Raw genomic sequence first — 514,766 nt, forward strand, 5'->3', positions numbered from 1 at the left:
ACCCATCAGAAGTCAGTGGAAGTTATATCTAAATTGCAAATATATATGGGATCATATGGTAAATATACAACTATTTTAAATGAAGTATGATATTCACAGGGAAATATTTCAAAGCTGTAGCTCCTTGGTACTTACAATTTAACAAAATGAGTAGCAAGAGGCTAAACAGGTGTTGGAGGGGCTTTGACAAGATGTGGGGGAGAGACGAATGAAGAGAGGAAGGGTGGACAAATGCATTCATAATATTCAAGGTATATGTGTGAGACTAGAACCAGGTAAACTGAGGGGCAAGGCGGGATTGGGGGACAATAAAGAGAACAATAGAAGGATGACATGGATCAAGATACCTCGTACTTATAAACTGACATGTTGTAGTAAAATTGCTTTGTACAACCACTTAAAGATAATTGCAAAATAATTTTTAATGCAATCATGCCATGTGCTGATGGTTCACACCTGTAATCCTAACTATTCAGAAAGCTGAGATCTGAAGATCAGAGTTCAAAGCCACGTGAAGGCAGGAAGGTCCCTGAGATTCTTATTTTCAGTTAACTGCTAAAAAGCTGCAAGTGAAGTTCTGGCTCAAGGGGTAGAGCATTAGCCTTGAGCAAAACTTAGTTCAAGGACAGTGCCCATGTCTTGGCACCAGGACTGGTACCTAATAATAATAATGCAATCAGGAAAAAGTTATCATGACTTTTTACTTTTAATTAATAATAAAATTTGAGGGAAAGAAAATAGCGCAGAAAATGTTTGATGGAAAATGAGTTCAATTTATCTGTACCACTGTGCATTTCAAAATATGAACGTACTTTCACAACCCACAAGACTTCTAAAGGCTTTTTTAAAATTTTTAAACTTTTTTTCATATATTTTTATTGTAATTAATAGAAGGGTTACATGATATTTGCCAGATAGATAGTGCATTAATTCACATACATTGATACCCTTTCACATGTCTTGGTCCCCATTTCCCTCCCCCCCATCCCCACCCCTCATCTTGTTTTCCCCCCTTCCCTATCCAATTTCAAATAACCAAATACAAATATATCTGATATATCAGGTAACAAAGTGAGATACTGTAACAATATGAGATAACCAAGGGACAGCAAAAGAGATGAGAGATAACATAGTACATTAAGGACAACAATCATTCATTATATGGCTTATGTTTCTATATCCTAGAGATCCTTTCATTTAGCGTCCTACTATATAGCCTTTTGTATCAAGGTTTTGCTCTATTGCAAATCTCTGCTAGGAGAGCCCAAGGTTTCTGCTGATTATGACAAATGGGGGGGGGGCCTTTTCTTTTTTGGTACTGAGGATTGAACCTAAGATGTTGCAATTTCTAGGCAAGCACTTTGCTACTGAGCTACATCCCAGCCATTTTTTTAAATTTTGTATCTTCAATTCTATAATTTGGCATATTAGTCCAAGTGATAGCCAAGTACCCTCATGTAGTCTCAGTGCCAGCCTTTCCATCGGTGTTTACAATTGTCTGGATGCCAAATGAAAGCCAGATCGAGACAAGAAGCTCTCTAGAAATAGAAGTGGTGGGAACACTGACTCATCCCATGGAATGGAGCAGTTTGATGTATTCAGCCATCCAGCCAATGCTGTCATAGTGCTGTCAGCAGATGTGTGCTGGAATCTGACTTTTTACATACCAGCAAGTACTAGTTTATGAGCAGAGTGCCAAGGCATAAACATACAAAGCAGATGGGTCTGTCTCCAATTCTATGAGGACTTGCATTAGATACCAATCCAGTGCCAACTGCAATGTCACCACAATGCAAAGCTTATCTTCAAGTAAATTATCAAATGATACCTCATTAAAACTGGCATTTGATGATTACCTACTCCAGAGTTTTGGTTGGAATCTGATTTTCCTGCCTCATGAACCTTGAGGCTATTTAAACTCAATTTGTTTGACATACTTACATTTACATAGATTCTCTAGGAATAGATTAACATGCTTTCAAAACAGACCCAGACTGAACATAGACCAGGCCTCAAAGATACATGATTCTACTCTTTGACCTCTGTACACTAGTGATTAATTTTAACAAAACTATATTGTGTCATACTAAAATATATTCTAATTTAAACCTCATTAATTTTAATTGTTTGATTTTATTTATAAAGTCACTTTCACTTCCTACTTACACCAGAAATAGAAGCATCAGAACTGTAAGCAGTATGTACTTTATGCTTACCCGTATGTGGGAGGGTATGCCCATGTATACGTACATGCATGTGTACCAGTACTAGGGCTCTAAGTGAGAGCTTTATACTCTTGTTCAGTCTTCTTGCTCATCACTGGTACTCTACCACTTGAGTCATACCGCCAATGAAGTTAAACTTAATATACTCTCTTAATATGTCCTTAAAAAGAGGTATTTAGTTAAAGGAAAGGAGAAAGGAGACTGCTCAGAAATATAGAAAGGACACCATAACAATGCAAGACATAGCTGTGACAGTGAATACGAGTGTGGAGCTAGACAGTGAGGTGCATCATTGAACTGAAGGCTGTGGAAGTTGTATGGTGCCCTTTGCAAATGGGATAATGATTAAGGCAAACAGATTTTTTTAAAAAAGTAGTTGCACCAAGTCGCACGGAAAAACTAAACTCAGAATCTCCTCACATTAACTCTCAACCCATAAGACGATTTTAGGAGAGAATATCTACATATTGCTATTGTAACACAACTTGGATAAGTGTTTTTCTGTGATTACTATCATTTCAATTATACAACACAAGATATTATCCAAATAAATGTCTACTGGAATCCCCAGGCATCTGCTATACACTTACTAAAGTCATCCTCTCAATAATTTTACGTTTCTACCTCAAGTCATTTATTAAATCAATTTTGGAATTCAAATTTAGGACACAATGGTAATAATTCTCAGAAGAATAAAATCAGCACTATGAAATAAAAAACAAATGATGGTTACCATACCATAATATCTGCCTTCAAATACGAAAGATGTAAACAGAACTAATCAGAGTATCAGGATTTAGCAGCTAAAGGGAGATTTTTCTAAATTCAACTTGAAAGTACTAGCGTTTTAGGTTCACAGAGAAGCTAAGCAAAAAGCTTATTCCATGGGCTACCCATTTGCACACAGTACCAACTCCCCTGCTGTAAACACCACTGTGTCAGTGAAATGATAATGGCACATCACATTCACTAAGATACAGTTTGCAGCAGAGTTCATTCGTCCTTGCTGACAAACATCTCCTCTATGTATCATTCAGAACAGCTCACAACCATAAAAATCCTGTGCTCCGCCCCTTTGTCCCTCCCTCCCTCAGCCCCTAGCAACTATCAATGCTTCCACTGCCTTTTCTATAGTGTACTAAAACTGGAATCATGGTCTTTAAAGACTAGCTTTCTTCACTTAATATTATGCATTGGGTTTTTTTTTCAAATCTTTTCATGGCTTAATAGCTCATTTGAGTGCTTAATATTAATCCATTATATTAATATAGTGCATTTTTGTTAGGAGTATGTTGTTTGTTGTCAATAGTGACAATCTTTTTGGATAAATATCCAGAAGAGGAATTGCAGGATCAAAGAGTAGTTCTATGTTTCATTGCGGGGGAACCTCACATCGATTTCCAGAGTAGTTGAACAAGTTAATATTCCCACCTATAGTGGGAATATTAGGATTTCCCCTTTGGACACAGCATCACCAGTATCTGTTATCATTTGTCTTCTTGTTAATGACCTTTCTAACTGGGATAAAGTGAAATCTCAATGTTGTTCTGAATTGCATTTCTTTTATGGCTAGAGGAATTGAACATTTCTTCTTATGTCTTTGGCCATTTTTCATTCTTTTGAGAAGATTCTCTTTAGCTCATTAGCCTTTTAATTGGGTTATTGCTTTTTTAAGGATTTAATTTTTAAGTTCTCTGTATATTGTAGATGTTAGACTATTGTCTGATGTGTGGCTGGCAAAAATCTTCTCCCATTCTGTATACTGTCTTTGCTGAAAAGCTTACATTAAAACCTTCAACACCAACCATGTTCACTGCAGTACTATACACCATGACCAAGTCTGGAATCAGCCCAGATTCTCCTCAGTGGATGAAGAGATCAAGAAAATGTGTATGTACACAATGGAATTTTACTCATCCATTAGAACAAATGATATTATATCATTTGTAAAGAAATAGAAAGACCTGCAGGGGGGTGTTGTGTTAAGTAATTCAGGCCCAGAGAAACAAGAATGCATGTTTTCTCTTATATGTATAAAGCTAATTTTAGCTTATACATTTACAAGTAAATACATTGGATGGTATGCAAAGGCATACAAATGTGTTAACTGAAATATGGTAGGTTCTAGGGAGAAATCTAATCGTGTAATTCCTTACAAAGATAAACTCAGAGTTCAGCAAAATAAAACACCAGGAAGCAGGCACTCAAAAGGGATGGAATGGGGTCAAAGGGAAAGCAGTAAACAAATTTAAAAAAAAAAAAAGAGGAGAAAAATGCAGTCAAGAATCAAATATGTACCTACAAAATTAAGGAAATGAGGAAAGGAGTGGGTAGGAGAGGAATGGGCGAGAATGCTGAAAGGGATGGCATTAATCAAAATATATTGTATTCATAAATTGCTTTGTTAAATGGCAACTCCTTTGTACAACTACTTAAGGATAGCATTTTTAAGAAAAAAAAAGACTGAAGAAAGTGTGAATGATAAATTACTATTTGGATTATTGAATTTAAGTCTTTAATAAGATTGCATGAGGAGGATATACATTAGTTTGCAACCATGCTTCAACTGAAGACTATCACGGCTGCTTTTCAAGAAAGGAGAGTTGGGGCTGGGAGTTTGGCCTAGTGGTAGAGTGCTTGCCTAGCATGCACGAAGACCCGGGTTTGATTCCTTGGTACTACATACGTAGAAAAAAGCCAGTTGTTACTGCAGCTCAAGTGGTAGAGCTGTAGCCTGGAGAAAGCCTAAGGACAGTGCTCAGGCCCTGAGTTCAAGGCCTAGGAATGGCACAAAAAAAAAAAAAAACAGAAGAAGAAAGGAGAGTTATGAATAAAATGATCCATCTGAATATTTTTAATGTGGGCGTACTATTTTAATTTATTTGTACAATTATTAAGGAATTACTAGTTTGTATGTTATGTGCTTAGCTTTGTCAGGAACTAAACTCTCTTCTAAACTGCTTGTACCATTTTACATTCCCATTGCAATGACAAGAATTTCTACCTTACTCTTCCTCCCTTGTATCTTATAAGTGTTACAAGTTCTAATGGGAGTGCAGTGGTATTGCATTGTTGTTTTAACTGGCAACCCCTCAGTGATATCTGATGCTGATCATTTTTTCATGTTATTACTTGATCTTTGTCTACCTTGTTTGGTGAAGTGTATGTTCAAGTGTTTCATCTATTTTTTATTGTATAAAGGGGTTACAGTTACATTCGCCAAACAGTGGGTACATTACTTCTCACACATTGATACCCCTTCTCATGTTTTTGTTCCCATTTCCCTCCCCCCACCCCCTCATCTATTTTTAAACCAGTTGTCTGTTTCTTATTGTTGAGCTTTAAGAGTTCTTTATGTATTTTAGGTAAAAGCCTTTTTTTTCAGGTATGACTTTTGCAAATGTTTTCTCCTAATGGGTGGCCTGTATTCTTATTTTCCTGACATTGTCTTTTGCAGAGAAGAGGTTTACAATTTAAATGAAACCCACCTTACCAATTCTTTCACATATATATATGCATACATATATACATATATGTATATATTATTTCTGAGATAGGATCTTCCTTCTTGCATGCACCCGGACAATCCACTCACTGAAGGCTTCCAGATCAGGTGAGGTTACAGACACATTAACACCACACCCAGCAATAGTTTGAGAAGGGATCATAGGGACTTTCTATGTGGCTGGCCTCCAGTGATAGTTTTCCCATTTTCAGCCTCCCAGGCATCTAAGATTCCATCAGGGACTGGCCTATGTTGAACTTTGAGTTCACTTTTGTAGTCATCTCTATGCCTAGATTTGTTACATTTTCACGAGGTTCTGAGCATCATTCGTTGATATTCATTGGTATTGTTTCTACTCCTTTGTCAGTTTACTGTATTTATGTGGTCCATTCTGTTTCATTGATTCATTTGTCTACTATTTTGCCAATACTACGCTGCTGTGATTACTATAACTTTATAGTAAGTCTTTTTTTTGCCAGTCCTGGGCTTGAACTCAGGGCCTGAGCACTGTCCTTGGACTTTCTCAAGGCTAGAGCTCTACCACTTGAGCCTCAGCATTATTTCTGGCTTTTTTCTATGTATGTGGTACCGAGGAATCAAACTCGGGTCTTCGTGCATGCTAGGCAAGCACTCTACCAGTAGGCCAAACTCCCGGCCCATATAGTAAGTCTTGATACCAATTGGTGTCATTCTTCCAATTGGTGTCTTTCTTCTTTCAACATTGAAATGAATATTCTGTACCTTTTCTCTGTATATATAAACTTTTCCATTTGATTTTATCAAAACACTTTCTTAATATATACTCCAGGCTGGCAGTAAATCAACCATTCTGCTTCCACCTCCTAAGTGCTGGGATTAAATATATGGGTTAGAACGACAATGTTCTTTGCAGCGTTATTTACCATAGCAAAGATATGGAACCAACCCAGATGTCCCTCAGTAGATGATTGGATCAACAAGATGTGGTATTTATACACAATGGAATTCTACACTGCCATCAGAAAGAATGACATCACCCCATTTGTTGGGAAATGGAAAGACTTGGAAAAAAATCATATTAAGTGAAGTAAGCCAGATCCAAAGGAACATAGCTATGCTCAATGGTTTCCCTCATTTGTAATAATTAGTACAAATCTAGGACTCTCCTAGCAGAGAATGACAATAGCACAAAACCTAGATTCATAAGGTCATATAGGATGAGACTAAATGAAAGGATCTCTAGGATATGGAAACAAGAGCTTTATCATGAGTGATTGTTGTTCTTGTTATTTTTCTTCTCTTTTGTTGTCCTTTGGTTAATCTCATATTGTTACAGTATCTGACTTTGTTACCTGGTATATTGTGTATACATTTATTTGTTTACTTGAAATAGGAAATGGAAGGTGAGAAAACAAGATGATTGGGAGGGGTAGTGGTAGGGAAATGGGGACAAAAACATGAGAAGGGGTATCAATGCGTGAGAAGTAATGCATCTTCTATTTGGCAAATATAATTGTAACCCCTTGTACATTACAATAAAAAATTAAAATAAAAAATATATATGTGGGGTACTATACCTGGAACTCCATCTAAACTTTTGAATCAATCTGTCAATATCCACAACTGGCTAGGATTTTGATTGTGATTCAGAAGTATTTTAAATTAATACTATGTATCATATTATTATGACATCTCAATTTTAAAACTCTATAATGAGTTAAGTCCCAGTGGCTTACACCTATAATCCTAGATACTTAAATGTCTGAGATCTGAGGATCACAGTTAGAAGTTATCCTAGAAATCCCCCCCAAAAAATCTGCAAGTCAATTAATATAATTTATTACATCAACAAAAGCAAAGACAAGAATCCCATGATTATCTCAATAGATGCAGAAAAGGCAGGCATTGACAAAATCAAACACCCCTTTATGCTAAAAGCTCTGGAGAAACTAGGGATCCATGGAACATTCCTCAGTAAAATAAAGGCTATGTGTGCCATACCAACAGCTAACATAATACTTAATGACAAAAAGGTAAAGCCATTTCCTCTCAAATCAGGAACGAGACAAGCATGCCTATTCTCTCCACTCCTCTTTAACATAGTATTAGAAATCCTAACCAGAGCAATAAGGCAAGGAGCAAACAACATAAAGGGGATCCAAACAGGGAAAGAGGAAGAGATACATTCCCTCTTTGCAGATGACATGATTCTATATTTAAAGAACCCTATAGACTCCACTCCCAAGTTGCTTGAGCTGATTCAAAACTTTGGCAAAGTAGCGGGGTATAAAATTAACCCTGAAACTTTAAAGAAATAGAAGAGGCAATCCAAAATTTCATATGGAATAATAAAAGACCCCGTATCGCAAAAACACTTCTTAGCAGAAAGAACAGCACAGGAGGAATTTCAATACCAAACTTTAGACTCTATTACAGAGCTATAATAATCAAAACAGCTTGGTACTGGCACAAGAACAAGCCTGAAGACCAATGGAACAGAACTGAGGACGCATATATTAAACCAAAGACCTATGGCCACCTAATCGTTGACAGGGGAGCCAAAAAAATAGAATGGAAGAAAGACAGCCTCTTCAATAAGTTGTGCTGGCAGAACTGGTTAAGCACCTACAGAAAACTAAAGGTAGAACCTTCTTTGTCACACTGCACTAGAATTAACTCCAAATGGATCAAAGACCTCGAGGTAAAAGCTGACACACTGAAAGCTTTTCAAGAAGGAATAGGAGACACACTAGGCCTCCTTGGCACAGGTCAAAACTTTCTCAATAAGGACCAAGAAACACAACAAATCAGAGAAAGGCTGGATAAGTAGGACTGCATTAAACTGCAGAGCTCCTGAATGGCAAAGGACATAGCTAGTAAATTAATTAGGAAACCTACAGAATGGGAGAAGATCTTCACTAACCATACAACAGCCAAAAGCCTCATATCTAAAATATATCAACAGCTCAAAAAATTGAATCACTCCAAAACTAATCTCCAAAGCAACAACTATCCCATTAAAAAATGGGCCAAAGATTTAAAGAGAGTCTTCTCTGAAGAAGAAATAAGAATGGCCTATAGACACATGAAGAAATGCTCAACATCTCTGGTCATAAAAGAAATGCAAATCAAAACAACTCTAAGATTCCACCTCACTCCAGTTACAATGGCCAGGATCAAAAAAAAACAAATAACAACAGATGCTGGAGGGGATGCAGCCAGGAGGGATCACAACTACACTGTTGGTGGGAATTCAAACTCGTTCAACCACTATGGAAAGCAGTGTGGCAGTTCTTCAAAAGACTAAATATAGAACTCCCCTATGACCCAGCAATTCCACTACTTGGCATTTACCCAACCGTCCAGAAACAAGGGCATACTAAATCCACTAGCACAATGATGTTTGTTGCAGCACTATTTATCATAGCAAAGATATGGAACCAACCCAGATGTCCCTCAGTTGATGAGTGGATCAACAAAATGTGGTATTTATACACGATGGAATTCTATGGTGCTGTCAGAAAGAACGACATAGCCCATTTGTAAGTAAATGGAAAGACGTAGAAAAAATCATATTAAGTGAAGTAAGCCAGACTCAAAGGAACATAGGCTCAATGGTTTCCCTCATATTTCATAATTAGTAGAAACCTTGGGCACTCCTAGCAGAGATTTACAATAGATTAAAACCTAGATGCATAAGGCCATATAGTATGACACTAAATGAAAGGACCTCTAGGATATAGAAACAAAAGCCATATAATGAGTGATTGTTGTTCTTAATGTACTATGTTATCTCTCATCTCTTTTGCTGTCCCTTGGTTATTTCATATTGTTACAGTATTTCACTTTGTTATCTGCTATATTGGATATATTTGTATTTGGTTATTTGAAATTGGATAGGGAAGGGGGGAAACAAGAGGGGTGGGAGTGGGGGGGAGGGAAATGGGGACCAAGACCTGAGACAGAGTATCAATGTATGTGAAGTAATACACCTTCTATCTGGCAAATATAATGTAACCCTTCTATTAATTACAATAAAAAAAGGAATTAAAAAGAAGAAGATGGAATTGTTGGTAATGGCTGTGTCACTTATTTGCCTATACTGATGATGTTACCTTCAGGAATGATTGAATACTATTTTATGTACTTTTGAAATTTTCTCCTATCACCTGCTATTTCAAGTTTCTAAGGACAAAGATTGTTATGTACTTCTAGATCCTTCATTTTCACTTTTTCCTATACTCAGCAGGTATTCAATAAGGGCTCATTATGTTCAGATACTGTTGTGCCCTCGCACTGAGCTAAGCATAGATTAAGTATATAGTAACTTCTTTTAATAAATGAGAGACTTTATATATGTGCAATAAGAAATAACTTGACAGAAATAAATATTACTTATGCTGATCTACCTCCAAAATAAATAACATGGAATATAAAAGAGATATTGAAGAAATACATATTGAAGCTGAGCATAGTGGCTCATGCCTATAATCCTAACTACTCAGGAGGCTAAAATCTGAGGATTGTGGTTCAAAGCCAGCCTGGGAACAAAAGGACCTGAGACTCTTATCTCCAATTAACATCTAGAAAGCAGGAAATGGGGCTTGGCTCAAGGGTAGGGCAGAATCCTTGAGCTGCAGAGCTCAGGGACAGCACCCAGGCCCAGGTCACACCCCATAACCCATGAAAGAAAAGAAAAGAAAGAAAGAGAAAGATATTAAGTGATGGATAAAAAATAAAATACAATACTAATGCAAGATGTTATTAATACAGGATCTGTGTGTAAAAGATATGGTAATATATGAGAACTCTGTGTTCTATTCTCATTTTTTTCTATAAAGCTAGAGATGCTCTAAAATATATTCATTTTAAAAAGGAAATTAGGAATAACAAAAAAGTTGAGTCTACTTTAACAACATCTGGCTCTACTGATAATCACTATTGGAGAATTATTTTTAATTATTTATTATTTTTAATTATTTTTAATTATTTTTTATTAATTCAGCAAAAGTTTAAAAGCAAAGCCTTATTAGCACAATCCCAAGTAACAACTTTTCACATCAAGTTTTTTCCAAATTCATATTATATTTCCCAAAACCTGATCATAAATGTCTATGACTTACAGATCTTGTTGATCACCAAGCCACAGACTAATGCACACCAGCATGTCCACTCACTTATTTTCTGAAAAAAAATATTCAAAGGGTTCCTTAAAGATTTATTTGGAGTCTCTATAGTCATAGAATATAGGCCACAAGACAACTGAATGTAGGAGTTCATTACAGAAAATGTCCAGCCTCCAGAAGCCAGGTTGAACCGAGCAGCTTTCCCATGAAAATAAGCTTTCCTGACTTCTGCACTGCTCTACCAGGCCTCAGTGACATTAGTGCTAGCTTAAAGCTGACCTTACCTTGGTGTTTAGAGAGCAAAATTAGATAGTAGCTAATAAATATCTCATTCACTCAACGGTACGATTCTGAATTATAGATCCTTGATAATATTAAACAATTAGATGTTAAAGAAGAAACAGAAAATTAGAAAGGAAATAAAGATAATTATGTTCAGCCAAATCCACTATGAATAACACTCATATATAAGATAGAAAAAGCTTAGAGAATTCATCAAGGTAGTCGTTGGATGGTTTGCATGAAAATCCAAGATGGCAGACTAGAGACAATGTAAAATCAGAACTTTGTCCAATCAGGAATACAAAATTCTAAAATTAGATGGTTGTTGCTACAGTGACTATTACTAGAAAGGTATCTGGACATCTTAGTTTCTTTATTAAATTATATTATTCAAAAACTACTGCTCCACCAGGCACCAGTGGCTTACACCTGCAATCCTTGCTACTCAGGAGGCTGAGATCTCAGGATCACAGTTCAAAGCCAGACTCAGCACTAAAGTCCGTGAGTCTCTTACCTCCAATTACCTAGCAGAAAATGGGAAGTGGTGCTGTGGCTCAGGTGGTAGAATGCTAGCCTTGAGCTGAAAAGCTCAAGCCAGGGACAACACCCAGGTCCAGAATTCAAGCCCCACACCAAAAAAAAAAAAACTGCTCACATTGTCTTATACACAATAAGTACATACTGAATAGAATAGAATCAAACAAAATATAATTAAATGCCTAAAGCAACATACTTTAAGATTTATCAGTAGAGTTATTTATCCCTAGTTCACATTATTATTGCCTGGGGCACTTTTAAGCACCAACTTTCATTCTCTACTCTGTGATATTATAATGGCTACAGAAATCCTTAAAGTCTATTTGGGGTTCCAAAATTTCCTGGTGAAAGAAGCCCTGGAATGCCAGGGGATACTGGATACATTTCTGGACTGAGTAGTTATTGTGGGGAAAGAGTTGGTTGATTCACATGTTGCAGTTTCAAACAGGGAAAGGTATAAAGAATCCAGTGTGTGTGCACTGCAGACAGGTCACCATTTACTGGAGTTGGAACAAGACATTAGCATGTCAGTGGAGGTAGTTTTTAGATGGCTGTTTGCATTCTGGATGCCTGTGGGACCTGTATTTGGTTCTGAGGTTTAGCTAATGTAAAGTGTATCCAGTAAGAGAACACGAGGGAAGCTGTCTGAATATTAATGCTCATTTAAAATGCTGTGGCATTTGTATATGGGGAAGCTACTCTGATTTTATTAGTGTCTATTAAAATGCAATCATATGGAAAAGTTGATCTAAATGTGTTGCATGTGACAGATTCACATGATTTCTAGTCTTGGAAGAAGAGAGTTCACAGGGAGGCTGGGGAGAAAGAGTGGTGATGGAATTCCTCTGAACGATGCTTCCCCTTTGCTCTTGGAAATGATGAGTATTGAAATTTCCAAGCAAAAGATTCTGGCAACATCTTCTCCACATCCTTACTTTTAAGGTTTACAAAGGAAACGGATCTTAACCAGAAATAGAGGTGGGACCTCTTCTGAATCCTGGCCTTCCACACATATCCAGAAGCAGCTATAACCCTCTGACCACAGGCTCAAAGGAAAAGTGAAGCAGGGGAAGAAGAAGATGTGCCTGACAGGATGGTCCTGGATCAAGAAGCTGAGTCCTTAACTGTAGATGATGATCCACGAATGTCAATCTCCTTTGAGGAGAAAGTAGGGGGCAGGGGGCCTGTTCCTGACTAAACTTCTCCTGTTTGGAGACAGTTCAGATCCAGGCAACACTGAAAGAAACCTTGTGTCTTACATCTTCCTCTGCTTTAGGTGAGGAAACAAGATAAATCAAGCCAATCGATGACAATTTTCAGAGAGAAAACCCGGGAATATTCCCTATTAGGAGAACTACTTCCACTCAAAGGAGATGGGCATGAAGATGATGAACACCCATTTCAGAATTTCACACACAGCCAAATCTACCTGCCCTCCCATGGGTCAGGACCAACTACCAGATCCAGCCTCTACCAGGATGTCTTCCTTCTACTGGGTTGTGGTATTCAGTAAGAGCTGACATGGTTATCTTACATAGCCTTCAGGATACATTTCTATCTAGTGTTCTCCCTGCTTCCCCAGCCCACATCTCTGTCTCTCAGTGCTGAGAATCAAACTCAGGGCCTGCGCATGCTACTCAAGTACTCTACCATTGAAGTACAATTTCAACGCCAACTATTCTTATTCTTATTCATGTAATGAACACAGAAGCAAAACTCAGAAAGTAGTAAAGATGGAATCATAATTTAACCTACATCTTTAGACTCTAAATCACAGACTCTTTGCATAACGCAAGTAAATAGATATTGAATATGTAGAAATTAACTCACATCCCATCCAAGATCCTACTAAAAGCTCAGCCAAGGGCCAAGGTGGCCTCAGAAAGGAGAGCCACACTGTTTCTTTAACCTGGGATCTTCACTCCTGAGTGAGACATAGAGTTTGACACCAAAAGTAAGCAGTACATGTGCAGAGGGAGTGAGGAGGCTAGCATTGAAGGAACACACAATTCAGTAATTCAGTTGAGAGCCAGACAGAACAAGTATCACATCCTTAAGCAACTCAGTTCTCTCTAAACCTTAATCTCCATTCCCATTAGTTAGGGATAATGCCTTGTAGAACTGCAAGGATTCAGTTAAGTAGTGCATGCAAATCTTGAGGGAACCTAAGGCCTGGAAAGAACTCAAATGTTGTCTTCCCTCCACCCCCAACATATATACACAATCCCATACAACCAATCCACAGATACTACTGGCTGGTGAACCACCATTAGCATTCTCCCTGTTGGTGATAATTAATATCCTAGTGGTAATTTGTGAGCACAACTGCCTCTATTGTCTTGGTTTAGGATAAAAAGGGAAAATGAAAGAAGATGGATGGAACGAAAAGAACCCTAATTCCCTGCAGCAAGAACCTTGATATTTTATGATCTCCATTTTCAATGTGTTCTGAGCCCTTGAACAGTTCAGTCCCCCAGTCCCCTTTCCTATCAGTTTTGGCAGCTATTAAAAGAGGGAGGATCAAATGAGTTCCTTTTCAGGACTCTCGCTGCTCCAAGGAAAAGATGTCTAAGGAAAACAGTCGGCAAAATGGTTCTGAGGCCTGGGACTGACTTGAGAAGCATGAACTCTCTCCTCAAATGGCTGGCCGGAGAGTTTTGGGCCACAGGAAAACTCTCTTTCCTCTTGGATGAGACTAGATTTCAAACCTCAGCCTAGACTCAAAGGTCTCAACAGAAAGCAGTCAGTCACAAGCCATTGAGTAACAAAGGGAAAGTCACCCCACAGCAGCAAAGGAGTCTCGGAGACTGCACTTCATGTTCACTAAGTGAAAATCTTCCACACAGCCAGTCTCCCTTCCCAGCCACCTCTTAGTTAAAACTGTCCCTGTCACAATTATAGCAGTAACTGCCCCCAAACACAAAATGTGCTGGGTACCTTATCTCCAAAACCCAGCAAACTCCAACACCACCACTAAACGCTCAAAAACTTAGCGCCAAGCTCCGCTGTTCTCCACCCTAATCTTAACTCGGCAACCGGGCAACCGGCATGTCTCCTCTGCCAACATTCCCAACTGCTCCAACACGGCTGAGGCTGCTGTGCCTTGCAGATGCTTCTGTCTCCGGCTCCTTTACTTCAACCTCCTTGGGTTATTCGTGTAGTTTATTTGTTGTCTCTCCCTCTCCCCCACCAACACACACCACCATCCCATCAACCCATATGACACAAAAAACAGACCACCAGAAATGTGAGACCTGATTTCCGAGGCCTGTGCCACCCCTCCCTTCCTTCCCCTTCCTTGCTTGAAATCTCCCTGCTTCTGACTCCTAAAAAAAAAAAGAAAGAAAGAAAGAAAAAAAACTTTTCCTGAGACAACTCTTCCTGAGAGAAGTCTATTCAGAACTTTCATTTTCGAAAAAGGAAAAGAAAGAAAAGGGAAACAAAAAAAACCCACATCACTTACTTCCATCCAGGGGTGCACAGTTTTGGAAAGAAGAAAACAAGAGTTATAATCCACTGCGTTCTCCCCACCCCACCCCCAACCCCAAAAGAAGAATCAGCTGTGAGAAGTTTCTTGCTCCTCTCTGCCGGTGGGGTAGGCATACATCCACAGGCTGATGCAAGATGCCTTTGAGAGGAACCTCACATTCTGAGGATTCCTGGGAAAGCGCCAGAGATCCCAGCATCCAATATATTTCACATTTGGTTTCAATTAGGAAGGGGGTTGGGGAGGGAAGAAGGAAAGTCACCAATCAGAGCTGTTTTCTGTTTAGAGACTATTTCTTTTAACCCAAGGGACCATAGGCAAAGCTATAATTTACAGCAAAACCCATTCATAGAAGAAAAAAATATGTAAAACCATAGAACAGACTTAAACACGTAGCTCCCTTCTGCCTTATCCCCACCCCGCACACATCCGCGCGCCTGCCCCATGCCAGCTAAGACTGGATCCCCATCCTGGGGCACCCCTCCTCCCCACCACCTCATTTTCCTTACTTGAGCTGGATCCCTAAGCACAACTTCAAGTTTGGAGTTTCTTCCAGCTGAAGTTCTCCGGAATAGCTGAGAGCAATGCCTAGAGAGAGTCGTTAGTGTTTGGGCCATGAGAGCTGAATGCTGAGCCCTCCTCAGAAAGACTGGATTTAATCCCTCCCGCCTCTCCTCCACCAAAACATCTACATGCTTCCAGAGTCCAGGATTTCATTTTGTAAGCTTTTTTTTTTTTTCCTCTCCCCCACTCAATTCTCGGTTGGCTGCTGCCACGCAGGGTCTGTTTTTGTCCTGGATTCATATCTGTTAAATGAAAACACAAGCATTTACAAGGACTTCATAAATTATTCTGTATACTCTCCTTCTTTCTCTTCCTCCTCCTCCTTTCTCCTCTTGTTCTTCCTCCTCCTCCTCTTCATCTTCTCCTCCTCCTCCTCCTTCTCCTCTTCCACCATCTTCTCTTCCTCCTCTTCCTCCATCTCTTCCTCCTCCTCTTCTCTTCCTCCTCTTCCTTCTCCTTCTCTTCCTCCTCCTTCTTTTCTTTTTCTTCTTTGTGTTTTTCATTCCTGAAGCCAGGGTAAAGATCATGTGTAAGCAATGTGCAGGGGAAAAATACCCTTGCTCTTCTCTAAGTGATAACTAATAATCCTCTCCATCCTTCCACCCTCCAGCCTTAACCCTTCTGAGCCTGAATTACTCCTGACAGAGCACGGATTCTCTGTGAGTGTATAGAGTGCAAGAAACCACTCAAGGGCATCAGATATTCATGGAGGAAGGCACAAAAAAGTGGCCTCTTTGTTCTGAGCTATTTCCAACTCTTCTGTGTCCAATCCTAAACTCTAAGTAATGGACACTACCAACACAAAAACAAGGAAAAGCTGGGGCCAGGAGTTTAGACTAGTGGTAGAGTGTTTTCCTTGCATGCATGAAGGTCAGGATTCGATTAGTCTATACCACACGCATAGAAAAGCTGGAAGTGGTGCTGTGGCTCAAGTGGGAGAGCACTAGCCTTGGAGAAAGCCCAAGGACAGTGTTCAGGCCCTGAGTTCAGTCCCCAGGACTGGCAAAAAAAAAAAAAAAAAAAGCAAGGAAAAGCTGCAAAAGGTACTAAGATGTTTGAGAGGCACTCAAGCATGCAGTGTCATCAGACTTCAGGCTGTTTTCAAAGATAGGATTTACCAGGTTAGGGAAGGCCTTGACCAGCCTTAAGATGGCAGGCTGGTAAAGAAAGAACATAGCCAATACTACTTCAAAGACAAAAGGACTGATTTACAGAAAACAGAGAACATTTCCTGAGAACTCTTAGAACTATTTCATAGGATCTTGAGTAAGGCTGGAATTCCTTAAAATTGTGGGAACAGATGTGGAGAAATACTATTTTATTACTCTTTTATGTACAGATTTCACCCCCTAGTTGGTTTGGCTTGGGAACTATGAGTCATTGCCATCAGAATTATTTATGTTCCGTGGAAGGTAATATATCTTAGTTATGAGGACTTTTTTTATACTGAAAATGAGTAACTGAGAAGTAGTACAGAATTCTATTGCTAAGAATACACTAAAAATAGAATGGATCTAGTTAGACTGGTCAAGAGGCAGTGTGAATTAGAAGTATGGAAGGGTGTGAAATGGTTTGTCAAGATCTTTTCTTCCTCAGCAATGCAGTGCAAGGTTCAAGTCAATTCAAGTATTGAGAACTGAAATAACTCTATCACTTCCGACTCTGGATGGATAATAGCTAAGCCAGTTATGATTCTTTGGGAAAGAAAATGAATGAAAGTTGGGGGGGGAGGGAAATGGGTACCAAGACATGTGAAAGGGTATCAATGTACGTGAATTAATGCACCTTCTATCTGGCAAATATGTAACCCTTTTATTAATTACAATAAAAAATGCAAAAAAACTCGAAAAAAGAAAAGAAAAGAAAATGATTGAAAACAAAAGAAATGTAGATAACATAGTTTCAGAAACACATATATACTACTGTGGTGTTGCATGTCTGTAATCTCAGCTACTCAGAAAGCAAACGTAGGAGGATAGTGCATTTAAAGCCTGCGTGGAAAAAGGTAGTAAGACCTTATCTCAAAAATACCTCATTCTCGGGCCAAGAGCATGGCCTAGTGGTAGAGTGCTTACCTAGCATAAAAGAAGCTCTGGTTTCGATTCCTTGGTACCACATAGACAGTAAAAGCCAGAAGAGGTACTGTGGCTCAAGTAGCAGAGTGCTAGCCTTGAGAAAGGCCAGGGACAGTTCCCAGGCCTTGAGTTTAAGCCCCAGGACTGGCCAAAATGTATATATAAGATATATACATATATATCCATACATATCCATATATGTTGATGATAGATACATGATGATGATATATATGGATATATATATGTGCGTGTATATATATATATATGTCTAGTCAAATCAGTGATCATCAAAACACAATGACACGCTGGGAGCAGGTGGTTCATAGTTGTAATCCTAACTACTCAGGAGACTGAAATTTGGAGGATTATGATTTGTGGTCCAAGAAATCCTATTTCCAATTAATCAGTCAAAAGATGTATTGGAAACATGGCTCCAGTGATGAAGCACCAGCTAAGCAAGCAAGCTGACTGAATGCAAGTTCAAACCCGGAGAGAAAAGAGACAGGAGAGAAGATGACAAAAAATAACAATAATGCTGGTGAGAATATAGGGGAAAAGAACCCTATATATGGTTAGTGGAGATGTAAATTGCTCCAGCCTCTATGGAAATCAGTACAGAGGTTCTTCTAAAACACTAAAAATAGAGTATATATCCAAAGGAATGTCAGCATAAACTACAGATTCCTGTTAATTTATGTCTAGAGCCACATTATTCACAATAACCAAGCTATGGAATCAGCCTAGATTCCATCAACAGATAAATAGATTAAACAACATAGAGTATGTACATAAAGGGGTATTATTTAACCATAAAGGAGAATAAAATGATTGTATTAATAGGAAAATAGATGGGACTAGAGATCATTATGTTTAGCAAAATAAGCCATGTTCAAAAAAGCAGGTATCACATGTAAATTTATAAGTGTGAAACTGTTGGTGAGGAGTCAGCAGAAGGGGAAGAGGGAAATGAGAGAGGAAGGATGATTATCATGGAAGTAACTTGTATCTATATGTGTGTGTGTGTGTATATATATATATATATATACAGCATAAAACCTATTAAAACCATAAAAAAGGGAAAGGATAAGAAAGGTAATAGAGGTGGTAAATTTGATTAATATATAATACATGTATGTATAGAAATAATTCAATTCACCATTAATATACAATCATAATAGCCATGAACAAAGGGGCTAGGATATGGCTCAAGTGGTCAGGTGGTCTCAACCTTGCTTATTGTGCTCAAGATCCTGCAGTTAATCCCAAAAGATAGACATACAGACACACACACACACACACACACACACACACACACACACACACGTGAAGGAGAAGAGGAGGAGAAAGAGGAAGAGAAGGAAAAAGAGGTGGAAGGAAGGAAGGGAGAGGGGAGAAGGGAAGGAGGGAAAACCTTAAAAGAAATATGTATGCATTCACAGAAACCAAAGCCATATGATACATCTGAGCTCCACAAAAAATTAAAACCAGATTTGGACACTGGCTCATGCCTGTAATCCTTGCTACTTGGAAGGTTGACAATGAGGATATTGCAGTTTGAGGCCAACCTGGGTAGAAGAGCCTGAAAACTATCTCAACAGAACCAACTGGGCTTGCTAATGTATCCCTGCCACCCTTGCAATGACTGAAGCCTAAACTAAGTGGTTGATGGGCCAGGTCCTTGCCCAGGCAAAAACTGAGTCTTATTTCAAAAATAATCATAACCATTAGGGCACCTGTTATTTATGTCTGTAATCCTACCTACTCAAGAGGCTGACCTCTGAGAATCACTGTTCAAAGCCAAGTCATATAGGAAAGTTCCTAAGACTTTTATTTTTAATTAACTGACCCTCCCCCAAAATAAGCTGGTAGTAGAGCTGTGGTTCAGTGGTAGAGTGTTAGCCTTGAGCAAAAAAAAAAAAAAAAAAAAAAATCAGGTACAGGCCCCAGGCCCTGAGTTCAAGCCCCAGAACTGGAAAAAAAAAAAACAAGCAAATAAATCAGTCCAAAAAAATCCCAAGGATTTACACTCCTGGATGTACACTCAATTCATACATTAGAAGATACCTCAAAATTATCTGCTCTACCAATAATAAACAAAGCCTGAAAAATTCCTGGATTTTTAAGAAATTAGACTTTACCAAGAAAGAATTATTCAGCAAGAGCTGATTCACCCAGACACCTAGTGTGCCAGACATTCTTCTAAGAACTCCAAGTTATTTTTACTTCATGTAAGGCTCACAAGAAAGCTGCAGGGAGGCCCTATCTATTATTTCTCCCATGTCCAGATGAGGAAATCAATGTACAGAGGAATTAGCTCACCCTAGCCCAGGCTGTCCCTTGTGGAGTTAGCATGCATATGCTATGTTGACCAAGAAGCAATGTACATTTACATGGCAAGAAAATATTTCAGAGAAGTTGGGCAAACATGAAGGCTTACATTTGCAGGGATGGAAGTCTTGTTATAGATACGGAGTATCATGAAAGTTGTCTTCCTTTTCCCATGCTGTTTGCCCCGAAGCTTGTCAGTGACGCTGTTACTCTTTTTGAACACTTCTCCCAGACAAAGAAATGAGAATTAGAAAAGAATTTCCAGTCGGCCTGGCTAGTGACTCCCATGAGCTAAGTTGAGGAAAGATGAAGGAGAGGTCCGTATCGGAAATCACATGCTTATTTCTGTTTGACTTGAACAATGCCACATGGAGTATTCCATGGCTGAGGGAGTGCTTTGAGAGACATGACGTCAGCCCACTCTCAGACAGCCCAGTGTGTACTTAGGGCAGATATTAATATCCCTGTGCTACAGATAAGGAAAGGGAAGCTCAGGAGATAATCACTTACTGCTGCTCTTTCCCTGTCCAGTGGCAGAAGCTGAGCTTGAGTCCAGTTCTTAGAATTCTCCCAGCCACTTCTGCCCATGTGGTATGGACAGCAAATTTTCCCAGAGCCAGATGCAATGGTTGTCACCTAGTTCCTCTTCTAGATTATCTGGTCTCCCTGCCTGCTGGTCTCTTCTACCTTCTCTTTGGCTCATGGAGAAAGAATAACTGTTTCTCTCCTTGGCAGAAGTTTTAAGAAGAAAGGTAGAAAAGTAAGCCCAGAAAAACTCCCAAATTGTAACTGGGACTAAGTTCCCTGAAGAGTGAGAGGGCTACATAAAAATGTAACCTTTCAGCCAAACCCAGGGGTTCATGCCTGTACTCCTAGCTACTCAGGAGGCTGAGCTCTGAGGATGGCAGTTCAAAGCCACCTCGGGCACTAAAGAACATGAGACTCTTATCTCCAATAAATCACTAGAAAGCAGAGAGTGGCGTTGTGGCTCAAGGGATAGGGCGGTAGCCTTGAGCTGAGCTGAAGAGCTCAGGGATAACACCCAGGCCCAGAGTTCAAGTCCCATGACCCATAAAAAAAAAGTAACCTTTTTTCAGCCTGCAGCCTGGATTCTCACACTGTCTTTAGATAAGAAAGAGACCTCCTTTTAAATGTTTCCGGACAAGAGATACTGAGCAGCGCCTTTCAACAGCCTCTTTACAAGCACTCAGCACCAAAAGTCCACCAAGAGACGGCAGTTCCTCGAAAGGCAAAAGAAAGGTAGGATCTGGGTTGGAGGCCAGCATGGGCAAAATATTAGTGAGACTTCATCTCAACAATAGCAAAAAGAAATGGGCCTGGTCTACACATCTAGCATTACAGCTATGTAGAAAACATATGCCAACTTAGCCATAAACACAAGACAGTATCTGAACAACAACTAAAGCCAAAAAGGCTAGAGGCATGGCTCGAGTGGTAGAGTGTCTAGTAAGCACAAAGGCCCAAGTTTAAACCCCAGTACCACCAAAAAAAAAAAAAAAAGATCCTATTTCGTACTCAGCCAGAAAAGCCATCAGCTAGTTAACCTATCTCCCAATCCCCCTTCATCCATATGTTGGGACAGAACAGAGTCTGAACCACAGCATTATTTTCCATGCTCAGGCTCAGTTTGGAGCAACCATCTTATACATAATGATAACCCTCCTTAGGAAACTTGAACACACCCCGGCAGCCTTGCTTCTGGCCTGAGGTTTTTCCAGCATCTGTTGGAGAAACAACATAATCCCCATTGACTATCCAATTTGGGACCCAAGAGGTTGGACTGATCAAATAACTGTTAGATATTTGAGGCTTTACTTGTAGGTCTTCAGCCCACTTTTCTCATCTGTGTCTGGAGGGCACTGGGAAATCTGTGAGCATCTATTGGGAGGAAACTTCTAAGTAAGTTCTCAAAATTGCTCCATCCTCTCCTCTCTGTAGAAGATTTGCACCACGACCTATCTCTCAGCTCTTAATGCCATCCCATTGCCCTGAGTTACGCCATAAACACCACCTCCCTGTTTCTAATACACAGCATATTTCAGAGCAGAAGGGAATTTATAGCGCCAATGCTATTTTTTCCATGTGCAGTTCCAGTGTGGACTGTCCAGCAGCATGCAAATCGCCTTGCAAAACAGAAAGCAGATTCTGATCTTGGACTTCTGGGAAGGCTCCAGTATTGGCCATTCGGATGGAATCTGTGTTCTTCGAGGCCCTTCACGTCCTAACAGGAACCACGGATGCTTTCATTTGGAACATGGAAGACATTGAAAGCTAATAAAAGAAATAGGAAGCAATAAGCAAAGCATCTGTAAGTCCCGTGAGGGTGGGGGAAGTGGCTTGAGGGAAATGGAGACTGGAGCTCCTCCTACAGGGCGTCAGCCTTCCCTTCAAGAGCAGATCAAGGTGTGCAAGCTGCTGGTCTTTGCTGATGCCAAAGAGAGCCCCGTCTCTTCAATGGAAGGAAAAGTAGTTTCTCATTTTTCATATGAGAAACTCAGAACTTACTTGAGATATGGGGTAGAGGTGGATAGGGAAAGGGGTTCTGTGTCTGCACCCCCTTTCACCCCCTCCAATTGAGACCCTCACCTGCAGACTCAGACTCCCCCTGCACAACCTTCTTTTTTTTTTTTCTTTTTTTTTTTTTTTTGCCAGTCCTGGGCTTGGGCTCAGGGCTTGAGCACTGTCCTTGGACTTTTCTCAAGGCTAGAGCTCTACCTCTTGAGCCTCAGCACCACTTCCAGCTTTTTTTTTGCTATGTATGTGGAGTACCAAGGAATTGAACCCGGGTCTTCATGCATGCTAGGCAAGCACTTTAACCACTAGGCCAAACTCCCGGCCCCTACCCCTGCACAACCTTCTTAGGCTCACCTGAGCCCCAAGTAAAAGGATCCATGCAATTTCTGCTAGTGTTCCTAGAATTAAACCTATGTTCGTCTTGACTCTGACTCTACTAAATTTCACTAGCATGACATAGGCCAAGCATGGTAGATGCTTTATCGGTGTAATTAGTGTTAAGTGAGCTTGGTGTTGACCCCCTTGTCTACCAGAATCTATGCTTAAATTTGCCTGCTTCCACTTCCTGAACCGTAACTAACAGGATCAGCATAGCCACATCCTCTAAACTGTTCTTCAAATTCTGTTTCTTAAGATTAGAAAATGAGGGCCAGGAGTGTAGCTTAGTGGTAGAATGCTTGCCTAGCATGCACAAAGCCCTGGGTTTGAAACCCAGAAGTGGAGCTGTGACTCAAGTGGTAGAGTGCTAGATTTGAGAAAGCTCAAAAATAGTGCCCTGGCCCTGAGTTCAAGCCCCAAGACTGGCACCAAAAAAAGTGTGGCTCTTATTTAGCCTAGCACCAGTAACTCATGCCTGTAATTCCAACTACTCAGGAGGCTGAGTTCTGAGGAGCGTCGTTCTAAGTACTCAGGTCCATGAGACATTTATTGCCAATTAGCCACCAAAAAACAGAAGTAGTGCTGTGGCTCAAGTGATAGAGCGCTAGCCTTGAGCTGAAAAACTCAGAAACAATGCCCAGGCCCAGAGTTAAGCCCCAGGACTAACCAAAAAAAAAAAAAAAAAAAGATTAGAAAATGGTACAGAGATGTAAAGATGTAAGTCCCATCTGTCTAACAGCTTGGAAAGGAAAAAATATCAACCTTGAGACCACAGCGGCAGTATTTTCTGTATCACCTGGAAGGTTGGAAATAAAGGGAAAGGAATAAAGTCAATATGTAGAAAAAGGCAAATGCGAACAAGGATCCAGTTTTCTAGCTTCCATTCCCAAACTCTCACTCAACCCTGTAATACTTCTCATCTGTTGTTTTGTTTTTCTTTCCTTCTTTGATTGCCTTTTTAGCATTATTGTAAAGGTGACGTTGTACAGAGGGATCACCAGTATAGGCATCAGATACCCAGTCTATTTCTTTTGAAACAATGTCATCCCTCCCTCACTCTCTCCCAGTTTTTCCCTCCCATCTTCACCCACAAGTTATATAGTTCATGTTCAACATACCATGGCTGCATTTTTTCACCCTTGGTCCCTCCATTTCTGTGCCCTCCCTTACCCTTCCAAAGATAGACAAACCAACAAATGAGAAGGAAACAAAAACCTCTTGCTGCTATTTTCTGGAGTTGATTCTGATCCACATTGTTTTATATGATCAGATGAACATAGTTGTTGTGCCATTGTGCTCACCCCCCCAACCCCAAGAAGATTCTTCTTTTGTGTCCCTCTGTGTGAATGCCTAGGGACCTGTATAATTAAACTGTGTGTCTGTTTCCTCACTTGTAAATTGAGGGCATTCTTAGCAACTACCCTCTGGAAATGTTACAAGGTGACAGTTCTGTATTACTGGAAGAGTTTAGCACAGTGCTGGTACAGTGTATCTTCCAGTGGTGTTAATGTTAGTATTGGTGTAATTGCTGGCATGTAAGTGTGACTTGCTCTCCAACCTCTCATCGATCATTTCCTTCAATCCGATGCAGATTTAGCTTCATCAGAAAAGCTAATAACCCTCTGCGTTAACTGCTCTTCATCCAGAAAATAGGAACACACACTTCCTTGAGTGATTACAAATCTCAGGTCCCCCTGCCCCAGCTGTTCCCAAAGAAAGCAAAGAATGGTTTTCTGTAGAGTTCAGAAAGTGATAACTCCGGATGACCCATGAGTCTCTCCTTCCACCTCCCAAGGGCACATCCGCAGTGAACTTCCTGTTTCAAGACCACTAACTGGCAAGTCTCATCTCTCCTTTCACCAATAGAGAGTATTCAAACAGCCATCTAGCTGCCTCTAGCAGCCTCTAAACTTTGTTAGGCTTTAGTTTGTTTTTGGTTAACATAATAGTTGCACACGCCTACAGAGGAGAGTGTCATGTTCAACCACATATGCACTGGATTCTGATCAAAGCTCTTTATCTGGCATTCCTTTGTGATGAGAATCTCGCTTCAGCATCCTATCTTCTGCTTATTTGAAATACAATACAGTACTGTCTCTACAGCCAGCCTACTCCTCAGCCTTACTCTTCCAGATAATTCTCATTGTGTACACAGCCGGGCCTCTGTGTTCCACTCCTTGCAGCTTTTCCCAGACTCTAGTAACCACTATCTACTTTGTACTTGCACAAGACATAAGCTCTTTTATCTTTAAGATTTCACAAATACTCGAGATCATGTGGTGTATGCCTGTCTCTGTCTGGATTATTTCACTTTTCTTAACGTCCTCCAGGTTCCTTCCTCTATGCTGATAGAAACGAGAGGATATTCTTGTTTTACAGCTGAATAGGACTCGGCCGTATAAACATACTCAACGTTTCTTGAAAGTTGGAATGACATCTTATTTACCCTTGTATCCCCATTATTTGCAGCTTGTAGTAGAAATACAATGCGTACTTTAATACCTGGTAGAAAACAGATGCCATCGGTAAGATCAAGATTAAATGTGACAGAATTTTAGAGGAAGAGCAGATGATTTCTTGCAGGGTGAGTCACACAGGCCTAAGGGAGGAAGCTGCATATTGACTGATGACTTAAGGAATGACTCAAGTGGCAGAGTGCTGGCTACCCTCTAATCTCAACCCCCCCATTCCCCCCCAACTGTACTACCAAGAAAGAAAAAGGTCACATTATTTGTCAAGTGTTAAAGAACAAATACAATTTGGAATTTAAGGCAGACAGACCCAGATCAGTTTAAGCTCCCAAGGCCAAAAAATGCAAAACGTATTTTAGAGGAATAATTAATGCTAGCAAGGTCTCCAACACTGGTACACATATGTAGACGAGAAGGGAGGAAAATATTGAAGTTGCTAGGGGAAACACCAGGTATCTACTTGTGGGCAGAGAAGATCATAGGATAGAAAAGAGAGAGATCATGAACAAAAGAGCAAAGGATTGAGGGTCAGCTCGTATGGAGGGGAGGTAAGGAAGAATACTATTTTCAAGTTTACACCAAAAGGCAAAGAACAAACAGAAGGAGCAGCTTGAAGCTATATTCAAGTAAAACAAGATTTTTACCTACAACGTGGTAGAACTATGCCATAGTCATGATTCCGGTATCCCGCTGTTTGAGTTTAAGTTTAGCTACTTACTGTCAAAGTGATTATAAGCAGGTTAGCCTCTCTGTGCCTCTCTCTCCTGATATATGCCCCAGGTGGTTAGGGTGAAGACTTGAGCTTGTTAATTCAAAGACTTACAGTAGCTACCTCACACAAAACACTCAATAAAAGTTACCTAGCTAGAGTGTAAAAGATAGAATATAATATATACACACATGTGTGTACTATTATATCTGATGAATATTAAACATAGAAACATACTATATATTATGTATGATATATATATTATTTCAGATTAAATAGGAAATATAGAAATTAGGAAAAGTCAAAAGCCCTAGGTAATGAATGCTTATAGTGCATAATCAAAGGTTTGCTTTTGTTGTAGAAAAATATAAATTAAGTGCCTGAAGAAGTCTTCAGGCTCCTTGAATCCAACCCCTTTCCCTCCCCTACCCAATCTCTACCACACCCCTACACCTACCACCATACCTGAGTTCTGATCCATATTATAGAGAAAGAAAGAGTGACTAGCTTTAAGTTTCTCTTGCTACTATCTGAGTAGGATGAGAACAAATTTATATATTTTTTCCCAGGTCTGAGGACCTTGAACCTTGAATCTTGAACCTATAAGGCAAGTGTTCAGTCTCTTAAAAACCTCCCCAGTTTGCAGAGCCCCTACACCTTCAAGCCCAAGCTGGTGTAGAGTACCAGTCTCTGAACACTGCTAGGAAAAGGACCCAATCAGTTGCTTTGAGTTTGGGGTAGTTTATCACTGACTTAGAAAAGTGAGCAGGAAACCCAGAGAAGCAAACTGTGCTTAGGCTGCTGAGAGCATCTGTGCGATGAGGGGTGGGGGTGGGAGATGGGGGGAGGAGAGCCCGCATCTCAATCCCAGCTCTCTAGCATTTTTTTCTATTTTGGAATTAGTTTAAAAGACTGTCACTAGAAGCAACCCGCAAAGTATTCAGTTTTGAAACACAATATTATATAATCATCCCCCAAAAATGTATATTTGAGAATAATGAAGAAATCTGTGCTTCTAAGCCAACCACACCAAAAACTTTCTGTGGAATGATAAAAATAAAACTAAAATATTGGTTAAACTCTTAATTTTCTACTTTCAACTTTTATCAAATGATATAATTTTGGTATGCGCTATTTTGGACTCAACAGTCCCTATTGTGTTTGAGAAGCCAACTGAGGATATTTCAGTCAGAGCTGGATATATATTACTCTCAGATACATTAAATAAACTCTAGTTACCCAATAGGTCAGATTGTGTTTCTGATTAAACAACTTTCTGGTTAAATATAGGACCTAAACTAGCAACAGATTACTAGTGGTTTGCTATTGTTTGGTTCTTCACAAAGGAGCAATTATTGGCAAACCCAGGATGGAAGGAGGAAAGGAAGACTACTTTTGGAATAATATAAAAGGACTTAATTTGCAGTTTTCAGAGAAAAATACGATTCAAATTGAAATAAAAGTGGTGTTCTGGGTTCAGAGACCTAAAAGGCCTAAATACTGAAAAAAGGCAAAAATTGAAATACAAAGCTATCATCTTAATTCTAGTTGTATATTTGAAATAAAGGGGAGGAAGTATCTAAAAAAAAGATTTTTTTTTTTGCCAGTCCTGGGCTTAAGCTCAGGGCCTGAGCACTGTCCTTGGATTTTCTCAAGGCTAGAGCTCTACCACTTGAGCCTCAGCACTATTTCCGGCTTTTTTCTATGTATGTGGTATGGAGGAATCAAACCCAGGTCTGCGTGCATGCTAGGCAAGCACTTTAACCACTAGGCCAAACTCCCATCCCCCTAAAAAAAGAATTTTTATTTTGATCTACCAACTGAAACTTAATTTTTTCACTACATTTTTAGTCTAGGTTTGATTTGTAAATGTAAAGTAAGCTTTTGCTCCATAAATTGCACAGTTGTTTTCCTGTACCATAGATGAGACATGACCAGATAACCAGGATATAAAGAGAGAAGGAGGGAAAGAGAGAAAAAGAAAGAGTGAGAACCAGTACCAGTACCAGGGCCTGATGTTCTTGCTCTTTTTTTTTTTTCAACTATACTTGATGCTCCACCTCTAATCAGACATTTTGCTTGTTAGTTGGGGATAAGTGTCTTTCAGACTTTTCTGCCCTGAATGGCTTCAAACCCCAATCCTTAAGTTTCCCCCTACCTAAGTGGTTTGGATGACAGGCACGAGACACTGACATCCTGCTCATATCTAAGATCCTAATAAAAATATAGTAAAGTGTTAGGTACTGCTTCACTGCTGTCAACCCCCTGAACTAAGTAGTAGGCACCGAAGCTCACAGAGCCACAGTCTTTGGATAACAATTGGTTATACTATTTTGAACTGAACCATGAAGTTTGATGCCTTGGTTTGTCCATTAACAAAAACAAAAGCCCTGTGATGACAAGATCTTTTTTTCTCTCTCTCTCCAAGAGAATTGTCTTTGTATTTTCCTGCCTAAGAAATATGAAGAAAAAATATAAACAAAGGAATTAAAACTAAAGGCAATAACCATGTAAATCATATAGAATGGGAGTCCAAGAACAGGAGAAATGGCAGAATGAAATATGAACAAATTGTTCCTCAAGAACATCCAGTGTTTGGTTTAAATTATTACTCTGCACACCCAAGAAGTTTAATAAACACAAAATTGAATAAAAGTACAAATTCTCAATGCAGAGTCACTATGATCAAAGTGTTAAAGATAATCTCAAAAAAAATCATCATAGGAAAAAAATGAACCACATAAAAGAGAATCTGGGCAGGACTGATGCTGATTCCTCACCAGAGACCACAGGGGTCAGAAGGCAACAGGAAATGTACCCAAATGCTGAAAGAAAGAAGTCCAAGAACTCAATGCCCAGAAAAACTTGCCTCAAAAATGGAGACGAAATTAAGATTTCACCAGGTTGTTGTCACTGAAGACATTCTTTGATAACAGACACTTTAACAAGAACTGCTAGAAAGAGTTGCTTTCAAATAAGAGGATTTAGTCGTAGTGACGTAGATGCATATGAAAAATTAAAAGCACTAGTAAGAGCAACTATTACAAGTATTAAAATGGTGTAGGTACCTCCCTCCCAGGGAGGGAGGTGGGTCATGGGGCTTGAACTTGCCCTGCTGTCCCTGAGCTCTTCAACTCAAGGCTACCACCCTACCCTTGAGCCAAGTCCCATTTCCCATTTTCTAGAGGTTAATTGGAGATAAGAGTCTCAGGTCCTTTTGTGCCCGGGCTGGCTTTGAACCTTGATCCTCACATCTCAGCCTCCTGAGTAGCTAGGATAACAGGCGTGAGCCACCGTGTCCAGCTTGTAGTTACCTTTTTTAACCTTTTTCTTCTACTACTAACTTATTTAGAAGATAACTGTCTAAAGCAATGACTGCAAAGTGAGTTATTAGGTTCAAGTATAAAATATAATTTTATATATGATTATAATAAAAAAGAACAGGATAATAAACATTATTCCTTTTTTCTGGTTATCATTTTTTAAATAATTTTTATTGTGATTAATAGAATGATTACATTATATTCACCAGATAGAAGGTGCATAACTTCACAAACATTGATACCCTTTCTCATGACATGGTCCCCATTTCCCTCCCACCCTCCCCCCACTTATCTTGATTTCCCCCCTTTCTGGTTATCATTTTTTATTGTTACTGTAAAGGTGGTATACAGAGGGATTACAGTTACATAAGTCAGATAATGAGTACATTTCTTCTTGAACAGTTTCATCCCTTCTCTCATTTTCTCCCAGTTGTTCCCTCCCTCCCTCATTACCCCATAAATTGTATAGCTGATTCTCAACATAGTGAAACATTATTCTTATACATTAAAATTAAGTGGGCATTAATTTTCAAGAAGTAGTTGTAAGTCAATATCAAGGGCAATTTTTAAAGAAACTCAAAATCTATAGTAAAAGAAAAGAGAATTAAACTTATACTAGAAAATATCTTCTTAGCATACAAGTGAAAAAAGGACAAAATGACAATTTTAAGTCCTACATTGTTAGTTGTTAAATAAACAGCTAATTGAAAGGCTGTGATTAGCATGGGTTTAAAAAATGATCCAGCTGGCCGGGAGTTTGGCCTAGTGGTTAAAGTGCTTGCCTAGCATGCATGAAGACCCAGGTTCGATTCCTCGGTACCACATACATAGAAAAAAAGCCAGAAGTGGTGCTGAGGCTCAAGTGGTAGAGCTCTAGCCTTGAGAAAGTCCAAGGACAGTGCTCAGGCCCTGAGCTCAAGCCCAGGATTGGGGAAAAAAAAAAAAGTTAAAAAAAAAAATGATCCAGCTCCATGCTCTCTGCAAGAAACACTTCAAATTCAAACATACAATAGTTTGAGAATATGAGATACATTCTCAAAGATACACCAGGTATCAATACTTAAAAAGACTGCTAGAGCAGCTATATTATTATCAAACAAAAATAGAAATTGAGATTAAAATGTTGCTAGAAGTACATTTTATAATGACAAATTTAGTGGTCTATCAGAACGATTATATATATATTATATATTATATATATATGATTTTATATATATATGGATCTATTAACAGAACTCCAGAGTTCATAAGGCCAAGACACAGAGTTAAAAGGAAAACTAGGTATGAGTAACTTAGACTTCAACATTTCACTTAATAGTGGGCTTAACAACCACATTGTATCTTTGAGAATGTATCTACAGCCAGATGTTGGTGACTCATGCCTATAATATTTGGAACAGGTAATGATTTGGGCTGTGACCCTAGTAATGATGAGAAGTCCAAACTTAGGAGAATCACAGCTCAGATGTATGTCTGGGCTAGAAAATAACTAATGAAAATAAGCATCATGGCTCAGCCTAGGTAGTAGGATGCTCTAAGTTTAAACTACCAGTACCTGAAAAAGTGTGGGGGATGGTTAGGGGTGGCTATAAAGGATAATGCAAACAATTATATGTCTACAACTTATACAATCTAAATAAGATATACTATTTCTAGAAAAACACAAAGTAAAACAATTGAAAGAGAAATTTAAAAATCTGAATAACCCGCTAATAAAGTAAACATAAAACTGGATTTTTGATGTAAAAACTAGCCATCAATAAAACTCAGACTCCTATGGTTTTACTGGTGCATTCTACCAAACAACAAATGAAGAATTTATGCTTGTTCTTTCTAAGCACTTCTAAAATGTGGAAGAGAAGAGACTACTTCCTAAGTCATTCTATGAGGCCAGGACTACTCTGATAAATCCATGCATCATGCCCCTTTTGAATATAGATAACAAAAATCCTCAACAAAATGCTAGTCACTGAATTCAGCAGCATGTGAACAGCATTATAGTCTGTGTCCAAGTGGCATTTTTATTAAGAAGACATGGGTGACTCAACACATAAAAATTATTCAATAAAACATATCACATTACTAAAAAGAAAGGGGAAAAACATATGGCCATCTCAGTTGATGCAAGAAGAAAAAAAGCATTTAAAAAAACACAACACCTCAATGATAAAAAAAATAGTTAACTATCCAAAAAGAGAGGATAGCCTCCTCAAAGTGACAGAGAGTGTTTATGAAAATGTACTGCTGCGATTTAACTCAACAGTGAAATACTGAAGGTTTTCCCCTTAAGACAGGAACAGGACTGAGAGGCCTATTTGCCACCAGCAGGCATTGTTTACTGCAGGTACTACATGCAACAGATAGGCAAGCCAAAGAAAGAGAAGAAAACTAGGTCAGTAAGAAAGATTTCTCTTTTCAGATGCCATGATTTCACTTTCAGAAGGTCCTAAGAAATGCACACCAGAATACTATCACAATTACAACCGAGCAACAGGTGTAGAGCACCAAAAGTGAGCAAGCCAGCCAAGTAAGCTGGAGGCTCTGAGTTCAAGCCTTGATACTAGCAAAAAGTAATAATAAAATAAAATACTTAGGTATACTTATATATAGCCACTTTTTGTTAAAAAGGAGTCTAAAATTGGGCTAAGTATAGTAATATACCTGTAAATACAAAAGTCTGGAAGCTAAAGCAGGAGGATTATGAATTTGAAACCAGCTTGAGGTAAAAAGTAAATAAATAAATTGCATACTTGCAAAGACTCATGCACAGAAAATTGCAAAACATTGTTTAAAAAATATCCAAAGGGGCTGGGAGTTTGGCCTATTGATAGAATTCTTGCCTAGCATGCACTAGAGTTCTTGCCTAGCATGCACAAAGACCTGGGTTTGATTCTTCAGCACCACATACATAGAAAAAAAGCTCGAAGTGGTGCTGAGGCTCAAGTGGTAGAGCTCTAGCCTTGAGAGAAGTCCAAGGACAGTGGCCAGGCCCTGAGTTCAAGCCCCACAACTAGCAAATAAAAAAAAATATCCAAAGGACCTAAGTAGATGGATCAAAGTAATTAACAAGTACTGAAGTAACAAAATCATGCAGTTTCTAGACAATCCCATCGAATTCTTGTCTTTTTTCTCTTCAGAAGCTGGCAAACAGATTCTGAAATTCAACTGAAATGAAATAGATTCAGAATAGCCAAAACAATCAACTATCTGTAGACCCCCTCATGCTATTTGCTCCACTTCAGATTGCTTTAAATTTTCCATCATCAAGTTTAAAAGTTGGGCCGGGAGTTTGGCCTAGTGGTTAAAGTGCTTGCCTAGCATGCATGAAGACCCGGGTTCAATTCCTCGGTACCACATACATAGAAAAAAAAGCTGGAAGTGGTGCTGAGGCTCAAGTGGTAGAGCTCTAGCCTTGAGAAAGTCCAAGGACAGTGCTCAGGCCCTGAGCCCAAACCCAAGACTGGCAAAAAAAAAAAAAGTTTAAAAGTTGTGAGTTCATTATAAAATGACCCATCAGAAAGTGGTAGAAAGTAGGATTCATACTCTCTGTAAGGCATGATGCTGTGAAATTTCTTTCAGAGAAGGAACTCATTTACCTATATCTACAAATAAGAATCAGACAGGCACCAGGTTTTTCTTTAACAATACCATTTTCCCCATTAGCTTGCATAATCTTTTATTAAATTACATAATCAATATGACAAATGCAATTGCCGTAAACACAGTACCAGATGTTTGAACATAATGAAAGAAGACCACTCAAGTGCTGAAGAAAAATTCCTTCAGTTTTGTAATCTACCCTGCTCAAATATCTATTCAATATGAAAGCAATGTTTACAAGAATTCAAGAAGTTTAATTTCCTTCCCCCCACTTTCTGAGAATTTTGCTTGAAGGTGTTTGGAGAAAAAAATGCATCTAAAGAAAAGAAAAAAAAAAAACATGGCTATGGCTTAAGTGGTAGAATTTTTGGCTAGTAAGGACCAGGAGTGTGGCCTAGTGGTAGAGTGTTTGCCTAGCATGCATGAAGACCCTGGTTCTATTCCTCAGTACCATGTACACAGAAAAAGCCAGAAGTGGTGCTGTGGCTCAAGTGGTAGAACTCTAGCCTTGAGAAAGCCCAAGGACGGTACTCAGGCCCTGAGTTCCAGCCCTAGGACTGGCAAAAACAATAAATAAATAAATAAATAAATAAGAATTTTTGCCTAGCAAATGTAAGGCCCTGAGTTCAAACAAGATTATATCAAAACAGGTGTGTATACACATATTTTAATATTCAGCACTAAGTGAAAGATTAAACCAACAAACCTATCACCAAATAAAAAAATAGGTTTATGAATACTAAGTAATAATATGGAAATGATTTTAATTCTTTAAACATTTTTAAAGTACATAGGAAAAAAATGCCTAAGAAGAAAATACCTAAAACTTGAGTAGCAGCTACATTCAAGAAAAGGTAACTTTGAATATGTTTTCTATTTCTAAATGTTTCTGAGAATGTCTTCCTGCTCGGATGCCTTGAAGCTGCTGGGTGGGGTCCATGTCTGTGGGTATGGGTGATGCTTGCATCACTCAACCCTGTGTGACTTGGAACTGGAAAAGGAATCAAGTGGCTCGCAGCACGGTGTGACTTGTAGGAGAACCAAGAAAACCTCTGGGCTGCTCCCAAAACTAAGCAAGGAATTCTTGGCTTGCTAAGTTCTAAGGAAATACACTAACTTTTTCAATGCATGATGAAAGTTCAATGGAAGAGACCTTATTTTATTTTGTTATTTACTTTGTTATTATTTCCAGCATTTTATTGCCATCAACCAACACAGCATCAACTGGCGCAAACTGGTGTTCCAGAAGCTTTAGCTGGGTGACAGATGACTATAAGTTTTGCAGATACCAATGAGTACATGTAATGAGTGCAATGAGTGTAATGAATGAATGAATGAATGAGCCCATGAATTTAGTTTTTCTTGACATCAGTATCTAAGAGTCATGGACAAGTTCCATGCTTTTGAAGTGATAGAAAAATTATTTACTTTATGTATTCAAAAGCAGTTGGAAGAGCAGAGCACATAAGATATACAAACTGCCCCAGTATAAATTAAAGAAATAACATTGTTTCTATTATACTTTTAAATTGCTTACCTCTTAAATTTTCCATTTGGGAATGATGGAAAGCTTATAAAAGCAGCAACGAATCCAGTGTCACCGCTACTCATGACTGAAGCTGAGATCTGAGGATCAAGGTTTGAAGCTAATTGGGCCAGGAAAACTTACAAGACTTTCATCTCCAGTTAACCACCAAAAAGGCAGACGTGGAGCTGTGGTGCACGTGGTTGATTGCTAACAGTAAGCAAAAACAGCTCAGAACCAACGCCCAGTCTTTGCATTTAAGCCTCAAGACTGGCAAATAAAGAAAAAAAGAATAGTAACAAAGATCATGCAGACTTCCCACTGATCCCTTTCCTGACTCTCCCCATTGTAAGCATCTCATGTTTGTCAAAACTAAAAAACTGATATTTGGGGGGCTTTCTGTTAACTTGCTAGGATTTTGTCAGATTTTCCATGAATATCCTCTGTCTATTGCAGCATCCAATTGGGGTCCACCTTACCTTCCCTGTACCCTGTAGCCATCTGCAGCCTTTTCTGGTACCTTAAGTCTCTCAGTCTTGGTTTTCACGACTTCCAGATTTCTGCCAAGAGTCCTGGAAGATGGCTGGATTTGTTGGATGTCTTCCCCACAATAACAATGACATTGTATGTTTCTGGAGTGAACAACGTAGAAATGGTCTTCTTGGGGTGGGGTTGGGAGTGACACTCCAGGGATGGCAACAGTGAAGTTACCCTTTCACTCCTGGGTTAAGGCAGACTTTGCAAAACTCCTCCTCTGTAAAGTTGCTAATGCGTCTAAGGCTTTGGAAATGAGTTATAAACATAGCTCACTGTCCATGGAAGGTGAAAAGTAATGAAGCAATAACTCTCGGGAAAGGGTGTGTTGTCATATGTATATCACTCCAAATCTACTCGTAGAATTCGCCTCTGTATTACTGCCATGCCAATTCACTTTTTTTATTTTTATTTTTATTTTTGCAGTGCTTGAGATCAAACCACAGGCCTCAAGCATGCTAGATAGCATTTCACAACTGAGCTACAATTGTGAAAATGGGTGATTGACATTGTGAGAAAAGAATAGTGAACAATCATGTCAACAATTTTAGGAATACAGGGTAAATTTCAAATTATTGATTTACTGAGAACATATGCTCTGTAAAATCTGCCAGTCCAAGAGGAAAGAATAGAGAATCTGGAAAATAAACTCTCACATTTGTGGTAAAAAACAAAAATTGACAAAGCTGCCAAGAGCAAACAATGGGGAGATGGAGGAAAGAAGATGAACAAGAAAACATCCGAGTGTGAACCCTCATCTAACCATCACAGAAAGTTAATCATTTCTAAATGGAAAAATGGTCTCTTCCCCACTCTTGTTCCTGGGTGCACTGAAGGCCCTTCCCTAGAAGTCCCAGCCCAGAACTGGTAACCCAGGTAACTGGCGTGCCTTGGGTCGAGTGTGTGTGTGTGTGTGTGTGTGTGTGTGTGTGTGTGCGCGCACTGCTGGCTATCAAACAAAAGCCTTGTGTATGCTAGGTACAGGAGCTACCCCTAGTACACATCTTTTTGGTGACTCTAGTTGAAGTAAAATATAGGAAAGATATTTAAAAAAATAAATGCTACTAATTCCTATAATTGGCACTACTCCTCAGTCCTGGGCTCTTCACTTTTTCATCTTCCTCTATCGCTCTTATCATTTTATCCACACAAGGACTCCAGTACAACCTTGAAGAGTCCCTTCTCTGTGGTCTTGACTACAGTCTGCACTGGGACTCAGTACTCAGGTCTCCTGCAAATGGAGACAGTGACAACAGCTTCCCCACCAGTCTAAAATGAGGATACGGAATAGGAAAGCGTGCATCCATGCTGACACCACTTTACAGACCCTTGCCCCTCAGGTTATGTTAAAGCTGAGAAGCTAATTCCCAAGCACGTGTTTACACTGCCCTCTACTGTTCAGAAATAACCATTACTACCAAAGCCACAAAGAACAATTATGGCCAGGCAAGATGAAAAGTCACACAGGCAGCCTATAATATATTCAAATAATATATTCAATAATCTAACCAAATACAGTGTGCTCCAGGGTTTCAAATATTACCTGATATTAGAAACTCCAAAGTTTGCTTATATCAGTCTTCTTTACTAGGCAAATTGGGGTATGATAAAGGAAAGGCATCAAGGGTTGCAGTTATATTGTAAAATGATTCTAGAAAGTTCTAGGGTGAAAAAAAAAACTCTGATGGATCACTGAGGTCTAATGCTATTTGGACTTGAGCCTTAAAGGGTGCAACAAAAGTAAGACTTTGCCTAATAAAAGTTAAATATACTATGGACTTTTAGTTAGATCTCCATGTAAATATTATTTCTCTGATTCAGACCTAGCTATTATAAAACAAGATAGCCTTCTGTCTGTTCTCTCCAGAAACTGAGTTTTGCTTTACATTTGTAGACTATGCAGGCTATAGTTTTCATCTTCTCAGTCCTGAGAGGCAAATTATCAAGGTTTCTTTTCCCTTTCCTAACAGATCAGTGTGACAGTCTGACCAGGGACAAACAGCCTGCCAGGTGCACTGCCCTTCCGTATGTCTTCTATGTACAGTAGATGGGACATGTGTGAAAAATATAAAAAGGGAAAAGAGAAGATGAGAGAAACTTTTCCACAGAAACAATCACCATTGAGTATAGCCCAATCCTCTCATGTGGAACTGTTCCCAGAACTGCTCTGTTTCCTACAATCGACTCTCCATGACTGCTCTGTTTCCTACAAGCAACTCTCCATGACTTTCCTGTAAATAATGAGGAAACATGGCCTAAGCCCAGAACAATAACTGGCTTTAGGCTGCTATTGCATAACCTCGTCATGATTCCCTTTAACTCCAACTTGAGCATGGCCTTAGGCACAACCACCTGGCCCTGGCCTCATCATCTCAGTGTTAAGCACTCTCTTGCCAACTGGCCTTTCCCTCATGGTGCTGATTGCAAACTTTAACCTCTTCTATTTGAAGAGGTTAAAATTGTAAAGCCCAACTATGCCATGCCTTTGCTCTTTCAAAAGTTCCAGGTAGGGATTTCCAGGTACCACCAACTTAGATATATACTAGCTATGAAATTTTAGGGAAGTTATTTTAACTCCACCTTTAACAAACTGCTTCTAATGTAGTTTAAAACTTCATAATGCATGTGAGATTTAAAAAAAAAATTCTTGGGGCCAAGAGTGTGGCCCAGCAATAGAATGCACAAAGACCGGGGTTAATTCCTTGGTACCACGTACATAGAAAAAGCTAGAAGTGGTGCTGTGGCTCAAGAGGTAGAACTTTAGCCTTGAGAAAGCCTAAGGACAGTCCCAAGGCCCTGAGTTCAAGCCCCATGACTGGCAAAAAGTTTAAAGCAGTATTTCTTCTTAATTAGGTTATCACTTTGAAGAGTAAGAAAAATAAATCCTAACTGCTCAGTTCGATGACACTTTTGTAAATCTCTCTGCACTATCTGGATAAATAAACAATGTATTTACAGCACCAGGTGGGCACCTTTTTGCACTTTTCATTCAACTGATATCCCTTCAACATGCCTCTACCATGTGTTTTGCTAGTGTTTGTCATGTGCTAAATTTAATTTTTTAAAGAACTTGCAAGCCATCTTCTAATTTCTACTGACACTGGCAATGTATGACCATTCCACACACTTGATTATTGGCACAACTCATTTTCTAATTCTAGGTCTTCTAACAGATGTGTCATCCTTCGTCACCATCATGGCAGAAGTAGGAGGCAATACAGTAGGAATGCATCTAAACCAAGCACTTTTGATACTTGATGTCTTGGGGCTGGTGGCTCCCCTGCTGTCAAAGGTTATCATTGACAGATGTTTAGCAACACTGTAAAATGCAATCCACCTTCCCAGCTATAACACCTCAAAAATGCCTCCAGAGAGCCGGGCGTAGTGGCTAATGTCTGTAATCCTAGCTACTCATGGAGGCTGAGATCTGAGGATCAAGGTTCAAAGTCAGCCTGGGCACAAAAGGACCTGAGAGTTCAAGCCCTATGATCCACCAAAAAAAAAAAAAAGCCTCCAGACATTGCCAACTGATCACTGATAGGGGGACTGAGAATCATCTTTGATTGAGAGCTATAATGGGTGGCAGAAGACAAAGGCCAAACTTAAGAGATTTGCTGCAAACACAGTTTGATGTGTTACACAAGCAGCAATTTCCTTTTAGGCATTATCTTAAAAGTTCTTCCCAAACTTTACATCTTCCTCATGGAATCATTTCTTCAACATACAAATAATACTCCAGACACAAGAAGGTAAGTTTATTTGGGTGTCCAATTCTTTTCTTAAAAAAAAAAAGTTTAATACTTAATAAAATAAAACAAAATTTAGTACCATAGAAACTTTCTGACATGTACAATGGCGTATTATTATTATGTACAACTCCAAACAAATGCTTCCAGCTCCAAGTAAGGGGAAGTTAACAGCTGAACTAGAGGTAAGCTGCAAGAAATTTCATGGATGGCCATTCCTTGGCTTGAAAAAAAATCAGATAATTAAAAAATATAAATAAGACTTTCATTGAATTGAGGATCATAAAAATGCTATCTGCAGTTCAGATGTCTAAACCTTATGAAACCCCATGAATGTTCAAACTTCTATCTTCCAGAAGTCCTGGAAGTTCACAGTTGGTCTATCAAAAATAAAAGCTATCCTTCAAATGGTAGAACTCAGTATACACTTCATATGCCATTCTTCACCAGCTCATGGACTCCATTCTCATCAATGATTAAAGGGGCATGGAATTCTTTATCTGCCACATAGCTTTCAATTCCCTAAAAAAAAAAAGAAAAAGTTTGAAATGAAGTACATTTAGAAAATTAGTAGGTGCCTGTTATAAAATGATAATCCTAGAGTGGTAACAGATGAAAAGCATAGACACCAAAGATGGGGATGAGATAATAACTTTAAAAGACAAAAATATTAACACATAGCCAGGTACAGTAGCTCACACCTATAATCCTAGCTACTCAGGAGGCTGAGATCTGAGCCAGCCTGGGCACTAAGGACTGGGAGACTCTTATCTCCAATTAACTACTAGAAAACTGGAAGTGGTGCTGTGACTCAAGGGTAGGGTAAAAGCCTTGAGCTCAAGAGCTCAGGGACAGCTCCAAGGCCCAGAGTTCAAGCCCCACAACCACCAAATGTGTGTGTGTGTGTGTGTGTGTGTGTGTGTGTGTGTGTGTGTGTGTGCGCGCACGCGCATGCGTGATTAGACTTTATGAGTGATTTAGGTTGGAAACTAAAAAAAAAAAAGAAGTTATTTTGGTTGATGTTAATTTCTTTTTTTGTTTTATTTTGTTGTTTTAGTGTTGAGAATCAAAGCCAGGGCCTTCACCTACTAGTGAAGAGATTATGATGCCGTTCCTAAACTTAACTATATTTATCCTTCCCATAAGAATTACTCAATGAAGTTCTCAGCAACATGGTGATCTCTGATGCTACTACTAAGCAATAATGATAGTCCAGAAAAAAAAAGGAAAAGGGAAAAAAAATTACAAGTTGACATTCCTAAATCCTCAGATTTGTCTGTAAACAAAGTAGGTTCTTTAAAAGTAAATTTACACAGCATTTTTTAAAAAAAAGATAATTTATCAAAAACAGGTAAGGGTGACACACATACAAACACACATATATGCTGTTTTTCGGTTGTTGGGGGTTTTGGTAGGGGCTGCATTCTTCTTTGAGGTGGGGAGTTGGTGTTTGTGTGTGTGCTGGTAACTGGTGTTTTGAACTCAGGCCTTCACACTCTTGCTTGGTTTTTTAACTTAAGGCTGATGCTCTACACCACAGTTTTGGTCTTTTTGCTGGTTAACTGAAGAAAGAATCTCAGACTTGTTTACCTGGGCTGGCTTTGAACCACAGTCTTCAGATCTGAGCTTTATAACTAGCTGGAATTGTAGGCGTTTGCTACCAGCACTCAGTTGACTATGTATTTTTAAAGCCTATTGCAATTGCATGGATAGATAAAAGGGGCAAAGCACTATACATTTCTGTTAATGACAACTAACTCACAGGACAGATGCAAAGAAAGACCTAGCAGAAGTTGTTGAAGAGAAGCATTCAGATGCTTGGCTCAGGCACTCTACCACTTGAGCCAACCCCCCAGTTATTTTCAGTGTCATTATTTTTTCAGACTCATTTTTCTCGCTGGGATCAGTCTGGACAACAATCTTCCTATTTCATGCTTCCCTTGCAGCCAGAATGACAGATGTAGACCACCAAGCCCAGGCTTTTCCTTAAGACTGGGAGTCCGTAGGATGAAAGGCATGAGCCACTGCGTCCAGCTAGGTTATTTTCATTGATAAATAACTGCGTATATGGATGTTGTTTCAGAAAATGTACGACTGTGATAGAATTCAGCTAATGAACACTTCCATCTCTTCAAACACTTACCATAGAACACCGGAAATCAACTTTTAGCTGTTTACAAACATACAAATTTGTAAAAAAAGAACTGGGGGAAAGATGAAGCCAACTTACCTCTCCAGCATAGGAGATAAGAGGAGAGATTTCACACTGGATTGGCACATCATTGGCATCCTTCAAACTAAGGTGGGGAAATATGTTAAAGATTTTGTTTCTCCTACAATATTTATCACAGTAAAGAAACCATAACTTTCTTCTGAGAAGCCTGCAGGTAACAAGATTCTGCTAATTAAACAAATGGAATGGATCCCACCCTATTACATTCCCTAACAATGACGTTAACATAAAATTTTTCATAGTCAGAAAACACTATTTGGGACAAGTGCCAATAATTACTGTTAGTTCTTTATAGCATTTCAACAATATTTACCTATAATCCCTTACCAGAAAAAAAAATAATAATCATTTCCAAGTTTCATATAGTTGAAAATATTATTGAGTATATACTTTGTGCTGGGGCTTATTAGTAGGTACCTTAATCCTTTGCATTTCAATACAATGTGACAAGTCAGCCACATAAGTTGAAAAATTCTATTGTATTGATTACCCTGAGCAGCGTGGGTTTCTACTGGCCACCGTCTTGGGCCAGTGGATACCCCTTCTACTCAATGTATTTAATTATTAATAATTAATTTAAAATTCAGAGTTCAGCTCCTCAATCGTAATAATCATATTTCAAGTGATCAGTAGCCATCAGGGAGCAGTGATCACCAAACCATTCATCACAAACATAGAACATTTATAAAGAGAGACACAGAGAGACAGAGATGATAGCAAGATTCATTACAGAAAGTTCTACTAACAGTCAGCTACATCATTTGCCAGTACTTGTTCATTTTGTATAATCCAAATCTTCTTGATTAGCTCAGTTTATTTATTCATGAGATGCTTATAAGTATTAATGTTATCAAAATTCCCTTTTCAAAGTGCTAAGGCAAGAATGCACCCAAAGTAAAGTCAAGGTCAAGTCATCACCTGCTGAGTTCTAGTTTATAATTTAATATTTGTAGCCTTTTGAAATTCTTAATTTCCAGATTATCTACCATAATAGTCAACAAACAGTGCTTCCAATCTGTTTGTGGTTCTTGGACAGTTGTGTTATTTGCCATTTCAAGAACTGTAGCACTAGGACACAAGATTGTACACACAAAAAAAACCTAGCCTTTTGCAGCTTCAAGTCACCGCTCTTCTTTATTTTCTCAAGTACAAAGTCTCAAATGTTGGTGGAATCAATAAAAGCAAAGAGCCTGAGATTAGTCACAGGCCACTTTCTTAAACTGGAACAGCTCACAGCATTTAAGGCATTCAATATCCTGCCCCAGAACCTGTAGTCCTGCTGCATCCAACTCAAGTCCAGACACACTGGGTTATCCAAACTCATTTTCAACTATAATCCTGTTGCCCATAAAAAATATACATATAGAGATTCCCTTCTTGAATACTTGTTTGTTAAACACGTCACTTGAAATATGATGTAAAAATCAATGTTAATAAATTCTTTAAACAAAAAAACTGTACATACATAAGCCAGGTGCCCTTGGCTCACACCTATAATCCTACTTACTCAAGAAACTGAGATCTAAGGATAATGGTCCAAAGCCACCCTGGGCAGAAAATCATTTTGATCTCCAATTTACCATCAACACAAGTCATAAATGGAGCTGTGGCTCAAGTGGTATTGCACCAGCCTTGAGCACAGAAAGCTAAAGAGCAGTGCCCAGGCCATGTTCAAGCCCCAGTACTGACACATTAAAAAAAAAAGTGTATATACTGTGTCAGAAGCAGCTGCCCTTTATTCTGAGAGCACATATTCAAGTCAGTAAGTTGTTTTTACAATACTATTTTCATTGAGCCTCTTGTTTACATTAAAAGGTGCAAGCTGGGATCCAAGTTTAATTTCCCTGGCCTGTAACCTGCTCTGGATTTTTAGATGACCCTTACAAATTTGTCACTGTGGGTCCAAACACCCATGGTCAGATTCTTTAGTAACGCATGCTCCCCACTTCCAGCATGCATTGAGATTCCAAGTTAGTGTCACCAGACAGATACCTGCCACCAGGTAAGCAGTGCACCCCCACCAAAGCTTCGATCATCCTCCCTGCAGATCCCAAAAGGCAGAGCACTAAACTACAATGCCAGTTAGTATGGAGAAAGCACAGCCCCGTCACCATGCACTGCCAGCAGGCTGGTATATTTACTTGTGATTGACATCAGCTCTGATGGTCTCTGACCTTCCATTTGAAGCACTGCTATGTAGGAATAAATAAACATTAATGGGAATGGAAACAAACCAAATGATAACAGTGGAATTGTAAAATACACCTGAACAATGACATGTCAAACTTAATTGTAAGTTTGACACAAGAGACCTGCCACGGTAATAAAACCAACTCGATGTTGTCGAAACTGAAGCAGAACAATGGGACATGCCATGGAACAAGCTAGCTGACGATGCCAGAAGAGCAGGCTACGTGCCTGAGAGCCATGCCAACACAGGTTCCTCCCTGCAAAACGGTGTGGCACACTCAGCTCTAAGGCTCGATGGCCCCACATCTGGTGAGGCAATCGTGCTTTTGTGCATGCAGCCTTCACTTTTCTCCCATAAAAATGAAAAGTACGTGGCAGAACGCTTTTCCTCTATGTACACAAACACTTACAACGTAAGGGTTAGCTTTAAAATCCTTTATCTCAAATAGGCGCAGTTCTGTTTTTAGTTCGTGAAATCCAAACCATTTCTAAGGATCACAGGGAGATGACTGTATTCGTGTCCCTTTGGGCATGTCAGGGTTGATACGGAGGTGGGCTTCTCCTCACCAGGCCAGGCATTGGGTGCCTCCCGTGAGCAGCCCTTGTGCTGAACTTTCCCTGTGCTACAGAGTGCTGCTGGAGAGCGTTAGCCCCACAACACAGCCAAGTCTTTGTGACCATGATTCAGGAGGATTTCACTGACATGTAGAAACATTTCAAAAACAAAAACAAAAATCTAAAGATTTAAAAGAGAATCCTCTTCAAAGGACAGTAAACTTATTGTTCTCTTTGTAATGGGAAAAACTGGTTATTCATATCAGGCATGGCCCATACTCTTTAATTTGTTTTTAAATTGTTTAGGAACATCTAAGAGAAGAGGAAGAGTCTGAGTAAGCATTCAGACAAAAGAAAAAAGGTGCTGGCTTACCGGGGAATTGCAGGAAGACGAGAGCCGTTTTCATCAATGAAGTGACCCCCGGCGTTGAGCACCCAGCAGTGGTGAAGGGACATGAGGGCGTGCCTGGCCGTGGTAGGGTTGTCCTTCCCGTTCTGGCTGTCTGCGTTCTTGAGTGGGGAAAACTCATCTTCCCTTAACACTTCATACACCACGAACTTCCTGCAGTGAGACCGTATGAAGACTTCATTCTCCAATAAAATTGCAGAAGCTGGGTGCCAGTGGCTCAGATCTGTAACCCTAACTACTCAGGAGGGTGAGTGAGGTCTGAGGATCATAGTTTGAAGCTAGCTTGGGCAGGAAGATCTGTGAGACTCTTATCTCTAAACAGCCAACAAAAGGCTGGAAGTGGAGTTCTGACTCAAGTGGTAGAGTACCAGCCTTGAGCAAAAAAGCTGAAGGATAGCTCCCACGTCCTGAGTCCAAGCCCCCGTACTAGCAATGAATAAATAATAATAAATCTATATACAGCACCTTTCAAGTTAACTAAACTGTGCTATTCACTGCTAGGTTTTCTTCATCTTGTACCAAGCAAATGACAAAAATAATGCTCATCCCTTGTTCAAAGAAACTAGAAATTTTTTTCTTCAGTGTAAAATGAAAACCATCACTTCTGCTCCCCAACTAAAAATACTTCATTTTAGATAAGAAAGATTATAGAGATTTTATTGCACAAAGATCACACTAATATCCATTCTATACAAAAAGAAGGATCCTGCACAACTAATCTATTTTCTATCTATTTCATATTGATCATGTTCTGAAACATGAGCTATATAATATGTTCACTGATACAGGCATATACAGGAGATATAGCAGACACAAGTGGGTTAACTGTTTATCCTCATCTTTTTAGTTTCTCAACCAGAAATAAATAATGAGCTCGACAAGTCTGCGGGGGACCCACCTAATAAATTAATAAAAAGATGGGCCAGGAGTTTGGCCTAGTAACAGAATGCTTGCCTAGAATGCACAGCGACCCAGGTTCGATTACTCAGTACCACATACATAGAAAAAAGCTAAAAGTGGTGTTGTGGCTCAAGGGGTAGAGCTCTAGCCTTGAGAAAGCCCAAGGACAATGTTCAGGCTGAGTTCAAGCCCCAGGACTGGCAGAGAGAGAGAGGGGGGGGGGGGAGAGATGGAGGGAGGGGGAGAGATGATGGGAAGGAGGAGAGGGAGAGAAAGGCAGGCAGGCAGGCAGGCAGGCAGGCAGGGAGCTGGTCGCTCATGCTTGTAATCCTAGCTACTCAGGAGGCTGAGATCTAAGGATCATAATTCAAAGCCTGCCCAGCATGAAAGTCTGTGAGACTCTTATCTCCAATTAATCACCAAAAAACTGGAAGTGGCACTGTGGCTCAAGTGGTAGAGCACTAGCCTTAAGCTGAAGAGCTCAGGGAGAGCACTCAGGCCCCGAGTTGAAGCCCCATGACAGACAGGAAAGAAAAAAGCAAGCTATATTCCCAGGAACCTCAGACCATGCACTCATGAGGCAATGGTTCTTTACTAGAGAATGATAATGTATGTAGGCTACTTGCTCACAACCAGAATGATTAGGAATTACATTCTCTCAACCTTCTCCTGCTGGAGAGATGACTGAAGTCGTGGAGCATCTACCAGGTACAAAGCCTTGAGTTCAGATCACAACACCACCAAAAATAAAGACTATCAAAGAAAGAGTATGAAATTATTTTTTTTTATAATTCTGAGAACAGTTCCATTCCTTAGAGGAAAATGTATTTCAAGATGTATATTTAATCATACTGGTACTATTCAAAGCATACTTTGCAAACTGGAAGATGTCAAAGACAAATTTTTCCATCTTTATTCCATTTGGTTTGTCTGGCTTAATTAACTGCCCCTGGGAATCCACATATGGAATCTTCTTTTGTGCCACATGGTGCTGCAATTGAGGTTCATACACACTACAAAGTAAAGGAGAAAAGATAGAATCACTTTGCAGATTTAAAATCCCATTAAAAATTTGACAACAGGGTACAAATATATCAACAACAATCAAGATTTTTTGAGTGAAGAATATGTGTTGTTTCAATTCATGTTTCCCTACATTTAAAGAAAAATCAGATGATTTCATATTCACTCATAAACACAAAGTCAGACATAGTAGTATGCACCTCTAATCTTGGGAGGTGGATGCTCATGTTAGTCTGGCATACTTAGTAAGATTGTATCAAAAAGTAAATAAATCAGAACACACACGAACACACACACACACACACACACACACACGCACCCCTGATACCAATGCCTCTTCCATTATTTCTGACTTTGCCCTAACTCTAAATGAGATCCTTCTGAGTACATTATGCAAGCTACTAAGATGAATACAAACATGAACCCGATTTCATCAGTTCACAACATGCATATACATTCACACATCACACTGTGCTTATAAACATATACAACTACTATATGCCAATTAAAAATAAAAACATACCTGTAATCTTAGCTACTCAGGAGGCTGAGATCTGAGGATCAAGGTTCAAAGCCAGCTTGGGCACAAAAGGACCTGAGACTCTTATCGCCAATTAACCTCTAGAAAATGGGAAGTAGAGCTTGGCTCAAGGGCACGACAGTAGACTTGAGCTGAAGAGCTCAGGGACAAGACCCAGGCCCAGGGGTAGGGCCGTAGCCTTGAGCTGAAGAGCTCAGGGACAGTGCCCAAGCCGAGTTCAAGCCTCATGACCCACACACACAAAAATAAATAAATAAATGAATAATAAAAAGAAAAAGAAAAAATCAGGTAGAGTGCCTCATGTTTATAATCCTAGCTACTTGGGAGATGAAGAGCAGGCTAAAAACTTAGCAAGACCTGTCTTTACCAATAGCTGGGCATGGTGACACAGACCATTCATCTCACCTAGGCAGTGAATCAACATAGGAAACCTGAAGTCCACATGGCAGGTGGACAAAACCATGAGGCCATATCCAAAAACAATAAAGCAAGGATTGAGAGCGTGCCTCAAATGGCAGAGTGTCTGTCTAGCAAGCCTATGGCCCTAAACTAATTAACCAGTGGAACAAATCTTAATAACTTTAAAAAAAAGTAGTCATTTTGAATTGTCTGAAAGCTATCAAATGAATCTGATAGTGAAAATGTCTTTTAAAATCCAGTGAGATAAAACAGCTCTTATTTTATACTTTGTGTGACTACCATGCTGGTTTGTATCTAAGTCTCAAGTGCTCCTTTCTTGGCACTTTCCAAGGCTAGAGCTCTACCATGTGAGCCATAGTGCCACTTCCAGCTTTTTCTGTGTATGTGGTATGGAGGAATCAACCCCAGAGCTTCATGCATGCCAAGCAAGCACTCTATCACTAGGCCACACTCCCGGCCCCTCTAGTATTCCTTTACTCTTTCATCACTCAGTCCTAAATGTCAGTGTAAGAACCAACTCAACTAGAATTATACAGGCAGCTTTTCAAAAACTGAGATGTAATCCAGAAATATTGATTCATTCCTGGAGGGTGGCCATGGCTCTCCATTGTAGTAGAGTTTCAGTTCCACTTCTCTGATGCAGCCAAGGGGCTGGGAGGATAGGAGGAAAGAAGGCAATGCCTGGCTCCAGTTAATATACGGGAGAGATTCCTACTAAGGTCACAGCCTATGTTATATCTGACTAAAAATAATCACAATGTGAAGTAAATTTCCTGCTTAAAAAAAGTGATGGGAGAAAAGGGACTCAATTTGCAACAATAACAATGTCTAAACAGCCCAGTCTTGTCATACTTGACCACATCTCTCAGAAACGGCACAGTGAAGAAGTGATTGGCAATGTTCCCTGCATTGAACAGCAGTCGTCCATCTGAGCTTCGTTTCTGAGCTGTTGCCAGAGAAATTTCGCTGTATTCTACCACCTGGTATACTCCGTCCACTCGGCAAACCACTCCAACTGGCTCTGTAGGGTTCGTTTTCTCTACCACCTGCCCAGCAGAAAAAGGTATCGGAAGAGGAAGAAACGTTATATAGAATGACTCTTTGGAAATCTGAAGATTTGCCATTGTCAAAGACCACGTTTTCATTTTGTTTATCCTGTCTTTAAGGAATTAAGAAAAATTTTAACTTTAGATAAATCAACCATCTATCTTTATATTTATTGACAAACTACTTTCCAATTGGAAATGAAGAACATTATCTCCTTCCTATTTATCATTTCATCAAACCGGAGCAGAAATACCTTAATATACATACAGCCCAGAGAAAATCATGTAAAGCTATAAATTACATGAAGAGTTTGAATCACCCAAATACTTTATAACTTTATAATATTTAATTTAGTTCAAACTACATTTGACTGATTTGAGAACAAATTAAATGTCTCTAGGAATCATCAGACAAAAGACAAAAACAGTACATTTTGTGTTTCGCTTTATATAATCTCCATCTCATTACAACACTGGAGACTGATGTCCAATTTCCCAACCATAAATATAGTATTTTTTTTGGTTAAAAGAATCCTGAACAGGAGTTAGGAGGGTTAAAAGCAGGCAAGTCATTAGGTTCCCAATACAACTGTCATCACACACAAAAAAAAAAACTATTTTCAATAGTAGATTTTCTTTGAAGTGAAACAGCACCACTTCTAGCTTTTTCTGTTTTTTGTGCTACTGGGGATTCGAACCTAGGGCTTCATACATGTTAAGCAAGAACTCTACCACTAGGCTATCCTCCCAGCCTGGTTGCAATCTTTTTATTTAATTTTCTAATCCATTTTCTAGTGATTTTGGTATGAGCTTTGGTAGAAAGATTTCTTTCTGGATCATTATCACATGATCCAGCTATGCCACTTCTGGGTATAAAGCCAAAGGAACTGCAGTTAACATACAGCGATATCTGTTATGTTTACTGCTGCCCTACTCACAATGGCTACAATATAGAATCAACTTAGATGTCCACAGTGGGTGAGTTGACGTGAAGTTTATGCTGTAATGTGTGTGTGTGTGTGTGTATATATATATATACATATATATATACATATATATATATATACACATGAAAATAAGGACCTTTTATCATTTACAGCAAAATGGATGGACCTGAAAGAGATTATATGCAGTGAAGTAAGTGAGACACAGAAAGACAAAAATATCATGTTTTCTCATTAGACTGGGATGGGGCTGAGGGGAGATGGGAAGAGGCTAACTAATGTGTACTATGGCTTAGATTGGAGGGGGAAGTTCTAATATTTTAATGTATAATGGAGTTATTATTGTAAGGTATTATGTTAATACCTTATTATTTATTTGATGCACAAGTAGAAGAAAGGTGTCTGAGATGCCCTACTGCCATACTTTTTTGATCATTATATATATACTTCTATTACTGACCAATTTATTTCTCTGAAGCTGTCATTCTATTCTGACGCTAATAGCATACTCTCAGTTATTTTCTATTTGTAATCATTTGAATGACAGTGTCTCCAATTTTCTTCCTTTCTTTATCATGATCCTTTTTTAACACCTTGCTGGTCATCTTTCCAAATTTTCTAAGCTTTGTAATCTTTTTGTCAAATGATCCCAAAATAGTCACATTGGCTTTGATTGTGATTGTACCACACTTTATTTGATAATAGGGGATACATTTAAAGACTTCCAGAGAAGTAATGTTTATATCAATATTTATAACCTCTGAAATGTTTTTAAGATACTGAATACTCTGTGTTTTATTCCTAGCTAACTTATATTGTCTGCTTCCACAAAGGCATGCCTCTTACACTATCAACTACACAAAGATGTTGAAAAGAATAATGTGAAGACCATTATAACTTCATTGCATCAGGGGTGCTTGTGGCTATTCCAACAGTATTTAATTTTTTAACTATCTTATCCTTCACCTGCATATTGCTCTTACTCACAAGAATATCATATCTTATTTTTACCATAATTCCAGTCACGCCCCAGGAACTTTGTGATAAGTAATAGGTTCATCTACTTGAAGACAAACTGCTATGAACCCATCCCAGATATAATGGCACTCACCCACTGTCTCAGCATCTACACACACCCACACGTACTTTATACTTTGTGACTGGCAAGAACACATTGCTTCTACAAGCAACAGTTATTTTGATAATGCTAATTTGACTCCTGGAATGTTTACAAGGACACAGATCACTCAAAGTCTCACTGGAGTTGAAAGGCATTACCTTTGCCCCACAGTCAGCTCCTTTCTGAATGCAAAATCCAATGAATCGTGGATCTGCCACCTTTACCAATATGTTGTCCACACAATAGACATGAATGCTCCAAATGCCTCTTTTTTCCATATCCTCCACAATGTTCTGGGCTGCAAGAGCCCGATAGAGACCACCATTCCCATCTAGAAAACAAAATAATCCGTAAAGAGGACAGCAAAATCCATCCATGATAACCTGATGTTTCCAAATTGAGATGATGCTCTCTGAGAAAGTTTCATATTGAACCAAGAAAATAAGAAAATAAGGAAATTCAGGTGCCAAAAAAATGTGTGATTTTCAGTTAGCTAACTTAAGCTGAACAGAATAACATTGCTAACATTACTAATATAGAACCAAGGAACTCCAAAGACTAAACATTTATTTTTAGCTCAGCCTCTTTTATTATTTAACCCATAATATGCAGTGTGAAATTATCAAGATATTATTTCGTAACATTTCAAGTTTTATTAATACTAATACAACTCAAATTAGCTCTACATTTATAGACCCTAAACTAACAATTTCACCTATTTTTAAAATAAAAAGATATGAGTATTTTATACTAAGAATAGTTAACTAAAAGGCATCAAAAATAGGGCCGGCAGTTTGGCCTAGTGGTAGAGTGCTTGCCTAGCATGCACGAAGACCTGGATTTGATTCCTCGGTACCACATACATAGAAAAGCCGGAAGTGGTGCTGTGGCTCAAGTGGTAGAGTTCTAGCCATAAGAAAAGCCCAAGGACAGTGCTCAGGCCCTGAGATCAAGCCCCAGGAATGGTAAAAATTAAAAAAGGGCATTAAATTTTTTTAATTTAAAAAATAAATAAAAGGAAGAGGAAATGGTGCTGTGTCTAAAAATGGTAGAGCCGGGCACAGTGGTAGTACTCAGGAGGCTGAGATCTGAAAATCAAAGTTCAAAGCCAGCCCGGGCACAAAAGGACCTGAGAGTCTTATCCTCAATTAACCTCTATAAAAACGGAAGCGGGGGGACCTGGAGTTTGGCTTAGTGATAGAGTGCTTGCCTAGCATGCACGAAGACCTGGGTTTGATTCCTTGGTACCACATACGTAGAAAGAAGCCAGAGATGGTGCTGAGGCTCAAGTGGTAGAGCTCTAGCCTTGAGAAAGTCCAAGGACAGTGCTCAGATCTTGAGTTCAAGCCCAGGACTGGCAAAAAAAAAAAGAAAAAAATGGACGTGGAGCTTAGCTCAAGAGTAGGATGGTAGCCTTGAGTTGAAGAGCTCAGGGACAATGCCCAGGCCCAGGGTGGTAAGGAGCTAGCCTTGAGCTGAAGACACAAGGACAGTGCCCAGGCCTAGTTCAAGCCCCATGACCCACCCCCCCAAAAAAAGTGTGTGTGTGTGTATATATATATATATATATATATATAAAATCAAGCCCCAGTTCAAAGTCAGCCCCAGTACAAAAGACCCCGAGACTCTTCAATTAATTATCAGAAAACCAGAAGTGGCACTGTGGCTCAAGTGGTAGAGCACTAGCCTTGAGCTGAAGAGCTCAGGGACAGCACCTAGGCCCAGAGTTCAAGACCTACAACCGGCAAAAAATTAAAAAAAAGAAAATAAATTTAAAAAAATAAAAAGATACTTCTCTAGAACTAAAATGAAATAACAGCCTGCATTTGAAATAGCAGCACCACTGTTAATTCTATTGTTGCTTCCCTCTTAGTCCTTCTTCCAGGTGCAAATTCACACAGCTCTGCCTATGTCAACAGGTTTATTTCTGTAGCAGAGATCCTATCAGGGTCACTGTATGTGGTTATACAAACAGCCTGCTGCCCAGTTCCAGTGGGGGCTGTTAGAAATCTACAATGTGCATGTTCTACCTGGAATCATGCAAAGCGGTCCCCCAGTCACAGTGTACAAAGTTCTATGGTTGTGCTCTCTCTACCTCCTCAAATTATTTCCCTGTACCATTTAAAGTCACTAGACAATTATTTTAATTCTTAAAAAAAAAATGTTAAAAATTTGGGGCCGGGAGTTTGGCCTAGTGGTAGAGTGCTTGCCTAGCATGAACGAAGACCCAGGTTTGATTCCTTGGCACCACATACACAGAAAAAGCCAGAAATGGTGCGGTGCCTCAAGGTAGAATTCTAGCCTTGAGGAAAGCCCAAGGACAGCACTCAGGCCCTGAGCTTAAGCCCAGTACTGGCAAAAAAAAAAAAAAAAAAAAAGTAAAAAATTTGTAAGAATTTTTCATTTTTAAACTGTAATTTAGCCTCTTTTTTTTTCTTTTTGTTATGCTAGGCATGGGAACCCAGTGCCTTGCACACACTGGCCAAGCCTCTCACTAACAGATATTTTCTAATTTTGGACTATATATAATAAACAAGGTGGTCAAACACACTGTTGCAAATATAAAATGCTGGGTGAGGAGTGTGAGAATCTTGAATACTGTTCAAACTGCTAATGCAGACATCCCCTAAAAAATGACAAAATTGTTTCCATTCCACCAATAGATAGTTTCAGCTTGTAAGATCATTGATAAGTTGCAAAAAATTAAAAAGCATTCATGTTTTGAACATCCAAATTGCCATGTTAAAAGGAAACTCAAAATGTAATAGTAATAACCATTACTATTTTCAGCCACCATTAAATAAGAATGATTGCAAACCTGGAGCCATAGAGATTTTATTTTTCTCTTCCAAAATAATTTTCCCATCAAAACTCATAGCAGGCAGCATTCCCTGCTGAAAAAAGATCACATTTTCTTTTTTCAAACCAAAGTACTTGTGCTTTGTGAAGAACTCCTTCGTAGATTCCATTGTTCTGCCACTGGTCATTATGTACCTTGCAAAAGAAAAGTAGATTTCCTAAGCAAAGGTGTTGTGTGAATTAGAGCAAAGTAAAGTGTCATTTATTTCCTAAGCTAAAGAAAAGCTATGAGAACATTTGCTTATTATTATGTCTTCTTCCATATTTTTCCTGGAGAAGACACATTCATTAGCTGCTACTCAAGGGGAATTTCTTTTAGCAAAATTGATAAAATTACTAACTCTGATATATAAAATAAACATAGCAGAACAAGCCATTTCCTGCAACACAGAACCTATGACTGGCTTAAGTAAACAGGTAGAATACTGTCAAAGTGTATTCTCCATTTACAACTTCCACTCTAAATAGACAAAAATGAGAACTGTGATACAGTCTAATGATCTCAGTGATTCTCTTGGTAAAAATTTGAAATAGAATCTAAGTTCTATTCACCTTTCACTAACAATCTCAAAAGTATAATTCCGCCTAGCATGCACAAAGAGCCAGGTTCAATTCCTCAGTACCACATACATAGAAAAAAGCCAGAGTGGTGCTGTGGCTCAAGTGATAGAGCTCTAGCCTTGAGAAAGCCCGAGGACAGTGCTCAGGCCCTGGGCCCAAGCCCAGGACTAGCAAAATAAAAAATATAATTGCACAGGCTATGTCTCAAAAACTTAATTCACACTTTAGAAACTTAACCACACTTTAGAAAGCACGTGCTGGTGGCTCATGCCTATAATCCTAGCTTCTCAGGAGGCTGAGATATGAGGATCTTGGTTTGAAGCCAATATGGGCAAAAAAGTTCCTGAGACTTTTATATCCAATAAACAACCAAAATGCCCCACAACTGATGAAAAAAAAAGTTCACGGTAGGCTAGTATTGTTTTGAAAAGAGCTAGAAAAGATGGGGAAAAAAATATTATCTTATTTCCACCTCACTCAAGTTAGAATGGCCAGGATCAAGAAAACTAGTAACAACAGATGCTGGAGGGGATGTGGCCAGGAGGGATCACAACTACACTGTTGGTGGGAGTGCAAATTCGTTCAACCACTATGGAAAGCAGTATGGCAGTTCCTCAAAAGACTAAACATAGAACTCCCGTATGACCCAGCAATTCCACTACTTGGCATTTACCCAATCATCCAGAAACAAGGGCATACTAAATCCACTAGCACAATGATGTTCATTGCAGCACTATTTACCAAGCAAAGATAGGGAACCAACCCAGATGTCCCTCAGTTGATTAGTGGATCAACAAGATGTGGTGTTTATACACAATGGAATTCTAGGCTGCTGTCAGAAAGAACGACATTGCCCCGTTTGTGAGGAAATGGAAAGGCTTAGAAAAAATAATATTAAGTGAACTAAACCAGTCTCAAAGGAACTTAGGCTCAATGGTTTCCTTCATTTGTCATAATCAGTAGAAACCTTGGGCACTCCTAGCAGAGATTTACAATAGAACAAAATCTAGAGACATTAGGCCAAATAGTATGACACTAAATGTAAGGACCTCCAGGATAAGGAAACAAAAGCCATATAATGAATGACTGTTGTTCTTAATGTACTATGTTATCTCTCATCTCTTTTGCCATCCCTTGGTTATCTCATATTGTTACAATATGACACCTTGTTATCTGATATATTTTATATGTGCTTAATTGGTTATTTGAAATTGGATAGGGAAGGGGGGAATCAATATAAGGGGGGGGAGGGGGGGAGGAAAATGGGGACCATGTCATGAGAAAGAGTATCAATGTTTGTGAAGTAATGTACCTTTTATCTGGTGAATATAATGTAACCCTTCTATTAATCACAATAAAAATTATGTAAAAAAATATTATCTTTTAAAAAATGGGGGGCCGGGAGTTTGGCCTACTGGTAAAGTGCTTGCCTAGCATGCACAAAGACCTGGGTTCGATTCCTCAGTACCACATACATAGCAAAAAGCTGGAAGTGGTGCTATGGCTCAAGTGGTAGAGCTCTAACATCAAGAGAAAAAGTCCAAGGACAGTGTTCAGGCCCTGAGATCAAGCCCTACAACTGGCAAAAGAAAAAAGGCCGGGGGCAGGTTCTCTTCAAAAGAATCAGAGTACCAGAAGCAATATGGATTAGAACTAAAGTCTAAAGGAGGGAAAATCTTTCAAAGAGGAATGAAGGATCTCCAGCTGTCTTGCCCAGGAAGAATTTTCTGATCTGGGGACAGGCTATGAGGGAAGAATCTGCACTTGGAACACCACTGCAGAGAAGATACAGAGCTCTCATTGGCCCTGTGGGAATGAAATGACAAGATCAGGGACTTTGAGCCTGCCAAACACACAGCTGGTTTCCCCCTCAAAAACATGTAACTTCCAAAACTGCTCTGGGAAAGTGATTAAAGAACTACACCAAATACTCTTTCAAAGCACAGTATAATTTCCTGTGATTGCTTGGTGCTTAAGAGACAAAAACTGTCCTAAGTAGAAGTCCTGAGAAGAGAGCACACAAATAGAGGCTGAGAACACATTTTGACCCACAGTGGAAAAAAATCAGCATAGTTTCCATCTGCCATGTGTGTGATGATAATGGGGTGAGAACTAGATAATCTGGCTCTTGGGCCACAAGTTATTTGACTGAGAAAGCCCATGGGGCACACAGAACGTGGCCATACCACATCATCCTGAAATTTCTGATACTAAAGTTAAGCTGGGAGTTTGGCCTAGTGGCAAAGTGCTTGCCTAGCAAGCACAAAGACCCAGTTCAATTCCTCAGTACCACATACATAGAAAAAAACCCAGAAGTGGTGCTGTGGCTCAAGTGGTAGAGCTCTAGCCTTGAGAAAGCCCAAGGACAGTGCTCAGGCCTGAGTGCAAGCCTCAGGACTGGCAAAAGAAAAAAAAAGGAGGTGGGAATGGGGGGGATAAGAAAGAACCCAAATGCTTTCATAGAAGAGGAGGAAAAAAATAATGAAAGGATTTATGAATCAGAATGGCATTAAACATGTCAACAACAACACTAGCTTTCACAGACCAAGGCCTGTGAATTATAGAAAGCAGGTTTTTAATCAGGAATTTAACTCATAGTAAACTCAGGAGAACTGATTCTACAGAGTACCTACAGGAACTGCTAAAGATTCGGAGGTAAACATTAAAGGCAAGTGTATATGGCTCATTAAGGCCATTCAAGTCATTTTTGTAGCTATTATATATATATTAAAATTATATCTAAGCCAGGTGTGGTGGCTCACGCCTGTAATCCTAGCTACTCAGGAGGTTGAAATCTGAGGATCATGGTTCAAAGCCAGTCCAGGCACTAAAGACTCTTAGAGTCTTATCTCCAATTAACCACTAGATGAGACTCACCTCCAATTAACCACTACAAAACCAGAAGTTGTGCTGTGGCTTAAGGGTGGTGTAGGGCAGTAGCCTTGAACTGAAGAGCTCAGGGACAGCCACCCAGGCCCAGAGTTCAAGCCTCATGACCAATAAAAATAAGAAATATATCTACTACATATATGGTACATATATAATAAAACCATAACTTACATGTATAATAAATTCTAACTCCTAAGAAAATCAGTAAAAATAAGAAATCTATCAGAGTTGGAGGCATGGCTCAGATGGTATGGTACCTGGAATGAGCATAAAGCATCAGATAGTGAAAGAAATAAAAAGAGAGGAAATATGTCACCTTATCAACGCACCCTGAATATTACATTACAACCAATGTTCAAATACTTCCATGAGACACATCTTACCATGGAATGATGCATTTGGTCCCATAATGCTTTTCAGCTAACTGCTGTAGTTTCAAGATACGTTCTGCTTGAATTTGAAAAAGTGTCTTATGGGATGGCAAACCAACATCATACATCCCCTTGGGATATGCAACTCCAAGTCTTGTTCCTTGACCACCAGCTAGAAGAAGAACTGCCACTTTGTTCTGAGAAATCTGGAAAAGTCCTAGAAAAAAAAATTGTGTCACAAAACATTTACAAACATGCAGAGATATATCACCCACCTGCATAAGGTAAGAGAATAAGGAACCTTATTCTATGGATAACTACCACTTTAATAAAACATTTCTATCATCAAAGCAATAAAACCCAACCAAAACCCAAAGTGTTAATGATATGCTTTAATGGACTAATAAAACTGTTTTTAAATGAAAGCATCAGGTATCAGGGACCAAAGACTTACAAAGGTTTTGCAAGAACTTGGCTACTTTCTAATTATGCTAAGAACAAAGGATAAAAGAAGATGCCAGGGTTTCAGGGTAAATGACGATGTTACTAAAATTACCCCCAACCTATAATCAATAATCATACAAATATACTAGGTAAACTACATACCATAAACATAAAAAAGATAAACATTCACCAGGATAGAAGTAAATATAGCATAATAGCTAAGAAACTGGCTCAGAAATTAGGATACCTGGCCTGAAATGAGTAAGTTTTGAGAGTCACCCATCAGGCTATGAGATTGTGTAGGGTGTCAGAAATGTTCTAACTCTTGACTAGGTAAGTAATTACATTTGTATATACATTTGTATTTTGTTTTATTTAATGATAATCTTAGAAAATGTGTAAAATTTCAATCTTTTTCTTTCTATTATTATCTTTAAGTAGCTGAACAAGGGAGATGCACTTTTCTTTTTTTTTTTTTGGAGGGTGGTCATGGGGCTTGAACTCAGCCTGGGAGCTGTCCCTGAACTCTTCAGCTCAAAGCTACTACCCTACCCTTGAGCCAAGCCCAACTTCCTGTTTTGTAGAGGTTAATTGAAGATAAGAGTCTCAGGTCCTTTTGTGTCCCAGCTGGCTTTCAACCTTGATCCTCAGATCTCAGCCTCCTGAGTAGTTAGGATTACAGGTGTGAGCCACCATGCCCAGATCAAGGGTGTTGCATTCTTAATCAACAGGCCACTCTACAGAAGCTCAGAAGAAAGTAAAACATAGAGTCTTTTTATTATTGATTTACTTCTGTCTAACCTGTCAGTTTTCACCAACTGAATACTTAGCAGCAAGTAGTCATCAAACACAATGCTTGAATAAAAATGTTACTCTGTACATTATACACATGTATAGAAATGGCTCAGTGAAACTTCCTCCCCTTGCATATTTAATGTATGTTGATTTTAAAAATAAAATGACCGTTATTCTCTGAACAAAAATAAAGATGGATTTAAGATCTGAATGCAAATATATATACATATGGAGAGAGAGACAGAGATCAACAGACAGAGAGGTATTTGTATTTGGAGATAAATATTCCAAAAGTTATTAAAAGACCGAGGTTCTCCATTTAGATTATTCAAAATATGCCAAAATCTTGCTCCATTTCCTATGTGAAGCCCATTTGATCACTCAAAGACAGACAGTCTCAGCATCAGAAGGTAGAGAAGCCTGTGAGAAAAAGGCCACAAGCAAGGAAAACTTGTATCTCTACAAGCAAAGAAAACTTAAAAATAAGATGATGAGATTAAAGCAACATTGTTTTTTGGTTTTGTTTTTTTTTTGTTGTTTTTTTTTTGCCAGTCCTGGGCTTGAGCTCAGGGCCTGAGCACTGTCCTTGGACTTTCTCAAGGCTAGAGCTCTATCACTTGAGCCTCAGCACCATTTCAGGCTTTTTTCTATGTATGTGGTACCTAGGAATCGAACCTGGGTCGGAATCAAACCTGGGTCGGAATCAAACCTGGGTCGGAATCAAACCTGGGTCGGAATCAAACCTGGGTCATCGTGCATGCTAGGAAAGCACTCTACCACTAGGCCAAACTCCCGGCCCCAGCAACATTGTTTTTTAGAGCAAAGTTCAGTGTTCTAGAGCTTCATAGTATTATGAAGATTTTTTAAGAATTATGTAAATAAAGCTGGCCACTGTCCATAATTACAGGTCAAGCCTAAAATCACCTCAGGGGGATAAGTGTGGTTCATAATTAGCCTCACTCAGGTCACATTTTGTTGTGAACCAATTTTGTATCATTGCAGAACTGCAACTAGAAAGCTGCTGCCTGTGTAGACACTTGGGGGATATCAGAACCCTGAATTAGATTTCTGAACATCTTTTCTTCAAGTTCCACATGGCTATTTTGGACATGTGCCTTTGATCTTTTTGTTCTTACAATCTCCTTATGGGTCAGATTGTTTTACAGTTATTCTGACTCTTGCCATACTTCCTAATCTTTTCCTTTTACTCTCAGTTCAGAGGTAAAAGCCACCCACCTCCAGGCAGCTTTAGTTCTTGCTCACCTGGATTCCAGTCACACCAATTGATTACTTTCTATCACTTTCACAAAACATCTCTGAAGAAACTTCTTTCCCTTGGATCACTTCCCCAAACTATTGCTCCATTCCAACTTTCTAATTTTTTCAGCTGTAAAATTTTGCAAATCAGAAGCTTCTAGTGCCTCGTCCTTCATCCGTGTAGATAGCATGTGTTTGCTTTTCCCCAAAGCTGGATTACCATGCTTTTTCCCATTCTTTTATATATGTGTGGGTCACATAACCAATCCAGTCACTTCTTAACTGTGGTATTGACATGCCTTTCAGGTTTCCACAACAACATCCTTTCACTTCCCTGTCCCCAGTAACAACTATTATACGGAATTCTAACACAACCCATGTGCATTTTGGAGTAAAGTGGGATTTCTGGCTTAACTTCTTCCTACTTAAGCATCTCACTTACAAGCAGAGAAACAAGAGGAAATTAAAGTAGTCCCTGGAGTACTGGAAAGAGGCTATTCAAACACAGCTGCAGCTGTGCTGTTTACATATCAAGTGTGAATACCCTGGCTGAAGTAGTCATCTACAACAACAAGTGAAGAACTCTAAACTTAGTATGACAGATTAAACACTGCTCAAAACTAAGTGGAAAACTACAATTAGGCTAGCTTTGGGGAACCTATAGTGGTGATACAAAATTTCAAACTACATGTGACAGTGTTTCAAACATGCCCAGGGGACAGCATTGACTCAGAAAATGTTAACAAACTGCAACAGTTAACTCCAAACAGTTTCAGACATGTGAAATCGGAAATTAAAAACTTCTGTCTGGGGCTAGGAGTATGGCCTCCTGGCAGTGAGCTCCACCCAACATGCACTAACTTTGATTCCTCAGAACTACATACACAGAAAAAGCCCGAAGTGGCCCTGTGGTTCAAGTGGCAAAGCACTAGCCTTGAGCAAGAAAGTATCTAAGGACAGTGCCCAGGCCCTGAGTTCAAGCCCCAAGACTGGCAAAAAAGAAAAAAGAAAAAAAACTTCTGTCCTAAACTTGTGCAGAAATAATCAGAAACCTAAGAGGTATGTCACTGTATCCTTGTCCACATTCCATTATAGAACACAGAAGTTAGTACTTTTCTAATACCAAACAGACTACAAAATAAAACAGAGCCTAAAAATAAACATTTTTTTTTCATTAAAGGCAAAGTGAACCAGGGCTGGAATACAGTCTCTCTTTGGGGAATCATGCATTATGAGACCAAGAGATTGTGAGCACCTTTCCTATTAGCATTTACAAGAAACAGAAAAGAGTTTACAGTCAAACGTGGACAGGAAGGATAACACCTGCTTGAACTAGTTCTTCCTATAAACTTTAACTTGGGCATGCACCTCCAACAAGGAAAGCAGCCAAGGTATATATGAAGCAAAGTACACTAGAACTTTCATTTGAGTTGTCGCTACTCCAAGGACAAGCAGACTGACATCCTGTAGCTGTTCAACTAGTAAAACTAAAGGACACTATCCAAGAAAGCTAGTCAGAGGAAATAGTTTTCTTAATTTTTTAATCAAGAAGAAGAAGAAGAAGAGGAAGAGGAGGAGGAGGAGGAGGAGGAGGAGCAGGAGGAGGAGGAGGGGGAGGAGGAGGAGGAGGAGGAGGAGGAGGGAGGGAGGGAGGGAGGGAGACAGGGAGACAGAGAGAGAGGGAGAGAGAGGGGAAGAGAAGGGGAGAGGGGGTGTGGGGGAGAGAGGGAGAGGGGGAAAGAGGGGGATCTACCACTTACACAGCACCACTTCCGGCTATTTTCTGTATATGTAGTACCAAGGAATCGAACCCAGGGCTTCACGCATGCTAGGCAAGGACTCTACCATAAGTATCTAAACTCATTTTAGAAACTAGAGGATTACTGAAAATTTCACTAGCTAATATAATGGCATTGTCATTTAAAAAAAAAAAAGGAAGTAGAGCTGTTGCTCAAATGGTAGAGCTCCAGCCTTTAGGAAAAAAGCTCAAAGACAGCACCCAAGCTCTGAATTCAAGCCCAAGATGGGCACAAAAAAAGAATAAATTTTTAAAGAAAAAATTTAAAGACTATATATCCAAGTGCTGGTGGCTAACGCCTAAAACCCTAGTTACACAGGAGGCTGAGATCTGAGGGTCACATTTCAAAGCCAGCCTAGGCAGGAAGTTCATGAGATTCTTATCTCCAATTAACCAGCAAAAAGCCAGAAGTGTTACCCTTGAGGAAAAAAGCTCAGGGACAGTACCCAGGCCCTGAAATCAAACACACACACACACACACACACACACACACACACACAAGCCAGCTTCATGTAAAGATCAAATTCACAAAGCAGGGAAAAGCAGAACTTCTCTAACAGTGGAGAGATGAAGGAGATAGAGGTCTACTAGCTCTGCTTCCCCATTTCCTTTATGAGCTAGCCCACCCAGAAGTGAAACTCTAGTACTCTCTGGCACATAATCTAGAAAGCAGTCAATTGTGATCCCAGAAAAAGATAGAGAGGAATACAAAAGGTATTAATGTCAATTATCTTTTTATAGCTGTAGTGAGAGATGGTAGATCAAATAAATAAAAGTAGAAAATAAAAGTAGCAGTGAAGGCGGGCGCAGGGGCTCACACCTGTAATCCTAGCTACTCAGGAGGCTGAGATCTGAGGATCACAATTCAAAGCCAGCCTGGGCACTAAAGTCCTCTCGTATCTCCAATTACCCACCAGAAAACTGGAAGTGGTGCTATGGCTCAAGGGTAGGGCGGTAGCCTTGAGCTAAAGAGCTCAGAGACAGCACCCAAGCCCAGAATTCAAGTCCCACAATCAATAATAAAAAAAAGGGGGTAGGGAGCACAATGATATGGTAAATATAAATATAGGAATATTACTGCATGTGTATAAACATAAACAGGCACACATCTAAGTACTGATGTGAGTACATAAAAACGAACTTGATGAAGTAATAAGCAACTGCTGTTATTTTTATACTAATTTTGGCATAAATGTCTTTTTTAAAAAAATTATCAATATAATCTGTTCATTTAAACTTGGGAAAATGAGATCTGTGTTTGACAAGGTACATGTACACACACTAAAGGGCCTTGATAATAATATTTGCAAGACTTCTACTTAGAATACAGCTCTCAACTGTACCAAAAAGCTATAGATAAGCTATTTTGCACATTCAAGAGTTCAGATTAGGGCTATATATAAGAACAGATTCAATTATGTGTTAGAATAGAAATCTTTGAGGTAATTCAACAAGCATTACTAACCAGCTTATAACTGCAGGTTTTCTTCTATATGCTATCTCACATAGAACCAAGCAAGACATGGACATCTCTCTTCAAGTGTTTACAATGTAATGAGGAAGAAAAACATAAAGAAATCCTACTTATAAAGCAGAAGGAAATACAAGAATGACAACTAATTCTACCATGAGACACTGAAGAAGGGGTCAGAAAGCAACAGCAGGTATGGTGAACCATAAGGAGTGCTGAGTTCTATAAGCAACAGAGACACAGCATGAAACATCTCTAAGATATGACCTAACAAGGCAACCCTAATAGAGAAAAGGTGAAGGCCAGACCAAACTGAGGATAAACCTCAGAAAAGACAGAAAAGGCGTAATCTAATATTCAGGGGGAGGTAAACGATTTGGCTCAGTTAAAATATGTGAGGCAACAGAAATAGAGAAAATATAGAAGGAAACAAGATTGAAAATACACAAGCAAAAGGAAAGGGCAAGTCAGGTTTTAAGATTAAGCCAGCTTAAATCAAAGCATTTAATTTGTGCTAGGCAATTTCAGGAAAAGGAATCTAGCAGACACATGGAAATTCAGGGTAGAAAGAGATTGGAGACACTGCAGCTACTATTTTAGGAAGATAGCTCAAGGCAGCATAAGAGTCAAAATAATCACATGATCTAGCTACTAAAACAGTTTTAGTGTGTCTCACCAAAACCTCTATGGCCAATAGGACACCCAGTACCTTCATTTTCCCAGGCCTGCAGTTGATCTTGATCCCTGGTGGCACTGCCCAGCACCTCCCGAGGGACAGGTTCCATCCGAGCATCCACCTTTTCTTGGTGAGATGACTGGTTAAATCCTTCAATGGCCTTTTGGAAAAAGAAGTTCAGCTCCTCAAAGTTCATCGCCTGGAGCTCCTCATAAAGTTCTGCCTGTTGAGCTTCTTCCAACTCATTCCAGAACTGCAGCAGGTGTTCCTGCCCAGCCTTGGACAACCTGAGTTTGAGGTCATTAGCATTCATAGTGCTTTCGAGAGCTAAGTTTTGTGAGAACAGGTGTCGGACTTCTGCAGCTGTAAACCTAAAAGAGAAAATGAATTAATAGCAGACCAAAGTCCAAACTCCAAACCTGAGATTACTCTCTACTAAATTAAGTACAATTATGTAGCACCTAATTAACTTTAGCAAGTGACAGACCATATATACTACAGCAGTGGTCACAGGAGATTTTGATGTGTAGTGGCATTAGCAGCATCTTGGTTTACATTTTAGAATATACCCCCTTTGTTATGATATGTATAGACTATCCAATTTGAAAACTTGATGTGTAAGAATAGACTTCTGTATTTCTGACAATGACTGGAAGAAACCATATGTGTTAGATAACAATTCACATCATATCCCAAGCCCTGCATGAATCATTTTACTTCATGGGGTAATTTAATTTTTAACAAGTGCATGGCACCTGTGGTATTGCAGTCATTAGTGTACCACAGATGAGATGAAGCACAGAGCAGCTAAGCAGCCTGGCCAACTGGTGGAGTGGAACAGGACTCAAGCAACGTGTGAGTCTAGGACTCACACTTTTCATTCTACTAGTCTTCCGACCACTAAGCTACTGGTAAATATTTCAATGAGCTTCCTTTTATCTCTAATGATAAAAATCACCATCTCAGCTGGTCTCAAAGGAAACAGATTATGCAGATAAGATTGGGGAAAAAAGTAGTACAGGGTGTCTATGAGGAGTGTGACCATGTGTGAGAGGGGCAGAGTGAGAAAGTGAATGTCTACTATGCAAACACGGTGTTTGGTAGGACTACAGGCTAGGAAGCTATGCAGTGGAATGCAGATCTAACAGAATAAGTAGCAGACAACCCACCAACAGTAGATTACTAAATGGGGAACAGCATCATGCTCAATAGAGATGAAAAAAGGTAGAAATTGCAATGAAAAGGGACAAGTAGGAAAAACAAGTTAAAAGAAACATTGAAAGGGATGTGAGGCTCACTGTAAATCATCAGTACTGCATTTATAACTACTCAAATAAGAGGTAAGAGGACAAGGAGGTAACCCACCCCCAAAAAAGCCCATTCTTCTCTCACACAATATATATGTAATTGTTCAGAGCACATTCTACAGTTTACAGTTTGTCTGAGTCATTTAACCTCCCAATGACGCAGGTCCCTTACTCAGAGCAAAGAGAACCTGCAGGTTGAGGAATAGGAAGCTGAAATTTTATCACTGCTACTTCAGTCATTTAGAGCTTCACAATAGAGACCATGTCCTGAGAATCAGATCACTGTAACTTTCATGCTTCCTTAGAGCCCAATCGTCAACTGCCTTTTGATGCAATTGAGAGACATAGCAAACACAAACCATATAAGGTTTTTGCCAGTATAGCATGTATAACATAATATACTGTTTTATAGTAAAATTTGTGATACACAGAATTACACTCAAAAACAACAGTAAAAAGTATAGTACAATAAATATGAAAAGTAGTAACGTAGTCATTTATCACTGTTAACAAGTCATACAGACTGTATGCGATTGTGTTGTTCTTTTACTCAACTATCAAGGAAGGAAGTCTATAAATCAGCATCTGCCAACTTATGAGGAAAATGTGTCCTCACTATGACATTACAAGGGCAGTGATGTCATTAGGCAATAGGAACTTTTCAATCCCATCATAATCTATGGAACCACCATGTTATATTTGGCCATGTTGAGTGAGACACTGCCATGAACACTGTGCCACCCTCACTAACTACATGACCTGAATAGGTTACCCTAGAAGCTTCCCTTTTTTTTTTTTACTTGGTTGTGGGACTTGGACTCTGGGCCTGAACGTTGTCCCTGAACTCTTCAGCTCAAGCTACCACCCTATCTCTTGAGCTACAGCACCACTTCCCAGTTTCTAGTAGTTAATTAGAGGTAAGAGTCTCACAGACTTTAGTGCCCGGACTGGCTTCGAACCACGAACTGGCTTTGAACCATGATCCTCAGATCTCAGTCTCCTGAGTAGCTAGGATTACGAGCAGTGTGAGCCACCCTTCCCAGCTAGAAGCTTCCTAGTATTTAGGCTCTTTCCCTGGAGCTTTTTGCTCCACCACTTTTACCACAGCTTTACTTCCAGATTTTATAGCCCTTAACTGGAGATAAGAATCTTGACTCTCCTGCCTGAGCTAAGACAGATGAGAGATGGTGGTGGCTTAGTGGTGGCCAAATGAACCTATTGAATGCTGAATGAAGACTAGGAATCAAACAAGGCTGATTCCACATAGTACGCCACTTACTGAGTAGAAACATTAGGATGAGAACAGGCTGAAGGATATGAGTGAAGATAGAATCAGCACTTTAATTTGGTTCATACTATTTACAACGTCAATTAGACATCCAAATAGAAATGCTGATTAGATGTTAAAACAGTTTTGGGTACAGATCCCCATGGAAGTATAAATAGATACAGAACCAAAGTCAGGACTAGCATTAAAAAAAAAAAGTATTTCAATTGATTTGCGTAAGTTTTAAGAATTATGATACATTGGGGGGGGGGGGGTTATGGGGCTTGAACTCTGGACCTGGGCACTGTCCCTGAGCTCTTCAGCTCAAGGCTACCACCCTACCCCTAGAGCCAGCCAGGGTCCCACTTCCCATTTATTTTTAGTGATTAATTGGAGGTAAGAGTCTCCGGTTCTTTAGTGCCTGGGCTGGCTTTGAACCATGATCCTCAGATCTCAGCCTTCTGAGTAGCTAGGATTACAGGCTTGAGGCACCACACCCAGCTTGATACATTTTTATTTTTGTAATCATACAAAAAAGGATAATTGAAAGGTGCAGATTTGTATTATCTTCCAAGGAATAGTTCCCACGGTCTCATTTATAATGCTGCTTTTGCCCTTGTTTAAGGGAGTATATTGTAATGGAAAGAGAAATAGGCAACCAAAGAACAGGAGATCCTAGTTCTTGGTCCCTCCCCCATCATCTGACCAGGGCAAATAATTTTACTTCCTTGTGCAAGCCAACCTTTCCTTATGACAACCAACCTTTTCATATAGCCTCAAGAGTAAACAGTGAAGAGGGCTCTGTCTACTAAAAAACATATAAAGCATATAATATTTTAAGCTATAAGGCAAACTTTTTCTGAAGTCATTGGATTCTCGTATACCTTCAGAGGCTTTAGGAAAAAATGGATCTAGACAAGTCAATTTATAAACTTTGCTTTTGACTAGAACATTATAAAATCACATATGCTGATTCCTGTTATAGAATAGTCGTAACAGCCATAACTTGAGCTTTGGACAAGTATAATTCTGCTACAATGTTTACTAGAAGCAACAATAACTAGCTCTATACTTTCAATACAATATCCTAAGTTCCACTAATGCTGGTAAGGGTGTGTGTGTGTGTGTGTGTGTGTGTGTGTGTGTGTGTGTGTGTGTGTGTGTGTGTGTGTGTGTGTGTGTGTGTGTGTGTGTGTGTGTGTGTGTGTGTGTGTGTGTGTGTGTGTGTGTGTGTGTGTGTGTGTGTGTGTGTGTGTGTGTGTGTGTGTGTGTGTGTGTGTGTGTGTGTGGCATAGCATATATAATTGTAAGCAACAAGAAAAAAAGGTTAAAAATATGGTTTTGGGGGTTTTTGTTTTTTGTTTCTTTTGGTGGGTCATAGGGCTTGAACTCTGGACTTGGGCTCTGTCCCTAAGCTCTTCAGCTCAAGGCTACCACCCCACCACTGGCCTGGGCATTTTCTCTGGCTCACAGCCCTACCCTTGAGCCAAGCCCCACTTTGTTTTCTGGAGGTTCACTGGAGATAAGAGTCTCAGGTCCTTTTGTGCCCGGACTGGCTTTGAACCTTGATCCTCAGCCTCCTAAGTAGCTAGGATTACAGGCGTGAGCCACCATGCCCAGCTAAGACATGTATTTTTATTCTGACAATCAATATCTGAAAACTGAAATTCACTCTCGAAATTATAATCAAACTAAGTAGGTACCTAAGGAATAATCTGGTGATAATCCATTATAATCAAATATTTTTTATTAGAATTTAAGTAGCAACATTAAAAGAAATCCAGCATTTCTTTCTATTCTGGTCTTCCCTGGGTCACTATCTCAGTGGCTACATATATATCCTTCATGCAGAAGCATTTTAAGCAAAGCTCTGGAAAAAAGAGAACTACGGCTGGGCCATAGCACTGACCATAGCCTTGTTTAAGACATTTTCAGTGCCAGTTATGTGACTCAACCAACAGTGACGGACTAGACAAGCATCTTCAGTTTCTTTGCAAACCCTTGGGTTCACACCCAGTGAATCTCTCACCTCAAGTCCCCAAGTCTGCACCACAGATCTCACAAACACAACATCGCACCAAACTTGATTTTTTTTTTTAATTTTTTTTTCAGGGAACCCTCTGCTCTAGCACATGCGTGCTCTCAGCCCTCCAACCCCATCCTTCTGCTAGGCCAAGTAAAAGCAAACCCCCCTCCCAAAAAAAAAAAAAAACCACGACCCTTCTCCCACCACCGGTCCTAAGAAGGGGCAGAGCTTTGGTCCAGCTGTCACCTCCCCTACCTCCTGGCCTGGTCAGCCCCCAGGTCCTTTCCCTCACCAGCTCAGGACACGTCAATTCGCACCCACCTGGCAGTTCCAACGACCACCCTGCCCACTGGATCACCCTCAGAATGGGCCCAGGTCCTGGCCTGAGACCTCAAGGTTCCGATCCCCCACCCAGGTGAGGACCCGCACCCAACCGCCCCGCCAGACACCACGGACTCAAACGTGGGCCCCCACCCATCCGGAGCGCCTCCATTCAAAGCAGCCCGGCTCTCCAGCCGGCGGCCGGGCCCCTCACCACCCTCGGGCGGGTGCGGTCGCGGGGGCGCGGGGCGGAGCGCGGGGCAGGCTCCGGCGAGACCCGGCACCTTCCCAGGGCGCGCATGTCCCCCTCTGCGCGCGCGGCGCGGGAGCGTGCGTGCGTGCGTGACTGCGTGCGCGTGTGCGTGTGTGTGTGTGCGCGCGCGCGTGGAGGGGCCCCAGTCCCCGCGACCCCTCACCTACGGAGGGCCCCTACCTCCTCTCTCCCAGCGACGGCGGCTCGGCCCGGCTCCGACTCCGGCTCCCACAGCTCGGCCACGCATCGGCGTCCCGCGCCCGCTCGGAATATATACGCTCATGAGGTGGGGGGGGGTACCGGGGGGGGCGGCGCCCGCCGGGCTGGAGAACGAGAGCTGCGCGGGCTCGGCCACCCCGCCCCTCGGGCCGCGTTGAGTCGCTGCGGGGAGGAGCGGAAGCCGGACGCCCCGACACGTCAGCTCAGGAGTGTAGGCCACGGGGAGGGTGCCAGAGGGGGCGGGCGGCGTGGGGGCGGGACTCTGCGCGTCACTCACTGTCTTGCCCAATCAGACATCCGGAGGCCCTGTCAGTCTGCGGCACCGCCTCCTCACGCAAGGCGGAAGGCGGAGCCAGCTGCGTCTGCTGGCAGGAGCGAGGCCCGGTCTTCTCCGAGCATCCGCCTTTCGGCTCCGGGAACCTCGGACGCACCCGGGGCCGGACCTTAAAAAAAAAAAAAAAAAAAATCTCCAGACTCAGAGTCCAAGGCTCGGCGTCGCCTCGCCGGCCGCTGCACGAAGGGCGGGCCCTTGGGCAGAAGCGGAACAGCCGAGCGGGCCAGCGGGGTCCTCGGGTGGCGGATTCCCGAGCACCCACGGCGGTGCTTGGAGAGAGAAGCCCCCCGAGCCTGCGCTGGCGGGAAAGAGGACCCCACCGGATCCCCGGCCGGCTCTTGGGTCTCTAACTTCCTCCGGGCTGGCGAAGCCAGGCCGGTTTCCTAATGCACAAAATGTACGTGAAAGAAAAGCAAAGGTATCGATTGGGCAACAGGAGCTCAAGTTCAGTGAGAGCCGTCCGAGGGCCCCGTGGGGCCGGGGTCAGCTCAGGGGCTCTGCGGGCTTCCCCTCGCCGGCCTCCCAAGATGGTGGGTGGACTGGTGACCGCCAGGGCTGGAGTGGAGCGGACCTGTCACGCCCTCCCGCGGCACGCACGCGCGGGATCTGTGTAACCCGCGGGCTCCGCATTCAGCAGCCCGCACCTAAACGCCGGCTTCAGTGTGTTGCACTTTTAAGAAGTGCCAACCCTGCCGAGAGTTAACGTGGTCCCTAGTGGAGAGAAATCCAGGCATTTGGATGCCTTTCTTCTCTCTTCATGTCTGGTTTTCTTGTTTTTCTTCAATGTTTCTCTAACCTTGTCTATTTTTTTCATAAGAGGTCTAGTGTCTAATTTATAAACCATGGGTGCAATTTGTAAGTGTATAAGTTATTTTCTGATTTGATATGTACCTTTGGGGGCTTTCAAATATTTGTATGATTACCCAAACACAACAGAACCTCTTAGAGCACACACAGATCTGCAGAGAAAAAAATTAAGGATGTGATGATCATCGAAAGGGTAGTTTGCTCGTGGGGTGTCACATGCCCTCTGGTTTCACAGTGCCACATCACCTAATCTGTAAACGCCACCAACACTCTGTTTAGGGTGGCAGCTGTACCTTTCTAAGACCTTAATGGCACTGTTTGTTTTTTTTTTGTTTTTTGTTTTTTTTTTCCTGATGCTGAAACTTCAGGTTTTGAAAACAGGTTTAAAATGTACAGGACTTACACACAGTGGAAATTACTTGGAATCCTTTGACCTTTATGAATGTCCCTTGGGTTATACTAGTAAGAGCAAACTGGCATGCTTTCAACATTAAAGGAAAAACAACTACCTGTTGGTTCAAACTATATTGATTGGGTTGTTCTGGGCTGGACCTAGTGAGACACACCATGGGACATGGAGATTCTTTGTCTCCAAGGAATCAAGGAACCTGATAGACCCAGGAGAGAGAGATTTTTGTTGAACAAAATGGAGGCATACATGTGTTGCAGCAAATGCATAAAAAAGTTTTCGGGTCTTAGAAATAAAATGGAAAGGAACTTCCCATAAAGATAGATTAACAAAGTTTGAGGTGAGAGGTGAGAGACAGCATCCAGGGAGGCTTCCTTTTAACACTTAACCTTCCTTACTGTCAGCTCCATCACTTGTTCTAAAGCCTGGAAAAACACTAAAGAACGTGTACATAGGTTAAAAAAAAATAGGAGAGCAAGATATTCTATCTAAGGGTTGCTCTAAAATATTCTATGAAGTTTAAAGCATTAAAACAGAATTTTCTAGCCAGGTTCCAGTAGCTCACACCTGTAATCCTAGCTACTCAGATCTGAGGGCTGTGGTTCAAAGCCAGCCCCGACACAAAAGTCCCATAAGACTCTTACCTCTAACCACCAGAAAACAAAAAGTGGTGCTGTGGCTCAAGGGATAGAGTGCTAGCTTTGAGCTGAAGAGCTCAGGGACAGCACACAGGCCCAAAGTTCAAGCCCTATGACTGACCCCCCCAAAAAAAACCCCACAGAATATTCTTTTTATCTCCCTCCCCCCAAAAGAGATAATAATTAACAAACTGTACATACTTTTAGTAATATGATCTCAACTTGATTAAAAAAATAGTTAAGGCCAGGAGTTTGGCCTAGTGGTAGAGTGCTTGCCTAGCATGCACAAAGACCCAGTTTCAATTCCTTGGTACCACATATGTAGCAAAAAGCCAGAAGTGGTGCTGTGGCTTAAGTGGTAGAGCCCTATCTTTGAGAAAATCCAGGGACAGTGCTCAGGCCCTGAGCCCAAGCCCAGGACTGGCAAAAAAAAAAAAAAAAAAAAATAGTTAAGCCATGCGGTGGCTCGCACCTGTAATCCTAACTACTCAGGAGGCTGAGATCTAAGGATCGAAGTTCAAAGCCAGCCCAGCACTAAAAATGAGACTCTTATCTCCAATTAATCACTAAAAAAAAATATGAGAAGTAAGGCTGTGGCTCCAGAGTAGAGTGGTAACCTAGAGCTGAAGAGCCCAGGGACAATACCTGGGCCCAGGGTAGGGTGGTAGCCTGGAGCTGAAGCGCTCAGGGTCAGCGTTGAGGCCCAGAGTCCAAGCCCTATGACCCCCCCACACACACACCAAAAAAAAAAAAAATAGTTAAGACTTTCATGTACTGGATAAAGGATGGGTGGAAGAGTAGAATAGGTAGACACATATTGCTGAGATGGGGGGTCGGGAGGGGGAATCACCTAAAACTTCAGTTCACACAAAACTGAGCTAAAATAATACACCTTACAGAATTTGAGTTAATAAGAAAAGTTCTAACCTGCAGTAGCTATATAATAAGTATAAGGTGAACAAAAGGAAAAGAAAAATAAAGAATATAAATGAAAGTCTTCTGTTAAAGATACATAATTGTGTTTGGATATAAGAAGACATATATTTAGGGCCAGGAGTTTGGCCTAGTGGTAGAGTGCTTGCCTAGCATGCAGGAAGACCCAGGTTCAATTCCTCAGTACCACATACATAGCAAAAAGCCAGAAGTGGTGCTGAGGCTCAAGTGGTAGAGCTCTAGGCTTGAGAAAGTTGAAAGACAGGGCTGAGGCCCTGAGCTCAAGCCCAGGACTGGCAAAAAAAAAAAATATATATATATATATATATATATATGTATATATATAATTTATTTTCTAAATTACTAATACATGTATTTCCATTCATACATATATCATGCTTTGGTTATATCCACATTTCCAAATGCTCTCTAAGATGTTTAAATGGGATATTGTTATAAGAAAGAATTTAGGGTCCAGAGTTTGGCCTAGTGGTAGAGTGTTTGCCTACCATGCATGAAGACTGGGGTTCACTTTCCTCAGTACCACATACATAGAAAAGGCTGAAAGTGATGCTGTCGCTCAAGTGGTAGAGCTCTAGCCTTAAGAAACCCCAAGGACGGTGCTCAGGCCCTGAGATCAAGTGTGAGTCTTGGGGCTTGAACGTGGCCTGGGCACTGTCCCTGAGCTCCTCAGCTTAAGGCTACCGCCCTACCCTTAAGCTAAGTCCCACTTCCCTTTTCTAGAGATTAATTGAAGATAAGAGTCTCAGATCCTTTTGTGTGGCGTTGGCTGTGAACCTTGATCCTCAGCCTTCTGAGCAGCTAGGATTACAGGTGTGAGCCACCACACCCAGCTTGACCAAAAAAAAAAAAAAAAGCCAAAAACTCAGAATACAATTTTTTTTTTTTTTTAAATTCTGGGCCTGGGTGTTTTTCCTGAGCTCTTTAGCTCATGACTACCACTTTACCCCTTGAGCCAGAACAGCACTTCCAGTTTAATGGTGGTTAATTAAGAGTCTCTCAGACTTTAGTGCCTGGGATGGCTTTGAACTGCCTCAGATCTCAGCCTCCTGAGTAGCTAGGATTACAGGCTTGAGCCACCTTGCCCAGCTAGCTATGTTTTATTGTTTAGGTTTAATTGGACCACAGTGATTTTTATATTATTTTGTATGCTTTGGAGGATTTTCTGTGAATTTGATGATAAAAAATTATTTTCAGGTTACAAACATATGTTATTTTTCTTTCATTTTGTTTTCTTTTTTCTTTTCTTTCTTTTTTTTTTTTTTTTTTTTTGAACGATGGGCTTGGGCACTGTCTCTGAGCTCTTCAGCTCAAGGCTACTGCCCTACCCTGGAGCCACAACTCCATTTTCCATTTTCTAGTGATTAATTGGAAATAAGAGTCTCACATTCTTCAGTGCTGGGGCTGGATTTGAACCATGGTCCTCAGATCTCAGCCTCCTGAGTAGCTAGGATTACGGGCATGAGCCACTGTGCCCAGCAGTGTTTGTTTTTAATGGAACAGATACATGCTTATTTATTTTTCCTGTAGTTGTGTCAAATATGTGCCCAGTCTGCCTATGCCTTCTTTTTTAGTGCCACCAGTGAGGACCTACTCTGGTTATTGAACCTGGGCTGCCACTGGTGAGGCCACACCAGAGTCTTCTCTTGATTATGAATGATTTGTTTTCAGCTAGTCCTGTAAACTGAAAATGTGCATCTTGTTTCCCAGCAGAATATACAAGGCATTAGAAGAGTATGGGTCATCTCAAGGCTTGGTTCTGAGGAAGGAAGCATTCGTGAAGTCACTGTTTCCGAGAGACTAAAAAAATGGGTGGTGGAGGAATGAGTGTTTTGACTTGCCTGTTGACAATTTCCCGAGACATGAGTATTTCTCTCAGGAGATCTCACTGACTTCTTAGCTCACCACTCCTCCACACTTCAATGTTCTGTAGCCCAGGGTGTGTTCTTAAAATACTGTGAAATGAAGAAATCATCCAATAAAAATGTCAGAATCTTTACTCAGTGCATTCCACACCCTCCTGAAATTTGTGCAATCCCTCAGGGGATTTTGAGCTACAAAGTTCAGACACATCTGTGGGTGGGTGGCTACAAAGTGTGGGATGCTTGGGGTGATATGCAAAAGTGGGTAAATAGACAGCCTTTCAGAACTGCCCAGGACCTAACAACCATCTAAGTAACGGAATCAAGTGAACTTCAGTGAAAGTAGATAAGAAAGTATTGGTATTCAGTGATTACAGGAAGAACACGGCTATGCTTTTATGCTGTTTTTATCTTCAAGTGCTTGGGATAAACTATCTGTAGTGGACTCTCTACCTTGAGACATGACTTCGGTATTTAAAGTCTTTTTTTTTTTTTTTTTGCCATTCCTGGGCTTGGGCTCAGGGCTTGAGCACTGTCCTTGGGCTTTCTCAAGGCTAGAGCTCTACCACTTGAGCCTCAGCACCATTTCCAGCTTTTTGCTATGTATGTGGGGTACCGAGGAATTGAACCCGGGTCTTTGTGCATGCTAGGCAAGCACTCTACCACTAGGCCAAACTCCCGGTCCCCGGTATTTAAAGTCTTAAAAGGTATCCTATGCTTAACAAGTCTTTAACGGAACTCTTGATTTATTGGTAGACCTCTACAAAAACCCTGCTCACAGTTTCCTCTAGCTCTTGGTTTCTCAGGCCAAAAATATTATATAGTTCCTCTTGTTTTGCCATAAGCTCTATCTTCAGACTGCAACTGGAATTGCACTTGTTTCCATCATTATTTTCATTAAGCCTAGTTTAATGCATCATGATCTGTTACTTGGATTAATGGCCTCTCAGCCAGTCGTCTTGCTTCTACCCATATTGTATTTTTCATTATGGCAGCAAGAATGATTTCTGGAATCCTGTCATGCGGCTACTCAAAGTCTTCATGCCTGCCTTCTTATGTCACTCAGAGCAAAATGCAAAATCATCAGATGACCTGTCAGGTCCTACAGATCCATTCTCTCACTCTGTCCTACCTACCCCTTCCTTCTCTCCATTCGCAATTTCCTTATCTTGCCATGGTTCACCAAATGCCAAGCATACTAGAGCTTCAGATTTGTCCTGAAGGAGTCCCCTGATGAATTTTACACTGTACACACACACACACACACACACTATCCTTCCATCCTATGGAACAAAAGATACACAGTTACTATCATTGACCTACATATTCGATGGTTGTCAACCCCTAATGTTATACAATTGTGATTTATTTTGTTGATATAGCAAGGGCACAAAGAAATTGTTTGCATTCTTAAGGTGCCTTTTTTATTTGTATGTGGGGGGGGGGTGTGATGAAACAAAGTTGAATGTAGCAATATATGTCTGAAATCCCGTCCATTTAGGAGGTACAAGTAGAAGGATCAAAGTCAGAGTCCAAGCTGACTAAAGTATGAGACCCTTTCCGGAAAACAAACTAAAAGCAATAGGACTAGTACATGGCTCAAGTGTCTGAACATATATGTATACCTGAGCAACCAATTCAAAGACCCAAAATTTTTGTGTTTCTAAAAGAAAAAATAGGTTCTTAGTCTTTGTTATACAAGTATTACAGATGTTAAAATCTGAAATGTACAGATAAAAAGAGGGTAGGAGGAAAGAAAGAGGGAAAAAGAGAAAGGAAGGGAATCGTTAAGAATCTCTCTAACATTTCTGTATTTTTCCTTATAGTCTGTATATTCTACATCTTTCCAATGAGTATTTAAAATATTTTGCAGCATTTCTCTCCTTCCTCCCCCCTTCCCAGGAGATAGAGAGGAGCAGTAACTTCTTTGAAATCCTGACTTCATGCCACACCCTGCCTGGCTGAGCTCATTTCTCCCAAAGAAGCTTTAGAAAAAGACTCTCTTAAGCGCCTATGACTTTTCCAGCAATTTCTCTGAAGTAACTTCTGACTAGGTTTGTCTAGTCAAACATTAGTTTAGAAATTTGTCTTTAGTGTGGCTCTTTGGAGTCTCTTGAAAGAAAAAAAACTTACTTCTACTACATTTCCAACAGCTTATGATTGTTGGGTGATAAAGACATAAACAGGCCATCTACAGTACAATAAGCTCTGTTTCCTCTTCATTTGGCAGTACCAAGGTTTGAACTCAGAGCTTCACACTTGCTAGGCAGGTCCTCCCACTTAAGGCATTTCTTCAACCCTTTGTACTCTGGCTATTTCTGATATAGGATTTTTACTTTCTGCCTACCTGGCCTGGACCACAATCCTCCTATTTACACCTAATTTCATAACTAAGATGCCAGGCATATACCATCCTACCCAACTTTTTCTGTCTAAAAGGTACCTCATGAACAATTTTTAACTGGGCTAGCTTGGAGCTGCAATTTTTCTGATCTCAGCCTCCTGCATACCTGAGACGATAAGTATTAGCAATAACTAGAAACCACCTATTGGTTCAGTTGGGCGGTGTCACCAAAACATTTTGCCCAGTCTGCCTTCAAACCATTCTTCTCCCTACCTCCCAAGTAGCTAAAATTAAGAGTACAAGCTATCAGCACCCAAATTACAATAAATCTTGTTACAATGACTAAACATAATGGATATGGTATCACAGGCCTATCATTACAGCAAACAGGAGACTGAGGTAAGATAATCTCAGATTCAAGAGCAGCCTGGACAAATGAGGCCATATCATTTTATCTGATGGAAGCACAGAACTCCATTGTGTATATATGCCACATTTTCTTGTTACATTCACCCACTGAGGGGCATCTTGGTTGGCTCCATATCTTGGCAATGATAAATAATGCTGCAGTGAACATGGTTGTCCTGATAGTTTTAGTGCAGCCTTGTTTATAGTCATTTGCTGGGCTATAGAGGAGCTCAAATTTTAGTCTTTTGAGGAACCTCAATACTGCTCTCAGAGTGGTTGAACTAGTTCATATTCCCACCAACTGTGTAGTAGCAGTAGTGTTCCCTTTTGGCCATGTCCCTATAAGCATTTGTTGTTATTAAATTTCTTGACAATGGTCACTCTTACTGGGGTGAGGTGGAATCTCAGTATTTTTTTGATTTGCATTTCTTTTATGGCCAAAGACATTGAGCATTTCTTCATTGGCCATTCTTGTTTTCTCTTCAGATAAATCTCTCTTTAAGTCTTTAGTCCCCCCCCACCTTTTTTTTTGTTGGTTATGGGGTTTGGATTCAGGGCCTGAGGGCTGTCCCTGAGCTCTTCAGCTCAAGGGTACTGCCCTACCCCTCTGAGCCTCAGCACCACTTCCAGTTTTCTAGTGGTTAATTGGAGATAAAAGTTTCCCAGACTTTAGTGCCTGAGATGGCTTTAAACCTTGATCCTCAGATCTCAGCCTCCTGAGTAGCTAGGATTACAGGCGTGAGCCACTGCATCTGGCTAGACCACTTTTTAATGGGGGTGGTAATTTCTTTAAGGATTTTGGGGGGGATTTAATTTTTTGAATTCTAAGTATATTTTAGATATGAAATCTTTGTCAGTTGTATGGCTAGTGGAAAAAAAAATCATATTAAGTGAAGTAAGCCAAACCCAAAGAAGTATAGGCTCCATTGTTTCTCTCATTTGTATAAATTAGTATACATTTAGGATAGTGCTAGAAGAGGATCACAATAGTTCAACAGCTATGTGTATATAATAAGATGATGCTAAGTGAAATAAATTCCAAGATATGGAAATAAGAGGTTTTTCTTAGTTGTTGTTGTGGCTGTTATTGTTTGTAATGTACTGGGTGAAGTTATTTCTTTTCTCTTTTATTTGTTTTTCCATTTGGTTTATCCTCTGCTGTCACTGTATTTGATTTTGCTACCCTGTATTTGCATATACGTTTATCTGAATTGTAGAAGGGAAGGAGAACAACAAAATGGTGAGACCAAGGGCAAAGAATGAACCAATGCAAGCACATCGATATTCACAAGACAAGATGTCAGAAACTTTAAAAGTTATGGGGAAGGGTTGAGGGAGAGGGAAAGTAGGAGAAAAATGAGGGAGGGGTAACAATGTTCGACAATAAATGTACTCATTTACCTTACATATGTAACTGTAACTTCTCTGTACGTCACCTTGACAATAAAAGTAAATTTTAAAAAAAAATCAGCCTGGACTACATAATAAGACCTTGTTTCCCAAAGGAAAAACAATACAAACTTTTCTCACACACACTCAGAATCCTCGCTGTATCATGATGGAATTTTACTGATACTTGTTTGTTAAAAGTATTTCTGTGACCAGGCACTGGTGGCTCATGCCTGTAATGCTAGCTACTCAGAAGCCTGAGATCTAAGGATCATGGCTCAAAACCAGGCCAAGCAGGAAAGCCTGTGAGAATCTCCCAGTAAGCACCCCCCCCCCGAAAAAGCTGGAAGTACAGCTGTGTCTCAAGTAGTACAATACTATCCTTGAGCAAAAAAGTTCAGGAACAGTGCCTAGACCCTAAGTTCAAGCTTCATGACCAGCACTAAAACCAAACAAAATAAAAATATTAATGTGCCTCTTGTTTATTTTTCACTGAATAGTATTCTATTAATGTTAGGCCTGTTTAAGTTCCATTGTAACTACTAAAAAAGTTTTAATATTTGATATGTAGGTGATCACTTTTGTTTAAGTAATTATTTTAAATTGTTCTTTATTAGTGGCCACAAAAAATTTTAGGTTAGTATTTAATACAAAGCTAGCAATGTTAAAACATAATATGGACATACAAATGGGACTTTTCAGAAGGTATTTAGTGACACTTTGGTTAAACATTCCATTACAATGAGCTTAGACTAATTTTAGGATGAGGAAGACATACCTTAAGTTAATGTAAAAATATTTCCAATTGTAAGCTTATTATTTTCTGACTATGAAAATGTAAGATCATGGCCGGGAGTTTGGCCTAGTGGTTAAAGTGCTTGCCTAGCATGCATGAAGACCCGGGTTCGATTCCTCGGTACCACATACATAGAAAAAAAGCCAGAAGTGGTGCTGAGGCTCAAGTGGTAAAGCTCTAGCCTTGAGAAAGTCCAAGGACAGTGCTCAGGCCCTGAGCTCAAGCCCAGGACTGGCAAAAAAAAAAAAAAAAAAAAAAAAAAAAAAAAAGATATGCTTTAAAAAAAAAGAAAAAGAAAATGTAAGATCATTTGGCAGTAATTAGTTGATCATATTTTATCACCTAATCTCCTCAAAACTGACTCAGTTAATGATCAATTAACTGCATCCTAAAAAGAATTTAATTATATTGACTTCCTACTTGTTAAGCATAGAAAAGTGCATTTTAGATAAGTGATCTCACTGGCTGAAATGATGTACACAAATCCTTTACTTGTTCTTACCTACAAGATCATTATTTCTTGGGTGCATGTTGTGAAACAGAAGGTGAGAGGGCACTTAAGTGAAACTGTAATGTATTCACTACCTTGAGAAAGCAATAAAGATGTTAATACCAATAGAGATAAGTTAACACCAAGTTAACCAGGATTTAATAGACACGACTACCTCTGGCTCTACCTACAGTATCTCTGTTTTTAGGGTTTTCTCCCCAGGATTATCTAGAATAACCTTCTATCATACAGTTAATAGCCTTAATAAGCTAAGTCTGCAAAGTTCTTTTTTTTTTTTTTTTTTTTTGCCAGTCCTGGGTTTGAGCTCAGGGCCTGAGCACTGTCCTTGGACTTTCTCAAGGATAGAGCTCTACCCCTTGAGCCTCAGCACCACTTCCGGCTTTTTTCTATGTATGTGGTACTGAGGAATTGAACCCGGGTCTTCGTGCATGCTAGGCAAGCACTTTAACCACTAGGCCAAACTCCCAGCCCCTGCAAAGTTCTTTTTACCTCATACTTTAAGCCTATTTATATCACTGAACCTTATCACTTATGGCAGGCAGCATATGATTATATGAATCAATATGGTATGATTTACAATTGCCATTTATATAATTGTATCCTATATATCTCACATCTTATTTGTTCTTCTGTTCCTTCATTATATTGCCTCCTTTATGTTAAAAACAATTTTTAGTATAGGGCTGGGAGCATGGCCTAGTGGTAGAGTGCTTGCCTAGCATGCATGAAGACCCAGGTTTGATTCCTCGGTACCACTTATGTAGAAAAAGCCAGAAGTGGTTCTATGGCTCAAGTGGTAGAGTTCTAGCCTTGAGAAAGCCCAAGGACAGTGCTCAGATCCTGTGTTCAAGCCCCAGGACTGGCAAAAAATATTTCGTGTAGCATTTTAATATTTTATAAACCATAATTATTTTTTATTGTGATTAATAGAAGGGTTACATTATATTCACCAGATAGAAGGTGCACAACTTCACTAACATTGATACCCTTTCTCTTGACATAAGCCATAATTTATTGTCATTTTCATGTGATGGCTTTAAGGACTACCATGCACCTGGCAAATTATTGCAATCTACTTCTCCATACTAATGACTTAATCCTGATGATGGTTTATAGCAATCTCATTCCAAAATACCTTCATTATAAACATTAAATATTTATCTTTATGAACATGACAGTAAAATATTAGACATTCTGTTACACAATTTTAAGGCTTCTGAAGAAATGAAGAAAAGATAGGATTTTTTTTTTCAGCGTCTTTGCACAGGTATTTACCATTTCTGGTCTTCTCCATCTCTTCCTACAGATTCAAATAGCCATCTGTACCGCCGCCTTCCAGCCGGAAGTACTTCCCCTAAAGTGTTTCTTGAAGACAGATAGTAGGTAGCAAAGAAATCTCCTAGTGTGTGTGTGTCAATATATTCAGCTTGCCTTCATTATTATTTTTTTTTTTTTTGCCAGTCCTGGGCTTGAGCTCAGGGCCTGAGCACTGTCCTTGGACTTTCTCAAGGCTAGAGCTCTACCACTTGAGCCTCAGCACCACTTCTGACTTTTTTCTATGTATGTGGTACCGAGGAATCGAACCCAGGTCTTCATGCATGCTAGGCAAGCACTTTAACCACTAGGCCAAACTCCCGGCCCCTTGCCTTCATTTTTTGAAGCTTAACTTTCCGGAGTGTAGAGTTCACCTATTTCTTCCTGGTAACATTTACTATTTCTGCTGAAATATGTGAGTTTTTACTTTCTACCCAAATCAAGCCAGGTCTCTCCAGCAGTAGGGTTTCTGGATTCTATGGCTGGTTAGTGAAACTAAGTGGGTGCAGGGAGTTGGTGCAGTTGTGATAGGGAGGCCAGTCTCCTGCTGCTAGGACACAATGACAGCAATTCCTCATAAAGAGATGCTTTGCTTACTTGCCTTTGGTCTTTTCCCAGAGCACTTGAATTGTAGACTTTCTGTCTAATTTCATATGTTTTGGTGACAGCCACAATATTGCTGCAAAATACATAACATATTCTGAAAAGCTTGAACTCAGAGCAGTCAACGGCTTGAGAGCCCAGTTATTTATTTATTTTATTATTTTTGTGGGTCATAGGGCTTGAACTTGGCTTGGGCATTGTCCCTGAGTTCTTCAGTTCAAGGGTACTGCCCTACCCCTGGGCCTGGGCACTGTCCCTGAGCTCTTCAGCTCAAGGCTACCACCTTACCCTTGAGCCTAGCCCCACTTCCCATTTTTCTAGGTGTTAATTGGAGATAAGCATCTCAGGTCCTTTTGTTCTGGGGCAGGCTTTTTTAACCTTGATCCTCAGATCTCAGCCTGCTTAGTAGCTAGGATTACAGGCGTGAGCCACCATACCTGGCTAAAAATTCTTTTTATAGCCACTGCCAGGAGGTGGAGGAGAAATCCCTACACTAAGCCCGAACATAACATATATACTTTGGTCACATATAAAGTAAAAATATTTTTTAAAAAGAGGTCTGATATTTCGCTTCAAAAATTTTATCACTCTTTATATGTAAATTTTCTCCAGATTGATGTATATTATATCCTCTATAACATTCTTAAAAATATCCATAGGGCTTGAAACTATTTTGCTCTTAAAAATTGTTCTCGAGGGCCGGGAGTTTGGCCTAGTGGTAGAGTGCCTGCCTAGCATGCACAAAGACCCGGGTTCAATTCCTTGGTCCCACATACATAGAAAAAAGCCAGAAGTGGTGCTGAGGCTCAAGGGGTAGAGCTCTAGCCTTGAGAAAGTCCAAGGACAGTGCTCAGGCCCTGAGCTCAAGCCCAGGACTGGCAAAAAAAAAAAAATTGTTCTTGAAATAGCATGGAATCCTACCAGAGCAAACCTGGAATAAAGAAAAAGATGAGCTCATGCTCTCTCTTTGTTGTAAAAAATAAAAAGTCATTTCCAGACAAAGACTAGTCCTGGAGAGAGCAAATTCTTCAATAACCAGGATGTACTCATTGTAAGATGCAGCCACCCCAACAACAGCAGTATTCAATGTCTTATTTTTTTAACCTTTTTTCATAATGTTCTCTGGCTTCATTTTGCATCATGCACATCTTTGGAGGTAAAGTCAGTAAACGTCATTGGCTGCTCTCACTCATGAGGAAACTGAATTGCAGATTTCTGCCCTTCCTCATTGCTTTTGCTCCAGAAAAAAAAAAAAAGAAAAAAAGTCAGTCCCTCTTCCTCCAGCAGCTGACCCTGTCTGAGGGAAGGGACCCACGGCCACTAGCAACATCTTTGAAGAGAAATTCCCATCTTCAGTAGTTGGGACTGAAATGTCCCAAGGGTACAGTGGTTATGGAGCCTCTCCAGTGATGGATATGTGAAGCAAGTGGGCAAGAGAACAGAGAACTGATGGGAAGAACAAAGCGTAGGGAAGAAGAGACCAATCGGTCTGCACTTGAAAAACCCATCTGGTTGCTATAACTCAAGTGATCAGTCTAAGACGTATGTGGGTACAGCACCATAGTTCAGAACTATCTGGAATGAATCTGGAACTATCTGAATGAACCCTTGCTGTACCTGCCTGGGCAGAAAAGTACACAAGACTCACTTCCAATTAGCCAACAAAATGCCACACTGAAATCCAAGGGATTAAGCAGGGAAAGAACCACAGAAGGGAGATGGCAGTCTCCCACCCCCCAGATCCTAATCCTTTGTGAGGTTCAGCTTCATTGCTTGTAGATCTCAAGTGTCCTCATGAAAAATTCTTATTACTTATTCATCTCAGCCAGCAGAATTTTCCTGTGTGACCATGGTCAGCTGGAATTGCTTAAGGAAAGCCAATAGGAAACATAAGCCTAAGAGACTGAAAAAACACAAGTTACCTACATAATATTAATGATTCTTGAAGAAAGTAACATTTCCAAGAGTGTAGAAATAATCATTAGGGTACTGTGGTAGAAAAGTTTCTTTCTTTCTTTTTTTTTTTTGCCAGTCTTGGGCTTGAGCTTAGGGCCTGACCACTGTCCTTGGACTTTCTCAAGGCTAGAGCTCTACCACTTGAGCCTCAGCACCACTTCCAGCTTTTTTTCTATATGTGGTACCAAGGAATCGAACCGGGTCTTCATGCATGCTAGGCAAGCACTTTAACCACTAGGCCAAACTCCTGGCCCCAAAAGGTTCTTTCTTAACCTTTACACCTATTACATATGATTAATACCTAAAAATATTGTGATCTAATAAACTATGTGATAGACATGATTCAAACGCCCACATGCATATGTAAAAAATACCCAGAGCTCAGTGTTTTCCATTTTCTCAGGAAAAGGATTACCACTGGACAATTGAAATCTATTGACTTTACTGAAGTAATTTAGGGTGGTGGGGGCAGGGAGTCTGGCTTAGTAATAAGAGTGCTTGCCTAGCATGCACAAAGACACAAAGACCTCGGTACCACATATGTAGAAAAAGCCAGAAGTGGTGCTATGGCTCAAGTAGTAGAGCTCTAGCCTTGAGGAAAAAAATACCCAAGGACAGTGCTTAGGCCCTGAGGTTCAAGCCCCAGGGTTGGCAAAAAAAAAAAAAAAAAAAAAAAAAAAAATTGGGGGACCAGGAATTTGGCCTACTGGTAGAGTGCTTACCTAGCATGCATGAAGACCAGGGTTCGATTCCTTGGTACCACATACATAGAAAAAAAAAAAAGCCAGAAGTGATGCTGAGGCTCAGGTGAGAACTCTAGCCTTGAGAAAGTCCAAGGACAGTGCTCAGGCCCTGAGCTCAAGCCCAGGACTGGCAAAAAAAAAAAAAAAAATGGGGTGGTATCAGTTTAGCTACAAATAAGCACCAGAATGCTTGAGTCACAAATGACCACACTTCCTAGAAACACTGATCCTGGGATTTTGCTTGGGATGATTTCAAGACATGTGGTAAGCATTATTCATTTTGTAATTTTGCATAACATCTTCTATTAAATGATTGCTAAGACATTGGTCAAATATGAGAGTTCTTTGGGCCAAACTTGTTTCTTGTTTTTGCCCTTAAAAGTCAGATTTCTTTAAAATGCAGGGTTTTTGTTTTATTTATAGGTCCTGAAAAAAATATCATTTTGACTATTATTTAAAGTAGTTATTTGACTGTTACTTAAAATACAGTGATACTGTAAAAAACAGAAAAAAGACAAGCTGTCAGCCATGGTAGCACATTCCTGTAATCCCAACAGTTTGGGAAATTGAGAGAGAAGGATTACAAGATTGTGGTCAGACTGGGCTACAGTGAGATCCTGTTTCAAAAAAATAAAGAAGAAAGCACTTTTTGAGCATGGAATGTACAATGTAACAAGAAGCAGCATTTAAAAAAAAATGAATGTCTCTTTAGTCTGTACACTTCTTTTAGTGATTAGCAAATAATTTCCCAAGCATACTTGAAGTTAGCCAGCTAAGTTTTTGCAAGTAATACAATATTTGCTGTCTTGTCAAAGGTATTCAGATACTCAGTAATATAATTGTTTCTCCTGCAAACATAGCTGAGAAGTAAATAATAAAGTCTATAGGATATCCTTACAAAGAAAAAAAGTCCAGGAGTGTAAACATACATTAAATTATAAGGAATAGATTTAAGTGTACAAGCAAGATAATTTTAGATAGTTCTAAAGAATACCAATATCCCATAAAATCTTGTAGACACCAATAAAAAAAAAGCCCTGACTGAGTCCTGGGTTGGACAAAAAGTTACAGAAGATACTGTATAAGGAAACTGAGAAAAATAACTGCACAAATTACTGTGCCAATGTCAAATTCCATGGGCTTGATAAGGGCACCATTGATTATAGAGTACTTCGAGGTCAAGTGTCATCTAAAACTTGTAAGTGGCTCAGAAAGTTTTTACTGATACATATGAAGAAGATCACGTGGGAGAAAACAACGGCTGAAATAAAGTTGATAATAAATGAAGAGGGCATCAACTTTCACTATTCTTCCAATTCTTTGGTTAAGTTTTAATAGATTTATGATTTCTTTGAGAACACTGGGAGAATATGCAGCATATGGAAAGCCCTATTTAGCAGTAGGGTATTTTCAACCTACTCTACTGCTGAAAATGTTTCTTAATGTCATGTAAGCATGCTAATTTTCAAAAGATATGACTTAAGAAATACTGGACTAAATAGAATCAACATTTTTCTTTAACCTCAACTAGTTCAACCCCTGCTTCATTCTGGCTTCCATTCTTACTTTAAAAATGACCCCATACATGACTACTCATTTGTCTTAGAACTGATTAGTTTCAGTTGAATGTATAGCTTATCTTTTAAAAATAAAAATAAGCATACTTTTATGATGCCTCTCTGAATATGTGAGATTAGTCCTGAACTTCCTTGAGTAACATGCCAGAGTCACTCTCAGACAGACTAGTAAACAAGGACCACGTACTTCTAAGGTATATGAAATGCTTAGTCTCAGAACCATACACATGATGTAAAATCTACGCAAAACAGTGCCCACCACCTACCTGGCTGCCATTTCATAAGCGGCAACTGTCCATGATCACTATTGCACTTGATCCGCACAACATAAAAAAAACCCTGTAATTCTAGCTACTCAGGAGGCTGAGATCTGAGGATCAAGGTTCAAAGCTAGCCTGGGCACTGAAGACCCTGAGGCTCTTACCTCCAATTAACCACTAGAAAACAGGAAGTGGCACTGTGTGGTTGAAGGGGTAAAGCAGTAGCCTTGAGCTGAAGAGCTCAGGACAACAGCCCGGCCCAAACGCAGGCCCAAGGTTAGGGCTGCAGCCTTGAGGTGAAGAGCTCAGAGACAGTGCCCAGGCCCAGAGTCCAAGCCCCAGGATCAACCGAAAAAATAAAATAAAATAAAACCCAAAACCACCCCCCCAAAAAACAACAAAACAAAGGACAGCAACAACAACAGCAAAAAAACCCCCACAGTTATGGTCAAATTTATGTCAGTAAAGTAAAGCTAGCCAACTTGATAAAAGATGCCAAGATTACAAATCAAATCTTCCAATTGTGAATCTTCTTAAACCAGGCAACTTCTATAATATTTTTTCAAAATAAAAATTATGTTTCAGTACTGTCAATATGATTTGCTATTTCAAAAAATGAAAAATCAGGGCCAGGAGTTTGGCCTAGTGGTACAGTGCTTGCCTAGCATGCATGAAGCCCTGGGTTCGATTCCTCAGTACCACACACAAAAAAAGCAGGAAGTGGTGCTGTGGCTCAAGTAGTAGAGCACTAGCCTTGAGAAAGTCCAAGGACAGTGTTCAGGCCCTGAGTTCAAGCCCCAGGACTAGCAAAAAGGAAAAAAAAAAAAAGAAAAAGAAAAAATCACATAAAATACAGTTGGAAAGTATGGAAAAAAATTTTAATGGAAGCTTTTAGTGAAAAATAAAATATACTTAATACAATAAATATACTTACCTGTTATTACAATTTGAGTATGTTATTAGATTGGAAATTAAAAAAAGCAAGTCTTGTATCTTTAAGCTTTATTTTATCACTCTTATCAAACACATATTGGAAAGCATATCAACAGTGCATCTTATTTTAAGTCAGTTTACAACAAAACTGAACAAGGCAATTGTGTTTACAGAAAAGAATTCAGCAAAAAGTACGCATTAAGTCCATTGAAACACAGTATTCATACTTTATAGGTCTATAGGAAAATTGAAAATAAAAGTTTTTGCTACTTGGAAGTTATTAGAAGTTGGAAATCAGAAATTTAGGGATTTGAGAAAAGAACTTCTTGGTGCTGACACACATTTATCTACATTTATAGTCCATTTAGTTACTTAAACAACATCAAAAAAAACTTACAAATTAAGATATCACAAAAACAAACAAACAAAAGCCAGAACCACAGTGCCAAGACATGTCAAGACTAATATGCTATTGACACAACTGGTAAAAATGTTACAGACAGCTATTCACTGTATACTTTGATATTCTGGTAGTTCTGAGGTGAAGGTAAACCAACAGGAGAGAATACTCCTCATAACTGGCTTTGGTTTAAGTGATCTTTCACATTTTTAACCATACCTTCATATCAACAACAGTAACCCCATGCTTTCAAGGGAAAATAGCAAGGTTTTATTATTCACAACCAACAACTACTCCAATGCTGACACAGGAGACCATAAACCTAAGCTTTATCTATCATAATCAGATTTCTAAGAGCGGTTAAAAGATAGGAAAAATGGAGCCCTTTTTAGGGAAAAACTCCTTCTACCTCAGATTTGACACTGTCCAAAGGATTATTAAGGAATGTTAAATTACTTAAGATTTTTCAAAAATGAGTCAAGATTGAAAGAGTTAAGTCCTGCTGGAAAAGATATGATAGATTTGTAGTTCTGCAAAGTAAGTAATCTACAAAGTGAAACTTGATTTTACTATAATAAATAAAAATTACTAAGTTCCATAAGGTGCTGTAACTGCAGCTTGTGCATACGAATGTCACCCCCCTTATCCAGTGAGCAAAGGAAACATGTACCACACGGCTGATCCCGTTTCTTTCTGATCATGATGCACATGGATGATAGCGCACACCAAATACACAAAAGCTGGGATTCAAATATTTCCTTAAAAAAAAGACAAATTGATTATGGGTATTTAAACTGGTTTCATAAACTTTTATAATTTTCTGGGGGAAATAAGGAATGTGTAGAAAAGGCAATGTTTCTATGCTACAGGTATCGAGTCTAGATTTTTTAAAAATAAATATCATTTTATCATTAACTATACGGAAGATTATTAATAGCAGTAAGGGAGCCATTTTCTTCCTTCATTAATCTTTCTCCTTTTATTAGTCTTCTCATAATCCATCCTGATAAATAATACAGCTATAGATAATTCAAATAACTATAGGAGATTAGTCACTATATGCAAGATTTTAGAATACCTCACTCCATTTGCTTTTATGTACTAAATGTCCTGATATGGATATTATATTATTAAGAGGAGATATTGAGACAAGGCATTTCCAATTTGCGATTTTTTTTTAAAAGTGACTACAAATTCTGATAATCAATAGTTTATAGAAGTAGCTCTAATGTTTTTATGTAAGATTTTCCCAAAATGAAAAAAACAATTCCAGTTTTTTCCCATGTATGACTTATTTTCATTATATAAAATAAAACAAAATTATACACAGCGAAGATTAATGGTTGGAAGAATGCTTTTCTTTGCCTTTAAAGTTTAATTCATATATATAGCATTCAAAAGATCCATCAATTTTCTGCAGATTACTTTGGCAGCTACCCAATTTAATAGTAATACTCAGGCAATTATTGGCAAAGTTCCCATGATTTCCAGTATGCATGGTGCCACACAAATGTAAGTCATGATTATAATTCTAAAAGGTATAAACAAAGCAAACTTAAAACAATAATCCTTATATGCAGTACAAAGAACAAAAAAGTGCTGAGCTATAAACGAATAAAACTGTAATCACTTTCATGACCACTTATAAAATACAAAGTTTCTTAATTTTTTAAATACCTTTGACAACATTTTCCTATAAAATTAGAGCAAAAATAATTAAAGTTGTTTACCCTCCAAAATGTCCACAGTACTTGCAATGGTATAAATCTATCAGTCATCACATAATTTTAAAAACAGTGAAAAATACTTGGGAGAGATGGCTAGGATAAAAAGCATGATAAACATTGTGAGTAAAGAAATTAACTTAAACAAAATCCAATCTTTAAGATTCTGGGTACTCTAACGATATAAAATGTAAATGTACCAAAGGAGACTGAAACTCTCATGAAATGGAGAATTAACGTTTGTATATACATTGAGAAAGTTAGTAACAGTAACTTGAAAAACTGCCATCTCAAAATAATGGTAATTTACAAAGCACCTTAAGAAGAAATGGAAATTCTTTTGAGCTAATTGTAAATAAGAACTGGTCTATATGTGACTATGGTTGACAAAAATAAATAAATTATTAAGATTTGAGAAAGGGAACCACTTCAAAAAGGGAACATCCAAGGAAGAATTAGATTCGCTGGATAACTGAACTTTTCTAACATTCATAATACTGGGATAAAATCAAATGTGAATAATAGTCCAAGGAAATTTTGGACTTTTGTATTTTATATTATGTGATTCGATAGCATTATTCTGAGAAAAAGGCAGAGGTTCAATTATCACTTGGGAACTTTTACCCAAGAGCTTTAATTTTCCAGGAAACAAAAGGCACTTGCTCAAATCTTTTAACTACGCACACATCCATCAGACGCAATATCACGATGTGATCCCATCTGTACCCTAATCAGAATAAAGCCACCTAACATGTACCCTTGCATACACCTAGGTAAAATGTGCTTTTCTGAGTGTCCAAACTCCCTTACCCTGCTGACAGAATTACTATTAGTTATGTGGTGATTTTCACTAATCATAAAAGAAAGCCACACTGTAAAGTACAGCTGTTAGAAGAATTAGTTAAGCTACAAGCGATTTAGGAAGTCAGAAAGCAAGACCCAAGACAAAATGATTCCAAAATGTTGCACTTAGTCAATGAACTTTTAAAAAAAAGTTATGAAACAGCATCTAAAAAGTTTTTTTGTTTTTAGTTCTGCCTTTAATTTATTCCGTAACTGATACTCTTACCAGAAAAAAGTGCAGTTTAAGAACAGAAGTATGATTTTGCCTCCACTTGCTCTTCAACTCCCTCTACAGCAGCACTGTTGCTAGCAAGTTAACAGCACAACTCTTCAGCAGTGGGTACAAAGAGAAGGCCACCCCTCCCTACAAAAATAACAGGATGAGTAAAACTATATTTGTGGCTTTTTTGTTCTATTACGGCCATAGTTTTGGCTCAAGGTACTGGAAAGGGAATGTCTCTAGAGAGAGAAGTTCTATTGGCCACAAAAGCCAGGAAGACACCCAGTGGTCATAAATGAGATCACTTATTGCAAGGACAGTACTTTTCTTCAATTACTTGAAAATGTAGTCAATATGTACTTTTAGCTAGTGCAATTCATTTTTTTCTCCTTTTACTATAGTTTTGATAGTCACCTCTTCCAATTATGCTTTTCAAGAACCCAAAGTTCCTCTAAAGAAAACTTATGCTTTTCCTGGGGTATCATGTGTCATGGCAATGCCATGAACAATAAGGAAGAAACTGAGAAGGCCAGAGGGAAGGAAGCACAGAAAGAAAAATTACCTGAGATAAAATTTGCCCCAAAAGTTAGGGATTAAAAGATATGAACACCTACCTCTTTACCCTGCATCTCAATAAGAAAATTTCTAGGTCTTCAATAATTTCAAAGAATCAAAATTCCTATGCATACATTTTATCCTAAAAGAATCATGAAAATTGCATCTTTTTATATTTGGTTCCAGTTTAGGAAAGATTAAACTTTTTTAATATCAGAGGATGAGGAGGAGAGAATCTGTAAATATCATCTTTGGTAGAATGGGCGAAGAGTTATCATAGTAAATCATAGTAAGCATCTTTTCTCAATTCTGTAGATTAACTTTAGTTAATTCAATGCACAGTTATTTAGGCCCATCAACTATCCCCCACCTCCCTTAAAATCTAGTATCTTCTGTAATAAAATTCTACAGTGATAAACACTACAGTATGTATGAGTACATCCACAGTAGGGTGATGGTCAAATAATTAATGTTAGCAGCATACTGCACTACTAAGCTTAAAAGCCTATCTGCCATTTCTTTGCAGATTTTTCTTCTTCTTTGTTAGGGGTGAGGGGAAAAGAATATATATGTTAATCTAAAATACTTGCCCTCATAAAGAAATTATTTGTACTGTGTTCATCAGTAGGTATATAAAGAAGGAACTCTTTCTAGTTACTACAGAAGCAGCTAGCCATATAGCCATATGTTTTTAGAAAATCTCAGTTCCTCACAGTACCAGTTCTGTTCATTTCTTCTGATTCTGACTTGAAAACTAACCAACCAATCCACTCTTATAGGGGCTAAAATAAGAAATAATAGTTCTTTTCTGAGGACCATGCTACAAGATCTTTTGCTAATTCACAAATCAGCCTCCTTATAGCAAATCTAGCTTCATAATAAATATTGAGAATCCTGAATAATTTGATTAATGACAGCGACAGTGATTGAACATGGTAAAACAATCCTCTAAAATGAAATTCCTAATTAAGACTCTCAGTAACTTGCATGACACATGCAAGGGAAGACAATTACAAGTATTTTTTCCAGCAGGGAAAAAATAATTTTCATTCAGGTAAAGAAACAAAAAAAAATCATGATTTGTATGTGACCTGTACACAATTTGTCCTATTGTTTTGTATAATCAGAGCTTCATGAAGGTTTCCTAATTTCATATACTTTTAAATGTAATTTACCATGAATTGAAAAAAAATTCATAATTATAATTCTTAAAATTACTTAATGAAGTTGATTAAAAGCCTGTGCCCCCACACACACTATACTGGCATCATTTATTCAGGGACACATGTGTTCTTTCTATTCTACCTTATTACAACTGTATCTTTCTTCCTATACGCAAAGGCAGATGACCTGTGATACTGTTCTTCTATCATCTCTTCAGTTAAGGACAGAGGCAAAGAATTGGAAGTAGAGAAAAAAAGAGTACAGGGGAGAGAGATAAGAGGCAGAATGGAAGAAAAAGAGGATCCTTATTAGCCACTTCTCTTTGCAGTTTTTCTTTCTCTTTTCCTTTCACTGTCCATCCAATTTCCTTTGTAAATTCACACTGCAATTTTTCATAATACTAAGTAGAACCATATCATGAAAGATTTTACAATTACAGAAGATTCAAGACAAAAAACGGTAAACTAATTCAGACTAAAGTAGACTGAAGTATAGAGTAATTTACATGTACCACCTTTTGTTTTTTGTTTCAATCACTTAAGAGTTTCAATGTAATCCTGGTCTAGACTCCAATTAATTCGAAGCCTCTTAGGAATGAACTATTTTGCCATTTACATTCTATCAGTCAGACCAACTGTCAAATAACAAAAATACCAATATTTTAAATATCCCAGATATGGAACAGGTAGGAAGGAGATGGGCATAGACTATATTAGCTCACAAGATTCACACTATAAACAACACAGACTCAAATTTTCTCTAACCTTTCACACTTGCACACCCACTCAAGCATACATACTAGACATAAAAATTGTGCAAGATCAAGCATCAGCTTTCTATTTTAAAAGCCTCAATAATAATTTAAAAAAATGTTGATAGGCTCACTGCAGTTTCTTTAAAGGAATAATGAGTACTACAGTACTCCCTTAAAAAAATGTCTAACTCAGTGTTAAGAACACAGTGGGTAACTGCTGCTTGACAATTACTGGGAGCATCCGTGCCAGCTATGGATATCAACAATAAGAACCACCTGACAACATAAAGGAATAATCTGTAAGTGATGTCACCAACCCTAACAAATTTGTTAATATTCACTATGACATATTGTTCATCCTTGCTTCATGATCACGAGATAATAACGCTTTAGCTTACATTATGAAGAGCAGCACCTGCCCTACTGCACAAGAAGAGGTTGCCCACATGGATGCTCTAGAACCCCTCCAAATATAGCTGAGAGGTCTTGTCCTACTCAGTGCCAAATGTTTGCAATGCAGTCACTGCTTCAGCAATGGCCGCACATTAGTAGGATTAAATAAATGTACAAGTGCCCCTTAAAATTGTAAAGGGGTACTCCTGTATTCAGGTGTAAAATACAATAATCCAGGAAATGGAAGAGGAGAAACAGGAAAGTCTTAGGTTACTAATTAAAGCAACGTTTGATACAGATATCCCCTCTTGTAGGCACTCAGTGGGTAGAATGTAGCCACAACAAACTTCCCATCAAACATCCTTCCAGTCAGCAATTTCTGAGCAGCTTTGGAGTCACCAGCATTTGCATACTCAACAAAGACCTGAAAGAGGACAGAGATGGCCAAAGTCATTTCATTTCCACTCTGATTTTCTGTACCAGTGCTTTATCACATTTAATATATAGAGTCATATGTAGATGACTACATAAGCCACAGTTGTGATAAGACTGTAACAGAGCTGAAAATGTTGCATTGCCTAGTATTTTTTGGTTATCACAAGTAGGCATGGGAGGAGCATTCAGTGGGCACACAGCCTGGGTAGGCTGCTAATGAACTTACATAGGGCAATACTGTCTGTCAACAAAGACTTTTGAGATTCAAATGTCAATGATAAGAAGACTAAAAAAGGTAAAAACATGGCCAGGAGTTTGGCCTAGTGGTTAAAAGTGCTTGCCTAGCATGCATGAAGACCTGGGTTCGATTCCTCGGTACCACATACATAGAAAAAAGCTGGAAGTGGTGCTGAGGCTCAAGTGGTAGAGCTCTAGCCTTGAGAAAGTCCAAGGACAGTGCTCAGGCCCTGAGCTCAAGCCCAGGACTGGCCAAAAAAAAAAAAAAAAAAGCTAAAAACATAGTAAAACATTCTACTTCTCCACAAAGAAAAATATTATATATAAAATAAAGATTTTAACCTTTTTCCCATATAATTTAGAATTGTAGAGTTTTGGTGTTTTTTTTTTTTTTTAATGAAAATGCTACAATGGTAGTTCAGTTCATTATGATTTGTAGATGAGAGTGGGCATCAGCAAAACCTAGTCACACTGAGACTAAAACTCAGGACCTGTGGGACTCAGTCCAACACATATTCCTTCTTATAGCAAGGTGATTATAGGCTCACACCTATAATTCTAGATACTCAGAAGATTAAGATATGAGATCAAGGTTTGGAGACAGCCTAGACAGAGAAATCTGAGAACTTTTATCTCTAATTAACCACCAAATAACTGGTGTGGCTTCAAGTAGTAAAGTACCAGCTATGGTAGAAAAAAAAAAAAAACAACTGAGAAAATGAAGTCCAGAGTTCAAGCTCCAGTAATCCTTCCCCCATCTTCCTCTCACCCTTGCCTTCCCCGCCCCCATGCACACAGGCATATACACATCTGAACCTAACCCAATTGTTTTTGGTTTTCAAACTCTAGTTTGAATAAACTGAACCAAATATTTCTGTAGCTGAATCTGACCTATTTGTCTAGCACCTGACCTAAAGTAACTAACGTTTTAGCAAGCATTACTATTTTACAATGGCTCAAAAATACATGAATTCTTTTTGAAAAAATACATGTTAAATGACTGATACAGCAAACATACTGTAGAATTTCTGGAAAAATAAAAATCATCCACAACACAAAATTCTCAATTCTTAGGAAAATGTTTGTGTACAATTTCCTAAATGGATACATTTGATAATGAATTGTAATAACCTCTTTCTGAATAATCACTTACTTGTCCTCTGCCAGGATTCTCCTTGGGAACAAGCAGAGATACCACTGGTCCATATTTCTGACATTCCTCTTTCACATCTTCTACAACATCTGCTTATGAAAACATACAGTAGGAACTGCTTAGATGTAAGTAATCATTATTCAAAATTTTAAACAACTAAAAAATTCAGAGATACGTATCTAATAATAAAGTCATTTCCATATATTTATATTACATAAATTTAGAAGAATATAAATTCACGGCCAGGAGTTTGGCCTAGTGGTAGAGTGCTTGCCTAGTATACATGAAGACCTGTGTTCGATTCCTTGGTACCACATACATAGAAAAAAAAAAAAAAGAATATAAATTCAGTGTACTTAATAAATTTCCCTTTACATTTTAATGTTTTAAATAGTTGGCACATTCAAATAATTCAAAATTTAAAAAAGTCTTTGGTCTCCTTCCTTCTTACCTTCCAAACTTCTATTCTATCCCATTCTTGAATGCAGCAAACATTACCAAGGCAAATATGCTTAAGAAATCAGTCTTGCTGTGTCTTTTTTTTCTTTGTCAGTCACGGGGCTTGAAATCAGAGCCTGGGCACCGTCCTTGAGCTGTTTTGTTCAAGGTTAGCATTCTACCACTTAAGCTACAGCACCACTTTCAGTTTTCTGGTGGTTAATTGAAGATAAGAGTCTCACAGATTTTCCTGTGCAGGATGGCTTCAAACCACAATCTTCAGACCTCAGCCTCCTGAGTAGCTTGGATAACAGGTATGAGCCACTGGCCCACAGCTCTGCCTATTTATGAACATTGTTTTTATGGTTGTATGCTATCTTACTCTCTGAATGTTCAATAATTATCTAATATCTCCTAGTGAAAAACTGCAAAAACTTTTGACATTAAAAGCAATGTTGTAGAGTACACACTGGTAGTTTATATTTATAATCCTAGCTACTCAGGATCCTAAGATCTAAGGATCATAGTTTGAAGCCAGCCCAGGCAGGAAAGTCTATGAGACTCTTATCTCCAAAAAGGACTCAGAAAACCAGAAGTGGCACTGTAGCCCAAGTGGTAGAGTGCTATCCCTGAGCCAAAGAAGCTCACAGACAGTGCCCAGACCCTGAGTTTAAGCCCCAGGATTGGCAGAAAAACAAAAAGAAAAACAATACCATGTATGTATCACTTAACATGTCTCGTTCTCAGTTGATACCAAAACTGACATGAATTAGTAATTCCATATAAATGATCATTTGGTTGTCATCAAGGTTTACCTATATTAACTATTTCCAGTGATGCATGAGAGTGAGTATCTGCTTTTCTGTACCTTGTATCAGATGACTTAACTATGTGATAGGTGATAAACACACTATAGTTTAATTGGTAGCCCTTCTCCCTACAATAAACATTATTGAGTATTGTTGATGTGGTGGTATGTATTCATTTATGAAGGCTATATTCTACCCTTACTACCTCTTCTCATAAAATTAAAATTCTTAAAATAGCAATCAAGTCTGTTAAATTACATGTATACCTTTACTACCTCATTAGCTTTAACCAACTGCTTTCCAACAGATTTACAGATATAGTCATACCAAATTGTTCGCTGTTCTCTGAACATGCTGTACTGTCTACATTTTTCTGTTGTTTCCTCCCTAAACCCTCAAATTTTAGCTAAACAACTAATTACAGGGCTCAAGTCATAACCTCTGGGGTAAAGGCCTCACTGATCACGCAGACAAGGTTTAGTACCTATTCTCTCTGCCCCATGTATTATCCTATCTCTAGATTATCACGACTATAATTATGCCTCTCTTGTGTTAAAAACAGGAAACAATCCCATGATGACATACGTCTTGGATAAATGAGTTGTTAAAAACACAAATAAAGGACAAACAGAAGAAGTACAGAGAAGGGCTAGAAAAGATAAACCAAAAGGAAATAAATTGCTGGGGAGATTGTGTCTTCTTTATTCATTTGGTAAAGTGAAATGTACATATTTGAAAAGATTTCATGAATCAAAAAGTATTTTAGAGGCAAACACTAGTGTCTCACATCTGTTAAACCTAGCTATTCAGGGGATTGGGACCTAGAGGCTTGTAGTTCAAAGCCAACCCAGGCAGGAAAGTCTGTAAGACTCCATCTTCAATGAACCAGCAAAAAGCTGAGCTGAAAATATGGTTCAAGAAATACAGCACCAGCCAGGAGCAAGAGTGTAAGGCCTTAGTATTGGTGCGTGCACACTCACACACTCACACACACACACAGCATACTTCTCAATGATCTCATCCAACTTTCCTATAAATTAGATAAAACAAGAGAATATTAACACAGAGGAATATATTCTGGAGCAGTTAAGAAAAACACACTAGGAAGCACTGACCTTCATATTCCTCTTCATTCTCCAGGTAATCATCATCTAGCACATTCAGCAGTCTCAGCACTGGAGTAGGGAGCATCACCAGATCTTCAATATGAGGGGCTATAAAAATTCATGGTAATATAGTTAAATACAGATTCTCCCAAATAAATTCATAAATACCAAACAAAAGAGCCTTGGAATATAATTTCTCAGACAGCCAATGACCAGGAAAAGCAGTAAGACATACACAACTCACCAAAAGGGATGCTAAAGAATGGACTGCACAGTGCCATCTCAGCAGGAATCCTTCTGCTTGGATCATCATGTAGCATGCTAAAACAGAAAAAAAGTACCTTCGCAATTACTGTCAAATGTTCTGAAAATGCAATCAGTAAAGATAAAAATTTCTCAGTGTTTATCATAGCATTAACAATTAGCATAGGTTATTGAACCATTAACTATAAACAAAATAGATGTGGGCCAGATGTGGTTCACACCTATAATGCCCAGCTACTCCAGAGAAAGCGACAGGATGAAGATCATAGTTCAACGGCCAACCCAGGTAAAAATTTAGTAAGACCCCCATCCCATCTCAACAAAATATTGGCTCCTGACAATGTTTTTGAATAATAAGCATGAGAAAGTGATCTAATAACATTGAATGAAAAAAGCCAAACAAGCTGGTTACTGGTGGCTTATGCCTGTTACACTAGTGACTCAGGAAGCTGAGATCTGAGGATCACTGTTCAAAGCCAGGCCGAGCAAGATAGTTCATGACACTCTTATTTCCAGTTAACTCCCCCAAAAAGCCAGAAGTGTGGCTTAAGTGGTAGAATGCTAGACTTGAGCAAAAAAACAAACCAACCTCTTAAGATTATTATTAATCCACAATGAAATCTCACTGAGAAAAAAAATCTTGGGAACAGAATCCAAGTTGAGGAAAAGCAAAAAATGGGAATACCAGATCTCAAAGAGGGGGCATGGGGAACTTTGAGAGGGAAGTTGTTTTATTTTGCTTTGAGGATGACAGAATAAACTTACATAATGAATTTTAGCCTAGAAATCAAATTATTTTATTTATTTATTTATTTTTTTGCCAGTCCTGGGCTTAGGCTCAGAGCCTGAGCACTGTCCTTGGACTTTCTCAAGGCTAGAGCTCTACCACCTGAGCCTCAGCACCACTTCTGGCTTTTTTCTACGTATGTGGTACCGAGGAATCGAACCCAGGTCTTCGTGCATGCTAGGCAAGCACTTTAACCACTAGGCCAAACTCCAGGCCCTAGAAATCAAATTATTTAAGTCCTGTTATTGAGTTTGTTGTTGGTCTTTTCATTTTGTATATGAGTATGTCATTGTGTGTGTGCGTAAAACTTCTCTTTCCCGTAATAAAAATAATGCTAAGCTTGTAAACTACTGAAAAATTATAAGGAAATTAAAAAATGTGAAGTATTTTGGTATATTTTCTTATGATATTTTTGAATATTCTGTATATATGAAAACTGAACTTGGTTGACATATAAAACAAATATGCTATATAAATACTGTAATAAACTGCTAAGTACTGTGATATTTCCTAACACACAAAAAAATATGCTATATAATGAGTCCTTAGGAAGACTGAAGCTTCTCTTGAAGTCAGGTAGTCAAACTGCCAGCTATCCTAGATGTCTAATCTATGTTCCATCCCAAGCTTATAAGCCCCTGCTTCTTCCTGGAAAATAACCCCTGTGCTGGTTTTATTTTCATTGTAGTCTCACTACCCAAGCATGCATCCTTAAACTGTCTTGTTTTTCTCTTCTTAAAAAAACAAAACAAAACAAAACACATTTATGGTGGGAGCACAGTGGCTCTCACCTGTAATCCTTGATACTCAGGAGGCTGAGATCTGAGATCAAGGTTCAAAGCCAGCCTGGGCACAAAAGGACCAGAGACTCTTATTTCCAATTAATCTCTAGAAAACGGGAAGTGAGGCTTGGCTCAAGGGCAGTGCCCAGGCCAAGTTCAATCCCCATGACCCACCAAACAAACAAACAACAATAAAAAAAAAATTTATGTCTCAATCTAAAAGATTCTTTTTTTGTCTCTTCTTTCCTTTTCCCTTTGTAATTTACCTGTTGCATAACCTGGGTTGTTGGCTTAGGAAAATTTTCCACAGACCTAAGTTTGCTGATTATATCAGGGTAATTTCACATATTTCTGTTTAGCTCCTTTAAAGTGAAGTTGTTTCCAAAGGGTTAGAATGTTTTTCTTGTTACAAGCCTAAACAAGTTGTGTTTTTCCATTAGGAAGCACATGATGTGGTTATCTGTAGTATGAGTTAGCAGCTATTGCTACTCAGTACCTAAATAAACACATTGCTTTGTAAGGATTATGAAGTAGATATGACCTTCAGCTATATGTTCTTCATTTGATTAACTAACATTTTTGCTTTTCTTTTTTGTATCTGGAATTCCTTTCCTCTATCAAAATACTTGATTCTTTTTCTTTGCTAGTTTTTAAGATAATAAAGTGTGACTCCTTGTCATTTTTCAAAGGTATTCATTATTCTTTTTTATAATTTAAAGTATCATTATAAGCTAAGGGATTTAAATATATTTGACTATTTCAATCTACTACCATTATTATCGTGTTTGAAGACAGAACCATTACATTTTTTTCTGAATGGGAAGGAGCCTTTCACTGTGTTCTTGAAGGTAGATAGATGGCTTTTTCGTTGGTGGTGGTGGTCGTGTGGTTTGAACTCTGGGCCAGGGTGTTGTTCAGCTCAAGGCTAGCACTCTAACACTTTAAGCCACAGTGCATCTTCCTGGCTTTCTGGTGATTAACTGGAGATAAGAGTTTCTCAGTCTTTTGACTTTTGTGCCTGGGCTGGCTCTGATCCTCAGACTTCAGCCTCCTGAGTAGCCACAAATACAGACATGAGTCACCAGTGCCTGGCTTAGAGATGGCCTTTTTTGTGGGAGTGGGTCATAGGACTTGAACTCTCTCTGAGCTCTTCAGCTCAAGGCTACCATCCTACCCCTTGAGCCACAGCCCCACTTCCTGTTCTCTAGTAATTAATTGGAGATGAGAGTCTTGTGTTCTTTAGTGTCCGGGCTGGCTTTGAATTGCGATCCTCAGATCTCAGCCTCCTGAGTAATTAGGATTACAGGTATGAGCCACCACACCTGGCTAGTGATGAAGGAAGGATAACACAGGTTAAAAAAACTGTTCTCATTAATTATGTAACTGTAACCCCTCTGTTGTGTTTTTGTTTTTGCCAGTCCTAGGGCTTAAACGCACGCTTGAGCACTCTACCTCTTGAGCCACAGCACCACTTCTGGCTTTTTTCGTTGTATGTGGTACTGAGGAATTGAAGTTGGGTCTTTATGCATGCTAGGCAAGTACTCTACCACTAGGTCAAATTCCTGGCCCAACTGTAACCCCTCTGGTACATCACCTTTACAATAACTTTTAAAGCAAAGTTAGTATTAAATATGAGCAAAAAACGTCCAATAAAAGTAAGAGTGCCTAAGGTTGGGGGTTTGGCCTAGTGGTAGAATGCCTGCCCAGCTTCAATTCCTCAGTACCCATACATTAAAAAACAAAACAAAACAACAACAACAACAAAATCCAGAAGTGGTGCTGTGGTTCAAGTTGTAGAGCTCTAGCCTCGAGAAAAAGCTGAAGTCGTGCTGTGGCTCAAATGATAAGAGTCCTTGAGAAAGCTAAAGGACAGTATTCAAGCCCTGAGTTTAAGCCCCAAGGCTGGCAAAAAAAAAAAAAAGAAAAAGTAAGAGTGCCTAAAAGATAAAATCAAGTGTGGGGAGGCAAATCCCTGTAGTTCCAGCACTTGGGAGACTAAAGCAGGAGGGTTTTTGTAGTTTCAGGCCAGCCTGGTTACACAGTTAACCTGCCCTAAAGACTCAAGAGCTAAGGATGTATAAGGCAGGGCAACTATGAGCAAGGCACACAACAGATATGTGTTCTATTGAATCATCCTTCAATTTCCAATCTTATTTTATGAGATCCTTTCTTCTAATTATTATTTTTATTAACATAGTTTCATATGAGAGCTTCATTTGATATTTCTACTGTCTGCCATGTATTCCATTTAATTGCATTTTCTCTGTCATCTTCCCTTACGCCTCTTTAAAACAATTGTGACGGATTTCACTATTCTACTTTCATACATAAAACTATCTACTATGACCATATTCATCTTCATTCACCCTCCTTATAAATTTTTGAATTTTTTCCTGAATTAATGAATTTGGGAGATTTTCTAATTTAAATTTATGCTGTTGTCCCATGTCATTTAAAAAAAATCTTTACTTTGATATAGTTCATAGCTTTCATCTTTGTTCATTTATGAGTTTTTAGCAAGCAAATCATTGAGAGATATCTTAAAATTTTTTGTTATAGTAGTTTTATTATCTTTTTCCACTACTCATTTTTTGTGAAATTAGAGGTCAAATTAGCATAGTATTTCTAGTTTTACACCCTTCTGTTGTTGTTATATAATGTTAAAACAAAACAATCAAAGCTAGGCTTGGTAGAGAACATGCCTGTAATCCCAGTACTGAAGACAGAAGATGTCAGGTTTAAGATTAGCTTGTACTACACAGCAAGTCCCTCAAGAGGATCAGGAGTTCAAGGCCACTATAGGTTACATGGCAACACTCTAAAAACAAATCCCCTATCTGTTAGGGAACTGCTTTGGAATTCAAAGAGTAGTCCTTTGTACAAGTACATACTTATGTTTATGAGAAACAAATATTCAAGCTAGCCTGTATAGGTTACCAAAACTAAAATTCCTATTTAAATAAAATATCTACATGATCAAGCATATAACATATAGATATTCAGAAAAAAAAATCCTTTCAGGTAGCAAGTATATGGAAAAGAAGTAATAGTAATAGTAGGTATAATATAATGTACCTTTTGATAAGGTCTCTTAAGTGATAGGCTGGGATCGCGGCATTTACCACAGCTTTACTAGCAAATATATGATCAATAATAGCAGAACTGTTCGCCTAAAGAGGGAGAAAAACTGTTTTAGGTTATCAATTCCATTTCATTTGGTAAATGAATGAATAAAACCAGAGTAACAACATCAAGATTCAGTTTAGTGTAAAGTGAAAAAACAAATGTGTAAGAGTCAAGTAAGGGTGCCTCATGATGGCTCTACAACTCACTGAGAAAATGAGATGTATTCAAACATTGCATGTGTCCCATTATTCAGCATAAATATTTATGGTTTATGTTTTCTTCTTAAATTTTCAAACTCTCAATGTAGAAATGTATACATGAGTAAAATATATGATACCATCATATCACTAAAATGTATTAAATACTTATCATGGGTACCACACTACAGTAAAAACTCAGTATTATTACCATTTTTATTTGTCAGTCCTGGGGTTAGAACTCAGGGCCTGAGCATTGTCCTTGGGCTTTCTCAAGGCTAGAGCCCTATCACTTGAGCCACAGCACCACTTCTGGCTTTTTCTATATACATGGTACTGAGGAATAGAACTGGGTCTTCGTGTATGGTAGGCAACCATTCTACCATTAGCCCAAGCTCCTCAATACCTTTTTTTTAAATAGGTCCTGGCGCTTGAACTCTGGGCCTGGGCACGGTCCCTGAGCTTTTCAACTCAAGGCTACAGCCCTACCCCTGGGCCTGGGTGTTGTCTCTGAGCTCTTCAGCTAGTCTACTGCCCTATCCCTTAAGCCACAGTGCCAAGAAACCGTCACTTTTCTAGTGGTTAATTGGAGATAAGAGTCTCACAATCTTTAGTGCCTGGTCTGGCTTTGAATCTTGATCCTCACATCTCATCCTCCAGAGTAGTTAGGATTACAGGTGTGAGCCACTGCCGCCCGCCTGGCTCTCATTGCTTTTTTAATCTTGATAGTCTCTCAAATAGATAGTATAATTTTCACTTTACTGAAAGTAAAATATGACTTATGAACACAAGAAAGTCACTTAGCAGGAAGTACAAGTAAGATATGCACCTAGTAGTTGACTTCAGAGCCCATGCTCATAGATGTTTAGCAATTTTATCTCTACAGGAAGGGATAAAACAGAAAACTGATGTTTTAACTAGAAAGTCATATATTCAGCATTCTATTAAGACAGTCACACACATTTGAATATAACCTACTTCTGATGAGATATGGGACAAGCAAATGCAGTACAGAGAATTTAAAGATTGTAGGAAAAAGGGTGAACTAATTCAGCAGTGATACTCACTAGACACATTGTTGGAAATGAAATTCATACCTTGGCGGAAAAGGGAGTCAGGAGAGGAAAACTGGGAGAAACTGAGGGAGGGGGTGACATTGTTCAAAAAGAAACGCACTCATTGCCTGACTGTAACCCCTCTGTAGATCACCATTACAAAAAAAAATTAAATAAAACCAAAAAGGACATTAAAAACAAAATTTAAAAAAAATTAAAGATGATAAAAAGCTAAGTAACTGACACGTATATGGATTACCATTAAAGAAAGAATATTTAAGCCTCTTGAACACTTGGGAATCCCAATGATAAAAGTAGCCAGCACTGCTACTGTATGCTTAGAATCCTAGTTACTCGGGAGAAGAATAGAGGAGGATATAGTCATTAAGCCCTATCTGAAATGCGAAGAGGACCATGAGGAGAGGGGCAAGTGGTAGAGGGCTGACCTAGCCAGAGCAAGGCCAAGTTCAACCTAGTCCTGCCAAAATAACAAAAACATACACATACTGAAATGGCATAGCTGGGCAAATAATGAAATTTAGGTCTACATTCACATATTTTTTTCTTTTTCTTTTGCCAGACTTGGGGCTTGAACTCGGGGTCCTTGGACACTTTTTGCTCAAGACTAGTACTCTGCCACTTGCATCACGGCACCACTTCTGGGCTTTTCGGAGTATGTGGTACTGAGGAAGAGAACCCAGGGCTTCAGGCATGCTAGGCAAGCACGCTACCACTAGGCTATGCTCCCAGCCCTCAACATATTTTTTAAGATTGCTATACTAGAGATCAGTGTCTAGGAGTTTAACCAAAATAAAACCCTTCACAAGCCAGATGCTGTTGGTCATGCCTGCAATCTTACTTAGGAAGTTGACATCAGAGGATTATGGTTCCAAGCCTGGCTGGGACTCATTTCTAATTAACCACCAAAATTTACAAGTAGAACTGTGGCTCAAGTGAGACAGGGTTATTCTTGAGCCAAAAATGGTTAAGAATAGCACTCAGGCCTTCAGAAACCAAAAACAAACAAACAAAAACTCTCCATATTATAAGGGCTATATACCATGTTTTTTAAAAAAAAAATTAGGACTTGCGTGGCTCACATCTGTAATCCTAGCTACTCAGGAGGCTGAGATCTGAGGATCAAAGTGTAAAGTCAGCCCAAGCACAAAAGGACCTGAGACTCTTATCTCCAATTAACTTATAGAAAACAGGAAGTAGGACTTGGCTCAAGGGTATGGTGGTAGCCTAGAGCTCTAACTTCAAACTCAATGACCCACAAAAAAATAAAAATAAAAATAAAATAAAATAAAATAGGGCTTAAAACAATACTTACTATTAAGTATTTGCTGTTTAATAACAAAGCCAGCAACAATCGCAAAGTATTGTATTATTTGTCAAACTTCAAGCCTAAAGGACCTATCACAATAGGTCCTACAATAACTTTTAAAAGACACTAGGTTTAATTTTAATTCCTAAGTTTTAAACACACAAGTTTATTCAAATGTCAGAGGTTTGAAAGTAAAAATGCATATTCCCACTGAAACAATGATATGAACATTTGCCATTATACCATATAGACACTTATGACACTAGCTGGCATGACATCTTAACAGGCTATGGAATATAAATAAATATGAAAGGCTACAGAAATGTTGAAAGCACTCAAGGCTTAACTGTCACAGAATTGTAAGGATAGTTGTATTGTGCCTTCAACTACGAAGTATTATGAAAAGGTCAGCAATTTAACCTAAAACTTCTGATTCTGTTAATAATTCCTTAGACTCTAATGTAACTAAATTACATACTAGTTTGCTTCTTTGGGAAAATTTGTTTGCGCATTGTATCAAATGCTTATTATACACCAGGACCTAGCTAGAAACAATGAGAATGCAATGGCATTAGAATACAGACACAGGCGTTAAGTAGTGGAATTTAATTAGAGTAAGGACAGAAAAAAAGATAGAGGAGGATGCAACTGAATTCTCTGAAATAAATCGTAAGTGGAATACTGAACTTTTAAAATCTATTACAGATGGCAAAACACTAGTGCAGTTTACCTTCCATTCCTGAGATCGAACTGTATGCTTCAGTTTCATTCCTGAGAACATTTCCAGTAAAATGATTCCTAGGCTCCACAGATCAACAGCTGAGGTACATTCTGTATCACTCTGTAGGCCAGCTTGGGCCAAGCAATTTTGCAGTTCTGCTTCTGGAGCCCGATACCCGTCAGTCTGAATATACTTTACATCCTAAAGAAGATGAGTATTATAAAAAAAAAAAGAAAGCTGCTTACTTTCTACCTCTTCAGTGTTATTTACTTCTCTAAAAGGGTAGTACATCATTTCCAAAAGGAATGTCAAAAGTTTTTAGTCCTTGGCCACCCTAATTCTTTGGTTCTTTAACTGGGAAGTTCTCACAAGCGAGTTATACAGTGTCTTTACAGACACTCATGAACATGCTTCTTCAGTTTCTTACCTAGTATGCACTGATGATAAAGGAGAAAAAAAAAAAAGAGGGGATACTGAAGGGTTGATAAGCCACAGGGAGTGAACGATTTGTCTAAACTGTTACATATATTCTGCCATGAAAAAGAACCCCAACACTGAAGATATTAAAAACAATAATTCAGCAATAAACCAAATGCTCAAAGAATTTAAAAAGCACTCTAGGTAGGTTAAGTACTTTACTGAGACTTTTCTAAGGCCCTACTAGCACCCCTTATCTGATCAAAACAAAGGCCATTTTTCAGAGTAACACTGGAATTCTTTTTGATTTTGATTCTTTTCAGTATTCTAGGTAGAAATAGCTTTTTAGTTCTTACTATTTGATAATATTTGACTTATTCTACTAGATTTTAAACACTAAAGGAAAAGGTACTTCTTACCTGATTACCTTCTTTGAAACTTAGTCCAAAGTCAATGAGTTTAAAACATTCATTCTCTGCACTCCACAAAATGTTGCGTGGTTTGAGGTCTGCATGGACATAACCTTCATGATGAAGAAAAGCAAGGGCTTCCAGAACATCTCTGGCACAATGCTGTATCATCCACATTGAACAACCCTGGTGACTGGAATATAAAAGCAATTCCGATACACTCACATCCAGGAGTTCAAGCAATAGACATCGTGATGGCACATTTGGAGAGAAGTGGATTGTAAAGACTCCATATAAAGTCACTAGAAAAAAAAAATAAATTACAATCCTGTAAAAATCAGAGTATATTACTACTAGAGCAAATAACCATCATAAAATTTTAAGATGATCTAAATGAGGATAACTGATAAGGAGGCAAATGTCCCACTATTTTTCCTCATGAATAAGATCCTTGGAAAACTGGGTTATTCTAATAAAATACGGCAATCTTCAATAGCTTCAAAGATATTAAGCATGGCACAATGATTCCAACTGTGTTTTACTAAGCATTCAGTGGTGAGTGAATATCCATTTAAGTGACCAATAAAAAACTACAAGTCCTAATTTAAGTAACTCTTTAAAAACTAAAGATTGTGAGCAGATGATCATGTCTGTAATCCGACCTATTCAAGAGGCTAAGATCTGAGGATCATGATTCAAAGCCAGCCAGAACAAAAGTTGGTGAGACTATCTCCAACCATCAGAAAACCGGAAGTGGTGCTGTGGCTCAAGTAGTAGTTAGCTACTTGAGATGAAAAGCTTAGGGACAACGCCAAGGCCGAGTTTAAGCCCCACGGCAAACAAACAAACAAACAAACAAATAGAAGATTGCTCCTTGACCCAAAATAGCATTTTATGCTGTGACTACTAATAGAAGAAATTAAGACTTTTCAGATATTTTAGCATAATCTTGAAATTCAACAAGTCCTGAGGACTGCAAGTTTAGGGTGACACAACATTTAAGCAAGCTACAAAGACATACTAGTGTTAGGAAATTCCCCAACATTTTTGCAGGGCTTGGTGGCTCACACCTGTAATCCTAGCTACTCAGGAGGCTGCAATCTGAAGACTGAGGTTCAAAGCCAACCCAGGCACTGAAAAGTCCGTGACACTCTTATCTACAATTAACCACTAGAAAACTGGAAGTGGCGCTGTGGCACAAGGGGTAGGGTGGTAGCCTTGAGCTGAAGAGCTCAGGGACAGCGCCGAGGCCCAGAGTTCAAGTCCCATGACAGGCAAAAAAAAAAAGTCATTCTTCACATTACATATAAATTATACTTGCCAGAAAAGAAAAAGCCATTATATGTTAGTTATAACCAAACTCACAACTAATCACAAGCTTTCTGATGGTGTCCATGACAAGACTATTTTCATAGGTCACGCTATATCATACATTCTGAGTATCTGAGTCACGGAAACAAGTTTTCTAAATCAAAAGCAGCCTTCCTAAACCTCACACTTTTAGAAAGACTCCTATATAATACCGACTCTTTTTTTTTTCTTCAAAAATCCACACTAAGTACGTTACCAGTTGACACCTATACTGAGTTACCAGCATTGACTGCACAGGCCTAGAATGTTTTCCATTTTCTCCTGGTAGGCAAAGACATAAACATTTCCACTGAAGGCATAGCCCTTTCACTAGGGAAGGTTATTTTTCCATGCAAACGAGCGGCGCGGTCTCCAGTGAGCCCCTTAAGAAGTCATGTGACCATGACAAACCAAGCCACCAACTCCAGGGGCCGGGGTTGGGGGGGGGGGGAGGCAGGAAAAAGAGGAAGGGGGATGGGGAAGGGGCCAGGAGGGCCGTTATCTCAGGGCTGTCTCTCCCGCTGAAGGACGGAGGAAAGCTGGACGTCAGGCCCGGGCAGTATCTGCTGGGACCCGAACCTGGACCACAGGAGAGAAGGAAAGCGGCGACCATTACCGATGTTCCTGTGACCCTGCAACTGCTCCAGAGCCGCCCTCTCTTTGCGGAAACCGTACTCGGCAGCCGAGGCCGCGGCCCCGGTGGTTCCCGGCGGTAGGAACTGCTTGAGGGCGCCGGGGGGCGAGCCGGGGGTGCCGCAGCAGCGCACCCGGTACACGGAGGCCGAGGAGCCGCTGCCCAGGCGGCTCTGGACCTGCCACAGCCGCCCAAAGGCCTCCAGGAAGCGCGGCGGCTCCGCGCCCCACGCACAGCCGGACCCCGCCATCCGTGCGGGCTGAGGGCGCACCGGGACACGGGAGCGGACCACACGCCTGGGGCGGGCCGACGGGGCCTGCCGTCACATCCCCGCGCGCCGGACCCGCGGCTCCGCAGGGAGGGGCCCGCAGCCGCCGCACCGACTCCCTCCCGGGACCTCAGGCTGCCATGACACCGGAAACTGCCCTGCATCCGGGTCCCCGAGGCCGGAAGTGGAGGCGGAAGGAGGCGGGCCCAGGAGGGGTGGGGCCTCGGGTTGGCTGGACTGGATATGGAAGAGAGGGTTGAAATGGTAAGTTACTGATTGGCTGGTTACGATTACCGTCCTACGCCAGCCCGTGGACGGTGCACGAAGCTCCCCAATACTTGTTGTTCTCCCCGCCCAGTGGCCAAACCACTTCAATAGGAGATGCTCAGGCCTGCTATTTGGATTCTGTTCCATGCAGTTTCTGACTCAGTGCCACACAGGCCTCTGCAAGAACTATCAGATTTACGGTGTCAGTGCCTCTGTTATCCCCATTTTTCGGGGGATGGGGGGAGAGGAAGTAGGCTGAGACTTGCCTAAGGTCACACATTAAATAGAAGAACTATGATCAAAACTAGTCTTGAGTGAATTTTAGAGGCCCTGTTTTAAACAATTCTTTTTGCTTCTTGGCTTTTTGTCTGGATGATCCTATGCTTATTTAATACACACACAAAAAAAATGACCAGCAAAAATGCAGAGCTAGAGCTAGAGGTGTGGCCTAATTGCCAGCCAAGCAAGAAAGCTAAGAAAGCATGAGACCCTGAGTTCAGTTCCTAATTCCCATACGGAGGAGGGTGGACAGTGGGGAACAAAAGGAATGATTGCCCAAAGAAGGTTAACTTAAAAAGGGATTTCGAATTCTTGTATTCCCCTTTTCCTGACTTACATCTATATGATTAAGGAAAAATATTCAAGGAAGAAAACTAAAAATTCTAAATAGAATTACATAAGCCTGAGACTCAGATCTTGTTGGAAAGAAGTTTGGCTGTGGGGTGACAGAAGTTTGCTGGAGTTTTGGTGGTAAAGAGTTTTCCCCTAGGAAACTTTTTACACAGATGGTGAAAATGCTTGACAACAGGCGAATGCTGTAAAGTGCCATCCATGTTACTGGCAGCCATACATAAAGGAAAACTAAGCACTCTACAACCAGGAGGAAAAGTTCTATTCTCTCATAGTGTCCTTCCAGTGTCCTCTATTAACAAGAATCACTGGCATTGTAGAAAGTATCCAAGCAGTCAAAGAAGGATAGAATCAAATCTGATGCAAGCCATCTCACCTGTAATATCCTATACTTTACTACTAAGATGAAGTCTAAACCAGTGACTTGATATGTCTATTTCTGCTAACCTTCCATGCAGAATATTTGCATGCATACATAATTGAATAATTGCAACTTTATTACTTTCCAAACCAAACACACTAAATGTTCTTATTCTTTAACAAAATATATTTGACATCCTTCTATTTCTATTTTGACAAATATTAGTCACCAGTTCTGCAATAGTTCACCATTCTCACAGGCCCTTAATATGTAGGCTTTATAAAATGTACAGGCATTTTAAAGTCATATAGTTTTTGCAAAAGATACAATTGCAAAGCTTAAACTTCTCACCTTCCTATTTCCTCTCAAGTAGATGTACTTAGGTCCTGGGGGTTTCCTGTGAAATAAAAGAGCTTCCAAGAGCATTATATCTAGTCTGCATTGAACATCAGTTCTCAACAGGACACCAGTGTTCTATGTAGTTTCTCAACCATACTCCTTAGAAGTTCTACTAAACCTACTAATTTAAAAGGCTCTGAAATCCCCAGTCTTTATATTGCCCCTAACATTTAGAATTTACTAGAGTCTTTTCCTCCCCCTCTTTGATCTCTAAATTTTGCTTAATGGACAAGTAAGGACATCATACCATTGACTCCCAATACTATATAAGATCCAATATTAACATAATTATTTGCAAGAAGTATCTTCAAACACTTGTAAAATTCTTTATGCCAAAGACTAATGAAGGAAATGTTGGTGTCCTATAGAAAAATAATACAATTTATATGAAAAACTCATGTCTACAAGGTAAGCTGAGGGCTGGGAGTTTGGTCTAGAGGTAGAGTGCTTGCCTAGCATGCATGAAGACCCAAGTTTGACTCCTCAGTGCCACATACACAGAAAAAGCCGGAAGTGGTGCTGTGGTTCAAGTGGTAGAGCTCTAGTCTTGAGAAATCCCAAGGACAGTGCTCATGCCCTGAGTTCAAACCCCAGGACTGGCACAATAAAATAAAAGGTAAGCTATTTTAAACAACAACAAAAAATGTGTATTGCTTTACTTTGTCCTGTTTTAGAATTAATTTTTTTATTGTAATTAGTAAAAGGGTTACATGATATTTGCCAGATAGAAGGTGCATTAATTCACATGCATTGATACCCTTTCACATGTCTTGGTACCCATTACCCTCCCCCCCTCACCCCCCTCCCGTCTTGGTTTTCCCCCCTTCCCTATCAAATTTCAAATAACCAAATACAAATAAATTCAATATATGAGATAACAAAGTGAGATACTGTAACAATATGAGATAACCAAGGGACAGCAAAGGAGATGAGAGACAACATAGTACATTAAGGACAACAATCATTCGTTATATGGCTTTTGTTTCAATATCCTGGAGGTCCTTTCAATTAGCTTCATACTATATGGCCTTATGTATCAAGATTTTGCTCTATTGCAGATCTCTGCTAGTAGAGCCCAAGGTTAGAATTAATTTTTCTGCTTAATCCACTGAAGTCATTCTTGCCTTCTTGAAAATTTTTTTCACAAAGTCTTGAACATGAGAATTGCTGGGAGACCATGAAAAAAAAATCCTTACTTTTCCTCGGGGAGTTAGGTCGTAGAGTCTATTGTGGCCAGGTAATGCTTGCTGAATACTTCATGCTTTAAGAACAAAATTAAAAGCATATGTCTTTCCAAAAGGACCAAACTGTCTAATTAAAACCATACTGGTGGAATTAAAAATGAGATGAATTTAAGAGTACTTGAGTACTAAAAGCACTATCATTTGCATTTGAAAGAATATGCTACTTTGTACAAATTACTAATTAAGACAGCTAGTTTGAAAATCCAGGTAAAACAGTCATAAGTGTTCCTTTATAGTAATCTCAGTTTACATTTCTTTTGTGATTCCTCTTATTTAAGGACCAGGGAAAAGATAGCACTTTGGAATCTAGAGACATGTTTCAGTGACGTATATTTCTACATCACCTGTATTATCAATGATTTATATTTCCAGACACAACTGTCCATTATCTGTATTTCCAGGTTATTTTCCTTGATTTCACTGATCTGTCACTGTTTATTAACACCTCTACCACAAGGTGGAGAACAGAGCAGAAAGGCTGAGAAATACCTGCCACTCAGAAGTTGCTGGAAGAGAAGCATATTGAAATGACGGTCCTACTCCATTTTGCCCCCTTTTCTTTTGTCTCTTCTTCTCCAGAAACCTGTGCCTCTCCCTCTTCCTTCTCATCAGCGCCTCACCTTTTATCTACCAGTGCCTTTCTTTTTTTTTTTTTTTTTTTTGCCAGTCCTGGGCTTGAGCTCAGGGCCTGAGCACTGTCCTTGGACTTTCTCAAGGCTAGAGCTCTACCACTTGAGCCTCAGCCCCACTTCCGGCTTTTTTTCTATCTATATGGTACCGAGGAATCGAACCCGGGTCTTCATGCATGCTAGGCAAGCACTTTAACCACTAGGCCAAACTCCCGGCCCCCTACCAGTGCCTTTCAACCCTACTCAGTACAATCTGAGCCCAAGACTGAAAATTTAAACAAAGCCAATCATTCCCTGTGTTGATGAGGGCTTCTCTTTATATGTTAGAGATGACTCTGGTCTGGAGGAAAGCAATAGATAAACTAGTAAAATGTAACTGCAAAGAAAAAGAAACCATTGCATAGCAAAAGCAAATATTAAAAACCATCTGTCATCCTGCCCTACCCAGAGCAGACTTCACACTGCAACGACAGTGGGACTGAGATACCAGATGGAACACCACTAATCCATTGCCACTCCACCCTCTTCACTCCACTCTGGGCCACATGTCTGTCTTGCTTCTGTAGGAAATTCTTATCTCAAACATGGAGTGGTGACAGGAAACAAAATCTTGCTCCAAGATAAAATCTTGGAGCAGACTGAATTTCTCCTAGTTTCTCCTAGGTGCTCTTCCTTGTTGTTATGTGGCCCCAGAAATGGATGAAATACCTACCCATGGATGGCAGGAGGAGGATGCTCACCTCCATTCGTATCTCTCCCTGATTCTTATTATCTTTCTTCCTTAAGATAGAATGACTCTTGCTGGGTGCCAGTGACTCATGCCTGGAATCCTAGCTACTCAAAAAGCTGACATCTGGAGACCCCAGTTCAAAGTCAGCCCAGGGAAGATAAATGAATGAGACTCTCATCTCTGATTAACCAGCAATAATCTAGAAGTGGAGATGTGGCTCAAGTGACAACCTTAAGGAAGAGTAATAAGTCCTGAGGTCAAGCCTGAGTACCTGTACACACCGACAGATGGACAGACAGACAGATGGACAGACCGACAGACAGACACACACACACACACACACACACACACACACACACAATTTAATACCTCTTGTTAAAGTCCATCTTTTGGTATCTCCATTTCTTCCCTTGGTTGCTGTCTCCTCTCTATTCAATGTTCTCAAAAACATAGTCAGCAATTTAACAAACACTTGAAAAATACTGATAACGTTTCAGGGATTACCCCAGGCACTAGAAATACAATGCCAAGTAGATCAAAAGAAAATTTGCCATCATGTTTGGTGAATCTAATAAAATATATACTATATCAAACAAAAGTTCTGGGGGTGGTGAAAACAAAGTAGAGAGTGTGGGAGATAGCTGGGAAGTAGAGCTAGTCACTGATAAGAATATAGTCAGAAAGACCACCAACCATTGACATTTGGACAGAAACATGAAGAAATAAAGAGATCCAGGGAGATATCTGAAGAAAGGCTGTTTAAACAGAGGAGATAGCAATGTTCTTCTTAAGAAAGGCAGCTGTTCAATGCATGCCAGGGTCAGAGTGGACAGGAGGACATGAGAACTGAGAGGTAGAGGAATCTAAGTCAAAGACAGCTTTATGATCCATTGGATAAATTCTGACTTTAACTCTGGGTAAGATGGAGGGTTGTGGAAAAAAGTATATGACCTGACATCCATTCTAACCTGTCCTCTTACTGCAGGGTTAAGAGAAGACTGCAAAAGGGAGGAAACAGAAGCAAGGAGACTGGTTGAAAGGTCATTTCAGTGATCTGGGCAGGAGGCAATGAAGGCTTAGATAAGATCAGTTTTTGGTTTTAAAAAGTAATTGAAGCTATGCACCAGTGGGTCATACCTAAAATCCTAGCTAGCCATGAGGCTAAGATCTGGATTATTACAATTGGAATCTAGCCAAGGCATTGAAGTCTGAAAAGTTCTGCACTGGTCCAAGAGTGAACATGAGAAGGATCATCTTCACCAAGTCTCACCCAGCCCCAGGCTCAGGCTCACAGCCCTCTCCTGCTTCCCAGGAAGGAATTGGTCCTCTTTGCTCTTACTCACCAAACATCTTCAGAGAGCTATGCAGTGGTTGCTGTGGTTGTCTGAACGCTGTAATGTCCTGAATCTGCCATCGTCAGGTCGCTGACAAGCAAGGAGTACATCTGGGTGAGAGCCCATTACTCTTTCCACTTCAGATTAGGAACCAAGGGTTTTTGACCTTTACAATGCATCATTTAGCTGTATTATGTCCATAGCCATTCCACTGCAATGCCAGACAGTGACTGCCATCTCCTCTCCTGCAGGAAGCTTCAAGGGAAAAGTTACTCTCCTCCTGAGGACCCCACTCCCCAGCAGGGATGTTGAGCTGTTTTATGAAACTGCATTCCCTCACCACACAGAAGGAAAAGATGGGAAAACGGTCCCTGATAAACACCTCGCCCTGGTCGCCCAGTCAGCCACAGATCTGTCATGCCAAGGTCCAAGAGCATTGCATGTAAAAGGTGTCAACAGTGATTCTGTGACTACAACCTGAAGAGGACACTACTTGGGACGCCTTAGTGCTAGGATCTCCAGGGAATCATTCCAGCAGTCTTCCCTGCTGGAATTGCTCCAACTCAGACTTGGATTCTGCTGAGGACTATAGGCTATGAAGGAGAGTACTGGAGTAAGTAGAACCCCTCCCTGTCCCCCCACATTCTTTATCTCCTGATTCCTACATTTCAACATGAGTTTCTGCTTCCTGAATGTTTACCTCTCCAAAACTAGGGCCTCAATATCTTTGCATACTGTATAAGGATTCCAGATGACAGACAGAGCATCCATGCCTTCATCCTGACCCCGTCTCTCCATGCGCAGTGTAGGGGTGGCTGTTAGTTCCTCTAGACCTCTGTTTTAGTTTATATCCCAATCTCTAACACCAGAAAAGGTCTTGTTTGGCAGTGCTCTGTGTACTTTTCTGCGCTTGCTCAATCCTGGACCCCAAACCTGCAGATTTCAGACTCCTAAATGGATTATAGGTGTAAGTCACAGACATTCAACTCTAAACAGTATTTGGAGGTGGGGATTATGGGGCTTGGACTCTGGGTCTGGGTACTGTCCATGAGCTCTTCAGCTCAAGGCGGCTTCCCTAACCCTGGAGCCACAGTAGTTAATTGGAGATAATATTCTCTTGGTATTTAGTGCCCAGGCTGATTATGAACTTCGATCCTCAGATCTCAGCCTCCTTAGTTGCTAGGATTACTGGAATGAGCCACCCCACCCTGCTGAATTTAATAACATTTTCTAATTGAGAGAAGTCAGTCCCTTTTTCTTTACTACCACCACCACTTCTTCTCCCTCCTCCTCCTCCTCCTCCTCCTTCTCCTCCTCCTCCTCCTTCTCCTCCTCCTCCCCCTCCTCCTCCTCCTCCTCCTCCATATCCACAGCAAGTGGTTGTGCACCATCTGAGCAAGCAAGCTGACCAAGCATGAGGCTCTGAGTTCAAACTGGGCACTCCCCAAATGTGATACTTTCTCTAATATGTGACACCTGATAAATAGCTCCTCTGTTCTTTGACAATGTGAAATGTCATATTCTTTAGACTATGTGTCCTGAATCAGGAGTACCAGATCATGTCTGTTTTTAATCTTTGTAAAGCAGCTCTACAATGTAATAAATATTAGCTGTCATACCATTTTATATTATCACCAATGTTGTATACGTGTTCCAATTTCTCTTGTGGTGTTGTTTTGACAATAGTATCCTATTAGGTATAAGGTAGTATCTCATAGTGTGTGTGGGTGTGTGTGTATATCTGTGTGAGTACAGAGTCTTCAACTCAAGGCCTCAGCTCTCCCTCAGCTTGCTAACTCACAGTTGGCATTATACAACTTAAGCCATGCTTCCAAACTGTAATTTTACTGGTTAATGGAAGCCTCACAGTCTCTCCTGCCTGAGCTGGGTTCAAACCTCCATCCTCTGCTCTTAGGTTTCAGAGTAGTTAGGATTACAGTTGTATTTTTGTTCTGCATTCCTGACAGTGAGTGATGTTGAGCATCTTCTCAAATATGACCGACTCATTTGAATATCTTCTTTGAGTAAATATACATTCAAGTTGCTTGTCCACTTTTTAAAAAGTGGTCATGGTGGCTCACACTTGTAATCCTAGCTACTCAGGAAGCTGAGATCTGAGGATTGAGATTTAAAGCCAGCATAGGCACTAAAGTCCGGGAGACTCTTTTTTTATTTAAAGAATTTATTAACATTGATTTTTACATCATATTTCAAATGACATGTTTAACAAACAAGTATTCAAGAAGGGAATCTCTATATATAATCACTGGCACTTAGATTTTAAAACATAATCAAAATTAGGCTGAGGGTTTGTATGCCATAGATACTATATTAATCTAGGTAATAAAACATTATGTCTATAGTCATAAATTTTATGTCTATATAGTTGTGTTTATATTTCCAATACCATGTCCATAGCATTGGGTACACAAAAATTGAGTCATTGCTCTTATACTGTTTGGATCTAATAACCACATATTAAGGATACCATGTCTCTTTTGTTCCTTTGGTCTTGACTTATCTCACTCAACATGATTTGCTCTAGATTCATCTACTTCCCTGTGAATGCCATTATTTTATCTTGTCTGTTGGCTATGTAGAATTCCATTGTGTGTGTATATATATATGTATATATATCACACTTTCTATATCTATTCATCTGCAGTAGGGCATCTGAATTGTTTCCATCACCAGGCTATTATGAATAGTGCAGAGATGAACATGGTTGAGCAGGTGTCCTTATCATATCCTAGATTATGATGTTCAGGATAGATGCCCAGGAGTGGTATGGTGGGAGCGTAGGGAAGGTCTATTTTCAGTTCTTTAAGAAACCTCCACACTGCTTTCCAGAGTGGCTGAACTAGTTTACAATCCCACCAGCAGTGCAGTAGGGTTCCTTTTTCTCCACAACCCCACCAACATCTGTCATTGAGTTCAAAGTCTTGGCCATTCTTATTGGGGTATGGTGGTATCTTAGGGTTGTTTTTATTTGCATTTTCTTTATGACCATGGATGATGAGAATTTTCTCATATGCTTTTCTGCCATTTTAACCTCTTCTTTTGATAAGTCTCTCTTTAGTTCCCTTGCCCATTTAGTGATTGGTTTGTTGGGCTTGGGGGGGGATTAGTTTCTTGAGTTCCCTGTAGATACTGGATATTAAGCATTTGTCCAATGTGTTATTGGTAAATATCTTTTCCCAGTTGGTTGGCTGTCTTTCTACTTTAGTAGCTATGCTTTTATCTGTGTGAAACTTTTTATTTTTAGGTAGTCCCATTTATCAAGTCTCTCTCCAATCTGTTGTGACCCTGGGACTCTGCTCAGGAAATTTTTGCCTGTGCCTATGAGTTCCAGTGTCTCTCCAACTCCATCATGTAGCAGTTTGAAGGTTTCTGGTTAAAGTCTGGGAGACCCTTATCTCCAATGAATCACCAGAAAACCAGAAGTGGCGCTGTGGCTCAAGGGGTAGCCTTGAGCTGAAGAGCTCAGGGAGAGCATCCAGGCTCAGAGTTCAAGTCCCACAACCAGAAAAGAATAAATATTCATCCTTGCATTTGTTAGGCAGGCACTCTACTCCTGAGCCATGCCATGCCTTCAGGCTTTTTTTTTTTTTTTTTTGAGATAGGGTCTTGCTTTTGGCCTCAGCATGTGCCTGGACCATGAGCCTATTTCCAACCATACCTAGCTCCTGCCACTCTGAAAGTCTCTAGAGCTTTCTCCACAGGCTACCCTAAACTGCCCCATCCAGAAAGCTCTGCTGAAATCCTTTTCATCTTAGCCGTCATTGTAACTAGGATAACGGGCATGTACCCTCAGGATGAGCTATTGGCTGAGAAGGGTGTCTGACTATATTTACTGTGACCCTTCTGATTTTAGCATTCCAAGCAAGTATGAGGCTCCGAATTCAAACTCCAGTACCTTCAAAACAAGAAAGAAGGGGGAGGAAGAAGAAAATAAAGAGGAGAGGAAGAAAGAAAAAGAATAAAGGGGAAGAAAGGGTATCAATGTATGTGAATTAATGCACCTTCTATCTGGCAAATATCATGTAACCCTTTTACTAATTACAATAAAAAATAAATATATAACATTAAAAAAAAGAATAAAGGGGAAGAGCAGGAGGAGGAGGAGGGGAGGAGGAGGAAAAAAAGGACAAATACAATAGATGAAGAAGTCATTCATTAACATATGAAATTATGAGATGGCTTTGTAAATTAATAGACAAATGGGTAAAAAAAATCCAGGAAGAAGCAGGACAAAAAATGTAAATATAAAAAAATAAATATTTGAAAAAAATGTTTACGCTTACTCATCATTAAAGAAAAATAAAAACAACTGAGTGCTGGTGGCTCATGCCTAGCTACTCAGAAGGCTAAGATCAGAGTATCACAGTTTGAAGTGAGTACAGGCTGAAAAGTTCCCATGAGGCTCTTATTACCAATTAACCACCAGAAAACCAGAAATGATGCTGTGGCTCAAGGTGGTAGGCTACTAACTAGGCCCTGAGTTCAAGCACCATGACCAACAAAAAATAAAAATAAAACATCCAAGAATTTCACTTTTTAGATTTTTAAACTATAAAAACACAGTGGTAATCAGAATATTCAGAAACCATTTCTCTTCAAACACTGCTGGAAGAGTAGGATAAGCCAACTCTTTATATTACCACTAATGGTATATAAATGTTCCAATTTCGCCACATTAGGGCTAACATTTTCTATTTTTGGTAGTAGTGTTCTTGTTTTGACAATAGTATCCTATTAGGTATAAGGTATTAGAGCCAACCTTTTTTTTTGGGGGGGGGAGGTCAGTCCTGGGGCTTGAACCAACAGCCTGATTACGGTCCTTGGGCTTTCTCAAGACTAGCACTCTAGCACATGAGTCACGGTACCACTTCCAGCTTTTTCTGTGTATGTGGTACCAAGGAATTGAACCAAGGCTTTATGCATGCTAGGCAAGCACTCTACCACTAGGCCACACTCCTGGCCCTCCAACATTTTCTATTTTGGATGGGTGTTCTTGTTTTGACTCAGCTACTCAGGAGGTAGGATGATCATTTGAACCTAGGAATCTGAGATGACCCAAGCAATATAACAAGACTGAAAGAAAAAAAAGAACATGCAAATACAACCCAAATAAAACAAAACAAAAAAGTTTTGTATATGGTAATGTAGCCAAATGTATATTTCTCAGTTATAATCCCAGAAATCCCATGAATAAAAATATGCAGATCAAGTCAGTCACCCATGACTCTATATTTCTAACTACTCAGAAAGCTAAGATATGACAGGCTCAGTTCAGAACCAGCCTGGACAGGCAAATCTGAGAGCCTCTTTATCTCCCAATAAGCAGCAAGAAGCTGGAAATGGAGACACAATGATTTAAGTGATAGAGCGCCAGCCAGGAATAAGAAAGCTCATGGAGAGCATGATACCTTGAGTTCAAGCCCCAGTACCAGCCCCTTCACCCCCAAATGTGAAGCGAAATTAATTTTCCACCCCACCAATAGAAACAGATAAAACCAAGGTCTCAGGGGAATACAAGAATGGCTGCTTAGTTAGTACCGGCGTATAACCAGGTCTTACCCTGTTCTATGCCCTTGAAGGGCAGATCTTTGTGGCACCTTCAGTCTTAAGCCCCAGGTCTAATGGGCTATTGCTACCATCAGTTCAGGTAAAACTGCATTATCACAGGACTGCTTGCTGTTTACTTCTAGTTCTTCAATTTTCTGAGAGTTTCTTATAAGTCAGAAACTGGAATAAGTAATAAGGTAAAGCCTTCAGTTCATATAGATGTTTTCTATAAGCCAAACATGTTACATGCATTTATTTTCCCTATTGCCTGAAAAACTTTTCACAGTAGGTGACATTATCCCTTGGTGAGAAGAGGAACAGTAGCTTTGGATTTAATAACTTTCCCAAAGCCTAACTATTAATATATTTATTGTATTCCATGCCCTCACCAATGTCCCCTGCTCTACTGAAATATATTCAGTGCTCCCAGACCCTAAATGTGGAGACAATGAAAAGATGAGAAATGAAGGAAGGAAGTCACAGGGAGAGTTGGCCTGACCAGAAAGCTGTGTGGTAAGGAAATGATAGTTGATCGCACATGATAGAGCATCTAGAAAACCTCAACCCAATATGTGACATTTTCTCTGCACCTTGTGACTTTGTGAGCATCAGGAAATTGAAAGTAGCTTGCCTTTGCTATCAGAAGAATCAAAAAGTGATTGATATTTGGAGATGATATTTTGGCTAATATTTAGATTCATCTGTAATTTTAAAGGTAAAAGAGGAAACTTTCTAGAGACACAGAAGATCTGAAGATGAGGAAGACTGGAGTCCTAACCTCCTGCATCTTCCCTGAGGAAGATAATAGCTACTGAGGAATTCGGGGAGGGGCGAGAGGACGATGGATGTGCGGCTCAGGACATAGGGCCAGTCCCTGGGCAAAAGCAAGAGTCAAATACAGAGTTCAAGTACTGGTCTTGGATGAAGAAAATAAAAATAAAAGGAATTATGGGAAGAAGCCCTTGGAGTGATTTCCAACTTTGAATTCTGGAGTCTTTGCAGTCATGCTAGAAAAGAGCATCTGCAATTGTGCTAGTTCATTATAGAAAAATAAAACTATTTTTATTGTAATTAATAGAAGGGTTACATTATATTCACCAGATAGAAGGTGCATTACTTCACAAATATTGATACCCTTTTTCATGTCATGGTCCCCATTTCCCTCCTCCCTCCCCCCGCACATCTTGATTTCCCCCCTTCCCTCTCCTATTTCAAATAACCAATTAAGCATATATAAAATGCATCAGATAACAAGGTGAAATTCTGTAACTATATGAGATAACCAAATGATAGCAAAAGAGATGGGAGATAACATAGTACATTAAGGACAACAATCACTCATTATGTGGCTTTTGTTTCTATATCCTGGAGGTCCTTACATTTAGTGTCATACTATATGGCCTTATTTATCTAGATTTTGTTCTATTGTGAATCTCTGCTAGGAGAGACCAAGGTTTCTACTGATTATGACAAATGAGGGAAACCATTGAGCCTATGTTCCTTTGAGTCTGGCTTACTTCACTTAATATGATTTTTTCTAAGTCTTTCCACTTCCTTACAAATGGGGCAATGTCGTTCTTTCTGACAGCAGCATAGAATTCCATTCTGTATAAATACCACATCTACAAAGGAATTTTTAAAAAGCATACCAAAAATCCTCTAAACCTCACCATTCAGAAATTATCATGGCTAATATTTTGAGAAATTCTTTCTAGGTTTATATATATGTAAGCACATGCGCAGACACACACATGTATGTATGCATGAAAAGAAGGAATCATTTGTATTTCTGTTACCTTGGACTTTTCAACTTGAAATATAACATGAGTATCTTTCCACATCCATGAAAGCAGATATTCCAAATCCTTCTATGATAGCCTAGTATTCCATTGGTTGAATAGAGCAATTTATGAAAAAAACTATATTGTAAGCTTTTCTCAACAATGTAACAGTTAAATATACTTTACATACTTACAGATTTGGAAATATGCGCAGCATTCTCTAAAATTTTGGAGATAGAATTATTAGTCAGAGATATGTATATTTCAAATGGTGATATGTAATTTATGCCAATATTTTATGTCATGGGTTGGAAGCATGGTCTAGTGGTAGCATGCTCACCTTGCGTGCATGAAGCTCTGGGTTCGGTTCCCTGGAACCACATACACAGAAAAGCCAGAAGTGGAGCTGTGGCTCAAGTGGCAGAGTGCTAGCCTTGAGCAAAAAGTGCCCAAGGGCAGTGCCCAGGCCCTGAGTTCAAGCCCCAGGACTGGCAAAAAAAATTATGTCATAGAAATTATGCCATGGAAATTCTACCAATTTACCAATGAAAATTCTTCAAGTGTATTGACTTGGGTTTCTCATTTTGTACCATGTCATGGAGAAGCATAAATCTCATAAATAACATCACACACATTCAATTTAATTTACTCTAAGTGATATTATAAAGTGGGACAGAAATAAAAATGATAAAAACTCAGAAGTGAACATAGCCTGACCAGAAAGCTGTGTGAAAAGTCCGGGCAGGAAATGGGCTTCCTTTGCAGCACAGGGTCACCTGCATTTACTGGTCTCTTGGCTCTGGTTATTTACCACAAACTGAACTGACCTCCACCTCCACCAAATTTTGTTTGAACATTGACATGCATGATAGCCTTCCTACCCCCCCACAGTCCGACAGTGTGAGACTTTCTGAGTAAAGCAGGGTAGTCTTTTTCAAGCTGGTATAAAAGTAACTTCAGAGCATGATGAAAGGAGATTCCTGGTCTATGAGTTCTGTGATAGAGAGGGTTTGTGACTGGTCCTGCACAGAAGCAAGGACAGGTGGGACCAACAGGATAGACTTTCTTATCAGTTTGACCAGTTTGTTCTCATGGAATAGAAAGATTAGAGGCAGGGGTGAGGCTGACTCTGTGATCTGTTAAACATCGTGGGTATGGCATCTGACCCATATCATACACTTAGAAAGTCCAATTTCCTATGCTTCAACCTCAACTAAAAAGATGACTGTTATGTTATAAAGTCATTTCTAAGGAAGCTTCTTCTGTTGCTTAGATGAGGATTTCCACTGGGGGACTGATAAAACAGGCATTCAGTAGTAGAAGGCTTTTGGATTTCTGAGAGAACTGAAGAATTGCATCTTGTTGGTCTATCCAGATTTGGAAATGACCTCCATTGAGGTCCAGTCAGTACCTATTAGAGTCCTGTGATAAGTGGAGAATTTTTTTTCTTTCAAGAACAAAAGATTCACAAGAAAACCCAAGATCCACATATACAAAAATCAAATTCATCTCATTTATACAATAGCAAGAAACTAAAAATGTTTTTGTTCTTGTAGTTGAAATATTTAAAAATGGAATATATTCATCTATAATTAATTATAGGATTGACAAGGATATATTACCTATGACTAAGGTGAGGCATAGATAGATATATAACTTTTACATTTGCTGCTAGGCTGACAGGATTAATTCACAGCATGCTTTTTTTTTTGGTAGGTTGTGAGGCTTGAATTCAGGCTGGGGTGCAGTACCTATGCCAGTTTCTGCTGAAGGCTAGCACCTGAAGACAAGATGTTAGCAGAAATATGTTTCTTTTTGAAATTCTAGCTCAGCAAGTAAGGCTTGTTTTAGGGAAAATATTCAGGGTTAAAGTAATTTTTTTCCTAACAAGGATACTCAGTCCTGTTCATCTACATCAAATTGAATGAAAAAAAATATTACCAAGGCTAGCCAAGGCAAAAATGCAAGGCTCTATCAGAAAAATAGCTAAATCAAAAAAGGGTTAGGATAAAATGAAGTATTACCAATAAACTAGAAACAGTAAAAGAGGTAACATCAGAATCTGAAGATAAAAGATTGAAGAACTATTATGCTCACACAGCAATAAACAAGTAACTAACCATGACTATATTATCCAATATTTGGATGAACAAAACTTATAAATCAGTGGTATAGTAAAGGTATATATAGTTTAAAGGCGAAAGTCAATTATTCAATGAAAAGGAAATGGAAATGGAAAATACAAGAATCCTGGGATACAATTAAAAGGTCAGACACCTAAATCACAGGCATAGGTGAAGGAGAAGAGGAAAAAACATAGTTAATAAAATAATACAGAATTCCAAAATCCAAAGAGATAATTGTCTTTAAAGAGATAATCGTCAAGGTAATTTTTGGCACAACAAATTTTAAAAAATGACTTATATCATATTATTCTTAAAATCACATACAGAATAAGGAAAGGATAGTGAAAGCTTCAAGATATAAGTGCTAAGTCACCTATAAAGGTAAACCTATCAAAATGGGGACAAAAACATAAGAAGGGGTGTATCAATATGTGAGAAGTAATGCACCCACTATCTGGCAAATATAACCAGAATTAATAGCAGTTTTCTTAACAGAATCTTTAAAAGCAAAGAAGTCATGAAATGACACATTTTAAACCTTGAAAGAAAATAAATTTCAATACAGATTACTCAATCCAGAAAAGATATACTTTATAATTGAATAAAATTAAAAATAGTCCATGATAAGCAAAACTAAGGAAATTCATAACCGCTATACTGCTGTTATAGAAGATGCTTAAAGATACCATGTACACAGAAGAGGAGGATAGCTGGGTGTGGAGGCTCCTAGTTATTCAGGAGGCTGAGATCTGAGGATCTTGGTTCAAAGCCAGCAGGGGCACTAAAGACTGAGAGACTCCTATCTTCAATTTGTCACTAGAAAATGGGAAATGGGGCTGTGGCTCAGGGGTAGCGTGGTAGCCTTGAGCTGAAGAACTCAGGACAGTGCCCAGGCCCAAAGTTCAAGACCCATGACCCCCCCCCCCAAAAAAAGAGGAGGAGGATAAACACAATCATGAAAAATATAGGAAAGAATACATTTTACTAAACAGGTAGGTAAGACAATGAAGATTAAGGGAGAATCAAACACTACAAAACCAATGAAATGGTAACAATTCCTACACAACTTTCCAAAACAACTGATTGCTGGGCCAGGAGTTTGGCCTAGGGGGAGTGTGTTTGCCTAGCAGGCAGGAAGGCCCAGGTTCAATTCCTCAGTACCACATAAATAGAAAGTGGAAGTGGTGCTATGGCTCAAGTGGCAGAGCCTAGCTTTGAGGAAAATGCCCAAGGACAGTGCTCAGGCCCTGAGTTCAAGTCCCAGAAAACACAACAACAATAACAAAAAACAAAAATCGTTAGCTGGGATTGCCGTGACTCATGCCTGTAATCCTACCTACTCAGGAGGCTGAGATCTGAGGATCCAGGTTCAAAGTGAGCCCAGGCACTAAAGTCCATGAGAATCATCTCCAATTAACCACCAGAAAACTGGAAATGTCACTGTGGCTGTGGCTTAAAGGGTAGGGTGTTAGTTTTGACCTGAAGAGCTCAGGAACAACGCCTAGGCCCAGAGTTCAAGTCCCATGACCGATAAAACCAAAGACTGTTAAAGGTCCCAATTCTCAAATGTTTAATTTTTATGGCATTTGACTAGTTGGAAGTTACACTATTTCAAATGTCCTGGCATGTCTGGATGTATGGGCATCCAAACCATCCATTCTGAGCTGAGTCTCATTAGAGGCAGTTTCAACATAAAATAGATCAATTACAAAAAATCAGTGGTATGGTCCTAGGAAGGAAAAATACCTAGTTGTTACATAAGCTGTAACACAATTTTCAGGAGCCTAACTTCAGCAATGCAGCCCTAGTCATAGAAATACTACTGCTTCTACTATGTGCTTAAATAAACTCTCACTTATTTTTAATTTTTTGCTTTGTTTTATTATTATTGTAAAGGTGATGCACAGAGCGGGTACAGTTACATGTCCGGCAATGAGTACATTTATTTCTGGAAAGTGTCATCTCTTCCCTCATTTTTTCCCACTTTTTCTCTCCTGAACCCCTCACAAGTTGTTTAGTTCATTTTCAACATAGTATGTAGTGAGTATCACAGCAATATTTGTTTACCCTTTGTCATATCATTTCTGTGCTTCCTCTTATACTCCCTAAAACAGATAAACATATATACAAGTCAAAAGGTATACAAAACAAAAACATCAACAAAGGAAAAAAGCAAAATAACAAAAAAAAATCTTGCTTCCATTTTTTGGAGTTCATTTGAACACACACATAGTTATTGAGTCTCTGTGATCCTCTCCTAAGATGTGTCTTTGGTGTCACTGTGTGAATGTCTAGAGTCCTGTATAATTTAACATGTCCAAGTGTCTTTTACCATGAATTGAGTTTACTTGTAGATTTATAGGCACATTCTAGTTATAGTGAATGAGGGAAACCATGCAATCTATGTTTCTTTGGGTCTGGCTTACTTCACTTAACATTTTTTTTTTATTGTGGGGCTTGAACTCTGGGGCTGGACGCTGTCCCTGACCTCTTCAACTCAAGGCTGCTGGCACTGCTCCTGAAGCCACAGCACCACTTCTGGTTTTCTAGTGGTTAATTGGAGATAAGAGTGCCTGGGCTGGCTTTGAACTGCAATCAGATCTCAGCCTCCTGAGTTGCTAGGATTACAGGCATGAGCTACCTCACTGGCTTACTTAATGTATTTTTCCCAAGTCATTCCATTTCTTTATGAGTGCTACAATTTAATTCTTTCTAATGGAAGAATAGAATTCCACTGTACATGTATACCACATTTTCTTGATCCCTTCATTCACTAAGGAGCACCTAAGTTGATTCCATCTTTTGGCTATGGTAAACCATGTTGCAATGAACATGGTTGTGTTGGTAGCTTTAGTGTGTCCTTGTTTATGGTCTATTGGATAAATGCCCAGGAGTGGAATTGCTGGGAAGCAATATGTTCAGTCTTTCAAGAGACCTTCATATTGCTTTCTAGAATGATTGAACAGATTTGCATTCCCAACAACAGTGTAATAATGTTCCTTTTTGGCCACATCCCTGCCAGCATCTGTTATTGTTAGTTTTCTTGATAATGGCCATTATATCTAGGGTGAGAAAGAATCTCAATAATTTTGTGATTTGCATTTCTTTTATGGCCAGAGATGTTGAACATTTCTTCCTGCATCAACTGGCCATTCTTACCTCCATTTTATTTATTTATTTTTTGTGGGTCATGGGGCTTAAACTCAGCCTGGGCACTGTCCCTGATCTCTTCAGCTCAAGGCTACTGCCCTACCCTTGAGCCAACCCCCACTTCACTTTTCTAGAGGTTAATTGGAGATAAGAGCCTCTGGTCCTTTTGTGCCTGGGCTGGCTTTGATCCTCAGATCTTACCTTCCTGAGTAGCTAGGATTATATGTGAGAGCCACCCCACCCAGTTTACTTCTTTTAACAAGTCTCCCTTTAAATCTTTAGCCCCTTAATTAACAGTTATTTGAGAGTTTAATTTTGAGGGGGTACATTTTTTTGAGCTCTAAATATATTTTATATATGAGGCCTTTGTCTGATCATAGTTAGTAAAGATCTCCCATTCTGTGTCACTTAACTTTTGTGAGTCACATTTGGGCCATTTCTATCTCAAAATATCTTGGTCACTTTTCACCCACTCCCTTTTCACTTCCTGAGTTGCAAAACTGAACCCCAGAGCATAACCTCATCTCATTTGGACACCACTACAGGAAGAGGTATTTCCAAAGGCCCTTCAAGTCAGCTACCTCTACTTTCTTCTTCAGAGCTATTCCTAGAGCCAGAGCTGGACTTCAAGTTGACAACAAAGCTAAAACACAACAAGCTGGGACTCCATGGACCTACCTTACTATCATGGCCCTCTGACCAAGAAAGAGTGTGAAATCTTGCTGCTCAAGGAAGGGAAAGATGGTAAATTTCTGATACGAGACAGTGAGTCTATACCAGGAGTCCTGTGCCTCTGTGTCTCGTGAGTAGCCTCATTTTTCTACATAATCAAAGCCTGATATTGGGGGTATTGATGGCAGGCACATAGTCGGGGAATAGTATTTCATTCTAGCCTCAAAGATCTAGACTCTGCCAGGATAGAACAGAAGGAGTGTGTCTATAGAGCTCTCCTATTAGCTCTACTCTCCTAGTATATAAATGCCACGCAAACAGACCTTGTGGCAGCAGAAGTTGAGCTGTTAGGGAAGGTAAGAACTTTAAGAAACTTCTAGGTGGCAAGAGAAGTGCTGAAACTTTAGAATCATCCCCTTATCATTAGAAGTCTCTTTACATGATATAGAGAAGGCTGTTGGATCCTTTTAAGAAGTTTCAGCCTAAAAGGCTATACTTTCCATTACTTGCACTCACCATCCTAAAATTCTAATAACATATCACATTTAGCTAGATTTTTTTTAAAGACTTTACCATACATCATCTCCTTTCATCCTTATTGTGGTCTCCAGGGGCAAGTAGCAACAGTCACCATTTTATTGTTGAAGAAATAGAAATTTGTGTGTTTTCAAATGACTTTTTTATGTTAAAACTCAACTGGTATTTCTAGAGTCTGAGTTAAGTATGAAAATTCAGAGAATCAGAGCTACCTTGCTGAGTGAGGAAAATAGTTTGTGCTCAGTTTAGAAAATAACCCTGAGCATCTATCAGTGAGAACTTCCTAAGTTAATCTGATTTCTTCTGTGGAAAGTACTCAATAGCAAAACCTTTAATTGTCTTATTACAAACATTACAGTTAAAGAAAGAATATTTAATGATACTGGTTAATGTATGGCAAGGAAGACTTTATTCGGGACCTTCAGGTTAGATATAGGGATCCTGAAATTAGAACACCCCATGGAGGAGAGACTGCACTACCAGGGGCAAAGGGGTTAGTGGATGAAACACTAACAGTGAACTGAAGGGGTAAGGAGAATTATAGCTACACTGAATAGAATGCTAATTAGCTAAGTAATACTAATAAATCAATAATAATTAGCTAAACTAATAAAATTCTAGCTGCGTTAGAGGATGTTAAGGATGTGTAGGGATACTTGATAAAACTGGATTTTATAAGGACAAATCCAGGTCTAGTCATAAACTAGTCTAAAATCTGGTCAAGCAAAGATGTCTGTCTATGGATGTGCTTTTGTACTTTTTCCAATGGAGAGTCAAGAAAATAAAAGTTAAGGTGACACTAATAGATACACAGTGATATGCCTGTTTCTTCAGATGGTGTTGGAGATACAGGTGTGAGATAGCCTTAAGAATGTCATAGGTGGCCAGGAGTTTGGCCTAGTGGTTAAAGTGCTTGCCTAGCATGCATGAAGACCCGGGTTCAATTCCTCGGTACCACATACATAGATAAAAGCCAGAAGTGGTGCTGAGGCTCAAGTGGTAGAGCTCTATCCTTGAGAAAGTCCAAGGACAGTGTTCGGGCCCTAAGCTCAAGCCCAGGACTGGCAAAAAAAAAAAAAAAAAAAAAAAAAGAATGTCATAGGTTTTCAAGTTACAAGTAATAGTGGTGGTTATATGTAAATATGTGTATATGAAAAAGAATATATGTGTGCGTATGTGTATATATTTACATATTATATACATACATATGTATATGTATAATATGTATGTATGTATCCCTGACAAGTTCATGTACTTGAAGCTTGGTTCCCATGGTAGCCTTTATGAGTTGGTAACCTTTGATATGGTGGCTCATATTTCTTGTGAGACTCTTAGTTATTTTTGTTTTTGGTTTTTTTGGCCAGTCCTCGGGCTTGGACTCGGCCTAAGCACTGTTTTTGGACACATTTTCCTCAAGGCTAACTAACACTCTGCCACTTGAGCTACAGTGCCACTTCTGGCTTTTTCTATGTATGTGGTTACCGAGGAATCGAACCTAGGGCTTTATGCACTCTACCAGTAGGCCACGCTCCCGGCCCTCTGAGTTAGTTCTTACTAGTTGTTTTAAAAGCAACAATGGCCCATTCCCCATTTCCATTCTAACTCCCAGATCTACTATGCACTCCCATCATGATGGCCTGCATAAACCCCTTAGCTTACAGATTTCTGAGATTTTCAGGCATTTTGTTTATAGTTATGGAACATGAACTAATATAGTTGAATTTCCCCCATTTTTGTAGTACTAAGGATTGAACTTAGGGCCTCTCACTTGCTAGTCAGGTACTCTACCACTTGAGCCACACATTCAGCATCTTCTTGTTTTGGTTTTTTTATTAAAGAATTTATTAACATTGATTTTTACATCATATTTCAAATGACATGTTTAACAAACAAGTGTTCAAGAAGGGAATCTCTATATACAATCACTGGCACTTAGATTTTAGAACATAATCAAAATTAGGCTAAGGGTTTCTATATCATAGATACATATTCATTTATGAAATAAAACATTATGTCTATAGAGTCATAGGTTTTTATGTCTATATAGTTATGGTTGTATTTCCAATACCATGTCCATAGCATTGGGTATGCAAATATTGAGTTCTCACTCTTGTTGATTTGGTTATTTCTGAGGTAGAGGATCATCTTGTGCCCTGGCCAGAGTGACTGCAATTGTCTTACTTGTGCTTCCCATATTGCTAGATTGGCTAACATGCACCATGGTGGCCAGTCATTGGTTGAGATGAAGTTACATGAATTTTTCATTCTACCTGAGCTGGCCTCATGTACCCTGACTCCCTAATCTAACATGACAGAATTGGACTCAGTCCTTTTGCAAGTCACATACATATTCTTTTGTCCATGTTAAGCTTATTGTCTGTTTACTAAATTCTGTAGTAGAAAGCACAGTATTTTTCTAAAGAAGATGTATATAACAAAAGGACTTTTATAGAAATGGATTTCAGGAACCAGCTGAGATGGAACAGATAGGCATGGAGACAGAAAGGTACTAAAGATAAGCCAGATATGGGACAGACTGTAAAGTACAGACTCCTGAGTAGGTAGGATTAAAGGTGTGATCCCCCACGTCCGGTTTTGGTAGGTTATTATAAATAAAAGTCTTTTGGATTTTACTGCCTGAGCTGGATTTGAACTGTAATCCTCACATCTCAGCCTTCTGAGTAGCTAGGACTACAGACATGAACCACCAGCACCTGGCAAAATGTGAAGGGATCACACTTACCTAGACATGGTCAGGCCTAACTCTTCTCCTAAGCCAAGTCATTGAAAGGCAAAGTCTAATGTAGCTTATGCCATAAGGCTCATCATAGACTTAGTGAAGTCCTGTGCTGGTCTCAATTTTGGCAGTCCAACAATTTCTTGAAGCCTCTCATTTGTCAGGCCCTGTGCTAGACAGTCAGGTGGTTCTTTCAACATGGACCAGAATCTAGTGGGCAAAATCAAGAAATAGATGCTGAGATGTGAGTGAAAACTGTGATGACTGAACTATCTCTGCACACTATTGGAGCTGAGAGCAAAGATTGATTTGTCCATTAAGGTGTAGAGAGTATGACACTAGCTGTCAGGAAGGGGCAGAGGAAGGCAACTATAGGTGGGGTATGGGAAAGATTCCCCTGATATATTCACATAAACCAACTCATTCTTCAGTGTACAAACCCATCTTAGTGCATTTTGTGTTGTCAAAACAAAATAACCAAGTCTGGGTCCTTTAGAAAGGAAAGGGATTGAGCTCACCATTCTTGGAAGGGCATGAGCATGGCATAGTCGCTGGCTGCTGAGGAAGAGAGACTCTCATAGCAAATTAGCATCATGTAGTAGAATGTGTGCCACTACACAGAGAAGTCAGGTGGCAGGAGAGGAAGAAAGAAGGCCATCTCCTACCTGGAGATGAGATGGCTTCCTCTTCATCCACATTAGATCCAACATTAGAAAGTTCCAGCACCTTTCAATACTGTGGTACTGGAGAATAACTCTCTAGCACATGAATCTCAGATGTACAAAATGTAACAACCAAATGTAAGCAAATCTGACATTACTAGTATATCACCAGCATTAGCCTGTCTATTCACTCCTCTGTAAAGAACAACCATGAAGATGCTTTCTGTGAGCTAACCATCAAGCCAAGTGCATGCATTCTTCTCTGTCCTTTGTAAAATCTCTTGCAGTGATATTACTCCTATATTGTAGCTTTGGATTTAATAACTTGCCCAAAGACAAATTGCTACTTTATTTTTGTGTTTCATGCCCTCATCAGTGTACCCAGCTTCAACGAAAGTACTTTTCAGATTGGTCATCTTGGGACCACATTATAAACTCAGGGCCCTGGTGTCTTGGCTGTGATGTGCAGAATCTTGTCATTCTGCTTACTAGAAAGACAAACAGACCTTTCCTCTTTGCTGAGCTTGAATGGTAAAATGTTAACTTCCAAGTGTCCCCTGACTCTTGCTTATGGAGAGATAGAAATGAAGGAAGGAAGTCACAAGTTATACTCCCTAAGTAGTCTGTGGCCTAGCAGCATGCAACTAGGCCAGAAAGAGTGGTAAGCTTGGACAGGAAATAGAATCTGATCTTACAACATGATAGCGCTTCTAGAAAACCCCAAATGCGTGACATTCTGTCTGTGTCCCATGATTTGGTGGGTGTCAGAAAATTGAAACTGGTTTGTATTTGCCATCATGTCTCAAAATATGCTCCATATTAGTTGATGGAAAGGGTTTCCCTGTGGTGCAAGGGAAAGGAGGGATTTGTTTTTTGCCAGTCCTTGGGCTTGAACTCAGGGCCTGAACACTGTCCTTGGCTTTCCTCAAGGCTCATACTCCACCACTTGAGTCACAGCACCACATCTGGCTTTTCTATGTATGTGGTACCAAGGAATCTGATGCGGGTCTTCATGTATGCTAGACAAGCACTCTACCACTAGGCCAAACTCATGGCCCTAAAGGAGGGATTTTTTTTTTTTTTGCCAGTCTTGGCTTGGGCTCAGGGCCTGAGCACTGTCCTTGGACTTTCTCAAGGCTAGAGCTCTACCACTTGAGCCTCAGCATCACTTCCAGCTTTTTTCTATGTATGCGGTACCAAAGAATCGAACCCAGATATTCGTGCATGCTAGGCAAGCACTCAACCACTAGGCCAAACTCCCGGCCCCAGGAGGGGATTTTTTTAAAGAGCCATAGAAAGGCTTGAGAAAAGGAGTCTAATCAACATCATGTGCTCACAAAGGGGAATCTTGGCATCCCATTTCTACTGGTCAGAGACACATTTACAACCCTCAGATTCTGAGGTCTTTGGGAGAGCAGGGAAGAGGAAGGAGCAGAAAGGGGAGGCCAATAGGAGGTAGAAGAAGGAGAGGAAGAGGAGGAGAACTTGTCAGAAGCATATTGTGCGTCACAGCATGGAAAATGCAGGCCACTTTGCTGACATCATGAGCACAGCTATTTCTTTCCTCAGCTCGTTCAAAGTTTGATTAAAATAAAACTAATGACTTGAACAAAGACATGTTTTCCATGACACTGGCCACAGCATGAGACTAACTGCTGATCCCTGAGCTGTTCTTCAGCTGAGCAGAAGGACTCAGAAATCCATGCATGCTTTTCACCCAATCACCATTCCCAAGGCTATACAACAGGAACTGAGAAAATCAGTAGAAATGTAGAGGGCCTTGACCTTCCAAAACACTGCAAGAATAACAGACACTTTAAAATGAATTTTGTTAAGGCAAACTTCCTTTGTACTCCTTAATGTCCCTCCTTATCCCCATTCACCTAAATCTCAGACGTCCATCATCTGCTTTCTGGTACTATAGATAAATGTGTACTTTCTAGAATTTAATATAAGTACAATTATAAAATCTTTCATCTGGTTTTCATCTGGCTTCTTTAAAATAATTCTTTTGGAAAGTCACACACGTTGATATTTATGTAATTCAACTTTATGTTGTTGAATAATATTCCATTCTAGGTGTATATCATCTACTTACTATAACTATTCCAAGATGAATTGCTGTAGGTATTTGTGGCTAAGATTTTTTTTTTTTGGTGGGTCATGGTGCTTGAACTCAGCCTGGGTGCTGTCCCTGAGCTCTTCAGCTTAAGGGTACCACCCAGTTGAAGAGTCTCAGGTCCTTTTGAGCCTGGGCTGGCTTTGAACCTTGATCCTCAGATCTCAGCCTCTGAAGTAGCTAGGAATATAGGCATGAGCCACCACACATAGCTAGTGTTCCTTTTTATACTATTTTGTGTGTGTGTGTGTGGGGGGGGTCATGGGGCTTGAACTCAGCCTGGGTACTCTTCAGCTGAAGGCTACCACCCTACCTCTAGGCCTAGGCATTATCCCTGAGCTCTTCAGCTCAAGGCTACCACCCTACCCTTGAGCCAAGCCCCACTTCCCATTTTCTAGAGGTTAACTGGAGATAAGAGTCTCAGGTCCTTGTATGCCCTGGCTGACTTTGAACCTTGATCCTCAGATCTCAGCCTCTGAGTAGCTAAGATTACAGTCAGGAGCCACAGTACCTGGCTTTTTACTATTTTCTCTTTTTTTTTTTGGCCAGTCCTGGGCTTGGGCTCAGGGCCTGAGCACTGTCCTTGAACTTTCTCAAGGCTAGAGCTCTACCACTTGAGCCTCAGTACCACTTCCGGCTTTTTTGTATGTATGTGGTACCAAGAAATCGAACCCCGATCTTTGTGCATGCTAGGCAAGCACTTTAACCACTAGGCCAAACTCCTGGCCCTATTTTTTTTTTTTTGCCAGTTTTGGGGCTTGAACTCAGGGCCTGGACACTTTTCTTAGAATTTCTCAAGGCTAGTGCTCTGCCTCTTGAGCCACAGAACCACTTTCTATATGTAGCACCAAGGAATCCAACCCCGGTCTTCATGCATGCTAAGGCAAGCACTCTACCACTAGGTCAAACTCCTAGCCCCCTATTTTTAATAATTAAATATTTTGATATTTAATTATCTCCCAAGGAAACACTGTACTTAATTATAAAAACATAGGTAAGAGTTATTTAGAGTTTTATCTTTTGAAGTATTGTTTTAAAGCTTTATTAGGTGGATCAAGAGCAGACTTGAATCTAGAGGGGTTATTAACTTATAAATGGATTTGTGTCATTTGCTCTCATGACTGAATATTCTGATAGCCAAGAATTATGAGATAGTCTCATGTCATAATTATGAGAACATAAACTATTTCCAGCCCAGTGTGAGCACCAGAGGTTGTTCCTTTTGATCTTTCTAGGTGGTTCTTTCCTCACACATATGACCTATTCAAATACAGTCTTCCTTGAAGACTCAAGGAGCCCTTTGCCTAGGGCAATCGCTCTTCTTCCATATTCTTCTTCATGAACTCCAGTTACCTTAGCCTTCCCTGGAGTCTTAGACTCCTCTCTCCAATGCTTAGATTCTGCCACTGTGATCAAGGCAAGCAAAGAAAAGGCTCCAAAGAAAGAAGGCCTCAACTTAGACATTTCAGAGCCAGGTGAAGTAAGAGACCAGAATACTTGACTAGTAAAAGTAAAAGGACAGCATGAATCCAGAGAATTTAGGTGTGAGTATGTTTTCTTCCTATGAGTATACTGTACATTTCTTAACAAGGATTTTGTGATAAGCTTGTTATCTTCACTTTGTTCTGGCCACCGATTTGTACACAGTCTTTGCTCTTATAAGCCCTGGTGATAGACCCTATCAACTCTATCACATTCTTCTTTCTCTTGATTTTTTTTCAAAGGGATAGACTGAGTCAGCCTTTTATCTTCTTGTCTGGGTCTTTGCTGATGTTTCTGCTCTTGTGACTTTAAACAGTGAGTCAGATGAGGAGACTACAGCTATTTACTATCACTATACTGTGACAGACTAAGTACTTGCTTACTAAGTGCAAGATCCTGAATACAATACCCAAAGCGATCAAAAGAGAATAAAAAACCAAAACAAACAAAAAACTGGATACCAATGACTCATGCCTATAATCCTAGCTAGTCAGGAGGCTGATATCTGAGGATTGAGGTTCAAAGCCAATCTGGGCACAAAAGTCTGTGAGACTCTTTTTTTTTCATATATTTTTTATTGTAATTAATAGAAGGGTTACATGATATTTGCCAGATAGATGGTGCATTAATTCACATACATTGATACCCTTTCACATGTCTTGGTCCCCATTTCCCTCCCTCCCACCCCCCACCCCCCACCCCTCATCTTGTTTTCCCCCGTTCCCTATCCAATTTCAAATAACCCAATACAAATATATCTGCTATATCAGGTAACAAAGTGAGATACTGTAACAATATGAGATAACCAAGGGACAGCAAAAGAGATGAAAGATAACATAGTACCTTAAGAACAACAATCATTCATTATATGGCTTATGTTTCTATATCCTAGAGATCCTTTCATTTAGCGTCCTACTATATGGCCTTTTGTATCAAGGTTTTGCTCTGTTGCAAATCTCTGCTAGGAGAGCCCAAGGTTTCTACTGATTATAACAAATGAGGGAAACCATTGAGCCTAAGTTCCTTTCAGTCTGGCTTACTTCACTTAACAAATGGGGCAATGTCATTCTTTCTGACAGCAGCATAGAATTCCATTGTGTACAAATACCACATCTTGTTGATCAACTGAGGGACATCAACTGAGGGACATCTGGGTTGGTTCCATATCTTTGCTATGGTAAATAGTGCTGCAATGAACATTGTTGTGCTGGTGGATTTAGTATGTCCTTGTTTCTGGATGATTGGGTAAATGCCAAGTAGTGGAATTGCTGGGTCATAGGGGAGCTCTATGTTTAGTCTTTTGAGGAACTGCCATACTGTTTTCCATAGTGGTTGAATGAGTTTGCACTCCCACCAACATTGTAGTAGTGATCCCTCCTGGCCACATCCCCTCCAGCATCTGTTGTTATTAGTTTTCTTAATCCTGCCCATTCTAACTGGAGTGAGGTGGAATCTTAGAGTTGTTTTGATTTGCATTTATTTTATGACCAGAGATGTTGAGCATTTCTTCATGTGTCTATAGGCCATTTTTGTTTCTTCTTCAGAGAAGACTCTCTTTAAGTCTTTGGTCCATCTTTTAATGGGATGGTTGTTACTTTGGAGATTAGTTTGGGATTGATTCAATTTTTTGAGCTGTTGATATATTTTAGGTATGAGGCCTTTGTCTGTTGTGTGGTTGGTGAAGATCTTCTCCCACTCTGTAAGAGACTCTTTTTTTTTTTGCCAGTCCTGGGCTTGAGCTCAGGGCCTGAGCACTGTCCTTGGACTTTCTCAAGGCTAGAGCTCTACCACTTGAGCCTCAGCACCACTTCCGGCTTTTTTCTATGTATGTGGTACCGAGGATTCGAACCCGGGTATTCATGCATGCTAGGCAAGCACTTTAACCACTAGGCCAAACTCCCGGTCCCTGTAAGAGACTCTTATCTGTAATTAACCACCAGAAAACTAGAAGTGGTGCTGTAGTTCAGGTAGTAGAGCAATAGCCTTGAGCTGAAGAGCTCAGGGATAGCACCTAGACCTAGAGTTCTAGCCCCATGACAGATTAAAAAAAAAAAAAAAAGACTGGTAACTGGGGATGCCTATATAGCCTCACCAGAGGTGCCAGAAAACTCAGGAGTACTTAAGCTTTACTTTAAAGGATTACTTAGCTTTACTTTCCACTTCCCAGGAAATGGGTGAGTTGATAAACTAATGGCCAATGACGTCCCCATTCATGCCAGATTTGAAGCCTCCATAAACAGCAATAACAATAAATAAATAAATAAATATCAACAACAATCCTCAAACCCCTTTGTACAGCTACTTAAAGATAAAAGAAATTGCTTTTCAAATCAAGCACCAGGGGCTACACCTGTAATCCTAGCTACTCAGGAGGCTGAGGATCTCAGTTTGTAGCTAGCTGGGGCTGGAAAGTCTGCGAGACGCTTACCTCCAATGAACTATTAGAAAAGTTACAAGTGGAGCTGTGGTTTAAGTGGTAGAGTGCTAGCCTTGAGCAAAAGAAACCCAGGAACAGAGCCCAGGCCCTGAGTTCAAAGCCCAGGAATGGCACTAAAAACAAAAAACCTTTTCAACCAGCCAACCTACCACCCCAACAACAACAAAATAAAACAAAGACTGGGTTCTGAGAACTTCCAGAGAGCTGAATTCATGAAGGTACTCAAAAAAGTGGTGGCCCAGACAGAGGGCTCAGAAGCTCTGTACCCATTCTTTCATACACCACCCTGGGCACCTCATCTGTTCATCGATGCCTTCTATAATACAACTGTATAGTAAATGGGTATGTCAACAAGATCTTTTCCTGGATTCTGTCAGCCTTTCTAAATAGTTTATCAAACCCAAAGCAAGCCTTGATTTTTAGTCAGTCAGAAGCACTGGGCAGGACCTGGAACTTGCAATTGGCATGTGAAGTTGGGTGTGGGGGGTTAGTCATCCTCAGTCCTGTGAGATGGAACCCACCATGGGGGGGAGGGGGCCTGGCCCTGACAATATGGCCAGCTTCGTATTTCCAGTATTTCCTTGTGATCTTTGATATATGTCTCTTTTTAAGTTCATACTTGGCATCAGACTCTATAAAAGTTTGTCTCATCCTTTCATTTTTGCTTAACATTATGTACTCTCTCCAGGCAGATAGTGACAGAAATGGATTCGAATACACCCACCTGGTGTTCACTGAGGCATATGGGGAAAGCTCATACATCTGCTATCAGAAGTGCTGTGTTTGAATGGTGTGTGAGAAAAAAGAAAAAAAAATACCCTTGCTGTTTCTCCTCCTTTTCTATTGGAAGAGGACAGAAATAAAATGTGACAAGGCCAGAAACCAGACATGGCTTTTGTTTGTTTTTATGCTGAAAGGCAAGGTTGACTCAATCATCCACTCCCTCCTTCTGAGCACTTTCATTTGAAAAGTAAACTCCTGTCTTTGTTTCCTTTAATTGCAGCCAAACACTTGACATCTACTTTTCTGAAGTCTCATTATTTCCACTGCAGTTACATATATAATAAGAATTACTAATGGCATATAAGAATTGGTGTTTTATCAGTTGTCTTTCCATTAAAAACAAAAACAAAAACAGCAGCGCCGTTTCCTTTATTTGGCTTAGCATTCAGCACAGCACGTGGTATGTTTGGATTGTAGTGCAATTTTTTCCCTCTTTGACCCCGCCCTTAGCCATTCCACCTGAAACTGCACCACCTTCAGTCTGTGCAAGCCAGGGATGGCAAAGATGACACGTGGGCTACCGGTTGTGAGGCTCTTGTGATAACCCCACTGTTTTAATTATCATAGCTTCCCATGCAGATGTGAAGCTTGAGCAAACAAGAACACACCAAGAAACCCATCTACCTGTCCAAGTCCATCTTTTCCCATGAGAATCAGACTCTGGCCACTTTCGTCTCCCTCTACCTTCCCCAATGCACAACAGGAAATGAGAGATACAAACTTTTAGACTATCTTCATTTTAGGTCAGCTTTTTGAAAGGTCTAAAACCTTTTTTTTTTTTGTAATCTAAATATTCAGAAGAAAATTAAATTCCAAAAAAATAAGAAGTACTTGCCTTGTCTTCAAAATGTTGAACTTCAACTTGATTGCTCCTGAGATGCTTTCCTGGGGCACGTTTAGTGATATCGCTTCCTGGGACACAGTCTACCCTAGGACATGTTATGCACAGGCTTAGAATAAATGTGGGGGGAAAGAGCCCCCTCTAGGCCATTTGATAATCTACAACCCCTGATTTCTTAAACTCTGGTTGCTGCTGATAACAGAAACCAGACTGAATTTCAGGCAGTGTGCGATGAATTTCAGGAGTGGGGTAAGGGTGGGTTAAGGAGCTCTGGCGCCTCGGTGCTGATAGAAGTCACATCTTCCTTTGCCTTGTTTCAGTGACCTGCAACAAGTAGCTGTTTCTCAGCTACGGAATTGAGGGCCCAGTCCTGGTGAAAGAAATCAGCTGTTTTCTGCCGAGCCACTCTCACAGGACTCATCTGTGCACTTAGCCCGAGGACTATGCAGGCTTCCAAAAGCTGTGCCCAGTTTTCTGAAGATTCAAGGATTCAGTTTTGAACTTCACAGTTTTTGTACCTGGAGAGTCAACATCCTTTAGGCCATCCTTCTGGTATTGGCCATTGGAGCTAATCAGAATAAGGCATCTTATGACCTTCTTTGGGCCTCCTGGCCCCACGCTGACATGGGAGAGAAGGGGTCTGGGTGTTCTTTTTCTAGTACTAGGGTTGGAACTCAGTGCCTGTGCTTGCTAGCTGGCATTCTACCACTTAGAGTCATTCTTCACGTTTTTAGGTTCTTGTGTTTGGGTTAAGAGGTTGAATAACAGAAATGCAATCCGGTTTCATTTGTCCTTATCCCAAACTGGGTGTTAGGTTTTAATTAGGTTATTCGATAAACTACCATGCTGTCTTCAGGCAGGAAAGAGAAGCTGATTCCAAACTGAGGTCCCTCGAGCTTGTGGAAAAGAAGAGAACAACTAGCCAGCTGGGGCTAAGTAGGGAAGGGGCGGGGAGAAGGCGGGGGGAGGGGTGGCCTCAGAGCCTGGTACCCACCCGCGGTCCCAAGGAGGTGTGATTGGGGCAGTCCAGGATGTGACCTCAGAGAAGGGGGAAGTAACTGTCTCCAGGTGTGCCAGTCACCTAGGTAACGCAGGTGCTGGGCGGAGGAGGGGGGAGGGTAGAATCTACATGCAGATTCGCACAGACTCAGGTGGACCCAACACTGGTAGTTTAACTGAGTAGATGTCCCAAAGTCTCATCTCTGAGAAAAAGCTGAGCCTGTGGCTATCTAAAATGGCACCAGTGCCGATCCTCCTTGCTACTCAGGAGGATGACCTCCGAGATTTGCAGTTCAAAGCCAGCCTGGACAGGGATGCCCATGAAACTTATTTCCAATTAACCTGAAAAAAGCTGGCAGTGGAAGTGTGGTTCAACTGTGCCGGCCACGAGGGAGAAAAAGCAAAGGGAGCCCAAGTTCAAGCCCCACTCTCAGCACAAAAATAAGAAAATAAATTGGTTTACGACTTCAAAATCTGCCAAGTGAGCTCTATGTTGTGTCACAAGTGAGATCAAGGAACAGAATTCTGATCTGTTGAACAAAATGCGGAACTTCGAAAGGGTGATGGAAAGAAAATGACACTGGTGAGGCTTTCCCACGTTTGCCCTGTTTCTGTCCCTGTCTAGTCAGTAACCACCTGAACTCTGGAAAGATAGCAACCAAATTACTAAAGAATTAAGGGGAAAAAAATCCATAACATGTGCTCAGCATCAAACTACTAACGGTAAATCTTCAAAATGTTCTCAAAGGCTCTTAAAGTTGCAGAAGAAATGATGGGACATTAGAAGGTGAACAATCAAAGGGAACTGTTTGTAGTTGCCCTGTATATATATATCCTTAACATTTTCCAACAAAGGTGTGTGAAGAGAGCTTTTCTCACAGCCCCACAATCTACCCAATATCAGGGATTGGAGGTGTGGCTCAACAGGTAGAGCACCAGCCAGTGAGCAAAATATCAGGAACCAAGTTTGAGTCTTGGTCTCACAACAACAAAACAGAATCCTCCAAATTCACTGAGGAGACCAGAGAAGCTTCACCTTCGCTCCCCCCCTCAGCTCTTCCTCTCCTCCTCTCTCCTTTCCCTGCCCCCTCATTCCCTCCACCCTTTTTTGCTTAACCTCAGAATGTGCATTTGAAGAATCTGAATTGAGGAGCTGGATGTCCCCCCCACCCCCCACCCTCTCTCATCGAGTCTAGGACTCTACCACTTAAGTCACAGCTATATTTCCAAGAGCACACGTGCACTCCTTGCTTCACTCTTAAAAACTTGCATTTGAAAAAAGCTATTTTATTATGATGAATTTTTTATGATTATTAAGAACCTATTAACTTTTTATGGAGTTTATTTTTAATAGTGTATTCATTTAATGTAATAAATCTATGTATTAAAGTGCTGAATTAAATATAGTATTTTTCCATTTATACTTTTACTCAATTTTTAGATGTATGAGCACTTAAAATATTTTAAATGCATTCAGTGTTTAGCTTCACAAAATTAGTTTTGTTCTAGTATCAACATCTCAATGAACAGATATTTGGACTCATGAATTATATACATCTCAATTTTACTAAAATTTATGAAATTGTTCTTAAAGACATTATACTGCCATCAGTAGTTTATTATGCTTCCTCACACCCCAGTATTTTGCATTAGTAAATTCTTGCATCTCCTCTAATTTGGTAGAAAGTGAGGTCTATTCTGGTTGTTTAGTCTGTACTTGCATAATGTATCATGAAAGATAATATCTTGTCATGTTTACTACTATTCTTTCTCTTTTTCTTATTGTACATTGCTGTTCTGACTTCATAATAGTACTGTAATTATCTTCTCCCAATCTATGGAGTTTTCCACTTTTTTTTTTTTTTTTTTTGCCAGTCGTGGGCTTGAGTTCAGGGCCTGAGCACTGTCCTTGGGCTTTCTCAAGGTTAGACCTCTACCACTTGAGCCTCAACACCATTTCTGGCTTTTTTTCTATGTATGTGGTACCGAGGAATTGAACCCGGGTCTTCGTGCATGCTAGGCAAGCACTCTACCACTAGGCCAAACTCCCAGCCCTAGTTTTCCACTTTATTAAAAATTTATTTGGATAAATAGAAGTTTTGATTTTTAAGAACTTGAATTGATTGATTTTTCCTATGCCTTGTGGTTGTATAATTTTGCCGGGGCCAGCCGGCAGCAAACCAGGGTTCGCGGATTGGGATTCCTGAAATAGGGGTAAGGACTAGGAAAAAATAGAAGAGAGACAAACAGATGGAGTCCGGGAGGACTACAGCCCAAGTCAGCAGTCCAAGAAGACTGTGAGCTCCAGACTGCCGCCTAAGACTGTCCTGTTTATTTTAAGTTCCGACCTTAAATACTCTTCTTAAAACTAGGGAACTGCCAGAGGCTACATTCATACAAAATAGTAAACAAGTCACATATAGGATAAATGAGAAAGGATTAACATTGCTTAAAGTTATCCTGATAAGAACTGATTGACTTTGCTTAAAGTTATCCTGATAAGAACTGATTGACTTTGCTTAAAGTTATCCTGATCAGAGTTACTTCCTTGTGTATATAGTTGTGTAGGTCCAAGGTCAGGTCCAAGGTCATTGACCCCACAGTCGGTCCCCAACATAATTTTAAAAAAAAAAACGTGTCTTTCCTTGAGGTAATTAAGTTGTTCACTTTACATTTACAGTTTCATAATTTGCTTTTTCTATAATATTCAAAGCCTAGGTGTTTGCAGAGCTGGCACGATCTGATTCACAATTTTAAAAAGGATGATCCAGGCTATTGTGTGAAGATTAATAATTAATGATTAGGCAGAAGAAAAGATTGCCGGAACTATGCCCTTGAAGGGATGAAAGGGAATGGGCTTCCAGCGGAGATAGGAGGAATTAGTTCTGAAGAGCAGCTTGCACAGCTCTCCTATGGTCATAAGAATAGGATGAATATAGATGCTGGAGGTGTGGTGTTGACTGTGTGGGAATTGTCTGCCAATTGCTTTCATCTTCGCATTGATGTCATCAATTGAGAATGTAAATGGGAAAGCAGACAGTGGGGTTTAAGGAGAAAGGAGAGGGTACAGGATCTTTTTTTAGGACACTAGGAAAATGAATTTTTCCTGGAAGTATTAAGAGCCTGGCTGAGGTTCTTCATTAAATTAAAACCAGTATATATGGCTGTCTGTCCCTAGTCAAGCAGAACTACAGTGAGTTGGATTTAATCAGGGTTCTGGTTTGGCTAACTGAATACAGTAAAGAACAGTAAAAGAACTGAAGGTATATCCTTACAATGAAGTTATAGAAATGAAGCCATTATAAGTAGAAAGAGTGATAAAGAATCCCCTTAATACATCTAACCTGCCAAACACCACAGCTTAGCACAGTATACCATAGAGTACTGTTGTTTATTCTCATGATTACATCATGGACTGGGAGCTTTGGCTCACTCCCACTGCCCCTTGGGCAGTTAGCATAGTATAACATATGGATCATTCAAAATTTGAAGCATGGTACACACACACACACACACACACACACACACACATACACACACACACACGATTGAAACAACGTCTTACTATGTCTCCTACTTCTGCTTCTTGACTGTTGGTATGACTACCACACCCAGCTTGAAGCACAATTTTTATTGTTGCTTTCACACCATTCTAAAGTTAAAAGAATCAAAGTTGAGAATCTTAAATCAAACTATGCCACACATCTATCTTTTATACACACCATCACCACTGAGGCTGGGGAAGAAAGAAGTGAAGACATGTGAAGAACCATGAAAAATGGAGAAATCAATACCCTAGAAAGCCAAGAGTCACTAAAACTTAAGTGAAAGAACTGGGTGAAGGACCAAGGCCAAAAAGCTATAAATTTCTTCTCTAGAATCTACATTTTCATTAGCACAACAGAGCTGTTCTGAAACCCCACATCTTACAAATTCTCACAGATGAGAGGGACTGGGATTCCCTCAGTTTCTCCTGGAGATATGAGACAGAAAAGAACCCTTGCATAAAAAATTGCAATGCCAGGGGCTGGGAGCGTAATCTAGTGGTAGAGTGCTTGCCTTGCATGCACAAAGTCTTGGGTTTGATTCCTTGGTACCACATAAACAGAAAAAAAGCTGGAAGTGGTACTATGACATGGTGGCTCAAGTGGAAGAGAAAGCCCAAGGACAGTGTCCAGGCCCTGAATTCAAGCCCTAGGACTGGCAAAAATAAATGCAATGGCAGTTGGTCCATAGATTTCCATAGAACAACATTATGATTCACAAAGTCCTCTTTCCACAGGTTTAAACATTTTGTCTATACATACCGAATCTTCAGAGAGAAACACGGGTATTACAAGATGCAGGTAAGAATACCCAATGTAAAATTTCAGAGAGAACCTGAGACCAACTCCTGACCCTGGGATGTGGTCATGCGAAGGCATTTTCAAAAGGGAGGTCCCATATAGGCCTAGAAATCAGATCAACAGCATTGTCTTTCTCTGAGCAGAATAGAAAGCCCTTAGTGTTGGCTTCCACACTGTTATTCAGGGAGGCAGAGTCACACATTTCTGCTCCTCCAATAGTCAAATATGCCAACCTACTCCATATAAAACCATTGTTAAATGAAAAAAATAAAGGATGGTGCTGGATAGGACTGGGAAAGGAAGGAGGGGGAAGAGGTCTGAATGTTCAAGAAGTCATTCATGTTCCATAGTTGTCTGAAAATATATAAGGAAGCATGAAGTACCTGTAAGTCTTAGGGGTTTGTTTTCAGTTTTCTGGTTTCCTGAGGTGAGAATGAAGCAGGAAAATCTTTCTGCTTCTTTTGAACTTAGTTGTCCAGCTTAAGAAATAAATCTTAATAAATGTAATTGAATTTTACTTTTAGCCACTAACAAAATGCTGATATAATCTTTCCAGAAAAGTTGAATATGAGATTTTTTACTACAAAATTTCTCAGAATCTTCAATATGAGCATGTTTACTGTAACTATCTGAAAGAGACCAGAATAAACAAGTTTATAATTTTTCCTTTTGCTAGAGAGGGTATCCTCAGGTCACAGACAATATTTGAATAAAATTAACTGGCAATACTACACAAAATTAATTTTATAATGTTAATAATTGTAATGCTAAAGTATAGCTTGGCATTGGTGGTTCATGCCTGCAATCCTTGCAACTCAGGAGGCTGAGATCTGAGGATCACAGTTCGAAGCCAGCTTGGGCAGTAAAGTCCCCATGAGATGCTTATCTCCAATTAACCACTCAAAAACTTGAAGTGGTGCCATGGCTCAAAGTGATAGAGTGCTAACCTTGAACAAAAAGAGCTCAGGGACAATGACCAAGCCCTGAATTCAAGGCCCATGACTCACCAAAAAAAATACTACAGAGTTGGGGATCCCTTGATTGGAAGTCAAGTCAGAGGCTGGTCTTAAGAAGCGAGTTTCTGTGAAATACCTTTGGAGTTGAATGCTTCCACAGGAGCTGCTGGTCTCTTATTTGCAGCTCGTCAGCTCTCAGTGACAGCCCTGTAAACCATTGTTGTAAAAGGTAGCACAATTCCCACACAACTGCACAGTGGTGAGTGACCTTTATTCTTTCCTTTTTTTCTTCAGACTGTGGAAGGGGCTCCAAAACTAATCTTTCCAAATTTAAAGGAATTGATCTCCAAATATGAAAAACCATACCAAGGGCTGGTGACTCACCTCGTATACCCAGTAAACAGAACCAGCTTCTGCTCACGAAGAAGAATACAGTTAAATGGTATTTATGGTAAAAAGTTTTCACAAAAAAATCCTGATTCTGTCTTTACCAGTGCTCTGATTTGGAGAGTCAGTGTAAAGAAAGAAATGTCTGGCCAGGAGCATAGCCTAGTGGAAGTGTGCTTGCCTAGTATGTAGAAAGCCCTGGGTTTGATTCCTCAGTACCACATATACAGAAAAAACTGGAAGTGGTGCTGTGACTCAAGTGGTAGAGTGCTAGCCTTGAGAAAGCCCAAGGACAAGGACAGTGCCCACACCCTGAGTTCACGCCCCAGATTGACAGACAGAGAGAGAGAGAGAGAGAGAGAGAGAGAGAGAGAGAGAGAGAGAGAGAGAGAGAGAGAGAGAGAGAGAGAGAGAGAAATCCTTTGAGTGGTGCTGTGGCTTAAGTGGTAGAGCACTCGTCCTGAGAAAGCTCAAGGACAGTGCCCAGACCCTGAGTTCAGGCCCCAGGACTAGAAAAAAAAAAAAAAAAAAAAAGAAAGATCCTTTCCTGTGACATAACCTCTAGCTTGCAAGTGGCCCAGACAGAATTGTTTATGCTTAGCCTAGCCAGTATAGCAAGTGAACAAAGAGAGGATGATAAATTTATCTGTGACTTAGTGTAGTTTTCCCAAGTTTGAGATAAATGAGCATGTGAGCAGATTTTCACTGAGAATATCACTTCAACTCCTCCTTAAGGCTTAGTTTGTTCATTTTACTTAGTATTTGCTAAGCATTCTTTATAAAGTGATGGATAACAACTCATTTCCAACATATCCCTCAAGGCAGAATGCTGTTAAGGAGGATGAGAGATGGTTAGAAAATCTGAGGGCAACCTGTATTGAGAATTCTCAGATCCCGTCATGAGTTTACCCTCTAAAAGGAGTCTAGTATCTAAACTGCATTGTATGTTTAGAAGAAAACCATTTTAAGATGATCTTTACGTCACTGTACATGGGGTTTCAATTCCACATGGCAGTTTACAAGGCACTTTGCTCAATTTCACTCTGCCATCGATCTTCCATTCCCTATTCCTTGTATTTTGAATGGACGGTTAGAGACAATATTCCCGGTTAATCTTGATTTCTCACGGTGTAAACATACGGGTCTATTCTCATTGAAAAAGCCTCCATTGATTGAGAGATGATGGTGACGAGAATCTATTTCTAACTCTGGAAAGGGAGAAAAGGGAACTCCAATCCACACCTAGTTTGTTCAGTCTAGAGCAAGAACCCTTATAGGCGGCCACAGTAAGCTTCATATCTCCGCAACAAGACAAAGAAGCATGAACTCCCTCCCACTCCGTCTTGTCTATTCTGTCATTACCTGCATGGGAGCTTATACCTGACATAAACACAACCACATTTTGTAGATCAGATGCAGACATGGATCTAACAGCTCTCCGCCCCGCCTCCAACCTTGCAACTTATAGAATTCAGACACATGAAAGAGGCATCAAAGCAGCTGTCCTGCAACGTTCGGGCAAATCCAGATGTGTTGCTGGAGGTGGCGAGGTGGTGGAAACAGTTGTCGAAACAATGATAAAACACTTACAAATCTAGGAAAAATAACTCCTCGGATGTTCTCCCAAGAACTGAACACTGGCAGAAAGAACTCTAAATATTCAGCCACCCAAAGGCTAGATTTGCCCATCAATCTCATCCTTTACCTCCACTTTCTTTGGTTCTGCAATTATATCTGGAGTTTAGAACAAGCTGCACAAAATAATTATTCTGAGGAAGGCATAGAATTACCAGTGGTAAATGCAGATATTTGGCCCTAGAAACTAAGGTTTAGCTTCTACAAGAATACTCCATTTTTATTTTTATTTTGTTGTTGGTTATGGGGCTTGAGCTCAAGACCTGGGCAATGTCCCTGAGCTTTTTAACTCAGGCTAGTACTCTACTACTTTGGAGCCACAGCTCTACTTCTGGTTTTCCAGTGGTTAATTGGAGATAACCTTTCTTCCCCAGGCTGGCTTTGAATCACAATCCTCAGATATGAGCCCCCTGCATAGCTAGGATTATAAGCATGAGACACCAACACTGGGCCCCAAACTCTCAATTTTGCCATGAAAAAGCTCTCAGTGATGCCCCTTTAATGCCCCTTTAATGCCCCTTTGATTTCTCTGTACCTGTTTCCTTTTCCTTGACTGATGTGACTTGTAGGTGACAGTCTCATAGATGTCCTTTGCTTCTCCCCCTCCAGAGAACCATGATTATGTGGTTGTCTTGCCTTGAAGATAAGAAGACCAAACAAAGCAAGTTAGACAAGATGAAGCACAGCTTGAGTGGCAATCACTTCTCTTACAAGTATAGGTCTGGAACACTAAATTCTGCTGGACAGTTGAGGCTCTTCTGATCTGAATAACTGAGAAATCTTCTGTTCGGCATCCTCAGAGAAGTCATTTCCTACATCATTGTTGCCTCCCTGGCAGACACCACAAGACGTCCCCAAGCCCCTCTTGGAATGGAACAGCTGAGCTTAGTCTCTAGGACTTGCTGAAGGTCAGGGACAGACATCATGGTTGACAGCCTCCTTTCAACAGGTAGACTCAAACAGAGAGAAGAGCACTCAGGAACAAGTTCAGAGCTGTGAGTTCCAGTCCTGCGGTTTTGTTCTCTGGATGGCAGCATGATATGTGCTAGTCCAAGCTTGGTGTGATGTTTGTTTGGGTCTGTTGATGTTGGGGAATCCAGGTCTGATAGACATACGCACAAGTCAGTAATGGATAAGGTCTCAGCCTCCTACACCGCCAACACCTTCTCTGCACTGTTCTGGGTCTGGGTCCTGGTAAGGGATCTTGGCTCACCCATGTTCCCTTCTTCCATCTGCCTGGGTTAATTTCTCTCCACTATCTTCTAATTTTGAGCTTCCTGCCAAATATTGCCCTGGACACATTTTCTTTCTGATTTTGCCAATTCTTCTCAGGCACCAATCACTGCAGCAGCAGGGATGTGGCTCTGTAATGAGTATAGTTATGGGTATAGTATTTTTTTTAAAGATACTCTCCTGTGAGCACTCCTGTGCCCTCTTGTGTTCCATGTGCATAGCTGAGTCTTTTATAGACTCCAGTAGGGCAGTACCCCATTCATAGGAATTAGTGGTTGGAAATACATTTCCAAAGAACTGATTGGCTTACTTCTACAACTTAAAGTTTTTCCTTTAGTTCCAACTGTTCATTAAAACATTGATGGGATCAAGCAGGATGCTACACTTCTATAAACCCAGATACTTAGGATCTGACATGGATCAAGATAAGGTCACACTGGATGAGGCTAACTAAAAGGATCTCCAGGATATGGAAACAAGAGTTTTATCTTGAGTGATTGTTGTCCTTAATGTACTATGTTATTTCTCTTCTCTTTTGTTGCCCTTTGGTTAATCTCATATTGCTATATTGTATATACATGTTTATTTGTTTATTTGAAATAGGAAAGGGGAGGGGGAAAACAAGATGATTGGGAAGGGGTCGGGGGAAAGAAATGGGGACAAAAACATGAGAAGGGGTATCAGTGTGTGAGAAGTAATGCACCTTCTATCTTCTATCTGGTGAATATAACTGTAACCCCTCTAAACATTACAATAAAAATTAAATAAATAAAAAAAGATTTGAACTCTAACTCAGATATATTGTAAGAACTTATCTCAAAAAAAGAGAGAGAAAAATAAAGAAAGAAGAGAAGAACTGTTTCATTTGAAACAGGTTCTATGTTCTTCATCCCCACACTTCAATGGTTTATTTCATCCCTCTCATATTGATTCTAGTGTGTTTTCTATGTAGATTATGTTGTCAGTTGTAAATACTAAAATTTGTTTTCTATTTTTATTACATTTATGAAAATTGTTGTTTGGGGCAATGCTGGGCTTTGAATTCAGGCCCTCACACTTGTTAGATAAGCACTCTACCATGTGCCGCAGACCGACTCAGCGGGAGTGCGGGGAGACCAAGTCTGGATTCACAGGTCAGGAATGGATTCGGCGATGACAGACAGACACAAACGCAAGGGAGGTTTGGAATCTGCTGCAAAGTTTTACTTGTTGAGTGTGAGATTATATACAGTCAGAGTAGGAGCAGTTTCTTTCAGTTGGCATAAGGTCAAAAGATTACAATCACGTTTAAGAATGGTTACAGGGTACATTTTTCTGAGTAGAAAAGAAACTTCTCCCTTTATTCTAAGAAGTCATGGTTAATAAGTCAGACATTATGGTTAGGCGTCATTCGCCTTGGCATTAATCACTATTAGCTTTGTTTACCATCTGTTTTCTAGTTCTTCCTATGATTCTGTTTCTAAGTTAGTAATTATTGCCCTCTGCCAGGAATTGTAAAACCTTAAACCTAAGAGTCCATTGTTGCTGTTCAGTTAGAGCACACCATGGTGCTCTAGCCCTTCTAATCCTATCCCATGTGATTCATTATGTACTTGCAACATTTACACAGGTAATGCAGACGCATTAAAGGCATATTAAGGTAAACTAACATTTATTACTAATTCAAAGATCATGTTTTCCGTTTTAGTTTCTAATTCTGTCTTATTATTAGTAGAGTGCATTGAGGTCATCAAGGCTACTGTGGATGTGTTTGCGCCAGAGTAGCCGGGCATGCACTTTTAGTTCCTGGAGCATCTAGTCACTCAATCAATTGTTTAGGCCAGTAGCTGGCACAGAATATTGCTGCCATACCATCAACTATCAGAAATGAAAAGAGTGATAAAAGAATCCCAGCACCCAGCATTATGAGCATTCCACGCATATGCCCCGGTCTCTGCCAGGGACCTCCAGGAGGCCTGATCACCATTGGTGCGAACCTCAGGACTGGCAGCCATTCAAGCTCTTTCTGCTCCATGCTGCACAGACTCCACTGGAGTGGATGTAGCAACCATGGAGCAACATCTCCAGGCAGTTCTTTAAGTACTTAAGCTTTTTATTCATATTTCACGTTTATTCCAGTGGCCTCCAGTAGTCATGGGAGTTGGTACTCTTGTATTCATCCTGGTATTTCAGGGGTCAACCTGTCAGAGGGATTTAAGCATATCCTTTATGGTTAGGATTTAGCAAACCATCTATTTTAGAACTGCCATCCAAAATGTTTTGACATTTTATTGTGAACCTTTTTTTATTTCTTTTCATTTTCATTGCACTGTAGAGGTAAGTTACATAAAATGAATGAATAAAATTATCTATTTTATGAGTAAGTTCACTTTGGTATTAGTGAAATTAAGTTTTTCTTTTTTCTGCTGTAATTTTATAAAGTGAAGATTATCTATTCCTTGAAATTCTTTGGTACTTAAGATCTTATGCATTTGGGTTTGAGGAGAGAAGAGTGTTTCATTGCTATTTAAATATCTTTAAAACTTATTGGTTTATTCAATATTTTACTAATGTTGACTTCCTTTATTTATTCATGAACCTATTTTGTTGCTATCAGACTGCTGACATGAAGTTAATATCCTTTATTTCTCCAGTTGCGACTATAATCATGTCTCCTTTGTGACTGATTACATCGTTATATTGATTTGTCTTTCTCACTTTGCCATTTCCATTTTAACTAGTGTGATATTTTAAGCAAATATTATTATTTTGGTGGTATTGGGGTTTAAATCTAGGACCTCTGATTGCCAGGCAGGCATTCTACCACTTGAGTCATTTCTGCTTTAGGTATTTTTCAAACAGAGTCTCAGATTTCTTCAGGGGTCTGCCTGGATTTTCATCCTCCTATTTATAGTTCCTGTGTAGCTTGGATAAAAGGAGTATACCACTATGTCCAGCTTTTGTTGATTGAGACCAACAATTCCAACTATTTTCATATAATCTAAAATTCTGATTATCTATTCCTCTTTGATTCTTTATCACTTAATTAACACTCCCCATCTTTCCTTCTTTTGTACTTAAATATATATTACATTCTCCTGACTTTATGCAAAAATAGTTTCTGCAAAAAGTTTTATATTCTTATAACTTTTTGAATGCTCATTAAAAAGAACTCTTTTGCTACTCTGAGTAGAAACCCTTTTTCTGAGTAGCAAATATTTTGCATTTTTCATTTTAATGTATTTTTATTGTTATACAGAGGGGTTACCATTTAACAATTCAGTTAATGCATACATTTCTCTTTGGACAGCCATTCCTTCCTTCGCTTTCTCCCAGTTTTCCCCTCCCATTCCTGCCCACAAATTGCATGGAGATTTTAGAAATGATCTTAATTTTTTTTTGCCAGTCTTGGGCTTGAGCTCAGGGCCTGAGCACTGTCCTTGGACTTTCTCAAGGCTAGAGCTCTACCACTTGAGCCTCAGTACTACTTCCGGCTTTTTTCTATGTATGTGGTACTGAGGAATCGAACCCAGGTCTTTGTGCATGCTAGGCAAGCACTCTACCACTAGGCCAAACTCCCAGCCCTGCTCTTAATTTTTATTGTAATGTATCTAATTGTGATTTTTGTCTATTCTGTTTGAAATTCTAAATGTCATTTCATCCTCAAAATTTCAATCTTTACTTTTGGAGAATTGTCATTCTTTTTACAAAGACTTTCTTCCTTTTTATTTTCTCTCTCCATTTGGAATTTCTAGGTAATAAATGCCATCTCTCCTATTCCTGCCTCCACATACTAGTTTTTGAATGATCTTATGGCAAATACAAGTCTCTTAAAAAAAAATTAATGAATCCTTCCATTTTCTTAAATGTTCTTTTTACAGAAGCAACCAAAAGCTGCAATGCCACTTCTACCCACTAGATGTCAGAAAGTCATTGAGAAAGCCGAAGCCTCTATTTTTTTCAGGCACTATTGAACAGTAGTAACTGGTTGCTATAAAAGCTGAAAAAGTCCATTGACAGGTATGCTCCAAACTACTCACCTTCCAACTGAAGGTTTAATCTCCAGTGTCAATATCAGGATTAGTGTATAGCCAGCTTCCCTAAGTTTGCAGAAGTACTTCTAATTCTTCGAACTAAAATCCTTGCAAATCAGAGTAGATTCTTACCAAAGCCATTCAAAATGAGTAATTTCAGGAGGCACTGTCAGCATTATTACCTGGGGTAGTGACTAAAGATAGATGACTTAAAATCCCTAAAGTTCTCCAATCAGGCCCATCTAGACAAATGGGAACAGTGTCTAACTCCATAAAGTCATTGAGCATTGAGGGATCCAGAGAGATGATGTTGGCACAGCGTGTGTGTGTGTGTGTGTGTGTGTGTGTGTGTGTGTGTGTGTGTGTGTCCTTGTTTCTTCTGTAAAATGTTCAGGCTAGGGAATGGGTATCTAAATTCTCATTCTGTATGAATATTCATTGGTCAATGAACTTTCATTTATCCTTGGAGAAGGTCAAACTCTGCAAAACTTTTCCAGGCCATGAACAGTTCCTGCATTTATCTGCAAGGCTGGGATATGAAATGAAAATAAAAGAGATTTATGGGTGGCAGAGCAGACTTCCAGGGTAGTTCTGTTTTGGGGCTTGAACTCAAGGCTTGGATACTGTCCCTGAAATTTTTTTCCCTTAAGGTTAGCACTCTACCATTTGAGGCACAGCTTCACTTCCAGATTTGTTTTTGCTTTTGCTGTTTAATTAGAGATGAAAGTCTTATGAACTTTGCTGCCTGGGCTGGCTTCAAACTGTGATCCTCAGATCCTACCTTCCAGAGTAGCTAGGATTATAGGTGTGATCCACCAGTGCCCAGCTTAGTTCTCCTTTTCTTTTTCAAGTAAGTTATATGGTTTATAAATTGGAGCTAAAATACCTCCACAAAATGTATGAGGATTAATGAAATATATGAGGATCTCTTTGACTAGAGTAACATTTTATTTGCATGTGGAAAATGGGCCCCAAAAGATTCCTTCCCCCACCTCCATGCAAAGTTATTGAGAAAAGCAAAAGGGATAATGTATGTAAGTTGATTAGGACAACTTTGGTGTGTATAAAAGCCTTGAAGTTAGAATAACACATCAAATAATAGCAATGCCCAGGATGGTATAGTATGATATTAAGAAGTGGGGCTCAGGGCTAGGCTTCCTTAGGCATTTCAGCTATGCAAGGAGGCAGAGGAAGGATTATTGTAGTCCAAGGCCTGAGCAAGAAACAATGCCATACCTGAAAATACATAAAATACATAAAAAAGAAAAGAAATAAAGGAAAATAAAAGATGGAGCATGGCTCCCAGGATAGGATATCTGACTAGCAATTATGAAGTCTTGGGCTCAAACCCAGTACTATTTTTTTTTTTTGTGGGTCATGGACCTTGAACTCGGCCTGGGCACTGTCCCTGAGCTCTTCAGCTCAAGGCTGCCATCCTATCCTTGAGCCAAGCCCCATTTCCCATTTTCTAGTAGTTAATTGGAGATAAGAGTCTCAGATCCTTTAGTGCCCAGGCTGGCTTTGAGCCTTGATCCTCAGATCTCAGCCTCCTGAGTAGCTAGGATTACAGGCGTGAGACACCGTGCCCGGCTTCAAACTCAATGCTATTAAAAAAAAAAAAATCTTTCCAGGTGCTGGTGTGCTGAGATCTGAGGATAGACTTTTGATGCCAGCCTGGGTAGGAAAGTCTGAGGGACTCTTATCTCCAATGACTCACAGAAGCAGCCAGAAGTGGCTCAAGTAGTAGAGTGCTAACTTTATGCAAAAAGGAGCTCAGGGACAGTGCCTAGTCCCTGAGTTCAAGCCCCATTCCAATACAATTTTGGATTTTGAGCATTGTAAGGCAGCTACCAAAGGCAAGCTACCTTAGTTGTTTTATATTGTGAGAAGGTACAAAAAGGTTGCTGTGGATAGAGACCCTAAGGCTGAGTTAATGCTGGTCTACCCGAGTTCCACACATTATACACTGAACAGCTAGCTTAGTTCAGATCAAGGCCCTGTAACATTCCAAGCTCTGGGCTAGACATTGAAGAGCTGGAGAAGATGGCATGCATGGTCTCTGCCTAGAGTGGCTCAGCATTTGGGGCAGAGACACAGGAGGATGCTACTACAACATCACCTAGGGAACAGGTGCCACGATTGAACACAGGATGATTTGGGAAAGCAGAATAAGGGTGAGGTGGGATCAGAGAAGAAGAGAATCCTGAGCTAACCTTTGAAGGATGAATTAACATCAAAGTCAGAAGAAGGAAGGGAAGGGTGGGCTCAGGCAAATGCACCGCTTTGAATTCTATGGTATGGAAACAAGTCTGAGCAGTTTGGGGGTCCTGAGGCTCTGGAGCAGACAGGCAGTAGTGGCCAATGGAGCTGGTGAGGCAGGCTGGGATGGCTGAGGGTGATCTGGAGAGCAGAAAACCCCCTCTTATCCAATGCCTCACCAGAGCTTTCCAGGAAGACGCTCGGGCTGATGGCATGTTCCAGCTACGGGGCCATTGATTGATGACAGAGAGGCCCAGGAGGGCCACTGATCCCAGCGCCACCTTCAAGTTGTATTAAATATGAAGGCACTCCTCAGATGGCCGAAACAGCCTCTACAGGAGACAAACGCCTAGACATGTCATACCTTGACTAATGTCTGCTAATGGACCTGGATGAAAAGGACTCAGGAAACTGAGCAGTAACACAATAGCACAGTTTGCCTGATATCTGGGGATGGCTACAAATACAAGATGGGTAGTAGAGACTTGTCTTGGACCCCACTGTTCAGCAAGTGAGTCTATCCATTGCAGGCTCAGGACACAGAGGGAGCTTGACCACTGTCCTGAAGCCCAAAGCCTTTCATAGAGCTGTGGGAGTTCATTCTCCTCCATCTCAAAAGGCAAGGCTGCTCCCTTCACTTCCTTGCTGGGCCTAAACTGTCCCAAACCTTCCCCCAAGCCAAAGAGAGGTGCTGTTGGCTACAGCCCAGGATGAATACTCAGATGTTTTTAATCATCAGACTAAGTCAACCAGAGTTACAGAAGAAACCCAAATTTAGAAAAGAGGTAACAAGCAGAGAGGATGCTTTCGGGAAGAAGGTAGCTAAGCAGATGGCACAAGAAACAGCTGTTTAAACACACACACACACACACACACACACACACAACTGCTATTTGTTAGAAGGTTGCTTTTTTATTATTTCTTTAATCTAATACAAAGGAAAAACCATTGGCAACATTTCCGGCTTTATATAACTGACAGATTCCTTCCATAGGCAACTCCCATGAGAGAATGATGTAGCCTGGTGTGTATGAATTGGTCCTTAAATATTTCTTCAAGCTTGCTTCTCCGTCTGGGTTAATAACCAAGTGTCTGGAGGTAGAGCTTCCCCAAATTCCCTTGGGCTAGACTATTTATCATGGCAGCAGCTGGAGATAAGCTGGACACAAAGAGGATTTGTGTCTCAAGAGGGTCAGTCCCTAGATACAGAAAGTGGAGGAATTTTCTCATTAGTAGGAAATCAGTAGTGGAATCTGGGTTTTTATTGCATACCCCCAGTGCAAATGGCAGCAGGGAGGGAGGGGGGTTCTGGAGGGATGAAGAGCTCCACGGTGCTTCCACTGGATGGCTTAAACTTTGAGAGATGAAAGACAAAATGGCATCAGCCCTTGCAAAGTTTTCTAGGCTATGGTAGGAGGGGTCCACCTAAAGAACTATCCCACTGCCATAGGAGAGCCATAGGGAGGGACTTTGGAGAATGGGCCCAGGAGAGAGAACTGTTGGGTGAATGAATTGCAGAGGATCCTTAGGGCCAATGTCTGGAAGTGACTGCTGTGTTATTACCTTGGCCAGACTATGCTGGGATGCTCGTTGTCACGGGGGTGGACAGAGGAGAAACAGTATAGGCACAGAGAGTTCTAAGATTCCCAGGATTCCCTCACCTCAAAGTGATTCCAAAACCAGAGAGCAAACTGGTCAAGAGGAATCTCTGTGGGTTTGCCATCTTAGTTAATTTCACAGAATGAGTATTAATGGGAGTTCCCTAGCCATAATGCACAGACATTGGGAATGAAGTGATTTTCTGAGCTGCCTCTGGTTGTCAATTTTCTCTAACAACGGCTGTAAGCCCAAAGGAAATGACCACTGTCCTAGTCTTCTGGCATTTCTGCTGCACTCCAACATATCCTGCTTAGCATAACACCTGGAGGGCAGGTTCCATGGCATCCTCATCCACTGTCAGCAGTGAGACAAATGCATGTCTCACTTCTCACCAATGTCATGTCACCACAATGCCCTGGGAAATACATAACTTAGCTCGTGGCAGGAAGAAGCTGGGGCATGGCATCTGAATAAATGCACCTTTGTCTTCAGTTTCTAGATCAACTTAGGGCACAGCATTACACATACCCTCCCCCCACACACACATATTCTATAATTCAGAGTTGCCTCAAAATTTTGTTTCACAGTTCCGCATAATTTTAGGTAAAAGCAATAGCACTGTGATAATGATGGGAAAGGAAGTCATGTTATAGTCACACCTGAATTGACTATAGAAGCTGATCCCAAAGCCATCCAATGGGCAAGGAAACTTGGAGAATGGCCACTGGAACACATGCTCCAAGAAAAAGGTTGCTATTGTAAGTATTTTCAATGCCTGTTCCAATGCATAGAATATACCAGATGAGTTTTTTTTGTGTGATTCCTGCTTTCCCAGAATACTATGCTGCACCCACTGTGGAGCAAGCTGACTTAGAGAGCTTCTTTTCACATCACCTCTGAAGAATCCTGGGTGGGAAATGGAATTAGACAGAATGGGCTAAGAACTTGGGTGCCAAGGACACTCTGGACACAGAGCAAGGAGCCCCTGTATCCTGCATGGACAGATGGGTACATGCCCTGGCAGTCATGATGGCAAAGGTGAGGGCTAGGCTCCATCTTTTCCCTTGTAAGGACATTAAAGGTCTAGCCAATTTTCTTCTGACACATGGTTGAGACAGTGGTGGGGAGAAGGAACACCAGCCAGTCTTATCCAAGCCACATTTTCTTAGTAGATGAACAGCAAAGCTATCCCAGTGCGAGGGAATCATAGGAGCAATTTCCCAGAGGTCCGTGGCAGGCACTTAGTGATGAGGATTCTTTGAGTTCTAATAGCCACTCCCTCGGGAGGAAGGATCGTAACAGGAACACACGTGCTAACTCTTTCTGGGTAGAAGGGGTTGTGTTCTAGAGGATGATCCATTGGGTGTTTGCATTTCCTGTGGCTCCTTCCCAAGGAGGATGTTTCCTGTGCACATCATGTTGATGTCCCTGAAGCAGCCATACTTCAGGACACTCTCTCACGTGGGTCTGCCAGTCTGGGCCACAAATGATGGCATATTCTAAGTCATTTGCCGCCCATGGGTCTCAAGCTAGACATCTGCCAGCAGCAACCATCTTCCTTATATTTCCACCTCCCTCAGTTTCTCACCCATCCAGACTTACAAAGCAAAATGCCAATGCTCCTCACCCAATCAGCCAGCCTACAGGAGCCCCTACTGCCGATCAAGTCAGGAAAAAAAAACCACACGGCCAGCAACTGTAACCAAATCATTTTATTATGCAATTTCCTTCTACCAGCACATCTCTAAAAATATAAATATGAACTCTCTAAAAAATACTCAGAATAGATCTGCAATCTTCTTCCTCTTCCAAACTCGGGCCAAACGTGTTCCTTAAAAGTTGATGAATTACATATGCGTGACTTCCTGTCACCCAAGCATGGCATTCACAGATTTGTTTCTTTCTGCACAGGAGGCCATCATCTTCCTGTCAGATTCTGGAAGCTCACCTTGTAACCTATCAGAATAAATCTATAGGCTAAATCCCTAGAGTAGGGTTGAGGAGAAACATAGATTTAGGACTCCATAGGCTTAACTTCCTTAAGTTGGCTCTGTCTGAAGACAAAGAAGAAGAGAAATGAAGGGCCTTCATTTTTTATTTATCTATCCTTACAAGGACTGGGATACTTGAAGGCTGTCAGAGAAGCTAGACTCAGCAGGATGGATTTGTAAGTCCTGGCTGATATGCTGCAAACAGAGTATGGAGGTGCACAGGAAAGCAAGTGGGGTTTCCAACAAAAGGGTGAGGTCTGAGTGGAGGTCATCAGCAGGATTAGTAACCATTCCTGATGGGCCCTGGGCAATACTGAGTCCCTGGCACCAGGCAGTATCTACAGCATTTAAGACAGGATTCAGTGCTGGCTGGTCTCCTATGATGGCAGTATTATACCAGCAGCAGAGGAATGACTGAGACACAGGCAGCTAGAGGTTGAGACAGGATTCTATGGTACCTTATTTAGTAGCAGACAAGAGTCTGAAGAACGCTACTCCACCTAGCAGGAGTCCTGGTGCCAACCAGGTGAAATCCCTTGGCTAATCTTGCATCTGAAGGTCAGAACTCCAACAGCAGCCTAGGTGCTTAAAGCAAGCCTGACACCATCTGTGCTGTGGCTATTGTATCATCTGTTCTTTGGGGACCAGTAGCCCCAGACTGCAGGCACCTGCTGAGTTTCTGATCCTGTCAAAGAAGTAAATGGACCTTGTGGTATGGAGAACTTCAATGATGCTGGGCTTATTCTCTAATGATGCTTAGAGTCTCTCTACAGGCTGTGTGTTTAGTGTAATGTCCACATTGCTGGGGGAATTCATAGGACATCAAATCCTCTTCTCCAAACTTAGGGTCAGATAGCAATTATCCTTGGGATGTTCCTGGAGGAAGGCAGGACCTTCACATGAGGTTATAGCTCTGCTCGCTCCACCAGGCCTGCCTGTACAAACCCTTGTATGAAGAAAAGAGACAGGACTTAGTCTGAGGTGCCTGGCCAAGCTTTGCTTTGCAGGCAATGGAAGACCAGGTAACAGAGAAGGGGGTGGGAGGGTAGAGACAAGGCTGAACTAATACTGAGGCAAGAATGAAAAAAGGCGCTTGCTCCGGAGGAAATCCTCAGTTCTGGAGAAGTTAGCATAGATGGTTTATGTCACAGAGGTGGTGGGGAGTGAAGCAAGGGCCCAGTAACGCTGAACTGTGAGTCCAGAGCCAAGTAATGAGCAGAAAAGGGAAAGCTGCAGGCATCACAGCAGACAGTAGCTACAGATCCTTTGTTTAAGAAAAGGGACATTGTCTTCTTGCAGCGAAAGTCCCCATTGGTCAGGACCACCACAAGGTCTCCTGGCCACAGGAAGACAGGACAATAGGCCTCCAGTCAGCAATACAAAAGCAGGTTAACTCAGCAGGGCTGGAACCAGTTAAGGGAGGGTGAAACTTGTCATTCCCTTACACAGATCCCAAAAGCAGAAAGCAGAGGAGTAGCACTTGTATCTCCACAAGGGAGAGGCAGTTGAGAAGCTCTTCCAGAGAGGCCTGGCACCGCAGGAAACTCAGGCAGCTTCTATCCCAAGCACAAAGCAAATTCCCCTTAATGAAAAGTGCTTTTCCTCCACAATTCTCCTCTCATCCCGGTCTCTCAAGTGCTTCCTTCCTGGCTGCAGGATGGCCCCGAGGAGCTTTTATCATCCCAAATGGCATACTGCGCTGTCCTGATTCTACTCCTTTTTCCCTGACCTCCACTCCTGACTCTTGTAGGACCACACAAACCTTCCCGGGCTCTTCTCTCAGAACACCATCAAAGCAACATCAGAATATACTCTGCTGCTGCTTCTGGGGCTGTGTAGTTATGTTCTCATGAGCTCTCTCTCTCTCTCTCTCTCTCTCTCTCTCTCTCTCTCTCTCTCTCTCACACACACACACACACACACACACACACACACACACACATACCCTGATGGTTCCTTTTATGCTAAAACTCCAGCATAACTTGTCACATCATCTTCTCAAGTACCTCTTCCAGACAGGGGACTTCTCATTGGATGAGGTAAATCTTGAGAATCCTGGGTAACAGGATTCACACCTTGGTGAAGCCCATAAGGCCTCAGGTTTGGGAAGTATCCTTTTCTGGCCTTACCCCATGATAGAGAAAAGATGGCAACCAGGACCCTGTGCTCCCTTGGAACCAGGAGGGACATGGCTGGGCTGTGGTCAAGGTATGTGGCTTTCCAGGCCAGGCTCCATCATCAAGCCAAGCCCATCATTCCTTGCCCAGACTGCTGCTCCCCCTGATGAAGAGGGCCCCTGTCTCAACATGGAGGAGAGACAAGAAACCCAGCCATGTGTGGGAAGAGTAGGCAACACAGGGAAGATGGGTAGAGTCCCTTCATCCCAGGCTGATGGGCCTTCAGCACAGCTCCAGTAGCCAAAGGCTGCAGTCAATACTGCGAAGCTTCCACCTATGGCATCCCTGTCCTTTTTTGCCATTCTCTGGACAGACTTTTTAACTAGGACGATTCAGGTACTTCTGGCTCTGATACACCTTGAACAGAAAGTGGTTCTCTCTGCTGCTATCTTGTACAAGGAAGACAAAGGGCACACAGAGCTGGGGTCAGGGCCCCTGTGTGCAGTGGAGGGGCATGTAAAGGGAAGAGATTGTTCAGCAGGGAAGAGGCTCTACTCGAAGGACAGAAGGTCTGGGTGAGGGCCTTCGTTGTCAAGGCTGGATGTTCGTGACCCGCGAGGGGGACTGTAGTCTTCCCAGGACTCAGCCAGGCTCAGGGGGCTCAAGCTGAGTTTGAGGCCATTCCTCTCAATGAGGCCAGGGGAGGAGGCTCTTCTGTGCTCAGTTGCCTTCGTTTTGGATTCGTCTTGGCTGTCCTTGTTTATCAGGTCAGGGACTGACTTGGACACCTCACCATTAGGCACGTCGTTGCTCCCATCACCCAGTTCCATGGTGGTCTCTGGCTGGGAAATGTCTTCCACTGGGCCATGCTGGGCAGTGGGAGGGGGGTCCTGGAGCTGCTCAGAAGGCAGCTCTGTCCCATATTCTAGACTGCTCAGGACAGGCTGTGATGAAATCAGCATGTCCTGGGTGGTCTTGAGGGCACGCGGGGTCCGCTTCCTGGTTATGGGAGGTGGTGGATCCAGCCGAGGGAATGTTTCTTGGGCTGACCTGTGAGGTCGATGGAAATAAACATACATGTTTTACAGATGGTAAGACATGAGTCCACACCACATTCTTTCTTCTCTTATTCCACCCAGACCTTTGACCCCTCCACTTAATGGGCACTTCAGTCCTTGGACTCTGGTTCTACATTTAGGGGGTCCATTTTAGCAGTGGCTCCTTAGACTCACCAGGAAACTGTGTCAGCTCAGAACTAGGCCTAGAAAGGATATGCTGCAAGGAGGTAAAAGAATTATAACCTTCTTCCTCCCCTTCTAGTGAGCATTGTGTGGTACTCAGGAAAATCCATCTGAGGAGCTTTCGGGCAACACTTGGATTCAAAGCCAGCTCTGCTAATGACTAAATGTGTGGCCTCAAGCTGCTTATTTTACCTCTCTGAACTTGAGTCATCTGGGCTGTGTGAGTCTGAGATCAAAGGATACACTGATTACATGGCTCAGAGCTAAGGATGTAACAGCGGTTAAGGAGGTGCTCGACTGGTTGTGTGTTGTTCTGAGAGTTGATGCTGATTTCCATGAGCACCCACCATCCTTTCATTTTTCTTCCCTTGACAATTCCATCCACGGCACCCACCATCCTTTCATTTTTCTTCGCTTGACAATTCCATAACGATTCCTCAGGGATGTTCTTCCTTGGACACACAGGCCTTTGTGCACGTACCTACCTTTTTAAGTAGGATATTAGGTGGGTATGAAACTCACTTTTCATCCTCCAACCAGGTCCCTGATGCCACATCAGCCAAGCCAGCCAGCTGGGCTTCAGCTGTCTTGTTGATCTCCATTACACCCACGCTGCCAAGGCTCGAAGGCTCTTTTCTTCGCAAGAGGTCATTGACTTTGGCTCCCATAGCTTTGCCCAGGTTCTTGAGGTGCTGGCTGCTGCCAACCCTCAGTCCTGGCCCTCCAGGCTCTGCAGAACCCAAGGTGGCAGAGTTGCTGGCCAGAGGCCTAGACAAGTGGGGGTAGGAGCGGCTGGACTGCAGCTTTGGAGTGAGAGCTGTGTTCAAATTCTCAAACATGCTGTGGTCCACTAAGCAACAAAAGGAAAAAGAGAAAGGCATTTCAGGAGAAGGAACTAGGCCCTTGCGCCACATCACTTCCATTTTTTTTTCTTCACACTTCATCTCAAGTTTGGAAACATTCAAGAGACTGCCAGCAAGGGTGCCCTTGAACTTTCCAGGGAAGTGTTCATGATGGTTTCTAGTCCGTTACTAGAAACTCCAGTGTTGCCCTACCCAAGTTAATCAGTGACACACTCAAATCATAAAAAGGTAAGCTTATTCCTTTTTTAAGTCAGCTTCCATGACTCAGACTCCCTTTACCACAGGATCAGCAGGATCATGGAAGCAGGGAGAAAATGAGCATGAAACAATGAAAAGATATGTTTTCCACTACTGTGTGCACATGCTAAGCCCCCTGACTGAAGTCCTGGAGCAGGAGTCCATGAAGAGATAGCCAGCCACAAGAATAGCATGTTTTCCCCATGGAAAGTGAGCCAACAGTTCCTTGGGAGAGCTCACATGCAGAGAGGCCAGGTGCTAGATCATAACCAGATGGTACTACAGACAGGTGTTTATTGCCAGTGAAACAGGAGGATCCTGACAAACACCACCTCACTTAATCCTTAATGGGGTAGGGAGAGCATGGAAGGATGGAAGGTAGCTACTTTTGGATGAGGAAGGGACTCAGAGTAATATGTTATGATTCCTAAGGTCACACTAATGACTGGTGGGCTGGAACTAGAACTCAGGTCATCTAACCTGATGCCAGGGCTTGTTTAGAACACAGGGAAACTATGTAAATATGCCTAGAACATGGTCTTTCTTTCTTGAGATATTTATTTGGCTTGATTAGTTAACCTAAAGGCAGGGGGTGGTGGTGGTGGTTAGAACTGCTAGGCTGCAAGCATTTGTAAGGAAAAGGCTACACCTGGCCTATCTTTGGCATCTAGCCTGGCTCTGGTGTATAGCAGGTACTCAGTATCTTGAGTTTACTGCCCAAATTCACTTTGCAGATAGACAATTGTGGAGGACAAGATGGTAACCCCAAGGTTTGCTGTAGAAAGGAATAGAGCTCTAAGCTCTTTGCCATGTCCACACATCGGATACCTTCTTCCTGTCTAAAAACTCAATTTAGTCATTAAGGCAGTCGTATCTACTTTGGACCTTGACACTGGGCCTAGAAAATCCATATCAATTGCCTCATTTTTTTCTTTCAGTCTGGGAAAAGAACATGTTACATTTTGGTTCCTTCTCTTTGTCAAAACCTCTCCTAAGAATACCTAAGGTTGAGTATTCTCCTGCTTTTGTTGGTTCTCGGCATAAAACAGTTGTCTCTGCTCTGCATTCTGGGTCCTAGGAAACAGCAATTCCCTCCTTGTAGTTTTGGCAGAGATCTCCTCTCTGGGCCCACCACCAAGATAAGCCAGTTCCAGGTGGCAGAGTGAAAGCCATAGGAAGAGTAGAACATTCACTGTGGCTTAGCCCCAAGATCTTTCCCTCTGTAACTGCTCCATATCTACATGTAGGAGATGGCCCTATAGGGTGGAGATTGAGTCAGGAAACTCAGACAACAGCATCCCTGAGGCAGAGGGCCTAAGCTGGCTGGGCTGTGATGTATACCCACCACACTAATAGGAGTTTCCAGTCCACTCCACAGCAAGCAGGACTGCCAACTTCTGATTATTCTTTTACGAGTATCTCTTGCCCTGCCATACACTCTGGCACAATCTGTCTATTGCATCTCATATATTTCTCATTTTCCTCACTCATGTATTCTTCGCAAAAAAAGGGTAAATATTACTCAGACATAAAACAATTGCATTATTATCTCCAATTCTAGAAAGTTTCTGGATCACTAGGGAAAAGTAAGTCTTAGATTTGACATTTCTGTGGAGGTTTCCTTGTGTTTTCAGAGCACATACTTTTTTTTTTTTGTGTGGGTCACGGGGATTGAACTCAGCATGAGCACTGTCCCTGAGCTCTTCGGCTCAAGGATACTGCCCTACCCTTGAGCCAATCCCCACTTCAAATTTTCTAGAGGTTAACTGGAGATAAGAGTCTCAGGTCCTTTATGCCCAAGCTGGCTTTGAACCTTGATCCTCAGATCTCAGCCTCCTGAGTAGGTAGGATTACAGGCATGAGCCTCCAAAGAAATTTGTAAATTATGAGCCTCTATTATTATTATTGTCAAAATATGCTCTTTATAACAAATAACTTTTGGATTATGTGACATTTATTCATTGCTTTCTACTCTTCATAATGTAGTCCACAAAATGCACTGAGTTCTTAAATAATGTAAAGGTAACCTCTCATGCTCTTTAGCTACAACTGTTTAAATCTTCCTGCAAATATATCTTGTCTTTATAAGAAAACAGTAAGCTTCTCAACGGGCCACAGAATCCAGAGTGCTTTTTATCTTCTATGATGCCTGGCTTAGGGATCTTGCAAAATAGCAGGTACTTAATGGGTTAGTTTAATTGAGTTTGACTTTTATATGAATTCTTAGTTTCCACTATAAGCTAAGATATAGGGAAACTGTTCCCAAATCTGTTTCTATTTGCAGAAACAATTCAATATCCCTCTATGAGAGTGATTGTGGGGGTTGTTGAGGTCATATGAGGAGAAACTGCCCTTTCTTCAGTGGACCTCTAGATAGGGCCTCTTCATCTTCAGATCAAGGGACCAGCAATGAGTTCCTTTTCTGTTGATGGTTCTAGTAACCCCCACACTCTGTCCCTCCTGCCTCAGGACAAGAGGCTTGGTGATTCCAAAAGTAATGGTGATGGAAGACAAGTGAGATGACTAGATCCCAGCTGAGTGGCTCTCCCCATGGCATTCCCCAACATGCACACACTCAAGCAAAGGGGGCAGAAGGGGACTGAGTCATCCAAAAGAAAGAGGGCATCTTACCTGTCCGAGAAAAGGGCTCGGAATGCAGGTGGGAGACAAACAAGAGAAAGGCACATTTTATGTAGTGTAACAATCACTTTGGAAGAGTCATTCTGTTCAGGCCACCATAACACACAAGATAGGATTATCATGCAAGACAGAAGCCCTACTATTAAAAGTGACCAGGTTCCAACAAACTCTTCAGAAACCAACGCAAAATAAGAGTTTAAAAAACTCTACAGCAGACATTTATCCAGCCTTCTAAATCCTGATCCCTCAAATCTCTCACTGTATACAGTGTATGCACACACATGCATGTACATGTGGGTACAGTACTGGGGCTTGAACTTAGGGCCCAACGCATTGTCCTTTAGCTTCTATGCTCAGGGCTAGTGCTCTTCCATTTGCTGGAAATATGAATCACACAGATTATCTTGGTTGGGCTGGTTTCAAACTGGGATCCTGAGACCTCCACCTTTTGAGTAGCTTAGATAACAATGTGAGCCATTGGTGCTGAACCTTCCTCATTATTTTGAATCCCCTTTACATTAACTATATCTCAAGTTACTCGTGGGCAGTGTGTGGGAGGGCATAGAATGTGACAGATTAAGGCAGAAAAAATTTCTAAGTTCTCCAAGACCCATGTGCATTTCATAGTATACAAACTTTCCTCAGGTAAATCACTGGATTATAGCCACAAGACACTCATTCACTTCAACTCAGAGTCCAAACGAACAATTTGGGGAAACGAAGAAGTAGAGAATGGGGCATATTATACAGGCAAACTGATTGAGTTTGCTGACTTTCAGGCTCTACACACCACAATGACATGAATGACACTGCCGATACCCTTTACCAGTGCTATCCTAACACTTTCTAATGTTTTAAAGCAGATGTGAGATAGGAAAGTCATGCTCTCCTGTTATTCAAATGTTTAGGTGCTGGAAATAATATAGGTGAGAAGGCAAGTCTGGCTCCTCAGGGCGCACTGACACACACCACTTTGACAGGAGGGGAAGAGTGGGCTTTCCCTCTTAGCACAAATGTATCACCATTTAAATGTAAAGCTCAGCTTCATATCTGTCATGATGATGGGAACTGGGCAACTTAATCTCTTCCAAGCATTACCATCATCTCCCCCCCACCCCCCGCCTTCATTCCACACCCCACTAGTGCACTGTATTGCCATATGGAAAGATGAAGTAGAGGGAACAGGAAGCCCTGTTCAGAGCTTCAAATGAGTAAAATGGGGTGGGCCACCCATCTGTGTCACTTGCCAAAAAGTGCTGGTGGAAGTGGAAACAAAATCTGGTTCTTGTGCTCAAGAAAGGTTGAGGCTGGGCAGTAGTTGCTCACATCTATAATTCTAGCTACTCAGGAGGCTGAGAACTGAGGGTTGTGGTTCAAAGCCAGCCTGGGAACAAAAGTCTGCTGAGACTCTTATCTTCAATTAACCACCAGAAAACCAGAAGTGGCACTGTAGCTCAAAGTGCTAAAGCACTAGCCTTAAGCTGAAGAGCTCAGAGACAGGGCCCAAGCTCAGAGCTCAAGCCCTATAACTAGAAAAAAAAAGATATATTGACGTATTTACATGTAAAAGGACATAATACCTACTAACATACAGAAGAGGGGTACTGGAATGATAAAGTGGGATATTAGGAGACTCCGATGCAGAGTATATGAGGATATGAGTATTTGTACTCATTTTATTTCTGCATTTTTTTTTTTGCTAGTACTAGGTCTTGAACTCAGGGTTTGGATACTATCCTTGAACCTCTTGTGCTCAAGGCTAGCACTCAATCATTTGAGCTGGATTTTTCTGAATAGTTTATCAGAGATAAGAAAATCATAGTCTTTTCTGCCTGTCCTGATTTTGAACCACGACCTTTAGAGCTCCACCTCCTGAGTAGCTCAGATTAATGGTACCTGGCCATTTTCTGCAAATTTTATAAATCTGAATTGATTTCTAAAACAAATAAAAAGTGGGCCTCAGACCAAATCCCAAATCAAACAAAACAGAACAAAATAATAGTAAGTAAATAAAATCACAAAAATATTCGGTAGCAGGAGTTAGGCAAATAAAGATTGAGAAAAAGAAAAGGAATCTGGGATGGAGGCTCCCAGAACTAGGGGTGGTGGTAGTAATGGTAGTGATATCAAAAGTGATAATAATAATGAAAAAAGGATGCAGAGAGCATCCCCACTGCCAGCTCTACTACGTTCTTCCTTCTCTCCAAGTATTCTCAGCTAAGACAGGACAAGTCAAAACACCTTTAACAATTAAAACAAGAAAGGAAAAAAAAAACTGCCTACAAAGGACGACATCCACTTTTCAAATGGGTAACCTAGCTGGTGAATAGAATCATATGACCTTGTGATGTCAACTGCACTTAGAATGTTTATCGTCTAGACAACCTGGCCAGCCTCTTGGGAGCAAGTAGGTGATTTCCATACTCTGCTGTGGTCAGAATATGGAGAACTTCTCACTCCTCAGCATCTCTGGACCTCGAATCTCTTCCTCTGTCTTGAACACATTTCCTGACATTATGTCGCCTCATGCCACCAGCTTGCCAGGTAAACTCTGGTGTCACCAGGGAAGATGTGGGTTTTGTTTATGAAGCTTTTACTTGTGTTCTCTACCAGATCATGGTAGGTCTAGGAGTGAGACAGACAAATTAAACATGTGTAAAAAATATTTTTTTTACAAAATTACTACATCCCTGTTAAATAATTCTTACTGTTCTATAACTTACGGCAAGGCAAAAATAGAAACATTGGGATCAAATTTATTTCCCCAGGAGTTGAGTAAAATCACATAGTGGAAGCCTGTCAACATAAAGAGTTTGCTCTTGTCCAGGTGCTAGTGGGTCATTCCTGTAATCCTAGCTACTCAGAAGCTTGGGATCTGAGGATCAGCCAGATTTGAAGCCAGCCCAGGCAGGGAAGTCCTTGAGACTCTTATCACCAATCAGCCACCAAAAACCTGGTGTGAAACTGTGGCTTGTCAAGTGGTAGAGCACTAGCCTTGAGTACAAAAGTTTAGGGAAAATGCCCAGACCCTGAGTTTAAGCCTCAGGATCAGCAGAAAGAGATAAGGGGAGGGAGGGAGGGAGGGAGGGAAGGAAGGAAGGAAGGAAGGAAGGAAGGAAGGAAGGAAGGAAGGAAGGAAGGAAGGAGACAGAAAGAGAAAGGGAGAAAAAAAGAAAAAAATGGAGAAAAAGACTATGCTCTTGTGTTAGCTGTGCTTTGATAAGCTGGAGAAGGATTAGACTTATCAAACTATCAGCCAGTGGCTAAGCAGTGGTGTTAAGCACATCATGGACCAAAGGTGGACACTGAGGACTTGCCACTCAATGTGACCCCTGGACCTGCAGCATCCACATCAGGGAAAGCTGATGAAATGTAGACTCTCAGACCCCTGCCCCAGACCCACTGCGTCAGAATCTATGTTTAATAAGATTCCCACATACATTAAGATTAAAGAAGTACTTCTCCGTGAGGTGGTTTTCCTAAACATCCATCTGCTATATACATGCTATATATGTGTATATATATTTAAGTCTTTTTCCCAAACTGAGCTCTGGGACTTCAGGCTATTCCTCCCATAAATCCCAAGTGCAAAGGATTGAACCCAGAGCCTCATGTATTTTAAGTCTACCACTGAGCTAATCCCTAAACTCAGTTCTGCTTTTTATCTAAGCATTAGCAAAGACATCAGGGTAAGCCTCATATCAAGGGCCCACATGACAGCTTTCTGGCTGTGATGCTTCAGCTGGAAAGCTAGGCTGCTTGTTCTTAAAGAACATGCAACATGGCTATGCAGCCCACGACCAGAGCTTCTGCTCTAGAATCTGTCTCAGAGTGAAGCCTCATGAGTGATGAGCCTCAGAAGGGTCAGGTGAGGGGAGAGTCAAGCAGAGAGGTGTCATCCAGGCCACATCTGAGGTTTGAATGGAACAGTTCTTTATTTGGAATTCCCCAGGGTGTCAATGCTGAATAGTTCTGGTTATTGCTGGCTGTTGCTTTGTTTCAGCATGGATAACTTGGCATGCAGGTGAGCCTTTAGGGATGTTTCAGGAAGTCTGAAGAAGAGAATCCCCAACCTTGCTGAGCTCACCATAGTGTTTCTTCTATAACACAGACATTGCAAAGACAGCAGTACCCAGTGAGGTTTCCAGCCCAGCACAGGCCCCGTCACCCCAGTACCAAAGCAGCGCTCTCCGGCATGGGGTACATAACACAGTGCCCTCACCAGGTGAGGCCTTTTCCAACTCCAGATGGGAACCTGTGACAGGCTGAAGATGGACAGGGGCTGCATACCTCAGAGAAGGGAGCGGCTCATGCACTGATTCACCTGCAGCCTCTTCCCCAGTCCTTCCTCCTGTAATAGAAGCTCACAGGCCTGTAGAAGCCTCCTTCCTTTCCTCTCCCACCTCTCAGTCCTTTGCAGAGAAATGAGCGTCTGTCTATGTAGGCAGCTGAATGATTAGGATAAATAGTAAAGCTAGAAAAACAGTCAGATTGGTGGTAGGAAGAGGGACTGTAGGTCATCTTCAGGATGGGAACACCTGACACCTATCAAGGCTTTCTGCCTGAGAGGGCCCTACCTCCCAGAGATCTAACAGCTATTTCAACTAATAGAAAAAGAAAGAAGGAAGAACTAAGGCCCTAGACTGTTCTTTCCACCCCATCACCCGTACCCTCTCAGTTGCCAGCAAGCTCATCCCAGGTCAAGCCTAACTTTCTGTATTCTCACCTTTCTGATGGCTTCCAGCCACTCTAGCTTTACTGCTCTCTGCCCATAGCCCAAAAGTAAGATCTAGCCCTTTTCTTTGCAGATTGTACCTTGGGGGATACCCAGAATGGGGAGCAGCTGAGGAGAAATTGTACCATCTACCGGCCCTGGTTCTCCCCTTACAGCTACTTTGTGTGCACAGACAGAGAGAGCCACCTGGAGGCCTATAGCTTCCCAGAGGTGGAAAGGGATGAGGGAAGAGGTGACAACTGCCTTCCCGAAGACATGACGGAGAGTATCTGCTCATCCTCTTCCTCCCCAGAAAACACGTACTCCCGAGAGGCAACCAAGAAATGCAGGCATGGCCCAGACTCTATGGATTATATCACATCCCAGGACATTATAACAGCTGCCAAATGGCATCAGGCCCAGCAGAATGGCTACAAGTGTGCGGCCTGCTGCCGCATGTACCCCACCTTGCATTCCCTCAAGAGCCACATCAAGGGGGGCTTTAAAGAAGGTTTCAGTTGCAAGGTGTATTACCGCAAGCTCAAAACCCTCTGGGGCAAGGAGCAGAAGGCCTGGCAAGGGGACAGGCTCTCCGCAGGCAGCTGCCAGGCCTTCAAGTAGTCCTGCTGAACACCTGAAAATAAGGGATGAAGCCTGTTTTATGTCTCTAGAGTGATGCCAATAAATCAGTTAGTCACAGCCTCCTGTCAAGTTTGAGGTCACCCTGCATCACTGGCTGTCCTTTCTGTATCCAGCGAGTTCTCATCACTTTCACCTACTGATTGCCTAGCAACACAACAGCTACCTCCCTGCCTCCTTCCCTCCCTCCCTCCCTCCCCTCTTTTTCTAAAATAAAAACAATACCCAAAGTTTGAGAATATCCTCTAAGACAGTGATTCTCAAAGTGAGGGGTTTAGATCAGCAGAATTGGCATGCTATGGGAGTTGGTTAGACAAGAACTACTCAGGCCTCACTCAGACCTACTGAATCAGAGACTCTACAGGGGAAGCCTGACGAGTTGTGCCAAACTAGCCTTCAAGGTGAACCCCGAAGAAGAGATCCTGAAAACTACTGCTCTAGGATCCAAGCAGCCCTTGCCCAATAGTGGAGACAAGGAGTTATTTCCAGAGGGAAAAACCACTACAGTATGAAAGGCTTCCTAAACACTAACATATAGAAATAGAGTGCAGAGGACATAATATCCCTGAGCACAAAGAAAGTAAAAGATGAGGGTGTGGGCCCATCTCCACCGCATATAGCATCACTCAAAATAAGCACCTCTTGCTAAAGCAGAAAAGGACATCTTTTCATAACTGTTTTGTTCTGTTACATGTAATATGCCTAGTGGACAGCCTGACCCTTATTCCATTTCTGCACGAACATCGCTGCCAATGTGACACAGAGAGGAGTGATCACCAGATGCTGCAAGGATGCCTATTTTGTCCATTATGTGGGCTATAAAAAGAAGAAAGGCTGAACACTTCCTGGTCCTATTTTAGGTCTTATTTCCCTCTGGCTTCAGCTCCGTGATGGTTGTGGGCCCTTTCCCTGCTGTGGGGGCATTTCCTATCAAGGACATGACACCCACTCTCCCTTAGTCTTTGCCTCCCTGATGAGTGGGTGTTATGAGTGGAGTGGAGGGTATGCCTCTGTCCTCTTAGTGGCTATACAATAACCCTTCCTGGAGCCAAATTTCACTTGTCATTGGGCTGCTAAAATCATGTGTAACTCTTTCATTCCCTTCAGAGTGAGACAGAAGCTGGGCTCAAATCCCTGTCCCTCAAATGCTGTAAGACTAACGTAAGAACACTCTTGGTCCTACACTCCCGATGTCTGCTTCTCACCCATTCGGTGCCTCCCACACATACAGTTCAAGGCTTCCTATTGTCAGGCTCAGTAGCTGGGGCATGTAGGGTCATAACCTGTCCAATCCGAGGCCAGGTGGTCTCTAGGCAACCGTGACGTCAGTTCCAGGAGTCCAGCCCCTTGGAGTAGATGAATGACTGGGCATCTTTTCAGTTTCCTTCTGAGCCAGTGTTTCTTAGCCAAAAAAGCCACCTGGACCCTGGCAGGCATCTCTTCATTTATAAGCAAAATAATTCCCAACTGAGAGGTGGTATAATCTGACCCTGCAAGGGTGGTCTGCAGAAGCCATAAGTGAAAGTGCCATCTATCTCCCTCCTCCAGGTACATGTGTATCCTTTCTAAACCATGCTACAGAGCTGATATTGCTCAGGTTGGGAAGCAGGTAAAGGAGGGAAGACAGAGGAGCAGATAAAATACAGTAAGCAAGAAAAGACTATGGAAAGACATTTAGAAATAAGAAAGATTTTTATTTAGCAAAAGCCAGTAGGCTAGTGACAACATCCAGGGAGTAAGTGCACTTACATGAACAGAATCTTGTCCCAGAGAGTTGATCCAACAGAGTTTAATGACACACAGTTTTAGGAAAAGAGGGCTAGAGGGTAGAAGGAAGCAGTCAAGCAAAGAGTAAATAAAGGAATGCAACTCCTAAACAAGGCAGCTGAGAGAAGGGAGGCTTGGAAGAGGTTTTACAGATAGCATCAATACAAGCAGGAGTATAAGAAATATAGTTTTCAGTCCCCATATGCAGTCCAATCCTGTACAGAGAAATTCTTTCCTGGCTCTGCACCTGTGAGGCCTTGTGTGCCCGAGTCTGCTGGTACGTGGAGCAGGCTGGGGTGGGTACCAAGGTTGGCACTCCTGGTGTCCACATGTCCTCCATATAGGGCCGAGTAGAAGGATGGAAGAGAGGAAGGCAGAGCTGAGTTAGCAGAGCAGGAAGCAAGGAGGGAGGAGGACAGAGGGGCATTGCTGAGAAGTCAGTCAGGTCTGCGACATTCCCTTTCTTGCTTGGTGCCTTCGATGAAGGGTAGTGTTTGGTGACCCTGCAAGGCCCCTAAATCTGTTCTTTGTCTCTCATCACTACTCATTTGGTACAGATTTGGGTACAGTAAGGAGGGGGCAACCCACAAGTGATAATCCAGGGAGGGTCTGAGTGAGGTAAAGGGTGGAGTTGAGAAAGGCAGAAACCAACAGTAAAAGTCTTGAATGGGTACCAACGCATCATCACATAACTGGGCTCCCAGTTAGCATCAACGAGTCTCTCCAGGTCCTTAATGTCACCTCTAATTTTTTCTTTTCCTTTGAACTTTTTCAAGACTTTTAGAAATTATCTTTCCTACCCACTCCCCCATCCTAACCTACTTTTCCATCTATAATCCATTTACCTAATCCATTGATCTCTGATTTTATTCTTAGCTCTTGCTGGTGGGAGTGGGCCTTGAGAGATCATACTTTCTACTTCCCTAGACATTCAAATCCTGATTGTCTCAAATGTCTCAGGCTCAAGATGTTCTGGGCTAGGATGATGCATGCTAGCTAAGAGGCTAGTAGGCTCAGCTGCAGGCTACTCCTTTCATTCCATAGTCCCACATTCCCTGTATGTGGACCTACTTCCAATAGTTATTTAGTACATGTAACAAATAGAACCATACCTCTCCAGTGAAATACATGTAAGAAAAATACACACATCTATTATTCATTCAAACACTTGGAAGATCCCCTTTCTCTCCTGTCAATCACTTCTCCCAAGCCAACAAACATACTTTCTCACACATACATGCACACATGCACACACACACACACACACACACACACACACACACACAACACACATACACATACCACTTCTTATTTCCACTGACATCCTGATAAATCAGGGAGGACTAATGTAAAGTTTCATTATTTTCTTTTAACTTGGACTTTATGGTCTATAAGAAATCCAACTGTGGCTATAAGAAAAGGCTGTGATAGCATTTATACAAAGTCCATACCAAAGCTGGATTTGAAGTACTCCATTTTGGATAATGATACCCATATCAATTGGCCTTCTAATAATACTGCAGTCTGGTCTGTAGCAGGATAAAGACATCTTCTCTCAGAACATGACTCAAGCATGTCTCAGCTTTCTCTGAGACATATGAGAATCTGTTAACCACTAAAGGCCTTCTGGGGATACTTTCCCTCATGGGCCAAGTCAGTCTGTTATTGGGCAGAGATCCATCTAAGTCCTAGCTAGATGATAGAAGTTGCACTTTTTCCAGGTGTTTGAGGCATGCACACCCAGAGATGGGCCAGGGTGGCATGGCTGTGGTCCCTGATCTCAGTGGCAGTGATTCTAAAAAGTGGATTAAAGCAGTCTCAGCTATCAGCTTGCATCCATGTTTTTCATCCATCTTTCCTTTTTTTTCCCCCCTAGTAAAAACTGACCAATTTGCCCAGTGGAGGAAACAGGTTGAGAGGTAAGGCAGGGAACTCTGGGGCTCTGAGACTTCCACAGATTCAAAGTGCTGCAAAAGCTTCAAGTGGCCCGGCTCAGCCCCTGAGGCAGTTCAGAGGAATGGAGGACCCCTCCCAGTCTCCATTTACAGGAGCTGGGTTGTGGGCAAGAGGCAGGTAGGCAGGGCTTCTAAGCTGAAGGGACAACAAAAAGTTCTCTCTCTCCTCTCTCCTCTCTCCTCTCTCCTCTCTCCTCTCTCCTCTCTCCTCTCTCCTCTCTCCTCTCTCCTCTCTCCTCTCTCCTCTCTCCTCTCTCCTCTCTCCTCTCTCCTCTCTCCTCTCTCCTCTCTCCTCTCTCCTCTCTCCTCTCTCTCTCTCTCTCTCTCTCTCTCTCTCTCTCTCTCTCTCTCTCTCTTCTCATCCCCTCTGTTCCCAGTCCTCACCCTCACCCACTTCCTTTCCAGGGTCCCTTAGAAACAACATCCAACAGTCAGCAAAGGGAAAAGTGTTTGGACCCAATTTCTTCTAATAGATTATTGACAGTAATTTGTGACACATCCCAATTCCATACTCACACCATTGGAAACAGCCTGGCTTTAGTAGCACAGAGCTGATTCAGCTTCTACAGTTTCAGTCAGGGCCTGGAGAAGGAAGTCTCTTATATGGTTAGGGGAGGATGAGGCAACTCATAGCATCCTGATATTCAAAACAAAGTACCTGAGAAGGTACCAATGGCTTCCCTTTATAGTCTGGACCAGGGAGAGGGAATGAGGAAAGGGGCTCACTAGGGTATCATATGATAACACAGAGGGTCCTGACAGTGCAGCAGGTCTTCCAGAAGCCTGTGGTTCTGATGAGGGACCTTCTCCCAAAGCCATGAACCCTGCTTCCATCACCTTGAATCCACAAGCAGAAAGCAGGTATTGATTCACCTCTGAGAATCCAATGTTGTCTCCTATTGATCCCCCAAAGTGACATTCTGATCTTACTCTGAAGCCTTACCCTCTCCAGGGTCGTAGGGTGCTCCCTACCTGGGAAGCCACTAGATTCGGTCCCTCTACACCACCTCTGCCACCTCCTCACCCTGGCACCTACACGGCGATCTCATCATCCAGGCTGTCACCCAGCTCCTGTCTCTGCAGGACGTGGAGCAGGCGTGGTAGCTCTTCTTGGGACCACGAGTCCCGCTCCTCGCTCTCATCTGTGTTGGACTCATACTCAGAGGCAATGCCCGACTCCCGGAACTTGATGAGCTCCAGGCCACCCAGGAGGGGCTCCCCTTGGGCCGGGGGTAGTGTGTCCTCTGGTGGGAGGAAGCGGAAGCACTCCAGCTTCACCAAGCAGTCACGCCTACCTAAGGGGCTGCCCACTGGGTGGGCAAAGTCAGCCAAGCCGGCGCCCGGTGGTGGTGAGTGCAGGTCCTCTGGCTTAGGGGTCGTGGGGTCACAAAGCACAGGCAGGGCTCCAGAGCGAAAGGTGATTTCCAGCAAGCTGTCCTGGGAGCCCACTGCAGAGACAAAGGGTGGGGGAGGGAGAGAAAGGAACATCATTAGGTCAGGTTCTAAATATGAACTCATTTAGTCTCTATGGCTTGGCAAGGATGCTGTCCTGACCAATTTCACAGTACCTCCTAAGGGTTTTACCCACTCAACACCACTTGGGGCAGCTTTGCCAAGGCAGCAAAGGCAGAGCCAGGAGGATGGTCAATGAAGGCCTTGAATTAGGTTTGTAGTGGGAAAATGGTACCCAGTCAGAGAGTACATCTCTTAGCCTCTTTAGTCTGTCTAATAGATTGACTTCAGTTAGGACAGAGCAGGATCTCAGCATTCAAAAGTCTGGACAACCCAAGAACGAACAGTCCAAATAAGTGAAGTACAATGGCTTCTTTAAAAGTGCAGATTCTCAGCCCTGCCCTAGAATTACTGACTTGAATGTCTATGGGCTAGACCATGGGGCAGCTCATGGCATAGTTAAGGAAATTATTGGTAGAACTGCCAAAGTATGAATTTTGTAATTAGACCTCAGTATAAATCTCATCCCCTGCCAGTCTTGTGCCCTAGAACAAGTGACTTAACCTCTCTGAGTCTGTTTCCTCATCTCACAGATGACTAACAACATGTAACACTCAAGGTACTAAATGAGATCATTTACTTTTTTCCCTTTTTCATTTTAATTGATCACAGTTTTGGCACACCAGGTGATCAATTGGGTATGTGTTATGCAGCACAGATTGTGAGCTTGCGAACAATCCAGGAGTAAGTGCAAGATGAAGGCCTGGAGATGTGTCTCCTATTGCTTTCCAGTCCAGGTTGGAGGAGGCTGGGCATACAGACAGCATCCCAGGCAGAGACAAGTACCCTGTGTCATGGACCAGTAGAGCTGTTGGCCACAGTTACTATACTGCCTTATCTAAATAGACCAACTTTTACCAGCTTCTGTGCAATAGTGAAATATAGTGAAGAGTGACAACTATCAAACTGTTAAAACTTTTCCATAGATCTCATAAAGAACTTTGATAGCCAGGAGGTGCTCAGTCAGCAGGCCCCCTTCAAATAGAGACTTGGATAAGCAGGTGCTTGTTTAAGGTCAAATTTGTATGTGTGGTTGAAGGTAGTCAAGGTATGGTTTGTTCTGAAATTTTATAACCCATGAGGTATATAGACAATATAAATAAAAGCTGATTTCCTTTTGCTGTTGTAATACAAAGGGAAGGTCAGGATCCCCATAAAGCACCATTATGGTTATAGAGAAATGAAATGTTTTCCAGAACTTCTACCCAGGGAGTGAGGCTGGGCAGGGAAGTGGCTTACTGGAATTCTGTCCTGACAGCTTCAGCTCCAGCTCCTGCACCTGCTTTACCAGCAGAGAGATGTGCTGTAGCATGTCCTTGTTCTGCAGCAGGAGCTGGTGCACACGGGCCTGCGCCTCCAGCCGTGCTGCGGCTTCAGCAGCCAACTGATCCTTCAGCAAGTGGACCTGCAGAGAGGAGGAGGAGGAGGAAGCAGGGGAGACAGACAGGAGAGGGGACAAATGGGAAAGAAGGACATGAATGCTAATGAGAATTGCCAATGGATAGCTTCAGTCTCTGGTCATTAAAATCAAGACCAAAGAAGTTTGTTAGAGAAAAGTGGACACCTGGTCTTCTAATTCTGGAGAAAGAGCCAAAAGAAGCTGAGCCACTGGTCCTGTAGATCTCTCCATATGTCTCAAGGGAAGGCCACTGTGCAGCACTCAGGTACCAGTTACAAAAGGTAACCCCTACAGACATACACACTTCTCTCAACCCCCACTGTACAGAACTACTAGGTTGAGAATAATTGCAACAACCCTACTCCATGTTATCTTCTCCCCCTTGTAAACAATCATAAGAAACAGGAATATTACTGTACTTCTAAATTAGCGAGCTTGCTGTGGTGAAGCCTGACTTCACATGTGTTAGGTGCCAATCTAATTCCTCCTCCTTCCACATGAAAGCACGTAGGACTGTGATTTCTTCCTGGATCAAAACTGCTGGTGAGTGACTCATATCAGCACTTCTCTGATACCCCAAAAGGGCTGAGGTGGACATTTACAGTAAGTATTTCATCAATTCACAACCTTCTCATGGTAGAATTGCCAGTAATGGCATAATCACTGGGCCTGCCAGCTGTGGTGTTTGCATATCAGCCTTTGCTATGTAATTCTTATGTGGAGATAGAACTCAGCAGGGAGAGGAGAAGGATGGGACAATTATATCTAGCCTCTGTATGAAGAAACTGAATCACAAGGCCAATGTCCACCCATGGATGATTCTTGTGCCAGGAAGAGGATACAGAATCTCTGAGGACAATTTCAGAAACTTCTGGCAAAAAAGGGACCGAGTTTGGTGAGTTGGATGGACCAAAAACATGGGGCAAACAAAGACAGAATAGATGGGATATAGAGTAGAGAAAGGAGGAAAGGGAGGCAGAAGCACTTGCCAACTCTATTTCAGACAAAAGTGCTCTAGATTTCTGAGAAGCAGTGTGTTCCAGGGAGTAAAGACCATTACTACCTCACAGTCTTTCTGAGGCTCACCAAGGGACTTGCCCTCCTTCTTATGTCTGACCCTTCCTGGAGTAAGGAGCCAGTTGCTTCCCTTTCTGCCCAGATTTAAGGACTTGACCTTGCAGTTGGCTCTGTTTCAAACTGAGAGGAGCCACTAATGAGATTAATTGCCTCTTTCCATTAGAGGTTCCCCAATGCTGAGCCCATCCTTCCCCAAGGGAGATGTTGCCTAAGGAACTGAAAGTAAATCTAATCCCTCATGAAGCATTGCTAAGGGCAGATCTGATATTTTGGTCAAGGCATCAGCCTCATTTAGTATCTTTTTTTTTTTTTTTTCCTGTTCTGGAGCTTGAGCTCAGGGCCTAAGCACTGTCCTTGGGCTTTTTCCTCAAGGCTAGCACTCTGCCACTTGAGCCACAGCACCATTTCTGGCTTTTTCTATGTACGTGGTACCGAGGAATTGAATCCGGGTCTTTGTGCATGTTAGGCAAGCACTCTACCACTAGGCCAAACTTCCAGCACATTTCAATGGTTCCTTGTTTTGTTTTGTTTCAGGCTTTTGGGGGGCTTGAACTCTGCTCATTTAGTATTTTATGTAAAGTGAGGAAAGATCTGGAGAGGAGAGAGAACAGGAAAAGAGGTGTCAGTAATATTTTAATCTGGAGCAGATGGTGGGTGGCTATTAAACCATAGTCTTCCTTAGAAACTAGGACATGGAGAAGTTTCACTTGTGAACCTGTTAAGTTGTAAGGAACAGGGCAATTGTTGTGGAAAGCTCCCAGGGATGCTCCCAGAGGAGGGGCCAGTGTATCCCTTCACCTGTGAATACTCTTCTTTATTTTAGTGTATCTTTGAAAGGAATCTACTGACCAATTAGATATGCTGACTCTTCATTGTCTGTTTTCTTTGTAACAAAATAGCAATATCCCTCAGGAATCATCTTTTTTTTTTTTTTTTTGCCAGTCCTGGGCTTGAGCTCAGGGCCTGAGCACTGTCCTTGGACGTTCTCAAGGCTAGAGCTATATCACTTGAGCCTCAACACCACTTCTGGCTTTTTTCTATGTATGTGGTGCCGAGGAATTGAACCCGGGTCTTTGTGCATGCTAGGCAAGCACTCTACCACTAGGCCAAACTCCCGGCCCAGGAATCATCTTTCAATGGATGTAAACAGACAGAAGAGAATCTTGCATCTTACTAACCAGTGTCTGTTGAGGGTTCCCTAAGACACATGCTACAGACTCAGATCCCAACAAACCAATCGGAATATCCAGGCAAGAAAAGCTATTTGGAAACACTGCATTGAGGATGCTGGAGTCTGGTGGGTACTCCGTAGGCAACTGTAAGAAATTCACCTCTGGAGTCCACAGTTACACATCTGGCAACTAGAGGACTCACTAGGAATCTACCATCCAGGTGGACAGTACCAAGGAATATTTGCTAACTGCCCACTGAAATAAAGTCCTTAGTTCCCCACTGAGAATAAGCATTGAGGACAAAAGAGCAATTCACTCTTGCAAAAGTTGAATGTGGAGTGGCCAGGTGATCATGAGAAGTGGGAGGCTTGTTTGTTATTCAAGTCCCAAAGATGTAGTGTCATTAACACAGGAGACATAATCCTTGACTCTAATACATAGGGTATAAATCCATTAGCACCAAAGGCCATGAAAAGATATCCCTGAGGACAGGAACTCCTTGTCTCAAAGTATGTAGGATTTTTACCTCTGCAAATGCTTCTGTTATACCAATTTGGGTATTTTTAGACTCTCTGAGTGTGCAAAACACACACCCACAGCTACTGCTCGAAGCCAGAAGTAATGAGCTCTTCTATTTCTGCAGCTGTTATGGTGGCATCAGGTGTGAGGCTCAGGCCTCTGCCATGACAGTCTGTGTCAAACCAGGCCCAGTGGAAACAGCATAGCCTGAACTTGCTTGCATACTGAAGCAAGGCATACATGTACTTGAAGTGCCGAAAGGAGGCAATGTCACTTTCAGACTTAGTTTGACCAATGTGCTTTAACTCTCTCTGCTTTGTTTCTTTGATCATACCATAAGAGCAGGAGGTACCACATTGCCTTTCCCAAGATGGGACATTTGTTTTTAGCATACTGTTCTTTCAAAGAATTAAACACTTTCCACAAAGGCTAGCTGTATTTATCTCTGAAGAGGTATATGTTGGTGTCTTCTACCTAACATATATCACTCACAGACTAAGTTCATATCAGACACAGTGATGTGGCACTAAAGCCATGCTCATTGCCAGTGTCCACCTCTGCATCCTGGTCAGAACACAACACACATAAGATCAATTCTGTACCCCACAGTTCTGTGAAGCTTCCCTAAAATCTGACACCCACCCCTCGACCACCCAGCCACATCAACACCATTACCCATTCACTCTCCAGCCTACTTGCCTGGACTCCAGCTCCTCCATCAGAAGTGGGGGCAGGGCCAGGCTGAAGTTAGGGAGCAGTAGGCACATGGAAATGGCAGTGGAGAGAACCAGAGCAATTTGCCCCCCCCCCCCCCAACCAGACACAAGCAGAGGCAGGTGGTGCTGTCTCAGCATGCACATGGCAGGGTCCTTGGGCAGTGCATATCAGGATGCAGGGGACTGGGAGAAGCCACAAAGACAGGTGCTACATCTAGGCCTGGGGTGAGGATGTGGAGCATTTTCAGCACTGTTCCTTTAACTAACTATAGCACACACACAATTACAAAGCACAAATAATCAATTATTTGCTTCTAAAAAAGCAAGAGTGGCAGCAGGTAGGGCAAAAGTCTTAAAATAGCAATCGCTGGCTGCACTAACTTTTTTTTTTCCCCATGAGGTAGGCCAGGAATTGGTAAAGTGTGATCTGGCCTGCTTACTGTTGCTACTGAGCTGCAATGTTCAGGTCAATTCTGGAGCCACATAGGCCCAACCCACAGCCATGCACACACCAATTACATCCCAGGACTGATTCAAGGTGTGATTATAATCTCTTTCACATCCTTGAACTTCTGGTCCATCTTCAAGCAGAAAGCTAATATAGCCAGGCAAAGACTTCATGCTGGGATGGGAATGTATAGACTAAGAGTAATTCACTATTTACACATGGAGGCCTAATGTAGAGATACTTAGGAGCTAGCTAAACATTACTTTTACTCCTATACCTTTAAGGCTAGCCCTTTAAGATCAGCTCTGAAGCAATTTAGAGGAAGCTAGAGTAAGTCTGAGGTCTTATAGCAAATCATGACATGATGAAAGAGAGCTAAGCCTGGTTCCAGCGCAACAGCAGAAAAATATTGGCCTGTGAGAATAAATGAGGAAGGAACATAAATGCAACAAGTGATATCAAGAACACATCTATCTGCAAGAACTTGGGGTCTGCCTTAGACTTTTATCCAAGAGAAGCACAAGAGGGCTTGGCTACCTAAAGAAAGAGGAACTGTTACCATCTGAAATGCCAAAGTCAGTCTTACTGGTTGAAATTCTGGGGAGGGACCTGGTAATTTAATGAAGAATGATGGAAGTCTTGCAATTGGCTGGTATTAGAATCTGACAGAACAAGTGAAAAGCTGACTTCATGCTAGTAAATTAAATTGGTCCCCTCATGTAGAGAAACCATGCCTGGTTTATTTAATGTGTGACAAACCCTAAAATGATCTGCCTATAATTAACCCATCTATATTATCTTACATAATTATTTTTACTCAAGGATACAGGTACTAATAAAAAGCACTTGGATCAACTCCTACAAAGAAATTGGAAGAAAGAGTATGCAGAGATGCTTCTAATCAAAATCTGTGTTAGTTCATCTTCAGGACTGGGGAGCTGAAAGCCAGGTGAGAGACACAATACCCTGCTTTGTTCCTGGGCAGTCAAAGCAAGGTACAGACTGAAGGAAGAAGGTGAGACTGACTGATGGTAAAGGATGGTAGAGGAATATGTTCAAGAAGCCATCTGATGACCTCCAGCTTCTTCCTCTGATCTAAAGGCCCTAGAAGTCTATTACTAGAAACCAAAGTCACTGTACTCATGGATAATATATGGTAAGCTTTTATCATTTTACTGCTTGAACTGAGAGTCAAGGGAGGAACTTGTCAGCTATATTTAACAGGTTTTGAATGAATGAGAGGTTCAGGCTGCCAAAAGAAGCGGCTGGAACACAGACAGACTCACAAAACAAACCCCAAATGCTCCATGGTTCTATTCCTCTAAACTTACTTTCTTTCAGGAGGAGAACTTATTAAAGAGGTACAGAGCAGGAATGTCCTATTAAAACTGATGGTTGAGTTTATGCCAAAACACCCTTCTTTAAGTTTTGCCTTGACTGTGGTAGACTTGTGATAGGTTATAGTTCTTATTGCTTTGTAGGTTGGGTGTTTCTTTCAACTACCACAACACAGTGGTGTGTAGATCAGACATTTACAAATAATCTCTAGTATTTAGCACTGTCTTCAAATTCAAATGCCTTCTGATAAAACAACATCATGAATATTCATCAAACCTACTCTTACATAAATAATAATTACTTGGCAATTGATATGCTGAAGGATAAAAGAAGTAGGTTACAGAATGGATTTGTATTCAGTGGAAAAGTTGGAAATGATGTGTCTTGGAATGGACTCAGTGCTGGAGTGCTCGGGCTTTGTATTCCTGTCATCCATCACCACAGGGAGAAGGGGATTCTCAGACTGCCATGCTGTCTTTAGCCATGAATTCTTTTATTTGATGGAGAGGAATATTTTTTTTTCTCTTCCAAAATGAGAAGCCACTCATGACATTCCCTTATTTCTGTGTTCTGGAAACATCTGTAAGTCTTCCTAGCATTACAACATATTCTTTGCTTTAATAGAACTCTTGTTTTTTTTTGTTTTTGTTTTTTGTTTTTCTTTTGAAGAGACTCCATTACTTTGGGAGCAAATATCCCCATGATTCAACTCTTCTGAAACATGGTGCCAAGTCATCCGTAAGACCAGTGCCTTAGGCATAAGTCAGAAGCACCAAGCCCTTCATGTTTCAAGAAGGTCTTTGTAAGGCCAAGTCATAGCAGATCTTGCTATGGATGGGTTGTTAGATGCTTCATCAAGTTGCACAGAAGAAAGCACTGCTCTGAATAGAGGACTGATCCACTTCAGTTAGGAGCCAGAAGAAGCAGAAGATATACTGAGGAATGATAAATTCTCCCTGGAGAAGTCTGCATCCTTCATTGTAGAATGCAGAAAATCCAAGCAGCCAATTAGGCAAGCAGCTTGGGAATGCACAGGAATGCCATAGTTGCTTTTCCAGACCTCTCACCAACTCTCCTGGGCCCCGACCACCTCATCTTCTTAATTATCTTCAGCTACTTACTCAGGCCCTGACCCTGTCTGACTTTGGTCTCAAGATTCAGCTCTTAAATGGGATGGATGAAAGTGTCTTCCCCATTCACTGACATTCTATGGTAAAGATTAAGTTCAGACTCTTAAGGTCCAAGGAAGATGTGGACCTCATGCCATCCACAGAAAGAAAATGGGGAGAATTCCTGCTGAAAGCAGTATACATCAAGCCTTCAGAACACACTGTCCCAATATCCCAAGAAAAAAGCCAATTCTTCTCATTTTGGGCTCAAGTAATCTACCTAAATTTCCATAAATTCAGTCTGGTTATAATGAATTCCAAAGTCATTAGTGCATCAAGTACTGTTTGAAATAAGTAGATCACTGATGGAGGCTTAGAACCTGGTATGGACAAAGGAGGCTGGGATGCCGAGGTGGTATCTTTGCAAGGATGCTTAGCACAAATTTATACAAGAGTGTTATAAAGTTACACCTGTCCTAATTCTAAGGCATTCCTTCCCATCCCACCCCCAAATACCAGGAAAACAAAAGAGAGGGAGGTAAGGGTAAATTTATGTGCATAATTTCCTTGCTAAGTCATTATCCAACAACATCCAGCCAGGCCAGCCAAGCTCAACTCAGAGCAGGGAACAACATGGGAAACTAAAATATGTCTTTCCATTTAATCAGCAGCCCTTATCCCTTTCCCTCCCACCTTTAGCTCTGCAACTCCCCGACAAGCAATGATCCAATAGCATGAGTGATTCCTTGTGGCTCCCTTTGTTTTAAACCTGCCCTAAGCCCCTCGCTAGGGAAGGCGCGTCAAGCCCATGAAAGTGGAGCCTGTGAAGTAGGGAGGAGGCTGAGGAGAACCTGGGCCACAGCCACTTGCGTCTGCTGTTGCTGCTGCTGGAGGAGCTGCTGGAGGAGCTGCATCTGGTGGTGGGTGGACAGCGGTGTCCCTGTGCCCAAGCCTGGTGGCTTTGAGGAAGAAGAGGGAAGCAGCATGCGGGGTGAAGCTGTCAACATGGGATCCTGAGGGTGGGGTGAGACCTGAGAAGAAAAGACAGGACATGACACATGGGCAGGTGCCAGAGACCTCACTTTCTTGATAATGATCATAATTTGTACACAGGCAGAATGAAATGGCCACTTACAAACTATAAGCTGGAGATGGCTTCATGGAATGTGAATGGGGCTCCAGGGAGGAAATGCTGTCATGGCCTGAGTTACAAAACTATCTGAACACCTCAGGGACTATTCCAATAGGTGGGAGATAAGCAGCTGACACCGTTTTTCATCTCTTACCCAACCCTTTCAATTATATACTGTTGTTGAGTTACTTGAGGTACTAGACTTAGAAGCACCCATATCTATAAAACACAGCTACCTACTGCCACGAGAACAGGAGGAAGGCAGCTGCAACCCTTTCTTTTGCTCTGTCCTTAGAGCTCCCTCCTCAAGGGATCTGAGATGTTTTCCATGAACTGGGCACTGAGGGCTAGAAGCCTCCAGCTCTCTGCTGCTTCCTCTCACAGTGAGGCCCATCTGGGAGAAAAAAATGTGTGAGCATTACAACAATCAGGAGAGATTCTAGTTCCCATTCCTGTTGGTAATTTTCACTCAGATGGACCCTATAACCCAGATTGCAATGTTAAGGAGGCATGTGTTTTTTTCTTGCAGCTCTGTTGTTGATCCCTATTCAGGCATACAGCAAGAAAGTACCCAGGGACAGAGGACAGTAGCTCCTTACTTACTGGACACCAAAGGACACATGACCTCTGCTCACCAAGCTACAGACTTTTCCTCTGATGAGCTGGCCTAAGACAGAGAAAGCTGGCTTCAAATTGCAATTCTCCATGTCTCAGCCTCCTGAGCAGCTGGGATTATGAGTGTGCACCACTGACGCCCATGTTATTAACTTGATCTCTCAAGTTAATAACATGCAGTGAGCCAGTTTACAGACTCAACAGTGTTTTCATCTGGGAGTGGTAAAGGTACCCAGAGCAGACAGTGGGGCTCAAAAAGACCTGGACCCACTAGCAAAGCCACAGGGGTGTGTATATACCATGTGGGTGTGCTAGGATGTGCCTTGCATAAACAGGGAGAAGAAGAAAATGACAAACTGGCGGGCTCCTGGGAGGGCGAGATATGTTAGAGATGAGTTCCACATTACCTTGACACATTAGTTGTGGTGTTGGCCCACATGGGCTGAATCTGCAGATATCAGGCTACACTCTGAGAAGCAATTAGACACACTTCAGCTTTGCCACCATGCCACGAGTGGGTATCCCACTCACTCTAGTTACGTGCCGTCAGAAGCCAGGAGGCAATTCTGACAGCCTTAGGCTAAAGCTCTGATGCAGGTCACAGGAACACACGCGACCATCATGGGCTACCTCCTGCCTACCTTGGAGTCAACATGGAGGCCTCCTTCTGTCCCAACAGCATCCAGGTCAGTCACACCTCGGCTGAATTCCAGGACATCATTCCCTGGGAGTGGGACCTCCACGGCATCAATGTCAGTCTCTTCTGCTGTGGCTGTGGAGGCTCTCTCGGCTCCAGTGAGTTGGCGTCCTGCAAGGGACAACCGGGACAGGAATGCTGACATCAAGAACAATGTTTCCTTTTGATCTACCACCTCAACTTTCTGTTATGCTGAGTCTAGGGATATCCACAGGCTTCAGAACATTTTCATGTATCTTTTCACTAAAATACCTTTCCAATCTGGTAAGATATTTCTATCTTAATGTTGTTTATTAAGTCTACAGTTAAAAGAAGCATTTTATTAAGCCTGAATGGGATGTAATAGATATATGGTTGCTGTTGTAGTAGTTGGGTTTTTTTTTTGCTTGTTTGTTTGTTTTTAAAAACTGTACTTGAATCCAAGTCTTCATTCAGCTTGCATATTATGCTGGTGCTCTACCACTTGAGCCATATCTCCAGCCTGCCTTTTTGTTGGTAGGGTCTAGTGGACTATTCTGACTAGGCTGGCTTTAATCTGCCATATTCTGGGTCTCAGTCTCCTCAGTAGCTAGGATTATAGGTATAAACTACCAACTTCCAGCTTCAGCTATATCTTATTATCAACAGGTATAGGGACCTTAAAAAAAAAAGGTGACAGTTATCCTCACTTCATCCCAGCTTAGGGATGGAATGCAGCCAAGGAAAGAACCCTGGATGGTAGTCCAGACATGTGGATATCTGACACAGATAGTCCCCTAATGAGAGACACATTGCCTTGTTCTAGGGCCCAGCTTCACCTATGCAGAACTCAATCACATGGACTGAAAGGGTTCCAAGACTGGCCAATGCACAGGGAGATCCAAGTGCTATCCTAACACAGTATCATCTCCCAGCCTCAGAGCTGACTCTCATCTCTTAGCAGGAGCAGATTCAGAAGAAGAGAAGATAAAGATGGCTTTTCCCCATGCTTTCCTCAGCTTCTTCCTACTTCTTATTTTTTTTCTTCCCCAGAAGACATATACCTCATATTGTTCAATACCACTATACTAAAGTCCTACTACTACTTCTTCTTCTTTATTTATTTGGTTGGTTGTGGAACTTGGACTCTGTGCCTGAGTGCTACCCCTGAGCTCTTCAGCTCAAGCCTACTGCCCTTGAGCAGCACTACTTCCAGTTTTTTAGTGGTTAATTGGAGAGAAGAGGCTCATGGTCTTTAGCACCTGGGCTGGCTTTGCGCCAAGGTCTTCAGATCTCAGCCTCCTGAGTTGCTAGGATTATAGGCGTGAGCCACTGCGACCAGCCCTTATTTTTCTTTTTTATCCTATAGTTTTTGGACTCTTACAAATGCTTGAATTCCTGGATACTTCATGGGGAATATTTTCTTGCTCTGTTTTTGGAATGAGTTTATCAAGTACTTCAAATAGAATCTCTTAAAATTTTTCAGAAACCAAGCATCAGCTGGAAAATGAGTCAGCATGGTCTAAACAAGGACAGAGTGGCATGAACCTAGGCAGACAGTCTCTAGTCATTTGAGCACCTGCCTATGGAACAAATGATTCTAGTTTCTCTTACGCAGGCCCACAGTGGTCATCTGGGGAACAAGCCTGGTAATCAGAAAAGTCAACAGTGTGCTTCACTTTCCTCATGGCTGCTGGAGAGCTAGGTATCTACCTCTGTTGAGTGCAAAGCCTTTTAACAGAAAGATATTCCTTACTGTGGCCTGAAGAAGTACTTCTTCTCTTTCATAAGCTAGTGGGCAGGAAGCACAGAAACACCTTTTTTTCCTACCATATTCCTGTGCCCAGAAATTACCATGCTAACTGAGGAGCAGAAGGTGTTAGTCTAAGAGATAAAGATCACTGATGAATGGGTAACTCATGGATGTCATTCAGTAGATGGATGTTGCTGGGAACTGAGCATCTAGTCCATTATGCCTGTCTAGGAATGATCTGAGGAGGAGAGATCTTCACTGCTGTTAGGAGGAGTTGGGCTCCTGCAGCACTCTATGCACGGTGTACTTAACACATGGCATTGAATATGTCTGTCATCCATTTTTCTTTAATGCTTCAGGTCAGGGATGTATCTCATTCTTCTGTTTCCTAAGGAGTAGCTTAATAAATAACAAAGAGAATAGGGTTGTAACAGGTAGAACACATGAATAGGCTATGAGAGGAGGCTGTGCCCCACTCAAGAGGTTCTTGACACAAAGGTTTGGACAGCCCATGCTAGAAGCTGTGATAGGATCAGAAAACCTCTTAGGTTCCAGCTCTGCTTCTGAGGAAATATTAAAAAGTCAAGCTATTCACCATTCTGTCTGTACTAGCAGTTTCCCAACTAAAGACAAATAATTCAATTGTAAACCATGGGACAGACTCCTTTCTGGAAGATTCTAGCAGTGAGGGTTTTGATGGTCATAGCTGGAGTTTTGTTGACTTATAGGGTGAAAGACAGTAGAGTAAAAGATCTAGCAGAACTGGGAAAGGGCAAGTTGAAACAGACTAGATAGTGGTTAGTGCTGGTTAGTGTATTAGATGAGAAGGGTACTAGAGGATTGGGCCTCAATGCCTGTCATCTAGCACTGACAACTATCCATGAATAAGGGACCAAAAAATGGCATTAAGACCCCCAGGTATATCAAGGAAACTTATGGAATGGGGGACTACAGATTACAAATTATAACAGGTGGCAGGGAGAAGACCAAGCTTGGTGCTGTGAGGAGGCTGTGCTACTTTATGAATTGCTTAAAATGAATTAAAGTATTTCTACAGAATGCTTAGTTTATTTATTTAATACCTTGTATACAACAGATACTGACTGGACTTTGAGCATCATGGTGAACAAATAAGATCAGTACATAATGCTTTTCCAGCCATATGCAGATTTAAGCCCTAGCCTGAGGTTAGAAGTAGCACCTATGGTAAAGCCAGTGCTTGGGACAAAAAAAAAAAAAAAACAAAACATGAAGTAGGCAGGGATTAAAGGAGTCTGTGCAGAGAAAAGCATGGATCTGATGGAGAGGTACAAGTTAAGGTGGGTGTGGGACAGGGAGAGACATGGGAGACATTCTAGGCAAAGGGCAAAGCAAAGAAGCAGGGAAAGCCATGATAGCTGGTAAGGGGAAGTTCAAACAGTTCCACAGAGAAGAACTTGAAGATTAAGGATTTTATATTGAGAGACTGAAGCAGGCAAACCCAAAGTTTTCCATTCATTATCGCTCTACCCTAGAAATATTATGGAGGGTAGATTCAGAAGAAACAGGATAAACAATACTCTAGGTAAGGAATACAAGGGCTTAAGGGGGATGAAACAGAGAGGAGGGGGAAGATTTGAAAGAAACCATAGGGCTTGTTGGTCAATTGTCTGTGATATGGTGTTGAGGGATTATTAGAGGATACTCTTTTAAATATCAGATGCAATGACTGGGTGATATCTCATAGGGACAATTGAGGAGGAGCAGGGTTGTGGGTAAGGGGATGAGTTTTAAGCCTACTGAAATTGTAAGAGCTTGTGTAACAGCTAAATTGAGATATCCACTCAGCAGCTGGGCTGCTGAGTACATGTTGTGGAGTACACATTTCTGTTCCCGGATTCATATGTAGAAGCCCTAATCTCCAGTGTGAAAGTATTTGGACAAATTGCCTTTGGAAGGTAATTGGGTAAAAGCCGTCTGACAGGATCAGTGTCCTTATAATGAGAAAGACAAGAGATCTCTTGCTTTGCCTTGTGGGAACAAGTGAGGAGACAGCTGTTTGCAAGCCAAGAGAAGTTCTCACCCAGAACCAAGTTGGCCAGCACCCTGTGTTTGGACTTCTCAGCTTCTGAACTATGAGAAATAAAAATACGGTTAAGCTATATAGTGCAAAGTACTCTATTGTATACTGGCAGCAAAGCAGACAGACAACATATGAATGAAAAATTTAGAAAAAGTCCATCCTGGACACAGACTAAATGTGTGAAGCCACCAAAAGTCAGAAAAGAACCCAGGGACCAAGTCTCCTTTCTCAAAACACCAGGGAAAGATAGAAGAGAAAGCTACAAAGATGCTTTCCCTGTAGGGAAAGACTGGCTTTCCAGTGACTTCAACTGTGAGTTCCAGAAAGAACTGGCAAAACAGCTGACACCGTGTCACTGGAGGCTGAAGAGCTAGTGGCAGCGTTGGAAAGAAATGACAAGGCAGACAGGTAAGTTTCAAGAAGCTGGGTCTTGATATTAATTCCCTGTCAGATGAAAGACTGGCAAAGGTTTTCTCTCATTCTTTTTTTTTTTTTGCCAGTCCTGGCCTTGAGCTCAGGGCCTGAGCACTGTCCTTGGACTTTCTCAAGGCTAGAGCTCTACCACTTGAGCCTCAGCACCACTTGTGGCTTTTTTCTATGTATGTGGTACTGAGGAATCGAACCCGGGTCTTCATGCATGCTAGGCAAGCACTTTAACCACTAGGCCAAACTCTCGGCCCTGGTTTTTCTCCCATTCTTTAGGTTATCTCTTCACTCTGGAAGTTGTTTACTTTGATGTGCAGAAGTCTTCCGATTTGACACAATCCTGTATGTCAATTCTTGCTATTATTTCTTGAGGTACTAGAATCATATTAAGAAAGGTGTTGCCTATGCCTATCTTCAAATGGTTTCCCTGTATTTCTTCTAGTAGTCTCAGATTTCTAGATCTTACATTAAGATCTCGGATGCATTCTGAATTGTTTTGTACAGGCTGAGAGACTGGGATCCAGTTTCAATCTAGTACATATGGCTATCCAGTTTTCCTAGCACCATTTGTTAGGGAAGCTATCTGCTCTCTAATATATGTTTTTGGCACATATGCTACAGCTATGTGGGTTAATTTCTGAATCATCTTTTCTATTCCATTAGCCTACCTATCTTGTTTGTGCTAGTACCAGGCTGTTTCCTTTACTATGGCTCTGTAACATATTGTGAAGCCAGGGATTGTGATACCTCTAGCATTACTCTTTTATGCTAAGATTGCTTTGACTATTTGGGGGTCTTTTGTGCTTCCATATGCATCTTAAAATTGATTTTTTTAGTTCTGTTAATAATGTCTGTGGAATTTTTATGGGGATTTCAATGTACCTATAGACTATAATGATAATATGGGCATTTCCATAATATTCATTGTTGATCAATGAACATAGAGGTCTTTTTATCCTTTAGTATCTTTTTTAATATCGTAGAAGTCTTTCTCTTCCTTGTTATATTTATTCTGAGGAATTGTTTTGAGGCTACGTTGACCTCCTTTAAACTGGGGCTATTAGCTCCTTGCCCACAGGAACTTTGACTTAGTCACATTATGGCTGGTACCTGAATCGAGATTGGTACACAGCAGACTCAATAAAAACCTGTTGAAGTGGGCCCGGAGTTTGGCCTAGTGATTAAAGTGCTTGCCTAGCATGCATGAAGGCCCGAGTTCGATTCCTCGGTACCACATACATAGAAAAAAGCCGGAAGTGGTGCTGAGGCTCAAGTGGTAGAGCTCTAGCCTTGAGAAAATCCAAGGACAGTGGTCAGGCCCTGAGCTCAAGCCCAGGACTGCCAAAAAAAACCAACCAACCAAACAAACAAAAAAAACCCTGTTGAATAGGGCTGGGAGTTTGGCCTAGTGGTAGAGTGCTTGCCTAGCATGCACAAAGACCCAGGTTTGATTCTTTGGTACCATATACATAGAAAAAAGCCAGAAATGGTGTTGTGGCTCAAAAGGTAGAGCTCTAGCCTTGAGAAAGCCCAAGGATAGTGATCAGGCCCTGAGTTTAAGCAATAAGACTGGCAACCCCCCGTCCCACCACCAAAAAAACCCCAAAAAACCTGTTGAATAAAGGAACAGACTAAATCCAAGGAGTGAAAAGACCAGATGAATAGAGACTCAGCCCTAGGAAGTGCAAAGCATACATTGGAGAGTAGCAATCCTGGAAAGTCAAGGAAGCTTTGCTGGTCTGAGTCATCAGAATATCTATACCCAGCAGGTGGAATGGGTGAATAAAGAATAGTTCGATATCACACGTTCATTGTCTAGAGGGCACAGTTCTAAATTTTGAATTTTTATTTGCTATAGTGTATATTTAAGGCACAGTAAAATGTTTTGGGATACAAAGTTACTAGTGTATAGATAAATAAGTCTAGACAGCTAATATGCAATATGAGGACTCAAGCTAATATTGAGATTTTTAGATGTCCTTGCCACATGCACAGACATAAGTTATTTTGCTTCTTTGTTTGTTTGAGACAGGGTCTTGCTAGGTCTGCCTAGCAGAAATGACTTCTTCCCTTGGCTCTCTCCCTCTGCACCCTGGAATCCCTGCCAGCACCTGTAACCCTGGCAACTGGCATGCCTGGGGGCAGTGGGAGGTCCCCAAATCTGAGGTATTTCCCCATCCTCTGAGATCACTCCACTTCCACTGTGGCCATACCCCTCCCCCTATATAATCTCTCACTTTTCACCATAAGCCTTCTTGCTCTGCCTGACTCCATCTTGGGAGGCAGGAGGTCGGTTCTCTTCTCACACAATAAACCCTCTTCTGAACTGTGTGGAATTTCCTATTGTCAGACCTTACACTATGTAGCCAGACCAGTATCCTCCTGCCTCAATCTCGAGTTCTGGAATTATAGACATATATCATCATTATCATCATCATCATCATCATCATCATCATCATCATCATCATCATCATCATCATTCCTAGCAAGCATTTTATGTTTCAGGAGTTCTATTCTTCCAGGCCTTGAACATGCTGCAGGATTGCAGCCAACGTGGGAGGAGCCTGCCTCCAAGGGGATGGGATTCTCCCAGGAAACCCACTCCAGGAGGGACAGGCAGCACCAAATACGGCAAAGCAAACAGGACAGAGGCAGAGGCCCCACCTGGCTCTGTGCCCCAGGGACAGTCAAGGGTAGCTGCTGCCAACTGATACAAAAGATAAATCTGTCCCAGGGAAGGGACCAGTAGAAAGAATGAGAGAAAGAAGAAAGGCACTGAGCAGGAAGGAGAGAGGTTGCAAACACAATGAAAGGGAATAATATCAACAAAAGCCCTGCAGAAATCCAGAAGGGAAAGTGCTAGAGAGACATCAAAGACAACAGGAAGCCTCCAGCGCTTGCATTTTCTAGTTCCCAGGAGTAAATTCTACACAACAAAGGGCTTGCCATCTTATCTTGAGGAACCACTACATCAGAAAGATAAACACTGAATTAAATGGAAAATTCTCAGATTCTTGTGTGTGTTGGGAGGGGGGGACCCAAAAAACTATTGACAAACTGCTCTCCTTGGGGCTCTCAAGGTGTCACATTACAGGAAAATATCCTGATTGAGTCAGTAAGTGCTCTATGGAGAAGTATTTGTGAAAAGAAGAAACGTGTTTACAGAAGTTATGGACATTTAAATAAAAGGAAGGGTGAAGCTGTGGGGTGGTTCCCACCTGTAAATCTAGTTACTTAGAAGGCTGAAATCAGGGGATCACAGGTCGAAGTTGGCTTAAGGAAAAGTCCACAAGACTCTCCAATTAACCAGGAAATGCAAGAGTGGAAGGTGACTCAAATGGTAGAGTGAGCAAGAAAACCAAGCACACTGTCCTGAGATCAACCCTAGTACAGGAGGGTGGGGTGGGGGGGAGAAAGATAGAAACAAGTGGGGAGGGGGGCAGTATAAGAGTTACAGGGTTTCAGCAGTAAGCAATCTTCCTGGATCAAAAACCTTTCTAAAAGAGGCATTGGTGGCTCACACCTGTATCCCTAACTACTCAAAGAGGCTAAGATCTGAGGAGCAGGGTTTGAAGTCAGCCTGGGCAGAAAAATCCCCGAGACTATTCTCTCCAATTGACAGGCAAAAAGCTGAGAGTGGATCTATGGCTCAAGTGAAGAGTGCCAGCCTTGGGCGGAAAAGCTAAGTGAGAGTGTGAAGGCATGTGTTTCAGCCCAGTACTGGCAAAAAAGAAAAGAAAATGTTCAACCTCAGATTCAAATGGTAATACAAATGCTAATACTCAAAGTATGTTCTGCTTTAATGGTCACAGTGCTACCAGGCAATTCAAAGATGCACGTTAATCACCTGTCATAAAAATCACAATGCTTCTGAGATTCCCTTGTCTACTTCTCTCATGGCCATGTGTTCTATAGTCAGCCCCAGAACCCCAGCTACATACCAAACTTATTGAGAGCATATATGCCAGGCACTGGGCTTCTTTACTTGCATTCTCTTTTAATACTGAACAGAGATAAAACAGTGTTCAGAGTGTTCCACTCAGCTGACAAAGTTAGGGTCCGGATGCCATGTCCACCCTTCGTGAGTCAGACAGTGGTCTGCTGATCTAGGACCCTGCTGTCATTCCACACTGCTTCTTTGTTTATGTGCTAACTGTGCCAGGCTACAGGGAGACCCAGATATATTGTAGCTGAACATTATTCTAGGGGTTATGGTAATTTTTTTAGATGAGACTAAAATTTGAATCTTTGCGTCAAGCAGATTGCCCTCCATATGTGGAGAGGCTTATCTGATCCGTTGAAGGCTCTAAGGGAAGGAAGAGTGAGTTTCCCTGAGGAAGAGAGAATTCAGACTTAAAAGTACTTGTCCTTGGATCTGCAGATCCTTGCTGACCAGATCCTGCAGTTTGGTTGACCATGTATCCAGTCTGAGGCAATTCTTTAGAATGAATGTCTCTCTTCAAAAAAACAAAATCTATTTTCCATCTTCATCTACAGAAGCAGAGGTGAGCAGAGGTGATTTTGTCCTCTGCCAAAGTGATTGAGCTGCACACCAGGCATGCTGCAATTGACTTTCTTAAAGAGACACACTCAGCATGTGTTTAACCCCTTAAACTTTGAAGAAACTATATTGGTCTTCACAGGCTCTCCTAAGATAGAATTAGTATTTCTACACGTAGACTACCAATTACATTCTCCTTAGGAAGAGAGGAATATGGAAAACATAAAGCCACTGAGGTGTTATGTATATTAATCTTTAAGAAAAGTCTCCCCACAGAGGTCATAACAAGGAGAGGAGGTGTTATCCATTATTTTCATACTGACCATTTGTTATAGCCCACAGAGTAACTGTGCTGCACTCTAGCCATCATCACCATCTTCATGCCTTCTCACCATCCTTCTTTGGCTCTTACTCCCTTTGTTTTATCATCTCAGTTCGACAGGCTCACCCAGTCTCGGTGTCATCCTTCTTCATCAAGGAGGTGGCTTAAAAGTCACACCCTACTGGAATCTCTACTTAATCTCCATGCTCATCTTGGCATACAGTAAGCACTTAATAAATGCTTGTTGACAGTGAGTAATATACTTGCTCGTACTTACTGTTTGTCAGTGTATTCAGTAAGTATTTATTATGCTAGGAGATCCCAATCCTTCTAGAGCTCACACTCCACTAAAGACAGAAGATGCTCCCTGCCTGGTACACAGAGGGCTAAATGTTAATGTCAACAGCATCAGCCAGGAGTGAAGAGAACATGAAGCCCAGAAGAAAAATAAAAGTGTTCGAATTTTCTGGAGGGGAAAGGGAGGAGAATAAAAGAGCAGGAACAGGCAGGTAGGCTTCCTAGAAGATGAAGATGGAAGAAAAGGATGAATAGAAGGTTGGCACAGGATGAATACAGGTTCCTTAGGCAGAGGGAACAGCAATAATGGCTATCAGGTATATGCCTACTTTGGGGCCAGGAAAGACCTTGAGGTACACTAGAAGGAGTAGGGGCGATGACACAGAAAGGGAAAGGTAGGAAGTAAATCCTACTGAAATCCCCACCCCCTTCCCACAGCATCCTCTACATTATCCCAAGGGATCACACCAATTCACTCCACTAAGCAGGTGGCTATAGGGGCTGAACGTAAAAGAAGACAGTTATTCCTATTGTAGGGAAATAAGACCCAGCTCTTACAATTATGTGCAAGAAATACACAGGCTGTTTTTTTTTGTTGTTTTTGTTTTTTTTTCTTTTTGCAAGTCCTGGGCCTTGAAGCAAGGGCCTGAGTGCTGTTCCTGAACCTCTTTGTGCTCCGGGCAAGCATTTTACCACTTGAGCCACAGCCCTACTTCTGGCTTTTTCTGAGTAATTTGTCAGAGATAAGAGTCTCACAGACTTTTCTGCCTGGGCTGGCTTTGAACTGTGATCTTCAGATCTTAGCCTCCTGGAGTAACTAGGATTACAAGCATGAGCCACTGGCACTAGGATCATAGGCATTTCTTCACAAAAGGTCAGTCCCAGACCTCCCTGGCCAGAAGCTGAGTAGTGGGTTCTGATTCACTCTATGGTGATCAGAACAAAAATCCTCAGACAACTGTGATGCAATGATCAGACTCAGGGTACCATCTTAGGTCTAGTCCCTTTCATTTCAGGAAGGAAGTGGTTTCACCAGATAGTGCTCTTTACTTTCTGGTTAGAATTTGTTTGAATTCATATATACCATCTTCCTGGGGATTGTGAGTTTGAAAGCTCACAAGAGTTAGGTCGCAGCTCTCCATTAACAAGGAATCAGGGCATCCTCAAAGAAGCATTAACACGCAAAGCAAACACATTCTCTAGCTAGACTTGTGATGATTGCCTCCAGTGCAGCAGTGAACAGACAAGCTTCTGTTCTCAGCAGAGAAGCTGGTTATGGCCAGCTCACATAGCCTTCTGATGAGGTGTCCAGAAATGGTCACCACTAAGCTCTGCTCACTAACCAACAGAGGGATCTAAACAGCTTGCCAAAGTCTGCTTATAACTCTGTTTTATTTTGAAAAGCTTTTTATTTTTTGTCAGTTGTGGAACTTGGGCTCTGGGCCTGGGCACTGTCCCTGAGCTCTTCAGCTCAATGCTACCGCCCTAGCCTTTGAGCCACAGAACCACTTGAGTTTTCTGGTGGTTAATTAGAGATAAGAGTTTCACAGACTTTCATGCCAGGGCTGGCTTCAGATCTCAGTCTCCTGAGTAGCTAGGATTATAGGCATGAGCCACCTCACCCAGTTTTGAAACATTTTTAACTTTTACATCAACACTATGACCTGCAATAAATAAGCTGTGGCTGGTCAAGGACACACAGCAAATTGCAAGGCTCTATCTAAAATTTAAATGCTACTTTAAAAAAAATTAATCAAGGTAACTGAAATACTTGCATCAGTAAGAGACCACCACTATTTAATAGGGACAAGCCAGCAAGAGGAAAATAAGGTGATTCCCTGAGATCACATAGAAATTGAGCACTAAATGGATATGTTGGGTTTTCTAAATTTATGCCTAATATATGTCCAAAGTAGGAAAGTTGTAAAAGAATAATGATAAACAAATCTTCCTGCCATTCCAATTACTTAGTTTTCCCAGAAGAAAGTACCCTTATTAATTTTTGTGTATCATACTGCAGGTATGTGCATAATAAACCTGTGTGTACTTGGCTTGTGCAGTTACTTTTGTTCCTATGTATGCACACATGTTTATACACATGTATTTATAACAAAACATAATGGTATCATGGCATATCTACTGCTCTACATCTTTAACTTTTTTTGGTGTGGGGGGGGTGGGTCTGAAACCGAGACGTGAACTCAGTACCTGGTGTTTTTACTTACTGGCTGGCAGTTTACTAGCTGAGCCACACCTCCAAACCCTATACCTTGACTTTTCAAATGAACAAAATGTTTTAAAGATGGCTTTGTGTCATTGGTAACCCATTCATTCTTCTTTTTTTGAAAAAAAAAGAATTTAACATTGATTTTTACATCATATTTCAAAGGTCATGCTTAATAAACAAGTATTCAAGAAGAAAATCTCTCTATATAATCACTGGCACTTAGATTTATAACATAACTAAAATTAAGCTGAGGGTTTGTATGTCATAGATACATATTAATCTATGTAATAAAACATTATGTCTATAGAGTCATAAATTTTTATGTCTATGTAGTTATGTTTATATCTCCAATACCATGTCCATAACATTGGCCATTCATTATTCTTAATGTTTATGTAGTATCCCATTATTTTTTATCATAATTTATGTAAAAGTTACCTCTTGCTATTTTTTTTTTGCCAGTCCTGGGCTTGAGCTCAGGGCCTGAGCACTGTCCTTGGACTTTCTCAAGGCTAGAGCTCTACCACTTGAGCCTCAGCACCACTTCCAGCTTTTTTCTATGTATGTGGTACCGAGGAATCGAACCCGGGTCTTCATGCATGCTAGGCAAGCACTTTAACCACTAGGCCAAACTCCCGGTCCCTTGTCCTTGGACTTTCTTAAGGCTAGAGCTCTACCACTTGAACCTCAGCACCACTTCCGGCTTTTTTTTTATGTGTGTGGTACCAAGGAATTCAACCCGGCCCTTCTTGCATGCTAGGCAAACACTCTACCACTAGGAAATTCACTGTGAGACTCTTGTTAATCACTCAAAAACCAGAAATGGAGATGTGACTCAAAGTGGTAGAGTGCTAGCCTTGAGCAAAAGAGGTCAGGGATAGAGCTTAGGCCCTGAGTTCAAGCTCCACAACTGACAAAAAAATTATAATTCTAAGAAATAACTTAAGGATAATTTGGGGTTATTAGGTACACAAGCTTTCAGATTTAATAAGTATTCCTACACTGCTTCCATAGGAGATGTGTCTCTATCATACACTGAATTAGCACATATATCTCGGTGTATTTTTAAGTTTGTAATCTGATCCATTAAAGCATCAGTACAGTTTTGCTTTTTCCAAATTTATCATATGTTTTTAAATTTGGAAAGCCACTACTCTGCAAGTGATCATCTTTTCAAGAATTTTTATGTTATTTTTTAACTGTTTTAAGTGTTTATATATATATATATTTACTATCAATTTTTTAAGTTTAATATGAAAATTAACATCCCTATTTTATAGTTCCCTTAAATTTTAAATCCCCAGAAATAATTGCTACCAAAACATTTTTTCAGGAAAACAACAACAACACCTGACAAATCCCTGGGCCCAAATCTCTCTCCTCAGGCCTCTTCCATTTCTGGCCAATACAAACACTCAATGCATATACAGGTTACTTACCACATTGAATGAGAATTCCTGAATGTACATTTTTATTTAAGTGTATTAAAATAATAACAGCTAATGAATACTTAGTTTGTTCAACAAGTTAAGCAATAGACTTGGCATTTTATATGTATTGTTTGCTTATGACAATAATTCTACATGGTAGACATTAGTGTCTACCATCTACCATATATTTTCAGAAGAAGAAACTAAGTTACAGAACGGCTACAGAAATCAGCTCAATCACATAGCCAGTTACATAGTGACTGGTAACAGCTAGAATGTCAACCAACAGTCTGTTCTCTCAAATGTTTTGTAATAGTACCATTGACAGTATAAGATTTTGTTGTTTTCTAATTTTTGTGTGTATGTGTTTTATTGTTGCTGCTACTGTTTTTGAAACAGGGTCGTGGTATATAGCAAGACTTCAAACTCCATTGTAACCCAGACTGGCCTCAAATTTATGATATTTTTGCCTCTATCTATTGGAATTTTTAACTTTTTGAGTTGGATGTTTAATTCATTCACTTACAGGGGATGTCATCTACTAATGGAATTAAATGATTTTCCTTTGGGCACTATTGTACCTGTATCAAATTCAAGGCCAGCCTGGGCTCCACAGTAAAGTATTCTCAGAAAGAACTCTCTTTGCCCTCAAATGATAACTCATTTTCCTCAAAGACAATTAGGAATCTAAGAGAAAATGATGGTGCTTACCTGGGTCCCCTGAACCATCACTATTCCTCTCACTCTCCCCATCTTCTTGACCATCTGCGTTTTGCTGGGTATGCTGGAGGCTCAGCTTGTGGCAGACCTCGAAAGCCTGTCCCACAGTCCGGACAATTCGCATAGCTTGGCTCTGGGAAAAACAAAGAAAGATAAGAAGTGAAGGAAACAGATTCTACAAGGGCACAGGAGTTGGGATGCTGGGTAGCAGGGGTTCACACATGTAATCCTAGCTACTCAGGAGGCTGAGATCTGAGGGTTGGGGTTCAAATCCAGCCTGAGCAGACACATTCAAGAGACTCCTATCTTCAATTAACCAGAAAAAAAGCCAAAAGTTATTATGTGACTAAATTGGTAGAATACCAGCCTTGAGCTAGAGAGACAGACAGAGAGAGGGAGAGAGAGAGAGAGAGAGAGAGAGAGAGAGAGAGAGAGAGAGAGAGAGAGAGAGAGAGAGAGAGAGAGAGGAGAGAGAGAGCGCGCGCACACACAAAGCTCTGAGAAAAGGAAGGGTCAGTGTATCCAGTTGGAAAACCAGACAGCCCACAACCTAAGGTTGTTCAGATGTGCACACACTCATAAGGAATATAAAAACATTTTCCCTTCCCGAGATAATTCACAAAATAGAAGTTGTCACCACCAAAAGACAGACAGCAGCGATGACAAATATGCCAATTCTAGACTGAGTCCCATTTCCCCCACCCAAATACAATAGAAGTAGTTGATATGCATCAGATTTTTTTCTTTTTTTTATATTTTTGCCCACCATGATCAAATGTCCAATGGGTCTGTCAAACTAAGAATTCAGACTGTTGTTGATGTTGTTTTAAATGTCAGGTTTTCTAGGAACTCCCATAAACTAAGGCACTAAGGTACTAAGGTGCTATGAGGCCTGGAACCACCTGACAGAACCACCTCAAAACTTGTCCATGTATGGGGAACACCACTGGCAGGCAGCTGAGTGTAAGGTGTGTTTTTCCCAGTGTTACTCTAAGACATGGTACATCTGAGAGGGTCTGTAGCTATGTCCTCACTTTTGTTCTGTTATTTACCCTTTTCCTTTAGGAAACTAAGAAGAGAGCATGCCCCTGGCTGTACTATTCCATTATTTATCTAGGACAGAAGGGAAGGACAGTCTTTAGTAACCTGAGCAGGTTGGGAGGCGGAAGCAGAGGCCTGGTAGCAAAGGTATATAAGTGATTGTCATTTGATGGTTAGTCACCTTTCATCTTCTTTCAAAATGAGAGAAATGTGAAATCAATAGTGTCTGAAAGTCTGGGCTGGGGGAGGTTCACACTCTGCTTCTTTTATCTTAGTGACTTGCAAATATCCCACCACCACAGGCTGCAGTTTATTTTACTGTGACTGTACCCCATAACTTTAGTCTAATATTCGCATGGTTTAGACAATTTGACTTCTGGTCAGGTGTGGCTCTGGTGACATGCTATAGTACACTGATGGTATTCAAATCCCCCAACATGACATCAGCAGTCAGGTAGAGCTTTTCATTAGCCCAAAACAGCTGGTATTGTATTACAAAAGAAATAACCAATATTTTGATAAGCCTTTGGGGCCTCATGGAGGGTAAATGCTTGATTACACTTTTCCCAAATTCAATTTGCTCCTGTTTGCCATACTATCTAAAGAACGCTTTGGGATTTCGGAATGCTGTATGTGGGCTACTGTTTGAGTTCACTTTGCTAGACTTTCTACCTTTGTTATTTCTTCTATGGCCCTTCTTGTTATTTCAGACCAGATCATCTGTGTTAACAGGAAAATGCAGTAGGTCAATCATCATCCACAAATCTATTTCAGGTTTTTGTCTGCTTCCTCTCTTTCTGGAATGTTTCACCACCTAGAAATGAGTGGTTCTGCAATTAGCTAACTCTAGAGATACTTTCTTCATTTTTTTTCTTTCTTCTTTTCTTTTTTTCCCATGTTCTTAACTGATTTCTCACCTGAAGAATCCTGGCATTTCTGGGTAATGAGAATTTTAAGTGAAATCAGAAAACAGGTAACTTCTTCAGACCTCCAGGACCAGGTGGTGAGACCAGAATCTCTGTCTCTATACCTACCCTCTTCTTGGGTCCAAAGGGCAGGCTGAGGTTCTTTCTCATACCATAGGCTGGCAGCATCTAAGAGACAATTGTTCTGTCTTCTCAGAAAGTTGAGAAATGATAGGCATTAGTCTAAAATGAGAAGCACCAATCTCATTCACAAAGTATATAAGAAAGGGTTTGGTGGGCATGATGCCAAATTTCTACATCTTACCTAACTACCAAGCTGTGCCCATGGTAGAATCCTGGGATAGGAAGCTTAACTCTCAGGTGAAAAAGAGGGTGCTGTTTCATCTGAGAGTTTCTTTCATCAGCTACTCACATCTTTTGCTTATTTCCTTTGTAAGAAGACCAGGATACCTATGGATACTTTTAATATTTCATATCTATTCCTAGTTTCTCAAGGCTTTGGCTTCCCTATTCCTTTCTTTTTCAGATTTTTGCTCTCCTAGACATCTTTACAAGAGGCACAGTCAAACTTTTTATGTTCTAGAAAGAAAATATGAATAAATCTAAATATGCTGTATTCCATTACTTTTGTATCTTATTTATTCAGAATAAATACCTGAAAGGATTGACTTGGTTTTTTTTCTATGTGTATCATTTCTAGGACACAGATCCTGTCTCAGTAAAAATGGAAACATAAAGGTGTTAAGGGAATCACCTCTTTCATTGGCATACTGCTATCAAAAGGGCTAGTGTCACTGTGTACCTCCTCCTTAATTTTAGAAGGGAAATCCTGAGTCAAAGGCCTCTAGAGTCTAAGCTGGAATAATGGTTTCCATGTAAGAAGAAATTGGTGAATAATACCTATAAGCACATGTTCATGTCAAATAGTTTTATTTCATCTTCTATTCTTTTTTGACATAAAGGCCATGTTTCCATTCAAAGTAAAGGGGCACAACAGCAGATTTTAGGGAGCCCTCTGCACTTTAAGAGGTGACTTGGTACATAATCACATCATCTGCTTCATGGAATGTTCATATACATTTGAAAGAACTGTCTTCTGGCTTACCACTCTAGGAGTCAGTCCTAACTACTCATAAATGACTATGTGAGTACAGTTGACCTTTGATCTTTAGGCTTTCCCATGAGGAGTCTCTATGAAGACCCAGAACAACCTAGCAGAGGCTGATGCTGTTAACTAGCTGTCTCTGCATGGACCTGTATGCTTCTGCTTGCCTACCCCACTTGGTACCTCCCTTCTGGCCTTTAGGTGAGAAAGCTGGTCCTATCTGCTGTCCTGGGATTCAAGAGGCACACATGCTGGGAGATAATAAGCCATGTCTGAATCCCAGAGTGAGAACTCTGGAAAAGAGAGGCATCAAAGAGAATTCTTTCCAGAAATTTCTGTGCACACATGCTCTTTGAATCTCCCAGTCCATGTGGAAGCAGTTGCTGACATCTCCTGACCACATACAGATCTTTGAAATGTAAAAAAAAAAGGAGGTTTAAAGATGGAAGCTGCCTTGTACAAAGCAGAGTCAGCAAGTAGAATATTAGAAAGACAGCCTTTTGAAGCTTTAAGATCTGGCCGCTGCCTGGAATTCACTAGATTTTGAAAAAGCATCATTATGCTGCCATGATTTCTGTACAAATCCAGCTTAGTTTTACATAAGCCCCTGAAAGTGCTGTGACACATGGATCAAATCTTCTTGTCCAAAAAGCCAATTTCGATGAGCAGCTCAAAGCATGTGTGGGCTCTGATTTATCAAGATTAGGTTGGATACAGTTGCTTTGATGCTTTCAAAGCTGGAAAGAATATCTAACCTCAGAGCAGCTCTCGGCTGCAGAGACAGAGCACTGAAGCTCTTGGGAGTGCCAATTACAGGCAATTTCATCAAAACAGTTCTGGAAAGGAATCTGTCTAGAACTTTCTACCACTTAACCTCATTACCTCATGGTTTCTTTAAACCATGTCACAACTCATGCTGACATATGCCCGTTTGTCCCATTCCCTGGACAACTGTCAACCAAGTCAAGATACAATGAAGAGTTATTCTCTTGAGTATACCGAATGTGGCTTTCAGCTGGATACCTAGCCGGTGTTATTATTTGATGAACTGCTGCAACAACCATGAAAATAATACTATCTTCTCAGTGACAGTGGCTATCTACTGAAAAGCAAACAAAAGCCTACCGAGGTAGCTTTAGGAAGATGAAAACTAAATGCTGATTTGTGTACTTTATTGGTCTATAGAAAAATCAGCCCATCATATTTCCTGTTCTCAGTCTAACTGACTCTTGTTTGATTACATAAACTTAGGAATCTTTTTAATGCTATATACATGGTTATCAGTAGTCTTATCTAGTTGGTGATTTAACAAGTAATCATGGGCACTGTTCTAAATTTCACTGTGCTGGGAAAAGCTCTGTATTTCACAGCTTGAGGAGATGATTAAAGGAGTCTTCAGAAAAGGAAGAAAGCAGAGAAAACATGTGCAGAATATAGCAAGGTGCTGGTGGTTTGTGCCTGTAATCTTTGCTGTTCAGGAGGCTAAGATATGATCATCTCAGTTCAGTTCCAAGGCAGCCCAGGCAGGAAAGTCTATGATACTCTTAGTTCCAATTAACTACCAGAAAGCGAAAAGTGTAGGTGGCAGAATTGCAACCTTGGAGTGAAATAGCTAAGGGGCAGCAAGCACTCAAGCCCAGAGATGAAGCCCCAGTACTGGCACAATAAAAATAGATAGATAAATAAATAATAAATGCACAGGATGCAAGGAACACATGGAGATGATGAAGATAATAATAGTAATATCAGAGATAAAATAAGAAAATATCAGAGATAAAATATCAGAGTAAAATAAGAGAAGGAATTCACTTCTAACAAATAAGCTTTTTATCTGGTTTACCAGCTTCTTCTGCCTTCATCCTCTCTCTCTCTCTCTCTCTCTCTCTCTCTCTCTCTCTCTCTCTCTCTCTCTCTCTCTCTCTGCTTCTGAGCTTTACAGAACTGTCTTCCATGAAGCCAATTTTGGAACAGCCCATAGATTTATAATTTTTCTCATGTGTCACAACAATAAGAGAAAACTCTTATCTTTAACTTAACTACAAGAGAATCTCAACCAAAATAAAAATAAAGTGGGATGTCATGTTTCTTTAATAAGCTTTTTTGTAAGGAAGCTTAGGAAAGGCACAGTTTAAACTTATCAAATTATTCCAATGTATAGAATTTTCAGTGCAGAAGCATGAAGATTTATATCTGATTCTACATGCAGAATAGTCAGTGTATTTTTTTTTTTTTTGGTCGGTTGTAGGGTTTGAACTCTGGGCCTGGGTGCTGTCCCTGAGCTCTTCAGCTCAAGGCTACCACCTTACCCCTTGATTCATTGCACCATTTCCAGTTTTCTAGTGGTTAATTGGAGATAAGAGTCTCATGATCTTTAGTGTCTGGGCTGGCTTTGAACCGAGATCCTCAGATCTCAGCCTCCTGGGTAGCTAGGATTACAGGCATGAGCCACAGCGACTGGCTTTCTTTAACAAGTTTTTAATAAATTCATCCTGTCATTTAATGGGGTCAGTAGGTAAGTACCTGGAAAGTTAGTTTCAAGGTGGTATTACTTCCAGCACTGGCAGGAAATAGTACAACACAAAGATTCCAACCAACCTCTGTGTGTTTTATTTTTTTCCCCCTGTACTCGACCAGTCCATGAAACATGGTGCCATAGAGGAAAAAAAAAACACTGAGTTATAATATCAGTGCTTTCAGTAACCAGTTGGGAGAGTATGGATAAGCTAACTGATCTTTCTATCCAAAGAGCAAGAGATCTGTAGATTTGTATTCAGTTCTTGATCCCAGGGCTGAACACATCCTAGAGGCAAGGTGTTCTACCATGATTCTATACTATCAATCCATACATGAGTTCTGAGATCTATGATTTCTACTATTTTGACTTCCTAACCTACCAGAATACTTGAGGCATAGAAAAGAAAGGTCTCTAAGTCTTTCCATTTCCTAACAAATGGGGCAATGTCATTCTTTCTGACAGCAGCATAGAATTCCATTGTGTACAAATACCACATCTTGTTGATCCACTCATCAACTGAGGGACATCTGGGTTGGTTCCATATCTTTGCTATGGTGAATAGTGCTGCAATGAACATCATTGTGCTAGTGGATTTAGTATGTCCTTGTTTCTGGACAATTGGGTCAATGCCTAGTAGCGGGATTGCTGGGTCATAGGGGAGTTCTATGTTTAGTCTTCTGAGGAACTGCCATACTGTTTTCCATAGTGGTTGAACGAGTTTGCACTCCCACCAACAGTGTAGTAGTGATCCCTCCTGGCCACATCCCCTCCAGCATCTGTGTTATTAGTTTTCTTGATCCTGGCCATTCTAACTGCAAGGAACATAGGCTCAATGGTTTCCCTCATTTGTCATAATCAGTAGAAACCTTGGGCTCTCATAGCAGAGATTTGTAATAGAGGAAAACCTAGATACATAAGACCATATAATATGATGCTAAATGAAAGGACCTCTAGGATATAGAAACAAAAGCCATATAATGATGAGGGATTGTTGTCCTTAAAGTACTATGTTATTTCTCATCTCTTTTCCTGTCCCTTGGTTATCTCATATTGTTACAGTATCTCACTTTGTTATCTGATATATTGGATATATTTGTATTTGGTTATTTGAAATTGGATAGGGAAGGGGGGAAAACAAGATTAGGGGTGGGGGTGGGGGAAAGGGAAATGCGGAGCAAGACATGAGAAAGGATATCAATGTATGTGAATTAATGTACCTTTTATCTGGCGAATATAATGTAATCCTTCTATTAATTACAATAAAAAATATATAAAAAAAATTCTCTCGCCTTTAATTTAGAACCTACCTCTTCTTTATTTCATGTTTTACATTCAACCAGGCATATTTTGACTTACTGTTTAGCACACGACTGTCATCATTAGTCAAATTCCATTGCCAAGTCTAAAGTTACATTTCACAGCTGTGGCCCCCCAGTTTGCTGAGAGCATTGCAGGAGGAAATAACTCCCCCTAATCCAAACCAATTGAGCTATGATTGCAGGCAAAATAATGTCAAGATGCTGTCCATGAAGATAAGTGGAACTTTCTGCTGCTCCTACTAATCGCTGATACCTCCTGCAGTGATGCCCTAATAGGCCCAGTCACTCTTCATCAGGGCAGATGGCCATATCCTCTTGGTGCTGGGAGGAAATGCCAGGATGACACCCCCTCCATAGGAGAGGTTAGGAGGCCAGGCAAGAGGCTCCTTAAGAAGCAAATGGCCTTGCAAGTACATACTATTATATCCTCAAGAAAGGATATAATACAAGGGATTAAAGGATATAAAAACAAGGGATGCCTGTGTCACTAGAAGAGTGTCCAGTGATGCTGTCAGCGTCCTTGCTAGCACTTAGTCTGCAGAATGCTAAGCCCACTCCACCACAATCCTTGTAATCCTTCCTAGGCATACAGAATTTGCGCTTAAAGATCAGATTGACTCATATAAAACTATCGACATGTCTAAGATGCTGTACACCTTATTTGATGGCTGAAGAAACTCAGGTCAAGGGAGGCTCTAGTATGTTTTCCTTCATGTAACAGGGTTAGTGGTAAAAGGCTTGAACTGAGAGGCAGCAGCCTGGTTCTAATTTCAGTGACATGAAGATATTGTTTAACCAAGGGTAGTTTACTATCCTGGGTCCTTTCTTTCACCAGCTTTTAAAATGCAGTCAATGTTGTCCATACAAGGATACTAAAGAAAAAAAGGAAAATTTATGTCTAAATGATTTGGGTCAGAGTGAAAGAGCTCTTCAAATCCAAGAAATGGTGACATTAGAATCCAGTTATAAACTGGTCTTGGGAAATAAGGCTCTCCCCTAGTTATGTAACTTCCCAATGAGACCTGGACAATGGTAAAATGAAGTGGTTATTATGTAAGCCCGAAGACCTGATTTCTTGGGCTCAGTTCTGACTTCATTATCATGAGTCCTTACACAAGTTAAAGTTTCACTTTCTCATCTATAAAATGAGATGTATAACAGTTCCTACTTCAAAAGTCTAGAGGGAGAACACAGTCATACACAGAATTTTGAACAGTCTCAGGCACACAACAAGTAATCAAAACAGGTCAGTAGCTACTGTTGTACTTAAAATAAAGCTACAGCTTTAAAGTAGTCACAAAGTAGTAAGGAGCATGTTGAGATGCTATCACATTCAGTTCTCTGGCTTCTCTCAGAAGTTCAACTGGAAAAAATAGCTCAAGGTCCCAGTCTCCAAGATGAGAACCTTATTGGCTGTACATGAGTACAGCCTAGAAGAAAACCAGAGGTTCAGAAGATCATGTTGGGGGCAAGTACACCTTCTAATGGCAAGATTGAGGCCATGTGACCGGCACTCTTCATAAGAGATGAGATGGTCCTTTTATCCTGATAAGCTATAAGCTAGGCATGAGATCTGCAAGAGAATTCTGTCACAAGGAACATGCAATGGGCACACACACACACAGGGGACATAATGTGATGTGAATCAGCAGTGACCAAAGTCATAGCACAGCAAGGTACTGAGTCAAGGCTCTCTTATACTATGATCTGTAGGAGAACTGGAGAACTTACAGGTCTGCTGGCTTATTGACCTAACAATCTAGAAATATTCTTGCAAAACACATTTTCTTGGGGTCTACAGTTCTTTTATTCCTCACCTCTTAAATATGCCAATGATTTGCCAATTAAAACTCTTTCCTAAGCTATTATCTCTTCAAACCAGACGTAGTTTATACTAAATAATTAAATCAATCACCATGTTTGGAGGTTAACCAGGATGGTATACAAAAAAGTTAGAGACATGTTCCCTGCCACTCCCCAATTCTGTTTCCTTTGCTGAACAATGCATTTCTCTTTTTTGGCTTGGAAACTGGCCCTCCCACCTAAGGTTCAGCAGCAACAGACCTCACAACCCTGGCCTGTCTGGAAATAATTCCCTCAGCCACATGGCAGCAAGCCAGTACAGGGCCTGAGAACCAACCCTGCAAAGAGCCACAGACTCAGTAGGTGGAGAGTGAAAGGAATAGAGAAAACAGAAAAGGCAGAGATCAGAATTATCTCTGAGAGATATAAAATAGAAAAACAAAAACAAAAACCCAAAACAAACTGATGTGATCTGGAACTAGATGACTTCTCCTTGGGCAACAGGAGCTAATTTCTAAGTGGGCATTTTTCTAAGACTGCTTTTGGCAGGACACCCCTACCATGCCTGTACTAGATCTAATGACAAGACAAATAAGAATGGCTTTGTTTACTTAGGATACTTGCTTAAAATTATTTTGTTCTGTTTGTTTCCCTTCTTATAGATAATACCTTTTCATGGGAATTTGGTCTTTGAACCACAATATACTCAGTATACACATATAGCCAGATAACATGTTCAAGTTTATTTGTGTGTGTGTGTGTGTGTGTGTGTGTGTGTGTGTGTGTGTGTGTTTGCCTGCCAAAAGCCTTAAACTCAAGGCCTGAGTGCTGTCCCTGAGTTTTGTGCTCAAGGTTAGTGCTATACCACTTGAGTCACAGCTATACTTACAGTTTTTTGAAAGTTAATTGGAGTTTAAAGGTCTCACAGACATTCCTACCTGGGCTGGCTTTGAACTTGTGAGCCTCAGATCTTAGCCTCCTGAGTAGGTTTACAGGCATGAGTCAACAGCATTGGCTTCAACTTAATTACTTTACAATGGTGCGAAAGCTAGAAACATATAGGAACTGTAGTTTGATTTTAACTTTTGATCTTTTTTTTCTGGGCTATCAATATGCAGTAGGGTATGTTCATAATGCTGGGCAGAAGCAGCAAAACAAAGCTCCCAGTCATACTCAAAGAGGGAAACAACCACATTCTAGAGTATACTGTGTTGCTAAGCTATAATGTTTGCTAAGTTGCAACTTTGAACATTTTCAATTTACATTGGGTTTTCTGGGACATAACCCCATTATAGGTCAAAGAGCTTTTGTATTAATAAATCTTGACCCTATCATGTCTTGTTCTCATATCCCCCAAATGACAAGGCAGGTATAAACCTAGTGAAACTGTCTTAAGGCATAAATGACACCACGTAGACTCAGAGGAGGGCTATTCAGGAAGTGGGTTAGAAGGCCTCATCAAGCCATGCTTCATGGCTTGTCCTAGAACAGTAGATCTGGAAGGGTCATTAGGGTTATCAATACTGTGCTTTCAAAAAAAAAATCTCATCTATAGGAAAATACTTTCCAGGATACTAACATATAGTACATAAAAAATGGCCCCATGGTCATGTCAGCTTGAAAAAATGCTGGGTTTAAGAGATTTCTTTAAGATGTCTCAGCATTTATATTGTATATATGCTTATTTGATTATTTGAAATAGGATAGGGAAGGGGGAAAACAAGATGAGGGGTGGGGGTGGGGGGAGGGAAATGGGGACCAAGATATGAGAAAGGGTATCAATGTTTGTGAAGTAATGCACCTTCTATCTGGTGAATATAATGTAACCCTTCTATTAATTACAAAAATATAAAAACTAAAATGGAGTAGTTTTTCCCCTTTACTGGAATATTTTAGGTGATAAATGTTTTTATAAAATATATTTTAGGAAGTGCTAATTTTGACTATCTTTCTCCTTAAACACAAGGAAAGTGAGATTCAACAATGGTATAGTAATTTGCACTAATATCATTCAGGATTCCAGTGAAAAGGTGGGACAGTGGGATTGAATTATAGGTTTTTTGTGTGTTTGTTTTTTACCAATCCTGGGGCTTGAACTCAGGGCTTGGATACTGACTTTGGGCTTTCTCAAGGCTACTGCTCTACCAAAGCACCACTCCAACCTTTTCTGTGTATGTGGTACTGAGGAATTGAACCCAGGGCTTCATGTATGCTAGGCAAGCACTCTACCATCAGGCCATGCTCCTGGCCCCTGAATTGTAGGTTTGTTAACCCTAGGGAGTTATCGCAGGCTCCAATTTTGAGTTAAATTTACTCAAGTATCAAGGTTTTTCATACTTAGATCATTACCCAGGACAATCAATATCTAACTACTTGGACTTAGATGATGGGTCCCCTTGGAAAACAGCAATGCATTTTTTCTAGCCCATGCTAAGGTGAGCAAAATTCCTAGTGTTGTCTACCTGTTCCTCTTTTATAGTATGTATCCAATGGTTAATCCTTTCCAACTGCTCACATGTACAGTATAAAATTCAGATGAAACTAAAAGAAAATTTCATTATATAGAATCAGTGATAGACTAGTAAGGTAGTTCTTCCATGTTTGGCATTAAAACTGCCACCTCCAAATCTTCAGTGGGGAGAAGGTTAGTGCTGGGTGTCCCAAAGTTCACCAGAGGAAAATAATAAATGAACAATGACTGTCCCTTTACCTTCTTTTTTGATTTGAAGACATTACACCTGAAAATGTTGCTGGCACCATCTCGAGCGATATAGCTGAAGATCTTCAAATCCTGGGAATCATGAGAGACATAGAAGATCCTAGGGAAAGAGCAACAGATAAATATACTGAAAATGGCAGTAGATTCAAATCTTCCATATTAAGAACTGCTAGAAGACAGAGCTCACTAAAGTTAAATTACCAAAGTCTTCTTCCTTTGGGATCAGAACTCCACAATGCAAGAGTTCCCCAAATACTGATGCTCATGTGAGTGATGTCTAGATGTGAGAGAAGCCTGGGTAAGATATGGAACCTACACTATTTGGAGATGTCTTTGAGGTGGCAAATCTAACCCAGTAATTTCTATGTGTTAAGTTCTTATCCTTATCAGTGAAACAAATTTGCATCTTCCCAGAGTAATATGTATGTTTCATAATGTCTCTTTGTTGTTAGCCACAATGAGAAGACTTGGGCAACCAGCAGCACCAACCATGTTGGGAAATACTCCTTTGTATTCTCATAGGTACCTTGGTGATTATAGCTCTACTTTGCCCCTCTGCAAGGACCATGGTTTCCACAGATTCATTCCATGAGTCAGTCAGTGCTTTGAGAGCATGACTGAGCCTGGGGCTTTCTCAGCAGCTGAGGATATTGAACAAAGCCCCTGGGCTCACAGAGCTTACACATAGGTATAATTATGCAAATAAAAACCAAGTGCTATGAAGTAACATCAGGCAGAATAGGATTAGGTCATGGTGGAGGCTGCTGTTATAGATATCTTCTTATAGACATGCAGAGACCTGAGGATATGAGAGAGTCAGTCACAGGGACAGAAGTACTGCAGGAGGAAAGAACAGACATGAGCTCTGTGATGTGCTGAAGATGCTTAAAGGACACGTGAAATGTCAAGTATGGTTCAAGAAGAGTGAATTTAGTCAGTAACAGGACCACAGAAACTACCAGCCACCAGAACACAAAAGGCCTTGAAGGTCACAGCTTATATTCTAAGTGAAATGAGAAGCCATTGGAGACTTCTGAACAGGAGACTGACTTCCTTATGAATCCTTAGAACTAAAGTATCTCCTGGCTACTTGGAGTTGAAGGTAGGGACAAGGGTGGTAGAAGCAGAAGAAAAAGAAAAATGATAAGCAGAGGGCCCTAGTGGAAAAATCTTCAGTAGGCCTAGGACAGGGTGCAATCAGAACCAGCAGGTCTGAATCCTGTTGGGCATGGAGTAAGGGCAGGGAGATGAAGGAAATGGCCAGTAGAATTAATTTTGGGAAAGAGAGAAGGGCGAGGGAAGAGGGGCAGGCTATTAATGAACATCACTGGAGCCACATCCTACCCCAAATTGTTTTTTTTTTCCTCAATAAAAACATTGATGACTATCACCTAAGGATTTATCTGGCCTATTGTTGTTTTTTTTGTTTTGTTTTGTTTTTTTTTGTTGTTTTTTAGATGTCAGTGTTTTATAGGAGAAAGAGAATGGAATCTAGGATTTTAAAGTCTTTATAACTTTACTACTTAATACAAACAAGGTAAGCTACTCAGATGATTAGCTGTGCTATCTATAAAGTGGGACTTATTAATAGAAACATCTTGCAAGGTTATTGTGAAGATGAAGTATTTATGAAAGTGCCATTTTACTTTTCTTTATTGATGCAGCTTATAAATAGTCTAGTAGCTGAGATTCTCCCCAGAAGCCTGAAATATGTTCAAAGAAAGGAGAAAAGAACTGGGCAGAAACTCAAGTTCATGTTAAGGATCACAGGTCCTTTGCTAAACTCTGCGTTATTTCAGGTTCTGATCTTGTTTTCTAAAAGTAGCTTGGTCAATTTTCTCAATGTTTACCATAATAATAAATAATCATTAGAGGAATAATAACCTTCACAGAAATTAATAACATTTCTATCAAAGTGATACTAATAATAGATAATATAATAGACAATGTGGCTTCCAAGAAAACTAATCTGAGAAGTTTAGTCCTTGGTCTTTGTAATAATGCCAAACTACACTCTTATCAAAGGGACAAGTCAACAATGGCACCTCCATATTTCCTGTCTGAACTTAGGCCATTCCCCCTAATGCTTCCTATCAGACACCCCCCCAAATATCTTTGAAACTCCTCAAATTTATCAGGTCTTTACCTGAATAGACCATCATCCCCCCAAAAGGGGCCAAACAAACATGGTCATACTTCAGAGCTCAGGCTTAATAAGGAAACATTGTAATCATTCAAGTCAGAAATCTGGGCAACACCCTTGATTCCTTACTCAACTGTTCCTAGAGGGTCACTCATGGCTATATCCCAGCAGGGGACCTCCCTGCTATGTCTGTGATTTGTGTTTTCAACTCCATGAGCACTGTCTTTGTTCTCATTTTTTTAACCTGGATTTGCACAATATTCTCTGCATGTCTTTCTGCTTCCTAGCACACTATCAGCCCATTCGCCCAGTGCTAGCAAAGGAGCATTTTTAGAAATATATACTATATCCCATTATTTTCCTCTTGAAGCCATCCAAAGACTTTCTGTTGCCTTCAGGTTAAAGTCCAAATTCCTGAGTATGAAGGAATCCTCATGCCTACAGAGTTCTGACCTACATAAACCTGCAGAACTAGCCACATATTATCTTCCTGCCTTTGAAACCACTGAGGACATCCTTCAAGACTTGGCTTAGAGAAGCTTTCCTTCCTCCTCAGTAGATGAAATGACTGAACTCCCTGAGGTTTGCCTGTGCTGTTGCATCTCCTCTGCATTATCAGGTTGATACAAGAGCTCCTTGAGGGAGCAATGACCCACATCTTAGCATCCTAAGTGCCAGTACATCACCCTGCTTAGGAAGGAAAAAGGCATATCACTGTCATTAATAAACACTCATAATGTAGTCTGCCTACCCCCCACCCCCACACTTATCTCAGGAATTCTAGTCATTAGTTCAAGGCATCACATATAAGATTCCTTTGATTTTGAGTTTTTAATTTATTATGTAGTATCCAAGGGACAGAGAACTAGATTTAAAGCTGATACAGCAGGGATGAATATGATCTGGCATTCCAACAAGACACAGAGATGTGGAAGGTACAAAGGGAGAGAAGTAAGCTAAGGTTAAACTTGCCCTTCACAGAGCACCTTTGCAAAAATCTGATGATAACCTATGCACAGAAACAGCTGTTCTCTTTGGACTCTGGAAACTGCTCAACTTGCTATGTCTGAAACCTAATGTGTTGTTATGAAAAATAAATAACCTCTTGCTAGCCAAAAAGTCACTGAGAGCTTAGAAAGTTTCCACCAATATAACCAGGAAGCAGAAAGTTTTTCCGTGTGATCTCATTCATCAACATATTAATACATAAACTAATCAAAGGTTCAGATTCATACTTCTAGGTTTTGAAACACATCCAAAGAACATTACTTTTTATTACCATTGTATGGTTTTTCTTAAGAGCTGTAAAAATATAGTAGATTTGAGATAGATCATAAACAATAATTCCTTAGAAAGCCAAAATCAAATACAGCAAAATAAAATACCAGGAAGCAAGTACTCAAAACAAGTGGGATGGAGTCTAGGAGAAAGGGATAGATAAATGAGGGGGGAAGTACAGGCAAATAGTCAATGTAAGGGGATGAGTAGGGAGGGTGGGTGAGAATGCTGACAGGTGTGACATTGTTAAAGATATGTTGTATTCACAAACTGCAACTACTTAAAGATAATACAAAGTAAAAAATTTAAAAAAAGAACTGTGAAGTGTGGGGTAAAAACTGAGGAAAGAAGAATGTGAGCACTATGGAGCATGGAAAGATCTACCTTTCTTTCCTCCTCCTCCTGAAGACTAATTTGGTTCTATCCATGCTTCCAAAAAGCCACTATGTCTATCTTCCTAACTTTCACCATAATTATGAGGCACAGAATCACAAAGAGGTTGACTGGAGTTCATATAATTCCTAAGGTTTTGTAAAGCTTTGTTCCCTATTTAAATTTCATAAGATTTATTGCATTTATTTCAAAATATACACATCCTTATAATTTTTAATTACTAATGGAACTGTTAGGCTATAAAAACCACATCAATAAACTTCTGCCAGTTTTGATGGTCATAAACATATAAAAATGAGTGAAAAATAAACAACATCTTAGAGAAACTAGATTTGGGATTTATCATTGTGCCAGTATTCAGGTTGACAAAATGATAAAGAATCACCAGACCCACTAGCAATGCTGCTCTTTGCAGACTATTAATCTACAGAAAACTCTATTTCTCTTTGGATCACAAATGAAAAACAGAAAGAGAGTAGAGAAAAGATCTATGAAGTCTTTGAGCAGCCTTGCTGGTCAGGTCTGTCACTCCCAGAGAGACTATTCATTCCCTAATTTCCCTTATGTTGATTGGAAAATACCCACAGAAGAAAATGATTATGTGTACTGGCCCTGGTGTGGGACAGACTTAGAATTCATCTCAAGCTCTATTATTTTATAGCTGTGAGAACTCAATCACTATCTTGATCTCTTCTTTATTTTTACTCCTCTTATTATTTTTTTAAAAAGAGAAATGCATCCTCTTTCTTGTTTCCCTTTCTGCGCCCTTATAGTCCACCACTATTCTGGGAGTATCTCTGAGGGTGTTTCTGCATGAGATTTACAACTGACTCCTTAATGTGATTAGGCCTCATCCAATTAATTGAAGACATGAATGGAACAAAATGATTATATAAGCTAAGGACATTTTCCTCCTATTTTAAGCTATAGACATTTTCTGGCCTTCAAAGTTAGACCAAACATCAGCTCTTCTTGGGTCTCAAGCTTTTAGAATGGAACTTAAACATCAGTTCTAGTTTTCAGCCCTGTAGATTCAGACTAGAGCTTTTCAGTCCTGGTACAGCTCAAAGCACAGAACCTGATTCTAGGGGACCTAGGCCTGCCACTGGGTCTTGAACAAACTCTGTTCTTCCTCTTTGCTTCCTTTCTTGGCTCTAAAAATGAAAATAATGAAACTTCTTTTAGAATAGGTGTAGGGTAGGCTGGGATTGTGGCCTAGCGATCGAGTGGCTGTCTAGCATACACAAAGCCTGGGTTTGATTCCTTGGTACCACATACACAGAAAAGTCTGGAAGTGGTTGTGTGGCTCAAGTGGCAGAGTGCTAGCCTTGAGAAAGCTCAAGGACAGTATCCAGGCCCTAAGTTCAAGCCAAGAAAGAAAGAAAGAGAGAAAGAGAGAAAGAAAGAAAGAAAGAAAGAAAGAAAGAGAGGAGGGGGGGTGGAGAGAGGGAGAGAAAAGAAAGAAGGAAAGAAAACAGAATAGGTGTAAAACAAAGAGAAAGGTTTATTGGTTTCTCCCACATCACTATCTCATTGAAGGTAGGGAAAAGTGATCCTCCAGTTGGAATATGACACTCTATTAGTCTGCTTTTGTTACTATAATAAAATACACGAGATTGTCTATACTAAAAATATGTTTGTTCAGCTCACAGGGTGGGAGGCTTGAAGTCTAAGAGGATGGCATAGTTCTAATGAGGCCCCATTTAGCTGCATTAGATCATGGTAAGAAAGTTTGTATGTGTCTCTTTCATCCCTATGAAGCCATGGAGATTCCAACCTAATGATATGGTCTGATTTGCTGTGATCTAATCTAATCTAATCTAATCTAGTGGGTTTTTAAAACTTTCACCTCCAACACTAGTTTCTATCCATTGCTATAGCTTCAACCCATTAGATTTAGGAGATTAAACATCAGTATGAATGGGAGGTGCCCTGCAGTCAGAGGTTTTTCTCCCCAAATTCTGAAAGACATAGATATTTCTTTTTTTTTTCTTTTTTAAAATATTTTTTATTGTAATTAATAAAAGGGTTACATGATATTTGCCAGATAGAAGGTGCATTAATTCATATACATTGATACCCTTTCACATGTCTTGGTACCCATTACCCTCCCCCCCACCCACCCCCCACCCCCCATCTTGGTTTTCCCCCCTTCCCTATCCAATTTCAAATAACCAAATACAAATAAATTCAATATATCAGATAACAAAGTGAGATACTGTAACAATATGAGATAACCAAGGGACAGCAAAGGAGATGAGAGACAACATAGTACATTAAGGGCAACAATCATTCGTTATATGGCTTTTGTTTCAATATCCTGGAGGTCCTTTCAATTAGCTTCATACTATATGGCCTTATGTATCAAGGTTTTGCTCTATTGCAGATCTCTGCTAGTAGAGCCCAAGGTTTCTACTGATTATGACAAATGAGGGAAACCATTGAGCCTAAGTTCCTTTCAGTCTGGTTTACTTCACTTAATATGATTTTTTCTAAGTCTTTCCATTTCCTAACAAATGGGTCGATGTTGTTTTTTCTGACAGCAGCATAGAATTCCAGTGTGTACAAATACCACAACTTGTTGATCCACTCATCAACTGAGGGACATCTAGGTTGGGTCCATATCTTTGCTATGGTGAATAATGCTGCAATGAACATTGTTGTGCTAGTGGATTTAGTATGCCCTAGATTCTGGATGGTTGGGTAAATGCCAAGTAGTGGAATTGCTGGGTTATAGGGGGGTTCTATGTTTAGACTTTTGAGGCACTGCCATACTGCTTTCCATAGTGGTTGAACTAGTTTGCACTCCCACCAACAGTGTAGTAGTGATCCCTCCTGGCCACATCCCCTCCAGCATCTGTTATTATTCGTTTTCCTGATCCTGGACATTCTAACTGGAGTGAGGTGGAATCTTAGAGTTGTTTTGATTTGCATTTCTTTTATGACCAGAGATGTTGAGCATTTCTTCATGTGTCTATAGGTCATTTTTATTTCTTCTTCAGAGAAGACTCTCTTTAAGTCTGGCCCATTTTTTAATGGGATGGTTGTTACTTTGGAGATTACTTTTGGATTGATTCAATTTTTTGAGTTGTTGATATATTTTAGATATGAGGCCTTTGTCCGTTGTTTGGTTGGTGAAGATCTTCTCCCACTCTGTAGGCTTCCTAATTAATTTACTAGCTATGTCCTTTGCCATACAAAAGCTCTGCAGTTTAATGCAGTCCCATTTATCCAACCTTTCTCTGATTTGTTGTGATTCTTGGTCCTTATTAAGAAAGTTTCGACCTGTGCCAAGGAGGCCTAGTGTATCTCCTATTCCTTCTTGTAAAGTTTTCAATGTGTCAGCTTTTATCTCCAGGTCTTTGATCCATTTGGAGTTAATTCTAGTGCAGGGTGACAAAGAAGGATCTAACTTTAGTTTTCAACAGGTGCTTAACCAGTTCTGCCAGCACAACTTGTTGAAGAGGCAGACATGGATATTTCTGATCCCAAAAGATACCTCATCAAATAGATGGAAATGGAATCTAGCTGGAAAAAAAATCTACTAAATAACTCACAAATGGAGGATACAAATCCAAGTGGTTTTCTTAAGGAAGATCTCTAGGAAATTAAGAAGTACATGAAAAATGGACCAGACAAAAGAAAATCAATCTGCTTTTCAAGACAAACTGAGTGAGGCTGCCTATGAAGATGGAGTCATAGGGAAATCCAGCATAAACTCTGTCCTCAAGAAGAAGGACTCCCTGGCCATATAGCCCACATGAGTTTGTGTCTCACACACTGCCACTCTAAATATGTTATCTTTAAAAGACCAGGGAAGATCTTAGGAGGGTGTTAGGATGGAGGGAGGTCAACTTATCATTCAGTGTGCTTTGCTAATAGAACAACATCCGAAACCATAGCAAGGAATGGGATGCATCCATTACACTGTCTCAATACCAGTGTATCTTTTCTCTTCCCACTCAGCCCTACAGTTGAATACTGTTTCACATACCTATCTGAAGTTGACACTTGATCTTCTTCCCTTGAGTCTTATTTTTTTTATTCTAATCTTTAGATAACCTTTGTTCTTCATGTTGATCACTTTCTCTCACAGATCATGAAATAGGTCTCTTTACGGTCACAGACATATTACTGTTGGAATATACCAGCTATCCATATTTGTTTGTCACTATGATTGGGCCATGTGTCATGCCTTGCTATGGTAATGTTCTAGAAGGAATTCTGGGATTTCAGGAGACTGGGATTTGAGAGACTGTAGAGTTCATTTCTTTAACTGCAGGCATAGAAATGCAAATACAGAAGATGCTTTCTAAAATCTCTTTAAGGAACAATCCACAAATGTTTAAATTGTTGTTGCAAAGATATACTTTGTACCTAGAGTAAAAAATGCCAGCAATCAATTGAGTTTTAAACTCATATGAACACTAGACAAATACATATTTATCTTTTGAAATTCTAGTTAAGGCACCCTCATGGTCTATCTCAGGAGTTAATTTATGTTTTAATTTCAAAGTTGTTAACAAATTTTTTCTTATGTGCCACTAAAGTACTCCCTTGCTTTATTTGAATCAACTACAATCATCACACAGCCCTTTCTAAATGCCAAGAGTGTGATGAGTTAATTTCCTCATGTTCTGTACTTGACAGGCAGGCAAAAAAAAAAAAATAGAAAAAACAAAACAAAAGAAAAGAGTCCAAGATGCCTCATAAAAGCCACTGTATAAAAATCTTCCATATACTCCAAGACTTAAACTTCTTCAACACTCATTTTTTTCTCAAATAATTTCATCTGTGATCGACTGTCAAAACCCAATGCACTTATGTGAGTTGCTATTTCTCTCCTCTTCAGCTGTGTTAGGTGAGGCAATACAATGCCCCCACTAAAGGCCCATGTATTTAAAGGCTTGTTCCCAAAGCTGTGTTCAGAGGTGACAGGATCATGGTAAATTTGATTGCATCACCCACTGATGGCTTCACAATTTGATGGCATTACTGGGATGTGGATGGAAACCAGGGTGTGGGATCTAGTTGGAGGAAGTAGGTTCTTTGCCATGCTTTTCTTTTCTTTTCCTTTTTTTTTTTTTTTGCCAGTCCTGGGGCTTGAACTCAGGGTGAGGGCACTGTCCTAGGACACTTTTTGTTCAAGGCTAGCACTCTTCCACTTGAGCCACAGTGCCACTTCTGTTTTTCTTTATGTTTTTGTTTTTTGCTGTACATGTGGTTCTGGGGAATCGAACCCAGGGCTTCATGTATGCTAGTTGAGCATGCTAACACTAGGGAACACTCCTGGTTTGCTATGCTCTTTCTCCAGGGTGTTTTGGCCTCACCAAAGGCTTAAGGCAAGAAAGTCAACTGAACAATGGGCCGAAGACTCTGAAACTCTAGAGCTAAAATAAATTTTTACTTCTTTAGTAAAAGGCGAAAGATTTGTACAATCTGAAGAGAAGCCAGAGAATGATAAATTTTTCCTTCTTTAAGTGTTTTTTTTTTCTTGGGGTAGGAGTTAGTTCATTTTTCCTATATCTCTCAGGAGCCTTAAGTTTCCTGAAGACTCTTGTTCATAGACATGACTTTCATCTCTGAATCAGAGAACAGAGACAAAGCCAACATATATCCTGAATGTGTTATTCTTAGAGGGACTAGGGAGGTCTTGGAAGGGTACTAGGGGGGAAGGAGGCAAACTTACTGTTCTCTATGTTTTCCTAATAGAACACCACCAGGATCTATAGTAAGGAATATACCTTTACCCCTAACACCCGAGAAAACCAACACCAAGTCAGTACCAGCGCAATAGCAGGGGCACTATTCCAACTGATACATAATGTAGAAGTTCTTTACTGAGAAAATTGCAGCTTCCTCTTTTCCTTTGTTCCTGCAAACATTCTTTCTGGATTCTTTCAGTTTAATAAAGTACCTACTATGAAACAGGCACTGTGTAAATTATTTTATTTATTTTAATAATCCTCTGAGCCTCTTCAGATCCCATTTTGCAGTTTGAGAGAAGACGGCAGTGCTTCTTCTTTCCCAGCCTCTGGAATGTTTTGAGTCTTAGCGCGCGCTCTCTCTCTCTCTCTCTCTCTCTCTCTCTCTCTCTCTCTCTCTCTCTCTCTCTCTCTCTCTCTCTCGTGTGTGTGTGTTTCTTAGAACTGCCATAATAAACAAGGCATCACTAAACAACAAAAACTTAGTCTCTTTCAGTTTAGGAAACCAGAGTGAGAAATCAAGGCTATATCTGATAGTTCTAAGGAATAATCTGTTCTACCTATCTTTCCTTGTTTCTGGTGATCGATGACAATCCTTGGCACTCTGGCTAGTAGTTTCTTAATATAGTGTCACATGGCCTTCATCCTTAGGTCTTCGTCTCTATACTCATGTTGTTGTTGTTGTTGTCGTCGCCGTCGTCGTCGTCGTCATCATCATCATCACCACCAAGATCATCCCCTGGACTTCTTTACCTTTTTTTTTTTTTGGCCAGTCCTAGAGCTTAAACTCAAGGCCTGAGCACTGTTCTTGGGCTTTCTCAAGACAAGAGCTCTACCACTTAAGCCACAGCACCATGTCTGGCTTTTTTCTATGTATGTGGTACGGAGAAATTGTACCTGGGTCTTCATGCATGCTAGGCAAGCATTCTACCACCAGGCCAAACTCCTAGCCCTTTCTTTTCCTTTTTATGGAGGGATTGCAATCAGGGCCTCATGTTTCCTTAACCCTCTTCTTATAAATGTAAAAAAACAGTTATTCATTGGATTTAAGGTATACCCTTATCTAATATGACTTATTTAAATTCATCTTCAAAGTCCCTATTTCCAAATCAGGCAATAATCTTGGGTGGGGTTTAGGACTTAAATACAGCTTTGTAAGGACCTAATTTACTACAGTATCTGAGTTGGAAATCTGAGCCTCAGTAACCTTAACTAAGTTCTTAGCTGATTAGAACCATCAAATATCATTAGAATACTAAATTGTTATGGCTGCTGTTCATCCTCTCCCTATTTCCAGGCTAGAAATGTGAATTTGCTTTGACAGAATGTGCTTTAATATATTTATTACCTGGGTTCCCTGGATTTTCTCATTCCTGTTATTTTTTTTTCAAGCTCTGCATGGCTTCATAAATGCCTCTCTGGCCACAGGTGATTTGATTCTTGGGTTACTAAGATTTTCTGGGGGACACTCAGGAGAAAGGATAAGTGACTCATGCTTCATCTCTTACCAATTTCCAGTCCCATGTGAAGAGTTTGTATTTTTACTTTGGAACTTTGGGTGGTGGGTTGGGAAGCTGAGGAAGCTTCCCAAGAATGTAAGGTGAGGGTTGAGGGCTCCTGCTTGATAATTCTTTTTATATTTTTTAAAGATTTTAATAACATTGATTTTTACATCATATCTCAAATGTCATGCTTAACAAATAAGTATTCAAAAAGGAAATCTCTATATACAATCACTGGCACATAGATTTTAAAATGTAATTAAAATTAAGCTGAGGATTTGTATGTTATAGACACATATCGATCTATATAACATTATGTGTATAGAGTATATATCCCACGATAGATTTTTATGTCTAGTGGTTATGTTTATATTTCCAAGACTATGTCATAACCTTGGGCACCCAAATATTGAGTCCTCCCTCTTGTACTGTTTCGATCTAATGTCCACATATGAAGGATACCATGTGCCTTTTGTTCCTTTGGTCTTGACTTATCTCACTCAACATGATTCGCTCTAATTTCATCCACTCCCCAGTGAATGCCATTATTTCATCTTGTCTGTTGGCTATGTAGAATTCCATTGTGTATATATACATACCACATTTTTTTTTATCCAGTCGTCTGCAGTAGGGCATCTGGGTTGTTTCCATTGTTTGGTTATTGTGAATAGTGCAGAGATGAACATGGCTGAGCAGGTGTTATTATCATCATATCCTGGATTCTGATGCTCAGGATAGATGCCCAGGAGTGGTATCATGGGATTGTAGGGAAGGTCTATTTTCAGTTCTTTAAGAAACCTCCACACTGCCTTCCAGAGTGGCTGAACTAGCTTACAATCTCACCAGCAGTGCAGTAGGGTTCCTCTTTCTCCACAACCACGCCAGCATTTGTCGTTGTCTGAGTTCATTGGCCATTCTAATTGGGGTAAGGTGTATTTTAGTTTTTTTTTTAATTTGCATTTAATTCTTTAAAAAATTTTTCATTTATTTATTTTTTATTGTCGGGGTAATGTATAGAGGGGTTCTGCTTGATTAATTTGCTTGATTAATTTCTCCCTGTTTCATAGATTCTCTTCATTGTCTCTATAACCCCATACCCCTGAGCAGTTGTTAGGATTGCTCAATGTGCACTGTGTCCTTTATTCTGAGAAACTAACAACTCCACCTTCCCCTGCCACATATTGATTCTCTTGAAACATAGCTTTGGGCTGGGTGTGTTTTAGACAATGCCCTAAAGGAGTTCAGGTGTATTGACAGAACAAGGCAAGTTCTGTAAGTGTAGAATAAAGGAAATACAGCAAATACAGAAGAGGAGGCAATTTTCTGCCTATAGAAATCAGAAATGATGCACAGGGCAACTACTGCTCACACTGAAGAAAATGGGGTAACTATATATACTACAATCAACAGGCAGATTAAAAAATGTGATTATATATATATATAACACATGTATGTCATCTTACACATAAATTATAGTAAGTTACACTTAATAAGTTACATCATATGCATGATAGATTAATGTTATAATATATTAATAAATAAAGTAAAAAGGGCTGGAGGCATGGCACCACCATTTGAAGCCTCTCCTAGCCAGGGGACTGGGGTTATTTGATGTGGCAGTGGGAGGAGGGCTGATTGAAACAAGAGTTCAGCAAGATTTTCAGTGAAGTGTCCTGCTCAAACCGAAGCCAACTGACTGGACCTACATTTCACCTGTTCATTACTATACTTTCCTGAGGGTGGACAGTCACAGAAATGTGACAGGGATCTGAAGGAAAGCAAGTTCAATTTGAAATATTCTGCTACTTTCATTTTAGAGAGGGGATACACATTAGCGTCTTCTGGCTCTGACTACCTAAAGGAAGGGGCACTGTAATATATAGTGGGTGGGTTGTGGGAAGGCCAGGCCAGGGTTACCTTTACAATCTGGTTTGTGAGTATATGCAGTTCTCATTTATATAGTTTGTCAAATTTCTCTTTATCAGCTCAATTGTCTGATGGGCTTGTTTCCTAACAGCTTTGTCCTTTCCATCAGGGAAAAAAAGCAATTTGGAGAACGTTTAGTTTCATTGCCAATAAGTATCTCCCTATCTCCTCCCCACCAAACACCATGTATATTGGGACTAACACACATCATGTATCTGTATACCTGTGTGGGTTTTTTTGTTTGTTTCTTTTTTTTTTTTTTGCCAGTCCTGGGGCTTGAACTCAGGGCCTTGGGCTTTCTTGCCTACCACTTGAGCCACAGCACTACTTCTGTTTTTTTTTTTTAAATGTATATGGTACTGAGGAATTGAACCTGGGTCTTCATGAATGTTAGGCAAGCACTCTTACCACTAGGTCAGACTCCAGCCTGTGTATATCTGGGTATACATACCCACAATAGCAATGTATGAGTATGAGGGCAGGCAGATCATACACACACAGCTGTTCCAGCTTAGAAGGGAAGTCACTGCAGTGCCCCAGCAACCTCACCAATCAAGACCATTCTCCTGATTAATTATATATTAATGTGAGATAGTAAGCCCCAGTATAGATCATATTCATCAGGGGATTCCGTTCTGAGGCTTTTCTTTGCTAATTCTTACTAAAGAAAGGTTTTTACTAGGCCCATTAAGAAAAACAAGAGGAACACATTCACTATTTTCTTTTCTTTTTTTTTTTTTTTTGTGGGTCATAGGGCTTGAACTGAGCCTAGGTGTTGTCCCTGAGCTCTTCAGTTCAAGGCTACCACTGGGCCTGGGCACTGTCCCTGAGCTCTTCAGCTCAAGGCTTCTGCCCTACCCCTGGGCCTGGGCACTGTTCCTGAACTCTTCAGCTCAAGGCTACCACCCTATCCTTGAGCCAAGCCCTACTTCCATTTTCTAAAGGTTAACTGGAGATAAGAGTCTCAGGTCTTTTTGTGCCTGGGTTGGCTTTGAACCTTGATCCTCAGATTTCAGAATACTAAGTAGCTAAGATTACAGGCATGAGCCACCATGCCGGCTCACATTCTCTGATTTGAGGTTTCATTACTTCTTTCCACCCTCTGAAAATGAATTAATTACTAGTGAAAAACCAAGCAAACTGAACAAGAGCTGAGCTTATCTTGAAAACCAAGATGATACACAGGAATGATTAATTAAGGATCTTTCAAGCCACTAGGCAAAGCATTAACACACACTGGCACAGCTATGACCCAGGACAGCCTAGGCACCTCCACTGGCTGGAGGCAGGAGTGTGTATATTGGCAGAGGTAGCCTGTTTAGTTAACCTGAGAGCATCAAAATGTGCTGGGTTCTCTCTATGTTGTACAAGGTCACTTGACTTCTTGTTTCTCAGATTCCCAACAGTTATTTGTGTACTACTCATCTGTTAGAACCCAAATTCTGATGTAATGTTAACATTTTTTGACACTCTTCTCCATATTATCACCTATGTGTTATAGTCAATGTTCAGAAAATGTTTACAGGATATTTGGTTGGTTCATTTATCTATTCAATGTTAGATAAATGTCTACAGAATGAGTATGTCCACTTTCTGGGAAACTTGCAAAGGTTCAAGAAAAATTCATTTAAGGTGAACAAATATGTAATTAGTGCTATTATGTGCAACAGTAGTCATGGAGCCCCAAAGATGGAGTAAAATGTAGCTCTTCCTAAAAGGCATGACAGAAAAACAAATAATTACCAACAAAAGGAGGATTTTAAGGGCTACACAGCCTTAGAATACAAAGGAGAAATAGAAGCTAGAGCCTTCTCTCTGAAGTAGGGATAGAATCAGGAATTCCTGGTGGATGTGGGATTTAAAATAAATCTTCAAAGCTTAATAAGAATCTGACAGGCAGAAATGTTAAGTCAAAAGCAAGAGAATCCATAATTAATCATCGCTTGATCTGGACTACTTCTAGCAACTGAGAAAATCTGCTAATCCTTAAGGGCCTGCCTCTTAATGTCTCCTAATAAAGGGAATGGAGACATCAGACAGGCCACCTCTTCATTCTATCCCATTCCATCCTTCCTGAATTCTATCCACAACCCCCTGCACATCCTAGTCATCTTCTCTTTTCTAGTTTAAGCTCTAGAAACCAGAAAGAAACCTAGATTCACTATCTACCTATGCTACCTATTGTGACAGGATACAGGAAGAGCCCACAAAGGGCTTCTTACCAGGCTGCAACACAGAGTCTACACTGGTGTTCAGTGCCAAGCGCCCAAGTAGCCACTTTGGGATAAGCTAAGACGCTGCCCTATGACAACCCTAAAGATTACCTTTTAATGTTAAAGGTTTCAGAGACCACAGCCTCAAATCAAGAGCAATTTTTATTTGCCTTTGGCATTAAGAATGAGGCATTATCTCCTGTCCATCAATGTGAAACTCAGATGCTATGCCAACTTCTTCATAATTCATGTAATTAAAAGGACACAAGGATGCTATAGATGCTCCTACCACTGACATATTATCTCTTTAAATGATCTGAAATTTATAAACACAAGATTGATTTGTTTGGAATAATAAGATTCCTCTTACAAGATGAAAATGTCTCCTTGGCAGCTGAGTAAAATTTGTTAATTATTCAAACACTAAATTGTTAAGAAAATTAGATCTCTTTTTTGTTATTTGGTGTGGGTTTTTTCCCCTTTTCTACTTGAACTTGAGAACAAGGAAAGCTGAGGATAACCTTTCTAGGGTTAGATATAAATATTTAAAGATGGTCTATAATGCTTACCTTGGAACTTATGAACTCACAGACTATGGAATCCATTAATTTTTCTAAAATTCAACATTTTTGCAAGTATGTACTAGAGTCATGTTTTTCACCAAGTGTAGTGGCACATGGCTCTAATCCAGGTATTCAGAAGGAAAAGGCAGGAAGATCACAAACTCTGGGTCAGGAAAGACTACATAGTAAGTTCTAGGCCAGCCTGGACCATGACAGGGCAAGACCCTGTTTTAAAATAAAACAAAGCAAAAACAAAGTTGATCTTTTTTTCTAGTTCTCATCAGATTCTCAAAGGAACCTGTTATCCTAGGAAATGTCAAGACAACCAGACAGCCAAGCGCCACCAAGCTGATAGAGTATACTTTTCTATCTGAAAATTTTCAATGCCTTGCACAGATTCTAAATAATTACCCTTATGTATTCACGAAGGATAAGGTGAAGCAAAGAGTAATACAGTTTGGAAATAGCCAGTGATTTTGTAGCAGAACTGGGACCAACCTAGCTTCCCACTTCCCCTGACACTTCTTCCACTGGGTAATTCTCTCCCTGGTAGACAGTGTTTAATTATGTGAAGTTGTCTAAAGCTAGCCTAACTGGATTTTTCATCATCATTAGTGTAAAAGATAGCCTCTAAGGCCAGGCCCAGAGAAACCGACTCCAGAGGTGAGATGCTGATTGCTCTTGACAGCTAGCTGTAGTTCTCTCCTATCTTGTCTGTCAACTCTCTATCAGACTTTATGCCTCTCTTGGTCTGTACTTCAGACAACCTGGAGTATAGACAGCTCAAACCCCTTTTGAAGTGAACATTTTTAATGTGAACATTTAATGGAGCCTGCTCTAATTTTGTTGTGTAGTGTTTATGTATTAAGGATCCTTCAAGCAGGTACCACGGATACAACCATGGACACACAGGAATTTTCACTCCCTTCATGTAGCTCATGTGCAGAGTTGTGTGACACAGTTTCCATGTAAAATCAAGAGGGATGCCACCAAAGACATACATCCCTCAGAAGAGAAAGAAGTGAGAGTTCTAATCCTCTCCATAACTGTTTGGGTTTTTATTGAAGCCAATAAGAATGACTTCTTATCTGGCTTCTGGAGATTAATCAAATTAATTTACTTCTAGCATTAAATTCTAAAAAAGAATTTTTTGTCAGTCCTTTAATATCAATGTCACAGGGGAAGATTTATTCAAACATGATATTTCTATCAGATCCCAATGAGCAGGGTCAGAGACAAACAGGAAATGAAGTTTGAAAGCACAGTCACTTCCATACTTGTACAAGTACTACTCTTAATACTATTTAACTGTCCCTGTCCTCGCCCAGGAAGCATGTCCTTGAAACCAGAAAGGGCAAAATCAGAATGTTAATGAAGAGCCCAAATTAATAAAGGGAGAATAAAACAAAGTTCTATTCTCAGCCTTATCAATGATTTGGATAAAAGCATTCATATTAAAGTTTTACTTAATAGAAAACTAGGAGAGCTAGTTAACCTCTTACCAGGACTTGGTATGGTGGTATTACACTCAGTCAACTCGGCCAAGCTAGAATGATGTCTCTCACTATCCACTTCCCTGCAAAGCTACTATTTAGAGAACTTGGTAGGAAATCTGGGAAACAGGACTGAAACAGTAGCTGTTTTCCTCTGGAGGTCATTGATGGTTAGAGGCAAGAAGGGATAGAGTCAAGGTTTCAGTAAATTATTTCTCTAACATTGGTCTTCACTTTTCTGTGTACCAGCTTTCCTTCATAACTGCTAGCCCTGTTGAACAACAGTGAGCCCAGCTCCAACTTCAGAAGCTATACTGCAAACTCAAAGGTGGAAGGCATTAACAGCCAACCAGCAGGCTCTCAAATACTCTACACTTGTCCCCCTTTTTAATTCTAAACTGGACAGATTCTGATGCATGCCTGACTTCCTGCAAACTGATTGCTAACCCACACAGCAAGGTTGGATAATGATTTTTCTCTGATCTCTTTTGGATCTTTTACTTCCCATCTTCCACTACAGTTGTACAGATCTAATTCCTACAACAAATTCCTCATACATAACACTCATCTCTGTCTTGTTTCTCTGATTGAACCAGGATTAATAAGAATTGAGAAACTGAATAAGGTCTAACAAATCTCCACCCCCCCCCCACACCGTCTTTCTGTCTCTCTCTCTTCTGTATTTAAGCTAAAAAAAAAAAAAGAAAGAAAGAAAACTGTAAGGATTAGTAAAATTAGATTCAAGAAAATTACTAGTTCTAGGATTTTAGATTACAAGTTTGCCATACCCTAGGACTCAATATAGTCAATTATACAAATAAACAAGTGAACATGTAATCTAATTCTTTAAAAATGACTATAAGTTGCTGGGCGCCAGTGGCTCATGCCTGTAATTCTCACTACTCAGAAGGCTGAGATCTAAGGATCATGATTTGAAGCCAGCCTGGGCAGAAAAGTCTATGAGACTCTTATCCCCAAGTGGAAGTGGCTCTGTGACACAGTGCTAACCTTGAGTGAAAAAGCTCAAGAAAAACCTCCAGGCCCTGTGTCCAAGCCTCAGGACCGACAAAAATAACTAAATGACTGTTAAACTCCACATTGTAGGAATAGATTTGTGTTTCTACATTTTATAATGTGAATACTGTATCTGAACTATTCTGTCAAATTATCACATATTCTAAAAGGAAATAGTATGTTCTGAAATTAAGAACCTTGAATAACTGAAGGAAAGAGAAATAGGACCTTTATATGTGTGTTCCGAGAGATAAGAGTTAGGAATGAATGGAACACAATTGTATAAAGAAATCTGCTGTAATTTATTGAAGAACATTAATACCAAACAATTTCACAGAAACAAAAGTATCCTGTAACAGAGGTGAAAAATTCTCAAGATGTTCAACATAGTGCTATGATTTTAGAGGTCACCAGGAGGTGGGGGAAGGGACTACTGGAGAATTATTATGTAATAGCTTCTGAGTTTCTTTCAGAGTAATGAAACATCAGAGAAACAGTGAGTGTACAACACTGTAACTAATAATTAATGACCTGGTTTTATACACTTAACATGGTAAGGTATTTGTTGTATTTTATAAATAAAAATGCAATAATCTATCATTCTGTGTGGAGTGCAAAACATTTAACAATAGGATTTCACTTAAATCAGAAAACAAAATCTTCATTAATGATGTGAATAAAAGCATTTTCCTTGACTAGGAAGAATGCACTCATACTAGAAAAACTCTCCTAAAATGAACATTTTAGAAATCCAATGGTCTATTAACGCCATTGGCAATTATGCAAACTTTACCAGAGCTACTGGCTAAATTCAGAGTAGTTTTATAAGGGCAAAGAAATAATGGTATCCATGGAAAGCTTATATGTGTTAACGTTTTATAACCATGACAGCTGTTCTCACTGATGATAAAATGGAACATATACAATTTAGATGAAAAAATCTTTTATCTACCCACACACATAGATACACAGTCAAAAATACCACCATTTCACACAGTTAGGAAAAAATATCTAAAAGTACACTAACTAAATAAAGTTCAGTTGTTTGTTCATAAATGCAGATTGCTAACTTTTGACAGATTAAAATGACATCCACAATCAGAGACAACTGTGTGAGTTTTGAGACCAAGGAAATATTTTAAATATTAAAAATATTAAATATTTAAATATTTAAAATATTAAAAATTTGCTGTACCTCACCTTAATATATTTATTTGTTCCTAAAAATAAATAGATGGAAATAGATGTACTATAATATTAGTAACTAAAAGAACACTTTGCTAAAGGAGAAAAAGTTGGACTATTACAACTTAATTTCAATATAAATAGACAAATAAAACAGATTAAAGGATCTAGAAATTAACCATATACGTTGACTGATTTTTCCCCCCTTTTTTTTTTGCCAGTCTTGGGCTTGAGATCAAGGCCTGAGCACCGTCCTTAGACTTTCTCAAGGCTAGAGCTCTACCACTTGAGTCTCAGCACCACTTCCAGCTTTTTTCTATGTATGTGGTACCGAGGAATTGAACCTGGGTCTTTGTGTATGCTAGGCAAGCACTCTACCACTAGACCAAACTCCCGGCCCCTGACTGATTTTTAAAAACTTTTTTTTTCTTTTTTTTTTTTTGCCAGTGCTAGGCCTTGAACTTATGGTGTGGGCACTGTTCTTGGGCTTTCTCAATGCTAGTGGTTTACCACTCGAGCCACAGCACCACTTGCAGTTTTTTTCTATGTATGTGTTAGCGAGGAATTGAACCTGGGTCTTTGCATACTAGGCAAGCACTCTACCACTAGGCCAAACTCTCAGCTCCCATTGACTGATTTTTTTTTTCTTGGTTATGGGACTTGAACTCTGGGCCTATACACTGTCCCTGAAAGTTTCAGCTCAAGGCTACTGCTCTACCACCTGAGCCACAGTGCCACTTCCTGACTGATTTTTAATAAAGATGCAAAGACACATTAGTGGATAAAGAATAGTTTTCAAGCAAGAGGCTACAACAACCAGACTATCCTCTGGTAGAAGCAGAAGGGGTATGGGTAGGTATAAGAAAAGGAAGATAACTTTTCTTTGTGTGTGTCAAGGGGCTTGTACTCTGTCCCTGAGCTCTTTAGCTCAAGGCTACTGCCCTACCCTGAGCCAAGCCCTACTTCCAGTTTTTTAGAGGTTAATTGGAGATAAGAATCTCAGGTCCTTCTGTGCCCAGGCTGGCTTTGAACCTTGATTCTCAAATATCAGGCTCAGCTCCCAACTAAGGAAGATAACTTTTATCCATTCTTCATATCATAGTGAAAAATGTTGAGTCATTGGGGATGTAGCACAATGTACCTAGAAATATACAAGACCCTAGATTCAATCTCAGTTCAATATAGAGACTCAACAAAGCTGAATCAGATTAGTTTATATACTTAAACATAAAACTTAAAACCATCACATTTCTTGCTGAGAACAGAAAAGCCAGGACCTTGAGTTAGGCACCAGTTTTATAGATGTGATACCAAAACAATCTAGGTAATAAAAAACTGAAATAACATGCTTCATCAGCATTTAAAACTTATGGCCTGGTGATACATGTTTATAATCTCAGCTTTCAGAGGCCAAGCAGGAGGAAGATGAGTTCAAGGACAGCCTATATTACTTACAAAGACTCTGTCTCAGTTTTTTTTAATTTTGCTCTTCAAAAGACTATTTAAGAAGTTAGATTTGAGGGTAAAAATATTTTTAAATCATAAATCAGATAAAGGACTTATATTAAGAATGTATAAAGAACCCTCAAAATGTAATAATGGAACGAAGGGTTCAGCAGGAGTGTAAGGAGGGGTGCAGTAGGGGGATTATGTAACAGCTCAAGGACACCCTGGGAAGTGATAGAAATGTTCACCATCTTGACTAAGATGATGATTCCACAACTTTGCATGTGTCAAAATTATTCACTTCTAGATATTCAATTTTTGTATACCATTATGCCTCAGTAAAGGTACTGTTTACAAATGAGCGGCTTATATGGGACATAGGAAAGCTTTCAACCAGAAAAAGGCAAAATTCAAACTCATGAGGAGTCTACCACAAAAAGAAGTACATGTATACACACACACATAAATATATACACACACATAGACAATGTTGGTCACATATATATCACATGTATATGGAGGATATATACATAATGCCAAATGTTAGTTTTTAATCTTCTTTTAAAAATGGAAACTTGCATTTCTATAAAATGTAGATAAAAGGTATATCTGTTTATATTCTTCAAACATCTATTTTTTAAAACCTTTTGTCATCACTCAAGTAGGAAGCATTGTTCCCTCTTGTAAATCACCATAATTTGTTAATTATCAGATATCGATTCAATGTATTTATCGTGGGCACTGTCCTTGAGCTTTTTTGCTCAAGTCTATCACTTAGAGTTATAGATCCACTTCAGATTTTTAGGGGGTTAATTGAAGATGAGTTTCATGGACTTTCATGCTTGGGCTTGCTTTGAACCATGATCTTCAGATCTCTACTTTCTGAGTAGCTAGAATTACAGGCATAAGCCACCAGTGTCTTACCACTGTGCATTTTTCAAAAAATTTTAATTTTAGTGATTTATTTAAATGTGTGTGTCATGCCTAGGCACTGTCTCTGAGCTCTTCAGCTCAAGGCTACCACCCCACCCTTGAGCCAAGTCCCATTTCCCATTTTCTTGAGGTTGATTGGGGATAAGAGTCTCGGGTCCTTTTCTGCCTGGGCTGGCTTTGAACCTGGATCCTCAGATTTCAGCCTCCTGAATAGCTAGGATTACAGGCATGAGCTACTGGGCCCTGCTACTGTACATTTTTGATGTGCTTCACATGGGCCAGGCATGGGCTTGGTGACCAGGGAATGTTCTTCCCTTCAAGAGTTTTGCAGTCGATTAAATGAATACATACATATATACATACCAGAAACATACTAAAATAACAATTTCAAGAAACATTGAAAGTGCAACTGGAACACAGAAAGAAATTCAGTCTGTCAGTACCACAGTGGCATATTCAATGTCTGTTTCCACATTGTGGAACCAAGGCCCAATCACTGCGGTAATCTACTAAATGATCCAGAAGAGTATTTGCTACTTGTTTGGATGAATGGAAATTCCACTCAAAGGCAAAACTATTACAATGTCAACTTCATGGTGGAGGTCTGATCCTTATTCACTCTGGCAACAAAAGCATGGCAATAACTTGAGAGGCAACTAAAAATAAACCTTATCTTGGGTCCCTAAATTTCCAAAGATCAGTCATTCTTCCAGTGAATGAAACAGGAGTTAGAGGTGTGATGGATCTCAGGCTGCAAAAATCCAGTACAGAAGAATGACACCTGTGATGCCAGGTACTGCCATGTTTCCTAGGAGAGTCCTGGCTTATTGTATGCTGTTGCTGGCATGGAAGCCATCTAATCTGTATAGAAATCATACCAATCTCACTCACTGAAATCAGCTCCTTTGTATGCATTAATTTAGCCTACTATAATAAAGTATCTTAAAGTAGTGGCTCATAACAATAGAAATTTATTTCTCAAATTTTTGAAGATGTAGAAGTTCAAAATAAAGGGACCAGAAGCTTCAGTATCTGATGGAAACCCACTTTCTGCTTTCAGATGGTGCCCACCAGCTGTATTCTTACATAGTTTAAAAAAAAAAAAGGCAAGCTATAGAAGGCTCCCTCCCCTTTATAAAGACCCTTATCTCAAATACTAGGACCTACCCTCATGACCTAACCACTTCTGAGAACTCCACCTTCCAATGCTATCACCTTGAGGGTTAAAGATTTTAGCAGGGTAATTGTGGCTAACACCCAAGATCGACAAGATCTCAGTTTGAGCTCAGTATTGGCAGAAAAGTTCATGAGGTCATTTTCCAAAATGACCAGCAAAAAGCCAAGGTCGTGTGCCTTAAGTGGTAGAATTTCAGCCAAGAAAGCTGAGAAAGCTTGAGGTTATGAGTTCAAACCTGTATTATCCCACCTCACCCAATCACAAACCAAAAAACATTTCAACACACGAACTTTGAAGCCACCTAACATTCAGGTCCTAGCCCTGGAGATTTTGTATAGATATAGCACTTGAAATCAAGCACGTGCCTATGATTAGAAAGGAGGAAGAGACAATTGTGGGAAATTGTAGCACTGGAGATTGGGCTAACTTAGCTACCTTATTCTTCATGATGAACTATTATGGAATTTCAGATAGGACAATTCTCCAATTACAAACCAGAGATCTGGATTAAAAACCGGAAGAAATTCTTCGTAGTTCCCTTAAATAGGGCAATTAATGACCAGGAAGAACTTTCCTTCAGTCTTAAAGATTAGGTAGAATAGTTTTTGTACTTACATCTATAGAAACAGCAGGTCTCAGACAGGACAAGCAGTAGAGGTTTATTTATACCCATCTGGACCCACCAGATGGCTCTGGGGACAGCAGAAGAACCCTGGGACTCAGCAGCCTCCTGAGTGTTAGGCTGGACTCTTACCTGTAAATAGGGTCCTGCATCACCAGCATCTTGCTCTCATCCCACGTCCACTCCTTTTTCTGCAATAAAAGAAGCTGTAAATGAATAAGTTAGGCTTGTCCTCAGCATAGACCCAGGGTGTACATTGAACTACTAATGTTATGCAAACACATGCATTTTACTCCTGGCCCTTTTCCCTCTAAGAGGCTGGGAGTTGATTGCTAAAAAAAGGACAAGTGGAAAATGTCACATGCCTAGTCTAATCAGTTTTCTCTAAGCATTTTAGAAAAGTGTCTCTGCAGGACATGGAAGGTCGGGGGTGGGGGGGTATCGGGGAGAAGGGAAAGAGTCCTTGGAAGACCACAGGCAGATTCTAAAACAAAATTTCTTAGAGAAATTGCAAGGAGAAAAGGTCTATATATCACTCCAGGAGTGTATGAGGAGGAATTAAATAGTACAGGAGTAAAAACAAACCTTTATGGGATGCTATAAGATACACTGAAATTTAATACCAATCTCTCCTTTAAAGTGGAAGTGGCAATTTCTACACAAGCCAGGTAAGTGAACTAGGGTACTTATTTGACCTGTTCTCCTTGGAATAAGCAGCTTGGGATGAGGATAGGAAAGGAAATGAGAGCATTCAAAGTGTAGTGCATGATGAGGTTAACAGCACCCCAACATGGAGGGGAAGAACCAGAAGTCCGAAGCCAATCACATTCCCTCCAGGTCCAATCTCTAGGTGCAGAGATAGACTCCTGTTCCATCTCCACTGGTCTTTTTCACAAAGCAGTGCTGTCCAGGGAAACTGAGCAAGAAATGTACAACCAAGACTCAAGAGAGGTCAGAGCAATGAAGTACATGCTAGGCTAATGAGCACTTTTAGTTAGGTTGATTTCTTCAAGAGAATGCGCAGGATGGCCATAACATATCAAAACATTATCAGAGCTTGCGACTATTGAAGAGATTAGAGACTCTATCCAGGTCCTTAGAGTGACACCAGAAAGAAGCATCTTGCTAGAAGCTTTACTCAAACACAACAGTGAGTATACCTGATATGCATCCGCACACATGTGCACACGCATGAACACACTTGCACACCACTAGTCTCTGAAAACTCAACACTAACACAATGAGAAAGGAGACATAGATTGGTTTTCAAGGGCTGACTGTTAATGAATTCAAATACTTTCACAGACAACAAAACTTCAGCTATAACTAAGACTTATTTCCTAAAGATGCTTTCCTAGAACTATTACTACCCTACAGCATTTTAAATTGCCTATTTAGAACACAAAACAAGGAAATTAATTCCTTCTCTAAGAATCTCTACAGATAGATAAATACACAAGCTCAATCTTCTTTATGCTAAACAATCCTAGGTTTTTAAACATCCCCCACTTGAAATGTTTTCCTAATACTTGCTTCCATGGTTGACTTTTTTGTATACACCACACTTGCTAAGATCTCCTACAAACCTGGTATTATGAGTCGCATATCTGACTCGGATTCACAGATAGTCTCATACAGTGACACATGTCCTTTATTCCAGCCTTCGTGTTACTCTTCACCCAGGAAAACCTGTTCCACAGCACTCTAGCTGCCTCAGTAACTTCCAGCATCCATTCAAAGCTAATTTCCAGCTGATGGACTGAAATATTTTCAGAATTACAGTCCAAATATTTAGGTGTCTATTTTAAATACATAACATAATTGTTTCATAGGAGTTATTTAAACAGCAGCTATAATGATGCATTTACAATAAGATATCAACTATTAAGCCACATTCACAGTTGTAATAATATACTTTGCCTGTACATTCAATTCAATTCTGTTAGCTACGCTTACAAACACCAGTTATTTCTGGTTGAAACCATCTTTTGAATTTATCTAAACTATTGTATTTTTAGTTCCAGTATTCCCATTGAATTCATTGTTTTTCCAATTCCTTGGCTGAGGCTCTCCTTTTTTACTTCCTTTGTATCGTGCCATTAGCCCATAGTCCCAACACTCACAGAGGCTGAGGCAGGAGGCCCCCGTAGTTCCAAGAGTTTAATACTAGCCTGAGCAACATTATGAGAGCCATCTAAAAACAGAAACAATAACAAAACAAAACAAAACAAAAAAGTGCTTGTAATTGTTCATGGAAACATTTTCTGACTGCTACTTTAAAATATTGGTTGGCATATTCCAGCATTCCTATCACCCTGCTGTTGGCATTTATTGTCTTTTTTGCATGGAAGGTAAGATTTTTCCTCATACCTGGGATGGTAAGTAACTTTCGATCAATAAGTGACTTTCAATCTTTAAGTATTCTAAGACTCTAGATATCATTTAAGTTTTCTGTTTTAGCGATCATGCTGTGACTGGTCACACACGAGAAGGAGAGGGTGTCACCTCGTCACTACCAGGGGAAAGTATATTCAGGTTTTCTTCCCACCTCTGTTCACAACTACAAGAGAAAGGAGCTACCTGTCACTGTAGGGTACGGAGGCATTATGGCTCTCCTGTTTGCAGGTTTCCACTAATGTCTCTTGGGTGTCAAGGGAAGGAGTGTCTCATCATTGCCCCCAAGTGTTCTGCACTGACACTGTACATTATGGCACCACTGCTGTCCCTCATGGCTACTGAGCAGTGCTGAAGTCTGGGTTCCATGGCATGACTTAGGGAGCAGGGATTAGGTTAGGGAAGAAAGATACGCATTACTAGTTGGCAGGGAAGTCTGGATGCTCTTTTCACATACCACCCAATGGGGGTAGTTAGAGCACCGATGGCCTAGCTGTGGTGGAGGCTTAGGATCCCATTCGGACATGCTGGCTTGTTGCAGGGAGAGGGGGTCAGTTTGTTTGGTGCTAGTTCGCTGGAAGATTGGTTATCATCCAAAAGCTGTCTACTGCTCCTTTTCTTCATCTTGTGGCAAAAGACAGTGGGCTTTTGTATCTGTTCCTGCTGCATATCTGACTGCCTGTTCATCAGTCTGAGTCTAGGATGCCTAAACCAAAGAGAAAATCAGCGGACTCACAACTATACAATCCCTGGGCTCTGAGGGTCCTAGCCAGGCTGTCTTTTCTTTTCCACCTTTTAGAATCCTTTTTAAAAATAATTTTATTGTTGTTATTAAGGTGTTGTACAGAGGGGTTACCATTTAATAAGTCAAGTAATGAGTACATATCTTTCTTTCTTTTTTTTTGTTGGTCGTGGGACTTGAACTCTGAGCCTGGGCATTGCCCCTGAGCTATTCAGCTCAAGGCTACCACCCTATTCCTTGAGCCACAGCGCCACTTCCAGTATGTTTCTTTATGCATGTTGTCATCCCGTCTTTTGCTTTCCCTCATGTTTCCCTATTCCATCCCTGTCCATAAGTCACAAAGATCATTTCCCACATAGTATATACTAAATAACAAGACTGCATTTGTTTACCCTTCCTCCCTCCCTTTCTGCACCTCCATTTGTTCCCTCTAAAAGAAAAATAAGCAAAGTAAAAACAAACACCACTACAACCACCACCAACAATAATAATACAAAAAAATCCACATTTCCATTTCCTAGAGAATGATTACATAAATATTATTCTAAATGTTCAGAGACATCATACCTATGTGTTCTTCCCTTAAGGCATCTGTCTACGTGTGAATGCCTAGAATCCTGTGTATGTTATCATGTCTAGTTGTATTTCAGATCTAGCATCTACATATGAGAGAAAACGTGTGCTGTTTGTTTTTCTGAGCTTGGCTTACCTCACTTAGCATGATTTGTTCTAGATCCAGCTATTTTCTTAAAAATGACATAATCTTATTCTTTCTAATGGATGATCAAAATTCCATTGTGTATATATATATATATATGCCACATTTTATTGATCCAAGATCTGTTATAGGGCATCTGTGTTGTTTCCTTAACTTGGCTACTGTGACTACTACAGCAATAAACTTGAATGTGCAATGTCTTGAAAGTATACTGACTTGTGATGATCTAGGTAGATGCCCAAGATTGGTATGGCTGAGTAATTGGGAAGTTCTATGCGAAGTTTTGTGAAGAGTATCTATCAGAATCTTAAGTTGGTTCTTTTATATACTGTCCAGGGTTTTCTGTTGTATTTAGCAGGAGGAGGTAGCTACTCATTCCAAGGGACAAATACTTTGTGCTTACCTGTGTGTAATTCATATGTTACAAATTTAGTGCTAATTTATATTAAAAAGTAAGTGTGGAAATGGAGATGTGGCTCAAGTGGTAAATAGAGCTCCAATTTTCAGCAAAAAAGCCATGCTCCCAGTACCATCATGAAAACAGAAAAAAAACAAGTTAATGCTCTTTGGTGGTACAGAGGTTTTAACTCAGGGAGGGATCTTGCTAGATAAGTAACACTTGAGCCACTCCTCCAGTCCTAGATATAATTCACAAATAAAACAGTAAACAACAGCAACAACAAAAACATTGTCTGGGTTTGACCTCTGAGACAGGAATTATAAAGTAAGGTCCAGTAATAGGTGAAACTAACAAACATTTCAGGTGATTTTGACATAGGTAGAGCGCTATTGTTGTATATCAAAGGAAGGATAAACTGAAATCTCCAGCAAGACGGTGTCTTTCTTTTTTTATTGTAATTAGTAAAAGGGTTACATGATATTTGCCAGATAGAAGGTGCATTAATTCACATACATTGATACCCTTTTACATGTCTTGGTAGCCATTACAAGAGGGTGTCTTTCACAGGCTATATGCAGTGCTGGTATAGGAGGGTCCCCTGCCTCCAGAGCCAGTCAACTGAGCATGATTCTTTCTACAACTGCTGAGCCATGTTGCTCAGTAGACAGCTTCAAGTGTGAATTACACACTTGGTGGGTAACAGTAGAGGCTTGCGTGTTCCAGGAGACTAGATCCTTGCTTGTTTTAAAAATCTATCAGTAAAGTCTCTCCTGTGAGTCCTAGCTGTTTTGCTATGATTTTTCAGCCACCAGAAAAGTGATTCAATGCACTAAAGATGCCACAAAGCTCCAAAACACTGCCACATCCACTGCCTCTTCCTGAGGATGGCAGCCCTGAAAAGGGTTCTTTCTCAGGGAACAACATGGCTTACTGTATGCATCTAATAATTCTTGCTTTGCTAATCTAGCTCTGGCTGACTGGGCTCATCCCCCGCATCTGATTGGTCTCACAGGAGGGAATGTACCACCGGAGGCTGGCACAAAGCCACTCAATCTCTGAGTTGCACGCCTCAAAGACTAGCTCCTTATGGGGGCAATCAACTCCTCTTCTTACAGAATAAATACCAAATCCTAGGCTAAGCTTGGATGAGCCCTCAATAATGGCACATGGTTTTTGTGATATGCTGCACAAATTTCTACTCAAACTGGCAGCAAAGCTAATAAAAAGAAAGAAAGGAAGAAAGGAAGAAAGGAAGAAAGAAAGAAAGAAAGAAAGAAAGAAAGAAAGAAAGAAAAGTAGTAGTAGTCAGGTGCCAGTGGCTCACAGTTGTAATCCTAGCTACTCAGGAACTACTCAAATGGCTGAGATCTGAGGACTGAGATTCATAGGTAGCCCAGACAGGAAAATCCATGAAATTCCTATTTGTGATTAATCATCTTAAAAAGCCAAAAGTGGAGCTATGGCCCAAGTAGTAGAGTGCCAGCCTTGAGTAGAAAAAGCTAAGAAAGCCCAAACCTCAGTAAAAGCCCCATAACCAGCATACCACCACCCCACTCCCACCCCACCCCCACAAATGCATCAAGTGCTAGCTTGTGTTTCCTCTTCTCCCAGCATTAAGCCTCCATTATCTTAGGGAACTTGGAGAAGACTAATTACAATTATAAAGACGCAATTCATACATTCATTAAAAGGAAGAAAAAAGTGATAAAACAACTGTTTTCCTTCTTTGACATTCCTAAATAAGAGGAAAGAGAGATGAGGCTCCAGGCACTTTGCATTAATTTAATAAGAACAAACACTGGCAAGGTCTACAGAAGCTTGAAAATAATATCTTTCTTTTAGAAGACACCCCAGTATCCAGATAGCATCTTCTGAGGGAGGAGACAAACCTATGAAGATATTTCTCCCCAATTATTTTGCTTCTCTGTGCACAGCCCAGTTCTCTCCCTTAAAGATCTTGTAATGATCCTTGGGTGTGCCTGATAAGTCCAACAGAAATCAGATTGTTATCAAGATAACTCAAAGGGTTTGAGGTTGGGGGAGTAGGGAATCACCAATATTTTGGTTATACAAGACTCTAAGACAAATACAGATGAAACTTTATAAGTCAGTCTCTTCAATGTGCAGTAATAGTCCATGAACATCAGAATGGAAGGACCTACACCCCTTACCCATCTACTTGGCACTCTTCCTCAGCACCCACACTTTTATAATGACACCTGGTGCACAGTCACCCAAGCAAAGTGTCACACCTAGATAGCATCTGGTCAGGACTATATACTAAGTTCTTCTGATCCTTGGACTAGTGCTGACTCTACTTTTTCATACAAGTTAGAGTGATCAGGAATGGCTCAAAGCAGGCTTTCCCTCAATTATCTCACCAATGTCTTGACTGAAGCAAAATTAAGATTCTCTTCAGTTGATCTGAAACTTTTTCTCTTATTTTCTCTATTTTGTCAGCATGTTATAGAAAAGCAGAAAACAACACAAAGCACTCTTCATTTTTCCATGAGAATATTTCATTTAAAGGAAAAAGTTGTAGTGAGAGAAGAAAAGCAGGCAGCAAAACTAATGACTGGGTCATATAGGATTACAAATCAAAATTGTTTTCATCCGTAAGTAGTTATTGAGTGAACAGAAACTACTGCCAAGTTCAGTTTAAGTATCTTCAGAAAGCTCACACAACTCCAAGCTACACCTGAAACAAGTTGTCTTCCTTCCATTCCTCTCTCCCATTCTACCTTCCTCTTTTCCTGAAATAAACACTTGAGAGTAAGTCCAGGGAGACCATACCTCACTAGCTCCACTACAAAGAAATAGGACAAAATTCATGAGTAGGCAGGAGAGTCTGGTGGAATATATGTGTAGAATCAACTGCCTGCCATTTTGACACACTCCAATTCCGTACACTCGTGCGATCAACTCTTGTCTTGATTCTTGTCCAACTCATGCCTATCAACAATACCCTCTACTGAACCTTTAAGGGGTGCTCTGAACTCAAGTTGATTAACCATCCCTTCGAATGCTCTCCTCACCCTTGTCTTCTCTTTCTTGAGAAATCCCTTACTTCAAGGTACCTTTAAAAGTGAGATAGAGAACTGTAACTTGAAAGAAGGCTTTGCTTCATATACTGGAAGCTGTGGGTACAAGAATACATCTACAAAGCTCCTGTCATGGGGAATTTCACTGACCAGGAACAATACTGCACTCATGAAGGGACCAATCCTTGTCAGCCCAGGATGGAGAGGGACTGAGTCAGGCTTGTTCCTGGAGGAAACTGTGGGTATCCCAGAAGGGTAACTTTGGTTGTAAAATCCTGATGGCCTTGACTTTCCCAAGACAACACTGCTGTCTAAGTGACTTTCCCCCTCCTTCCATCTCTCCTGCACTTGGAGGCAGTCCTGCCCTGCATTCTGACAGTCCGGTGTTACCTAGGTCCTCCCCATTTTCTCCCACAGGCATTTAATACTTTCTTGGCACTTGCTTCTCAGATTAACACAGAAAGTGAGAAAGGAAAGAAATAAGAAACTTTCTCATATGCTTCGATTTTTATTCTTGGAAGTTTTCTAGTTAAGCTGGGCATGATGGCTCATGCCTGAAATCCCACTTATTTGGGAGGCATAAGTAGGAGGCTGGCACGAGGAAAAAAACCCAAGACTCTAATTAAAGCAAACGAAGAGCTGAGGTGAAGCTAACGTGGTATAGCATGTGTCTAGTAAGCACAGGGCTTGAGATCAATCCCCAGAGTCATTTTTTTTAAAAAGCTTCCTAGTTGATATGGGAAGAAAGTCATTGATCTGTTTAAGCAAGGAACTTCAGCTAGCTGTCATGGTGCATGACTGTAGTCCATAGCTGAAGAGGATGAGGTAAGAGGATTGAGAGCCTGAGCGATACTTTGAAAAACAGAAACTTCTACATAATGCTTTCTTTTAGATGATCAAAATTGACCTCCATCTTAAAGATGAACACTGAGGCTTACAAGCACCTAGTTCAGAGGTGAATAAAACTCATCTCTAGTGCTTACCTAGCATGCATGAAGACCCAGGTTCGATTCCTTGGTACCATATACATAGGAAAAAGCTGAAGTGGTGTTGAGTCTCAAGTGGTAGAGCTCTAGCTTTGAGAAAGTCTAAGGACAGTCCTCAGGCCCTGAGCTCAAGCCCGGGACTGGCAAAAAACAAAAACAAAAGCAAAACCCTCATTTCTTCTACCTTTAGTCTCCATGATCTGTTTGTTGCTCTGGGTGATAAAACCAAAGACTCTCTTTCCATACTGTCAGGAAGCTTAGTGCTTTTAACAGAGGATGGAGATGAAAGGTTTATATTCCTTTGTAAGACCACCCAATGAAATAAACACATCCTTAATATAGGACCTTCTCTTTCCTTCATTTACAGGGATGAATATTATCCTCCATAGAAACCCATGGCCCCTTTGTCATAGTGAAAGATCCTGACAGAATACCATGTGGAAACTGGTTCAGGGGTAGATCTGCCTAGAACCATGCCAACCAAAGAAAACAGCCAAGAACAATGATCACAGCGGCCTTCCCTCCTTTTTTAGAAGATGGAAATGGATCTGACATCTTTGGGGCTCTCCCTTAGGAGTCCAATGATGGAAAAAGAATTTATCCTCACATTTATTTACCATATCTACTGCAAATCATCGTTAAGTACATCCCCAAGCCTGCAAATTTTGCAATTATTCACACAGCATTATCCATGCACTTGATAGCTTGGTGGCTTTTTTGTAAATGTAAAAATAAAAAATGAAGAACTATAAGGGCTATATAAACTCAGCTTGATAAATTTTCATGCTGCTACATTGAATGGGATTAGACTGAAAATATAACTACCTCCCACTTTCAGGTAAAATGTGTGGATACAGGACAATGCATCTCAACACTGAAATGCTAATAATAGTCTTCACACAATGATGCCTCATGCCAGCTAAAACTATCAGAACATAAAGTCTAAGAAACAGTATGGTAACAAGAAGGCTATACTTTACTTCACGGATTCATGTTCTGGTCCTATGGGTAACTCTCTGAGTGACCTAGGCTCAGTAATGGGACATCTCTCATTCTCTGCTTCTGTATCTTTCACATCAAGGATCAGGCCAGATCATTTCTTTAAGTCCTTTCTTCTAAAGTCTGGTTCTATAATTCTGAGTGCCTAGTTTCCTTACTCAGTTCCAGAGAGAGAGAGTTCTATATTTCCTTAGTAACTAACATGATTTCTTGGGTGAGGAAACAGATTATTTTTTGTGGTGTTATGCTGCTGTGGCAGGGTATAAGTTCAAAGTTCAAGACCCTAGAATTTTTTTCCCCTTGCCTGCACAGGGGTCTGAACCCAGGGCCATGTACTTGTTAAGCTAGCACTCTTATTACTAATCTTTACCTTCAGTACTGTTTTTCCCACTGGTAATTTTTAGGAAAGGATCTCACTGCACCCCTCTGATGTCCCTGACCCATGATCCAACTACATTGGGCTTCCTGTTGTTGCTGGGATCACAGGCACACACTACTACATCAGCCTTTTACTATTGAAATAAAGAGTCTCACATCACTACTATGCCCAGCTCTGGGTTCACAAGAGGTCTTTCAAACTTTTCTGACTAAGGTGGACTTGAAACACCATCCTCTTGTTTTCAGCACTCAGCTGATCCTGGATCTAATAATTACGCATTACCTGCAGGGTAGCTCTCAAGGAGAATAAAGCAGTCTAAGCACACACACACGCACACGCACGCACATGCACGCACGCACGCGCACACACGCACACATACACAGCAACATAGTAAAAGAAAGAACCTATTCGGGACTTGCAAGGGACAGGATAGCTTGAACCCTGACTTTGCCACCAATAGGACTTGAGATCTTTGGCAAATTTATTTTATGGGATGTGTGAGGACTGAGTAAGTGCAAAGTGCACTGAACAAGGCTAGAAAACAGTAGGTACTCCACATCAGTGTCGGCTGACAACCCATTAGCAGCTTAGGAGCTGCTCTCATTATCATCTTCATATATAATTACTGCTGTCAATTTGTTCCCTCTCTCCTTCTATCTTCCTAAACAGCTGAAATAAGATTCTAGGATGCTAAACATGGTGTTGCACACTTACAATCCTAGCATTTGGCAGGATGGGGCAGGAAATTTCTGTGTTTGAGGACAGCAAGATCCTGTCTCAAAAATATCAAAGGCAAATATTTAGAAAAGACATATTCCCTACCTTGCAAAAGTTTACAACCTATTGGAGAAAGACATAAATAACTCTGAATGTGGGGATGGGGCAGTGTTCAGAGGTATAGTATGTGCTTATCATGAGTGAGGCTCTGGAGTTTAACATCTAGCACAAAGCAAAAAAGCCTTGATGACATTTACTAAGAGCTATAGTAGACCTATGTAGCGTGTAGTGCCATTAGAAATAGTTTATGTTGCCAGGCATGTTGGCTCATGCCTGTAATCCCAGGAAACAGAAAGCTGAGTGAGAAGGCACAATTTGAGACTAGCCTGGGCTACACAGAAAGATTCTAATTTCAAAAACAAAGAAAAACTAAACAAAAATCAAAACACTTTTCTGTAAATAATCCATATTTAATATCCCTAAGTATCTTTATCCAGTTCCTAAAACATGGTAGCTATTTAAAATTTATTAATGGGAATGATGGAGTCTTTCTAGAATGTCACCTAAAGGATCTCAACAAAGTTACTCACATGTTATGGAGGACCTCTTAGAGAAAAATTCCTTAGATGAAGTTCAAGACTAATATTTCTTAGCTGGGATTCCACTCCCTAAAAAATGGAATCATACCATTTATGTGACTCAAAAATTACAATAAATAATTATTACATACACAGAAAAGTTAACTACTTGGGTCTAGTTGGGAGCTGAAGAAAATGTTCAGGTTGAAAGACATCAAAGCAAAGCTAATTATCTTAATAACTTGGTTCATGCTACAAATTCAACCTAACATACAGAAGGAATTTGTGACTATTTGCTGGCATCAGTTCAAGAGAGCATTTTAGATACTTGGCAATATAATCATGGAGGGTGGGCTTTTACATCTCCATAAGGTGATTGTAACATACTTGGCTACTTATTGCCTACAACAGTATCCCACACCTGGCAATCAGAGGCACCAGAACAATCGTTATTAATCTATCTAAATTAGCAATTTCACTGGCAGCTTTCTGTGTTGGGGAAATGCTCTGATCCTTTCTTTTTCCTTCTTTCTTTTTCTAACTGGAAGATTGACAGGAGAAGAGAAAGGAAGATACGATAATAAAAAATAATGAATAATTTCATCATCCCCAGCTGCTCGATATTATTTCTTCCTGATTTAACAAAATCATACAACAGTAACTACTGAAAATATAAATAAGTATTGAAAACTTCCTGTGTGTTATTAGGTGTCCAGGAAATTACTGGGCCCCTAATGTTAGTAAGTTCACCAAGAAGCAGAAGCACTGTAAACACACTTCTCTCCTCAGCCAGGAAGTACTCCATTCATTGGCCTAAGGAGAGAGAAGCCTAATGGCTGCTTTGGGAAGTGTGTAACCAGGAAGAGGGTTTCTTCCTGGCCTAAGAGATTGGAAGAACATGACAAAGTGATCCAGTCAGCATCTTCAGTCTGCCTTCTATGTAGCCCAGTGGGTTCTCAAAGATCTGAATTCATACAAGTGGCCTGTGTTTACACATAACCATTAAAAACACAGTTTCAGAGCTGGTGCATAGCATTTGGGATGGAACTGGGATCACCCAGTTCAACTCTTCCATGTATAGGTGAAGCTCTGAGAGACAAAATGAATTGCTCAGAGCAGACAGCCAAGAAGGGATGGAGCCACACTGAGAACCCAGGTCTTCTTATCACAGTCAACGACTCCTTCCAGCAGGTCACACTGACCCAGTGAAAAGCAGCATACTGAAATCAACATTTTTACCAACTGGTCCAGAAGTTAGTAATCAGTAGGGATGTCAGGCTGCACATGGTCTTGCTGCCTATGGCTGAACTTAAGCCATTGTTGCTGCCATGCTTCTGGCTACCTGGCCAGAGCTTTAGCCCTTAACCTAATCATGATGGCCTTCAGTGGCATATGTTCACTTGCAGGAAATGGTATTTTTCCTGGAAGAAAATGGTATTTTTATACCTGGCATATCTCTTCTCATCCTTTCCAACTCTATAGCAGAGTAAGAGTATGTGTGTGAGTGTGGTGGGAACATCATAGATACCCAAGGGCTGTCATATGAGAACGAGATGACAAAAAGGCTGATTGCTGTTAATGTACATTCATCTGTCAGAAGCAGTAGGATATGCACACTATAATTAAAGGCATTATCCAAATCAGAGCCATGGTCCTGAAACAGATACCAGGTGTGGGTAGTGGATAGAAGAAAATAAGAGAGAAGGTTCCTCTTTCCCAACCTGCCACTAAAAACAAAAATCAAATATAGGACAGACCTGCTGGATCACCTCATTTCTAGACCAGCAGATGAGCAAACATTGTGCATGGTCAAGTGTAGAGTTTTAAAGTGAGTCACAGGGTCCCTTGGACATCCTGAAAGACATGGTCAAGCTTAGTTTTCTTGTACTTGGGGGAAGGGCAAAGGGAAGGAGTAGCCTCTCTTCCAGGTGATACCCAGCATACTGCTGCTCTTACATGCTAAGTGATCTAACCTATCTTCCCATATGAGGAGTGGGGATAGCACTATGTACAGTACAGGATCCATGAAGGAGATGGAAAATAAGACTGTCTGTGAAGGACAAAACTATGAATTCACTCAACAGTAGACAACATCAGATATAAACCGTGTTACCAAAGAGGGACACAAATATACAACACATTTTTTTTAAAGCTATTTGTCCATTGAGGAGCATCTGGGCTGATTCCTCACCATGGCTATAGTGAATAGTGCTGCAATAAGCATGGTTGTGCCTGTGGCTTTATTGTATATCCTAGTTTGTAATCTTTTGGGGAAATGCCAGGAGTGGAAGTGCTGAGTGATAGGGTAGGCCTATGTTTAATTTTTTTTTTTTTTTGAGGAACTGCCACACTACTGTCCAGAGTGGTTGAACAAGTTTACGTTCTCACCAACAGTGTACTGGTGTTCCCTTGCCAGCATCTGTTATTGTTTGATGTCATTCTAACTGAGGTGAGGTAGAATTTCAATGTTGTTTTGATTTGCATTTCCTTTATGGCCAGCGTTTTTTTCATGTGTCTATTGGCCATTTTTACCTTTTCTTCTGAGAAAGTTCTCTTTAGTTCATTAGCACATTTATTAATTGGGTTGTTGGGTTTTTTGAGAATTTAATTTTTTAAGTTCTCTCTATATTTTAGATATTAGGCTATTGTGTGATGCGTGGATCAAGAAAATGGGCTGTATGTACACAATGAAATTTTACTGATCATTAGGAAGAATGCTATTGTACCATTTGCAAAGGAATGGAAAGACCTGGAAAAAGTTGTTACATGAAGTAAGTCAGGCCCAGAAAGACAAAGGATACATGTTTTCCTTTGTATGTGGAAGCTAAATTTAGCTTACAAACTTGTAAGTAAATATGTTGGGTGGTATGCAAGTGTATACAAATGTACTGACTAAATATGGTAGATTTAAGGGATATCTCAAGTAGTATAATTCCTTAAGGAAGCCAAAATCAAACCTCAGCAATATCAGGCATCTGTTTACTTCATAGATTCTCCTATTTAGGAACTCCCCAGAGGACAATACTCTTAGATATCCCATAGCTTAGGATATTTCAGGGCTACCAATAGAAGGAGGCAGAAAATATATCCCCTTGGGAGGGGAAAGCACCTGTTAATGTAATTATAACACACACTGGGGTTTGCTGAGCACTGCAGTGAGCAGAATGTTGCCCTGTAGCAAAAAGGACAGGCAGTTGTTAGAGAAGACTCCCCTTTGTCTATACTCCCATGAAACATAGTACAGGTTAAAATGATTGAGACCAGATGTTTCAAATTTCAAAGAGGCTTTTGGATCTGGGAATATTTTCATAGACTTTACCAAGTCAGCATCTCTACATTTGAAAATGTCAAATGCTTCAAAATCTGAAACTTATTAAGCCTTTTATTGGGGGGGGTGGAGCTGGTACTGGGATTTTTGAACTCAGGACCTCATACTCCCTTGGCTTGCTTGCTCAGCTTACAGTATCTATTGAGTCACAATTCCAGTCCTTCTTTTTGTTGGTTGTTTTGAAGGCAGAGTCTCTTGGACTTTTTAGTACAGGCTGGCTTCAGACAACAATACTTTAGATCTCAGCCTCCTGAGTAGTAAGCCATCAACATCCAGTGTTGAGTACTTTCTGACATCCCAAACATTTCCATTTGGGGGGCATTATGGATTTCAGATTATGGGTACTCAACATATAACACTTAAATGGAAAGAATTCCCCACACATAGGTAAACTAGACATGATGGCACATGACTGACCACAAGCTCAACTTGGGGATAAGGCAAGGAGATCACAAGAATCACATGTTTGAGATCAAATTAAATAATATATTCATTTAAGACCACCCTATCTTAAAATATGAAAGGAAGAAAAAGGCTTAAAGGTAATGTTATGAAAATGGCAAAGAGTGTTTGGCCATGAGGATGCTGAGAGATTACCTATCACCTGTGGAATACCAGGACTGACAAACTAACTGCCCCACTAAGCAACCAGCTCCTGCTCAGTCTTCTCCAGTGTAATCTATGAACACTGTTGCTAGTCAAAACAGAAGACCTCCCCAGATAAAGGGTTAACTCTGTCTGGATATTGCACTAGGGGGAAAAGGTATGCCATGCCTACTTTTGCTGCTTCTCTCTTGATTATAGCTTCTAGTTCAGGACCACTTACCTTTTTCTTCTTCTTCAGAATCACTTTCACTCCATCCACTGAAACCATGATGCTCACTTTCTTCTTCTTGATGTTCTTGGCTTTAAACTCATACTGTAAAAGAAAAGAGAACAAAGAGGGAAAGTCTAATGAGAACATCTGGTATTCCACAACTTGGCAAAGGAGGCCACAGAGAGGTCTAGGGAGGTAGGTATAGGGGGCATTTCGGGGAGATATAAAAGCAGGTACATATCTTCAAGCAAGGGCTAGGGGAACCTCGATGTTGGAACAAGGACCCCAAGTGGTCATCAATTCCACTACCCAGCCATCAACTAGGACTACAGGAATAAAGTTAAACATCCTAACAAGATAAACATGCATCATCCATCCTGCATGATGAAATAAAAATCTTGAAAATCTGAACAAAATCTCTTGATAATTCATTCTAACATTTAACAACAACTAGATCAGGCAAGGATCCTAACAAAACGTATTCCATCTCCAGTGAAGATTAAGTGTTTTTATACACTCAAAACAAATGAATTCTAACTTACTCCTCTTCTTTCCATAGACATATTAGCCTGACAATTTGGGTGGTTGCAGGGTATTTTAGAAAAGACCTGCCAAATGATAATCTTAAGGGAGGCATTAGGCCATATCTTCTATGTTTTAAATTCACATTTGCAGTTCTAGACAGGGTTGTTCCAACCACAGCTCTGACCACCCAAGAATGTTTGCCTCAGTCTCAATCCTGAATCTTTCTATTACATATATGCATTCACAATCATTTCTTAGGCTTGTCTAGATATTGGCAACTGACGGTCCAAATCTTCCTTTTCCTCACAAACATAACCTTAAGCACCTCTTCAGCTTATTAGAACCATTTTTATCTGATCCTCATCTTAGCATCACCATCTAGAAAGCTTTCTAATCAAACATCCAGGCCACAGACTAAATAAAATAACTCAGGAGCAACCCATAGCCTTTCTTCTCTGGAACCTTTTATATTTAAGACTTCCATCGACACCACCACCCAAACTGGGTAAGAAGCAACTAGCTCCTTTGCCTATGCTTCCGGAACTTAATTATTTCTACTTAGGATGTCGATAGGAATGACTGCAATCAATCTTAATGATACAAAGACATAACCAACTTTGAGAATCTCATCCCAAATCTAGAACTTTCCTCCATTGGTCGTGCCTTTGAACTTTCTGATGTTAACAGTTTCCTACTTGTCCACAGTCTATCCCTGCTTCTAGAATCTCCATTTCCCCTCACATTTTACTCTGCTGCAAACAGTGAGTGTGAAGCTCCTTGGCTTCACTCCTTTGACAAGGGTGACTATAATTGGGGTGAAATGTCATTTCACTGTCAGGAAAGGCTCTGGATCATAGCTAATAAAGCCCCCCAGGCGCTGCAAGTCTACATTACTTCTTCATCTGGTGGTCACTATACACACTCCCAATCACTCTATCCTGTCAACAGCTCTCTTTTTCACCCAGAGACATGGTTGAGGGGCAAAGCAGACAGCAAACACACAGGAGACAGAGGGCAAACATCTGGTTCAGCCTGGAATCCACAATGAACATTGGGTGAAAGATGGAGAGAGGAATGTGAATCAGGATGGAGGAGAGTTCTGTATCCTGGAGTCAGCTACACACCAGTCTCCTCCAGGTAAACAGCCACAAGCACTGAAGGCTAGAGTTGGGACAATTAGCATGTACCTGGGGATGCAGCTGCAGCTCAAGGTGGATCCCCTGACAGCAGCACTCTGTGGCAGTCTCAATGAACTGAAATGATCTCTGAGGGTAGGGGAGAATCAGCATGGCAATCTGTGAATCAGCTGGTTTTGGCCTTGTGCCTACTGGGAGAAATGAAGCAGCCACTGCTCCTGATCACACCTGCATTTATTTATCTCTGCTTGCTTGAGCTTTCAATAAAAACAACCTTCTAGCAGCACCTCATTCTGAACAAGTCACTGATGCAGCCACAGATGCACAGAGGGGACATTCCCTGAATCACACTGGAAGTTAAGGGCTTGAGTGTTTCAAAACACCCAGAGGAGGACAGATCCTGGCCTAGACAGCTCAGTCCTCATCATTTTGGTCTCTTCCAGTATGGCACTTTCATGTACTCTACACACTTTCTTTTTTCTCTTTAATGCTCTGAAATCAAAGCAGAAGAGGCACAAGAGGTAAGCAAAGCTTTTCTGCTACAAAGGGCTTGTAGCTGACCATTTTTTGTGGTCAACTTGTTTGGTTTACTTCCCTATTGATGTCTCTCTCTGTCTCTCTGTCACTCTCTGTCTCTGTCTATCTGTCTGTCTGTCTGTCTGTCTGTCTGTCTGTCTGTCTCTCTCTCTCTCTCTCTCTCTCTCTCCCTCCCTCCCTCCCTCCCTCCCTCCCTCCCTCCCTCTCTCTCTCTCTCTCTCTCTCTCTCTCTCTCTCTCTCTCTTTCTGACACCTTGATGTCAAAATCCCTTACCTAAGCTTGGGAAGAGGTGCCAAGCCAGAACTGGCTGAACCTTTAACGATTCCTAGCAAGCTGTTTGACAAACTTGGTCATGCCTTTTCATCTTAGGAACTCAAAATGCAAGTCAACACTCTATTTTAAATGAGAAAACACCTCTGTCACCATGAACATCATCTCAGATGTCTCTTACAGGTCCTATGGATGGGGTGAGTACACAAAGAAGCATGATCCATTTTCTTTCCAGAATCTAAATGATAGTGACCATACAGGTACTCCTTGCAACTGCTCGCAGAATGCTCTAGAGTGTCTTAAAATGAAAATGGGCAAACAAGGCAGGAAAAGGGTCTTTCTAGGTCCCACCACAGCTGCCAGCATGACTTGTGTGCAATCTACAGGGCTCTTGGTTTGGCCACATGCTGCATCTATTCCACCAGCCTCTTGGTGCTCAAATGTTTCCCAACTGCAGAATTTGAATTAAATTGCACTTCTGTTGAAAACTCTGGACATGAAAGTAAATCAAGTGTCACAAAATGCTTAAATATTTATCGTTAAGCCATTTGTTTATATGGCCAATTACACTTCACTTAGACAACAATGTTATCCTGCTCATTAGAGGGAAAATGGTCTCAAAGAGAAGGGAGGTAATGGAGTAACCAGGGCTCTCAGGGACAAGTCCTCCTTTTTCCTAGACTGGTTCCTCCAACATGAAGTGTTGCTTGGGCAGACTGGCTTGGGAGGAAGCATCTGTGTTCCTTGGGAGAGGAATCCAATCTACTCAGAATTTGCCAGGGGCTGAAGAACAAACAGGACTGTCGGTGCCACCATCTGTGGCTCAAGCCAGACTTCCATCAATCCAGGCCAGCCACAGAGTACATGCCAACATGCCTGGCCCTCTACCCACACTGTGGCCCGGCTGTTCTGACATATTTGCTTTGCTGGCTAGAGCTTCACCAGCAAGAACAGATTAAGCCCTACAGAACTTGACCTTTCAAAGAACAAATAATACAATTCCTGGAACAACAACCCCAGGCTGGCAAGATTAAGAGAAAGTGTTTGGGGCTCATGATCAGAGCTTTGGGAACTTGTATTAGAAGAAGGATTCTGAAACTTGTGAGGCCTGGGAAGGGGAGGCTGGGTAGTGCCTGAGATAGAAGCCAGGAGTAAATACTCAATAAGTGCCATGGACCAAGAATACTGACTGCAAGCTGGAGATCTGCCTCCAGAGCAGCAGCCCAGCTTCTCAGCCTTTCCTGACACCCAGAGCTGCCTCCTCCTAACCGTGACTCAACTCATCTCTGATATCCAAAGAGGAAAGTGGGAAATCTACAGCAGCAAAGGGGTGAAATAACTGATAGAAGGAACAAGCCTAGCTCCTAGCCTGAGGCTGTAATACATATGTAGAAATCACAATTACTTTCTTAGAGCCAAGAGCCATGGTCAGACACTCCATACACACTGTTTTGTTTTTTGGGTTTTTTTTTTTTTTTTCCTACCCCTGGGCCTGAACTCAGGGCCTCAGTACTGGCCTTGGGTTTTCTCAAGGCCAGAGCTCTACCACTTAAGCCACAGCACCATTTCTGGCTTTTTTCTATGTATGTAATACTGGGGAATTCGTGTATGGTAGGCAAACATTCTACCACTAGGCCAAACTCCCAGCTCCCCTACTGTTTTTTTTTTTTTTTTTAAAGAATAAGTAGCTCCCTAACAAAGCCCTGAATGTTTAACAGTAGTTGATTTTTAACCAAAATACGATTTTTTTCCCCACAGGACTCAGTTTCTAAGTCACCTCAGCTATAGTTTGGTTTGGGATACATTTGTCCCCTGCTTCTCTGTCCCTTATTCTTAACTAACATTCATTTAGCCTAGCTCCTTCCCATCAGCCTTGGCTCGAAGATATGAGGCAAGGTCTTCTGACAAGTCAAAATGCTCACAGACATCACGGAGAGGTAAGGAATCAGTTTGCAGAGGCAAATAGTGATATTTATGCTCTACAAGTTGGTGGCTTACACTTACTTATATTCACTAACTTTCTAGAACAACCTGTGGGTTTTGATAAATCATAAATTGAAAGGTATACTCTGATAATGCCACTGGGCATTTTCATCATGCTCTGCCTGTAGGCTCTGTCCCCCAGATGAGGGCATAGCTATACAATGAACATCTAAATCTCAGCCAAAGGAATTATCTTACAAAGGCTTGCAAGTCTTTTTGCACTTATTGAGAATTTAGTTATAGAATCTACATACAGTATTATTTACGATATTCCAATGATGGAGCAAACCAAATATCCATCAAAGGATGAATGGACATTTAAAACATGCTTTATATAGACAACTGTATATTAGCCAACCTTAAAAAAGGAAGGAAAGAAATTCTGACACATTACAATGTGGATGATTCCTGAACATATTAGGCTAAATGGAATAAACCAGTCATTGAATGACAAGTATTTTTTGTAATTCTGATTCCATTTTATGATACCTAAAGTTAAGAAATTCACAGAAGAAGATCTCTAGTTGCTTTATGGCTTACCGTGGCTGAGAAGAGAAGGATATGGAAAGCTAATGCTTAATGAGATTAGAATTTTACTTTTCAAAAAGTTGCAGACAGTGGATACTATTATAGTGTACATTTAAAAATGGTTATGATGGCTGGGCCCCAGTAGGTCCTGCCTATAATCCTAACTACTCAGGAAGCTAAGATCTGAGGATCATGGTTTGAAGCTATCCCAGGCAGAAAGGACACACACACACACACACAAACACACACACACACACACACAAACGGTTATGATAGTAAATTTTGTTATGTATGCTTAACCACAAAGACAAAAATCTGAAAATACTATATAGCAAACACATTTCTGCTCCCAGAAAGTTCACTTAACTCTGCTTGCAGAAGAATACTTCTGAAGCTCTACACATGCAGATTAAGTATGCCATGCTTTTCTTACCCTAAACTAGGACCTTGTATTCTGCATTATATACTAGAATATTTAAAAAACTTTTATAATTTTATTTCTTTCAAAATTTACTTTTTCATTTCATTATGAAATAATAATTTCAACTTCATTGTTTTCTTCCTTTTTTCTTTTTGTTATTGTTGGGATAATGTATAGAGGTGTAATAGTTACATCAGGTAGTAGGTACATTACTTCTCACATATTATACCCCTTCTCATGTTTTTGTCCCCATTTCCCTCCTCCCTCTCCCTTCCAACCATCCTGTTTTCCCCTTTCCCTTTCCTATTTCAAATAAATGCATATATAATACTGTACTTTTAAGCATGATCATTTCTATATTAGAGTTTCATTTTTGTCAATCTTACAATACTTGTTCCTTGTGTCTCATTTGTGTGTAGGGTGAAGGAGGGGAGGCGGGAAAATGTGGTATGTGCTTGAACTCAGGACCTGTTTGCTGTCCCTGAGGGTTTTTTGCCAGTCCTGGACTTAAGCTTAGGGCTTGAGGACTATCCTTGGATTTTTCTCAAGGCTAGAACTCTACCATTTGAGCCTCAGTACCACTTCTGGCCTTTTCTAAGTATGTGGTACCAAGGAATCGAACCTGGGTCTTCGTGCATGCTAGGCAAGCACTCTACCACTAGGCCAAACTCCCAGCCCATTTCTGGCTTTTTTTGGTCATTAATTGGAGTCTCATGGACTTTTCTTCCCAGGCTGACTTTGAACCACAATCCTCAGAACTTAGCCTTCTAAGTAGCTGGGATTATAGACATGAGCCACTAGTACCTGGAACTCCTGTATACATTATCCCGACAATAAACAAAAGAAAAAAATGAAATTGAAATTATTATTTCATAATTAAATGCAAAAGTAAATTTTGAAAGAAATAAAATTATAAAAAATTTTTAAAAGTACAATTCTAGTATATAACACAGAATACAAATTCCTAATTTAGAAGGGAATTTGAAATTGCTGATTTCTTTCAAAGCATAATTCTCACCTACTGTCAGTAGGTGGCAACACTTTCTTGGGGTCCAAAACACTATAAAGTCAAGCAGCCTAGGCTGGACATTTGAACTTTTATTCTATGGAAGCTAGTTTGTTTGTTTGTTTTTTGAAGCCAGTTTTAGGTGAATGAAAAGACAATTTATAAATTGGGATCAAGTATTTGTAAATTATACACCTAAAAAAAGGTTATATCCAGAGCATATCAAAGAATTCACAAAACTCAACAGGAAAACAAAAATTGATATTTATTTTTTTAAAGGTGAAACATTTAGAGATACAAATACTTGGTCAAACAGCACAGGACAAAAAAAAAAACCAGGTTTACTAGCGGTATAGTGTTGCTGTGACTAGTACCTGAGACAAAGATGAGAGCAGCCTAAAAAATGAGGCCAAAACATACTTCTGCCCTGTGGAACTCTTGAAATCTACCCTTGGGTCTCCAAGTCTAGCAAAACATGCTCAGACCTGATTCCAGCTCCCTATCATGACAGACTATTCTCCCAAGCATGTAATAATGGGTCCCATGAAAAACTATTCACTATCATTAGGTGGTACAGAAATGCAAATTAAAACTACAATGAAATTCACTCCACATATTAAATTTCTAAATTAAAAAAATATTAACAATGCCAGGCATTGGCAAGGATACAGAGCAGCTAGATCATTCCTACAATGCTGAAAGAATAAAAAAAATAATGCAAGGCCACTTTGCAAAACCGTTTGGCAGCCTTATAAAGTTAAATATTCACTTGGAACATGACCCAGCAACATCTTAAGTAGGTATTTACTCTAGAGGGTAATACCCCAAAACCTGCACCCAAGTGCTTCCGAGTTCTAGTTACTGTCACTAACAACACAAGTATCAATTCACAAAGTAAGCAGATGAATTGTGGTGCATCCACACAATAGTCTTCTACACAAAAAACAAAATGGAGAACTGAGTGTGGTGATGCATATCTGTAATCCCAGCACTCAAAAGGCTGAGCCAGAAGAACTGTAATTTCAAGACCAACTTGGGCTACATAGTGAGATCCTGTCTCAAAATACACACGAAAACGTATAGTTCAAACATGGTATAGTATTGCTATAGAAAATTACAAGTGAACTGGTTTACATGCAAAAAGAATAAACTACCAAAAAAGGGAATGAACTATTGATCTACACAAAACGTGGAAGACATGGTGTATCTCATAGAATATCATTATGCTGAGTAATAGAAGTCAATCTCAAGAAACCCAACACACTACAAGATTCTAGTTTTATGACATTCACCAAAGGGCAAAACTATAGTGATAGAACAGATGGGCAGTTGCTAAGGATTATGGGAAAAGGATAGTACCAGGGATGTTTTACGGGTGATGTAAATTTCTGTATCTCAATTGTGGTGATACTTAGGTGAAATTAAAATCCATAAAAGTACATTAAAAATCAAATCTACGCTCTATTAGGTTTTTTTTTTTTTTTCCAGTCCTGGGCTTGAGCTCAGGGCCTGAGCACTGTCATTGACTTTCACCGTACTTGGACTTTCTCAAGGCTAGAGCTCTACCACTTGAGCCTCAGCACCACTTCTGGCTTTTTTCTATATATGTGGTACCAAGGAATTGAACCCGGGTCTTTGTGCATGCTAGGCAAGCACTCTACCATTAGGCCAAACTCCTGGCCTTGCTCTATTCGTTTTAAAAACATAAAATGAACTAAGGTCCTTTGGGCTGAGAAATATCAGGATGGGAGATGCTTACCAGATTCCCCTTCCCCTTCAGGAGGCACCTAGACCACCAGGGTGAATACCAAGTGACTAGCACCCTCTCTACCACAGTGAAAACCAGAGTGGCTATGGTGGACTCATTGCCTCCCAGTTCAAGGGCAGGGCCTTCCAGAATTTTCCACTCTACAGTTCAGGAAAACCTCACGCTGGCTCAAGTAGGAAGCCTTCCTGAATATTTCCTTCTCCCCCAACCTATACACAGTTGGTCCATGCAGGGGCAGGATCACTAGGCAGGGCCTTTATTTTTAAGGTCACCAAAGAGCTACAATAGGGAGGAGCCATGGTTCTCCCATAAGTTAGTCACATGGGAGGCCATTCTTCCAATCCTGGCATGGAGGGGACAGAATATACTCTGCTTGTCTTGGGAAGTATAATAGGTTCTGGACATGTCTCTAGGCCTTGGGGCTCCACATATAGAACATGCCAATAGACAGAAGAAAATTTCCATCCTAGTTTCCCAGGGCACATATTTCACTCCAGACTCCTTTTGAGAGAACTGAACCAGATATAGTAGTCACTTTCTGAATACCCATGCCTTTTCATTGAATCTACAAGAAAAGGTTCCTATATTTGCAACTCTGATGAAAGGACATACTCAACAGCCAACTCATGCCAGTTCAGATAGTGGAAGAAGGTGCTCAGAACTGCAGCTGATGAAATCATCTGGTGACAAGTGTGAGAAGAAGGGGAAACCTGGTGTGTTTAGTGTTTCCTTGCACCAACTAAGTTGCTGTCTCTCTGTGTGTCTTTCTCCTCCCTCAGGCCATAAGATTGGTCAGTGTTCTTCTGGATGACACACTGCAGAATCCCCCTTCTGTTCTCCAAACACAGGGGATAGAGGAAGGAACTTGTTATGTGTTAAATGTTTGTGCTCTCCACAAATTCATACACCAAGGCCCCAGCCTCAAGAAGGTGGGGACTTAGGAATGTAATTGGGTTTGCATTAGGTTGTAAGGGTGGACTCATGATGATGGGCTTGGTGCCCTTATAAGAACAAGACTGAGAAGAGGACATGAAAGGACACAGCAAAAGTCTACTATGTGCTGGCCAGGAACAGAGCTCTTACTAGAAACTAGCCAGGTTGGGCCCCCAGACTCAGACTTCCTGCCCCCAGACTACAAAAAATAAAATGTCTGTTATGTAAGCTACTCCAGTTTTTGCTATTCTTTCATGAGATTAAGATAGAGTTGTTACAGGAAACCAAGGAAGTCATCAGTACAAGGGAAACAAGAAGCTGGCTAGTCAAGATTACTGCTCAGAGCTGAGCTCACATCTTCAAAACTCCCCCATCCAAAAGCCCTTTACTCTCCCTAACTCTGTCACAATGTTGTTACTCCTAAGCTATTAATCCTAACTCACATATTTTAGTACTTAACACAATAGCCTTTTATAAATACAAATATCAAACCACTTTCATATCTACTACCCTATTTAATCTTGTCCCACTGCTCACAAGTTGGTTCTCATATTTTAAGCTATTCTAGCCATACATACCTTCTTCTTGGGTTTGAAGAAGTAAACATTTTTTCTTCACTTTCCCCTGGGGATATCTGAGGATTACAGTAGAAGGAGAGAAGAGGGGCAAAACTATACTCCTCATCTTAATCATGCAAAAACTGTATATAATCAGTTCTGATAAAAGTTTTCTGTATCACCCCAATGCCTAAACAAGATAATCAAAAATGATATCTACTATCCACTAACCAACCCAAAGCAGTTCTCCCATCAAACTGATTCTTTTCTCTTTCTCTTTCTTTCTTTCTTTCTTTCTTTCTTTCCCACTCTCTCTTTCTCTCTTTCTCTCTCTCCCTTCCTCCCTCACCCCTCTCTCTTTCCTTCTTTCTTTTTTTATTTTCTGGTCAGTTATGGTGCTTGAACTTAGGGCCTGAGCTCTTTTTGCCACTTCAACCAGTATTTTGTGTGTTAACTGGAGATAATAAGAGTCACAGGAACTTTTCTGCCCAGGCTGGCTCTGAACCTTGATCCTCAGATCTCAGCCTCCTGAGTAGCTAGGATGGCATGAGCCATTGGTACCTGGCACAAGCTGATATTTTCTATGCCATATTCTTCAGAGTCCTGTATTGGGTAAGAACATCTCAAAAACCACTCTAGGGTTGAGAGACCTCAAAGGCAGGGTACACACACACCTTCTGTCCCATCCTACTCAAGCACAGAGACTACAGTTCCAGGGTATAATATGTAATATTTTTCTCAACAAAAGTCTTCATATTCAAAGGAAAAGTTTATCAGTAGTATACACGAAATACCATTCTATTGGTATAACTGCATTGTGGTTTATTCACTGTCTATCTTGACAGTATATAAATACACTCCTCTTTGTGGGGCCAGGAGTTTGGCTCAGTGGTAGAGTGCTTGCCTAACATGCACAAAGACCCGGGTTCGACTCCTCAGTACCACATACATAGAAAAAGCCAGAAGTGGTGCGGTGGCTCAAGTGGTAGAGCACTAGCTTTGAGGAAAACCCAAGCACAGTGCTCAGACCCTGAGTTCAAGCCACAGGACTGACAAAAAAAAAAGTTGTAGAAGAAATACACTCCTCTTTGTACTTGTACTTATGCAATCACTGCCATCAAACATATCTAAAAGCATATCTAAAAACATTCCCATAGTTGGTTATGTCAAATATAATTGTATAGTAACTTCCTCAATATCAGCCAGAAATAATTCTAGCTATTAGAATGAAGGGGACCAATTTCATAAGACTGCTATATATAAAATGATTTTCCTATGTGGCCTAGCACTATTAACTTGGAACGTGGTTCTTTCTCATCTTCCACCAGAATGTAAGTTCTTTGAAGGCAAGAGTTACATAAGTTCTGCTTCAGTGTCTATGTATAGAATTTTTGGCTAGTTCTAAAAACTTGATTTAACAATGTTCAAAAAAAATGGTTCTGGCAGGCAAGAGAGGAAGAAGGAAACTACTAAGGAGGCCAGCTGTTCTCAGAGGAGTGAGAAAAGTGTACACACAACTATAATACCAGGCTTGTTAGCATTATCCATGCCAAGAAAAAAAAGACCCCAAGCAGGAGGCATATCCCCCTCTCCCAGGCAGCTTTTGGGAGAGCTGCCATTTAAATTTGAAGGACAGTTCTCCAAATACAGCAAATACTCCCCTTCCACTTATTTATAATCGACTTGGCTAGTCTAATGGCTCTTCTAAGGAACAATCCCAGTATAAAATCATAGTATATAAAGTATATATCTAAATATTATGATTGACAATAGTGGCTCTTGGCTCTTCAGACTTCAGGTCTAACACTCTGACAAGTTTTTCATCGGAGAGACCACAACCTCAGCCTGTTTGATCTTCCCTTAAGAGCTTAACAACTTGAGGAAATCAGGCTATGAAGTAGACCACAGATAAATGGCTCTCTTTCAATTTTCCTTTGAAAAAGGAATATAGGCTCTAGCCCTTTGAAAATTATTGCTAATGGCCACCTAATTTTGTAGTAGTCATTGCATTCTGAGCCCAAATCAAAGGCTCTTCTGTTATTTTAACAATTTATTGGTGTGAAATAATTGTGTCACCAAGAACACAATTTTTCTCCAGGCAAAAATGAGCTGAGTTTTTTTTATTATTTATTTTTTTCCAGTTCTTTTTTAGCCTGGAAGACATTCAGTTGCAAACAATTACATTTAGATCACAGCTCCAAAGTAAGTACTGATTTTCACCACCTAAATGTTTATCATATCCAATTCTAAAAATATCAGCCATTACCTCCTCCTTAAATGTTTAAAATTACTTTTCAAAAGGCCCCTCATTTCGCATCTCTGTATCTTTTAATTCTCCTCCCAAGCACAACAAGACCAAGGAAATCCCAATTTTAACATACAGATCTTATGATTGATAATGAATACTTAATAGATCCAAGGACCCAAGGGATATTTTTTTTACCTTGTGACAATGGCTATAAGGTGATCAACAGTTCTGGACTAACAGACCTTAAAAAGTAGAACACATGTATTCCTCTATAGATATTGTAGTCCTTTCCCAGTTCCTCAAAAGACTAAACATAGAACTCCCCTATGACACAGCAATTCCACTATTTGGCATTTACCCAATCGTGCAAAAACAAGGACGTTCTAAATCCACTAGTACAATGATGTTCATTGCAGCACTATTTACCATAGCAAAGATAGGGAACCAACCCAGATGCCCCTCAGTTGATGAGTGGATCAGCGAGATGTGGTATTTATACACAATGGAATTCTATTCTGCTGTCAGAAGGAATGACATTGCCCTATTTGTAAGGAAATGGAAAGACTAAGGAAAAAATCATATTAAGTGAAGTAAGCCAGACTCAAAGGAACATAGGCTCAATGGTTTCCCTCATTTGTCATAATCAGCAGAAACTTTGGGCTCTCCTACCAGAGATTTATAACAGAACAAAACCTAGATACATAAGGCCATATAGTATGACACTAAATGAAAGGACCTCCAGGATACAGAAACAAAAGCCATATAACAAGTGATTGTTGTCCTTAATGTACTATGTTATCTCTCATCTCTTTTGCTGTCCCTTGATTATTTCATATTGTTACAGTATTTCACCTTGTTATCTGATATATTGGATATATGCATATTTTGTTATTTGAAATCAAATAGAGAAGGGGGGAAAATAAGATGAAGGGCAGGGGTAGGGGAAGGGAAATGGGGACCAAAACATGAGAAAGGGTATCAATGTATGTGAAGTAATGCACTATCTATCTGATGAATATTAATTACAATAAAAATATACGGAAAAAAAGAAATTGTAGCCCTTTCTATGTCAGAAAGGTACAGCTAATAAGAAAAGGTCTGGCATGCCACATGTATAAAGAGCTAATCCTTCCTGTGCTTTGGTTTGCCTGCAAGTACCTGGCATACTCACTGGCTCCATTCTATCTGGAAACTCTAAATACACCAACTTGGAATCTTTCTCTATCCTAAGCCTTTGCAGAAAACTGTGGCATCACTCAGCTTGCTTGCTATCAGTATTCCCTCCTGTTGACACTGCTCCATTGAGAACATGAATATCATTTTGCCTTTCAAAAGGATATTGAATTATCTTTATTGGATATTTCCACTCCCATTCTCTTTGTTCAACTGGTCATTCCAGTGGAGTTTCAGAGAGAGAGGAGAAAAATACAGATAGGTAACTACCAGGCTCCAGAACTATTCCCTAACATGGGGAAGGGTAGGGGAGGGGTCCTCTAGGAAAATGCTATTATAATGTTCTACATAAGCTTAGTAGTGCTAAAACCCTGACAGCAGCAGCCTCTTCCCTCTTCAGATACTAGGGACTAAGGTGAATGTAATCGCATTTAATGGTAAATGGCTCTCTTTCAATTTTCCTTTGAAAAAGGAATACAAGCTCTAGCCTGTTGAAAATTATTGCTAATGGCCACCTAATTTTGTAGTAGAGTCATTTACCAGACCATTCCAATGGTACCAGTTAGATGATAAGGATTATGCAGATGCTGGAGACAGAGAGAAGCAGCTGGATTTGAAAGCTGGTGCAGAAGGAAAAGTAACAACATTCTGGTGCTGGATTGGCCGTGGCACAAGAGGAACAGAAGGTTTGTGTAACTGCGCACTCAGCCACTAGGTCAGGCTAACAGGAATAGAACAAGACTTTCGGAGGAGGATCAAGAACTTGATAGAACTAGATTTATGAAGGAAGATTAAGAGCTTGATTTGCAGGGGGGGAGGGGCACATGTCCATCATTTCAGCACTTGGGAGGCTGAGACAAGATTTGGCAATTTTAGTCCAGCCTAAACTACACAGCTAGACTCTACCTCAAAAAAGAAGAAAAAAGTTTGTTTTGATGATTTTGAGATGCCTTTTTTCGAAATTCAAGAGGAGATGTCAAGAAAGTAAGGGGTATGCAATTCGAATTTGGGATCCCATAAAAGATCCAAGCTACAAATGCAAAGTACTCTGAATTGTCCATGGATAATGCTAGTTGCAAATGCACCCAAGGTTGAGGGTGGGCCATATAAGGCTGTAGAAAACATTTTGTACATGACAGGGCAAACAGGAATATTAGAGATTTTAGTTTGAAGGATCAAATAACCAGCTAACATGCAGGACAGAAAGGAAAAGAAAGATTAAGGTACTTGCACATACTTTCTTCAAACAAAAATCAACCTAAGGAGCCAGGTGCCAGTGGTTCACACCTGAAATTCTAGGTACTCGAGAGGCTAAGATCTGAGATTCATGCTTCGAAGCCAGATCTGGCAGAAAAGTCCCTGTGGAATTCTTATCTTCAATTAATCACTCAAAAAGAAATGAAGCGGTGGCTCAAAGTGCTGGAGTGCTAGCTATGAGCAAAATAGCTTAGAGATAGTGCCCAGGCCTTGAGTTCAAGCCTCACAACTGACAAAAATCAGCTGAAGGTAAATTTCCCCCAAATTTGCTCATCTAATACTTTATCATTCTAGTTTTCTTTGACTCTTTTTCCCCTATGACCATCCTAAGCACACACACACATACGTACACACACGCACACACACACACACACACACACACACACACACACACACACGGTATCAGATTCCAATCAGCGTGAGTCTCCCCAAAAAAGATAGGTGCTTTCTTCTGAATTCCTCCTGCTTTTCATTCATGACTCAATTTCAGCACTTGATGACTATAATGATCTCTTCACTGGTTTTTCTGTAGTTCATTCTCTCACGGGGATTATTTCCATTACAAAGTCAGATCTGGAGATCCATTGAACTATCTCTGTTACTCAGAACATCTGAGATACAATAACAATATTTTGAACTTGATAATACAAAATTTCTACTAAATTTATTCATCTGCCTTAGTGCAACAAATAAGGAGAGGAGGAATGGATTCGTTTTTCATTGTTTCTGAAAAATAAATCACAATCGCTTACTAAACTAAAACAACACAAATTTATTCTCTTTGGCTTCTAGAAGCCAGAAGTCTAAAACAGTTTGCAAGGATGCATTTCTTCTGGAGGTAATTAGGACCAGTTTTCTTCACTTAACCAGCTCCTATGGGCTACCTATATACCTTGGCTTCTGGCCCCTCCATTCAGCATTAAAGCCAGCCATAAAGCATTTCAAATCTCTGTTTCAGTTATCACACTGCCTTCATTCTTCCTGAATTTACTTCCTCACTCTTTTCCTTTTCTTTTCTTTGTGCCAGTCTTAGGGCTTTGAACTCAGTGCCTGGGGACTATCTCGGAACCTTTCAAGGCTAGTAAAGCTGTGGCTTCACTTTGGGCATTTTGTTTCTTTGTAGCAATTAACTGGAGATAAAAGTCTCACACACTTTCCTACCCAGGCTACCTTTGACCCTTGATCCTCAGATCTCAGCCTTCTAAATATCTAGGATTACAGGGATGCGCCACTGGCATCATCCCTTTCTTATACTCATAAGGAGTCTTGTGATTGAATTGGTTCTGCCTGGATAATCCAAGAAATCTCCTATCACAAGATTATTAATCATATCTGTAAAGTCCTGAAGGTAAGAAGAGAATTTATTTGGTTACAGAAGGAAGGTGTGATAGGTAACAAATTATTTCAATTAAATGCTTATTAATTTTAAAAGACAGAAATGATGCTTAGAGGAGGAAGTTAACTAGTTAACTAAAAATATCATTTATATTGAAAACCTTATTGTCTGATGCCAAGCATAAGATTTACTCTTTATCAGAAAAGATCAGTTCTGGCCGTGAGTTTGGCCTAGTGGTTAAAGTGCTTGCCTAGCATGCATGAAGACCCAGGTTCGATTCCTCGGTACCACATACATAGAAAAAAGCCGGAAGTGGTGCTGAGGCTCAAGTGGTAGAGCTCTAGCCTTGAGAAAACCCAAGACAGTGCTCAGGCCCTGAGCTCAAGCCCAGGACTGGCAAAAAAAAGAAAAGAAAAGAAAAGATCAGTTCTGCCAAGTATAACTAAACTTCACCAAACAAATATTAAACCTCAAGGAGGTTATCTTGGGAATGCAATACTTTCCAATGAAATAATTATTGCCTAAAAGAGAGTAAATAACCCTTAAAGAAGGTATTTTAAAACCAATATATAGATAACAAATATCAGTACGTTACACTGTCATCACATCTCATTTTTTTTAAGCTGTAACAGCAATGAGTTTATTAAGATCGACAATCATTATACTCCCCTCAAAATGACTTTTATCCATTAGCAAAGGAAACAGAATGTTAGCTATCCTGATAATAGACAAAAGACTAAATGATCAGATCCAGATGCAGTTCTAAAAAAGGAGCCCCAAGAGAGTGGGAATAATCACTGCATGAAGTTAGCCTTTTCAGACCAACTCCTCTGTGAACAGGAACACACTCTTTGATATGGAAGTACATGATGTGCTTAATATGACTTTGGCTCTGATCAGCTGGTCATAACTTATATGTATTATTCCTCAACTGTCCTTTTATTTACAGTGCAGACAAGTTAAATGATATGCTTCTACTTATATCAAAACCTCTAGATTACAAGCATTACAAATTTCCCATCCATTAATGCTGTTATTCTAAACCTGGTATTTCTAGATAACAAGCCCAGAAGACATATGTATCTTTCACTCCTTTTATGAATGCTGGGAACTTGACTTCATAGGCTCCAGATTCCTACTTACTCATCCGGAAACCCAGATGATTTACTATGGTGTAGTTCACAATAACATACACATGGTTTCACAAATACACACTCCATCCACATGAGCTGGCCAGAATTGCTACACAAATCTCCCAGTTGCATATATGTCAAGTTTCTGACAAGAGACCCTCTCCATTAGCAATTTCATAAGTAAATCTGGGCTCTATCACTGATCTTGATATATAGCACTCTTGGTGGTCACTAAAGCCTCATTCATAATCATGACATCATTGTTTCCATAGAAACATTACCACATTTCCAAATGGTGAGAAATAAGAAGGGAGTCTCATAGAAGATAAAACCCAAACATTTGAGTCAAAATAAGTAAACTGTTAGCTAATCTGGTTTCTTGAAGATATGTTAGTTTCTTGGAAGAAAAACAAAATGTAGATTTTTTAAACTACAAGTAAATAGGAAACAAATGCAGTAGAAAATGTGCATGCTAAATTTCCTTCTAAAATATAGTGTACTCTATCATGAGAAATCTACATATAAATTAGGGATTTTACTTCTTAAAACAAGATCCACAACTTTACCATTCACAGGATAGTGTTTTAATACCTTCAAAACTCTTAATGAGTTTTGACTTTGTGTATTTATATTCTGTAAACTTAACCTAGTAGAAAGTGAAAGTCATTTTATTTTTTTTAGTAATTCAACTAAGCAAAATAATCTCAGCTACAGTTAACTGACAATCACTAAATAACAATCCCATAAATACTGAATGTATTTATGAATTGTGAATTTATGAACAGTGAATAAATGGACAAAACATTTTATAAAGTAAACAGAAAAAAATGAAAAATGCACGGAAAAGGAAACCAGACACAACCAGCATCCTAAGATTGTCTATTCAAACATAAGAGAGCCTGTCTGTATTGTTAGAAATAGACCACTGAGCTAATAGAAAGAAATCACCCTTTTCTTTCAAGTGTTTATAATTGATAGTCTGATTTACAACAGCAGAAACATCTTAGGAATGCTTTTCTAGACGTGGGATAGTCTTTCAAAAGAGTGGAAATGTTCAAATCAGTCACCCAAAAGTAATTTGACTCTGAAAAGACAAGAATACAACTGGGGTGTGGTCATGAAGAGAACACATGTATACAAACACATGAGCTTCCCTGAGGGAAAGGATCCCATATTAGGCAGGATTTCCAAACCAAACAGACATCATCCCTGATATCACTGTGAGCTTCCCCCCCACCCACATAAGACCCTGTCCCAGCCCTAACATTATCCTTTTGTTACTGACTTTATTTCTAATCTATTAGGTTTATATAAGCACTTAAATCCACTATTTAATAATAATAAACCCTTTATTTAAAAAAAATAACTTATTTACCTATTTGTTTGGGAACACACTCACCCTTCCTGAAAATTCACATGTAAGAGAAAAGGAATGTTTAAGAAATGAAGATAGCATGGAATCATAACCCCATCTTACAAGAGGTCAGATTGGCACCATTGTTGGCAATTCCCACTGAACACTTCAAAGGCATGGCCAGTGGTGAGACTCAAACATCAAGAGCTGAGAGTCAGTCTAGAGGACAAAGACACATGCAATCACAAAAGACTATGTTGGTGTCAATGTGAGAAGTAAACTCAGGCAAGAAAGGAAAACTGAGAGGAGTAGCTGTAGATTCCACAGAAGATAAAGATTACAGAGAAGATGTATGGATGGAGCTCCACATATGCCTTCCACCAGCTGGGCTGTCCTTAAGTTAAATCTTCCTTAACTGCCACTAGTCCATCTACATCCCACGCGTATTCCTGACAGGGGTTAGGAGACACTGCTTATGTGGCATACACAAAATTAAGAAGACTGGGGCCAGGAGTTTGGCCTAGTGGTAGAGTGCTTGCCTAGCATGCACAAAGACTGGGTTCGATTCCTCAGTACCACATACATTGAAAAAAGCTGGAAGTGGTGCTGAGACTCAAGTGGTAGAGTGCTAAGTCTTGAGAAAGTCCAAGGACAGTGCTCAGGCTCTGAGCCCAAGCCCAGGACTGGCAAAAAAATAAAAATAAAAAATAAGAAGAAGACATAAGAATGCCTCATTCCCACTTAAGCAGACTCTAGGCATCTCTCATATCCCACAGTAATTAGGGAATACATATTATTTAATGGTAGTTCATTGTCTCATGGGGCTTTTGGGATATTCCACTGTAGAAGAATGATTAGAAGTTTGCCAGAAAGGAAAGGAAGGAAGGAGATATGAGGGCTGGGGAGACTGGGCAGTAAGAACATGTGTAGAAAGCTCTAGATAGCCACACAATGTTAAAGAAATGCAACCAATCCTTTGCTGGAGGAAATGAGCACAGGGGAATAGTTTCCCAAACTTTAGCCACAGAACAGCTCATGGCCATTTTTCTTTTCTTTTGCCAGTCCTGGGGCTTAAACTCAGAACCTGAGCACTGTCCTTGGGTTTTTTCAAGGTGAGAGTGTTACAATCTGAGCCGCAGCACTACTTCTGGCCTTTTCTGTGTATGTGGCAATGAAGGAATTGAATCCAGGGCTTTGTGCATGCTAGGTGAGCACTCTACTAGGCCATACTCCAAGCCCTCTGGCCAATATTTTAAAAATAACCAAAGGAGGACAATAAATCTGACACATTTGATCAACAGAATTGCTTAAAAGGAGAAATGTTCTCTTTGAAATTTGGATTAGAAAAAGAAATGGTGATTGCTGAAGTATCTTGAGTTCATTTGAAAGAAGCCATTTCCTCAAACCCCGTTACTGGGGTTTCAGTTTGAACTCAGGGCCACACACTCAGCTTTCTTGATCTCAGTTAGTATTCTACTACTTGAGCCATATCTTCAACCCAACTTTTTGCCTTTGACTTTGGAGGTGAAGTCTTATGGACTTTTCTGGCCAGGCTAGCTTAAAAGAACTAACTTCACAACAGCTCTAGATGTGGTTCAAGATGACCAGGTCAAAAAACAAAAATCAAAGTTCCTAGCACTCTAGATCAGAACAAATGCATAAGGGATTTTGACTCCTTAGAAATTACTTTTGTATCATCAACTACTCTATCCATACCCCCTCCTCTTTCCCTTATAAAGTCTGGCGAACAAACCCAGGGCCTGCATGTCAGGCAGGAACTCTACTATAGCCCAGTCCCATGAGGAAGCCACATATCTGTATGTGAATTTGCACACTCATGAGTGTGCCTAGAATAGGAATACTAATGTGTGCAGGTATGTATGAGAGTTCATGGGCATAAGAGAGGAAGAAGGAAATCAAAGTGTGGAAAGGGAAGCAAATGTGGCCAAGGAAGGTGAGTGATGCTGGCATTCAAGGACAGTCAATTTACACAAGCAAGTCAGAAAGGAAGCAGTAAATTAAATAGCATGCACAACCGTGCAGTCTTTGGCCAACAACTAAAAACTCCCAAGGACTTACAAGCAGTGTGAATGTTATAAAGACCTTTAGAAAATGAATAAAATCCATTAGAAGATTAAGTTAAATTCAGAAGGTGAAGTAAGGAAAACAGCTACAAGAACACTTACCAACACAACAGATGACAAGACAGCAAACTCATCAGGCAGATATACTGCCATGTACCAGATGTGTGCTCATAGTTAGACTGTATGCAGTATGATTTTTTATTTGGCTTCTCCAGTCAACCCAATTCTTACTATCTTATTTCTTCCCATAATGTTTGGGCCTGATTGGTCACGCAGAAAATAATCACTGGCATAGTTTTTTGTTTTTTTGTTTTTTTAATGTTCCTTTTGGCATGCAGTGAGTTCACAATGCTACAGAAGTAGTTCCCAAATGATTCACTTGACCTTGCTTGTTCCAGGTCACTGACTACAGCTCTCACCTTGGCCAGGACTCCTTTTCTACATTCTATAAACAGCAATGCTTGTTGAAGAGAGAGGAAATAAGAAAGTGTGAATACCACAGAACCACTTGTTACCTGTCCTATAAAAAGAAATATTCCTTATCTGCATATAATCTATACCTGAAATCCAGCCCTCCATGTCAGGCATTTAGGTCTCTAGGCATCAAACAGAAGAAGTACGGGAGAAAAGAAAATGGCCAAGGATAGGGAAGGGGGGAAAACAAGATGAGGGGTGCGGGGGAAGGAAATGGGGCCCAAACATGATAAAGGTTATCAGTGTATGTGAAGTAATGCACCTTCTATCTGGTGAATATAATGTAACCCTTCTAAATTACAATAAAAATATATGAAAATAAAAAAAAAAAAAAGAAAATGGCCAAGGAAACAATCTGAGACAACTGTTCGGCCAGAGCCAACTGGAACAAATAAGAAAGGCAAAATGCAGACTCTGGCTTCTCAAGGAAGATCCATTGACATTGACAGGTTCCCAGAACCAGGATATAGTGGTCCAAACCTGTAATCTCAACATTCAGAAGGCTGAAGTAGGAAGGCAAGAAGATCAACAGTTTAAGGCAACTCTCAATTATCTAGTAAGATGAAAAAGAGAAAGAGAGAGAGACAGAGAGACAGAGAGATGGAGAGAGAGAGAGAGAAGAAAGAAAGAAAAAAAGAAAGAAAGAAAGAAAAAAAGAAAGAAAGAAAGAAAGAAAATAGAAAAAAAAACTCCCAGAAATAGAGGGAAAACAGTCCATCTATAATACAACTCTGGAACTGACCTTAAAATAAAATGCTACTCGGCCAGACATTGTGGCTCACACTTGCAATCCTGGTCACTCAAAAGATGGAGATCAGGAGGATCACTGATCCAAGCCAGACCAGACAAAAAGTTTGAAAGTCTCAGTGACAACTGATGGGCACCTTAACAATGGGGAAATCATAAACAAGAGGATCTTAGTCCAGGCTAGTCTGGGTGTAAATGCAAGACCTTATTTGAAAAATAACAAAAAATGAAAAGGATAAAAAGCAAAAAGGGGCTACAAGTCTGGTTCAAGTATTAGAATACTTTTCTAGCAAATGCAAGGCCAAATTCAAGCCCAGCACCCATCCCTAAAACAAAATGAAATACTACTCAAGGTCATCTTTGAAGCCCAGTATTTTAGAACAGCAGAGAGATGCTAATTAATCCTCCTGATTCCACACTCCCTAGGGAGATGTAAATGTGTTAACTGATGAGCACATTCAGAATCCATACTATTCCTGGAGCTTACCAGCTCTTTCAAAGCCCTTTGAAGAAAAGCATTTGACAGCATCATAGAATATCCAAATTGAAATGAACTACAAAAAGTATTTTAAAGAAACCTTTATATACATTGTTAGTGTGAGTATACATCATTCAGCCAGTATTAAAAAAATCAGTTTTAAGATTCCATAAATTCCATAGAATTATTATATAATGCAGCTATATCATTCCTGGGTACACATGCAAAGAAAAAATGGAAGGCTGGGCACCAGTGGCTCATGCGTGTAATCCTAGCTACTCAGGAGGCTGACACCTGAGGATCCTGGTTTGAAGCCAGCCCCAGCAGGAAAATCAATGAAAGTCTTATCTTCACTAAACCACCAAAGAGCCAACAGTGAACATTTTTGGCAACATTTGTTGTTTTGTGTTTAATAGCAGCCATTTTCATTTGCATAGGTTAGAATGTCTCTTGAAACTATGCAGTTGTCATGCATATTTTCATGTTTTTCTAAATTCTTTTTTTTGGGGGGGGGGGGTCATGGGGATTGAACTCTGGCCTGGGTGCCATCCCTAAACTCTTCAGCTCAAGGCTACCAACCTACCCTTGAGCCACAGCCCCACTTCCCATTTTCTAGGGATTAGCTGAAGATAAGAGTCTATGGCTTTGTATTGCTCGGGCTGGCTTTGAATCTTGATCCTCAGATCTCAGCCTCCTGAGTAGCTAGGATTACAGGTGTGAGCCACCACACCCAGCTTGTTTTTCTAAATTTTATCTGGAGATGATGAAAAATTTTACATATGCTAATACAGTAAATTCAGACTATTACATTTGTCTTTTTCAAGTAGTTTTATCAATGACATAATACCTGAAGTGAAACAGAAGGTAAGATTTTATGATGAGTACGCTCTACTTCTATTTTAGTTTAATTGGTACCTCACAGTTTGTGTATATTTACCATGAGTGTCTGAAGGGAGTCAATCAATTTATCACTGTAGGGGACAATGACCATAATTTTACTCAAATCACATTTACATTTAAGCAGTCTATGCTAGATATTCGCAGAATTACACTTCCTTCACCTCAAAAAAAGTGTTTCATTTACAACCTTTGCTCTCAGAAAAAAAATTAAAAACTTGCATTTAAAATTAAAAAAAAAACATTTTAAGAGAGGAAGTAGGAATAGAAGAAAGATCTGGAGATCAGGCTTGGAAAAAGATCTGGATCCAAATCCCAGGCATCCACCATCTATGTGAGCCCCAGGAAATTTACTTTAATCATCTAAGCTTCAGTCTATCTTTAAAAGAAGGCCTAACACCACCCACCCTGCAGATTGCAGTGGTGACACATTCTGCTGTTTTCCGTTTACAATAACCTATACTTATAGCAAAATTTATAATATTCACTAAAATATGGTACACTATAAAATACTAGAGTTCATAAATCAGAACACTCTACCCTGTGCCCTGTTCCTTTGTTCTCAGTCTCTCTGGTGACAACTCCAGTCTCTGTAAATACATCTGTGTTTAAAAGGTTTCACATTTGTTACCAGTGTGCAAAGGAGTAGTAAAGTCAGCTTGCTAGTTCTCCCTATCTCAGCTCTTTCTTCATCTATCTCACTACTCTGCCTCTGAAACATTCTTTGTCCACCACTGAGCCTATGTTCCTTTGGGTCTGGCTTACTTCACTTAATACGATTTTTTCCAAGTCTTTCCATTTCCTTACAAATGGGGCGATATCATTCTTTTTGACAGCAGCATAGAATTCCATTGTGTATAAATATCACATCTTGTTGATCCACTCATCAACTGAGGGACATCTGGGTTTGTTCCATATCTTTGCTATGGTAAATGTGCTGCAATGAACATCATTGTGCTAGTGGATTGGGTAAATGCCACGTAACGGAATTGCTAAAACCTTGTATTTTTGAGAATGAGGCACAGACTCAAAATTTAGCAGCGGTGTCAGAAATATTCCACTCCTCACCAGGCTCTCCTATTAGAATACAGATGATGAATCACTCATGTACACCTTATAGAAGAGACATCCCAAGTCTCCTCCTGGCAGTATGACAAGCAGGAAAGACCCAGGAGGGCTACTAGAGTTTTTCCAAAGCAGTAAGTGACTCAAGATAAAGGGAGCTGTCAAAGCTCCAAGATATCTGACAAGTTGAGGGGACAGGGAAGTGAAGGGCAACTTGTCATTTCACGAATTTACAGAAAAATTCTTTGGCTGATACAGATTCTGCACTGGGATAAAAAGGAGGAAGAATACAAATTAGAGGTAGAAAGGGAGTCTGGATTTGTGGGGGCCGGGTTGCCTGTTTTACATAGTCTCCATATACCCAGGGAAATTAGATGCAGATCCAGTTAAGTTTGAGTGGTAGTAGTAGTGGTGGTATGTTTTTGTGTGCCAGTATTAGGGTCTGAACTCGAAGCCTCATGTTCTTATTCAGTGTTTATCCACCATGACTGGCATTCTATTACTTAGGCTATGCCTCCATTTCAAGCTTTTCTTGTTAATTAGAGATAAGAGTCTCATGGACTTTCCTGCCCAGGCTGGCTTTAAACCACAGTCCTCAGATCTCAGCTTCCTAAATAGCTAGGATTACAGGCAGGAGCCACCAGCACCTGGATTCAATTCATTTAAGAAAATGTAAAAGATGGAGAAAGTCTAATATGGGTATCTTCTGCATCACTCTCAGGATTATACACAGCTACCTTGGCTCCTGGATAGGATGGCACCATGCTTCAAAACAGTTTACCTGCTCCTTAGGACTATGACAGGGCTTCTATAATCCACCTCGGGAAGGAGAGGACACAGCCTCCCCTGTCCTTCCACTGTGAGGAGTTAAAGCACAGCAATAAGAAGGGTACAGGATGTAGATACATTGTATCTGTCTGACACTAGCTGCTGCTGAGGCTTCATTACTACTGAATATTGGATAAAGAAGAGATCTGTCAGCCAGGCACTGCTGGCTCATGCCTGTTATCCTAGCTACTCAAGTAGCTGAGATATGAAGATTGTGGTTCAAAGTCAGACTAGGCAGGAAAGTCTGAGACTTATCTCCAATTAACCACCAAAAGAAGAAAAAAAGCCTAAGTGGAGTGGAGCTGTGGCTCAAGTGGCAGAGCCCTAGAACAGCAGGATCAGCATAAAAAAAAAAGCAAAAAATAAAAATATCTTTGTCTTGAGGCCTATAGGTATTCTTTTAAAAAATGACCAGGCATTCTTTGTTCCTACAGGTATTCTAAAAGCTTGTCAGTATACTTTTTTTTTTTTTTTTTTTTTGCCAGTCCTGGGCTTGAGCTCAGGGCCTGAGCAGTGTCCTTGGACTTTCTCAAGGCTAGAGCTCTACCACTTGAGCCTCAGCACCATTTCCGGCTTTTTTCTATGTATGTGGTACTGAGGAATCGAACCCAGGTCTTCATGCATGCTAGACAAGCACTCTACCACTAGGCCAAACTCCCAGCCCAGTATATATTCTTTTTAACCTGTCTCCATGGTTTATGGTAGGACTGGAGAATTTTAAAAATCTCTAGTTTCTTACAGTCCTAGGCTTCATAAAATCAGTATTCTTAGGAAGGCTAATATGAACAGCTAGCTAACATTATGGAAGAGAATATTAATATAAACAGAAAATTCCTAGTATTATACCCCTAGTTCAATAACTAGATCTGGTTCCCAAAGCTGGATAGAGTCTTACTGTGGGACATTAGCAATAAATGAGAAAGTAAAACACTCCTCAGCTACCTGGCTAAGACTGACTGTTGACAATGCTCTGAACAGAGCATGGGGAAACAGATAGGGCATGGGATTTAACAACTCAAGTCATGAGTTCAATGACTTGTCATTTTCTTCATTCTCTGAAAACATTACTTCCTTATTTATAAAAGGCCTTGTTAACTGTTATTTATTAATTTCACAATGGGTCAATTGTCTAATGGTGCACACAAGACCATGGACCCTATCTGGTAGAGCAAATCCTAAATATTTATACTCAAATTCATTTATCTGATTAGCATTAGTTTTCTTATCTGTAAAGTCCATTACAGCAAGGACCAAGTCTACTTTTTTTTGTTTTCTCAAACTTTAATACAGTAGGTACCACACAGTAGATTTCATATGTTAAACAGTTGAATAAATAATTATCTGAGTTCATGATCTGTAAAGTATGAAGTACAATGGACATGTTTGTGATTCTTACTTGATGTGGATGACAAGAGAATTAATTCTCTTAGCTGCTGGAAACCATTCTGCTTCCATTAATGTAACAAAATTGCTGTATTTCAAGGACACCATAAGGAAAAGAACTCTGACAAGCTGCCCCATGGTGCCCTATTTCAGGATTCTCTTCATGACCATGCCAAAAAAACCCAACCAAAGAAACAAACAAAAAAAACCCCAGCTCATCTGTGTTCAAATGGAGTACCCCTTATTTTGATCCATAAATGATCACTGTGGGAGCCTGGTTGAGTCACATGGGCATATAAAACAGTGTGATGTCTATTGGTTAAATCTGTGGGGTATTTGGTGCTGGCCCAGGGAAAATGCACTCTGGACTTGGGCTAGGCCAAGTAAAGCACTTCCTGGGTCCCACCATCCCCCATCTTTGCTTGAACCCAATTCCATATCCAAAAGGCCATAGGCATCAGGAGCCAAAGGAAACTGCAGTAGCCAAAGCCTGGGAGAGCTTGCTCCCCCATGCTGATCCATTCAAGGGAACAAAGATCTTCGGAGTTACACTGAGCTGGTCTTGAGATGGAAAGTCTTTATTCCAGTTTCTAAGGAGATGACTCAGATGCTGTTACCATAGAAACAGTTGCTATCATCTATTGTCCATCACCCCTGGACGGTAAGGAAAGGGGTGGGGGCTGTGGTTTGATGGAAAAGGAAACAAGAAGAGTTGGATTCAAGTCAAGGCAGAAAAAAGGAAAAAAAGACAAACATATTGAAGAGGATCCCTGAAGACTTCAATAGTACTTGTTTCCAGAAGATATGAATTAGTGGCATGAGTGTTCATGGTTTGTTGTTATTTGTATTGGTACAGTGGCACATATAACCACCACTCATCTGTTGACCCTGTCAACTAGCATCATGAGAGAAAACACTCAGGTGTGAGGCTCATCTGCATGGTTCATGAGCTACAGGGCCATAAGAAAATAGGGAAACTGTCTGACCAATCCCTCCTTCCCTGTTGAAAACTTTTTTTCAGGTGAAAGAGGAACACACCTGAAGTCACTCGATATTTGCTACTACTTCATAACATTCACACTATTAAAGGGTTGGTCTTTTTAATATTAAGAAACAAAGAATACAGATAAATTTAGAAATATTGTAGAACACACCGAAAAATATGTAACAGAAGATCTAGTGGGCTTAGCATCCAATCAGATCAGAATTTGAAAGTTAGTCTCTTATTTGCATGACCTTGGATACTTTATATGCCTGAGCCTCGATTATCCCATCTATTCCAATGGGGATAGCTACTGCCAGGCTATGGTCACATGGGATGAAACCTTAAAAAGAACTATGCTTAGCCAGGCACGATGGCTCATGCCTGTAATCCTAGCTACTCAGGAGGCTGAGATCTGAGGATCAAGGTTCAAAGCCAACCCAGGTACAAAAGGACCTGAGATTCTTATCTCCAATAACCTCTAGAAAATGGGGAAGTGGGGCTTGGCTCAAGGGTAGGATGGTAGCCTTGAGCTGAAGAGTTCAGGGACAATGCCCATGACCAGGGGGTAGGGTGGTAGCCTTGAACTGAAAAGCACAAGGATAGCACCCAGGCCTGGTTCAAGCCCCATGACCCACCAAAAAACAAAACAAAACAAAAAAAACTATGCTATCATCTGCCAAGCACTGTCAAATAAGTTACCTAAAAGGTCATGCCCACTATCAACAGAACACTTTGTATTTTTAAAATTTTTATTGTCTGGGTGATGTATAGAGAGTTTATAGTAGTTACATTCATCAGGTAGTGGTACATTACTTCTTGAACATTGTTACCCCTTCCCATGTTTTTCTCTCACTTTCCCTCTACCCACCCCCTCCTACTCATCTTGTTAGGCTTTGGATTTCTATCAGTCCAGGTAGACCATTATGAACCTTTCATGTCATGTGTCTTTCTATTTAAGCAGTGTATATTCATCCATTTCTGTGACATTAAACTTGTGGAAGAGGAGATTCACTCTATGCTCACAGCTGCCTTACCAAAGCCATCAGATCACATGTAACTACCAAGCCAGACAGTAAAAATCATTTTTCCCCAAATAGTCTTGGTGGCCCAGGTATAGAGATCAAGATTCTGAAGTCATGAGGAAGATTCTCTGGAAATAATTGGGATGGAAATAAGATATTTTGGATGAAAAACAACAATAAAAAAATGACAGGTACTCTATCAAACTCCATATAGAAAGTTTGGAAGCAGTGAAAGATTCTGGGAACAAAAGAATAGAAATAATACTACTGCTACTCAAGTCTGAGGTTTCTTCCGTATCTTTCACATCTTTTATAATGACATCAATCTTGAAATCTCTCTTAGGAAACAAGCACTCACAAAGCTGCCCAGAGGGACTATACCACCCTAGGTCTGCTCCAGGAAAAGTTACTCTATCCTGGATATTCAGGAGTCAGACAAAGAAGGCCTTCAGGTGCTACTAGATGGGAATGGAGGAAAGAAAATGTAGTTCAGTTTCTCTGATTCTGCAAAACTTCCTTATTCATGTTTTTGTATCAAGTAATACTCCTCTGTGTTGTTGGGATACTCTTGGATCAAAAGCATCTGGCTTGGGGGATTAAATAGGAATAGTTATGAAAGAGAAAGGCATGGAGAACAAGCGACTTTCTAATCATGGGACTGGTGCCACTGGCTATTCCTGTATGCCAGGAAGGAAGGAGTTAGGACAACTTAAAACATGTTAGAAGGTCTAGCCTATATACAGCTTGGTCTTGAATCTAGGCTCGATCCAAAAGTCAACACTCAAAAGGGAGTTAGTGAAGAATAGTAGTCTCAGGAAGGTGAGATTCACAGTTTACTTCAGCTTTGCATGTAATTCCTGAAAGCTATTGACTAATGGGAAGTGGGGGTAGGCAAAAAAAGAGAAGCAAGTCTGTTTGCGGGTTGGAAGCCACTGGAGTGGGGACCACCAGGTGGATGAAAAAAGATGAATATGGTCAAAGATGTGTAAATGTTGCGAAGAAGTCTCTCCATGTATAATTAATGTGTGCAGACAAATAAATACATAAGTAAACAATTTTTCCACACAATCACCTCCAGAGGTTGACAAATCCCTGACTCTGACAATGTTGCCTAACTTGACAATGTATTGATTCTTATCAACAGCTTATCTGCTTCTCAGAAGCAAATCTCTCCAATGAGAACAAACTGGCTCTATTCCTTCCCATCCCTATCCCCCCTCAACAGGAAGCACAGAAACAGAAAGCTAGAACAAATATGACATACTACATACCAGGCTTATGTTAGAGTCTTAAAAACTGAAGCCAAAAGATCTAGTACATGGCTTGCTCAGGACCACAGAGCCAAGTAAGAGTAGATCTCAGACTAGTTAAAGCTGCTAGGAATATTTACGTATATCTTCACACAGACCTATGCTTTTATTTATCTTGAGCACATAAATATCTAGAAGTGTGATGATTGAATCACATGATAGAAATGTTTAAGGTGCTAAAATAAACTTTTCCAAAGTGTTCTGTTTTTTGCATCTACCAGCAAGTGTGTGAAAATTCTGATTTTCTGATATCCTCATTGTTTCTCAGAGCAGTATTACTTGTACCATATTACACATATTATCAGCATTCCATTATTTATTCCTGTGTACACTAATCTACTTAGCTACACCAAAAGGGCAAGGTATAGCAAAAATTATACTTTTGCTAATAGTAAGTACTTATAACACAGCACCAAGATAAGAATCTAGAAGGTGCTGAAATGTTTCCTGAAAAACTCTTGATTAAGGATGTTAGCAACATCCAGTGTCCATCTCCAGAGAAAGGGATTACTAACCCCACTGCCAAAAAAGACATTAATGATATTCTGACAAGCTGAAATCAAGCAAGTATTTTGGCCTGCACAGATGTTCTCAATATGACCAATTTCTTTACCTAACTTGATTAACTGACAGTCTTAAATTGATTTGTGATACTTTTTTGATAAGGCAATACAGAGCAATAGAAATAATACTGATTGGAGACCCATGGAATCGAGTGTTTTTTCCTATCTCTGTTACTAACATTAGACAAAGCACATCTCTCAAAGCACTGAATTCCTCATCAGTAAAATACAGGGGCTAATCTAAATGATCTCCACATTCTTCACTACTGGCAAAGATATACAGTGCTAACACTGTTTATTCTAAACCACATAGTGCTTGGAACGGTCATGAAAATGCCCTTAGGTTCAAGGAACCAGTCCTGGGAACATCTCATAGAGGAGTATAGAAGTCAGCAGCTAGTGAAGATAGATCCTAGAACTTGCCCAGCAGACTTGGGATCCAGTGGTTCCCTAAATAGATTCTGTCCTCCATTCACCAACAGTGGTTCCTCATCAGCCATATAAACATGAACTCAGGAGAAATTTGACTTTCACAGCAGTGCAGGTGAAAATCTCCCAAGGGCAGTCGCCAACAAGAAGTTTAGAAGTAAGAATGTGCTAGTGATTCAGTGTCTTTGAAAAGAAGTCTAGGAGGAGGAAAGCCATACCACTATGGGACCCTTAGACTTACTTCCATCAAACAAGGACCCACAATGGACCCAGGCAATACAAGCCCTGAATCCTAATCAAATTTCTACCACTGATACCCCCTTTGAAGGAAAGGAGATTCTTCAACAACTCTTAAAGCAGCTGTTTGCAGGTTAAATGAGGTTGAAAATTGCTCTCGTGGGTCTCTGCAAGAATGAACAGACAAGTTAACATCTCAGACTGCTCATGGGTAAAGTTCAATTTCAAAGTGACTAAAAATTAGAAGCATTAATTAAGGAAGAATATTTACCAGGAACACCTGCCTCTCAGAAGGCCTCCCAAGAGCCACCCTTCACTATACCTGATGCAAGCACCCTGATTCTGCCTTGGCTAAGGGCTGAGAGAAGCAAGGCAGGCCCCTAGTGAGGGGAAGAGATGTTTCTCAAAGTGGACTGATTTGAAAGGATACTTTGCACTTCTCTACAACAAAGTTAGAGCGGTCACACTGGTACCCACCTCCATTTCTCCCCATTTTTTTTTTTTCTGCAAAGGAAAGGGAGGCATTCCCACATGCATATCTACAGGAAACAAAGTAAAGGGAGACACTGAATAGAGATGTTAATAATACATTGGGCTCTGTGTGGAAATGCACTTTCGATCACAGTCCAGGCCTACTGCCCTTCACCATTGCCTGACTCTCAACTTACCAGTATGTGTCAGAACCCTTAGATTGCCAGTCGCTCTCATCTGATCCTCTGAAGGAAAACCACTGTAGCCTTTTGCCAACCCGATGTCAGGCTAAGGTGAAAGCACCATTCATTACCAAGAACAGTGGGCTGCACTAGAGATGATGGGAAATACTTGATTAATCAGATTGCTGCTCTGCCTGCGCCGTGTGTGTGTGTGTGTGTGTGTGTGTGTGTGTGTGTGTGTGTGTATACAAATTAGTATATGGGGTGGGAAGGAGGATACAAAACAACATGCAAATAAATTTCTCTTTCTTAGGGAATATTCACTGCATTTTTCCCTTTTGCATTTGCCTGCCCTCTTCCTTTCCAAAGACTAGTTAGTTCACAATGAAGGCTAGCTGGAGATTTCATGCTCACTGCTGAACTGAAGTCTGAAGAAATTTCCTCTCACCGAGTGAAGTGGCTCATGCCTGTAATCCTAACTACTCAGGAGGCTGGGATGAGGATCGCAGTTCAAAGCCAGTCTGGGCACAATTAACCACCAGGAAACCAGAAGTAGTGCTGTGGCTCAAAAGGCAGGGCAATAGCCTTGAGCTAAAGAGCTCAGGGAGAGTGCCCAGGAACAGAGTTCAAGTCCTAAAACCACCACCACCAACAACAACCACCAAATTTCTTCTCTCATACTTTTGAGTCTTTTTCCCAGTGGTCTGTCTCCTGAGCTGCCACACCCCTCAATTCTTGGAAATTGACAATTATACCAACTATTTCTAGATGACAAACAACATCCTAAATTTGTTTTATTTTGCTCACACTTTTTTGTGGTCAGGTATGTAGAGAGGCTAGAATGGCAGGTGGCTGTTGGAATTGTCATACAATCACAATAAAATGCTGGCTGGGGCTTCACTCTCTGAGGGCTCTTAGGCTGGGCAGCCAGGATGGCTCACTCACATGCTGGCACTCAATACTGGCTGTCAACTGGGATCCCAGCTGGAGCTGCCGCCAATATGCCTGCACATGATCTTTCAGCATGGCTGTAGCTGGCCAGTCAACTTGTTATTCAGAACTTAGCATCCTTCGGGGTGAGCCATAGTTGCCTAGCTATATTTTGGACCTAATCACCAAAGTCATACTTGCACAGCATTCTGTTGGCTATAAACAAGTCACTAAAGTCAGCTCAGATTTAAGGGGGGAGAAGGAGGAGGAGAAGGAGAAGAAGGAGGAGGAGGAGGAGGAGAAGGGGAGGAGGAGGAGGAGGAAACAACTTCCTTCACCAACCTATTTTTACTGTTTTAAAACTCCCAACTTGAGGTTGGGGACTGTTCACTGTATATTTGACACATAGCAGATGCTCAACAGAGATGTGTTAATGAATGTACAAAAGAAAAAACAAGATTTTAGAGTAAGGAAACTTGTAGATCTGTTCGTTAAAAGGAAAAATAATGTATTTGTTCCAGCACCGTCTTGCTATAGTGGAGACATTCCATTCCATTTTCCTTTTTCTCCTTTGCTGAGTCAGTTCTTGGGACTTGTCTCCATCCTGAGCTCTTGCCAAAAAGCCAGTGTGGGGATTAAGAACCTGGACTTTATAGTCAGAGGAATGAGAATCTGGCCACTGTTCTTCTGCCTTGGAAAGTCACCTTAGTATTCTCTGCCTTGTTCTCATTCTATAAAATGATAAGAAAAGAGCCTGCCTCACAGTCATGGGGATGGAGTGCATATGCCCTTAAGAGTGCAGAGGGCAGCCTAGCACACAGCAAGCAAAGCAAGTGTAATTAGCCACTGTCATCACTGTAGACCTCAAAGATCTCTGATCTCTGAACTCTGAACTTCATGGTCTGCCTACAACAAACACTTTGAATTTCGAAAAGGGTACGTGCTAAGGCATATCTTTGGTGTTAACCTGAAATCTCTTTGCCACTTTCATTCCTAATCCCATGCCATGTGTCAAGTGAGCACCAGGCCTCAACCCCTACCCTCAACACACAGCCAAATAGTGGGTGCTATTAGGATCCAAGATTGAGCCTGTCACAGAAGTCATTGTGGCCCTATATTTAGGAAGTTTGTGGTTTTGTGGCTTAGTAAGGATGAGAGACAGTAAAGCACATTTTCTGGGGCAATTAGGGTGTGACTAGGAAAATACAAAGCTATATAGTGATCTAGGAACTCTGGCTCCAGGTTACTCTGGCCTCCAGGATTAATTAGTTAGCTGGCAATATTGAAGCTTTTCTGCTTTTTGGAATTATTTTGAGAATAAACAAAAGAAATCTGAAAGTAAATCAGTTCCTGTTATTATCATCACTGCTACTATCATCACTGAATTGTGTAGTCCTCCAAATTATCACCCTTCTTCTGGAATGTTACAATGGCCTCTATTATCCATTTGTCTTAGCTTGTGATATGGGTCTACTCCAGTTACATCCCTAGGTTTCTTGATGGCCAATGATCACAGATATTTCCTTGGGTCTTTTTGACTCAGCCCAGCCCTTGACCCACAGCAGAGATTCACTTCATTAAGTATAAGCCTTTGTGTTCAGCTTTGTGAGTGAGTATATGCTCACCCTTACAGTCTTTAGAGGATCAGACCACTAGGACAATGGTGATAGGGACCTGAGGATGGAATTGTTATATATCAAATTTTGTTATACTCAAAATCAGGCTCCAAAGCATTGGCTGATACAGACTACTGGATTCCAAGAATAGTTGACATAGTGAAATCTAATCCAAAATAGTAACTAGAAAAAAGCTGCAATAAAATAATATCTATGTATCAAGTGATTACTCCATAGACACCATCCCTGGATGAGCTCATCGGCTCACCTGAGGCACCTGTGCACATCAGCAGGAGCCATTTGGGGTTCATATCTGACGTGGTAGTAGTAATGTCTTTCTTTTTCTCTTTTCTTTTTTCTTTCTTTCCTTTTTTTTTTTTTTTTTTTTTTTTTTGGTAGATCATGGGGCTTGCTTGAACTCTGCCTGGGTGCTATTCCTGAGCTCTTCAGCTCAAGGCGACCACTCTAACCAACCACCCTCATCTCAAGCCAAGTCCCACTTCCCATTTTCCAGAGGTTAATTGGAGATAAGAGTCTCAGGTCCTTTGGGGCCGAGCTGGCTGAACCTTGATCCTCAGATCTCAGCCTCCAGAGTAGCTAAGATTATAGGTATGAGCGACCACGCCCTGGGCTGTGGTAATTTCTTATGGTAAAGAGTTTTTATCAACATAATCATGACAGTAAACATTAACTAAAAAACAAAATAAAGCAAAGAATCATAGCAATATGTCAACTTTAAATGTTTCTTTTAATAGAAAACATAGGACTGTGTGTTTATTCACTGGCACACTGATATAGGTGGGAACCCTTGTAGGAAACCTAAAAAATAACTTCCCAAAGTCTTCACAGAGAAAATAATATATTAACTTCAATTTCCAGTTTTGCTTATTTCCAAGTGAAGTAAGAGCTAAAAAATAGTTGCTAACAAATCATCAGGATGCAGAATCCTAAGGATTCTAGCTTCCCTCCAACTTTTTTTTTTACTATTTTCTTTCTTTCTTTTTTTTTTGAGGGGAGGTGTCATGGAGCATTAACTCAGCCAGGGCACTGTCCCTGAGCTTTCCAGCTCAAGGCTACTGCCCTACCCCTGGGACTGGGCGTTGTCTCTTAGCTCTTCAGCTCAAGGCTGAGCCAACCCCCACTTCCTATTTTCTAGGGGTTAATTGGAGATAAGAGTCTCAGATTCTGAACCTTGATCCTCAGATCTCTGCCTCCTGAGTAGCTAGGATTACAGGTGTGAGCCACCGTGCCTTGGCTACTGTTATCTTCTTCATTACTGATTCACTGACAACTTCTTTTGTCAATTTTTTTTTCAAAACATCCAACTTGTCTTTTACATAAACATATTTAAAAGAACCTAAATATTAAACTTTTAGAAGAGTGCCCAACAAAGTAAATACTCAGTGAAAGTTATTTTTGTTGTTGTTGAACTCAGGGCCTGAGCACTGTCCTTGGGCTGTCCCAAAGCTAGCACTCTACCACTTGAGCCACAGTACCACTTCTGGCATTTTCTGTGTATGTGGTACCAGGGGCTTCATGCATGCTATGCAGGCACTTTACCACTAGGTCCCACTCCTGGCCCAGAAAGTTAAGTATTTTTTTAATCCACACTTCATTCACATTCAGTAATTACTCAATTACAATATCAAATCTTACTTCAAACTGGTCTAGAAACTTACACAATTGGCTCTTGGTACATACTCAGCCCAAATGGAGGATATGGCATTCTGGTGCCACAGAGGACAACAGTAAGAAGAGCATGTAACAGCAATAAGCACTAATATGTTTACAAAAGAAATAGAGGCAATTTAGAAAGCTAAATGAAGGTCACTTGAAGATAACTTCCTTCAGGATTAGATCTTCAAAATCTTTTATCCTTTCCTTGTGGACTCCACTCAGAACTAGGGCCAGTTATCTAAGATAGTTCAGGCTGTGACCTGGCCAAAAAGCTTCACTGAAGGGCTAAGTCAGGACTGACCCATCCTTTGATCTTTTCAAGCCACACATCCTGGTATGGAACCAAAGAAACCCAAAGGAAGAGGTACCTTCCTCTGTTCCTCCCTGCCTTTCCTTCCACCCCATGTTCTCTCCACAAGCCCACGCATTACACAGAACAGAAATGCAACTAAGCAGAACTATTAGATTAATGTACTGCAGCATAATGTAAATGACACCTTCACTTAAAACAACAGCAGAGGGGGGGGAGGGAAATGGGTACCAAGACATGTGAAAGGGTATCAATGTATGTGAATTAATGCACCTTCTATCTGGTAAATATCATGTAACCCTTTTACTAATTACAATAAAAAATAAATTTAAAAATGCAAAAAAAAAAACAACAACAGCAGAGTGAAATAAAGAACACTTGCATATGAAAGGCAGTATTTCTGTAAGGCCTACAGCTATAACCATGACTCTATCATTAAGGACAGAATTGCTCCACTGAGCCTAACTAGCTGGGTGGCTAAACAGAAACTAGAATCAGGTGATCTCAGCCTTAAAGCCAGACACTGAAACTAGAAAGAATTCACATTTCTTTTCATGATCTCTAGAAAAGATTTACATTACCATTGTAGGCCAAGAAATAAAAAATAAGAGAAAATTATTTGTAAAGTGTATTTTACTTTTTCAAAATACAGTCAAAACCTTCCTTGCAAAATTTCCCTTCAAGAGCTATAGCTGATGGAATGTTAGAATTTGTCCCATGTCTATTCGAGCATTTGTTATGGGTTTTTTTTTTGGGATTCTAACCTTTTTTTTAAAAAAAGAATTTATTAACATTGATTTTTACATCATATTTCAAATGACATGTTTAACAAGTGTTCAAGAAGGGAATCTCTATATACAATCGCTGACACTTAGTTTTTAGAACATAAAATTAAAGCTAAGGGTTTGTATATCATAGGAGTATTTGTTTTTATAATAAAGACTGAGGTATGTTTGAATTCCTTAAGTCTTATTGTCATTCTTGTCAAATAACTGGCAATTTTCTACACTAATTGGGGCATTGGTTTAAAAAGGAAAAAAAAGTTAACCCAAAATCACCTGAGTGTTAAAGATCTAGATTGACCAGTGCTGTAGTTTGGTTTTGGTTTAAAATCCAGGGTCCATATGTTGGAGGTTTGATCCTCGGGTGGCCCTACTGGAAGGTAATGACAGTCTAACAGGAGGTCCTTGGATCACTGGGGGCCCTACCCTCAGAAGGGATTAATGTAGTTCTAGAGTAAACTCTCTTTGGTTTCTGCAAGAGCTTTGTTATAAAGTCTGAGCCAGACTGGTGGGAACCAGTCTCTCTGGCTTTCTGTCTGGCAGCATTGCTCTTTCCTTACATACTTTTGCCATTGCTATCTGCTTTGATGAGACAGCCAAGAAAGCCCGCTCCAGATTCAACCTAGTACGGGTGACAGCCTCTGAACCTCCAGAACTCTAAGCTAAACCTACTTCATAAAGTTAGCCTATTATAGTGATGGAAAAACCAATGCTACCATTATACTCAACAAACTAGACACCTAGCTAAAAAAGGATTGTTTCTCACTGGATTTTACTGCACATGCACGTGCGTGCGTGGGTGGTGTGGTGTGTATCCTTGTACCAAATGGAAAAACAGAGAAACTGACCTAATACCTGTGTGTGAGTGGCTGAATTGGCAGAAGACTGGAGATCAAACTCAAATTCTCTGACATCTAACACGAAGGGTAGCAGTGCCATTCCAAGCTCAGATTTTACAGTTAATGGTCTAACAAGGGCTTTACTGATTTGAAGGCAATATTAAAAAATCATCAGATTCTATCAGCACAATCTGCCTTTGGCTGCTAATGAGAATTTACCCAATTAAAATTTCAACATCAGTCTAACCTGAGGGATCTTGGCTTTTAGCCTGAAGCTCGTGAAAACACTTGACTAATTCAGGAATTCCTGCTGCCAAAAAATAATAAAATAATAAAAAAAAAAAGATTGAGAGAGCTTTCCAGTAAAGGTAAGCTGGTCTCAGCTGTAAATGAAAATTAAACTGGTTTAAATAACTATCTTCTCACCAGACTATGAAACAAGTTCAATTTACCATGCGTGGCACTTTTGTGAGGTCTAAGGTTATTACCTAAGGCTCTGATGAGCTTAACACCATCAAGATAACTATCTTCAACCTTGAGTAACTGGATACTCAGCTTGAAGAGGGTCCTCTGATGCCTGAGGAGGAGGGCAAAATTGGACCAGTGAGGCAGTGCAGCATGAACTCACACTAGACTGGTGAAAGGAATCCAGAAACAGCCAGGTTCTTCATCAGTGGGCCCATGGGTATGCTGGGAGTTTCAATTCATAAAGACTATACATCTCTACCATAATAAAAATAGAAAGCAAAGATAACAGAGGAATAATAAAACCTTCCCACCTAAACTATGTCATCAAGAAAAGGGGCTAGTGTGTTCTTTTCAAAAAAGCAAAGATTGGAAACCTGTAATCCTAATGCTCAGGAGGCTAAAAAAGAGATCATGAGCTTGTAACCAGCCTTGGTTGCACAGGGAGACCCTATCTCAAAACAAACAAAAACCAACAGTGAAAGGAGGACAAAGAAAAGAAATGGAGGACTTGAAGGATAGCTTACTCTGCCTCCTTCTCCACAGATTAACAGGGCACCACCAGGAGATGTATTTGCTTTAATGGCAGACAGACACAGGAAGCTAGGTCTAATAATTACTTCCTGGGTATTCTTGGGCATGCTCAAGCTAAAAGTTCTTTGACTATAAAGATGGATCATGGGTAAGGAATAAGTCAGCTTAAAATATTTTCCTTGCACTAAATGGCATGACAGCTGTAATGCATTTAACATAGATTTGAGCATTTAAGAAGTTACTATTGGGCTGGGAGTATGCCCCAGTGGTAGGGTGCTTGTCTAGCATGCACGATGACCCGGGTTTGGATCCTCAGTACCACATACATAGAAAAGGCCAGAAATGGTGCTGTGGCTCCAGTGGTACAGCTCTAGCCTTGAGAAAGCCCAAGGACAGTGTTCAGACCCTTGAGTTCAAGCTCAGAGACTGGGGGGAAAAAAGCCACTATTATACTAAGTTTTCAAACTTGGCAACCAAGGAAAATCTTAGAATATCACCTAGACCTTGGATAGTATTCAAATCTACTGGTTGGCATTAGGGTTCTGAGGGTTGCACACATAGGGAATGGGGAATTGAATTGGCTTGTAAAGATTAAGGTGGGATGGAGCCAATTGAGTGAGCAATCAGTAATAAAGAGTTTAATAGGAGCTGATAAATAAATATCTATGGAATAGATGAATGAAAATCCAAATAAGCTTTATGTGTCAATTGTAACATGACACTAAGCTACCCGCAGTAGGTATCTCTAACCTTGGTTTTCATTCTTAAAGGATTGGATCAGATGATCTCTCAAGATTCTGCAGTTCTAGGATTCGTTCAACTAATGAGACAGGTGTAAGCAACTGATCTGACCACAAACATAGACCCACACATGTGTACAGTCAAGCAAGAAACTAATCCCATGGGGATGAGGAGAAAGAATTCCAGGAATTACCCACCATCACTTTATGTTGTAATTGCTCTTTGCCTCTAATCATGCTGGCAGGCACACAAGCCTGGCTTTAATTAAGCAGAGCAGCGACTGCATCAGTCCAATCATGAAAGCTTTGATCTCTCCATGGGGCACATTTCTGCACTGTTGACCATGCTCCAAAGAGCCCCAAACACAAACCAGAGACAGCCTTTGACAGGTCAGCCTTGACAAAGCTCCCCACAGCCCCTTCACAGGTATGGGCCACACTGTGGTCCCCAAAAGAAACCAAGAAGAGCATGGTGCAGGAGAGCAGTAAACACTTGTATTGCCAAACACCAGTGCCAGGACCAGGAAAGATTTCTTCCATTTAAGGAAGTATTAGGCACATGGCCTGTAAGTCAAGTTAATTGCTACATACTGCAATGACATCTAACAGTGAAAACTGTTCTAGGATTAAGTTCAAATTCATGTTCACTGACTGAACCTTCCCAAAAAGGGTCAGTCCTCATAATCATGTCACTAGAGTCTAAACTTCACAATTGTTGGCAAGTGAAAAAAAAAAGTTGTAAAATGTTTAGTAAGGAAAAACTTCCCACATTCCCGGTCTGTACTACAGTTCTTCCCTACATGTTATGATCTCACTAACGCCAGGCACTGGTAGCTCATGTTATATAATCCTACCTACTCAGGAGGCTGAGATCTAAGGGTTATGATTCAAAGTCTGCCTAGGCAAAAAAAAAAAAAAAGTCCATGAGACACTAACTAAAAAAAGTAGAGGCAACTGGTAAGTCACCAGCCTTGGGGAGAAAATGCCAAGCCAGAGTATAAAGCACTGAGTTCAAGCCCCATTATCAACACCCACCCATACACATACATACACATACACACACACGCACACACACACACGCACACACACACACACACACACACACACACACACACACACGATTTATTGAAGGAAACTGAAGGCTCAATAGGAGCATCCAAATCTAAATGAATTGAAGGAGACTGTTATAAGCAGACATGAATTCCTTCAGAATAATGCACAAAAGAAGCAGAGAAAGGCTGGAATCAAGAAAAGGATCTGCCTTAACAGTCACTTCAAAAATACAGTTTGTGGGACCCCAGAGTAACATGTCTCATCCTACGTGGCAATAAATTTAACACATGATTTGGTTAAGCACATAGGCAATGTATACAGGGGAGGGAGACCAAGGGTATGGAGCAATGGTCCTTTAGCAGAAGGATCCACTTATGGTTTCTGGATTGAACTCAAGACTGGGAGAAGTACCCAGTCTTCCTTTCTTTGGGATTAGCCTAAAAACATGAAAAATAAGCAGGTCAGCACTTTCATAAAGAAGGCAATCACTTTGGAAGGATGAGGACTTAAAATTATACAAGTTACAATGACAGGAATTTGGGAAGTATAAAGAAGGTGGAAGTCATGGGCTACTTCAAGAACAAAGATGCCAAAACAGATATTGTTGTGATGTCACAACAATATCTATTACAGAAGAAGCATCCTAGTACAGACTTCTTATACTGTCATCTCCTAGCCCCCAAACTCCCCTTTATGTCTATGGTAAAAAATAAACACTCCTTTGGCTGGACATCCAAGATCTCCTACTACATAAGCCCAATGTGGCATCCTGTCAGTCATTTAAATCTCTTGTTTCTCAGCTCACTGCTAGGATGCTATCTTAGTGCTAGGATATTGGGCTCTGCATTTTCTTACTTCCTAGATGTTGAACTGTCAACCCTTGTCTATGAAAGGATACTAGAAGTCCAGATTATATGCTTCCTAGGCCATTTATGAAGGAAGGAAGGAAGGAAGGAAGGAAGGAAGGAAGGAAGGAAGGAAGGAAGGAAGGAAGAGCATTTCCTAGAAATTGAAAAGCATTTCAATTATTTGGAGGATAGAGACTGTTTCATCTATGTATACATTCCTTTCCTTCTTCGAAGAGTTTAAATGCAGAATGCTTCCCCAGTATGGAGATTAATAAGCTGCCCCAGGTACTCATACTGCATTCTATATGCTGGAGTCCACAGAACACTGAGGAGGTGGTTAAGCAACTCATAAAGTTTCTTGGCAAAATAGAAAGCATCTCATAAGCCAGACAATTTTCCACAAGATCTGGCCATCAGCTTTAGAACATTTAGAGACACACACTCAAAGTTGTTTCTTGGAAGTAGATCTCCCAGAGAGTCAAATTCTGTGACACTGAATCACAAGTAAATGGAAAAGGATGTCAAATGTGTCTAGGGCTAAGGGTTATGGTAAGAAATGAAACTGACTGCTAATGTGTATGGATGGGCCTTCTTGGGATGATGAAAATATTCTTGCTAGTAGTAATAGAACAACTTAGAATATATTCAGTTATATACCTGAAATGGATACATTGTATAGTGTGTGAATTATAGCTCAATGAACATTTTTGTTCATTAATTTTGTTGGTTTTCTTTTTCATGTACTTTTACTTTGTTTCTGGATTTTTAAGACAGAGACCAATCTGCATTGTCAAACCCTAATTCATGATCCTCCAACTTCTGCCTCCCAAATGCTAGGACTGAAGTTATTTGCTTCCAAGCTTGCTTGAAGACATTATTTTAAAGAAGTATATCAAGTTAAAAAAATGGTGCCTTGATCAGAGAGCAATGTCAGTTTAGAGGTGATCCCACTCAAGTAAAAGTCAGGGTCATAACTGGCACTTCAATAGCTGCCATGTAAAAGCCACAGATACTGGAGCGGGGAGAAGCTACATTTCAATAACTGTTTATTACACCCTAGGACTGAGGAGAACCATATTTAGCCCAGTGGCTCTCAGGGCATAATCCTAGACCAACAGTATCAGCATAGCTTGGGAACTTAGAAAAGCTAGTGCTGGACCCTTCCCCAACTCACTGAATCAGAGCCTCTGGAGGAGGGCCCAGCAACCTGTATCCTAAAAGCCTTCTGCTAGATTATTATTGACAGCTTTGTTCTCAAGGACACAGACTCTGGAACCAGACTGTGTGCATTTGAACATCGTCTCTCACCCTTAACTGACAGCATAACCTTTAGCAAATTATCAAACCTCTGGACATTAATTCACTACATAGGAAATGGATCAAATGAGTTTGTTCGTGACAAGCAGTTAGAATACTGTCCATAATAAAGTCAATAAATGCTTCAATAAATTTTTTTAGTCAGATTTAATGCTGGATCCAGTTTGTTCCAGTCTTTATAGCATACTGTTGAGGCAGAATCTCCATTCAAGGATGCCACAAAATGAGTACCCTTGTTTTGCAACTGGGTGTGTAGCTCTTCCCTTCCTGCATATACACACACACACATACCCCCCACGGAATATTACATTTCTATCTCCAGCTTCCCTTAGGAAAATAAAATGAGTCTCTACTTTTTATGAAAGAACAGAGAGGATAAAATGGTCCATATTAAAAGAGGCAAAATAAATGTTTCATAACAGCTTTTTAATCCTCTGATCCCCAAAAGGAAGACAGAAAATGAACAATGCCAACCATTCCAATCACAGTCACTACCAAGAAACTTTTAACAGAAACTGAATAAAACACTATCTTTACTCCATAAATTCAGAGCCTTTTTCCCCCTGTTATCTTGGAAACTCTACATCTTGACTTTTCAAGCTCTGGCAAAAGGCTTGCACTTTGCATGTCCAGGTTTACCCACTTCCAGGTTCCTCATTTCCTTTGCACCTATTTTTCCCTCAATCTGTGGCCAATTTCAAGCCCAAGGACTTAGATCCACAGGGACCACCTTTACCAAAAGTTACAAAGGACACCATGAGACTTCATGGTAGCTCACTGTGCATTCATCCCCCAAAATGTGCCAAATATAACTGTGCCATCAAAACAGTCCATTGTCACTGCTCAAGTAAAATCATTGATAGCATTTTGGTATATTTCCCTTCTATCTTTTTTGATGTCTAGGTTTCTGCTCAGAGTTTTTATCCTTGTTCCAATATTGATATTACATCTGAGAGCATGCCTTTTAATTAAATTAAGAATAACACTGGTGGTTCATGCCTACAATCCTAGCTACTCAGGAGGCTGAAAACAGAGGACTGTGGTTTGAAGCTGGTCAGGACAGAAAAGTCCATGAGAGTCCACCTCCAATTAACTAACAAAATGATGACCACCAATCAAGATCAAGAATGCTGAGATCGCTCCAGGAAATGAGTTCAAATACACACACACACAAAGGTATTTGTACACTCACATTCATAGCATTGCTCACAAAAAGCAAAAGGTGAAAGCAGCCAAGCTATCTACAAACAAATGAATATATATACAAAATGTGTAATATACATTCAATGGAATGTTTTTCACCTTTTATTTTTGCCGGTCCTGGGACTTGAACTCAGGGCCTCAGCACAGCTCTTGGGTTTTCTCAAGGCTAGAGATTGACCACTTGAGCCACAGCACCACTTCCAGCTTTTTCTGTGGAATCAAACCTGGGTCCTCGTGCATGCTAGGGAAGCACTCTATCACCAGGCCAAACACCCACCCTCTATTTTTCACCTTTTAAAAGGAGAAAATTCAGACTCATGCTACAACAAGGATGCTAAGTGAAATAAGACACAACAACTACTGTTTGACTTTGCCTACAGGAGATAACTGGATAGTCAAATTCATAGAAATAATAGAATGGTGGTTGTCCCTGGGCTTTGAGCAAGGGAACGGGCAACTGTTGTTTCATGAGTATAGAGTTTCAGCTCTGCAAGATGAAACTACTGAACTGTATACTTAAAAGAGGTAAAGACAGTCAATGGTATGTTGTATTTTACCATAATTTAAAAATTAGTATCATCTAGCTGTCTTTAACTTTTTTTAAAATTTTGTTACTAAAACCTCTAAAATTACATATGTGGCTTTCGTGATGTTTCTAGTGGACAAGCTGTTCCAAACATGCCTCCATGCCAGCTGGCACTCTGTCAGGTCTTCTTAGCACAGGGTGCTGGAAGGACACTATAAGAGGTAAATCTCTTCTTCCTGATTCCAGAACTTTTATTCTTGCTTCTGTGTCACAGCAGGCTACTTCCTGGCCCATGGTACAGATGAGACCCATAAAACACAGACTTCATCCAATTCTGTGAATACTCTAATGACCAGCTCCCTACTTACCAGTCCTGTCCAGTGGCACCCAATGACTTCTCTGCAATGGGCGAAGAGAATAGGTCCTTAATACGCAAAAAAAAAAAAAAAAAAAAAAAAAAAAAAAAAAAAAAAAAAAAAACCTGCATAAGAAGATTTGGGCATCCTTTCTTCTTTTATCCTCCCTTGCATACTTTCCCTCAGTCCTAGAGACAGAGGCTTGTGTGTACATCAGCTTTCTGTTACTGGGATAAAATACATGAGTCAATCAATTTAATATGGAAAAGTTCTATTTGGGGCACTTTTCCAAAATTTCAGTCCATCATCATTTGACTCTGTTGTGTTGGGCTTCTGGCAGCACATTACTGCTGGCTGGGGGGTACATGCTGATGACTAGGATGCAAAGAGAGATTGGACTAAGTTCCAATATCCCCCTCATGTCATGATATAAATATATCATGATATAAATTCTCTTCACTAGGCCCTTCCTCCTAATATTCTACCATATCCCAAGAGAGCCATGAGCTAGCAACTGAGCCTTTAACACATGACCACTCCAAACCATAACATCTGACCTAGGTAGTTTGTTTTTTGTAACTAACACTAACACTATGTCACAGCCTAGTTCTATGTTTAACTTCTGTGTCTTTTCTCTTTCAGATTTTCACTCTCTTTGTTTCCTGGTGTCTTAGCTTGAATTGTAGGCCTGTACTCTGGTTAAGTTTCTTGATCACAACTGACACTATACCACTTGAGCCACATTTTAGCCTAGCTAAATGAACATACAGTCTTATTAAATTTTCTGCCAGGGCTGGCTTTGACCCTTAATCCTATTATCTCAGCCACCTATGTAGCTAGGAGCCACCAATGCCCACGTCTCTTTCAAATTTTCTAGTCCTTTCTCTACCTCCCCTTGCAATATTCCAATTCATAGTCCCTCAGCTATATCTATTACTCAAAGTACCCCCTCAACAACCTTATATTGCTCATTTCGTTTTCCTCAGATACTTTTCATAATGACCTACCTCTAATGACACCTCCTCTTATTTAATAACCTCTTTATTTTCATTAAGGAAATTCAAGGCTTCACAATTGCTAGTTGGGTGTATCACTGAACAACACCTGAATCTCCTTTTAGTCTATTTTTGAGACAGGGTCTTTTTGACTTAGCCATTCCAGACCACAACTGTCATCTTTATGCTTCTTGCTGTCGCATGAGGTGCATGCCACCACACCAATGTTAGTTGAAACTGAGTCTTGCAAACTTTTTCCCTAGGTAACCTTAAACTCTGATCTACGTAGTCTGAACTTCCTGAATAGCTAGAATTACAAGGAAGTGGTATTGCAACTAGGTAAATAATTTATTTCTTCCTTCTTTCCTTCCTCTTTCTTTCTTCCCTTCTTTCTTTTCTTTCTCTTTCTTTCTTTTTTTTTCTTTCTTTCTCTTTCTCCCTCTCTCCCTTCCTTTCTCCTTTCTTTCACTTGTTCTCTAACTAGCAGCAGAGTTTAGGAAGCCATGTAGCACAAAGCAGGGAAAGTGAGCTCAATCAGCCTTAAGGGAAGAACTAGAAAACTCCTCATTTAAAATGTTGAGAGCAGAAACTTCTACTGCAGAAGACTTTCACATTTGCTTTAATTTAGTAGTTTAATGATAATCAGAAGAAGCCAAAAACCTTTTCTATCAATCCTGACATTGAGACAGACATTTCTAATGTTTTGCTTCATTTCCTGGTTACACGGGGCATCACATTTTGCCAGTTCACCAGCAATTATGTGGAGCCTTGGAACAAAACCCAGACCTGCCTTGTCCAATAAGGCAGCTACAATCCACATATGGCTATTGAACGCTTGACGTATTGAACTGTAAATGTAAAATAAATATCTGAGCCTAAACCCCCCACATCCCCAAAAATGCTGAGAACCAGAATGTTTAACATGTGGAAGTTTTTCAGATTTAGGAATATCTGCCAGGACTTTATCAGCTGAGCATCCCAAGGCAAAAATTTCAAATTCAAACATCTCTGAAAGCTGAGTGTCAAATCAGATTTTCAGATTTCACAGCATTTCAGAACTTTTTAGACTCGGAGAGTTCAACTTCTATTTAGAGAAACAGTTTAGTTATAACTTCAATAGAGATTCCACAACAAAGGCCCCATAATGTTCCCAAAATTAACCAGGTTACTCTGCTAGTTATTCATTTCTAGCATGACTATACTTGCACTGCACTTATCACCATTTGTGAAGTTATATTTACAATATACTGCTTGGTAAACTGTATTTAGAATCCCAGGGCCTTAGTGCCAGAGCAGGAATTGGATAATATTTTTAAATGAGAGCTCAATATAAGCAAAAAAAATTTTCTTTGGTTCTAGTTACCATTTTTCTATCATATTCCTTTTCTGTAAACACAAAAGACATTTAATCATCATGTTAAATAAATTTATGAAATAAGTGTTCAATGGCTAGAGTAGAGGTTGTAATGGGCCTCTGCTGTCTAAAAAAGGCATATCATAGTGGGCCGTGCCCCCAGTGAAGGCAGAGATCCTGGAAGCCTTTCCCAGATTTGCTTCTAAAATTTCTACCCTTTTAAAGTAAGGAAAACAGCAGAGGTAAGCAAAACTGCTTATCTCTGAGCTACTTGTATCTGTAAGGAAATGGAATTCAGAATGACTGTGGCTGTTTATAAGGCACCTGCTGGCACTTTGATCCACACTTTGGCAAAGGGAAAGCCGCATTCATTAACTCCTGATGTACAGAAAACAAACTGAACATCAACTATCTTTATACATACAGCTATCTTAAGAGAAAAGCATTGCAGGTACTACTCTATGTTGTTCACAGAAAGGAAACTGGTTGGTAGACCAAGAAAAGTCCTTAGGGGCACAGTGGGATGGCATACCTGCCATGGTGGGAAGCACCTTGTCTGTGAAGGAGGAGCACTGAAAAGAGGGCAGGAGAATTAGCAGCAGGGGACATTTCCAAGGCCTGTACCAGGTTTTTGTTGTGACAATGGCTCCAGGCCACTGGGAAAGGAAGGAGCCATCTGATGATGATGATGATGATGATGATGATGATGATGATGTATGAGAAATAAAAGGAATCATCATTCTGGGGGAAACCCTGAATTTTGTGCTGGCAAACTCAGAACTAGCCCATAAGTCTATCAGTAAGTAGTTAAAGTTCAGAGAGCAGGCATATTCTTTCAGGCTTCTGAGTCTCTGGTTTGCTGGCTGAGGCACCCTTTGATAAGAGAAGGGAAACTTCACTCAGGTTCCTATTGTAGGAACATCAGAATTAGCCAAAACACTAAAAGGATTCTAGTCTGTCCCCTGGCAACAGAGTAAAACACTCCCTGCCCCCCACAACACCAACTTCTCTCTCCTACTCTATTCTAAAGTTATTCTGGATAAAATCCAGTTGTACAATATTACCACTGTCATCTTGTTCTGTGTAAGTTTAAATTTAATTTAGTTTTGCATTTGTCAAAACCAAAATAGAGTTGTCCCTCTGAATATCACAGTTACTTATATCCAACATGGCATCTATTATTCTCTTTGAATTTTTTCTCTCACTCTCACAGTTCTAGTTGGTCCTGTAACCCACCGAGCTCAACTAAATACGTCCTAGTTTTTTACTGGCAAATCTTTTTAAACCTCCTCTGCCAAAAAAATGATTATTGCTCTTCCCAAAGTAATATAGTAATGAATATTCATCACGAAAGTAAAAAAATATTTTGTGAATGAAAAAGCAGAAGAAAAAAGTCAGAATACATTTTGGTTCTAGAAAAAAAAGTCAGTGCCTCGGAAGTAGAAGGAAGCAATAAATAGAGAGTGAAGGAATTAATGATTTCAAGAACTCAATCCTACCAGGCATGGTACAATACCTTCAGCTACTGAAGAAGCTAAGGCAGGAAGATCACTCTTTGGATTCAGTCTGAGCAACTCAATAAATGCCTGTCTCAACATTTAAAAGGGCTGGAGGTGTAGCTCAGTAGCTCTGGCTGAAAGAAAGGCAGGGTGGAGAGAGGAAAGATCATCTTCCCCATATCCCTCACCTACACAAATTGTCTTCACCTACCAAGTGTCTTCATCTATTTCAGATGAGCTGAGAAAGTTCTGCCCCCTCTTTTCTCTATCCTCCAAACTCTGTTGTCTCAATGAAGTGTTAGGACTCTAACTTTGTTAATTACAAGTTAATGACTCTACAGTCTCTAAACCTGTGAATGCAAACTGCCATCTACTACAAATTAAAGCTATTATTTGCATACACTTCCTAAAAGTGAAGTGGAGATTGCCTTTAGCAGAGTGATGAATGACTGGTAGAAACTGTATTACCAAGAGCACCCAGGCACAAGTGAAGGATGCTCTTGATTCAAAAACAAATCCTATGTGTATTATGTTCTCAGGGATAGTGCTGAGTTTTAACTTAGTTCTCATAGGCTTTTTCGAGCTTTTTCAACCAATTGTACTGTACTGTTACCAGGGTTAGCAGGTGCTCTGACAGTAGGTACTGAAATGCATTGACATTTTAGTAGTTTCTTATACTTCATCTACAAAGCAAAAACTACAAAAGCAAGGGAATTTATCAATAGATAAATCAAGAAGAAATATTTTTATGTAAGTAATTATAAAGTTAGGCACTCCTTTCACAATTTTTTTTTTTTTTGCCAGTCCTGGGCTTCAGCTCAGGGTCTGAGCACTGTCCTTGGATTTTTCTCAAGGCTAGAGCTCTACCACTTGAGCCACAGCACCACTTCCAGCTTTTTTCTATGTATGTGGTACCGAGGAATCGAACCCAGGGGTATTCATGCATGCTAGGCAAGCACTCTGCAACTAGGCCAAACTCCCAGCCCCCTTTCACAATTTTTTAAATTCTTTTCTGAACTTCAGAAGGTTGTACAAGGGGTTACAAATTAACCTGTCCCTCTAAGTTATCAAGTAACACTCACCCTCTTTCTTCACTTCTCCCCATCTCTTCTGTTCCCTCCTCCCAGACACATTTCATATTTCCCACTTCTTCACGTAAGTAAATTGAGTATTTGTCCTCTGCATCTATTTTTATTCACCCACCCTTCATGCACTATCCTCCCCTACCCCATCCTTACAATCATATTTCAGCTTTTGTTAACCAGTCTGATCATTGTTTGAAAGGATTACTTCATGGGGTTTCACTCATGCATATATTTTTCCTTAGTCAACTAAATTGTGTATATTAGCATATGCCTCTATATGGGTTTGCATGTGAGATTTTTCCACACATGAGGGAAAATATACACCCTTTGTCTTTCTGGGCCTGGCTTACAGTCTGATGTTTTCCAGATCCATCCCTTTCTCTGCAAATGACACCCATTAAACCATTGTTTAATTGCATCTGGATCTTAAGTTTATTTTTCCTACACCTTATCACTGACACCTTATTCTCTTTACACATTGAATTCATTTTAACTCCAAAAGCCATTTCAGCTATTTCCTTAACTACTGTAGTTTATGGCTCCACCTCTACCCACTTTTGGGCAGTATAAAATCTATACTTTCAGGTAGTTACAGAAAGGATATTTGTTTACTCTGTCCCCAAATGCATTCTGCTGACTTTTCAACACAAAACAAATAGTTGAAAGGAGAGAGATGTGGGGTTAGAGAGGCAGTCTACAAACTGTGCTTCTAACTTAGGAGAAAAAAAATTCATAGGTACAATCTCTCCATTCTTTTATTTTTATTCTTTTTTTTTGTGCCAGTACTGGGGCTTGAACTCAGGGCCTGGATACTATTCCTTAGCTTTACCACTCAAGGTTGGCACTCTGCCACTTGAGTCACAGCTCCACTTTTGGCTTGTTGATTAACTGGAGACAGAAGTCTCATGAATTTTTCATCCCATATTGACTTCAAACTAATCCTCAGTTCTCAGACTCCTGAGTTGCTAGGATAACAGGTGTACATTACTAGTGCCTGAAGATTCTGTCATTCTAAAAAAATTTTTCTTTTCTCTACTGTCATTTAATGGTTCTACATGAAAGAAAAAATTGGAATTGTCTTGTATATGATTCAAAATTCTGAAAGATTCCACATACCATATACTCAGAATTCTGAATACAATGTTAAGAAATCTTTGAGCAGAAATGTGAAAGTGATATCATGACCAAAATGTGCTCAGGGGGCAATTGATTCATTTATTCATGGCTCTTCAATGACAAAATGGTGAAGGAATAGTGTGATCTGTGTGCAAATTCTTATCACAACAGTATATTCATATTCTTCATTCTCTCATGACTTCATCAAACACACATGACCTTGATCCATTTCTGCTTTTAAAAAATCCTTTGCTAGATGAAAGATGCAGAAATATTTATGACTGATCCATAAGTAGATGGCAGGTAGCCAGAGAGATTTTCCTACCACTTACTCCTCACACTACAGAGGACTCAGATGTAACAGGGGCACTCACATCCACATGAGCTCTTACTTACGTCAGTCATGTAAAAGGTCTGTCTGAGATCAGGAAGAAATTTATGGTATTGGCCACTAGATGATGTATACTTCAGTGTGTGTGTGTGTGTGTGTGTGTGTGTGTGTGTGTGTGTGTGTGTGTGTGATGTACACACAGAAAAGCAATTGAAAGATTATCTAAACTCTGTAGAAAGGTGAAGTGATTTTATCTTCTTTTAAATAACTGACTTTCCCCAAAAGATTCTAGTTTCATTTGAAAAAGAAAAAGAAAGAAGGGAGAAGGGAGAGATGGAGGCAGGGGAAAGAGGGAGGAGATGAGATTGAAGGAGACAGTAAGGAAGGGACAAAGCGATGGAGGATGAGAAGGAAGGAAGCAAGGAAGGAAGGAAGAAAGGAAGACAAGCAGAAAGGGAGGGAGGGTGGGAGAAGGTGGGAGAGAGGGAGAAAAGGAGAGAGGGAGAGAGAGAAGAAAGGAGGGAGGAAGGAAGTAGGCCTTCATTGCAAATTTCTGCATAAGTTCACACCACCCAATTAGCTTAACCACCACCTCTAAAATGTAAGAATAGTGCTTAAAGGGATGTTGTTTCGTTTTGTTGTTTCTAGATAATAAAACTCATTATCTGATAACCCTATTTAAATAGAGGATCACACTAATTCACTCCTGCATTGGTCTAAACATCCCAAGTATTTATGTTAAAGGGGCCAAATGCTATGTAAAATGAAGAATCCTGTTATGAGACCCTGGAGAAAAGGAAAGACACTCGCTTGATTAGGGCAGCAATGCATGGGAACATACAGTCACACTTCAAGGGCAACAGACCTGACAGACCACGTACAGTTATGAGTTCAATGCCCCCTCTGGTACTCTGTTCCTTGAACATAGTACAGCCAGTTCCACACAATATTAAAATGTTAGCTGTCCATGGCAGAACCCTCAATCTGTGTACATGGTACTCATCTGGCAGCTGTGATTCCAGTGAGAAGAGGGAGGGAGGAAAGGAATCTGTTAGGAAGGAGCTACCCAGCATTCCTCACATGTGAAAAATAAGTTCTTTCACTTAATGTGTCCATGTTTATTCTCTCCCAGGGGCACAAGTAAATAAAAACTACTTCCTAAAAGGTAAAATTACAAGCAACTTTTTTCTAAGCATCAATCTTTCCCTTAAGCAGTGGTGAGATCTGATGAAGTCAGAAGAGTAAACCTTAAAAGTGAGCACCACATGATCATATAAAATGAAGCTCATGGATATGAACTCCAAAAAAATGGAAACAAGTGCTTTTTTTTTTTTGTGGGTCATGGGAATTGAACTCAGCCCGAGCACTGTCCCTGAGCTCAAGCCCCCCTTCCCATTTTCTAGAGGTTAATTGGAGAAAGAGTCCTCAGGTCCTTTTGTGCCCTGGCTGGCTTTGAACCTTGATCTTCAGATCTCAGACTCCTGAATAGGTAGGATTTCAGACATGAGCCCCCTCTCCCTGCAGTGATTTCTTATTGTACTGTTTGCAGTTATTTCTTTTTCCTTACAGTTATTCTTTTTGGTTACTTTTTTTGATTTCTGTATATGTGTCTTGTATATAAGTTTATCTGAGTTGGGAAGGGGAAGAGGAAGCATAGAAACAGTGGCACAAAGTGTGAGCCAATTCGGCAGTGATGCTCACTAGACACTATATTGGAAATGCACGATACAACTTGGGGGGAGGGGTACTAGGAGGGGGGAAGAAATGAGAGAGGAGATGACACTATTCAAAAAGAAATGTACACATTACCTGAATTATGTAACTGTAACTCCTCTGTACATCACTTTTACAATTAAAACAAAACAAAAACAAGAATGAGAGCCTCAGTAAGGACTTTTCCAAGGGACATTTCCTAGATGATAAGAACTCAATCCTTTCCACCAGGGCCAAGTCACTTAGCAAATTAGCACTATCCACCAATAATGTGAAGGAGTAATTACTGCACCCAACTGTTTCCTTGATGATGCCAGCAATAATAACCCTTTCAAAATGAAAAGACTCTTGGGTAGGGAGAAGTCTTAGGAAAGGAAAATGGAGAAAGAGACGAAAGGAGAAATGAAGAACCAGGGTCTTGAGCCATATTACTATGTAGAATGGCAGAGAATGGATTAATTATAGATTTTTTTTAAGGAAATAGGAGTGAAGAGGAAAGTGGTCAAAGTAGATTGTTTACATATGCAAGAACAGAATGATGAAACCTGCTGAAATGGTTTCAGGAAGAAGTTAAGGTAGCTTGATAGACGTGAGATTGATTGGAATGTACTATACATATACATGGACTTGTCACAATAAGATTTTCCCCTTAGCCAGGCACTGGTGGTTCCTACCTGTAACCCTGACACTCACGGTGCTGAGAACTGAAGAGCACAGTTCAAAGCTAGTCTGAGAAGACAAATCTGAGAGACTTATCGATTAACTAACAAAAAGCCAGAAATGGAGGTGTGGCTCAAATGGGAGGTAGAGTGCCATCCCTGAGCAAAAAAGGCTACGCAAGATCAAGAGGCAATAGGATAGTAATCACACCTATTATTATTACTACTAGATGTTTACCGTGATCACTAAAAATATAACCAGAGAAATTTGGTTTCAAACAGGTAAGAAAGCTTGAAGCCCTGATATTGCAACATATTCATTAGCCTGATTTCTTTTTGAGGCTGATTGTGTGATCACACTTTTACTCATGAGAAACATGAACTCAGTAAGAACACACAACTTTGCATCAACCCAGAATAAGACCTTAAGTCATCAAAGATTCTTCTTTCCAGCCTGGTATTTTTCAAAAATGTAGATACCTTGAACTACTTCTAATAAAATCTCTGAAACCTCAAATTGTATGTCAGCCAAGAGTAAATCTACTGTAATAGACTAAGGCAGGACTTTGAGGGATGAAGAGGGCTACATCCAAATCCCAGCTTATATTCACTGGGTCAAAGTTCACTAACTTTGCCTCACTGGCAGTAGGGATACTCATTCTCATTAGAATACACCAGTGGTTGGATCAGAAATCCATGGAACAAGATTCCTGTTCTTTGTATTGTTTTGACCATGGCAGAGTTAAATGTGCACTCACTCAGACAACCTTCAGGCCTGTCATATGTTCCCTCCAGCTCCCCATTTTGCGGTGAAGGAAGGTAGGTCCAGTACACAATAGTCAAAGGGGGAAACCTGTAGTGAGGACAGTGAGAATGCAACACAGTGGCTCTGGGTAGTGATTCAGTAATAGGAGAGCAACCCAAGAAGGCAGCAGGGGGTGGCTGGGGGGTGGTACACACAAGGCAGAAGGGAAAGGAATGTAAACAAATGCCAGTGGACTCAGGGTGATGACAAGAGAGAGGAATATTTAAAGCAGGAAGCAGAAGTGTGCATGAGGGGTACTACACAAGCTCCACTTACCATCCTTCAAATGGACAAACTCAGAAGAAGCTGCCCAAACAAACAACATGATGGCCAGAGAAGAGAACATCGTAGTTACATAAAGAAAATACACATGAGAAAGGTATGATGGGAATTCTCCAAAATGCTAACAAAATAAAGATGAGAGGCTGGGTATTTGGCCTAGTGGTAAGCGTATCTGCCTATCATGCATGAAGATGATTCATTTCCTTGGTACCACATACATAGAAAAAGCAGGAAGTGCTATGGGCCAAGTGGTAGAACTCTAGCCTTGAGAAAGATAGTGCTCAGGCCCTGAGCTCAAGCCTCGGGACTGGCAATAAATAAATTAATAATAAATAAAGTAAAATCATGAGATACCATTTTTTCCTTCCTTTTGCCTTCCCAGTCTTCTATACGGAGGTGATATCACTTTACAATTATACAACAGTCTCTGCTTCTGTTTCTGCTTAGGCGTAGGAGTCCAGCTGACCTGAGCATGAGAGAAAGACCCAACAGGTCATTGTATGGGAAGACCATCTACATAATGGGACACTTACGGGCCTGCTGGTGGAGACTAATTTTGAAGAATGAGGGTTGGGGCCTCAAGTTTAGCCTGACACAGAGCTTAACCCAGGCAACAGAGCAGTTCTAAGCATGACACAGTGCCTTACTCTTAAACTGTCATCCAGATGACATCCATGTTCACATGTTGCAAGTATGAAAACACCAACTACCCAGCCATCTGAGAGAGTTCAAATAATGAGTCTATCCCAATGCAAGTGAATGTCACGACTTCAGTAGAGGATACAACATGGTGTGGCTACCTTTCAAGTGCCTTCTGAGCTTAATTCAGTGTCAAACCATGGGCCAGAGTGACCTCAACAGGGTGTTAGGGCCAAACTCTGTGAAGGACCATAGGAACTCAGGCTAAGGACCTCAATGGGGCACATCCTAGGACTTATGGGGCCTACACTAGGATCAGTGTGAAACCATAAATTAGTTGTCTTCCCAGAGATGTTCAGATGTAACAGATAAGCCCTGCAACAGTGAATAGGAACAAAACCAGAAGAACATTGTTTTCTATTATTAAATGTTTTCTGTTCTTTGCATTCCACTTTGATGTGGCCTGCAGAGGAACCAGTGATATTTTTCCAACAATTTTTGAGAATTCATTGATAACAATGGGTAATTAGTAACTCAGAGCAACATAAGATGCAAAAGAAATAGGACTAATAAACAAATTGAAGCACATAGAAAAAACTCTCAGACATTCTTTATGGAAAAAATAGCGGATAATTCAGACAGAAAATTAAGCCAAATGATAGCTCTATAAGGTTCTTCTTTACAAGCACTAGAACATAGTAAACATCTAATACAGCATGAAAGGCAAAGAAATACACAATGACTAATAAAGCAAAGGATATGGCAAGCATCAGTGGCTCATAGTTGTATCCTAGCTATACAAGAGGCTGAGACCTGAGGATTGTGGTCTGAAGCCAGAAAAGTCCTAGAGCAGAAAAGTCCTAGAGCTTCTATCTCCAGTTAGCCAGAAAAGAAAGCTAGAACTGAAGGCATGACTCAAGGGACAAAACACCAGCCATAAGCATGAGCAGAAAAAGGTAAGTGAGAATGTGAGGCCCTAAGTTCAATCCCTGGCACCTACAAACAAAGAGAAAAGGTTATTTTGTAAAATATAGAAGATAAGCATATTTTTTTTTGAAAAATAGGGTTGAAAGTGGGAGAAAAACATGGGAAGGGGTAACAATTTTCAAGAAGTAATCTACCCACTACCTGTAACCCCTGTGTATATCACTCCGACAATAAATTTTTTTTAAAAATACGGTTAATCAACTACTTGAATGGTGATGGATGAGGGAAACAATTATTTTTTAACAGAAGATCAATTCTCAAGTCAAATCAAAATCTACACGCTAAGTAACTCTTTTTTACATTATTATTATTATTATTATTATTATTACCAGTCCTGCAGCTTGAACTCAGGGTCTGGATACTGTCCTTGAGCATTTTTGCTCAAGGCTAGTGCTCTGCCACATGAGCTACATCATCACTTCCAGCTTTTTCAGTTTATGTGGTACCTAGGAATCAAACCCAGGGCTTCATGCATGCTAGGCAAGTACTCTTATCACTAGGTCACATTCCCAATCCAAAGTAATTCTTTTTATCCTCTAGTTATCATAGCATTTATTCACCTCATACTCAGCAATTACTACTGCACACTGACATTCCCTTCTTTTTTTTCTAACTAGACTGTGAATTTAGAAAAATTCAACTCTCTCCCTACCTCTGTTCCTTTCTGTCTGTCCCTATGTCTGTCTGTCTCTCTGTTTCTCTATCTCTGTTTTTCTGTCTCTGTCTCTCTCTCTCTCTCATGTCTGTCATGATATCCTGGCATTTATTGAATAAAGAACAATGAAAAATGAGCCAATGATAAGTCAGCTGAATAGACTATCTCTGGAAGCCATGGGAAAAGGAAATTCTAGTCCCATTAGGCATGCCAAAGAAGACAAGCCATTTACTGGACATTTAATTAAATTCCATTTTATATATATTTTGCTAGTTTAGTGTGTGTGTGTGTGTGTGTGTGTGTGTGTGTGTGTGTGTGTGTATGTGTGTTTGTGTGTGTGTGATGTCTCTACTAAGAAGCCTTAGGTCCTTGAGGGTAGTGACTACAAACTTCTACTTCTTTTGTTCCCAATTATAGTGTCTTGCATAGCACTAGATTTGAGGACTTAAATAAATATTCATTAAGTAGGCTTGAATAATGAAGATGAGAAGAGGCAAGTGAAGTTACTTCTAGTGGGTGACGTTCTTTCATTTCAATTTACAGGAGAAATGAGCTGGCTATTTATCAGACTTCACTGGGACAGGCATTCCTCCAGACAAAGGCATCCTTTCAGAACTACACGAGTGACATTGCCTTCCCCAGAGTTCCAGGCTTGGTATTTCCAAGGGAGAGTTAGGGGTCAATAGTAAAATCTGCTGGCACAAGCAGATGCCAGGGAGTTGGCACAGCACCTGCCTGAGCTGGGATAGACTCCAGGCAGCCTGACCAAAGTCAAGAAAGCTCATAATTCATCCAGAGAAGAACTTAAAAGCAATCCAGTCAGTTGGATATGGCTACAGATTGAGCAATTGAATAGCAATTGGAATTCAACAGTGAGGCTAGGAAATAAAGATGGGAAGGAGGCAGGCACATAACTCTTTCTCTAAAGCACAGAATCCAGGTGAAGGTGAAAAATTTCTGCTTCTTGCATTTGGCCACTCCAGCCATCAAAATCTGTCAGCAAAAATGTCTGCACAGGATCTGTGGGAGAGGCTCTTCCCTTAATGCAAAAATTCCTGAACAGGCAGCTCCCCGTATAACTATCACTGAATTAAAGGGGTAAGACAAAGGAGTTAATTATTAGCCAAAGAAAGCTTGGAGACAGGAAATGCAGTTGGTTATTACAGCTCAAACTATGGACCAGTTACTGGGATATTTAAATATGTATGGAATAAGGCAAGAGGTCATGATCACAAGTTCATTTCCTTTCTAGGGAAACAGGCCAAGATTTTTAGGCTAGGCTGAATTCCCTAACTATATCTAGATTCCTCGAAGTTGGGATAGGCAGACAGCCTTACTCCGATCACCAAGAAAAGCCTTTGACCAGTTCCACCTGGACACTGTGCCCTGCCCTGCCCTGCTCTATCTCTATATTATTCAGCAGTTAGAAATGTTTACACTAGGAAAGAATGCACAGCTTGAGACCTGAGGTCAGTGTAGTTATATGACAAACTGTCCAGGGAAAGTTTCTAGGTTCAGCCAGTAACTGGTATTGCCATATGAGTGGAACCAGACACTGTCTATGCGTGCCAGGGCCTTTACTCCTTGGTAAAATTATAAAGATAGCCAGCAGCAGCCAATGTTTTAGGTGGTTAGGATGTGAATAGAAGTAAAAGGAAGGGAACATAAGACAATCTCCATAGCCTTCCCATAAGCAATCTTCCATTCCAACTGCATTGCTCTTTTCACACGCCCCTACCCAATGGGCAATCCCATTTCACTTACCATCATATTCCAGCATTCAGCCAGGCATTAAATATGTACCAAGTGTCTGAATTAAAAGTAAAGTTATTACCCATTATTACCCATTAAGTGCAGGAGGTAGGACCTACAGCAGACCTGCTTAGACTGCATGTCAGTCAAGGAGCTGCTAGTTCTCTGAATGACATAAACCATCCTTCTAGCCTTGTAGCAAAGACTACCAGCTGTGATAGCAATTAGCCTGCTTTCTTACCTTTCCCTGTCCCTTCAAATATAAAATAGATAAAACAATAAGAGGAAAGTTTACCCAACAACCTAAGCAAAATATCTCCCCCTAAAATCTGCCCAGAAGCTCACCAGCCATCACATCAAGTAGAGGTGAGGAGCCAGGCTCATGTTTCTAATTTTGTCACTAATCAAACTTCATATCAACAATCAGATCTTTTGGAGTCCTTGCTTTGTTTTTTTTGTAGAACTTAGTGGAAGGAAGTTAATAGAACTAAAATACAAGCCCCTCCTGAAGGCCCAAGGTTAGCTGGAGGCCAGGGGCTCTTAATTTAGCCAATACCCCTGATGGTAGGACACCGGCAGACCCTAGATCTTTGTCAGCATGCTTTAACCAGGAAATGGTCAGCTATTTGTGGACAATGGAGCCATATGGAAAGGAAGGAAAGTGGGTCCCTCCATATCTCTGTTAAGAAAGATGCAAGGGAAGAAAAGGAAAGGAAGAGTTCTGACAGGAAAATGATAACCAGGCAACTCATTGCTTCACTAGGGGTTTTTTTAGGGTCCATAAAGCAATTTATTTCTTACAAGTATGGAAAAAGTTCAATAATAAATAAGCATTGTGAACTAAGTTCCTCCCAAATCTATATGTTAAAGATCTAGGGGCTGGGAGTTTGGCCTCGTGGTAGAGTGCTTGCCTAGCATGCATGAGGACGTGGGTTCGATTCCTCAGTACCATATAAAAAAGCTGGAAATGGTGCTGTAGCTCAAGTAGTAGAGCTCTAGCCTTGAGAAAGCCCAAGGACAGGGCTCAGTCCCTGAGTTCAAGCCCCAGGACTGGCAAAAAAAAAAAAATCTAGCCAGCAATGTAATTGTAATTGGTGATAGGGATTTTTAGTTAAGTGAAGTCAGGGGAGGGGAGTGTTAATCCAATAGGATTAGTAGCTCTATAAGAATAGGAAGAAAGAATGGGAAAGAATGAGGCCATAGTACTTTGCTTGCAAGTATGAAAATAGAATGACATAGTATTTTAAGAAGGAAGATTGGGCTAAGGGAGAATGATAGAAGGAGTGAGATTGATCAGGACACATATGTAGAGATGTTGCAATGAAACACCTCTGTATAGTGAATGTATACTAAAAAAAAAAGTAAACAAGAACAGGAAGAGGGGGAGAGAGATGTCTTTCCCCATGTGCATGCACCTAGGAAAAGCCATGTGAAGGCACAGGAAAAAGCAAGCTATCTGCAAAATATGGAGACAGCTCTCACCAGACACCTTCCCATCAACACTAGGAGGTTGCCAGCCTTTAGAACTGTAAGAAAACACATTTCTGTTGTTCAAGCCATTCAATCAATGGATTCCCAAGCTAAGAAAATAACAGACTCAAGTAGTCCACTGCCTGCCATTTCAAATGCCTTTCACCTAATTTCCAGAGATGAGCTTGGTAGAGAGAAGGGATGAAAATAGCAGAATTACAACTGAGGTGAGTAAAGAGTTGGATAGTAGCAGATCAACCAACTTCTTCCAAATGGAGGGACAGCAAGAGCTTCCCAGGCTCCTGAGTAACACTGCACACTGACATCCCAACAGTTTGTATTCCACCTAGCTCATGGGCTAATGACAGCCAGTTCAGACACTGGGTGCCACACTGGTTTCCACAACAGCAGAAGTGAAAAATTAGTGGATCAAAGAGGAAAGCCAGCATCATGCAACAATGTCATGCCATCCTCATATTACTAACTGGACAAAATTGACCTGCTATTCCATGACCAGACACATTATTAGAAGTTCCTGGGCCATGGTGCCATAAGGAGCCACTGCTGTGGCCTTGAAACAGATGATTACCTAGAAGTAATTACAAGTGGCATAATCACATCCAGTTAATTACACAGTGAGGCAGAGACTCTGGAGTCCTACAAAAACATGTTCATGGAAACCAGAGACATCATAGAAATAGGCTGTCTTCATAAAGCTCAGGAATGAGACAGTCATGAGCCTACAAGAATTCCTACAGAGCTTCTACTAATTACAATAATAATAATAAAAAGAATATATAGGGGGGTAAAAAAAGAATTCCTACAGAGGGCTGGGAGTTTGGCCTAGTGGTAGAGTGCTTTCCTAGCTTGCACAAACACTTGGGTTCGATTCCTCTGTACCACATACATAGGGAAAAAAAAAAGCCAGAACTGGTGCTGTGGCTCAAGTGGTAGACCTCTAGCCTTGAGAATGCCCAAGGACAGTTCAAGGGCCAGGACTGGCAAAAAAAAAAAAAAGCCATTCTTACAGAAAATGAATTAATTTGGGTTCCCAATTACAGTCAACTCCCATGATAGCTGGTTCAGAGACACAAGGAGATAGATAGAAAGCTTATTTACTACATCTCTGAGCCCCTATACCTCAGACTAATCACCATTCACAGTTGCTTTGAGTCCTGAAGGTAAAACAAAATCCCTGAGATGCTCAAGCCCCACACTAGCACTCATTCCTAGAGGGACACAGGAAGTATCAATGTAGCTGTAGTGATATCTCCTCTCATTCGGAGGTTGAACTTTAACAACCATCCCCTACTCACCTCCAGACAGCAGTATCCTCTCCCTCTCTCCCTCCATCTTCTTTAGGGCTCAAGATATAAGGAAAATAAATCATATATATATATATATATATATACACACACACACACACACACACACACACACACACACACACAGCACCACTTCTGGCTTTTTTCTATGTATGTGGTATCAAGGAATTGAACCTGGGTCTTTGTGCATGTTAGGCAAGCACTCTACCACTAGGCCAAACTCCTGTGCCCAACCATATATTTTTTTAATTCAAAGGTCATAAAGGACTTGATGTTACCTATTATAATTAACTCACCCCACATCAACTTCAGCTAAAATATCCCCACGGATGGAGAACTCTTTCCTTCCTATGCTTTTCACTTTCTAACAATTCTGATGGCTAGAAAAATCTTGTAGGTAGGACCAGAAGCTGTTTTCCTATCACCTGTTCCTGCTTTCAGGGTATAGGGCTCTTATCTACATGAGAACTTACCAGAATTTGAAGGTGGCTTAGCAAGAGATTGGTCCTCACAAGTGTTGAGAAGGGTGCCTAGACCAACTCTGCAACACTTTCTCTTCCATGATTTCAAAAGAAGGGGTCTTTTGAGAATAATGTTTTCAGGTCATTGAATCTTCAGCCATAGAAAGGATCATGAAGATCATTTAATTTGCTACTCTTTCTTCACAAGAAAAACCGAGACCAAAGTTAGTGCATTCACATTCTAACTGCAACCCATTACATGCAATCAAGCATGAATATGTCCCACTTGTGGCATTACATCAGCATTCAAAATGTTTTGTATTTTGGAGAGATTCAACTTCCAGATTTTTAACTTAAGGATGCTCCCTGAGATAACTTTATAGGTAAACCAGAGTCCCTAAGACTCTTGGAGCCTAGGGGAACACAGAAAATACTTTGGGAAATCATTCCTAAGCAAACTAATGATCATCTTTTGCAAAAATTGCAAGTAGAGGCCCCCAAAAGATGGACAGCCACAAAATGAGATTCCAATGGTGAAAATGTACCCAATAAGTTAATCAGGTTGTTGGGATTTTTTTCCCCCCTGAGAAAATCTGAACAAAAGATTTGAGATTTGCTCATTTCTTTGCAGTGTTGCCATGCTGACAGTAATGGACTGAGGTTTGAAAGCAAGCAAGAAAGGCAAAATGACAAGCAAGAGATTGCAGGGATTTATTGAATATGTGCTAATTAAAGAGAGTAAATATGGTTCTTTCCCAGCCTCAGCTGAAGGTGAATTAGTCCAAAAAGAACTGAGCAAACCAAATAAATATTACATTTATTTTCTTTATGGTCACATAGGCATTGAAGAGAAAATGCTCTGAAGGCATTTATAACCTAGTTGAAAAGATAAAACAGATACAATGTTTAGAACACAGTGAATCAACAATTCTCAACCAAGGGTGACTGTGACCACCAGAGAACATCTAGAGATGTTTGGCGAATTTGCAGTGGTCGCAACCACTGCAATGGGGCCATTGACAAGTAGCAAGCCAAAGTCAGGATGCTACTAAACATCCTATAGTGTACAAAACCATCCCCCACCAAGAAAACTGATTGGGTCTGAAAATCTAAAAATGTAGTGACAAGGTTAAAAAATCCCATGTTTAATAAATCATGGCTAAAAAATGAGTTAAATACATTGATTTCAATTTATTAGGTGTAGGTATGTGCCGATAACTTTTATAGCTCTCAGAAATTAAAGATAAATAAGACATGTCTCCTCAAGCAAGACATTATAAAAATACATGATGGAACATGATCCTAAATTAAGCCGGGTGAGTGTTTCAGGATAGCGTGAAAAGAGTGAATGTTATAGGTCAGCATTAGTCAGAAAACAAAAGAGATGAGTCCCACTCCTCATCTTGGAAGAAAGTGACATTTGGATAGATAGGTTGGCAGGTGAGCAGACTGAGCTAAGAAGCCTCATGAAGAGAAATCCACAAAGCAAATTTACCTCTGGTCTTCCTGCCTCACAGCCTGCTGGCAGAAACTAAAAAAGGTGATAATCTGAACACTTTCACATCCCACCTCTATTCCACAATGCCTGGATCAGGGGTTGTAGTGAATATGAATCAGAAAATTACAATAAAAATAAGAACTATTTGATGATCACTCGCTTCATGCCATATACTTGCTTACTAATTAATCTATAATGTATCATTTAATCCTCAACTACAACCATACAAAGTACCTGGTATTAACACTTCTTAAATGAGGAAACTGACTAAATGAATGAATAAATGAGCCCATGAGTCAACAAAGAACCAGCTAGAACAGCTGTGTTGTGACTTAGATTAACCTGGTATCTTTTCTACGGTTCCCTGCATTTCCATCCTGCCCCATCTCTCAGCATATCCACACACATGCACCCATATGTCCAAAGCAGATGTGTACAGAGGGTAGATGGTGGTTCTGCAAGGGTCTTTAAGGCTATTTTAGCATTGTCACTATGCCCAGAACCTCCCAGAATGTGTGCTGGCTAGAAGCTAGCACCACAAAAAAGAACCAGAGAAAGGTGACTGCTCTAGAAGAAGGCAAGGAGCGCCTGGTCCATGAGAGAACAAAGCAGAAGCACACACAGCTTCTTTTCAATAGCACATTTAATATACTCTGTAATTATGTGATAAAAATCCCACTGGCAACTGCTGTTCCCAGAGCAGCACATTACCACCATCCAAATATTTCTCAGTCTCTAAATAATAGGGTAGTTTTACAAAGCATGTATCTGCAGCAGCTGCAAACAGCACAAATGGGTGCTGCTTAATTCCTTCTATTTATACAGTTTTCCTACCATTTATAGGATGCTCTTGGGGCTTTACTTCCTAGGATCCAAGCAATCACAGAATGAGATAGGTCACCTTATCTTATCAACCCTGGTCAACTTATCTCCATCATACAGCCACAAAAATTAAGACTCAAAGAGGCAAGGTAAATTGCCTTATGGCCATACAGTAACTATCTTGCCTGGTAGTGAAGCCATGTTTCAAATGTTGTGGTCAGCCTCTTTCAGTAGGCAATTTTCATTCTCCTTTCCTTTCCCACTTACGTACAGACAATATCAAGGTATACTTGTATGTCAATGAAAGTTCACTATAATAACAACAACAGTTATAGAACTAGTATTTTCCTTCTTTTCCAAAGCTTACCTATTCTGAGGTTGCCCAAAGTTATCTGTACAAGGCTAGAGAGAAAATTATTAGGCTACACAAGACCTGTTTTCTGTATCACAACCACTCATCTATGCCTTTGTTCTACAAAAGCAATCACAGACAAATGGTTGTGATTCCAATAAACCTTCATAAACACAGGAGTATAGAACTAGCTCACCAATTCCTGAGTCAGATGAACAAATCATTCTACCCCTCATAAATCAGACTAACCTACCAAAGCCAGATCTATAAAAAAGGAAGCAGAATAGGAAATATGGCTTCTTTTCTTAAAAATGGAAAATAGGCTTAAAAGGTTTCCATTTACCTCCCTTTCTGGAAGCTCCATGAATTTCAGATTTCTTTGTTGTTGTTGTTTATTGTAATTACTAGAAGGGTTACAGTGAATTTCAGATTTTTTTTTGTCAGTTCTGGGCTTGAGCTCAGGGCTGAGCACTGTCCTTGGACTTCCTCAAAGCTAGAGCTCTACCACCACTTCTAGCTTTTTTCTATGTATGTGGTACCGAGGAATTGAACCCAGATCTTCATGCATGCTTGGCAAGTACTCTACCACTAGGCCAAACTCCTGGTGAATTTCAGATTTCTTAATCCTACTCCATCTGCTGGCTGAACATTATTTCCCATCCATACTCCCCATATCCAACCCTTTGTTTTCTTTTCCTCTGTTCTTGCTGCCTGTTATTGGTCTAGCTTTCTCTAAAAGGCATTCTGCTCTAGCTTTGCCTCTCAACAGGTAAACAGCTGAGTCCCAGCTCCCTCACAGAGGACCTGTCTTCACTTAAACAGCAGGGACATTAACTCTAATGCAAAAATGAACACGGGAACACAACAGTGGTGTTTAAACAAGTGTAAGAAAAACTCTTTAATTTTTAACCTCTTTTATAAGAACATCTTACTTTCCAAGTTGTGTCCTTCCTAGTACCCATCCACTTTATAGTCACTCTTTATGAAGTGGGGGAGAGAAGGAGGAGGAGAAAAAGAAAAGAGGAGGAGGAGGAGGAGGAGGAAGAGGAAGAGGAGGAGGAGGAGGGAGGAATAAGAGCCAAGATCATTTTTAAAGTAGGTCCTGCATTCAAATGCCACAGTAAGTTCCACTCCTCATTAACTAAGCATCCTGATCATCTATTACAAATGCAGGATCACTTGTTAAACACTCCTAAAATAAAGCTCAAGTTGATCTCACACCTGGGAGAAATGAAGTATTGTGTATTTAAGCTCAATCATGCCTGGTACACACAGTTAAAAAAATATTTGCCTGGTAAATATAGGAATAATCATGAAGAACCAACATTCTGTCCTCTTCATTCTCCTTCATTATGAGGCTAACCAATAGATATGTTTCATCTCCATGACCAACTTATTAGCAATGTGACTTCTAGCCATACCTTATTTGTGCTAAAAGATATACTACGAAACAGTCTCGATGCCTTGTGTCATTCAACCTTTTAAATATTAGGTTATAGAGAGAATAGATACCTTCTCCAGTTCAGCAAAATTCTCAGATAAAATTTAATAGCTTCTTCTCAACCAGTCCTACCCTATAAACAAATCACCATCCATTCACATCCCAAACAAGCATCCATAACCACACATGTGCACATTTAGTCATCAGATAATTGCAGCAACACCAGCTCAGTGATTTAGATTCATAATAGTTTCTAGGAATTCAGAAAGCCTGTGCTTGATATATACATTCTATTCCTCCCCCTTATGTAAGTCACTCAAACAGATGGAAGCAGCTGCACTGATGAAAAGCTGGGACTTCACACTACAGGGCAAGAAACACTAATACAGAATGTGTCTGAGACAGACACAGAATGGTACCCAAGGGGAAGGACACAAAACACTTTCCTCCCAGATCCGTCAGTGAGCTATGCTCATATTAACTAAGTTACTCTGACATCCATTGGCCAGTTGCTGGACTTACGTTTATATTCACTCAGTACCTCAATATAGAGGAAATAAAAACATGAGTCAGTGTTATTCTCTCCACCCTCAAAAGCCTGATATTCAAGCCTCCCAATCAAAAGATGGATGAAAACTAATAGGAGTGATATAAACACAAACCCATAAGTGACCTAAAAGTTTTGGGGCTGGGAGGGTTAAAGAGAAGTAGAATTTATGTAAAGACCAGGAGACAAGATAGAAAATAGTATTGTGGAAATCCATTTGTAAGGTAAAGCAGCATAAAGAAAGTGGAAACACAGGTAGAGACATTGTCCAAGGCCAGATTACATACTTACATTCTTTAAGGCTATATGAAGGAGCTTTCATTGCAATGAGAACATAGGTCAGCCTCTGAAGACTTGAAATAGAGCAAGTATCAAAGACAAAATTCGTATCTGTAGAAAGACCACTTTAGCTAAGTTGCAGAGGAACAGACGTGAGCACAACAAGATGAGGCTGCTAGAGAGATCTAAACTAGGCTCCCAGGACTTGTGATGGCAATGACTACAATATGTAACTTTTGCTTTGTAACATGCATTTCTTTTTCTTTCTTCTTTTTCTTTCTTTTTTCCCCTGTGTGGGTCCTGGGGCTTGAACTCTGATCTTGGGTGCTAATCTTGAGCAAGAAGCTATGTAGCCTACACTGGCTTAGAATCTGCCATCTTCCTGCCCCGGACAACACCCCCCCCTCCCCCCCGCCTACCTCAAGTCCTGGGACTTGTAGCATGCACTATCACATCTGGCTTTTCTGTATGTGTAGGGGTGTGTGTGTGTGTGTGTGTGTGTGTGTGTGTGTGTGTGTGTGTGTATGTGTGTGTGCAGTTTTGGAGATTAAACTCAAGATCTCAATTGTGCTAGGCTCTGTCACTGAACTATATCCCCAGGCTCTTTAACTCTAAGACAGGGTGTCATAATACAGCCCAAGCAGACCTTTGAACTCATGATCCTACTTCCTCAGCCTCACAAGTGCTACATTAAGCTTTGAGAGAGAGAGAGAGAGAGAGAGAGAGAGAGAGAGAGAGAGAGAGAGAGAGAGAGAGAATTCAAGGTTATGTGAGGTAGGATATGAAAACTCCCTGAAGTAAAGTGGAGCCTATTTTTACATCTTGGGATATATACAACGAAATAGCATCTTTTGCCACATAGATTAGTATCTCAATTGATCCACTACCACTGCCAGGACTGCTATCAGCTCTCTCTAAAAAAGAGAAGTTATTCAGAAAGTAGACACAAAGTCAAGTTCTTAAGTCATAATGAATAATCTGTGGGGTAGTCTACATATCCAGTTTTTTAAGAAGGCAGTACACCCATTGATTATCTTCTCTGACATGGTTCCCTCATTCCTTTTCATAATATTGAATCTCACTTCCTAAAAGTTACTTCAAAAATAGATACTATGGAGGCAATTTCCAGGGAAATTTCTACTCCCTGGTCCCAGCTATGCTTTGTACAGAGAAACTATAGCATTGACCAGTGATAGACCCAGATAAAAAAAATTCTACATACTAAATCCTTTCTGGTCCAGGACTTACTCCACTGTATCACCTGGATGGATGACACAACAGATGGGCATACAAGCATGAGATGGAGAAATAGACCACTTAACAACCTCTTAAAACTTTAAAACCCATCTCCTTTAGCCAATTAAAAATTTCATAGGGAATATTCTTTTCTGTGTCAGCAAAAACAGACCTGAGACCACAGAAATGAGCAGTTTCTCTGATGGATTCAGGCTAAATGATTCAGACTTCCTGCTCAATCATCATGAAGATATCTTGATTCAAAGCACAGGCACTGTTATCTCCTCTAAGAAAGACTACCATATAGTGACTCCTTTATAGCAGATAAACTTTAATCCCATCTAAGAATAGGAAGGAATCAGGTTCCAGGGACAAAGACAATCAATCACAGCAATTGATATTTCCCCTCTCTTTGGAGAATCCCTGATTATCTACAAGTCATCTTCTCAAGTCCCCTCTTAAGAATTCTTCAGAGGTACTAAATGAAAGGATCTCTAAGATATGGCAACAAGAGCTTTATCTTGTATGATTGTTGTTCTTAATGTATTGTTATTTCTTGTCTCTTTTTTTGCCCTTTTGTTAATCTCATATTGTTATTTTATCTGACTTTGTTACCTAGTATATTGTATATGTTTATTTGTTTATTTGAAATAGGAAAGGGAAGGGGAGGAAACAAGATGATTGGGAGGGGGTGATGGGAGGAATATGGGAACAAAAACATGTAGGGGTATCAATGTGTGAGAAGTAATGTACCTACTACCTGATGAATGTAACTATAACCCCAACATTACCCCAACAAAAAAATAAATGAATAAATCTTTAAAAAGGCGGGGGAGGGGCTGGGATTTTGGCCTAGTGGTAGAGTGATTGCCTAGCATACAGGAAGATCAGGGTCCAATTCCTTGGCACCACATACATAGAAAAAAGCCGGGGGGGGGGGGGGGAGTGTATAGCAAAAACACTTCTTAGCAGAAAGAACAGCGCAGGAGGAATTTCAATACCAAATTTTAGACTCTATTACAGAGCTATAATAATCAAAACAGCTTGGTACTGGCACAAGAACAGGCCTGAAGACCAATGGAATAGAACTGAGGACCCAGATATTAACACACAGACCTATGGCCACCTAATCTTTGATAAGGGAGCCAAAAAAGTAGAATGGAAGAAAGACAGCCTCTTCAACAAGTGGTGCTGGCAGAACTGGTTAAGCACCTGCAGAAAACTAAAGTTGGATCCTTCTTTGTCACCCTGCACTAGAATTAACTCCAAATGGATCAAAGACCTTGAGGTAAAAGCTGACACACTGAAAACTTTACAAGAAGGAATAGGAGATACACTAGGCCTCCTTGGCACAGGTCGAAACTTTCTTAATAAGGACCAAGAAACACAACAAATCAGAGAAAGGCTGGATAAGTGGGACTGCATTAAACTGCAGAGCTTCTGTATGGCAAAGGACATAGCTAGTAAATTAATTAGGAAGCCTACAGAATGGGAGAAGATCTTCACTAACCATACAACGGACAAAGGCTTCATATCTAAAATATATCAACAGCTCAAAAAATTGAATCACTCCAAAACTAATTTCCAAAGTAACAACCAACCCATTAAAAGATGGGCCAAAGACTTAAAGAGAGTCTTCTCTGAAGAAGAAATAAAAATGGCCTATAAACACATGCAGAAATGCTTGACATCTCTGGTCTTAAAGAAATGCAAATCAAAACAACTCTAAGATTCCACCTCACTCCAGTTAGAATGGCCAGGATCAGGAAAACTAATAACAACAGATGCTGGAGGGGATGTGGCCAGGAGGGATCACTACTACACTGTTGGTGGGAGTGCAAACTCATTCAACCACTATGGAAAGCAGTATGGCAGTTCCTCAAAAGACTAAACATAGAGCTCCCCTATGACCCAGCAATTCCACTATTTGGCATTTACCCAATCGTCCAGAAACAAGGAAATACTAAATCCACTAGCACAACGATGTTCATTGTAGCACTATTTACCATAGCAAAGGTATAGAACCAACCCAGATGTCCCTCAGTTGATGAGTAGATCAACAAGATGTGGTATTTATACACAATGGAATTCTAGGCTGCTGTCAGAAAGAATAGCATCACCCCAATTGTAAGGAAATGGAAAGACTTAGAAAAAATCATATTAAGTGAACTAAGCCAGACTCAAAGGAACATAGGCCTAATAGTCTCCCTCATATTTCATAATCAGTAGAAACCTTGGGCTCTCCTAGCAGAGATTTACAATAGAACAAAATCTAAAGACGTTAGGCCAAATAGTATGACACTAAATGTAAGGACCTCCAGGATAAGGAAACAAAAGCCATATAATGAGTGATTGTTGTCCTTAATGTACTATGTTATTGCTCATCTCTTTTGTCATCCCTTGGTTATCTCATTTTGTTACAATATTTCACCTTGTTATCTGATATATTTTATATGTGCTTAATTGGTTATTTGAAATTGGATAGGGAAGGGGGGAAATCAAGATAAGCAGCGGGGAGGGTGGAAGGGAAATGGGGACCATGTCATGAGAAAGGGTATCAATGTTTGTGAAGTTAGGCACCTTCTAGCTGGTGAATATAATGTAAACCTTCTATTAATCACAATTAAAAATTATAAAAAAAAGAAAAAAGAAAAAAGCCGGGGGTGGGGGTGGGGATGAGGGAGGGAAATGGGAACAAAAACATGAGAAGGGGTAGCAATGATTGCTAAGAAATGTACCTTCTATCAAAAAAAAATTTTTTTTAAAGAAAAAAGCCAGAAGTGGTGCTGGTCAAGTGGTAGAGCTCTAGCCTTGAGAAACTCCAAGGACAGTGCTCAGGCCTTGAGTTCAAGCCCAGGGCTGGCAAAAAAAAAAAAAAATCCTCAGGATGGGTAATGTCACTCTAAACCAAGACAGCACTTTATAAAGCACAGAGGAAGGGTAACAGAAGGACTATAGCAGAGACACCAAATTTCAAGGTTTTCTGGACAAAATTCTCCCTGCTTTCTGGTGTTAGGCCCAGGGCCTCACAAAACAGTTTGTGCAATCTGTTTTCATGGTTCTAAGGAGGATCGGTTATAGACAACCCAGGGTGCAACAGAGAGCCCTCTCTCTACATGTCAGGACAGCTGTGAGGGAAGGCAAATGGATTATGTCCGGATTATTTCTGGTCCTCATTTAGGACTAGAGGAGAAGTTTCAAAAGACAAGCTCTAGGCTATGCATCTATGGAAGGTCATAAGAGTGAGATCCATCCCATATCCACAGGTGAGTGTCTGTACACACACAGATAGTCTCATACATAAGCCTTCACTTTAGATGACCAGTAGTTAGTTTCCCTGGAAACACCCCAACTTTGGATGAAGCAGTTCTGGGAAAGGAATGTCAGATGGCCAGTCACTTTTTCTCCCAATACACAGATGCAAAGCCCAAAACTCAGGAAGTGGAATAGGTTTTTTAAGATTTGCATAGGGAAAGCCACCATCACTTGGCTGCCACCACTACCCAGTGCCTCCTCCACAAAGCAAATGGGCATCAACTGCCCTCAAGAGCATAGAACCAAAACAGTAATTTACATATTGGTTAATTTGCATTTGCTACAGAATTCATAGTTCCTAATGTCAAGTGGGTAAATCAAACAATTAAACCAGTCTACTGCAGTTGTCCTCAAACCCAGAATTATGTGTGTTAGCCACAAAATACTAAATGTTAAAACCAATTTATTCAATTGCATCTCTGCATAGGAGTACCTGCGGCTGGCTATTATGGTTCATGTTTTGTTAGAACTCAATGTAAAGGCGGGAAAATTTACAAGGGGACGGACATACACGGACACACACACACATACACACACACAAACACAACCCATGTTTTGCTGCCCTATATCATCAGAGAAACTGTCAGGTGTTCCAGCCTCCCAGACATACCTCACGTAAACTCCAAGAACTACTCAAAGCTCACAATTTCATATACCTCTATACTTGTCAGAAGGGCTTGGAAAAACATGGTAGGAAGCATAAGGAAACAGGTATTAGCCAGCTCTATTAGTATGCTGATAACCCTCAGCAAAATGGGGTCACATCACCTATGAGGCCTTACAAAAGTTTAACAAATTAAACAAGTGTGAGGAAGTAGTCACAACTGAGCAGCTTAGCAGATAGGATGATGGGACAGTACCAGTCAAGGACTATCATTTAAGGACAGCTTTGCAAGACTCAAGAGAGTAAAATCTTCTGTCCAGTCTCCTGCTTCAAGTCTCAGATAATGCTGGAAAGGGCTTGATTAGTCCCTTTGAGGCAGGAGCTACAACCTTCTACAATGAGGCAGCAGGACAACTGGAAGACATTGTAGAGAATATTTTCACCTTATTTTGCTGATCAATCCATGTTAGCTGAGTGGCTATGTTTTATGGGACATTATGCATAAGAGTAACCCTGACTCTGCCCTTCAGTTATTTATTGACCAGCTGGGAAAACAATGCTCCAAACACGGAATGCTTTTGTCAGATCTCTTGCCCTCTCTCTGGCCAAACAGAACACACCTAAACAGAGAAATTCTGAGCAGACAGTTTCCAGCAGTCTCCAGTGTACAATCTAAAGACTGACAATGAGTGTGTCTGATCTGCTATTGACTTCCCAGGGCCAGCAAACTGCAACATGGGGAAGCTGCTTGATAAATATTAGGTTAACAAATGAATCCAAAGAGTAGGAGCTACACTTGAGTGGGAGAAACACAATCATGTGGAGATCTGCTGCTCATAGACACCAAATAGGACACCCATTCCGAAAGCCTACAAAGGGAAACTACAGTGTCCTTTGGGCCTTGAGGGCCTCCTTCCTCCTGGCTTCAAAAGCCAGGAAAGGGCCAGGTTTATGGCCTTGTGGTAGTGTGCTTGACCACTATGCACGAAGCCCTGGGTTCGATTCCTCGGTGCCACATACACAGAAAAAGCCGGAAGTGACTCTATGGCTCAAGTAGCAAAGCACTAGCCTTGAGCAAAAAGTGTCCAAGGACAGTGCCCAGGCCCTGAGTTCAAGCCCCAGGACTGGCAAAAAAAAAAAAAAAAAAAAAGCTAAGGCAGCAAGACTAACTCTGGACCTCACATCATCTTTAGTGTCTCTAGAGATTGACTCTTGTCTCAAATTTCTTGAAAGCAGCCCTGGAAATGTATATGAATCAGACTTTCTTGCCTGTCAGTTACTGTAACCCTGCCTCCTGCTCTCTCTTCTTTATCCAGGATGAGAGCACAAAAGGTTAGACTGTCAACAGCCTTACACTAATCAGAAAGTTTAAAGCCTCAGCACCTCTAATTCATATGCAGATGCCTCTGAGACTGGAAAATAAGAAGGCCATCAGGGAAGATTATAGGCCTGACAACTCACTGTGTAATTAAAATGTCATTCTCACCCAGCATTCCCCAGCTCCCTCTCAAATCCCCTGCAGGAGTATCACTCTTCCCACACCCTTTGCTCATCCTCGCCTTCACATTTTACCTGGAGGGGGTTGCACTAGAGTCCAGCCAGTGGGCCCATTATGCCTCCTATACCCACCACCACCACAAGCACAATGACAACCACCACCACACAGCAACAGCAGCTGATGAGAACTGCAGCATTCTCAGGGAGATGCACAAATCTGCCCTCTTTGTGATCCAAGTGCTGCCAAATTTTCCTGGCCCAGTCCTGAAGAACAGCCAGGGGAGAATACAACTTAAACTGAGGATGAGATGGGATGGCATCTCATTTCCTCATACACACAGAGGCAGGGTAGGGACCAGAAGAGTCCTTATTTTGTACCTAAGAATATGTTTTCAGACTAGGTATTTTGTTTCCTCACTCAGCAAAGTGACACTTGGGACCACTGGCAAATGGTGGTGGAAAAGAGCTCAAAGAGAGAAATTCAGGAAATCTAGACTATAGGTTTAAGCTTAAGGGGTCCAAACAAGCCCATTTCTTCTCTCCTAAAACTGAAAAGGACTGGGTGAGGAGAACTCTAAGTGGTCCAACTGCTGGTCTGTGTCTCAAACCTGTTCTTCATGGGGACTTCATTTGCTTCTTGGGGACATTTTTAGGGGTTCATTTGTTCCATTTCACAGGGTCTCACATCTGAGATTTTCCAAGTCAAAAGCAGCTACACTAGAAACCACAGCTGCCAGTATGACCCACTATCAAAAGCCTGTGTTCCATAATCCTCCCTCGGCAGATCTGTGTTCCCCTCAGCCACCCTCCACTGCACACAGGGACATAAAAGGGACAGAGACATCCTACTAGGTTAAATATATCCCTTCCCCCAAACCTGAAAGAGTTTCTACCCTTTGTTTCCTCCTATTTACCCAAAACATCATATTTCAGGTTTGTCTGTGTGTGGTCTTTACATTGGCCAGAAAATTCTCATTAAAGCAAGACTATTTCTAGATTACATACTATATAGCATCAAAAACAGGAAGTGGAGCTGTGGCTCAAAGAGGTAGGGCGCCCAAAACAATGCTTTAGCTGTTAAGTATTATTCAATGACATGGACTCTGCCACCAGAGAGTGCATTTTGTTCAGAAAAGGGGGTCGGGGAAGACTTGCACTAGTGGCCCTAGAGACTGAGTTCTTTCTTAGAACAGAAAGGGACAAGGAAAAGAAAACCTCCAATGACTTTCTCCACTACTTCATTCAAGTTCTCCTCTTGTCATAAATGGAAAATTAAAAGCTGTTGTCTGTACCAGCAGAAAAACTGGGTAAGAAAAAGGAAGAGGAAAAGGCCATGGTGGACCTCCAGCCTCCTCTATCATAGATTCAGTGGGTCAGTAAATTGTTACTGACCACATGCTAAGTGCCACCCAGTCTGTTCCCTTTGTCTTTATGAAAACTTTACAATTATTTAAGAGCTTACTATAAAAAGAAAACCATAATGTGTGTATGTGTATTTTTTGGGGAGGAGGGGAATGGTCATGGGGCTTGAATTCTGGACCTGGGCATTCTCTCTGAGCTCTTCAGCTCAAAGCTTGAGCTCTACCACTTGAGTCACAATGCCACTTCTAGTTCTTTGGTGATTAATTGGCAATAAGAATCTCAGACTTTTGTGCCCAGGCTGGCTTTGAACTACAATCCTCAGATGTCAGCCTCCTATAGCTAGGATTACAGGCATGAGCCACCAGCGCCTGGCTTCATAATATATATTTTTCAAACACATTTTGCTCTACTACAGCTTGTTTCCCATAGCTTACGTGGTCACAGGACATTCCTCTGGCATCTTTCTAACAACTCTCCCATAAGGGCTGGTACACTCTACTTGCAGCCCAACCCTCACATTGCTGCTTCAGTGTAGCCTATGCCAGTCTGTGGTCCTGAAGGACATGTTCTCTCCTTGCAGTCATCTGTCCCAAACAGTAACAGAGCATCTACCACATACTAGCTGTATGGTACATCTGAAACTCCGACAGCAGAGTTGTCTCCTGCAGATCCCATCTCAATAAATGTCAAACTATTAGAGTTTAATTCACACAAACAGCTTGGTATCAGCCATCCCAATGAAGAAACAAAACCCACCTAAATAGATGGGAACCTTCAATATCATTATTAGTCAGTCCCTCCTACTTCCTTTGTTAGTATCAAGCATGTTGCCTTCCACCCCACGGCAAACAACAAATTTCTGTTTGACAGTTTTCATTTCCACCTCTTTATACATGTGAACATGTGAACAGTGAAAAAGTGAGGTCCTAGCCTGAGAAATGTTATCCTTTCCACGTTTCAGTTCTGAAATTCCTTAAACAAGAAAGTACTGGTTTTTTTTTTTTAACTTCTGTACTTTTTGCCTTCTATATAAATTTGTTTGGGGGAGAGTAGGGGAGAACACAGAAATGGTGGTACAGAGGTGACTTAATGCAGCAGTGATACTGGCTAGATACTACGGTGAAAATGAACTATATGCTCCGCCACCATCTTGGCTCTTCATCCTTCACACAAATGCCCAGTGAAGCCACAGAAACCATCCCTGCTAAAGAGCAGGAGTTGCCACAGCCCCAGGTTGAAACAGGGTCTGGAACAGAATCTGACAGTGATGAATCAGTACCAGAGCTCGAGGAACAAGACTCCATACAAGCAGCCACACACCAAGCCCAATTGGCAGCAACAGCAGAAATTGATGAAGAACCAGTCAGTAAAGCAAAACAAAGTCAAAGTGAAAAGAAGGCACGAAAAGCTATGTCCAAACTGGGTCTTCAACAAGTTATAGGGATTACCCTAGGGTCACTATCCAGAAATCTAAGAACATCCTCTTTGTCATCACAAAACCCGATGTCTACAATAACCCATCTTCAGATACCTACATGGTTTTAGGGAAGCCAAGATTGAATTTCTCAGCAGCTGCTAACTATGCTTGCTGAGATAATCTTCAAAGTTCAGGGTGACGCTGTCTCAAACTTTCAAGAAAACACAGACTCCAACTGTACAAGAGGAGAGTGAAGAAGAGGTTAATGAAACAGGTGTGGAAGGTAAGGACATAGAATTGGTCATGTCACAAGCAAATGTGTCAAGAGCAAAGGCAGTTCGAACCCTGAAGTGATACTGTAAATGCTATAATGGAATTAACAATGTAACCATATGAAAACAAGGACTTTTTCTGTGTGTCTGTGTTTCAAGAGGGTAACTGAAGCTTGGTTTGAAATTTGTACTGTTTCTATCATTAATAAAAAGAAAACGAACTGAACAACTTGTGGGGGTGAGGAGGGAAAAAACTGGGAGAAAATGAGAGGTGACACTGTTCAAAAAGAAATGTACATATTACCTGATGTACATATTACCTGATTTACATAACTATAACTCCTCTGTATATTACCTTTGCAATAAAAAAGAAAAATGTGAAAGTAATTGCCAATACACTATTCCTAATATACCCATTCCCTTTACTGAATATTTTCTATATACTAGGTACCATATTAAATGTTCTATATATCATTTCACAGAATCCACAGAGAACTCTACTTTGACCCCTCTCATACTCGCATTTCACTAGTTATATAAATATAAATATATACTTATTATATTTATATAAGTATAAATACACTTAGATTTATATAAATATATAAATTTATTTAAATGTTGGAGATTCTGGGGTCTGACTTCAGGCCACTGTGCATGCCAGGCAGGCACTCTGCTACTTGAGTCATACCTACAGCCCTTTTTGCACTTTTTTTTGCCAGTCCTGGAGCTTGAAGTCAGAGTCTGAGCACTGTCCTTGGGCTTTCTCAAGGCTAGAGCTCTACTACTTGAGCCACAGTACCATTTCTGGCTTTTTTCTATACATGTGGTACCGAGGAATTGAACCTGGGTCTTCGTGCATGCTAGGCAAGCACTCTACCACTAGGCCAAACTCCCCGCACTGCACTGGTTATTTTTTTAGATAGGAAGGCTCTCACTTTTTATACAGGCAAGCCTGTATCAAAATCCTATTTTCAGTTTTTCATGTAGCTGGGACAACAGATGCACAGGATCATTACCCAGTTTTTATACTGGTTGAGATTAGCAATCTAAGATTTTTTTTGGCCTGAGTTGGCCTTAAGCCATAGACTCTGCCTCATGAGTAACTAGTAACTAGGAGTACAGGCTTGAGCCACCCTGTCCTGAACAGGAAGCAAATTTTGTAATAATCGTAGACCTAGGAGGTTGTGTGGCAGCTTCTATGGTCAAGGATTTCCTATACCACTAGCACAGGAATCCAATCCAGACAGGCCTCCAGGGAGCAGTGAGGTAGGACTGTACCAGGTATCCAAACAGCTTTCCAGATACAGCTCCACAGTAAACTCCAGCTCCTGCAAGCTCACTTTTTCACTGATTTATGCCAACCCAATTTCAAACTCCTCTTCTAGGATAAAAATGCCATTCTATTTTCTCAAAGCATTTCTCTATCCCCAATCCCCAAGGACAGCCAAGGGCTGTTGGCGAGACACTGTCTCAGACCCACAATCCCAGACCAGAGGTACACAGAACACTGACAACCTTGCCAAGTTCTGGAAATAGTTTTCATGTGTTCTTTTTCATCACTTGTGAGATCAACTAAGAAAAAAGGACCATTTTCATTTCCAAAGAGTCCCTCTGGAACAGAGCACAAACCTTGAAAGGTTACAGGGAACTTTTCCACAGACACAAAACAGGGAAGTAGAAACCACAGTGCCCTTTGAGAAAATGACTCAAAACAAGAAAAGGGGGGCCCAGACATATTATTTAACATGGGAAGGATTCTCACCAGTCAAAGAGAAGGGCTCTCACCCAACCTAACCCCACAACCCATAGCCAAGGCCTAGCCTGCCTCTCTGCAACCCAGGCTGGAAAGCACAATCCTACCAAACTCCTAACAGCTGCGAGAGAAGACTATATTCTCTATTAAAGTAGTAATGGCTATTTGGTTCCTATTTTGTATCAGTAAGGAGGAGGAAAGAACAGGAATATATGGAGAGCTAGGACCATGGTAATTGGGAAGTTGGAATCAAGCTTGAAAAACAGATGGAAATGAAAAGAGGAGTCTGAGCTGGTTAACAGGAAGATATATGTGGGATCTTTATTTAAGGCTATGCATGGGGAGCTCTGCAAGCACAGTGTATATCTGACACTTGTTGAAGTGACAGCCCTGGATCTCTGCAGAGCCTGTGAGACAGCGGCCTCGGCAGCTGTGTCACACTCCAGTAAGCTGGCAGCTTTGCTGTGGCTCCCCAGGCAAATCCTTGCCAATAGCTCCAACAGAAGAGTAACCTCTTAATTGAAAAGAAAAGGAGAAAGGTATATTAAAAAAAAATCCACTTAGAGATGGGAAACACAGCAGCCAAACCGAGCTAATATTCAGCAGTAAGGGTAAGGAAGACATGGCCAAAGCTTTAGGAGAGAAATGGGGAAGAAATAGTATAATTCTGACTTTAATTCTGAGAAATAAGATAGTCTGCTCCCCTTTTCCCTGGCTGTCACTGAAACCAGGAAAATCCTTAGGGAATTTTCAGGAAAAGAAACTGACATCCAAACCAAATACAGATGGGAAGCCAAGCGACTTCAGTATTTTGGCTGCTCTTCAGAAATTAGTAAATGGTAAGGAAGAAAAGAAAGCACAGATTACAAGTTAATATTATCTGTCAGCGCAATTTTTGGATTTGGGGGTTTGTTTTGTTTTGTTTAGGGGGAGGTTCTTTGCAATGCCTAGTATCAAATCAAAGGTCTCATGCATCCTAGGCAGACCACTGAGCCACAGTGCCCTATTCTTAGCCCTCATCAGCAAAGTCCTTAAATACTCTCTTCATTTTACACTCAGATTGTTTACTTAGCTCCCTTTCCAGCCCTGGACATTCCTTCTTTATCTTTTCAACAGTTTCAGAACCAACAACGAAGAGCTTCACCCTTTAAAGTCAGGGAAGCAGGAGAAAATGAGGGAGTGGGCAACATAGTTCAAAAAGAAATGTAGGAGCAATTCCACTACTTGGCATTTACCTAATCATCCACAAACAAGGACATTATAAAGCCAGTAGCACAACAATGTTCATTGCAGCACTATTTACCATAGCAAAGATATAGAACCAACCCAGATGCCCCTCAGTAGATGACTGGATCAACAAGATGTGGTATTTATACACAATGGAATTCTTTTCTGTCAGCTCTCAGAAAGAACGACATCATCCCATTTGTAAGGAAATGGAAAGACTTGGAAAAAATCATACTAAGTGAAGTAAGCCAGACCCAAAGGAACATAGGCTCAATGGTTTCCCCATTTGTAATAATTAGTACAAACTTTCCTAGCAGAGGATTACAATAGCTCAAAACCTAGATACAAAAGGCCATATAGGATGAGGCTAAATGAAAGGATCTCCAGGATATGGAAACAAGAGCTATATAATGTGTGATTGTTGTTCTTAATGTAACATGTTATTTCTCATCTCTTTTGCTGTCCCTTGGTTATTTTCATATTGTTACAGTGTATTACCTTGTTATATTGTATATATGTTTATTTGTTTACATGAAATAGGAAAGGGAAGAGGGGCAAACAAGATAAGGGGAAAGGGTAGGGGGAGGGAAATGGGGACAAAAACTTAAGGGGTATCAATGTATATGAAGTAATGCACCTTCTATCTGGAGAATATAACTGTAACCCTTCTAATAATTACAATATTTTTAAAAAGAAAAAAGAAGAGCTTGCAGTAGAAACTAAATATATAGGAAGTAATATACATTCAAAAAAAAAAGAAAGAAAGAAAGAAATATAGTGGCTGGGAGCGTGAACTAATGGTAGAGTGTATGCCTAGCATGCATGAGGCCCCGGAGTTCAGTGAACTAGAAAAAAAAAAAAAAGACCTAGAAAGAAATGACATCAGGTAGATAGCATAAACCAGTACACAAACATTTGAATCCCCTAGAGGACTTGTCACACACAGATTTCTGGACTCCACATTTCTGACTTGGTTGGCTATTGGTAAGACTACATTTCTAGCATGTTCCTATGTAAACCTGGTGATACTGATCTGGGGGTCACACTTTGAAAACCTCTGACCTAGACCACTCAATTCAGAATAAAATTGGCAGACCAAAGAGGATTGTTATTGTTTTGTGCTGCAAATTAAAGCCTAGGCCTTGCACATGCTAAGCATAGACTGTACCAATGAGTGACAACCCTAGCTATAAGATGTAATCACTGACAAAACATTCAAACAGTCCCTAACTTAAAGGGGATAGTTATTTTCTCCCTAATCTGAGTGGCAATAAAACAAAACTTCTTAGTAGAGCCCCAAACCACATCCTGGAAAGCACTTTCGCTTAAATCATCTACTTCTAAGTGATCAGGGTAAAGCCTAGGCTAAACAAATAGCATGATTGAAATGACAATAATTATCATCATTATTAAAAGTAATGGGCCAATAAATCTTCTTGATCCAAAGAATTGAGAACAAATGACAAACCCAAAGAGGTCAATTATAGGATCAATCTGAGATCACTCATTTCCTGTATCAAGCCTCTTCTGTAGAGGAGATAGAGGAGGAAAATTTAACAGACTATCTGAGTGAAAGCTCCAAGAATTTCTGGAATCCCTTATCTTCTCAGCTAGTCCAAAAACCAGATTCCTCAAGCAACTGAGTAAATGAAAAAATACATCCTAGCTGTCCTGAGAGAACTTAGGAATTTTCTCCCACTACACCTCCTGGCTTGAGCCTGGAGGCAGCAGTCTGTAGGTTAAAACCTGGTAATCTCTAATCTATGATGGTAGAGAAATAGGAAGGAACAAGATAGCTGGTAGCCAAAATCAAACCTTGACAACAGTGAAGTACCTTTAAGCAGGAAAGACCACCAAGAAAAAAAAAATACTCAGAGAAAAGTTGAAAAGAAATACTACCCAGGGAATAAGCAAGTTAGCCATTTTGAACAGAGGGGCAGGAAGAACACCACTTGTCTCAAAAGAAATCCAGGAGATTTTCCATCCAGGATGCTGCTGTGTGTAAATTGTCACTGGGATGGGTAACAATGAAATTCTTTAAGATCAAATTTAGGTCAAGGGAGGAACTGTTTTAAACAATGTTGACTGACACGGAGGGTTTAGAGGCATCACTCCATTAGTAAAACACACGGTCCTGAGTTCAAACCCTAGCACTAAACAAATAACTAATAAATATTTTTAAGTTGAATAAGGACAGCTGGCATCTATGGAATATTCTTAGCAGGAGAATTAGCTCTGACTTCCAGCAATGACTCAGTAAAGATCCTTTGCTTGTGGAAACAGATGCTGCTTTCAAAAATCTAATATTTCATTCAAAAATCTAATGTTTCACTCGTCCACTGCTCTCCTCAGCCCCCAGGAATGTTGCCAGTCACTGAGGTACTCAGACTACTTGATGTATTCACAGAAGGAAAACAAGTCTATCAGGCAATAGAGAGAGGTGATAAGACTAGAAGTGTTTTAGCCTGACATGGAAGAGCAAAAAATCCAAAGGGCTAAGATGAAGAAGACAGAAGAAACAGAATCTACAAGGAACTTGCCAGAAAAGACTGGAGAATAGGTCAGACAGACACTGTAAAAAATTAAATTATGTCGCCAGGTTCCGATGATTCACATCTGTAATCCTAGCTACTCAGGGGGATAAGATCGGAGTACTGCAGTTCAAAGCCAGCCCAGAAAGAACATCTGTGAGACTTTTAATCTCTATTTAACCACCAAAAAGCCAAAAGTGAAGCTATGGCTCAAGTAGTAGAGTGCCAGCTTTGAATGAAAAAAAAACTTAAGGATAGAACCTAGTCCCTGAGTTCAAGCCCCAGTACTTGCACATGGCATGTGTGTGTGTGTGTGTGTGTGTGTGTGTGTGTACGCACACACACACACACACTATTTTTATACTGCCAACTATAGAAAAGTAAAATGTCATAAACTCTCTTTTGGTGTAAACTCACAGGCCTGGATTATAATAGGTTGAAAAGTTGCTTTCTAGCCCTGGCCTAGAAGGCCTCTGTGGCCTGGGCCAGCTGTCCCTCCATGCAGCATTGTGTCACCATTTACTGTACTTCTGTAGCTAAGATGGGCCAAACTCATTTATGAATTCCCATCTGTGCCTGATATTACTCAGCCATAAAAATCTTGGCAAGGCTGGCTCTTGGCCAGCCAGCTCTTAAGTTAACAGCTCCTTAGAGAGACTCCAAGATACTTCCAAAGTAGCCATACCCCACCCATTTCCTTTACAGAACTTACCACTACCTTATACAGTAATTATAATTCTTCTCCACTTAAGACATTAAGTTCCATAAGACAACATCCTCAATCATCTTTATGTATCTTTTCTTTCAGTGCCTGTAACACTTTGTCTGATAATAATATTCAAATATTTGTCAATTAAATGCATCTTTGTTGAAACAATGGACACAGTCCAGCTCTTTACATATGAGAAATCTGGTTCCAAATGCAAAAGCACATTAATTTTGTTTCTATATTATACAAACTTTCTTGCTTAAGAATTAGCAGACTACTAACAAAAATACGCCATTTTTTTCTATAATAAATTGTTAGCAGAAGTAAAAGAGCACCTTAAATGTTTTCCATGTTTAAAACAAAGACTGCCTACAGAAGGATATTTTGGATTTATATAATGGGAGTTTCAAGTGATAATTACTGGGCAGGTATTAATAGCGTAGGTGTTCAATACATAAAAAAATCAGTCTTGGAATTTGTTGCTTTTTTTTGAAAGGGACTGTTTTATTTTGAAGGGAGGTTAGTACTACTAGGGATTAAAGCCAGGGCCTCATGCATAATAGACACCCTTCCTTCCTTCCCTTCTTTCTTTCCTTTTTTTTTGCCAGTCCTGGCTTGAACTCAGGGCCTGGCACTGTCCTTGGGCTTTCTTCAAAGCTAAAACTCTACAACATCACTTTCAGCCTTTTCTATTTATGTTGGTACCAAGGAATCCAATCTAGCGCTTCATGCATGCTACACAAGCTCGCTACCATTAGGCCATACTCCCAGCCCCCTCCCCACGTTTTTAAAGATGATAGGTGAGCACCACTCTTCAACAGTTTGTTTCTTGTAGTTGGTGTAGCAAGTATTAATTAAGGCATGTAGACATTGAGTGAGAAGGAATCTGAGAATTTCTGCCTCAACTCCACAATCCTCCAACATCTGCCTCCCAAGTAGACTTAAGCCATTGCATCCAGCAGAAAATCGTATTTTTAATAGCAGGCAATTATGTAATATTTGAAAATGGAAATAGTTATCAAATTGATATCACTCAATAAAATTTACTGCACTTCAATGATAGCACATAATACTACCACATATGCAGCCTATATTCAAATACCACTTTGGCTTCTTCCAAAGAATTAACTGACTATTCTCTTATGTTGATGATGCAAAAGAAAAATTGAGTTCTTAATTATGGAAGTTGGATCTTAGGCCATCATTAGCCTATGAGCATAATGCTGTGACACAGGCATTACCAGTAGAGCCCAAGAGCATGAGTGCTATGCTGCACTCTAAACATCCCATTTCAATAAAGGCAGTGATCCAGGTCTTAGAAGAGACATTAATGATGGAGTACTAATCAAGCACTATGAAAATGATCATCTCATGAAACCAAAGTTTGTGGATCCAAACACTAAGCACTTTTCCAGCAAGCCATATATACTTTACAACATGATTAGGGCTTATTTACTTACACAAAATAGCATCTTTTATGTGATAACTGCAACATGCCCTTTGACGAGACATTCTTCTTATCAAGGTCCTAAATGATAAAGCTAATCCCAATTTTCAAGAGCCTTGTGCTTTCTCTACTAGACAGATAGGAAAACAGTCAATGGGTGATTCAATTGGTTGTGACTTTGGACCACTGCTGGTTCTCTTTTCCAGGAAACCTCCTCACAGAAAGGATGGCAAATCAGAGATGACATCAGGAAGTGGTTATACCACCATACTTATGTGCCTTCAGAACAACTCAAAATGCCTTATTTATTTCTAGTCTCTATCTGGCTGTATAAGTGTAGCTGATACAGCCTGGCTTCTGTCCAGCGCCTTACATGATGTCTCAAAAACTGGAAAATTGTCTTTTAGCTTAGCGGGCAATGATTCTGAAAGTAGTCATGGCTCTGGATGTGACAGCAAACACAAACGCTCAACAGTGACCTACATTTCAAACAACTATTTTCATTCTACCAAGGCTAGTGTTCCAAGTCTATAACATGATTTTACCTATCAGAGAAGGCAATAGAGAACCCAGCACACTCAGCAGTCATGTTATAGGGGTGAGGTTGATAGCACTTGTATCAGATTCTCAGAATTCTGCATATCATTAAGTACAATTCAATTTAGAAATGCATGCTAATGGAGTAATACTAAAAGTGGCCAACAATAGAGGAATGTTGTACAGCTATGAGAAACTAGAAAAAAGCTAGATGTTAAACCATAGGGCCTGATTAAAAGAGTCATGCTATAGCTACTTCATAGAGTAGAACTATTTCCAACAATTTAAAATTATGCTATAAACTAATTTTCCAAACAAAGAAAGAAAATGATATAAAAAGTTAAAGGCACAAATGACTTTATAAAATATTAAGTGAACAAACATAAAACTTTCTAGGTGGGAACATTTCATTTTTTATTTAAAAATGTATTCCATATTTGCCAGAAATGGCAGCTCAAGACTGTAATCCTAGCTCCTTAAAAGGTGGAGATCAGAAGATGGAAATGTAAAGCCAAGACTTCTTGTCAACTTAATGGCTATATGTGGTGGTACATACCTGTTACCCACAGCAACAGAAGCAGCTCATGATGAGCATGATGACATGTGTGTCATCCCCAGAGATACAGCAAAGTGCAAGCAGCAAGATCACAACCCAGGCTAGCTTGATTACAAAACAAGACTATTTCAAAAATAGCCAAGGAAGCATGGCCCAGATAGTAGAACATCTGCCTAGCAAGACTGGGGCCCTTGATTGAACTCAAGTGCTGCCAAGAAAAGGTTCCATATTTTCAAAAACTTATAATCTGAAAGAATTAATCTGCTCTAAACCAGACACAGTGGCTTACTCCTGCAAACCTAGTTACTCAGGAAGCTGAGATCTGAGGATCTCGGGTCAAAGCCAACCCAGGCACTAAAGTCTGTGAGACTCTTATCTGGAATTAACCATCAGAAAACTGGAAGTAGCACTGTGGCTCAAGGGGTAGGGAGGGGGGTAGCCTTGAGCTGAAGAACTCAAGAACAGTGCACAGTTCCAAAGTTCAAGTCCTACAACTGACAAAAAAAAAAAGAAGAAGAAGAATTAGTTGAATTAGTCTGCTCAGTTTACTAGAAGAAAAGGAAAAATGTTTATTTCTCAAATTCTGGGGGCAATCTTCATGTTGTGAATTCATATAGTGGAGAGACATGGATTATAACATGGTGACAATGTGTAGGTTGCTTCACTGCGTATTTCCTGAGTTGTAAACAAATGGTCCTGAACACAGATCTCTCATACCAGGAACATCCCATCTTAATGCCATAATTGCCAGGGCTATTTTAACAGTTTCAACAAATATTGAAGTAAACAAAAAGCTAAGAAAACCAAGTGTGAATGAAGGGGGAAGAAAGAGTTGCTTCTTTGGCTGCAGCTTTTGGGTCTGTGCCCTGCTGGGACCTGCTCTTGGTGAAGACTGGAGTAACTGCAGAGCCTCTCACAGTCTTCTGCTGGAAGACTGGCAGAAGATGTCAGCCAAGCCTTCAGAATTAAAATCTGATCCTAGAGGAAAGAGGGTGGACATGTACATTCTTTCTAGAATTTGCATGCATAAGGTTTTATATTTCTTCCACCACAAATCCCAGGACATTCCTCATTATTATATGTGACTTTTATATTGTATGTACATATGCAAATAACATATACCCTACTCTAGAAATTGCACTATAATCTTCTCAGTGACTCTCACAGTACTGGGACATAGGTGAGAATGCTTATCCCAAAAACACAGAAATAGAAGCCAGTCTATCCCAGAGCACAGGATGGCAAGTTAAACTGAGAGTCTAGATATGACTCAGCTTTGCCTCATCAGCCTTCTTATGTTCCAGCCCTGGCTATTCGGAGAATCCTGCTCAAGACTCTGTAATTTCTTCAACACATTAGATTACAGACCGAAAAACAAAAGTACTCTGTTGATAGCAACAGATTCTGGGAAGTAACATAGAATTAATTTTCCATAAAATTTAACATGGACTGCCAACTCTTGCCACTAAATAGACACTAGGATGGTCAGAATTGTGCCCTTCTCTACCCTCTTCCAAAAGAAGTATATATCATCCTAATCCTGATTGATTTTTTTCATTGTAAATATAAACACACAGCTAAAAGAGTGGCTGTGTTAATTAAGGGCCCAGAGATAAGCTAGGGAGATTATCCTCAACTATCCAATGGCCAATGTAAAATAACAATCATTAAAAGTAGAAAAGGGAGGCCGGGCATAGTTATGTGTGCTTGTAGTTCTAGCCCTTGGGAGGATCTAGAGTTCAAGCCTGCATGGGCTATATAGCAAGTCTGAGGTCAATCTGGGATCCTAGGGAAGAGGGAGGCAGAAGAGGACACTGACGAAGTATCTGTGGAAGGAGGTTGAGAGAGATATGGTATCACTGGCTTTGAAGATTCAAGAAGGAACCTTGAGCCAGGAATGCTATCAGCTTCTTGAAGTTGCAAAACACCAGGATGCAAATTTTCCATAAGTTGTATTATTTAAAAAAAAAAAATCAGGGGCCGGGAGTTTGGCCTAGTGGTAGAGTGTTTGCCTAGCATGCGCGAAGACCCGGGTTCGATTCCTTGGTACCACATACATAGAAAAAAAGCCAGAAGTGGTGCTGAAGCTCAAGTGGTAGAGTGCTAGCCTTGAGAAAGTCCAAGGACAGTGCTCAGGCCCTGAGCCCAAGCCCAGGACTGGCAAAAAAAAAAAAAAAAAATCCTCTCAAACACCTTGATTTTAACCAAGTGAGACTATGTCAGCCTTCTGACACATACAACCATACAATAAACTTGTCAAGCCCCCAAGCTTAGAGTAATTTGTTACATCAACTAAAGAAAATAAAGACACTGTCTGTCTTAGATATAGTCTCCCTATAAAACCCAAGCCGGCCTGGAACTCAAGATCCTCTTGCTTCAGGCCCCAGAATCCTGGAATTACAGGTATGTACCATGATGTCCAACCTCTAGGTAGTTAGATGGCCTGGATTCTTTAGTCCAGCTTCTCAGTCCTAGGAGCTACTGGAAGACCAGGTTTCCACAGGCATCCTGTGAAGACCATCCCAATTTTGCTGGACACAATATTAGTAGAGCTGAAAGGACTATGTTAGACAATCCCATGAGGTGGTCAAAAGTATAAAAGTGCTGGAATCAAGTAAAGTGGAGCTCAAATCTCAGCTTTTCCTCTTACCAGGTGCTAGTAACCCATCCAAGCCATTATTTCTCATTTGGTAGCAATGTAAAAATACCAATTGGAGGGTTGGAAATGCGGCTCAACTGCAAAGATGAAAAGAAGGGCTCAAATACTGAGCATTGTGACTAATAATTTATAATTTTCTGAGCCTCTAGTAAGGTCCCATGTACCTGCCTTCCAATCTAGCAAGGAACTCACCTTCCCCTCTAATAAACAAGAAAAATAGACAGCTTCTTAACCATCTTTACACAGTTCTGAGGACTGGAATAATAGTTATGAAAGCAGTGTGAAAATATAAGCCCAACACAAACAGAATGTGGATTTTTTTGAGGTACCACTTTGACATTGAGGTACATCCCTAGTCTCTGGGGTTTTTTTGTTGTTTTTGTTTTGTTTTGTTTTTCTGGAAATACTTTTGAACTCTGGGATGCATGTTTACTAAGAAGGCATTTTACCACTTGAGTCATACCCAGTCCTTTTTTGCTTGAGTTATTTTTAAATTTTCCTACATGCCATCTCCTGAACAGGCAGAATTACAAACATGCCTGGCTCATTTGTTCAGATGGAGTCTCACTAACATTTTGCCCAGGCTGACCTCATAAAAACAAAAGCCACAATCCTCCCAATCTCTATCTCCTAAATAGCTAGGATTACAGGTGTGTGCCACTATGCCTGGTAGCTTTTGTTCAGTTCTATCCAGGAATGCTGCAGAATACTTCTCAGACAGTGCCAGAAAAGATGTCATAGGTACATAAATCAACTCACAGCATTCCAGGCAGCCAACTATTTTTTTTGTCTGCTCAGAAGAGAATGCTGAATGGAACTCATCTAACATACTGGTTCTTAAGGCCATGAACAAGATAAACTGGGTATTCCGGGCTTCCGCCCAAGTCCTTCCCCACTCCTGGCTACTCGGAGGCATCTAACCCTAATTCAGAAGATCTTTAGTGACTATAATCCAAGGACAGCAGGTATTAGAAAAGTCCCTAAAAATAGTAACAAATGTACAGCAAATATAGAAAAAAATAAAGATCTGACAGACTTTATCTTTAAAACATGAAGAAAAATTATGCAAATATGTGATTCAAAATGGAAAATACTATTTTAAACATGAAACATCTAGATGTTATTGAATTTTGCATTAAGTCATCGACTGGACTGAGTTCATTAAGTTATTTTTGTCATAATTTTTCCAATACAGCTACACCATAATATGACACTTTTATTTCACCTCTGACTTTGACAATACTACTACACAGAGGATAATCTTCAAGAAATTTATGTGAGGGCACCCTTTTCTCAAAGGTATCGCTTAATATTCAAAGATATTCAAATCCTCCTCTTTTGAAGATGGTTTCTTGTCAGCAAATATATTATTTTTCTTACCAATTCAGACTGGATTTAACCCTGCCTGGTTCTCATTTGTCTGAGGACAGGTTTGAGCAGGTCTCTAAACAATTCCTTTATTGGCTGCCTGTAATCTCTATCTTTTGCAAAATTTCCAATTTTAATTTGCAGTATATTTTTGTGGGATTTGCACTGCATTTCCAGGTCAAGCAACACAATACTAGCTGAAAGACCTTGAGGATGAACAAGAATCGACATTGATGTTAAGGGGAGGTTAACTGAATAAGAACTACATTCCTTTTCTATCACTGCATTAACAAATGACCAGACTTCACAATTTAATTACACACACACACACACACACACACACTTGTCATCTCCAAGTTTCCATGGACCAGCAGTCAAGGCACAGATGAGCTAAGTCTTCTGCACAGGGGCTCAGCAATCACTATGTCCCCCAGGCTGGTGTCCTTGCCACAGTTTATGGCCCTTCTCTAATTCTGACTCCTACAGCTACTTGAAGAAGGTTTTGCTCCCTTGCTAGTGGTCAGATACTAGAGGCCCCTGTGGTAACTCCCACATGACCCCCACACAGAAAGGCAACTCACTCTTCTGATGCCTAATGGAGCAGCTCTTATTCCAGCCTGCTAAAAGTCTTAAATAATGAAAGCTATTATTCAGAGGATCATAGATGAGCATGATGCACAAGAGCTAGGTACATTTACCAGCTGGGCTGTTTTTGTAAGTGAGCATTCACAAGTGCATATACTTGCTATGAACACTCTTGCTTTCCTGGATACATGGTCCCAATCCTTGCCTCTCAAACCCATCTTCTCCATCTCTTTTGCTATAGCTCTAGATCAGCATAGCTCTAGATCATGCCATAGCTCAGCATCCTTGCGATTACTAATCAAATGGCATCCAGTCTAGCTCTCCTTCCAACCTATCCTCTCCAGGGAGAGCACAACCTTCAACTCTCACCATGGTCCTTCTATGTTAATGATTTCTCCACAGGTCCCCACGAGCAACAGGATGAAGGCAAGGTTACTTGGTAGGCAAATCACCAACTGCATGATATTTATGGATTGAGAAGTCCAATACCAGGTTTGTCTCTCTCCACCCTTCCCTGTGCTCTTTTATGGAGAGCTTGGAAGTACCCCCTGCTTGGATTTTTGCTCCCATCATCCATTCTTCTGAACTAGAGGGTCACAGTCTCTATAAAGCCTGCTGTGACCTCTCCAAGGAGGCTCCAAGTGATCTCTCTTCCATCTCCTCACTGAGATAACTACTCTTAACATTCACTCCCTCCTACCTCCCTTCACTTCCTGCTACAGCTGTTAGCTTCCGGGTCCTTCTCTCCATGAGAATGAATTTTCTTAAAGTGACATGACAAGAGCACAGGTTATGAGACCACAAAGTCTATCTGTGAAGGCCAGTTAGACTACTTGCTACTTGTGTGATATGACTCAGTTATGGTTTCAGGACACCAAGACTTCTTGCTGAGATTTAATGTGCATAGGAGGGAGTAAGTGGGTGGAAGATATCTGAGTGTGATGAAACATATCTATAATCCCAGCACTTGGGAAACTGAGGAAAGAGAAATATGAGTACAAGGGGGCTACATAGGAAGTCTCTCTCTCTCTTTCTCTTTCTTTCTCTCTCTTTCTCTCTCTTTATCTCTCTCTCTCTCGCACACACACACACACACACACACTCACACACACACTCATGCACGCACACACAAAACACCTAAATACAGAGGCTGAAAGTCAATCTGACTGTGATATTTAAATGGAGGCCTTTAGAAGATAAATGAGATAAATTATTGGAGTAGAATAACTAAAACTAACTTCTGGTGGCTCCTAAAAGGAGGAACAGGATCAGGGCAAGGCTTAAGTGGAAGAATGTCTGCTTAGGAGACGGAAAAAACCAAGCACATATACATTCTCTCGACCACTTCAGGACTCTACCAAAAGAAGGCTATGACCACATGTGGCCCCTTCCCCTTTGACCTCTAGAACTGCAATTCAAACTAAACTTCTATAGAACTCAAGTCTGTAGGACTGTGTTAGTAACAACACTGATATACTGTGACCATCAGGTCAGATTACTCAACTTGGTTTCATCACCTCTAAAACAAGAAGAAAGTAAAATAAAGCAAAACTAAATCTATTATTTAATACCAGTCAGCATTTATACTCCTCTGATTTTTATCCAAGTGAAAAGAAAACTTCACGTCCACACAAAACCCTTTACACAGATGTTTCAAGAAGCTTTTATTCACAATTGCCAAACCTTGGAAGCAACAAACATATCCTTCAATCCCTGAATGGATAAGTACACAGAGGTGTGTCAAGCAACAGAATAGTCATCATTCAAAAGAAGTGAGCTACAAAGCCAGGAAAACACACACAAAGGAATCTTAAATACATATCACTACCTGACTTGTAGGATTGTAACCTTTATGTACAATTATTTAGTAACAATAAAAAAGCCAAATCTAAGAGCTAAAGATCATATGGATTGTATGACTTTGACTAGATAATATTCTGGAAAAATTTAAAAAATAGAGATGATAAAGTGCTGAGCATTTTTAGGAGAGGCGAGAACAAGGGAAGACTAAGCAGCAGAGAGGACTCTCAGGCAGTGAGAATATATTGCATAGTTATTCAATGGCAGGCATGTCATTCCAGGTGTAATGTCCAAGAGTGAACTTTAATCACAAAGGCTCAGTAGCCACGTGCATATGATCATACAAAATACTTATCAAAATCAACTCCAAGAAATGGAAATAGAGGTTTAGGGTTATTTTTTTTTCTCCTTGGCTACTGTTTTTGTTTTCTGTACCTTCTGTCTTATATGTATGTTTATCTGTCTGAGAGAGGGTAAAGGGGAACAAAAAAATAGTGGGAAAAAGAGTAAACAAATGCAGCACTGATAACTCACTAGACACTATGTTGAAAAGGAACTATATAACTTGGGGTAGGAAAGGTCAGGAGGGAAAAACTGGGAGAAAAGGAGGGAATGAGTGACACTGTTAGAAACGAAACATACTCATTACCTGATTTTCATAACTGTAACCCCTCTGTACATCACATTTACAATAGCAACTTTTAACAAGATTGAATCTTAAACTACAGACTCCAGTGGTAATGATAGACCAAAGCAGGTTCAGTTGCAATCAATGTGTAATACCAATGGAAGAATGAATATTCAATAGGTGAATGAATGTTCCTTTCAGTAGGTGAATAGATCAATATTACTGTTTGTATATTATTTATATTATATTACATACTACACAATATTATATGAATACTATATGCTATCATAATAATGAATATATTACATTATGACTATTATTCAGTGACAAGAATGAGCCATTATACCACCAAAAAGATACCATGAATTTTAAATGTATATTTCTGTGCATGAAATCAGTCAGAAAAAGTTGCTTATTCTAATTACATTGCATTCTGGAAAGATAAAAATCTATGGAGGTAATAAAGAGATCTGAGCCCCTGGGGTTCAGGAATGGGGAAGGATGAATAGGTGAGGTACAGTGGACCATTTATGACAGTGAAATTAATGTGAACTAAACTAAGGTAAATAGGAGGTACTGAGTATCTTTCAGAAGCCTACAGAACTTTTTGGTGTAATAGTAAACTTTCACTTTTTGAAGTTAAGGCTGGCTAAAGCCAGCCTCAGTTAGGTGGTAAGATCTTGTCTCAAAATATTAAGGGCTAGCCAGCTGCTGGTGGCTCACTCCTGCAATGCTAGTTACTGAGATCTGAGGACTGTGGTTTAAAGCCAACCAAAGCATGATAGTCTTTGAGACTCTTATTTCCAGTTAACCACCAAAAAAAGTTGCAAGTACAGCTATGGCTCACATAGTAAAGTGCTAGCCTTAAGTAAAAACCTCAGGCATAGTACCCAGGCCCTGATTTCAAGTCCAAGAACCAGCAAAGCAGTAACAAAAAGACCACTAAGGGCTCACAACCACAGCTCACTGGTTGGACACTGCCTAGAATGCACAAGGTTCTGGGTTTCATTTTCAACAGAGACAGAAACATAAAATTGTTTCCAATGGAATTTCCAGTTAACAATTTTGGTTTTTGTTACACTGTATAATTGCAACTGAACACTTAATTAAGTGGATGAATGATGATAAATGACAGGGGGACAAGTTTCTCACTGTTGTTGAGATATATTACAGATAAACAAGGAAAGAAAGCTAGAATGATATATGTAGTAACTGGACAGAATTAGAGGTACCAATATATTTATATTTAGCTTAATACAGATAGATATGGACACAAATACAGATATCAGTACACTCAGAAGGTAACTAACACACACACACACACACACACACACACACACACACTTCGTTCTTCTGTCAACTGTGAGGGGTTAGGAGCAAAGATACCCCAATCACAATGTACACACCTAGCACTCAGGCATATGCAAAAGAATGGAGGCACTGAAGAAATGGTCCCAGAGTGCTGTGTGTGTTTCCAGAAAGTGGAAAGGTATCCAAAACCATCAATAATGACAGGGTTTTGTCAAAGAGCCCTCAATGACCAGAATAGATTTGAACAACAAAATAAAGGAGCATTTAAAATGCAAAACTATGGTACCTGGTATAATGTTTTTAAGGCTGTTCACTTGAAACAGGGAAGGGGAAAACAAGATGATTGGGAGGGGGAAGGAGAGGGAAATTGATACCCCTTCCCATGTTTCTCTCCCAATGTTCAAGAAGTAATGTACCCACTCTCTCCTCTATATATCACCCAATACTAAAATACAATTATTAAAAAACATTTCTAATTTAAAAAAACACAAAGTATAAAATACCCATAGATTCATATTTATATAAATGATTGAATAATACAATAAATGGGGGAGAATAAGGAAATCTCCCATGAAGAAGAATTTCAAATAACATATATAGATATTCTGCCCTTAAGGAGGTGGGACGTAGCTTCCCACTCTGTAATTCATACTATACATAAGAGAACAGTTTGAGAAGAATAGAAAAAAAAACAATTTTATAATTCTGTGGTTATGAAGGTTAACATCAACAGCTAAGTGACATCAACAAGCTGTGCTCTTGAGATGATACAATGAGAATAGCACTGATCTCTCTTCTTTGCCTCCCCAAACAAATCATTCCACTCTAATCATAAGAAAAACATCAACAAATCCCAAGTGAGGAATGTTCTCCAAAGTGTTTGACAAAAAATTCTTCAAACTGCTAAGGTCATAACAGAAAAAAAGAGAGGAGAGTAGGGGGAAGGAAAGAAGAGGGGAGGGGAGGGAAGGGGAGGGGAGGAGAGAGGAGGGGAGGGGAGGGGAGGGAAGAGGAGGGGAGGGGAGGGAAGAGGAGGGGAGGGGAGGGAAGAGGAGGGGAGGGGAGGGAAGAGGAGGGGAGGAGAGGGAAGAGGAGGGGAGGGGAAGGGAAGAGGAGGGGAGGGGAAGGGAAGATGAGAAACTGTCACAGGCAAGAGAAGCCTAAGAATACAGGATGACTAAATGTAATATAACATCCTAGATGAGATCCTGGGACAGAAATCTATAGAGTTTAGAGTTAATTATAATGTATCAATATCAATTCATTAATTATGACAGATATAAAAGTAGGAGTTACTAATAAGAAAAACTGGGTGTAGGCTATACAAGAACTCACGTGTACTATCCTTGCAATAATTCTTTACAACTGTTTTAAAAACAATTGTTTGAAAAAATAATTAAAGGAGCCCCCTCTGATCAAGGATGAGCTTGTGTTTAGACAAGAATACATCAGTCCAACAGCCAGGAGTTGTGCACAAAGACCCAGTTTGATTCCCTGATACTACATACATGGGGTGTGGGGGGAAGCCAGAAATGGTACTGTGGGTTAAGCGGCAGAGCACTGGCCTTGAGAAAACCCAAGGACAATGCTCAGGCCCCGAGCTCAAATCCCAGGACTGGGTTAAAAAAAAAAAAAGTCATCACACTTGGAATATTTGTGGTGATGGCGCTAAGTGTGCTAGGATCAGGTACAGTTATCTTGGTTTCTCTCAGCTCTCCTGTCTTCTGCTGCCTATCCACTAAATTTCCTTCTTTTCTTCCTTTTGTTTCCAAATGAATGTAATCCTGCACAGCTACATTACGTGAGTTCAGTACAACTTTTCTCAATAAACTGAGCGAACACACACAATGAAAGAGGTCACGTAGCAAAGTGGTTGAGAGCCTGGATTCACATGCAGATAGTCTGGGTGGAACCCCTAGCTTTACTAGTTAGTAGGTGGTGAGATGGCTTCTAGTAAGTTATTCAATTCACATTCCTGGTCCCTTATCAGTAAAACAGGAAAAAATATAGCATCTTCCTCAAGGGCTTTGTGAAAACCAAGTTTAATACATATAGACAGCTTAGAATAGAGCTAGCACACAGAGCTCTCAGGCTACATGAATTATTACTGCTCTGGGTCTGGGTATGTACCTGAGACACGTGCTCAACACAGGGTCACCATTTTCAGGTAGTCCCATTTAGTTAAAAAATAATTATTACGAAAATTATCATATAAAGCAATAAAATATCTGCAGAAAAATGTCGAGTGGCTCAGTTTAAAGAAGATGTGGCATAGTTGAGAAAAATAAAAAATGATTTCACAACAAAAGTTTTCAACTTGGAAGGGATTTGTAGGCCGCAAAGAGAAAGGAGAAGTTCAGAGAAAAGAGCAAGCAAAGAGGCAAAAGAGCAAACAGGACAATACAACACATTGGAAGACTAGCAAGAAATCCAATTTGGCCAGAGAACTGGGTTACTAATAGGGCAATAATAGAAAAACAATTTTGAGAGGCATAGTGAAGTCAGATCAGGGAGACCCTTGACCACCACTGAAAACTACATTTTATTCTCAGGCAATGGGAAATCACTGAAGGTTTTAGAGTAAAGATAGGATGCCTTAGGAAATGGTTCAAAGTGGTATGCTAGGTGGTAGGAGCAGCCATTCAACTGTGTTAACCACAACTATCTCCTGGGAAGAAAGATGTATATATACTATGTGCATATCATGGGCCTGCAAACATACTATAGAGCCTCTTCTTTGGAGATAAGGGCATTGGATTTTTCAAGGATCTGGGTGCCCAACCATGTAATTAAATACAGGGATATCTGGGAATGGGGTTTTAAGGAAAAATCATATATCAGAATGATCACTTTCGACAAACAGTCTAGCTACTGACTCCCCCTACGTCTACCTCAGCAGGGTACAGTTGTTCAAAGGCAGCCAAACTCTTACTTAAATTAAGTGTCATCTTTGCTAAATGAAGACCAGATGTGCAAGCCAACAAAGACATCTAATCAGGTATGGAGAAAGATGGCTTGCAAACAAGAAAACTGCAGGGAGTGGTGGGGGAGGCATAGGATCAGACAGAGGATGGCAGGTGCCCAGAACAACAGTCAAACCAGATTTCAATAAAGAAAGGTCATTTGGAGGCTTCTTGTCTACAAGAAGCCCCTGGTTTCTTGGTAGGCAACTAGAACTCCATAACTCTTCCAAAAGTCCTAGACAGAGGAGACAGATTTTTATTTCTATCTTCAAGTCCAAATGCTTGAGAAACTTCTCCAGCCTGACTCAAACAGGGGACAACTCTGGATGTGTAAGCCTCACACCAAAACTACCCTAGTCCTGGCCTAAGAACCTAAGTCTGAACTGAGACAGACTTCACTTCAATCCCATAATGTCTCACTCCTTAGGCCTCTTGTTCAGTAGAGATGCTGATCCTTACTACTCATAGAGAGGAGGGTTGGGATGGGGCTCTGAGCCTCTTTTCTTTACCAACCAGGACTTCATCTTAACTTTTTGATGCACAGAGGAAAGAAGAGGAAGTTGGAAAGAGAGAAGGTGATAAGGACATGGATGGAGAGTTGTAAGCATGAAACCATCCCCTCCATCCAAGGCTATGGTGCCACTTGTACACAGATTTCTATGCCTTTGCTCTTCCAAGTGAGCAGGCAACATCTGCCTGGGATCCTACTGCCACGTCTCTCACCAAGCAGACTGATGCTGTTCAGTGGCTATTTCCAGAAATGAATCAGCTGATGTTATAAAGCTTGGCTGAAACCCAACAGGAACAGGTTGGTTCGGAAGTTCGTACCTAAGCAGGCTGACTCAACCAGCACTCCAGAGAAGTATGGAAGGGCTAGGGCCAGTTTCAACAGTACAGAGCAAACACAGACTTGTGCTGACTCCATAGCGGAAGAGGCCCAAGGGAGAAGTCAGAGGGAGAGGTCATGGTTATACTTGTCAGGTAACACAGAGTGTCCAAGTAGCAGAGAATCCCAAAAGTGGTGATGTAATGATGATTTCTCTCTGCCTTAGTGATACAGGATAGTGACTGAAAAGAATCCCAAGTTCTGGAACCTACATTCTGGCCACTTACTAACAGAGTGACCTTGGGGAAGTTGCTGAACCACTTGGTAAAAAGAATTGCATGGATTCAGTGAATTACCACAGGCAAAATGTTCAGTACACTGCCAGTTATACAACACCTGACACCATTTTAGATATATGTCATCTGTGGTATTTCTGAACTATAACAATGTCACCACCACCACCACCACCCTCATTCTTTCCTGAGTTCTCCATGAAATGGCTTTTAGATTGTATCTCTAAAAAATTTCAGGAAGACACACCAGGTCAAATATTAGCAACTAATAATATAAAGTATTATCTAATATACTCCCAGATCCTCCTAGACCAGGATAAACAAAATCCCAGTCGGGTATACAAGTGACAAAATAAGGCAGCAGAGGCTGGGATGACAAGAATACAAGAGGATGAATAGAGAGAGGCCTGGGGGTTATAGAAAGGACCAGCCTGCTTCTGGAAAGGAAAGGGAAATGTGGGCATAGGCTCTTTTTTCAGTCACAGTCACCTTGGAACCATAGGTAGTCAATAGAGTCAGTCTCTCACTCAGTCCATATGTCCTTGGGAAGCCTGAAACCAAACTAAGAATTCCCTGGCCTAAAACCCAGTTATGCTGTCATCCAGGCCTGGAGTTCACATAATTAAGAAAGACAGAACAAGAAAGGGTGACTAAATCCTGGAATAGCATCCTGGAATGGCAAAGATCATTTAGTGATGAGGCAATGAATGGCAGAGACCCTGAAGTCGTCTCAGGGTGTTTAATAATTAAGAAGACAGAGCAATGTAACAGTAGTAAGGGTGATTCCCACTGATGAGATAGCCGTGATGAGTGCAATGTGGAGAAGCTAATTGTCATTCCACTGCCAACAGCCATGCAGTTAAATGTCTCTTTAGGGAAGTGGGAGACTGCAGTGATCAGGATGAAAAACCATAGCTGCCCCATGATTGTTTATATTAATTAGTGACAAGGGGCCGAGTGGAAAATACCTAGAAAGGGGCATCTCTGCTCCATAGGTTTTCAGCCTAGACTTGATAAGATCATCAAACACTCCAAAGGGAACATCACCAAGTAAGGGACTCTGAAAAGGGACCACACTATTGACTCTTGTAGCTTTCTGGCTCCAGTCACGACATACCAACGCATGCACTTGGCATCTCATTTAATATTCCAATAAATGTATCTGGGAATAACAGTGAAATATTTATCCCTATCCATACATTCAAGGGAAATAGAAAGTGTCAGGCACTTATTTTGGACCAGGTATGGTGGATGAGGACTTGACATCATGATTGCATTCAACTCTAACAGGAGTGACATCTTCCCTGTATTACAAAAGAAGACCTAATAGTTGAGTGATTTGCCCTAAGCTCTCAGATGCTCACCCTCAAGGAGAGGATCAAATATATTGTGGTAAATGCAGAGATAGGAATCACTATAGAGTATAATTGTAACATAAAACAAGGCAAGCTCCATTGCAGATGCGTAGGAAAACTTCTAGAAAACGTGAAAACTTAAACTATCTCATGGAGAACAAGCAGAAATTGGGATAACTCTTAAGAAGATAGATTTAGGCCACCTGGGAAAGCAAGTGCTCCTGAAGCAGAAGGAAGAACAGGGATGGAAGTGACCCCAACAAAGCATATGGAGGCACAAGGAAGACTCGGATTATGATTTTAGCCTAAGGTGCCTTACAGATTCCTTGCATCTTGATCAGAGCTCAGACCCTAGTCTAGTGGTGATGAACCATCACCACCAATGATGTTAACAGACATCACCCACAGAACTACTTTTAGCTGAATGCCCTAGGCAGCAATATAGAGGATGGGTTGGAAGGAAGAGAGTCTGAAATACAGTTAACAGTCTGGAGGTCACTGCAATCAGACCTCTGTGCAATAAAGTGACAGGGCCTCCATCTGGATGGATGGGATGGGAGACACACATCTAAGAAATACTCAAAAGGCAATCAATAGTGTGACAAGAACTGTGTAACTAGGGGCAAGAACATTCTAAACCCAAGGTTTCTGGCTTACATTCTTGAAGGGAGAAAGTGAGGGATAAAATGTCTTTCAATGATATAAGGAAACATTTTTAAAATGCAGGGAAGAGAGTTCAAGGCAAAGAGGAAACAATGCAGAAGTAACATCAGCTTTTGACATACTAAATGTAAGGTACCTCTGAGACATCCAAATGTGGGTGTCACAAAGGATATATTAGTCTCAAGCTCTAAAAACAAAAGTTTATGAAAATTAAATAATGGCCTTTCTTACATCTAGTGCTGTACACTGCCTGGCAGTGTTTCCAGACTGAAGAAAGGCACAATCAGGGACACATATGACACTGCCTGGCTGGACATTTAGAAAAGTGTGGACAGTCAGCATGCTCTTTAAGATTGCCAACCTAGGAACAAGCAGGCTGGTCTCTCATCTTTATTCCCCCACAGCTGTACCATGGTTAAGCTCCAAAGTCAGTCCTAGATTCCCCACTTACCAACTCTGGGAAGTCAAGCAAGCTATTTAGCCACTATCCGTATCTATAAAGGGAGATGATGTAAAATGTATCTCTGCCATGGAGTTGCTTTGAGGATTGAGTAATATGTATAAAATGCCTTGCATGGAGCTAACTATGAGTACTATAGTTGGTATTAGGTTAGTACAGACAAGAACAATGAAATTAGTGTGAACCAATCATTTCACTTCTATGACACCTGTAAAGCAGGAATTCTATCTTTTTTTTATGGTGGTGGTAGTGGTTTTCCACCTGGTTTTTTGCTGTGTACCAGTTCTGAGCTTAGGCACTATCTGGGCTTTTATGCTCATGGCTAGTGTTCTACCACATGAGCCACAGCTCCATTTCTGGTGTATGCATCTGTGTGTGTGTGTGTGTGTGTGTGTGTGTGTGTGTGTTATTGGAGATAGTCTCACTAAGTTTCTTGCCCAAGCTGGCTTTGAGCCATGATCCTTAGATCTCAGCCCCATGAGTAGCTAGGATTATAGGTATGAGCCACCAGTGGCAAGCTCCTGTTTTATTGGGTTACTGGAGGCACAGATCACAATGGGTGTTAAAAAAAAAAATCATTTAAGCAACTATGCTTAGCTTTAGTATGCCCTTGTTTCTGGACATTTGTAAATGTTGAGGAGTGGGACTATTGGGTCATAGGGGAGATCTATGTTTAGTCTTTTGAGGAATCGCCATACTGCTTTCCAGAGTAGTTGAACGAGTTTACACTCCCACACCCTTCACTTAATTTTACATGATGTATTGCTTTTTTTGCCATTTAACAAAGCAATTTATATGTACAATGCATCTTGATCTAGGTCTTCACTTCAACATCTACACCCCCCTTTACCCACCCCTTCCATTATATTTCTCAATTTTGTGATATACACAATAAATTCTTGCCTATATTCTCCCCCTCCCCCTTCACTCTTTTCCCCTTCTCCCCTTAGCCCTCCCCTCCCCTCTTGCAAGTACCCATTTCCCTTATTTTGTTTGGCTTTGACTTAGTCTTTTTAAAGAATTATACTATGTGCTCTCCAGAGAGTCTTTTGTACTTCAGCTAATTCATTTGTAGCCCCTTGCTTACCACCCAGTGTGTTTATTTGTAGACTAACAGGCACAGTCTAACACAAATGAAGGAAGCCATGCAACTTATGTTTCTCTTGATCTGACTTACTTCACTTAATATAATTTTTTCCAAGACTTTCCATTTCTTTGAGATCAAGCAGTCTATTTGTCCTTCTCCTATGACAAATACTGTTGGCATCAAAATGACCCCCAAAAATGGGTCACAAGTCATGTACTCCTGTAGAGAAACCTACAGCAAGAGGATCTCTTGAGCTCAGGAGTTTGAGACTAGCCTGAGTAAACCTCAAAAGAAAAAAGAAAAAGACAAAAGAAAGAGTTTTCAAACACTAAGCAGTCAGTGCAAGCCACTGTGGACTGAACGTGGCAATATCCAATGAGACATAATTTATTATTCTTGAGTACAAATGGTTCTCAAGCACCATATTTCAAAGCAAGTGAGTTTTTGGCTTTGAAAACTCTGCATTATTAAGCAGCTCTGTCCCAGTTTAAAACATTCCTGAATCACTCGCCTCAGGAGCAAGAGCCAAATTCCTCATACTGAGCAACTTTTTAGTCTAGTTCAAATTCAAGGAAAGATAAATGTGCTTATGTGTAATCAGGTATTCAGTAGATACTCAGTGAATCAGATTCTCCTGAGTTGTAATCCCTGGAAATAAATTCCTGCAAATAACCTCCCATCTGTCTCAGGCCTGTGCACTTACATTTGCAATGGCTTTCTGCTATTTCTTGAGCCTGCTCCAGGGCCTTTGCACTTCATGGTTCCTCTGTCAGGAACACGCTTCCCTCAAACATGGCCCACTCCCTCTTTGCAGTTACATATCTAGAGACTCACATATCATAACCCAGATGCCTTCCCCAATAGACCATATAAAATAGAACCCACCTTGTAATGGGGACCAAGACATGTGAAAGGGTATCAATATATGTGAATTAATGCACCTTCTATCTGGCAAATATCATGTAACCCTTTTATTAATTACAATAAATAAATAAATAAATAAATAAATAAATAAATAAATAAAATAGAGCCCACCACCTACCTCCTGTCAATGTATAGTCTCATGTCCTTCTTCACCATTCTACAGAGAATTTATGGTTACTTCTTTTACCCCTTCCCAACCACCAGAATGAAGGCTTTGTGTGCACAGGAACTTTTTTCAGGCAGATGTATCTAAAACAATAGTGGCTCAAAAATGAAAGTCATATATTTAATGAGTTGAGAAAAAATTAAGAGGAAAAAAAAATCTGCTATCATTTCACACTGATGAGCATTCCTTACCTGTGTCCCTGAAAACAAAATTATTTACTCCTTTTAGCTAAGAAGCAGCTATAACTAGTCCATCGATCTATGTCGAAACAAGTGGGGGCAAGCACCCAATGTTTGAATGAGTAATGCATAGTTTATCCATGCTATGGAATATTACTCAGTAATAAAAAAAACCTACAAATACTAAAGTATGCCACAACACAGATGACCCTTAAAAACATTATACTAGGTGAAAGAAGCCAGCACATATTATATGAGACCATTAATATTAAACGTCCAAAATAGGCAAATCCATACAGAAAGTACATTAGCAGTTTCCTGAAGCTAGGGGCCTTGGGTGACAGAGAAATAACAGATTCTAGGTCCAGAGGTAGCTCAGTGCTAGAGAGCTTGCATAGCATGTGTGAAGCCCTGGGTTCTACATCTAGCACGCACATACACACACACACACACACACACACACACACACACACACACACACATTTCAGGAGCAGAATTTCTTTTCTGAGATAATGAAAATACTCTGAAATTGATTATGGTGATAACTATGTGGCAATGGATATGCACAAAAGTCTATTTTAAATGCTGAAATTCTGTGGAATATGAATTATATCCCGATAAAGTTGTTACCAAAAAATTGGCTAATTATGTTAACATTATTTAAATATGTAAAACATAAAGTAAATATAAGTTACTTAAATATAGATCTTACATAAATTCAACCCAAATTATACAACCAATAAATTCAAATAAAGTATTTATGTCAGAAAAATCACATCCTTTAAGCTGAAATTGTATCCCAGATCTCAGAAGGCATATGCAATGGCTACCTTCCCTGAGTTTTTTTAAGACCAATAAAGCATACTCAGGAGTGATGCTCAGATTTGTCATCCAGGATGGCACAAGCACCAACTGAAGTATCCCCTAAAAAGACTATGTTGAAGGCTGGCTTCCCTGCTGGTGGTACTAATGACAGAGGATTGGTTCATGAGGGTGTTAATCCATTGATGAATTCATAGCTGACTGGCCATTAGGATCTAGGGCCTACTTGGAAGTAGGTCACTCGTGTATCTTTGAAGGATATGCCTCATCCCTGGTCCTTCTGGCTCTCTACCTCCCAGTTGCCATACAGTGAATAGCTCTCCTCCTCTCTGTCCTTTCTGCATGTTTCTGCCTTGCAATGGGCCTAAAAGCAATGCAACTAACTGACTGAAACCTCTGCAACTTTGAGTTTAAGTCCTTCCTTTGAGTTGTTTCTCTCAGGTATTTGCCACAGCAATAAAAAATGATAAACATGCCAGCCAAAACCAGAAGAGAAACTGAAAGTAGCCAGAACATACATCATCTACAAGCAACTTAATTAGCCATACTAAGGGTGGCTATGGATCAGCCCTATCTATAGTATCCTTGCCATGTGATGACTCACACTTTTCTGCCATACACCCTCTATTCCAACAACTGGAAAAATCTTAACTCATGACTGTGTAAAGAACAGTCACATTCTGGGAACATCTTACGTACACATTAAGAACTTTCCTGCTCATTTTCTTTAGGACACAATGATGATTAAAGAACTACATGATGCCCACACATATAAACATGAAGACAATCATGGCAGAGGAAAATAAAATCAAATGAGAGTGTTCAGGCATAAAATAGCCTCTCCAACAGGCCACAACTGATAGACTTATTTGATGTTAGGATCAAGTAAGGACACAATGTTTGAAAATTCTGACAATTCTCAGATTCTAAGAATATGTAAGAAGGTAGATAGGTAGGTAGGTAGGTAGGTAGATAGATAGATAGATAGATAGATAGATAGATAGATAGATAGATAGAAGAGCAACACATTTTGAGAAACAGTAATCTACAGACTAGCCTCAAAGTGAATAGATTTATGTCTTTACTAATAGTTGACACTTATCAGATATTTATGCTTGCTGGCAGCCAACCTGCATGGTCTCCCGACCCCACTGCCCTTACCCTTTAGAAAGTAATTAGAAAAGAGGTACAGGATCTATTAGTTATGGTGCAGTCTGTGTGCCAGGTGTTTCAGTCAATATTTGGTATGCACTCTTGTGTAACTGTAAAATCCATCTGCCAAGATGATATTGTCTCAATTTCACTGATGACTAAACAAAGTCTAATGGATTATGAACTTTGTTTAAAATCACTGACCAGGAAACAGCAGAAACAGGAACTGAACTCAGCTCTTCCTCATTCCTACAATGAAGCACCTTGTGACTCTCGTGCCTGTTAGGAGCCTGATCCTCTAACCACTGTGATCAGAGGATTGATGGCCTAGATCTGTGAAACGTCTAAATGCATTACCTTACATAACAATGACTTCGCAGGTGTGATCAAATTAAGGGTCCTGGAGGGAAATTACCGTAAATTATTAGGAGAAAAGAGAGATGGGAGGAGGCAACTACAAGGTCCTATGTAATTGAAAAGTAGAGACAGGAGAATCAGAGGAGACACAAGGACATAAAACAGAGGCCAAACTGACATAACTGCTGGCTTTGAAGATGGAAGACAAATATAAGCCAAGGAATTCCGGTAGCTTCCAGGAGCGGGAACAGCAAAGGTACAGATTGTCAGAGACTCCAGCAGGAAAATAGCTTTGCCAACCTCTTGACTGTAGCCCCATTTCAGAGTCTGACCCAAAGAGCTGCAAGATAAGATGTCTAGGTTGTTTAAACCCTAGGTTTGTGGTGATCGGTTATAGAAGTACAGGAAATCAACAAGACCACATTAACACAATGCAGGGAAGGTATGTTCAACTTCAACTCTTAACAATGGATCCATTAACTCAGAACTTACCAAAAAAAAGGGAGGGGGGAAACAATTGGTAAGAGAGGAGTAAAGAGTGCTGATTGAGGTCAGCCACTCGGGGAGAATGTTATAAAAGGTATGGAGGGACTCCAGAGCTGATCCCACAAAGGGGATAAAACATGGCTTTTTCAGTTGAACACAAGAAGGCCCTACATAGAGTCACACTGCTGCTGGAGAAGAAAACACATGCACAGAGCTCAAGTCACCAACTCATCCAGCATGTGTTCCTAGGAGCATTTCATTCATGCCCTCCCAAGGGAAGTACCCAGTGCTTTTATGTTCTTCCATATTTTAATTTTCCTCAAGAGAAATTTCTGGAAAGGTTGGCAACTGGGCAGTAGTTATAGGGAGAAGAAATTGATGAGAAATCAATGCAGTATTCATTAGGAAACTCTGATTTCCACACTGGATCATTTTGGAAGCTGATTGTAATGGGACCAAAAATATTCAGGGCCCATAGCCTAAGGAGGCACCCAGGAGACTAAGGACAGGTACTGGGTGGAAGCACAAGTGCACCCATGCCACTAAGGAATAGGATGTGTTGTGTCCAGTACATGAGAGGATAAGACAATCCACACAGGAAAGGATGCACCCAGGATGGGGATGTGCATTGAAACCCTAAAGAAGATGCTGGCTATGAAAACAAACAAGATGTGGCAGCTTCTATCTCTCAGTGTATTTATCTGACTTCATGGAATACTTTGAAATTCAAAGGAAAGTATAAAAACGATAGCATTGAGCATAAATAGCCCGTCATGGTTTATAAAGCACTTTTTCACACATTATCCCAGACTTAGCAATAGCACCAGAGAGAAAGGAGAGCTATCATTCATTTTCTGTTATGAGGAAATGGAGACTAATGGCAAGTGGCCGCCTCACCAAGGTCAGACATTAAGCAAGAAGACTAGAATCCAACTGGCATTACTCCTTATTGGGAGCTAAAGACGCTAGAAAGTAAAAATGGCAGTGGTTGGTGTTAATGTTTGAAAGTGAAGGCCCTGGGCTGTTCAGGCACCATATTAGGTACTAACGGTTCAAAGTCAGTTATGATAGAAAGTGGTTGCTTCCTTCAGGAACAGCAGAACCCTGAACTACGACAACCCCCATCTCGAGGCAGCTAGCTATGTAACATCTACTGATCACAGTCTCCAGCTCTTATTATCTCCAGAAAACCTTCCCTACCTCTCTCAAACTGAGTTTGATCTTCAAATTACATATAATCTTAGTTTCTTGTCCTTCCCCTAATAAGAGGTGTATCCCATACATATTATTGTACATTGTTGATGGAAAGATAAAAGTGCTACCATCAAGGCCAGGATTTTGGCCTAGTGGCAGAGTGCTTATCTAGCATGCACAAAGCCCTGGGTTCCATTACCCAGAACCACATACACAGAAAAAGCCAGAAATGGCACTGTGGCTCAAGTGGTAGAGTGCTAGCCAAGGACAGTGCTCAAGCCCTGAGTTCAAGCCCCAGGACTGGTAAAAAAGAAAAAAAGTGATAGCCATCATGAAAACTTTTTAGAGGCTCCTCAAAAATAGTACAACTGCCAGGTTTTGCAGTATGTACCTGTAATTCCAGAAACTCAGCAAGCTTAGGCATGGGATTCACTTGGCTTCATAAGTTTGAGACCAACATGGGCCAACACAGTTTGACTCCGGCCCAAATAATTTTTTGAAAGCCATATGATCAAATAAGTCAATTTCTGGGTATATATCAGAAAAGTAAAACCATATCTCAAATATTATTTGTAAATATATAATCGTAACACCATTTACAATAGCCAAGGGATAGAAACAACTTAAATGTCCATGAATGCATGAATTCATAAAGAAAATATGGTCTAGGTGGAATATACCCAACCTTAAAAAGGAAGAATAATAACTGATGTGTTGAATGATAACTCCACCAAAGGTAAAATGAATTATGTTTAAAGCATAAACAGTTTTAGTTTGTAAGAGAAAAAAGTTCTAGAGGCTTATAGTACAACAGTATGAATATACTTAACAGTACTGAATTGTACACTTTTTCTCTGCATGCACTGGTCTTAGGGCCTACTCTCAAGGCCTACACACTGTCTCTGAGGCTTTTGTTTTGCTTTGTTTTCTGGTTGTTTGGGTTTGTTTTCTCTCAAGGCTAGCACTCTACCATTTGAGCCGCAGCTCCATTTTCAGTTTTTGTTCTTTTTGTTTGTTTGTTTGTTTTGGTGATTAATTCAAGGTAAGGGTCTCATGAATTGTCCTGCCCAGGCTAGCTTTGATCCTCAGTCCACAGATCTCAGCCTCCTAAGTAGCTAAGATTACAGGTGTGAGCTGCTAGCACCTGGCTGAACTGTACACTTCTTAGAAATGTTATAGTAAAGGTGATGTACAGAGGGGCTACCGTTACTGAGTTAGGTAATGAGTCTATTTCCTCTTGAGCAGTGTTACTCCCTCCCCGTCTTCTCTCCAAGCTTTACCCCTCCCCCCAAAGTTGTATAGTTCATTTCCAACTTAGTGTCTAGTTGGTTTCAGTGCTGAATTGATTCACCCTTTGACCCACTGTTTCTGTGCTTCCCCTTCCCCTCCTCAAATCAAATAAACTTTTATATATAAGACAAAAGGTATACAGAAATTATAAACAATGACAGAAGGGAATAAACCAAAGGAGAAAGGAAAGAAGAAGAAAAGAACCACAGACAGTATAAATTTTTTAAAACTCTCTTGCTTCCATTTCTTGGAGTGCATTTCGATAAGCATTTTATATGATCATATGAACTGTACACTTTTTTAAAGTGGCTCAATGGTAGAGTACCTAACCAGCACGAGGTCTTGAGTTCAAATTTCAGTACCACCAAAATAAAAAGTTAAATCTAATATTATGTTTTGAAAATCCTGAAAGTTATCTACTAGGGAGGCTGAGATCTGAAGACAAAGGTTCAAAGCCTGCTCAGGCAGAAAAGTCCATGAGACTCATATTTCCACCCAAAAACTAGAAGTATAGGTGTGACTCAAATGGCTCAATCCTTGTTTTAAATACTAAGGAAGAAGTCCGTGGCTCTGAGTTTGAGGGCCAGTACTGGCATAAATAAGTAAATAAACAAATAAAATTAAGGGAGAAAAAAGTAAAAGATGCCCAAAATAGATATAAAAAGTATTAAAAATATAAGCAGGGTGCTGGTGGCTCCTGCCTATAATCCTAGCTACACAGGAGGGGAGATCTGATGATGGTGGTTCAAAGCCAGCCAGGTTAGAAAAGTCCATGAGACTCTTTTTTTTTTTTTTTTTTTTTTTTTTTGGCCAGTCCTGGGCTTGGGCTCAGGGCTTGAGCACTGTCCTTGGACTTTCTCAAGGCTAGAGCTCTACCACTTGAGCCTCAGCACCACTTCCGGCTTTTTTCTATGTATGTGGTACCGAGGAATCGAACCCCGGTCTTCATGCATGCTAGGCAAGCACTTTAACCACTAGGCCAAACTCCAGGCCCCAAGTCCATGAGACTCTTATTGCCAATAAACTATTCAGAAAAAAAAAAAAAGCGAGAGTGGTGCTATGGCTCAAGAGCCTTTAGATGCCAGCTCCAAGGAAGAACATGGACATCTTCTAGCAGAGTCCTCAGTATTCTGAGTGTTTCCTCTTTGGCAAAAAGAGGTATTCTTTACTGCCATATGGCAGCTGAATGCTTCAGAAAAACCCAGAAGGTAAACATCTTAAAAATGTGGCAAAGCACACACATATCATCACATGCAAAACTTTATGGCCATTATCACCACTACTTGGGCTATCCACTGCTCTGGCCATGTTCTGAAGGTTGTGGCTTCTAAGCCCAGAAAGGCACCCAGCAAACCAAACCCACAATGTCCTGTCCAATGACCTGCCTGGCACTATTCGACATAAAAGGACAATGTCAGTTAAAGTCCTTCACACAGAAATCCCATGCCCTAGTTCTTGACAGCTGTAATTATAGCCCAAACAGCTTTTGAAAGGGAAAGAAAAAAAGAAGAAGAAGAAGAAAATAACATCCTGGACTTAGCAGAGAATTGTGGGGTTTGGGGTAAGACACATAATCAGAGTGCTTGCTATTAATGGTGGCCAGTCTAAACAAAGACTGGACAGCCAGACCAAACAGCTTTCTGACCAATTAATTTCTCCCTCTAATTTAATGAGCTGCTCATTAAGTGCTGGAAGTAGCTGTCGGGAAGAGAGCTTCAGAAAGAAGCAAATGGACTGCAAGAGCAGGCAGGTGATAAGGGAAAAGGAGACAGGGGCCCAAATGCCTCCAAATCCTCCATCCATGCCTGGCCTGCTTCAGGTGATATTTTTCCGTACCTCTGCTCATTCTACAAAATTGAGTTTCTGCCACCAACTCTCTTCTAGGAAGGAGCTATGCCGTAGAAATTTTTTCTTTGTTGTTGTTCCCCAACTGGGATTATAACTCATGAGCATCATAAAGAGCCTTCAGCAAGGCTACAAAGAACAGCATAGGCCAGAATATGAACCCCAACAGCAAGCTGATCTGAATTACCCAATGTGTCCAAGGTTCCATGTCCCCCATCTATAAATGTGACTTCAGAAGCTGTACATATCAATGTTAAAGTACCTAAAAAGCACCTGACAAATGTAGCACTTAACATCAGTAGCTTCTATTCATAGAGATAGCACTTTCATAATAATTGTAATATTAACAACAATATATTTCCTGTCCCTCAGTCATACATAGAAAGAGACTTCAGTCAGGCTCAGGTGGCTCATGCCTATAATCCTAGCTACTGAGGAAGCTGAGATTCAGAGAATCACAGTTCAAAGCCTGGACAGGCACAATAGTTCAAGAGAGTCTATCTCCAAAATGACCAAGCAAAAAGCTGGGCTGGAGGAGTGATTCAAGTAGCAGAGTGACAGCCAAGCAAGCAAGCTGACTGGGCACTAACACATAAGTTCAAACCCCAGAATCATCTGTTTAGATGAAGGAAGCAGCCTAATAACATTCAGATCCAACTCCAGATCCTTATTTAGCACAGCAGCAAACCATCCTAACATCATAATATTCCCTAGTCACAGCCTCTGTGCTTCTATCAGAGCTAGAAGGAAAAGGAAGGGGAGAAGAGGGTGAGAAACACAATCCCAAGCTTACGGTCAAAAGGGTATATACTTCAAGGAAACTGGTTATATACTTCAAGGATGCCATAGGATGAAACAAATTCAGGCCACAATTTTGTAACACCTCACTATACCCCTCTAGGCTTTATATTATTCAGAAAGTAAGGGTAACCTGATCCCCTATGAAACAGTTTGTTGTGAACATTAAATGCAATTATTCACATAAAGTGCTTTGAAGCTACTTGCTACACAGTCCTTGAAAAATAGCATTGCTCTAGTCAATACATTCAATGTAATGAATACAAAAGTGTCAAAGATTTGAAAGATCAAGTCACTGAAAAGATTATTTGAGTAGGTTGATGAGCCAGTCAAAAATAGCAGCAAAGCTTGCTTAATTTCTTCCCAGCATCAGTTATGTGTTTTCCATGTACGTGAATAGGTTATTCTCTAGGACAAGGCACAATGAGCCCCAACCAGGATTCATTTGGAAACCAGCCAACCTCTCAGATTAATTCTTTCTGAAAACCAATTAAAATCTACTTCAGCAGTCCCAAGCTTACCTTTAAAGGCACAGGTCTTCTATGGTACACCAATTCCTTCATAGTGGTGAGAAATCAATTTATTTGACACCAGATCAGAAGCCATCTTATCTGATACCCAGATCAGTACCCAACTCTTCTAGACTATATGTTAATGTAGAGACGCTAAAGCTGCCAATCAAGAAAACTGTGTTTAAATCTGACCTTTACTTTTTAAATTGCAGGTAGATCTTATATTCTATACCACACAAATTACTTATTTCTTAAGTGTTTTCAGTCAATTAGTTGGTTTCTAAAGATTTTCCCCTTAACAAAAGCCATATAACGAATGATTGTTGTCCTTAATATACTATGTTATCCCTCATCTCCTTTGCTGTCCCTTGGGTATCTCATATTGTTACAGTATCTCACTTTGTTATCTGATATATTGAATTTATTTGTATTTGGTTATCTGAAACTTGATAGGGAAGGGGGGAAAACCAATATGGGGAGTGGGTGGTGGGTGGGGGGAGGGAAATGGGTACCAAGACATGTGAAAGGGTATCAATGTATGTGAATTAATGTACCTTCTATCTGGCAAATATCATGTAACCCTTTTATTAATTACAATAAATATATATATATATATAAAAGATTTCCCCCTTAAAAATCTTAGGATGAAAAGTAGTATTTCACCATTCTCCTTCACTAATTGGCCAAGCCAGCATCTCAGTTTGTGGAGTTGCAGGCCACAGGAAGACTGTTACTTACCCTCAACCATCATATACATTTTAACCTTGGCCATATAATCAAGACCAACAATCCAATCCAAAATAGCTTCCTGGACCACATACACAAACAACACCCCAGGCTTGCAAAGAGTTCAGCCAATCATTCTGTACTTCAGTACTGTACTTTAAAATCTTCTTGGACTCAAGAATTCTTGAATTCAGTAGCTAAGATGTGCTTGAAGTCCAGCTTCACACACACACACACACACACACACACACACACACACACACACACACCTGTTTTGAATACTCACCCGTATCCGGCGCATGGCAGCAACAATCTCTACCCTGCTGTTGGGTCTTGGCACATCCAGGCTTCCTACGTACTGTAGGGAAGAAGCAAAGGTACAATGAGAAGGAGAGGAGGGGAGAAGGTCCTCAATTTTGTAACAGTAGTGGTGAAGGACCTTTGGAGGTACTTGGTTCATCGCCCATTTTACATACAAGGAAATTTAAAACCAAATGGGTATTCTGGACTTGTCTCTAACCAAAACAAAAAAAAGAAAACACTGACCAGAAATTACTGCTTCTTTTTTCAAGCTTGTACACACACACACACACACACACACTCTTCAAAAACCAAATTACATGATAGAAGGGGTGAAATTGATCAAGATGAATTATATTCATAATTTGCCTTGTTTAATTGAAAACCTTTTGTACAACTACTTAAAATAATTGTGCGTGTATGCATTCAAACCCTAGGGTTTGAATTCAGAACCTGGGCACTGTCCCTGGGCATTTTTGTTCAGATTTAATGCTCTAACACTGAGCCACAGCTCCACTTCTGGCTTTTCAGTGGATAACTAGAAATTTTTTAGTCTCGTGGACTTTCCTACCCAAGCTAGCTGCAAACCTCAATACTCACATCTCAGTCTCCTGAGTAGCTAGGATTATAGGCATGAGCCACTGGTGCCCAGCAAAATAAAAATAATTTTTTTACAAAGAACAAATTACACATGGGTTCCTATTTAATATGTAAGTACTTTCTTGCTAATAACTATTCACATAGCATATAAATATTCAAAGCAAAATGTAGAATACCTACTCTCAACTGTTCAATGAACAGCTCTTTTGAGCACTGATACATACACATAGTCACGGTGGTATTTGCTTTGTATAAAAAAATTCACATTAGTTATACTGTTCTGTAACTTTGTTTTCTAACTTTAAATACAACTTGAGCACCTTTCTATGCCAACTAAGACATGTCTATCATATTGCTTGTTATGGATCCCCTATCAACAGACAATGCTGGGTCTCTGGGCTTCCATGAACCACTTCCTTTGCACTATTGGCTTCTTTATATACACCATTCCATTTTAATGTCCATGACCCAATGGAATTTGCTTTTCCTATTTATGTGCAAATAACATCAAACAGCTACCCAAGCACATACTGCCTTAACAGAAGATAAGAACAACATAGTCCTCTGGGAAAAAGTATTTCCTGTGGTTATGGGAAATGAAAGTTTTCCCAAAAGTTAGCTGGCCCCGGTAAGGAGGTTGCACAAACTCCACATTGCAAATATATTTCCCTATAACTGATCAGCAGTGGATGTTGCTACACTTCCAGTAAGATAGCTGGTAAGAAGTAGAAATACTGCAATGTGTCCACTTGTCTTGGAGACAGTCTTACCACAGCACATGAGGAGTCCCTGAAAACTGATGAAGGACCCCACAATACATTAAACTCAATGAAGACTGATTGTATACTGTGGTCAGACTTGTCTGTGGCTGGCACTTCTCTCTGCTAAGCGTGGCTGAGGCTGAGGCTAAAGCTAGATAATATCAATATGGCAGTGATCCACACAGCCATGAACGATTACCCAACTGCAAAGGTCCTCCAGCCCAGGATGAGTTTCCTGGCTTCCCCTCCAGATGTTGCACAGTTAATGTCTCCCTGTTCTGAACTCCATGTAATGAGTAGTGAGGCTTGTGTTCCCCCCCAAAAACACACTGCTAACATGTGATCACCAGGACCTTGGGACAGACCAGGGTCACCCATTACAGAGAAGGTTGGGGAGGAGGGGACTATGTACTCCTCCCACACTGATCCCTGTCAGCCCAGTGAGATCCACCACTGAATCTGAACATGGACACCCTCTACCTCTACCTCTGGCCTACCCCCTTCTAGCCCATCTCTCCTTCCTCAGGGAGAGGTGCTGAGAAGACAGAAGCTGAAGTGGTGGGGAAACAGGTACAAGAGGGACAGAGGCAACACAGACGGAGAGAAGTGGCTTTCTAGCAACTGACAAGGTTTCCTGACAGACTTGTGTGTGTAAAGGATTTCATAGTGGGACATCTAGCATCATCATCCTATATGCAAACACACCACACACAAACACACACAAACACACTTGCTGTGCAAATGCTCGCGTACCTTGAATGCCACATATCCACCTCATACAGCACACACTCTTCTGCTTTCCTTCCCAATCATGTGAAGAAAACCACGAATCTGCTTAACTAAAAATGCATCTGTGGCTGGCAAATTATCCAGCCTTACTATTTCTAAGTGTCATCCAGAAGATTTAAAAGATATTCTAAGTAGAATTCAAGCCTACATCCTGAAATATTCTACATCTAGCCAAATATCCTCATTAATGATATGTATCAAAAAGAGAAACAGTGTCTGACAAACAGAGGAAGAGTCACAAAGACAAGTCCTCAGGGTAAATTCAGGGGCATGGGAACTGAAACATTTTATATATATACATATATATATACATATATATATATATATATATCCACCACATAAAAAGCATCTGGGTACCTACTGCCATTTCCATAGCTAATGAATCCATCCATCCCTGAGCTTCTGTCTTGACTAACATGGTGGTCCTTCCAACCTCTTTCCTTCAGTGGTCAAGCTTGCACAGTAAATCTAACTGAGGCTGGTAGCCTCCCAAACTAGACTGAAAAGTTGGCTCCCAGACCTGAACCCCATCCCTGAGCTGATCAGCCAACCTTGAGAGATAAGATTTCTATCAGTTCCTTCAGGTATATGGTAAACCCCCTTCCCTGCCTCAATTGGAGGCAGGGAGGTAGATAATCACCGAGAAATACCATTCAGCTTAACTGCTGGATAGTGGCTTCCCAGGCCTTCTAGAACAATGAAGCTCGATTGGTACAGTACCCAGGAATTAGAAGAATCATTTCCCAAATGGAAGCTTCTCTTTCCTTTCATCCCTCTTCCATTCGAGAATATTATAAAGAACCCAAACAATAAACAATATAAAAGCAAATGATCCAACCAATAAGTGGGCAGTGAAACTGAACAGACACTTTCCAAATGAAGAAGTACAAATGGCAAATGAATAAGTAAAAATATGTCAGTGAAAATGTGTTCAACATTGTTAACCATCAAGGAAATGCAAATCAAACTGACATTGTGATTAGTCAGAATGGCATCATCAAGATGGTGGTTGGGGGTGGGGGAAGGAGAATTTTTACTCACCACCAGTGGGAATGTAAGCTAGTCTAGCTATTATGGAAATCAGCATGGAAACTCAAAATATTCAAAATAGAACATGCATATGACCTGCCATAGTACTGGAGTCTATCCTCACAGAATCAAGGTTAATATACAGATACTCTCTACTCATAGTTATAGCAGCAGTATTCAGAGTAACTTTTTAGAATCAGCCCAGGTACTCACTAAAAGATAAAGAAAATGCTGCATATATTTTATTCAATTATATTCTTTTAAAAAGGAATAAAATTGACACAACTAGAAATCATTACACTGAGTAAAATAAGCCAATCACACAAAAATAAGCTTTGTCTTATACATGGGATGTGCATGGGGGTGGGAGGTAAAAAGAAAGATGGATAAGAAATGGAGACTGGGGCCGGGAGTTTGGCCTAGTGGTTAAAGTGCTTGCCTAGCATGCACGAGGACCCGGGTTCGATTCCTTGGTACCACATACATAGAAAAAAGCCGGAAGTGGTGCTGAGGCTCAAGTGGTAGAGCTCTAGCCTTGAGAAAGTCCAAGGACAGTGTTCAGGCCCTGAGCTCAAGCCCACAACTGGCAAAAAAAAAAAAAAAAAAAAAGAAAGGGAGACTGCTAAGGATGTATAAGGGAATGCGGAAGCAAGTAAGAAAGTATTATTAAAGTCTTGACTTTTATAATTAATATCTAGTAACAAGGAAATATACCAGATGATTCTGCTTCTGATAAAGCAGAACTCCTTTGTATTAGTCTAAGACTCCCACAAATAAATAGAAACTCTGAATAAGGTGTTGCTGAGAAACTTTGTATATAGTGTATATCACAAAGAGGAAAACATCATAAGTGAGGAATGTTAGTTAACAACAATGTATCAACATTGCTAATCAACTGTAACACACATGCCACACTGACAGAAGTAGCTAATTTTTCTATAAATCTAAAATTGCTTTTAAAAAAATAAAGTCTATTAATGATATAGGAATAGCTTTGAAGATGCTGGAAAGACTACAAGCAGATAAGGGCTGGCAGGTACTAGCCTCTGAGAAAAGAGGAAATACACTAGTTAACAGCTGGCTCCTCCTGGCAGCTCATCCCACACAGGCAGCAAGGTGGCCACAGGTCAGGCAAAAAAAAATCTTCACTCTGACAGCCTAAGGAGTAAACCTCAGGAGAGCATATTTAGGAGTTAAGAGCAACAAGTTCACTTCTTACATAACAAAAACACATTATTCAGCAAAAGATAGTAAAATTTTCTATCAAGAGTCTATTAAAACCCCACTAACTATCCTTCAAAAAGATCTCCAGAACAGATAGATTCTCCTCTCCTCTCTGAACTGTACTCAATTCTATGGCCACATTCTTAATACACTCCCTTGGGCTCCTAAGCCAGATCTGGTTTCTGTCCTGTACACTGCTCATGTCCTCTGATCTCCTGACCATGCTGTCCTGTCTCCAGTACACACACAAGCATATAGAAATCTGGCAGCCTACTTGCACTGCAAAACCACCAGCTGTGACATGCCCAGCCCAGTGACTTCCCTATCCTCTGTCCTGATGTCTTCCAGACACACAGAATCATGGGGGCAGAGGATTTCAAATCCAAAAGCAACTGTAGGAATCTAGGGTTATTTATGAAAGGATTAAAGAATACCAAACATGGGAGGGAGTGGGGGAAGGGAAATGGGGACAAAAACATGAGAAGGGCTATCAATGTGAGAGAAGTAATGCACCCACTACCTGCAAATGTAACTGAAATCCCTTATACATTACCAACAATTTAAAAGAAAAAGAATACCAAAAGTGAAACTTTTTTGCACAGCAGGGTATCCTGCCAGAGCTAATGACTGCTTGCTGATAAAACTATCTAAAGCTACTCTTCATTAAAGAAATGAATGCTGTATTACTTAAAAGCTCTCATAAGGGACATACAGAGCAAATGTCAAGTCATTTTTTCATATATCACCTCATCCATATTGGTTCCAGCATCTAACATGGTCTTCACAGTGACATCTGCTTAGTTTACACAGTTACTGTCTCCCTCAGTATTTAGGAGCACCACAGGCCTGAGACCTCGTTCTCTGATTCCATATTCTTAGCTTTTAAATCTGGCTTAGCAGAGAAAGACAAACATGCACTGAGTCTGTCTGCAAAGCAGAACCAGAGCCCACCGGAGTTCAGTGCCCTTACCAAAGGCATGTCAGTCTATGGCAGCATTAAGTTTGAGAAGCCAGCTCCCACTCCTCCAGGCCTGTGTTCCCGCACCAAAGAGGAAGTCCTTCCCTGCCTGCTGAATGTCCTGTTGAGCAGGATTCCCAATGTGACCTGGGTGAAAGTTCTCGCTTCATTTAGCATGGAACAAAGTAGCATTAACGGCAGCAGGAACAGCCCCAGATTCCAGGACACACAAGCACACAACTCAGCAAACTACAGACCCTTCCACTAACTCCCCTGGGGGAGGGGATGAAAAAATGAAAAGTTGTCTGGGAGTGTTCCACTTCCACCCCTGAGGCCTGCTTTGTGCTCTCTAGGTGCTACAGTGTATGGTATCCATAAATATTTTCCAAGGTCCTAGCAATGGCAATCAGGACTCAAGCTCCTCCCCCACTCACTTGTTCACACAAACACACAAACAAACACACACACACACACACACACACACACACACACACAAGAAAAGCTTCCTAAATGCTTCAAGTGCAGCTGCACACCACATCTTCATTGATTTCCAGTCTAAGAGAAATGAGGCACTTAGATTTCTTTCCCTCTCCCCCAGCCTAGCTGAGAAAGGAAATACAGCACTATTCAAACAGTACCTTCCTTTAGTAGTGTCACCAGTGCTCAGCAGGGCCCATGAATGTGCCAGGGATCACAGCACTGTCCTTTCTGCTCCTCCTCAACAGTAAGGGGCTGGGTGCAAAATCATTGTGATGACTTGTCTTTATACTAATGCCATGCAATTCTCTAAAGAGCTGGGACCAAACCATCCACATGTGCTCACAGGGAAGTGTCTTTTAATTATTTTAGTATCCATTAGTCAAAGCTTAGGTGGGTTGGCCTGATTATTCCTCCTTATTATGATGAACTGACAGATGCGGCAAAGAAGAGAGAAACAAACCAGTGAGACAGAAAAAAAAAACAGCTCTGGCCTTTCAACTATTAGCTCCTGAATAAAGCCTCATCTACACGATGATAATTTGTAGCTCCTGCCACACAGGGGGGTGTAAGACAGAAGCCAGGTCAGCAACCTGGGTAGATAGCACTCGATCCTGGTTCAAGTACTGCCTATCTACCTGTGATTCTTACATGGCCAGCGGATTGTTTCTCCCATGGGTAAAAATGGCAAGGAGTGAAAGTTCATGAAATGCTGGGGAGAAACATGGCTGAAGCTGTGCAACAACTGAATCACCTGTAACACAACCAGGAAAACAAGAAAGGGAGATATAAACAGGGAACACCATAAAATCCATAGGGAAGTCAGATCCTTGGCAGAGGTTAACCAGCCTTAAATGTCATTGGATCCAACCCTTCATTTTCACAGAGGGAGAAGAATGAGACTCAGAGAAAGAACTTCCATTCTTAGCTGTGAGGGGCAGAACCAGAAGCAAAGTGGGGCCCCCTTGTATGCAGTGCCATACTGTTACTCCAGTAGGGAATGAATGATGGAATCAACATGAGCTAAGACCCCATGGAGACCGGGCTCACTGCAGCAAACTCAAATTGAACTGATGCCTGTGCATAGACATCCAAATGGTTATGAAGGTAAAAAAAAAAAAAAAAAAATTGAAACAGAGAGGCATGAAGGCTTACAAGGAAAAGGCAAGGAATTCTTACGGGGTTCATTCAAAAGACTGAGAATGGAAGATGTTCATGAATGAAATTGTGCAATGTCACAAGGAAAAGATAGTCACTGTTGGAAGAATAAAGCACTGGAGGAAATTAAGGAATGAGATGGCCCCAGAGTGACACTGGACAGGGGTCTCTTATTATTCACAAAGAATAAAGGCAGCTGGGAGTGGTGGCTCATGCCTGTAATCCTAGTTACTCAGGAGGCTGAGATCTGAGCATCACAATTGAGAGTATACAGGCAGAAGTCAATGTGTTTTCTTAGGATTCTGAGAAACAATTACATACTTTAAATGTATAAAATAAAAAATTAATGATGGCACCATGAAAAATGACTCCAGATCTATATACCTTCTTAAAGTTGGTTTCAAAGTTGTCTAATACTTCCTACAGTTAAAAATGACAATTATACGTTGTATATACTCCTTTAAAAGTAACTCATCCCCAAACCTTCAAGAAAGTACTAGCTAGACAAATAAGAGAATTATACACAATGACAAACTAGAATTTATCCCAAGAATGAAAGGTTGGTTCAACATGCAAAACTCAGCCAATACAATATACCCAATTTGTAGAAGAAATAACAAAGATCATATGCTTATCTTAATGGATGAAGAAAGTGTATTTGACAAAATTCATCCTTTCATGATGAAAACACTCAACAACCAGCAATAGAAGGCAACTTCCTCAATCCTAATAAAAAGCACCTATGAAATATTTATGTCACATTTGATGGTAAAAGACAAAACACTTGGGGATGGGAGAGAAAAACTGAAGGAAAATGAGGGAGGAGGGACATTACTCAAAAAAGAAATGTATTCATTATTTGACTTACATAGCTATAACTCCTTGTACAGCCCTTCTATAATTACAATTTTTTTGTCAGTTGTGGGACTTGAACTCTGGGCCTGGGAGCTGTCCCTGAGCTCTTCAGCTCAAGGCTACCACCCTATCACTTGAGCCACTTCTGGTGAGATAAGAGTCTCACAGACTTTAGTGCCTAGGTTGGCTTTGAACCATGATCCTCAGATCTCACCCTCCTGAGTAGCTAGGATTGCAGGTGTAAGCCACCATGCCCAGCTATAATAACATTTTTTTTTTAACTTTTAGGATGAAACCCTTTCTCCACACACTGGTGACTCAAGCCTGTAATTTTAGCTACTCAGGAGGGCAAGAACTGAGGATCATGGTTCAAAGCTAGTGTGGGCAGGAAAATTCATGAGACTTATCTCCACTTGACCATCAAAAAACTGGAAGAGGCACTGTGGTTCAAAGTGGTAGAGCACTAGTGGTGAGCAAAAAGCTCAAGGACATCACACCTATGCCCTGTGTTCAAGCCCCAAGACTGGAAAGACAAAAAAAAAAAAAGATGAAACAAGAATATCTACTTACCACTTTGTGTACGTGTGTGTGTGTGTGTGTGTGTGTGTGTACTAGTACTAAAGCTTGAACTCAGTGCCCAGGCACTGTCCCTTAGCTTTTTTACTCAAAGCTGGTGCTCTACTACTTGAACCACATCTTCATTTCTGGCTTTGTGGTATTAAATTAGAGATAAGAATTTCATGGATTTTCCGCCCAGACTGGCTTCAAACCAAGACCCTCAGAGGTCAGCCTCAGTATAGCTAGGATTGCAGGTTTCACTCTTACCACTTTTTTTTCATTATTTTCTTCTAATTGTTGTACAGAAAAATTTCGATTTAACATGTCTGCTTTATGTGTATAATTCATCTCTCACCTAGTCAACATTAAACTAGAAGTGCTAGTCAGAAAAATTAATAAAAATCATCCAGAAAATAGGCAAGCTTGTCCCACTCATAGATAACATGATCTTGTACACAGAGAATCTTAAAGAACCCACACAAAAAAATAGTGTTAGAATAATTCAAAACAAAATTGAGGGCATAATTCTATTACTATTTTCTTTAACCATTTATCAGTTGGTGGACAACATATTAATATAAAATATTACTTGGCTTGGTGAAGGTGTGAAAGCTGAATTATGCCAACCTTGCGAGCATAAGGCCTTGGTTCAGAACCCTGTATAGCCAAAAATATAATATTATTTGGCAACTAAAAAGAATGAAATATTGATTACATACTGTAGTATTGTCTTAGTCTGATTCTGTTGCTATCATATAAGACTGGAGGCTAAGTGTTTTAACAAGAAAAGAGCTCATAGTCATAGAGACCTGCGAATTCAAGAGCATGGAGCCAGACAGAGCTTTGTGTTGCCTCAACTCATATCAGAAAGCAGAAAGCATGCAAAAGAACTAAAACATAAGGAATGGCCTCTCTTTAGTGCCACTAGTTCTCAGGGTAACTGATCCAGTCCCACAAGGACCACATTAATTCCTATTATCAGCCCTACCACTTCTCAAAACTACTGCATGGAAATAAGAACCAGCATTTAGAGGATACATTCAACCCACAGAAAACACAGATAACCCTCAGAAACATACTAAGTAAAGGAATATAGTCCCTAAAATCTACATGCTGTAGGATCCCTATACAGGAAATGTCCTGAATAGACAAATTGATAGAAACAAGGTACATTCTAGGTTGGCAGATTTCCTTTCAAATGTACAAAAATATTCTCAAATTGCAGTTGTTATAGATGTACAATTATGTGACTATGCTTCACTGTATGCATTGAAAAGGGTCGATTTAATATGCAAATTGTATTTCTATAAAGCTGTTAAAAACACATGTGTGCGTGTGTACTACTTACACACAGGAACTACCCTCGCCCCTTTCAGTTTACTGTGAATTAGCAAATATATATGCAACCCAGTTAGGTTTTACATGAACTTCTGAAGGGCTCTCCAAATCTGGGCTATGAACCCCCTGCTGCTCTGGCTGGTTAAATATTCTTTCTGTGCCTTTGTGTTGTTGGCTGTCATCTGGATATTTGAGTTCACAAGATAAATAATTCCTAGAGAGAAAAATGAGCCATAACTACTGAATTTTAGCTCTTCCAGTAGATATACATTTCCTCTCCCAAAGAATATGAGTTTTTCTATTCTGTAGAAGTATGACAATCCCATTTCATGGTCCTACTCCCTTACGCAGTAAAATGAGACAGACACAAGATTATTTCTACAGCCTGCTGAAGGTTCTATAGCCTTTTCTGGGACTGCCTGGCTAACTCTAAAGATATGCCAAGATTAAATACATCAACTGTTTTCCAACTTAATGAACAGTCCACGTACTCAAAGACTATGACTGAAGGGAAAAGGAAAAAAAAAAGTTAGGTTATGGTGAGATTGAAAAGAGGAATAGAATTTCAGGATTGGAATGGAATTTAAACAAATGTCAAGCTGCTAGGTATGGTAGTATACATACTTGCAATCCCAAACTGAGGTGAAGGCCGTAGTTCACAGCCAACCTGAGCCACATACCAAGTTGAAGCTATATAGCTTTGAGACCCTGTCTCAAAACACCAAAGGCTGAGGGTGTACCTCAATGTTAGAGCACTTGCCTAACATAATATAGGGTCCTGAAATTGATTCCGAACATAAAAAAGGAATTAATTGTGTTGTCCAATACCCCTTCCCTTCCACATACATACTTTAAATGTTAGTATCTGTATAAATCAAGTCAAGGTGTTAACCAACCTAGGCTTAAATACTATCAGTAATGTTAGAATTTTTTCTTATGCAAGCTAACTGGGGTCCCATGAAGATTTGTTCCACTTTCTCCACAAATGCATACAGATATTCCTCCCTCTCTTCTGTAGCTCTTCTCATCTCTAGAACTCAAAGAGTATTATAGACAGGACTCATTACTCCCATGTGTCAAGGGCTAGGTTCTGCCAAGCTTCACCATGAGTGCTCTAAGGCAGGAAAAGGCAAAGGAGGAAAAAGTCTAAAAAGCAATCCAATGAGGAAGCAAAGTAAATGAGGAGAAAGAAGAAAGCAGGAGGGAGAAGCTATGGAGGTGTCTAAGAAGGCCTCTGCTAGGAGTCAGCCCAGCTACTACCACAATGCCATCCAAGTACTCTCAAGAACCCCAAGGGTAGAGGGGTGTCAGTATAGGAAACTCTGCCATGCAGAACAGATATAACTGACTCCAGTTTCTTTTTAATCACACCAAGTTGAAAAACTAGTAATAAGATACACTTTACTACCACAATGCCATCTAAGCCCTTTCAAGAACCACAGGAGCAGAGGGGAGTCACTATAGGAAACTCTGCTCTGCAGACAGATATAACTGACTCCAGTTTCTTTTTAATCACACCAAGCTGGAAAACTATGCACTTATCTCTGAAGAGAAAAATGGTGCAGGGACAAAACCAGTTCATGCAGTCTGTCTCTGCTTGCTGTGTTTGGTCCCATTTTATCCACCCCTCCTCCTCACTAAGTACCAATTTTCTAGCTGTCTTTCTCCTCCTACCAATGCTTCCCTGTACTGTGTTCTAAGTTCTCAGCCTCCCTTGCAGGAGTAGGGAATGTCCAACATGCAGGCCCTTCTAGGCCCATGACCCTCAAAAAATTTGGTACATGACAGGATAGACACATATGTGTTGTCATTTGTCTATTGATAATTTTGCATGGCTTATGAATGTTATAAATATCCAGAGGCCTTTAGCAGGAAAAAAAAAGGTTCCCCATTGCTAGTCCATACAAAACCCACTTAATTGGCCAAAATAATCCATGATAGGACAATATAGGAAGCAAAGGCCTTTCTTTTTCAGTCCATTCAGATGGCATACCTGAACTGTGTATCACAGAAACCAAATATCCTCAGAGGTTAATTACTAGCACTGAGTCACAGCTTAGTATAGTGGGTACTTGAGAACACAGATGTCTGTTAACTTTACCTGTGAGTTTCAGCATGGACGTTTCCATCTATTCTGGCTAAGTAATGACCTTATGCAGAGAATTAAAAGGCTTGGAGTAAAGACTTTTGAAGGCGGTAGGAAGATGTAACAGAAGAAAAAAAACAAACAAACAAAAAACCTGACTTTTGGAATTAGATCTGGACTGAAATCTGACCATTGGTTTCTGGTGTAAGGTAAGAATATTATCTTAGGCCAGGAAGTTGGCCTAATGGTAGAGCTCTTGCTTAGCATGCACAAATGCCCAGGTTTAATTCCTCAGTACTATATATATAGAAAAGCCAGAAATGGTGCTGTGGCTCAAGTGGTAGGGCTCTAGCCTTGAGAAAGCCCAAGGACAGTACTCAGGCCTTGAGGTCAAGCCCTAGAACTGGCAAAAAAAAAAAAAAAAGGATGTTATCACCATTAAGACTAAACCAGATCATGCATACAAAATATGCTTTCCAGTTTCGGGGGTGGGGGGTTACCATTCTTTTCCATTTTTTAGCTTTCAGCTCCCCATTTAGGTTAGTTCACCTTCTTATATTCAGTCAATTGTCAGAGTTGCAAGTGATTACCTGATTCTTTGATTAACTGTGTCTCCCCAGAGCAGTCTGTACCGGTAGATAGCTGTTTTCTGTTTTAGTGTTAGTACCTAGTAATACAAAGCCTGGCCCATTTGCAAAGGAACTAGTGAACACTAGTAAGCTTTCCTTTTTTTTTTTTTAACAAGAACCACAAAGATCCCATCTAGTTCTTATGCCTGCTCTGGGGAAAGTCCACAATTTCTACCAATAAGGATTACATCTTATTATCCAACATCCATCTTAGTACCCAACAGATCTTCATAACAGAGGATTAATCCTTATCACTACTACAATGATCATGAAACAGTATATGGTTTTGCAACGACTTTTCAGATAGGGAACACCAACTAACCTAAAGGAAAGAGGAAGCCTGAGTGGAAAGCACAACAATTCCTCTTACCAAAAGGTGGACTGAAAGCTAGTAAGAAAATTTGTTGGCTGGTAATCCAACCAAAGAAAAAAGAGCACAAAAAGTGACCAGCAGAAGGAGAGAGTGGTGAACTTGGAAGACAGACTTCCTCACAAGGAAAGAAAGATACAAGAAGAGAACTCAGAATTGGAAGGTAAGTTATTCCAGGGTCTTTCTGTCCTGCTTCTCCCATTGTTCCAAGGCAAGATACTGATGGCCAATGACCAAGTGTTTTCTTAAGGTCAACAGGTTAGTTACACAGCAGAAGTGAGATAGTGATCCAGGTCTACTGGCTTCAAAGTCAGTGTTCTAAAAATAAGTATATGACAGAGTCAAATGAAAAAGTTCAATGGCTCCAATTCCAGTTCTATGACTTTTTAGCTGCTCTATGAACTTGAGCCAGTTGGTCAACTCTCTGTACCTCAGCTTCTTGCCTATGAAATAGAATACCTGAGGGTTGCTACAGGAATTAAATGAGACCATGTCAGAAAAGCATGTAGACTCACACTGGAATTTCTTTTCTTTGCTAAATACAGAGAAAGTCTGGTGCCAGTGGCTCATACCTATAATCCTGGCTCCTCTAGAGACTGAGCTCCAAAGGATCAAAGTTTAAGGCAAGCCCAGGCAGAAATGTCTGTGAGACTGAAGCTCCAAAATAACAAAAAGCAAGGCTTGAAGGAAAGACTAAAGTAACAGAGTATTAGCTAAGCAAGCAAGATGAGCAAGGATGAAGCTCTGAGTTCAAACCCTAGTACTTGGGTGAGTGGAGGTGGGGAGTAATACAGAATATTGTATGTATCAAAGATGAAGAAGTAGGAAGAAAATATAAAGAAAAACACACAATAAGGAATGAACACAGTCAGGTGCTGTAATCCTATCTACTCAAGAGGCTGAGATCTGAGGATCATGGTTGGAAGCTAGCCCATGAGACTTTTATGTTCAATTAACCACTTAAAAACTAGAAGTAGTGGTGTGGCTCAAGTGGTCCACTGTGCCCACATTTGCAAAACCCAATCAAAAGATAGCCACAAACCTCATCATCACCGCTGCCCCATGGCACACCAGAAGGGTCAAGTAATGGTGGCCTTCTGAGACCTCAAGTAAGAACCAGCCAAGCTCTTCCTTAAAAACCAACCCACAGAAAATGCAAGCAACTAAGTAGATTGTGATTGTTTCAAGCCACTAAAATTTTTTCAAGTTCTTTTTTATTGTAATTAATAGAAGGGTTACAGTTATATTTGCCTGATAGAAGGTGCATTACTTCACATACATTGATACCCCTTCTCATGTTTTTGTCCCCAGATAGAAGATGCATTACTTCACATACATCGATACCCCTTCTCATGTTTTTGTCCCCATTTCCCTCCCTCTACCCACTCTCCTCATCTTGTTTTCTCCCTTTCCTATTTCAAATAAACAAATAATCGTATATACAAGATAAGATACTGTAACAATATGAGATAACCAAGGTTTATTATTCATTTTTTAAGCTGCTAAAATTTGAATCTACTATTTAATACCTACTGCATATTTCTTGCATCAACCAGTTACTTACCAAGTCTATATACTGTGTATTGGTAGCTCCTTTGGTTTTTAAATCCAGTCTATTCCCAGTGAGCATTTATTGTGAGAACTGATATTGGCTACAAAGACCATACCAGCACCCCTGCCCTACACTTTACACATCTCTTCTCTCTTAGGGATTTCTATGTGCTTAGGTAGATAGTCTACGCCAAGCATAGTTCCCTTCTTGCTTTCAGTTAAGGTGGGTGTTCTCTCTCTGTGGAAGGAAATACACACACACACACAAGCAATCGTGAGAGAAACACCCAGTCCAGGTTTATGACACACAGCAGCACCCAATCCTGTATGCATGTGTACATGTAAGCCTGAGTTGAAGTTTAGACCTGAGCAACCATGGTAGGGCAGAATATTTCATTACTGGGAGAGCAGTGTTTTGCATTGCTGGTAAAACAGACTGAGAAGTAAAGCCAATGAATATAAGGAAGAATAGGCTTAGAAATTTAAGAAAGAAAGAAAGAAACAAAGAAAGAAAGAAACACAGAAAGAAAGAAAGAAAGAAAGAAAGAAAGAAAGAAAGAAAGAAAGAAAGAAAGAAAGAAAAGGAATGGAGAGGCTGAGATCTGAGGCTCTCTGTTCAAAGCCAGCCTGGGCAATAAAGAACATGAGGCTCCTATCTCCAATTAACCACAAGAAAACAGGAAATGGGGCTGTGGCTCAAGGTGTAGGCCTGTAGCAGTGAGATGAAGAGCTCAGGGACAGCGCCCAGGCCCAGAGTTCAAGCCCCATGACTGACAAAAGAAAAAAGAAAAAAAGAAAGGATAGATAAAGGCCTTCTTATCAGACATCTGAAGAAAAGGAAAACAGAACTCTAAAACTTATTTAGTTCTAAGTGCCTCAGAGTCCCTGCCACCTTGGCTTTAAAGCAAGAAATCCTGGTTAGCAAAAGTATACTGTGCTGATCCCATACAGCACTCCTAGAAACCATGGGAGATGGGTGCCATTAACACTGATCAATGCACGGAAAAGCTTCCAGAGATACATGCAAGCCCAAAACAAGCTAAATTGTAAGCAAACAGCAAATCAATAGTGCTACAGAATGCAGAAAACAAACAAATGGTATTAGAGGTCACTGGAGTGACCCAGAATTTGTATCTGTTTATTAATGTGTCTGAGAGACTGAAATTGACTGAAAAGAGATAGATGGAAAAATGTCAGGAAGTGGCCTTGCTACAGGAAGTTGTGCCAAGAGCAAATTGTGCTTTGCCTCTAATTTTCTTGGGCAAGATGCTATCAATGACAAAATCAAAGAGGCAAAGGAAGCCGGGCATGCTGGCTCACGCCTGTATTCCTAGCTACTCAGGAGGCTGAGATCTGAGGATCGAGGTTCAAAGCCAGCCCAGGCATTAAAAAACCTGAGACTCTTCTCTCCAATTAACCACCAGAAAATGGGACGTGGGGCTGTGGCACCAGAGGTAGGGAGGTAGCCTTGAGCTGAAGAGCTTGGGGACAGTGCCCAGGCCCAGAGTTCAAGCCCCATGACCCACAAGAAAGAAGAAGGAAAGGAGAAGGAGAAGGAGAGGAAGAAGAGGAAGAGAAAGAGGAGGAGGAGGAGCAGCAGCAGCAGCAGCAGCAGCAGCAGCAGCAGCAAAGGAAGAAAGACTACAAATCTCAGCTCCAGGTCCAAGAGGACTATGGGTAAATTGGAAATTTGAGGTCAAGTACCAGGTTGGCCAGATCTCAGAATCTTCATGAGCAAGTCCAAAGGTGCTTTTCTCATGAGTCATGTGATTCCCCAACAGGAGACTCAGTGTGGCTGCATTCCAACCCAATTGCAGCTTTATTGATATAATCAACCTGATCAGATTAGCTATTATAATCTGTCTTCCTAATCTACCAGGACAAGTGTAGAAGAAGGGCTATACTCATCCTAAAAAGACTAGGAGGTAGGGGTCGGGAGTTTGGCCTAGTGGTTAAAGTGCTTGCCTAGCATGCATGAAGACCCGGGTTCGATTCCTTGGTACCGCATACATAGAAAAAAAAAAGCCAGAAGTGGTGCTGAGGCTCAAGTGGTAGAGCTCTAGCCTTGAGAAAGTCCAAGGACAGTGCTCAGGCCCTGAGCTCAAGCCCCGGACTGGCAAAAAAAAAAAGACTAGGAGGTAATACTTCTATCTGTTCAAAGGCAGTTACTTGCATGCAGGGAGATGAACCTAAAATAATCTTAATAAAAATTTTAGAAGCTCAGGGTTGCATAGCTAGACATGGTGATGGGGACATAATCCCAGCATTCACAAGGCTGGGGCAGGGTTGCAAATTTGAGGCCAGCCTGGACTACATAAGTGAGACTGTGTCAGAAAGAAAAGCTTAAAAACAAAGAGTCCATTTATATCATTTCCTGAACAAACTTAAGTAGTATGGACAAATCAAATGGAATGTGGTCTACTACACATACCATAGTTCATTTAAGATGAAGTCTAAAAGTAGGTCTGCATCTTTGGGGCTTGAAATTAGTTACCCTGTCTGAGTTTCCAGAGGTCAGAAGTGTCCTGGACACTCTCATGCTTTAAGGCAAATCTCCAGATGGTGACAATAATTGTATTACAAAGCAAACCTTGGTAAGCCATCTCCCTACATAGACCTAGATGCTCCCTTGAGAGAAGCAGAAGGCTTCTACTTCTCTGGGTTCAAGGAAAATGCCAGCTTTGCAGACAGAACAGGTGTCCCCACATCATAATCATATCTACAAATCCAGGACATTTGTACCAACTGTTCTGTCCTCCAGGACTGGAAACCTTCCAGAGTGAGAAATAAATTCATTTTCCCATGATTCCAAGAGCCCATCTTCTCCCCTTGCAGGATAAAAAAGTTAGAAATCTTTGAACATTGTCAATATGCACACTGTCCTTGAGAAGCTGGCAGCCTGACATGTCATTACCATGGGGGACATAAAATACCTGACACCTGTCTTCCAAGCAGTAACAGTGCACATAAAAAACAGACACACCATTCAACAGTGGCAATATGTTAGAGTCACTGCTGTAATGAGGTGATAGCTACAAAGTCCAGTAGGAGCCTAGCAGGACAAACACCCAGTTCACTAGAGTCCAGATCAGTTGTGTTCAGAAGAGTGATTTTTGAACTTGAAGGATGAACAGTTACTATCAGGTAGAAACAGGAAACAACATTGTAGGCAGGAGTACTGCATGCACATAGATGAGTTAAGCCAGCATAGACTACTGGTGTGTTAAGAGGTTACCAGGCCTCTAACCACTGAGATGAAGCACAAAAGCAGGACATGAGAATCTTATATTGCTACTGTAAGATATAGGTAGCCATTTAGAGATTCTCAGCAATAAACTTTAACCAGATAGATTGGGGGGATGGGAAGGCTGGGGTGGAGATCACACTGTTCCCTGGATGGTCAATTAGAGGAAGAAAGACAAGATGAGGGATATCTGGGAAGAAATTCAAGGCTAGAAAACTAATCGGACATGAACTTCAGGGAGGAAGATGAATTTGGGAGTCCTTTTAACCTTCTACCAATTGTGTCTACTCTGTTTCTATACTCTCCTTCCTTTCCTCCACTTATACCTCCATAATTTTCATTCTGAGTTGAGTTAGCCATTTATACCTGAGATTTCTATGAGTCACTCCTCAGATGTGTATAATTAAGCATAAATACTAACTTTAGACTCTGTTACCTGTCATCCTTTTTAACTGAATTCCTAAGTTGTCCTTTTGAACTGAAATTCATTTTCTCTCCTTCTGAGAAGAGACAATTTTGTGAAAATTTATTCTCTTTCCTCTCTCCCACTGAGCTCATTTCACATCAAGTTCACAAGACAGGAACTGGATCTAATTTCATGTTCTCCTTCGTGCCAAGCATGTTTTTGGCACTCAGTGAATGCCGATTACTTCCACCAACCACAAAAATAATAACAACAATCTATAAATACCTTGGCTTCATGCAGTTGAGAGGAATTAACCACACTGCAATTAAGGAAAGGCTGAAGAAAACATTTACTTAGCAGCTTCTCAAAGCAGACAGCAAGATTAAAGCAATAAATACCAGTTCCAACATATTTCTTTGTAGTGTTTTAAAAAATAGCCCAATAAAATACTAAAGACCCCCCCCACAATGCCACAGCACAATGCTAACAATGTATGAATCACCCAAAAGCTAAAATTGAACAGATTAATCTATGACTTAAGAAGATAGAATGAACATGAACAATTTCTGCTTCTGCCAGACAAAAGAGATGTTTCTAAAAATCTAGTTCATATATAAAAGTATAGTTTATATCATGCTTTACAACAATGAAACAGCAAAATCGCCTGACCCTACTTATATTTATAGATATTCAGAAAAAAATGGTCTCTACAGACACAATGATAACCAAAAGAGATATGAAATCTATCCAAATCAGTTCTTGTCAAAAATAGATAAAATATGTAAGAGATAAGTGCAGGCTAAAGATGATAAAAATGTTTAGTAAGACTTGAAAGGATTGTGGATGGGGAGTTAGTAAAGTGCCATTATAAGGCATCTAATGAAAAAAATGGCTTGTTTTTAAGTTACAAATTTTGAATTAAACTGTAATGGCAAACATCAAGAATAGAGGTAAACTTGGTAGACTAATAAACACATACTTGGAGAACACTAAGTAAGTGGCTGCTACAAAATGAGCTCAGAAAACCAAACATGCCATTGACCCAGAGATCTCAGACAACATGTGATACTGTAATAGTCTATCAAACAAGATCTTACTGACACAGACATTTCAGAGAAATACAAAATCAAAAGCTTTCTCTCATTGCTCAGAGCAAACGAGAAAATGGTTACACTTTCAGCGAAAGTGGGGAAGTCTCTGCAGGACAAGAGTTCTGATTACAGAAACAGGTCTTAGCCTATCATGACACCTAAAGCAATCCCGGTAAACAGAGCCCAAGAGAAGCCACACCTGGCTATGTCATCAGGAGAATATTTTATTCCAACAACAGAGCTTCTGAACAAGTTTACTACTATTCTCCACATTGCTTAATGAGCTGAGATTATGCTGAATAACTACTAAATGCTATTATAATCATCCCCCCCAAAAAATAATAATCATCCCATTTCCATGATCTCACATCATCAGGTACTCTAATAGAAAGGCAATTCTCAAGGAAGAGTCCATGATTTTTCTTGACTCTCTATCAAAGTCATTTCCCCTCTGGTGTGATTAAGGTGATAGAAAATGACTTTAGGGAGGCAAGCCAGACTGCAATCTCTCCTTAATGTAAATCTCCCTTCTTGGATTTCCCTTGGGTTCCCTCCCCTGGTGAAGCAGAACCAACTTGCAATTTCTTCAGTAGGCTTCCCTTTCCTGAAACCCCTGAGGTTGCCATCACTCTGAGGAGAAGGAAGACTGTATGGGGCATAGTGTACCGTGTATTTGGCAGTCAAGGGTCCCATGACCTTGACCTTTTTAGGAACTGTACTCTGACACTTCCTCTAATTTTTCTCAGTGAGCTTCCACCTACTTTCCCTACAGGGCTAAGGGTCAGATATCTGTGAAGTGTGTATGTCCCATTACTGCCATATGGCTTATCCATGCATAGTTTGTTTCAAAGTTTTTTCACACATTAGCTTATTTAATCCTATAATATCACCATAACACAAGCAAACAATTCTGTTCCCTCTGTTTCACAGGCAAGAGGTTTAAGACCTAGAGAAATTTAAAAACTTGTCCAAAGTTTCAAAAATTACAAGGATTAAAAACATTTCCACTTCTAACTTAATAGCAAATAAATAAAAAAATAAGATTACACCGGATAACACTGGCGCCCACAAAACGATCCAAGAAGCCTATAAAAAGGGCTATTTCTGCTGAGCTTGAACAGCAGATAAATCAAATCACCTTTGACTACCTTCCAACCTCCTCAGGAAATGTCTCTGCAAGGACACTGCACTTTGGATCAGACTGTTTACCAATCTAACTGAGGAATAAGGGATCCATTTCTGACCCACCTACCTCAACAGCCTTACTACCCACTGTGTTTCATGCACTCACCATTGGGTCTTGTTGCTTTTTGCAAAATCATCTGCTTTTAATAAAATTGTGTGCTTACAAGTCTATTTCTTCTGCACTGAGAATCAAGATATCTGAGTACAGAACACAGTTAAGTATTCAAATATTGACTCAAGCTGGGCACAATGGCTCATGCCTGTAAATCTAGTTACTTGGGAGGCTAAGATCTGAGTATCTCAGTTCAAAGCCAGCCCAGGCACTAAAGTCTGTGAGAGTCTTATCTCCAATTAACCATTAGAAACCTGGAAGTGTTGTTGTGGCTCAAGGGTAGGGTGGTAGGTAGCTTCAAGCTAAAGAGCTCAGTAACAGAGGCAGGCCCAGAGTTCAAGCCCTACAACTGACCAAAAATAAATAAATGAATAAATTGCCTCAAATAGAAAATGTATCCAAGTCTTGAAAACAGTGAAGGAAGGGGTGACATTGTCCAAAAAGCAATGTACTCACTGCCCAACTTATGAAACTATACAATCTCTGTACATCATATTTACAATATTAAAAATATAAAAAAAATTTAAACAAAAACTTTCCACTATTCCACCAACCTCACTCTACAGGTTTCAACAGGAAACTCCTATAGTTGCATAAAATGGGAGGGAGGGAAGGAGAGAGGGAGGGAAGGAAGGAGGGAGGGAGGGAGGTTGAAGCATCTTTGTCTCACAATTAGAGATGTGGATAAAACACTTAAATCTCAATTTTCTTTCCTTCTATAAAAAGGTGACAAAGAACTAAATTATTAATACCTTATGTGGCTTCTCAGAGCCGAGTCTCAATTTTGTTTTCTTCTATAAAAAGGTGACAAAGAACTAAATTTTTGATGCCTTATATGGACTCTCAGAACTGATTTGTCCCAATCCAGACAATAACTAAATTTTTGATGCCTTATGTGGACTCTCAGAACTGATTTGTTCCAATCCAGACAATTTTAATCTGTTAAATCTAGAGAGAAGCCTGAGCAGTTATGTGTCTTAGGTTATTTTGATGATTACCAATAAATTCACTCAACACTATAGGGACAATTTTTACTCTATATAACCAATGTGCAACTGCCTAGAGAAGGTGACCCCAGAGACAGGTATGAAGACGCTGATCTGAAATTCGCTAAGTAGTCCAGGCTGACTTCAGATTCGCGACCCTCCTGCCTCTACCTCCCAGTGCTAGGATTATCGGCATGCCTTCTCATGCCTGGTTTAAAAATAAAATTTTTTGCTACCTTGGTCAATGTCTTATCTTAATGCAAATTACAGTAGAAACAATCTAACATGTTTGTCTGTTCCTTCTGTTCTTAGGTGGGCTTCCAACAAAATGCACATAGACATTGCAGAGCTGCCCAATATCTATGCTACTTCAACTGATAGGAGTTCTTCAAGGATGAATGACATGAGACTATTAGGTGAAAGTACAAGCAAATGATTTTGTGAGAAATAATTCAATCCCATATTTGTCACTGAGTATTAATAATCAATAAATCCAGAAAGATATGAATTCAAATGAAATACTGTCACTTGCAGGTTTAGAGACCTTAGCCTAGTTATTTAACTCTCTATGCCTTTTGCCACCTTCTTTCAAGCATGTTGTTTTCACAACCATTTATCAGAAATAGCTATGATGCCTCTAGCTCATGATCCCAATCGGTAGAAGCAGTCACTATCCCTATATTGCAGCATTAAATTTTGCACAGAGATATAAGGTCAAAAAAACATCTTTACTATTAAAATATTTCTTCTATTAATCTCAAGCAATTTATTAAGTATATTTGTTACTGTGAAAGTTAAATATGTTCCTGCTCTCAAGGTACAATTAAGATGGAAAAAGTTAATTTATGCATAAATCAAACCACAAATTGAGTAAGCACGATATTGTGTTCAGTTATATCACAAGCTTTCCAAATCCTTCCTAGGTCAAAAGGAGCTGCAGCAAAACTCAGCAGTGCTCTCAGGAATTTGAAAGATTGGGATTTATTCTTTTTTTTGCAGGACCTAGTGTCTGCTATGGGCCCCAAACCAGGTTCACCAAGAAAACAGTTTACTAAAACAATCAGCAACCTCAAGGAACTCACCACTCATGAATGCATTACAGGTTCCAAAAGGTTGGCACAATTTTCTAATGAAGCAGAGGTCAGGCACAGTGTAGAGGATGTGTAATTTGATCTAAGCAATCAAAGAGGGCATGCAGACAGAAAAACATTGCAGCATAGATGTGGGTCCACATACTATGACCTTGTGTGGTGACAGGATGGGTCTGAGCAACATAGAGAGTATGCACTGGATACTAGTGGGCAATAATGGAGGAATTTTTTTTTAAAGATCAAGTGAGATGACAAGGAACAGCTTTAGTTATAGGAGGTGACCTAGAGGAATAGTTATACAATAACACTAAACATGTGTGACCATGAGCCAAATGAGAGGAAAATTGGGATGACAGATCACAGAGCACTAGAATAGCAGATGAGGACTTCAGTAGTGTCCTAGAGGATGCATGAACACAAATAGGTGATGCCCCAAGCAAGGTATGATACATGGCAATACTCCTAAGCCAAAAAGGACACATAATGTGCTGAACTGACGTGATATAAACAAAAAACTTGGGGCAGGGAGTTTGGCCTTAGTGGTAGAATGCTTACCTAGCATGCATGAAGACCCAGGTTCGATTCCCGGTACCACATACATAGGAAAAAAAAAAAAAAGCTGGAAGTGGTGCTGTGGCTCAAGTGGTAGAGCTCTAGCCTTGAGGGGAAAAAAGCCCAAGGACAGTGCTCAGGCCCTGAATTCAAGCCCCAGGACTGGCAAAAAAAAAAAAACCTTACATGGTGTGACTTCAGGTGAAGTTGAGCAGCATGTGGAGAAAAAGAATGAACCAAAACCAAACATCTGTAGTACAGCATTGAACTCTACAAATCCTAAACATCAATGATGGACTCCCTGGAACCTCAGACCCATGGATACCAAGGGTCTTCTATAAAACCGTGATGAATATTAATAACATATACATACACTTTATGTACTTAGACTATTTCTTTAGGATTGACTCACAGAAGAATTATATGACAGGGTATAAAAGGCTGGCATTTCTGACTGATACACATATACACCCGGGTGAATACACCCTACACATATGTGCATGCATAGACATAAAATCAAATTGCTTTCTTTGAAAGTTTGGTCCAATTTACACTCCCAGCAGCAGCACTGAGACATCCCACTACTCACAGGACTGCTTCACATTTGTCACTTAGGCTGTGTACCGACTGTTACCCTCCTGGCTGCCTCCTCCTCACCATCCGTTTCCTTCACAATGAGCCAAAGATCCCTAATATGTTTCCTCTTCAAGTCTTCAGAGGACAATTCCAGGCAATTCCAAATGCCTCTGTAACTTCCCTTATCTGAAAATAATGGCTACTCTTCCATACCCCACAAAGACAAGCTAGGGACAGAAAGATTCAACAGAAAGCTCTGGCTGAATAAAACATTAGAGAGACTATTATTCTTCTAATACCCCTTTAATAATAAACTCATATGTGGCTTCCTAACAAGCTACCCTTAGAGATAACTTCTATAATTTGAGCTACCCTATTATGGGACTGTTTCCTAATACCATTTTTTTTTTTTTTTGCCAGTCCTGAGCTTGCGCTCAGGGCCTGAGCACTGTCCTTGGACTTTCTCAAGGCTAGAGCTCTACCACTTGAGCCTCAGCACCACTTCCGGCTTTTTTCTATGTATGTGGTACCAAGGAATTGAACCCAGGTCTTCATGCATGCTAGGCAAGCACTTTAACCACTAGGCCAAACTCCCGGCCCCCCTAATACCATTTTTAATAAAGAAAAAAAAAAGACCATATAACTTTTTATTTCTTATTTTAAATTGACTGAGCCCTCTCCGTGTTGGCCATTCTTAAACACAAAATAAACAGCAACCATGTAAAGTCCTTGGCTTACAGTTTACCATTTGTTTTTCATTTTGTTTTGGGTTTGTTTTTTGGTTTTGTGGGAGGTTTTTTGTGGCTTCTGAAGAATGTGTAAAACCAATAAAGATTTCAGCTTGACTGAAACAGAAGCTGAAAGCAGAGATACCCTTATATAGTCCTCAGGGAAACACAGATACCAGCCTTACTGCCTGCATCATTTATGCCTGTAGTAAATCCTTTCCCGTTAATCAGGTTTTGGATTGGCTGTCAGAGCTCCCAGACTATGTTTGCTAACTACAGAAGTAAAGACCTCTCTGGAATGTTTGCACAGACCTCTCTGCACTACATCATGGACTACTAGAATAGTTCCTGAAGCCTCACAGCAGCCTCTCTGTAGTTATGACGGTAAAGTGGTTTACCTTCCCAATCATTCTTAAAAAGGAAAAAACCCTACGGAGTCCCATCTTCCACAAATCAGATGATATCAATTGTCATAGTATCACTACAAGTGGCTCAGATCCTGGTATCCTGGCAATCCTCACAAACTTTTATCATAGGACCCCTACGACCCCTGGGACCATAAAATATGCTAAACTCTCTGTTTAGGCGTTTTCTGTGAAGAGAAATTAAAACTTTCATTAGATGTTCACAGGGCCCATCATCTCCAGAAGGAGATATATAACTCACCTCCAAGCTCTTTCACAGCCCCAGGCACAAGTGATATGTTCAGCAAAAAAGCAAATTTTAAAAACAAGTTGAATATCTATTCTACAAAATGGTGGGATGTATAAGGGATCCACAAACACTGGTTAATCATACACAATGATGAACAGTGTATTTTTTTTTAAAAGAAAGAGCCAACTATAATATCAACAAGGCCATGTCCTTGCTAAGAAGTTGGTACTGCTGAAACATCTCACAATCTCTCATCAGCATCTTCTCATAACAACATTGTTAAGACAGACAATGCACTCTTCCTGGTGCTGAGGAGTACAACTGCTCACTGATGTGGAGTAAGAAAGTGGAGACAAAGGACAGATGTGTAGACTTGTCCACTGTCAGGACAGGACACTGCCAGACATTGGCCAGTGGTCAGGAAGGGTCTTCAAGGCTCCCAGGAGACAGTGTCCTGACACCCATGATCACATGTGTGCATACACGCAGCTTTTCCTGCACAAAGCCTTCCAGGAAGACCTGGAAGGATGCAGCCTCAATAACTGCTTCTAGGTGGATCCTTGCTTCAGCCTGGCAAGGCATACTCAGGGTACTAGCCAGCCCCCTTTGGATTTCAAGGACCATAATAATGTATTCAATTATCAATGGGTTCAATGGCATATCTAAAAGGCAACTGAAACGGAGCCCATCAGTGACAGCTGTGGAACATAAAGATCCCTGGAAGTCATTGGGGTCTCTCTGCCAGGGCCATTATTTGTCCCTTGACCTCTCTGTTTGAAAGGAAAGGTTAGGAACATAAAGAAGATAACAGCTACCTGCGTTCATGTGCCCTGTCAAGAGAAAGGAAAAAACCAATGGCAAATTATCTAGCAAGGACTCATCAGTTTAAAGACAAAAACAAAACAAAACCAAAATACAGGGGTGGGGGGGAGTTACCGAGAAGTCAACAATAAAGTGTCAGACAATGGCTGCAATCCATTAAATAGCACAAGTAAATCCACACACAAATCTAGTTGCTTCAGCTGCCATTAATCTGATAAAGTAGAATCAATCTATGGAAAATGCACTATCGGGAGAGATGGACAATGCAAACAGAATAAAATGCATGAAATGAGCTCCTGTCCCCAGGACACCGAAGCCAGCTTTTTCTTATTATTAGATTATGCCCTAGAAAATGGATTAGTGCTGTCCACAGGGACACTTTTAACTACAGTCTTATTCCCTGGTGCTATGAGATAGACAGATGACAGATAGATAGATAGATAGATAGATAGATAGATAGATAGATAGATAGACAGACAGATAGATAGAGGAGCTGAAGTAATTTAAGAGATTCTGTGATGCAACAAAGGCTGCCTCTAATTCCAAAGCTAATTAAATATATGCTAACTCCTCAAAAGAGACCACAGATTTTTGTCAGAACATCAAAGAAAATTGAAGGAAAAGACCTCTGAGACTTACTAAGAAGGCTACTGGGAATTGAGACAGGCAATTAAAGCTCTCCACATATCCTATACAACATCTGTAAAACACACACACACATACACACACCTTAGTCATAAACTGTACCCATCTTCTGCATGCCCTGTTGGGCAGTTCCGGAACACAATATTAAACTTCACAGCATCCACAGTTGTCCCTAACTAGAAGGGATTCCAAGGTGACATATTACTAAGTATCTATCATATTAAACTACTAGCTCAGATCTTTCTGAGCTATAGTTGGGAGTAACAAGGAAGCACTGAATGAAATAAATATCCAGAGTTCAACGTGTCCCAAGAAAGACAAAACAAGACACTGAAAGAGGAAAGGGCATTCTGAGGCGGATGGAGTATGCAAGAATCCCTATCCTGTGCATGGGATTAGCTTTCCAAACAAACTCCTTAGGAGCTGCCAGCAATGAGGGCAGTCGTTACAAGAGACCAAGGCGTCTCCTACAGGGCATGAAGAAACAGTCATCCCAAAGATGACTCCTAAGGAGTCACAATCACAAAGGAAGATGAAAATATTGTGGCTTGTACACAAAAGTGAGCCCTCTCCTAGCTTCTGCAAGTGATACAGGAAGACAGCAAAGCCCACGCTCTTAGAAGGCTAAACTCAGACCTTTATATTATATATATACACATATATAATTTTATTGTTATTGTAAAGGTGATGTACAGTGGGGTTACAATTACCTAAGTCAGGTAATAAGTACATTTCCTTTTGAACAGTGTCACCCCTTCCCTCACTTTCTCCTATTTTTTCCCTCCTATCCCTACCTTTTAAAGTTGTCTAGTTCATAAACCCACAGCTTAAAGGAAACATTCCCGAGGTGAGGGAGGATAGCAGAGTCAGCAATAGCAGCTTGAAAAGCCTTTTGATTAAGGCCAATTCAAATGCATTGGAATATCTAAATAACCTTTCATCTCGCCTATGTGACTTAGGACTCAGGGAGAAATGTCCTGTACACACAGCAGTGCAAAGCTTCACAATTTAAAAATTGCATTGCCATTAGAATTTGATGTTTGTGATCCTGGTAATAAGTTTGTTCCTCTTATAAGTCAATTCTTCAGAGAATAAGCCACCCAGGATAAAAACTTTGTCCCTTTTCTCATTTACTACCTAAGACAAATGCTTTGTACCCGAGTTACTCCACCAGCCTCCAAACTGTATTCTCCCTCTCAGTGCAGTGTTCCCTCAGGCTTCTGTATACACATACAAATCGCTTGAAGACCTTGGTAAAATACACAATGATTCTGTGGTCTGTGATGGGGCCCAGGAATCTACCTTTTTTTAAACAGCCCTCTAATAATGTTTGCTGCTGGTCCACAAGCCACACTGTGAGATGTAAAGCTCTAATCATCCCAAATGATATTTCTATTCAATTCATCATCTTCTCTACACAACTTCAAACACATATACAATGGCTCCCAGTACAGGCAGCCCAGAATCCAGGTATCTTGGAGATTCTTGCCTGAGTCTCAGAGAGGTAAAGGTGCTTGTTCTCATATAGTCAGGAAATCATTATTTGAACTCAAAAATTAGCCAAGAAATTTAGAGTCACAGTAGATACTTTATCTCTTCCAATATACATAACACCATCTTGTCTTTATCTTGTCTCCTTCCTTTTCCTCTTCCTATACCTCCAGCACCATGCCAACTTGTAAAGTACCACAAGAGCTGGGACTATGACTGACTGTTCATTATTATAACCTCAGTTCCTAGGTACCTATGAAGCTCATAGGTACCAGTTGATAATACCTGTTATGTGAAACAAAACAGATGAAATAAAATGAATTTTTTCTTCTTTCCTAATCTATGCCAAGAATTTGGGAGGTGGGAAATGGGGTTGCCATGAGAATCAGTCACTGTTTGCTGAGAAGTTCATTCTAGGTAATGCAGCACAAACACAGACTAGCAAAAAATTAAAATTTTTTTAAAAAGGCATCAGACCAAACTGAAAGCACACTTCAAACTCTCCCTCATAGGAAGAGGTCACGGATTGGCAAAAGAAAACATAAGGATGCACTGGGCAAAGCTATGACAGAACATGATGCACTGGGTGAGAGATAGTGGGACTCCACAAAGAGAGCTGTTGAAGGAGGATTTGAGTAACCAAAGGAGATGATGTACCCAATTCCCCAGATTAACTTTCAGACAGGATATGATATTCTTTGTCGACTTTGTGAAGGCAGTTTTTAAGTTGGTCCATTGAAGGTTTCTGTAGACGAAATCAGTTGATGTTAAGGAAGAGATTATCCAGAATGGTCTGGATAAGCCTAGTGCAGTGAAGAGCAGAGGCTTCCTTGAAAGATCTTCACCTAAGGATAGCAGTCTGTGTCTATGCAAGATTGTTCCCAAATAAAGTCCTCTGGATTTGGGACTCATCTAACAGCTCCCACCATCCCAGAGCCCATTTCTAGCAATATGTCTCCTTTTGCAAGTCTCCTAGTGGCCCATGTCTTGGACTGATCCTGACTGATATACCAGTTAAGCAGAATGACCTTGTCTTGTTAGGAACAGCATGGCCTCCTACAATGTCAGCTCTGTCCATTCTAAGTGTCTGCCTATGTGTGAACATATTGTGACCTTACACTAGGATTACAGATGCCTAAAGGAAACCAGATGTACCACCCCATCACTTGAAACAGTCTCTGTTACACATTCCTTTAAAAGTTATGCAAGCAGAGCCGGGAGTTTGGCCCAGTGGTTAAAGTGCTTGCCTAGCATGCATAAAGACCCTGGTTCAAATCCTTGGTACCACATACATAGAAAAAAGCCGGAAGTGGTACTGAGGCTCAAGTGGTAGAGCTCTAGCCTTGAGAAAGTCCAAGGACAGTGCTCAGGCTCTGAGGTCAAGCCCAGGACTGGCAAAAAAATTTAAAAAATAAAAAAAAGTTGTGCAAGCTTTTAAATTTTGTTATGACACTATCTTGAGAATTATTTAAGCTAAAATTTCCCTCACCTGGGAAAATGTTCAAAAGGAACTAGAGGAATATACCGTCCTGTAGCTGTCCTGCCTGTTAAGAAGCAAAGGGTAGAGGTACGAAGAGACATCTTCCCTAACCGCCTGAGCCCCATGCCATACCACATAATGCTGTGGCACTGCCAGGACTCCATTGAGCAAATAGACACACTTCCGCAGGATTGATGCATGGATGTCCTGCCAACCAAGTCTCTCCTGGACTATTACCAGTCCTCCTACAGAAGCAAATGTGCTCACTGTGAGAATCACGATCAACCAACACAGGCTTGCTGTCAGCCTCAAGAGCCCCTCCCCAAAGCAACATGAGAAGAGATGTAAATATGTCCCCTACTAACAGGAATCATCATCTCTGATCCCTACAACTTGCCTCCTTCAGTGACCCCTATCTTCTAGTACTATAGCCACTTGCAATACAGAGATGTGGCCTGGCGTCCCATAAAGACCAGGCACTGACGCTGGCATTGTGTGAAGAAGCACAGAACCTTTAGGACTTTCATAAAGGATTTCTCCAAAATCCTATATCCTTTTACAATATAGCACTTCATCCTATGGAGTTGTTACAAAAGATATAAATGAAACAGGGCTGCTATTATTATATCTTTGATGTGCTCTTAATGCTACAATATGATATATACATGCCTATATCTGAGAAAGTTCTTAGGGCAGGTGACTTAATCTAAGTGCTTAAGTGAGAGAACACACACCCATACATATTTGTTTTTCCAGTAATGACAGCTGACAAGTAACTACTAACAAGATTATTCAATAATCCTTAGATACCCATCTTTTAAGTGTGCAGCCATGTCTTAGGAATGTCTTAGATGGCAAGCTCTAAAATTAGACCCTACCTAAAAGTCTAATTTTTGTTCCTGATAGTAAAATGCACAGACGAAGAACACTCCTGAGTGATATGGGATTGGAACAGGCCTTCACTCCAGGGAGCCATTGGTATAATCTCTCCAACTTGTTTGGAAATAAACTAAATGGAGCACAATGGGATTGAAAGATTTAGCCCATCAAATCCCTGATAACTGAAGGATTAGAACCTGGAGATGACTCACGTGCACCTCTCAATAAAAGCTATGATTTTTCTAACAAGATGACTACTCCAGCCTTCTCTTCCAGGGCTTTTGCTGGGCCTTGACAAAGTAAAAGTTTTAATGTACAGCAACTCTTAAGACTATGACTAGTTCCTAGCCATTAGAAAGCCTGATGACAAGGAGATAGCTCTAGACAGATGGTGCCAGTTAGCTAGAAAAAAAATCTAAAGCTGCATTAAATAAAGGAGACACTAAAAATAATAGGAAACTCAGTCACAAGGGACCCTTAAGCTGTAGGGCAAGTGGAAGAGTCATGGCATGATGAGACACCAGGCTGAATGAAAGAACTTAATTTGAGTCATCTTGCATCAATTGTGACTACTACCCTGTCTACTGATCATGAATTGCTGCCTTAGCAATGAAGCTACCAGACATACAAAATAGAAGCCCACTGAGATCAGCTAATCCAATGCTTCCTTCATTCCAACCAGGCTCAACTCATCTCTGCCACCTTCCTGACACAGGCGGTGCAATTTATCCATGACTGTTTGAGGAAACCCAGTGGTAGCTCAATATACCTATTTTTCTTTTTTCAGCCAGAAGTATCCCTGTTTTTTCTATTTGAAAACATCAACTTTTTCCATACCTCATCCATCAGGAGTAACTTTGACTGTGGTAGCTTTTGGGCAACCAAGTCACACTGTTAATATTACTTCCACTTAATGTCACTTATGACCCTAAAATTGTCTTCGCACCTGTCATCAAGCTGGTCTCTACTACTTACACCTATCCTACTTATTTCAGACTAGAGTGCCCATAGTCTTGAAGTAGGAGGTAGTTTATTTCTCCAAATTAGTTCTGTCTCAGGTCAATGAGCTCCTCTGTGTGGACAAAGCTAATGATCCTTACCGTGTCACAAGTGGAGGGAGTAGAGGGGAGGAATGTCATGTTACCCAATTTTAGTTCCCTCAAACTACTCATCATTGTCTAAAACTATACCGTTCATTGTCTGTTTCATTGCTTCCAAGTTGTTTAAGGATAAAGGAGTATCTGTCTCATCTTCACTTATATCCTCAGTTCAAAAATAGGATCTGATAATGTTCAATAAATGTTTATTGAGGAATATCAGTGAGTAGCTGAGGCCTTGGCATCAGATACTTCTGGGTTCAAATCCTGAGAGCTATAATCTTGGGGGGAAAGTATTTGATTATTTAACTCTATCCAAAATTACAAAACTAATATATCATTTATCTACTTATTTTTGCTGGTTCTAGATCTTCAACTCTGGGCCTGGACACTCCTTTTGCTCTAAGCTCCTTTTGCTCAAGGCTAGCACTCTACCACTTAGGCTACAGCATCACTTCTACAACCTTCTTTTAAAGGTAAGACCTCACTATAAAGTGCAAGCTGGCTTGAAAGTCACATTCTTCCTGCCTCAGCTTCATCAGTACTGGATTATAGATGCACACTGCCACACCTAGCTAGCTAATACAATTTCAATGTGTATATCATAGAATTTTTATGACAATTACACTTTATCGTCTTTAAATACTAAGTAAGGATCAAGTTTCCAAATATGCCTGATGCACATCAAGTCCTAAATTGACATGAATAGTTACTCATTAGACAATAACAATAGCGATAAAGGCCTATACCAGGGTCTGCTGGCATCATCTAGGACTACTATATGCTACTATTTAATTTCTGCTAAGAGGAGGAAGCAAGAAGTCTGGACTCAGAAAAACATGATTGTAGTCTCAGAGACATGACAACCCATACCGTGCTGCAAGCAGGTATGAAGAGAAGGAACATGAGACCGTGCATTTATGTGAAACACTTTCTAAATGTCAAAGCACTAAATTTATGAGTGCTATCAATATTTTAAAAAGCCTCCCTGGTCCACAGTTCAATATTCCTTGAGTCCTAGAGGCTATGCTCATTTCCTCAGGCATGTTCTGAGTTATTTGGCTAGCTGGTGAACATGTGCCCTATGAGACAATGATTTATATATAATTCAGAGTGCAAACTCTCTGAACAGCACACTAATGTCTCAACAAAGAATACAAGCACCCCTCATCACAAAGGGAAACAGTATGCACAATTGGACTTGCTAAACAAGACAGAGAGGGAAGGGCAATGGATATCCACAGCTTTCCCCCTAATGGGCCAGGTGACAGTAAAAAGCTCATTCTAGCACTTGGTGGTCAGAGGCAGCAGTATTGTGAGTTTGAGACCAACATGGGCTATATAGTGAGACCCTTGTTTTAAGTAAAGCACAACACAATGCAACACAGCATGTATATGATCCAGAGATGTACAACCAAATTGGTGCATTGAAGTTCTTAGTTTCTCTCAATGAGCCATGCCACCTATCTCACTGTAACTATATGGGGGGAGGGGGGTTAAAATTACGTTTTAAACCAAGTGCCTTAGCTTAGATCTAAGGATCACAGTTCAAAGTCAGCCCAGGAAGGAAAGTCTGGGAGACTCTTATCTCCCATTAATCACCAAAAGGTTGGAAGTGAAGCTATGGCTCAAGTGGTCAAGCAAGGCAGTTCAAGGACAACATCCAGGTCCTGAGTTCCAGCACCAGGACTGGCATACATGTACATATGCACATGTGCACACACATACCCACATGTTTCCAAGACCCAAACAACAATATGAGGTATATTTAGAGAAAAATGTCCTATTTTTCCCTCTAATCTAGTATCTCTTTTCTCTTAAAGATAGACTTACTGAATTATTATTTTGTGGTTTCTTTTTTCAAAAACAAATATAAAAAAATAAACATAGCTGGATGCTGGTGGTTCACACCTGTAATCCTAGCTACTCAGGAGCCTGAGATCTGAGGGCTGGTTCAAAGCCAGCCCTGGCACAAAAGTCTGTTATCTCCAATTAAAGACTCTTATCTCCAATTAATCACCAGAAAATGAAAAGTGATGCTGTGGCTCAAGTGGCAGAGCAATAGCCTTGATCTGAAGCCCTCAGGGACAACGCCCAGACCCAGAATTCAAGCCCCACAACTGACAAAAATAGAAATAAACATAACATAGGCATACATTCTTCCTCAAATAACAGTATCTGGTATCCTACTCTTTCACCTAGTATATCCTGGAGCTTCTTCGATCACAAGAGGATTCCTAACTTGCTCACGCCCAGCCAGTGCCAGGGTAGAACTGAGGAGCTAGGGTATGCTGGTTAAGCATTCTACCACTGAGCTCCACTCCAGCCCTGAATCCTTTTTCTAACTTCACCGAAGGCATCAGAGTTTACTCTCACTAGTTCTCTAGCAGGGAACATTTGAGTCGTGTTTTGCCTTTCATTATACAAATAGTAACGCAATAACTTGCATAGTACACACTTTTTAAAACTATTTTTTTTGCTAGTAAATCTTTGGGATATTTTCCAGGAAATAGGATTGCAAGATGGAAGAATAAATATACATGACTGCACTAGATGTGGTGCATTTCCCTCAGAGCTAAATATTATACTGTTTTGCATCCCTCCCATGGCCTTGCCAACAGACTATATGGTAAAACTTGGGAATTTTGCCATTCTGGAAGTTAGGAGTGCTATCTTTGTATAATTTTCTTTGCTCCAAGCCAAGCATAGCATCTTTTCATATGATTGTGAGCTATTTGTGATAAATCATGTTTCTAGTCTTAAGTTCAAAGGTTTATTGCTGAACAGTTTAAGCATGAGCTAACAGACATCTAGAACAAAGGAGATAAGAAATATTTCAGGCAGCCTAGTGGTGATGAGCCATAAAATGCAAGCAAATGCCAGCCCTCAAGTTTAAGAAAAATGTAAGTTTTTTAAAGGTACCATTGTAGACATCAAAATTGTAAGGCATCCAAAAAAATCAATCCAACAAAAGGTGCATAAAAAATTTAAGTAAGAACTTTGCAGTTCAAGGAAAGATAAAAGACTACTGAAAAAGTGACAAGATAAAAGACTACTGAAAAAGTGACAAGAAACAAGCAATTTACATGAGGAAAAAAATTAACAACTAATAAGCCCTAAGAACTGATGCCTTCACTAACTGGTAATGGAGAAAATAAAGTATTTTAAGAACTTGTCTCCCAATGTGCTAGATATGAACTATTAAGAATAACAAAACCAAGTATTGGTGTGGGTGTGGACCAAAGCAACACAAATACAAATGTAACTAATTTACATCATCCAATGACATCACAAAGAGAAGTGGAGGATGTGTTCATTCAATGCCCAGCGTACATAAGGTAATAAACACAAGATGCTGGAGGATAGGACAGAGACTGGCACAAAAATGTTCACCAGAGTCTATTAATTGCAAAAGGTCAGAAGCAACATAGTATCCATATTAGACACAGATAAATTGCAGTATATCCACTCAATGGAACATTCCTTAACAGAGAAAGTGAATGAACTAAAGCTACCTGACTAGACCTCAAATAATATACTTTTTTTTTTGGTTGGTCATGGGGCTTGAACTTTGGTGGTTAACTGGACTTTTATGGCCTGGCTTTGAGCCATAATCCTCAGATCTCAGCCTCCTAAGTAGCTAGGATTATAGATGTGAGCCACCAGCACCCGGCTTCATATACTATTAAAGTGAGAAAACAAAAGTCAAAACATGGAAAAATAAGTTCAGTATCAAACTCTTAAATAAAATTTTATAAAGTGACAATACTGTACAATGTGCATGAATACAAACAGAACTTTTCAAAAAGAGTAAATATAAGGGAAGAATAAATTCAAGACAATTGTTACTTTTAAAGGAAAAGCATAAGAACAAGAAACAGCATCTACAGAACTTAAATTATGCATATTTCTTTTATATAACTGGTACACACTTATATGATCTTTAGCTCTATTACCATTTGTCTAAAATACTTTCTATTTAGTTTTGTTTGGTTTGCTGATTTTGTATCAGTTTTGTTTCTTTCTCTTTTTTTTGGAAGGACAGTCCCAGCTGACCTCAAATTTGCAATCCTCCTGTCTCAGCCTCCTCAGAACTGGGACTATAGGCATGTACCACCATGTCCAGCAATATTTCCTAATTTTAAAATAATTAAATTCATATCAGGAGGCCTGACTATGGTTTAACTGGTACAGTCTCACTGGAAAACACTGGCTCATTATAAGGGAAGAGTCTTCTAGCAGTTACAACCACCTCTACATCAAATATCCTAACATCAGGTGAGGATTTTGCCATTACTGGAACTATCAAGGTAGAAGTTGCCCCTCAAGATGCTAGCCAGGCATTGATGGCTCACACCTATAATCCTAGCTACTCAGGGGACTGAGATCTGGAGTCACAGGTACAAGCCAGTCCTGGCAGAAACCATCTCAGGACTTTATATATATTGGTCAGTCATGGGGCTTGAACTCTGGGCCTGGGTGCTGTCCCTGAGCTCTTCAGCTCAAGGCTACCACCCTACCCCTTGAGCCAAAGTGCCACTTTTGGTTTTCTAGTGGTTAACTGGAGTCTCATGAATTTCCTTGCCCAGGATGGCTTTGAACCATGATCCCTAGATCTCAGCCTCCTGAGTAGCTAGGATTACAGGAGTGAGCCACTGTGCCTAGCCAACCTCAAGACTTTTATTTCCAGTTAAACAGAAAAAGTGAGAAGTGCAGGTATGGCTCAAATGGCAAAGGATCAGCTTTAAGAGAAAAAGCTGGAATGAGAGCTGGAGGCCCTGTTACAATTTCATCTCTACCGCAAAGTCTGTAATAGGAGATTCTTGATTAATGGTGTAGTCTAAAACATTAGCTAATGATCCCTTTGAATGCTAATAGTAGAAAATTGAAATAAATGAAAGATAATCCTAAGATATAAGAACAATTAAGAATATTAATTTATTATCATCAGTAAGGATTAAACAGAATGAACAGGAAAATAGATGGCAGAAGAGAGAAGGCCAACATTAGCTAATCAGAGAGCATCTATATTACACTCAAAGACAATTTCAATAAATAATTTTATTGGGCTTTACAGTCCATATGTATTGTTTAATCCTCACAATATTCTTTCTAGGAATACCAATTAATCTTCCATCCTATCAATTAAAAAACTGCAGTTAGCCAGGCACTGGTAGCTTATGCCTATAATCTACTAAGAACATCCCTAGCATGTGTGATCCTCTAGGTTCATTCTAAAGAGGAGGAAGAGGATGAGGAAGAAAAATGGAAAGGAGGGGAGAAGAAGAGAGGAGGGAGTAAGACAGAGATGAGGAAGAGGACAATAAAGACAAACTAAAGCTGGTGTGACTAGCTCCCTGTCTTGCAACTAGTAAGAATGTATGATACAAGAATATATGATAACGGGTACCAAGACATGTGAAAGGGTATCAATGTATGTGAATTAATGCACCTTCTATCTGGCAAATATCATGTAACCCTTTTACTAATTACAATAAAAAAACATAAAAAAAAGAATATATGATACAAATGTATAAGACTCCTGCAGAACTACACAATGAAGTACTTATGGCATGAATGTTTATAATGGGATCGATTTCCTACAAGCATTGAAGAGAACACCTAGCATCCAAGAGCTGGATTTAAAGATGAAATAGATAAGAAACCTGGTCTACTAACCTATCACACTTGGACATCTAGACCACAGCTTGGAAGGGACCACTAAGATCGAAGTCAAGGTTTGTATACTCTCTGTTCAACCCTAAACTAGCTGTGTGGTGCTTTTTCTGTTTGTTTTTTCAGTCAGTTGTGGGGCTTAACCTCAGGGCTCAGGTGCTGTTCCTGAGCTCTTTTGTTCAAGGCTAGAACTCTACCACTTTGAATCACAGCTCCACTTCTGGTTTTCTGGTGGTTAATTGGAGATAAAAGGCCCACAGACTTTTCTGCCTTGGCTGGGTTCAAATTGAGATCTTCAGATCTCAGCCTCCTGAGTAGCTAGGATTACAGGGATGAGCCACCAGCACCCAGCTTTGCTGTGTGGTTTTAAATACACTGTCAAACTTCAACCAGTATGCTCAAAAGAAAGTAGATAGCCTCTAACTATCCAAGAGTCTGTCATGTGTCTGCTTCCTGCTTGGTGCAGGCAGGCATGGAGTATGCCTGCCTTCGGAGTAGGTTCAGCAGATTTTATTAAACCATCCATCCATCAATGAGACTGTGTTTATGGTTAGTCTGAACAAGAATGATTAGGGGCTGGTTCTCCAATTCTGTTTTATGGGTTTTGTGGGTTCTAGGGTAAGAATAAATCAAGCATGAGTTTACGACGTCTGAGTTGGCACATACCACCAACATTTAAATGGGGCCAGGGTCTAAAAAACAAGCAAATATTATGTTTCCCACCAGTCCATCTGCTGTGCTGGGAGATTAGTAAATAGAATTAGGAACATGAGGAAGAAAGATCAGAGATAACAACCCCTGTCCTGGCTTAGTGGTGTATACCTACAACCCTAGTTACTCAAGAAGCAAAACAGGAACTATGAGGTTTGAGGCCAGCTCTGGCAAAAATTAAGTAGTGAGAAAACCCATCTCAACAACAACAATAACAAAAACCTGAACATAGTGGTTCACATCCATAATCCCAACTATGAGAAAGGCACAGAAGGATAAAGGTATAAGGCCATCCTAAGCAAAAATAAAGAAAAAAAGGACAAGGGGTATGGCTCAAGTAGTACAGAACTCTCACAATCTCATCTAAATTCAAACCCCAGTGTTGTCACAAAGAACTTTTGTTTATGATGTCATGAAGACCACTCAGCTCATAGTCTGACCTACACTTGCTATTTGTATGAGTCTCTTATACATGTGCCATTGATGCCTTTGAGATTCTAGAAAGGTTATAGTGGAGCACTTTACCCCTATTGTGTTCTCAGCAAATCAGAGTAATTGGATTGCAAGCAATCTTACAGTTTATCTTCTTGGTCACCATCATCAGAAACCCAAGTCCTACATTACAGGAATTGCTTTGTTCTGCTTCCTGTTTTCCATGTCCACAGTATCTTTACTATTTTGTATGCAGTCTGGGGAGAAGAAAAAATGCTAAATGCTCATCTACCCAACACCCTCACCATTGAAAATACTGACAGTAAAATAAGCCTGAAAGGTCCACCATGAGTGCAATGTTGTATGACTTCATATCTATAGCACATGATCCTTGCAGACAACAATGTCTCAGCCAAAGTTCCAGCTCTAGCACTGAGACTATGCCTGGCTTACCTGGCTTACCCAGTACTCAGTACCAATTGCATGAATCAAACTCCCATCCATGATCCTTTTTTTTTTTAAATCAAAGTCCTTTCCTTTCATTAATGTGTAGTAATTGTACAAAGGTCCTATTTTAACACCCCCCACACACACTTATCCTTCGCTCAGAGATAGCTCTGAGAGGCAGCAGACACTTACCAGGGTTCAAGCTAAAGGAAGTTAGGACATTTACTAGATAGGATTTAATTCCCCTGACTGCAAGTGGAAATAGTAACTATTTCAAATAAAGGAACTGGTGATCACTATTTAAAGTGTTTGGGAAAACTACAGGAAAAAAAGTAAACTGGTCCAGAATGTAGAAAGCAAAGAACAGAAGCAGCAGGTAAACACAGGCCTCTTCAGGGTGCCATTTTCTTTCATGGCCAGTATGGCTTTTCCCAGGTTTCTCTCCTCCAAAGGCACTGACACCATATCGAAGCCCACTGAGGCTTGTGGAAGTGCATATAGAATAGGGGATATAATTCAAATAGGAAATAGAATTCAAATACTCCTCTACTTCATTAAGAAAGTATGGTGGGTTATTTGTATCATCTTTTCATGTGTCATTCCAATCTTTCCAAACAGATTCTTTCATCTATATTGAGCAGAAATTATGTAACTTTTTTACTAAAGCAATACAAGCATTTAGACCGAATGGAAATTGAGATGCATAAATATGAACTCATTAAGCCATATGTCATGAACTATTATTACTCAGTGAGAAATACTTCTCTCTTGGAAATGGAGAGCAAACCAGATTTACCACCTACTTACTAGGTTGAAAAGTTCCATGGGACGGAGACAGCTAGGCTGGCCCCCAAGTTCTGCTGTTGCTTCTGCCATAGGAGATCTATGATACTGCTGATAAAACCCCGCCTTCTACCCCATAATCATTCCATGCAAACATCAAATTATGCCTGCCTCTATTTTAAGAAAACTCTTTTATTTGAAGAAGTTCAGTGTTACAACTCAAGTGTGAATACCCTTCAATTTACTCTGCAAAAGCCCTCTTTACTTTACAATGGCCTATTTACTCACTATTCAGCAAAAAGGCTGAAAGTTTGGAGTCTGGAGCAAGGCATAGAAGAGCTCTGGACTGGCTGCAGTGCCACCAAACCCTTGCTGGATCACACAGTCTTGAATGAGTCCCCATTTCTGTGTATTTCAGTGATCTCTTCAATAAAATAATGGAGTTAGAACCTAGGCCCTAGTGGGGACTCTGAGGTCTCTCCCAAGACTAGCTCTCTGGGACCCGCTAGTTTATTCTTCCCATCTTCTCTGGAGACCATCTCTCAGAGCTCCAGCGAAGTCCATCCTGATTGTTCCATGTCCACTCCCAGCATGACAGATAACTAGAGTTTACAGCTAGAACCCAGCAAGTCTATATTCCTGGAGTGAGGGAGGGAGTACAAATTGTCCTCTGTGTTCAAGGTGTGAGAAGGGGGCATCTTCTTTCCCCTAGCTCTTCCACCAGGATATGGTTGTAATGTACATACACGGAAGCAGAATTCATTGATCAGAATTCACTGATCACTTATGTTCTTAAGTATTTACTTCCAGGCAACTCACAGTGTAAACTTCAAATCGCACTTAAATAACTTACCATATTGTAAAAATAACAAATGAAATTTCAGTATTGGAGAAGATGGCAAGAAGTATAGTATATTTATTTGGTCTGTGAAACCACATCTAAGTTTGGTGACAATGCATTCCCACAAGCCCCCATATACAAGACAAGCAAATCAGAACAAATCACTGGTAGCCAGCATGACACAGGTGTCTATGTGACATAAATCAAAGGGGAACAGGCCAACTGGGTATAGGCATGGGTGAGGGAGGAAAATGTACATACACAGTACCGCTGCAGCTTTTAATCTATGTGAAAACTACTTGAAAGGAACTCTAGGAAGCTAGAAAAGCTACAAAGCAAAATTCCTTCAACTTCAGAGAAATGAGTTTATATGGACGTGAGCCAGTGGCTCACACCTTTAATCCTAGCTATTCAGAGGGCTGAGATCTGTGGATCATGGTTCAAAGCCAGCTCAGACAGAAAAAAAATCCTGATATTCTTATCTCCAACTAATCAGCATAAAGCCAGAACTGGAGCTGTGGCTCACGTGGTAGAGTAACAATCTTGAGAAAAACAAAAAAAAAGCTATGCAAAGAGCGCAAGATCCTGAGTTCAAAACTCAGCAGCAGCAAAGGAAAAATATTTAATAGAAAAATAATTACACAAATTTCTATAAAAGAGAGAGGCAGAATAAGATCCCTACAGATACATGGCAATGAGAGCATGCTCAAAAGAAAACAGATAAAAATATAGCTTACTTCAAAATAACCTATAAATGTTTTAAAATATGCAAGCAGGTACCAGGAGTTTGGCCTAGTGGTAGAGTGCTTGCTTAGCATGCATGAAGACTCAGGTTCAATTCCTCAGTACCACATATATAGAAAAAAAGCCAGAAAGTGCTGAGGCTCAAGTGGTAGAGCTCTAGCCTTGAGAAAGGCCAAGGACAATGCTAAGGCCTTGAGCTCAAGCCCAGGACTGGCAATATATGTATGTATATACATATATATATATATATATAATATGCAAGCATAAAATAACAAATTAGAAAAGTTCAGAAATGAAGTGACAGAAGCCAAGAAAGAGAATCATTTTGACCTTTCACATACAACGAGCATAAACACTTTCCAACATGCAAAGTGAGAGTTTTATGCCCATACACTCTTCCTATGTCTACTAGAGAGACTTTGAATGGCTAAAATGACCACAAACATGAACATAAGTTTTCGTAGTACTGAATAGGTCATTACTGCAGAACTAAGCTAAATGGCAATTAAAAGGGGGACTTATTTAGATGTGTAATAACCATAGGTTTCCATTAATTAGCTGTAACTACTATAGCAAATTAGAACAAAGTTGGTGGCTTAAAACATTCAAATTTTATTCTTTCAGAATTGAAATCAGGTGGTAGGAAGACAAACTACCTCAAGAGGTTCCAGAGGGAGAAACTGTCCCCAACCCCTTCCCATGGCTGAAGACTGCATCCTCCCAACCTCTGTCCTCATGGTTTCACTTCATCCTGTGCATACGCTCCCTCTACCTCCTTTCTGTAAATGCAACCGTGATTCATTTAAAACCCACCCAGAAAATCCGGGTGGCAAGTCCCTAATGTATATTATGCAGTCTTGGCCAAATAAAAGTAATATTCAAGGTTTCAGAGCTGAAATCCTGCACACCTTCTGAAGGGCTCATTATTCAGCCCTCCATACTGATAACATTGTATCATTAAGGAAGACTAACATATAGTGTATCAGTTAGCTTTTTGTTACTCTAGGAAACTCCCTGAGATCAAGCTTTTCTTTTTATAAGTTCATTGTTGTAGCTCATCATTTTGCATGTTTTGAATAATTTTGCATGGATTCTGAGGTAGGAGTTCATGGTCAGTTAGCAACTCTGCTTTGGGGCCTACCAGGAAGTAGAACATAATGGCAAAAGGCCTGTGGCAGACCAAAATTGCTCCTCTATAGTCAAGATGCTAAAAAGAGCAGGGAAGAGATCATAGTCCCCCAATCTTCTTTGAATACATTTTATCAATAAACCAAGGCCTCCCATTAGGCCCTCCCTCAAAATTTCTACCACCTCTATGAGCACCACTCTGGGGAATAAGGAAATAATACGTGAGCCTTTGGGAAACATTCCTGATCCAAACTATAGCATATATACAACCAGCTTTGTGTGTATGTGATTAAACTCAGGGCTTCACACTTGGTAGGCAGATGCCCTTATCTCTGAATCATGCCTCTATCCCATTCAGCTTTTCTTTAAATGACAGCTCAAACATTTTCCTGCATGTGCTAACTATATGTTCTGTTTTCAGCATTGAAACAGGTGCAGGTATTAGTTTTCTCCTCAGATAATGTTGATTACGCATTGTGAGATAGAGCAAATGAATATTATAGGATGTCTGATTCTATCACTTTCTGTATGCCTCTTTTTTTAAAAACTCACAGCCTTGTGCTTGTTAGGTATATGCTTTCCCACATGAGCCATAACTCAACCTTTATTTTCTATGTACTTGAAAACCAAAATTCTTGATGTTGAAGAACAAACAAAATGTAAAACAATGTAGTTTCTAGTTAGTATAAACTCATACGCTTATTTCTACCAATGCATTCTCTCACTTCTCTTCCTATGTAGTTTTCATGAAAAAAGAATCCAGAAATAATGGCCTATCTAGGAAAAAAAAAAACAGCACCCCAGTGGCCAGATGATACTTTGATAACACTGTATTATGATGATACTTTGATAACACTGTATTATGCTACAAGTGTCGTCTTCCTGGAAAATTGAGTGATCTGAGGCAACAATTATAGGCATATGAGGGAGGAGCCATGCAAGAGAGCAACAGGAAGAGGTAGACAGAAAAATCTCCCATTCCAGATGACATTTCAGTTATCAGACTGAAAAGATATGTATAGCTATGGGTTTGATCCCCAACACACACACACAGTACCACTCCTCCCTAGGCACACACCCATCCAACACAAGATGATTATTGGATTCAGTCGTGGTGGCACAAACCTGTAATTATAGCACTTTGGAGGCTGAAGCTAAAAGATCTTAAATTTGAGATCAGCCTGAGCCACACAGCAAGATGACTCAGTTACAAAAGAAAACAATGGTACTGTAGTAGACATATTCCAATGGGGAAACATCAAGGCATGCGTGAATATCCCATCTCTCTAGCCAGTTAGCACATCCTAATAAAGACTGCTTAGCATCAGCCTCTTACATGCAGAGAGATAAAAACTGCTTTTGTAGACACAATCTCATCTAGTAACTCATTCAATTATGTAGCCCATTGTAAATCCATAAAAAGGCATTCTGGACTAATAAATCAGGTTTGACAACCTAAACAACCAAGGTCTGCCCATAAATGCCCCTATTCTGTGTGCACAACTGCAGTTATCTGCCTCCATACTGTAATCATCCAGAACTTTTAAAAAATGATAATGCCAGTAGGACGTCAGTCCACCCTCCAGGGAACTACAGTATCCATACTCAAAGTTCCAGACTTAGTAATAAGGCCCAGATAGGCTGCAAATTCTGTTACAATTGTGGCTTTAGAAACTGAATTTTTGTGTAAGGGCAAGCCCTTGAACAGTAGGCAACAAATGCCAGCCTTTTCAGCCAAACCCTGTTCTCTATGAAGCCCCTGGGGCTGCCAAACACACATAGGCCTCTTGCTTGAATTTCTCACAGTTTAAGTTAAGTCACTCATGTTTGTTCTCCTTTGCCTTTATGCTGAATATGACCCTATAGAGTTTTGCTACTTTGCAAAATTCTTCTCTTTTGTCTGCAATGGGAAAAAAAAAACTGATGACTTAAATTTTAAAGGATTTCTTTTCACAAAGCAGCAAAAGTTGTAAATATTTGAGATCATAAGGCAAGTGGTGAATGTATTGTTTCTGTGTACTTACATGGGAGCCACATCCTGATGAAGAGCTAAGATAGAGTAAGCAGATTACTATTGAGAAAAAAGTAAACAGGAATGTTGAGGGGAAGGTTAGCTGAGTCCCACCCACATGGCATTTCCAGTGCACCAAGGCTTCTCCTTTAGAAGAGGTGAGTCAGTAGCCTTAAGCCTCTGCTTCAGACATCTATTTTTAGTGGAAAATAATTTCAAGTTATTACTGGGGGAAAAAAGGAAGTAAAAAATCATTAGAGGGGCCAGGAGTTTGGCCTAGTGGTAGAGTGCTTGCCTAGCATGCACGAAGACCTGGGTTTGATTCCTCGGTACCACATACATAGAAAAAAAGTTGGAAATGGTGCTGAGGCTCAAGTGGTAGAGCTCTAGCCTTGAGAAAGTCCAAGGATAGTGCTCAGGCCCTGAGCTCAAGCCCAGGACTGGCAAAAAAAAAAATCATTAGAGGGGGCCGGGAGTTTGGCCTAGTGGTAAAGTGCTTGCCTAGCATGCATGAAGACCCGGGTTCGATTCCTCGGTACCCCACATACATAGCAAAAAGCTGGAAGTGGTGCTGAGGCTCAAGTGGTAGAGTACTAGCCTTGAGAAAGTCCAAGGACAGTGCTCAAGCCCTGAGCCCAAGCCCAGGACTGGCAAAAAAAAAAAATCATTAGAGGTATTGCCATGCAAAGGCTCAAAGGATGCTGGCCTCACAAACAAACCAGAGCCTTGGTGAATTCTAGCCAACACTACATTACAAAGCAGCTGCTATAATACCAACTCTATAAAACATATACTGATAAAGATGCTTTGCTGAATGTCAAGTAAAACTAATTAAAATAACAAATGTATTTTTAAAAAAAGAAAACATGAAGTCTAACACTTCTATGTTCTATGCAAGTCAAGTTTACAAGGAACTCTAAGCCTATCAACCAAGTGTTGGGAGAGCAATTCAAGGAAGATCAGACATACAATTGGAAAAGGGGGGAAGCTGGCATTTGATAAGCTAAGCTTCATGAGCCTGTAATCAATATATTCATCATCTTAAGTTTATAACTTCAAAGCTGGCTTTAGACCACAAAGAAGCTCACCTTTAGTGGAAGAAAAATGAGGTTCAAGTCTTAAATCTTTACCATCTTACCAAGGGAATGCCTTTGTAAGGAGAGCCATTAAGTACCACATTCTCTCAGAAAACTTTTTTTTAAAATTACCAACATGTCTCCAATGACAACTGGGCCAGAAATAGTAATTACTATACTGTGTAAGAATAGTAATTACTACACTGTATAAGAACTGTATTGGGAATCCTGTTCTACATGGCAAGAAGGGAAACAATGCAGTAATCAATTTCTTTCATTCTTTGGTTCATTCAACATCAAGGGCACATCTGTAATGTATCAGACACTGTACCATGAACTGGAAATTCAAAAGTAATTCAAATGTGGCTTAGGCTGAAGTACAGAAACTAAAATAATTGCTATATTGCTATAATAAAAAGCCTAGTCACAAGTGACTCATGCCTATAATCCTAACTAGTCAAGAGGCTGAGATCTGAGGATCAAGAGTTAGAGTCAGCTGAGGCAGTAAAATCCATGCACTTTGTGTGTGTGTGTGTGTGTGTGTGTGTGTGTGTGTGTGTGTGTGTGTGTGTGTGTTTTGCTGGCTAGTTGGAGACAAACATACACAAACTGGACTAGAAATGTGGCTCAATGGATAAAACCACCAGCTGGAAAAAGATGACCAAGAGTTCAGGCCCCAGTAGCAGCAAACTAAAGATACAAAGCTTATAGACACAAAGGAAGTTGCTGTCTAATATTTCAAACAATCTTGGTATTCTCAGAAATCCAGATTGGACTTGACCCCTGAAGTTTTCTTATTTAATCAATTTCTACTTGCAAGAACAGATTGGGAGCAAAGAGATGTTCTAATCTAGCTAGCTGAGATTGTGATCTACATAGAATTTACTCTTCTACAGCCTTTACTAGCATCACATTCAGCCCTCTTGACCCAGAGAGGCTCAAAGTTTCATTCTTATCATTTTACCTAAACAGATTGAGATAGCTAAATATCACTACCATAATGATATGCTTGCTGAACTGCTGAACTGTGAGACAGTATAAGGTAATAGCACTAGTCTAAAAAGACAGAACTAGGGCTGGGAGTTTGGCCTAGTGGTAGAGTGCTTGCCTAGCACGCACGAAGACCCAGGTTCGATTCCTCGGTACCACATACATAGAAAAAAGCCGGAAGTGGAGCTGAGGCTCAAGTGGTAGAGCTCTAGCCTTGAGAAAGTCCAAGGATAGTGCTCAGGCCCTGAGCTCAAGCCCAGGACTGGCAAAAAAAAAAAAAAAAGACAGAACTAACCAAGGATATTAGAACAACAGTGTAGCTATAGGCCTAGCTCACAATGAGGAACTTAGGACACAATAAAGAAATCAGGTTAAACTACCTTTCTGGGCTAAAATTGCTCCTATAGTAGTGCTTCCTTCAAAGTAATAGTACTTAAGATTTCTCATTTAAGCTGTAATAACTCACATGTGTCGGGGTCTTTTGTCCCCAGTCCCTCTCAACTAGTAGGAGGGATGGGGAAAAACACGCCCCCACCAGGACAAGCCGCGAGAGGAGAGGGCCCACTGTCCTCCCGCACTCAGCCTTCCTTCCCAGGAGCACAAACAGAGATGCCACGCAGCTTCATCAAGGCAGGAAAATCTCTCTATTCCCCAAATCCCTCCTCCTTTTTTTGGTGCCCTAGCCTATCAGCACAACGGGTGGGCAGGACAAAGAGGTCCACGTGTTTACCCCTACTACAGGTCTCAGTTATTAGACATGGCATTACTCCGCCCCCAACAACATGTATGTTCCTTGCAAGTCAAGACTATTTAAGCCTGTATCTTTTCTACTTCTGACTGTCCTTCCCAAATACATCCTGGCTTTCAGACACATTATATATTCAGGTATCTACCTTTGTCTTTCCTCTCATATCCATCCCTTATTTCTACCACCACCATCGTTATGCTGCATCAGGTCATCACACCTGAGTTTGTTACCTTTAAGCAGTTATACAAAAAAGTTGCCATTTAACAAAGCAGCTTATGAATACAAATGCATCTTGATCAGTGTCACCCTTCCTCAACCATCCTTCCCCTCCTCAGCCTTTCCCGTTGTAAGGTTACACATCAAATTCTTGACTGCATTCTCTCTCCATTCATCTACCTTTTTCCTCTTGACCCTTTTTAAGTGCCCTTTCCTGGTGTTTATTCTGCTGAACTTACACTTCTGCCTTTCTAAGAAGTGACAGTATTTGAGTTCTCCCTTGACTATCATATTTCAGTTAATATATTTGTATACACTTGCATACCACCCAATGTGTTTCCTTATCGGTGGACACTAGATTTAGCTTATAAACTTATAAGGAAAAATATACATCCTTTGTCTCTCTGGACCTGATTTACTTCACTTAACTTTCTCCAAGTCTTTCCATTTCTTTTACAAATGGCACACTATCATTCTTTCTTGAGGATGAGGAAAATTCCATTGTGTGTATACTACATTTTCTTGATCTGTTCATCCACTGAAAGGCATTTGGGCTGATTCTATACCTTAGCTACAGTAAACAGTACTGCAATGACTCATGTCCTAACTTTTATCAATCTTTTCGTTCCCTTCTCCTAATACATGACTGTGAATGTTACCACTATCAATATACATTTTTCCATCTTCAACAGATTAAGTCACAGTTCTCACTCCTTTATTCCTCCTGTACATGGTTTTCTTATATCTGTCTCCCCACCCCTTGAAAGCTGAACACCAGTAGTACTAGTTATTAAGAAAGTTGAGATCTGATGATGATGGTGTAAAGACAACCCCTGTCAGACAAATCCAAGAGGTATATCTCCAATTTACCAGTTACACTACCAGAAACATTTCCAGAACTGAAAGTGTAACTCAGGTGGTACAGCATCCATTTCAGAGAAACAGTTAAGTGAAGCCACAAGGCCCTGACCCTAGACTCTCTCATTCACATCACAAGGCTACACTTCTACTCCTCACTTACTTGTTAAGTCATTCATTCTCTCCTTTTCTTCCCCAGTCTCAAAATAGAAGGCCTTATGCTTCTTGTCAACTCCAGAAAGGAACAGAGCCCTAGTTCTAGCAACCACCATCTTGACTGAACTGTGGAATGGGCTTCCTAAGCAGTCTGTCCAGGTCTACTCTTGATCTTCCAGTCACCTCTCCACACCCTTATATTTTTAAACTTCAATAGTCTTTCAAAAACTCCACAGACTAAGCTATTAGCAATTCCCTTCAAAGACTACCCAGGATCTAGTAGAGAATAAATAGGCCAACTATATACAGCAGTACAACAGGAATATAATGAATATAATCTACAGAGGAAAGCTTTATGGGGGTAGAGGACAGAGAGACATCTTGATGAATGAAAAACAGGGCTCATTTCAACACTAAAATATTGGTCAGATTTTGTCTCCAAACTGGCTATCAGTGGCCTTTGACTGCTTGACTTAAAGGAAACAAGGATGGGGGAGGGAGAAAGAGAGGAATGAGGAAGGGAGGTGGAAGAGGGGAGGAGGGAGGAGAAGCAGCAACAGCAGCCACCACCAGCACCACCGCCACAAGTATAAAAGGAGGAAATACATCATGCAAATTAGTTGAAAGAAGTAAATCAAAGTTTATAAAACACCCAGTAAAATGGCTAATATATATCTATACCCCAAAATAGCAACTAATGCCAGGTGTCCATCTTTCCATATGTCAGTATCTTCTAAGTAACCATGGTTCATCTCTACAACCTTCAACACAAAGCACAGTAGATCCATAATAAATGTCATACAGGATCAGATTTATTTCTACACTGGCATTAAGGAACATGTATTGAAAGAATACAAGTCAGACTGACACAAGTCTACAAGGGAAAAGAAAACCTTTAAAAATGCAAGAAATGTTGAGGAAGAAAGTGAAGTAAGCCTTCATGAGGGATACACAATGACTAAGAACCACCACCTGGGGGGACCCAGGTCTTTATGATCTTTCCTTCAACACAAACTGCCTGTTCAGTGCCTTCACCCTGGTTCTCAAATGCTGCTGCCTGATTTGATTAAATTAAAGTCACACAATTCTAATCGCTGAGCTTTTAACACACCCTTTCTGGAACATGCAATAGATACATATGTTTCCTATTCTTCCTGCTATACACAAGCAAAGGATCCAGACACTAGGCATGCTGAGTGTAAGTAGACTAAAAGAAGAAAAGGCCAGTAGAGACCTCGGCAGCCTAAGAATATGGCAGTGCATCCCCTGGGTATTCTTTTGGTCTCACCTTGTTCAAGCTAGAGAAGCCAAGAAACAGAAAACCAACAAGTGTAGATCTTCACAAAGTCCCAACAAAGCATGTTATCTCTGCACGAAAACCATGTAGACAACTTTAGTCAATAGTAGCTCTACTAAATGTAGGGAAAAATACAAGTCTCTACTTCATTGATCCCAGAGAAACTAGCCTTGTGCCTTCTCTTTCTGCGCCAACTCATTTCTTTCCTGGAGGTGTCAGAGAAGGCCAAATGCAAAGCTAGATATCCATCCCACCCTGCAAAAACAAGACCTTCTCCCCTTCTTGTTGGGATGAAAGGGGAGGGGCCTTGTGGAGGATTAGAACCATCACACCATATTAATGAAACCACAATGTCAGTTGTAGTGAGATAGGGAGGAGAAATGAGACCCTATAACCCCCTCCATCCAGGTGGCTCTGCTGAGGGCTGAAGGAGGCCCTAACTTCCTAGCTGACTATAGTGAGGCAGATCTCTCTTCTCCCCCAATGGCACCCTGACACAGGAACCTTGCTAGAACAGATTCAAATAATATACAAACTCATAGTATGATATTCCAAATGCCCAGGTCCCAATCAGAAAACACTCATCATTCCAAGACCAGGGAAATCTCAGCACAAGTAAGGACCACCAAGACATGCTGATATCAAGATGACAGATGATCAGAAATACCTGGCAAGGGTTTTAAAACAGCCCTCATAAAAGTGTTTCAATAAGTGATTGTGAATACGCTTGAAACAAAAAAAATATATAGTCTCAGAAAAAAAAAGGAAGATAAAAAGGTCACATCCCAGGCTACACCCCGAACTAATTAAATCAAGATTAGTGTGAGTTACTCAGGTGTTAGCTTTCTGACACTGTGACAAAGAAAAATGGAAAAGTTTATTTTGGCTCAGAGGTTCAGTCTGCAGTCACGTATATCATGCCAGGAACATGCAGTAGAGGAAACCTGCGGCAGCCAGGAAGCAGAGAGAAAGAGGCAAGAGCCAAGATCCCAATATCCCTTTTACCAAACTTCCTTCTACTAGGCCCCACCTTCTAAAGGTCCTATCATTTCCCAATAGTGCCAAAGGCTGGTGATCAAGCCTTTAACACATGGGCCTTTGAGAGACACAATGTCCTATCTGCCTTTAATAAATAAAACTAAAAACCCCAGAGATTCCAAAGAGAAGCTACACATGGCAACTAGTGTAATACCATGTCTCTCAATCTGAGGCATTTATCAGAATCACATGGAAAACTTGATAAAGACACAAAACCAGGGTCCTGTGCCACTTCCAAGCCTAGGCTGGAGGCCTTCATATTTTTATTACCTTCTAGGTGATGCTGGTGTAGGACTTGCTGATATAGGCCAAAGCACCAAAGACACTTATAAAAAAGTCCCTTCATTTGTGGAAACCAAAACCCTTCATGGGAATTACATTTAAGTGACCTTGAGGAAGGAAGCAAAGTTTCCACCGAATTATGTATGTGTGTGAAGAATGTGTGTTTAACCTTGGCTACCAAATAAACAAAGGACATATATTACACATGAAAGAACCTGTTTGAAAATGTAGTTACAGTATAGAATATGTGTACTTACAGGAAATATTAAAGAGATAGTGTGTTATCAGTCCCTGCATCCACTGGGACATATTAATCTTCCTCAAGGGACCAAGAGGGGAAGAGGGAAAGGAGGCTTCAACATGAAAGCCTCTTCCATACAAAGACGGCAGAACAGAAGAAAAAATTATACTCCAAATAGGAAAGGCACAACCAAGGTGCTTTCCCACTTTCCATTTTATGCTATGGCACTGAGATTTCCAAACCACAGGTACTATTTCCTATGCTAGAAATTTTTCAGCATTTAGACTTCCCGGAGCCCCTAAGCAGAGAAGTGAATCTCAATAATGGGTTTTCTTTCCTTCTAACACACCTATTTTTTCCGTCCTATTAAACAGGAAGTGAAAAGGCAAGAGCCCAGCAGAACAATCAGGAAGTAAGGGCCTCTCAAAACTCTCCATTACTCACTAATGTCTCATTTCTCAATCTAATCCACTGGGAAGGTCTTCTCAGGTGGCCTATTGCCCATTAACAAAGCAATAAACCAACCCCAGGGCCACAAATATATCTCCATGAAAGATCACTACCTTTAACCACTTGCCCAGTCAATCCAACCTAGGAAGACATGTGTACCTCAGAATCCTCATCTGAAAACTTAGAGCAATCATATCAGTTCATGGTACCCTTGTCAGAATTAAATTAGCTAACACATGTAAAATGCTTAGAACAAGGCATATGGCATAGTGAATACTAATAAATATTAGTTCTTGGCATATTGAAAGACATATAGCACAAGAATTAAGAGTGGACAAGCTGAGCCATACTACCTAGGTATGACTCTAGGGTCTTTCCAGTACTAAATATGGATCTGAGCAATTACTCTGCTTCCCCATTTGCAGTATTTGTATAATGGAAAGACCTTAGCTCATGTGGCTATTGGGTATGTTTCATAGTAAAGGCTTGGCATAGTGCCTGGAGCATAGTAAGTCACTTTTAAATGACAATGATCATTATAATAACACAAGACAGGTATGCAGGCTTTTGACCAGCTTGGAGTCTGGATAAGAAGACAAATACATAGAGAAAACCAGCAAAGGGGGGCAGAACAGGGAACATGTGACAAATCTGCAAGAACGGCACATAACTGGGAAACTGTAAGGAATCTGAAATCATGCAAAGAGCCTTTCTTCCTAATATGTTCCTCCCCCCAACACACACAGGCTAACAGAGTTCAGAATGATCTGAATACAGGGGGTTATGGCTTGGCAAGTGCTACCTTCTTGAACAGCTTATTCCCAATATGGAGAAAGGGATTCCTGAGGGAGGGATTCCCAGTCTCTTCCAACAGTCATGGCAGTCATTTAAACAAGTTCACCTTGAAAGCACTGTGGATTCGAGAATAAATAGAACGTAACCACAGCCCTCAGTTCTCATGGTCTCACTGCTGAAAAGCAATTGAGTTACACCAGGCCCATGAGTAGAACACTAAGCACTATGAACACTGAACTTGCTGAAAATGCCTGCAAAGCTAGCTGCTCTGATGTTGAAAAGTAAACATGATTCTGAACCTGAAAACTCAAAAGGGAAATGTAAGCATCAGAAGGTATTAATTAATCCCATGATGCATAGTTCCTTCTGCTTAGATTACCTCTGCTTAAAGAAATATTTATTCAAGAAATTCAAAGACAAGTGAAGGCAGACCACATACCATACTTAAGATTCTGTGATTTTTTTTTAAGTCCTAATGAGGATTAAAAGGCTGGAACCAATGTGATTGGGGTATACACCAGAACCTAGTTAACCCCTTTTAATTCCTTTCCAAGAAGGCTGACAGCTATTTTAAGGCCACAAAGTAGTCATACTGTCTGATTTGCAACTTTAGGAATCAGAGTAAATGCCTCAGTTAGATTCTTTAAGCAGGCATGGATAATGAAGATAATGCATTTCCAAGACTCGGGTTTTGTTTTGTTTTTTCTTCTTTTTCTTTTTTGAGACAGATTCTTCCTTTGTAGCCCAGGCTGGCCTCAAACTCTCAATCCTCCCACCTCATCAAGTCTTAGGGCTGGAATTAGAGATGCCACTCCCAGAAGGATTCATTTATTACAAGAAAAACAGTGAATGCCTAATCTATAGATTAAAACCATGCATGGATAAAACAAAAACAGTAATTTTCCCCATTTCCTGGAGTTCAAAAAATAGTATTTAAATGATCAGAGAAGTTACACCATTGTGTACCTTCCTTAACAGTAACTTCATTTAGTCTGTGTGTGAAAGGCTCGAGTCCTATGTAGGTTATCATGACCAATAATATTTTAGATCTTCCATGCAGAAAACATGTTCCATTTGTCTATGAGCTTGGCTTACCTCACTTAGCATGATTTGTTTCAGACTCATCTATTTCCCTAAAAACAACATATTATTCTTTCTAATGGATGAGTAAAATTCCATCATGTACATACGCCACATTTTATTAATCCATTCATCTGTTGTAGGGAATCTGGGTTGTTTCCATAATGTGGCTATCATAAATAGTACTGCATTGAACATGGATATGCAAGTGTCTTTATCATGTCCTGACTTGTAATGATTGAGTAGATGCCCAAGATGGTATGGCTGGGTCATAGGGAATTGTTAGTTTTTTGAGGACTCTCCAGAGTGGTTGTACTAGTTTACATTCCCGCCAACAGTGCAATAGGGTTCCTTTTTCCCCAGGGACCTGTTGCCGTTTCTCCACATTGGCCATTCTAACTCAGGTGAGATAGAATCTCAAAGGTTTTGATTTGCATTTCCTTTTTGGCCAGGGATGTTAAGCATACCCTCATGTACCTACTTGCCATTCTTCTACTGAGAAGTCTCTCTTAAGTTCTTTTGTCCACTTAGTAACTGGTTTATTAGTTCAGGGCGGGGGGGGGTTAGTTTGTTCAGTCTCTTGTATATTTTAGATATGAGGCCTTTGTCAGATGTATTATTGATAAAGATTTTCTCCTAGTCTGTTGGCTATCTTTCTAGTTTAGTAGGTATGTTCTTTGCATGTAGAAACTTTTTATGCAATCCCATTTGTCAAACAAACTGCAATTTTTAAGACATAACAAAAAATAGCAACCAGGCACTAGACCATTTCGATAGATAACTAATTTTATCCCTTCATTGGCCCTACAATGCTCATCTCCTATAGAATGCTCATCTGAAACACAAGTATTAAGTAACTCATTCAAGGTCAAACAGCAAGAAGGCACAGAACCAGAATTCGATTCTAAACACAACATGGCTCCTCAGTGCTACCAACCAAATTCTTGTCCTAAAAATTATTAGGCCAAGGGTATAGCTCAAGTGGTAGAATGCTTAACATGCAGAAGGCCCTGGATCCAATCCCCAGTACCAGAAGTGGGGAGGAGGTATAGATATACATATAAATAGCAAATTATACAAAACAATGAAGGGGGAAAATATCAACTCATAATTGAGAATATAACAGGTTGAAAACAGAATAAGTGACAATTATTGTTTCTTGAAACTAGTCCTATGCTCTAAAGTTCTAATTCCATCCCACATCTATCACTGGACTTTTATTTACTTCAGGAAAAACGCTTATTCAGCATAGAGGAAGTGGTACTCTGTGAGGTGGGATAGAAAGATACCAGATATCAGGCAGGGGAACTTTATATCACTGGAGACTACAAACTCCAAAACTAAAGCAAGACAAATGGTCAGGGACCAATGAAGGCATCTCCCACCATTGAGAGAGTGAAAAGGACTCTAGTTGCCTTTATAGGTAGTGCTTTAGGAATTATAGTCTAGATTTATGATTCAAGTGGTAGAGCACTAGTCTAGCAAGCACAAAGCACAAAAGCCAAACCCCAGCACTCACCTCCAACAAAATTCAGAAAAGCATGAAAAATGAAAGGCCTAAGGATATAGTTTGGTGGCATAATGATTACCACTGGATGGAGGTCCTGGCCTCCATCCCCATGACCACAAAAAAAAATTATGTATCTGAAATATATTTTCTGTGTACAAGGCATTGCATTCAGAAATGCAAGGAGAGGTGACACCAATCCAGACAACGAACACATGGAGATGAGAACTGCACAGGGCAAGCATCCCTAACACAAAGCAGGGTTGGGTTACTCCAGTTTAGAGGGGATGGTAATAACTTCACTGAGTAACATCTGGACTGGGTAGGAAATCATATGGAGTGTGAAGAGAATGGCATGTAACCCAGATGGGTTAAAGTACAAGGTAAGAGGAACTTTTTTTTAAAACCAGAGAGCCTAACTAGCTGCCAGTAACTCATAGCTATCATCCTAGCTACTCATGAAGTTGAAATCTGAGAATCTCAGTTCAAAGCCAGCCTAGGAAGAAAAGTCCATGAAAACCTTCTTTCCCATCAACCAGCCAAAAGCAAGAACTGGAGGTGTGGCTCCACTGATAAGAGAACCAGACTAGAATGAAAAAGCCAAGCAGGAAAGTGAGACCTTAAGTTCACACTTGTGCATGTATGCACATGCACATGAGTACACACACACCCACATAAACATCAGTCTTCAAAATTATGCAAAGACTTATGGCTCAAATTATTTACCATAGCAAAGATATGGAACCAAACCAGATGCCCCTCAGTAGATGATTGGATCAAGAAGATGTGGTACTTTATGGCTATTTGTTTAATTGAGATAGAAAAAGGAAGGGGGGAAAACAAGATGAGGGGATGGGGAGGGGAGGGAAATGGGGACAAAAACATGAGAAGGGGTATCAATGTGTGAGAAGTAATGTACCTTCTATCTGGTGAATATAACTGTAACCTCTCTTAACGACAATAAATATTTTTAAAAAAGACGTGATACTTACACACTATGGAATTCTATGCTGCCATCAGAAAGAATGACATCACCCCCATTCATAAGGAAATGGAAAGACTTGGAAAAAAATCATATTAAGTGAAGTAAGCCAGACCCAAAGGAACATAGGCTCAATGGTTTCTCTCATTTGTAATAATTAATAGACACCTAGGACTTCCCTAGCAGAGGATTACAATAGCTCAAAACCTAGGTACATAAGGTCATATAGGATGAGAATAAATAAAAGGAACTCTAGGATATGGAAACGAGCTTTATTTTGTGTGATTGCTGTTCTTAATGTACTATGTTATTTCTCTTCTCTTTTCTTGCCCTTATGGTTAATCTCATATTGTTACTGTATCTGACTTTATTGCCTGGCATACTGTATATACGTTTATTTGTTTATTTGAAATAGGAAAGGAAGAGGGGAAAACAAGATGATTAGGAGGAGGTAGAGGGAGGGAAATGGGGACAAAAACATGAGAAGGGGTGTCAATGCATGAGAAGTAATGTACCTATTACCTGATGAATGTAACTGTAACCCCTCTATACATTATCCCAACAAAAAAAAATTTTTAATGAATTATGGCTCAAGTATAAGCTTAGCATCTTTTTCTGGTTTTACATGGGAGGCTAACAACTATATTTCAACAAAAATATGGTAAAAGTTTATGAGATAAGGAAGACTAGAGAAAAAGGAGAGCACCAGAAACCTTCAAAAACTGACAGATGGGGCCGGGAGTTTGGCCTAGTGGTAGAGTGCTTGCCTAGCACACACGAAGACCCGGGTTCGATTCCTCGGTACCACATACATAGAAAAAAGCCAGAAGTGGTGCTGAGGCTCAAGTGGCACAGCTCTAACCTTGAGAAAGTCCAAGGACAGTGCTCAGGCCCTGAGCTCAAGCCCATGACTGGCCAAAAAAAAAAAAAAAACCTGACAGATGGTTCCATGAGTTGTCAATGTAAGTCAATAAAATTAAGCACTGCTCCAAATTTCCAGGCCTGGTACCCAAGCATTAGGTTTTGATATAAAATATTCCCCACAACTTGTCTGTTAGAAGCTTGGTCCCTGAATGTTGTTTAGGAAGGTTCTAGACTCTTCAGGAAGTAGGGCCTAGCCCTGACCCATTCATATTCCTATCTCTTTCTGCTTTCTGTCCAGCATAAAGTGAAGTAGCACCTCCATTCCATATTCCTGCCATTATGTTCTGCCTAAACACATGGCACCAAGCAAGCGCGCACTGATCCTTCTGAATCCTTGAATCAAAACAAACCTTTCGTCCTTCAACTTGTGATACAAACAACTATGCAAAACTAACCAGTACACCAAGAAAGGGTGAGGGTGGTTAAAAGAAGGATGAAGTCAGACTGTTGAGTGATGGGATAGATCAGCAGCACACAAAGCAGTCAGTGAGCAGAAAGCTAGAAATGAAGATCTGGACTCTAGAATTACAGATCCAAGAGCCAATAAAATAAAAAATAAAAAATAAGCATGGATTGGGAAAAGTAATAGTCACATTAGAAAACCATCTAGCAATTCCATAAACAGTTAAACATAATTAGCACAGAGCTACACATGGTGGTCTACAACTGTAACCCAAGCACTAGGAAGGCTGAGATAGAAGGATATGAAGTTCCAGGTTAGCTGTGCTATATAGCAAAACTGCCTCAAAAAAAAAAAAAAAAGCCAGGTGTGGTGGCTCACACCTATAATCCTAGCTACCCAGGAAGCTGAGATCTGAGGATCAAGGTTCAAAGCCAGCCCTGGCACAATAAGACCTGAGACTCTTATCTCCAATTAACTTCTAGGAAATGGGAAGTGGGGCTTGGCTCAAGGATAGGGCGGTAGCCTTGAGCTGAAGAGCTCAGGGACAGTGCCCAGGCCAAGTTTGAGCCCCATGATCCACCAAAAAAAAAAAAAAATTTAATAAAGAACTAAGGACATGGTTCAAATAGTAGAATGCCTGCCTAGTGGGCTCAAGGCCCAGTTCAAACCCCAGTACTACATTTTTAAAAACACATACAAGCCAAGCACAGGTGGCTCACGTGTGTAATCCTAGCTACACAGCAGGCTGAGAGCTGAGAATCAAGATTCAAAGCCAGCTGGGCACCAAAGTCTGTGAGATTCTTATCTCCAATATAACCACCAGAAAACAATACATGGCACTGTGGCTCAAGTGGTAGAGTGCTAGCCTTGAGTTGAAGAGCTCAGGGACAGCACCCAGGGCCAGAGTTCAAGCCCTACAACCAACCAAAAAAATAATTAAATTAAAAACACATATACATACTAGCTTCCTGCTTATACTTAATAGAGTAGGCTGGGTTCTGAGAAATCATTACCAGGTCCTGAAGCTCAAGTGAGTCAGGGATACCTTACTTATGGTGAGTGGATGTACCTTTACCCCCAAGCCCTCAGGATAGAGTACAGGCACCAAAAGGGGCTGGGGATAGAAAACAGTCGTAAAGCCTCTACCTAAAAACATGAAGCCCTATGTTCAGGCAAAACACTGAACTTGCTGTGTGAGTTACTGGAATATCTACACACACACACACACACACACACACACACACACACACACACACACACACACAAAATCAACAAGTCATGTAATAAGAAGGGAAATATAGCCAGAGAATTCAGTTCCATTTACATCAAGATTATTAATATGATATCTTTACTGCTCCTACATGCTCTACAATTGGTAAATCCTTCTACTTCACAACTATGCATGTGCCTGATACTGGGGGTGCAGGGAAGCTACAGATACATGTACAACACAAGGTCCTCCAAAAACATTCTATTGGAGATGATATATGCAGAGAAGAAATTTTTATGATAAAACTATTTGATCCAAAATAGCTTCAGTACTCCTCATGCCATATATAACTTCTCAGTGTGATCTTGCCAGTCCCTCATCAAGAATTGGAGCCTATTTCTCTTCCTACAGAGTGGCCCTGAATGACTGAAAGGCTAAGCCATAAGGGCTTTCTCCTTCCTGTTTGCAAAACCCCTTTGGAAAGCCAAACAAAAGGCCACTATGCTGTGAGGAAATCTAAACTAGGCAGTGGAGACAAGCACCAGGTGGAAGATCACTAAGGCACCAGATGTATGAGTGAAGCCTTCTAGAACCTTCTAGCCAAGACATAAGAACAACCCATCCAAACTCTGCCAGAACTCCTGACCCCACATTCCAAGAACAAATGAAGCATTCATTTGAAGCCACTGAATTTTGAGATGGTTTCAATTACTTATCACCATAACAAACCAAATGGAAGCTAAGAATACAGAGGTTAGTACTGATTCTGTTATGATGTAGCTATATGACCTTGGGTCAATGACTTTGCCTGTAAACCTCAATTTCCTTATCCATAAAATAAAGTTATGATGGATAAGCGAAGGTGCTTTCCAGTTTTTACAGTCTGAGCCATACATATGGATTATCAGTAAGTAATCTAGACAATGTGATGGCATGCTAGAAATAGAGGAAACAACTTCATCAGAATAGAGGTAACTACTTAAAGAGAAAGCAAAAGAGCCATGGGCCAGTCATAGTCTAAGTCAACTAGAACAATACATGGCGCATATCTGACAGATCAGTGACTCTGGATAAGCTAGGTCCCAATTTCTCACCTAAAAAAATGGATATAACACTAATGTGCCTATTTCTACAAAAGCAGTCTCTGTGAAAGCCCCATGCAAAACAATAACCATCCATGGAAAGACATAGCTACAATAATATTCTTATCCTTTGCACCATTGTCATTGCAAGTCTCTTTTTCACCAAGAAAGTACAGATAGCATTTGATGGTATTGGCCACCAGGAAGGAATACCAGGAAATCAAGAGATGAGATTCTAAGAGCCCACAGGTGTTCAAGTCATGTGAGATTTGTCACCCAGCAGCACTGGTCAGTGAGCCAGGTATCTTCACTGAATATGAAGAGCAGGTATCCCTTACACACAGGGGTAGGAAATCTTTCTTCCATGGCCGTTCATATTATATACCATATATAGTAGATGTACGTTTGTGTATGTATAGATGACATCATTCACAAGCCATATAAAGTTATCAATAGAGGTAAATGGCTACAGGTTGCCAACAAGACAAGAAGCATACATGTCTGTCCTGTTATGTACCAAATGATTTCACAGGTTAGTTGTTCCTCACCCCTGTGAAACAAGCAGCTCTAGGATCAAAAGGAAATCTAGAAACTGCTTGGCATTAAAACTTTGAATAATTCACTATAACAAAGATTAGCATCCCAAGTATTTCCCACTGAGCCTGAGTCAAATCACCACCAAGCACAGAGTGATAACTCATAAAAACATCTAAATTTAGGGGCCAGGAGTTTGGCCTAGTGATAGAGTGCTTGCCTACCCTGCACAAAGACCTGAGTTCAACTCCTTGGTACTACATACATAGAAAAACCTGGAAGTGGTGCTGTGGCTCAAGTGGTAGAGCTCTAGCCTTGAGAAAACCCAAGGACAGTACTCGGACCCTGAGTTCAAGCCCCAGGACTGGCAAAAAAAAAGTCTAGATTTAGAAGTCTGAAGGCACATTTTTGGGTTTAAGTACTAGTTTTGTCCCACATAGCTGTGAGCACAGAGGCAGGCAACTAAGCCTATATCCTGGTTTACAAAACAGACATATGGAGACTTTGCTGATAGAGAAGTAGTGAGAAGAAAGGTATGGCACATGAAAACCCCCAGGTTCTGCTTCATTACTATATGCACATTCTTAACACAGAACTTCTGCCACAGAGATGCCTTTCAACCTTAACCCTACATCAGTCTCTAGAGAACTCTGAGAAGAGACATGCACCCAAAGAATCACTCCATGCTGATGCTGAAAAACTGCCAGCCCTTGAAAAGGGAAAGTGTTTTTCCAAGGGTTCCTAAGAAGTCAATACAATTGCATTTTACAGCCTATGCTTTTCCAAAACAAAGGAAGAGTGCAGTGTGGATTTAACCCTGAAATCCCAGTGATGGTGCAGCCCCACAACACTGCTCTATGGGATCCAGCCACAGAAGACACTTATAGGATACACATGGGACAGAAATGCTCTTATTTCCACCTCTACTCTAGTCTTGGCTGATATGTTTGAAGGCTGTGTTCCATATCATTTAGAGAAAGCTAGGACCTAGTCCTCAAAGTCAGACTTTTTCTAAGGAAGCTCTACATAAGTAATTGCTGTGTGCCTTTGTCCTTTCTTCTCTAACTTACTCTTCTCAAACCAGAGCAGCTGGTCCCCCATGTCTCAGGTCTGCATTGGGAACACAGCACAGATTAGCTCCTCTGACTAGCTCCTCCTCTTCTGATTAGTCACCACTGCCTATGAATCCAAGGAGTTACTATAGGAACTACTGCACTCAGACACTTGCTTAGAAAAGCAACTACAAGTCTGGTACTGGGAGAAGAAGATCTAGTAAACAGGAGACAAGCCTTTAGTCCAGTTAATTCTCAAAATCTGATTGCAATCACCTACATCAAATCACCTAGAATGTTCATTAAAGATATACATTCCTAGAGCCAGGCACCAGTGGCTCAAAACTGAATAATCCTATCTACTCAGGAGACAGAGAATTGAGGATTACTGTTAAAAGCTAGCCCAGAGATGGGAGTGTGGCCTAGTGGTAGAGTGCTTGCCTAGCATGTACAAAGCCCTAGGTTTGATTCCTCGGTACCACGTACACGAAAAAGCCAGAAGTGGTGCTGTGGCTCAAGTGGTAGAGCAGTTGCCTTGAGAAGGCTCAAGGACAGTGCCCAGGTCCTGAGTTCAAGCCAGTACTGGATAAATATATATATATATATGGATATCCATATATCCATATATATTTATATATACATATATTTTGGTGGGTCGTGGGGCTTGAATTCTGGGCCTGGGGGTTGTCCCTGAGCTCTTCTGCTCAAGGCTACTGCCCTACCCCTGGAGTCACTGCACCACTTCCCATTTTCTAGAGGTTAACTGGAGGTTTAAGAGTCTCATGGACTTTAGTGGCCAGGCTAGCTTTGAACCTCAATCCTCAGATCAGCCTCCTGAGTAGCTAGGATTACAGGCCTGAACCATCGTGCCCATCATAAAAAAAAAAAAAAAAAATTTAAGCCAGCCGAGGCAGGAAAATCTGTGAGAATCTTATCTCCAAATCTCCAATTAAACAACAAAAAAACAGAAGTGAAACTGTGGCTCCAGTGATACAGCACTAGCATTGAGCAAAAAGGCTGGGGGACTGTGCTCAGGCTCTGACTTCAAGCCCCAGGACTGCCACAAAAATAAAGGTATACATTCCTAAGCTCTGGGTAGATGTTGCAAAATTAGAATTGGAACATGTCAAGTGCAAAATTAGAATTGGAACATGTCAAGAGTTGGACTTCTTAATACTCTATCTGGTTTTGATACCAGAGACCCAATGCTGAGCACAGTGAGAACAGAATAAAAAGACTTGACACGAGGTATTTGAACTCTGATCTCCCTTTTTACCCACATTCTTACAAAAACAGGAGTGATGAACCAAACAAAACAAAGCCAATTTCTAAGTATGTCCAAGAAAATTAAATGTTGACCATGATTAAAAGCTGGGTGCCAGTGGCTCACACCTGTAATCCTAGCTACTCAGGAGGCTGAGATCTGAGGATCACAGTTCAAAGCCAGCCCAGGCACAAAAGTCCATGAGACTATCTCCAACTGACCACCAGAAAACCAGAAGAGGTGCTGTGGCTCAAGTGGAAGAGTGCTAGCCTTCAGGTGAAGAGCTCAGGGACAGCACCCAGGCCCAGAGTTCAAGCCCCATGACCAACACACACACAAAAAAGAACCCAAACTTAGCTGACAGAGCCTCATGCCTGTAATTTTAGATATTCAGGGGGCTAAGACGTGAAGACTGTGTCCAAAGCCACCCCAGGCAGCAAAAGGCCAGAAATAGAGGCATGGTTCAAGTAGCAGACTGGCAGCCTTGAGAGAAAAAGACTAAGGGACAGCACTCAGGCCCTAGATTCAAGCCCCAGCCCTGGTGTTATTTAAAAATAATAATAATAATCTCATCCAGGTCTATTCTGAGAGAAGACTAAATAAAATGAGAGATCTGGGCTGCATGTTTAGTGCACACCAAGCAATTCAGTCTGCATTTCAAAGCCAGCTTCTAGTAAATATGGTTGAGGAAAAGTTATTTGAGGATGGGGGAGAGATTAAGATTCACTAACTTATACATCTCCACAAGAACGCAATCAGTCTAACTGACCACATTAAGGCCACATCAAACACTCAAAAGATGTTTTGTTTAGAAAAATGTTTTGTGAATGGAAGGAAATAGACAGCTGATGGAATAATAATCCTTGCATGAGATGCTAACGCCTACACTTACAGTCACAAAAAAGGGAGGGGGGGAGAAACAAAGTAAAAATGCCTCCACATCAGAAGAGTCCTGTGTTTCCAAAACCATGATGCCCCACCTATGTGGATGGCTACCCTTGGGATATTGAAATTACCCACGGTGTCAAGCAGCTTGAAGCAAAGGCAGAGGCTTTCCCCCCACGGAAGAGCACCATTTCCTCCTTACTGGGCAGTGAGATTCTCCACAGCAATTTCAGAAACTAGAACTCTGCACTAGGTTCTGGGAAGCGCACCACCTCGCACAATCCTGACCTTGGAGGAGGGCCGGCACCTCATCTAAGGATGGAACGTAGGGCTTTGGCCCACGCGCTAAGAATTCTAGTTATCCCAGATAAATTCTTCAGCGGCAGATGCTGAAACTTGACATTGCGCAACAAACCCAGCAAATAGGCAGCTTTCACACCACCCCCACGTTAGTGACTGGCACATGCAAAGGAGTCGTGGCAAATCAGACGTTTCGGAAGTAACTTTAACACCTGGACCAGTGACCTGGGATTTTAAAAATAATAAAAACTGTATTCTTTTCCTCAATTAGGATGCAAGCATTCTCCTTTTTTAAGAGTCCTCCCTGAAAGCACCTCTCCCACAGGAGATCAGCAGGTAAATAACACCAGAGCTTCCTTAAAACCCATTCTTTAGAACCATTCTAAAGAGCCAGGTGTCCAGGCTGCTGGCTCTGGGCTCACTGGCTTCTCCTAGGGAGGGCTCCGGGAAGTAACTCAATCCAGCGCGCAGGCGGGCAAGGATGGCGGAGTCTGCAGGTGGGAAGAGGGGTGAAGCGTCACGGCTCAAACTTTTCATTTGCTCTTTAGTAGTTCTGTGCAGAAGCCTGTGGAAGTGTGCATCGGCAAGGGCAGGCATTCTAAGAGGAAAGCGCCCCCCCAACCCCCCCCCCTCTTCTGAATCGGCCCCGACCTCGGCGTCCAGGACGGCCGAGCACCCCTCTCACCCGGGCATGCCCCCTCCCTGGCCGGACCCTCCCGCGACCGCCCTCACCTTGGCCTCAAAGCAGATGCCGTGCTGGAAGGCGTCCTCGTTGTGCAAAGGGATCCGCAGGTCGTGCCCATCGTCCACTAGGTTGTACTTGGTTTTGCTGGGCATGGTGACCCCCGGTGGAGTCGCTCCTCCAGAGGCGGCCGAGGCGGCGGCGGCCGCGACCGCAGGAAAGGACTGGCGAGACCCCGGGGAGGGGAGAGGCGGGCGGGCCGGCTGGGGCGGGCCGGCGCTGGCGGGGGGCCGGGGGCGGGGGCTGAGGGGTGGGCTGCGCCCCGGCCGCGCGGACTCGCCGGGCAGCCGCAGCCGGAACCCGGAGCGGCGCTGAGGGCCGAGCGGCAGCGGGTGGCGCGGATGCGGGCGACGCGGGCGACCCGCGCCTCAGTGGCCGCGCGATTCCAGCCCGCGAGGAAGGAGAGCAGCCGGGGAGGTGGTGGTGGTGGTGGCGGCGGGAGCCCGCGGCGCCCCGACCCGGAGCAGGGAGCGGTGGACGCGCGGCCCAGAGCGGGACTGGGCGCAGTGCCGATCCCAGAGCAGTGGCGGACGGCCCGGGATGAGGAAGAAAAGGAGGCGGCGGAATCGGCCGAGGCGGGGGAGGCGGTGGCGGCGGCGGCTGTGGCGGCGGTGGAGCTGGGCGCCTGTCACGGAGACGCCGGATCAGCCGCCAGCCCGCGGCTCCTCCTGCGGGGCGGGGCCGAGCGGGCTCCTCCTGCTGGGCGTAGAGGTCACGCCCACCGTCGAGGCCACGCCCACCGCCGGGTCCGCCCCCGCGCACGGCCCAGCAGGTGAAAGTCCTGAGCGTTGCACCCCGCCCAGCGGGTGAGCTCGATGCCAGACCGCGGGAACCCTGCCCGCCCGGGACCAGGCAGATCCAGAGCCTGGTATAGTTAATAGTAGCAAACTCGCCTTAGGTGGTTTCCTTATTTGTTTTTGTTTTTTGTGTGATGGTGAGACAATGTATTTATTGGTCAGCTTTTGTGTTTTAGTAGGAAATCCCAAGTGCTCTTCTAGATAAACGAGGCCCGATTGGGGTTATTTCTGAGAATCTCCTTTTCTCCTGCCCGCGAACCAAACTTTTGTCCAAGCTGGGAGGGGTGGGGGGTAAGGTCTGTCAAGCTGTCTTAGTCCCTCTTTTCTTTGGACAGGGGTCAGGGTCCAGGGCGCTGGTAAGGTACCTTTTGCAGAGCTTATATATTTCAGCCTTGTAGAGATAGAATAGGCTGGCAGCGGAATACCAAGAATAAGAAAAGTTTAAGAGCATACAATACTTTGAGTAACTGCGTAAAGACAAAAACTGCTTCCAACTTATCTTCAACTGGTAAATGCTTGCCAACTGTTAAGAAGCCTGTTCACTTTCCTTTACACTAAAAGTTCAGAAAAGTTGCCTGAATATATCCACCTTGGAAGAGATCAGCAAACTCAAACAATAGAATGTATGTATTCAACTTTTTGTGTGTCTGAGACTGGGACTCAAACTCAGTATTTGATGCTTCCATTTATTGGCTGGTGCTCTACCACCTGAGCCATGCCTCCAACCACTGTGTTCAACTCTTTTTTTGCCAGTTGTGGGACTTGAACTCAGATTGCTAGCCTTTAGCCTAAAGAGACTCAGGGACATTGCCCAGGCCCTACCACTTGACTGCTCAAAAACCCAGAAGTAGTGCTGTGGCTCAATTGGTAATAAGAATCTCAAAGGGACTTTTCTGTTCAGGCTGGCTTCAAATCATGATCTTCCCATCTCAGCCTCCTGAGTAGTTAGGATTACAGGCATAAGCCACCAGCAGTGGTCTGGCTTGTGTTCAACTTCTTAACAGCAAAAGTACAGGTGCCATAGGACTTGGTGACCAAATAGATATCTCTACCCAAGGTGTTTTGACAGATACTAATAGTTGCAGTTGACACGGCTTTTTTTTTTTTTTTTTTCTGCCAGTCCTGGGCTTGAGCTCAAGGCCTAAGCACTGTCCTTGGACTTTTTCAAGGCTCTTAGAGCTCTACCACTTGAGCCTCAGCACCATTTCCGGCTTTTTTTTCTATGTATGTGGTACCGAGGAATCGAACCCGGGTCTTCGTGCATGCTAGGCAAGCACTCTACCACTAGGCCAAACTCCCGGCCCATGACACGGCTTTTTGAAAGAAGCCAATCAAACCGTTGTCAATACCCATCAGCACTGAGATCATATAGACCACACAGTCAGCTCTATTCAGTTTATCACTTCATACTGTTTTTTTGTTTGTTTGTTTCCTGTACTAGGGGTTGAACTCTAGACCTCCACCTTGCTAGCCTGGCACATTCTACCTCTTGAACCATGCCTCCAGTACTGCTTTTTGCTAGTGATTTTGAGATGGAGTTCTCAAATACTTTTCTGCCTGAAATAGTCTTAAAACTCAATCTGGATCTCAGCCTCATAAGTAGCTATGACTGCAGCAGCAAACCATCAGAGCCACCTGCTAACCTACTTTTAATTTGTGGATACCCAAGGCCACACTCAGACCAAAACATTGCTCATTGCTTTTGTATAGATCAACCTTGAAATCATCAGGAAGCATCCTGTTGGAAATATTCCTGCACCATCCATGACATAATTATAGCAAAAAAATACCTATGTGTAAATTTATTTCTTGTTCTATGGAGCTAAAGGACCTTTCCTGCATTCTGCTATCCCTATTTGTTAGAATTAACTGATATGGTAGTAGCATCTTCTGGAATATCCCCCTAAACTTAAAAGCAAATGGAAGACTTGAGTATGGTAAAATCGACAGAGCATAATGCATGCGATTAATTCCAAAATATTAGTAAGAACCAAAAATAATTTGCAGAGAGGAAATGCACCACTAACCTTTTTATAAATACAGGACAGAAACGTCTAATCAGGCATGTTTGACTCTTTGAATGTCACAGGTTTTAATATGCATTGGAAATGGACTCTATAAAACCTGCACAGTAATAATTTAAAGATGAGATTTTAACTATTTTACTCGAACTTCATCTTCCTTCTTAGGATGCTAATGCCCTTTGATTAACTTGAGTCTCACTGGACTGATGAGCAACCAGAATTTCCTAAGTCTTCTCTATGTTGTTTCTAGATATGACTCAAACTGAAAGAAGTCCCATAGGTATTTCAGGATTGATTACTACATAGTAGATATTCAGTCACTTATAGAATCAAATGAAAAAATGGCTTAATATTTATCAGTTGTCTGTGACATGTATTGTTCTTGAAGCTTACATATGTTATCTCATTTAATACTCATATATACCCTTTGTCAACCCCATTTTACAAAGAAGCAAAAACAGGGATTTGTGTAACTTATATAAGATCACAGGTACAAAGGAAAGAGGATTTGGATCCAAATCAATCCTTTGCCAACAAGTGAAACCCAGGTGGGTATAGAAAAATTCTTACTGAAAATGAAATGCCTATGATCCGTTTCATTATTTGCCGAATAGCTCAGACTGACCTTGAACTGAAGACTCTCCTCCCTCAGCCTCCTAAGTGCTGGAATTGTACTACTCCTGGCCCCTTCTATAACTTTTCCCAAATCCTGGGGATCAAACACATGCCCTGATGCATACCTAGCAAGCACACTACCAACAAGCTACATCTCCATCTCGTCTGTGTTTTAAACATTAATATACTAAAAAAAGTAAATCCTAGCCATTTAGGAAGCTGAGCTCTGAGGAAGGCAGTTTGAAGGCAGCCTAGGAAGGAAAGTCCAAAAGACATATCTCCAATCAACTACACATACACACACACACACACACACACACACACACACACACACACACACAGTAGAACTGTGGATCAAATGGCCGAGTGCTAGCTTTGAGCAAAAAAGCTAAGACAGCACCCAGGACCTAAGTTCCAGCCCCAAGACCAGCACAAAAAGGAAAAAAAAAATCATATAATCTATGTCCTTCATTATAAACACAAAGAATCAGAGCTACTAATCTACCTAGTGTCTGAGTTTAACTACAGACTAGAGCTTTTACCTCAGTAACCTTCCAGCACACAATGATAGGTTGAGATTTGACTGCAAACTTTACCTGGAACACATTCGGAATTGAAAAATCAGCTTTCTTTGCTTAGAAATTCCTACTTTACCATCACAAGTACCACATGTTCCTCGTCTCCCTTGATCATATTCGATATCTACTGACATATCTGTCTTTCACAAATGAAAAAAACACTGAGCTGAGAGAATGAATGTATAACGGTCATAAAGCATTATGTCTTCAGAATGCTGTATGAGTACAGCTAACAAAGAATGTCAGCTTGTTCAATACTACTCAGGTACACGCAGGGATAGAACTCATAACATCTTCATAGAAACCAAATATTAAGTGTTAAGGACATATTGGAAATTTTTTTCCCCATTTGATAATACCTTGCATCAGAAGGCTAAAATTAACTCTGGGAGTGGAGGCTCACAATGTAATCCTGGCTCTTGGGAAGCAGAGAAAGGAGGATCATGAATTTTAGGCCAACCCTGGGCTACAGAATCAGACCCACAGTGAGACTGTCTCAAACAAGCTTTTTGGGGGGAAGGGGGGCTGGTGCGGGGGAGAGGCCTGGGGCTTGATCACAGAGCTTGGGAACTGTTCCTGAGCATCTTTGTGCTCAAAGCTAGTGCCCTACTACTTGAGCCACAGCACCACTACCAGGTTCCCCTCCTCCCGCTCAAGACTTTTCTGCCTGGGCTGCCTTGAAACCATGATCCTCAGATCTCGGCCTCCTGAGTAGCTAGGATTATTGACATGATCATCAGCACCAGACTTGTTTTGTCTTTTTAAAGAGGTTAGCTTATTCTTAGTCTTGAGCTCCTAGATTCAAGCTATTCTCCTTACCTCAGCTTCCTGAGTAGTGAAAATTATAGGTCTATGCCATGGCTGATCCATGGCACCATTTGTACCAGATAGTGTGTGTAGAATATAGGGTTGGAAATCATTAACCCCACTTAAAAAATTCTAATACATGGCTGGAAGTTTGGCCTAGTGTTAGTGCTTGCCTAGCATGCACAAAGACCTGAGTTTGATTCCTTGGTACCACATACACAGAAAAAGCTGGAAGTGGTGCTATGGCTCAAGTGATAGAGTACTAGCCTTGAGCTGAAGAGCTCAGGAACAGCACCTAGGCCCAGCGTTCAACCCCCAGGACTGGCAAAAAATAAGAAAATGGAAAAAGAAAATGTTCCAACACAGAAAATAAATGATTTCTGTAGGGGTATAAATAGCATTCTGTATGACAACCCCTTTCTAATCCAAGTTTGGTTCATTATGATCTTTTCCTAAGAGCAATAGAGCACAATTTTGGGATAGATCCCCCATAAGGAAGATTTCTCTAAAAGGTGGCACACGTTGCTTCCTTTTTCCTTGAACCAAAGGCCGACAGCACCCACTAAACCAAGAGTAAGTCGCATCTCTACTGTCATTTATGTTTGTAAAGTAACTTTCTGCACAAATACGCATATTCTGTTTTTATAAAGCAAATACGCATATTCTGTTTTTATAAAGCAAATACGCATATTCTGTTTTTATAAAGCAAATACTCTTTCAAATGGACTTTCCAAAGAGAAAAGCTCTTTGCCAACAAAATTAGAGTGAAGGCAAGCAGGAACTGGCTGGACCTTCCTTCTGTGTGGCTTTCCCCTTCCATTCTCTGACCAGAAAGGCAACAAATAAATACTGTCACACTACAGTTGTTATTGGGCATGGTAGCTTGGCTCTGTAGTTCCAGGACTTTTCAGGAGACTAAGGTAAGAAAATCAAGTCTCAGAGTTTGAGGGTCTTCATGCTAACTAAAAGATTTCTTTCTCTCTGATCAATGGTGAGGAATTTGAAGATCTAGGGAAAGGAGAAACTAAAATTTCTGAATTAATAGTTAGGTTCCAGGCAGGGTTCCTGTTCCCTTTCTCATATTGATTTGCAATCATCTCTTGCTTTTTTTCCCCTTAAAATAAAATAAAACCTGTAAAGTTGTTTTAAAAGGGTAACAAATGGAGTGAGGGGGTGAATTTGATCAAAGCATATTATATGGGTGTATGGAAATATCATAATGAAATACCTTTGTATGATTCATATGCTCTCCTTAAAAAGGTTGATTCTTGATCTTGCGTAATATTTCCAAGTAAACAAGTATCTATTGATTTAATAGGTTCTAGTCAAATCTTTTTAGCCAGAGGCTTTTGAGCAAGTATTCCTACTGGAATAGTTTTCCTGGGGAGCAGGGAACACAAGAGACACACACACCATTAGTGACAGACACTTTTCAGTGAGGAGAACATGTGCTCAAAGCATCTAGATGAGCAGCCATCTTCTCTAAGTAGTTTCAAGTAGAAAGAGAAAGTAAGCTAGGTCTGTACAGTCAGGGAAGGCTTCCTACAGGAGGTCTGGTTTGACTTGGTCTTGAAAAGGGATTTTGATTAGAAGGAAGAAAAAGAAAAGCCAACAGGAGGGCAGATATGTAGACAGGGTATTTAGAAACATTCATCTACCAAAAGTCCTTAGGAGACCCAGAAGAGATAAGGTCTCTAAAAGGAGGGAGGTTCTTCTGGGAGTAGTTGCTGATAAGACTGGAGACAGCCCTAGCCACGGGAGACCTTCAACACCTAGGAGGAGCTGACTATTCTCTAGTTTCTGAGCTAGGCTGTACCTACCCTAGGGTGCTAATTCACCACCACTATCTCTGCCTCCCCCTCTCAAAACAAGAAGCAGAATAAATAAATAAATAAATAAATAACATGCTTCCTGACCTTTTTACTTTAAAAGTTTGAAAAATGTTAGGCATGGATATTACTCAGGAGTAGAATACCCAAAGCTTTGGATTTTCTGCACAATGCCAAATTGGGAAAAGAAATGTGGCATTAAAGGGCTTAATTGGGTTTTCCATGCTGTAAGGTGATACAGAGAGTTGGCAGACAATTCTTGTGCCCGTTTCTACAAATGAGGAACCATGAAAACAAAAAGAGACACCTTATACAGGAGTATCATATGTCCCAGAATACCCCTCATCCCTTACTACACATCCTTCATGACTTGTTCTCCTCTACTCCAGCTTTGGTCCTTTCCATCAGGTATTGAGTATAATGAGTATTATACATGTGGTTCTTTGGTTATTGAAAAGCACTAAAACACACTGAATAAACTTTTTAATTAAAATAAGGTCTCATGATGTTTCCAGTCTGATCTTGAACTCCTAGACTTGGACTTTAGGTATGTACCAAAGCCTAGAAAAAAAAAATTATTGGCAGTCCTGGGGTTTGAACTCAGGACCTTGCATGTGGTACTTCCAAAGCAAATACTGTACCACTTGAGTCATGCCTCTAGCACCCCACCCCCAAAAGATATTCTTGCAGGAGACCTTAGCCCTTCTATTGAAAATTGATTTTTTGCCATATATTTCTATTGCAATTAATAGAAGGGTTACATTATATTCACCAGATAGAAGGTGCATTTCTTCACAAACATTGATACCCTTGGTCCCCATTTCCCTCCCCCCACCCCACCCCTCTTGTTTTCCCCCCTTCCCTATCCTGTTTCAAATAACCAAATAAGTATATATACAATATATCAGATACCAAGGTGAAATACTGTAACTATGAGATAACCAAAGGACAGCGAAAGAGATGAGAGATAACATACTACATTAAGGACAACAATCACTCATTATATGGCTGAAAATTGATTTTTAATACCTTTACTTTTAGCACTGCAAACTTAGATCTCTATTCTTTTTTGCTCATCCTGGGACTTGAACTCAGGGCCTGGGCACTGTCCTTGGGCTTTCTCAAGGCTAGCACTCTACCACTTGAGCCACAGCACCTCTGGCTTTTTCTGTGTATGTGGTACTGAGGCTTCATTCATCTGGCTTTTTCTGTGTATGTGGTACTGAGGCTTCATTCATCTAGGCAAGCAATGTACTGCTAAGCCATGTTTCCTGCCCTTAGATCTCTATTCTTAAATGTGGAACTGTTTTCCTTAATTATCTGTTTAAAATACAGATGAAGTCTAGTCATTAATTTTAGAAAGTTGGGGCTTGTCTGTTCAATAAATGTCTGTAAGTGGTATTGCTAGATCACAGGGGGTTCTATGTTTATTTATTTATTTATTTATTTATTTTAGGAATCTCCAGATTGCCTGCCACAGTGGTTACACTAGTTTGCATTCGTTGCTCTATTCTTAATAGTAACCATTCTTATTGGGAAAATCCAAATTCTTAACATGACACAAGGATTGTTGAAAGACTATGCATACCCTTGAGATTCAGATAAACATTGCATATAATATCTTACATTAGATCTTTCTTTGGAGGAGCAAGCTTTTAGGCATATTTATAACTGCTTTAAAAAGTGGGGGTTAGAGGTACAGCTAAGGGGTGTAACACAAATTTAGCATATGTGAGAGTCCAGGATCACAAAAATAATAAACTATTCCATATTCCAACTAATGTACAAAAAAAATCCAGGCACAATGACTCATGACTCATGACACACCAGTAATCCCAGCTACTTAAGAAGAGGAGATCTGAAAGATTGTAGTTCAAGGCAAGCCTGGGCAAAGTTAACCAGAAATCATAAATAGGAGGATCACAGTCTAGGCTAGCCCCAGAAACTCACTGCAAAATAACTAAAACCCAAAGGGCATGGGGAGTGGCTCAAATAGATAGCATGTTTGCTTAGTAAGGGCTAAATGCTGAATTCCACTACTACCACCACCAAAACAAAAAGTGGTAGAATGCCTACCTAGCATGCACATGGCCCCAAGTATTATTTTTAAAATAATTTAAAAACGAAAAGGTAGGGGCTAGGAGGCGTAGCTCAGTGGGAGTGCCTACGCCTAACATAAGACCCTGGGTTTCATCCCCAGCACTGCATTAATAGTAATGATAAATTTAAAAGCAAGCTGGAAAATAAAACACACAGATAGTCAGTGCAACCAGGTGTGTTTGGGCTATAATTCTCCTTTCCAGTTTCCAAGTTTCCTACTTAAGGCTTTATGTGTTCTGAGAGCTCAGCTCAGTCACCCCAAACTTTGATTAGCATAACAGGTCTGCTCACCATACTAATGTCTTTTGAACTCGCCACAAAAGGAGTGGCACAGTATGTTGTTTAAAAGTTACAAGCATTTCAGGATCACTAGCAAATGAAATGTTCAGGCCTTATCCAGATCCCAGTTTCCATGATTAGCCACTGCCTCATTCCTTACAAGGTCTTGAAACCTTTTATAAATCCCTTGGCATCACCAGCTGGCCCCTCTCCATACCACTTGCAGCATTTTTCTTATAATCGTGCTGGAGGGGCCTCAGAATTTTCCACCTCTCTGAGCACCAGTGCTCTACCATTCACTGGCCAGAGGGGCCCTCTGTAATTTGAGCTCCCTGTACATGATAACACTTTAACTGAAGCCAAGTTTAATTCAGAACAAATGTCCCTCCTTTTCATACCTTTTTGGAAAAGCAGAGTAAGGGTGGTGATGGGGGTAGGGTGGAATCTTTAAATGAAAATCTGACTGTCCATGCTTACATGCTAGGCTACTGCAGTACAGTGCCCTGCCTCCCCTGAGTCCATTCCAGAGAAGGAAATGCACCCCTTCCCCACATCATTGTCTGGTATGCACCACAGTGGTCCAGGAAGACTCTTTCTCAAGCACAGTGGTAAAATGGAATAATTTTGTCAAACATTCTGACCATGAAAGTTGCCACAAAGATAGTTTGCCAATGGGAATAAAACTTACACACCGTTTTTATACAAACATCTGCGTACCTGTGTACACAGCATTTTTCACAATAGCTCCCCCAAAAGTCAATTCAATTGTCATTAGTGGACAAATGAATGAACAAAAAGTGATATATCTATGTGGTAGAGTTCAACCTTAAAAAGGCAGGATATCTGGGCCGGGAGTTTAGCCTAGTGGTAGAGTGCTTGCCTAGCATACCTGAAGACCCAGGTTCTATTCCTCAGTACCACATACACAGAAAAAAAAAAAGCCAGAAGTGGCACTGAGGCTCAAGTGGGAGAGCTCTAGCCTTGAGAAAGTCCAAGGACAGTGCTCAGGCCCTGAGTTCAAGCCCCAGGACTGGCAAAAAAAAAAAAAAAGGAAAGAAAAGAAAATGTCAGGATATCTTAGGGTGCTTTAATCCTAGCTACTCAGGAGGCTGAGATCTGAGTATTACAATTCAACCCTGGGCACACAAATCCCTAAGAGTATTATCACCAATTAACCAGCAAAAACTGGAAGTGGAGCTGTGACTCAGTTGTAGAATGCTAGCCTTTGAGTAAAAACCAAAAACAAGAAAACAAAAATGAAAAAACAAGCAAGAATATGAGTTCAAACCCCAGCACTGCGCGCGCACATACACACACACAGGATGTCTTAACCCATGCTACATGGATGAAGCTCGAAATAAACTAAGTGTAGAAAGGCAAATACTTGATTAGTCTACTAGATGTTCCTTATTTAAATAGAGACAAAGTAGAGGAGAGGTTACCAAGGGCCTGCGGGAGGTAATCTAATGATGCAGAGTTTTCTGTTGAGGATGATGAAAAAGGTTGAAAGGACAGTAGTGATGATTGCATAAGAAGTGTTCTTAATGCTTCCAAATTGTTTGTTTCACAGTGATTTAAAAGGATTTTAAAGCCTATTCTCTGTCTCCCTCTCTCCCCCTCCCCCCTCCTCTCTCTCTCTCTCTCTCGTCCTGGGGCTTGAACTCAGGGCCCCCAGGCTTCAACATGCTATGTGAGCACTCTACCACTAGGCTGTGCTCCCCGCCTTAAGGCCTATTTTCTAAGACATTATAACCTTTCCTTCAAAAAGGGGTTTAAGCTTCGCATGTAATGATAGGGTTCCTGTTAGCATTAACTATCTGCTGATGAGCAATAAAGTTCTGGCTAATCAGCTATTTAATACAGCAGCACTGTGTTATGACATTCAAGTTCTTCTGGGGACCAGCTGGAATATTAAACACAAATGTCACATTATGGATATTGGATTCTAGCTAACATGGCCTCAAATGGGGTTTCAGGGATCCTAAGGCAGTTTTTATGGTTATCCCCATGGAAGCTTTGATTTTATCATTTAAGAATCACATGAAACTTGTCTCCATATGAACACAAAGAATAGGTAAAAAAATAAATAAAAACTCTTCCAGGTACCAGGTGTTTGGAGGGATAGATATTCTTTCATTCCTCTGCATTCAATGAGCACACACATTGTATCTATGTGTGTGCAGGAGGGTAATGGCACAAAGGTTTGAACTCAGGGAGTTGTGCTTGCCAGGCATCACACTAGCTCTTGTACCATTGTGGTGTGGGGCATCTGACCATTTATTCAACTGCTCTTGGCTACCTACTGAACAGTAAAAAAGAAATAGAGGTGCATGGGAATTCTTTCATCTATCAGTATTCAGATGGATCCCCAAGGTATGGCCAAAAGGAATGGAGAGAGCCCTTGAGGCTCTCTGTTTTAGTGCATGCTTTGAGGGAAGACATGTCTGGCCCCAGGGAAGAAAGGAAAAGCACACATCCTGATGTGCCACAAGCTAGAAGCTTCTCAGAGCTTTCACCAACCTTGTTCTATTTAGTCCTCACCACAGCTCTGGAGGCCAGGAATTGCTGACTTGATTAACAACTTAACAAAAGCCCTACATTTCAAACTCACACCAACCTATTCCAAAGACCACATGGAATTCAAGTTCTCGAAGAGATGTAGTGACACACTAGATGCAAATGTTTCCAAAACACCATTTTCCCCACCATTGACTTCATGTATGTGTGTGCAAACATGAGCACATCTGCATGTACATGGGCACCAGCAGCAAAAGCTAGGTATGGGTTCCATGAGCTTGAACTCTAGCCCATTACTATGACCTCTGTGACCTTCATAATTAGCATTTCATGCCCTGGTTTTCTCAACTAAAATGAAATATTGGCATCTGTGATATGTGGAAATATGCTCTAATAACATGGGGTGAGTAGATAGAGATATTAGATATTAGGCTATGAGTTAATCATTAGTTGTACATAAGGGTTTTTTTTTTGAAAACCTGCTTCTGTAAATGTTTGGAATAGTTGTGTGTGTGTGTAGCTTGAACTCAAGGCCTGGCATTGTCCCTTAGCATTTTTGCTCAAGGCTAGTGCTCTACCACTTGAGCCACCACTCCACTTCTGGTGTTTTGTGGTTAATTGTACATCTCTGGTGTTTGGTGGTTAACTGTAGATGAAAGTTTCAGAATTTCCTGCTTTCGCTAGCTTTGAACTATAATCCTCAGATCTCAGGCTCCTGAATAGCTAGGATTACAAATGTGAACCACCAGTGCCCAGCTTGGAATTTTTTTATTTCTAAAAGTGTTTTAAGTAACATCATATATTGTAGCCAAAAAGTGGAGACTCAAATTTCTCTCAAAAGATGACTGAATAAACACAATGTACTATATTCATCTAATGAAATCAACCTTAAAAAGGAAGGAAACTGACACAAGTGACAACATGGACAAAACTTGAGAAATTATGTTAAGTCAAATATACCATCACACAAAGATGCGTAGTATATTTTTCTAAATTCTGTTATATCACTCTTTGACAGATATGCAAAAGAATGTAAATAAATATGCAAGAGATGTCTGCACACCTGTGTTTACAGCAGTGATATTTACAATAGCCAAAATGCGGAACCAGATTAGGTACCCAACAATCAATAATGAAAGAAAATATGATGTATACAGTATTCCACCGTAAAAGATGAAGTTATGTTGGTTGCAGAAAAGTGGATGGGACTGGAGATCATCATGACAAGATAAACTAGGCACTCTGAGAAGTGTGGTTCAAAGTCAGAGGGAGCAGAAAAGTCCCTGTGAAACTCGTCTCCCATTTTTGGAGCAGTTAATTTGAAGTAGAGCTGCAACTCAAATGGCTACAGTGCTAGCCTTGAGCAGAAGAGTTCAGGAACAGCACCCAAGCCCTGAGTTTAGTACTAATTTATAAAAATAAAGGTATTTCTTATTTTTCCTAGTCAGTACTTGTTTGAACTTTCTTCATTTTTCTACAGTAAGTAATTTCATAAAGATTAAAAAGTATAATAGTGGGGCTAAGGTTGTAGCTCAAATGGTAGAGCTTTTGTCTTACCAGCACAGGCCTCCAATACAAATCCCAGTACTGTTCCACTCCTCCCCTCACCCACTCAAACAAAATGGGATGTGGTTAGCTAGGACTGAGAAGCAAGGTGAATGGGGAGTTAAAGATTAACGTTCAGGGTTTCTGTTTTGTATTATGACAATGTCCTGGACATGGTTATGCAACATTACAACCATTGCACTGTGCTCTTAAGAATGGTTAAGAGAAGGCCTGGGAATGTGGCTTAGTGGTAGAGTGCTTACCTAACATGCATGAAGCCCTAGGTTCAATTCCTCAGTACCACAGAAACAGAAGAGGCAGAAATGGGGCTATGGCTCAAGTAGTAAAGTGCTAACCTTGAGCAAAAGAAGCTCAGGGATACTGCCCAGGCCCTAAGGTCAAGCCCCAGGTAATAGAAGAAATAGTTAAGAGAAGATTTGACTCAGTGATTCTTTCCTATTCCAGCTACTTGGGAGGCAGAGGTTGGGAGGATTAAGGCTGAAGGCCAGCTCTCATGAAAAGGTTGAAACTCTAACTCAACTAATAAGTGGGTGGTACATAGCTGTCATTTGAGCTATGTGGAAAATATAAATAGGGGAATCACAAGTTCAGCCAGCCCAGGAAGAAACTCAAGACTGCAACCCAACGAATAAAGTCAAAGGGGCTCAAGTGAGAGGGCCTTGGTACTTATCAGGCAGGCACCCTGAGTTCAACCTTTAGTTACAAGAAAGGGAAGGGAAAGAAGAAAAAGAGGATGGGGAGAGAGAAAGGGAAAACGAAGCCCCCAAATTCAAACCCTGGTACTAGTATAAAAAGGAGGGGTGCTTTCTAGATGTGTGTGGCACTAATGGAGGAGAATTTGCCTAGCCTGGTCGATGGCCTGAATTTATGCAACATTTCAGCAACCTCTAAAACACCAAATGAGAATAACTCTGGTGCCCTGATCTACACTGCTCCATTCTTTCATAATACCTTATTTTTATGCCACATGCTAGCTTATAAAGACTTTGTTTATATGGTATCATCTCATGCTCAGGAGAGCCTTCTGAGGGAAGTGTGGTATAGTCCTCACTGTGCAGACCAGGCGCCTGAGGCTCCTGGAGGCTAGGGGGTTTTCCAAGCTCCAGTCAGGAAGGCCAGCCCTGCATGCCTATCCCATGCCTCTGGGGCCTTCCTTCTTTTAGCCCTGGACTTGCTTCACTCCATTGTAACCTTATCCACCAGCCACTCCTTTAATGGGAGGGACTTTCAGGAAAGAGAAAAGTCTACTAAGCCAAGACATTAGGGAACTTTGTCTTGGGGGAAAGGCGAGGGGAGTGATGAGCTCTGTAACTCAGGAGGGCAATGTTCTCTAGAAGGCTCCCAGGGCACCCACCACCCCTATGGCTTCTGGGAAGTTTTCTTCCCCAGACATCTCTGTAGTAATCTAGACCTCACTGCTCTGTCCCCCACATTCTCCCTGCTTAGCAGCTAGAGATGTCCTCACCCAAAAGCTATGGCTGTATCAAGATTCCCTTATCATCCTCACAGCCAGGACCTGCCAACTCAGACCTTGCTCTTCATTTATACTCACTCATTTGCTCAAGAGCGATGCTACCTACTTAATTTTTTCTTTAGTGTATGTGTTGTAATTGCATTTGGCTTTTCCACTCAACACTGGTTTTTATCACTTGAATATCACCTCCACTTCTGACATTTTGATGGTTAAGTAGAGATCAGAGTCACAGACTTTTCTGTCCTGGGTGGCTTTTAATCCTAACCTGCAGCTCTTAATGTATTGAGTAGCTAGGATTGCAGGCACCAGGCCCCAGCGCCCAGTTGGTGATCCTTTTCTTAGCACTATTAAGGGAGATCTTGTGAGATTCCACTTCCCATTTTATCTCCTGAGCCTCCCATGCCGCCTTACCATAACTGATTTCAGGCCATATTGGGGTCAGTACCCAGGATGTGGACACTTTCAAACACTTCGGGAAGGAATCTAAACCGTTGTGCTATATAGAGCAATTCAAAGCACTCAGTCTGATAGATGCCTTTTGGGTCAGATCCTTCCATGATTTCATATAAGAAAACTGAAGCCCAGAAGAGATGAGATATTGGAAGGCCACCTAGGTAACTCATAAGAGTTCAAATTAGAACGCAGGCTTCTGGGTCCTGGGATTACCCACTCACCTGGCTAAATATCCACAGACTCTGCCTAAATCTTCAGGGATCTGCTAAGACAGGGCTTCCTGGGCTGGTCAAACCCTGGCTTGTCACCCATCCCACAGCAGCAAGCGCAGGCTCTGGGTTCCTTCTGCTGCTGATTTCAGTACTAGTCTGTACAAGGCAAAACAATCTCTTGCGCCCTCATGGGGCCAAACAGAGTAGTGAAGAATTCATGCATGAAATCAGCAGGCTGGGTGATGAACCCACCCAAATTTTACAGAATACTTCAGATTCCTTTTCTTAAAGGAAACATATTTTGATATACTTGAACATGTTTGAAACACAAATGGGCATTAACAGTAGCAAAAACATATACCAGAGCCAGAGTCTGGACTACTATGAGAATCAAGACACCTATAGCGTCAGACCAAATGCCTGGTCCATAGACACCCTCTTCAAAGCCCAAACTTAAGATGTGAGAGTAAAAGGGATGATGGGGTTTCAGACTGACAAACAGGTATCCTCACATAGCAACAGGCGGTCCACAGTGATGTGCGCTTACTGGAGGACTGGGAAAGACTAAAACCTTAGCACAGAAACCTGAATGAGCAGTAGGGGACAGAGCTTATTAGAAAAATGGGGAAGAACATTGCCCCCAGAGCTCTAGAACAGAGTGAGGAAGCTTTGGGGCTCCTTGGGTGGAAGGAGAAAAGGGGATCAGCACAGCATGATCTGTATGAAATAGACCAACGTGGAAGAGCTAAGGCGGCCTAGGAAGATGCTAGAGCAGCAATTACAGGTGGTGAGACTCAAGGGCTTCATTTGTAAGAGCAGAAACCTGGGGCTGACATCCGGACACTATAATCTTTTTCTACTAAGGATTAATATATACCACTTAAGAGCAAAATTAATCATTCTGTTTTATGTTCCCATAACCCTATTTTGGGAACTTACCTTGTAGTGGAAATTTTTTTTTTAATCTGATGCTCAAATTATCCAATTTGACAAATACTTTTTTTTTTTTGCCAGTCCTTGACTCGATCTCAGGGCCTGAGCACTGTCCTTGGACTTTCTCAAGGCTAGCGCTCTACCACTTGAGCCTCAGCATCATTTCCGGCTTTTTTTTCTATGTATGTGGTACTGAGGAATCAAACCCTGGTCTTCGTGCATGCTAGGCAAGCACTCTACCACTAGGCCAAACTCCCAGCCCAACAAATACTTTTTGATCGCTGTTTGGAAGGCAGTTTGCTGTCACAGGAGACAAAAGGGTCTGTGTCGGGGCCAGGACTGTGGCCTAGTGGTTAAAGTGCTTGCCTAGCATGCATGAAGACCCGGGTTCAATTCCTTGGTACCACACACGTAGAAAAAAGCCGGAAGTGGTGCTGAGGCTCAAGTGGTAGAGCTCTAGCCTTGAGAAAGTCCAAGGACAGTGCTCAGGCCCTGAGCTCAAGCCCAGGTCTGGCAAAAAAAAAAAAAAAAAAAAAAGGGTCTGTCTCATTGGTCGCTAAACCTACTGCAATGTGGCCTAGAGCAACTTGATAGTTCTTGGCTAGGACTGTATTTTTAGGCTGGAAAAAAAATGCAGATGCTAATGCTATTTGTGAATTTTGGAATTCTAAGCACTTAAGTTTCTATCTATGTGTTGCTTCTCTGTGACCCATGGAGTGGTCCTATCCTAAACCCCTTTTTCTGTCCCCTTTTCTTTCTCAAAGAAAGACAGTTGTATTCGTTATAGTAATTCTTGCTGTTGTGATGACTGCAAATTTCAGTAGCTTAGCACAGTTTATTTTTACTCATACAAATCTAGAGATGTTTGTGGTCAAACAGTGCTCCTTTAACTTAGTGGCTCAAGGCCAAGATGAGCCTCAATAATTTCTGTATGTAGGAGGAAAAAGCATACAGATTACGAGTTGGAGGTCATCACGGACTACATAATGAGTTCAAGACCAGTCTGGGCAACACAGCTAAGATCCTGTCCCCCCCAAAATAATAAACAGTAGATTTTTTTATTAAAGAATTTATTAACATTGATTTTTACATATTTCAAATGACATGTTCAACAAACAAGTGTTCAAGAAGGGAATCTCTATATACAATCACTGGCACTTAGTTTTTAGAACATAATCAAAATTAGGCTAAGGGTTTGTATATCATAGATACATATTAATTTATGAAATAAAACATTATGTCTATAGTCATAGGTTTTTATGTCTATGTAGTTATGTTTATATTTCCAATACCATGTCCATAGCATTGGGTATGTAAATATTGAGTCCTCACTCTAAACAGTAGATTTTTAAAATAAAATGATGATTAGTAGTTAGTGGCTCACACCTTTAATTCTAGCTCCTCAGGAGGGGCTGAGATGTAAGGATTGCAGTTTGAAGCCATCCTAGGCAGGAAAGCCCATGAGATTCATCTCCAATTTACCACCCAAAAGAGAAATGGAGCTGTGGTAGAGTGCTACCTTGAGCAAAAACAGTTTAGGGACAGCACCCAGGCCTGAGTTCAAGCCCCAGGCCTGGTGTATACACACACACACACACACACACACACACACACACACACAAATGGTGACTCAGGAGCCATACCTTTTTGTCTTGTTGCTCTTCCCTCCTCTAAAACCCTTGTCACTTCCATTGAATCTTTTTTTTTTTTTTTTTTTTTTTTACAGCCAGATGCCTTCCAGAGAGCCAGGTAGGCCCATGTACCTGGAACTTAACCTAACCATCTCAAGCCAGAGATGAAATGCTTCCCTCTGCTTAGGATCTTCTATGGGGACCAGTCACATGTTCCTTTTCATATGCCCTCAAAGTGGAGCCAGGGGTTCTGTGGTTGGATGGATATTTTACAGCAAGAACTATCTTGGAAGTGAGCACACTTTGGTCCAGTCATCTATGCCCAAACAGAATTTTAGAATGACTAGACAAAGTTTTGAGAGACAGTTGACATGCAAATATTATGTTCTGCACAATCTCAAAGACCACCTGCTCTGGCAGGTTTAGAAGGAATGATTCATCACATCCCACACCAAGCCACCCAGGATCAGCTTCTCAGTGGAGAGTACAAAAAGTACAATGTGGCAAGATCCAGTTACTCTTCAAGACCAGCTCTCTGTAGACAAAAGTCGTCTTGCTTGATGGTGGGAAACATAGAAAGCTTTTGCTTCATCATTGGGAGCAAGATTCTCTTTTCTGATAACATTTTCAGGAACTGAACATATATATTTCAGTTTTTGGCAGTGTACATTTTGTTTTATTTTTTAAGCAATTTGTGTATTGAGAAGGTTTAATTTAGAGCTGTTATTGTAGGGAGAGATAGAGAGTCATAGGAATAACCTCAGCTGACAGGAAAATCATAGTTTCTTCTGGTGAAGGATAAGTACTGATCCTAGAGGACACTGCTATACACGTGTATGGATTCCATATGTTTTTATTCAAAAGAAGTATGATTCTACTTAAGCTGGTATATATACGTGTGTGTGTGTGTGTGTGTACATACCAGTGCTTGGGCTTGAACTCCAGGACTTGAGTTCTTGTTCAGCTTTTTTGTCTGTTCAGAGCTGGCATTCTACCACTTGAGCCATGCTTCCACTTCCAACTTTATGCTAGTTTCTCAGGTTTTCTGCCTAGGTTGGCTTTAAATTCAAATCTCTGGTTAGCCTTCTGAGTAGCTAGGAGTATGGGCATGATCCTAGGCATGAACCATCAGCAACGTATATTTTTAATTTAAACTATCTACTTAGGTAGAACAGCATGAAATATTCCAAATACTAGGTTATGCAGGAATGATAAAATAGATTACAACAGGATATATGTATATATATATATATATGAATAAAATAATAGACTAAGCTGAAAGGGAATCCTAAAAGTAAAGTACTTCATCCAGTCTCTGATGTGGCTACATAAGGAGCTAGGAACTACAAATTCAGGAACTGGAAAACCTGTGTTAGAATCCCAGCTTTGCTGCTTGGACAATAGCTATCTAATCATAAACAGGTGGCTTTACCTTTCTGGACCTCAATTTCTTCATCTAACACATGCATTAAATGGTAAGGTGGCAATCATGTTAGCATGGTTCTAACATTCTGTGGCTCCCTCCTACAACCTTCATGTTTAGTCATAATCAAAAGAAGAAACACAAGCTGATTTTCACATTGCAAATTATCTCTCAAGTTTGGAATGAATTACAACATACAAATGGACAAAAATAAGAAACTAAACCTAAAATATAAGTGTCCTTATCTGGCCAGGTGCTGGTGGCTCCCTGTAATCCTACTAGCTACTCCGGAGAATGAGATCTCAGGATTGCCACAGTGCTACTTCTGGTTTTTTGGTGGTCAACAGGAGATAGGAGTCTTACAGACTTTCCTGCCCAGACTGGCTTTGAACTTTAATCTTCAGATCTCAGCCTCCTAAGTAGCTAGGATCACAGGCATGAGCACCAAGTACCCAGCAACCTTGCCCCCCTTGCTTTTTAGTAACAAATTTCTTCTCAGAACTCAAGGTGTCACAGAACTACCTTAATTCTTTCCAAGGATAGTCCCCAATAACCCAAGAATCTCATGCTAGGCTCTACCTCTTAAAAGGTCCCATCACTCTTCATGTCTACACTGGGGAATCAAGCCTTCAACACAGCACTCTCAGAGGACAAGTCACAGTGAAATACAAGCCCCAGCACACACTGTAGATTTTCAAATTTTTGCCTTAAATTAGGGATATTTTTGAATAAGCAAAATTCTCATATTTTCACATATTTACCATTTCTCATGTTGGGGTTATATTTACCATTTCTTGAGTTCTTAATTCCTTTTTATCTGCCTTTCCATCTGCCACTATTTTTCTTCAGCCTAAAGAACTTCCTTTGGCATTTATTTTAATGCGGGTTTGTGAGTGACATTTTTTTTTCTCAGCCTTTGCTATCTAAAAGTATCTTGATGTCTTTATCCTTGAATATTTTTGCCAATATAGAATCTAAGTTGTTTTAGGCTTTTTTTTCTCTCAACACTTTAAAATCACCATATGTGTTCTCACATGTTTGCACATGTGTGCTAATAATAGGGCTTGAACTCAGCCTCGAGCCAGAAAGCTAAGGGAGAATGCTGTGACTCTATTGTTCTACCACAGAACCACTGCTCCAGTTCTGGCATTTTGGTAATTGGATGTAAGAGCATCATGGTTCATGCCTGTAATCCTAGCTACTCAAGAGGCTGAGATCTGAAGATCTTGGTTCAAAGCCAGCCCAGGCCAAGAAAGTTCATGAGACTTACCTCCAGTTAATCATAGAAAAGGCCAGAAGTGGTACTGTGGCTCAAGTGGTAGCCTGTGCTAAAGTAGTTCTGGGACTACATCTAGGCTCAAAGTAGAAGCTCCCAGACCAGCACGTGCACACACACACACCCCAAAAGACTGCCATGGACTTTCCTGCTTAGGCTGGATTCAAACCTGGAACCTCAGATCTCAATCTCCAGTGTAGCTAAGACTACAAACCCTGCTAACCAGCCATTCTTTCTGTGTGTATGTGTTTTCTCTTAGTTCATTTTGCTTCTAGATCACTTGGTTTATGGTAAATCAATATGATTCTCTTCAGTGACTATACTTTGAGCTATTCTTCCCCGAGCCCGTGGCTCTGACTGCACATTAATTCAGCCCCTTGCTGCTGTTTCTCCTTCCTGTCACTGCATGACACAATTTGTTGGGAATTTTTTTCCTAGATATTTTTTCTTCCTCTGACATTCATTTTACATAGTTTCTGTTGCTGTGTTCAAGTTCACTAATATTTTTCTTCCATTTCTAATGTGCTATTGAGACGTTAGTGAAATAACAGATTCCTTATTTTCATGTTCCATCTTCATATTTATACTTTTCCATTGATCACATCAATTTATTTCGAAGATCTTAACTGGCTTTAAGTCTAGAATCCACTTAATTACATGAAATGTCTTAATGAGCTAGGCAGAAGAGGTTGGTTTTCTAGACAGAAAATTGAAGAACGCATAGAGCAAGGCTGCAGAACAGAGACAGTGAAAATGACCAACTTCTGGAACAAATCATGGGGAGCTAAGCAGCCCTGTCAGGTAAGAGATGGGGGAGTGTGCTTTCTTCATTGGGCAGCAATGTATAGGCGAGGACATTCTTGTTCTGCTTTCTGTGGCTATAACTAAATATCCTAGGCTAGTACAGGATCAAGGAAAGCGTCGACTTTGATCAAATTTTATAAAGATTAGGAAGTCCATATGCAGTGCAAAGGGCGGCATGTGATGGTTATGCAGGTCTTCATGGTTGATGCAGGTCTTCATGCAGAAATGAATGAAATCCTAGCTATTCAGGAGACAGCTCTGAAGATTGTGGTTCAAAGCAAAGCAGGAAGCTGGGGGCGATGGCTCTCGCCTGTAATCCTAGCTACTCAGAAGGCTGAGATCTGAGGATCAAGGTTCAAAGCCAGCCCAGGCACAAAAGGACCTGAGACTCTTATCTTCAATTAACCTCTAGAAAATGGGAAGTGGAACGTGGCTCAGGGATAGCACAAGCCAAATTCAAGCCCCATTACCCCCCCCCACACACACACACACACAAAGCTAGGGTGTGATTCAAGTGGTAGAACACCAGCCTCGAGTGAAAAGCTAAAGGAGAGTACCCAGGCCCTCAGTTCAATCCCCAGACCTGGCATGCACACTGATAGTTTTTAACAAGGAAGACAGGGAAGGAATCATGAGTTCCTGCCTGCTTCATGCAAATGGAGCATTGTGGAAAGAAAAGACAGTTTGGGGACAAGAGAGAACGGAGGTTGCTGGCATTGAAAATGACACCAAACACCAGGTGTCACTATACTCCCAGTCTGAAAATTGCAAAGCAGCCACTGAGCTACCAAAGAATTGTACAAAGTTAGCTCTGTCCCGACTTTTCTCCTGCAGGGCTGGAGAATCTCCTAGGGCAGCGTGTCTGATGGCTGCCTGAAACTCTAGTCCTAGGACTTCAGAGCATGGAGCTCAAAGAACCAGGCCCCTGGCCCTCTTAAGGGTTTGAATGTGGGGGAAGCATGGGTTTACACATTCATATCTTAAGATAGTGACCAAAGATGATATGTGCAAAAGTGAGGGTTGTGAAAACAGAGGGTGTGTCCTAGCAAAGGACATTCAAATAGACAAACTACAAGCATGCAACCTCTCAGTGCTGACCTAACACATTTGCAACCAACCACTTTGCAACTTATGCCCTGTTACTCATTCAAGGAGAATGTTACTAGAAGCCCCACATCAAAGCTTTGAATGCTCAGGAGACAGGGAGAAAATGATGGGGTATCAGAAGTGGGATGTGCTGGGCCTTCATCTGTTAGGTGTTCTACAGACACAGTTTCTCTTTCCATTCCAAGGGCACCCCATACCCGAAAGTCAGGACACATTATTATTGCAGGGTACCAGGGATCAAATTCAGGGTTTCACATCCTTGCTCAACTGGCTGGCTCTCTACCACTTGAACCACACTTCTAGCTCAGCTTTTTGTAGTTATTTTGGATATGGAGCTCAAGAACTTTCTGCCTGGGATGGCTTTGAGCCTCGATCCTCCAAGTTTCAGATTCCTGAGTAGCTAGAATTATAGGCATGAGCCACCAGTGCCTACTCTTTCTCTTCTCCCCATCCCTTCTCTTTCTTTTTCACCCTTTTCCCCTTCTCTCCTTTCCTTCTTTACCCTTCTTTCCATTTTTTAAAAAATCACACTACAGTCTAGACTAGCCTGCAACTCAAAACCCTCCTGTCTCAACCTCCAGGTGGTGGGCTTACAGGCATGCATCCAAGCTATTCTGCAGTGACTTTTCTTTATGTAGACCTTAAACCAATTCCCTTTTAAATTTAGTCTCATTCTAAGCAATATCCACGAAATAGAAAAGTACACAAAACCCACTAACATATTTTATAAAGAAAACCCTATTTTTAAAAATGGGGCTGGGAGTTTTGGCCTAATGGTATTGCTTGCCTAACAAGCACGAAGGCCAGGGTTCGATTCCTCAATACAACATAATAGAAAAAAAGCTGGAAGTGGTGCTGGGCTCAAGTGGTAGAGCTCTAGCTTTGATAAAGCCAAAGGACAGGGCTCAGGCCCTGAGCTCAAGCCCCACAACTGGCACATACACAAAAAAAAATCCTAAAAGTAAACATGTGGCATCTGAAAGATTCTGCAGTGCCCCTGGGAAGTAGGACTGCTGTAATGTAGAGTACCAGCCGAAGGCCTTCTTTTCCACAGTTCTAACTGAACCTGGTTCAATGTTTACAAATGCTGCCTCTAAACAGACAGCATACTGGGTAACAGCATGGGTCTAATTGCTTACACTTTAGGTGTTCCTACTTTCTCACATACGAATGAAGGGCGCCACTGTCTCTCAGTAAGGCTTACAAATTAGAGAAGCACTCACATCCCAGTGCTGTTGCAAAAAACTACCCACGGGGCTTCTCTAATGAGGAGCCAGGAGCCTTCCCCCAAGAAGGATGCACTAATGCACTGCTTCTAACTATACTAGCAGACCCTGCTGTTTCTCCTCCTCTCCCCACAGCCTTCCAGCCACAGGTGGCACAGTATGGCCATGCAATTATAAATTAAGGAAATACAGGATACAGTTGAGGAATGTGCCACAAAACCCACAGATGTCACCTATCTGGGACATGAAATGCTGGACATCTCCTGTAACAAATGAAGGCCTTTAAATAATATTCAAAACAATGATTTTCTGTGGAAAGTTGCATTCAAGCTTGTGTTCCAGAATATACAAAAGATTTTTTTTTAAAAAATCAAACTGCTTAATTTCAGCTAAGAATTTAGTGTCAGACTACCCTGGAAATCTCGGTTTAACCAATTCTCTTGGCAGAGATACAAAACAAAAGCCTCTGACCTCCCAGAGAGCTTGGTCACTATACAGAGCTGGTATGGTAGTGGCAGAACCAGATGCCAGAACCCCCACAGTGGGGCACCTCAATGCTTACTGCCTCTGCAGTGGGTACTTTCTTCTATTAGGCAGGCCACTGTGCATGAAGTGGTTAGAGAACTTAGGTAAGGAATCCTAGAGAGACAAGTCAAGGCTCAAGAGTGAACGTCAGCGTTTACAAACCCAATATTTCAAGCTAAGATGTAATAAACTTAAGTTTGGGTAGAGCTGGTGCCAAAGCTAGCTTGAAAGATGGGCCATATAGAAAGATGCTCCATTTCACATCAAAATCTGGAGAGAAATGGGATGTGTTTTTATTAGTGTATTTTCTTCAGGTTTCTTTTTTTTTTTTTTTTTTTTTTTGAGGGGACTGAGGTTTGCACTCAGGTCTCTGTATTTGCTAGGTAGACATTAGAACACTTAAAAAGCCATTCCCCAATCCCTTTCTTGCTTTTATTTTTTTCAGATAGGGTCTCACATGTTTTTTTTGGTCTAGCCTTGGACTGTAAACCTACCTATCCCTCCTGTGAATTGAGAGGACAGATGAGTGCTCCTGGATGGATGAGGTCTCACTAACTTTTTGTCTGAGATGACCTTAAATTGTCATTTCTCCAATCTCTGCCTCCCGAGTGTCACTATGCCTAGCCTTTAGTTTCTTTTGTCTTCGGGATTGTGTTATGTTGCTAACATTTCAAAATAGCTTTGAATAATCAGAAGGGGTTTTCTGAGGCTGTGCATCATGGCACATGTCTCATGTGGTATAAGTAATTTCAACTACTCAGAAGATCGGAAGGATTGCAATTGGAGGCCATCCAGTCATTGAAATCTCTATCTCAACCAACAAGCCAGGTAGGGTGGTATACATCTATTATCACAGCTATTTGTAAGGGACAGGTAAGAAGTCTGAAGTCCAAGCTTGCCTGGGAAACAAACATGAGATTATCAGGAAAAAATAAATCAAAAAGTGGATGGGAGGGGGCTGGGAGTTTGGCCTAGTGGTTAAAGTGCTTGCCTAGCATGCACAAAGACTTGGATTCAATTCCTTGGTACCACATACATACAAAAAAACCAGAAGCGGTGCTGAGGCTCAAGTGGTAGAGCTCTAGCCTTGAGAAAGTCCAAGGACAGTACTCAGGCCCTGAGCTCAAGCCCAGGACTAGCAAAAAAAAAAAAAAAAAAAAAAAAAAAAAAAATGGATGGGAGAACTTGCCTGAAGTGGTAGAGAACCTGCTTAGCAAACATGAAGCCCTGAGTTCAAACTCAAGAACTGAAAAGGTAAAAAAACCCAAAAACCCCATAGGAACCACCATAAAAATCTGTAATAGATAAAAATGAGGAATCAAACGCACTACTAGAGTAATTCACTTTACCACAAAGAAAGATTGTGAAAGAGGGGTAATAGGAACTACAATAAAACTAGGAAAAAGTTATGAGATGGTTGCAATGAAACCTTACCTGTAGAACAAATTCCTTAAGCGCTCTCAACTTTGTCATCCTTATTTTACAAAATGAAAAATGCAAAGCCCCTCTCTCAGAAAATGATTATCTGTTACCCTAGCTTACATGGTGCCTTAACAAGTGCCCAATACTGCAAACAGTAATAATAACAAAAAAGCCTTGTCTTTTGAGGTGCCAGGATTTGAACTCACGGCCTGTGTTTGCTAGTCACTCTACAGCTAACCATGCCTCAGTCTTACTTTCCACTAGTCTTGCTTCCTGCCCCAGCTTCCTGCCCCAGCATTCACCTGGATAGTAATCTGCCTATTTAAGGATTCCCAGTTACTAGGGTCACAGGCATAGACTGTCATGACATTTTCCTCCCAAATGCAGGCTGTCCTCAAGCACAGCTGCAGGCCAAAAGACAGACGACACTCCTGCACCTCACAGGTGCGATGGCAGGGGGAAAAAATCTATTTCCTTTTTTGCTCTTAGTGAATAGGGACAGGGAGTTGCATGCAGTTCATTGTGATTTCCTGCAAACAAAACCCAGAAAACAAAAATTCCTAATCATATGCATGCTCATGTAAACACCACCTGTAGCAGGAAACGAAACGTTCCAACAGCTCCAGAAACTTTCCCTCTCTTCCTTCCCAGTCAATATCAACATTTGTAAGCAGGTGCACTATTGCCATTCCTAGTCCCATAGACCAGTTGCAAAAGTTCTGTTCTTCATACATATAAAGCATCCACCTGTATATGTTATTTGTCCGGATATTTGGCTTAGAACAATATTTTTGGCTCTTATTGCAGCCATCACATGTACCAGTGTTCCAGTTTTTAGTCATTTTTGTTTCCAGTTTGGACTATTCTGAATGAAGTGGCTAGAAATATTCGTTGGGGCTGCTTTTATTGCTATTTTTTGAGACAGGATCACCACACCTGGCTTGAATAGTCTTGATTTTTTAAGTTCATTTCCTGATTCCCAGTTTTGTATTCTTGCCACCTGAGATGACTTACACTGCTGGATTCTCGTAAAGATGAAATGAGACCCTTGTACTGGGCCATGGGAGGTACCCAAAGCTTCTTCAAGCCCAGGCTATTCCACTCACCTATAGAGTCCCACTTCAAGCTGTAAGGACAACCTATATTTCTCTACAGGGTCTTTTACCTTGCAAGAAATAAGAGTAAGAAAAAGCAGGGTAGGCCAGGCACCAGTGGCTCCGCTGTAAATTCTGTCTATTCAGGAGGTTGAGATCTGAGAATCAAGGCTCAAATCCAGCCTAGGCAGACCCATCTGAGAAATATCTCTAACTAGCCAGCACAAAGACAGAAGTAGATATGTGGTTCAAATGGTAAAGCTCTAGCCTGAAGCAAAAAGCTAAGTGAGAAAGAGAGGCCCCAAGTTCTAAGCCCCACTATTTCAATATGAGCATACACACAAAGCGAGAGCAAGAGCAAAGCAAAGTGAATTCAGTGAGATTAAGAGTAGGACTGCCAGGCACTGGTGGCTCACACCTGCAATCTTAGCTACTCAGGAGGCTGAGATCTGAGGATCTCCCTTCAAAGCCACGAGGCTCTTTTCAATTAAACCACCAGAAAACCAGAAGTGGCACTGTGGCTCAATTGGTAGAGCAATAGACTTGAGCTGAAGACCTCACGGACAATGCTCACGCCCAGAGTTCAAGCTCCATGATCAACCAAAAAAAAAAAAAAAAAAAGATTAGGACTGAGGGTGCCTCCCAAGATAGTTTGTTCAAATTGTGTTTTAGAAAAAACAAGTAATGTTTTAGAGGCAGGGAAAGAAGGAAATGTCAGGAGCTGGAACTTCTGGCTCGTGCTGCCCTGTCTCAATCATGCGGCTGCTATTTTAGGCGTGTCCACTACTTGGATGGGAACGTTGGCTTTCAGAGCACATGGCTGGCTTTCCTCCTGTCTGGATCGAGGTGTCTCTTGGGCTTTCACTCAGGATTTAATGTCAGGCCAGAGATGCCTGTGCCAGCTTGCACTGGTCACTACCTGGTCACCAGACTGGTCTCTCTCCTCCCAGAGAGGTCCCCCAGCCCTGGAGGCCAGGCAATATCTTCCTGGGCAGCTGTGGCCAGTAGATGTGACTGGCTGCTCAGCCAACAAAAGTCAGGATCTGGCAGCCAGCTCCACAGCCCACGTACTGAGATCACTGAGAAACTGTTCAAGCTTTAGAAAGTTACTGTTTTCATTCCTGGAACAAACCAATTTATCTACCTGAAGTACAACCCTCAGATGGAAGGAACAGTCAAGAATGATTACATTTCCAGGCTGGGTATGGTGGTAAATGTCTGTAATCCCAGCACTTAAGAGACTGAAGTAAGAAGATTGTCAGTTTAAGATCAGCCTAGAATCCATAGTGGAACCTTGCCTTTTCTTTTTAAGTTTTTTCAGATAAGAAAACTAGGATCCAGGGGATGGGAGTTTGGCCTAGTGGTAGAGTGCTTGCCTAGCACTCTAGGTGTGCCTCAGTACCACATACACAGAAAAAAGCTGGAAGTGGTTCTGTGGGCTCAAGTGTAAAGCTATTACCACCCTGGTTCCAGAAAGGATTGAGAGAAGTTAAGTCTCAAATGCTTCCTATCTGCCTTCCATTTCTCCCACCTCCCATATAAAAAGTCAATTTTCTTCTTTCCCTGAACCTAGAGCATCCATCCCCAAGGAAACTGGTGCCCCCTTGACCAGCACCAACCATAATAACTGTCTCTCGCTTCTTTCTCTTCTCCGGGAAGACACCAAATGGCGGATGACGCCGGTGCAGCGGGAGGCCCCGGCGGCCCAGGCTTGGGAGGCCGCTTCCGAGGAGGCTTCGGTAGCGGCCTGGGGGGTGGGGGGGGGCCGCGGGGCTCGCGGAGGCAAGGCCGAAGACAAGGAGTGGATCCCCGTCACCAAGCTGGGCCGCCTGGTTAAGGACATGAAGATCAAGTCTTTGGAGGAGATCTATCTGTTCTCCCTTCCCATCAAGGAGTCTGAGATAATCGACTTCTTCCTGGGGGCGTCTCTCAAGGACGAGGTGTTGAAAATCATGCCCGTGCAGAAGCAGACCCGTGCTGGCCAGCGCACCAGGTTCAAGGCATTTGTGGCCATTGGCGACTACAACGGCCATGTCGGCCTGGGCGTGAAGTGCTCCAAGGAGGTTGCCACTGCCATCCGAGGGGCCATCATCCTGGCCAAGCTCTCCATTGTCCCCGTGCGAAGAGGCTACTGGGGGAACAAAATTGGCACGCCTCACACTGTCCCATGCAAGGTGACAGGCCGCTGTGGCTCTGTGCTCGTGCGTCTTATCCCTGCCCCCAGGGGTATGGGGATTGTTTCAGCTCCAGTCCCCAAGAAGCTGTTGATGATGGCTGGTATCGATGACTGCTACACCTCAGCCAGGGGCTGTACCGCCACCTTGGGCAACTTCGCCAAGGCCACCTTTGATGCCATCTCTAAGACCTACAGCTACCTGACACCTGACCTCTGGAAAGAGACAGTCTTCACCAAGTCTCCTTACCAGGAATTCACTGACCATCTTGTGAAAACCCACACCAGAGTCTCCGTACAGAGGACCCAAGCTCCAGCTGTGGCCACAACATAAGATTTCATACAAAAATAATAAAGTTAATCAAGCCTACTGTCAAAAAAAAAATAACTGTCTCTCAATGTTGATGAAGTCAGGCTGTGGGGACACCCACACTTTGCTGCAGACCCCAGCTGGGGGTCATGTGAACAAAGAAGCTTCAGAGACTGGGCTCTGAAATGGGCCTCAGAGTCTCCCAAGAGAATATTCACAAAGCAGAAGCTGGATCTTGGCTCTCCCTGAAATCTGAGCCACAGAAAGGGGTGGGAAGATATAGGACAGTGCATCTCAATAGAAGAGGGGTGGGGAGGAAGGATGTTAAAGATAATAAGCATCTGAACACATGGAAGCCACTCCAGGAGGTAGAAATTATGCCCTTTGGAATCCACAGAAAGTTCGAGAAGATAGAAAAGCAAGCAACATATTGACTCAGAATGCAGAAACCTAAAAACAAAACCAAAAAAAAAAAAACAACTCATGTCTTTTGGAATATGTACTTGATAAGCATGTTGATTTTACATTCATTGGCTTAAACATTAAAGTTTGATTTAGGAGAAAGAAATGATTCTAGTTGGCATAGTAAAGAGTGTCCCTTAGGACTGGGAAAATTTGGGAATTTCAGAGAAGGAAAAAACCTTTTTCTCCCTCACTCTAACATCTCAAGTGCGAAGGTGGAGGTGGGGTGCTGTTCTGTAGCTCTTCCCACAATCACACGTTCAGACTCTTTACACCAGAGCTCCTAAAAGTGAATGTGGTATGGTTTTCTTCCTAGCACTCACCAGAGCGCCTGGTTCACAATGTATGTTCCATGACCCAGTTAAGCTAAAGGGGGGAAGACGCAGATGATCAAAGGCAAAATAAGAAGCCCAGAAAGCAGCAATGTGAACAGGGGAAAAAAGACCTCATTTTCAGCCATGCTTTCCCTCTTCCCTATCCAGCCTTCTGTGGCAGTTCCCTGGCATGGCTCCCGTGCTCTAGCCAGCTGGGGAAGGGAGATGGCAGAATGATGTTACTCAGGGGAGTTCCTTCTGCTCTTTGATTCTGCTGCTGTAGGGCAGGTGCACTTTCTAAATTACACACGAAGGTGGCAGGTCATTTCTAGCCACTGTAACCCCACCTGGCAAATGAAGCCTTACACACCACGAGACATTTCAGAGCAGAGCCAGGTGTCAAAGTTCCTGAGAAAACTTCAGTACAGATGTTTTGTTTTTTTAACTTATGTATTTAACTCAGGAATTCATGCTCGCTTAAGCAGGGGCTCTACCACTAGCTTACTCTTCTAGAATTTTCTCTGCACCAATTCTTTTGAGAGTATCTTATTGTTTGCCTGAACCAAAGATACTCCAGTTGGATACTTCTCACTCCTGTTGGATACTTCCTATCATAGCTGAGGTGACACGTATATGCCACCTTGCCCAATTTCTTTTGTTGAGATAGAATCTGGGGTGTCCTGAAGCCATGATTCTTACCACACCAGTCTCCCAAGTAGCAAGGTTCTCAGGCAAGTGCTACTGTGCCCAACTAAATGCCTTTTTCCCCCAAGAAGCTTCCTTAGGGAGGGATGATGTAGCCACAGAACCTCCAGCATCCACTAGCCTAATGTCTGGCTGTAATTAGTGAGAGTCCTGGATCTCCAGTAGCCAAAGTGGTGCACTGGGGGCTTTCTGGGGCCCTACCGAACATTTTTCACAGTATATCGAGCTCTGAACTTGAAGTAAGGACTCTGGCCTATGCTTCCCCTAGATAATTGGCCTTTGATTTCCCCTGCTTCCCTAGATGGTTTGCTTTTATTTAACACTTGTATTAGGTTTAAATGTCTTCACCTGGTTTGCTTTGCTTACTTTTGGTAGGTTTAATTCCTCACACCTTGTGTGGTTTGGGCCTATATAAACTTAGATCAGCAGCTTCAAATGCAGCTGGCACAATGAGACATGAGTCCGGTAGTCCTCTGGTTCTCCAACAAAGACTCACAATTTGGCCTTTTAAATGGTGGTGGCTTTTTAATTTTTTAATTTTTTTTTTTTTTGCTAGTCTTGGGGCTTGAACTCAAGAGTGCTAGCCTTCAGAAAGCCCAAGGACAGTGCTCAGACCTTATCACTTGAGCCACAGTGCCACTTCCCCGATCTTTGGACTAATGATAGGGTGCTTGCCTAGCACGCACAAACTCCTAGCCTGGTAGCTTCTTTCTCGCAATCTAGTTTTCACAAACCTGCTTCTTCACTTGCAAAAGGGTATGATGCCATCTATTGGTTGTTTTCTTCTGCGATAGTACTAGGGCTTGAACTCAGTGTCTGAGCACTGTCCCTGAGCTATTTCCCTCAAGGCTAGCACTCTACCTCTTGACCTACAGCTCTACTGTTATTTTGCTTTTTAGGGTTTTTTTTTTCTCATTGAATTGAAAAGTCCCACAAACTTTCATGTCTGGATTTGCTTCAAACTTCAATTCTCAGAATCTCAACCTCCTAAAAAGCTAGAGTTATAGGAGTAAGCCATCAGCATCCTTCTCTCTAAAGGATTTTGATGCCTAGAACAGGTGAGCACTCAGTGACCGAAGTCCCTTGAGAAATGCATGGGGACATGAAGCCATGTGGTCTGCGCACCAACACCTGGTATGTTGGTCTAGTTACATGGCAACAAGGATCAGTAATGGAGTGGCCCACAAACCTTAGGAGAAGCTGGGTACCAGTAGCTCATGTCTGTAATCCTAGCTACTTAGGAGGCCAAGATATGAGGATTGAGGTTCATAATCAGACTGAACAGATAGATCTGAGGGGTTTGTCTTTATTTTTTATTTTTTTGATCATGGGGCTTGAACTCTGGGCCTGGGCACTGTCCCTGAGCTTTTCAGCTCAAGGCTAGTGCTCTACCACTTGAGCTACAGTGCCATTTCCATCTGAGTTTATGTCCTATTAACCAGCAAAAAAAAAGCCAGAAGTAAAGGTGTGGCTCAAGTGTTAAGAGCACCATCTTTGAATGAAAACGCCAAGCAAAATGCATTATAACTGCCTAGTTAAATGCCAACTCCGTTGTGCAACTCAAGGTTTGTTTTTGTCAGTTGTGGGGCCTGAACTCAAGGCCTGGATGCTGTGCTGAGCCTCTCTGTGTTCAAGACAAGTGCTCTATCACTTGAGCCACAGGGCCACTTCTAGTTTCTGCGTATTTAATTGGAGGTAAGAGTCTCACAGCACTTTTCTGCTGTGATTCTCAGATCTCAGCCTCCTAAGTAGCTAAGATTACAGATGTGAGCCACTGGTTCCTGGCGTTTTTGTTTTTTTGTTTTTGTTGTTTTTTCAGAATGAGGCTTTGAGTTCAAAGCCCAGTACAGGCCGGAAATTTAGCCTAGTGGTAGAGTGCTTGCCTAGCATGCATGAAGACCCAGGTTCGATTCTTCAGTACCACAAACATAGAAAAAAGCTGAAAGTGGTGCTGAGGTGCAAGTGGTAGAGCTCTAGCCTTGAGAAAGTCCAAGGACAGTGCTCAGGCCCTGAGCTCAAGCAAGCCCAGTACACATGTTCATACAAACACACACACACACACACACACACACACACACACACACACACACAAATAAAAACTAGGAGACTTTCCTATGGTGGTATAGAACTTTAAATCTTACCCCAACACAGTGAACTTTAATGATTTGTATAAAGATATAAACTATGTTTAATGAATTTGGAAGTTTCCCAAAAGTAGAACAAAAGTAAAAATAAGATTTCAATAGGATGGGGGGAAAGGGGCCAAATCGCCACAGTATATTCAGTGGGTAAAAATTCAAAAGTCTGCAACTGGGTTAAGAAAAGAACATGATTGAAAAGCACAGGAGAGAGGAAACCAGCATATAAAAAACTACATTAAAAAAATAAATCAAAGTGAATCACAGTGCAGTGTGGCTGCCAAGAAAATTAAGGCAACTTGTGCTGTATTACGAAAAGAGTAGTGCCAGAAGAGGAAGAAATGGTTTCAATGCACACTCTAATATCTATTCCACCTGGATCCTTTCTAGAGAGAAAACAACCAGAAGAATGGGGCGTCTGAAAGATTGCATGGTCTGAGATTCAGGTGAACCAAATAGAGATGAAAACTAAAGAATGTAGACATAGCTTGAGAAATAGATTTAGAAGTGTCTTTAAGTGAAAAGTCCTCTTATCAGAAAGGTCTCAAGAGTGTGAGAGTGTGTGTGTGTGTAGGATTTAACATTAAAAGTGTAGGATTTAACATTAAAAGATTTTTCATGCCTGTAATCCTAGCTACTGAGGAGGCTGAGATCTGATAATCTGCAGTTTGAAGCCAAGCTTGGGTAGGAAAGTGCCTTTGAGACTCTAATACTCAAACTACTCAAAAAGCTGGAAGTGGTCTGTGGCTTATGTGGAAGAGTGCTTGCTTTGAGCACAAAGGCTTAGGGACAGCACTAAGGCCTAAGTTCAAGCCCCACAACCAACCTAAAAAGACCTTAAAAATTGGCTTCCAGGGAGTGGGGGAAGAGAAATGGGGACAAAAACATGGGGAGGAGTATCAATGTTTGTGAAGTAATGCACCTGCTATCTGGTGAATATAATGTAACACTTCTATTAATTACAATTAAAAAGAAGTTGGCTTCCAAAGGAGATAAGCTTCAGTTCAGTAACAGAAGAAATTATGCTTACAGGTAGCTGCTATAGCTCCAGGCACCATAAAACCTAATTACAGATTACAAGGGGGAGATCCTCAGATATCAATTTCCTCAGACCTTGAGACAAGGTCTCACTCTATGGCCCAGGCTAGCTTCAAACTTGTGATCTTTATTCCAAAGCCTCTTTGGTATTGGGATTATAAGCATTTGAATTATTTCATTGTTGAAAACTGAATCCTACCTGACTGTGACCCCTATGCTTAAAGAAGACTCGGAAAGTGGGGAGTTTGGCCTAGTGGTTAAAGTGCTTGCCTAGCATGCATGAAGACCGGGGTTCAATTCCTCGGTACCACATATAGAAAAAAGCCGGAAGTGGTGCTGAGGCTCAAGTGGTAGAGCTCTAGCCTTGAGAAAGTCCAAGGACAGTGCTCAGGCCCTGAGCTCAAGCCCAGGACTGGGAAAAAAAAAAATGCCAGGACCCTAACAATACTAGAGTGAAAAGTGCAAAGAACTTGGCTATTGATCATCTCAGTAATGTCAGCAGAGACCCATGTTCTAGACTTTTGGGGAGGAGGTAGAAAATGTGCATTTAAGCCATTGCTAGTTGGATTCTGATACTTGCAGATAAATGTATCCTGGCGGATAGAAATTATGCTGCTTATGAAGGTGCTTGGGAATACATCTGATTTTAATTATTATTCATTCAACCAATGCTCATTTAGTATCCATTTTATTCCAGGTCCTTGTGAAAGTAAGGATATAATAAACAAAACAACACAAAGTCCTGGCTAGGAACTCAGAGCTTAGACCAGTGGGAAAAAGCACTGCTAATACATCCCATAAAAGAGGATGAATACAGGGATTCTGTGAGGGGTGATGATGCCATAGGAGCATGTGACAGAGGAGTTGCCCTGGTAGTGAAGCTACAGAGGGATTTCCTGAGAAGCGACATTGCAATGTAGTTAGTATATACACCAATACTGGGCCTCGTGCTTTACTACTTGAGCCACACTGCCACTTCCCACTTTTTGTTGAACTTGAGTTTTTCAGATTTTTCTGCCTAGACTGGCTTTGAACCTCAATTGGAATGACAGATGTAAGCTACCAATGCCTTGGCTCTGAGATCTGAGTCTGTACAGTAGAGCTGCTGTCTCTGCCAGGAATAGCCTGTCTCTTGCCTACAACCATTAACTTAGCCACTACCTTGTGAAAACCTCACTATCCCACTGGTCTTCATTGTCACTCTTCTAGGAAATCCTCACTGAGCTTACAACTAGAAGGCTTCCAATAGCCCTAGATAGGTTCTTTTTTTTCCCTGCCTTACCATTTGACCGCTTGCTCAAAGAACCTCTTCTCCCCAGCCCTTCTCCTTAAGATATAGATGATCCCATTACCCTAGAAAAAGGTCTAGTCACCTAGACTGTTGCCAACATTTAACATTTTAATTCAACTGGATTTAAGTAGTTCAAAGAAGTTTCAGCTCAACATGCTAACTTATAAGCATATTAGTCTTGATCAATGCTTCTTAAGTGAACTTCAAAACTGAGTTCAAAAGAAAATGCTTCTTTAAAAATCTGCTAAAATAATGATTGTTGTTATAGGGAGCTGGGGGTATGACTCAATGGTAGAGTACTTGCCTAGTATGTTAGGAGTCTTGCTTTTGGTCTCCAGCACAATAACTACTCTTATGCCCTTGCCAACTCTCAGGCATATAAGCTGAAGCCTCGCTGGTTTATTACTTAGATTTTACAAAATCCTTATCCTAAGGACAGGGTGCTTGAATTTAAGGATGAATGTCTTTTACTTCTTCGAAGTGAACTAGCTTTGTCAGGACAACAGTTGGAAGGCACAATAGTCTTCAAATTCAGATTGGCTTCTGAAAGGGACACTGATGAAAAGGACCTAATACCATAATCGTACCCTGGAGCTCATCTGAGATCTCAAGAGGTCTTCCCCTGGGCGACAGCAGGTTCTCAGAGGTGGCTTTCTTCCCGGGGACCAGCAGAGGGTCACTTATACCCCTCCTCCCCTCGGGACACACTGCCATCGAGTTAGGTCTCCTCTGGGTGGAGGTATTGCTGGGTTCTTAGCCGGGCAGGCCAGCATTGGCGCTAAGTTCAAAGCTGCCCCAGATCGCTCCAGAGTCAAGTCCCGGAAAGCCATCGACAGAAGCCTTCTCTCTTCTCTCCAACAATCGGGTTTGGTTTGGGCTCAGCGGGAGCGCAGGGACCTACAGGAAACTCGCTCCTCAGGGACCCTGTGAGGATGCCTTCTCCACTTTCTTCTCCCTGGCGATCAGTTGAGGGACCCGAGCGCCTTCCCCAGTGCCTGGCCCCGCCCGCTGCCGCTGAGCCCGAGAGGGACGGGATGGGGCGGGGTCGGCCGGGCGCCCCTCCGCCCGAATCCTTCTCCCTCCTCCCTCTTCCCTCTCTTCCTCCTCCTCCTCTTCCCTCCTCTCCCCTCCTTCTCCTCGCAGTCACTGGCTCCATCTCTGCGGCCTCGGCACAATAGAGGCCCCGCCCTCCCTCCGCGCCGGCGCTGGCGGCGCCCTGGCCCAGCCGCGCTCGCCCTCCGCCGGCAGTCGCTGCTGCCGCTGTCCGCTGGGCGCCCGGTCCCCGTGCGCCCCGAGGCTCCCCGCGTGCGCCCGCCCGGTGCGGTGCGCGGGACCCCCGCTCTGCACCTGAGCCCACTCCCACGGGACACGCGCTCGGCGAACCGGATCGCCAACTCCGCGCGGGACTGGGCAGCTGGTGTCTGGAAGGAGATGCCCAAGGACTCCGGGGCGCACCCTCCGACTGCGCCCAGACTTACGGGGCACTGAGGCTCCAGACCGTCACCTTCAAGCCACAGTCTTGGCCAAGATCCTCCCCCACCCCGCTCCACGCACACCCAAGCCAGTCTCCCGAAGGGCTGAGGTCCCTGTTGTCGCATCCCTCATGGCCAAACCTCTGCCGCTAGTTCTCTGCTTCACTCTGGTTGTGGTCCGGGTTTGGGGGTTCAGCACTCCCTCCACAGGGACGAGCGAGCCCCCCGATGTGCAGACGGTGGCACCCACGGAGGATGAGACTCTGCAAAACGAGGCGGACAACCAGGAGAACGTTTTATCTCAGGTAGGGCTACACGTCTCCTGCCCTCCCTTTTTTTCCCTGGGTGGTGGGGGAGGGGATGTGACAAGAGCCAGAGGCTGATCCTGGATGAAAGCTGTTTTGGTGGAGAGGGTAGTTGTTGCCCTTTCCATCAAAGGGAAGGACATTTGCTTTTCTTTTATCAGAGTAATTCTCCAGGGAATGGAATGGGTCTTCTCTCAAAACATGGGTCTTTCAAGGTTATCCCATCAGGAGAAAGAAGATCCCGCACACTCCCTGAAAAGCAGAAAACTATGCTTTGGTTTAAGGCTTCACTAACCGCTTGCCCATACCACTTGCCCATACTGCTGTTTGTCAGAACTGGAATGTGTAAACAGGAGAATATGTTGGGCAAGAGGCAGATGGCATTACCCAAGGGAGAAGTTTTGCAATGTAGGATGAGACCCCTTCCCCCCACCACCTCCAGGCAGAATTAGGTGAAGATAGAACTACAACTTGCAAGAGTCCCCCAGAATCGTAGAGGGATTCATGCCCAAACCTGGTGTTTGGGGAGGTAGAGTAGAAATACTGATCCACAGGTCAGTGTGCTCCCAGTGGGGGGCAAGTGGCAGATGATGACAGGCGAAGCATGCCCATTGACAAATCTGACAATCACGAAGACACACTGATTTTCCATCAACACTAGGACCACAGTGTTGGAGGTGGGCCAGAAGAACCCAGCTTTAAAAAGGCTTCAGCCCAACTCCAAGTGGAAGCCAACTCCCAGTGTTGTTTTCCAGAGTGGTGTGATGTGCAGTGGGTATCACCCTGGTCCTTAGAGATGTCAGAGACCCCAAGTACATCGCCTACACCACTGCAAGGTCCTCACACTGGGTCTTACCACCTTTCTGTAGAGATGGCCACCAGCTCTACTTTGGGATTTATCTGATATTAGTCTTTTTACTCTTCATTGAGTAATTATGCTAAATTAGCCTCTATACTCACCCAGAACCTACTCCTAACCCCCAAATTTAAAAATGCACAAACTCCCTCTCATTGGGGCTCCAGAATAGCATCCACAAAAGCTTTCCTGAAACCTGAGCCTCTTGAAATGGAAAGAACCCACCCCTCTGAGAGAGGGTGGTGGTTCTCTCCCAGAGAACCAAGCAAGGGTGGGTTCTTTCCATTTCAAGAGGTTCAGGAACTGTGTAGGAATCTAGGCAGAGTTTCAGAAAGTAAACAGCCATAACTTTATAGAGAGAGACCAGCTCCTTGAGTCACCCTGAGTTGTGACCCCTTCCTCCACTGGTCCATTCTGCATCTGGCAATGGCTCTAAAGCAAATGTTAGTACTAGAAGAAACTGGAACTCAGCAAGGAAAACATATGTGTTCCTCCTCCTAGACAGCATCTCAAACAGTTCATGCCTGTCTGAAGGGAACGCTGGCATTGGGGATTTAGGGTCTGTTGGAAAGGAACTGGCAAGGATGTGGGGGATCCCCTTCCCCATCCTGAAGTGCCTAGGGTAGGAGCTACAGAAATCCTGAGCTATTCTTCTTGCCAGCCTCCCCACACTAGAAAACCAAATGCCCAGAAGGAAATGTTCAGCTACATGAAAGCAGTGATTCTGGCCCACTGGTGCTGGGTTTGGGTTCAGAAGCTGTTCTAGGAGTTAAAGGAGCCCTTAGGCTGAGCAAACTCCCACCGTCTGGATTTATCTATGCCCAACTTCCTTTCTCCAAATCTAATCCATCCTTCAAGGCTCAAAGCAACTGTCATTTCCTCCAAGAAGTCCTGGCTACTTCTTAGCTGAGACCACTGATAATATTCACTGCACAGGAAGCTTTGCTCCTCTGGGGCATTTGTCACTGTACTGTGTGATTGTCATTTATCTGCCTCCTACACAGTGGGCCCTTTGGGAGCAAGTTCTCGGTTGGGCCATCACCACCTCTATGCATTCCCCCCAATTCTCTCAGTGGCACTCAGAAAGCGTAAAAGGAAGGTGGAATTCATGAAAGAAAAGAGAAACCATTAGCCCTCACAATTGAGGACTGGCTTTCCAATCCCTGCTTCAACTCCTCCCTTTCAAATCTCAGATTCTAAGTGAGGGCAAAGGCTACTGAAAGAATGATAGCTTTTTATCATTTAAGGGGGAAAAAGAACAGATGAGTCTAAGGCCCCCTGAGAAATACACAGCTTTCCAAGACAAATGAAGAAAGCTGAACTCTGAGTGCCTTCAAGAAATGTCCCAGTCAGCAAATTGCCTTGTGATGACCTACTCCCTCCATGGTTCCGAGCTGTCTGAGGTCTCTGGCTAGGGCAGGACATTTGACAGAGTGAATAGACAGGCTCCTTAAAGGAGTGTGACTGAGACTTGTATACTCCCCCCCAACTCATTTTCTCTGTGTGTCTAGTTGCTGGGAGACTATGACAAAGTGAAAGCCGTATCAGAGGGCTCAGACTGTCAATGCAAGTGTGTAGTGAGACCCCTAGGCCGAGATGCCTGCCAGAGAATCAATGAGGGTGCCTCCAAGAAGGAAGACTTCTACACTGTGGAAACCATCACCTCAGGCTCATCCTGCAAGTGTGCCTGTGTCGCGCCCCCATCGGCCCTCAATCCCTGTGAGGGGGACTTCAGACTCCAGAAACTGCGGGAGGCAGACAGCAAGGACCTGAAGGTAAGAGCAGATGTGGGGCAGTACCATGAGTCAGAAGGTATTTGGGGGATCCCTGAGCTCCTGTGGGGCCATATCTGGGGATGGAAGGCCTCTGAAGGAGGCCAGGCCTGGTCTCTGGAATCTTGTGTATGGATCTGAGACTGATGTTCTGACCGACTCATCATTTTCAGTTCTAGTCTGAGGAAGTTATGAGAGCAGAGCGTGCCTGTCCCTCCTTGTAGAGCCAGGAGGCCGGGCCTGGGAGCATTTGCCAGGCCCAGCTGGCCAGAAGAACTTAGCATTCTCCAGGAAAAATGCTGTCACAATTTACTGTTAACCCAGCATTATGTTGAAGGAGTGAAAGATGGAGAGAACACTGAGCCCCTTAGTGTTGGGGTAATGCAGGGAAAGAAAGCTTGATATCTGTCTCAGTGGTCCATGGGATGAAGGGCTCAGGCCATACCTGGGAAGCCCCAGTGTTTGTAAATGAAAAGGGCAGGTCAGATGAAGCCTTTAGTCAGTGTGGTGTGGTAGAATAAACTTGGTTTGAGAGTCTGATAGACTTGTATTCAAGTCACTATTGTGTGATCCTGCTCCTATTTCACCTGTCATTTCAGTGATTCTCACAGCCCCTCTAAGTAGATATTATTCCCATATTTCATTCAAAGACACTGAGATCAGACAACTGTACTTGACAGTCCAGGAAACATGACTGCATGAATGAATGACTGGCTATGTAAAGTGTTCCTGCTGTACCTGTGGCTTGGTATTGCTTTGTATCGGGGTTTAAATTCAGGGCCTATGTTTGCTCAGCTGGCACTGAGCCATGGCTCCAGACCTTATTTTGGAGCTGAAGTTTCATGGAGTTTTTCCTGTCAAGTTGACTTCAAACCACCTTCAGATCTCTGCCTCCTGAGTAGCTAGAATTACAAATGTGAACCATTAGCCCTTAGTTAATGAGGATCTCTTTAAGCAGAGCAGTGTTACCAGCACATGAATGTCCGAGGGTTCAGGCTGTATTGCTCAGAGCTGCAGTTCTACTTTCTGGACCAAGTACCATAATCACTCCATTCTAGGATTGGTCTCTGTGGGACTTCTGGAACCACATCAGGCATAATTTTGATTCAGAGTCAGGAAATCTTCACAGCACATACTAAGCAGCTGTGGCTCTTCACTACTATCCAGCTGTTTTCCCCTGGTGTGGAAAGCAGCTCTTAATCATGAGCATTCTGCATCGAATTCTTCATCTGGAAGGAAGGCTGAGGGACAGTAGTGAACAAAAATTGCAGATGGAGACCCAGCAGACAAACCCAGGCACTCGTCTTGGACAGGGAGGCTCCATTTCAACATCTCTCATCTGTCCATTTGCCTGCAGTCTCTATGCCCTGATTATTGCCAGAATTTTGGCCACCTTCCTTAGTGGCTCTGTACTGTCAGGGAGACAGTATAGGAGACTACTGAGAAGGCTAGGTACCACCTCAAACATGAAGTCTCTGGTACTCCAGATTCAGTTTAGCTATTTGTGTGAAGACAAGACTTGTTTAATGGCTTCCAGGACCTTTGAGTAGCCAGAGAGATCAAAAATGTTCAGAAGCACATCCTCAGGGTATTACATTTGTAGCCACTCTGCTGAGTTTTTATAGATCCCATTCAAGTCAGGAACTCTGCAAGTATCTTGAAGAGGCAGAGGACTGGTTTTCCTCTTTATTCCTTTATAATGGAAGCACAAAGAATTTGTGGTGTTATCTAGACTTCATGTTTACTCTGTATTCTTTCATTTTCTTCACTGATTTTCCTTTAATTCCAAAAGGTAGAATATACACATCACTGGATTTGCCTATGTTTGTTTTTTTTTTGTTTTTGTTTTTTGTTTTTTTGTTTTTGCCAATCCTGGGCTTGAGCTCAGGGCCTGGGCACTGTCCTTGGACTTTCTCAAGGCTAGAGCTCTACCACTTGAGCCTCAGCATACTTCCGGCTTTTTTCTATGTATGTGGTACCAAGGAATTGAACCTGGTCCTCATGCATGCTAGGCAAGCACTTTAACCACTAGGCCAAACTCCCGGCCCTTGCCTATGTTTTTTTTTTTCTTTTTTTTTTTATTGTAATTAGTAAAAGGGTTACATGATATTTGCCAGATAGAAGGTGCATTAATTCACATACATTGATATCCTTTCACATGTCTTGGTACCCATTTCCCTCCCCCCCCTCATCTTGGTTTTCCCCTTCCCTATCAAATTTCAAATATCCAAATACAAATAAATTCAATATATCAGATAACAAAGTGAGATACTATACCAATATGAGATAACCAAGGGACAGCAAAGGAGATGAGAGACAACATAGTACATTAAGGACAACAATCATTCATTATATGGCTTTTGTTTCAATATCCTGGAGGTCCTAACAAATGGGGCAATGTCATTCTTTCTGACAGCAGCATAGAATTCCATTGTGTACAAATACCACAACTTGTTGATCCACTCATCAACTGAGGGACATCTAGGTTGGTTCCATATCTTTGCTATGGTGAATAGTGCTGCAATGAACATTGTTGTGCTAGTGGATTTAGTATGTCCTTGTTTCTGGATGGTTGGGTAAATCCTTGCCTATGTTTTTGAAGGCCATGTAATTCCTGGATAGTGGCTTTCCTGTTCAGTCTCCAACATGCAGATGTGAAACTCTTCTTTCCTGATGTTCTATTAGCCCCAGCCCTGGACTAATCCCTTGTCCTCGTCTCTTAGCTCTCTACAATCATAGACATGCTGGAAGGAGCTTTTTATGGTCTGGATCTCCTGAAACTACATTCAGTCACCACCAAGCTTGTGGGGCGTGTGGATAAACTGGAAGAGGTAAGGGAAATTCTGGGCTCCCTCACTTTCTCTTGGCCAAGCTCCAATATCAAACTTCTCAATATATATTTTTAGAAGGCCCTAAATACTTAATTCATCCTATGTGTGTGGGGGGGATTGGACATAAATTTTTCATCCAAAATGATGGCAATTGCTAGTCATGATGAGTGAACTAAAAACAAAAATCTTATTTTCTAGGAAAGGGAAAGAGGGAAAACAAGATGATTGGGAGAGGGTGGAGGGAGGGAAATGGGGACAAAAACATGAGAAGAGGTATCAATGTATGAGAAGTAATGCACCTATTACCTGACAAATATAACTGTAACCAACATTATCCTGATAATAAAATTTTAAAAATCTTATTTTCATCTGTAAGAATTTTGTGACCAGGTGCAGGTGACTCATGTCTGTAATCCTAGCTACACAGGAGGCTGAGATCTGAGATCATGTTTCAAAGCCTGCCTGGGCTTGAAAGTCCATGAGACTCTGATCACCAATTAACCACCAGAAACTATAAGTGGCGCTGTGGCTCAAAATGGTACAGCTTTAGCCTTGAGCTAAGAGTTTGTGGACAGTACCCAGAGTTCAAACCCCACAACCAGGAGAAAAAAAAAAAAAAAGATCTTGTTACCACATTTAGCTCGATTTCCAGGAAACTTAGAGTTAAGTGCATTGTATATGTACAAATGCAGTAAGTTTCTTACTTCTAGTTTTAGGGTGGGATCCTCTCACTCCTGGGTATGTGGTTAATTTCTTCCCTCCCTCCTCATTTTCCTCCCTTGCTCTCCTTGCTTTCTCTTTTTGTGGTATTGGAAATGGAACCCAGGACACTGAATATTTCATGCTAAGCAAGCAATAATGTTTACCCCTTCAGCTCTGGTTGTTCATTTGCTAATTTGCTAGTTTCTTGTTCTGGTTTGGTTTTTCTTTATTTTAGAGCATGCTCTTGCATGTGTGTGTGTGTATCTTATCCATTTTAGAAAACAGTAAGACCATTTTAGATAATATTCCCAACTGTATATCCAGACTTCTCAGGTCCAGGCAGAATGGACAAATATTGTAATTTTCATAGACAGGCATGTCACATTATTCTGATTGGGTCTGGAGAGATGCACGGTATAGTACCATGGTTTTCATCTTGTGGTGTGTAAAGTGATGTGATAATTTTTTTAGTTGTAGGCATAAAAACCTTGATATTTGCTAGGATTGTGGTCGAGTGCTTGCCTAGCATGCATGAAGCCCTGGTTTTGATTCCTTGGTACCACATACACAGACAAAAGCCAGAAGTGGTGTTGTGGCTCAAGTGGGAGAGCACTAGCCTTGAGAAAGTTCAAGGACAGTGTCTAGGCCCTGAGTTCAAACCCCAGGACTGGGGAAATATCAAGTCCAGCAAGTAAACTCCAGCTTCTCCACCCACTTTTATATTTAGACTTTCTAGTGCTATGATATATTTTCTGAATATGGCCATTTCCTGTGAGAGAGTCAGTAGGTTCACAATTAGTTTCATTGGCCAAATATGAGGTATCAGGGCCCTGGGCCTGAGCTCTGTAGATAGGTTTCTTTGTCAACCAATCTAAAAGATCTGAACCTGTCTCAACCCAAATCTAGTACCAAAAAGCACCTCTGTTTTCAAAGGCCTTCAGAATTGTGCAAATGTGTGATAGCCTTTAAGAATTACATTTCTTTAGGCACAAGAGTGATGGCCACCTCTTCTGTTCTCAGCTGACCTTGATAGCCACAAAGTTTTCATTCCATCTAGAGAGCATAGCTTGGGAGACAGCTTAGTACTTGGAGGCCAAGGTCACAATGCCTCAGAGACCAGTGGACCAGCCTTTACTCAAGGACTACAGCCTATTTCTGGCCCCTCTAGCAGCCGAGCCTGCTGGTCAATAGTGGAAACTGTGGTGAATCTAATGGGATTTTGCCAACAAGTTTCTCTTTTCAAATGTGTAGCGTATTTAGTTGCAAAAACTATCTTTTAATAATCCCTTTGCCTGTATAGCATTGTCTAGTTTTTTTTTTAAGCTTTACATATACATTTTGTGAGACCTAAGGAAATGCACTGACGTTCCTGAGACCATGGTAAACTACAGCACTGGAGCTCAGGCCTTCTGGTTCCTGGTCCAGGGTTCTTTCTAACCATCCCCATAAGTTTCTTCAAATCCTCGTCATCTGCTCTGTAAGCATCGGTTTTTCCTAACCAGAACTTAAACAATAGTTCATCCAAGAAAATTCTAGGCAGAACTGTAGCTGTGCCCCACATGTCCCATTAAATTGGACTAGGAATGACTGAAGGTTTTACTCCATGGGAGTTTTCCCTGGTCCCTTGGACCAGACAGTCCAAAGCAAAGAGGATCCTTGCTATGCCAGAAGCATCTTCAGATGACCCAGGCACCTGGGCCCATAGAGGGGAACACTGTATCTCAGATTGAGGTCATCTCTTGGCTCGTGCTGGCTGTCTGGAGTGTGCAGTAATTGAAAGGGCAGGATGTTGGGTAAATGGAAAACACACTCCCTCTCCAGCCTGGCTCTGCAGGGGGAATGGAAGTGGAATTCTGCTTCGCTCCTTGAATACTCTGAGTCCTAACAGGAGTCCCTTGAGGGTCAGACAAGACCAAAGGGGCCAAATTACAGGGGTGTTTAACCCAAAGTCAGATTGGTGCCTGGTAGGAGACATGGACACACATATACATCCAGCTCGGGCAAATAGTGAGGGTATAGGAATGGAAACTTCATTTTCAGATTGAACCATTCAAATTCCATTTCTCTTTTTTTCTTCAGAGACTTGCTCTTGATAAAAATCTGCTCTGGGAGTTCTGCCTAGTGGAATAAATTTGGTTAAGCTTTTGTTTAAAATGGCAAAAAAAACCAAACCATGCACAGAAATGCACAAATGTTTAGCTTGACGAATTATACAGTGATTTACTTGACGAATTATATAGTGATTACTTATGAAGCCACCATCCAGCTTGAGAAGCAGAACAATCCTCTCACACCCTCTGCTTGAGAGGAACCACTATCTTATTTGTTGGTCATGGGGCTTGAACTTGATCAGAGCCTGGCTCTGTCCCTGAGCTTCTTTTGCACAAGGCTAGTACTATCACTTGAGCCACAGCACCACCATTTTTGGCTTTTTTTTTTGAGTAGTTTATTGGAGATGAGCGTCTCATAGGCTTCCCTGCCTGGGCTGGCTTCAAAAGCATGATCCTCAGATCTCAGTCTCCTGAGTAGCTGGGACTACAGGTGCCAGCCACTGATGCCCACCATCCCTGAACTCTTTTGCTCAAGGCTAGTTCACTATCACTTTGAGCCACAGTGCCACTTTTGGTTTTCTGGTGGTTAAATGGAAATAAGTGTCTATGGATTTTTTTTGTGCCCAGGCTGGCTTTGAACTGTAATCCACAGATCTCGGCTTCCTGAGTAGCTAGGATTACAGGTGTGAGATACCGCCCACCAGTGCCCCACTCTTGTTATTTCCTGAGCATACAGGGTTTGAGAACCCTGGTTCTTCACATACTAAGCAGTAGCTCAAACCCTAGAGCCTTACCTCCATGCTGCTTTTTCTGCTGATTATTTTTAAGATATGCAAATCTCTTCTAGGCCCCTGCCAGGAAGTAAGACCCTATGTCAGGCTTTTTAGGATAACAGAGCCACACTACCACATCTAGCTCTTCATGGAAAAGGAGTTAGAACTTAATCCTGGCTTAGAACCAGGATCTTCACCTTCTAAATTAGAAAGGATTACATTACCTGGCAATCCCAACTTTTATGTCACTCATCTTCCTTATTTTTCCTTATAGTCTTATAATCTAAAAATGGGTTTCAGTCTGGGAGTTTGTGCGTGCTAGGTGAGCACTCTACCACTAAGCCAAAGCCCTGGGTTCCATTCCCTGGAACCAAGTACACAGAAAAAGCCAGAAGTGGCACTGTGGCTCAAGTGGCAGAGTGCTAGCCTTGAGCAAAAAGTTCCAAGGACAGTGCCCATTCCCTGAGTTCAATCCCCAGGATGGGAAAAAACAAGTCCTGAAAATGGGTTTCTCCAGTATAACAATCTTACTTATTTTTTGCATTTATTTTTATTGTAATTAATAGAAGGGTTACATTATATTTGCCAGATAGGGTATCAATGTAAGTGAAGTAATGCACCGTCTTTCTAATGTCTTAGTCCCCATTTCCGTCCCCCCACCCCCGCCCAACAATCCTATTTCTGAACAATGTTTTTGATATAGAATCCTATAGAATCATGTGTTTGTCTTAGCATCTACTACTTAACTTTATGCTTTCAATATTACCTGTATTGTTGTTTCCACATGTAATGAACCATGATGCACAAGTATGACAGATTCAATTCAAAGACTTTCACCCTGAGCAGCAAGTACATCCAGAGTCTAAGACTTGTAGGCTGCCTAAGCCTGGGCTGTGACCTCAGCACTACCTACTGTTCCCAGGAGCAGACTTATCACCAAAGTAAAGAGAAAAAAAGAGGGGTGTTCATTAAAATTATCACCTTTAACATCAGGTCTCTTCTTGGGTTAAATAATTCCTGTACATCGTAATTGTGAAACATTTGATGCACATTTAGGTGCAGGGTTCCTGTTACTATTTATAAATGTTTGGACTCACCTGCCTTTGTATACATGTGGCCACATATCCTATGCTTTCTTTTGTGTCTGTGGGTTGGTACTAGGGCTTGAACTCATAGCCTTGTGCTCTTTTAGCTTTTTGTGCTCACGGCTGGCACTCTACCACTTGAGTTCTGGCATCTTGCTGGTTAATTGAAGAGTCTCTCCAATTTGTCTGTCTGGGCTGGCTTCAAACCAGTCCTCACATCTCAGCTTCTGAGTAAGTAGGATTACAGGCTTGAGCTACCAGCACTTGGCTAGTCCATGCTTTTTTTTTTTTTTTTTTGGCCAGTTCTGGGCTTGAGCTCAGGGCCTCAGCAATAACCTTGGACCTTCTCAAGGCTAGAGCTCTACCACTTGAGCCTCAGCACCACTTCTGGTCTTTTTTTCTAGGTATGTGGTACCGAGGAATCGAACCCAGGTCTTCGTGCATGCTAGGCAAGCACTTTAACCACTAGGCCAAACTCCCAGCCCTGCTTTTTAAATTAATACACAACTACAAGCTTGTGTGGTAAGCTTTGTGCTGTAGCCCCACGCCTTCCCACATGTGACTCGTGTTCTTACCTGATGAAGTCTGCAGAGCACAAATGAGTACAGGAAACTTCATATGCCAACTGAAAGCCTTGTCTCCACATAATATTTCCTCTAGGGTTGATTTAAAATCCAAACGAGAACCGGCCCTCTCCCTAGAACATGCTTACATGGGCACTGCTGAGGGTCTCCCCACAGACTAAAGCTCTGGTAGGTTTTGTTTGGGGGCCTTAAGGGGAAGATTAAAAAAAATCCTTGGCCCTAGGACATATATCTTTTCACTAACTGTGCAAGCCTGGCAGTGAGTTGAGGGAGCTGATCTCTTTCCAAGTACCCCCTTCTACTCCCACCAGCATTCAAGTGCTTGCTCATTCTCATCACCTCTGCTTCTGTGGAAGGGTTAACTGTGAGTCATTTTCCTCCTTCCCCAAGTACAGCCTCATAGGGGGGCCACTGCTCTCACCGTCTGCCTGCAGCATCTTCTGTGGAAGGCAGAGGGTCAGAATGTTTCTAAGATGTATTTCAGTTTTTACATTACTTAATTCAGTTTTAATATTACTTAATTACTTAATTTAATATGCATTTAAGCCAATATAGTACCTCTCCTGGGGTTATATAGATTTCAAATCTAATTTGCCACTGTGGTGGAGCATAAGCTTGTTCTTGTTGGTTACAGGTATAAGTCAGCCTTCTATCCGCTGCCTTAGGAACAGTTTCTAGCTGTCAGGCTGTGAAGAAGCATGTGGATAGGTTTTAGTTGGGGTGAGGATATCCCAAACAGAAGTTAGAGGCCAGGGATGTCTTACTTTTACACATGCTTGATTCTCCTTCCAGGCTCTAGACCTTTGGAGTCCTCTTTGCCACCCACTACCACCACCTGCCTCTCAGCCCCAGCCTGCAGCACCTGGCCTGGAGCAGATGCTCACAGCTGTTTGGGTGGGTGGAGGATTTAATGTGGCAGCTGGCAGCTTGCTGACCCCCAGGCATGTCTGTTCTCACCAGCTGTGGTTAGAAGGATTGCAGCCTGCCTGTCTTGCCATCAGGAATGATGCCCGTTTCCAGCTGCTCTGTCCCTCCAGCTCTCTCACCAGGGGCTGAGGGACAGCTGGCAGCTGGGCTAGCCATCTGCTCATAGTTTTGTCTTTGACAACTCAGTGAGGGCAGGGGGAGCCAATGGGAACTAGGAGCCCCCCCTCCCACAGCCCCAGCTCATCCCTATGCTTACTCACCTTCCTCCAGAGGCACCATATCCCCTCTGCCCTAAGCTTGCTGGCTGCACCTGAGTCTGGTGCACACTCAGCCGTCTAGAGTGGAGCTGAGCGGCCTCTCTGGGTGTGGTAGCATGGGTGTGCTATGTGACTTGACAAACAGGGCTTGGCCTACCTGTGGCCTAGCCCAGCCTTGTATTCCTTTTTCCCCTCCCTGCCCCAGGCACACCAACCTTAGCTCTCCTTTCCCTTCATACCCCTGTCTACTTCTGTAGCCATATGGTCCATACTGCTCCAGCCTCACCTACACATCCCAGCCCTCTCTCACACTAGGCTATAGGCAGTTCCTTGCCCATTCTCCCTATTCTCCATAGCAAGCCTGGGTGCAGTAGGTGCCATTTTCCCTTTTTCCTAGAGAAGTTTCTTGGGAAAGTTTCATCACTTGCCTTACAGGATCACTTAGCTAGACCGACTCTAGAGCTAGCATCTTCTTCTACCTGTCCTATCCCTTATTTCCCTAACCAGAACCTAGAATAAGACCAGAGAATTGCCACCCCGTATCATGGTGAAAACAGCTTTGGCTTAAAGCAGGCATCTCGCCTGGGCATATACATATTTGTCCCAGAGCTGCGCATGGTCAGTGTTGAGCTCATACACTCCGGGATGCCCTCTTCCCTGGACCCATCCCACCAGCCTGTACATCTGGCTGTTAAAGCTGTGCACTGACCCAACTGTGCTGATTACCTTCTTCACCAATATCCTGGTTCTACCTGGGCCAGAGACCTTTGCCCAAGGAGACCCTGCCCCTGCTTCTCCCTTTGGTACCTGTGCATCTGGCTGTAGTCCGCACTGACACCTGTCCACAGCAGGCAGCATGGGCTTGCCCTCAGCTGCCGCTCTGCCCAGCTTTAATGTTCCTCCAATATGTGCCACTCATTCTGTGAACACCTTTCAGTTCCTTGGTTCAGCTTAGAGCAAGTTCCCAGATCTTTAATTGCATCCAGTCTTCTTCCCCAGATGTCTAGCTATCTACTCTGCTCTCCTTCCCAGCCTCATCTTTACAGCACCAAGGTCCTTGGCAGGGATTGTGTGGTGTGGTGACTCTTGCCAGATAGGAACCCTTCCCGCTGCCTCCACCACATTGCCAGCGCTGCCCACAAGCCAAGCTGTACACACTGTAAATGTCATAGTTGTAGCTGTACCACAGGGAAGAGCCTGAGGCATGAGGTCATCCAGCTCACCCTGCTGCCAGGGCAAAATCTTGAACATTCTGCATGGGCGGCATCCCCCGCACCTTCTGAGTGCCCCCCACAAAAGGCTCTTGGTGTGAGGCAGGCACAACCCCAAAGAGAATGGGGGTGCTCAGTCAGGAGGTTGGAGGTGGTTGAATGGAAGTGGCCTAGGAGGGGCAGCTGCTGCCACCCTAGGGACAGCAGCTGGCTTCAGCAGGCCCATGAGGTGATGCCACCATAAGCCTGATGTTTATTCAGGCAGCTGGAGGACTTTGCCATTCCCAAGAGCAGAATAAACTATTCTGTTCCTCTAGGTTCTCAGAGCCAGGCTCACCTCAAACCCTTCCAGTAGAAGTCCTGAATAATAGCTCCTTGCTGAAAGCAGAAAGGGGACTGGGGATTGTAAATCAATAAGCAGGGACCCCCTGGAGTCTAGAAGGCAAACCCTGCCTGCTATGGGCTGCTCTAGTCTCCTAGGGACACCTTCAGGCTCATGTGGACTGTTTCAAGGCATTTCGGAATGGGGAGGCCTCCTTTCTTACAATCCCCAATCATCCTGGCCTCCTGGAGTTATCAGCTACACAACAGGTATAGACACATCTCAGCCCCTCAGAGTGATAGGCCTTTCTGAGGATGTCTGTGTGTGTACATCAAGTTGCTGACTTAATATTGAAAAAAAAAACCCTAATATACAAACAGGTACACACACGCGCGCATGCACGCACGCACACATGCACACACACCTCTTTTGTGCTAGTATGAGGGTTTGAACTCAGCCTTGAGCCAGAAAGCCTGAGAGAGCACCCAGGCTCGACTGATTCTCTACCACTTGAGCCACAGTGCCACTTCTGGCTTTTTGGTGGTTAATTGGAGAGATGAGTCTCCTGGACTTTCCTAGATGAACTGGCTTCAAATCTCGATCCTCAGATCTCAACCTCCTGAGTAGCTAGGATTCCAAGTGTGACCCTTGGCACCTGGCTTGTTGGTAGTTTGATTTGTCTGTTGCTCAGAGTGATCTTCACTAGAGCAGGATTCTCACTGGTCTTGTTCACTAAACTGCTTGTAGTCCCCTCAGAGCCAGCACTGCATGTGTTAGTGTGGTTACTACCTGGAGTCTCTAGACCAACTGGGTGTTGCCATCTTAGAATGTAAACCACTCCACAGGTGCTTCCAGGTCTTAGAAAGGTTGAACCCCAAGACAGGAAGTTCTCTCAGGCCCAGGAAGACCTTGGCTCTCATAAAATTTTGCTCACATTTCTGCCCCTTTTCCAGTGCATCAGGGATTCTTGTTGAATTACAGACTCTAGCCTAGCAGGGCCAGGGTTGGGGCTGAGAATCTGCATTTCTAACAAGCGCCTGTGTGATGCCATATAACCCATCTCCCTGCCCCACCTGAAGCAGTGAGGACTGGTGGAGGAAACCCAACATTTCTCTAGCACTTTTACCATCATTAAACTTTCCTTCAAAACACTTAAGAGAAGCAGAAGAGCAAATCTTGGTCACCCGTTCTAAAACTGCTTAGAATCACGGAGTGAGTGATGGACTTGGGCAAGTAACTGGACTTTGGGATAATGTACTCATCTAGTGATTTAGAACAAGTCTGTACACAATGACAGACGAGCGAGCCAGGGCTCCTGAGCACAGCCATATCTCATTAGGAGAGCTATAGTAAGTTGGCTAGCCTGGAATGGGCGTCCCTGAAAATACTGCCTAGAGGCCTGATATTAGTTCCCAGCACAGGTCCGGGAAGGCACTCTTGTGCCTCAATGGTTTATTGCCTAATATTTTACCTTGTCTTTGTGGCTCATGCCCAAGAGATGTCTCCATGAAGCCTCTGTTCAAATCTCTTTTCTTAGGAAGTTTCTAAAAACCTCACCAAGGAAAATGAGCAAATCAAAGAAGACATGGAAGAAATTCGGATGGAGATGAATAAGCGAGACAAAGAGAACTGCTCCGAGAACCCCCTAGACAGCAGGCAGGGCCTCCGCTCAGCCCTTCAGAGGGACGCAGCCGCAGCCTATGCCCACCAAGAGGTACGGACCCAGCTCTGGGGAGAGAGGCTCCTCAGCCCATGAAGTACAATGCCAGCATTTCATGGGCATAGAGCTTCCCGTCATGAGCTTACTTCATCTGTGTAATAGTTTCCTAGGGGGTGACAGGCAGAGTTGGCCCCTTTTCTCAACATTGAAGCCCAGAGGGGTTCTGGAAGGGGTGAAGGCAGGACTGGGTCAATCAAGTTCCATCCCCATTCTTTATCCACGATATCCTGTTCTGCCTTTAGGAGCAGCCCTTGCATTGAACTGTGAGGATATCCAGGTTCACTACTGCTGTCCCGATAGCATCATACTGGAGTTTGAACTCATGGCCTTCCCCTTACTAAGCATTCCCCTCATGCTTTTAGTTATCTTTCACATTGTCTCATTTACCTAGACAGGCCTCGGACTAAAGTCTGAGCTAATTCCCAAGTAGCTCAGATTATAGTTGTCTGTAATTCCAGCTATGTCTGGAGGATTGCAGTTGCAGGCTAGCCCTGGACCTCAGTGAGTAAGGTGGGCATAGTGACATGCATGTGCCACCATGCACCGACTCTGGTATCAATATTAATAATTTCACAACAGGGAAACTGAGGGATAACAGCATTTCAGAGAGGCCTTGCTCCCTTTCAGTGGTTACCAATGATCAGAGCCATGGCACACTGCTATCTGGAGAGCTTCATCGAAGGATCCCTTCATCCTCAGGCAGTCACTGTGTATGTGGGTTCTGGGTTGAGCAGGCTTAGGCCAATTACAGACTGAGAGGTGTTCCTTTTGTGTGCTGTGATGTATTAAAGGCCTGGAAGTACACAATTCATCTTTCTGTTAGTGTAACAAAATACCTAAGATCATGAACCAAAAAGAGGCAAGATTAGATGGGTGCAGTGGCTCAGGCCCATAATCCTAGCTATTCAAGAGGCTGAGATCAGCAGAATAGCACTTTGAGGCCAACCTGGGCAAAAACTTTCCAAAACCTCCTTCCTCAGCCCATCACTTTGGCATAGTTTTGTATGCTTGTCATCCCCGCTTTGATGAGAAGTGTACGATAGGATTGTGGTTCAGTCATGAGTCTTGTCAAAAAATGAAGCACCATCTCAAAAATAACCAGTACAGGCTGGGAGTTTGGCCTAGTGGTAGAGTGCTTGCCTAGCATGCACGAAGACCAGAGTTCGATTCCTCGGTACCACATAGAAAAAAACCGGAAATGGTGCTGAGGCTCAAGTGGTAGAGCTCTAGCCTTGAGAAAGTTCAAGGACAGTGCTCAGACCCTGAGCTCAAGCCCAGGACTGGCCAAAAAAAAAAGTACAAAGGAAAGGGTTGAAAGTATCGCTCAGTAGTAGAGTGACTGTTTAGCAAGTGCAAGGCCTTGAGTTCAAACCTCTGTACCTCTTCCTCCATCTCCCCCCCAAAGATGAAAGACTCATTCTGGCTCTTGGTTGCCTGGTTAAATTGTTTTTGGTACAAAGTGCTCTTCTAGAGCTAGAAAACTGACTAGAAAGGGATGGGGGAGGAAGAACACCTGCTTATCCTACCTGGGGCCCAAGGGACATCCTCAGCCAGAAGGCCGTCCTGGCTCCCAGTCTGGGTAAGCTGGAGAATCGATCTGTTGTCTCCATGACACATTCTGTGGGATGTTCAGAGCCCAGCTCAGATTTCCTGAGGGCAAACAACAAACCAAATCAAACACACCAAATGCTTTTTCTACTTGCTCAGCAAAGTCCTTACCACTCCCTGCACCCTTATTCCAGACACTGCTGGAGTTAGCACAATCTGCCCAACCAGACTAGCAGGGTAGAAAGGAAGAAGAGAAGGAGGCCAGGAAGATGGATTCTTCCTCCCTCCCTTGGCATTCCTCTGGAGATGAGCCCCACGCTCATTGAAAAGGGGTAGAGGACTTGTTTATTTTCAGGGTTCTTGCAAATGATGTCAGGGGTTTCTTGGAATGGATAAGTGGTGATTTGTAGGAGGCAGCTCTTTAACATGGGCTTTGCCTGGAGGGTTGGCAGGGGGTTTGAGGGCTGGCTTAGGAGTGGAGAGGGTAGGATGAGAGTGGGAACAATCCACGCCAGGAGTTGAAGTCATGCAACAGACTCTTGGATGGACAGGGAGAGGAAATCAAAGCTTGGTGGGGGCAGCTGCCACCTCGTGTAGCCTGTCGCCAGAGAAGCCAAGGAAATTATATGTTCTCTGGCAGAGGCTATCCATGGTCTTGCTCCAAATCCTTGGTTGGAACAAGGAAGTGCAGACCCCGCCCTTCTGTGAGTCGGGAATGAAAGGCAGATCCTGGGGTTTGCCACGAAGAAATGACAACCTGCTTTTGCAATGCAGAGGGAAACCAGGGTCCAGCAATTAGGTACCCTCCATTTCTGAGTCAGGGGCTGTGGTGGAGGTCTTGAAGCCTCCCAGACAACTTTTCCCACCAGGAAATGAGGGCTCTCCTTTGTCTGCATGTCTGCTGGTCAGAGCCACACTGTAGTCCTGAGGATGTGGTCACTGGTTAGGAAAATGTGGCTTGCTGTGAGGGACAGCATGGCTCGGAAGGCAGATTTGGGTCCATTGGATGGGTGTGGGACTTTCTAGGTGACCCCTGTCATCCACTGAACTGGTTCACTTTTAGCAAAAATGCCTGAGCCTCTGTTATCATGTGGACAGTATTAGGGTTGAAAGTCATAGAATGGTGTGTGGTCCTGATGGATGCTCAGCAAAACACCACCATCAGTAACCACGTGGCAGCGGTCACCTCCTGTGTAAGACAAGGCACGTGGGAAGGCAGGTAGCCAAGTAGGGGTTGCCCGGGGCACAGTCAGCATGGTGCCCCTTTCTTCTTGGGCAGTCCTTAGGTCCCAGCTAAGGGAGGCAGGTGGGAAGGTGTCCCCCACCTTGCACGAAGTAGAGAGACACTCCTGCTAGTTCTTACATATGCTGCACATGTGACCAATACGGCTGTTCCTACATCATCTAGACAACCTCAGTCACAGAGAAACAAGTACAGATGTGGGAGGGTGGTGGGAAAGAATTGGATTTTCTCCAAGCTAGATTTGAAAGGTCAAAGCAAGAAGCTTGGCTTCCTGTGTGCAAAGTGAAGCTGGCCTTGATACCACCACCCACGATGAGGCTCTGCTCTTTCCTTGGCACTGGGCATCCAGAACAGAAGTCTTTCCACAAGCATTCCCCTAGCAGGGTAGACTCACCATCCTCTACCCTTTTCTTGTTCTATCCTTTTTCTCCCTCTCCTGTCTCCCTTTTCTCTTCCTCTTCTCTCACTCTGCCTGCATTACTAGGGTTTAAACTCAAGGACACACAGTTGCTTAAGCCACAAGTCCAATCCATTTTTGCTTCATCTCAGATGGGTTCTTGTGCTAACTTTGCCGAGGGCTGGCCTCAGACTTCAGTTCTACCTATGCCTCCTATGTAGCTGATGTGACCGGCACACCATCACATTCAAGTTTATTGAAATGGAGTCTTGCTAACTTTATGGCCACGGTGACCTCAAATGGCAATCCTGATTAGCTAGGATTACAGAGCTCCACACCCATCCCTTTGAGTGGATTTCATCAAAGCCTTGAACTGCAGGATTTGAAGGAGCCCATTAATGTCCTCATGGTATGAAAGGAGGCTGATAGCTTAGGTGGCATACTCAGTGACCTCATTCCCCAAACCCCCTCATAGTTACCAGATAGCTGCTCAACTCCTGCCATATTGTTCACATTTCAAGGCAGAGAAGGGAAGAGAGCAAAAATGTCTCCCAGCTTAATCAACCCTATTTTGGAGAAGTTTCCAAAAGTTCCTACCAACTTCTAGCTATTCCCCACCATCCAATGATCACACTCATGAAACAGTTGACTGTTAGTAAAGAGGAAAGGCAAGGGATAATCAGAAGTTTGTGCCACAGAGGAGTGACGACTGGGCAGAAAAATCGATAAGGTCTGGGCATATTTGCCTGGGGTCCTGAGATTCCAACTGGAGCTCTAGCAATGGGTAGGTTCCAATAAGTAGCTAGATGTGAGGTTGGGTGTTGGCTTTCAGATGGGCAAGACCTAGCTGTTCGGGGAGCCAAGAGGTCCTTAAGCCAACTACCTGACTGGAGTACCTGGCGTTGGGATTGGGGGAGAATGAAAATGACCGCTGAGCTGGGTCAACTGAATTTTAAAGAGCTCTAAAGGACAGATACATGGTTTTGTGTAGAGAATCTGCAGCTGGGGAGATCCAGGGGTCTTAGAGGAAAGTTTCGCAAGTTTGACCAGCAGCCAGGCTTCATCTTGAGCTGGTGCATCCCAGTCCTCCTGCTTCATGGTCCAGTCCAGCATTCTTCCCCCCACCCTGGTCTTGCTGATAATCATGGGTCTTACAAGACTGAGGCTCATCAGTTGGCATACTCATACTACTTGTAAAGCATGTGGAACAGGATGGCTCAGAGGAAATATCACCCATGCCATACTAAGCTTTCTGATCAGTGACCTGCCTTCCCCTGTGTCCTTTCTGGAGCAGTATGAAGAGCGCTTTCTTCGGGAAGAAACCGTGTCCCAGCAGGTCAACTCCATCAAGCTCCTGCAGACTGGGCCTCTGGCCCCACCTGAGGTGGTGAAGCCACAGCGGCCCTTACAGAGGCAGGTCCACCTGAGGGGTCGGCCAGCCTTCAAGCCCACCGTCATCCGGGGCATCACCTACTACAAAGCCAAGGTCTCCGAGGAGGAGAATGATGTGGAAGAGCCACGTGAGTTGGGGTTGGTCAGGCTACCCAGAGGAAGGGCAGGAAGGGATTGCTATTGGGACCATGCAGAGATGAACTTTCTGGGAGCCACCTATCCTATCCTATCCTATCCATCTCATTAATGCTACAGCCCACCTTGCAGTTATAGGTTAACTAACATTCCTGTGCTTTGTCTTACCCCTGCTGAGCTGCCTTGAGAAAGTCGCTTGCTTTCTCTGGACTTGTAAAAAGCACATGGCCAAAGCATGACAGAGCTGGGACTTCAGGGGCCTTTTGTCCAGTCCTCTGAGCATGTCAGTCCTATTTCCTCATCTACAGAGACACAGTAGGCTCTGTCACCCCTTGGCTTTTTGCGTCTCCAGCACCTCTCCTCCTTTTTTGATCTCCATCTTTCATCCTTTTTCATGGGAAATAGAAACCCAATATCTTGGTTTCCATATCACCTCTTCTTCCTGCGTTTATATTCCTCCCATCTTCCTCCCGTCTTTCCTTACCCAGAGCACCACCCCCCACCCTGGGGCTTTCCCCAAGTTAGTACCTTCCCTAACCCAGTCCACACACCAGCTTTTTGTCTCCTTATCTCTGCTTTTCCCTCCATCTAGCTTGGTCTTCAGCCAGAAGCTGGCCTAATCATTTTACCTATTTTAACTGCATTTTGGTCATTGATTAGTTCATTTGTCATTTCTTTATTCTGGATACAAATTGAGAGAGGCACATATTTTCTCCCTGTGGCCTGCATATTCATTTCCTTCCTGGAGTTTTTGATAAACAAGATAACTGATAAGTTGTACAACTAAAAGATAAGCATGTGAAGTCCAAAGGAGCTGCCATTCAATAAAATGGTTTATGCATACAAGATATACACAGCGCATCCTGATCAGGCCACCGCTTTCATCCTTCTCACTCATCCATAATTTACCCCTTCAATTTTCTTAGCTTTATAGAATATGCATAAAACTTGATGGCTGCATTCTCCTCCCACTCTCTATGGTCAGGACCCTTTGTATCTTCAGGAACTATTTCCCTTCCCATGTTTTATCTTTGCTTAAGATCCTTCAGCCTCTTCCATTTCAGTTATAAGAAAAACAGAAGTCCAGACCAGCTCTAGGCTACTCAAGATCCAGCTTTGGGTCCTTCTCTGACCTCGCCTTTTCCCCTCCCCTTCCCTTCCTTGGCTTCTCCACGCCAGCCACTTACTTCACTGCTCTTCAGCCTCTACAGGTGTTTGCCAGACTTGGTCTTTGTACTGCTATTTCTCCTGAATCCTTTTTCAGTGCTGTATGGCTCATGTCTGTACCTTCTTCTGGACTCATTTGTCCAGCTCAGCATTATCACACAAATGTGTTGAGTAAACTAAATGGGATGTCTCACCTCCTTCTAGCCATCAGGGTTCCTCTCCTACAGTGACCCCTGGGGCTGAGATGCACAGTAACAGCAGTATGTTCTGAGAGAAATGCATGTCACCTGTGCTCCTCATCGCCCTCTAAAATCCCAGCCAGTCTCTATCCCCAAACATGGCTGTCATGTTGCAGAGAGAAGCCTTATACACACTCACCTGCCACCTGCTCTTGGCCGGTTGCTCCTCTCCCCACAGCACAAACCATCTAGCATTTGTTCCACAGATGAGGTTTTCAGTGGTGACAATGGAGTGGATTTGCTTATTGAAGATCAACTCCTGAGACAGGATGATCTGCTAACCAGTGCCACCCGGAAGCCAGCCGTCACCCGTCCTGGGAATGTGGTGACCACCGACTCCTCAGTACTGCCACAAGCCTCCACCTCAGTGCCCGACCTTCCTGCCTCAGCAGGACAACTCACAACCACACTGCACACCAACTCCATGGTTCCAGATGCCATGGCAGAGGCACCTTCTACCCAGGTTCCAGCCACCCTGCAAACCCCAGCTGCAGCAGCCCCCACAATGGCTCCTGAAGACACCTTTGTGGAAGCTATACACATGGCTCCCCTCCCTTCCATCACAGTTAGGAGAGACCCACTGGGGACAGATGCAACTACTAGACAGGGAACCATCCCTACTGGTGGCACCCTGAGCCCTGAAGAGGAAGATGACATCCGGAATGTCATAGGTAAGTTCATCCTACTTGGTCTCTGGGCCTGGGCAGCCCAGGGAAAAAGGTAGAGCCAGGGAATAGATTGAAGGAGAAGAGACAGATGGCCCAAAGCTTATTGTTGGTAGTGGTAGTCATGGGGCTTGAACTCGGCCTGGGCACTGTTTGAGCTTTTTTGCTTAAGGTTAGTGCTCTACAATTTGAGCCACAATTCTACTTAAGAGTCTCAGACTTTCCTGCCCAGGCTGGCTTTGAACTGCTACCCTCTGATCTCAGTTTCCTGAATAACTAGGATTACATGCAGGAGGCACTGGTTCCTGGCTCAAAGCTCTTCATAAAGGCAAGTGGGGGGGGAGGGGGAAGACTGCAAGAAGTAGCTTAGTGGTAAGGCACTTATTCAGCATGTGTGGGGCTCTGAGTTTAATCCCTCCTATCATACAGACACGCGCGCGCACGCACATGCGCGCGTGCGTGCGCGCACACGCACGCACACACACACACACACACACACACACAGTGATAAAAAGACAAATTATATAGTGATTATGAAGATTAGCAAATTATTTTTTGACATCTGGTAGGGTTTGCTTATTATTGGTTCTGGAATCTGAACTCAAGGCCTTGCCCTTGCCGGCAAATGTACCATATACACTTGTACCATATACCGACCCCCTTTTAAGGCTGGCCTCCACCCTTGATCCTCCAACCTCTACCTCTCAGTAACTAGGATTATAGGCACCAAGCAGTCGTTTCATTGGAATAGGATCTTGCTTAACCTTTGGCTCTGATCCTTTCTAACCTCTGCCTTCCACATAACTAGAATTCCAGGTGTGAGCCACCATGTACGGATGATAGAATTAGGACTTTTTTTCTAAAATCTGTGAATGCATGGAACAAGATCTCCCCTTCATAAGTCAGCTTTATGAACCTTTACTGAGTAGGCCCCACAATCAGGCCATGAAGCAACAAAAGGACTCTTACTATGGAGAAAAGTCTTAGCATAAGAGCAGAGTGGGGAACAGGAAAGTAACCTGTACTATGGGCCCTGGGGGATAAAATCCCATGAGCCCAATACTGGATGGACTCTTTGTGACATCATATGACAGATTCTGTAACAGAGGGATGGAAAAGCAGAAACGAGATTATCACTAGGCTGGCTGGTGAGGAGGATGGGGAGTGTTAAAGGCAGGATCATTTTGATCTAGATTTTAAGGAGTGATGAGGAGCTTGCTCTCTAGAGAGAGACTTTAGACTTGTAAGTCTAAAGGACCAAGTTCCAAAAGCAAGAAGAATGCAGCTTCTTTCTAAACCTGAATGCTTGGTAACAGGTCACTGAGAACTGTAATGGGAGGGAGTTGGTGATAGTTTATGAAGAACTACACACAAAAAAACCTGAGCCAACCATTTATTAAGTCACCACTCAAAAATGACTAAATACTACTAAACAGCTGTTGTGTATATGCATGTGCACGCACACTTGAACTCAGGAGCTCTTGCTTAGCTTTTTGCTCAAAGTTGGCACCTACCATCTTAACTCCACCCCTCCTTATGCCCATTTTGCCAGTTACTTGGAGATAATAGTCTCATGGGCTTTACTGCCTAGGCTAGCTTTGATCAGTGATCCTCAGATCTTGGCCTCCTGCATAGCCAGTATTACAGGCATGAGCCAGCAGTGCCTGGCCTAAACAGCAATCAAAATATTTGTTGAAAAATATACTTGCTTTGACCGAGGATGTAGCTTGTTCCCCATCCTTATCCTGTGAGCACCAAGGTGATAGGAAGAGCACCTGCCAAGCCATGTGGCCAGGTACAGCCTGGTTCCTGGCACTACCAGTTTTTGCTGGACCTTCGCTAAACCTCTGCCTTGCTCTTGGTCTGGATCAAAGTTAGAATTGTGCCAAGGATCACTTCCTTCCTAGTCTATCATCTTCAGCAGAAGTTTACAGAATGTAATATAGCAAAGGTACTTACTGGGCAAACAATCCAGAATAAGGGCAGAGTAGTGCCAGCTAAACAGATAGGAGGGATGGATCCCAGGGCAGAATCCAGTCACTCTGGAGGAAAATGTGTTTTTCCTTCCTTAATTTCCCTTTTATGGTGGGTACAAGCCTTGGTAAGGCAGTAGTCCTGTCTGGGTGGCTGAGCAAAGGCTTCTGCTTCCGCCCTAACTCTGGAAGTCTTGAAACCTGAGTCCCTAAACTCAGCCCTTCCCTTCCTAATCGGTGTTGTGTGTGTTCTAGCACCATACCTCTGCCCTCAGCTTGTCACCTAAGTCCTGGCAGCCATTTACCATTTTTTTTTTTTTTTTGCTAGTTCTGGGCTTGAGCTCAGGGCCTGAGCACTGTCCTTGGACTTTCTCAAGGCTAGAGCTCTACCACTTGAGCCTCAGCACCACTTCTGGCTTTTTTCTAGGTATGTGGTACCAAGGAATCGAACCCGGGTCTTCGTGCATGCTAGGCAAGCACTCAACCACTAGGCCAAACTCCTGGCCCCTACCATATTATCTTGTGTGATAATTTTTTGCAACTAAAAGAACCATTAGGCAGAGAACGTATGGCTGCTTTTGGGCCTGTAGAGGCTGGGCTTGGTGGTACACACTTATAATCCCAGCTACTTGAGAGGCAGAAATAGGATTGTCATCTGAAGCTAACACAAAGTTAATGTGAGAGCATCTCAAGAACAAAAAAGCAAAAAGGACTAGAGCACGATTCAAGTGATAGAGTGCTTGCTTAGCAAGTGTGACATTTTGAGTTCAAAGACCAGTACTACCAAAGAAAAAAAAACACAAGCATAACCTGCAGAGTTTCAGAACAGCTGGACTTCTTTCATCTACTCAGGAAAAACCTGGATGCAAACACAGATGTGTAGTCCCTTTGCATACTGAGGTTTGGATATGGGGTTTTCTCAGAAAAAAAGTTTGGCTGTTCAAGCTTTGGGAAGTTTTGCACATTCTGGGGACTCATTTCAAATCAATTAGCTACCAGTTCTTCCTTCTAGCTGTGCAGGGCTTTCCACACTGGAACCTTCCCTACAGACACCCTGGCTCGCCTGGGCCTGGCCAAGAAAGACAGTGTGCCGACACGCCACAGCCATCACCTCAATAAGAAACATTTGGCAGAAACTAAACCAGACCACTGGCTTGCCGCTGGGAGGCCTGGCTAGCCTTTTGATGGTAGTTATGATTGAGCTGCTTAAGATGTGGTTTTAGACAGGGCTGCTTTTAAAAGGAACATCTTATCCCAGGTTTCCAAGCTTGATTTTCTGATCCTAAAATGATTGTTATGATCAGAGGAGTTTTAAATTCACAGAAGGATTTCAAACACAAGGAGGATGATTTGACTATGCAATGAGCCAGTGGGAATGTCCTAGCTGGAGTATAAGGAAAGACGGGCGGTGGTGGTACTGGGCTTAGGGAGGGATGCTGGGGGAGGGAGCCCTTGCCCCACTCCCAGGCTGAGAAGTCTGGGGGTGCTGGTGCCATGTGGCTATGGCTTTGCAGGTTCCTAGACTTTAATCAATGACAATTCCTTGATGCATTTTAGAAGCCACTTTGGGGCAAGGCTGGTAAGGGACAAAATGTATCATCAGCTAACATCAATGCCAGCAAGAGCTCATCTCATATTTGAATCTGCAAAGAATGTCTCCACCACATAGTGCAAGGCTTAAGCCACCCCACTTGAACCACCCCCCCCCCGCAGGAAGGAGGGGGATTTCCAGCTTCACATGGTGGTGGTTACAGATGGGTTACTAGGATTTAAGCTGATGCAGTTACAGAAACATCTCAGGACTTCTCAGTAGACAGGTCAGAATAAGCCAGAAGTGAGCCAATGAGACAAACTGGTGTCACTAGAGCAAGCCAGGCCAGAGACAGTGAGATCTGAAACTGAGCCAGGGAGGCAAAGAAGCCTGGAGAGGGAGGGAAGGAGATGGAGGGAGGAGAGAGGGAGGGAGGAGAGAGAGGGGGAGGGAGAATAAATGCAACCCTTGACCACTTCAAGTGGCTTGACTAGTGTATGACATGTCTTGCCTTGGTCTAGAATAAGAAATTCAAGTGGAGCAGGCTGTGATCTGGAGCAAATAAGTCTTTAAGTCATCAACTTGGAGCAGGACACCCAGTGGGAACTATCCTGTAGGCCATTGGATAACTGATAACTAATAACTAATGCTCAGAAATGACACCTAGACTACGAGTAATCAGTTAAGGGCCAGGGGAAAAAGAAATAATACTGAGCTGTAGGAATCATCTGAAAAAGGGACATCCCAGAGCTGAAAAAGGTAGGCCAATGAGAGACAGGAACCGGAAGAGTGAGTCATGGAAACCCACTGAGGCAGCGACAACTCCTGAGGTAGAATGGTGGTTGATAAGGATGTACAAGGCATTTTGAGTAGAGCAGGAAGGCTGGAGAGCATCCCCGAGGAACAGTGTCAGGGGTATGGGTTGATTCCATGTAGACAGGAGGCTGGACACTGCAGGGAGGTCTGTCAGGCGAGCTCACAGAAGGCAGGGGAAGTTCCCAATTGCTGATACACTCTTTTAGAATGTGACACTCTTTTAGAATGTGACATCGCAACAGTTATTATACTAAGAATCCTTTCTTTTCAGGATTGGTCACCATGTTGCAGGACTAACTCCCCTGAGGGTGTTCAGTCCTTTGCAACCCTATTCATAACTAGAGTGGGTTGCAGACAGCACTCTCCTCTCTGCAGGGCCTTTGACCTGCCCCCTATCACATTCACCCTGAAGAGTCAGCATGCAGTGTCTTCTCTCCAAGAAAGACAGTTGGTTATCAAGAGTGGGAGTTTCTGAACCACCCCAGATGGTCCAGGCTTATTTGGCAACATGTCTGAGCCTCAGAGTTTGCTAGCCTCCTTCTTGATTTCAACCTCAAGTTTCTCTGAAATGACACACATTAGTGCCGTCCTTCCAGCCTGAGCTCCTCCACCCCCTCTATAGTATTTGCTCTGCCTTAAGGCATGTGGAAATAGGACTGCAAGCTGGGACTCCTTTCTACAAAAACAGAAACATCTTCCCTAACCACATAAGTTGACTTCATCTGTGTTTGCTATGTCTTCAAGTTGCCATAGATCTAATGTCTAAAAATAGTTTAAACTGGGTACGGTGGCTCACACCTGTAATTCTACCTACTCAGGAGGCCGAGATCTGAGGATAGCAGTTCAAAGCCAGCCCAGGCACTAAAGACCTTCAGACTTATCTCCAATTAAACCACTAGAAACAGGAAGTGGTGCTATGGCTCCAGGGGTAAGGCAGTAACCTTGAGCAGAAAAGTGCAGGGACAACGCGTAGGCCCAGAGGTAGGGCAGTAGCCTTGAGCTGAAGAACTCAAGGACAGCACCCAGGCCCAGAGTTCAAGCCCCACAATTGACAAAATAAGAGGTTTATTCTCTTAACAGTTCTGGAGGTCAACAGTCTCAGTTTTATAAGGCTAAATCAGTCATGGTGTCAGAAGCCTGGAACTTGCCAGAGACTCCAAGGAAGATTCCATCCCTCCCTTTATCCAGTTTCTGGTGACTGCCAGCAGTCCTTGGCTTGTGGCTACCACACTCCAATCTTTGCCTCAATTCTCACACTGCCTCTTCCTTTTCCTGTAGTCAATTAGCCCATATTTCCCCAGTATGAGGATACTTGTCCTAGATACTCCAGGATAATCTTAAGATTCTTGGTTTATTCACATCTATGAAGTCCCTTTTGCCCTAGAGGGTCACCTTAATAGGTTCTAGGAACTGGGATATCAAATTCTCCAATCCCTCTTGAAGCTGACAGGACAGGTATTAGACTTGCCCCACTGATAATATGGAGACAACAGACTTTGTTGGCAGTGTCAGGACAAGCCAAAGCCCATTGGCTTCAAGTCCAAACATCTCAGCTTCCTGCCATTGAGAGCCTTGGGCTCCATTGGCAGAACGTGGGGTTTGAGTCTCTTCCAGGTACCCAGACCATCAGAACTCAGATAACCCCCGCTTTTTTAGTTCATCCATCTAGACAGGTGAGTGATGTAGCCACCATATGTGGACAGAAACACCATGTTTCACACAGTCATCTGCAGAGCTTTGGATTTGGCTGGCACTTAGGGCTCTCCTCCATGTTGAGAAGTATGGCTTCTCCACTGGCAGCCAGGCCCTGCTTCATGCCAAGGAATGAGACGTTTTTCCATCAGACTCTGCTGCCAGGCTCAGCAGGAATTGCCACTTTATTATCTCACACAGATGAGCTCAGCTGTGGGGGAATGCAGCTCGGGGGAGTAGGTTCTTCTGTTTGACGGAGAGACTCCATCTCCAGATGACAGTAGAACCCAATAAACCTCCATTGAGCTGCCTCAACCTTGCCAATGGCACCAAATTGTGGAGCCTGCCTAGGAAACCATGTTCATACTATTTCCACCCCTGCTTGCCCCAGAGCCAGGGCTAAGAACATAGCTACCCTGTTCCTTCTGCCAGCTGAGGGCATAAGGTTCCTTCCATGACCATTTTTTTTTTGAAAATTGTATTTTATTGTCAGGATAATGTAGAAGGGGCTTACAGTTACAGGTAATGTATCCATTACACCATCAGGTAATGGGTACATTACGTCTTGAACCCATGACCATTTTTGAACAGAACCAATGTAAGCGGTTGGAACAGTTTGTGAATCGAGGAGCCCAGACCTCAAACTGCAGACCCCCCGCCAAATGAGTATCTGGAAGCATTTTCATGTGGACAGTTAGTCTTGACGGCAGGTAGAACAGGCACTCAGCTGGTCTTAGGAAGCAGAGAAGGCAGGATATAGCGATTCTCCTTTCACTTCCACAGTCCACTAGTGTGAAGACAGGAAGAGCGCGTGCCCTTAGGGGTCACAAATGACTTCAGCATCATTCTGCCCAACCCAGTCCTCTCCTTGGCTCATACTTTCTCATGCTGCTGCAACACAGCCAAAACCATCTGGCGCCTGAGGCATGCTGGGACCAGGCTGTATACACATGTTGGCATGTGTTCTGAGAACATGAAAAAGGAAAAGCCACAGCCTTTGGTACTTGTGCTCTGGTTGGAGTAGGCATGAAGGAATAAGAAAGATGCACAAGCGTTGTGAAAAGCAAGACATGTTCTAAGACTGGGTGTGGTGGTTCATGTCTATAAATCCCTCTGTGTGAGAGGCATCAATAGGATAACAGGCTTACCTGCCCCAGCATAAAGACAAAATAAGAGCCTAGCTGAAAATACTTAAAATGAGGGGCTGGTGCAGGGCTAAAGTGGTAGAGTACCTTCCAAGCAAGACTGAGGTCCCAAGTTCAAGCCCCAGTATTGCCAAAAAAAAAAAAATCTTTAGAAGTTGACATGTTGTACGGTACATTCATACTTCTGTGGGCATAAGATGGAATGGGAATAGAATGGCTTCCCGGCAGAGGGTATGACACCAGGAAAGGACTCTGGGTCTTAGCTCCTAGAGAGGAATAACAGGAGCAAAGCATGGCAGCCTAATAGGCACCCTGGGGTCAGTTGATGTTTTTGTAGGAGTAGCATGCAGGGTACACAAAAGAATTCACAACAGGTATCAGAAAGCCATCTGGGGTCAGGTTCTGTAGAGCTGTTAAAAGTGGCCAAGAGTTCAGATGGAAAGACAAGAAAAAGCTCAAAATTTGGGGGAATCATCATCCTAACCTCTGTGGACCCCTTTTCCACCAGGGAGGTGCAAAGACACCCTGTCCACAATCACAGGGCCCACCACCCAGAACACGTATGGGAGAAATGAAGGCGCCTGGATGAAGGATCCCCTGGCCACGGACGAGCGGATTTACGTAACCAACTATTACTATGGCAACACCCTAGTGGAGTTCCGGAACCTGGAGAACTTCAAACAAGGTACGTGGCTATGGGTCTAGCTCAGAAAGCTGCTTTCCTGCCCTCTACGAGGGCCCCTGCTTCTGGTTTGATCAAGGCCAGGTGTCTTTAGGGTGGGGGTAAATAAGATACAGGAAAGCTCCTTTCTGTCAAAAGATGTAAGTCCCCTTTCCACACCCCCTAGTGTTTTCTTTTGGCTCTCAGCTCTGGCCCTTCTTCCCAGCACTTGATAAACCCAGCCCTGTGGGCACTATAGGCTTAGGAAACATGCAGTGAGCCAATGGAAACTGCCATGTTGTGTGTGATAGATGAAGACACTGAGGCACAGAGTGCTTAATTTGTAGAACACTAGAAAGCAGCAGAGCCATGGCACAAAACCATTTGTGCAGATCCCTGCTAGATTACTCACCCCTTCTCAGAGGCTGCAGGCTCCTCTACCACACTGCCCTGAGCCTCCTGCCTTCTTTCCCTGCCCCACACAGGTCGCTGGAGCAATTCCTACAAGCTCCCATACAGCTGGATCGGCACAGGCCACGTAGTGTACAATGGCGCCTTTTACTACAGCCGAGCGTTCACCCGAAACATCATCAAGTATGACCTGAAGCAGCGCTATGTGGCAGCCTGGGCGATGCTCCATGACGTGGCCTATGAAGAGGCCACGCCCTGGCGGTGGCAGGGCCACTCCGATGTGGACTTTGCTGTGGATGAGAATGGCTTGTGGCTCATCTATCCAGCCCTGGACGAGGAGGGTTTCAGCCAGGAGGTCATCGTCCTTAGCAAGCTCAATGCTGTGGACCTGAGCACACAGAAAGAGACCACTTGGCGCACAGGGCTGCGACGGAATTTCTATGGCAACTGCTTTGTCATCTGTGGGGTGCTGTATGCCGTGGACAGCTACAACCAGCGCAATGCCAACATCTCCTATGCCTTTGACACCCACACCAACACACAGATTGTCCCCAGGCTGCTGTTTGAGAATGAATACTCCTACACAACTCAGGTAGACTACAACCCCAAAGACCGCCTCCTGTACGCCTGGGACAATGGTCACCAAGTCACCTACCATGTTATCTTTGCCTACTGACACCCTCATCCTTGCGAAAAAGCATCCGAGGGGCCACTAGCACCTTGCGTGTGTGTGTATCTGTATGTTTGAGTGTGCAGGTGGATATGTGTTTAAAAGTATATATTTTGTATAATATGACAAATGCAAAATGACAATTTGGGTCTATTTTTTTTAATATGGATTGTAGATCAATCCATACGTGTATGTGCTGGTCTCATCCTCCACAGTTTATATTTTTGTGCAAATGAACTTCTTCTGACCAGCAACCACCTTCCTTCATTGCCCTCCACCCCTCTCACTCTGGGGAAAAGATTTCTTTCTTCCCTTGGGTCTTGCAGGCAGATGGCCCGCCACAGGAGTGAAGCAGCAAGAAAGAAGGGTGAGTGGCGGGAGAAAAAATTATGTATTGGAGAAGTTTTTTTAAAAAAACAAAAAAAGCATTTTTAAAATAAAGAGATTTAAAAATCACCCCTCTGTGTACTTTTGTTTAGCAGGGATGTCACTGGTCAAGGCTGGATTCGTGTCTTTTCTCGCAAAAGTGTTTGCTTGCTGAACTGGACAGTGATCTGTAGCTCAGGCCTTGAGTGAACAGCTAAGAGACCCTGAATTCAAGTCCAGTACTAGCACACAAGTCCCAGCCGCTGGAGTCGGTGAGACTCCCTGGAAAGTGGCTGGCAGGGAAAGGAAATTGCATCTCGTACCGGTGGTGTAGAGCATTTACCTGGCAAATGTAAGGCACTGAATTCAATCTCCCATATTCCTAAAATATATCTACCTGTGAAGTTAAAATGAACACCTATTTTATAGCTTTTCATCTTCAAATAACTGCAAAAACATTTCAATTTAACATGTCCCTTTAGGTGTACAATGCATCTTCAGTCACCCCTTCCAATCATTCTCTCCCACTCATTTCCACCCCTCTCATCAAGTTTCCGTATGTGCATTGAGTATTACAACTACTCTTCTACCCTTCAATCTGCATATCCTAAGACCACATATTTACCATTTCCAGACTCCTAGAACAAGAGTTGTCCTACCAACCCCCCCCTCTTCTGGGACCCCCTCAACCAGGGTGCCCAGAGGCCAGATGGCATGTTGATCCCTTCATTTGTCCCTCAGGAGACTAGCTAAGGGTCCTTACAGTTCAATGATATATCACAATCCCCTAAACTGGTCACTCGAGGCCTTTACGTTAACCCTCCTCAGAGTAGGGCTGGCAGATACTGTGTAGGAAGGCCTCAGACCTTAGGATTCCAGGGCAGGCAGCCTTCAAGTTGAGCCTCAGTGGCAGTCAGTTCAGGCCCCAGCTACTACACAAAGTAGTTAGGAGAACGGACCAAACAAGAGGTAGTGAGCAGCCTTGAGGAGAGCGTGATACAGCAGGGATGAGGCCGAAGTCCAAAGGAGCTGGTCTGTTCCCTCAGGATCTATAGCCCAAGTCAGCGGCCTTCAAGAGGTATTGGAAGCCCCCAAGCTGCTATGAGCTCCTTGAATCATCTCTATGATGGGCGTAGAGGCAGCCTGTTTGCTGGGTGGTCAGACATGCTTTCCCTGAGCTTATCCAGGACCTTTCCAAGAAGCTCTCTCACCTGGGGCTAAACTTTGGAAATATGAAAGACTTGAGAATGAGTTCTCATTCTCTTCAGGGTGGCTGGGGTGGGGGGCTAATGTACACCACAAACCCAGAATCTGTAGCTCCATCCTCACCTCTCAGATGGGCATTCCAGCTTTCTGACATGCTGAGTCTTCAACTTTGTAAACTATGTAATTTTAACGGCTTGATACTGAAGGGAAAGATTTGTCGCCCTCTCCACCAAGTTCTTTCCAACAATATTTCAGAAGGGAAAACAATTCATCCTTTTATTATGCTCTTAAGTGTTTCCAGAGCTCCTTCTGAGGGTGCTGAGTGAACCAGACTAAACCCTGCCTGCCTCAAACTATTCTGAAGGAGAGAAAATGCTTGTGATGTGACAGGTGGCAGTGACACAGGAAACATTGAGGGCCAGCTGTTGTAGGTCAGAGAAAGCCAGTCTGACAGAAGACATGTGGGCACAAACAGCCACAAGCTGAGTCTGGGCTCAGAGGAAAGAGCAGATGCTATGGACCACCTATGAGAGTGTCACTGAGCTGCCACAAGCCCAGCGATGGCTAGAAGCAGTGACAGTCACCAAGCATGGGGCAGGAAGGAGAAGCATATTCTACCAACCCTTGATGTGGTGGCACATCTGCACACCATCATGTGACTGCACATGCCTTGCTACCACTTTTCACCCAGTAAAGATGCTTGAAGAAACTCTTCCCCGGGGCTTGGGTTCCCTGCTTGGCATTTGTGAAACCTTGGATAAGACTAGAATTTCCTTGAACCTGATTGTCAAGGAGCCACATAGCCTGTCAGGAGGGTAGACTCGGTGACCTCAGGAAGGCCAAGGAAATGTTTTCAAGAGCTTACTCCAACATCCCAGACCAGCTTCTCTGAACTTTCCTGAAGGTCTACAAGCTAAAGGGCCCTTCCCTACTTCCCGGGTCTACCCAACAGTGCTGTAGGACTTTGTCCTGGCTGTGTAATCTTGAACAAGATACCAGACTTCTCTAAGCCCCGTTTCCCTCAAAATACGAATGGTCCATCTATCTTAGGACCTGGTTGTTTGGGGACAACTAGATATCTAAAGTGTAAGGCAAAAATAGACAATAGTTTTGTGCCTGTAGCAGGGCTTGAACTTAGAACCTCATGCACTCGATTTTTTTTCCCCTCAAGGTTGGTGTTCTACCACTTGAACCACACCTCCCTTTTTTGTTTTTAAGAATATCACACAAAAGTACAGGAAAGTATAACCCCCATGTTCTCATCACCATAACATCATGATCAGCATTTTGTTTTCTTTTTAAAATTTTACATTATAGATATATATATATATATATGCATGCCAGTCCTGGGGCTTGAATCAGGGCCTAGGCACTGTCTTTGAGCTATCTCAAGGCTAGTGCTCTAACACTTGAACCACAGCACCACTTCCAGCCTTTGTGTATGTGGTACCAAGAATTGACATCGTGACATTTTATTCCAACAAAATGTCACAACTTTTTTCTACATTATCTCCATCTAACAATTTCAAAGATTCCTTAACACTCAACCTACATTTAATTTCTTCAGTTGTCCGGAATAGGATGTCATGTCTTTGCCTTGGATATACCATGCTGCTCCACTATGAAATACTTCTTTTTCCACCGAGATGACTACTTCCTCTGGGTGCTGTTAACTTTGTCCCCTTTCCCCTACTTGGCTTAATTCCCAGTGTGAAGGACAAAAGGCTGGATTAGAGTCTATAAGACATTTTTTGGTGGTACTAGAACTTGAACTCAGCAATCTCACACTTGAACCATACCCCCAGCTCAGTTAAACTTGGGGGCAAAAACTTCATGGTAATGCTGGGAACTTGATACTCAGTATTTTCCATATTCCCCAGTTTCCTCCATGTGCTTGGAATGGTAGGATGTCAGGTTGCAAATGCACCATACCTGTTGTCTTCTGGTCCTCACCTCACTGCGATCATGTCCCTGTAGCTATTCGTGGCAAAGTGTGCTTCTGGGGGGGGGGGAGGTCAATACCGAACTCAAATTTTCTTCATGTCAGTACCTCATACATGTATTCAGTAATCCATTCTAGATTAAAAAATGTGGAAAACTTTACTTCTCTGGCAACTCGTAAGAACAAAAAATTCCTGGTCACTTTAAAACAGATTCAGTTAGTTAAAAATCAAGTTGATTTCAGGTTGCTTGCTATCCCAGCCATGTTTCCTTAGTTCTGCTGTAGGCCTGAATCCACCATTGGTGAGGTCAGCCATGCCCCCAAATGGCCTACCCCTCCAGAGAGAGAGAGAGAGGGAGAGAAGGAAAAAGGGAGGGGAAGGTAAGAGGAGGAAAAAAGTTCTTGACTGTCAAAGCCCGGCTGGCCTAGATTCCCCAAGATGTTTCAAATAGTCTGAGCACTTTTATGGGGTGAGGCGTTCCCTGCAATTTTTACTAGCGATGCCTTGTCACTCTTCACATGGGCTAACATGTCTCAAGTTCTGGTAGCTTGTTTACCCCTTCCTGAGTCCCAACCCATCTGGGCTGTCTCTAGCTGCACTCTCTGAAATCTCAGCCCCCCAAGGAATGGCCTACTTGGATGAGATCCAAGATGACCCCATACACGGCCACATCTGGTCCACAGAAGATTCTTACACATTCCTTATGCTGATGCGACCTGGGCGTGCATGCTGGCTCATCTCTTCCCTCCTTAGGTCTCCGAAATAGGTTGCTAGTCACCACTGGTCCGCCCTGGACTACACACTGCAACAAGCTTGTATTACAAAATGTCCCTAAAGCCCTCTTCTCTTTAGCCGTTTATAAGGGCAGGCACTCCCCATCCCAGAGTCTCGCCAACACACCAGAGCCCTTAGAATCTTTTTAATTCAACATTAATTTACCAACTCCCAATGCTTATGACATGCTTAGTGTAGGTCAAGAGTTTCGAAAGCCCAAGACCAGTTTCTGGACCCCGCCCTGGTGAATCCGGAACGTGGTGTGGTCCATCCTTGGAAATGTGAGAGTTGCTCTCCTGGGGCTGGGCCGCAACCCCCACATGCACGTCTCATGATACTTCCTCTAGGACTCCATCAATCCCCTCACCACCTGGGACTGTATTGAAGGTCCTGCCTCGGTGAAGTCTTCAACAATTCTCCAGAGCAATGGTAACTGTCAGCATGTGCATAGCACCGACTGCAACTGCCTTTTACCACCTCCCCTGCTCAGTGAGAATTCCCTCCTCATCCATCTGGATTTCTTCATCACAGAGCAGAGTCATGCCCATGTCTGCCCACCAGGAACCTGCTGCATAAGTGAGAAATTCAGACCACATACATTTTAAGGTCCAACAAATGCCTTCAAAAAACTGGCCTCAAAGTCCCCGGCCTTCCTGCAGGAGTATTCAGAGCTACTCAAGGCTAGCAGTGCTCCAGACTGTGACATGGTTGTGTTGGAACTTGGGGAGAAATCAGAGCACCAATAGGGTGCCGAACCCACAATCCTTCACTGACCAACAGCCCCTAGGGGTCACTTCTCAGCTCCCATATGTCCTGCTCATCCCTCACCACTGAGGCCTCCTTGAGAATGGCTGTTTTCTATTACTTGAAATCAAGAATTATGCCCAGTTGCTCAATGAGTTAGCTAATTAACAGGAAATAGGGCCACCTGGGGTTTTCATTGAGCACAGGTGAGCAAGATTCAGTCAATGACGCCTCTATCGATGGGTGGCCATAGTTCTCCTGACCTGTGTGTAACTTCCCATCCCTTCCTCCCAGCGTCTGGAGCTGCCTCCTTGCCTCCATCGTTAACTGCTGAACTCATGAAAACACAATGAACACCAATAAAAGGCCGTGAATGGTGACTTTCTAGAAGGCAACACAATGCATGAGTACCCGCACAGTCCACATAAAGTTTTATTAGCATCATATCTTTAGCTTCAAGCCTCAGAAATACTTTTGCTTAAGCCCAATGGAATTTATTGGAAAGATACTGGAAAGGTCACAGGCTCAGAGGCAAAATGTGGAAAACAGGGCCATAGAACAGAATCAGGCCAACCCTCAGTAGCAAATCATTGAGACTTGTCTTTTGATGATACCCTAATGTGACTCCTTATAGAAGGACCCACAGCTCTCTCCAGTACAGATGCAAATTTCCAGGCAGTCTGACTAGCAAAGTGTATAAAGCCTGCCTCATACTCGAAGTGGAGCTCTGATTGACAGCACTCCCTAACCCAAGTCACGTAGGACCAGGGTCTCCCCACCCCCATGTAGGGCTGCTGAGCAGACAAATACAAAATAAAACCAGATGTCCCCAACATTTAATAGCACTAATACACTTGAAATATGACTCAATTTTCCAAAGATCAATGCATACACAATTCTTTGTTTAGCCAAGTTTCTTCTAGCTTCTGGAAAGCTTAATGAGTTTGTGGGGTTTTTATGATATGCACAATGGCTTTGCCTCTCCGATTTTATGTTTGATGTTTTTTATTTTTAGTTTGCCCTCCTTCTGTGTGCTGTGATTTTTTTTCTGGAATAAAATATAAGCAGATTTGTGATTTCAGATTTGTGTTATGGTGTATAGCAAGGTCTGTACATATTACAAGTTTTCCCATTGGAAGAGCTTGTCTGGACACCAATCATTAGAAGTCATGGCACAATATTTCTGCAGTTATCTACTTCGAAAGCCTTCCCAGACTCCAATGCACACACGTTGTATCAGACTTTTACTGCATAGAATACTATTTGTAGGGGCTGGCAATCTGACCTGTGATAATCCATGCCAGGTTAATGAAAGTGAGAGAACACAGGAACAAAGGGAAAGTTGGCTAAAGCAGTATGGGCCAGGCCCTGCTCTGGGGTTATTTTCCAAGTGACCTCAGCTGAGCTCTTTTCGGGAGGAGATTGCCTGGCCTGGGAGCACCAAGGAAAATTTGGCAGTGCCTGGGGGAATTAAAGTGCATCCAAGAGCAACAGGTGCCAAGAATGGGCCAGAGAACTCTGGTGAACTTCCCGGAGTCCCATAGAAACTTCAGCTAATGATTAGTGAAGCAAGGCTGAGATTGGAGAAGATGGGAGGTTTGCCTGTTGCCCTCAGAAGAACTCCAGCTCCACCCTGCAACCTCTATGATAAGCTGGCATTTCCCACTTGAGCTGAAGAGTAAGAGAGGCTTGGGACGATATGCTTGTCAAGGAGGTCTTGCTTGCAGAGATCAGAAACCCATCTGGCTTGGTTCAAATGGAAGAACAGCTGTTGGAAGGATAAAACAGGCATCCAACAGGTGATGAGCAAGTTGCCATTATCCTCTTAGGAACACAACAGGACATTCAGGAGCTGTGTGGATCCTCCGCCTCCCTCAAGACACTGTTTCCTCGCTTCTTGCACTGACCCAACATGGCAGCAGTATATGACTCTACCACCAGTTCTCCAGGATTGAGTACCCACAGTTCTTGTCCCTGTGTGCTCAGCTTTTGAAATATCCCAGCCATTTTGGGGTCCCCAAACCCCCCAGCAGCAGAGTCACCAGCACTCAGTGAATCCAGTTAGGAGTCAGTTTAATAGCAGCGCAACGACTTCTCTTCACCTCAGGCTGACAGCAGCTCTGACCTCTCATGGGGCTGCGCTTTTAAAGGAGAGCCCCACACACAGGTGGTCTTCTTCCCCAGGAAAACACCACTTGTAGGCGGTCGCAAGGAAAACCCCACACGCAGGCAGTCCATTTTTACAAAATAAAACAAAAACAGAATTAGACAGCTAATCCTGACAGGTTACTACACTTCTGACTGTGTCCAGGCCTCTGCCAGTATTACTCAGTATTACCAAGATATGTCAATATTGGCTTTTTGTCCAGTGGACAGTCCACTCAGGGGACATTCTCAAACCTTCCATGGCTTCTATGAGTGATTTCTGCAACTCTGGGTCACTGGGCTCAATGCCTGAGGATGGGCGGTATGCTTCGTCCACAGGACAGCAATGCTTTATGACTTTCAAAGAAATACTCTTTGCGAGCTATGTAGTTCCTCCTGGAGAACCAGTTCCTTAGAGGATGTGTTTGCTCAACTATTCTAGTACAAGAAAACATATGCACCTTGTGTGGCTAACTGAAGATCCATTTCAACATTCCAGTGGCACTTTGAGATGCAGAGCATTAGCCAGTTTTACCCTTCCCTGGGCACCAAATGGTTGCCACACAAGGCTGCGTGGCCCATGTGTGCCTTCCTTGCACTATCTCAGCTGTGCATCCCAGTTGCCATCTACTGAATTGTTTCTGTAAGGCCTCACTCAGAGCCCACCTTCCACAGAAGCCCCCAGAGCTTCCACCTCAGTCTTTTTCACGGGCTGTTTTAACACAGGCCACATTTGACCACCTCAGAGCTACTCATCCTGCAGGTTTTCCTCCCAGGCCTAGTTGTCACTGGAGAGCTGTGTCCTCAGAGCTCAGCCGGAAAGCAGGGGTTATGAGATGACAGTGCGCAGGCTCCCTTCAGACCTCTGGTGCCACTCATACAGAAGGACAGCCGATCTTCATGGTCTGTCGAAGCTGTCAGGCTCCAGTGGTCCTTTGGTTTTGCCCCTGCCTTTCTGGCCCTTTCTGGGGGTAGAATTTCCCATTTCCCACCTCCCCTACACACCTCAGCCACGTGCAGACTCGTTCTCCTCATAATGGCCACTTCTGTTCCGGAAAGCCATGTTCCTCTATACAGCATTTTCAGAACCGAGGGCCTCTGGCTTGTAAAATCTTAAAAGGGTAGACTCTCCTAGCCTCTGAAGCTTTGCAGGACAGAAGCTCTTGACCCAGGGAGGCCAGGTTTCTCCTTAGCTGACATCTAACAGCCAGTCACTGGCTCCCAGGACTCGCTGCCTTTCTGAAGAAGCAGGTCCAACCTGGTTGGTTCCTTTGCAATACCAGGCTCGTGATGAGGAACTGACAGGAGATAGAGCAGAGAATCAGGAGGCCTGCTAGGAACTGGGGCATCGAGACCTACACCATTCTCCCATAGGAAGCTGCTGACTGGAAATGACAAGGTTGCAGTGGCAGCTCTCTGCTGCTGGATCCACATGTTAATGTGACTCCCCAGAGGACCTCAAACAGAGCTAACAGAGCAGGCCAGGAGAGGGCACAGCCTGAGAAATGGCAGCATTTGAGGCCTGCCATGCTCAGATAGGAGCCAACACTTGACATTTCAACCACGTTAAAGAACTTGATTTGTAACGAGATCCCAATAGCCAGCTTAACCAGCATTTCTCTCATTGCTCCCCGGCAAATAGCCCCCACAGCAGAGTATTAAACCCAAAAGGGGCAGGGAGTACCTCATGCCTAACCTTCCAGTGCTGTCTCAATGATGGAACTTGCCTACCAATTCCCAAGGTTCACTGAAAACAGAGGTCCGTCCTTCCTTCCCCAGAGTATTTTCCACCGGGCAGCGGCTTGTCACACAGTAGTCAAGGGAATCTCACTTGGTACAAAGTAGGTATAAAATCCACCCCCCACCCAGGAACGTAAGAGCCTGTGTTTGTTTTGGTTTTCCCAGTCTTTGCTCCCCTCATGCCACTCCTTTGTGATTCACTATTTGGAATGGCTGTCTTTGAGACAGCCAGTTAGGGTGAGATCTTAGTATCAGGGCCTGGTGTCAGGCCTTGGATAGGGAAAAGGTCTTCTCTGAACCCCAACGGCACACTGTGGGGTTTGCCAGAAAGGAAATCCACCTCTCCCACATGGTTCAGGCAGAAAAGTTTACTGGAGAAGAGCAAGCGAGATCTAAACAAGATGGAGGTGCATGGAGGCAGAGGGAAAGGAAGACAGGAGGGATTTGCACCGAGCCAGATTTTATAGGGAAACGTGGAAGGCAGGGTCACAGTGGATGTGGGAATGAGTGATCTCAGAGCTTGGGGAACCTCTCACTGTCCAAGGCGGTCCAGGATGTGACCCCAACCGATGAGGAAGTGACCTCAGAATTGAGGGTCTTTTGCTGACTCAGTCATGGGATTCATAGGGGATTACTGGTTCCAGGCAAGAGGAATGGAGGAAGGTCTGCCCAGGAGAACAGCCCTTAACACACACAAGGCCCGCCTGAGGGTTGTCCTTTTCTGGGGGTGCTACCCCTAGACTGCCATCAAAGCCCAAGCCCCTCTAGGAAAGTTGAGGGCAGGGTGCTAGCCTTCTAACCTCAGGCCCAGAACTCCTCAGGAGCTGGAGGAGAAGGGGATAAAAGCATATTCAACCTCCTGGGAAACTCTCCAACTACCAGCCTGAGGCTGAGTAAGTTTGGTCACCCATGGTGCTTGGATTCTTCTCTACCTCCTGGCTTATCTTTTCTTGGGTTGCTTCAGGTTTCTCCTGGGGCAGCAGCTGGCCTCCTGCCTCAAGCCAACACAAACCTCTTCACTGCAGGTCTGTTCACATCTTCCTTTTTCTCCAGAGGCCGAGTGTTTAGGGGCAGAATTCCCTCTCCCTTCTCTCCTGCCTGGGCTTTCCTTCTCCATCTCCCTCTCCTTTCTCTCATCCTCCCCTTTCCTCCTTCCTCTCCTTCCAAGAACTTGCTACTTCACAGAAAGTTCCATTCTCACAGCCATGGTTATTTTCTTGTGCTTCCCATTCTAACATGACAGGAATGCCTGACATCATCTTAAGTGAATCCGATAGCGGCCAGCCCCCACCTCTACCTCCTTCACTATTTACTCAGTCTTGAATCTGGTTATTTAAATAACTTTTTTTTTTTTCTTGTCCCAGGAAGCTGCTCCACCCTCCACCTTTTGGACTATGTTGTTCCATAAACATTAGAACTAGGCCTCAAAAACACAAGCTTATTAGGTCCCAAGTTTTTCTACACATTACAAATCACCTGGAGGAAAGTTTACACTCTTTTGCTCAGATCACACCCTTTCCCAATTTAGTCAGAGTACCTGGGGGTGGTTTAAAGATTCCCAGGTGAGGCCATGGCAAAAGTTGGAACCACCAGTGTAGAGGTAAACTGAAGGGAGTTACAGCCTCTTAAGTGGAGCTTGAGGCACACACCTCAGGCTCTCCCAGCCATGAAGCAAAGCATTGCTCAAGGCAGGGCTGACAGTTTCTCTAGGAGATGCCCCCATTCCACTGGTCAAAGTGGAAGCCCTCAACAGCCCCACACCGAGGAGAGCCTTAAGTCCAAGAAGAAACAAATAGCCCATTTTTCTCCTTCCTGGATACAGACCCTGATCCCTGGACACTTGACTTGGCCAGTACACATCTGATAAAAAGCTGCTGCCTTCCTCTTGGCTGGGGTCATGGCCATTTGGGACAGCAGGAGGCCAGGTGTTGTAACAAGTCAGAGGCTGTGGCGATTAAGAAAGTTATTTGCTGGCATTTCCTTAACCCCGAGAGACACCAGCTACAGGAAGTTCACCGCTGGTGAGCCGATCTCTAGCCTTCCTCCACTGACAGGCATCTACACTGGTGGCTCATAACCTATGAGAATCCCGTGAGGGCCTTACTGAAACATGGACTGGCCAGCCTTCGAGTCTGAGTCAGGAGATCTGGGCTAGAGCCAGGCAAGCTGCCTTTCTAGCAAGTTCTGAGGTGCTGCTGCAGTCGAGACAGTGCTGTACTTGCAGCTCAATAGGTTTAGTACTCTTCACATGTGCTCTCTATCTACCTTCGATTGATGCCAAAGGGGAGAAGTCAGAAAATAGGAGGAGGGGGGAGCTTGATGCTAGAGGGGAAAAGCAATGAGAAAAGGTAAGAGTAAGTTAAAGCTTTATCTGGCGAGGGTGGCAGAACTCTTCTCTCCCTCAGTCCTGCCTCAGTGCTATGCATTCTGCGCTGCTGGATCTCTGTATATGGCACACAGTGTCAAGCACAACCTGACTAGTGCCTCAGTCTGCTACATAGAATTATTGGAAATGCCTCTAGACACTGGGTGTCACAGAAGAATAGCGATATCCCCTCAAATTAAACCCAGCAAGAGAAGGCTTTACATCTGCAGAAGAACATGCTGATGAGAAGTCATGTAAGAAATGGCTTTGGCTGTGCAGGCCACTCAAGTTTTATCCCTAACTTGGCCCTCCCCTCTATTCTGATTGGACAGAAGTTAGGCTCACGCTCATGTATGATTGGCTAGTTTGAAAGGAGTTAAAAGTTTATTCAAACAATCAACAAAAACCTAGACACCTGTCCAAAGTAGGAACTTGACAGGAAAACAATTCTTACTCAGCTGGCTCTCTACCACTTGAGCTATGCCTCTGGTCCACTACAAAACAATTCTTGTAACAGAATACGCCTTAACTAAATAGCATCTTGTAAGACAGTAGCTACTCTTAAAATGACAGTGCTTGTGTCAAGAAACCACTCTGATAGAAAAGATTCTAACTTCTATATACTTCTGGAAAGGCAATATATTGTAGTTTTCTAAATGCTAAGTCATTCAGCTCAAAATCCAGATGTAGCCTAACAAATACCCAAAAATATCACATTCTGAGCACACTGTGTGCAGTACTGCTGGGACTAGCCCAGTGGCTGAAATACGGACAGGGCTTTTGCCCTTCTGGACATTCACTATCTGTCCTTCAAGGACAGATAACTGCAGAGGCCATGGGAGTTAGGAGAGTTAGGAAAGATACTGCCCTGGGAGTACAAACAGCTCAGCTCCACCTCACTTGCTGTGAGCAGGTTTTTCCTTCTTTGGGTCATTTCTATCCCACCGACTGTGCAAGATTATTAACCTTGGGGAGATGCATTAGTCCTACCTGGCCTGCAAGTTGCAATGTGCTTCTAGTTGGCCTCACCTGTGATGAACAATTTACCAGAGGCTGTTTTGGCAGACTTGCTACTCAGGGTGTTTGAATCAAGATGGATTTCCAGTCCCCTCAGCTGGTGATTGGATAGAAAGAGCAGGACTGATTGTGCGTAGGTTGATGTAATTCTGTCTTCTTAGAGGCTGCCAGGCTGGAGAGGACAGTAGTCTGATGTGGACAAGTCACTTAGCAGAGGGGAATTCAGCCAGTTCAGGAAACCAAAGACAATATGGCACAATGTACCATTTTATGGCCTGGGGCCAGCTGCCAAGTGAGTGGGTGAGCTTTGAGACCATGGCAAAGACACTGGCCTATAAACCTTCCTTTTCAAAGCACTCCTGAGAGCAGCTGGGTCAAACTTTAATTTTTCAGGCTAACCAGAAATCTTATCCTGTTCTGAAAGTTATCTTTACTCTTCAGTGAATACACAGGCTGACTGCACAGACCCAGAGAAACGACATTATTTAAGCTTTTTTTGAGAACAAGAGCATTGTCTAGTCCATCTGTAGTTTCCTCCAGCTCAGAGGTTGATGTCTGAGCTTGGTACAGAATTGTGGTAAAGGTTTAGAGCCTGTGGTAAAGCTTTAAATTCCAAGGCCTTTGCTTCTGGCCCACTGTCTCTCAGAAACAATCCAAGAATCCCAAGTCTACCGGGTGCACAAGCGAGGGGGTTGTCTGCAGGGGCTTTGAGAATCAGGCTATACACTGAGGAAATGAGAATCAGAGATGGCCATTGAGATCATAGGTCTTTATATCTAGTTGATTATTCATAGACATGTGGGTAATGTGTGTAAACGATTTAAAAAAACAATTTGTTTTAGTTAGTCTCACATAAGTTTTAGGAGAGAAAACCCTGTGAGGTCAATCTTACAAGATGAATCATTTATTAATGTAAGATGTTGACATTAATTTTAAAGATGATTTCTGGACCAAAGCATTTCAAATCTGGATCTGGAGATTAGCGATTTTTCACATCAACATCAATCACCCTAGAGTCTATAATGTTTTGTGGGAATTAATTCTGCAAGGAAAACTCTCCTGGCACTACTTGCTCTCATCACAAGGGTAAGCAGTGGATTTGTCCTGGAGATGGGGTTGGAGGTGAGCAAATGGGACAGTTGGCATTACAGGAGGCCTTCAGTTGTGGTAGGACCTGGCTTGCCTCTACTTCGATGGGTAACTCATCCAACATGGGGACACAAAGACTGAGGTATAGAATCAGTGTAGCAACTGTATTGAATGAATGAATGCCTTTCAGGAGAAATAATCATTCAGAGCAAACTCTCTAGCTTTGCTGGATTGTGCCTCTTGGTTAGGCTCCTCTTTCCTGAACTACTTCAGCACACTGATTGTCCAAGCCGAGTGCCATGCTTTCTTCCCCTCTGATTTCTTCCCCTCTCTTGCCATCCTTCATACCTTCAAAGGATGAAAGACAATGTAATAAAAAGTCTTAATTTTTTAAAGATTTCAATCTGGCTTTTATTTTGTGTCATTTTAGCAAACAGAAATGGTCATCATTGCACAGAAATAAAATATAAGAGAATTTTTTCTTCTGGGGAAAAAGTCTTCATTTTTAAACACTGCTGGAACTAGTTGTAAGATCCTGGTTAACTTAACTCTTTTGGTTGTTTCTTCATCTGTAGTGTATGGATAATTGTATCTATGTCTAGGATTAAGTCTTCTTGAAAGCTTAAATAAATTTGTAAAGGCTTAAAACAATGTCTGGCAGAAAGTCATCTTCAATACGCTTCATTATTATCATTAACTGAGCCAAGGGAGCAATTCTTTCCAGTCATTTAACCAGATCACTCCACGTAAATATTATGGAGTAAACTATGCTACAGATTCCTCGTGATAAGCAAAATCTTGTAAGTACTTACCAGTACTTATAAGGGCTTCAGCGGCCCTGAGTTCAACCCTTATCCCACGACCACCACTGCCATGAACAACAAAACCCACCACACACACTACAGTTAAGGGACTCCATTATTATTATTTTTTTTTTTGCCAGTCCTGGGCTTGAGCTCAGGGTCTGAGCACTGTCCTTGGACTTTCTCAAGGCTAGAGCTCTACCCCTTGAGTCTCAGCACCACTTCTGGCTTTTGTCTATGTATGTGGTACCAAGGAATCGAACCCGGGTCTTCATGCATGCTAGGCAAGCACTTTAACCACTAGGCCAAACTCCCAGCCCCAGGACTCCATTATTTTTGACAGCATGGATTGTATAGCCAAATGTCTCTGGGGATAGCCTTTGAGATTAAAAAATTGTTTTGACCTATATTCCACATAGAGTAAAAAGTCTCCATGAATAATCTCATAGAGATTTTTGTGGTGGTGGAGTTACATTAATTTTATTCACCTCTGATGCTTCCACTGATTCTTGGGCTTGATACATCGGTCTGTCACATGTGTTTCTTTTATTATATTATACCTTACCTCTTTTTCTGATGACATTATTAGCTTTTACTGAAGAGTTTAGACAAATGAAGAGGATTTATATTTTAACATGTTTTTTGTTTTGTTTTTGTTTTGCTTGTCCTGGACCTTGAACTCAGGGCTTGAGCACTTTGGGCTTTCTCAAGGCCAGAGCTCTACCACTTGAGCCACAACACCACTTCTGGCTTTTTTTCTATGTATATAGTACTGAAGAATTGAACCTGGGTCTTTGTGCATGCTAAGCAAGCACTCTACCACTAGGCCAAACTCCCAGCCCCTATATTTTAACATGTTTGTGAAACCTTATACCCTTCTTGCCATCAGGGGATCTTCTCATGGGACTCCTCCAGCCCTGTTGCTTGGTTCCAATTTATTTTGTTGTTGTTCAACTTTGAACTTTACAATTCTGGTTTACTTTATCTGCAGAAGAAGTGATTTGAAGTCTTTTTTCCTTTGGCAATTCTGGGTTTGAATTCAGACTTGCACTTGCTTGGCTTGTTTGCTTGGTTGTCACTCTACCATGAGCTATGACTGTAGCCTAACTTTCTCTGCTGGTTATTTTGGGAATGGAGTCTTCAGAATTCCATCTGAACTCCCAGACTGGCTTTGAACTGCAGTCCTCAAGATCTCAGCCTCCTGTTTGATGGAGTCACTGGCATCAGGTTTGAAGTATTAGGGAGATATCGTTCTCCCTCTCCCTCTCCCTCTCTCTCTCTCACACACACACGCACGCACCTATTAAATCTTGTCTTCTGAAACAAATGCAATTTTGCCTGTTATAATTTAGATCTAGAAAGCCCCTCAACAAAAGCTAAGTGTTAAGTGTTAGAGGCTTGGTTATCAATTTATAGTGGTATTGGGAGGTGGTAGAAATTGGATCAAGTAGAAGTTAGATCATTAGAGGAATTTATGCAGGGTTTTTTGAAACTCCAGCCCCTTCCATCTCTACTCTCTGGCTTCCATATTTTATTTGCTGCCGTCATCATCCTCTATGCTGCCTCAGGGCCAAAAGAAACAGGAGCAACCAGCCATAGACTAAAATCTCTGAAATGAGGAGCCAAAAAAAAAAATTTTTTTTTTCCTCAGAAGTTGTTTACCTCAGCCACCAGTGCCCGGCCAAGAGATTTTAATATTATACAAATTTGTATATGTATGTATGTTGGCTCCATAGGCTATGAGCTATTTTTTAAAGAGAGGAAACTGTGCTAGATTTATGCCTCAAAAGGTGAAACAATATAGTAGTTGGTAGAGTTGAAAACTTGGGGCTAAATTATCTCAAAGTCTAAAAATCGGTTCCACTACTTGTTAGCTTGTAGAAAGGACTGAATGAAATAAGGTAATAGTTAATACACATGATTAGTCTGAGGCATGCACTGTATGCTCAAATGCCTGCATTCAATAAATGCCTCCTAGCTGGATCTGTTGCTGTCAGTTGCAGTGACAAGCTTCAGGCTTGGTGGCACTTGCCATTCCAAGCTATGAAGATGACCTCAGTGAAGACTGGATATATCACTGCGGAATAACCATTTTCCTGATGATGGAAGAATAAAGTACAGGATACTACTTTTGGTAGTTTATTGGGGATAAGGTCTTACAGACTTTCTAGCCATGATCCTCAGATAGCAACCTCCTGAGCAGCTACAGTTAGGGGCATGAGCCAATGGCACCGACCTTAGATAATTTTTTTTTTCTTAGTAAGATTGGAGTTTAAATATCTGGATGCAATAAAGGAGCATTTTACTCAGTCAGTCTTGGGAAGAGTGAAAAAGAGTTCAAACAGTAAACCTAAACCACAAAACCTCCCTAGACTTCCTTTCCCATTACTAATCACTTAACATTGAAGATTCATTTTTGTCTTACTACGTAGAGAACAAAACAAAGCAAAAAAAATTAGAAATTTTTTATTTGAATTTTAAAGAACAGAGAATTATAAAGACTTGCCTGAAAGTCTATTGCCATTATTTATGAATTGTAAACCAAGTCTATTACCATTAATTATGTACTGTAAATCAAAATCATAATTAGGAAAGAGAATGGCACATCTTTCCTCATCTTCAACACTTCATGTTCTTAAATGGACAAGAAAAATCTAAGGAACAAAGCCCTGACATGTCATCTCAGTTTCTCCTGAGGCTCTCACAGCTCCACAAACGGCAGTACTACTGGTCTTAGCCCAACCACTCTTGTCCACGTGATGAGGAAGACAAGCTAGTAACAGTGCTTGGTAGCTTTCCTCCAAAGTTGTTTCTCCATCTCTCCTCTGTCCTGACGACAGGCCAGAAACTGGGACTGAATACGAGTTAAGGTAGTTTAAATCAATATATATTTGCTGTGAAAGTCAATCTGCTAAAACCTGGTAGTAGTAGTATCCTGTGGAATAGGCCAAGCCACGTTAAGTCTATAATGAAAGGTCACTTCATTTGGGGCAGATAGCATAACAGTATGGTGTTTGCTGAGCTTGACAGGTAAAAACGGATATATTTTCTCCCTAGTTCTGAATGTAATTAAAACTATCTTAATGTGCAAAATCTCTTTAATGCTTAAAGCTGGATAATAATGGCATGCATTTTGTGATACTGGATAGTCATGACATAACTCATACTTAAAATCAAATTTTCTAATTACATACCTTTATCATTTTTTCATAAATTCAAATGTACTTGAAAAATAACACAGATATTAGAATAAGCTGAAAATTCGAGGCTTATTCAAAATAAATCTAGTTTTAAGCTTAGTTATTAAAAATATAATAGAACACACTGAATTTTTTATTTAAGTAAGAGAAAACTGCCATTTCTTTTATGTGCATAGTTCATTTTTGGACTCTGATAATATATTTCTGGGTAGTACCACATTCTAGTTTCTTAAAACGCAACTATAATCCATACAGAGAATATTAATTTTTCCTTCCAAATGCTATAAGGGTAGGAATAAAATTTCGTGTATTCCTTTTACTTTCTTTTAGGATTTATTCTTGTTTTGTGGTTAAAGTTATAATTGCAGTGAAAATTAATTATGTAAGTTTTAATTTACATAATCAATGTTACATAAATTTTATAAAATCCTAAATTTATTTAAGATGAAAATAACTCCTGGTAAGCAATATAGGCTTCACAGGTGGTAGAAGGCTTGTATCCATCCTGGTGATGAGCAATCCTCTCTAAGAGGTCAATTCCTACCACACAGTCAATCATATGAAAACGATTGGAAGTTCAGTTCTTCTGGGTCTGCTGAAGGAAGCTGAGTCACTCTGTCAATATGCAGTGGAAAGAAAGCTTTCATGGGTGGAAAATTTCCATGAGGTCAGTCTGAAAGGGGGCATGAGATCAGACTGGTTCTTCAGGTTATGGAGTTACTTCTGTTATTCAAAGTGGAAGCTGCTATGAAACTTTTTAGTGTGTTAGAAAGTTAAATACAAACTATATCCCTTCCCCCCACCCCACCCCGTGCTGGAGTATTTTTCTGTCAAGATTTACAACCTGAGTTTAGTAAAATGACAAGAATAAAAAAAAAATAGCCTAAAAACCATAAAGAACCCGAGTGTTCATTCTCCAGTTACAAATGGTCTGATCTGCAGTGGTGGTGGTTCTGCAGCATCTCACTGCTTTGAGTCCTGGGGAACTTGCCTAGCACAGACATTGAAGCCAACAAGATTTAACCAGGGCAGTGTCTCTTTAAACATGATAGAAATCAGTCTAAATCCCAAGTTCTTTTTCTGTTTCTAAGTAATATTTATTGGGAACACTTAACAGGGAGTGACTCATACAACATTTCTGCTTTCAAATACCACCATGTCTATTGCTAACAAGAAAAGACAAAGAGGTGCCAGCTTTGTCCTGGAACTTTATATAAAAAAGAAATTAGAAGATTCTGTGAGCTTTTATAGTCATGGGGATTTTTTTTTTAAATTTTCTGAAAATACAGTCCCCACCCAATAATCTACTGTGAAGCTGCTACACAACAAAAATGGCAAATAAGGGCCGGGAGTTTGGCCTAGTGGTTAAAGTGCTTGCCTAGCATGCGTGAAGACCCGGGTTCGATTCCTTGGTACCACATACATACAAAAAAGCTGGAAGTGGTGCTGATGCTCAAGTGGTAGAGCTCTAGCCTTGAGAAAATCCAAGGACAGTGCTCAGGCCCTGAGCTCAAGCCCAGGACTGGCCAAAAAAAAAAAAAAAAAAGGCAAATAATACATATATCTCAAGAACAATCTTTCCCATCAAGCCCTAATTTGACAGTTTTCACAAAGTCTGGCAAAGCTGTGTCCCTGTGCTATGACATCAATATAGCTGAACTAACCCTGATAAGATGCTCCTGACATCTGACTCAGTAGTTTGCATGAGGAAACATCCTCTTACTCCCATTAAGCTTAAAACTTTGGGACTTATACAGGCAAAAGTCTGTTCCCTCTCCCAAAATCTTCACCACTGCTTCCCAGTGTTTAGTGGTGTTAGCTCAAGAGCATAAAATAAACTAGCAATAGGTGGAATGGATTCATCCATGAGTTTATCTAATTTTCTCACAAGATTGCAAAATACCACTTCAAAATTCAATAAATTACACACATACCCCACACTTCCTTGCCATACCCCCAAAGTCAATCCTACCAATAAAATTAAACCAAAATGCCTATTTAATTTATGAACCAGAATAGCAGCTTTCCCTTTTCTAAAGAGCATGTGCTAGCAAACAAATGTTTAGAAGCTACTATTGTGCCTAGGGATTAATCATAGCTATCTATTTTAGCAGCTTCAAAAGTAGTTCTGCACACTTATAGTTGCCTTTCATTTGTTTCCTGAAACTCTCCCCTGAGGAGGATCCTGTTCCTTCATCCCCAAATGTGGATTCTCTAACAGGTAAAGATGAAGAGCTGAAAAATCAGAGTATAAAGAGAAGACCAGGTTTCCAAGCTGCTTTTGAACATCACTGCCCAGCTGTGCAGCCCCTGACTGGGTCTGCAAGCTGCCTTAACATCTGCTTGCTCTTTGGTTGCCACTGCCCTACCCCTCTCCCACACTTGTCACCCTTAAGAGAGGCATTAATATGGGCAAACATGATGTAATTGAAGGTTTCAGTCTGAGGATTTGATAAAATGTAAAACAAGAAAAGCTGGGAAGATAGAAATGTAATGAAAGTGAAACACCAAAGACAAAAACACCATGTAATGGTTTCTTTGTGTGTAGTGCAAAAGAGAGGACAATGATTTACAACTACTCCAGACATACTCTGTGTGTGTGTAAGTGCGTGGGTGCCCTATGTATGATACAGCATGGCAGCTAAAGCACAAGATGAGATTGGGAGTGACTGTTTTGCTCCTGCCTACCAGCCACAGTCATGGCTTCTTGTTGGAGTAAATATATTCCAGTACAGGAAGATGGCCCTGCGTGCTACCTGAAGGGCTTCTAGCATTTGCTCTCTATTCTTTGGCACCCATTAGAAGAATGATTCCCAGGGAAAATGGTTCTGGTCTGAAAATCACCTCAGAGCAAATTAGAAGGAAGTGCTATAGTGACTTCAAATGGAAGGCTAGATTCTAGATTCTTAGGTACAAGAGCAAGAGGCCTATCCCCTGCAACCCCTGGTCAGTTAAACCTGCTTCCTTAGAAAACGTCTCACTGGCATGAAAGGCACCACTGTCCAGTTAGAAGCCAAACCTAACAGATATGCAGAAATGAACTAACTTTGCATGTAAGCCTAGAGGTGTTGCCATTTCTCACTTCCTCTTCCTCTTTCTCCTTTTCCCTTCCTCCTCCTATCACTTTCTTGCAAAGAGGAAGGAGAACTGATTAATATAGTATGGGACACAAAGGAAAGAAATTTGACAAAGTCAAGGCAATTGGATAAAAAGCAGTATTTGCAAAACAAATTCCACCACGAAACTGAAGTTTCAAGAAGGAGAAGAAGATGATTTGCTTTAGAAAGTGAAGGAAAAATATTAGAGAGGACATCACTCCTGAGGCCCATTCCTTTAAATTTACCAAATGAAACATGACTTAGCTGCCTACAGGAATAAAAAAGTAGAGTAAAATTTAAGTGAACACAGCTTGTTTTTTTACCCATAGGAAGAAAGAATTCACATCTTTTCACTGGAGAAATTGAAAATAGCTGCAATATTGTGAGATGCACTCCCCTGTCTGTCCATGTGCATCATCTCACCTGCCAATGCTTAAGAGAAGCACCGTTTGACTTGCTTCAATCTAAAGCTACTTCCATGTTCCTTAGCTCAATTTGGTACCAAATTAATAGAAATATGTACTGGGGTGGAAATTCATAATGAAGAGGAAGGATTTGTCTGTGGTTCTGGAGGACTTGCATCTCGTGAATAAAGAGAAGACACAGTCTACAAGTTAACACTGTAGCCTGAAGCCC

The 514,766-nt window shown here is 41.2% G+C and overlaps 6 protein-coding genes and 2 pseudogenes across 15 annotated transcripts; 5 read left to right on the top strand and 3 right to left on the bottom strand.

Annotated features, from left to right (window-relative positions):
- Positions 1–38,917: 38,917 nt before the first annotated feature.
- On the bottom strand, positions 38,918–68,883 carry Uap1 (UDP-N-acetylglucosamine pyrophosphorylase 1). Of its 6 annotated transcripts, none has more exons than XM_090340593.1 (11): positions 68,786–68,883; positions 63,465–63,802; positions 57,003–57,207; positions 53,129–53,304; positions 50,469–50,641; positions 48,053–48,246; positions 46,089–46,229; positions 44,281–44,469; positions 43,304–43,351; positions 41,160–41,226; positions 38,918–39,451 (listed from the first exon to the last, which is right to left on the bottom strand). In XM_090340593.1, exons 2-11 carry the CDS (start codon positions 63,742–63,744, stop codon positions 39,359–39,361), a joined length of 1,566 nt encoding a protein of 521 aa, XP_090196719.1. In that variant the 5' UTR covers positions 63,745–63,802; positions 68,786–68,883; the 3' UTR covers positions 38,918–39,358. The 6 variants fall into 6 exon arrangements, with proteins under 6 accessions (XP_090196719.1, XP_090196715.1, XP_090196717.1 ...); XM_090340589.1 differs by having other exon boundaries at positions 43,304–43,354; XM_090340591.1 differs by lacking the exon at positions 68,786–68,883 and adding an exon at positions 68,506–68,602 and having other exon boundaries at positions 43,304–43,354.
- Positions 68,884–91,318: 22,435 nt separating this feature from the next.
- On the bottom strand, positions 91,319–108,384 carry Uhmk1 (U2AF homology motif kinase 1). The gene is made up of 8 exons (XM_090340596.1): positions 107,946–108,384; positions 105,989–106,281; positions 105,162–105,353; positions 101,802–101,896; positions 97,138–97,214; positions 96,903–97,001; positions 94,541–94,629; positions 91,319–93,139 (listed from the first exon to the last, which is right to left on the bottom strand). Exons 1-8 carry the CDS (start codon positions 108,211–108,213, stop codon positions 92,993–92,995), a joined length of 1,260 nt encoding a protein of 419 aa, XP_090196722.1. The 5' UTR covers positions 108,214–108,384; the 3' UTR covers positions 91,319–92,992.
- A 5,425-nt stretch (positions 108,385–113,809) lies between these two features.
- Sh2d1b (SH2 domain containing 1B) lies at positions 113,810–148,874 on the top strand. Of its 2 annotated transcripts, XM_090339797.1 has the most exons (5): positions 113,810–114,438; positions 127,050–127,252; positions 144,002–144,065; positions 145,316–145,463; positions 147,653–148,874. In XM_090339797.1, the coding sequence occupies exons 2-5, from the start codon at positions 127,119–127,121 to the stop codon at positions 147,682–147,684; spliced, it is 378 nt and encodes a 125-aa protein (XP_090195923.1). In that variant the 5' UTR covers positions 113,810–114,438; positions 127,050–127,118; the 3' UTR covers positions 147,685–148,874. The 2 variants fall into 2 exon arrangements, with proteins under 2 accessions (XP_090195923.1, XP_090195924.1); XM_090339798.1 differs by lacking the exon at positions 113,810–114,438 and having other exon boundaries at positions 127,009–127,252.
- An 8,979-nt stretch (positions 148,875–157,853) lies between these two features.
- Positions 157,854–426,137, bottom strand: LOC150057882 (carboxyl-terminal PDZ ligand of neuronal nitric oxide synthase protein). Of its 3 annotated transcripts, none has more exons than XM_090340598.1 (12): positions 425,955–426,137; positions 361,644–361,715; positions 249,871–249,963; positions 234,895–234,953; positions 211,161–211,269; positions 199,733–199,874; positions 185,990–186,156; positions 184,453–184,632; positions 177,063–177,228; positions 175,607–175,759; positions 162,019–162,346; positions 157,854–161,305 (listed from the first exon to the last, which is right to left on the bottom strand). In XM_090340598.1, the coding sequence occupies exons 1-12, from the start codon at positions 426,057–426,059 to the stop codon at positions 160,807–160,809; spliced, it is 2,073 nt and encodes a 690-aa protein (XP_090196724.1). In that variant the 5' UTR covers positions 426,060–426,137; the 3' UTR covers positions 157,854–160,806. The 3 variants fall into 3 exon arrangements, with proteins under 3 accessions (XP_090196724.1, XP_090196725.1, XP_090196723.1); XM_090340599.1 differs by having other exon boundaries at positions 162,019–162,336; positions 175,348–175,759; XM_090340597.1 differs by having other exon boundaries at positions 234,895–234,968.
- Positions 167,621–170,828, top strand: Spata46 (spermatogenesis associated 46). 2 transcript variants are annotated; one of them, XM_090339799.1, is made up of 3 exons: positions 167,621–167,780; positions 169,348–169,461; positions 170,045–170,828. In XM_090339799.1, the coding sequence occupies exons 1-3, from the start codon at positions 167,678–167,680 to the stop codon at positions 170,569–170,571; spliced, it is 744 nt and encodes a 247-aa protein (XP_090195925.1). In that variant the 5' UTR covers positions 167,621–167,677; the 3' UTR covers positions 170,572–170,828. The 2 variants fall into 2 exon arrangements, with proteins under 2 accessions (XP_090195925.1, XP_090195926.1); XM_090339800.1 differs by lacking the exon at positions 169,348–169,461.
- On the top strand, positions 325,633–326,273 carry LOC150057884 (nascent polypeptide-associated complex subunit alpha pseudogene; annotated as a pseudogene).
- A 28,279-nt stretch (positions 426,138–454,416) lies between the features above and the next one.
- Positions 454,417–455,199, top strand: LOC150057885 (small ribosomal subunit protein uS5 pseudogene; annotated as a pseudogene).
- A 7,277-nt stretch (positions 455,200–462,476) lies between these two features.
- On the top strand, positions 462,477–494,076 carry Olfml2b (olfactomedin like 2B). The gene is made up of 8 exons (XM_090340600.1): positions 462,477–462,864; positions 465,232–465,495; positions 468,216–468,323; positions 477,773–477,949; positions 482,438–482,663; positions 484,283–484,747; positions 492,407–492,583; positions 493,045–494,076. Exons 1-8 carry the CDS (start codon positions 462,691–462,693, stop codon positions 493,644–493,646), a joined length of 2,193 nt encoding a protein of 730 aa, XP_090196726.1. The 5' UTR covers positions 462,477–462,690; the 3' UTR covers positions 493,647–494,076.
- The last annotated feature ends 20,690 nt before the right edge of the window (positions 494,077–514,766 follow it).

This window comes from Megascapheus bottae, chromosome 10 (genome assembly GCF_031878675.1).
Source record: "Megascapheus bottae isolate mThoBot1 chromosome 10, mThoBot2.hap1, whole genome shotgun sequence".
Taxonomy (NCBI): Eukaryota; Metazoa; Chordata; class Mammalia; order Rodentia; family Geomyidae; genus Megascapheus; species Megascapheus bottae.

Coding starts and splice junctions, on each gene's coding strand:
- Sh2d1b (XM_090339797.1), top strand. CDS start 127,119: ATGGACCTACCTTACTATCATGGCCCTCTGACCAAGAAAGAGTGTGAA. Junction 127,253..144,001: donor GTCCTGTGCCTCTGTGTCTC/GTGAGTAGCCTC, acceptor CTCTTTCCACAG/GTTTAAACATTTTGTCTATA. Junction 144,066..145,315: donor ACGGGTATTACAAGATGCAG/GTAAGAATACCC, acceptor TTTTTTCTTCAG/ACTGTGGAAGGGGCTCCAAA.
- Uap1 (XM_090340589.1), bottom strand. CDS start 63,744: ATGAATGCTAATGACCTCAAACTCAGGTTGTCCAAGGCTGGGCAGGAA. Junction 57,208..63,464: donor GCAGGCCTGGGAAAATGAAG/GTACTGGGTGTC, acceptor TTTTTTTTCTAG/GACTTTTCCAGATTTCTCAG. Junction 39,452..41,159: donor TTATCTCCTATGCTGGAGAG/GTAAGTTGGCTT, acceptor TTTTTTTTTTAG/GGAATTGAAAGCTATGTGGC.
- LOC150057882 (XM_090340599.1), bottom strand. CDS start 426,059: ATGCCCAGCAAAACCAAGTACAACCTAGTGGACGATGGGCACGACCTG. Junction 184,633..185,989: donor GCCTCCATGTTGACTCCAAG/GTAGGCAGGAGG, acceptor TTTTCTTCTCAG/GTCTCACCCCACCCTCAGGA. Junction 162,337..175,347: donor CTGGATGATGAGATCGCCGT/GTAGGTGCCAGG, acceptor AGTGGACCACAG/CATGTTTGAGAATTTGAACA.
- Olfml2b (XM_090340600.1), top strand. CDS start 462,691: ATGGCCAAACCTCTGCCGCTAGTTCTCTGCTTCACTCTGGTTGTGGTC. Junction 465,496..468,215: donor CAGACAGCAAGGACCTGAAG/GTAAGAGCAGAT, acceptor CTCGTCTCTTAG/CTCTCTACAATCATAGACAT. Junction 482,664..484,282: donor GAATGATGTGGAAGAGCCAC/GTGAGTTGGGGT, acceptor TTTGTTCCACAG/ATGAGGTTTTCAGTGGTGAC.
- Spata46 (XM_090339799.1), top strand. CDS start 167,678: ATGGAGAACTTCTCACTCCTCAGCATCTCTGGACCTCGAATCTCTTCC. Junction 167,781..169,347: donor TCATGCCACCAGCTTGCCAG/GTAAACTCTGGT, acceptor TCTATAACACAG/ACATTGCAAAGACAGCAGTA. Junction 169,462..170,044: donor TAACACAGTGCCCTCACCAG/GTGAGGCCTTTT, acceptor TTTTCTTTGCAG/ATTGTACCTTGGGGGATACC.
- Uhmk1 (XM_090340596.1), bottom strand. CDS start 108,213: ATGGCGGGGTCCGGCTGTGCGTGGGGCGCGGAGCCGCCGCGCTTCCTG. Junction 101,897..105,161: donor TTCGATCTCAGGAATGGAAG/GTAAACTGCACT, acceptor CTCCCTCTTTAG/GCGAACAGTTCTGCTATTAT. Junction 94,630..96,902: donor GAATGAAGAGGAATATGAAG/GTCAGTGCTTCC, acceptor TTTCATAAGCAG/ATGTTGTAGAAGATGTGAAA.